The sequence below is a fragment of the Lissotriton helveticus genome, chromosome 6 (assembly GCF_964261635.1).
Source record: "Lissotriton helveticus chromosome 6, aLisHel1.1, whole genome shotgun sequence".
Classification (NCBI taxonomy): Eukaryota; Metazoa; Chordata; class Amphibia; order Caudata; family Salamandridae; genus Lissotriton; species Lissotriton helveticus.
In genome coordinates, this window is record NC_136067.1 from 1,139,042,536 (window position 1) to 1,139,619,251 (window position 576,716).

Consider the following 576,716-nt stretch of genomic DNA (forward strand, 5'->3'; position numbering starts at 1 on the left):
ACTGATCATTCATATGGGTCATATTATCATAGTTTGCGGAAAATAATGGCTTATTCAATATCGGATATCATCCATTAATAAAGTGCATAAACGTGCTAAATTGTGCAAATGTGCAATGTAAACAATGTTTTTCTGTCATCATGACATTTATGAGTGCATGTAATACAAGCCTAATACTTTTGCTCCGTTTAGCTGATAACCATCCTACATTTGCCAATTGAAAGGCTATATATTGATAAAACTATGCCATTTTAAAAAATATACCTTCTGATGTGCAAAAATGCAAAATAGTGCAAAATAGCAAATCTTGTGCTAATATATGGCTTGCATCCAGATGCAGATAGAATCGATGTACCATACATCGGAACCAGATATTATAGATAACTACCGTTGACCAATTTCATCTTGGATTAATATAAAATGTAAATGTGTCTCTGTTAAAGCATCCCTATGAAAGCTGATAAATAGTAACATCTTATATCACATCACTTGCTCTATTGGGTCACGTCTTCTAAAAACAAGATTAAACAAAAAATAAAAAAACTAATAAGAACTGTGCTGGACATCACGTGAAAAATGTATAAATGAGGTTACAGGTGTGGTCCATCTCATGAACATACACCTAAAAAACAAGCCCAAAAGTATACTAATGTTTAAAAACAGTACATTTTCATTTTCATTTTCTAGCAGCAACTGTATATGATTCCTCCTTTAAGGAGGATATGATGACTTGCTGAAAATATATACATTACATGAGTTATGCAAAATGTATCAGGGAGGACTGGAGTCCTCCAAATAAAGCAATATTAGACCATCGATAGTTTATGTGGAATAATTATATCCCCGGCCGGGGATAATCGAAACCACCACAAGGGTGAGTCAGTAGTAGAATGACAGGTGGCAAAAATACTGAGGGATAGGAGCTCAAGTCTATTCAGTTATCTCATCTGGTTGCCTTACGATTCCTGAAACCAATATATTGCCCAACTGCTGCCTGGAGGTACTGAAGATTTAAGGTAAACACGTGTACATATCTTCAGTTACATTGAGACCTCCTGGAGACTTAGGGGCCCATTAGGATGTCGGGCGGATTGCCCCAGCCAGGCTGGCGTTAGCCACTGCCAGCCTGGCGGGGGCAATCCGCCCGACATCCTTCCCTGAATTCCCACCGCCATATTACAATGGCGGGGGGACCGCAGCGGAGAAAAACACCTCCCGCCACTTTTCCGCCCCGGTCTCCTTGCGGCCGGGGCGGAAAATGTTTAATATGGTGGCGGTGTCTATTAGACACCGCCAGCCATATAACAATGGGCCTTGGTAGATGCCTTGCCTCGGAAAGGCAGGCGGTCTTCACTCTGAGGGCCCCCTGTGGGCCCCCAGAGTGAAGGAGGGGTGGGAATTGCACATGGGGGGTACCTGTGGTACCCCACTTCATTTGCATAAACAAAGTGGCAGGCACAACGCGGTGCCTGCCGCTTTGTTTATGCAAATGCTGAAAAGCATTTCTAGCATTGTGGCGGCGGTGCAGAGTGCCCCGCCCGCCACAATGCTAGAATTGCAGGACGTGCCCGCCACAGGGGCGGGCACATCCTAATGCCACCCCCGGGACCGCCCGCCCTTATGGTGGGCGGTCCCAAACCCCGCTAGGATGACGGGCGGAAAAAGTCCGCCCGTCATCCTAATGACCCCCTTAGTAACTAACAATAATATGTATCGAGTCTCCAATTTTCGAAGTTTGGCCTCCCTGTCCCCTCCTCATCTACTGTCTTTGACAGCGCCAATAACAAAATATTTGAGGATGGTATTGTCACCCTGATGTACATTGCGGAAGTGTCTAGCCACCGGATACGTGTTATCCTGGTTGGCTATTGCCCTTAGATGCTGAAGTATGCGTTTGTGCACAGCCAGCTTTGTACTCCCGACATACTTCAACAAGCAAGGGCATTGCAATACATAGATGGCGTATTCCATCTTGCACGTTAAAACTTGGGTGATTGGATGTTCCTGACCACTGAACCCGTCACTGTAAGTTTTCTTATTGATCCCGTGTACACAGGATTTGCAGATTTTACATCTGAAAAAGCCACTGTTATTTTGCAGCCACGTTGTTTTTTCAATAGTCTCAGGGCTGGTGTCTACTAGTTGGTCTTTTAAGGATGGAGCTCTGATAAAAGTCAGGGAAGCTCTGCATGGTAGCGAGGGTCCAATCACAGGGTCATTCAACACAATTGGCCAGTTCTTATTGATAATATTATAGATAGCCTTGTGTTGTTTACTGTACCCTGTGATTATTCTGAACGTGTGGTTCTTGCTGTTTCCAAATTCCACGCTATTAGGAACTGGTTCCCCATCAGGGCACCCTTCCTTTCTGTATTTATCTAGCAGCTCCTCTCTGCTGTGTCCTGTAGATTTGATGCGGGCACTTTCAATGCTCTGATCAAAGTACACTCTCTCTAGGAATCTACACTTGCTGGCATGCTGGGCCGCTTCTAAATCGTGTGGGTTGCTACAGACCCTCCTAATGCGCAGCATCTCCCCATAGGGGATGCTGGCAATAAGGTGGGCGGGGTGCGCACTCCCCGCATGCAGGATAGTGTTTCCTGCTGTACTCTTGCAGAACAATTTAGTTTCCAACTTGCCACTTTGGACATAGACCTCTGTATCAAGGAAGGTGACGGAGGTTTGGCTTAATGTAGCTGTGAAGGCTAAATTCAATCCATTGGCATTGATGTCCTTAATGAAATCGTGGGCATGCTGTTCACTACCTCTCCAAATCACAAAGAAAGCGTCGATAAAATGGTACCATCCAATTATATTAGTTTCAAAAACCTCTTGATGTTCCGTTTTGAGGACCAGTTCCTCCCAAGCTCCCATGTGCAAACACGCAAAGCTTGGGGAGAAACTGGCCATCATTGCAACTCCCTGTAACTGTCGATAAAGGAGATTGTTATACATGAATACATTGTTAGAAAGACAGTACTCAAGCATTTGAAGCAGCATAATATTGTGGTCAACAATGCAGAGCTTAATTTCCACTGAACAACCTGTAATTACCTTTAAATAGGAAAATGAAAACACGAAATTGGGTGTCTTGGGCAACTCCGCCTACAGGAAGGTAAGGGACACACCCTAATAATTTAGTGCTCAACCTAAATAGGTTAAACACCCAATAAGCTACCATATTTTTGTATTTGAAAGTAAAGTAAGTTGTTAAAGACCTAAAATCGCTAGGAACATATATGTGTAAATGTATGTCACAGTACCACATCAATTCCTAGACTCACAACGCATTTACAAACTCAAGGAATTGAGGTGTGTATATATCAAAAGGTCACGCAGCACATCTCCTTGCTGCGTGATAGGGAAAGGGCAGGAATGTGCCGTATCTTTTATTATACTAGCTGTACACGGCCATGTGTTGCTGTGGCTCAGTCTGGTTAAATGGAAGAGAAAGAAAAGAGTAAGCGCACATTTCTAATATGTTTATTTTCACAATGCTTGTGGGTATACAATATTTTTTGTGACTATTGTCTCTATGTGTCCCTTGTGGTTGCTGCGCAGCAAGCAAATTGATAGGGTCTGTTCGTCCTTTTGATTAAAAACATGGGCATTTTGTACACGCGCGTATTTGAATCCACCGTTATGTATATATAAACACGCGCTAATGTTGCAAAGTGAACCAACTCCTCCCCCCTCCCTCCACCCACTTCCCGGTCTGCCATACTGACACCAACTGTCCATCCTAATATATATAGACTATTGTCTCCACGCGTCCTTTCTTAATGTTGCAAAGAGAACCAACTCCTCCCCCCTCCCTCCACCCACTTCCCGGTCTGCCATCCTGACACCAATTGTCCATCCTAATATATGCAGACTATTGTCTCTATGCGTCCCTTGTAGTTGTTGCGCAGCAACCAAATCGATAGGGTCGGTTCACCCTTTCGATTAATAACAGGCGCATATTGGAGACGCGCTTATTCGAATCCAACGTTGCGTATATATAAACACACGCTAATGTTGCAAAGTGAACCAACTCCTCCCCCCTCCCTCCACCCACTACCCGGTCTGCCATCCTGACACCAACTGTCCATCCTAATATATGTAGACTATTGTCTCTATGTGTCCTTTCTTAATGTTGCAAAGTGAACCAACTCCTCCCCCCTCCCTCCACCCACTTCCCGGTCTGCCATCCTGACACCAACTGACCATCCTAATATATGTAGACTATTGTATCTATGCGTCCCTAGTAGTTGTTGCGCAGCAACCAAATCGCTAGGGTCTGTTCGTCCTTTCGATTAAAAACACGCTCGTATTGGACACGACTATTGTCTCTATGCGTCCCTTGTAGTTGTTGCGCAGCAAGCAAATCGATAAGGTCTGTTCGTCCTTTTGATTAAATACACGCGAGTATTGTACACGCGCGTATTCGTATCAAATGTTATGTATATATAAACATGCGCTAATGTTGCAAAGTGAACCAACTCCTCCCCCCTCCCTCCACCCACTTCCCGGTCTGCCATCCTGACACCAACTGTTCATCCTAATATATGTAGACTATTGTCTCTATGCGTCTCTTGTAGTTGTTGCGCAGCAACCAAATCGATAGGGTCTGTTCGCCCTTTCGATTAAAAACAGGCGCGTATTGGAGACGCGCGTATTCGAATCCAACGTTGTATATATATAAACACGTGCTAATGTTGCAAAGTGAACCAACTCCTCCCACCTCCCTCCATCCACTTCCAGGTCTGCCATCCTGACACCAACTGTCCATCCTAATATATGTAGACTATTGTCTCTATGCGTCCTTTCTTAATGTTGCTAAGAGAACCAACTCCTCCCCCCGCCCTCCACCCACTTCCCTGTCTGCCATCCTGACACCAACTGTCCATCCTAATATATGTAGACTATTGTCTCTATGCGTCCCTTGTAGTTGTTGCGCAGCAACCAAATCGATAGGGTCTGTTCGCCCTTTCGATTAAAAACAGGCGCGTATTGGAGATGCACGTATTCAAATCCAACGTTGTGTATATATAAACACGTGCTAATGTTGCAAAGTGAACCAACTCCTCCCACCTCCATCCACCCACTTCCAGGTCAGCCATCCTGACACCAACTGTCCATCCTAATATATGTGGACTATTGTCTCTATGCGTCCTTTCTTAATGTTGGAAAGAGAACCAACTCCTCCCCCCTCCCTCCACCCACTTCCCGGTCTGCCATCCTGACACCAACTGTTAATCCTAATATATGTAGACTATTGTCTCTATGCGTCCCTTGTAGTTGTTGCGCAGCAACCAAATCGATAGGGTCTGTTCGTCCTTTCGATTAAAAACAGGCGCGTATTGGAGACGCACGTATTCAAATCCAACGTTGTGTATATATAAACACCTGCTAATGTTGCAAAGTGAACCAACTCCTCCCACCTCCCTCCACCCACTTCCAGGTCTGCCATCCTGACACCAACTGTCCATCCTAATATATGTAGACTATTGTCTCTATGCGTCCTTTCTTAATGTTGCAAAGTGAACCAACTCTTCCCCACTCTCTCCACCCACTTCCCGGTCTGCCATCCTGACACCAACTAACCATCCTAATTTAAGATTTTGAACAAACGAACATTGACATTTTTATGTGTCTGTTCGGGCTTTCGATTAAAAACATGCGCGTATTCGACACATGCGTATTGGAATCCAACGTTGTGTATTTAAAAACACGCGCATATTCAAATCCAACGTTGTGTGAAAATGTCAAAGCAATCGGTGAAGAACTTTCGGAGATTTGCGATTTTAAACAAAAGAAGATTTCCATTTTTATTTATATAAGATGACACATTCCGGTCATTTCGCTGCTCTGGAGCACAATGTGCTGCATAGTGCTAACTTTGATGCACGTGTACCTGCGCTGTAAGCAGGATTGTTTTGTGCATGATGATCACCTTCCTGCACAAAAAGATCTCCTGAGGCATTTTCCTATTTCTATCTGTGTTGCAGAATGCAAAAAAAGAAGGAGGAAGTAACGAGGAAAAATAAATGTATTTCTCCTTGTTACACCTCTACTGGGGAGGTGCAGCATTTTGACGCATTCTAGGGATCTACCAGTAATGGTAAATCTGGGAATGTGTCAACATCCATGGGTGGATGTGTGGGAACATCTATGCTTCACCAATGGAACACCACCCTGGGGCAGAGTAGCGCAATGCAGTGATTTGTGCTGCATTGTGTTACTCTAGATTTATCATGCTACATAGGGCTTGATAGATCTAATTTAAGGGTTGCACCGCTCTTGTTCCCCAGGGTGTGGTGCAAGGGTGACACAACTCTTTGATAATTGTGCCCTTGAACTCATAGACATCAACTTTAGTACCGAGTACCAAGTTACCAGCAAATAACTGATCTACTTGCACAAAAATTAAATAAGGTGAGATAAAAAACATGTACAGCCAGTAAAGAAAATCCATGTTCCTCTGCAATAAAAGTGCAATGCGTCAGTTTCTTTCTCCACTGAAACTGCACAACTAATTTACTCTTTAGTTGGCCACAGGGGCCTGTTCTCCACTGTAAGTGCAACTCTGCCAGCAGCGGGTTTTATGTTTATAAGCCAACTTTCTGCCTGGTCTGGCTGTGGTGTTTATGTTTTCGCAAATAAAATAAGAACAAAACTCACGCTCTTCTTGGAGGCTGAGGGAGGAACCCTGAATGTGGTATATTATGACCCACTTGGAGTTGAACAAGAAATGTGTAGTTTTAATGTCATGATTTACATGCAATTGGATCTTTCATGTCTCTCACTGTGTAGCCCTGCAGTAGATATTCATTGTGAACACTGGCCGACTGCAATTTCTCTACAACCTATTGTGTCAAGTATTCATATTATGTTCTATATGTTATTTTATTGTCAAAACAAAATAAAAATATTTCACAAAAAAAAACACGCTCTTCTTGACGTGCCTCCTTCTCAATAACCCCCACCAAGTCTTTTTTGTTGTTGTGTGATGGAGCGGGCAGGACGAAACAAAGTGGGAGAGGTCTTCTTTCTTCCCATATCCAGGCAGGTTTCTGTTTTTAAGCTAGTTTTATTTTTAAAGTCACATTTCTATTGGAAGTTGGTTCTAGCCAAAATGTAAAAAGTCTCTTTCTGCAAGGTTTGTTAGCTTCCTCATGGAAGGCTGGGGATGCTGTGGGATGACATACATATCCTATTGATCCTGCCCATTGCGTCATTCTAGAGCCTACCGTTGCATCTCATGGAACCTGGACATAACATTTTTCTTATACAGAGCATGCAAATATATGTGTAAAAGGCCAGTAAAATAGAACCATAATTATATTATCATTTTAAAAATACAACTATATTGAGAATATTGTACTTCTTTCGAGCCTTAAAGAGTACATTTTAAATGCTGGCATGTTGGGATAGTAAAGTCAATCGCACCGTGGAGGATGTGTATTCCTGCCTTGAGTGCCCCGGCGGCAATGATTTACAGATCTCGGGTGCTGATTTTTGTTGTCATCGGTGAACACGGATCAATCATGTGTGTGTGCCATGACATAGGCCTGTGGCATGGATTGCAGTCTTGTAGGACCGGGAGAGGCACCCAAAGAGCTACCCTCATAGTGGTGAAAGTGTACTGCCTGTGCCAGGAGCTAAGCAGCACATGTGCGTTGGTGGCAGCATACCATGTAGTGATCAGTAGAAGTGACCAGGCCTACTACCTTTGTCACTGGAGTGAGGCCTACAGACTCACCCATGTAAAGTTCTGCTGCTTTGTATTTAACTCACCTGTAGCCTACATCAAGTTAGTATGTAGTACTGCACAGTGCACATGTGTTGTATGCATCTGCTGGGTGTATGTGTGCCTGTGAATAGTATAATACATGTGCTCACCCTCTGGTTGCTTGGCACAGAGCAGTCAGGTTTAAAATCAGTGGTAATATGTAAAGCGGTTGCGCAGCACACTCACACCAGTAACACAACAAATCCACCGCAAAAGATACCATACCAGATCATATAAAAAATATGTTTCTATATCATTTATATATCTTAGAACCAAAACAACATACATCATAAGTACTGCGTGTAATAGGTAATTACTGGCATGTTACTTGCTATTCTGACAATACAAAATTCAAAACATCATACCTGAGAGCACCAGGGCAAGAGAGGCAGCAGTAAAACATATGAATTACCATATTTCACCAGTAATGCATGGATGACCATAGTAACCTAGCCTGGTGTAGAGACCAGACTCCTGACACGTTAGTCATCACCACCATTGCAGAACACCAACATTAAATACCTAAGGCATGGAATTCAGCAGATAAGGTAGTACAGACACATGCCTCGTAAGGCAACAATAAGGCATGGAGCTTCTACTAGCCAGGTTATGGTAGCTTTTGGAGCCTAAACTAAGACGAGTGTTGGTAGGTTTTCCTCCCTAGGCTGCAGGAGCACCAGTGCATCTACCACTGGTATTGTGGTAATCCTAGGTGAGTTAGGCTCCTGATGGCAGCTAGGGGCCTCTGTCGAGGGTCTCATCCTGTACAGCCACGGAAGAACAAATGCTCCCCAGGTAGGTCCTACTGAAAGGGGGGAAAGGCACAGCTACGAAGAACACGCTGCAGTCAGGGTACCCAGGCGCAGCTGCCCCTGAGTGTGCGAAGCAGCCACAATTGTAAAGGTAAATTCCTACAGTCCCTTTTGGCCTGGGCACCCCTGGGGTCGCTTCTGACCTGGGCTGCAGTGTTGAAGGGGAGCTCTTCGGGTCAGGAACTTCTTCCACTGGGGGCGCTTAATAAACATGGGCCTCATAAGCAGGGCCCGCCACCTTGGATCCCAGGCTTCCCCAGGGATAGATCACAGTTGCGCTCCTGTCACAGGGCTTCTCCTCTGTGATGTTCCTCTCGGCAAGGGTGGCTCTTCAGTGCACGCTGCCCTGTCTGTGCAGCGCGACTTGTGCACAAAATAACTTTGGATCCTACCTAGGCCCGCTGTTCTGGTAGAAGCGCCAGATCTCACCGGCAAGCCAGGAATTAGGGGCAGTGCTCACCACGTGCTGCTTCAGGATACCAGGGGCACAAAACAGTGCTCAACATGTCCTAGTGGTACAAAAGGGGGTGGTGATGGACGGAGCATCTGAATCAATCAAACACTCACACCCAGTCAAAAGATCTGGGTTTAATCCATCAGCGTTCTTTAGCCCACTCTGCCACCCCAGTTCAGACATGGCTATATGCAAATCCGTCTGACCCTGTGCCTCATGGGAACAGTCCAGCCCGAACTGCCAAGCCATGCCTTCCCTGGACCAGAAACAAGCTTCCGAGGACCGGTTTCTGGCATTCCAGCCGTCTTCAGCCCGGCTTTCTTGAATCCAGTGGTAAAGTGAGCAAGGGACTCACGTCTGAGCATACCCTGCCACACTTATGGTTGCCAAAAGCGGTACAAAATGGGGGTGGTGATGGACGGAGCATCTGAATCAATCAAACACTCACACCCAGTCAAAAGATCTGGGTTTAATCCATCACCGTTCTTTATCCCACTCTGCCACCCCAGTTCAGACATGGCTATATGCAAATCAGTCTGACCCTGTGCCTCATGGAAACAGTCCAGCCCGAACTGCCAAGCCATGTCTTCCCTGGACCGGAAACAAGCTTCTGAGGACCGGTTTCTGGCATTCCAGCCGTCTTCAGCCCGGCGTGCTTGAATCCAGTGGTAAAGTGAGCAAGGGACTCACGTCTGAGCATACCCTGCCACACTTATGGTGGCCAAAAGCGGTAGAAAAGGGGGTGGTGATGGACGGAGCATCTGAATCAATCAAACACTCACACCCAGTCAAAAGATCTGGGTTTAATCCATCACCGTTCTTTAGCCCACTCTGCCACCCCAGTTCAGACATGGCTATATGCAAATCAGTCTGACCCTGTGCCTCATGGGAACAGTCCAGCCCGAACTGCCAAGCCATGTCTTCCCTGGACCGGAAACAAGCTTCCGAGGACCGGTTTCTGGCATTCCAGCCGTCTTCAGCCCGGCTTGCTTGAATCCAGTGGTAAAGTGAGCAAGGGACTCACGTCTGAGAATACCCTGCCACACTTATGGTGGCCAAAAGCGGTACAAAAGGGGGTGGTGATGGGCAGAGCATCTGAATCAATCAAACACTCACACCCAGTCAAAAGATCTGGGTTTAATCCATCACCGTTCTTTAGCCCACTCTGCCACCCCATTATTTTGAACACTTGTTTCACTTTTGGTCATATTTAAATGCTCCTTCTGTCATAACAGAAAGTATTTGACTGGACAATCATTTATTGCTGCTATTGAACATATTATGAACTGTGAGCCTGTATTCACCCCAAATCTACCTCCTCCTCCACCCCCAAAAGCCTTGGACTACTCGACCCGTTCTACCACTGAGGCCCAAGTGTTGAAGGGTACTTAGCCCAGTTGTTCACAATCCACAGAAGGTCGTGCCCTTGGACATCAGGAGTAAAATACCTCAACCCCCATGGATGGGCCCAGTAGCTCCTGTTTGATCTGTGGAGCTCTGAGTGGGGTTGTTACATCGCAAATAGTAATAACTTTCACATTTTTTGCATACGGTGAAATGTGCAAGTCACACAGGATAACCCTGCATTTTTTTTTATGAGGTTGAAACTTTGTATGCCACTGCACTGGGTAACAGCAACATTAGTTACTTATAGTACGCGGAAATGGCAAAAACAGTGATATATAGCTCTGTGTTAACACAGATTATTCCCATGCAACATTCATATAAAGATACTTTTATGTCGCGATTTTGTGAAACGTCTAATAAAAGCAGCATGTTCTACATTTATCAATGTTGCTTTAAGAAATTGTTGTCCTCCATTTAAATAGTTTAGGAAACAAAGAGAACCTGATTGTTTTATTTTATTTTATTTTATTTTATTTTGTAAAGCGAAACAAATGCCAGAGGGTGTCTTGGCGCTCTGCAAGGGCAGTTCTGCTGAGAGGACCAAACTGCAGTAATTACAAAGATAAAGAGAAAAGACAAGTTTTTAAAAGTTTTCTAAAAGTCCTCAGATTAGATTAACAACTTAGATGCAAATACATTTGATTCCTTATCAAAGAAATGGCATTAACAACGCCATTTCCCAATGTAAGGACCGAATATTTTCTGCAATTATAAATTCAAAATATTATATTGCTTTCTACATTTATTTTAAAATGACAAATCGGAATTTATCGAATGATAAAGCATTATTTAATTAAATGTGCAATTGTTTCCTCCACTCGAAGCTGCAAAACGCTAAGGCCCCTGTTTATCAAGGCGTTTACATCGCTTTTACACCATGTAATGTGGTGCATGCTCGACACAGCCCCAAAATGCAATTTTCAAGGCCCGCAAGGCCACTTTGTGTGGTCCTGAGTGGTTGATAAATCAGTAGTAATGCACAGACACGCAAATCACTGCGTTGGGTTACTGAGTCACACGGAGGTGTTCCATGGGTGTTAAGTGGACACTCACATGCAAATATCATGGACTTTGGCGCATTCCGGATTTACCGTTACTGGTAGACCTGGGAATGCGCCAAAATGCTACATTTCCCAGGGGAGGCGTAATGAGGAGAAATATCTTTGATTCTCCTCATTACTTCCTCTTTCTATGAGTGCTGTAGCACACATAGGGGCATATTATCAAGGGGGGCGATAGGCACTTTTCGCCGGTTTAGCGGCGAAAATCCTATCGCCCTATTATCAAGCTGCGACAGCTTGAAGGCGATAGCGAGCGGTTTGGGGCCCGCTTTGCATGTCAGCGATATTTATCGCTAATGACATGCAAAGTGGGCGTACCCACGTTAGCCACTGAAAGCAGTCGATAACGTCGCTATCGCCTATTCACAAGGCTGGCGTAGCGATGGAAATATTCCCGCTATCGCCAAAAACTAATGCCTGCTCTGACCAGTTCTTAGCCATGTTATCCAATGGGAGGTGGATAACATGGCTAAGAGCATTTCATCGCTAATGCGAGAATATCGCTATATTCTCAGCGATATTCTCGCATTACACCGCTATCGCTGGATATTTTAGCGCTATGGAGAAAAACGTTGCTAATAGCATGTTTTCTCCGCTAAAATATCCAGCGACAGGCAGCGATAAAAAAAAAGTCGCTTAGCGCATTTAGCGATAAATATCGCTAGTTGTTGGTAATATGCCCCATAGATCGAGGACAATGCCTCATGGGATCGTTTTTGTACAGGAAGGTGCCCCTACCCACACAAAACCAATCCTGCATGCAATGTTAGAACCTTTGCACCCTGGTGCAAGGGTACCTGCTTTGGCGCTGGCAGCCCTTTGTGCGCCAGCACTAGGAAAAGGCAGGAATGCACCACATTGTCCATCAATCAATCAAGAATTTATGGATTATAGCAAATCACCCATGATGGTCTGAAGGCGCTGAGGTAAATACAGTGCATTCCTGTCCTTTCCCTGCAATGCAGCGGCTGCTCTTCGTTAACTTTTGATAAATATGGCCCTAAATGTGTATGTAGGTAGTGTTTTCCCTGCACAAAGTCCACAAGATGTTACCTGTTCAAATGAGTGTGTGAAAACGTGGTATTTCTGCACAAGTTGCAATCTCGATATGGCACAAACTTCCTTTTACGACTTAATTGGGAATTCTGGGGCCATATTATCAAAAAAGGGCAATACATCATCCCGCTTTTATCGGCTGGAAAGTGCCGCTAAAGCGGCGATAATGGGCTTGATAATAGGCCCTTGTGAATTCCCATAGAAGCCCAGGTTCTGGTGTTAACCTGGGCTTCTATGGGAATTCACAAGGGGCTATTATCAAGCCCATTATCGCCGCTTTAGCGGCAGATTCCTGCCGATAAAAGCGGCGATAATGTATCGCCCTTTCTTGATAATATGGCCCTTGGTTTGTTGAGAATGAAGCCTTCTTTGCCTAAATGTGTGTTCTATCTTGTCACCAGTTCTAGACAAATCACATTTCCAGGGCAAGTCATATAATGCACATCCATGCTTTCTAATGAGGTCCAAGTTGTAGCAATAATAATTGTCTATACAATGCCACAGACCAGTCAAAGCAGGCTCTTATTAAATACACATCTCTTCACGCGGCACTGCCTTTGCGTCACATCGAAGGAGACTCTTTTGTGTTGACTTGTGGTACATAAACACCTATCCTATAAAGCCTTCCCTGAAAAAAAGGATTAGCTGTATTATATCCCATTGTGAAGAGCTTTGCATGCAGCAACACTCTGAAAAGTTAGCTTGCGTAACTTCAGAGGTGCAGCAACAATTGTCAGAGGTGTCATTGCTCACAATCAAGTTTCTTTCCGTTCAACCATTACATTTATAGAATCGGTCTCGTGTGTGGGCTTGTCTCTCTTCATGAGATGCCCACACGCTTCAATTAACTCTCCTTGTGATGTTGGAACAGCCTGTTCTTCTCAGCAGTGAAGGGGAAGTGTGATCCTGTTTAATCTTCCAGATGTAAGTTACATTGTGTACTGTGGACGTTGCAAGCCTTTGGCTCCGACCTCAGATTCCCTGACAAGGTATTTTGGGTGTCGTCTCGCTCTTATAGGATTTCCTAAGGCTTTAAGTGCAGAATTTGATTGTTGAGACAAGTGGAATTATAAATCTGACTATTATCAAAGAGCATGTGTCTGTGTGTAAGTGTTTTTCTGTAATAAGGCCTTGGGGGACACAGGTGAAGGTGCTGAAGTCAGATTCCTGTTTTCTTCACTTTTTACATTCCTCTGTTGTATGTCAGAATGTAGGGCCAGGTGCACTAAGTGATTTAATGGAGGCAAACCCTACAGTCGGCTAAATTACAGGGTTCTTGAAACCGGTAATTCACTTTTCTAGTGTTCCATGCCCATGTTGCGATTCAGAAAAGTTTTTCCAAATTGCAAAACGAGTTTAGAAAGAATTACCGTTTTCTAATTTGGAAGGGGCATGTTTTGGATGTGCCTTGCAAATTGGGAAACAGTAACATACATGTCAATGGTTCGAGACAATAATTCCAAGCTGGGGTCGTAACTGTTTTGCAAAAGGGAAGGAGTCCCCTTTCGATTCGTTCCCCTTTGGAAATGTGGGTGTCAGCTTTGAGTGGAGTTGGCTCTCACTGAAGTTGTTCGAAATAGATTTTTTTTATTGCATCCCCATTTTCTGTAAGGCAAGTAGTCATCAGCCAGATGCTAGTCGTCAGTCAGTTTACAGCAGAAATTGCAAGAAATACCTGGGGCCTCATTTATGAGAATTGACGCATCGCTGCGTGAAAGCAGTGATGCGTCACTTCTCAGTGCGCACTCCTTGCGACACCAATGATGCGTCATAATTACAGTTTGACGCATCATAGCGCAAGGAGTTACAGATACGTCAGTATTTCTGACGTATCTGTAAGCGCAAAAGTGACGCATTGCTGGAGTGTGTCACAAAAGTGACGCAACTCCAGCAATGCGTCATTTCACATGGGGAAAGCCCCATGTGAAAGGACCTGCGTCAGTCTTACGCCTGCTGTGAGGCAGGCGCAAGATTTTGACGCAACAGCATCCTAGAAGTGACGCAGTGAAATCTCATAGATTTCACTGCGTCACTTCTACGAGGCTTTTTGCGGAGGAACGCCCCCCCTGCATACATTATACCTGACGCAGGTATAATGTAGCGCAGGGGTTTACAAAGTGACGCGTCACTTTGTAAATAGTGCCCAACAGAAAGCATGTTTTACGCTGCCGATGCGTCACAAAAAGTGACGCATCAGAAGCGCAAAACTGATGCAAGGCCTCATAAATGAGGATGAGGCCCCCTGGTCTCAGTGGTTTCCACAAACACACGATTTATTTGTAACATTGCCTGAAATGAAAGTATTCGATGCCTTTTTAGCATAGTGAAGCATGTAAAAACTTGGCTTTTGGGTATATTACCACGGAAGCAGCACGTGCTGTGGATGAGTGGGGTGGTGAGCAGGGGGAGCTTGGGGGGGGGGGTTGTTGGAGGGGGCATGGAATTCATGCGTGGGAAAAATAAAACAATAATAATAAAATAAAACTTACCTGCAGCTGGCCACATCGTGCTTTTCTCCTCCTCTTCTCCAGGCACAGGGTCCCAGACTGCCCTGAGACCAATGCTGAAGCTGCTCTCATTCATGAGAGCAGCTTCAGGATTGGCCTGAGCGCCCTTGAGTTGCACTCACAGACTGGCAGTCTGTGCCTGCTCTCCCAAACCCAGCAAGGTAGCTGGGTTGGAGAGAGCTTCACTGCGCATGATGGTTTGGCCGGCCTGAGATGTCCAGCCAAACCAGCATGCTCACAGAAGGAAGTGCCATCACTCTTCCTGTCATCCCCCTGGCCCCACCCCAAGATTTGGCAGGAAAGGAAAAATAAAGTGGAAAAATAAAGCAAGTGTTTAATATTGTTTTATTTTTATTTTCCTGCAGTTTTTGGGGAAGGGACGATGCTCCTCCACCATAGCGGAGGAGCTGCCGCTATATAACCATAATCTACCTATATATCCATCCGAAAACAAGCTATAATGTTTTATTTTTACCACACATGCTAGATTTTTAACCGGTAAATTGATTCATGAAAGTTAAATGATAGTTCCATGAAGCGGAAACAAATTATGACCTATAAAGGCAGAAACAATTTTTCTAGTTTGTGACTCCTGCATACACTGTGTGTACTGGACAGGACATGAGCCCACTCCTGTATGGAAATACTAACGAAGAACTACCTTTTGAGGGGATAAAGTTAAAGATACGACAAAGCTAGGTAATGGAGGCCACAGTTGAAAGTGGTAGCGAGTGTCAAGAAGTAGGTTGGGACAAAAAGTGGGATCAGTTAGCTACTTCTGTAGCGCAGAGGGTGCTAAGCCCATCCAGCACCACAGGACACATAAAGAGATTAGATACAGTAGAGAAGAAAGTCTGAATACAGTAGCCTGTTTATTAGAAGAGTTGTTCCATGTTTGTGAAAGAGGTGACTTGCTGTGCTGCAGTTATGCATTTTAATGAACCCTGTCCATGTATTTTTGAGTGTTCTGTGGTGAGGTTGGTAGCCCATACCTGTACAGCAGGGAGTACCCTGAGCTTCTTTAATCACAAACGCACTGGAGATAGATTGTGGGGGAGTGGTGTTGCAAGCTAGCACAGCACTGAGCCACTTAGCATGAACAGCCCAGCCTCCTACGCGGCCTCTTTGCTTTGGAGAAGCCTGTGCATGTTCCTCAGCAGCAAAGAGGGGTAGGCACCTACCAGAGATATGTTTGTGAGACATTTCAGGCAAAGGGGAAACCTGAAAAGAGACACAGAAGTACAGGAGGAGGGCCACAACCTCACCATCTTCTATCTTATCCCAGGAGCAATATTCATGGTGAGAATGAAGCACATAGACTTCATCGGAACTGTGAAAACAGCCTTTCCCCTGAGCATCAGTGTTTCTGTTGTGGATGGGAGTACCTGGTTACAAGCAGTATTGGTACAAAAAATGAGCACCATGATCTCCCTTTTGATACGTAGTATCAAAAATAATATCTTTTATTTCATTATTTTAAATAATAACTATCATAATTTCTATAAAACCACCAGTAACAAAAATGTGTCCATTCACTTCCTGGTTTCATTTTTGCGTCTTTGTTACGAGTTTGTCAGAATAGGGTGGGGTATTTACCACACATAGTAAATAGCATTACCCCAGGGTGAGGTATGTACCACGTACAGTAATAACCTCCTATTATGAGTTTTTTAAAAAGTAAAATAGAGGATAACCTGCAAAATCAGTTTTAAACACAACAAATTCTGCATGTTTTGCCTTTTCTCTGAGCTTTTTCTCAAGAAAACTTTTGGCGTGTTTGACCTGCCAGAATGTGTCAGTGGTTAACTGTAAGGGTATGATAGTTATGACACAACTCCTATTCCAATGCCTGTGCAAACATGTGTTAGTATAGCCATCAGAATTTGTTCCTTATCTCAGAATGAGGCTTTATTATTTAATACACAAACCAACTTATTCTGACCCTTTTAAGTGCATTACTGTCCACAGACTCATTCATGATTAATATGCTTTCGTGACCATCAATAATCATGTGTCATTCAGAGCAGTTTGAAAAATATATGTTGTCGACCCTGCATTTCGGATACTACTATAAGTCTCAAGCATTCTTCTTCAGGACTTTAAATCATCTAGAACTATAATAACCTCTTAGTGAACTGACATGATTTCTAAAAATACATTTACAAAACCTCATCATCCCACTATAAACACTTGCCACCTCAACGCTTTTACATCCAAAAAACATTGTAAAGCAGTTCGGCATTTTTAATTCATTAAGGAAGGGCCATCGTTATCCATAATACTCATTGAATAGTTGTCTGCATTTATGCGAGACCTATTGCATTGGAAATGGGAGTGCATAGGGTCAGGCGGCACAAACGTGAGTGGAGGGGGCTGGGGGGCGAGAAGTCACGGACTGAGGGAGGGGGCGGGGGGAGACAGGGAAGAAAATAGTGTTAGGAGTAAAGGGGCCAGTAGCCATGGAAGGATACTAAGAAGACATGGTCGTCATGAGGAGGGACTAACAAGTCTAAAACCAATCATAAGGCAGCATTTAGGACCTAAGCCAATGAAAAAGATGGGCAGAGAGTGGACGGAGCTTCCACAAAGCTTCAACGCTATACTGTGTACCGCATGCCTCGCAAAACTTGCAGCGCATGCGCTGCAACCCTAGGCTTGACCTAAAAATGGCATAGAAAACAAATACAGCAATAGTTATTAAGGATTAAGAGAGGAAATGTAGCAATAGGATTGAGAAAGCAAGCATACAATATAAAGACCAGAGGGGATGTCTTTGTGTAAAAAGCTTGTGCATCAGAGTGCACCTGTAAGATATGTGTATGCAATTGTACAGAGGGTTTAAAAAATTTACTTTACAATAATTTTTGTTGTCACTTTTTAGGGCTCGCGAAGCGAAGAGCTCTTTTGTAGGGGTTTAAAAATGGACCTTGAAATTCCACACAGCTTGTGCGTGTGCATTTCCTAGGTCCATTTTGATTGGGCTATGCGTGCGTGCTGTTTTTTAACAGAACACGCAATAGGCCATAGGCGGTCGGGTAGCTCCGCCTATGGCCAATTGGTGTCTGTTACGCCCATATGTCTTCAATTATCACGGCCAGACACGGGCGCGATAATTGAAGACATATGCCTCGCAGTGGCGCGCGCATGCACCACTCGCTGGCTTTTTTTGTTTTGGGTCCATTTCACGGCGAAGCAACTAAATAAAAAAACAACCGCTGACGCCTTGTTTATATTGACATGATCAGAACACTTTTTCTATACTATTGGTTGCCTAATTATCGAAAAGCCAAGACGTTTTACTTTTCAATAGTGATTGCACATAGATGTGCACATCATACAGGCAAACAAGAACACACAGCATGTGTTCTAGCACACATGAAGCAGAACAACCCACTCACATGTATTTATATGAACAAAATATTGTGGTCAAAATATTCACCTGTAAAGATATTGCACCCACAATGTCACCTAATTCTATACCATCAAGGTAAGTTGATATTGAAAAGTATAGATTTACTATTGTTAACTTTTCATCTGTACACCTTGATAATAAAGTGATAGGCAATACTGTGGTTGTAATGTCATTGTTGGTCGATATTTCAACCAAAATATAGGATTGTAAAACCTACTTTCGTCAATATAAAAAAAGGAAAGAGTTACTTGACCGAAGTCATCATAGACCATCTTTACAAGTGTAAGGCCTTACAAAGAGTTTGGTGGATGCGGGACACCTGCCAAAAATTGGTGGATGTAAATGTCCTGCATCTGACAATCTGTAAATAGGACCCTAAGTCATCGCTTAACAAATAATAGCGCCCACATAGGCACCCAGTGTGTGCCTGTCATTCTCAGAAGACCAAAGGGTATCATTGATCAATTATGAGGAAAATGTAGGCAAGATGATATTGCACAGTAAATACAATTCCTTTTGATAATGTAGGGTAGAAGGGTCTACAAATCCTTTGTGGGGTCATAAAATAAGACATTTTCCTAATCCAACTGTTTCTATAGGTATGGCCATCCAAACAGTTACTATGCCATAAGGTGAGGAAGGAAGTTGCAATTCACTCTGTTATTAGATATTCATAAGGCATGTTTCAAACAAATTTCCAAAACACGTCCCTTTAATAGGGTGGTGATTTTTTATTCTGATTATAAGGTCAGTGTTGCTCTTTGAATTTTTTAGAGTTTTATATAGCGCCAACTAGACCTGAGACATCGGGTATCAGAACGCTTTACATGAGCACCAGTTTCGTGAAATGAGGACACATTCATTATACTTTTCTTTGTTAGGCACGGGGAGATAAAGTGATTTGCCGAGAATCACAGGATGTTGAGTGTCATTGCCGAGACTCAAACCAAGTTTCCCAGCTTCGAGGTCGACAGCTCTAGCCGTAAGGTTACATCCTCTCTCCAAGCATATAGTGGACATTCAGTTGACAAAAAGTCAACCTTCGTGTGTTACAAAGGATACATATGCTCCGGCGCTTTCTAAAACATTGCCATTCATCAAAAGGCCAAATATAATGAGTGATTCTATAAAGTCACCATATATGCTGATACTCATGCCTGTAACAGGTCTGTCATGCATTAACTTGATATCTGGCGAGATCAATGGACTCTAATGGTAATTCAACTACTCACCCTTGGCAGTCACTCAGCCCACTGAAACAAACAGATTAGCCACAGTACGCTGTGAGAGGAAAGGGGAATGGGATTAAACGAGAAACTAAATTATGTCTTAAAATGACAGAGATGCTCTGCATATTTGCCATTGTTTTTTTACGGTGTTTTATATAGCACAAACTTGGACCGAAGGTATCGGGTATCAGAGCGCTTTACTTAGCACCAGTTGTGTTACATGAGGACACCTTCATTTTTGTAAGGCACAGGGAGATTAAGTGATTTGCCCAGAATCACAGGATGTTCAGCGTCATTGCCGAGACTCATACCCATTTCCCCAGATTTGAGGTCGACCGCCCTAGCCATTAGGCCCACTCCTCTCTGTTGTCTTCTCTGTAGGTGTAAGGTGATAGTTGTACACCTCACAAACACCTCCCCCCACTCACACACATTTGTACAGTTCCTAACTAATATATCACTTTAACAGTTGCCATTTCTCAGTCAAAAAATGTATGTATATTACCCGGTGGCGGTCACCACTAGGTAATTATAAATATGATTGTGTTTCGATAGGAAAAGCATTTTTGGTTTCCGAACTCTGTTGCTGCAGTTTGATGTCCCTTCACCAAACTCTCTAAAAAACATTTCTTCCACTTCAGCTCCTTCCTGGAAAGCTTTGAGGTGATACATCAAGCATGGGCCAAGAAAAAGGAGGAGGTTCTAAAATGCGTTTTACTCGTTCATTTTTCCGTGGGAAAATTAGACATTGCTGTGGTGAAATCCGCGGAATGGATTTACGTCAAATTTGGCAGAAACCTACATCCAAAAGCATGCTTTTTGTTATTTAATGTAAATCTATTCAGTAGTTTTTCAGAAATTGAGGCTAAAAAAAATAGGTATTTCATGCTGCAGAGGATCCGCAGAGCTGACAGATCACCAGATGAGATCTGATTGCCTACCACCACATCAAAAGCCCTATGGCGGCCACCATGTTAGGACTTGAAACTCAGTCCTGAATCCTAGAAAACGAATAAAAAAGATATAAAAGGGACAGGGTAGGTTTACCCTACCCCCAAGGCCTGGTTGGAGGGTCCCAAAGGGTACCCTCTGGAGCAAAAACGTTAACAAAATATTTTTTACTGTGGATCTGCAAATCTGCTGCAAAATAAAAAGTGTGGGCTTCCAGAATCTCGGGGCATGGGTCCCCGGGACACTGCTGCCAACAGGCACTTGAGGGATAAGCTCTTTGGAGTCACTGGATAGTTGGGGGAGACATTTCTCCTACAAAACGAATTCAACTCTGGAGGTCCTAGAAGGCTCAGGGAGGGAGACACATTCCTCCCTAAAAAACTAAACCAGCCCCAGAGTATGGGCACCCAAGGGCCCTTAAATTATGGGTTGAGGAATGCTGCATGCCCACCTTCCCCAATAAATAAATAAATATTGGCTCCAGGGTATGGGTTCCACAGGGGTCATTTCACAGCTTGGGGAGGGAGGCTGCACACTCCTCTCCCAATTAACAAAACCTTTTCGGCCCGAGGGATGGGGGTCCCTGGGCACTTTAGAATGCTTTGGGAGGGAGGCACACAACCCTCCCAAAAACATATACTGGCCCAGGGGTATCATCACCCATGGACCTTAAATGATGCAGTGAGGTGTGCCACATACCCATCCTCTCCAAAACATAATGGTCCGCCCTGAGAGAATGGGTTCAACCAGCTTGGCGAGGCAGGCTGCACACTCCCCTCACCATTAACAAACTTTTTTGATACTTGGGTGTGGGGGATGGCCCAGAAGGCTTGGAGAGAGGAGCCCCATACCACCTCCCCAATCAAAAAAACCTATGAATGTGAAATGAGAGGAGTAGCCACTCATTTCACATCTACTGATCCAGCTGGGGAGCGCCCCATTATGCTCAGTAAGGGCTTTTATTCAAACAAAAAATTTGATGCTGGAGGTGTCCTTACTCGTACTCTGAAGTAACTATAACTCACGCCCTCGCATGCACTGCTAATTACCTCACATATTACATCGCTCTTGGCATGTTCTATGACATCATGGATAACATCACTGCTACATGGTAAAAAACCTCACTGATGACAACACTAACCATGGCGGGGTGTGAATGATATTCAGTTTGGGGCACGAGTTATAGATACTGGAGATAACTATAACTTATGAATTTCAGTGCTTTTGTTTGTTTAAAATGATATGTTTTAACTGCCCTTTGTCTCTTTCAGTGAAAATATAAACCTATTGTTAGGTCATTGTTTCCATGGTAAGTGTGTTTTTTGTGTTGCTAATATCTTTGGATCCGTTTGACTAATCTCCACGAAACATTCCCAAAAAGTTCTCTGTTTTGACTATTTTTTGGATGGAAAGCTTCGGGGTGATCTGACCAGGAACAAAGGGCTGTCCCAAAACACAAAATCCCCATGCTTTTCCAATAGACTTCTCTAATGAGGTCTACAGCAAAAACTGCTGAACGGAATTACACCAAATTTGGCAGAAGCCAGAACCTTGGCACATAGATTGTGTTTTTTTGTGATTTGGTGTGAATGAGTTCTGTAGTTGTTTTAGAATTAAAGGATCAGAAATATTTGTATATCTGAATGGTCGTATCCGCAAGAGGCTCAAAGGACGCTCGCTGGAACACCAATTTAAAAATAGAGCACTCTGATTTGCCGAGGGAGTTTTATTTCCTCCCACGGGAGTAAGCACTGACTGACTGACTGCCAGCAACATGTGAAAATTTTTACTGGCAGCCAACACTGTACTCTGGGACTTAGTCCACTTTCCTGAAGCTAAACTAAAAAATTAATAACATAAGGGGGCAGGGTAGGGATGCCCTGCCCCCGTACACCCTATGGGGGGACCCAGAGGGACCCCCCTGGCCAAAATGCAAAACAACCAGCAATAATAAAATATAACTTTGCATTAAAACATCAAACAGAAGATTCGCCAAACTAAACGAAAGTTAAAGTAATATTTTAGTTAGGCTTGATAAAAATATCTGTTTTGGTTTATTTTTAAACGTAGAAATTCACTGAAAATTCAAAGGTCAAAGTAATGTTATAGTTGGGTGAATATTTCAGTAATATTTTGAAGTAAAAAGAAAAATCACAGAAATTCATCAGTTATGATTAGCAGAGCTAACCACAACTTATGTGCCCACCATGCACTGCGTATGCCCTCATATATTGCATTACTCATGACGTTCTATGACATAATTTATGATTTCACTGAGGACTTGTCAAATTACATTACAGGTGGTCCATCTCTCCGAGCCTCTATGAGGTCACAGGGATCCCATCCTCCGGACCCGGCATGAATAGAAAGGGAAGGGGGACATGCAGCCCCCCTCCCTGAAGCTCAATAGGCCCCAGGGACACAATCTCCAGGGGCTGATGTCTAATTAGCGGGAAGGGGAAGTGAAGCTCCCCTCCCTAAGCCCTGGGGATACCATCCCCAGGGCTAACACAATTAAAAAGGGAGGGGGTAACGCGTTCCCAATTTCCGAGGGTCAATAGGCCCTGGGGACCCCTTCCCATTGGGATGATCTTAAAGGGGAGGTGGTGGCGCAGCCTGTAAAGGCACCAGGGACCCTGTCACTGGGGCCAGCTCAATCACTTTGTCCTGGGGAGCTCACCCCCTGCACACAATAGCCAATGTACTGTTGTGTGGGTGCCCCTAGTGGGCACCTGCAAAAAAGAACAGGTGATGGACGGAATGCTGAACCAATCAAACATTGTACTCATGGGGAGCAGGGTTAAGACTGATTTGCATAAGGCTGGGTCTATACTGGAATGGTATGGAGCAAAACAAAATGATGGATTTAAACCAGATCTGTGACTGGGTGTGAGTGTTCAATTGGTTCAGCATCCCGTCCATCATCTGTTATTTTTGCACCTGGTGAGCACTTGGGCACCCACACACACCCACGTAAAGCCCCAGGCACTGTGGTGTCAGGGGCCAGTATTGTCTCAGGGAGGGGAGATGCGCACACCCTTCCAATAAAGACCCTGGGTAATGGGGTACCCGGGGCTCCTTGTGGCTCAAAAAGGAGGGGCATACAAACCCTTCCCTTTATAAATATGTTTTGCCACCAGGAATGGGGTTTGAAAGACCACTATTCGCTTGGAGAGGGGGGAGTGTTTTGTCAACCCCTCAATTAAAGAAAAGCTGTGGGCTATGGGGTTCCCAGGGTCTTTAGTGGCTCAAAGAGGAAGGCATCGCTTCCACCTTACATAATGAAAAAACAAAAGGCTTCTGCACCTGGACTGTGCCATATGTGAGTGTCCCTTGCCAAGTGGTGCCACCTCAGTTCTACAGACGGGGCCTAAGGTGAGTGTTTCAGCAAAACCAATGCATCACTGCCACTGCAGAGAACAGAACAGGTGCATCGCAATCACTGCGTGGGGCAGGACCAACTCATCACCGCCCCAGGCCAGATTGGAACCGGCACATGGCCCTGTTTTGTGGATCAGAACAGGCACATTTCTGCTGCTGCATGACTTGGAGCCACCCCTGAGTGATGCTGTACTTGAAGCAAGGGCCTCTTATCCAATATCTTATTCAATAAAGGGCCATTTCTCATATTCTGATCAGTTGGGGCAGGATCAAGGGTGCTAGCTGCCTCATAATTATGGAACCGGGACTAAATGTCCTCCACCTTCTTTTGAAAATACTCAAAAAGATTATCACATGAAGGTTGTCAGTGTCAGGAATCTTCCCCGGTCTAAAAATGTCATCTCGACTGTGGTGAATGGAGCGGCATTGAAATGCAAAGGAAGAAGTTACCAGTGCAGAAAATGGACTGCGTTAGTAGCAACATGGAATTCCAATGTGGCGGCCAGGGAGACTGAAGCGGACGCGCTCCAGTCTTTCAACCCGGCAACAGGTGTGAAAATCTAGGTGAAGCGCGCGGGTGCAATTAACTGCGCACTTCACCGAAGTAGAATCCAGGGGCCTTATTTATGAAGGCCTTGCGCCGCCGGTGCGTCACTTTTAACATGGAAAAAAGTGACGCACCGGTGGCGCAAGGCTTTCATAAATGAGGCCCCAGAGGCGGATGCGTTTCACGCTTCTGGAAATCCAGTCCGAGTATCCTGAAGAGAAAAGCTTAGTGAGAAAACTTCACCGCGTACAGAAATAAAGACGCGGGTGAAGTTTCATCATTCCGGCAGCAGTTTACTTCACTACGAGTAAGGAAAGACGCGTGTGAGGTTTCCAGGCTTCAATCTGACAAGCAGCTGAGCAGCGGCCTTAAGGAGTTCTTACCTTCGGAATCCAGAAGGGTTTCGGGGTTCTCAGCTTCTGGTGCACATTCTGTCCGATAGAAGAAGAAGAAGAGATAAGTGAACTAGAACAGTGTTGTAAATATATATATTGAAGACGGCATAAAAGAACCAAAAGTACTTACCATTGAAAGGCTTTTCCAGAGACTGTATCTTGTGAATCCAGCATACTAAGGAAGAAAGAAAAGAAGCATAGTATTAGCATTTATTTAGTTTTCTGAGATAGCATTAGTCAAGAGCTCTTTAGGTAGAGTAGTTAGGAAATAGTGTTAAGAATAGAAGATACTACTGACGTGAATCCTGAGGAAGAAAATAAGAGTCTATAATAGACAAATAGGTAAGATACAAAACAAGTAAAGTAATTGTTGTGGAGTATAGAGGCACAGTAATAAAGCTAGTTTTATTTCTTAGGACAAATCTACTGAAGAAGTCCAACACATAATACACCAAGAAGAAGAGGAGCAAGGTTACTGGAAGGCTAGGTAAAGAGAGTGTTGTGTTCTCATGTCATCTCGTGCTTGCCTGCTTCGCGCTGACATACTTCGCGCTGGCATTCACGTGCATGTATTTACCTTCAAATGTATCTCGTGACATGTATTATTTCAAATATGTATTCTTCGCTACACTGTGCTGTTTATAACGTACTACACTGTGTTTTCCATTGAATGTATATCAGTTACTACTGTTACACGGAGCCATCGGATGTGTGCCGGGGATTGTCTCCTATCTTGGAATAAACTTACTTATCAAACTACTTGTATTCCTGGATAATGATTTAACAATTTGGCGACGAGGGACGGAGCATTTACGGACCATTTGGAGACATTTCCTGACATTTTACAAATCTTCGATGGATTTTGAACACGCTACTGAATACGCGTGTGTTTTATCTCTTCAATTTCAACGAGATTTGAATACTACAAGTCGGACTGTCACCGATCTACTGTGGTTTGATTTTATATAACTTAACCCTTCCTTCATACCTCTTCTTATCCTCTCTCCAGTCTTCTGCTGCACTCTGTCTGAGCGTACATCCTTCGTGTGAGTGATTGTGAAACGGAAGAGGATTGTGGGCAGCAAAAGATTAGCGCATTTCCGTTAGACGCTACTCTTGGTCTATTTTAGTTAAAAGTAAAGAGGTGACTTCCCGCTTCTCCGTTTTCCTTCAGTTTCTTTAAAAAAAAAAAACGGTAAAAAGCATTTCTTGACTTACGGAGCGAGAGGAAGAAAAGAAAGGAAGGCGAATTCGTTGATTTTGCTGTAACACATATACAGAGCTTAAATAACAGAACATCGTTTTCTGGAAGGAACTTGGAACTACTTGTTTTTCTTCTCCTTCATCTACTACTTACAAGTACTTTGATTTATCTGAATTTTACCATCTCGTTTTATTTAACATTTAATTCATTATTTTTTCTTAAATTGAGAGCAAAGTGTTTGAGCTTTTATAGTGAATCTTGATTATTCCTTGTTTTCTAATCCATTATGTGTGCACAAGGATACACTCTTTCTCCACCACAAAGTTACTGGTCAGCAGGCAGTTCTCCTTGCATGCCATGGATAGAGTGGAAGGCATACTTCTTAAATTACATAGAAACTTTAGATGCGAATGGTAAAATGAAAGCTCCTGAAAAAAAAGGTATTTTTTTACATTCACTAGGACCAGAGGGTTTGAAAGCATTTAATCAATTACCTATTTCGCAAGCCAGTGGAGATATGAACGTCTTTGATAAGGCTATTTATGATTTTGATAAATATTGTTCTCCTAAAGTGTGTATAGGAATTTCTAGATTCAAGTTTTTCCAGAGAAAACAGTTAACTGAAGAATCTGTTGACAATTTCGTATCTTCTTTAAAAACTCTTGCATTGGATTGCAAATTTGGCAACTTACAAGAAGATTTAATCAGAGATCAAGTGGTCATGCACTCAAAAAGTGAAACGATACAGGAGAGGTTGTGGATCAATGGTGATGAGAATTTAGATTTCATTTTGTCCATTGTAAGAAAAGCAGAACTCTCTTGTAGGAGTGCACAACAAGTTAAAGGGAAAGAAGTCTCTGTCAGTAGAGACATTGTATCCAAGATTAACCAAAAGTATGATAACAAAAATAGAGATTTTCCAAAAAAGAAACAAATATTTCCTCAAAAAGGAAACTCTGAAGGTTCCAAGAGTAATTTAAGGTGTTTTAGGTGCAACAGTAAATCGCATTTAGCCAATGACAAAAGTTGTCCTGGTCTAAAACAGAAATGTTCAAATTGTGGCTTAATGGGTCATTTCACTTCTGCATGTAGAAGGAGTAAAACTAACCAGAAGGTGAAGTGCATTGAATTAAGCGACTATAGTGATGATGAGGATCTCAATGATTACTCTAATAACTGTGCTTTTGTCCTTAATATAAAAGAATCTGCAATCCTGAATGTTAGTGATACCACTATAAAGAAAAAACCCTTATGTGATATGATTATTGGTGGTGTAAAGATCAACATGTATGCAGATTCTGGATCTCCTTATTCTATAGTGTGTGAATCCGTTTGGAAAAAAATGTTTGTTCCTAGATTGAGCAGTCATCTAGAGGAAAGTGACATCAACCCAGAAGGGTATTCCGGCGGAACAATAGATATTTTAGGGTTCAGGACTCTAGTCTTCAGATTCAAAAATAGAAAATGTATTGCAAAGTTATATGTTTCAAAGAAAGGTCCTTCAGTGCTTAGTTGGTTCGATTGTGGAAAACTTGACATCATACTTGATCCCAATAGTCCCAATCCTGTAATGTTAGTTGATGAACAGAATGGGATTTCTTCACTAATGTTAAGCAAATTTCCTAACGTTTTTTCTAAAGGTATTGGGAAGTTAACCAACTTTAAACATGAAATTCGGTTAAAAGAGAATTCTTGTCCAAAAATACATAAAGCAAGAAATATACCTTTTGCTGTCAGGGAAGAGGTAAAAAATGAGTTAGATGGTTTAGTGGAAGGGGGCATAATAGAAAGAATCGAATCATCTGAATGGGTTTCGCCCATAGTGGTTGCCAGACGGGCCAATGGTAAAGTGAGACTCTTCATTGATCTTCGCAACCTCAACAATAATATCATTATAGATCAATTTCCTCTTCCTCGTATTTCAGAGATGCTATCTGTGGTTGGTGGTTCTAAGTTTTTCTCAACCATAGATTTATCTGCGGCTTATCACCAGATAGAACTAAATGAGAAAAGCAAGGATTTAACCGCATTCATTACACCTTTTGGGTGTTTTAGATTCAACAGGATGCCTTTCGGGTTGGCATCTGCGGCAGCCATTTTTCAAAGAGTAATGCAAGATATCCTGAAAGACTGTAAAAATGCCATCTGCTTTCAGGATGATATTCTGGTGTTTAATGATGACAAAGACAAACATATCGCTGCTTTAGAAGAGGTGTTAGGTGCACTTAAAGCACATGGCCTCACTATAAAGCATGAAAAATGTAAATTTGGTGTTCATTCCGTGAATTACTTAGGACATGAACTCTGTGAGGAAGGTGTCAAACCTAAACCTTCTCTCTTAGAAGCAATTAAGTCTGCACCTCATCCTCAATCGAAGGATGATGTAAGATCATTTTTAGGATTAGTGGAATTCTACGCGAGGTATGTACCTGATTTTTCATGCAGAACATACAGCATTAGGCAGTTAATTAAGAATAAAGTTACTTTTGAATGGACCGATGAATGTGAGAAAGAGTTTTGTGATGTGAAAGGTGCCATTTGCTCTGCCAATGCTCTTGCTTGTTTTGATCCATCTTTACAAAATATCATCACTACTGATGCAAGCTCGAAGGGCCTAGGAGCTGTGTTTACTCAAAAGACTAAGGAAGGAAAAGAGGTCGTTATTGCACATGCTTCTAGGGCTCTTACTCCTGCTGAAGAAAAATACTCCACAATAGAAAGAGAGACTTTAGCGTGCATATGGGCTTTGGAACATTTCAGAGTATTTATTTGGGGCAAAGAGTGTGTATTGAGAAGTGATCATAAACCACTGGTACGTCTTCTTACCACTGAAGGGATGTTAAGAGCCTCTGCCCGTATTGCGCGCATGTCCATGCGCTTACAGGATTTCATTTACGACATACAATATGTTCCAGGGAAAGAGAATGTTTCTGCTGATTTCTTGTCAAGAATGCCCTTACCTATTCAAGAAGATTTGCATAATGAGTGGGATGATTTTCAAATTGCTTTAATTCATGATGAGGGCCCCATTCCCATTGATCAGACTCTGTGGAGAGAGAAATATGAAGTTGATGAAACTTTAAAATGTGTGACAGAATATGTTACAAGCGGCTGGCCTGAAAAAAAGTATCTTGATTCTAATTTAAAGAGCTTCTGGGAAGTAAGATCAGAGCTTTCATGTTGTGAAGACATCATTAAGAGGGGTGAACGTATTGTTCCACCTATTGGTGTGAGGAAGATTATTGTCTTACAAAGTCATGAAGGACATAGCGGCATGGTCAGAACTAAACAGCTAGTTAAGCGTCTATTCTGGTGGCCTGGGATGGATGTGTTTATTGAGCGAATGGTGAGGAATTGTGTTGTTTGTGCGAACTCTGACAAGTCATTAGTCACCCTGAAGCCAAATATGGGGGTGCACACCATTCCAGACAATCCATGGGAAACCATTGCTATTGACATTATGGGTCCTGTCGGTTGTGATTCTAAGTATGTAATTGCAGCAATTGATGTTTTCTCTAAGTGGCCTGTGATCAAAATTGTTCAAGGAATAGATACCGATTCAGTACTTTGTTTCTTAGATAGAGTTTTCATTGAAGAAGGACTACCAGTAAGGATTATATCTGACAATGGAGTTCAATTCAATTCAAGAAAAGCCAAAGATTATTTTGCAAGGCTTGGCATAGCACACTCTACCACCTCCCTATATAATCCCAGTGGCAATGGAGTTATAGAGAGGTTCAATAGAGTTCTCAAGAGTGCCATACAAGCTGTTGGCAAAGATGATAAGAAATGGGAAGTTGAAATCTTTAAAAAAATTTGGATGTACAGAACAACCATGAATTCAATGACTGGTTATTCCCCATTTGAAATCATGAGAGGGAGAACTCCTAGGACCAAGGTGAATCCTTCATGGTTAGTGAAGTCATCTTTCTCTAGTGTGGATCTGAAGAAAGTCAAAGAGAACCTTATTCATACTCATTGTTCTAATAAGAAATATTTTGATGAGAAATGTGGTTCTAAAACAGATCCAAAGTTAGAAATTGGGATGATGGTGAAAGTTAAAAAACCCTGGAAGGTCAAGAAAGGGGAGAGTGCGTTCATGGGTCCTTTTGAAGTCATTGAAATATTAAAAAACTCTGTAAGATTATCAGACAATAAAGTCTGGAACTTAAGTAGAATTGCTATTCTCAAGGCTGATAAAGATGTGTATCGTAAAGAATCTACATTAGAAAATTCTGATCTTTCATATTTAGATGAGGATTTAAGTAGAAACACTGTATTGGATGAACCTTGTTGCTCCACCACTAGCGACACCAATCTTGGTGGAATTGTGACATCCTGTTATTCTAGCACCAACAATTTCAATCAGGTTATTCCTCATTCCCATAGTGATAGAGTACCTTTACAGAAAAGAACCGCAAAAAAACCAGGGTGGTTGTCAGATTTTGTTGCCTACATGATGGGAAAATTTTAAGTTTTTTTTTTTTTTTTTGTTGTTTTTTGTTCATTTTATAAGGGAGGAAGGTGTGTTGTGTTCTCATGTCATCTCGTGCTTGCCTGCTTCGCGCTGACATACTTCGTGCTGGCATTCACGTGCATGTATTTACCTTCAAATGTATCTCGTGACATGTATTATTTCAAATATGTATTCTTCGCTACACTGTGCTGTTTATAACGTACTACACTGTGTTTTCCATTGAATGTATATCAGTTACTACTGTTACACGGAGCCATCGGATGTGTGCCGGGGATTGTCTCCTATCTTGGAATAAACTTACTTATCAAACTACTTGTATTCCTGGATAATGATTTAACAGAGAGGGACAAAGAAGGAGTAATAGAGAAAGAGTAGAGTAGCTAGGTGATATGTTAACCTGTTTATTTTAAACACACTGTAGGTTCTCTCGAAGTTGGGTCTGCAGGCAGATTTAACAAGAGAAGCTGAGGAACAGTTCCAGTGGAGTCTCTTCTGTGTACCTTTATTATTTTATCCACTCCCCTTTCCCCCTGCAGGGTTACCTAGAGTCAAGTTTTTCCAAGCGGGCTCTGGTGGACCTTGTAGAGGGAGTTGGGAATAAGCATCTTCTGTTCCTGTGCAAGACTAGAGGTGAGAGGTACCTTCTGACAGTCAGGCAGTAATTGTTTGTTGGCCAGCCGTCACAGCACTGAACAGGGCTGAAGGAGGAATATAATTCTTTGAACAAATCTCTTCTGCAAAGTTTACTGGTGCAATGATAAGCTAAATGGTGCACAGTCTAAATATCGATTCCGAAATATTGACCTACAGTAATATCGTATTGGAAATATCGAAGGTGAAGAATATCGAGGTCAAGAATATCGTTGGACAGAATAACGACCCTAAGGTAAGTAATATCTTTTTTTTTTATATCGATGTAAGTAATATCGAAGTTAGTAATATCGATATCAAATATATCGATGTTACTAATTTCGATGTCACTAATATTGATATTTGTTTATTGTTATGTATTTTATTATGTATTTTATATGTATGTGTTATATGTTTTTTGTTAAGTATTTTATTTGTTTTAAAATATATATGTACAATTTTTTATATATTAATAATGTTATTATTAAGTGAATTTTATGTTTTAGTACTAGAGTGAGTTGTGGATTTATAGGGGAATAGGGTGGGAAGTAATTTAATTATAGTAAATTAATTATTAATTTTTAGAAATTGTAAATTAATTTTAATACATTTTTGCGTTTAAGTTCTGTAGCGGGTTGTGGGTTTATAGGGGAATTGGGTGGGAAGTAATTAAAGTGTATTTAAGTAAATTAGTTTTTTTATTGGTTTTGATAATTATTTTATTTTTAAATAACTACTAATTGGTAAATAATTATTTTGATTAGTAATTAATTTTTTTAATTGGTAATTAATGTTTGTAATTGGTAATTACATTTTTTAATTTGGCAATTACATGTTTTGATTGGTAATTACTTTTTTAATTGGTAATTCATATTTTTAATTGTTAATTACTGTTTATTAATTGGAAATTATTTTTATTAATTGGTAATTATTGTTTCAAAAATATTTTTTGATTTAAAAAATACATTTATTGTTTACCATTTTTTAATTATTAATCATTTGTTAATTATTAATATGTTTTTTGTTTTGGAAAATATTTTAGTGTTCAATATTTATTATTTGGTAACTAATATTTATTAATTAATATTTATTGGTATTGATTGATTAAATATTCAATAGTAATTATGCTTTTAATAATTATTAATGGGTATTTGCAAATGATGTAGTTATTTAAAAATTAAATTATTGATTATTTTATTTACAACAATCATTTATAAGTATGTTATATTTAACTTCTACGCTATCCAACGCTTTCCCTACTGCTGCACTCGTCGGAGCTGGAATAGTAATTTGTACCCTACGCTTTCCAACGCTTTCCCTACTGTTGCACTCGTCGGAGTTGGAATAGTAATTTGTACCCTACGCTTTCCAACGCTTTCCCTACTGTTGCACTCTCTTGAGTGGGAATAGTAATTTTTACCCCTACGCTATCCAACGCTTTCCTTACTGTTGCACTCTCTGGAGTTGGAATAGTAATTTTTACCCCTACGCTATCCAACGCTTTCCCCACTGTTGCACTCTCTGGAGTGGGAATAGTAATGTTTACCCCTACGCTATCCAACGCTTTCCCTACTGTTGCACTCTCTGCAGTGGGAATAGTAATTTTTACCTCTACGCCATCCAACGCTTTCCCTACTGTTGCACTCTCTGGAGTGGGAATAGTAATTTTTACCCCTACGCTATCCAACGCTTTCCCTACTGTTGCACTCTCTGGAGTGGGAATAGTAATTTTTACCACTACGCTATCCAATGCTTTTCCTACTGTTGCACTCTCTGGAGCTGGAATAGTAATTTTTACCCCTAAACTATCCAACGCTTCCCCTACTGTTGCACTCCCTGGAGTTGGAGTAGTAATTTTTACCCCTACGCTATCCAATGCTTTCCCTACTGTTGCACTTTTTGGAGTTGGAATAGTACTTTTTACCCCTACGCTATCCAACGCTTTCCCTACTGTTGCACTCTCTGGAGTAGGAATAGTAATTCTTACCCCTACGCTATACAACACTTTCCCTACTGTTGCACTCTCTGGAGTTGGAATAGTAATTTTTACCCCTATATCCAATGGTTTCTATACTGTTGCGCTCTCTGGAGTGGGAATGGTAATTTTAAGTTCTATGATATCCAAGGTTTTTCTACTGTATTATTTTTTTTTATGGATTTCGAATAGTATTTTTATTTATTTAGCTATTTAATATTTTTTGTATAATTTTAGATAATTAATTTTAAAAATATTAAAAGTATATTTAATTTTTTTAATTTATGAAACATAAATATTTACTTTTTATTTATGTTTTTGTTTTATGTTTGTAAATGTATTTGTAATTTCTAATATTTGTTATTAATTTATAAATTATTAAAATAATTATTAAAACGTATTGTTAAGTAAGTATATATTATATATTTTCTGTATATGATTAATTAAAGTAATATTATTACATATGTATTATTTAGAAACTTTGAACATTATTAGATATTTTTAGCTATGTTTATTTTATTTATTAGTGTTATTTACTTTATTTTACATTTATATTTTTACAGAAAAAAAAAATATTTTTAACATCGATATTTTTAACATCTATATTTTTTTTCCGCTGTTTTTGTACTTACAATTTTGTAGATAGGATGTCGATATTCTTGCCTTCAATATTTCAGCATCGATATTTCTGTAGGTCGATATTTTCTAGGTCGATATTTTGTCAGTGATTCAAGCTAAATTACATGCAGAGTTCACTCTAGAGGAAATGAAGTATGAAATAAAAACCTTATATTATACAAGTTATTAGATCCGGACGGCTTCACCGCATACGTTTTCAGAAAGTTTAAGCCATACATAATGCTAGTCCGGTATTGAGCCATGTAAGAAATGTGGAAAAACATGAAGCCTGTTAGTAATGAAGGCGAAAGTAAGCATATCGGTTTAGTCAAAACCAGAGAAACACCCACCAGCGATTATGTGATATAATCCTTTTATCGCTCAGAAACATTGATTGCAAAATAAATATTGGACTGGTTGCAAATAGAGTAGCATAGTTAATGCTACAGATATTACACACAGATCAGACTGGATTTGTAAAAGAAAGTATGGGATGGGAATGGGAATGGGAATGGGACTATCAGCTGCGTGCAGGTAACGGTGGTGGGGCTGTGTGAGGGGGGATTTCGAGGGACGATACAGAGGCAAAATTAAATAAATCATTGATTTTCCTTCGGCATCGTCCCTCGGAATTTCCTCTTACAGGGCCCCACCACTGTTACTTGCACGGACTGCGGCTGGGGACTATATCAGGGGACTCTGACCTTTTCTGCAATGTAAACTACTTATGTTCAATGAAACTCATCAGGAGCTACGAAAGTTACTATTATTGTAACAGTGTCCAAATCAGACAAAGTTACATCAGTGGCCACCCTTTGGAAGGTTACTACCAGCCATCACCTCAGTGCATCAGTCATGGTTGCCAGCAGCACTGTAATTAAGAAAAAAAAGGCTTTGTCAATATGGAATGCCTCTGCATGGGTAATACATAACAACCATGGTAGCAATGACTCTGGTACCAAGGTAATAACATTTGTAAAAACGTCACCTCAATACCTCATGACTTTTTCACTCAAATATCAGCTTTAAATTTATTTTGGAAATTCTGCCATTTTCCTTCAAATATCAGTTCATGAGTTCTGAAAATAAACTCATTTTCATCTTTAATACACGCTCACAATTTTGGCATATGTATATTATTTCAACCAAGCACAAGTTTGTAATATAGTAGGGTTGGCTGTGCACAGACGAGGTACTTATCGGTAGCTGGAGCACTGCCTGGAGCTCAAGAGCTACTCATTGGAGAAGCCTGGACTATATAAACCGAGTGGAGCAAATGCTGTTTTCTGAAACTTAATTCTATGGGGAGTGTTGCAGTGACAACAAATGGCCTTATTGGGTTAGAGGATTGGAAAGATGGCCTTTTTAAGCAGGCTTAAGAATCACATCAAAAACAAATACACAAACTCTCCGAATGGTGGTAGTAAACAAGGTATTGTTTGAAACTTTTGCAGTCAAGCAAAGACCATTAGGGAACACAGTGCATTCAGAGGAATCAAGAAGAAAAACCACAAAACAAATTATGGGGACTACAAAAGAGCAGCCCGGAGGTGCTTACCAAACAGGAGGAATCTGACTCTAAAAGTTAAAGTCCCTTACTGGGTGAGCTCCAAATAGAATTAAAGAGATGGACAATTTTGGCAATTAAGAAGAAAGAGCATAACAGTTTAATTATTGCATAACATTCTGATCTTCTTTCTTTGACCACAGATGCCACTGATTGACTAATATTTGTTAATGTTTGAAAAAATCATTAACTGATATGTGTGGCATGGAAGACACCCGAGGTTTGAGTGGGTCCACCTTGATAATATCAAGCAGGACAGCTAAATCCATTGATGTACTTTGAGGCACACAATCTTTCTGTACAAGGGACTGATTATAGGGGCCAATGAACGAATTGGGTGAGCAGCAATAGAGTCGCATGCCTTTCAATACTTTATTATTGCTATGAAATTAAATTGTATTTCTATAGCGCATAGCTACCCTGAGGCCTCCTAGTGCTTATGGAGCGAGCTGACAGATAGGTATGTCATACTAATGTGACGTGCTGAAAAGATGAGTTTTGAGAACTTTTGGGAAGGCCAGTTTGTTTGGTTCCCCTCGAAGTGTAAGGGGAAGAGAATTCTAAAGATTGGAGGCATTCAGGGAGAAAGAGCGTCCACCCCATCTGGACCTTCGTACTTTCCTTGGGGTGGCAAAAAAGCGGAGCTAGAACCAAGACTCAGGGAAGTTGATAGGGGGTGACCAGGGACTGAATGATTGCTGGGCCTGACTTCCACATAGCTCTATGGGCCAGGAACATGGCCTTAAAATGTATCCTGGACCAAATTGGAAGCCAGTGAAGATTCCTCAAGGCAGGTTTTGCTGATTGTCTCCGAGGAATCTGGAGCAGTTGGCGAGCTGCACAATTCTGGATCACTTGTAATCTCTGGATTGTGGACTGAGCGGCCCCCAGATACAACGCGTTCCAGTAGTCCAGGTGGGATAGTATGAGGGCTTGCACCATAATCTTCCTCGCCTGGAAAGGGAGCAGTGGGAGGATCTTTCTTAACATTCTCATTAGGCCAAAACATGTAGCAGAGAGCTTAGTGGCTTGATGATTAAAGCTGAGAGAGCTGTCAAGCCACATGCCTAGGCTTTTAATCTGCTGCATTGGGTTGGGAGTAGGGGCACGACAGGTCGGCCATCTAAGTGCCGAAGAGGGTGATGGAGATTTGCCCAGAAACATCCATTCGGTCTTGTCCCATTAGCTTAAGGTGGGAGTGGTCCATCCATTCGGCTACCACCATCTATCCAATTAAGAACAAAGGAAAGTGAGGAAAGATTATACATTTTACTTAATGGAAGAACATTTTAGCACACCACATATAATCCAGAAAACTCTGGGGATTCAAGATAAACTGTGATTGATAGCCACAGTGAGAAGTAATACTGATTTCTCAGGAGGAAACACGTTTTAACACGCTTTCCAAGTATCCTTAAGAGAAGAATTATGAAGTCTTACATGCATAATAGAAAGGGGATTCCAAATATCCACTGCTTCAAATATATTCAGATTGCTCCTTCTAGCCAGTCATTCCTATAGAAGGCAAAAGTCAGCCAACAGACTCAAAACCCTATCCATGCTCTCATGGGAACTCTTCTAGTCAATTAAAATTTAGAGAGGGTACTAGACATAGAAAAATTGGGAAGATGAACTGGTGAAAGCATGGAGAAGTGAACATGCCATTAAAACAAAATCCTCGTCATCAGGTAGAGGGGATTTCTGTGGAAAGTTACCTGAAGGTGTTTAAGAGTTTATGTGCCCTGGAGAAAAGATTTTAGAGATGCATAAATAAAACATTGTGGCCAAACAGGTGGCACATATTGTGGTAATGTCACAAGAACGTGAGATTCAGAAAGAAGTCTATCTATACTAAAAGAGAACCATTGGCAGAGCCCAACCTCATAACCCAATTTGTTAACTCTCAAACACGGGTAGAACTGAGCAGTTCTCTGATGTATTTTAAGGACCATAGTTGGTGCTGTCAAGAAGAGCTTTACTCTGATGTAATTGTCTTCAGAAAAACCGATAGTGGAATAATGTAAAAACAAAGGTTACAATAAGGCTTCATCCAAACAGTTTGACAGGTTGAAATGTATATGGCAGAACACAGAAAACACAAAGCATCGTGTAGTAAAGTCAGGAAACTAGATTAAATCTAAAGTTGAGTTTATTGATATAATCCTCCACACAGCTCATCATCTGCCAGCTCTCTCTCTCTGTCCAGAAGTCAGTTGATCCAGTCATTGAAACATAACATTCCATTACTGACAGATGCAGTGACATCATAAATAATATGACAGCTGTGAGCATGTAATCATGTATCTGAATAAGCTTGCATAACAAAAACATAGAATATAACATACCTCCCTTTCTTCAAAGCCAATGAATAAGTAATAAAGAATAAAAACATTAAAATACATTTAATAAAAAAACACATTTGAAAATACATATCTTCTCTTCTGTTTCACTAATATATTAGTGAAGCATTTTCAAAGTAAGTAAACCAACTAATCACGAAACTTCAGAGGAATAATTGAAATTCTTCCACTCTTCCTCCTCTGTCCAGATGAGTGTAAGAGTTCTTATTGTTCACCTGAATTCTGGTTATCAAAGGAAGAAAAAGATCTGGTTTTAACCACCTTACAAATATTCCACCAACACCCCCCTTCCACTTGAACAGCATTATTGCCAATTCCAATCACTTCAATGGGTTCACTAAATTTACCTCTTCCTTTCTTAGTATGTATAGAAGTCTTAATGCGAACCAAATCACCAACACTCAAGGAAACTAATTTGACACCTCTTCTTTCGTCCAACCAACATTTCTCCTTTTCTTGTGTAACGTCAGAATTTATCTTAACAATTTCCATAAGTGATTCCACATTGACTAAATAATCGACCCATTTGCACATCCATCCTGGACGGAAACTCGTATTTGCCTTCCTTCCCCTTAAGTCTTTAAATGGAGACACCTTAGTGGATGAATGCGGTGTTGTTCTGTAGAACCATAACATACTTTCTAGAGATGCACAAACATCATGTCTCCCTCTTACATCCCACTTGATACATTCACCTACAACCCTGTTCATTCTTTCCACAAGACCATTTGTTTATGGATAATAAGGGGAACTTTTACAATGCTTGACACCACTAGTTTTAAGAAAATCTTGAAATTCATCACTCACAAACTGAGTCCCATTGTCAGAGACAAGAAACTGGGGAAAACCCTCTCTAAGGAAAACCTCCTTGAGAAATTTAATAACACTAGAGGAACTCGCCTCTCTGACCACTTTAATTTCTGGCCACTTAGATGTATAATCCATCAAAACAAGAACAAATCTCATCCGTGACGGTAACACCTCATACGGACCCATAATATCAACACCAACCTTTACCCAAGGTCCAGACGGACACTCGATAGGAGTTAAAGACGGAGCAGTAACTTTAAGTCCCTTCTCCGAAGAACAACACACTTGACAATTCTCTATGGCTATCCTGATTTCACTATCCATTCTGGGACACCAAAAATCTTGACGAACCTGCCGTATAGTAAGAGAAATGTCTAAATGCCCCTCATGGGCTTTTTGATAATAATAGACCTAAGTGCGTGAGGTGGAATTAACTTTTCGCATCTCATAAGTAAACCATCTTCAATTGATATCTCTGATTCAATTTTCCAGTATGGCTGCATTTCACAAGACAAGGCTTTCTCTTTCGGCCACCCATTTCTGACAAACATACAGACTTCTTGTAAAATGTTATCTTCCAGAAAAACCGTTCTCCAATCTCTTTCAGACCCAACAGCTAAAATAGGAATATCCACAGATGCTACAAAGCAATCTTCTTCATCTTCATCATTTAACTCTTGAAAACTTGTCCCCTCATTAATGTCACCACTTTGAGGATAACGTGACAGAAAATCAGCTCTTGTGTTCTTTCCACCAGCAATATGTGTGATCTCAAATTGATATTGAAGTAGTTTTCTAACCAACCTGGTACTCCTTGGTGTACAACACTTACTGGGACCAGAGGACAGTATTGAAACAAGAGGTTTGTGGTCTGTGACTAAATTGAAATGCCTTCCCCAAATGTATGCTCTAAATTTTTCAATAGCCCACAAACAAGCTAATAGTTCTTTCTCTATAACAGAGTATTGAGTTTCAGCACAGCGAAGCACTCTAGATGCAAATGCAACAGTATTTTCCTAATTCCCATTGTTCTGCGTAAGAATTGCCCCCAACCCAACCTTGCTCGCATCAACAGTTATACAGCATGATAGACCTGGGTCAAATGGTGTAAGGGCATTGCTTCTCATTAGTGCATCTTTGACCTCCACAAAAGCACGATCACATTCAGAAGACCATAAAAACTTACTGGAGATCTTGAGAAGATTACTAATAGGTCTAACCATGGATGCATAATTTGGTACAAATCTAGAATAATATTCTAACAACCCCAATAGCGATTTAACACCAGTTTTGTCCTTAGGTACGGGAGCATTCATGATTGCATCAATCAAACCTTGTCTAGGCTTGGACCCATCTTGAGAAAGAAGATGACCAAGGTACTCTATCTCACTACACGAAAATTTACATTTCTCGGTTTTGAGCACAACTCCATTTGTTTTGAACAATTCTAGTACCTTCCTGATAATATTGTCATGCGTTTCCTCATCCTTGACATGAATCAAAACATCATCTTGGAATACAAGTACTCCTTCTACACTCTTGAACATATTCTGCATAACCCTCTAGAAAACTGACGACGCAGAGGCTAACCCAAACGACATCCTCTTGTAGCGGAAGGTTCCAAGCGGAGATACAAAAGCAGTCAAAGAGCGTGAATCAAGATGAAGTTCTATTTGGTGATAGGCGCTAGCCAGGTCTAGTTTCGTGAAAATTCTAGCGCCTTTGATACAGGTAAAAATATCAGTAATTTTAGGTTATGGATGGGAATCCACCCAGATCTCGTTATTCAAAGACCTACGGTCAACACATACTCTCAGCTTGCCCTCTCGTTTCCGAGCAACAACTAAGGGAGATAACCATAAAGAAGAATCCATAGGTTCTATGATTCCCTTCTCACATAGAGAAGAAAGCTCTTTGTTGTGATCATCCCTGATACTAAAAGGAACACTCCTGAGTCTGTGTTTAATCAGAGTAGCTCCATCCTTGACAATGATGTTGTGCTTAAACCCCTTGATTTTTCCCAACTCATCACTGAAAACAGATGGGAATTCATTGATCCACTTGGTGTTTTCATCAACACAAGTGACAAGCATAACTTGTTCCTTAGTACCAGGTTTTAACTGCATGCCAAACAAACCCTGGTGAAACCATCCAAGTATATTAAGGCCTTTGACCGCTACATATACTTTACCCCTGATTCTTCTTCCCTTAAATACTAGAAAATCTTCAAGAAAACCTAGCAAATAAATGCTTCTTCCTTCATAGGAGATTGGTGATCTATCTGGAGGAAAAAGTTCCCTCTCTCCCCATGTTTCACGAAAAAGTTTTTCTGTTATCATGGTAATTCTGGCACCAGAGTCCACATGTAGATCCAGTTTTTTATCACCAACTAGTATTTCAACAATCAGATCAACACAAGATGAGGGGTCACCTTCAAGTGGTATAGAAGACTGGCTAGAAATTTGGCTAGAGCTAGTGTGATCTTGAACAACTGATACAATTTCAGCTTCAAAATCATCATCTGATTCTAGAACGCAAGTTACAGTTTTCTTTTGAAATTTCTTTTTCAAGCAGACAGAAGCAAAGTGTCCCTCTCTCTTTTTTGCAAAAGTTACACGTAGAATTCAGAGCTGGACACCTCGACCCTTTACCATGAATCAAGCTTCCACATCGTAAACAAACATTGCTGGGTATGGCATTATCATTCTTGGATTTTGAAGGCTGATAAGTTGCATTTTTTACACTTTTAAATTTAGATTTTTTTAAGGACCTACAAAGTTAACAGTTTCTACTGGTTTATCTTCAAGTTCTTTCAAAGAAATGTGTGATGTCTTGATACTCTTTGCTACTTTGATAGTTTCATCTAGTAACAGATTGTCCATAGAAAGTAACTTCTGTCTGATTGTTTATCCTTACAGTGACCAACAAATTGATCAGGAATCAACTGTTCTGTAAAGTTCTCAAAAATACAGACAGAGGCCAACTTCTGAAGGACAGAAATATAGGCATCAACGTCTTCATTTTCTGATTGTTTTCTTTTGAAAAACTTATGCCTGAGAACAATCAAATTGAGTTGTTTATCAAAGCGTAATTTAAGTTTGGCAACAGTACTTTGATATTCATCAAAAGTTTCATCATTCTCGGGAAGATTGGGTAAATGTTTAAAAATCGATCTTCCCTCGAATCCTAGTGAGTGTAACAAAATATACTTTTTTCTTTCTGGGCGATATCTTAGATCGCCAATGGCGCCAAGATATGTCTCAAAAGCATCTAACCATATGTCCCATTTCACTGGAGGATCTCCTGGATTCTCCAGAAATGAGGGAGGAATGTTAATAGATTGCAAAGAAGACATAGTCTAAACAAAATTAGTATTAGAAGAAGAAAAACACTTCAAAATACACAAACTTTGTACTGTGTTGTGATGAATAATAAAAAGACATATATATTCTAAAAATATACTTTGTAAAAGAAAACACCTTTGAAATGGATAAAAGATTAAAAAAGATTTTTTTTTTTAAATGAAATGTTCTCTGAAAATAGATTGTGACGTGGTGAAACTCCAACATGGAAAAATACTTCCTTTGCTTGTATTGTGACGCTGAGATTGACTAAAGAACGTTGAGAACGCAGGCGTGTGAGAATCCAAGTCAAGTAAGTTTATTTTTGAAAAATAAATCCTTACGCATGCCAAGTAATATTTCAACAAATGTCTCCGATGCACCACAATAGCTGTGCGCCGAACAATGTACCCAAAACGAAATCACATGGCAAAGAGTAACACCTCAACAGCCGCAGTAACAAAGATTAGTTATTAATACGCTGATTCAGAGATGGTTGAGTTGAAGTAAGAGAATACACTTGCTCTGTGCCAAATTTCGTCTGTACACTACACTTGGTGAATATGCCTCAAATAGTTCAGCTCATGCCGATTTCAAGGAGAAGAATACAGTTCTCGATTTTAAAAAAAACGGCAGAGAGTATGAAAGAAAGTAAAATGCTTTGAAAAGCAATAGAAACATGTAAAATTGACTTAGCTGTGGTATAGAAAAAGCAAGAGTCCTCAATCCATACAAGTGCTGTAGTCCTCAAAGCAGTTTGACGTTGTTTGAATGAAAATGACAATTGAACCAGATGATGTTTGGTCTTGAAAAATGTCGATGAGTAGAGCTTTGAACAGGGTCCAGCGTGGGTCCAGCTGTGTGGAGCCCTCGTCGCCAAAATTATGTAGTAAACCCAGGAAACTAGATTAAATCTAAAGTTGAGTTTATTGATATAATCCTCCACACAGCTCATCATCTGCCAGCTCTCTCTCTCTCTGTCCAAAAGTCAGTTGATCCAGTCATTGAAACATAACATTCCATTACTGACAGATGCAGTAACATCATAAATACTATGACAGCTGTGAGCATGTAATCATGTATCTGAATAAGCTTGCATAACAAAAACATAAACATAGAATATAACACATCGGCGATCCTAGCCTCAGTTTAAAGGACATATCAAGCAACAATATGTGAACCGTCTGTAAACAAACTTCTTTTCTTGCCAATACTTTGAGACATAAGAGGTTACAAGCTGAAGGACTCTTCCAAGAATGAGTACATATAAAATGTGTTTTTACAACTGGAAGGAATGTTGTAGATATAAGTTAACTAAATTGAATTTCTCCATGGTTTACAATCATTGTATTTTGGTGTAATGGAGCGCAGCTCCCCTAGAGCAATATATTGGAGTTTATGAAGAGATGGACCTTGGGGACGAAAGTAGATGGGTAAATCAAAAAAAAGATTGCATTGTGAAGGGAGAGCACTGCAATGTTCGCTGTCATTATCAGAGTGGATTCATACAGCTTTTTTTCAATCTTACCATCACGCGAAGTAGCATGGAAGACATTTTGGTAAAGGGATTGAATTTATGAGAGTTTGCAATACAAGTAATTACTCTAAGAAGAACAAAGACCAGCATGCCTTGGGGAACACGCCCATCGGGCGGGACTCAATATCAGTTAAATAAAGCTTGTGCAAAGGCCGGTTTGATTACTCACCTATTGGCCCGTGAACAAGAGCACAGTGGTGCTCGAAACACGTTGGGCATTTATGAAGAAATGAAGAGGGACTTAATGCTGCTGCACAGCTGTCCGCCAATAAAGGCTGTTTCAACTTCTCCGCGTGTAGCAGCTCCTAGTTCAGCTAACTTTAACTTGCACTCCCGCAAAGTCCTGCTGATGATGTCACATATTACTTCACTCATGCCATGGTCAGTGACATCACTGATGACATCATTGATGACATCTCAAATGACATCACTTATGAAATCATTGATGACATCATCCAGTGACTGTCTGTTTCTGTAAAGTTTAAATATGTTTACTATATATGGGGAAAGGCGTATTGAAGAATGAGTGGGTATATACGTGTCTGAATGTATGATTTAGTAGGTGCGTGACTGACTCCATAATTGAGTGATTAAACGTATCTTACTGAATGCATGGGTTAGTGACTAAAGTGTGTGAATATCTGTATCCGTCTGTCTGGTGGTGTGTAAGCGGCTGCATGGGTTTGTGAATAGCTACATGAGTGTCTACATGAGTTATTGATTGGTTGTCTGAGTATCTGTATGGGTACCAGAGTGTTTGTGTGGGTGGGGTGTGTGTGACTCTGTGCATAGATGTGTGAGTGGGTGATCCACTGGGTGCATGGTTTCAAGAGTGCATCTGTGATGGTTTTTAAGTGAATTTCAAAGTTTTTTTAAATGCTAGTTTCTAACTATGCCTACAGAAGTAAGACATGTCTAGTGGGCTAGCTGGACCCCAGGGACCCTTAGGATTCAAGGGGACTTAATTCCCCAGCTTAAAACGCGCCACAGGGCGCGTTTGCACACTTGTCACATCAGGCCACGCCCTCTCCCTGCACTACTGTGCAAACGCCCTCTGTGGCGCGTTTTAAGTTGGGGAATTAGGTCCCCCAACTTAAAATGGGCCACGGGGTGCATTTGCACAGTGGTGCAGGGAGGGGACGGGGCCTGATGTGACAAGTGTGCAAATGCCCCCTGTGGCGCATTTTAAGTTAGGGGATTAAGTTCCCATTAATACTGAGGGTATCTGGGGGCCAACTTGCCCACCAGGTACTGCCAGTATGTGCCAGGAAGCTGCGTTGCAGAGAGGTGTTCATACGACACGCCCCTTTTTACACCTCTGTGCAATGCAGCTCTTTGGTGCTTACTGGAGGTACTTGGTGGGCTAGTTGGCCCCAAGGGACCCTCAGGATTGAAGGGGACTTAATCCCCCAATTTACAATGCGCCAGGGGGTAGGTAGTTATATATATATATATTACTTACTGGCGGTTGTCAGTAGGTGGTTTAAGTTAGGACCATGTTTCTCTTCAAAAAGCATTTTTTCTTTTGCCAAATATCTTTGGCACCGTTTGACAAATCTTCGCAAAAATTTTCAAAAAAAGGTTTACTCAGGTCAGCTCATGTTTTAAATGTTTCGGGTGAATCATCAAGCAGGAGGCTGAGAAAAAAGGGGTGTCCCAAAATGCGTTTTCCCCATGTTAATTTCCGTAGGAAATTTTATATCAGGCTACAACCCGAACGGAATTACACTAAATTTGGCAAAAAGGTAGTTCTTGGTTCAGAAAGCAACCTTTTTTTTTTTAAATGGTGCAAATCCGTTCAGTAGTTCCTGAGAAATTAAAAAATATCGATATCTGAGCTCCGAGGATGGTTCGCAACCATCCCGAGCACAAGCTCAATTCTGATTGGCTGCCAACAATTCAAACTAAAATGTGTTGGCAGCCATCTTGTGACTCGGTAACAGAGTCACAAGAAAATAGTACAAAAAAGGTGAAAAACAAGAAAAGGAGACAGGGTAGAAACACCCTGACAACCAGACAAAGAAAAAGCATTTTTTTTAAACGCCCGAATTCGCGCTGGATTCGCGAATACGGACCGGAACATTTTTTAAAAACTAAGCGCGGGCTCCAGCACTTCATTTCTGTAAGCCCCGGGGAAGTCAGGGCCCGGGGGCAATCAGTAATTAATTTTCGGGGGCTAGTTGGGGCCCCCACAGCCATGGGGACCACCACCTCCCTGGGACTTAATTAATTGAATGCGGGGGTACGCAGTCCTCCCGCAACCCCGGGGACCACCAACTCTCTGGGGCTTCATTAGTAAATGTGTGGAGCGGTGCCCAACCCCCACCACACTGCCCCGGGAACCACCACCTCCCCGGGGCACTTTTAATTATGAGGTGGCAGGCCTCGCTGGCCCCCTCAAGCCCCGGGGACCACCACCTCCCCAGGGCTTACAATAATTATAAGCGGGGGCCTCGCATGCCCCCAAGCCCCGGGGACCACCACCTCCCCAGGGCTTCCTTCATTATTAGGGGGGCTTTGTGGGCCCCCTAATGCCCCTGGGACCACCACCTCCCACCTCCCTATGCAAATTAAGAGAGGGGGGCCAAGGGGCCCTCCTCCAGGACCCTTGGATGGCCCTGAGAACCGCCACCTCCCAGGGCCGGCTCCTGCAATGTCCCGGAGTGCCCACCTCCGGGACATTGCCGTTTGCTATGACAGTGCGGGAAAAAAACCACACGTTTTAGGGACGTTGTAGTTTGTCATTTTACTCGTACAAAACCAAAGAAATCCGTTCATTATAGTTAGTTGAGTTAACTATAACTAACGCCTCCGCAATCCACTGCTGATGACGTCACATATTAAATCATTCATGACATGGTCAGTGACATCACTGATGACATCACTGATGACATCACTGCTGACATTTCAAATGACATCACTGATGACATCATCCACGTGATAATCTGATGCACCTCCTCACACTCTAACAAAAGCTTTGATACACCTACTCTAAAATACAAACTGCCATTTTCGAAACCATAAACGCACCAATATCAGTTACTACATACCCAGTCACTGATTCTTAGGTCTACACACACATCCACTCATTCACCCATACAGTCACTCACACATACAGTCACTCATCAATACAGCACTATCATTTGCACGCATACACCTATACAGACACTCACACGCCACCACTGATCCATAGAGTTACTCACACACCTAGTCAGTCATGCAAAGAATCAATCACACTCCCATTTACTCACCTGTACAGTTATACACACACACCACCTCACTTATTCATACAGATAATACACCCATAAACACACTCACCCACCCATACAGCCCTTCACATATGCACTCTTGAACCCATACACCCAGTGAATCACCCACTATGCACAGAGTCACACCCCCCCACCCACCCACACAGACACTCAAGCACCCATAGAGATACTCTGACAACCAATTAATCACCCATATAGAAACACATGTAGCTACTCACCAATCTATGCAGCCACTTACACACCAACAGACAGACTAATACAGACATTTGCACAGTTTAGTCACTAACCCAGGCATTCTGTCAGGCAAGTTTAATCACCCACTTATACAGTCAGTCACGCACTTACTAAATCATCTATGCAGACACTCAAACTCCCACTCATATTTCAATACACATTTGCATATATATTTATAAAACATATTTACACATTAACAGAAACACACAGTCCATGGATGATGTCAAAAGTGATGTCATTTGGGATGTCATCAGTGATGTCATCAGTGATGTCACTGACCATGTCATGAATGATCTGTGACGTCATCAGCAGTGCATTGCGGAGCCGCGAGTTATAGTTAGCTCAACTTACTAGAGCAGCCGAATTTCTCTGGTTTTGTAGGAGTGAAAGGTCCACTACCTATAATGTCCCTGAAACCTGTGTTTTTTTCAATGAATTTATATATACATATGTAGGATCAAATTAAATTTCACAATAGCCACGTTAATTTTCCGTGGTGGTATTGTCCTCTACGTGAGAGAAGGCTTCAATCAGCATTATGGGGCTCATTATGATCGCGGACGGACTTGAGTCCGTCCGCGACCATAGAGGAGGAGGGAACCTCCACATGGCCTGCGGAGTTCCCTCCTGTCCAATTAGGATGTGACCGCCACCCTGGCGGTCACATCCTCTATTTTTAACATTGCGGCGGGTGCAGCTTCAAGCTGCACCCGCCGCAATGTTAAAAATGCATACATTGCATTTGTATGCAGAAAGCGGCAGGCACCGTGCGGTGCCTGCCGTTTACTGCATACAAATGCAGGGGGGTACCATAGGTACCCCCCATGTGCACCCCCCACCCCCTTCACCTAGGGGGCCCGCAACGGGCCCCAGCAGTGAAGATACACATGCTTTTCCACGGCGGAAAAGCCGCCGTGGAAAAGCATCTCTTTTACGCCATCCTAATATGACTGGCGGTGTCTGATAGACACCGCCAGCCATGTTACAGCTTTTCCGCCGCGGTTGTAAGTCAACCGCGGCGGAAAAGCGGCGGACCGAAACCAGGACCCACCAGCCATCCTAATGTGGCGGTGGGTCTTTGGTGGGTCCGCAGAGGATTTTCTGCATCCTCCGGGCCGGCGGTGGCTTCCGCCGGCCCAGAGGATGCGGAAAATCCTCCATCATCATGAGCCCCTAAATGCGTACCATACTACTACAACAGATGGCTACTGGCTTTTAAGGAATTAGAGTACTGTTATCTTTCAACAGTGGCTTTTTGCTTCTTAATTCTCATCATGCTACATCACTGGGTCTATAGTTTCTCTTTGTCATGCACACTTCGGTGCAGGGTCTATGATGTGAAATTTATTTAGAGCTCTTTCTAATTGGGACATATTTTATCAAGATGATATATCATCCACTCACGCTAAATAAGCAGTTTATCTAGCCTCCTTTTACTTAAAGGAGCGCAGTATTGCTTCACATTTCAGGAAATATTATGGATATAAAAGTAAATTTAATGGAAAACTCAATTGTGCGTTTCCAATGCAGCATTTGCCACAGCAGTCCTGGATTCTTTTTACTATCCATCCTCATTCTATATTTTCAGTTTTGAAGTCAGTATCTTTTGTCTGTCAACAGAAAGAATCTATGTGCAATAAATCACCAACACATTTAAATAAACCAGATTGACAGTAAATTAAGTTGAGATGTTACATTACTTCCAGCACATGGGTTTTGGTGACAGGAATGAAATGAATAAGCTAAAGATTGAGGTCATATTCAGAAGCAATAATTCTTAATGTCTCATAACAACGAGCAGACTTGTAACTGTCCTACAAATAGTGTCATTTAATATTCCGTACGGTTTTGTGGGAGGGCCGGTATGATGTCTGGAAATTAAACTGATTTGAAACACGTTTTTAGGGTTAAAAATATTGATTTAGTATTGGCAGACCAGACCTCACAATTTCATATATCCTTTGCCTTTGGACCATATTAACTATCAAAAACCCAAAGGAGAAAACTAGTACACATCAACAAGAAAGAAACAAATCCCATACCTCCTTTCTAGCCCTGTGAAACCCTCTCCTCTCACATTGGGAACAAGCATGCATACCCTCAGCCCCTGTCATTCCTAAATGGCCAATGACCCCTTTATTTGTTCATACGTTTTCCTGTCTTTACGATCCTACATCCCTGCTCTTCCTGGTCTTCCAGTCAACCTTCCCATCCATTGGACCGCTGCGGCAATATATACTCCCAGTGTGTCTGCTTAAACAAACTTATCTTACTTAAGTAGTGAGTTCTTTTGTAGCATTTTCATGAAACTCCCTGGGTGACTTCAACAAATTCTTACTAATCCCTACAACCCTTGTCGTCCAAATTTATAAAGCATATTCCTCCACCTGAGCCCCTCTCTCTTCTCAAAAGAAGGTGCACTTAGGACCCTTTTTAGAGTTTGGTGTGATGGGATGCTCCATCAAAATGTGGTGTCAAAATGTGGCGAGTTTCCCATCCATGGTATTACAAGTTCTATAGGTTATAATGCACTTCTAATAAGGCAGATAGGGCAAGTGCCACCTTTGCGAAGGACCATCCTACCGCTAAACTCTAAATTGAGCCCTTAATATAGTTCTCTCCTTGCAGCAGACGATCGCATTCACCAACTATCTAATCCGACTATGGGCTCTTTGTGATGAGACCCTCACCCTGCCCATCCATAACAGATAGTGGGGAACATGTGGCAGATGATCCTTACCCATTCTTCTGCTGTAATGTATCCACTTTAGTTATATCTTATTGAACACAAATCATGACATGGACTTATCCTCCAATTAATACCCTGAATTATTTGTCACATGGTAGTCATCATGCAATCCCAATAATTCATGCAATCCCAATAAAAATGCTTTATACCTGCCTTATCACTTCCTTGTATTTAATTACCTCCACACTTAACCCTACATACTGTTTACAAGTGTAACTGGTGTATCTACCAAATGTACACATCCAGTGTCTAGTAGTAGCCTGCATAATTATTATTTTTATTCTTATTTAAAATACTCTTGCATTTTAGCTTCTTTGCAAAATTTTATGAAATGTTGCCAAATTCCCCTGCAAATATGTGTCTTTCGTGGTCACCTTCAGGTGAAAACACAGGGGGTATTGTTGTGCACATCTAGGACCGTTTGTGCCCAGTGCAATCCATCTTCTACCCTCAAACATTTAGGTGAGAACATAAATTATTTTCTGGGGTGAATAGCAGTCAGTCACATGTAAAGTCACTAACTTGTTAGGTCCAATCAAAGGTTTCTGTAATTTAAGGCTCAGCTCAACCTTTGGTAGCAATGACCCAGAACAGACAGGCTTAACTTTAGGAAAATGTACAAATAATTTAGAAGTAAAAAAACTGTGAAATATTCAAAAACATAAGACTAAAACAATCTGACTCTATTTATAAAAAATAGAGAAAATCTAATATTGAAAATGACAAAAAGTAATTTTATTTAAATGTAAGTGAAAGTATAACCAAAAAGTGAAAAAGGGCAATGGTATTCAATAGTCCTGGTAGATCAGGACCTAGATGCGATTTGAGGCTGACCACGATGTAGCATGGTTGGAATACACCAAGTAGACTGGCCCGCTAGGGCTTGGAATTTGGGAAGTTTAAAAAGGTTCATACGCCCCAATCTAAAACGTGACAATGTCATTTTTTTGATGATCAGCTCTTCTCCGCACTGGTCACACCTGAAATTCAGTCTGAGGTCACGGAACTGTTGGTCGAATACCTTTCACAGTTGCTCTCCTTGAAGGTTTGGCGCTGTAGAGCAAACATTGTGGAAAAGTTCCCAAACTAAGGGGCCGATTAGGATGGCGGTTAATCCGCATCCCCCGGGCCGGCGGAAGCCATCGCCGGCCTGGAGGATGCGGATTAACCGCCGCGGCCACAGACAACACCCACCGTCAGATTAGGATGGCGGTGGGATTGCGGTGGGACCAGCGGCGGACGGCTGGTCCGTCCGCCGCTGATCCGCGGGGTGGGGAGGTCTATTTGGTGACGGTGTCTGCAAGACACCGTCAGCCAAATTAGGATGTGCACGGACACATGCTTTTCCGCGGCGGCTTTTCCGCCGTGGAAAAGCATGTGGACTTTGGCATTTGGGGGCCGGTTGCGGGCCCCCAGGGTGTCGGGGTGTGGGGGGTGCACATGGGGGGTACCTATGGTACCCCCAACATATACATGCACAAGGCGGCAGGCACCGCGCGGTGTCTGCCGCTTTGTGCATGTAAATGTAAAACATGCAGTTTTAACATTGCGGCGGATGCTGCTTCTAGCAGCACCCGCCGCAATGTTAAACATACAGGATGTGACCGCCAGGGTGGCAGTCACATCCTAATTTGCACGGAGGGACCGCCGCTGCCCCTGCGGACGTTCCCTCCACCTCTGGGGTGGCGGACGGACGCAGGTCCATCCGCCATCCTAATCTGCCCCTTATTTTGGTGCCCAAACAATCACAAGAGTACATTTTAAATGCCTCAGGACCTCAAGGAGAGCAGTAAGAGACTCCCAGGATTTCAAGGAGAGGGCAACAGCAAAGTCCAGCCCGGGTCCATTTGCCACTGGCCAGCTGAGATTCTTTACAGCAATGTCCTCTTCCACTTTGTATGTTCTTGGTATCACCATGGGGCAGCCCTATTATCCACAGATTTATGTCTGTCCTTGAATTTTAAGTGAAAGGGGTCCAACCTTCTCAGGTCCTTCTCACAGGTGCTAACTGTAGCAGGTTAAGTTTGCCTGGTTTACTTTAGCAAGTCTAGCAGTCTGATGAAGGTGACTTACGGTGCCACATTTATTCTTGGTACCAGCTAGTGGATGGAGGTGACTCCTGGGCAGTCACTAACCAATGGGGTAAATGTTCCTAGGGATAACCCTACTGTTAGAAATGGTGTTGTTGGTTGTCAGAATAGGCACCCTGTACAAGCAGGAACCACAACTCTAGTCAGTGTAAGCTAAATGCACACTAAAAGATAACCTGTGCTCGCCCTCTGCTATCTTGGTTCAGAGCAGTCAGGCTAATCTGAAGGTGCAACGTGCAAAGTATTTCTGCAACACACACACGCACAGTAACACAATGAAAACACCATAAAAAACTCACAAAGAGTTAGAAAAATAGATTATATATTTATGAGTAAAACAATACAAAAAAGACAAAAATTCGATAAGTAGAACCAGAGTTATGCATTTTTAAAGAATAAATAGAAAAGTAGTGCTTAGAAGCATATAAAGCTTAGGGGTTACTTGAGGTCACACTAGACAGAGTTGAATCAAAAGTTAAGGCTGACCACGATGGAGGGCAGGTCGGCTGCAGGGCTCATGCTGTTTCCGCTGGAAAAGTTCCTTGGATAGAGCAAACGTCTTTGTCAAAGACTCGATGCGTTGGTTCCGATTTACACAGATTATGAAGGCTTCCTTGATGAACCCCTTTACAATGCAAGCGATGCATCATCATCGAGCCGCACTTTCCGTCATCACCAAGCCTCACAGTCCGTCGAAGTGATGTTGTCTATCTGCTATTATGACCGCATCGAAGTGCAATGCGTCAGTTTTGAACTGTGCAATGTCGTCGCTATGTCAATTTTGTTGGTTCCTTAAAGCAGAAGTCACCTTTCAAGGGCTCAGGGCTCAATTGGCACCACTTGCCAGAGCAGGACCCGCAGATAGCAGAGTACAGGTGCTATTGCAGGGTTGAAGAAAGTCTTTGACGGCTCTGAGACTTCAGAACAGGGTGGAAACCAGCAAACACTTGTAGTCACTCTGGGTTCAAGTGAGATTCTTCCAGTCCTTTTCCTCAGCAGGGCAAAGATCAGCAGGAAGCAGGGCAGCACAGCAAATCAGAAAAACAGTTCTTCCAGAGCAGCAGTCAGGCAGAAGGCCAATCCTTGTAACACAGCAGTCTTTACTCCTGGTAGAGTTCTTCACAGGTCGAGTAGTATACTGTCTTGGTAGGGTCAGAGCCCCAGTAATTATACCCAGGTTAGCCTTTGAAGTGGGAGTGAATCAAAGCACGCACTTGAAGTGCACAGGTCCATTTTCTTCCCAGGCCAGGCTCCAAACTATCAGTAGATTGTAATCAGCCATTTGTGTGGGAAACAGGACATGTCCTATTTAGGTGTGAATGTCAGCTCCCCCCTCTCATCCTGCCCAGGAAGAGCTATCAGAATGCAGATGAGTGCAGATGAGTTCTCTGTCACACCCACCCATCCTGTGTTTTGGCTGTCTAAAGGGAATGCACAAAGTGTAGCGCATGGCTCTCTTGAATTGTAGGTCCCTCCCCAAACATTCTTTAGAGATTAAGTTCATGTTACAAGACCACAAACTAGACATTTTTTTCCTTACGGAAACATGGTTAACGTCCAATTCTGAAGCTGATATTGTACGTACGCTCCCCCCAGGGTTTCTGATTTATTATCAGAACAGGCCCATTGGCAGAGGGGCGGCTTGGCTATACTGTATAGAGATCAATTTATCTGCAGGGCGAAGGAGAGCGGCATTTCTGATTGCGAAAGCTGCTACTTCTCCCTACAAGTATCTTCCACTGTCTCCCTCGCAGGCCTGCTGGTGTACCGCCCCCCCCGGGCTATTCCAGTCACTTTGTGAGTTCTCTTCTGGAAACAGTGACTGTCTTGGCATCCTCTGCTCCCAATTTCACCATACTGGGAGACTTCAATTTGCACTTTAACGACCCCCAGGACATAGCAGCGGCAGACCTTCAGCTCGACCTTAGATCTTACGAGTTGGGACTAGTTAATACTGGTGCCACGCATAACAAAGGTCACCTTCTCGACCCGGTGTTTACTAATATACGGTCATTTGAAGCTCGCCCCGCCCTCTCCCTTCCCTGGTCTGACCATTTTTTGGTTCCCTTCTCCTGGCAAGTCGGGATCGAAACGCTGCAAACCCCAAGCATACGTAATTTAGAGAGGGCTTGGTCAAAGCTTTCTGTTGAAAATTGGACACAAAAACTCGAACAATCCATTCCCCCTTATGATCCGGTTCCCGTGATAGCAGATAATAATTTCAACAATTGGTTTACTAGCTCACTGGATCTAGTTCTGCCTAAGACAAGAATGGAGAAAAAGAAGGGAAGAGTAGGTTCTGCCCCCTGGTATACGCCCGAGCTTAGAGTTCCAAGGAAAGGTTGTAAGAAGCACGAGCGCACCTGGAGAAAAGATTGGGACAAGTCCAGTAAAGAAGCATATCGCGCAGCTATCAGAGCGTATAAAGTCGCCCTTCGAAATGCTAAGACAGTATTTTTTAATGAAAGGATTAGAAGTTCCTCTAACTCCACCAGAGAAACCTTCCAGATTGTCCAAGAATTACTGAAGGTGCCTGACCCTCCCCTGGCTCCAGATACTTCAGGAGCTAAATGTAATGAATTGGCTAATTATTTCAACTCTAAAATTCAGGACATTTTAGTTACTCTGCCTCAATCCGACTGCTCAGCAGATGCTGAATGCCGCCCTCCGGCCCCTGGTCCTCAGCTCGAATTTTTCCACCAAGTCTCAGTGGAAGAATTCCTTAAAGTTTTAGCCGTTATGAAAAGCGGTTCCCTTAGTGACCCAGTCCCTATGCGGATTCTTAAACGGATTGCCACCACCGTTGCTACTCCGGCAACTGATTTAATCAACGCTTCTCTCTCGCAGGGCATTGTCCCGCTCAGCTGGAAGGGGGCCATTGTGAAGGCCCTTTTGAAGAAACCGCATTTCGACCCGTTGGAAATGGCTAATTTTAGGCCTATCTTATTACTCCCCAGGACTCAGTAAGATCACAGAGACAATGGTGAACCTTCGCTTTCCCACTTTCTGGAGTGTAATGAGCTATTGAGGAGCTCTCAAACAGGCTTCCGTCCAGGCCAGGGCACTGATACTGCCCTCCTCTCAGTCATCGAGGAGGCGAGGTGCATCTTGGATTCCGGAGGTTCAGTGGCAGTGATCCTCCTGGATCTAAGTGCAGCCTTTGACACGGTTAACCACCATGTCTTAATTCAGCGCCTATCTGATGTGGGAGTTTCGGGATCTGCCCTGGCCTGGTTAACATAGTTTTTTAACAATCGCACCTTTCAAGTCTGGGAAGGCAGATCACGGTCCGCCTTAATCCCCCTCCAGTGCGGCGTACCGCAGGGCTCGTCCTTAAGCCCCACATTGTTTAATGTGTACATGTCTCCTCTGGAGGATGTGGTTGCTCCGTTCGGGATCTAAATAGTGAGCTACGCAGACGTCACTTAACTGGTCGTCTCACTTTCCCAAGTCCTGATAGTCTCTACTCAGGCCTGACGAAAATACATGCCTGGATGAGCGAGTCCTCTCTCAAACTAAACGGGTCCAAAACTGAAATTATGCTACTAGGGCATAAGGTGACCTCAATACCTGCTGCCATTTGGCCTACTTGCTTGGGTGATCCTCCCTGCCCAAAAAACAAGATCAAGAGTTTAGGGGTATGGCTGGAACAGGACCTCTCGTTTAAAACCCAAGGAAAAAAAACGGCGGAAATCTGTTTCGGCCTACTTCGCTCGGCACGGAAAGTCCTGTCTCTCCTCCCGCAGCCCTCAAGGAAGCTGTTAATCCAAGGACTGATTCTGTCCAGATTGGATTACAGCAATGCCATCTTCTTGGGTGCCCCTGAAGCCACAGTTAATAAACTGCAACAGATTCAGAACGCTGCAGCCAGGTTGCTTATGGGCACCTCGGCCAGGACATCAGCAAAACCGGCTCTTAAATCACTCCATTGGCTTCCCATCCGTGAAAGGATAAAGTTCAAATCCCTGTGCATTGCCCACAAACTTCTTCCAGGTAAGGGACCCCCTATTTTGAAGAGCTTAGTCCTGCCCTACAAGGCTAATAGGTCCCTACGCTCCAATCACGAGTATCTGGCCAGAGTGCCGAGGGTCAAGAAGGCACGCACAGGAGGCCGCCGATTCTCTGTGAACGCAGCCACTCTGTGGAACGCTCTTCCCCTGAAACTGCGGGCTGAACCCTGCCATTTACGGTTCCGGAAGCTTTTGAAAACTTTTCTCTTCCCCAAGTGATACTGCCCCCCTACTCCCTCTGGTGAGCTTGGCTCTTTGTGTTTTAGCGCTGGGATGCCTCCGGGTAACCATGCGCTTTATAAATCTGGTTACATTACATTACATTACCCACCTCAAACGTGTATTGGAGACATTCTGCAATTCCAAAGATATAAAACATGATGCAGCTACTCCTTTCTGAAGAGGAATTATAGCTTAAAAGTGTGTTAAGGAATTCCCAATGCTAGCCTAGGAGAGGAGTAGGCCTCACAACGAATTTGGGTGTTTGTCACTACAAGGACATGTGAAACTTAAAATTACGTGTCCTACCTTTTACTTACACATCACCCTGCCCTTATGACTACCTAGGGCCTCCTATAGGAGTGACGATGTGTAATAAAATGGCAGTTTAAGGCTTGGCAAGTAGTTCTCAATGGCAAGTTGAAGTGGACTGGCTATGGCATGCCTGAGACAGACTTGAAAGGCTACTTGTATGGGTGGCATACTCAGTACTACAGGCCCACTAGTAGCATTTAGGTTACAGACCCTGGATATATGGTATACAACTTTACAAGGGACTTACAAGCAAACTACATATTTCAATTGGATATACACCAATGTCACCATGTTTAGAGGAGAAGCACATGCACTTTAGCACTGATTAACAGTGGTAAAGTGCTCAGTGTCCTAGGGCCCACAAAAAGTACAGCAAAAAGACGAGGTAAGCAGTCAAACAAATGGGGGAAGACAACGCTGAGGATGACAGGTCTAACACCTACTGTCTAATTTGGTAGTTATTGGTTGCCTTATTGTAAACAGGCCCAATATGCCATGTTCCAGGGCCTTTTAAAGATGGCCAAAATCTTTGGCCATACTAAACTTGGGCTCTAAAAGCAGGGGGCGTGTTTAGAAATGTCATAGGGAAATCACCAGTGTCCTCCCACATTTAACAAAATGCTAAAATCCTGTTTGAAGCAGGCACTGTACTCACAACAAACCCACAGTTAAAAGTCTGATAAGACAAAAGCAGGTTACTTCAGCAACCAGACAGAGGATACACAAGAATTTTCTTGGTATCCTATTTTCTCCCTATCAAGTGTGCCCTAAGAGGTACATGTGGCTCAATAATTGTGCCAAGCAGTCTTTGACAGTGTTGTATAAAGAAGATGCCCACAACCCCACTCTGAATGTTCTATGGATTTCAGAGGAGTCATCTCTGCCCATTCAGGTCAGACTTTTGCTTCCTTCTGAGAGGCATTTCACACCTCTTTCACACCTATTCCTGGGTTTGAGCATAGACTGAGAGCTAGAAGAGGCTCATGTTAATTAGCTCTAACAGTTCAGACAGGTAAAGAGTCACTTTCTAAAAGTTACTTTCCTTAGACTTTCTAAAAGTTACTTTCCTTAGTACTTATTCAGAATCTGACGTCACAATTGAATTAGATTTTATTAGCTATTAAAATTATTGGTTTAATTACTTTTCTAATTTGTCCCAATACCGAGAATTCAGTATTAGTATTTTAGTCTGTGTAGCGTCCTCTTCATCCTGGGTACTCGTCAATTTCTATGCCATACTTAGGGCTTAGTACAGCACGTCATTCTGGAAATACAAACTCAACATTCTAAACCTGCATTCCCTTCACTATGCTCTAATGCTTACATTACAGTTCCAAGGAGTCTATCAGGAGCCACAAGGGTTCTGTCATTACAAACTCCCACACAACAACATCTCCCCCTCTGCTAAATAAAAAAATTAAAAATGTTTACAAATAATATCACAATCCTAGCTCTTCAATGAGTCTTTGTGGTGCAGAAGTGTCCATGACTGGCGTTGGTGATGGAGAAACAGCAGCATTTAGGGGGCTTTCACTTCTTCTTTAAACCCAGTCTTTACATTTACTTCAGTGCCTGACGAGCTATGAGCCACATGTCAGACATGCGAGTAATCTTGTGTAATGGACTTCCCAGGACATTGGGCAGTCACCATATGTCATTTGCTGGTCACAACATGAAATGGTTCAGCATCGAAAAAGAGCATCAGACTTTCATTTTCTATGCTGACAAACGAGCACTCGATCTCCTCTAGTGAACGCTACGTCTTTTGCATGGCAACACTTGCCTGCCTAAGCATTAATTTTTCTCTTAGAATCCAATCTTTCATGCAGGTTTGTACATCAGCATTTGATCTTCTGTTTGGTCCATTGAGGTAAATTGCGATTCTCCTATTAACATGACCAGAGAATCTGGATTTCATTAAAGACACGGAGGCTAGCATTATGCATATAACTTTTAATGCAACTCCAAACAGCCGCAGCACCCGGGTCGGGCATCCAGCTGTAATAGGGTTCCATTTGAAAGGTTAACCTGCTCGCAAAGAGGTCTATTTGAAAGGGACCCCAAAAGTAATTGAGGGAATTGAATACTAAGGTGTTCAGTTTCCAATCGGAATGATCCAAGAGGAATCTTGAGTTCCAATCTGCAGAGAGGTTGGATTCCCCTGGAAGGTATTCTGCTCTTAGAGAAATTTTGTGTTCCAGACAAAAGATCCAAAGTTTTTTGGCCAAATTTGACAAGTCTTCCGACTTTGTTCCACCCAGGCTGTTTATATAGGCAACAGCGGACATATTGTCCATTTTTAAAACAACCGATCTGCCTTGAAGAGAGTGTTTGAAGCTCATTAGAGCATAAAGGCCTGCAGTTAGTTCTAGGTAGTTTATATGGTGAGAAGACTCCTCTTGAGACCAAACTCCACCAGTATTTTGATCTAGGAGACAGGCACCCCAGCCATGAAGACTGGCATCTGATTCCAAAATAAAATCTGGTGTTGAGTCAAATATTGCTCTGCCGTTCCAAGCATCCAAATTCTCCAACCACCAGGTTAGTTCTGAAATGGACTCTTGGTTCAGGGAAACACGGTCTCCGTACCAGAGACCTGATCTTAAAGCTTTCCCTTTTATCCTTTGAAGGGCCCGATAATTTAGAGGGCCCGGAAAGATAGCCTGAATGGAGGACGAGAGAAGACCTAGAAGTCTGGCTAGTTCTCTTAAGGAAAGATTTTGATGCTTGAGGACATGTCTTATCTCTTTCTTGATTTTGGAAATCTTCTTCTGAGGAAGAAGGAGAAGACAATTGGTGGTATCTACGGTGAAACCTAGGAATTCCATGGACATTGAGGGAGACAGTATTGATTTTTCTTTGTTCACAATAAATCCCAGGTTTTCTAAAAGATCCATAACAGTTTTGAGATCTTGAAGAATTTGAGTATAATCTTGGGACATAATAAGGATATCGTCTAGATATATAATCATACGAATACCCTTCTCTCTTAGAGATGAGGCGACTGCTCTCATTATTTTGGTGAAACACCAAGGGGCTGATGAGAGTCCGAAGGGGAGAGCTTGGAATTGATAAAGTTGATTCTTCCAAATAAATTGTAGGAAGGGTTGATCTTTCTCGGCCATAGGGATGGTAAAATAGGCGTCTTTGAGATCTAGTTTGACCAACCAGTCTCCTTCTAGCAAGAGATCTCTCAGAAGATGGATACTTTCCATCTTGAAATGTCTGTAAACAAGATATTTGTTGAGTTCTCTGAGATTTATGACGGGTCTCCAACCTTTGTCCTTTTTTTCTACCAGAAAAAGAGTACTTACAAACCTCAGAGTTTCCATAGGGACTTCTATGATTGCGCCTTTCAGGAGCATTGAAGAGATCTCCTCTTCTAAAATCTTTTCTTGATCCTGAGAGAGAGGCATTACTCTCGGGAAAGAAACCTGAATCAGAGTGTCTATGAAATCTATTGAAAAACCAGTAACAGTGTTCAGAACCCAAGGGTCTTGAGTAATTAATTTCCAGTTCTGGAGAAATAATTTTAGTCTGCCTCCCACTTTTGTGGGAGGGGAAAAAGGCATCAAAGGATTCAAATGACTTACTTTGTTGGTTGGTGTCGTTAGATCCCCTTCTTGGTCTCGAACCTCTCGAACGGAAGCCTCTTCCTCTTGAAGGGTAAAATTGAGTTTGGTAGGAGAACTGATAGTCGCCTCTTGCATTATAACCTCTGGATCTACCGAAGGGCCTACGATTAAAGCGGCCGAAATATTGGCCCCTTCTTCCGGCCCTGCCAAAAAGGGTATTGTTGTTGACATTGAAAACCTTTTTCATACTTTGGTGTGCTTTATCCAGGGCTGTAAAAGTGGACACGTATTTGCCTAATGTTTTGATTAGGTCTTCGCCAAAAAGAAGGCCTTTAGGATTAAGTGAAGGCTCCTTATCGGCTAAGTCGCTCAACTTTGGGCTAATCTTAGTCAGAACGACCCTCCTTCTTTCAGAATTGAGACCAGCATTAGCGTTTCCTAGAAGAACTAGTGCCCTTTGACTCCAACCACGTATAAGGTTAGTGTCTAGGGTGGAACCGTTGAGATGACTATTTTCAGCAGCATCAATAATTTTAGTGAGGGGACCTAAAATATCAAGAACTCTGTCTTGACAGATTTTAAGGGATCTCTCCATACCTTTTCTTGGATCCCTACCAAGCTTGAAAAGATATTTTCTCAGTTCGGGATCAAGATTAGGAGTTTGGCAGACTTTACCTTCGATAGAAGGTCTTGAGCATTCAGCTCGTAAGAGATTACGAGTGTCCCTCTCTAGAGGGTTCCTGATCCATTTAGTAATAAATTTGCTAACATGGTCCATAGGGACCCAATCAGAGCTTCTAGGATGTCTGATGTTCAGAGGCGAAAACATCTCTTCACCTGAAGGGTCAAGAATGCTATCCTTTGATGAGGAAGGTAAATTATCGTCATAGGATTCAAAATCTTGAATATCCTCGTCCAAGTCGAGGATGTATTCGTCGGGGAATTCTCAGGCAGTGTCAGTATAATCATCATTGTTAAAGTTGTTAAAATCATCATGGCGGATGAATTCATTATTCTGAGCACTTGGATAAGTTGTGCCGCTGAGGACACCTTTATAATTTGTGCCGCGGGGGACACCTTTATAATTTGTGCCGCTAGGGACACCCGAGGCACTAGGACCTGAAATAGTGCTCTTAGGGGTAGAATCAAATTTTTTAGTTTTTTTAGTTTTTTTACCCCTTAATTCATTGAGGTCAGTGACATTTTCAAAATCATATTGAAATTCATCCTCATCTTCGGGAGAAAAGGGTCTTTTAAAAGCCATGACTTTAGAAAGTGTAGAGAACATACAGGACCTCATTTCTTTATGTATTAAAGATTTAAATGCCTCATTTTCAATATTGGGGGGAGAAAGATCGCTTTGGTCTGAATCTGAGTCAGACATGATAAATGGTATAACAGATAAGAAAGTAAGGATCATTTTTCTCTAACCCCTCTTTTTTTTTTATATATATATATAAGAATGTAATCAAATAAAGAGTAATTCCCCTTTTTTTTTTCTTTTTGCAGTGGGTAGAGACTAGAGTAGGGTTATAATTCTATTTAGATATAAAATAAATAATATAGCCCAGAATGGATCAGTTTTGTAAGTAGAGCGAAGGAAAAACGATAAATTGGTGTAAATCGGCCGATCGCGTTGGGAAACTGACAGTTTCCCTGTGCGCGATCAGCCGGTTGCTTAGACACGCTCATTGTGAGCATCGCGTTAGAGGAAAGACGCTAGGCAACAACAACGCGCAGCGCGTGTGTTGCCAATGGCCTTTCCTCATTTTTTGTTAAATGACGCGGCAGTGCTGAGGGGAAACGTCCAAAGTCACGGGCACTGTCGAGGGAAGCAATGAAGGTAACGAGGCAAGGTACTGTCTTTTATGCCCATACACGTATAACCCACGAAGGCTAAAGCGCTCAGAGTGTTAGGAAATAAAGCGGCGCGCTTACCGAGAACGAACAAAAAAAAAACGAGCCGACCTCCATACATTGGAGGACGGGTAAGGATCGAGTGAGGGAGGGAAAAGGGAACGGAACGTCCCACGGGGAAAAGGTAATCAAAAGGAATAGGAAAACAATAAATATTACTTGAAGTAGAACAATATCATTTGAATTTGCCAGAAGAGCAAGTTCTAGGTTAATATCGAACACAAGTCATAAATAGCAGTACAAACAGAGTAAATAGATGATAAGTAATGAAAAGTGAGAGCAAGAAAAAACATGACTTATCTGCTTGGAGCCGCATTTAAAAGAGGCTGTTTGCCTAGTGCTTACTAGAATTGTTTTGTTAGGAATGTTCCATTGGAACTATTGCTTTGTGACATATGCGGCTGTTTGGAGTTGCATTAAAAGTTATATGCATAATGGTAGCCTCCGGTCTTGTAATGAAATTGGACACCATTGCTCTCCCGAACATCAAGGTTGCAGGGCTTTCACTTGTGCTCAAGTGAAGGGTCGAACGGTAAGCTCAAAGAGTCGAATTTAAGACAGTTTTCAGGTCAAGCTTTTCTAAGATAGCATGCTGGACAGCTTTCTTAAGAGTGCTAATGAAACGTTTGACAGGGCCATGGGCCTGTGGCCAAAAAAGTGTGCTCTTTTGATGCTTCACATTAAGATGATTAAGAAAGTCTCTGAATTCCCGACTGTTGAAAGGTATCAGATTTTCAGATTGCAGGAACAACCCATATCACAAAGATGCCATCTAATCTCTTGATCGCTCCTTCTTGAGAGATATTGGTGAGATCTTCTATCAATGGAAAATAGGAGTATTCATCAATGATCACCATCAGGGGATGTCCATTGGTAAGAGGACCAAAGTAGTCAACAGTAATTCTTTCCCATGCATGCGTTGGCAACTCTGACATGTTTAAGGTGTGTTGAGTGGTTTTTGATGACAGGCAGTTGCATAGATGATAGGCATTCAATTCTCTTTCAACTCTCTTGTTGAGATGTGGAGACCAGACTCGGTCTCGGAGAGCTCGTTTGGTGGCCACAGTTCCACGATGTCCTTCATGGCCCACTTCAATTACCTGTTGTCGCAGATCCTCCAGAATGACAATTCTTGAGCCTCTCAGAATAATACCTTCCTGAGATTCAGACAGTTCATCTTAGACATTTTTTAACTTCTGGTATTCACTGTAACTGGTAAGAGGTCGAGAGTGATTGTACCGAGTCTGATGTGCTATAATGTCTTTCAGTTTCAGCATGTCGCTATCTTGACTCATGGCTGTGACAATTTGTTCCAGGGAAATAGCAGCTGGGGTGCTTGATTCCACGATGAAAGTTATGTAGGCTTCAGCCATATTAGAATGGGTGGCAGGGCACTGTAGAAGCACACGAGAGAAGTAGTTGGAAGGATTCTGATCTTTCCCTAGACCACGCACAATGGTTTAGTTGTATTCTTGCAATAACAGACCCCAGTTTTCAATGCAAATAGGCATTTTTGCCTTTGCATTGCCAAAGATAGTCAGTAATGTTTGATGATCTGTCACAAGCGTAAAGGGCTTCCCATACAAGAATACGTAGAAATGTTCACAAGCCTACACCACTGCTAAGCTTTTTTCTCAGGTTGTGAATAAGCACGTTCAGTTTGGGACAAACTTTGACTTGCATATGCCCCAATACAGCTTTGAGCATGTGGGTGTCCGCTGTGCTGTGCAAGGATGGCACCTAACCTAACATGGCTAGTGTCAACAACAACCACAGTAAGAAGCTTTGGATCAAAGTATGACATTTCAATAGCATTCTCAATAGTTTGTTTGATTTACTGGATGTATTTGACCACAGAAAAGAAAAAAAAATTTGGGTCAAGACTATTAATGCTTCACTGACAGTGGCAAAGTCTCATACCTATCTAGAGCACTAGCTCGCCATGCCAAGGAGAGAATGTAACATGGAAATATCTTGCGGAGGACTTGCAGTGGACAGGGCTTGCACCTGAGATGGATTGGGTGTCATGCCTATTTCAGAAAAGATTTGGCCAAAAATCTTAACTTTGTCTTATGGAACTCACATTTTTGGGCATTCAAAGTTAAACTGACATCAGTGAGCAACTGAAACACCTGTGTGAGAGCTTTGTCGTGCCCCTCAGAAAACCAACATGTCATTCCTATAATTGAAAGCATTCATGACAGACTGTATGATGTGTCGAATGACATCTTAAAATAGCTCTGCAGCTGATGACACACCAAATCTTGGGCCAAGATTCACAAAGGTTTAGCATCAGGTTAGCATTACTTTTTTAATGCTAAACTGACGCTAAACCTTTTCTGGGTTTTAACAAACTGACGTAAATTGGAATTTATGTTGGTCTGTATGAAAAAGTATTGCAAAACAGCGCAAAACGCTGTTTTGCATTACTTTGAGTCAAGGAGGCATTACATGGGTGGTACATGGGCATTCTCATGCAACTGCCCATGCTTTGTGACAATAAAAACTATCCTATTAAGTGGAAAAAGCTATTAAACTTGTCTAGTGACAGTATGTAGTACAGGAAGGCTATTTTTCCTGTACAAAACCTATGGCAGACTCAGACAGGCTTCCTGGCATATTGGCGCTAGGGTGTGTGCCTAGCGCATAATAGCTGAAATCAGGACCAGCGCTATGGAGAGGGGAGGAAAGAGCCACATCTATGTGAATATGACCCTCTCTTGCTCTACTGCTTCCTCCATGTCACGCAACACAGTGCAGCCTCTTTGGGTGCTGCCCTGCGTTGCATGATACCTTTCTGAATTTGGGCCTTAGTAACGGAACAGACCAACATGTGTAGAAAAGATTGTAATGTATCTGCAATCCTCCCCCAGTTCCAACTGATGTTATCCTTTATTTAGATCAAGGTGAGAGAATACCTTTGCACAAATAGGGCCTGATTAAGCAAGAAATCTAGTTCTCCCACGAAGATTAGACCGCAGGCATTATTAGTATCTCCAACTCATCCCTGGGCAGCAGAGCCTCCCTGTTGTGATGCACACATTGTTGGCGACAGTGTGGAAGCACTGGCTAGTAATCCAAGGCTCTGCCACAGAATCAAGGTGTCAACAAAGTTGTCAGCTGCAGAGCAGGGTCGCTGGAGATCTGAAGAGAGGTCAGCACAACCTCCAAAGCTCCGCCACAGAGTCAACGTGAGAGCTCAGGCTCCCCAAATACTAGCAGGCCTTCCGAGCTCTGCTGAGTTCAGAGTGGATTGTAAGGAAGCCGAGCTCTTCCTCCAAGACCCAGTAAACTATGAGAATCAAAAGTCCAATTCAATATTGAGATATGGATGGGAGACTAGGATAGCCAAATATTGGAATGAATCTTTGGCCAACAGAGAACTCAAGCAAAGCGTGCCATCAGCAGTCCCTGGCTCACTTTGCCACAGGATTCAAGCAAGCCGGGCTGAAGACGGCTGAAATGCCAGAAACCGGTCCTCGGAAGCTTGTTTCCGGTCAAGGGAAGGCATGGCTTGGCAGTTCGGGCTGGACTGTTCCCATGAGGCACAGGGTCAGACTGATTTGCATATGGCCATGTCTGAACTGGGGTGGTAGAGTAGGCTAAAGAAAGGTGATGGATTAAACCCAGATCTGTTGACTGGGTGTGAGTGTTTGATTGGTTCAGATGCTCCGTCCATCACCACCCCCTTTTGTACCACTTTGTTCGCCATAAGTTGGCAGGGTATGCTCAGACGTGAGTCCCTTGCTCACTTTGCCACTGGATTCAAGCAAGCCGGGCTGCAAACGGCTGAAATGCCAGAAACCGGTCCTCGGAAGCTTGTTTCCGGTCAAGGGAAGGCATGGCTTGGCAGTTCGGCTGGACTGTTCCCATGAGGCACAGGGTCAGACTGATTTGCATATGGCCATGTCTGAACTGGGGTGGCAGAGTGGGTTAAAGAATGGTGATGGATTAAACGCAGATCTGTTGACTGGGTGTGAGTGTTTGATTGGTGCAGATGCTCCGTCCATCACCACCCCCTTTTGTACAACTTTGTTTGTTTGTGCAATTTTTATATGTTTATGTTTGTGCAATTTTTATAGCGCGCAACTACCCGGGGGTGTCTCGGCGCTCAGGTGTTCGCCATAAGTTGGCAAGGTATGTTCAGACGTGAGTCCCTTGCTCACTTTGCCACTGGATTCAAGCAAGCCGGGCTGAAGACGGCTGAAATGCCAGAAACCGGTCCTCGGAAGCTTGTTTCCGGTCAAGGGAAGGCATGGCTTGGCAGTTTGGGCTGGACTGTTCCCATGAGGCACAGAGTCAGACTGATTTGCATATGGCCATGTCTGAACTGGGGTGGCAGAGTGGGCTAAAGAACGGTGATGGATTAAACCCAGATCTGTTGACCGGGTGTGAGTGTTTGATTGGTTCAGATGCTCCGTTCATCACCACCCCCTTTTGTACCACTTTGTTCGCCATAAGTTGGCAGGGTATGTTCAGACGTGAGTCCCTTGCTCACTTTGCCACTGGATTCAAGCAAGCCGGGCTGAAGACGGCTGAAATGCCAGAAACCGGTCCTCGGAAGCTTGTTTCCGGTCAAGGGAAGGCATGGCTTGGCAGTTTGGGCTGGACTGTTCCCATGAGGCACAGAGTCAGACTGATTTGCATATGGCCATGTCTGAACTGGGGTGGCAGAGTGGGCTAAAGAACGGTGATGGATTAAACCCAGATCTGTTGACCGGGTGTGAGTGTTTGATTGGTTCAGATGCTCCGTTCATCACCACCCCCTTTTGTACCACTTTGTTCGCCATAAGTTGGCAAGGTATGTTCAGACGTGAGTCCCTTGCTCACTTTGCCACTGGATTCAAGCAAGCCGGGCTGAAGACGGCTGAAATGCCAGAAACCGGTCCTCGGAAGCTTGTTTCCGGTCAAGGGAAGGCATGGCTTGGCAGTTTGGGCTGGACTGTTCCCATGAGGCACAGAGTCAGACTGATTTGCATATGGCCATGTCTGAACTGGGGTGGCAGAGTGGGCTAAAGAACGGTGATGGATTAAACCCAGATCTGTTGACCGGGTGTGAGTGTTTGATTGGTTCAGATGCTCCGTTCATCACCACCCCCTTTTGTACCACCTTCTCCATTTACGGCACTTTTTTTTACAATCATTCACTCTTTCTCTCTCTCTCTCCCTTTCTCTCTTTCTCTCTCTAATTCTCTCTCTTGCAATCTCTTTTTGGCAGTTATGCCTGTTTCCATAAACCATGGGGCGCTAGAGACAGAGACAGCTACCCTCGACGTTCAAAAACTGAACTCCCATGGCTTTAGCTACCCCGTAAAAAATCCAGATGCGACAAATGGGCAATCGAGACCTGGACACGAATTTGGGACTGGGTCAATTGTACTAAAAGAAAGCACACAGGTACTAATCTAGGAAGGGGTCATACTAGCTTGAACTCCCTGCCTGTAGCATTAGAAATCCCATGTACTCAGCAGTGTATACGGACTGTTCTGAAAACAATTCTATTATGGATCCCATACGGGGCAATGTTTGATGGACATTTTCTGGTTACATTTCAGAGTATGAGCTTAAATGAGTGGGATAGCGCACAATCTGTCACTACTGGCATATTGAAAAAAGGCTTTTCCTACAAATGGTTAAATTATTCTATCAACATATGCATTGTAATCTAATTCGTGCTCAAGCAATATGTCTTTATACATTTTAAGGTATTTAACATTCAGTGATTAACCATTAGAGTCAACAGCAAATCGCTGGCCTCCTTTACAAAGGAAGGAAGGTGGATGTGTATGCCTGTTTGTGGGTGAATTGTCAATTAAACGTACAGGGAACAGGCAAAATTTGATTTGCAATGAAGCAACCTCGATCTGAATGTTTTTTCTTGTACTACTGTCTCTTCCATGTTACCGTCAATGTGCCAGAGCATCACTTTTCTAAGCCATTGCTACAAATGTCTCTAATGTCTCAGAGCGGCTTCTATATTTGCCATTCAAAAAATACAGGGTAAAACTGAGTAAAATCAAGTTTATTTTTAGGAAACACTCTGCAGAGGATAACTAAAATGCAGCTCGTTTTTGTCAGTTCCAGGGGATTTCCTGCAGGCTCGAAAACTCTCCATGTGTAACCAGGAATCCCCCTTAGACCTGCAAAACATATTTCTTTTCCTGTCACGCCTAAAAGAGCAGCATAACTCATGGTTTTACTGCAGTGTCTTAGTAGCACTGACTTAAAGAACATCAGTAGGGTTCCAGCTCTGTATTATAATGTCAGCATTGCAGAATGCGTTAAAAGTAGGCCCTAGCAAAATTCTTATTATGCAAGCGAAATCTTGCTAATTCCTATTTTTCACACAAAAGTTGTCTCCGAAATTTTAACCCATTCGTATTAATAGATTTTTATCTAATTTCCACACAGTGGAAACTGTTTCAAGCAGAAAATGTCTTGAGGGATATGTGAAACTAATGTGCATTGCTGCAAGGCATTTCCTGCTGGAACCAGTCTCCTGCTGGTATCACAGTCGACCTTTATATATCTGTTAAGGCACAGCGCAGTTTTCACAGATAAGACAGGAGGCATGGATTTAATCTAATATATGTAACTTTCATGACATATACAAATATTTCATGAGAATGTTTTTGTTTTGTTTTGCCTACGCTTAGGTGGAATTTGGTTCACTTTTGACTGTATGGGACGCAACCTCCTGCAATATACTCTCACAATGACACTTTGAAGCCTTATTTAATGTTGTGTATTGAAGATTCTTTTTGAACCATGTTGTGTGTAAAACCAAATCTAACACTTCTCCTTATTAAAGACAGTCAGTTCTGGCTTTAGGGCAGAGTGACCTGTGCTGATGCACTAGGCACCGAGCTTGGCGGCACCATTTCGATTCGAAATCAACCGACACCACTCATATCACCTTGAGCCCGCCCCGTGAGCAACAGGGTCCACCTTTCATTTCCATGATGACCGAAGATGTGCAAATACAATATATTAATATATGATTTGGAGTTTGATCTGATTTTTTGGACTAGTGTATTCACCTCATCTTAACTGGAACAATTTTCTTTGTTTTGTGTCCCACTTTGTGTAAAATTGTTTGATGTGAATATTGTATTTTTATTGGTATAACCCTGTATACTATGTTTTTTAATATATACTGAAATAAATTGTACACTTTTTTATGAATTTATTGTTACCAATTCTGCTCCTTATCTGTTGCTCAATTTAATTATGTATGGAATGATGTGGGTATAAGCTTTGGCTATTTGTAAGTTCACCCAAAGGGGAATCTTCTTTTGACACTTTGTCTTTTGGCACCCTACCCCTTTGGATTTGGGTCCCTCTCTTTTGTTAGAGACAAATAAAAGATGGAACAAAACATGGACAATTTCGGTCACCCAATTGGGGATAGAGGATCTGCTTTGTTTGCCAGCCCGCATGGCTTGATGATCCTCTACTCAGCGGCGGCTGGCTCAGATAAACGCAGTGGGGTGGGGAAGAGCGCAGCAGGGGGAGAAGCAGACGGACAAGGAATACGTGTTATTTATTTATTTTATTATGCCTATTCTGTCGTCTGTCAATTTAACCCCCTCCCACCCCGCCTGCCCCTGCCCCACCGTGTATACCTGTGCGTGCTGCCGTTGCCTCTACTGGCTACTTGTCATGAGCCATTTAAATGCCGCCCAGAGTCTTCAAAAAGCTCCTCCTCTCCCGCGGAACAAGATTTTCTGCATTGGCAGTGTTCCTTCTTGCACAAAAAACAATTTTGCCTGTAGTCCACGCACCCTTGCCCAATAGTGCAGAGGCACCTGCATTGCTGTTAGGCTGCACACAGTACAGCAGCGCAAGGAGAGAAGGAATGCTCCCTAACCTTGTAAATATGGAGCATTTCTCCTCTCTCCCTTCCATGCAAGGCAGTGCAGCAACTTAGTTTACTGCCCTATGTTGTGTGGAAGTTTAGGAAATGTCCCTAAAGTACTTCTTCCCATACCCTCCATTCTAGGTGAGTCATCGCCCTATCATTAATGAAAATAACGTGTGTCACACGCTGTCAATAAATTTAGCACCAGCTTATCAAACCGATGGTTCAGAAACAGTCAGACAAATGAAGTTCCCCTGATCTATCCCACATTGCACTCATCCATCCTACTTTTTATTTTCCACTCTCTGGTGATATACCACATTTGCTACAATTTACTGAGCTACTTCTCCTATAACCTTGCTTGTTTCAAACATGAATTCTCCTCCAAAAAAGACCATGTTTTCTATATCCTCTGTTTTTTTATACCGTATAAAGTAATTCAACCTACAAACTTATGTATTGTTTTACAATCAATCTCCAGAAGCTTAATATTAGTGTTTACTAATATAATTGTACATGACATATCATGCGTTGTTGCCTTGAGCTGTTTTCTTCTGTCTTATCTTTTGTCATGCTTTTCTGCAAATTGAAAGTAAGAAAGCTTTCTGAATTCAAAACAAAGAAAGTCAAACATTTCATGTGCTATTCCTGCATGTCCACAATGCCTAAGCACAGCTACCTAGCTAAAGCCAAGCACCATGTATTTCCTTTTGCATAGGTTACTCAAACACAGGGCCATAGTTATGATATTTGTGGGAAACAGGGCAGCGCAGCAAGTCACCTTGCTGCACCGCCCTACGTCACATGGAAAGGGCAGGAATGTTCCGTATTTATCCAAAATTGCATATTCTTGTCCTTTTCCGCTGCGCTGGTGTCGTTTTGGCAGGCTAGCGCCAATGCAAGCACCCTTGCACCATGGTGCAAGAGTGCCTTTTTTGTCAGCAGGATTGTTTTTGTGAAGGAAGGGACACCTTCCTGCACAAAAACAGACCTGAGAAGCGTTTTCCTCTTTCTATGTGTGCTGCAGGATGCAGCACACAAAGAAAGAGGAAGTAACAAGGAGAAATAAAGATATTTCTCCTTGTTGTGCCTTTCCCATGGGAGGCATAGCGTTTTGGAGCATGCACAGGTTTATAAGGTCTTTTAGATCTGGGAATGCATCAAAAACCATTGTGGTTGCGTGGGAACACCCACGCAACACCCGTGAAATACCTAGCCAGGGAAAAGTAACACAACATCGCGATTTGCGCTCTGTTTTGACACTCCCGATTTTTGGAGACCCTCAAAGCCACGCAAAGTGGCTTTGCATGGCTTAAAAAATTCTGACTTAAAGTTTGAGTCACTTTTGCACCACGTTGCGTGGTACAAGAGCGATTCAAACCGGATCATAAATAAGGCCCTCAATACTTAATTCCTGCATGATTTATTGCTTTATGAAAGAAATATTGCAAAGTAAAAGAATTAACTAAAAATCGAGAGTTAAGAAATTACAGACATTGTTTAGAGTTTAGCAGATGTAGGATATTTGCCAAAAACTGGCCTAGATTAAGTCGGCCCTATTTAGAGTGAGAGTGCGGACTGAACATTTGACAATTTTATGCATGTTAAATAGGGTGGATTGGACATCTGAAATGGTTGGCAAATGTTCAGCGTTCTCCAAACTGTAAATAATCCAACAAGATGTAGAACACCTGCTGCAACCTCACATCTTATCATATCGTATCATGTCATGCCATATCATACATCATATATCATATCATATTGTGTCATGTCATATCATATCATCATAGAAACAATGAATTAATAAATGAATGAAAAGTTTTATTGCACAATTACTACCATTTGCAACATATCTTACATCAATAAGAATGAAAAGCACGATTCATTAAAATACTTCACAGTATATCTGACATCTAAAAAGGTTCAGATAAAATTCTAACCGTTTGCAATTGTGATAAAAATACCGGGGCAGATTTATGTTAACTGGCGCATCCCCAGGGATGCACCAGTTAACATGCGCCACAGTGCGCCACAGCTCCGCCACCCATGGTGCGCCGCATTTATGATGCGGCGCACCATGGGGCAAAAACGGCACAGATGCGTGACGCATCTGTGCCGTAAAGGTGACGCATTGCTGGAGTTGCGTCGCAAGCGCGACGCAGCTCCAGCAAGGCTCGGGGGTGCCCCATCTCCACAATGCTGCGTCAAGACCTACGCCTGCTTCAAGCAGGCGCAGGCTTTTGACGCAGCATTGGCCTGAAAGTGACTGAGTGAAATCTTATAGATTTCACTCAGCCACTTTTGCGAGGCGCACCTGCCCCACCCTGCGCCGGAACGCCCACAAGCAGCGCAGGGCTTTACAACGTGACGCATCTGCCTAGATGCGTCCCGTTGTAAATCGTTCGTAGGGATGCGCCACGTTTACGCCGCCTTGCGTGACGCAACAGCGGCGTAAACGTGGCGCAAGTGCCTCATAAATCTGCCCCACCGTTTGTATTAAAAACCGTTATATAAAAATTGCTGCGTCAGAGTTCCATGTATCGTTTGAAACTATGCTTTAGACAAATTAACAAGAAATCTGTTTTCAATTTAATGGCTTGCGGCTATTCAAGACTCCTCCGGTGTTGTCAGGACCTTCTTCTTCAATAAGTCTGGTGCGCAGCTTGTCGTTATATCTCCCAAAGCTGGCCAAGTCTATCAGTTCGGTGCAAGAGAATAAAACCAAAGCTGCTTCTTCCACTGTCCGAACTCCTTTGCATAGCCACATTGGCTTTAGCAGCTTCTGACAACACTGTAAAAGGCCCGGGCAGCAGCACATGAAGTGTAGCAGGGATTCTGTTTTAAAAGTGCAAATTCTATAGTTGGTTATAAGATCAAGGGATTTAATTCTTTGATTGGAAGGGGCACTATTCTGGCCCACTGAATATTTTTTAGAGCCTTCCACCCCAATGCTTGGCTTAGGTAGGGCTGTGTTTTATGCTCCATATATGTTGAAATCAGCCGAGAATGACCTCCTCCCATTTTGTAATGTGCTAAGTCTGTTTTATGTGACAGTTGGTATATTTGTTTGTTGAGTGCATTTTTGATAGCCGGGTAGTTTATGTCTTCTTGACCCCAATTCTGTGTTGCCAGATCCAATGTTTCCACCGCTTTCTGCATATAGATTTGCCATGGGTTGGTTGTCCCTTCATAGATGGATTTTAGCATGTTCTTCACGCTTCCAATGGGGGCGTTCAGTACTTGGTAATAGTATTTCGTATACATACCCAGGCTATCTTTGTTTTGTTGCACCAGACCAAACTCCAGGCGAATCAGGCAGTTACAGGTGTATTTTGGTAACTTGAATATGCATTTATATGCCTGGCATTGCGCTTTTTCTAACATACTGTCCATTTTGCCTGAGAATGCCTTGCTGTGGGGGGTGCGGCTACGCGGTGTAGTGTGATGGACGCCGTTTAGTGGAGCTCCGGTGAACCCGACCGCTCCCGCATATCTGTCGGACTGATCCATTATATCTGTAGAGGGAACTGTGCACTGGAAGAAACCTCGATCGTCATCCCCGAAAAACAGAGTTTGTATCTCCTTCCAGGACCGAGATAGTGCAACTGACGTGCTGGGGCCTGCCGGGAGGTGAAAGCATGGGGCTGGATCTGGAGTCCGGCTCTGGCTGCGTAACTCGATTTCCCCGCTTCTGTGTCCCCGCTACGGAGCGCGGCCGGACTACCAGCTCGGGAGTTCTGGAGGGGAGGCCACGACGCTGAAGCCTCAATGCAGAGCGGACTGACCTGGAACGCCTAAGCTCACATAAGGAGTGCCCGGATCATGCGCTTGGGTGGGAGATGCGCCCGGGGGCCAGTGCCGTCTTGACCTGTGGTGAGTGCGGCCCCCTTCCCCCGTCGGCGCCATTGTGCAGATTGAGCAGTCTCCTCCTCCGCGTTACCTGTCTTACCTCTATGGAGCCTTGAACACTGCAAAGCCACCGCTTCATATTATCCCACCTCATGGAGTGTGGAAATGAGATCTGGTGACAGGAGCAGCAGTGGTGACCCAGGGTGGGAGGCCTCAGAGGACTAGCAATAAACTGCCTTACAATGGCTTAAACGAGGCACATACCCGTGCCTGCCTGAGTTCCTGTCGAGGCGCCGGTCTGATTGAGGGGCCTGAGGTTTGGGTACGCACTTACCATTTCTGGTCTTCCTCCATTGGTGGGAGTGTGCGCATCTGGGCTCTGCCTCCTCAACTTGGGAGCCCCTGGGGACAGCATCAAAGTGCCTCTCCATCCTTGCCCCCTGAAGACATTTCTGTGAGGCGCAGCCCACTGGGACAAGAACAAAACATGGCGTCAGCACGGGGCCTCAAGTCCGTTCAAACGAATAAACTCGACAAATATGCTTTCACTAAAGAGAGTGTGCAGAACCATTCCCCCAAGCACAAGGTAGCGGGTGATCAGGGGAACCCAGACAAAGACCCCATGCTCAAGGACGTCATGGCGGCAATTGCAGATATTAAATCTTCCCTGGAACACAAAATGGACACTATCTCTCTCGAGGTCAACCTCATTCAAGCAGATCTTAATAATAATAATGAGAAATTAAAACAGGTGGACATTAAGACCAACAGCCTGGTGGAGGACACATCCCAACTACAATATGACATTGGGGAACTGCAAGCTTTCAAGATAATCACAGAGGCGAAAATGGATGATTACGACGGACAGCTACGCTGCAACAACATCCGAATTTTAGAGCTTCCGGAGAAGACGGAGGGGAAGGCAGCGGACCTATTTGTGGAGGACCTCATTCTTCAGCACCTCAAGCCCAAAGGCCTTGGGAACCTCTTTGTGATGGAGCAGGCCCATAGAGTCCCGGGGGGTTGTCCGAAGCCAGGGGCTCCCCCACGTCCGATCCTGGCCAGGATCCTCAACTATCGGGACAGTGACGCCATACTTCAGCAAACCAGAACGGGGGCCCCACTGCGCTTTGAAAATGTAGACATCACCTTTTTTCCCAACTTCACTCAGATGGTTCAGAAACAACGACATTCATTCCTGGGTGTCAAGAAACAGCTCTGAGATAAAGGCCTCAAATACGCAATGATTTTCACTGCTAGACTTCGAGTGGAGGCGGACGGAAGGACCTGGTTTTTCGATCTTTCCAAGGGACCTGCGCACTGGTTGGAGTCTTGTAAGGCGTGAGTATGGCGGCGATGTGGCTGTGAGATATGGCTCCGGAACATTGAAAACAAGCTGGAATGTTTTAAATGACTGGGCACCACTCCAAAGAACTGGAGGTCCGTTATATAACCTTATATAACTGATGGGGTTTTTCCTGGACACGGTAGAAAGGTGGGATGCTGCCGAACTTTCGTAACACTAAATGACAGATTGTTTCCTCTCAGAGCCTAGTGAACTGTTTATTGATGGGGGGTTGGGGGAACCGGGGACTTTACGCTTCCCAATTTATTTCATTTAGTATCAGACGTTGGGCGACAGTAACTCTGCCAATTTGTTATGGGCAGTTACAAGTCCAGAGGGCAGGTCAGCAGGGAGGGGGGTCATTGGTGGGGGGGTTTGATTTGGTTTTTAATTGTTATGTTTCTCATCGATGAAAATGCAACAAGCACAGCAAGCGATCGAAAGGCTTTCTATATTGTCCATGCACGCGCAATGGAATAAAAGTATTACAATTTTGAGCTGGAATATTAATGGGCTAAAGAATTGTCCTCCAATATGTCAGGAAACAGGAACCTGATGTTGTGCTTCTCCAGGGGACACACTTGATGTGCCACTCCTGTAGAGCATTGAGCAGGGGTGGGTATAAACTGATTGCACATGCAGGATTCGCGACTGGTTCCAGAGGGGTGGGCATCATGGTTGAGAACACCTTCCCCCTTAGCGTGGATTCCACTTGGACTGATGACAGGGGTCGGTATGTGGGCATAACTGGGTCCTGGGAGGGGCAAGTCATTACGCTGTTATCTGTGTATGTTCCAGCTAGCCTCCAGACCACTACATATCAGGATCTCTGCACCACTCTTCTTTCTCTGCTGGTGGGATTGTTAGTGCTGGGAGGTGATTTTAACTCTGTGGGCTCGGGTGCATTGGACCGTCACCCCTCTCGTGAATTGGGGCCCTCTTCCCGTTGGCTGCCTGACTTCCTCCAGGCTATGGGATTGGTATATAGTTTTCACACATGCAACCCGAGAAAAAACAATACACTTTCCACTCCGGTGCCCACCACAGCTTTTCTCGACTTGACTACATATTGGTGCCCAGCTCCCAAATCTCACATGTTCACGAAATCCGACACTTAGCCAGGGACATATGGGACCACTCATCATTATGGGTAAACATACTCCTGGACTATGCCTGGGTGGGCAGGGTGTCCCGATTAACTCCTGGTTCCTTCGTCACCCCAAAATTCGTAAGGGTCTTCTAACTAACATAGATAACTATTTCAGTGAAAATGAGGGTTCTGTGACCTCCGTCCAGACGCTCTGGGAGGCCTTTAAAACGGTGATTAGGGAGGAGGCCTTGTCCCTAATATAAGGTCACAAGAAGGAACAGCAAAGGGAGGTGTTTGACATAGAAGATGACATTTATAGATTGGAAGGGGAGTTGGAAGGGCGGGATACTCCTGAAACCCTTCACCTTTTATGACTTAAACAGGATGAATACAAGGCATTAGTGGCAGACGCAGCTCGAACACTGCAAAGGGAAAAACTTGGGAGTTTCTACAACCTTGGAGATAAAGCGGGGAAACTAATAGCCTGGCTTGATAAATGGGAATGGGCAAGTAGACTGGTCCCGGCCCTCCATGACGCTACCAATACCAGCATAGTGATCCCCCAAGAAATCACAAACCAATTCGCTATTCACTTCGAGCCAGTGTATAAATTGACGCCTCCCTATACTGAATACGACTCTGCTGAATTGTTGAGGGATACCACTTTGTCCACCCTTTCCCTGACTGACAGGCACTTCATGGACAGTTCTCTGTCCGCAGACGAAATAGCACAAGCAATAAGATCGCTACACTCAGGCAAGGCCTCTGGACCTAACGGGATCCCCATAGAACTGTAGAAACTTAACCCTGATAAACTTGCAGCCCACCTCAAGGTTATGTTTGAGGATAGTAGGGAAAAGGGTGAACTACCGCTGGAACAACTTATTGCTATATCGTAGTTATTCACAAGGAGGGCAAACCCAGGACAGACTGTACCTCCTGTAGGCCTATTTCTCTTCTTAATGCCGAGCCTAACATTCTTGCAAAGGTCCTCGCCAATCATTTAGTTAAAATCATTCCAGACCTCATTCACCCTGACCAATCAGGTTTTATCCCTCATCGTAACACAGCGCTGATCCTATGCCGCGTCCATTGAGTCCTTGGTAGAGTGGATACTATACGTGAGCCTGCAGTTTTAGTATCCTTAGACCCCACTATGGCGTTTGATATGGTCGAATGGCCCTATCTTTTTGCAGTGCTCCAGAAACTAGGGTTCAGTCCCGAGTTCCTTCGGTGGGTACGTCTTTTATACGCAGCACCGCTGGCACGGGTTGTGGTAAAAAATAAACAATCGGATACATTCGCTTTGAGCCAAGGCACCTGCCAGGGATGTCCACTTTCCCTTCTCCTTTTTGCGTTTGCACTTGAACTGCGGCGGCCTGGATCTGGCAGGACCCAGTGATTCATGGATTTCGGTGGTCCCCAGATTAGGAGGACCGCATATCACTTTACGCAAACGACGTGCTGCTCTACCTGACCAACCCCCGAAAATCTTTGATTGCCCTAACCAACATACTGGCGGTGTACGGGAGATATTCGGGGTTCAAGATTACCTAGACTAAGTCACACCTATACCCTCTTTATGGGGGGTTACTAGCCCTACCCCGTAATTGTCCAATACAAGTCAGTACCTCAGGTTTTAAATATTTGGGGATATTCCCCTCCCTAGACTCCACACTTCGCTAAAATAATAATCTTCTTCCCCCCTTGCAGCGCTTAAAACGTGATATAGCCAGCTGGAGAACCCTTCCTCTATCCCTCCTGGGAAGGGCCGCCCTTTTTAAAATGATGTCAATCCCCGCTTCCTCTACGCCCTACAAAACTTGCTCGATGCTGTCCCACTAACCTTTTTCAAAGAAATGGAAACACCTTCAGAGAGAGTTGCTGTGGAATGGTGCACCACAAATAGCTCTCAAACAGCTCACCTTGAAGTGGTATGATGGAGGCATCGCTCTCCCTGACATTAAAAAATATTATTGGGCAGCCCTTATGGCCGCCATTAATCACAGTACAAACGGAGCCCCTGGAAACCCAGGCTAATGAATGGACAGGTGGCTTCTCCCAGGTGGGAATTATAATAGATCATTGTACTTGAAACCCGCAAGGTCTCCGCTATCGGGCCCTACTGGGCACTCGGTGGTTGTTTGGCATGCTGCCAACAGGTCCCTGGGATGGGAGGGTAGACTGACGTTGGCCACCCCCCTGTGGAACTCTGCGCGGCTGGGGAATCTATGGACGACAAAGGGATTTGGCAAGTGGGATATGATTGGCATCTCTCGCATCCCAGACATATGGGAAAAAGGCAACATTAAAACGTTTGCTGTCCTCCAGGGTCAACATGAGCCGGCCGACTCCGAGCATTTTCGTTATCGACAAGTGCGGCATGCCATATGCTCGGTCTTCCCCAAGGGTTCCTCCCCTCCTGAGTCCTCCCCACTGGAAGTAGACTATTAGATGGGCACATCCCAGAGAAGACTATCTCGCTGAAATACAACAAATTAGTTTACAATATGCAAGACCCTCTTACACTATTGCGACAAAAGTGGGTGGTGGACGGCATTGGGATGGATGACGAGGACTAGCAAGAAGCTGTGTCATGTCCCAGGGAGGTGGCGATACCAGCAAGAATGCGTCTAGTACAACTTAAAATACTGCAAAGGATATATATGACAGGGCCCAATTTGGTGCAAATGGGAAGGGCTATCACCTGAGACTGTCATAGGCACTGTAGACAAGTGAGGACTTTTCTAAGTGTTATCTGGGAATGCACACACGTTCAGCCCTACTGGAGGAGAATTCACGGTGTGATAGAGATGGTGATGTGGGTGCCTCTCCTCCCGGAGGCGCGTAGATGTTTATTGAACATATGGGAACCAACTGATCTGAATACACACTAAACACAATGGGTCACACTGGGATTCATGGTGGCAAAAAGAAACATTGCACAGGCTTGGGGGGCCTGGCTCCGCCTACTCTGGAAGCATGGAAGTCGGATATGGACTGGTGCATGTTCTGTGAAAAGACTGTATTGGTTGCTAGGGGCTGCCCCAAAAAATGGTCCAAGTTGTGGGCACCCTGGAACTCATATAGAGGGGACATTTGTACTTCACCACAGCAACTTGCCCAAGACAAACGGCTCTCTCCTTGACTTGTCCTAACTGTGTAAAGTGTGTGTAATTATTGTCAGAAACTGCCGCGCCTGGGCAGAACTTGTATTGATGCATTGTATATTTGTAAGTCGATGACTGTTAATAAAAAGATTTTTTTTTAAAAGAGAGAATGCCTGCTTTGCGCAATTCGCTATTGGCCTTATTTTAGATTGTAGTACCTTTCTTTTTGGTTCTGTCTTTGGACTTTGAATTTTCTCGTGCAGTTTGCATATAGCGTAAATTGTTGAATGTACTTTGGAAATCATTTTATTAACGTCATAGCATAATATAGCATAGCATTTCATATCATATCATATCATATCATTTAAATGTTGCTGAATACTACAAAAAGAAGCTTCACCTACATCAAAGAGAAGCTCACATTGTCAAGCACGATTTGCACCAGCAAAGCAACACCCGATCCAGATTCCGGAAGAACAGCCAGCCCCATACAAGATTTGCCCCACACGTTTTAATTCATAAAAGAAGGCAACAGACACTTCTTCAGATAACACCTTTCCAAATTCAACCAAAGACTCCCATCAACACTATCAATACTTTCACCCTCCCACACTTCCTAAAAGCTCTTTACTCCCAGCTTCATCCTTTAACAGTATGTGTACTGCAGTCAGTTTCCTCTTTCTCTTCTATGTAACAAAGTAGTATTTCACACTGCTGTATTTATTTCTCTGCACATCACTCCCCTGCTTCCCAAAACTGGATTTACTCTCTGAAATTACTCCAGGTGAAATTAAATACATTTCAAAATCCATTAACATGATACCACTTCAGGGTCAGAGGTGCTGACATTTTCAATTAGAATTATAATACTAAAGGTTTGCTATTTTTTTTAGGAAAGGCTCCCCAAATACACCTTCATGATGGGAACCATTATAATGGATGGTAGTAGAAAATTGAATTGGAATGCTCGAGCTGTATTTATAGATTTTTTAGGACTATGCCAGGGCAGGTTTTGGGTTCACCTCAGCATAAAGTAAAGGTTGGGCGTCGTAGACTGTCGACTACCCCCCCCCCCCCGCCCCACCCCATCACCTCTCTTCTTGCACAAGCAGCTCCTGAAGACCAAAACCTTTGCACTGGAGGTTTTTGGAGCTCTTTTTACTTAAAACAGAGTCGATCCAAAGCAGTTTCCACCGCCACAGATTGGTGCAGTGATTCGAGTCCTCAGGTGAAAAAAGATCTAGATAAGAGAAGCAGTCATTTGAAATCCTCTGGTCTCATCGGTAGGCTTTTCTGATTGGTTCTCTCGAGTTCCTGCCAGGAGGCTTCTGGATGCAGAAATTCTGTACATTGTTGACTGGCCCTTACAAAGTCATCTTCATTATTTCAATCTTATTCATCCGCTGTTCGGGTGGACGTAGGTTTTTTAAATACACTTTCATAAAATGGCAAAGCTGCACGTGTCCAAATTAAAGTGTACTCTCAGCCAACATGATGCTCAGCACGTGTCCTGTAATAGTGCCTTGACAGCAATAACTCAGAGCTTCTTTGAGCTCTTCTGATGTTGAGCTGGTGAATATTATTTCCCAGACCACTGGAAGGATCAGCAGTCAATGTTTCCAGATGTTGGTTCTCAGGGCTTCCAGGCACTTGGCTTTCAGAAGAAATCTGTGAGATCACTCCGTCAATTAGGCAGGAAGAGCCCATTGATCCTGGTGATTAGTATGAAGGTTGGCATGCCCACTCTTCAAGGTCCTCTTAGTGCTGGTGCTTGGCAAGTGAAAGCTCAATAGTTGTGAAAGAGTCTTCTATTCCCCAGACACTGCCAGAGGGTTTTGACCTAAAATTGGCTATGTAAATGGAATCTCTAGCAAGCAATATTTTCAGTTATCAATCATTTCAGAGATCAAGCACAGGTTTCATTGAAACAGACCATATTTTTAAACTAAAACTCTCGCATCACTGAGTTTCCTTTGCTAATATGATTGACGAGAGGCAATGCCATTTGGGTAATACAGTCCAGATTCGATAGAGCACCATGAGACAAAGACTGCGTGCACAAACTACAAACCAGTCATTTCAGGCTATAATGCATCCTCACATACATTTTTTGACACTAGGAATTATTTAACCCCTTCCGTACTCGTGACGGAACCACTCCGTCACGAGCCACGGACGCGCTGTGCTGGTGCCGGAGTGGTTCTTTCACGGCGCGGCCGCCCCGCCCACGCTGCAGGAATTCCGCACCTGCGCGGCAATTTTATTGAGCAGGCGGGGCCGTGACGGAACCACTCCGTCACAAGCACAGCGCGCCCGTGGCTCGTGACGGAGTGGTTCCGTCACGAGAATGGCGGCCCCCTCCCCCCAGAGCCGCAGCAGAATTACCGCCACGGCCAAGGGGTTAAACAACAGCACCATGAACAACAGTCAATCACATCTGTTGAACGCATGCATTCACAGTAAATTTTTGCGGCTCCTCCAGGCAGAGGAGAGTAGCCCCACTGCCTTTCAGCATGGAAAAAAGTAAAAGTAAAATGATAATAACGCAATGTTATTATCATTTAATTTTTCAGTGCTGAGTCAGTTTTGTGCTGCAGAGCTACGCCAGGCAATGCAGGGGGGAGGAGTAGTGGCACCCTCCTATTTGTGCATGAATGTTCTCTACCCAGGCCTCATTACAGCCTGCTTGGAGAACATGCCCAGACACCCATTCCCCATCTGAGCACCGAACCACGGCACTCAGAACAATCACAATTCTGCATTGCATCTTTGTGATTAGCTTAGGGGAGCCTGGGTGCTTCCTTTATGAACAGAAGCCAGGAAGAGGATGGAGAGGATGGAAGAGAGGCAGCCACCGGCCAGGCGCCGGCCGCTAGGTAGGTAAATGATCTTTTATTATTATTTTTTCTCCCCCCCCCACTTCTCCACCTTTTTTCCCCTCCCTGCCCCACTACTCCTTTGAAGGAGTGGCTGAGACTGCATGAATGTCGACATTGAGTGTAAAGTTAAGGTAATTTTTTTTACAGTGAATGGCACCTCACGCAAAGTTTTGTAAAGGTGTCATTTTGGGCATTTTGTGTAACAACTCATTCACTGGCATGGACCGGTCTACCTGCTTAAAGCCCATTTAACTGAATTATCAAAGCACCTATTCTAAATTTATACACAGTCATGCACAGTAATCTCTCTTCTCAATCAATTCTATTTTAGGTAATACTACGAAACATATGTGTGGTGGGATTTAAATGTTTATCCTGTGCAATAATCCTGTGATAATCAATTTAATAATTTGATAAATTACAGGAATGTGTGCTTCTGATTGGTGAATGTTCATCAATGCTCGGTAATTTGTGCTTTGTAGCATATCACTGTATCACTGTATTTTATTGTTGGTTTTAAACTTCAACTTTATTGAACATTAACCAAATCCTCCCATAGCTGGTGAAAGCAGAACTATGGATTTAGATAGAAAGCATCCCACATACAGAATGCTGAAGTGAAAAAGCCTATCCTTCTAAAATCATTGTTGGCAGCTTTTTTTAAGTGTAAATGCATGGGCGTAGATTCACAGACAAAAACCTAATTGTACCAATATTTATTTAATAGACCTAAATTTGCACCTTTAGCAGTGTGAAAATTGCCTATTACTGTCACGTCTCAGAAATTCATATGTAACTGCACACCGTGCAATTTGCACACTAACTAGCTCTTATACATTAAGGGGCTAATTTTATGAGCTTGTGACGCAGTGCATCACAGCAAGTCACCTTGCTGCCCTTCACTGCGTGACAGAGAAAGGGGAAGAATACGCCATATTTAAGTCAATACAGTATATTCCTGTCCTTTCCCTTGCACTGGCGCCCTTTTGACAGCCTAGCACCAATGCAGGCGTCCTGCAAGGGTGCCTGTGTTGCATGCAGGATTATTTCTGTGCAGGAAGAGGCATCTCAGGTTCAAAAACAATCCTGGGAGTCACATTCCTTTCTATGTGTGGTTCAGAACATAGAAATAGAGATATTTCTCCTTGTTACACCTTACCTGGGAAGAAGTAATATTTTGGGCACATTCTGAGGTTTACATGTTCTTGTAAATCTGGGGATGCGGAAACATCCATGTGAGTTGCATGGGAAGACCCTCGTAATTCCCATGGAAAGCCTACCCAGGGCAGAGTAATGCAACATAGCGATTTGCGCTGCTTTGTGTTGCTACAGATTTTTTAAGTCACTCAGAGCCATTCAAAGTGGCTTTCGTGGCTTAAAAAATCTGACTTAGAGGTTTGCGTCACGCATGTAACACGTTGCGTGGTGCAAAAGTGAAGCAACTCTCCCATAAATAAGCCTCTGAGCTAGTGCATTTTTCTGTTAGACCAGTGTAATGCTGCATAACTGTGAATTTCACATTAAGTTAAATGTGCACATTTTTTACCTTTAGTATAATGTGAAATCTTTCAAAATGTAAGAGGCGTTTCCATTCCAAACAAGACACATTCTTCTCCTCCCAGTATCGTCTGTAATTTTATTTGCAAAGGATACTCATGCTGAGAAAAGTTACTCAAGGTACCTGTGGTTACTGCCATTGAGACCGAGGTATGTTCTAAATATTTTAAAAGGGGTCATATGTATGGTACATCTTCCAGTCATTATGGCACCCTGATGTTCTCTATTCGTAGTCGATTTCTAGGATTATTATCCACTCTATGTTGCTCTCTAGTGGGCATTTACCCATAGTCACATTTTTTATACCATACGTAAGACCCCTTCTAAAATATGTAGAACATACCTCGGTCTCAATGGCAGTAACACACCATTGGGAAACAATCAAGTAAATCCCCCAACTTATATTCATGGCTATCAAAAATGAGACCTTAGTGTTATTGTCTCTACATATAGTGTAAACATATGAAATGATTCACTTATATATTTTCAGCACCTTACTATACAGTCACACAATTTTTATTATTTTCACAAATTAATCTAATAAATCACGTCTTTATAAAATTAATCATTGTACTACAACTCCCACATTGCAAGACGGCAGAGAACATGATAAAAAGGCAGGAAAAAGCATCATGTGATTTTCAAAATGTTTTTTATTGGCCCGTGTGACTGTCATCATGTAAATCATGATCAAGTTCTTAGGGGAGAACGAAAAGCATTGGTGAGGCTTTTGAATACCTGATGACATGAAAATAAAGGATTTCTAAACACCTAATCTGGGAGTGCGACAGTATTTACTTCATTCAGAAGGATTTAGAGTATATATATTACCTACTGGCGGTCGCCGATTGGTAGTTATAGTTAGAACCTAATTTCCATGCGAAAAGCATTTTTCAATTTGCTAATAACTTTGGCATCATTTGAAGAATCTTTGTGAAATTCTCCAAGAATAAAGTCTATCCAGGTCAGCTCCCATCCTGAAAGTTTGGGGGGATTTGTAAAGCAGGGGCTGAGAAAAAAGGGGGGTCCTAACACGTTTTCCCCATGTTAATTTCCATAGGAAATTTTGCGACGCGCTACAGCCCAAAGTGCTGAACGGAATTACACGAAATTTGGCAAAAAGGTAGAGTTTGGTTCAGAAAGCGAGCTATTTTTTTTAAATGGTGTAAATCCATTCAGTAGTTTTGAGAAAATCAAAAAATAAGAGTCAGAAAATCAATTTCCCATAGGAATTTTTGTGCAAGGCTACAGCCGAAACTACTGAACGGAATGACCCCAAATTTGGAGAAAGGTGGTGCTTGGGTCAGAAAGCGACCTTTTTTTTTTAAATGGTGTAAATCGGTTAAGTAGTTGCTGAGAAATTAGAAAAATAAAAGCTTCCATAACTGGGCGAAGCCTAAGTCCCTAGCACGAGCTTCACTCTGATAGGCTGCCAAAACTCTAACCTAGGATGTGTTGACAGCCATCTTGTGACTCGGTAGAAGCAAATCACCAGAAAACAGAGAAACAAAGATATAAAACAAGAGAAGGGGGCAGGGTAGAAACACCCTGACCCCCTAGGCCTGCTCAGGGGGTCCCAGAAGGCCCCCAGGGCCAGAAAAAGCATAACAAAAAAATCTGTGCAATTCACGCGGGTTCTCACGTTTTATTTTAATGAGGCCTCTGGGTGGGCTAGGTTCCGGGGGCATTTCTTAAAAAATAATAGCATGGGCTCGATGGAGTTGGGGGGCCCGCTGGGGCCCCACAACCCCGGGGCTTCACTCATGTTTGGAGGGGTGTTGCGCTGCCCCCGTCCTGGAGCCTTCCATGTGCTTATAACTTTGGCATCCTTTGATGAATCTTTACAAAATGTACCAAAAAAGTTTATCTTTTTTGATCAGCACTCATTTTGAATGTTTCGGGGTGATTGGTCAAGGGGGGCTGAGAAAAAAGGGGGGTCCCAAAACGTGTATTCTCAATGCATTTTCCATAGGAAACTTTAGACAAGGCTACAGGTCACACTGCTGAACCGAATTATGCCAAATTTGGTAGGGAAAAAGGTATTGGTCCAAAATGCACGCTTTTGTTTAAATAGTGTAAATCTGTTCAGTAATTTTAGAGAAAATTCAAATTTGACAGATATTGATATTCAGGAATTGTTACATGTGATTGGCTGAGGGGTTACGAGCACAAGCTTGTGGTTGATTGGCTGTGAACGGTTGAAACTAGGAAGTGTTGCTAGCCACTTTTGTGATTCAGTCTGTGAGCTGGCATCTCTCCCTTTACAAGCCATCGGGCCGTAGTTCTACCTCTACTAGGCAACACTCAAAATAAACTGCAGCTCTGTCTGTGCAAGATACTCCTTTCACGTTCCCTCTCCCCACATCACCAGCTCGGAGCTCGCTCCCCACGTCACAGGAAACCAGGACCTCAGTATGTGTTGGTGTACGAAAAACATGCCTCAGTGCACAGAAACCCCTATCCTGCTAGCTATGGTATGTCATTCATTTTCCGTACTACAGTGGAGCTACCAATGATTAGATATCCTAGAACAATGCGACTGAGGTCCTCTCAGAATTCATGGGAACCAGACACTCTTTCGGTTAGACACATACCTGTTCAGAATGTGAGTAGGCAAAGACTTTGTATAGTTTAAAATGTTTATTCCAACCGACGAGCTCTGTAATGTAGTACAAGTGCAAAGGTGAGCAAAGAAATGTATGTAAAAAATACAAACAGCATAGTTACAATTGCAGAAAGTACGAATGGGGAAAGGATATTATAATGTCAGTGGATTAAGGCAAATAGAGCTTACCACTCCGTATGCTACGAACATAGTTTATTATATTAGTGGAAGACCTCTGGCTGATTTGTTCTCAGAATTCGTGGGAACAAGACAGTCTTACGCTTAGACACTGATACCTGTTCACAATGTGAGTAACTAGAGACTTTGTGTAGTTTAAAATGTTTATTTCAAATAATGAGCTCTGTAAAATAGTAGTACACATGCTAGGGTGAGCAAAGAAATGCATGTAAACAATATAATCAGCATAGTTACAATTGCATAATGTACGAATGGGGAAAGTATATTATAATGTCAGTGGATTAAGCCAAATAGAGCTTACCACCCTCCCCGTGCTACAAGCCATGTTTATTATATCAGTGGAATATCTCTGGGTTTGGACAGAGGAACTTCCTACCCCAAGTCTTATATGATAGGATTTAAATCTATGGACAAGCGCAGCTCTTTCTCAGTAAAGATTGTTCTCTAAGTGTTTGTCATTTGCATCCTGTGCAATATTAAAAGCACACAACATTTAAGAAGCAGAGGTTTGTTCCATGTTATGTCTATATGTGCGTGGGATGGGCCAAAGCTGAATAACCTGCAATGTTGTTTTCTGTTCTTGAATACAGCGTACAGACGAGAACTCAGTGCACAGCAGAAATAGTGAAAGGCCGACAGTTCCCATGCAAAGCAGCGGAAACAGAAGTGTTTACGAGAAGCAATGCATTTACAGTTGTGTGGAAAAAGCGGCTAAAATTGCTGTGATGCAAGGTACGAACTCATGCTAACTTAGGGATGTTCGTTGGCACCTTGTAACTCCCACAAAAAACTTATGTGGCACCGCAAAATTAATCCATCAGTGTGTAAGAGCAGTAAGCTGCAACAGCTTCCAACGGGAAATCATTATTTTCATCTGCAAAAGTAGACGCCATCCAATTCAGCAATTCGAAGGAGCAAACATGCTCATTGATTAGCAGTGCTTCCAGCACCATAGCAGGGCAACTTGCGTGGTACTCGATGTAACTCCGTTGGAGAAAATCTTGTGCAGCCATACATACATCCCACTGAGCTAGTACACCAAGTCCAGCGGCATATGCCATGAAACCAATACCAGAACATTCACGCTCATGATTCACCAAAGGGTTCATCAGTAAAGGAAAATCTGGTTCAGGCAAGGGTGTGTTTGTGAGGCATAGTTCCAACACCCATTGGAGGGGACAGCACATGCATAAGAACCCTGGCTGGATGCAAGTATACCAGGGATAGCAGAAAGACACATTGTAAGCCACGCTGAGGGTGGCCCGCGGCAAGGTTCCATAATAGTCAAGCATGCGGTTGCAAAGTAGCTGTAGTAGGGCTGGGTTGTGAACAAGCACAAGTGAAGCAGACATTTCTGAGCATGGAGATGAAGAAAAAAACTCCGTTAGCCAAAGCTAGTCGAAGTGGCAACCTGCCGAAAACACTCGAGAAAATAGAGTGAATGAAAGCAGGGATCACCCCAAAAATAGTTTGAACACAGGTTACAAGGCCAGATATCAGAAGCTAAAAAAAATGCACTAGCCTTGTTGTATGCAAAGCATTGAAAATAGAATGAATTAGTTCAGCAAAACGTATGGGAGATCAGTGTTTAAAAGATTATGAACTTATGTTGTCGTGTTGGCCACCTGCAGGACAAAAGTCTCAAAGTCAGAAGTGAAAGAAAGTTCATTCTGGGACAATAAGGCTCTTATTTGGCTCAGCTTGTGGAAGTCTGCCTTCAAGGTCGAAATGGAAGGCCAAATCTAGGTATTGAAACTGCCCTGTGAGGGAGGAAATAGTAAGTTTTTACAGCAAACTATACTTTGTGACACAGTTATAATGTATGGAATACCTTTTAAGATGCGACAGCATTTTTCATTATTCCAGAGTAAATAAGTGCCATTACACAACATTGTTTTGTGTGTTGTTGATATTGTAGCTGATGATGTATGTGTGTTATATCATGGTCAGAATCAATTGTAGCTCGGGCTATGCCTTTAGAAACCAGTGCATCGCCTCGCAGCTGTGCGCCAGCGAGCCGTCGGGCAAACAGCTCTACGTCTATGAGCCATCCGGTTAGCTCGTAGGTGTGTCTCTGCTAGCAGGCCCGATGGCCCGTAGCTCTCCCTCTGCGAGCTGATACATATATTCACTGGAAAAAACAAAGGTTTTACAGACGTTATAGTTAGAAATTAGCATTTAAAAAATCATTCAAATTCACTGAAAAAAACATAGATTTCTGGCACGTTATAGTTAAAAATTAGCAGTTAAAAAACCTTAGAGATTCACTGAAAAAACCATAGGTTTCAGGGACATTATAGTTAGTTGGACATTTCACTCGTACAAAACTAGAGAAATTCCCCCGTTATAGTTAGTTCAGCTAACTATAATTCGTTCCCCTGCAATGCACTGCTGATGACGTCACATATTACATCATTCATGACATGGTCAGTGACATCACTGATGACATCTCAAATGACATCACTGATGACATCATCCAGTAAATGTTTGTTCCTGTAAAATTTAAATATGTTTTATATATATGCCAAGGTGTATTGAAGAATAACTGGATGTATGTGTCTGGATGAAGGATTTAGTAGGTGCGTGACTGACTGTATAAGTGAGTGATTAAATTTGTCTTTCTGAATGCATGGGTTAGTGACTAAACTGTCTGAATGGCTGTGTGAGTATGTCTGTTTTTGTGTAAGCTGCTGCATATGTTAGTCAGGAGCTACATGAGTGTCTATATGGGTTATCGATTGTTTGCCTGAGTATTTGTATGGAAGACTGAGTGTGTATGGGGTGGGTGGGAGGTGTGTGACTCTGTGCATAGATATGTGAGTGGTTGATTCACTGGGTGTATAAGTTTAAGAGTGCATGTGGAAACAGCTGTATGGGCAGGTGAGTGTGTGGATGGATGCCTTGGTGAAAGGTTGGATGTCTCAGTGGTACATGTCCAAGTAACTACATATGTAAAAGGCAGTGTAGGTGAGAGTTGAAGTATATAAATGACTATATGTGAGAGTCAGTGATTGTGAGACTGGCTGTATGGATCAGTGTATACCTGTATTAATGATTATATAAGAGAGTAAGTATGCGCTAGTATCTGTATGAATAAATGAGGTGGTGTGTGTATAACTGTGTAGGTGAGTGAATGGAACTATGATTCATTCTTTCCATGACTGACTACGATGAGTGCATGAGTGAGTAGGATGAATGGTGATGTGTCAGTGTGTGTATAGCAGTATGAGTGCATATGATAGTATTGTATTGATCAGTGACTACATGTATGAATGGTTGGATGGGTGAATGAGTGCATGTGCCTGTAGACCTAGGGATTAGTGAGAGCGTTTGTAGTAACTGGTTTTGGTGTCTCGATGGTTTTGAAAATAGAACTCTGTATTTTACAGGGGGTGTATCAAAGGTTATATTAGGGTGTTAGGAGGTGCATCAGATTGTCACGTGGATGATATCATCAGTGATGTCATCAGTGAATTCCTTTGAGATGTCATCAGTGATGTCACTGACCACATCACGAGTTATGTAATATGTGATGTCATCAGCAGTGCTTTGCGGGGGCGCGAGTTATAGTTAGCTGAACTAACTATAATGAGGGAATTTCTCTGGTTTTGTACGAGTGAAATGTCCAACTAACCATAACGTCCCTGAAACCTATGTTTTTTTTGTGCGATATTTTGCACAAGATGTAACAAATTTGCACCGCACTTTATTGCGCGATTTGCACATACTCAATAATAAGGCAAAAATAAATATTTATTTTGCACATATCTATTGCGTATTTTGCACAAATATTTATGAGAAGAAAATATAGGTTCATTATTTTTATAGGCTCTTTATTCAAATATGAAACGATGTTATTTGCCGTCAAGAGTATATCATTTTAAAACTGTATATTGTTGTTTTTAATTAGCATGTGGATACAGAATTTATGAGCCTTGGAGATTTTCTTAAATGAATTTGCATTTATGCAGTAATATTTGAAAATATTAATTTTATTGATTAATGTGGCTTAAAATCCTTCTGATTGTCATTTGTCGGCGGACATTTGAAATGTTTGCGTAAAGTTTTTTCACAAAATAAGAAGAAAGTGCAAACAAGGTTGTTTTCAGTATGCCTTCTATGTCTATGATTACAGGTGGTGTGGTAAAATGTATTTAAGAAAATGGCGAGCTTTTAACTGACAATCTGTGAACAAGGGCGGACGCCCGAAACGCGTCCGATTTAGCGGCTCCAAAATAAAGATCGTGTGCCAGAAGCATCGGATTTGCGTTGTCTTTGTGCTTGACGGAGGTGCAGGAGACAGTGTTTGGTGTTGATATATATATATATATATATATATATATATATATATATATATATATATATATATATATATATATATATATATATATATATTACCTACTGGCGATAGCCAGTAGGTATATATAGTTAGGATTTTTTTCCTATGGGATTTTTGAAAATTCTATGTCGAATAACTTTGGCGTTTGAGGACAGAATTGGCTGAAATTTTCAGGAAAATTGAACATTTTGTTTCTGAGCAGCCTCTGAAAATTTGGGGGGGTTTCGTCAAGGGGGGGCCGAGAAAAAAGGGGGGTCCCAAAACGTGTTTTTCCCATGCAATTTTCCATAGGGCGGTTGGCCTCACTTTTAGCCTGAACGGCTGAATGGATTTACACCAAACTTGGCAAAATTGTAGGGACTGGTAGCCCGATGTGCCTTTGCTATGTCTCAAGATATAGGCTCCAGTGGTTTTTACGAAAATTAACTTTGAAAAATATATATTGGGCTACATTGGGCTATATATATGTTGGAGCCCAAATGTAGCCCAATGTAGCCCAATGTAGCCCAATGTAGCCCAAAGATGGCCACCAGAGACAAAAAAAAACAAATGTAGCCCAAATATCAGCCACATGTAGCCCAACTATAGCCCAATGACAGAATGTCCCAGAGTGTTCTAAAGAACAACTAGAGTGCTAACAGTCCTACTTATTACAAAGGTATGGCACACCTGAAGCCATCTTGATTGGAATAAAGTGGTAACTCTTAAAACATTTAATTTAAAAAGGAACAAAATGAGGGGGTTCATTTTGCCATAGAAAGTATGATAAGCGAATATATGACGAAATCCCGCATACCATCAGTCCGTAAAAAATATCCCGCATGTACTATTAGGCCGCAAATTAAAATAACGAAAACTTTTAGAACGAATATGCCTTTAGCATACACTAAACAACTAAACTACCCTAAACCCTAAAACACTACCCCCAGCATGACCCTACACTACACAAACAGTACAACACTACCCTAAACCCTAAAACACTACCCCCAGCATGACCCTACACTACACAAACACTACAACACTACCCTAAACCCTAAAACACTACCCCCAGCATGACCCTACACTACGCAAACACTACAACACTACCCAAAACCCTAAAACACTACACCCCAGCATGACCCTACACTACGCAAACACTACAACACTACCCTAAACCCTAAAACACTTCCCCCAGCATGACCCTACACTACACAAACACTACAACACAACCCTAAACCCTAAAACACTACCCCCAACATGACCCTACACTACGCAAACACTACAACACAACCCTAAACCCTAAAACACTACCCCCAGCATGACCCTACACTACGCAAACACTACAACACTACCCTAAACCCTAAAACACTACCCCCAGCATGACCCTACACTACGCAAACACTACAACACTACCCAAAACCCTAAAACACTACACCCCAGCATGACCCTACACTATGCAAACACTACAACACTACCCTAAACCCTAAAACACTACCCCCAGCATGACCCTACACTACGCAAACACTACAACACTACCCAAAACCCTAAAACACTACACCCCAGCATGACCCTACACTACGCAAACACTACAACACTACCCTAAACCCTAAAACACTACCCCCAGCATGACCCTACACTACGCAAACACTACAACACTACCCTAAACCCTAAAACACTACCCCCAGCATGACCCTACACTACGCAAACACTACAACATTACCCTAAACCCTAAAACACTACCCCCAGCATGACCCTACACTACGCAAACACTACAACAATACCCAAAACCCTAAAACACTACCCCCAGCATGACCCTACACTACGCAAACACTACCCAAAACCCTAAAACACTACCCCCCAGCATGACCCTACACTACGCAAACACTACAACACTACCCAAAACCCTAAAACACTACCCCCAGCATGACCCTGCACTACGCAAACACTACAACACTACCCAAAACCCTAAAACACTACCCCCAGCATGACCCTACACTACGCAAACACTACAACACTACCCAAAACCCTAAAACACTACACCCCAGCATGACCCTACACCACGCAAACACTACAACACTACCCAAAACCCTAAAACACTACATCCCAGCATGACCCTACACTACGCAAACACTACAACACTACCCAAAACCCTAAAACACTACCCCCAGCATGACCCTACACTACGCAAACACTACAACACTACCCAAAACCCTAAAACACTACCCCCAGCATGACCCTACACTACGCAAACACTACAACACTACCCTAAACCCTAAAACACTACACCCCAGAATGACCCTACACTACGCAAACACTACAACACTACCCAAAACCCTAAAACACTACCCACAGCATGACCCTACACTACGCAAACACTACAACACTATCCTAAACCCTAAAACACTACGCCCAGCATGACCCTACACTACGCAAACACTACAACACTACCCTAAACCCTAAAACACTAGCCCCAGCATGACCCTACACTACGCAAACACTACAACACAACCCTAAACCCTAAAACACTACCCCCAGCATGACCCTACACTACGCAAACACTACAACACTACCCTAAACCCTAAAACACTACCCCCAGCATGACCCTACACTATGCAAACACTACAACACAACCCTAAACCCTAAAACACTACCCCCAGCATGACCCTACACTAAACAACCACCACAACTCTACACTACACTAACACAACACTACACTACACAACACTACACTACACTACACAATCACTAACCCACGAAAAAATTAACACAAACCCACTTACCTCTCTCGTCATCGTGGTTTTCACAACGCAAATGCATTTACCATACATGCCTTTAAAACGTTATTCTTTGTAAAGGCATGCGCGATAAATGCACATGCGTTTTGAAAAAATGCGGGATAATGGTATGCGAGGTCAATGACCTTGCGGGATAATGGTATGCGGACTGAAAGTCTGCGGGATAAAAAATGCGGGAAAATGGCTGCAAACCATGATTAGCAGCAGACTTCCCTGGTGAGCACTAGCTTTACTACAGTGATCTAATGAGCAACTAGAGTGCTAACATTCAGAATTTATGGCAAATGTGTTACACATCTGAATGCCTTCTTGATAGAACCAAAGTAAACAAGCATTGAAAATGCAATAGATCTCGCCCTCGTTTAAGTTAAAGCCATTCTGTTTGTAATGAGGTGGCTTTTTAGCTTTGCTTTTATTAGTGTTTTTAAAACTTTCATGTAAATAGCATGCATATGTATGCATATATGTATATGTATGCATGCATTTATATTTATATAGATATGCAGATTATATATGTTTATATATGTATATTACCTACTGGCGATAGCCAGTGGGTATATATAGTTAGGATTTTTTCTCTATGGGATTTCTGAAAATTCTATGTCTAATAACTTTGGCGTTTGTGGACGGAATTGGCTGAAATGTTCAGGAAAATGGCACATTTTGTTTCTGAGCAGCCCCTGAAAATTTGGGGGGGTTTCGTCAAGGGGGGGCGAGAAAAAAGGGGGGTCCCAAAACGCGTTTTTCCCATTCATTTTTCCATAGGGCGGTTGGACTCACTTTTAGCTCGAACGGCTGAATAGATTTACATGAAACTTGGCAAAATTGTAGATATGGTTTGCCCGACGTGCCTTTGCTATGTCTCAATATATGTGCTCCAGTGGATTTTGAGAAATTAACGTTTAAAAAAATATATATATCTGTGACAGCGCTCCGGTTAGCGCCCGGTTCGCGTACCTGACGCGTAACGGAACTTCGCGAAGCGAAGCTGATTGGCTCTCCGGTGTCTGTCAACATTCTAAACAGTCCGGAGCGGCCGCCATCTTGTCTCTCGGTACGATCGAGAGACAAGATGTGGTGAAAAACGAAGGGGGAAATGAAGGAAAGGGGGCAAGGTAGACCACTCCTGACCCCCTAGGATTGATGAGGGGGATATTAAAGTGCCCCGCGGGGGGAAAAAAAATAAAAAATTGTTTGCGATTTTACGCCGTAGAGGCGCGTCCCGGTACGCGAACCGGGCAGCTCACCGGGCAGCTCACCTGGCAGCTAACCGGGCAGCTAACCGGCAGCGTAGCTGTCAACATTGTAAACAGTCCGGAGCGGCCGCCATCTTGTCTCTCGGTAGGTTCGAGAGACAAGATGTGGTGAAAAAAGAAGGGGGAAATGAAGGAAAGGGGGCAAGGTAAACCCCTCCTGACCCCCTAGGATTGATGAGGGGGATATTAAAGTCCCCCGCGATTTTTCGTGGTAGAGGCGCTTCCCGGTACGCGAACCGGCCAGCTAACCGGCAGCGTAACGGGAGTCCGCCATCTTGTGTTTTTGGAGCGTCCGGTTCGCGTACCGGGTAGCGTCCCGGTAAGCGTAACAAGGGGAAAACCAAGAGAAACAATTAAAAAAAAATTAAGGGAATAGATTTCCAGCAAACTTGGCAAAATTGTAGGGACTGTTTGTTTGATGTGCCTTTGCAAGGCCTCAAGATATGTGCACGTGTGGATTTTGTCTAATTAAGGTTAAAAAAAAAATATATATCTGTAAGCGTGCTCCGGCACGCTTACGTTACGGGTTTTGTTTGCGCTGCAGAGCCGATACGTCACGGTTATGCGACGCGTCATGAGGTGTCTCACGTGGCTACGTGATACGTCACGTAATAAAGAATATATTTTACAGCTATAGATATTAGCTTTTAAAAAACCAATGAAATTCACTGAAAAAACCATAGGTTATAGACCATATATAGTTAGGAATTTGCATTTACAAAACCTTGAAAATTCACTGAAAAAACCATATGTTAGAGACCATATATAGTTAGCTGGACATTTTATTGACATAAAACCAATGAAATTCCATATATAGTTAGTTGCACTAACTATATATCGCGCACCCGCAATCCACTGCTGATGATGTCACATATTACATCATTCATGACATGGTCAGTGACATCACTGATGACATCACTGATGACATCTCAAATGACATCACTGATGACATCACTGATGACATCTCAAATGACATCACTGATGACATCATGACACAACAATACCAGTTACTACATACGCACTCACTGATTCCTACGTCTACACACACATTCACTCATTCACCCATACAATCACTCATACATACAGTCACTCATTATTACAACACTATCATATGCACTCATACACCTTTGCAGACACTCACACACTGCCACTCATCCATGGAGTTACTCACACACCTAGTCAGTCCTGTAAAGAATCAATCACACTTCCATTTCCTTATCTATACAGTTAAACACAGAACACCATACTTCAGTGACATCACTGATGACATCTCAAATGACATCACTGATGACATCATGACACACCAATACCAGTTACTACATACGCACTCACTGATTCCTACGTCTACACACACATTCACTCATTCACCCATACAATCACTCATACATACAGTCACTCATTATTACAACACTATCATATGCACTCATACACCTAGTCAGTCCTGTGAAGAATCAATCACACTTCGATTTCCTCATCTATACAGTTAAACACAGAACACCATACTTTTCACACATATACTAACACATACTTACTCTCTTATACAATCACTGATACAAGTACACATGAATATGCACAGAGTCACACACCTCCCAGCCAGCCACACACACACTCAGTCTTCCATACATCCACTCATTCTTCAATATGTAAAACATATTTAAACTTTACAAAAACACACAGACACTAGATGATGTCATCAGTGATGTCATTTGAGATGTCATCAGTGATGTCATTTGAGATGTCATCAGTGATGTCATCAGTGATGTCACTGACCATGTCATGAATGATGTAATATGTGACATCATCAGCAGTGGATTGCGGGTGCGCGATATATAGTTAGTGCAACTAACTATATATGGAATTTCATTGGTTTTATGTCAATAAAATGTCCAGCTAACTATATATGGTCTCTAACATATGGTTTTTTCAGTGAATATATATATATATATATATATATATATATATATATATATATATATATATATATATATATATATATATATATATATTACCTACTGGCGGTCGCCAGTAGGTATATATAGTTAGGATTTTTTCTCTATGGGATTTTTGAAAATTCTATGTCTAATAACTTTGGCGTTTGTGGACGGAATTGGCTGAAATTTTCAGGAAAATGGAACATTTTGTTTCTGAGCAGCAACTGAAAATTTGGGGGGGGTTTGTCAAGGGGGGGCTGAGAAAAAAGGGGGGTCCCAAAACGTGTTTTTCCCATGTTAATTTCCATAGGGCGGTTGGCCTCACTTTTAGCCCGAACGGCTGAATGGATTTCCACGAAACTTGGCAAAATTGTAGATATTGTTTGCCTGATGTGCCTTTGCTAGGTCTCAAGATATGTGCTCCTGTGAATTTTAAGTAAATTAGGTTTAAAAAAAGATATATATCTAGAGCCGCGCCCCGGTGCGCGTACCTGGGAGCGCTCCGGGCGCGCCACGCGACTTGCGCACGGCAAGCTGATTGGTTCTCGGGTGTCTGTAAACATTCGAAACAGTCCGCAGCGGCCGCCATCTTGTGTCTCGGTAGGATTGAGACACAAGAGGTGGCAAAAATCAAAGGGGGAAATGAGCAAAAGGGGGCAGGGTACACCCCCCTGACCCCCTAGTTTTGATGTGGGGGCCATAAAAGGGTCCCGCGGGTAAAAAAAAAAATTAAAAAAAAATCGATTTTCGCGGGGGGAGCGCCAGGTACGCGCACCGGGGAGCGTACGGGGGAGCGTACCATGGAGATAAAAAATGACACTTTTTTAAAAAAAAAAATAGCATTTTTTTATAAATTGGAGGTAGTTCTGAAAAGAACTTTTTTTTGTTTTTGTTGTTTTATATATTTTTAGACTTTTTAAAACGATTTTATATTTTTTTGGGATTTTTGTCAGGGGAAAAACAAAAACAGGGATTCCAAAACTGCTCAACAGGAGCAAAAAAATGTGAAAATTTAGGGACTGGCAGGGCAGCGGTGTTGCTGTTTCTTCATGGCAATGAGTTCAACACTCTGCTCCCTATAGCAGAGCAGTTTGTCACACTCTGTGCACAGAAATTTGATGCCTGCAAACACCGGCTGAATGTTAGGGACCATTCTTCCACGGGGTGGTCCCGAAGGTGTTGCTCCACCAGTGGAGGTACTGCCGCCATCTGTGGGTAAATTCCGTGCCAGCTCTCTGACACTCTCCCTGGCAAAGTTGTTAGGGTGTCTTCTTTTCACATGCCTGATTAAATTAGCATTTCCAAAACTATATTTTTTCAGAGGATTGCCTCTGGATAAAGTACTACCACATATTTTGCAGGTTACTTTTGGAGCGTTGACTTTTTTTTGTCCTTCAGGGATGTCATAGAATTTCCAGATGAAATGGGTTTTTTTCTTCTGCTGAGGAGGGTCCTCATCTAAAAATCAGTCGGAATCACTGCTGGATGACTCTCTTGCAGCCATTGCTGTAGATCAGAAAAGTAGGAGATGAACAAAGTACACAGAACAGCTCTTGCTCTCTCCAAGTACAAAGCAATAGTGAGAGAAATGGGTGGGTTTCACACAATTTGGAAAAAAAAAAGTTATGAACCAATGAAAAGTGTTATTTTAAAGTCACATGGTTTGACGCGCTTACGCTACGCGCCCCGGGGCGCGTCCCGGGGCGTGTTTCGTAAGCGCATCAGGGCGTTTACGTTGCGCGATCGTATGCGCTTCCGGGTGCGCTTACGCGGTGCGTCATAAGACGCATCTCGCGGCTACGCGATACGCGCTTATGACGCAAGGCGTGGCAGCTACGCAATACGTCACGATGTTGTTTTCGTTCGCGGCAATAGCGCTATCGGGACGCTCATCAGTACGCGCCCCGGGGTGCGCCGCAAGATTGCGCTTACCCGTGCGTTCACTGGTCCGCGCCCCGGGAGCGCACCAAAAAGAATAAAAAAAAAAAAATGACATAATTATACAATATAAAATTCGATTTAAAATTTATTATTTTTAAAAACTATAAAAATTTGCTATTAAAAAACCTATGAAATTCACTGAAAAAACCATAGGTTATAGACCATATATAGTTAGGAATTAGCATTTACAAAACCTCGAAAATTCACTGAAAAAACCATAGGTTATAGACCATATATAGTTAGGAATTAGCATTTACAAAACCTTATTTTACTCACACAAAACCATTGAAATTCCATATATAGTTAGTTGCACTAACTATATATCGCGCACCCGCAATCCACTGCTGATGATGTCACATATTACATCATTCATGACATGGTCAGTGACATCACTGATGACATCACTGATGATATCTCAAATGACATCACTGATGACATCACTGATGACATCTCATTTGACATTACTGATCACATCACTGATAACATCATTCATGTGATGATACGATGAACCTCTTCAGACTCTAATATAACCTTAGATACACTCAGTGTAAACAGACACTCACAGACTGTCACTCATCCATGGAGTTACTCACACACCTAGTCAGTCATGCAAAGAATCAATCACACCTCCATTTCATCAACTATATAGTTATACACACCTTACTTATTGAAACATATAATAACACATATTTACTCTGTTATACAATCCCTGATACAAGTTCACAATGATCCATACAGCCACTCACACATTCACTGGCTCTTATGCACAGTTATTTATATATGTCAACTCTCACATGTACTGTGTTTTACATATGTACTTACTTTGACATGTAGCACTGAGATATCCATTCACTCACCAATACACTCATGCACACAGTCAACCGCCCATACAGCTGTTTCCACATGCACTTTTGCACCCATACATCTAGTGAATCAACTGCTCACACATCTATGTACACCTCCCAGACACCCACACACACACTCAGTCTCCCATACAAATACTTGGGCAACCAATCAATAACACATATAGCCTCTCGTATAGCTAATGATCAACACATGCAGCAGTTTACATCACAACAGACATACTGATGCACACATTCAGACAGTTTAGTCACTAACCCATGCATTTAGTATGACACATTTATTCACTCACTCATACAGTCAGTCACGCACCTACTAAATCCTTCATCCAGACACTTATACATCCACTCATTCTTCAATATATCAAACATATTAAAACTTTACAGAAACACACAGTCACTGGATGATGTCATCAGTGATGTCATCAGTGATGTCATTTGAGATGTCATCAGTGATGTCATCAGTGATGTCACTGACCATGTCATGAATGATGTAATATGTGACATCATCAGCAGTGGATTGCGGGTGCGCGATATATAGTTAGTGCAACTAACTATATATGGAATTTCAATGGTTTTGTGTGAGTAAAATAAGGTTTTGTAAATGCTAATTCCTAACTATATATGGTCTATAACCTATGGTTTTTTCAGTGAATATATCTATATGTGTGAAATTTACTTCTAGAGAGCTAGTCCAGAGACATTGAGTTAGCTGCTATAAAAAATGTTTTAATTTCATAGATCATGGACAATATGAAATTCATTAAGATGACTTTATGCTTGTTTACTTCAGAATAATTCTGATCGATAAAATGCACTCATCAAGTTATAGATTATATAATCTGATCATGTGACTCATAAGCATTTTACCAATGAGATAGTTACTCATGGCCAAGACGTCATCAGCTAGTTGCCAAGTGGCAACATGCTGCTGAGCAAGTTGCTCAACCATGAAGCGAAGAGGGCACGATAGCTGTAGTGAATGGAATACATTTTCAGCCTTCCCCAGATATTTTTCAATTTACCTGTATTTACCTTTACATTGTCAGCCTCATTCTGGCCCTGTAAACATGTATCAGAAGCCTATATGGTATGCAATAATTTATAAACATACCTTTCTTTAAAGCATGAGAATGAAATATGGAGCTAAGCTTAAGGCTATTTGTTACTGTGAATAGTGTCATATAAACTGCAGTGGCAATTATCTTTTGTTCTAAATGAAGATGTCAATGCAGAATTGCACAATACAATACCTTTGGCCCTGTCGCTTAGTCGGCTTGGTTTACATATATGTCAAAATATGTGATAGCAATAACATACCTAACTTGGCTTACACAGATACTGGACTTCTGCTTTTCCAAATTCACGCTACTGGCAGGGTTAGACTTGGACTGAAAATAGGCCTGGGCGCCAAAATAAAAATGGCCCCATCAGTGAATTAGACACTTTCCTGCAGAAAAAAATCCCCAGAGACATTTTCCTCTGTCTAAGTGTGCTGCAGATTGCAGGAAAAAATAAGGATAAATAAAGATATTTCTCCTCGTTATGCCTCTGTTGGGACAGCATATGATTTTGACCCATTACGAGGTTTACTAGTCTTAGTTAATCTGGGACTGCACCAAAAACCATGAATGCATGCTTGAGAATACTAACAATCCACCCATGGAATGCCTTCCCCACGCAGAGTAGCTCAAGGCGGGGTCTTTCTCTTCCTTGTGTTATTCCACATGTACTATGCCATGCAGAGCCAGGTGGCTCTGCGTGGCATAGTATATCTAACTTAAGGGCTTTCATTGCTTAGTGTGACTCAAGGGCAATGCAAGCCCTTGCTAAATCTGAGCCATGGTTTGCTGCCAGGCAGACTCAAACATTTGACATGGATTCAAAAACTAGGCTGTATTTTTGTAAGTTGAATATTGAATAAATTATGCACTCATCAATAGTCAATCCATGCCATAACCCAAGCATATATTCTAATAATATGTTGTTGTAAGGTTTTTAAAGTTTTAGGAAGGTCTAGATTTTAACCCCTTTTTAATTTTTGAAAAATGTCCTAATTTTCCTTCAAATTTGCTGTTGTGATTATTGTTTTCCACAAGTACACTTTCTGCAAGTTAATTGTTGCACCAAAGGAAACCAGCAAGGTTAAATACTACCTTTGAACTGTGATTTTTGCTCCTTGTGTATTTGTGTCATAGTTCTGTGCTGGAAAATAATGGCAGAATTATTCCACTATAAGTTTGTATTTCTTTGAAATTATCTCTGGGCTGTGGCATTGAAGAAAAGACCAACATGGGCCCAATTCTCAAAAGAGGATGGTTGAAAAGCAGTTTGTGCTTGGATCTCCAGACAGCCCCTCAATCTGCAGTGCGAGGAATGCTCATAGATGTTACCCCACAAATGGATTTTTTGACAGAATTTCCAAAATGTGTGCCTCTTAAATACTGACGTGGGAGAAATTGTCCTGTGACTCCTAGTTGCACTGATGGAATCAAGAAATGCAATGCACAAAAAACCTCAATTAAAGCATCTGAAATTGCAGTGTGCTGGTATTTTAACATTTGTCAGCTAATAGGACAGGGGTCACAATACCACAAGAATTGGCACACTATTATTGTGGCATTGTCAATTAGTGTATGTAGGGATCTTTGGGATCACTGTCTGCTTCTCACAAAGTCCGCAGCTTGCACATGCAGATGATTGTAAGCTGTCAAATGTGAACAAAGTACACCTAACAGATGCTTAGACATCTGCCCTCAAGGGGACACTAACCATTACCCCAGGGACCCCCTTGACCTCGTCCCCTTCATCACAAGTGAGATGACCTATCTCACCACACAGCATAAAGAACAAAGGAATACTAGTATCTACTGCCTCACCCCCTCCTGCTTGAGCAGTACCTACACATCATTCCTCCTGCTCTTTATTCTGTCATGGCCTAAAAGATGATGAGGACGAAGATGAAGGTTGCTCTTGCAAAGCTCAGGGGATCTGTTGGTTGCAGTCGTCACCAGCCAGCCTTCCAGCTTGGCATGGGGTTGGCTGGAAGGATTTCACATCTCCCTGCCAGCAGGGCTTGCTGGGAGACACGTGATAACCAGGAGGCATGACGTGAGGAAGAAATTGGAAAATATTCATGTGAAGGAGTTTCGGGCACTGGACTTCCGGGTTTTGATTTGCGCATGTGCAACCAAGCAGGGGCATGTGCCGACTTCTTCTCTCCCTGTATCCTAGAGAATTATAGGTTGCCACTTCCTCCCAGATTGTCAGTGACTGAGAGTGCTGGGGCACATGGCAACAGCAATTTTCTTATTCCCCTGGGCTCTGTTTCATCATCGTCCACTGTGGTCCCATCTTCATTCATACTGGAACCCAAAGTCAAGGAATTTTGACAGTGTGGTTCCTGTGACAGCCGGGGTCATCGGGGTCCTGAGATGGTGGACTCTGCTGGATTCTCTTCCCAAAAGCATGGCACTTCAGCGGGAACTTCCATTGGTTCTCACAACAGATGCCAGCACCTTTGGCTGGGAACCACGTTGGGGGACAGGTCGCTGCAGGCATGTTGGTCTCTACAGGAGGGCATGAAATCCTCCAATTGGCTGGACCTTAAGGATGTATACAGGGCAGTGATGAGGTTTCTGCACCTTCTTGTGGGTTGCAATCTGGTGGTCCGATCAGACAACCAGGTTAAGGTGACCTACCTGAAGACTCAGGGGGAGATCCGGTCTGGTTCCCCTAATGCTGTTTCTACCCTTCTGTTTCACTGGGGGGAAATTCACTTGCATTCTCTGGTGGAAGTCCACATCAGAGGGGTGGACAATGGGAAGGTGGATTTAATCAGCCAGTTCTTTCAGCATTCCCATGAAATGTATGTAACCAGGGCAGTCTTTTGTCTGCTGTGTGGAGGTTTGGTTTACCCTTTCTAGATCTCTTTGCTTCCGGGCTCCATGCACAAGTTCCCAGATTCTATGCTCACAGTCTGCAGGAAGAGGCCAGGGGGGTGGATGAATTCACCCTCCCATGGCTGGATCAGCTGTAATATGCTTTCCCAATGGTTTCTCTCATTCCCAATTTGCTGAGGAGATTGTTGAGGGAAGAAAGATTGATGGTGGTGGTGGTCCTGTTTTGTCCCAGGTGCTCATGGTGCTCCAGGCCCAAGTTCTTTGCAATCCAGGGTCTTTGGATGATTCCTTTTTCTTTCTCCCCTCTCAGGTTGTCCCCCTTCCTGTCCTTGCAGAGACTGCATCTTTCTGTTGTTTGGAAGTTGAGAGGAGGGGGTTACAAAGTAAGGGACTGCCCGATATGTTGCTAAGGCAATTAAGCAGTCCCAGAAGCTATCTACCTTGACACTGTAAGAGCGTCATTGGGGTAGTTTTGAGTGGTAGAGTAAGCCTCTCCAGCTGTCCCAAGGAGACTGTCACTTAAATGAGTTTCTACAGTTTTTGTGGGAAGGGCTAGAGAAAGGTCTGACTGTTTCCACCTTGAGGTGCCACGGGGCAACTTTTAAAACTTTTAGGTCACCTTGGGGCAATTTGGCTGATGTGGAGGATTTGATGGCACGATTGGGCAGTTGTTCGCTATCCCAACCTTTGGTGAAACCCTTTTTTCCTTTGTAGTCTTTACCGCTTGCTCTAAAATCCCTGGTTTCTTGTCCCCTTTAAGTTTTGATGGTGGTGGATATTACATTTGTGACCTTCAAAGTGGTGTTTCTGGTGGCCATGACTTCTGCCCGCAACATTGGGGAATTGGGGCTTTGAAGCCTTGGTAACTTTTTCTGTCCTTTTCTGATGATGGGGTGGTATTTCCTTTGGATTCATCTTTTGTGCCTAAAGTGGCCTCCCAATTTCATAAGAATTAGTAGGCATTTCTTCTGCCTCTTTGTGCTGAGCGTGGTTCTTCCTCGGAGGACCAGTGGTCTTTATTGCATGTGATGAGGGTTTTGGCGCTCTATCTGGATAAAACTAAGTCCTTTATAAAGACAGATTCCTTATTTGTTTCTTTTAGAGCCTCTTCTTGGGGTCATAAGGCTTCATCTTTGTCTAACAGTTGGTGGATCAAGCAGTTGAGTTCTCTGACTTATACTTTGTCTGGCACTCCTCCTCTGGCTTGGATTCAGGAGCCATCCACCTGGGGTGTTGCTGCTACCTGAGCAGAATTGAAAGGGGTGTCCATCTCTGAGATTTGTCAGGCAGCTATGTGGGCTATCCCCATTACCTTTGTTAAGCAATACAGGTTACAGAATGTTTTATGAGATGAAAACAATTTCGGTTTGGGTGTTTTGCATTCTGTTGTTTCTTACATTTACCTGTATGAATAAAATCATTATGGAGAGCTGCAATTTTGTGTTGGTGTCCTTGTGTAGTTTTCCTCTGTTCTTCTTTCCCTATGAATGTTGGGTTGCTTGGCTTGGGTATTCTCACTTGTGATGAAGGGGATGAGGACAAGGGGGACCGGTCTATACTGGTACTCTCCATTACTCCTGGTCCTGTTGTCGTGGTCCCCTTCACTAAGCACCTCCCTCCATCCTGGATTAATGGCCTTCATATGCTGGGGGCTTGGTAGTTCAGTGGAAATGCTGGGTAGGTACTGCTTATGTATCCTCCAGTGGGAGGTGGTGGAACAATAGATACTAGCATTCCTCTGTTGTTTTACCTGTGTGGTGAGCTAGGTTATCTCACTTGTGATAAATGGGACGAGGACAACAGGACCAGGAGTAATGAAGATTACTGGTAAGTAAGAAGACATTCCATGCTTTGCGACCGCAGAACTTCTTGCACAGTATACCCCTGCAAATCATAAGTGAAAGAGGGCTTCCCTTTGCTCTGCCTTCCAGCTTGCGATTCATAGGATGTTCCGGGTGATTCGTAATTGTAATGGCAAATTAGAAGGCAATTTTTTGCATTTTGATTTCGAATCTTGCTTTCAAGTGCACTGACTTTGTTGTTCAGGGTGCATACTATTCTCTTTTAATGTATCTACTTAAGATACATTTGATGCTAAATAACGACATATGGAACAAGTTGACAAAAGTCACTATTTTAAATAGATGTTGTGAAGCAAATTTTTTGCAAATTATGAAAAATTTGCAAAGCTTTTCATAGACGTTTGAGATAATTGAAAGGAAAATTAGATTCAATTTATAATGTCTCCCTACCAAATGCTGATATCAAAATGCCTTTTATCATGGCACCAGGTACAATTCCCTGTGATGGGGGAATCAGATAATATGAAATTTAAATTAGAGAAGCATATATACAAAGGGCTTACTACCGTTAAATTAAAAAAACAACCATTAAGTACTCTAACATCCATACTAAATGCTAGAACGTGCCTTTTTCATGCACGTCCCTGCTTTTAATGTCATAGGGTGTATGAACCTATGTTCAGCTTTACTAAGTATGATGAGATTTTTAATTCTAGTATCGAGTGATAAACAAACCTGATCCCCATGTGGTGATAGACAGGCCCAGAAGAAATGTTTGCTACACCAGCATAATCTCATATAATTTCCAGCATCTCCCATTAATGTTATGCAAAATTTCCTAAAAAATGGCATTATACCACGTCAAGAATTTTGAAGTGCATTTGGGTACAAATCCTATTGGTGTAGCACGGAAACAAGGCTAACAAACTAAGGGGCCTATTTTCGAGATGGTTTGCATCGCTCTTGCACCACGCAACATGGTTCAAGAGCAATGCAAAGCTTTATGAAGGCACATAAGGCCACTTTGTGTGACCCTGAGTGGCTCCATAAATCTGGAGTAAGGCAACCCAGTGCAAATCGCTCCATTGCCTTATACTGCCCTGGGATGACAATCCATGAGTGTTACGTAGGTGTTCCCATGCAATACCCATGGTTTTTACGCGTTCCCAGATTTACCAGAACTAGCAAACCTGGGAATGTGACAAAAAGGAGAGGCATAACAAGGGGAAATATACTTAATTATCTTAGTTACTTTCTCTTTCTAAGTGCACTACATTGTGCAGCACACATAGAAAGAGAAAAATGCCTTTCAGGATTGTTTGTATGCAGGAAGGTGCCCCTTCCTGCACAAAAACAATTCTACATGTAACGCAGGCAGCCTTGCACCATGCCTGCCTGCCTGCAAGGGTGCCTGCCTTGGGGTTAGGCAGCGAAAATGGGGCCAGTGCAGAGGAAAAGGCAGGAATACATTGTATTGTCTTAAATACTGCACATTCCTACCCTTTTCCAGTCACACAGCGCAGCAAGTTGACTTGCTGCAATACACTGTGTGACATTTTCACAAATAGGCCCCCAAGGGCATTATATACAAAACTTTTTGAAGATTGCAAACAGGCTGAAATGCAGAATTGGCCCATTTGCGACCACAAAAAGCATTTTTTAAAGTACAAATGTCAAATTACGATTCAGTAATTTAATCACAATTTGGTAGAGCAATTTGGTATTTGGAAGGGGTGTGTTTAGAGCATCGCTTCGATCTACCTGATCCCAGCGGTGTATATTAATGTCATGCCACCGTATTCAGGTTGCAAAACATTCATATTTTACTGACACCTTGAAGGAGGTGGTAACCCATTCGCAAATAGGAAGAGGTCAACAAGGGACGCCTTTCCCTTTCAGAATGTCAACAAAATATTTTTTAAGAAAATTCATTGGTCCCGTGGATCATTTGATTCATTTTTTTTAAACATTTCCCATTTTCCTTTGAGGAAAAAAAAATTGCTTTATTGAAAAACAATCACAGACATGGTGTGATCGCCATCAGTCCATTCCTGTAACCTGTCTTATTAATATTCATGAGGCAGGTTCATTTGCAACTCACTAATATATAACCTTAAAAGCCAGTTTTGCATTATTGCCATTATTACCGAATTTTTGCAATTTGTTTCCTAATTATCAAAAAGGAATTGAGTGAATGTTGCCCCTCCATTCGATAAAGCCAAACAGGGCTCTGCTGTAGGGACGGTGCTTGGGTATATTAACTTCTTGGCTCGCAGTTCCATAGTAAGGTTGAATGCACGATAAACCCAGTGTTGTAACAAGTGCTAATTTCTTCACAATTTAATGCAAAGAGTGAGAATAGGGTGATGACAGAAAAACAATACTGAGTGAAAGTTTACGACCTTCCTGGAAGATTGATGCCGTGTGCAATCTATACAAGGCCAGTCCTCGCTTTGTTGAAGGAATAATAATGGGGGAATGAATGGCCTTTGATTGGAATTAGCTTTCACCGCGTTCAATGCACTGCTTGAAGGCGTATCGGTTTTATGACCTGACACTTTAATTTGTATATTATAAGGCATTGTGCCTGGTGCAGCACAGCCGTGGCTATTATTTATGCAATACTCCGAAGGCGGACCTGCTGGACATAGAAGGTGAAGTCAAGTTAAGGGCCGCGTAGGCAGGAGAAGAAAAAAACCTGAGCACAGTTCTATAAAAAAAAAAACAGTAAAATAGAGAATCATGTGAAGAAAAAGAAAAGCAATTGAAGGCACAGTGTGAAATCATGATTTGTATTTATCTTAAAGCCTTTCTAATTGTAGTAGTAACATTTGTACTATTTGTGCACAGGGTTCAAATTCATATCGCATTGTATTTCAACTAGATACATCAGAATAGAAATAACAAGGCAATGTATTATAGGGCCAGATGTATGTACAATGCATTTGGTAAAAGTGGTCCTAAATTTTACAGCGATTTTTAAAGAATGTACTTTATTTTGTGACCTATGTACTTAAAAGTTGGTTTCCAAAATACCGAATTGTAGTGGATTGCAGTTAGAACTACCTTATTAATAATAATGAGGTACTTTGCAAATTGTGAGCCACTTTGAATCCTTGCCCTCACAGTGATGGTAGCCAATTGGGGTCGGCAGACCACCCTGTTTGGGATTGCTTTTAAATAAAGGGATACATATATGTGTCTTGTGATCAAGGCTCGTCCAGAGCCAAAACGTTATGGCGGCACAAGCAATAAAATAACAAATGACTGGATTCTGGGTCGGTGTCCGTGTTTGCAGCGCAAGCATAATCACGCAGATTTTTATATATATATATATATCAATCAAAGCAATCTCCACTCCACTTCAGGAAAAAGAGCACGCACACGAGGACCATTCAGGTAAAGGCTTCTTTATTGAATTAAGCCTCCTCCAACCCAGCACAGAGAGACGGGTTTCGACTGTCACAGCAGGCTTTCTCAATCTGATGAGCGCCATTTTAGTGGTAGCTTTTATACTCTAACATGCTAATAAACATAAAAGAGTTACTTTAATAACTAGAATTAAATTAAATGTAAATTTAAAATCTGGTGATCAATTACGTAAAAATACATTCAATATGAAATCTGTACATTGTGGCTATTTACATCATAAATGATGAAGCATATCATGATGCATCAACAATTGTCAAATGTACACTTAGTGTTACCCACACCATTCGAGTACATCAAATTCAATGTAAAAAACACCAGCATAATATAAAAATAAACACTTTCATGTTGCTATACAATATTCAAAAAATCGAGGTCATATGTAAATCATCATGCTGGTCACATAGTTGCACTTCGTATTGCCTATACATCGCACTGCAGTGAATAACAGATAGAGGTGATGACATGCTGGCACTAAAACACTCATAGCCCGGGTGAGACCACACAAATCTGGTTGTAGTTGTCGGGTCATATTACGTTTCTCAAATGTCATACAGGCTTCATGGAATGTTTAGCATCAACCGGGTTGTGTACCTCCCTTGCACCCGCATCACAGTCTAGTGCTGTTCCTTGAGTTTACTCGTAAAATGAAATGAAATAAAACAGCCTAGGTTGATGTTGAATGGTGTGGCCGTCAGGGTACACAGTGAGCCACTTTACTGATTCAAACTAAAACGTCAAGTCGAACATTTCATTGCATGACTACAGTTCCCACAATGCACTGCTAATGTGCGTGCAAGCACATCAAAATTCAAATGAGGAAAAGCAGTTCGAGGCTGGCAATGTGAGCAAACTGCACTTCGTGACAGCATGGTGTGGCATCCTGGAGTTCATTAACCCCCTCATTTGGAGGCACAAGCCCGGCAATGTTGCATTAGAGCCTGCGTTTCCCGGGGTTTTATAACCTATTGGCCACCGTAAGCATGGGAGTGTAAAGTCAGAAAGTCTCCTCTCATAATGGCAAATGTTCTATGTGTCCAACCATTAATGCGAGGTGGGGGGAGGCCAATTATATAAAAATTAATTAGCCCTAAGGTCCTCAGCGCATGACGCGGTGCCCAGTCACCATGAGTTGCGCCGGTATTCCGAGTAGGGCTTTACTAGACAGATATATATATTTATATCTGCTCGAAGTTTTCCTCCCCCACGAGGAAGGAAGGAATGGCCGCACTCGCGTGGTCAAGTTTCAAGTTTTCAAATTTTATTCAGCAAAACAGAACGCGGTTCGGCATACGTGCCTTTTTCCCACTATGTATACTATCAAAGCAAATAAGTGCCATTTTCTATACACAAGTTATCGCGTTGTTTCTCGGAACCATCAATAGTCATAGAAAGTGGACTGCTATTTTTAGAGTCGCCGCTCTAGTGGTTCACGCTACGTCACGACGTAGTGTGAACGGCGGCCATTTTGGATCGCGCATTCCGAGCGCGATCATTCGGGTGCCGGAGCTGTGTGGAGGAACACGCTCGGCGCTCTGTGTGTTAGCAGATAAATATATAAAAAATAACCTGCATCCTATATACAACGTGTCTGCCTCCTATGTACCACATCTTTACAATGACGACGAGGTGCTTAGGATAAAACGAAGAGGACCCACTGCAGAGGCACGCAGGCCTTTGGAAACATCTCCACCACACACCCACGAGCCAGAAAGCCGGGGAACAGGCAGAGCCACTGCATGAGCACATGAGACGCACACAGAGCGCGGCAGAAGCGGTTCATCAGGTGAGCCCACGTACAGGACGCCCAGAAGGGGCTAAGAGGGGCACCACTGCGGTGCACCACGTGCCCATATAGACCACAGGCCGGTCAGTAGCGCTGGCGGATCTAGGGGCCACAGAGACAGGTGTGAAGGACGTGACCCAGTCCCAACTGGGCGAAGACGAAGAGAACGGCGCGCAGGGCAGCCCCACAGCTCAGAACGTTGTGCCGAAAGGGCGGGAAACCATGTGCGCCCAATCCACCTCAGCGACGGCGCCAGTTCCATTCCTACCGAAGCCAGGTGAACCCCTGATGAAGTGGGAGGATTGGAAAGAATACTTCACTAACTACATTGAGGTCCTGGAGGATGAGAATGAAGGACCGTTCACGAGCGTCAGGAAAAGGAGAATTTTGCTACATAACTTGGGCCCGGAGGGGTTCAGAGTGTTCAAGAATTTAGTACCCAAGCAGCGGCAGTCGAGTGACGATGACGTATACGCACACGCCCTAGAAGAACTCGACGAACATTACCGGCCGGCGGTCTGCGTATCCATAGACCGGTACAACTTCCAACAGCGGAAGCAAGAACCGGGTGAGTCTCGACGATTATGTAGCGGCGGTGAAGAAGTTGTCATCCACGTGTCAATTTGGAGGACTCCATGACGACTTCATCAGGGACCAAATAGTGATGCACACCACGATGAAGTCGGTGCAGGACAAACTATGGTCGTGCGGAGACACCACGTTGAAGGAGGCGATGGCAATGGTGAAGAAGGCAAAATTGGCACGCAGGTGTGCGGAGGCAGCGAAAAGAGAAATGGCGGCAAGGCCTCTGGTCAACAGAATAGAGGATGAAGAACCGAAAGGAGGGAACAGGAACACAAGCTCCAACTACAAAGGACCCAATAAGTGGCAAGGGAAACCAGGTCCGCCAGGAAGGCAGTAAAAGGGGAGCAAGTCATCATGCTACCGATGTGGTAGCTGGAACCATGAGGCGAATGACAGACGATGCCTGGCCTTCCGGGCTAAGTGTATGTTCTGCGGAGTTATGGGACATTATGAAAAGGTCTGTCGGAAGAAAATGGCCCGCAACACGGTGAAATTTGTTGATGGGGACCAGGAAGTCGGGGAAGGAAGAGATCAAGAGGAGGAAGATGAGATACTATGCATCGAGGACCAGGTTTTGAGTGTGAGCGGTAGAAGATCGAACAAACCGGTGCTGGATATGACGATTGGTGGAGTAACAATAAGCATCGTAGCGGACTCAGGCTCACCATATAAGTTGGTACAAAGGGCAGTATGGACAGAGAAATTCCTGCCCCACCTAGGCCCACATCTTGAACCACCGGACATCAGACCGGTCACATACCTAGGTAACCGCATCCCCATAGCCGGCTACCGGCCTTTGACATTCGAATTCAGGAGACGCAGCGCCGACTGCAAACTGTACGTGACGGAGAAAGGTCCATCGGTATTACGCTGGATGGACCAGGGAGATTTAGGCATCAATCTGGACCCCGGAGGAGCAGTGCAGGTACTGTTGACTGAACCAGAACAGTGGCCAGACCTGGAGAAGTGGAAAAGAGACTTTCCCAAAGTGTTCGGGGGTAAAGTGGGGAAACTGGAGAAGTTTTCACACAAAATCATCCTCAAGACAGATGCCACACCAGTGTCGCATAAAGTGCGAAATGTACCAATAGCCGTGAGGGAGGCGGTGCAACAAGAACTACGCGATTTGGAAGGAAATGGCATCATTGAACCCATCACATGTGCAGAGTGGCTGGCCCCCCTGGTGGTAGTGATGAAACCAAACGGCAAGGTCAGGCTGTGTGTGGACCTCCGCGAGCTAAACAAAAGCATCGTAGTAGAGAAGTTTCCGTTGCCCCGCATTGAGGAAATGCTGGCGAAGACGGAGGGAAAGAAATGGTACTCCACCATCGACTTGACGTCAGCATACCACCAGATAGCATTACACCCGGAGAGCAGGAAGTTGACATCGTTCATCACCCCTTTCGGATGTTACCAATTCTGCAGAATGCCATTTGGGTTGGCATCGGCTGCGGCGGTCTTCCAAAAGCTGATGCACCGCCTCTTCAAAGATGTGGAAGGGGTCCAATACTTCCAAGACAACATCTTGGTCATGGGAAGCGATCAAAGGGACCATGATACCAAATTGACCAGAGTATTGAGAGTGCTGGAAGAAAAAGGGCTGACAGCAGAATGGGAGAAATGCCACTTAGGCATGCCATCCATAACCTACCTAGGACATGAAATTGGAGAAAGAGGGGTCACTCGGAAGAAGGAGAACGTCAAAGCAATTTGTGATGCGCCGCCGCCAACCAGCAAAGAGGAAGTCGGGTCGTTCCTAGGCATGGCTGAGTACTATAGCAAGTTCATACAGCATTGTGCATCAAAAACCCACCACATGCGGATGCTGACGAGAGAAAAGACGGCGTTTGCATGGTCGGAAGAGACTCAGAGGGAGTTCGAAGGCGTCAAGAAGGATGTGACTCAAGCCATACCCCTCAGAGGGTATGACCCACAAGGACGGACAATAGTCACAACAGATGCCCGTGACAAAGGACTCGGCACAGTCCTTATGCAAGACAGAGAAGGAGGAGCAACGGAAACCCTCAGTTTTGCATCCAGGGCTCTAACGGACACGGAAAAGAAGTTCAGTGTCATTGAGAAGGAGATGCTGTCGGTGGTCTGGGCTTTGGGAAGATTTCGCCAGTTCTTATGGGACACAAGATTTAGACTGAGAACAGACCATAAGCCGTTGGTAAGAGTCCTCATGTCCAGTGGGCATGCCAGTGCCACCCCGAGAATAGCGAAAATGACTCTGAAACTGCTGGAATATCGATATGATGTTGAGTACATCCCGGGCAGCAGGAATAAAGTTGCTGACTATTTGAGCAGGGCATCAGCAATGGAAGAGGCGGAAGGAGCCAAGACAGAAGAGGATGAAATGGTGGCATTGATGGAGGACCCAGAGAAAGTAATCAGCAGCCAAGAATGGAAAGAAGCATACCTGGTGGATAAGAACCTTCAACAGGTGAAGGAATACATCACAGGAGGATGGCCGGAGAAGAAACATTTGAGTGGAGAGATGAGAAAGTACTTTGAGGTGAGAGAAGAGCTCTCACTTGATGACAAGGGAATCTTTATGTACCGGGGGGACAAAGTGGTACCCCCAGAAGGACTCATCACCAGACTGCTGGCCATACTACACGGAGGCCACCTAGGGATTGGGAAGATGAAATTTAGGACCAAACAAGGCTACTGGTGGCCAGGAATGGACACGCAAACGGAGCGCCATGTGAGGGAGTGTGACCAATGCCAACAAGCCGATAAGACCATGACACCTTTGAGGCCGTCCATTGGAAAATTCGACACACCGAGAAATCCATGGGAAGAGCTCTCCATTGACATGTTGGGACCCATCCTGGATGATCAGGCATCCCGAAATACATATGTGTCCTAGTAGACAGATACTCGAAGTGGCCAGAAGTGCATGTCAAGGAGGAGATGGACACGGATACCATATTAAAGTTTCTCACCACCATCTTCCTAAGGGAAGGCATCCCCAAAAGTGTATTAAGCGACAACGGACCACAATTCACCTCCGACAAGTGGTTAAAGTTTATGGAAAGGAATGGGGTCTGCTCCAAACACACGTCCATATACCACCCGGCAGGGAATGGGCAAGTGGAACGGTTCAACAGAGTCCTGATGGGCTCCATCCAAGCAGCCATCATGATGGGGAAGGACTGGGAGAAGGAAGTGCTACATATGATATGGGCGTATCGCATCACCCCCACAGGAACGCGGTACAGTCCCTTTCAGATCCTCAGAGGAAGAGATCCGTTCACAAAGGACAACAGGGCGTGGAAGGACAAGACTGTGACCAGTAAGTGGTTCCCGGCAGTGGTGCAAGCAAACCTTGAAAAGACCCAGAGGATATATTCGGAACACTACAACAAGAGAAATGTAAAGGACACACAGTTGGAAGAAGGTGAATGGGTGAGAGTCAAATTGGCCACACTTCAACGGAAAGGGGACAGCAAATATAGCAAGCCGCTCCAAGTTAGGGAAGTGTTGGGCCGAGCGGCCAGGCTGAGTGACGGGAACGTGTGGTCCCAGGATCGCATGGCTCAATGTAATAAAATAGTGCAATGGGCCCCGGAGGCACGGGAGACCGAAGTGTCGGACCAAGGCACATTGGGACATGATTCTGACAAACAGGAAGGAGAAGAAGACAGCACAGGAACGGGATGGGGAGCAGAAAGTGAAGGTACCCCACATACGAACAATGCCAGACAAAGACAGGAAGAACCTAACGTCAAAGGGAGAGTGTTGGCCCACGAGGAGAAGGAGACGGAGTCGATGATTCAGGGTGAGAAGGAAGCTACATCCACTCCGGTAAGGTGCACCAGAGGCGGGCGCAGGGTAGTGAGACTCACCAGATTCCGAGACTATGAAATGGGTGAAGGACTATGATGCCCCCATAGACTGTATAACTTGGTTGGACAAAAAGGGGTAGATATGTAGAGTCGCCGCTCTAGTGGTTCACGCTATGTCACGACGTAGCTTGAACGGCGGCCATTTTGGATCGCGCATTCCGAGCGCGATCATTCGGGTGCCGGAGCTGTGTGGAGGAACACGCTCGGCGCTCTGTGTGTTAGCAGATAAATATATAAATAAATAACCTGCATCCTATATACAACGTGTCTGCCTCCTATGTACAAGAGAGTGTTTCCTGAGTCTCAAGATCCACAATCACATCAGCACTCGACATTAACTTTGTTCAAATTCAAAATAAAGGTATTCTCATATTATTCATGTATTTGTTTTCATTTATTTTCCAAATGTATCGTTATTGGATCATCATAACTTTTATCATTTGCTTAATTCATTTCTTAATCAATCTGTTTCATAATCAATTTGCCCGATGCATTTCGAGCTAACAGCTCTTCCTCAGGGGCCTTTTCATCTGAAAAAATATGTCAAAACATGTATGGGTACATTGCAAAATATGCCTTTTTACTTCAACATCAATATTTATTTTCCGGTCCCCGGTTTGCATGTCAATGTTGTACTCTGTGTCACCTTATATCCCTTTACATAAAAACCTCTAGCTTAGTGAGATCTATTCTGCATCACATGCATGGTGATATATATTCGGTGTGATATTTCTTACTAGTGTTCATCACCAACCGATTACTCAAGTACTAACCTGGGCAGTTCATATATTTTTTCTAGAGCCCCAAACTGTAACGACAAAACGTAAATACACTGTCACCTTTGACTGTAATATAATAGCGTGTGATTAGAATGGCTAAGTTGACTACTATTCAAAGCTTTTAACTGTCTCTAGTTCTTACCCGCGGCGTCTCTGTTTCCCTTCGTGGTTTGTGGCGTGCGTCGCTCTATCCTAGTTTGTCTCTATGTGTTTTCAGGTCCGATCACGTGGTGCAAACATACCGTAAACACTGTAGACGGACTAGATTCATAATGTGTCCTAAGCACGACGTGTATGTGAAGTAAACGCGCAAATACTAGACAGTCCCTGCCTCACTATTCTAAATGTTAGATGTATGTGTATCATATCAGCGTTAAGATGCGAGTCGTGACGGCTTATTGTCACTGTACGATTGCTAGTGTGTGAATGTTGTACATGTCAGCTATATGTGCAATGGGGACACGGATCTGGTCTTCCAACTTAATAATAAACCTATAAAACAATACTGTACAAATCATCAATAATCATGTGAAATTCGTAGCCTCTATTATCTCACGTTCCTAGATATTTCAAATGTTTGCAAACAAAGTTATTTACAGATAGCAACTCAATTCCATTCGTTCATTCAACCCTTTTGGGTATAAAGTACATAAGTAATTCATCCAGAATGTTTCCCTTCTCAATAAGTGGGTGTTATTGTCTCTTCCTGGCTGGGCAATTACCATTTCCAATATGCAAAACCTTAATTGGGATGGATTGTGTTTTGCTTCATTAAAATGTACTGCCACGGTGGATTTCTGTTTTTTTTAACCTTATATTGCTTTTATGTTCAATTAGTCTGGTTTTAATTTTTCTTTGTGTTTTCCCCACGTATGATAGTCCGCAGGGACATCTCAACATGTATATGACGTTACTACTGTCACATGTTCCCGATACTTTCAGTTTGATCGGAGTTCCTTTAGTGGGATGATTTATGACATTCCCTTTGATAATGGCCATACAGCTACCACAGTTATGACAGGGTAACGTTCCTTTGTATTTGTCATGCTCTTCATATCTTGCTTTTTTGATTAGCTCCTTCAAATTTTTTGTTCTTTCATATGCGAATATGGGAACTGTTGAAAATATTCCTTTAAACTCTTCTTCCTGTGTCAATAGTGGCCAATGTTTGGTTATAGCTTTTTTGATAGCATAACTCCGTGTTGAAAATTTTGACACAAATACCATTCTTTGCTCATCCGTTTTTGTTTTTGGAGATAACAAATGTTGTCTTTGTAGTTTATCCGCTCTTGCCTCCGCTGCATTTAGGATGGATTGAGGATATCCTTTGTTTTTGAATTTTAGTAGAGTTTCATTTTTGTGTTTATTGTATAGATCATCGGTGGATGCTATTCTTTTGATTCTTACAAGTTGTGAGAACGTAAGGTGTTTTTTCAGTGGTGGTTGGTGGAAACTATTGTAATGCAGCAAATAGTTTCTGTCTGTGATTTTTGTGAATACGCTTGTAGTGATTTTTCCTTCTTGATTTGATATTTCTACGTCCAGAAATTATATTTTTTCTTTACTCATAGTGAACGTAAATTGAATTCTATTGTTGATGTTGTTGAGTTGTTGTAATGCTTCCTCTAGATTTTCTGTTGTTCCCTTCCATAATACAAAAATGTCATCAATGTACCTTTTATAGAGAATCACATTTTCTTGCCATGTTTGTTGATTCAATATATGATCCAATTCAAACCTGTGCATGAACGTGTTCGCGTATGTGGGTGCCGCACAATTACCCATTGAGGTACCACATCTTTACACTATTCAACCTTCATTACGGGCGCCATATTAGAATATGTATATGTGCCAGTATTACATATATCTGTTTCGTGTACATTACTTTCAAAAACTAAATTCATTAACTTTCTAAGGCAATTCATTTCACCTTTCTGCAATCTTTTTTGAAAAGAACATAATTCAGCCCTGAATATATATCCACCAGAGTTCGCGTATACCTCTGCCCTCAAATGGCAGCGGGCTACCGGTGAGGTCCCGAACCTCAAAACAAAGAAACACCATTCCTTCTTGCAGTAGGTAAAAGATTATGAACGGCTGTTCCGAAACGCATCGGCCATTGTTTGCCATATGAGTTGGATTGAATCAACCATGCTGAATACGGATTTGGGCTCGGCACAATCTTTTACCTATTGTAAGATTGATTGGTGTTTGTTTATATATATATATATTTTACCTACTGCAAGATTGATTGGTGTTTATATATATATATATATATATATATATATATATATATATATATATATATATATATATATATATATATATATATATATATATATATATATATATCCAAAACGACGATTCCTCTCACCGAGGAAACTTGGAGTCGCAATAAACAGGTCGCAGGACACACCAAGAAGTATTCTTATTCTTTTATTCTTGAATCCAGGGGCATTCAAAGCAAAGCAATAAACCAACGCGTTTCGACAGCCTCCGCTGTCTTGGTCACGGTTAGTTAGTGAAAAGTATGTTCACAACTTATAATAGTCAATAAAGTTTTTACATAGAGTCCCTCCCCTAGGAGGTGTTTTCCAAAACCACAGTAGTTAGTCCGAGCCACTCCTACTTTTACCCAAGGATTATGGGTGATGTAGTCCTAAAGTTTCTTGTGTGTCATTCATCAAAAATTGTATCACATTTCCTACGACATTTTTCATAAACATTTTACCCACGCTTTCTGGGTCATTCAGGGACCATTACCCATGATGTTTTTACTTTTGGATCCACTTCCAATATCCACCTAAAACGAGGATCATTCCTCCAGTTTTTTCAGGCATTAAAGCCAAATGGATCGCCCCCTGGTGTCGTCACATCTTTGCCCACTGGAGGGCAGTAACACATAGATGTATGCAACCCACATTGAGCACATAAACAAAAGTATTGACTATTATAAGTAGTGAACATACTTTTCACTAACTAACCGTGACCAAGACAGCGGAGGCTGTCGAAACGCGTTGGTTTATTGCTTTGCTTTGAATGCCCCTGGATTCAAGAATAAAAGAATAAGAATACTTCTTGGTGTGTCCTGCGACCTGTTTATTGGGACTCCAAGTTTCCTCGGTGAGAGGAATCATTGTTTTGGATAGAAAGCGGTTGGCTCAACCGCAGGAGTAACGCGGCCACAACAGCAGCGCCTACCGGGAGAGGGAAGAGAGCCATATGGTTGAATATATATATATATATATATTTCTAAACCTCCAACTCGGTATTACCCCAGGAAGGACGACGCCATGTGGAGATCAAATTTCCTTTATTGACAAGGACATTTGATCACCACATGGCGTCGTCCTTCCTGGGGTAATACCGAGGTGGAGGTTTGGAGATTTTACCGGTTTACGCTCGAGTAACCGGTGCCAACGACTCGCCCTCTGATTTGGTGGCGGAGACTGTTTCTCAAGCACAGAAGGAAAGAAAAAATATATATTTATATACATATTGACAAAGGCCTCCTGAGACCGAAACGCGTCTCTCCTTGTGCTCGGGATCGAGGGCGACATCAACTAATAAAGAGATGCTGTATCCTAAGGCACTTCGTGTCCATGCTTCCTTTCGTGGTGTCACTGTGGGAGGTGGATTGTTTGTTTCATATATATATAGCTGGACTAGCTGGATTACCAGTGCTGCCCCTGCTAATGGATTCACTGGGACTCGAGGGTTGATGCGGTCTGGGGAACGGAGGAGGCATCAATATTGGAACATTTGGGCGCTCAACTTCCCGCAAATAGTTTTCAAACCACCCCCGCAGTATCTCCAGAAGGACCTACAGCATTCTGGGACTCGTAGCATCGACGCATCTGGCATCCTACATGAAGTGATTACACCAATGCGAACTGTTGTTTTTTGTGGGGGGCGGAGTTAGTTGACACCTACCAGGATGGGGCTAGGTATTTAAATCTGAGACAAGCACCCTCATCCTGCTCTCACCATTGGCGCTGAAGAAGGCAGAAGAAGCCGAAATGCATCCGCCCTACATGTGGTGAATCTTTCAATAAAGAGGCTTCCACCGTCTCCCCTGCTGTGCCCTCTTCTTCTTTTCGTGAGGAGGTTCTTTGTTCATATATATATATATATATATATATATATATATATATATATATATATATATATATATATATATATATATATATATATATATATATATATATATATATATATATATATATATATATATATATATATATATATATATATATCCATCACACAAAGTTGTCCTTCGTGAAAGTAGCCACACAGCAGGTAGGTTTGAACTTGGCGCTTTTATTAATGGAAGCTGCAGCGTCCTTATGAAACAAACAGGCATCAGAAATTAAAGTCCATCTGCCGACGCGTTTCGTGCAATCTATGCACTTCTTCCTGGGCGGACTGTTTAAGAGAGCATTCAGCAAACTACAGCACCTGTTTGCCACGTGACTCTCTTCCAAGTGGGTGGAGGCACTCGCACTGCCTCTTGGTCAACGTAGTGCTGCAGAATTAATTTCAAGTGAAATGCTGAAGTGCAGTCTTTCCATCAAACACTTAGTAAAATCCCCAGTGGGTTGGTGCCGTTTTTCAAATAAGTCTGCTGCACCATCTTACTCCCATCACGCTCCCTCTGCTCCTCATCGCCGACGCACTTAAGCGCCAGTAGGTTACCGTGGTAAACCACGGAGGGGCTCTTTCGCGGCTGGACTAGCCGCACAAAATCCATCACACAAAGTTGTCCTTCGTGAAAGTAGCCACACAGCAGGTAGGTTTGAACTTGGCGCTTTTATTAATGGAAGCTGCAGCGTCCTTATGAAACAAACAGGCATCAGAAATTAAAGTCCATCTGCCGACGCGTTTCGTGCAATCTATGCACTTCTTCCTGGGCGGACTGTTTAAGAGAGCATTCAGCAAACTACAGCACCTGTTTGCCACGTGACTCTCTTCCAAGTGGGTGGAGACACTCGCACTGCCTCTTGGTCAACGTAGTGCTGCAGAATTAATTTCAAGTGAAATGCTGAAGTGCAGTCTTTCCATCAAACACTTAGTAAAATCCCCAGTGGGTTGGTGCCGTTTTTCAAATAAGTCTGCTGCACCATCTTACTCCCATCACGCTCCCTCTGCTCCTCATCGCCGACGCACTTAAGCGCCAGTAGGTTACCGTGGTAAACCATGGCGGGGCTCTTTCGCGGCTGGACTAGCCGCACAAAATCCATCACACAAAGTTGTCCTTCGTGAAAGTAGCCACACAGCAGGTAGGTTTGAACTTGGCGCTTTTATTAATGGAAGCTGCAGCGTCCTTATGAAACAAACAGGCATCAGAAATTAAAGTCCATCTGCCGACGCGTTTCGTGCAATCTATGCACTTCTTCCTGGGCGGACTGTTTAGGAGAGCATTCAGCAAACTACAGCACCTGTTTGCCACGTGACTCTCTTCCAAGTGGGTGGAGGCACTCGCACTGCCTCTTGGTCAACGTAGTGCTGCAGAATTAATTTCAAGTGAAATGCTGAAGTGCAGTCTTTCCATCAAACACTTAGTAAAATCCCCAGTGGGTTGGTGCCGTTTTTCAAATAAGTCTGCTGCACCATCTTACTCCCATCACGCTCCCTCTGCTCCTCATCGCCGACGCACTTAAGCGCCAGTAGGTTACCGTGGTAAATCACGGCGGGGCTCTTTCGCGGCTGGACTAGCCGCACAAAATCCATCACACAAAGTTGTCCTTCGTGAAAGTAGCCACACAGCAGGTAGGTTTGAACTTGGCGCTTTTATTAATGGAAGCTGCAGCGTCCTTATGAAACAAACAGGCATCAGAAATTAAAGTCCATCTGCCGACGCGTTTCGTGCAATCTATGCACTTCTTCCTGGGCGGACTGTTTAAGAGAGCATTCAGCAAACTACAGCACCTGTTTGCCACGTGACTCTCTTCCAAGTGGGTGGAGGCACTCGCACTGCCTCTTGGTCAACGTAGTGCTGCAGAATTAATTTCAAGTGAAATGCTGAAGTGCAGTCTTTCCATCAAACACTTAGTAAAATCCCCAGTGGGTTGGTGCCGTTTTTCAAATAAGTCTGCTGCACCATCTTACTCCCATCACGCTCCCTCTGCTCCTCATCGCCGACGCACTTAAGCGCCAGTAGGTTACCGTGGTAAACCACGGCGGGGCTCTTTCGCGGCTGGACTAGCCGCACAAAATCCATCACACAAAGTTGTCCTTCGTGAAAGTAGCCACACAGCAGGTAGGTTTGAACTTGGCGCTTTTTTTAATGGAAGCTGCAGCGTCCTTATGAAACAAACAGGCATCAGAAATTAAAGTCCATCTGCCGACGCGTTTCGTGCAATCTATGCACTTCTTCCTGGGCGGACTGTTTAAGAGAGCATTCAGCAAACTACAGCACCTGTTTGCCACGTGACTCTCTTCCAAGTGGGTGGAGGCACTCGCACTGCCTCTTGGTCAACGTAGTGCTGCAGAATTAATTTCAAGTGAAATGCTGAAGTGCAGTCTTTCCATCAAACACTTAGTAAAATCCCCAGTGGGTTGGTGCCGTTTTTCAAATAAGTCTGCTGCACCATCTTACTCCCATCACGCTCCCTCTGCTCCTCATCGCCGACGCACTTAAGCGCCAGTAGGTTACCGTGGTAAACCACGGCGGGGCTCTTTCGCGGCTGGACTAGCCGCACAAAATCCATCACACAAAGTTGTCCTTCGTGAAAGTAGCCACACAGCAGGTAGGTTTGAACTTGGCGCTTTTATTAATGGAAGCTGCAGCGTCCTTATGAAACAAACAGGCATCAGAAATTAAAGTCCATCTGCCGACGCGTTTCGTGCAATCTATGCACTTCTTCCTGGGCGGACTGTTTAAGAGAGCATTCAGCAATATATATATATTACCTACTGGCGGTCGCCAGTAGGTATATATAGTTAGGATTTTTTCTCTATGGGATTTTTGAAAATTCTATGTCTAATAACTTTGGCGTTTGTGGACGGAATTGGCTGAAATTTTCAGGAAATTTTCAGGAAATTTTCAGGAAATTGCCTTCTCACTCCTGAGGCAAAATAGCCGGGAGCTCTGTTGCTGTATTTAAATTTTAAGAAATTTGTCACTTATACCTGTTTTTAAAAGCACGCCGACACTGGCATTCAGGAATCCTCTCAGAACCAAGCGCTGCACAGCTGACTGATCGCTGTGGCAGCACCTCGCTTTCCCTGACCACTCCGGCCGCCATCGACCGCGAGGCGACAGGCCACGCCCACTCGAGGCCACGCCCCCTCCCGAGCACTTAAAAGCGCTGAATCTCAAGCGCTAAGGCAGACCTTCTCACTCCTGAGGCAAAATAGCCGGGAGCTCTGTTGCTGTATTTAAATTTTAAGAAATTTGTCACTTATACCTGTTTTTAAAAGCACGCCGACACTGGCATTCAGGAATCCTCTCAGAACCAAGCGCTGCACAGCTGACTGATCGCTGTGGCAGCACCTCGCTTTCCCTGACCACTCCGGCCGCCATCGACCGCGAGGCGACAGGCCACGCCCACTCGAGGCCACGCCCCCTCCCGATCACTTAAAAGCGCTGAATCTCAAGCGCTAAGGCAGACCTTCTCACTCCTGAGGCAAAATAGCCGGGAGCTCTGTTGTTGTATTTAAATTTTAAGAAATTTGTCACTTATACCTGTTTTTAAAAGCACGCCGACACTGGCATTCAGGAATCCTCTCAGAACCAAGCGCTGCACAGCTGACTGATCGCTGTGGCAGCACCTCGCTTTCCCTGACCACTCCGGCCGCCATCGACCGCGAGGCGACAGGCCACGCCCACTCGAGGCCACGCCCCCTCCCGAGCACTTAAAAGCGCTGAATCTCAAGCGCTAAGGCAGACCTTCTCACTCCTGAGGCAAAATAGCCGGGAGCTCTGTTGTTGTATTTAAATTTTAAGAAATTTGTCACTTACACCTGTTTTTAAAAGCACGCCGACACTGGCATTCAGGAATCCTCTCAGAACCAAGCGCTGCACAGCTGACTGATCGCTGTGGCAGCACCTCGCTTTCCCTGACCACTCCGGCCGCCATCGACCGCGAGGCGACAGGCCACGCCCACTCGAGGCCACGCCCCCTCCCGAGCACTTAAAAGCGCTGAATCTCAAGCGCTAAGGCAGACCTTCTCACTCCTGAGGCAAAATAGCCGGGAGCTCTGTTGTTGTATTTAAATTTTAAGAAATTTGTCACTTATACCTGTTTTTAAAAGCACGCCGACACTGGCATTCAGGAATCCTCTCAGAACCAAGCGCTGCACAGCTGACTGATCGCTGTGGCAGCACCTCGCTTTCCCTGACCACTCCGGCCGCCATCGACCGCGAGGCGACAGGCCACGCCCACTCGAGGCCACGCCCCCTCCCGAGCACTTAAAAGCGCTGAATCTCAAGCGCTAAGGCAGACCTTCTCACTCCTGAGGCAAAATAGCCGGGAGCTCTGTTGCTGTATTTAAATTTTAAGAAATTTGTCACTTATACCTGTTTTTAAAAGCACGCCGACACTGGCATTCAGGAATCCTCTCAGAACCAAGCGCTGCACAGCTGACTGATCGCTGTGGCAGCACCTCGCTTTCCCTGACCACTCCGGCCGCCATCGACCGCGAGGCGACAGGCCACGCCCACTCGAGGCCACGCCCCCTCCCGAGCACTTAAAAGCGCTGAATCTCAAGCGCTAAGGCAGACCTTCTCACTCCTGAGGCAAAATAGCCGGGAGCTCTGTTGTTGTATTTAAATTTTAAGAAATTTGTCACTTATACCTGTTTTTAAAAGCACGCCGACACTGGCATTCAGGAATCCTCTCAGAACCAAGCGCTGCACAGCTGACTGATCGCTGTGGCAGCACCTCGCTTCCCCTGACCACTCCGGCCGCCATCGACCGCGAGGCGACAGGCCACGCCCCCTAAACCTTGATCTCCCTGATAAATCATGTGCTTACACCGGACGCGCAGCGGACGGGCGCAGCGGGCGCGCCGTCAGCGCGCCGAAGGCGCGCCAAAGGCAAGCCCGTCTGGGCCCGTCCGGGCCCAGACGGCCTCAGGCCTAGATACTCTGCCCAACTCACAGGAACGTATCACTTACACCCGAGAAACTCTGCTCGCCCGGAACCCTAAAAAACATCCCCAATGCAAATACATCCTCAGGGAAGATACTCCCTTTGAAGTTTGTAGCCTCTGTAACAAACCAGAGGTAACGGAAGGCCACCAAGGACTTCGCCTTGGCCTTCTGAATTGCAGGTCCCTGGTAAAACACGCCCACGAAACCAACATTCTCGTCCAAGACCTGATGCTAGACATTCTGTTTTTGACGGAAACATGGCTGACCCCGCACAGTGATTTTGACATGGTCAATGCAACACCCCCCGGTTACCAAATATGCAGCCTAAATAGACCAAGCGGGAGAGGCGGTGGCCTAGCCATAATCCACAAAGACAATCTCAAATGCAAAATGGAACGTGGATCCATCAGAGACTGTGAAAGTTGCAATTTCACCATTCAGATCTCTCCAGCAATCTCTCTCTCGGGAGTTTTAGTGTACCGTCCGCCGGGCGCACTTGGAGAATTCACCAGTACCTTGATGGAGCACATCGCACTAAAAACTATCTCAGTCTCTAACTTCCTCCTCCTAGGGGACTTTAACCTGCATTTTCTGGATCATGCTGACAATGCAGCAGTTAATCTTCTTGCTGATCTCACCACAGCCGACCTCCATCTTCAAAATACTAAAGCCACCCACGAGAAAGGCCAACTTTTGGATCCAATTTTCACCAACATCAAGAACCTTAATACCCAGGATCCCACCCCTTTGCCTTGGACAGACCATATGCTGATCCCTATGCATTGGTCACTCATAACAACTCATGCAATGAAACAGAAAACTAGGATATACACCAGACGGTGGTATAAATTAGTACCAGAGGAATGGGAAGCTAAACTACGTGAAACCGCTGGCCCTCTGCCCACGGACCCTAACTCCGCTAACAGAGAATTCAATGAGTGGCTAGTCCATCCCCTAGATAGTCTTGTCCCTTTGACCAGTACATTAAAACACGTTAAAAGAACTAATCCCGCTCCCTGGTACATACCCGCCCTCAATGCCCTTAAGAAGGAGTGCAAAAAGGCAGAACGCTCCTGGAGAAAAACCAAGTTGACACCAGATAAAAATACGTATCAGTCCGCCATGAAAGCATACAAACGAGCCCTTCACGCTGCAAAAAGTGCCTTCTACGAGGAAAAAATAAAAAGTTCCTCTTGTTCAGCCAAAGAGACCTTCTCTATCCTTAAAGAGCTCCTCCAAGTCCCTGACCCCCCACAGAAACCCATGGACCCCAAGGCAGCGGAAGAAAAATGCGTCAATCTGGCCACCTTCTTTGACGAAAAAATTAAAAAAATCATCACCTCCCTTCCCGCCTTGAATCCTAACACCACAATGAGGGCCAAGGAGTCGTTGTCTCCGCTTAATAAACCACAGCTAGCGGCGCTCGGACCAGTTACAGAAGAGGAAGTGATGGCCACACTCATTTCAACCAAGAGTGGAGCCCCCAGTGACCCAGTTCCCATACGGTTCGTCAAAACCATCCCTCAGACCATAGTCCCCCAATTGACGGCCCTCATTAACATATCGCTGGCACTAGGAGAAGTCCCCTCAAACTGGAAGGAGGCCGTCGTCAAAGGGCTTCTCAAGAAACCATCGCTAGATCCGGCAGACCTATCCAACTACAGACCTATCTCCCTCCTTCCCTGGATAGGCAAGGTCGCCGAAAAACTAGCAAACAAAAAACTATCACATTTCCTGGAGTCAAACCATCTTCTTAACGACTCACAGACGGGCTTCAGACCAGGTCAGGGTACGGACACAGCCCTTCTAGCAGCAATAGAAAAAACCAGGGAAATTATCGACACAGGAGGATCAGTGGCAGTGGTCCTCCTAGACCTAAGTGCGGCCTTTGATACGGTCAATCACCAGGTCTTAATCCATCGTCTCGATAACATCGGGGTAAAAGACAAGGCGCTAAAATGGCTCTCGTCTTTTCTCTCCCGACGCTCCTTCCAAGTATGGGAAGGTGAAAGCCGCTCCCCCTCCATTCCCCTCCAGTGTGGAGTGCCACAGGGCTCATCCCTGAGCCCCACGCTGTTCAACGCGTACATGGCCCCTCTGGAGGAACTCGTGTCCCCGTTTGGTATCTCGATAGTTAGCTACGCTGACGACACACAGCTGGTGGTAACGCTCTCCCACCCCAAGCAAGAGCCTTCCAATCTCCACGACTGCCTAGCTAGTGTACATCAGTGGATGAGTGACTCTGCCCTGAAATTAAACGGCTCCAAAACAGAGATCCTGCTCCTAGGACATAACGGCCCAAACCTCCCCCCTAACATCTGGCCCGCTTGCATGGGTGAACCACCCACCCCCAAGACGGAGGTCAAAAGTCTGGGAGTATGGCTGGAGACCGATCTCACTTTCAGGACACAGGCAAGAAAGACGGCCGGCATTTGCTATGGACTTCTGAGATCCTGCAGGAAGGTACTTCCCTTATTACCCTTCCAATCGCGCCTATTGCTGATCCAAGGCCTAATTCTATCTAGGCTGGACTACAGCAACGCTATCTACCTAGGAGCTCCAGAATCCACCCTCCAAACGCTTCAGAAAGCCCAGAATGCCGCAGCCCGACTCCTAACAAATACCCCGGCCAGAACATCTGCCAAGCCCGCACTGAGGACGCTGCACGGGCTCCCCATTAGGGAAAGGGTAACTTTCAAGGCCCTATGTCTGACCCACAAGGTACTGTACAATGTTGGCCCCCCTATCCTAGGTAAGTGGATTACACCGTACAGACCAACGAGAGCGCTCCGTTCCGAACATGGGAACTACATCACGATCCCCAAGGTGAAGAAGGCCCGGTTCGGTGGCCGTCGTTTCTCGGTCAACTCCGGGAAAAAATGGAACACACTCCCCCTGAGCCTCAGAACAGAACCAAATCTCCTTCGGTTCAGGAAGTCCCTCAAAACCCTACTCTTTCCCTGAGCCATTCCCTCCCCCCCGGCGTTCTCCCCTTTGTGAGTAAGAGGTTCAGCGCTGGGAGACCCTCTGGGTGACTACGCGCTTTAGAAATCTTTTAAATTAAAAAAAAAAAAAAATTGTTTCTGAGCAGCCCCTGAAAATTGGGGGGGGTTCGAGAAAAAAGGGGGTCCCAAAACGTGTTTTTAACATTGAGTTTTCCATAGGGCGGTTGGCCTCACTTTTAGCCCGAACGGCTGAATGGATTTGCACGAAACTTGGCAAAATTGTAGGGACTGGTAGCCCGATGTGCCTTTTGTAGGTCTCAATATATGTGCTACAGTGGATTTTGAGAAATTAACGTTCAAAAAAAGATATATATCTGTAACAGCGGACCGGGCAGCGCTCCGGTTCGCGGACTTTTCGCGCAACGGAGCTTTGTGAAGCGAAGCTGATTGGTTCTCTGGCGTCTGTGAACATTCCAAACAGTCCGTAGCGGCCGCCATCTTGTCTCTCGGTGGGATCGAGAGACAAGAGGAGGCCAAAGCGAAGGGGCAAATGACCATAAGGGGGTATAGTAGATCCTCGCTGACCCCCTAGGTTTGATGTGGAGGTTTTAAAAGGGCTCGCGGGGCAAAAAAAAAAAATAATAATAATAATCGAACGGCTGAATGGATTTGCACGAAACTTGGTAAAATATTAGGGACTGGTAGCCCGATGTGCCTTTGCTAGGTCTCAATATATGTGCTCCAGTGGATTTTGAGAAATTAACGTTCAAAAAAAGATATATATCTGTAACAGCGCTCCGCTTCGCGTAACGGAGGTTTGCGAAGCTGATTGGTTCTCCGGCGTCTGTAAACATTGCAAACAGTCCGTAGCGGCCGCCATCTTGTCTCTCGGTAGGATCGAGAGACAAGAGGAGGCCAAAGCGAAGGGGCAAATGACCATAAGGGGGCATAGTAGATCCTCCTTGACCTCTTAGGTTTGATGTGGAGGTTTTAAAAGGGCCCCGCGAGGCAAAAAAAAATAAAATAATAATAATCGAACGGCTGAATGGATTTGCACGAAACTTGGCAAAATTGTAGGGACTGGTAGTCCGATGTGCCTTTGCTAGGTCTCAATATATGTGCTCCAGTGGATTTTGAGAAATTAACGTTCAAAAAAAGATATATATCTGTAACAGCGCTCCGCTTCGCGGAGATAAAATTATATCTGTATTACCTAGCTGTTGCTAACACCAGTTAGCGACGGCTAGTAGGAGATAGCGACCATCTTGGGCCCCACTTTGCATGTGAGTGATATTTATCACTAATGACATGCAAAGTGGGCATGCCAAGATGTTAGCGACTGGAAACAGTCGCTAACATCGCTATCTCCTATTATCAACTTTTGGAAATATTCGCGATAAGCGCGAATATCTCCAAAAGCTAGCACCTGCCCTGAGCAGTTCTAAGGCATGTTATCCAATGGGAGGTGGATAACATGGCTAAGAGCATTAGCTCGGTAATGCATGAATATCGCTGAGTTTTCAGCGATATTAATGCATTGCGGTCGTTTTTTATCATATTTGCGATAAACCTTGATAATAGCAAGGTTTATCTGCGATAATTTCTGACGATGCTTAGCGGTAAAAAAATCGTTGCTAAGCATCGTTAGGGATAAATATCGCTTAACTTTGGTAATATGCCCCAACGTCTGTTAACGTTCGATTCGAAGGAAATCAGGAAGTGTTGAAAAGATTGTCTGCGCCATCTTGCCTTTTTTCAAATGCCACACTTTTGTCGTGCACGGCAGCCATTTTAGATGCCTTGACCAGACCCACTCTCTGCACGCTGTCGATCCTTAGCATGGCTCCCCACCCTCGCAAGCATCTCCCCCAGGCAGTGGTCACCCCCGCTCTCTGTCTTATGCATGGGTAATAAACCACCCCCCATCTGCGCTGCTCTTCCCTGAGAATCACACCCTGTGCCCGCCCGACACCTCCCTTTCGCCCTATTCACTACCGCACCCTCTGACACTCCTTTTCCTCTGTGTCCGATTGTCCAGGCCGGTCCTAGGGTATCAGCTAGCCCTGCAGATGTAGTTTATGGCCCCAGCTGTAAAGAATGACCCCTCTTCAAAGGAGTTATAGTAGATCAAGGCCCACACTCGATGAGATCCGTCACAGCAGACGCGTTCCTATTATCTGAAAACCATCCTGTATTGTGATTGGGGAGGGGACCGAGCCTGAAGCGGAAGATTCCAGGGATGACTCTTTGTACATCAAAGTTTTTACAATTATGTGTCACATTAAAAATATATAGCACTCCAACAAAGTAGTAAGATTATAAAACTTTAATAACTTATAAATATATACAAGAAAACAAAAACAGTAATAACATATAAACATTTTTAGGGAAAAACAACGAAGTAGCGGTCGGCTGTGCGAATAGTCCCAACGCAGCACAACGTCCAGATTTCTGGCGTGGGGCGTCGCGGGGGGTGGGTCATCAGTAGCAAACTGTTGTGCGAATAGTTCCAAGGCAGCAGAACGATGGCACCAAGGTGATGTCCAGTAAGTTGCCGCACTGGTTTTGGTATCCTACAATGTTGCTCCGAATAACGGCGTGGGGCGCCCCGGGGGAGGCGGCGTGAACGGGCCTCTCCAGGTGGAGTGTCATCTGTTGTAGTGGGGCGCCCCTTTACCGTTTCAGTTGCCATTCCGTCCGTTTTTGGTCCACTGTGTCAAAAGCCGCAATTCAGCTGAGTTGCGCCCACTCTTGCGGTGCAGCGATAGGCGGCTGTCACAGGACTCTCAAAATGGCGGCAGGCTCTTTTCTTTTTGGGCCTGGTCCACTGAAATGGCCCTGGGACACCTTGGAAATCGGACGCTTGTCTGCTAGGTCTTGGACCCCATTCTCGAAAGCGTCCCCTCCGCCTTGAGGATTTATCAAAAGTTTTGGGGGCCCCCGACTCCTGTAGGCTTCTGGTGGGGAGCGGTTGCCATGATTGCTCGCGGAATGACCACGACGGAGCTACGAGATGGTGGTGCTCTCATGCTGAAGCCAGCTTCAGTCTGAAACATCCAGAAACAAGGTGGGGCTTTCATCGTTTGGGAAAAAAAAAAGTTTTCATCCAATGAAAAGTGTTGTTTTTAGGTCATATGATCAAGCCTTCCATCATTAGGAAACCAAAAGTAAAATGAACCAATAAAAAGTTTTTTAAACAAGTCACATGACCTGTTATGCGGCATAGGGTATAAAATGCGGAGAAAATACGTTGGCACGTGAGGCGGCGTCAGTAGCGGACCGATGTGCGAATAGGCCGAAGGCAATACAACGCGCCAAGATCCGGATGGCACCGAGGTGGTGTCCAGCAAGTTGCAGCACTGGTGTGGCCATCCTACAATGCTGAAAGTCGGCGTGGGGCGCCCCGTTGGCCTGTGAGTTTGCGTCAGTAGCGGACCGATGTGCGAATAGGCCGAAGGCAGCACAACGCGCCAAGATCCGGATGGCACCGAGGTGGTGTCTAGTAAGTTGCCGCACTGGTGTGGCCATCCTACAATGTTGAAAGTCGGCGTGGGGCGCCCCGTTGGCCTGTGAGATGGCGGCAGTAGCGGACCGATGTGCGAATGGGGCCAAAGGCAGCGCAACAATATTTTCGGAATAGAAGACACCACAAGGCGCTGAGATGCCAAGATCCGGATGGCACCGAGGTGGTGTCTAGCAAGTTGTGGCACTGGTGTGGCCATCCTACAATGGTAAAAGTCGGCGTGGGGCGCCCTGTTGGCCTGTGAGATGGTGTCAGTAGCGGACTGATGTGCGAATGGGGCCAAAGGCAGCGCAACAATATTTTCCGACTGACACCACAAGGCGCTGAGATGCCAAGATCCGGATGGCACCGAGGTGATGTCTAAGTTGCGGACCGATGTGCGAATGGGGTCAAAGGCAGCGCAACAATATTTTCTGTATGGAAGATACCACTAGGCGTTGAGATGCCAAGATCCGGATGGCACCGAGGTGATGTCTAGCAAGTTGCTGTACTGGTGTGGTCATCCTACAATGCTGAAAGTCGGCGTGGGGCGCCCCATTAGCCTGTGAGATGGCGTCAGTAGCGGACCGATGTGCGAATAGGCCGAAGGCAGCACAACGCGCCAAGATCCGGATGTCACCGTGGTGGTTTCATAGTTGAGAGGCACTTCATCTGCAGTGGGGCGCCGAGATCCGGATGGCACCGAGGTGATGTCTAGCAAGTTGCTGTACTGGTGTGGTCATCCTACAATGCTGAAAGTCGGCGTGGGGCGCCCCATTAGCCTGTGAGATGGCGTCAGTAGCGGACCGATGTGCGAATAGGCCGAAGGCAGCACAACGCGCCAAGATCCGGATGTCACCGTGGTGGTTTCATAGTTGAGAGGCACTTCATCTGCAGTGGGGCGCCGAGATCCGGATGGCACCGAGGTGATGTCTAGCAAGTTGCTGTACTGGTGTGGTCATCCTACAATGCTGAAAGTCGGCGTGGGGCGCCCCATTAGCCTGTGAGATGGCGTCAGTAGCGGACCGATGTGCGAATGGGGCCAAAGGCAGCGCAACAATATTTTCTGAAGAGAAGACACCAAGAGGCGCTGAGATTCCAAGATCCGGATGGCACCGAGGTGGTGTCTAGCAAGCTATGCAGTTGAGTTGTGTGCGCACTTGCGGCGAATAGGTCGAAGGCAGCATAACAATGTTTTCTGAATAGAAGACACCACAAGGCGTTGAGATTCGGTTACCACCGAGGTGATGTCCAGCAAGTTGCCGCACTGGTGTGGCCATCCTACAATACTGCTCCGAATAACGGCGTGGGGTGCCCGAAGGGGGGGGGGAGGCGGCGTGAACGGGCCTTCCTAGGTGGAGGCTCGTCTGCTGTAGTGGGGCGCCCCTTTACCGTTTCAGTTGCCATTCAGCTGAGTTTCGGCTGCTCTTGATGCTACAGCGACAGGCGGCTGCAACAGGACTCTCAAAATGGCGGCCTGTTCTTTGGATTTGGGCCTGGTCCACTAAAATGGCCCTGGGACACCTTAGAACTCGGACGCTCTATTTTTTTTCCTTTCCTGTACATGCAAAAAAAGGTAAATGCCCGGTACGTTACACGCTTCATCTGCCACGATGAACTCTCCAGAGGAACCGAAAAAATATATAGTTATGGTAACTATACCATGCATCGTCATATGGAGAGGTGGCACCAATTAATTATAGTGCTGCATAAAAGAGAGATTTGGAGGAGAACCCCTGACCTGCTAGTACATTCATCAAAGAAGTGGCACTGACAGCATCAGAGGGAAGGGAAACGGTCCCAAATATTTAGAAGAACTTTGGAAAGATTAAAATGACATGTTTAGATTGTGGCAAATTAATTTCATGTGGACAGATGAGTGTTACTCTAATAAATACAGCATATGAACATCATCATAGTCGATGGTTGGTAAAGACATTTTGACTATATCCTGGACCTGCCCGTCCTCGCCCAAAATGGCGACGGAATAAATGGGACTCGTAACTCCTTGTTGTGTACTGGTTGCAGAACCTTGAAATCACGAGATACGTATGCAGTTTTGAAGCACATGGCGGGCGGGGACGAGAATTGATTGAATATTTCGACATCCCTATTGATATTAAGTTCTGATGTGTTATTGATTACTGTACTATTGAAAGTTCGAATTAACGTCACACATGGTACTTGCCCGCAAATGTATATCTAGATAATTTTATTGTAACTGGCCCTGTCGTATTTTAATTATAAAATGTACGTCCACCGATTCCGTAACTGTTAGACACCTTAGTTCTTGCAACCTAATGGCCCGCCCGTTACGTTCCTCTACAGTGTAAATGTCTACTCATCATATACGTTTACAGTTTGCTCCGTGGCCGGCCCACGTGGTTATAGGCTCGTATTTGTATAATGAAATTTTCACAATAAAGGTTTTTAAAAGAAAACATGGTAGTAGTATATACATTGGTAAAGTTTTTAATAATAGTCACTGTTTTAGAATCATTAAAAGGCAAGTGAAATAAAGCAGACCAATTACATCAAGGGTAAAAGGTATAATACGAAGGAACGCAGTAAAGATAAATGGTCAAGGGCTGTTGTGTTTTCTATTCCTGCAACATAAAGTGATCGATAAGAATCTCATATTCAGGCGTATCGGCGACTAAGACAGCAGGTCGACCCTCTTTTGCTCAACGGCTCCGTCACGGGACGAAGAAACGCTCTTTTTCTCGAAAAAAGAATATATTTTACTTGCAGGACAGTTGTAAATTTTCCGGGAAAGTACATTAGCCTGGAACATTATAACATATATTTAAGAAAAAATAATGTTCGGAAGTAATAAAAAGCGTAATTTTTAGGTCATATGACCAAGCCTTTCATCATTAGAATAAGAAAAGTAAAATGAACCAATGAAAAGTTTTATTAACAAGTCACATGACTTGTTATGCTTACGTTACGCGCTGCGCGCCCCGGATGACTTCCGGATGCGCTAACGCGGCGCGTCATATGACGCATTACGCGACAACGCAGGTCCAGAATATAGTCAAAATGTCTCCACCAACCAGCGGTCGGAACACAACCCCTTTCAGCAGGCTAAATAGTTCTGTTAAATGACAACGGAAGGGACAGGCAACAAGAACCATTAGTCAAAGAGGGGAGGGCTAGTTCTTCTCTACCGGGTTACATTGGGGCGCTACCGGAACTGATCGAATTGGTAGTCTACAGTGTTTCTGGATGTTTCAGACTGAAGCTGGGGTTAGCATGAGAGCAGTACCATTTCGTAGATCCGTCGTGGCCATTCCGCAACCAATCATGGCAGCCGCTCTTTATCGTTATTTTGGGCGGGGTGGGTGGCGGAGCCGAGCTGTTTTGCAGCCATCATTGTGTGGAGTTCAGTTCATTTCACTAGTTTTGTATTTGTCATGAGGGGTTGTTCCTAATGTTTCTATTTTAGCGAGGTAAAAAAGAGATCCCGTTAGTGGACTACTGATTTTGCTCGATTCCTTTTCTTTTTTTTTTACACGATTTTTCGTTATCTGCAAAGACTAAACAGAGTATTGCGACTCTGTGTTTGTTTGTAAATAGAGAATGAACCAAAGAGAACCAATTCTAAAACAGTAAATACTTGGATAACAATCAATCAAATGGAGAGAGAAGCAGGCACGACGTATTACAACGGGGGCAAAGGCCTGCGTTAACTACCCTTCACTATGTGCAAAGAGAGAGTACTCCTAATAGAAATGAGGGGGGGGGGCACCATTCAAAGCAGATCAGTGTGCATAAACACGAAAATGTTTTCACTTACCACGTACTTGACATTCGACAGCTTATGATATTTGCTATTAAAAAACCATTGAAATTCACTGAAAAAACCATAGGTTATAGACCATATATAGTTAGGAATTAGCATTTACAAAACCTTGAAAATTCACTGAAAAAACCATAGGTTATAGACCATATATAGTTAGGAATTAGCATTTAAAAAACCTTATTTTACTCACACAAAACCATTGAAATTCCATATATAGTTAGTTGCACTAACTATATATCGCGCACCCGCAATCCACTGCTGATGATGTCACATATTACATCATTCATGACATGGTCAGTGACATCACTGATGACATCACTGATGACATCTCAAATGACATCACTGATGACATCACTGATGACATCTCATTTGACATCAATGACCACATCACTGATGATATCATTCATGTGACAATACAATGCATCTCCTCATATTTTAATATAACCTCTGTTTCACCCAGTGTTAAATACAGAGTATAATTTTTGAAACCATTGACACACCAATACTAGTTACTACATATGTACTCACTGATTCCTACGTCTACACACACATTCACTCATTCACCCATACAATCATTCATACATACAATCACTCATCTTTACAAGACTATCATATGCACTCATACACCTATACAGACACTCACACTCTGCCACTCATCCATGGAGTTACTCACACACCTAGTCAGTCCTGTAAAGAATCAATCACACTTCCATTTTCTTGTCTATACAGTTAAACATAGAGCACCTTATATTTTCAAACATATACTAACACATACTTACCTTGTTATACAATCATTGATATAAGTACACATTGATCTGCACAGAGTCACACACCTCCCAGCCAGCCACACACACACTCAGTCTCCCATACAAATACTTGGACAATCAATCAATAACCCATATAGTTACTCATATAGCTATTGATCAACACATGCAACAGTTTACAGAACAATAGACATAATGATGCACAAATTAAGACAGTTTAGTCACTAACCCATGCACTCAGTGAGACACATTTAATCACTCACTCATACAGTCAGTCATGCACCTACTAAATCCTTCATCCAGACACTTCTACATCCACTCATTCTTCAATATGTAAGACATATTTTAACTTTACAGAAACATACAGTCACTGGATGTTGTCATCAGTGATGTCATCAGTGATGTCATTTGAGATGTCATCAGTGATGTCATCAGTGATGTCACTGACCATGTCATGAATGATGTAATATGTGACATCATCAGCAGTGGATTGCGGGTGCGCGATATATAGTTAGTGCAACTAACTATATATGGAATTTCAATGGTTTTGTGTGAGTAAAATAAGGTTTTTTAAATGCTAATTCCTAACTATATATGGTCTATAACCTATGGTTTTTTCAGTGAATTTTCAAGGTTTTGTAAATGCTAATTCCTAACTATATATGGTCTATAACCTATGGTTTTTTCAGTGAATATATATATATATATATATATATATATTACCTACTGGCGGTCGCCAGTAGGTATATATAGTTAGGATTTTTTCTCTATGGGATTTTTGAAAATTCTATGTCTAATAACTTTGTTGTGGACGGAATTGGCTGAAATTTTCAGGAAAATTGAACATTTTGTTTCTGAGCAGCCACTGAAAATTTGGGGGGAGTTCGTCAAGGGAGGGCTGAGAAAAAAGGGGGGTCCCAAAACGCGTTTTTGTCCCATGTTAATTTCCATAGGGCGGTTGGCCTCACTTTTAGCCCGAACGGCTGAATGGATTTGCACGAAACTTGGCAAAATTGTAGGGACTGTTAGCCCGATGTGCCTTTGCTAGGTCTCAAGATATGTGCTCCAGTGGATTTTGAGAAATTAACGTTCCAAAAAATATATATATCTGTAAGCGCGCTCCGGGCAGCGCCCCGGTTCGCGTACTTGACGCGTAACGGAACTTCGCGAAGCGAAGCTGATTGGCTCTCCGGTGTCTGTCAACATTCTAAACAGTCCGGAGCGCCGCCATCTTGTCTCTCGGTAGGATCGAGAGACAAGAGGAGGCTAAAACAAAGGGGGAAATGACCATAAGGGGGCATAGTAGATCCTCCCTGACCCCCTAGGTTTGATGTGGAGGCTTTAAAAGGGCCCCGCGGGGCAAAAAAAAAAAAAAATTAGTTTTTTTTGCGTGGGTAGCGCCCGGTACGCGCACCGGGAAGCGGTCCGGGGAGCGTACTATAAGGAAAAAAGATTGATAGACTATGATATTTTGAAATATTGTATGTTTATTGATTGTTCTTTTTGGTTTTTTTATTTTTTTATTTAAGTAGCAGTATTAATGATTATTAAATATAAATGTATTTTTGGAATTGTGCACAGTATACTATAAGTCTGACTTTACATTATAATCAATTTGGTACTAGTTTATGAATTACATATAAAAATGATTCAAGACTCAAACAATTTTTTAATATTAAATATAATTTTATTTTTCTGATTCTTTTTCAAAATTTAATAGAACGTCTAACATTTGACTGTCCGATATGTCCTCTTGTTGAGTGAACATAACTTCCCACATTTGACCGTCATCATAATCAAGTAAATAATCCACAGATTCTACACATTGTAGAAGTTCATGGTCTCGTGATTCATCCATGAATTCCAAGTCAATGGGTTCAATTATTTCCTCATTGTTCATGTCTAGGACAATTTCAAAGGAAACGTTCTGTTCTCCTTGCATTTTTGTGCTGAAATTTGAATAAAAAATAAATATATCAGTAGAGATAGGACACTGTTGGGTTTAAGTTCTGACAGGTACTTTTGAGGCATGAAGTAGTACTATTAAAAAGTGCCTGTGAAAAAGCCTATGTAAATTCATAATTATACCACAGAAACGTAAATCAATCCATAATTATAATAAACAAGCCTTTCTCAATGTCTAACTCTTACAGAGGGATAGTATATAACTATCTGAAAATGTTTTCAAATGTATAAAATAATATCTTACCTTTTAAAAACAAGTTTAAGTTGTGAGTGAAAATGATCTTGCAATGTAGTTCAGGAAGTAGTAGTCAAAATGGCTGTGTTTCTCTCTCTTTTTTTTATATATATTCAGGTACATACCCAATCAAATGTCAGGTAAAAAAAGTAGAAAATGAAAGTAACATTTTAATTGGTTGTCAATTCCAACACTTCAGATGTGTTTTGTGAAGTAATTTACCTCAGGTTATTTAGGGAGGTCTACAGGCTAAATGGCTAAATGGAATTCCAATCAAATTTGTGAAAATGGTAGGGATTGGTATGTAGTATGAGCTAATCTATATTTGGTGAAAGTGTCTCCAGGGTTTCTTCTGTAAATTACTTTCCCACCTTTTTTAATGGAGCGCTTCCCGGTGAGCGCCCCGGTACGCGAACCGGCAGCGTTACGGGAGTCCACCATTTTGTGTTTCGGTCGAATTAAGATACAAGATGGAGGGCAAATAATGTTGAGAATGGGTAGAAGGGGGCACGGTAGACATATTTTGACCCTCCTCTGTAGATATCTTGCATGTAGTAACGTAAGTTATTGTTGTAGATGGAGCCCATTCCATGGTCTCTCATGTAAGCTGAAACAGATTTGTTTACATGCTTCCTCGATTTCTCAATTTGTGGACAAAATTGGTTCGACCACCTCCATTTCTGTCTTTGGCATATATTTGAATATACCAAGGCAGTTTGAGGAAAAAGTGCCATCAATTGCTCAAAGGTGTCCTTTAAAAGCATTTCCAGATCTACCCCAGTCAAAGTGCCCAAGTCATTTCCTCCACAGTGCACAATTAACAGGTCAGGTTTAGGCAAATGCATAAAGGTTTTCACCAATGGTATCAATTGGTGACATTTTAATCCTCTGTGGCCAAACCACTTAATTTCCACATCTTGTAAATTGAGGTTAGGTAAATTTCTGTTATCAGCATACCTCTGAGCCCAGTAGATGTAACTATGTCCAACAATCCAGACAGAAAACATGGTGAGAGAAGGTTCTGCTGCAGTCAGATGAAGTGTGGCAATGAAATGGCAGTTGAAAAAATAAGAGTTTAAAATGAAAAAAACTGTGGAGTTTCTGTGTTAATGAAGCAGTAGCAGTGATTGGTGGATTTTGATTGCTGAAAACAGAAAGTTAGGGTGCATGGATGAGTTCTTTGAAAGATGTAATTTGAATGGTCAAGAAAAAATCATTTTATGAAAGATTGCACTGGATACGCAGGGGTACTGAGAGTTCAGAGTTCAATTGAAACATTGTTGTGTGAACTTGCAAACATCAGAGGTCTTTCAGGAGGTGGTTGCTATGCAAAAAAGGCAGAAAGGGCAGAGGGGGGAAGGGTGTTGATTTGAAAAAAGTGAGGGAAGAGTTTTGATTGGGTGACATGAGAGATATGTGTGATGAATTACAGCTTTTCTGTGCTTTTTATAGCTGCAGACTCTGGAGTGCATACCTTTTGCTCTGCTAAAGACAATTTGGTGTGTTTCTGAGACTGTTTTGAAACTCATAAAGTATTTGCTAAGGTGAGAAAAGATTCATTTAATTTAGATAGAGAATAGTATGGTTTAGGGAGAAAATTATGAAGAAAGTTGTGTATTTAAAATGTTGCTTTGTGTCAAGTGTTTTACAAATAGATTTTGTTTCTTTGTGATACATAGCCATGTTAAAAATGACGCAAAAATAGTGCAAGGGTCTTACAAAAATGCTTTCATGTGTCTTAGGGTATTTTAAGTCACTTCTCCATGAATGTAGGTATATAATTGTTTTAGAAGATGTGTTTAAAAACGTTTTTTGAAATCAATTAGGTTTCTTGATATGTACTGCTAGAGTTTCATAGGTTGCTTGGGGCATATTTTCAAGGCTTTTGACTTCCTTTGATGTAATTTTTCCCATTTTAATTTAAGACCTTTCCCTGTGGTGCAAGGTCCTTGTAAATATGCCCCCATCTGTGCTTAGCAAATTTAGATTTGTATTCTTTGACTAACATAGCCATGTTAAAAGTGACCCAAAAATGTTGCAAGGGCCTTAAAAAAACGCTTTCATGTGTCTTAGGCCATTTTAAGTCATTTCCCCTTGAATGTAGGTATCTAATTGATTTAGTTGATGTGTTTAAAAACGATTTATGAAAACAATTAGGTTTCTTGATATGTACTGCTAGAGCTTCATCGGTTGCTTGGGGCATATTCATAAGGCCTTTGTGTCTTCCTGATGTTATTTTTCCCATTTTAATTTAAGACCTTTCCCTGTGGTGCAAGGTCCTTGTAAATACGCCCCCATCTGTGCTTGGCAAATTTAGATCTTGATTATTTGACTTACATAGCCATGTTAAAAGTGATCTAAAAATGGAGCAAGGGCTTAAAAAAAACGCTTTCATGTGTCTTAGGGCATTTTAAGTCACTTCCCCTTGAATGTAGGTATATCATTTATTTAGATGATGTGTTTAAAAACGATTTTGAAATCAATTAGGTTTCTTGATATGTAATGCTAGAGCTTCATAGGTTGCTTGGGGCATATTTATAAGGCCTTTGAGTCTCTCTGATGTTATTTTTCCCATTTTAATTTAAGACCTTTCCCTGTGGTGCAAGGTCCTTGTAAATACGCCCCCATCTGTGCTTGGCAAATTTAGATCTTGATTATTTGACTTACATAGCCATGTTAAAAGTGATCTAAAAATGGAGCAAGGGCTTAAAAAAACGCTTTCATGTGTCTTAGGGCATTTTAAGTCACTTCCCGATGAATGTAGGTATATCATTTATTTAGATGATGTGTTTAAAAACGATTTTTGAAATCAATTAGGTTTCTTGATATGTAATGCTAGAGCTTCATAGGTTGCTTGGGGCATATTTTTAAGGCCTTTGAGTCTCTCTGATGTTATTTTTCCCATTTTAATTTAAGACCTTTCCCTGTGGTGCAAGGTCCTTGTAAATACGCCCCCATGTGTGCTTGGCAAATTTTGATTTTGATTATTTGACTTACATAGCCATGTTCCATACAGTTCTAACCTTCTGCATAGTCTTTGATATGCTAGACTCCATCTGCACTATGAGATACCTAAGCAAAGGAAACACAGGTGATGTGATTGTGAAATGAGGAAAAGAAACTCCACATTTTTCAATTACATCACCTGTGTTTTCTAAGTTTACGAATGACATTGTGCAGATGAGGTTTAGGTCTGTCCACGGACACAGAAGAGGTCTGGCCTTTGTTCAAGAGTGAAGTGGACATGACTTACTTCATTGGTAGGCTTTCACATGTATTATCTCCTCTGTACTCTTCAACAAGCGTAAATTTCATCTGCAACCCTGAGTAGGCCTCACCTTAAACAAACCTCTGGATAGGCCACACCTTATCGTCATCCTGAATCAATCATTTAAAATGTTAGGGACAGATTTATGATAGGTGTATGACTCTTTTGCGTCACTGTGCGTCACTTTTGTGACGCAGTGGCGGTGCAAAAGATTTGCTATGTGGCGACATATTTACAACTTGATGCATCTAGGCAGATGTGTCATGCTGTAAAGTCCCGTGCCACATGAAACCGATGCAGCAGTGATGCAAAACATGCACCATGTTGCAAGACAGGCCTCATTTCATCTCCAACAAGATAAGAAGCTGAATCTTCTGTAAATGTCAAAATTGTTGTATACACTGCTCAACTTATGTGTACTCTTTGATATGCTAGAGTCCATCTGCACTATGAGATACCTAAGCAAAGGAAACACAGGTGATGTGATTGTGAAATGAGGAAAAGAAACTCCACATTTTTCAATTACATCACCTGTGTTTCCTAAGTTTACGAATGACATTGTGCAGATGAGGTTTAGGTCTGTCCACGGACACAGAAAAGGTCTGGCCTTTGTTCAAGAGTGAAGTGGATATGACTTACTTCATTGGTAGGCCTTCACATGTATTATCTCCTCTGTACTCTTCAACAAGCGTACATTTCATCTGCAACCCTGAGTAGGCCTCACCTCAAACAAACCTCTGGATAGGCCACACTTTATCGTCATCTTGAATCAATCATTTAAAATGTTAGGGACAGATTTATGATAGGTGTATGTCTCTTTTGCGTCACTGTGCGTCACTTTTGTGACGCAGCGGCGGTGCAAAAGATTTGCTATGTGGCGACATATTTACAACTTGATGCATCTAGGCAGATGTGTCATGCTGTAAAGTCCTGTGCCACATGAAACCTGCGTCAGTTTTCATATAGGTGTTTTGTTGCAAGGTATGCATTAATTTGCATGAAAGCCCTGTAAAACTAACACAGTGAAATTTAGAAGATTTCACTGAGTCAGCTTTATAGCATTGCTGAATCAAATCCTTACGCCTGTTTGAAACAGGCATAAGAAGTGATGCACCATGCAATGTGAGGCTTCCTCCTGTGCATTGCAGTAGACATGTCGCGCTTATGACGTGATTCCTGCAATGTGCTGCTTTTGCGGCACAGATGCGTGACGCATCTGTGCTGTTTTTGCTCAATGTTGCTCCACATTGTAAATGCGGCACACTATAGGTGGCAGAGCAGCGGTGCACATTAACTGGTGCATCCGTAGGGATGCGCCAGTTAACATAAATCTGCCCCTTTACATTTAAGTATGAGCAGGGGACACAGAGTCGGTGAGGGTTATCCAAGGTTAAGAAGAGATGAGTCCTGTTCACTGAAAACTTGGACATAGGCCTCACCTCCTCAGCATCACTGGACATGGCTAAATAATAGCTGCAAAATGTTACTCTTGTTAAACAATTTTACTATTATAGTATGTGAGATTTGTCTCTTACTCTGCAACATCTCATTGTTGTTCTCTTTCTTTAAAGATAACGACAACATCAAGCATGAGTGATAATGATCAATCTGTTGATCTCGACATTATCATTGAAATTGTGATTGAAACATCAGTGGAAGTAGATCCCTTGGATGATTTAAATCCTGAGGATGATGAAGAACATGATGAGGATGCCGATTTGTCAGAATTGTATGACATAGGGTGGGAAGCTGACCTGCTTGAGCCTATGGAACTATAAACATTTATTTTTAACATTTACAATAAATGAAAAGTAAAAATGTAAACCGTTTCATTTAAAATTAAACACACCTTCAAAAACAGGTTATGTGTAGTGTCTTCAATAAAATATTAAAATATGCTCATAAAATTAGATCAGATTCACATATAAAACAGCACAGGTAAAATGTAGAAGCATTCCATTTCTTTTCTGCTATTTGTGTATTCTAAATTTGCCAAAGCACTAAAAAATATTCTATGTAAAAATGTCAAGTAGTGTGTTAAGTTTTTGATGACTGTTATTGATTTACTGTTTGGTAATAGTGGTTAATAACATTTTTTATTATATTTTACCACAGATTCAACTGCATATCATTTCAAATTTTGAGAATGCCGTCTAAGGATAGAATCAGAAAGGCTACAAAACGTCAAAGACAGCAGGTTCATCAATTAATGCAGCAGTCCTCTACAATAAAAAATCGTCAAGTCACCAAGAAAGCACCGGGTAAGACCACGAAATCATTCATAAGAAACATTTGTAAAAAAAAAAGTAGTACTACAGAAAATGTTTTAGTCTAGAAAAAGAGAAGCAATTTAGACGGAAAGGAAAGGCCAATCAAAAATGTTACTGCTAGAGCAAGAGATAACTCTGTGCATGATAGTAGAAGGAAACAACAGTTTAGGGACATTCGTAAACGAATGTTCCGCAACAGGATAATTGGCAATTTGTTAAAAAATATTAAGAAAGGTCAACAGAAAGTGGTTTTTTATAAGAGAAAAAAAAAAGTTGAGAAAGTTATTGATCAGGCATTTGAAATTAAACGAAAGTTATTTATTTTGATAATCAATAGAATTAGGAAGCTAAACAAGGCAATTTATGATTTCAAAAGAAATAGTAGATGGAAGAGAATAGTTAATCGTAGTAATTTTTGTGAAGTTTTTTCCGGAGAATGGATGCATAGTTCAAGTTGTGAGGCATTTTTTAATGAGGAGAGTTATTTCCAGGATAATGATTTGGTGCATGCAGTTGACACCAATGGTCGAGCTTATGAGGTGAAAGATGGTTGTCCAGTTGAAAAAGAAAAACTTGTGACAACAGAGACAGAAGAGGTGTTAGGTAATGAGGTTTTAGGAAGACGTCCTAAGGGGCCTGTGTACACCTGGAAGTGTAGTAGTATTTGCAGTGTACGACAGGATTCCATCAATTTGCTTTGTGATTTTGTACGGACATTTAATAAGAAAAGTTTGAAGCAGAAAATGATGTTGTTGCAAGAATTAGATCCTTGCAGAGTGAGAGAAGTGACAGGTTTGCATGGTCATTCACTGGCTTGTCTTTCCAGGAGAGTATGCCAGAGTGTTTTTCATCATTTCAGGAGGCTAGCAGTGCATCATAATAAAGTGAGGAAATTAGTTAGAATGTTGTATTATGCTAAGAGTCCAGCAATTATGCTTAAACAATTATGCGCTGCTCTTTTGCATGGTTCTGAAATAGATGTGAAAAATATTTGTGAAGAAATTGAGTTTTGTTACTTTGGAAGTAAAGAGGAGAATGTTGAAATTGACCCAGAAGAAGAGGGTAATGTGGAAGATAGTGTACAGGTTTCCAGTACAGATAATTTTCAGAAGGAAATTGCCACGTTTCAGGTGAAATCAAGTGAGAGGCCTAATTTCACTTGTGTGTGTTGTCGACGCACTTATTATAAGAATCAGACTAAGTTAGTGGATTTATATGCAAAAAGTGAAAGGGAAAATAATAGTGAATGGAAGGATTTCGCAACATACTTGATGGTAGAAAATTGTTTTGATTTGGGATCGGATCAACGTGTGTGTACTTATTGTTGTAACAAATTAAATCAAAACCAGATGCCTGCTAGAGCGGTTCATAATAATCTGGAATTGGTTGAGATTCCTTCTGAATTGAAGGATTTAAATACTTATGAATCTATTTTGATTCAAAGTATCCATCCCTTTCAGGCTATTGTAAGAATGGAGCCAAAGACAGGGAAATTGCCTCCATCAGATTTACAGAGAGGATTAAAGGGAAGAGTTGTTTATTTGCCTCTAGATTTGAAGAAAAACATTAACACAATTGGAGTAGAAAAAGTGGAAGAGGAACCTCTGGTTATTTTAGTTAATGGGGTTCCGACAAAGAATAAGAAAATATGGCAAGATTTAGTGGATGTTAGGAAAGTCAAAAAGGCAACATTGTATTTGAAAAAAAATAATAAGTACTATAAGAATGTATATGTTGCAGAAGAGGAAGTAAGTGAGGAAGAGGATAGCGATTTGTGTGCTGGTCAAATTGAGAAAGTAGAACCCTCTAAAAGTGAAGAAATATATGAACATTATAGTGTTCATCCTTTGCATTCCAAGGAAGTCATGGGGAATGCTATTGAGTTGTTTCAAATGAAACAAGCCAAAGGGAGTCCCATTAGTGTTTGGGAGGAAAGTTTGGAAGCTCGGTGTTTCCCACAGCTATTTCCAACAGGTCAAGGAGAAAGATATGATGAGCGACCTCATCAAATTCCTGCTTCTGAATACCGGACTTCACGATTGTATGCAGAAGATGCTAGGTTTCGACAATGCATTCCCTATTTGTTTCATCTACTGTTTGAAAGCGATCTGTCTGGACTGTCATATGCAGTGAACCACATCTTGAAAAGTGGTATACAGATGCAAAACATCTCGGCAAGTGACTTTATGGATAAAGTCAATGTCCAAGACAGTATTTTGGATTGTCACCTGATTAATCTCATGGTGTGTCAGCGTGGTACTAATGAGTACTGGTACCATCGTCATGGTGATTTAAAATGTATGCTGAGGAACTTAGGAACTCCCACATGGTTCCTCACTCTGAGCTGTGCTGAGTATGGCTGGGAAGACTTACTTGAATTTCTACGAGAGGCAAATGGAAACATTGAAAATATCGAATTCAAGACACCCGGAGAACTGTGCTCTTTGGATCCAGTGAATGTATGCAGGTACTTCAATCATAGATTTGAAGCTATGATGTCTTTCATCATGAACAAGAGAAATCCACCTCTTGGAGAGGTGTTAGATTTCTTCTGGAGAAAGGAGTACCAAGCAAGAGGTGCTCCTCATATACATATGCTGCTGTGGCTCAAGGATGCACCTAAATTTGGAACGGATCCAGAAGACTTAGTGATGAGTTTCATAGAACAGTATTCTACATGTGCTGTTCCAAATGCAAAGGAGGACAAAAGCCTAAGAGAACAAGTTCTACGCTTCCAAAGCCATCGTTGCGGAAAGTACTGTCGTCGTAAATTCAAAAACAAAGACAAGTTCTACACCAAATGTCGTTTCGCCTTTCCACGACCGGTGATTTCTAAAGGAAGAGTGAACAGTTTGATGTCTTCGCTGCGACATAATGTGATGAAGAAATCACCTAAAAACACATACAATTTGAAAAGGAACGAAGAGTCCAAGTACATCAACGACTACAACCCAGTGATTTTGTCCATGTGGAATGCTAACATGGATATACAGTTTGTGGCTGATAACTGTATGGCTGTGGCTCGGTATGTGACATCTTACATCACCAAAAAAGAAAAGACAGAATTGAAGGATATGTGGGAGGACATTTCCCATGAAAAGAGCCTCAATAAGAAGTTGTACAGTTTCAGTCTGAAGATGTTGTCGCATCGAGAAATCGGAGCTTACGAGTGTTCTGACCGGTTGTCTTCAGCAAGTCTCTATGCCAAATCTAGGAGTATCGTTTGGGCGAGTCTTGGTCTTGCTGCAACGCGTAATCGAGTTCTGAAACCTGTGCGGGAAATTGAGTATTTGGCGGAAAAGGAGCCAAACAGTACCGATATTTTGAAGACCAACATGTTGGATACATTTTATCCAAATCGAAGCAGTCACCTCGAGAATGTTTGTCTGTATGAGGTTCTACAAAATTACATATTCAAGAGGAACATCAAAGAAGATATTGATAAAGGAGTGTATGCTGTAATTGGAAGTGAGGGATGTCTGGTCAAGCAAAGAAAATGCCACTTGGTAAACCATTGAAAATTGAGTGGCGAATCTCCTGAAAAAAAGGAGTTTTTTTATTTAGCACTTATGCAACTTTTCAAGCCTTGGCGTGCAGAAGAGGAACTGCTTGGAGATTTCCTCTGTTACGAAGACTCTTTCACTGCCGCCAAGGAGACCATAGAATGTCCTGCTTTTCCCAAATATCTAGAAATGTTGAATGCGGAAATCGAGCAGGAAGCAACGATTGCATCCGAGATTGCCAGAGACAGTTCTCAGGACAGTCAGAGTTCTGTTTCCTTGAGTCAGGATTCACTAGGAGGACCTGTTATCGAAAATGAAGCTGCCACTGCCATGAATGAAGTGGAAAGAGCCATGGCACATGCTCAGGAGGATGCGGTTAACTTAGAAGACTTGGAAAGACAACTCAACGTTGAGCAGAGGAAAATATATGACGAAGTTACCAAGCAAATTGATCATGGATTAAGTCATGAGAAGAAAGAGTGCTCATGTACGTCGTTGAAGCCTGTCCGACTGTACGTGAGTGGAGAAGCGGGAACTGGAAAAAGTTTCCTCATTAAAGCAATTTCATGTTATTTGCAGGAAAGGACTGAGTCATCGCTGTCTTGTGTTGTCACCGCTCCAACTGGACTGGCAGCACATAACATTAAAGGTATTACTTTGCATCGTCTACTGATGCTGCCAGTGGAGCATGATAACAAATTACAATACCACAAGTTATCTGGAGATGCTTGTTGTGAAGTTTCAAGAGTCTTGAGGAAAATGAAACTTCTTATCATTGACAAAGTAAGCATGGTTTCTAATGTCATGCTTGCCTTTGTGCATTTGAGAATGCAAGAAGTTCTTAAAACAGAGTATGATGTGTTATTTGGTGGCAAACACATCATTGTTTTCGGAGATCTTCTGCAGCTGACACCAGTGAAAGGACAACCTGTGTTCAAAATGCTCACGCATGAAGATACCAGCAAGTGCCTAGGGAGCATTGGCAACGTCAATATATGGTTAAACTTCAATTATGCTGAACTGCATGAAAATATGCGTCAGGCGAAGGATGAAGATTACAAGAATATTCTACAAGATGTTAGAATTGGAAAAGTGACCGAGCATGGGAAAGAAGCTTTACATGCACGATTACTGTCAAATTTATATCCAGAACAAGACGTTGTGCCTGAGAATATTTTTCAGAAAATTACTGAGAAGGAATCTGGAATATGTTTGATGCCAACTCTTGCAGAATGTGCCATCTTCAACAACAAAATGTTGCATTTACAAAACCAAGAGATTGTGAAACTGGAAGCTATTGACAGAGTAGAGCATATGGGATCAACAATTATGTTGTCTGAGAATTTGAAAACAAAATTGGATTCATTAGAGAAGACTATATCTAAAACTGCAGGTTTTGAAAAGACTCTGAATGTGTGCTTAAACTGCCGTATAATTTTAAGAAGGAATTTACATGTTGAAAGAGGTCTGGTAAATGGATCAATGGGTAATGTTGTTGATTTTGTGAAATACAGAAATAGAGATGGAATTGAATTTTTAAAAATTAAATTTGATGGCATTGAGGAAGTACAGCTAATTGGTCGTTGTTCTGCTAGATTTTTGCTTGTAAAAGACTTATATGTTCGCCGTAAGCAGTTTCCTGTTTGCTTGGCATATGCGGTGACAATCCATAAATCGCAAGGTTTAAGTGTAGACAGTGCATTGGTGAATATTGGCAGTTCTGTGTTCAAGGAGGGTATGGCATATGTGGCATTGTCACGAGTTAGAACTTTATCGGGATTGTACTTGATTGAGTGTGATGTCACAAACATTTGTGCGGATCTAGATTGTGTTAAGGAATACAATAGGTTAAGAAGAGAGTATGCGCCACATTTGCCTCAATATCCTTTGTTTGAGAAACGTGTGGTAGGCCGGAAACGAAGAAATGTGACCAATAGTAGGGAGGTTGTAGCAAAAAGACGAAAAGTCGATGAACCTGAAATTATAAGCAGAAAGAAAAAGGATTCTGTTGAAGATGTTGTTGGTTTTCAATTTGAAAACAGTTCTGGTGTCAACTGCTATGCTAATGTAGTGGTTAATGTTTTGTTTTCTCTAGAAAATGTAAAAGAAGAGATTGTGGTCAATTCTGATCAAAGATTTTGCAGTTTGTTAAATTCTGTGTTAGAGAAATGTAGCACTGATAGAACAAAAATAGAAAGTGTGTCTGAAATTCGAAATCTGTTAGACAGATGTTCAGGTCTAACACAATTCTCTCAAAATATTCAGCAAGATTGTCAGGAGTTTTTAATGTATATGCTTGATGTATTGCATGCTGAAGGTGTAGATGTAGATCACCTGTTTGGGCTTTCTTATCAATAGCAGCATGACTGCGAGAACTGTAGGGTATCAAGTACTACTAGTGTAGACTCAGAAAGATTTATATATTTAACTTTGCCAGACAGTAAATCAGTGTCCTTTAATAAGCTAGTAAAAGCAGCTGATCGCAACATGGAGTGTAGCCAATGTAAGTCTGAAATGTTGTCAACATTATTTATACGAACATATGGCCAGTATGTCATTTTAATGTTCCAACGATGTAGGCCTGATGGAACAAAATTGACAACTTTAATTAAAAATTTTGTGGCTTCACAGTTGTCAATATCAGGAAGGACTTTTGTAACTGCAGCAATTATATATCATAACGGTCCTTCAATAACATCAGGACATTACACAGCTTATTTAAAGACTAGAAATGGCTGGTCATTCTGCAATGATTCTGTTTTAACTTTTAAAAAAAATTGCCTTTTGACCTTAAAAATTCTTACCTGGTGTTTTTAAAACCAAAATTTTAGGGAAGGAATCTCAGGATTTGCTCTGAGAAATTTCAAGAGGTTCTAATGGCTCCTACACGATTTGGCCTTGAGGATAAGTGTAGTACAGAGTCAAAAGTTATTTTTGAGTTTTAAATAGTTCCTGGAAAAAAAGATGATTTTCTTACAGAAAGTGGTGGGCAGAGATTAGTTGAAGGACAACAGAGTATTTCCCAAAGCAAACGGTGTTCTTACCATAACACTTGACGTCATGGAAAAATAACTGCACTTTGTATGAGTTCAGAAAAACTGTTTCTTTTTATAAGCTAATTCAAGCAGCCAATCAAAACATGGAGTAGAGGGAATGTAAGTCTGCAATGCTGTCTAGATTATTGGTCCAAACGTTTGATTATAATGTCATTTTGAAAATCCAACTATATAAACCTGATGAAAGTAAGTCTTCAACTTTAATTACAAATGTTGTGGCTACACAGTCGTTGATTTTAGGAAGAACATTTGTAACTGCAGCTATTATATGGCATGATGGCCATTTGACAGATCCGCTTATTACACAGCTTATTGAAAATGTAAAAAAAATTGCTGTTTCGGAAATTATTCCCATTTGACTACGATACAATGTTGCCTTTTTATTTAAAAATATTCTTACTTTCTGTTTTCAGAAAAGAGAATTTAGGGTAGGTAACTGGCGTATAATGATTCTAGGGGTTGATATAATTTTATCTACTGTTTTATATTGCTTTGTGATTAAAAGTGATGTAGAGAATTAAATAATTGTAGTACTCATAGAGGTAGTGTAAGTCTGCTTCATAGTAAGCAGTATCAGTGTCATAGGAAATGTAGAACATGAGTGAGCAAGAAGGGTAAGATATTACTAGTCCAGGATTGTGAAAGTGATCTTGAACGTTTTCTTTCTGAAAGTTGCGGAAATACAAAATGACGGGATTTGCTTACAAGAATTCCAAGAGTTATGAATGGCTCTTACATGATTTGGCCTTGTGGAAACGTGTGGTAGAGAGCGAGAAGTCATTTATTGTATGTAACATATTTTTCAAAACGATGGAGCTTTTCTTTCAGAAAGTGGCGGGCTGAAAATAAAAACAGCACAACCGAGTGTAAGCTGTTCATAGGACATCCTTCGACGTCATGGAAAGTAAGTTACTTTTGAGGAGTTTTGATTTCTGATTGGTTATGTTATATGGGTTTTTTAAACACAATCATTTTGATTGTGTTTTTTTTTCCCCGCTGTTATATGATGAATACCTTCAAGTCACTGTTTTTAGTGAAATTTGATAAATTCTGAGAACAGCAAAAATAAACCATTTAACATGTATAATTAATTCTGTACTTTTTGTACTTATGATATACATTTAGAAATGTGTAGTAGACATGGAGAAGCTGAGGCTTCTGTAAGTGTCAAAGTTGTTGCATACAGTGCTCACATTCTACATAGTCTTTCATATGATAGACTACATTTCCACAATGAGATACCTAAGCTAAGGAAACACAGGTGATGTGATTGTGGAATGAGCAAAAAAAATTGCACGTTTTTCAATTATATTACCTGTGTTTCCTAACATTACACATCACATTGTGTAGATGAGGTTTAGGCCTGTTCCAGGAGACAGAGGAGGTCTGACATTTGTTCAAGAGTGCAGTGGACATGACTCACTTCGTTATTAGGCCTGCACATGTATTATCTCCTCTATACTCTTCAACAAGCCTAAATTTCATCTGCAACCCTGAGTAGGACTTACCCGAAACAAATCTGTGGATAGGTTACACCTTATCAGCATCTAGAAACAATCATTTAAAATGTTAAGGGCAGTTTTATGAAGGCTGTGTGCCTCTTTTACGCCGCTGTTCCGTCACTTTTGTGTAAAAGATGCACCATGTTGCAAGATAGGCCTCAGTTCATTTCCAGCAAGATACCGTCAGTTTAAAATGTATATAATTAGGACTGGGTAGGGGGCATGGAGAAGCTGAGGCTTCAGTAAGTGTCAAAGTTGTTGCATGCAGTGCATACTCTTTCATATGCTGGACTACATCTACACAATGAGATACCTAACCAAAGGAAACACAAGTGATGTGATTGTGAAATGAGCAAATGAAATTGCACGTTTTTCAAATACATTACCTGTGTTTCCTAACATTACGAATCACATTGTGCAGATGAAGTTTAGGCCTGTCCAGGGAAACAGAGGAGGTCTGAACTTTATTGGTTGGCCTGGACATGTATTATCTCCTCTGTACTCTTCAACAAGCCTAAATTTCATCTGCAACCCTGAGTAGGCCTCACCTGAAACCAACGTCTGGATAGGACACACCTTATTGCCATCCTGAAACAATCATTTAAAATGTTGGGAACAGTTTTATGATGATTGTGCACCCCTTTTGCGCTGCCATTGCGTCACTTTTGTGAGACAACAGCAGTGCAAAAGATGCACCATGTTCCAAGATAGGCCTCACTTCATCTGCATCAAGATACTGTTAGTTTAAAATGTATATCTTTAGGACTGTGTAGGGGGCCTGGAGAAGCAGAAGCTTCTGTAAGTGTCAAAGTTGTTGAAAAACTGTTTGTCCTTCAATCTTTTCCCTTGTCTTTTCTAATTTTTAAATACATGTTTTAATATTTTTCAAATGTTTGTTCTCTCTTTCACAGATTGAAAGTATAAAAATAACAAGTGACTAAGTTAACGACAATAATAAGGTAAATGTTTTGTACTCTTTTCGTTACATTACTATCACATTTAACTACTATTAGTTCCACTGCTTCATTTCTTTAACCCTCACTTTCCTGCCTTTGCTACTTCCCTCATTCCTTTCTCTATTACTTACTTACTCTAATCCTTCCACTCCTTTTCTCAGTCTCTCTCTTCTCATAGTTCCTCACTCTTGTTCACTCACTCCGTCTCTATTACTCTTAGTGTCTCTGACTGATCACTCTTTCACTACTTGTTCATTATGCTTTCTCTGTGTAGTTGAAGCATACTAAGGGGCATATTTATGAACACAGCCAATAAAATTATTGCTGTTTTTATCGTCTGGAAACTGCTGCAAAAGTGGTTTTAGCGGCAGTTTTCTGCCGCAAAAGCGGCTTTAGCGACACATTTCTGCCGATAAAAGCTGCAAAACTTTTATTGCCTATGTTGATAATATGCCCCTATGTTATTTAGATTTCTTTGCTGTTTCAATTATTCTTTTTCTGTTACTTCTTCTTTTCTGCTTTCTGTTTTTTCTCTCTGTTATTCCACATGTTTTAATCTTATTTTGAATATTCACTCACATTCTCTAAGAAACTCTTCTTTGTTATTCTTCTACTCTCCTTTTTTTCTTTCACTTCCTTATCTATTTTGTTTTTCACAATTATATCCTCTTCCATCTTTTCTTCGGTAAATAAATCTATTAAACAGTATCTCTGTTTTAGTCCCTATAGCTGTCTTTCTTTTAACATTACTCTCTGTTTACTTCCCTTATGCTTACTCTTCTTTTTTTTTTAAATTTTTTTTTTGGTTCGCTCCCGGTTCGCGTACCGGAGAGCGAACCGGGAAGCGAACTAAACGAAATAGAGGTTGCCAGAGTGCTAAACATTCTAGCAATTATTTTATAAAGGGGAGGTAGTTCTGAAAATGTTTTTGTTGTTTTACATTTTTTTTTATTTTTCTGAACATTTTTTGTTTTTTTTGTATTTTTTGAACAATTTTATGTTTTTTTGGGGTTTTTTGGGGGGGAAACAACGAAAAACAGGCATTGGAAAGGGCTCAACAGGAGCAATTTTTATTTTATTTTTTGGGGCGTTTAGAGCACTTGTGGTTTTCATATGCTCTGTTTATCAAATTAATACTCATATTGCCACAGTTACCGCAATATATACACACTATCTTCATGTGCACAAAGTTTTCTTGAATGTTTGGCACTGTTTCCCGTGCCTCTGGCCCCGACAGAGTTACCTGTGCCGATGTCCTGGCCACAGGAGTTGGTGGGTTGTCCTGGAGGTCACGCATCTCTGCCCTGCTGTAATTTAGTGGATGCCACCTCTGCATGTGACGGTGCATATTATAGTTGCCGTAACTATACTTCTTATCTGTGCCTCTAGATAAGTCTTCTTTGCATATGAGGCATGTCACATAGCGAGCATTAACTTTTTTTTGTCCTTCAGGAAAAGAAAAAAACTGCCAAATAAAACTATTTTTATGGTGAGATATCCGGGGCTCCTCACGTAAAAACTGTGTTGCCTGTATTTCCTCTTCCTCTTCTTCATCCTCTTCCTCCTCTGTGTTGGGAAGGAACTGTGGAGGTGGTCCTCTCTTCCTATGAGGAGGTGGTGGTGGTGGTGGGGGTGCACCAGCTGCAGCTACTAATGAAGCCATTTTCTACTCAGCAAAATAGGTCTTCCTTTCACAAAGTTGAAAGTCAGAGTGAGAAAAAAGGTGGGGGCTTTCATCATTTTGGAAAAAAAATTGTTCTAAACCAATGAAAAGTGTTATTTTTAGGTCACATGACCTAGCCTTACATCATTAGGAAACCAAAAGTGAAATGAACCAATGAAAAGTTTTATTAACAAGTCACATGACCTGTTACGCTTATGTTACGCGCTGCGGGACGCGCCCCGGATCGCTTCCGGGGAGCTGCGCTTCGCGCCTCGGTTCGCGCTCCGGAGCACTTCCGGGTGCGCTAACGCGGCGCGTCATTAGACGCATTACGCGGCAACGCGATACGTCGCGCTTTCGCGACGCGCCCCGGATCGCTTCCGGGGAGCTGCGCTTCGCGTCTCGGTTCGCGTACCGGAGCACTTCCGGGTGCGCTAATGCGGCGCGTCATAGAAGGCATTACGCGACAGGAATCATTTGAGATGTCATCAGTGATGTCATCAGTGATGTCATTTGAGATGTCATCAGTGATGTCATCAGTGATGTCACTGACCATGTCATGAATGATGTAATATGTGACATGATCAGCAGTGGATTGAGGGTGCGCGATATATAGTTAGTACAACTAACTATATATGGAATTTCAATGGTTTTGTGTGAGTAAAAAAAGGTTTTTTAAATGCTAATTCCTAACTATATATGGTCTATAACCTATGGTTTTTTCAGTGAATATATATATATACATACACATTCACATATATATATATATATATATATATATATATTACCTACTGGCGGTCGCCAGTAGGTATATATAGTTAGGATTTTTTCTCTATGGGTTTTTTGAAAATTCTATGTCTAATAACTTTGGCGTTTGTGGACGGAATCGGCTGAAATTTTCAGGAAAATGGCACATTTTGTTTCTGAGCAGCCCTTGAAAATTTGGGGGGGGTTCGTCCAGTGGGGGCCGAGAAAAAAGGGGGGTCCCAAAACGTGTTTTTAACATTGAGTTTTCCATAGGGCGGTTGGCCTCACTTTTAGCCCGAACGGCTGAATGGATTTGCACGAAACTTGGCAAAATTGTAGGGACTGGTAGCCCGATGTGCCTTTTGTAGGTCTCAATATATGTGCTCCAGTGGATTTTGAGAAATTAACGTTTAAAAAAAGATATATATCTGTAACAGCGGACCGGTTAGCGCTCTGGTTCGCGGACTTTTCGCGCAACGGAGCTTTGTGAAGCGAAGCTGATTGGTTCTCCGGCGTCTGTCAACATTCCAAACAGTCCGTAGCGGCCGCCATCTTGTCTCTCGGTAGGATCGAGAGACAAGAGGAGGTCAAAACAAAGGGGGAAATAACTATAAGGGGGCATAGTAGATCCTCGCTGACCCCCTAGGTTTGATGTGGAGGTTTTAAAAGGGCCCCGCGGGGCAAAAAAAAACCAAAATAATAATAATCGAACGGCTGAATGGATTTGCACGAAACTTGGCAAAATATTAGGGACTGGTAGCCCGATGTGCCTTTGCTAGGTCTCAATATATGTGCTCCAGTGGATTTTGAGAAATTAACGTTGAAAAAAAGATATATATCTGTAACAGCGCTCCGCTTCGCGTACTTTTCGCGTTACGGAGCTTTGCGAAGCTGATTGGTTCTCCGGCGTCTGTCAACATTCCAAACAGTCCGTAGCGGCCGCCATCTTGTCCCTCGGTAGGATTGAGAGACAAGAGGAGGCCAAAGCGAAGGGGGAAATGACCATAAGGGGGCATAGTAGATCCTTCCTGACCTCTTAGGTTTGATGTACCATTTTGCCAAGTTTGGTGTAATTCCGTTCAGCCATTCAGGCTGTAGACGTATGTAAATGTCCTATGGAAAATTGCATGGGGAAAACACATTTGAAAGTGTTGAAATTTAGAACCAATTAAAATGTTACTTTGGTTTTGTATTTGTGTGTGATGAAAGTTAATTGGTTATGTATATATGTCAAATGAGAGGAAACCACAGCCATTTTGTGATACTACTGTCTGAGGTACATTTGTGAGGAATTTTTGGTGGTGAATTTCTGGTGTTTGATTTACACAGTACTAACACTTCTGCTACTTTTAAAAAGGTGAGTTGTTAATTTGTATGGGGAACTATGTTGTACACTTGAAGATAATTTGAAAAATGTTTTCTGTTATTTATTTGCAGTCCTTCTGTTATACTAAATACTTGATAAAGTTAGTTTTATATTATGTATTACTAAAGACGATAAATGAAAGTGATTATTTTTTTCTGCAATTTACAGCAAGCAATTTCAAAATAAAATGGCTCACAATGAAGAGACCGTGGCAATTTCTTTTGAATTGTCCAACACATTGATTGAAATTGAGAGCACCAATAATGAAATATTGTCACAAGGAGGACATGACTTGTATGATTCCATTAGATTGATTGAAATGGACAGCACCAAGAATGAAATATTGTCACAAGGAGATGACTTGAATGATTCCACTACATTGATTGAAATTGAGAGCACCAATAATGAAATATTGTCACAAGGAGGAGATGGCTTGTATGATTCCATTAGATTGATTGAAATGGACAGCACCAATAATGAAATATTGTCACAAGGAGGAGATGACTTGAATGATTCCACTACATTGATTGAAATTGAGAGCACCAATAATGAAATATTGTCACGAGGAGATGACTTGAATGATTCCACTACATTGATTGAAATTGACAGCACCAATAATGAAATATTGTCAGAAGGAGGAGATGACTTGAATGATTTTTTTGATCAATCTCTTGATGGCGAATTTATCGAGTGTTTGGAGACCATAGAGTTACAAGAATCATCATTGGAGACTTTTAATGATGACATTGCTGATGAGGACATGTTACTAGTTCTTTCAAATTTAGAAAATTCTGAAGAATAAATTTATATTTAGAAATCAAAAATTGTTTGAGACATTATTCATTTTTATTTTTAATTTATGAGGTTGTAGCGAAGTGATTGTAGTATAAAATGAGACTTATAGTATAGAGTGCAACATTTTTATGTTACATGGTAAGTTTACTCATATTTACTTCCCTTCTGCCACTATATTATCTCCAATGTGTATTTGACATGTCTTCTTCATCTCCGGCCTCCTTTCTCTCACTGTGTGTCTCCGATGCATCTTATCGCTGCTATTTTGTGTAATTACAGAAGAGAGTAAAATAAAATAGTTCGGAACGTGAAAAGGGGGCAAAGTAGAGTACTCCTCACCCCCTAGGCCTTTTTAGGCGGTCCCAAAAGGATCAGTTTCTGCTTTCCTGAGAGATTATGGTATGAGTTCCATATACCACAATAACTTGCATTACAACATGCAAGATATCTATCTCCTATTACCAACTTTTGGAGATATTCGCGCTAAGCGCGAATATCTCCAAAAAGTAACACCTGCCCTGAGCAGTTCTTAGCCATGTTATCCAATGGGAGGTGGATAACATGGCTAAGAGTATTAGCTCGGTAATGCATGAATATCGCTGAGTTTTTAGCGATATTCATGCATTGCGGCCGTTTATTATCGCATTTGCGATGAACCTTGATAATAGTAAGGTTTATCTTCGATAATTTCTGACGATGCTTAGTGGTAAAAAATTGGTTGGTAAGCATCGTTAGCGATAAATATCGCTTAACTTTGGTAATATGCCCCAACGTCTGTTAACGTTCGATTCGAAGGAAATGAGGAAGTGTTGAAAAACATTGTCTGCGCCATCTTGCCTTTTTTGAAATGCCACACTTTTGTCGTGCACGGCAGCCATTTTAGATGTCTTGACCAGACCCACTCTCTGCACGCTGTCGATTCGTAGCATGGCTCCTCACCCTCGTAAGCATCTCCCCCAGGCACTGGTCACCACCGCTCTCTGTCTTATGCATGGGCAATAAACCTTCCCCCATCTGCGCTGCTCTTCCCTGAGAATCACACTCTGTGCCCGCCCGACACCTCCCTTTCGCCCTATTCACTACCGCACCCTCTGACACTCCTCTTCCTCTGTGTCCGATTGTCCAGGCTATCAGCTAGCCCTGCAGATGTAGTTTATGGCTCCAGCTGTAAAGATTCACCCCTCTTCAAAGGAGTTATAGTAGATCAAGGCCCACACCCGATGAGATCCGTCACACCACACGTGTTCCTACTATCTGAAAACCATCCTGTATTGTGATTGGTGAGGGGACCGAGCCTGAAGCGGAAGATTCTAGGAATGACTCTTTGTACATCAAAGTTTTTACAATTATGTGTCACATTAAAAATATATAGCACTCCAACAAAGTAGTAGGAATATAAAACTTTAATAACATATAAATATATACAACAAAACAAAAACAGTAAAAACATTTAAACAACGAAGAGACCGTGGCAATTTCTTTTGAATTCCTGATGAGGACATGTTACTAGTTCTTTCAAATTATGAAAATTCAGAAGATGTTGCCTGGGGGTGGGTCGTCAGTAGCAGTCTGTTGTGCGAATAGTTCCAAGGCAGCAGAACGCGCTGAAATCTAGATGGCACGAAAGTGATGTCTAGTAAGTTGCCGCCCAGCAAATAACGGCGTGGGGCGCCGCGGGGTGAGTGAGTCCAGTAGGCACCACAGCTATTCTTACCGGCATTGCAGAATTACTGCTGGGGACAATGCCTGTGCTGTAGCAGGGTCACAGCAGAAACAAAAAGGATTCTGTTGAAGATGTTGTTGGTTTTCAATTTGAAAACAGTTCTGGTGTCAACTGCTATGCTAATGTAGTGGTTAATGTTTTGTTTTCTCTAGAAAATGTAAAAGAGGGGGAGGCAGTCCAAAGTTCCGTTAAAAGGGCAAAGGAAAGGATCGGTGGTTTGAACTATCAGTCAAAAAGGGGAGGGGGTGCAATAATTTTTCCTACCGGGTCACACTGTGCTTTCACCGGAAGTGAGGTCTGCAGGATTGTAGTAATTCAAAGTGAGGCTGGCGCCAGCATGGGAGCGCCGACGTCCCGCGGATACAGTTTCGTCACTCCACGGGCGATCATGGCAGTCATTCCCCATCGGGGGTCGGAGACTCCCGCGGCTCCTCTAGAATCTTCAAGGTCGTGGAGGACTACGGTGGTGGAGTCAACCAGTGACCGGGCCATTTCTTTATGTTGGGCCCGCTCTTGCCAGGTCGACCGCCATTTTGAGAGTTCGGCAGCTACCGGCGATCGCGGGGTCACATGAGCGGACGGGCTCCACCCTGCCGGGCGAGACGTTGCAGCATGGCCACAGTGGAAGAACCGTTATCTAGGTCGTTCCGAAACTGTGCAGCACTGTAGTTGTTAGGATGCCACCGCCTGGAGCGCTGAGGGTGCAGCTGGTAAGCCTCCACCTGGGGAGGCGGGAGAGGCCTGTTCGCACCGTCTCTCCCTCCCAGTGCACCCCACGGCGTCTCGCTTGAGATTTGTTATGGCCGGACCAGGCGATGAGGACGAGGGGGGGGTCGGAGGCATGTGCAAGACATCCCCCTCCAGTGTTGTCGCAGCCATTATAAAAGAAAGAAGTGTCCCGTCCGTCTTCGGGCCGGGCTTCCGGTGGATGTCGGCCGGACGCCCCTGGCTCTGGCCCCATGAACGGGTTTCTTGGTTTATCGGCTGCAGCCGGATCCCGTCGGCCTCGGCCCCCCGACCGTTGGTGGTCGGACCGGAAGAGCATGTGGCGGGACTACCTGCAACTCTCAAGGGCCACCGCGGCCGGACTGGGAGAGAGAGGGGAGGGTCGAGGAGACATTCCCCCCCCCTGCAACTGTTCAGCGTTGTAAAGGCAATCCCCTGGCCGGGTCCCGCTGGTCTCGGCCTCTCCTCCGGCTACACCCTACGTTAGGATCTCCTGGCCGAGGCGTGGCAGCAGGACCTGCCTTATATGGGCTGCTCCCGGCTGGGTGTAGCCGGAACCCTGCCCCACCTTGGAAGTTTCCAGAGTGGGGGTGGATGTTCTACTGACTTGCATTTTCCCTAGTCTATCGATTTTTTTGGCGTGGCAGGCGGTGGGACAGCGAGGGGTGATTTGGTTTCTCTTACTGTTTTTCTGGTCTCTCACCACTGGCATATTTTAACGTTTTCTTGTTTCTAGGACATTAATAGGTTTTATCATTACGTTATGTTATCGTTTCTTTGTTCGTTGTTTAATAAAAGTTCATGTTCATCAGTGGCCTACTGATTTTCGTTTTCCTATTTTTTTCTTTCCAGGTTGTTTCATGGTAAAGTTTCTGTTAACAGGATACAGTGATCACTTCGTTATTATTGCATATGTCCTTTTCACTAGGGGTGCTCTCTGGTCGGGCCAGATGACGTATCTCTAGTAAATGGTCCGGGTGAAAAAGGTGCATCAATCAGTGGGGAGTAGATAGGCATGACAGATTACAACGGGGGAGAAAGGTCCGCATTACATACCCTTTCACTACTTGCAAAGATTTTCCTACGTTTATTTGCAAACAGGGAATACCTCCAAAAAGAACTAATTCCCAAACAGTCAATGTTCGGACAATCAATCAATCAATGAGGAATGAAATAGATACGACGTGTTAAAGGCTTGCGTTACCTACCCTTCACTATCTGCAAAGGGAGATAGAATATTCCTATTCTTCCTCGTTTGCAGGTAGAGAAGATCGTTAAGAGAATTAACTTCGAACAATTCAATGCTCGATTGAAACAATCAACAAGGGGTACTGTGAACACAAATGAACGCCGCTTATATACATACGCATTGCTATTTTCAACAGGTTGTTCCTAATGTTTCTATTTTAGCGAGGTCAAAAGAGATCCCATTAGTGGCCTACTGATTTTGCTCGATTCCTTTTGTTTTTTTACACGATTTTTCGCTATCTGCAAAGAGTAAACAGAGTATTGCGACTCTGTGCTTGTTTGTAAATAGAGAATGAACCAAAGAGAACAATCAATCAAATGGAGAGAGAAGCAGGCACGACGGATTACAAAGGGGGAAAGGGCTGCGTTAACTACCCTTCACTATCTGCAAAGAGAGAGTACTCCTAATAGAAATGAGGGGTGGGGGGCAGCAATCAAAGCAGATCAGTGTGCATAAACACGAAAAAAAAAATTCTTACCACGTACTTGACATTCGACAGCTTATGATATTTGCTATTAAAAAACCATTGAAATTCACTGAAAAAACCATAGGTTATAGACCATATATAGTTAGGAATTAGCATTTACAAAACCTTGAAAATTCACTGAAAAAACCATAGGTTATAGACCATATATAGTTAGGAATTAGCATTTAAAAAACCTTATTTTACTCACACAAAACCATTGAAATTCCATATATAGTTAGTTGCACTAACTATATATTGCGCACCCGCAATCCACTGCTGATGATGTCACATATTACATCATTCATGACATGGTCAGTGACATCACTGATGACATCACTGATGACATCTCAAATGACATCACTGATGACATCACTGATGACATCTCATTTGACATCAATGACCACATCACTGATGATATCATTCATGTGACAATACAATGCATCTCCTCACATTTTAATATAACCTCTGTTTCACCCAGTGTTAAAAACAGAGTATAATTTTTGAAACCATTGACACACCAATACTAGTTACTACATACGTACTCACTGATTCCTACGTCTACACACACATTCACTCATTCACCCATACAATCATTCATACATACAATCACTCATGTTTACAACACAATCATATGCACTCATACACCTATACAGACACTCACACTCTGCCACTCATCCATGGAGTTACTCACACACCTAGTCAGTCCTGTAAAGAATCAATCACACTTCCATTTTCTACTCTATACAGTTAAACATAGAGCACCTTACGTTTTCAACCATATACTAACACATACTTACTCTCTTATACAATCATTGATACAAGTACACATTGATCTGTACAGAGTCACACACCTCCCAGCCAGCCACACACACACTCAGTCTCCCATGCAAATACTTGGGCAATCAATCAATAACCCATATAGTTACTCATATAGCTACTGATCAACACATGCAGCAGTTTACAGAACAACAGACATAATGATGCACAAATTAAGACAGTTTAGTCACTAACCCATGCACTCAGTGAGACACATTTAATCACTCACTCATACATTCAGTCATGCACCTACTAAATCCTTCGTCCAGACACTTATACATCCACTCATTCTTCAATATGTAAGACATATTTTAACTTTACAGAAACATAGTCACTGGATGTTGTCATCAGTGATGTCATCAGTGATGTCATTTGAGATGTCATCAGTGATGTCATCAGTGATGTCACTGACCATGTCATGAATGATGTAATATGTGACATCATCAGCAGTGGATTGCGGGTGCGCAATATATAGTTAGTGCAACTAACTATATATGGAATTTCAATGGTTTTGTGTGAGTAAAATAAGGTTTTTTAAATGCTAATTCCTAACTATATATGGTCTATAACCTATGGTTTTTTCAGTGAATTTTCAAGGTTTTGTAAATGCTAATTCCTAACTATATATGGTCTATAACCTATGGTTTTTTCAGTGAATATATATATATATACATACACACACACATTCACACATATATATATATATATATATATATATATATATATATATACATATATATATATATATTACCTACTGGCGGTCGCCAGTAGGTATATATAGTTAGGATTTTTTCTATATGGGATTTTTGAAAATTCTATGTCTAATAACTTTGGCGTTTGTGGACGGAATTGGCTGAAATTTTCAGGAAAATGGCACATTTTGTTTCTGAGCAGCCCTTGAAAATTTGGGGGGGGTTCGTCAAGGGGGGGCCGAGAAAAAAGGGGGGTCCCAAAACGTGTTTTTAACATTGAGTTTTCCATAGGGCGGTTGGCCTCACTTTTAGCCCGAACGGCTGAATGGATTTGCACGAAACTTGGCAAAATTGTAGGGACTGGTAGCCCGATGTGCCTTTTGTAGGTCTCAATATATGTGCTCCAGTGGATTTTGAGAAATTAACGTTTAAAAAAAGATATATATCTGTAACAGCGGACCTGGCAGCGTCCCAGGACGCGTACTTTACGCGCAACGGAGCTTTGTGAAGCGAAGCTGATTGGTTCTCCGGCGTCTGTCAACATTCCAAAAAGTCCGTAGCGGCCGCCATCTTGTCTCTCGGTAGGATCGAGAGACAAGAGGAGGTCAAAACAAAGGGGGAAATAACTATAAGGGGGCATAGTAGATCCTCGCTGACCCCCTAGGTTTGATGTGGAGGTTTTAAAAGGGCCCCGCGGGGCAAAAAAAAATAATAATAATAATAATCGAACGGCTGAATGGATTTGCACGAAACTTGGCAAAATATTAGGGACTGGTAGCCCGATGTGCCTTTGCTAGGTCTCAATATATGTGCTCCAGTGGATTTTGAGAAATTAACGTTCAAAAAAAGATATATATCTGTAACAGCGCTCCGCTTCGCGTAACGGAGGTTTGCGAAGCTGATTGGTCATTCTGTCACTGGGCTATAGTTGGGCTACATCTGGCTGATATTTGGGCTACATTTGTTTTTTTGTGTGTCTGGCGGCCATCTTTGGGCTACATTGGGCTACATTGGGCTTCATTGGGCTACATTGGGCTACATTTAGGCTCCAACATATATATAGGCCAATGTAGCCCAATATATATTTTTCAAAGTTAATTTTCGTAAAAACCACTGGAGCATATATCTTGAGACATAGCAAAGGCACATCGGGCTACCAGTCCCTACAATTTTGCCAAGTTTCGTGCAAATCCATTCAGCCGTTCGAGCTAAAAGTGAGTCCAACCGCCCTATGGAAATGAAGGAAATGAATGGGTAATTTGTAATTAGCAAATAGCTAATCGCAAACTACGAATGGTAAAGAATCGCTATTTATTCCTTAAAGTTCGCTATTTAGGAAATGCAAAAAACTTTGATGATACATATGGCGGTTCATCTCTAACAAGATAAGAAGCATAGGGATACATTTATGATGACTGGCGCATCACCAGGGATGTGTTAGTCATTCTGTGCCGCTGTTCCGTCACCTATGGTGTGCTGCATTTACAATGCGGCGCATCATGGGGCAAAAACAGCACAGATGCGTGATGTATCTGTGCCGTAAAGGTGGCGCATTGCTGGAGTTGCATCGCAAGTGTGATGAAGCTCCAGCAAGGGTCGGGGGTGCCCCTGTCGCAGGGTTTCTGTTCTCACACAGAACTGTGGACAGAGGATTGGAACCTCGGCGAATTAGGGTGTCCCAAAACTCACGTTAGTAATCAAAAACTCCTTAGCAAGCTAGGTACAGTGTCACATTGGATATAACAAACTCTCAATGTTTAGACAATCCAGAATATGAACTTATAGTACCTCAGGATACGTGGAACTCATGAACAGTCGGTCGTTATATATTTCTTAGAAACCAGAACATGGAGTTAAGAAGAACACATGTGTATTTGAAATGTTTATTTACTAATGCCGTCTTCTCAGGCGTAGTATCTTAGATAATACAAGTACACATATTATCAGTAGCAAAATTACCAGCATAGTTACTAGTACATAAAAAGCGAATGGTGATAGTATGTTAACATGCTGTAAATGAATAAGAGTTAGCAACACTTATAAGCAGCCGCGGGCCGTGGAGGGAGTTACGGTGAGGCAGGGAGGCGGGGAGGGGGAGAAGCAGGGTGGAGAATACAAGTACACATATTATCAGTAGCAAAATTACCAGCATAGTTACTAGTACATAAAAAGCGAATGGTGACAGTATGTTAACATGCTGTAAATGAATAAGAGTTAGCAACACTTATAAGCAGCCGCGGGCCGTGGAGGGAGTTACGGTGGGGCAGGGAGGCGGGGAGGGGGAGGGGCAAGGTAGAGAGGGCTCCACCCTGCTTCTCCCCCTCCCCGCCTCCCTGCCTCACCGTAACTCCCTCCACGGCCCGCGGCTGTTTATATCTCACCCTCCCTAATACACATATTATATTATTTGCTAAGAAGGTCTCTTTGTGTTGGTTTAGGGCGTGCCCATACTTTAGTGTCTTAGATTTGAAGGAATCACATCAGCATACACCAGCTCTCTCTTCATGTGAACCGCATCAACTGTTGTGTATGTGTGTTCGGCAAAGCAATATAAAACCCGCCTCATGCCCAGAATTGGCAGAAGTTGCACTTATGTTATGAGTATGAAGTCGTGGAGATGAGACCTCATAACAATTCTGTATCGTGTTGTTCTTGAAACTTTAGCACTCGCTGTACAGATATAGTTTAACAAGCAAAGCAGATAGTAGAGCAATAACATATTATTCTCATGTAAACCACGATGAACTACTAGGTGGAAAGCTAAAGCAACAACTAAGTGTCGTGTGCAGAAGTTGCAAAAAAGGAAAAATGGCGTTTAAACCGGTAATGAGCCCATGCTAACTTAACACGGTGTAAAGATATCCAGGACCTAGATGACACCTCCCCATGATCCGGAAACGAACTGAATAAGATAATAGAAGTGCCATCTCATGAGAGCAGATTGCAAGTTTATATGTGGACGGTCCGCAAGGTAAAGCATTAAAAACTAGGAAAATTTAATGCTAAAGAAAAATAAAACAGCCAAGTACTTTATCGGGTCTTAAGCCAATAGGCAAGGTAAATAATAAAAACTTGACAAATAAGTCAATGAATTGTCAATGAAATGCTAGTACTCAGCATATCAAACATGAAAAAGGTCTATGACATAACTGTGTATGCAAAATAAGCTGCAACAGCCTCCAATAGGAAGTCACCGTCTTCATCCGAAAACAGTTCAGCCATCCAATTTAAAAGCGGAAAAGAACATACGTGCTCTCCCAGCACCGGATCCTCTATCACCATCAGAGGACAGCTCGGTGGGTTTTCAAGAAAGCTCTGTTCCAAGAAAGACTGTGCTGCCGCCAGTAAATTCCAGGGACCAAGTAGTCCATGCATCAATGCCACAGCCATAATCCTTTCGCCAGGACAAACCAACTCGTGAGTAATGATAGGAGTCATCAGCTGATTAAAGTCGACGTCAGGAGAAACCGGTCCGCAGAGACACAAATCAATGGCCCAATCGAAATCACAGGTCAGGCAGTGAAATACAGGCTGGACACAGGTGAAGTAGGAGAATCGAAAAGATAATCCATATGCCGTGCTTAATATCGCCAACGGCATTGTGCCATAATATTCTAGCATGCGATTGCGGAACAGTGTCAGCAGCTGCAGGGTGGGAGGTTGCATAGGAGGGACATCCATATTTAAAAATGTAAAAAAGCACAAGAGCGTCTGCTGGTAATGCAAGTAAAAATGCCAATCCACGAACCAGAGTGGAGAAAATAGAATGAAAGGAAGCAGGGATGACTCCAAAGATTTTCTCAAATGAAGTCACGAGACCACTGGTAACAACTTTAAAAAAGTGCGCCAGGGTCTTTGTGGAGGATGTGTTAAAGATAGTCGGAACCATCTTGCTGAAATTGAAAGGCAAATCTGAATTGAAAAGGGTCTGCACCTCTGTACGGGTGTTCGCTATGTGAAGCACGAAAGTTTCACGGGCCGAACTCAAGGCCACCTCTCTCTGAGACAAAAGAGCTCTTATTCTTGCCATGCCGTTGAAATCTGTCCCAAGGTTGGTATTTGTGGCCAGATTGAAAACTCCCTATGTTCATGTGTGGGAGGAAATAGAACATTTCTGCAGCAAATAACCCGTTCACTTACTGTTACGATAAAAGGAATACTTTTAATTAACTCAGAACAATCTTCATTATTGAGCATCAAATAACTACCATTTTCCAACAACTTGAACGTGGGGATGATAGCAGGAACTGGCGTGCCTTGCAACACGCAAGCCATATTTGGTCGGTGTTTGTTGCATGAACCGTGTAACTGTATGTGCCTACACATTAGTGAATGATCTGGCGTCTCAGTGCATTCCTCTCCATTCAGATAAACTTCTTGATCATCTTTGAAACATCTGTATGTGTATGAAAGCGACCAGACCTCATGAAGAAAAGCACTACCTAAAGGTTCATAACGACCTATTGGTATATATTTCATACAATTTGAAAACTTATATAAAGCAAAAGGCAGCGTTATTAAACCGTGGATAAGGCACGTTGCCAAAAAACCCGCAATCCTCTGCTGATGATGTCACTGAGCATGTCATGAATGATGTAATATGTGACATCATCAGCAGTGGATTACGGGTAATAGTATCTCTAGTTTACTCCCCTATAGCTGTCTTTCTTTTAACATAAGTGTCTGTTTCCTTCCCTTATACTTACTGTTTTTGGTTCGCTTCTGGTTCGCGTACCGGCGAGCGAACTGGGAAGCGAACTAAGAGAAATAGAGGTTGGCACAGTTCCAAATATTGTACCAATTTTTTAATAACGGGGAGGTAGTTCTGAAAAGAACTTTTTTTTATTGTTTTTGTTGTTTTATATTTTTTTTATTATTTTTCGGAACATTTTTTTACTTTTTTTGAATTTTTCTGAACAGTTTTATATTTTTTGGGGTTTTTCTTGGAGGGGGCAATGAAAACGATTCATTGTAAAGGGCTCAACAGGAGCAACAAAACAAAAAAAGAAGTATTTATTATTTTGGGCGTTTCGTACAAACTTGCATATGATAGTCAATAGCTCTGTTGATCAGAGTGATGCTTTTTTCTCCGTAGGAAATGAATCCATCGCAAAATACGCAGATGTGTTTTACTTCACCAAATTTCATTTGTATATTTGGCACCATCTCCCTGCCCTCTGGTCCCGTTACTTCCGGTACAACAGATCTTCTGGCCATAATAGGGAGATTATCTAGGTCGTTCCGAAACTGTGCAGCACTGTAGTTGTTAGGATGCCACCTAGTCATATGGCGATGCATTGTGTAGTTTCCGAAACTGTATTTTTTCTCGGTTCCTCTGGACAGTCTATCTTGACATATAAGGCAAGTTACGTATCTTGCATTTACTTTTTTCTGACCTTTGGGAATTTAAAAAAATTGCCAAATGAAGTTTTCTTTCCGGTGAGACGTCCTGGGCTGCTCAGGCAAAAACTGCCTCTCTTCGTGCTCGTCGTCCTGTTCCTCTTCTTCTTCTTCTTGTTGAATTATAACTTGAGCAGGTGGTCCACTCTTCCTTGGATGTGGTGGAGGTGGTGGGGAAGCACCAGCTGAAGCTACTAAAGAAGCCATTGCTCAGTGATCACAAAGGGTCTTTCTCTCACAATGATGAAAGTCAGAGTGAGGAAAGAAGGAGGGATTTTCATCATTTGGGAAAAACAAGAGTTCTCAACCAATCAAAAGTGTTCATTTTAGATTATATGACCTAGTCTTACATCATTAGGAAACCAAAAGTGAAATGAACCAATGAAAAGTGTTATTACCAAGTCACATGACTTGCTGTGTTTACATTAAGCGCTTTGCAGGGCCTCCCGGTTTGCTTCCAGAAACCTGCGCTTTGCGACTCGCTTCGCGTACCAGTTCGCTAACGTAGCACGTCATATGACGTATCACGCGACAACGTGAAACGTCATGCGGACGGGAGGCGTCACGATGTTGTTTTCTAACGCGGCACTTGCGGTAAAGAAACGTTTACCGGCTCGCGGTCTATTTCGCGGCATCAAGGTCAGCTAACGGGAAGCTTCCCGATTCGCGAAGCGGGAACGAAGAAAAAAAAATATTTAAAAAAAAAATTATTCATAAACATATAAAATATATTTTTGGATTTAAAGAAGAATACATTTTACAGCTACAGATATTAGCTGTTAAAAAACCAATGAAATTCACAGAAAAAAACATAGGTTATAGACCATATATAGTTAGGAATTAGCATTTACAAAACCTTGAAAATTCACTGAAAAAACCATAGGTTATAGACCATATATAGTTAGGAATTAGCATTTAGAAAACCTTATTTTACTCACACAAAACCATTGAAATTCCATATATAGTTAGTTGCACTAACTATATATCGCGCACCCGCAATCCACTGCTGATGATGTCACATATTACATCATTCATGACATGGTCAGTGACATCACTGATGACATCACTGATGACATCTCAAATGACATCACTGATGACATCACTGATGACATCTCATTTGACATCAATGACCACATCACTGATGATATCATTCATGTGACAATACAATGCATCTCCTCACATTTTAATATAACCTCTGTTTCACCCAGTGTTAAAAAGAGAGTATAATTTTTGAAACCATTGACACACCAATACTAGTTACTACATACGCACTCACTGATTGCTACGTCTACACACACCTTCACTCATTCACCCATACAATCATTCATACATACAATCACTCATCTTTACAACACTATCATATGCACTCATACACCTATACAGACACTCACAGTCTGCCACTCATCCATGGAGTTACTCACACACCTAGTCAGTCCTGTAAAGAATCAATGACACTTCCATTTTCTTGTCTATACAGTTAAACATAGAGCACCTTACATTTTCAAACATATACTAACACATACTTACCTTCTTATGCAAAAATGGATACAAGTACAGATTGATCTGCACAGAGTCACACACCTCCCAGCTAGCCACACACACACTCAGTCTCCCATACAAATACTTGGGCAATCAATCAATAACCCATATAGTTACTCATATAGCTACTGATCAACACATGCAGCAGTTTACAGAACAACAGACATAATGATGCACAAATTAAGACAGTTTAGTCACTAACCCATGCAGTCAGTGAGACACATTTAATCACTCACTCATACAGTCAGTCATGCACCTACTAAATCCTTCGTCCAGACACTTACACATCCACTCATTCTTCAATATGTAAGACATATTTAAACTTTATAGAAACAAAAAATCACTGGATGTTGTTATCAGTGATGTCATCAGTGATGTCATTTGAGATGTCATCAGTGATGTCATCAGTGATGTCACTGACCATGTCATGAATGATGTAATATGTGACATCATCAGCAGTGGATTGCGGGTGCGCGATATATAGTTAGTGCAACTAACTATATATGGAATTTCAATGGTTTTGTGTGAGTAAAATAAGGTTTTCTAAATGCTAATTCCTAACTATATATGGTCTATAACCTATGGTTTTTTCAGTGAATTTTCAAGGTTTTGAAAATGCTAATTCCTAACTATATATGGTCTATAACCTATGGTTTTTTCTGTGAATATATATATTACCTACTGGCGGTCGCCAGTAGGTATATATAGTTAGGATTTTTTCTCTATGGGTTTTTTGAAAATTCTATGTCTAATAACTTTGGCGTTTGTGGACGGAATTGGCTGAAATTTTCTGGAAAATGGAACAATTTGTTTCTGAGGAGCCCCTGAAAATTTGGGGGGGGTTTGTCAAGGGGGGGCCGAGAAAAAAGGGGGGTCCCAAAACGTGTTTTTAACATTGAGTTTTCCATAGGGCGGTTAGCCTTACTTTTAGCCCGAACGGCTGAATGGATTTGCACGAAACTTGGCAAAATTGTAGGGACTGGTAGCCCGATGTGCCTTTTGTAGGTCTCAATATATGTGCTGCAGTGGATTTTGAGAAATTAACGTTCAAAAAAAGATATATATCTGTAAGCGCGGACCAGGCAGCGCCCCGGTTCGCGTACTTTTCGCGTAACGGAACTTCGCGTAGCGAAGCTGATTGGCTCTCCGGTGTCTGTCAACATTCTAAACAGTCCGGAGCGGCCGCCATCTTGTCTCTCGGTAGGATCGAGAGACAAGAGGAGGCCAAAACAAAGGGGGAAATAACTATAAGGGGGCATAGTAGATCCTCCCTGACCCCCTAGGTTTAATGTGGAGGTTTTAAAGGGGCCCCGCGGGGCAAAAAAAAACAACATTTTTTTTTGGTTTTTTTTCGTGGTTAGCGCCCGGTACGCGAACCGGAAAGCGTTCTGGGGAGCGTACTACAATGAAAAATGAATGATAGTCTTTTCAAATGCTGTATGTTAATTAATTGTTGGATTTTTTTAATATTTTTTTTTTCCTTTATCTTCCCAGGGAGCGACCAGGTACGCGTACCGTTGAGCGCCCCGGTTCGCGAACCTTAAGCGTTCCGGGAGTCCACCATTTTGTGTTTCGGTCGAATTAAGATACAAGATGGAGGGCAATTAATGTTCGGAATGGGTAGAAGGGGGCACGGTAGAGTTATCTTGACCCCCTAGGTTTTCTGAGGGTGGCTGAGGAGGTTTATATGTGCGAAAAAAAAACATTTTTTTTAAAAATTTCGCGAGGTTAGCTCCCGGTACGCGTACCGGGTAGCGCCCCAGGGAGTGTACTTTGTTGAAAATTAGTGAAAAAAGTTAGAGTAAAATAATAATTGTGAGTGATTAGATGTAGGGTAGCTCTGAGAAGAGCTTTTGGGTTTATGGTACATTTAGGTACTTATAAGTAGGTACCAATGCACATTCTTAAATTCAGAGTGAAAATTCTGTTGCCCTCATCTGAGAAGTGAACTCCATCTCCTCTGTAGATATCTTGCATGTAGTAACGCAAGTTATTGTTGTACAGGGAGCCCATTCCATGGTCTCTCATGTAAGCTGAAACAGATTTGTTTACATGCTTCCTCGACTTCTCAATTTGTGGACAAAATTGGTTTGACCACCTCCATTTCTGTCTTTGGCATATATTTGAATATACCAAGGCAGTCTGAGGAAAAAGTGCCATTAATTGCTCAAAGGTGTCCTTTAAAAGCATTTCCAGACCTACACCAGTCAAAGTGCCCAAGTCATTACCTCCACAGTGCACAATTAACAGGTCAGGTTTTGGCAAATGCATAAAGGTTTTCACCAATGGTATCAATTGGTGACATTTTAATCCTCTGTGGCCAAACCACTTAATTTCCACATCTTGTAAATTGAGGTTAGGTAAATTCCTGCTTTCAACGTACCTTTGAGCCCAGTGAATATAACTATGACCAACAATCCAGACAGAAAACATGGTGAGAGAAGGTTCTCCTGCAGTCAGATGAAGTGTGGCAATGAAATGGCAGTTGAAAAAATGAGAGTGTAAAATGAAAAAAAAACTGTGGAGTTTCTGTGTTCATGAAGCAGTAACAGTGATTGGTGGATTTTGATTGATGAAAACAGAAAGTTAGGGTGTACAGATGTGTTGTTTGAAAGATGTATTTTGAGTGGTCAATAAAAAATCATTAAATGAAAGAAAGCACTGGATATGCAGGTGCACTGAGAGTTCAGAGTTCAATTGCAACATTGTTGTGTGAACTTGCAAACACCAGAGTTTCTCCAAGAGGTGGTTGCTATGGAAAATAGGCAGAAAGGGCAGAGGGGGAAGGGTTTTCATTTGAAAAAAAGTGAGGGAAGAGTTTTGATTGGGTGACATGAGAAATATGTGTGAAGAATTACAGCATTTCTGTGCTTTTGATAGCTGCAGACTCTGGAGTGCATACCTTTTGCTCTGCTGAAGACAAATTGGTGTGTTTCTTAGACTGTTTTCAAACTCAAAGTATTTGCTAAGGTGAGAAAATATTTCTTTACTTTAGATAGAGAATAGTGTGCTTTAAGGAGAAAATTATGATTTATGTGGCGCAAATTGCTTGTAAATATGCTCTCACATGTGCATGGAAAATTTTGATTTTGAATGTTTGTGTTACATAGCCATGTTAAAAGTGACCCAACCATGCTGGAAAGCCAATCAAAAAACGCTTTTATGTGTCTTAAGGACAATTTAAGTAATTTTCCCATGTGTAGTGTTTTGAAGTTATGATTTGAAAATCGTTTTTGTGGAAAAGGAATTGTTTTTAAATTCATGACAAGGACATAATGGTGTATGGTTCTTTATAAGGCAATTGACTGTCCCTGATGTTATTTTTCTCATTTTAGTGTAAGACCTTTCTCTGTGGCGCAAATTGCTTGTAAATATGCTCTCACATGTGCATGGAAAATTTAGATTTTGAATGTTTGTGTTAAATAGCCATGTTAAAAGTGACCCAACCATGCTGGGAAGGCAATCAAAAAACGCTTTCATGTGTTTTAATGACATTTTAAGTCATTTTCCCATGTGCAGTGTTTAGAAATTATGATTTGAAAATCGTTTTTGGGGAAAAGGAATTGTTTATAAAATCATGACAAGGACATAATGGTGTATGGTTCTTTATAAGGCAATTGACTGTCCCTGATGTTATTTTTCTCATTTTAGTGTAAGACCTTTCTCTGTGGCGCAAATTGCTTGTAAATATGCTCTCACATGTGCATGGAAAATTTTGATTTTGAATGTTTGTGTTACATAGCCATGTTAAAAGTGACCCAACCATGCAGGAAAGCCAATCAAAAAACGCTTTCATGTGTTTCAATGACATTTTAAGTCATTTTCTCATGTGCAGTGTTTTGAAATTATGATTTGAAAATCGTTTTTGGGAAAAAGGAATTGTTTTTAAATTCATGACAAGGACATAATGGTGTATGGTTCTTTATAAGGCAATTGACTGTCCCTGATGTTATTTTTCCCATTTTAATGTAAGACCTTTCTCTGTGGCGCAAATTGCTTGTAAATATGCTCCCACCTGTGCATGGAAAATTTTGATTTTGAATGTTTGTGTTACATAGCCATGTTAAAAGTGACCCTACCATGCAGGAAAGCCAATCAAAAAACGCTTTTATGTGTCTTAAGGACAATTTAAGTAATTTTCCCATGTGTAGTGTTTTGAAGTTATGATTTGAAAATCGTTGTTGAGGTAAAGGAATGTTGTTAAAATTTATGTGCGCCATATGCCCCCAAATTTCTTTTTTAGGGTTGCAGCAGGGTGTTCTTGAGACACCCCTGCACCTTTGGAATAAATTCCTAATTTGTGATGAGCAAATTGTTAATCGCAAATTGCACCTTCATTTATATGAGCCTCCTAGCCCATGGAAATGAATGGGTAAAATAGCAATTAGCAATTTGCTCTTTGCAAATTAGGAATGGTAAAGAATTGCTATTTATTCCTTAAAATTCACTATTTAGGAAATGCAAAATAGTTTGATGATACATATGGCGGTTGATCTCTAACAAGATAAGAAGCTTATGGATTCATTTATGGTGACTGGCGCAATGAAGTAGACATCACTTACTTCATTGGTAGAGCTTTACATATATTATCTCCTCTGTATTCTTCATCAAGCGTAAATTTAATCTGGAATCCTGAGTAGGCCTCACTTTAAACAAACCTCTGGATAGGCTACATCTTATTGTTATCCTGTATTAATCATTTAAAATGCTAGGGACAGATTTATGATAGGTGTATACCTCTTTTGTGCCACTTAGAAAACATTGTCCATGGGGAAATGACTTAAAATGTCCTTAAGACACATGAATGTGTTATTTTAAAACGTTTGCAATTTTTTTGGGTCACTTTCAACATGGCTATGTGACTGAAACAGTCAAAATCTAAATTTGCAATGCACAGGTGGGAGCATATTTACAAGGAATGTGCTTCATGGGGAAAGGTCTTATAATGTAATATGGGAAAAATGACATTAGAGACACTGAAATGCCTTATAGAGAAGCATACACCATTATGTCCTTGTCATAAATTTGCAAACCATTACTTTTCCCCAAAAACGATTTTCAAATTATATTTTGAAAACACTGCACATGTGGAAATGACTTAAAATGTCAATAATTCAAAATTTGCGATTCCTTAAATGCAATGTATCAAAAAATATGTAAAAAATGATATTAAGGATTTGGAAACTACCACCAACTTCTAGTTTGTGGTAATTTGCGAATTCTTTTCAAAAAGCATTTCTTTCAAAAAAAAAAGGTCCCATATGACGCCCATACATGCCATTAGGGCATGTAGGTGTGCCATATGCTCCCAAATTTCTTTTTCAGGGGTGCAGCAGGGTGTTCTTGAGATACCCCTGCACGCTTGAAAAAAATCCTATTTTGTGATGAGCTAATTGCTAATCACAAATTGCAACCTTAATTCCTATGAGCCTCCTAGCCCATGGAAATGAATGGGTAATTTGCAATTAGCAATTTGCTCATTGCAAATTAGGAATAGTAAAGAATTGCTATTTATTCCTTAAAATTTGCTATTTAGGAAATGCAAAATAGTTTGATGGTACATATGGTGGTTCATCTGTAACAAGATAAGAAGCTTAGGGATACATTTATGATGACTGGCGCAATAAAGTGCACATTACTTACTTCATTGGTAGTCCTTTATATGTATTATCTCCTCTGTATTCTTCATCAAGCGTAACTTTAATCTGCAATCCTGAGTAGGCCTCACCTTAAACAAACCTCTGGATAGGACACACTTTATTGTCATCCTGGATTAATCATTTAAAATGCTAGGGATAGATTTATGATAGGTGTATGCCTTTTTTGTGCCACTGTGCGTCACTTTTATGATGCAGCGGTGGTGCAAAATATTTGCTATGAGGTGACAACATTAAAAATTGATGCATTTAGGCAGATATGTCATGGTGTAAAAAAAAAACGTACCACATAAAACCCAAGCAGCAGTGATGCAAAAGATGCACCATGTCGCAAGACAGGCCTCACTTGGGGCCATATGTATCAAGCTAATTAGCATTTGCAAAGATCAAACTTCTATGAATTTCGGCCTTTGCGAATGTTAATTAGACAAATGGTATGTATCAAACAACTTTGATGCAAAATAAGGAGTAGCAAAATTTGCTATTCCTTATTTTGCGATTGCACTGAAGCATTTGTAAATTTTGTGACTACTTAAATGCAATGTATCAAACAAAAACTATGTAAAAAATGACATTAAGGATTTGGAAACTATTGTGGTAAATTAGTGGTAATTTGTGAATTCTTTTCAAAAAGCTTTTTTTCAAAAAAACAAAAGGTGCCATATGACGCTAACACATGCCCTTAGGGCATGTATGTGTGCCATATGCCCCCAAATTTGTTTTTCAGGGGTGCAGCAGGTGTTCTTGAGACACCCCTGCACCCTTGGAAAAATTCCTACTTTGTGATGAGCAAATTGCTAATCGCAAATTAAACCTTCATTCATATTAGCCTCCTAGGCCATGGAAATGAATGGGTAACTTGCAATTAGCAATTTGCTCATCGCAAATTAGGAATGGTAAAGAATCGCCAATGACTAAAAAATCTTCAAATTAAAATGTCAAGTAGTGTGTTATGTTTTTGATCACTATTACTGATTTACTGTTTGATAATAATGTTTATTAACATTTTTTATTATATTTTTCCTCAGATTCAACTGCAGATCATTTCAAGATTTCAATATGCCTACAATACAAAGACAGATAAAGGCTGCAAAACGTCAAAGACAGCAGGAGAAAAAAAAACCGCAGCAGTCCTCTAACAAAAAGATTTCTCAAGCCACGAAGAAAGCACCGGGTAAGAGCTCTAAATATTTCATAAGAAATATTTGTAATAAAAAAAATATTACTACAGAAAATGTTTCAGACCATAACACGAGAAGTAAATCAAATGGAAAGAAAAGGACAATGAAAAATGTTACTGCTAGAGCAAGAGATAAATCTGTGCATGATAGTAGAAGGAAACAACAGTTTAGGGAGATTCGTAAACGAATGTTCCGCAACAGGATAATTGGCAATTTGTTAAAAAATATTAAGAAAGGTCAACAGAAACTAGTTTTTTATAAGAGAAAAAAAAAAGTTGAGAAAGTTATTGATCAGGCATTTGAAATTAAACGTAAGATATTTATTTTGATAATCAATAGAATTAGGAAGCTAAACAAGGCAATTTTTGATTTCAAAAGAAATAGTAGATGGAAGAGAATAGTTAATCGTAGTAATTTTTGTGAAGTTTTTTCTGGAGAATGGATGCATAGTTCAAGCTGTGAGGCATTTTTTAATGAAGAGAGTTATTTCCAGGATAATGATTTGGTGCATGCAGTTGACACCAGTGGTCGTGCTTATGAAGTGAAAGATGGTTGTCCAGTTGAAAAAGAAAAACTTGTGACAACAGAGGCAGAAGAGTTGTTAGGTAATGAGGTTTTAGGAAGACGTGCTAAGGGTCCTGTGTACACCTGGAAGTGTAGTAGTATTTGCAGTGTGCGACAGGATTCCATCAATTTGCTTTGTGATTTTGTACGGTCATTTAACAAAAAAAGATTGAAGCAGAAAATGAGGTTGTTGCAAGAATTAGATCCTTGCAGAGTAAGAGAAGTGACAGGTTTGCATGGTCATTCACTGGCTTGTCTTTCCAGGAGAGTATGCCAGAGTGTTTTTCATCATTTCAGGATGCTAGCAGTGCATCATAACAAAGTGAGGAAATTAGTTAGAATGTTGTATTATGCTAAGAGTCCAGCAATTATGCTGAAACAATTATGCGCTGCTCTTTTGCATGGTTCTGAAATAGATGTGAAGAATATATGTGAAGAAATTGAGTTTTGTTACTTTGGAAGTAAAGAGGAGAATGTTGAAATTGAGCAAGAAGTAGAGGGTCATTTGGAAGATAGTGTACATGTTTCCAGTACAGATAATTTCCAGAGGGAAATTGCGACGTTTGACGTGAAATCAAGTGAGAGGCCTAATTTCACTTGTGTGTGTTGTAGACGCACTTATTATAAGAATCAGACTAAGTTAGTGGATTTATATGCAAAAAGTGAAAGGGAAAATAATAGTGAATGGAAGGATTTTGCAACATACTTGATGGTAGAAAATTGTTTTGATTTGGGATTGGATCAACGTGTGTGTACTTATTGTTGTAACAAATTAAAACAAAACCAGATGCCTGCTAGAGCAGTTCATAATAATCTGGAATTGGTTGAGATTCCTTCTGAATTGAAGGACTTAAATACTTATGAATCTATTTTGATTCAAAGTATCCATCCCTTTCAGGCTATTGTAAGAATGGAGCCAAAGACAGGGAAATTGCCTCCATCAGATTTACAGAGAGGATTAAAGGGAAGAGTTGTTTATTTGCCTCTAGATTTGAAGAAAAACATTAACACAATTGGAGTAGAAAACGTGGAAGAGGAACCTCTGGTTATCTTAGTTAATGGGGTTCCGACAAAGAATAAGAAAATATGGCAAGATTTAGTAGATGTTAGGAAAGTTAAAAAGGCAACATTGTATTTGAAAAAAAATAATAAATACTATAAGAATGTATATGTTGCAGAAGAGGAAGTAAGTGAGGAAGAGGATAGCGATTTGTGTGCTGGTCAAATTGAGAAAGTAGAACCCTCTACTAGTGAGGAAATATATGAACATTATAGTGTTCATCCTTTGCATTCCAAGGAAGTCGTGGGGAATGCTATTGAGTTGTTTCAAATGAAACAAGCCAAAGGGGGTCCCATTAGTGTTTGGGAGGAAAGTTTGGAAGCTCGGTGTTTCCCACAGCTTTTTCCAACAGGTCAGGGAGGAAGATATGATGAGCGACCTCATCAAATTCCTGCTTCTGAATACCGGACTTTGCGATTGTATGCAGGAGATGCTAGGTTTCGACAATGCATTCCTTATTTGTTTCATCTCCTGTTTGAAAGCGATCTGTCTGGACTGTCATATGCAGTGAACCACATCTTGAAAAGTGGTATACACATGCAAAACATCTCGGCAAGTGATTTTATGGATAAAGTGAATGTCCAAGATAGTATTTTGGATTCTCACCTGATTAATCTCATGGCGTGTCAGCGTGGTACTAATGAGTACTGGTACCGTCGTCATGGTGATTTAAAATGTATGCTGAGGAACTTAGGTACTCCCACATGGTTCCTCACTCTGAGTTGTGCCGAGTATGGCTGGGAAGACTTACTTCAATTTCTACGAGAGGCAAATGCTAACGTAGATAACATCGAATTCAAGACACCCGGAGAACTGTGCTCTTTGGATCCAGTCAATGTATGTAGGTACTTCAATCATAGATTTGAAGCTATGATGTCTTTCATCATGAATAAGAAGAATCCACCTCTTGGAGAGGTGTTGGATTTCTTCTGGAGAAAGGAGTACCAAGCAAGAGGTGCTCCTCATATACATATGTTGCTGTGGATCAAGGATGCACCTAAATTTGGAACGGATCCAGAAGACTCAGTGATGAGTTTCATCCAACAGTATTCTACGTGTGCTGTTCCAAACGCAAAGGAGAAGAAAAGCCTAAGAGAAAAAGTTCTGCGTTTCCAAAGCCATCGATGTGGAAAGTACTGCCGTCGTAAATTCCGAAACAAAGACAAGTTCTACACCAAATGTCGTTTCGGCTTTCCACGACCGGTGATTTCTAAAGGAAGAGTAAACAGTTTGATGTCTTCGCTGCGACATAATGTGATGAAGAAATCACCTAAAAACACATACAATTTGAAGAGGAACGAAGAGTCCAAGTACATCAACGACTACAACCCGGTGATTTTGTCCATGTGGAATGCTAACATGGATATACAGTTTGTGGCTGATAACTGTATGGCTGTGGCTCGGTATGTGACGTCTTACATCACCAAAAAAGAGAAGACAGAATTGAAGGATATGTGGGAGGACATTTCCCATGAAAAGAGCCTCAGCAAGAAGTTGTACAGTTTCAGTCTGAAGATGTTGTCGCATCGAGAAATCGGAGCGTACGAATGTTCTGACCGGTTGTCTTCAGCAAGTCTCTATGCCAAGTCCAGGAGTATCGTTTGGGCGAGTCTTGGTCTTGCTGCAACGCGTAATCGAGTTCTCAAACCTGTGCGGGAAATTGAGTATTTGGCGGAAAAGGAGCCAAACAGTACCGACATTTTGAAGACAAACATGTTAGATACATATTATCCAAATCGAAGCAGTCACCTAGAGAATGTTTGTCTGTATGAGGTTCTGCAAAATTACATATTCAAGAGGAACATCAAAGAAGATACTGAGAAAGGAGTGTATGCTGTAATAGGAAGTGAGGGATGTCTGGTCAAGCAAAGAAAATGCCACTTGATAAACCATCGAAAATTGAGTGGCGAATCTCCTGAAAAAAAGGAGTTTTTCTATTTAGCACTTTTGCAACTTTTCAAGCCTTGGCGTGCAGAAGAGGAACTGCTTGGAGATTTCCTCTGTTACGAAGACTCTTTCAATGCCGCCAAGGAGACCATAGAATGTCCTGCTTTTCCCAAATATGTAGAAATGTTGAATGCGGAAATTGAGCAGGAAGCAACGATTGCAGCCGAGATTGCCAGAGACAGTTCTCAGGACAGTCAGAGTTCTGCTTCATTGAGTCAGGATCCACTAGGAGGACCTCTTATTGAAAATGAAGCTGCCACTGCTATGAATGAAGTGGAAAGAGCCATGGCACATGCTCAAGAGGATGCGGTTAACTTAGAAGAGTTGGAAAGGCAACTCAACGTTGAGCAGGGGAAAATATATGACGAAGTTACCATGCAAATTGATCATGGATTAAGTCATGATAAGAAAGAGTGCTCATGTACGTCGTTGAAGCCTGTCCGACTGTACGTGAGTGGAGAAGCGGGAACTGGAAAAAGTTTCCTCATTAAAGCAATTTCATGCTATTTGCAGGAAAGGACAGAGTCATCGCTGTCTTGTGTTGTCACTGCTCCAACTGGACTGGCAGCACATAATATTAAAGGGATTACTTTACATCGTTTACTGATGCTGCCAGTGGAGCATGACAACAAATTAGAATATCACAAGCTATCTGGAGATGCTTGTTTTGAAGTTTCAAGAATCTTGAGGAAAATGAAACTTCTTATCATTGACGAAGTAAGCATGGTTTCCAATGTCATGCTTGCCTTTGTGCATTTGAGGATGCAAGAAGTTCTCAAAACAGAGTATGATGTGTTATTTGGTGGCAAACACATCATTGTTTTCGGAGATCTTCTGCAGCTGACACCAGTGAAAGGGCAACCTGTGTTCAAAATGCTCACGCATGAAGATACCAGGAAGTGCCTAGGCAGCATTGGCAACGTCAATATATGGTTAAACTTCAATTATGCTGAACTGCATGAAAATATGCGTCAGGCGAAGGATGAAGTTTACAAGACTATTCTACAAGATGTTAGAATTGGAAAAGTGACTGAGCATGGGAAAGAAGTTTTAAATGCACGATTACTGTCAAATTTATATCCAGAACAAGATGTTGTGCCTGAGAATATTTTTCAGAAAATTACTGAAAAGAAATCTGGAATATGTTTGATGCCAACTCTTGCAGAATGTGCCAAATTTAACAACAAAATGTTGCATTTACAAAAGCAAGAGATTGTGAAACTGGAAGCTATTGATAGAGTAGAGCATATGGGATCAACAATTATTTTGTCTGAGAATCTGAAAACTAAATTGGATTCATTAGAGAAGAGTATATCTAAAACTGCAGGTTTTGAAAAGACTCTGAATGTGTGCTTGAACTGCCGTATAATTTTAAGAAGGAATTTACATGTTGAAAGAGGTTTGGTAAATGGATCAATGGGTAATGTTGTTGATTTTGTGAAATACAGAAATAGAGATGGAATTGAATTTTTAAAAATTAAATTTGATGGCATTGAGGAAGTACAGCTAATTGCTCGTTGTTCTGCTAGATTTTTGCTTGTAAAAGACTTATATGTTCGCCGTAAGCAGTTCCCTGTTTGCTTGGCATATGCGGTGACAATCCATAAATCGCAAGGTTTAAGTGTAGACAGTGCATTGGTGAATATTGGCAGTTCTGTGTTCAAGGAGGGTATGGCATATGTGGCATTGTCACGAGTTAGAACTTTATCGGGATTGTACTTGATTGAGTGTGATGTCACAAACATTTGTGCAGATCTAGATTGTGTTAAGGAATACAATAGGTTAAGAAGAGAGTATGCGCCACATTTGCCTCAGTTTCCTTTGTTTGAGAAACGTCTGGTAGGCCGGAAACGAAGAAATGAGAACAATACTGGGGAGGTTGTAGCAAAAAGACAAAAAGTGAATGAACCTAAAATTACAAGCAGAAACAAAGAGGATTCTGTTGAAGATGTTGTTGGTTTTCAGTTTGAAAACAGTTCTGGTGTCAACTGCTATGCTAATGTAGTAATTAATGTTTTGTTTTCTCTAAAAAATGTAAAAGAAGAGATTGTGGTCAATTCTGATCAAAGATTTTGCAGTTTGTTAAATTCTGTGTTAGAGAAATGTACCACTGATAGAAGAAACATAGAAAGTGTGTCTGAAATTCGAAATCTGTTAGATAGATGTTCAGGCCAAACACAATTCTCTCAAAATATTCAGCAAGATTGTCAGGAGTTTTTAATGTATATGCTTGATGTATTACATGCTGAAGGTGTAGATGTAGATCAGCTGTTTGGGCTTTCTTATCAATGGCAGCATGACTGCGAGAACTGTATGGTATCAAGTACTACTAGTGTAGACTCAGAAAGATTTATATATTTAACTTTGCCAGACAGTAAATCAGTCTCCTTTAATAAGCTAGTAAAAGCTGCTAATCACAACATGGAGTGTAGCCAATGTAAATCTGAAATGATGTCCACATTATTTATACGAACATATGGCCAGTACGTCATTTTAATGTTCCAACGATGTAGGACTGATGAAACAAAATTGACAACTTTAATAAAAAATGTTGTAGCTTCGCAGTTGTCAATATCAGGAAGGACTTTTGTAACTACAGCAATTATATATCATGACGGCCCTTCAATAACATCAGGACATTACACAGCTTATTTAAAGTCTAGAAATGGCTGGTCATTCTGCAATGATTCTGTTTTAGTTTTCAAAAAAAAATTGCCGTATGACCTTAAAAACTCTTACCTGGTGTTTTTAAAACCAAAATTTTAGGGAAATAATCTCGGGATGTGCTCTGTGGAATTTCAAGAAGTTCTAATGGCTCCTACACAATTTGGCCTTGAGGATAAGTGTAGTTCAGAGACATAACTTCTAATCATAGGACTGGACATCATGGAGATATATGTGCACTTTGAATGAGTTCAGAAAAACTGTTTCTTTTTATAAGCTAATTGAAGCAGCCAATCAAAACATGGAGTAGAGGGAATGTAAGTCTGCAATGCTGTCTACTGTTTTACATTGCTTTGTGATTAAAAGTGATGTAGAGAATTAAATAATTGTAGTACTCATAGAGGTAGTGTAAGTCTGCTTCATATTAAGCAGTATCAGTGTCATAGGAAATGTAGAACATGACTGAGCAAGAAGGAGAAGATATTACTATTCCAGGATTGTGAAAATGATCTTCAACATTTTAATTGTGAAAGTTGCGGAAATGCCAAATGATGGGATTGGCTTACAAGAAATCCAAGAGTTATAAATAGCTCTGACTAGATTTGGCCTTGTGGAAAATAGTGGTAGAGAGCAAGAAGTCATTTATTGCATGTAACGTGTTTTGAAAAACGATGGAGGTTTTCTTTCAGAAAGTGGCGGGCTGAAAGTAATAACAGCACAAAAGAGTGTAAGCTGTTCATAGGACATCCTTGGACGTCATGGAAAGTAAGTTAACTTTAAGGAGTTCTGAATTTTTATTTCTGATGTTGTATGGGTTTTTTAAACACAATCATTTTGATTGTGTTTTTTTTTCCCCGCTGTTACATGATGAATACCTTCAAGTCACTGTTTTTAGTGAATTTTGATACATTCTGAGAACAGCAAAAATAAACCATTTAACATGTATAATTAATTCTGTACTGTTTGCATTTATGATGTATATGTAGAACTGTGTAGGAGGCATGGAGAAGGTGAGTTTTCTGTAAGTGTTAAATTTATTGCATGCAGTGCTGCACTTCTACGTATTCTTTCATATGCTGGACTACATCTGCACAATGAGATACCTAAGCAAAGGAAACACAAGTGATGTGATTGTGAAATGAGCAAAATAAATTGCACATATTTCAATTACATCACCTGTGTTTCCTATCATTATGAATCACATTGTGCAGATCAAGTTTAGGTCTGTCCAGGGAAACATAGGAGGTTTCTACTTTGTTGAAGAGTGCAGTGGACATGACTCACTTCATTGGTAGACTTTCACAGATATTATCTCCTCTGTACACTTCAACAAGTGTAAATCTCATCTTGAACTCTGAGTAGGCCTCACCTCAAACAAATCTCTGGATAGGAGACATGTTATTGGCATCCTGAAGCGACACTTTTCTGAAACAAGAGCAATGCAAAAGATGCACCATGTTTTAAGATAGGCCTCACTTCATCTGCATCAAGATACTGTTAGTTTAAAATGTATATCTTTAGGATTGTGTAGGGGACCTGGAGAAGCAGAAGCTTCTGTCAGTGTCAAAGTTGTTGAAAAACTATTTGTCCTTCAATATTTTCCCTTGTCTTTTGTAATTTTTAAATACATGTTTTAATATTTTTCAAATGTTGATTCTCTCTTTCACAGATTGAAAGTATAAAAATAAAATGTGATTAATTTAACGGCAATTATAAGGTAAATAGTTGTACTCTTTTCGTTACATTTCTATCACATTCACCTACTATTAGATCCACTGCTTCACTTCTTTAATCCTCAGTTTCCTGCCTTTGCTACTTTCCTCATTCCTTTCTCTATTACCTACTTACTCAACTCCTTCCACTCTTTTTCTCAGTCCCTCTGTTCTCATAGTTCCTCAGTCTTGTTCACTCACTCCATCTCTATTACTCTTAGTGTCTGTGAATTACTTTCCCACCATTTTTTTTGGACCGCTTCCCGGGAAGTGGCCCGGTTCGCAAACCAGCAGCGTTATGGGAGTCCACCATTTTGTGTTTCGGTCGAATCAAGATACAAGATGGAGGGCAAATAATGTTCAGAATGGGTAGAAGGGGGCACGGTAGATGTATCTTGACCCCCTTGGTTTTCTGAGGGTGGCTGAGGAGGACCATAGTTCTTCACTCTTGTTCACTCTCTCTGTTTCTATTAATGTCACTGTTTATGACTGATCAAAATTTTTTTTTAAAAAAAAGAACAGTAACTATAAGGGAAGGAAACAGACAGTTATGTTAAAAGAAAGACAGCTATAGGGAGTAAACTAAGGATACTGTTACCTACAATCCACTGCTGTTGATGTTACTGACCATGTCATGAATGATGTAATATGTGACATCATCAGCAGTGGATTGTAGGTAACAGTATCTCTTGTTTACTCCCTAACGCTGTCTTTCTTTTCACATAACTGTCTGTTTGCTTACCTTATACTTACTGTTCTTTTTTTTAAAAAATATTTTTTTTGGTTAGCTTCCGGTACGTGTACCGGGTAGCGCTCCGGGGAGCGAACTAAGAGAAATAGAGGTTGGCAGAGTTCCAAATATTCTACCAATTTTTTTATAATGGAGAGGTAGTTCTGAAAAGAACTTTTTTTTATGTTTTTGTTGTTTTATATTTTTTTAGTATTTTTTGAACATTTTTTTACTTTTTTTGTATTTTCTGAACGTTTTAAAAAAATTTTGGGTTTTTTTTGGGGGGGGGGGAAACAAAAACGATCCATTATAAAGGGCTCAACAGGAGCAACAAAAAAAAAAGAATTTATTTTTTGGGGCGTCTCGGACAAACATTAACATGATTTTGAATAGCTCGCAAAATCAAAGTGATGCTACTTTCCCTGTAGCAGATGAAATCGCCACATTCCACGCACACTTGCTTTACGTGCCCAAACAACATTTGGATGTTTGCGATCATCTCCCTCGCCTCTGGTCCCGACACCTCTGGAACAACCGATCTTCTTGCCATTGGGAGGGGATTTTGTTGCTCGTCACGTAGCTGGGCAGCACTATAATTATTTGGGTGCCACCTACTCATATGCCGATGCATAGTGTGATTGCCGTAACTGTATTTTTTATCAGTTCCCCTTGACAATCTATCACCGCATATACGGCAAAACACGTAGCGTGCATTCACTTTTTTTTGCCCCTCAGGAATTCTATAGAATTGCCAGATGTAATTCTCCTTTCGATTGTACCTCCTGGGCTCCTCTGGCAAAAACCTTGGCTCTTCCTCCTCTTCCTCCTCTTCCTGTTCTTCCTCTTCTTGCAAAATTACTTCTGCAGGTGGTCCTCTCTTTCTTGGATTTGGTGGAGGTGGTGGGTTAGCACCAGCTGAAGCTACTAATGAAGCCATGTCAAACTCTAAATAAAGGGTCTTTCTCTCACCAAGATGAAAGTCAGAGTGAGGAAAGAAGGAGGGTTTTTCATCATTTGGGAAAAGCAAAAGTTCTAAACCAATGAAAAGTGTTCATTTTAGATCACATGACCTAGTATTACATCATTAGGAAACCAAAAGTGAAATGAACCAATGAAAAGTGTTATTACCGAGTCACATGACCTGCTGTGTTTACCTTACGCGGTCGGCGCCGCGCCGCGGATCGCTTCCGGTTCGCGTACCGCTGCGCTTCCGGGTACGCGAACGTAGCACGTAATATGACGTATTACGCGAGAACGCGAAACGTCATGCTGACGCGACGCGTCACGATGTTGTTTTGTAACGCGAGAGGTGCGCAAAAGGAACGTTTACCGGTTCGCGGACCGGGTCGCGCCTCCGGATTGAGCTAACGGGAAGCTAACCGGTTCGCGTACCGGGAGCGAAACAAAAAAAATAATTAAAAAAAAATTGTATTAAAAAGATGTAAAAAATATTTTTCTATTTAAAGAATAATACATTGTAAAGGTTTTGATATTAGCTATTAAAAAACCAATGAAATTCACTGAAAAAACCATAGGTTATAGACCATATATAGTTAGGAATTAGCATTTACAAAACCTTGAAAATTCACTGAAAAAACCATAGGTTATAGACCATATATAGTTAGGGATTAGCATTTAAAAAACCTTATTTTACTCACACAAAACCATTGAAATTCCATATATAGTTAGTTGTACTAACTATATATCACGCACCCGCAATCCACTGCTGATGATGTCACATATTACATCATTCATGACATGGTCAGTGACATCACTGATGACATCACTGATGACATCTCAAATGACATCACTGATGACATCACTGATGACATCTCAAATGACATCACTGATGACATCACTGATGACATCTCAAATGACATTACTGATGACATCACTGATAAAATCATTCATGTGATAATACGATGAACCTCTTCAGACTCTAATATAACCTTAGATACACTCAGTGTAAACACAGACTCACAGATTGTCACTCATCCATGAAGTTACACACACACCTAGACAGTCATGCAAACAATCAATCACACCTCCATTTCCTTAACTATACAGTTAAACACACCTTACTTATTCAAACATATACTAAAACATATTTACTCACTTATACAATCCTGGATACAAGTTCACAATGATCCATACAGCCACTCACACATTAACTGGCTCTTATGCACGGTTATTTATATATGTCAACTCTCACATGTACTGTATTTTACATATGTACTTAATTTGACATGTAGCACTGAGATATCTATTCACTCACCAATACAGTCATGCACACAGTCAACCGCCCATACAGCTGTTTCCAACATGCACTTTTGAACCCATACATCTATGCACAGAGTCATACACTTCCCAGCCACCCACACACACACTCAGTCTCCCATACAAATGCTTGGGCAACCAATCAATAACCCATATAGTTACTCATATAGCTACTGATCAACACATGCAGCAGTTTACAGAACAACAGACATAATGATGCACAAATTAAGACAGTTTAGTCACTAACCCATGCACTCAGTGAGACACATTTAATCACTCACTCATACATTCAGTCATGCACCTACTAAATCCTTCGTCCAGACACTTATACATCGACTCATTCATAAATATGTAAGACATATTTTAACTTTACAGAAAAATACAGTCACTGGATGTTGTCATCAGTGATGTCATCAGTGATGTCATTTGAGATGTCATCAGTGATGTCATCAGTGTCATTTGAGATGTCATCAGTGATGTCATCAGTGATGTCACTGACCATGTCATGAATGATGTAATATGTGACATCATCAGCAGTGGATTGCGGGTGCGTGATATATAGTTAGTACAACTAACTATATATGGAATTTCAATGGTTTTGTGTGAGTAAAATAAGGTTTTTTAAATGCTAATCCCTAACTATATATGGTCTATAACCTATGGTTTTTTCAGTGAATTTTCAAGGTTTTGTAAATGCTAATTCCTAACTATATATGGTCTATAACCTATGGTTTTTTCAGTGAATATATATATATATATATATATATATATATATATATATATATATATATATATATATATATATATATATATATGTGTGTATATGGCGCTTTCATTTCTTCAGGGTACTGAAATTTGCCAGGCTCACCCTCGGAGTTGGACGCAAGGATTCTAGTGGTGTTGGAGGCATTCGTGCACCACGACGGGCGAGTTGGAATTTCGGACGAGCCCCCGTCATTTTCCTGCTTTCACTTCGGATGTTTTGCGGTTCAGGGGACCTGAGGGGACACTTTGAAAGGAGCTACATACAGGATATGTGTGCAAGCAAAGATGACAAGCCCTAGCCGCAACAAGCATCTGATCCCCCCGCATCACTCACCTCATTGAAGAACTGCATTCTGCGACCTGCAGTCTTGCTGCAGCCACCTAACTTCAGGTGTAGTAGATTGACCACTCGGGAGGCGGGGGCATTGCTTAAACTTCATTTTGCCCACACCCTGCTCATAGACTCTGGGCGCTGAGGAAGGCAAAAAATGGCGAAATGCATTCGCCATACACGAGTCGCAGCTTCATTAAAGGTGGTTCCTGTCACCCCCTACGTGGCCTCTGCTTCTTTCTCGGAAGGAGTTTTCTGCATATATATATATATATATATATATATATATTTCTCACAATGTGATCCTGCAGTTTACGAGTGCGCTCAGCAGTGTGTGCTCAGCCCAGGGGTCGGATCCTGACCCAATATTAATTTTTAAACACAAAGGAGGCGGAACAACCAGATACTTTACTGAAGCCTTTCTTTAACTAGCGCTTCACCCCACCGACGCGTTTCAGCCAAACAAGGCTTTGGTCATGGTCAGTAAGTCCTTCTACAATTTCCATTTAAATACTAGCCCATATTAGCCCTAAAGTGGCATTATGGGATACGTAGTTTGGAACAAAATGGTTTAAAACATCTTTGAAGAAAAAGAAAGACTGGTGTGTTTTTTTACATTGTATAGTACGTTTCGTCACATGTTAATACACATGGGCAAAAGTTTTGGTTCGTTGTTTAGTTGAGGACTAGTTCCATATTTAATCTTCTTATGTTGTCGGGTATAGTACCCTTTTTAGTTGAGCTTAGGGTGGTCTTTTGCACAGTCACTCTAGATGTATGTGAAGGTCTTCTCCAAAGTTCATGCCTCTCGGGTTTTTTGTTCGAAGTCGAATGATGAGGCGAGATTCTATTTGACTTAGTCTACGTACAGTATCGCCCCCTCTTTCCATTTTAGGCAGCATTTTCAAACCATAGAATTTCATTGCTCTCCAGTCACTGTTCTGACAAGTACTTATATGTTTGGCAGTTGCGTATAGCATATTCGAGTTCTTCACTGCACGGATATGCTCAAGGATTCTCTTTTTCAGCATGCACGTTGTGCTGCCTATGTATCTCATGCCACATCTGCATTCTATTACATATACCACATTTTTCGAGGTGCAGGTAATTTGTTGATCTATTTGCATTATTTTGCCATCGGGTTCTTCAATGCACTTCATACTTTTGCCGATCTTACATGCTTTACAGGATGTGCAGGGTTGAAAACCATTTCGTTGATCTGTCAGCCAGTTTGTTTTCTGTTTGGTTTGAAAATGACTCTTCACAAGAAGATCTTGGAGAGAAGTGTTCTTTCCGTAGGTTATTGAAGGTTGTTTGCCAACAAGTTCTCCTATATCAGGATCACCTGATATTAGATGCCAATATTTTCCCATTTTGTTTGAGATGTTGCCACTCTCTTTACCATAAGTAGTGATAAATCTAGGGAGATCATCGTTTTTTTTTGTATTTGGTTTTTCTGTTAGAATTTCTGCTCTTGTCTTCTTGTCCGCCTTCTTTTTACAATTCTTTAGGACACGATCATTGTATCCTCCTGATGCGAATCTTCCTTGATTTTAGTTTCAGCATCATCTGGTTTTGAACAGTGTCTCTTCAATCGTATACATTCTACATATGGTATGCTATCCAGCAGGTCTCTTGAGTGGAAACTGGTGCCGTGAAGCACACTATTGGTGGATGTTTTCTTCCGAAAAAGGGTAGATTCAATTTTCCCTTCTGAGATATAAATCTTAGTATCCAAAAAATCAATTTGTTTTTTACTTTTGGAGCATGTGAACTGCAATCCAATGTCATTATTATTTGGTCTGGAGAAATATTCTTGGAATTGCGGGTCTGTTCCATTCCAGATTATAAACAGGTCGTCTATGTAGCGTATATATATATTTATATAATGCAGCTCGTTTTCTTTAAAGTAAGACAGAATGTGTTTAAAACAAATTGCCAACTCTTACAAACTTTTTGGGGGGGAGTAAGCACTGGTTCCATGGACCACTGCCTACCCCAATTTTTTTTTTAATTCACCGTTCACAAAGGAGACCAGGTCCCTTTGAGGTGTTGATAAAATATGAATGATTTGCAACAAGAATTCAGTCTCAAAATATTAATACATACCTAAAGGAATTGATGTTTGGAAGTGGTGCCCTAAACATAGTCCTACCAAATGCTGATTCTGTTTGGTTTGTTATATTCTACATATTAGTTTAATATGTACTCTATCCCTGCTGCCTCTAGCTGCTCAGCCAGAGTGTGTCTTAGTATTAGAATGTTGGTGTGCCTGTGATGCGTGGAATGCCTGGGTGACTGAGTGGGGTGAATGTGGCAGTTGGAGATGGGCTGAGCAGCTAGGGAGGCTGCTCCTGGTGGGGCTGGTACCACACTAGACTGGCTGGAGTCATCTAAGATGTAACCTGATTTGAAGACTGAATAAATAGTCTTGAATATTCATCCTGGCTCCTGGTATCTTTCCACTAAGGATACAACATCATTTTGGCGACGAGGACAGTCTTGAACCCCAGTGACTCTTGGTACAACTTACCAACTATGTAACTAAGAAACTAAGGGGTCCATTAGGATGTCGGGCGGTGGCACCACCGCGGTGGTGGCGGGGCAGAAAAACGGCTTTTTCCGCCCGCAAGCAGCGGAACTCACGTCCGCCACATTAGGATAGGTAAACACAGGTCATTTTCCGTCCGCCGCGGAGCGCCGCGCCCCGCCATCGAGGTGCGCCCGCCACCGCGGCGGCGGGAGCCAATCGAGACCCTCCGCTGTGCCCGATGATGTCTGCCCCACTCGACAAATTAGGATGGCCCAAACAAGCAGACGCACCGCAGCGGAGACACCGCACAGCTGAAGCAGGCGGAAAGTCGACAGCGGAGCACGAACGCCGAAACCCGACATGAACCACATGGACCCAGCCCTCCACATGCATCCGGTCATGTACCTGCTGCAACACTATTGCCAGCTGGGCCGCCGCGGACGCCGCCGCAGGTAAGCCACTACACATATGCACCACACAACACACATGCCGACACAGGGCCCAAGCACAACACTGGCATCCTGCTGGGGGGCAACACACATCCACATGGGCACCCACACATCACCCACCTCACAACAAGACACCCCACGGCATCCGGAACACACAACGTCCGCCAACCTGCAGAAACGTCACGGTCACGGACACGTCACCGCCGCGGTCAACACATGCGCACTATGCAGAAGGCAGGGCCACACCAAGGCATGGGCATGGCACAAACATCACAGGGCCACACCACCCCAAACAACACTGCACCCCACCCGAGCTAGTCACAGGCAAGGTGCCTATCCCGTGCACCCCCATGCACACCAACAAGCACTGTAACAACAAGCACTCTACACACACACAACACACAACCAGGGACACAGGCACTGCAGGATTGGCTGACAAGGATCACACAACACCAGTGCACTCCCCACAGCCCACACAATTGCATACAATCATCCACACAGGGCAAGACAAAAGAAACAACAGGCATACAACTCCTGGCTGACACATGTGTGTCTCACACCATACAGGGGCACACATACATACACTACAAACTAACACCCTTCACACTGCACACCTCTGCCACACCCAACACCACACATGCCATGTAAGCCATGCCACCAGGACTAAGGGCCAACACAAGATGACCATACACATACACGCCTGGGCACACAGAAAGGAAAACACACACATACCTCATGACATGACAGACAGCTACAAAACCACTGAACAGCTGCACACCATGTGCTGCCAGTGTCCCCCAAGGTGACCTGTGAACAGTGTATGCAGCACAAGCAAATCACCAACAAGAAAACTGCATGGGCTGTAAAATAGCCATCACAGAGTACAACATCAGCAGGGCCAGAATGGACTGAAGACCCTGTCACCCCTGTCTAAAAATCAGATGGCCACAAAGAGCCTTGCAATGGTGACCTTTAAAATAGAGCATGGTACTCGGTCAAGCAAATGCAAACAAGAAAAGGACTTTAATCAGCAAGGAGACTGAGAAAACACACCAGAAGTAACTGTATTTATTCACATATTGCACAGATGTAGCAATACAACATTAGTAGACAGCAGCAAGCCACAAAATCATGTACAAATGGTAGAGACTATGCACAGGTCAAACACAAACAGGAAGTGCAGAGTCTATAGCAGGGGAGAGTACAGCACATCAGAGCAACAGGCCCAGAGTCCTTGGCAGGGCAGGGGTGAGTACAGCACATCAGAGCAACAGGCCCAGAGTCCTTGGCAGGGCAGGGGTGAGTACAGCATATCAGAGCAACAGGCCCAGAGTCCTTGGCAGGGCAAGGGTGAGTACAGCACATCAGAGCAACAGGCCCAGAGTCCTTGGCAGGGCAGGGGTGAGTACAGCACATCAGAGCAACAGGCCCAGAGTCCTTGGCAGGGGAGACAGCAAGTACATGAGAGGCTACACAGGGGAGAGTACAGCACATCAGAGCAACAGGCCCAGAGTCCTTGGCAGGGCAGGGGTGAGTACAGCACATCAGAGCAACAGGCCCAGAGTCCTTGGCAGGGCAGGGGTGAGTACAGCACATCAGAGCAACAGGCCCAGAGTCCTTGGCAGGGCAGGGGTGAGTACAGCACATCAGAGCAACAGGCCCAGAGTCCTTGGCAGGGCAGGGGTGAGTACAGCACATCAGAGCAACAGGCCCAGAGTCCTTGGCAGGGCAGGGGTGAGTACAGCACATCAGAGCAACAGGCCCAGAGTCCTTGGCAGGGGAGACAGCAAGTACATGAGAGGCTACACAGGGGAGAGTACAGCACATCAGAGCAACAGGCCCATAGTCCTTGGCAGGGCAGGGGTGAGTACAGCACATCAGAGCAACAGGCCCAGAGTCCTTGGCAGGGCAGGGGTGAGTACAGCACATCAGAGCAACAGGCCCAGAGTCCTTGGCAGGCCAGGGGTGAGTACAGCACATCAGAGAAACAGGCCCAGAGTCCATGGCAGGGGAGACAGCAAGTACATGAGAGGCTGCACAGGGGAGAGTACAGCACATCAGAGCAACAGGCCCAGAGTCCTTGGCAGGGCAGGGGTGAGTACAGCACATCAGAGCAACAGGCCCAGAGTCCTCGGCAGGGCAGGGGTGAGTACAGCACATCAGAGCAACAGGGCCAGCAACACACCCAGATCGCAAACAATGGTCTTGACTAGCACACCTCTGTGTGGCACAGGCGTATGAGGGTGTTGACAACTCACTCTTGGCTGTCATGTGGAGTGGGATCTGGCTGTGTGTCAGGGACTGCAGGTCCACTTGACTGGTGTGACAGAGGGACATGTGATGTGGTAATAACAGAGGGCCTGCAAGGTGGAGGGCTGTGGCACCGTGGCACGTGGAGGTGGAGTCATGCTCACCCTTGACACAGTGTGGGTGGGAGAGGTTGGAGGGGTGCCCTTCCACTTTTTCGGAATATGAAATTGCTTCCCTGTCATGGGGTTGATGGGAAGTGGCGTTGACACCGCCGGCACACACCCCAACTGTCCCACATCAGGGGCAGACACTGGCACTCCCTCTGGAGAAGTGCTTGATCCTGCTGAACGCTTGGGCTGGCTACGCCTCCGGACCACCTTACCCTCTCGGGAAGGTGTACCCCCTACAGTGACCACCTTCCCACTTCCCCCAGGGGTGGTGTCTACAGTGCCCTCCTGTCCCTTCTTGCCAGGGCTGCTCACAACACTGACCTCCTCTACCTGAGTCACTGGCCTGGACACAACACTGCCCTCCCTTGCCTTAATCACTGGGCTGCTCACAACAGGGGTCTCCTCTGCCACAATGACTGGGCTGGTCACAACAGGGGTCTCCTCCGCCACAATGACTGGGCTGGTCACAACAGGGCTCTCCTCCACCTGCCTCGATGTACTTTGTTCTGGGGTTGATGTGGTGGGTGGTTGTGTCCCTGTGCTCTCCCCAGGTGTAGCCATGACATCCCACACATCCTCTGTGGGCATAGCTGAGTCAATTTCTGGTGATGCCTCTGCAGCATGTGAGCCTGATGTCTGCCACAATGATCTTCTGGCCTCGCTCTTCTGTGACTTCACCTTGTCTGTGCATATTGGGGAGGGCCCTGCTCTTCTTTGGGGATGGAGTCTGTGGACGGGATTGTTTGATTTGGGTCTGACCTGTGCTCCTAGTGTTGTATCGTTTAGTTGATGTAGGTCCCAAGTGGTCACTGTCATCTGATGTGGCCACTAACTGGGTGGACGTCACAGGCACCTGAGCTGCAATGGGAGCATGTGCCTGTTGGAGGGCTGACGTGACTGTTGCTGACAATGACTGGAGTGTACGATGTAGCCCACCCACGTCAGAGTGTATGCCCTCCATGAATGCCAGAACCTGGCCTAATTTGTTATCGTGGGCACTGAAGGCATTGAGCAGGGCGGTCTGGCCCACGCAAAGTTGGCGCAGGAGCTCTACGCACTCTGCACTGAGGGCAGCAGGGGGGACAGGTGCAGGGGCAGCGGTGCCATGTGTGAATGTTACACGTCCCCTCTTAGTGACACGGATACGGCCAGACCCAGAGGAAGTGGATGGGAGGCTAGGAAGTGGCCGCTGGTTGTCAGATGCTGCAGCAGACTCCCCATCCCCTGTGGCTGCTAACAGGGACGCATCCCCCCTGCCATCAGATGAAGTGGTACTCTGTGTCTCAGCCACAGATTCCTCATGCATACTCCTGTCACCCTCAGTAGCGCTGGTGTGGTCAGTGTCACTTGGCTCAGTCTCACTTTGCTCTGCTGCCGCTGTCGTGCTGGTCTCACCACCACTTTCAGGATCATGTTCCGCCGTGATGTCTTGCGAATCTGCATTAGTGAGAGAAACAGGGTTGTGTAAGTGTCATCATCTGGTCACACGATATCAGATCAATGCAGCACATGAGAGGCCTAGAGCTACATGGTAACCACCACACCCTCCAATCACTGTGCAGCTACACACTGTATAGACCACAATAGTGCCTGTCATGCGGACAAACTGCCAGGAGTGGAGCAATGTCGATGCCACACAGCACTACACCCTGCTCATGGATGGTGTTCCCCCAGCCCACATTGACCTGCCCCATGGACATGATGTAGCCACAACACACATCACCACTTACAGCCCAAAAGGGAACCAGAGGGGACCACACACACCTGTATTGACTACACATGCCACATTGCCAAATAGGCCATTATAATCACCATGTGCCAATCAGGGTTCACATTGTCGTCAGATGTGTGGGCCTCTAACATCATGGTGCATGCAAAGTAGACAGACTTGGTGTCACACTCATTAAGTGGACACAGCAGTACGGCAGAATATCGACTCCACCCACCATCACAAAGAAGAGTGACCATGTGGACACCAAAAATCTGTCAAGGACTGAAAACTGCAGGCAGGAGCAGCACAGTAAGGCCATGGTGGCCCAATGCCTCATACAGACACACATCACAGTTGCCACTCACATCACATATCACAGCATGGCAGCACACGCACATCACATGTGTCACCGCTGCCACAGGCACTCTACACATGCATCCACTCCCAGACAAACTCTCCCTCCCCGGATACTCACCATCTCTGTCTTGCTGCTGATGCCCCTTCAGACGTGCATCCAGGTCTGGATTGCTCACTGCCAGTATGCGTCCCATCAGCGGAGTCATGGTGCGCCGGGCCACACGCCCTGTGCGTGGTACCATCCCCAAGGACATCTCTGCCACTTGCTTAGCCAGCCGGCTGATGTCGTCCCACGTCTTGTGACAGTGTGTGTGTCGTCTGTTTGATACCCCCAGGGCTCGCACCTTTGCTGCTATGGCCCTCCAGACAGCCTTACGTTGGTGTACCTTGAGCTGCAGGTATGAGAGTAAAGAAGGCCAAATGTACAATTACACAATGTCATATGTCAGCATCTATCAGTACAGCAGCCAGACACTGTCTCGGGACTTACAGTAACCTCCCTCCCTCCAGAACTGGGGGTACCCTCACAAGGCCACTCTGCATGGCATGAACATTAGTGAATGCATGCACACATTGAGGTTCCTAGTCTCCATGATAATCACACTAAAGCATGATGCTTCAACACAAATGCATCGACAGCACTGTGTAATTCTGAAATTGTACAGGGCACTGATGGGGCATATCCACTAATCAGTGTGAAGCAACTGTAGCATGTAAGTTGGCTGATGTTCAATGTTTGGCTGTGCAGCCACTGAACCTACTCTGTGGGTCACACTGACTATGACTACAGGGGCACCCTGAAATGTCATCACAAGCGTACACTGTCCTGGCATCTACAAGGCTAACAGCCGTTGGTTATGTCTGCCCGAAAAAGTAGCACAACCCACTCACACATACAAGTACAGGCCTAGGACAGAGTCACAATGCAACACACACACTCCCACGACCTGGAAACAGCTTGTCTGTCAGTGTTTATCAGCAGCCCACATCCAAAAGCACATACTGCAGCATCATGACTACACGTCTGACACCACCCTGCCCTACTGCTCCCTTCATGGTGACTTACCACGACATTGGGGCCACCAAACAGGCGTGGGTACTGTGCCAGCACCTCGTTCACAAGGACATCCAGCTCCTCACTCGTGAATGGACTGGCACGGATCTTATCTGTTCTTGATATCCCTGTGGATATGGCAGACCTGTGGCGGAAGTGAGTTGTGAGGGGTCCCAGGCAGCAGGCTCTAGAAGCAGCAGGACAGGTTCCCAGGCAGCAGGCTCTTGAAGCAGCAGGACAGGGTCCCAGGCAGCAGGCTCTTGAAGCAGCAGCAGCAGGAGATGGTCCCAGGCAGGAGGCTCTGTGAGCAGTGGGAATGTGAGGCTCACTCCCACAGATTTATATCCCCCTGGGGTCGTTAGGAAGCTTAAAAGCTGCTACAATTGGTTGTCCGGGTCTGCCTTATTCAAAAGCACCCAATTACCGGCTCTGCGGTAGCGGAGCTCACCTTCCGCGATTTTCAAATCTGCATCATGCCACCGCGATCATCCATGCCATTGGCTGTTTGCAATGCTCCATGGCGGTGACGCACCGCGGGTGCCCGGGGTGCGCTACCGCGATGGTGCATCATTCAAAAGCATCCAATGACCGCCTCCGCGGCAGCGGAGCACAGCTTCCGCGATTTTCAAATCTGCATCATGCCACCGCGATCATCGATGCCATTGTCTGTATGCAATGCTCCATGGCGGTGACGCACCGCCGGGGCCCGGCAGTAGGTACCACGACTCATGCGGCGGAGCATACCCACCGCCATGTACACAAGTCCATGTGCCAATGGCTACCTTGGCTGGGTAGATGGTGGTGCTGGGGTCACACCAACGGGGCCCGGCGGTAGGTACCGCGACTCATGCGGCGGAGCATACCCACCGCCATGTACACAAGTCCATGTGCCAATGGCTACCTTGGCTGGGTAGATGGTGGTGCTGGGGTCACACCGCCGGGGCCCGGCGGTAGGTACCGCGACTCATGCGGCGGAGCATACCCACCGCCATGTACACAAGTCCATGTGCCAATGGCTAACTTGGCTGGGTAGATGGTGGTGCTGGGGTCACACCGCCGGGGCCCAGCGGTAGGTACCGCGACTCATGCGGCAGAGCATACCCACCGCAATGTACACAAGTCCATGTGCCAATGGCTACCTTGGCTGGGTAGATGGTGGTGCTGGGGTCTCACCGCCGGGGACCGGCGGTAGGTACTACCATTTTCGTACACATTGCTGTGTATGTCAATCCTGGACACTGTATCAGCACCCTGCAGCTACATGGTGTAGGGCACATCATTGCACACACGATGCCACACAGCCATGTGATCCACAGGAGGACGCACGTTCATTGTGAGCCACTTTTGCCTGTGTTTCTGCCATTTTAGTAAGGGTTTTGATGGCTGATGATGATTGACAGACGTCAGGTGCTCTACATTGATGTCGTGACGTTTAATGTCTTGTTGGTCAGTGCAGACCTTGACCTGGCTGGTGTCACTGCATTGTATCGTTCCTGACTTGTGCATTCACAACTGATCATGCACACAACCGGAAGTGTCCCTGCTACTGTGATCATTGTGTTAATGAATTGTTGCAGAATGTACCTGATGCATTGAGGTGTGGCAGGTACAGCAGATGGGTATGACAGACATGTTAAGTCACATTACATTGGTGGGTCTTGTTGCACCATGTCTGCACATGTCAAATGTTCAACCATTATATATGCATTCACATTCCCCGATGTGTTACTGTCACTTGGGTATTGTCACTGGAGAGGCCTGCCCTCTGTGTGTAGCTATTGGCCAGCCTTGTAACCAGATGTGCCATGCATCTCTCTGGCCCTTGTTCTTTTCCCATTACATCATTGATGCTTTGTGCTATGGCCATCTCATGATGCTTGTCACTGACCTATTCATTTTACTTCTCAACTAGGAGGAGGCCGAATCTCCTACGTCAGTTGACTGTGCTTGAGGACATGGAGAATGAGGCAATCATCAGGAAATTCAGGCTGGACGGACCAACATTGAAGATCGTGTGTGATCTATTGGAGCCCCACCTGCAGCCTCGCCGTCACTATCCTACGGCATTCACACCCACCTACAAGGTGATGGCAGCACTACACTTCTTTGCGACTGGTTCCTTCCAAGAGACCGTGGCTAACGCTGGGGGGATGTCGCAGCCCATGTTCAGCATGGTGCTGAGGGATGTACTTGAGGCCATGATGATATATCGCAATCGCTCCATACATTTCCCCAGGGGGCGTCAATTGGCTGCCGTTAAGGGGGACTTCTATCCACTTGGGCGCATCCCACATGTAGTCGGTGCCATAGATTGCACCCATGTAGCTCTGGTGGCACCGCAGGCGACGGAGCACATTTATCGGAACCGCAAACACTACCACTCCATGAATGTGCAGGTGGTGTGCCTTGCGGACATGACAATATCACATGTGTGTGCAAAGTATCCCGGTTCGGCCCATGATTCGTACATTATGAGGAACAGCATAGTGCCACGGATAATGGAGAATCTGCATCCCGAACGTGCCTGGATTGTGGGTGAGTATCACTACTGCTATCACGTGCTGTGTGTCACTGGCTTTACTGTGGCCGTACAACATTGCAATGGGTGTTTATCATTCACAGGTGACTCTGCATATCCCAGTAGGCCATGGCTGTTGAGCCCACTCCGGAATCCCCGGACACCAGCAGACATCCGCTACAATGAGCCCCATGGCAGGACACGACGGGTAATCGAACGGACTTTCGGCCTGCTGAAGTCAAGGTTCCGGTGCCTTGACAGGACCGGAGGCGCACTTGCATACTCGCCTGGGAAGGTGTGCAAGATCGTTGTGGCATGCTGTATGCTGAACAACCTGGTCATCCACAAGGGGGTTCCCCTGCTCCTGGACGATGGTGAGGAACTAAGGCCACAACCTGCTCAGGGACCAGAATCCAGTGATGAGGACAGTGGAGAGGAGAAAGGAGTTGACCTACGCCAGCAGCTAATCCAACGCTACTTCACTTGAAGGTGTGTGACGAGTTACAACGTCTACATACTCTGGTGTGGTTGCTTTTGTTGTGAATGGATATGCGCAGATGTTCCCGATAGCCACATGTTCTGTCACCTATGTATGCTATTGGTGGAATTGACGTTACGTACGGAGATGTATGCTGGACCATATTTGTGCGTATCTGCTAGACAATGTGTAGTATGACTGTGATATTTTGGATATTTTTGGAGCAGTGATCTGTGTGTGTTGCCACGATGAGACCAGTGACTGTAGTTCTGTTGTGTCTCCCTGGGTGCTACAGAGTGTTCCTGCCCTGCATACTGTACATCATGTTTACACATCATGGACATTATCAACAATGTTAATACTGCACTAAAGAATTCACTAGACAAAATCTGGAGTGTCAGGTATTTTATTTTCGGAGTGGACATGTGAATTGTGCGGGAATATTTACAGGAAGGTGGGGAATGAGCAGTGAGTTGACAGTCATGGTCGCAGAGATGCAAGAGTAGACACCACATGGATGTGGCGACCCAGTCCAACAGACAGGTGCCATTGCCAAGGCAATGTGGGGAAAGACAGTCCAAACAGTGAATGCAGTTGGGGAGAGGGTTGTCTTCACGGCTGGCTCCGTGACTGGCGTGTGGCAGGTGCTTTGCCTCCAGAGACTCCCAGGCTCTTCTTTGGACGCCCCCTAGATCTTTTTGGCGGTGGGGGGCCTGCTGAATGGCCAGCGGCGTCAGAGGACTCGCCCCTCTCTGTTGGCGCAGGGGAGGATGGTGGACTGTCATCCTGCTGCACAACAGGAGGGGGCGGAGGTGGTGGTTGGGACTCAGGCCTGTCCCTCTGCAACGCCATTTGCTGGCCCATGAGGTCCACCATCTGTCCCTGGCGGTTATCGATGGACCTCATCAGCAGGATGAGCTCCCTTAATAGTTCATCCGACCGGCCACTTTGTCCCTGGACCTCTTGGTAGGCCCCCACAACTCTGGTGAAGTGGTCCAGGGATGGTGTCCACTCCTCCCGAGGTCTGGTGTTTACCCTGGCCCTCCCACCTGCTCTGCTGCCACGGACCTCTTCCCTCACCACTGGTGCACCACGCACTGCCTCCCTGCCCTCCACAGGTGTTGCTGTGGGCTGGTCATCCCTAGGGACAGGGAGGATGCTGCAGGTGGTACTGGTTGTAGTGGTGGTGTTGGTGGCAGTGGCGGCGGTGGTGGTTGCGGTGGAGGCAGAGGCCGTGACAGCAGGGGTCTGCTGCGTTGTTGTTGCAGCAGAGGTGGTGTTGGCGAGGATGCGGGCCTGGGACCTCTGGGTCTGTGGCACACCAGATGGGCCGGGCTGGAGCTCATCATCCAAACTGTCCTGGGAGTCCGCATCTGTGAGTCCATGTGCCGGAGGTGGAGACTGGCTCTGCTGGTCGTTGGTGTGGTCCCCAGCAGTGAGTTCTTCATCACCTGTGGAGTAGATGGGGAGTGGTCAGTGTTTCCGTCATCTGCGTATCATCATCTGTCTGTACACTTGTTATATATGCTGTCATCAGTTGGACAATTCATGGCAACACCGTGTTACATTTCATAGTGCAGAGTGACATCATGGAGTCATACAGGTTGAATGTCAATGCATTGCGTCCAATAGTTATTTGATTTCTACACACACACACTTCATGAAGAATTACGGTTGTTACATACCTGTAAGGTGAGTGTGCAGGGTGCAATGTCTGACACTTGCTCCTGGGTGGGGGAGGCCTCCATGCTGCTGGGCTGTGGGCCAGGGGGCATGCTGGGAGTAGTGGTACTGGCCTCCCATCACACACCCTCCCAGTGAAGATGGCTACCAACCTGTAGGTCTGTTTGTTAAACAGTGCAATGGCTGACACTTGCTCCTGGGTGGGGGAGGCCTCCATGCTGCTGGGCTGTGGGCCAGGGGGCATGCTGGGAGTAGTGGTACAGGCCTCCCACCCACAAACACCCTCAAAGTGAAGATGGCTACCTACCTGTAGGTTTGTTTGTTAAACAGTGCAATGGCTGACACTTGCTCCTGGGTGGGGGAGGCCTCCTTGCTGCTGGGCTGTGGGCCAGGGGGCATGCTGGGAGTAGTGGTACAGGCCTCCCACCCACAAACACCCTCAAAGTGAAGATGGCTTCCTACCTGTAGGTTTGTTTGTTAAACAGTGCAATGGCTGACACTTGCTCCTGGGTGGGGGAGGCCTCCTTGCTGCTGGGCTGTGGGCCAGGGGGCATGCTGGGAGTAGTGGTACAGGCCTCCCACCCACAAACACCCTCCAAGTGAAGATGGCTACCAACCTGTAGATTTGTTTGTTAAACAGTGCAATGGCTGACACTTGCTCCTGGGTGGGGGAGGCCTCCATGTTGCTGGGCTGTGGGCCAGGGGGCATGCTGGGAGTAGTGGTACAGGCCTCCCATCACACACCCTCCCAGTGAAGATGGCTACCAACCTGTAGGTCTGTTTGTTGAACAGTGCAATGGCTGACACTTGCTCCTGGGTGGGGGAGGCCTCCATGCCGCTGGGCTGTGGTCCAGGGGGCATGCTGGGAGTAGTAGTACAGGCCTCCCACCCACAAACACCCTCCAAGTGAAGATGGCTACCTACCTGTAGGTTTGTTTGTTAAACAGTGCAATGGCTGACACTTGCTCCTGGGTGGGGGAGGCCTCCCTGCTGCTGGGCTGTGGGCCAGGGGGCATGCTGGGAGTAGTGGTACAGGCCTCCAATCACACACCCTCCCAGTGAAGATGGCTACCAACCTGTAGGTCTGTTTGTTAAACAGTGCAATGGCTGACACTTGCTCCTGGGTGGGGGAGGCCTCCATGCTGCTGGGCTGTGGGCCAGGGGGCATGCTGGGAGTAATGGTACAGGCCTCCCACCCACAAACACCCTCCAAGTGAAGATGGCTACCTACCTGTAGGTTTGTTTGTTAAACAGTGCAATGGCTGACACTTGCTCTTGGGTGGGGGAGGCCTCCAAGCTTTCTCAGCGATTTTTGCAAAGTAGGGGAGAAGGGAGATAGGTCTGAGGTTGTCCAATTTTTCTATACTGATATTAGGTTTTTTCCTCAGAGGAAGGACTGTCGCTTTTTTCCATGAGATGGGGACTTGTCCTGTACTAAAAGAGAGAGCCAGGAGGTGACTGATATAAGGCTCCAGGGTGGTAATGCTGCAGTGGAGTATTTTAGGGGTTGCAGGATCGCTCGGTGATCCTGATTTAATACTGTTTGCTATACAGCATATAGTTTCCTTAGGCGGTACTATAAATGCTGAGAGGCATTTATCCTCCTGTATCTGTATGAAGTTGTCTTCCTGTTCCCTGCCTACTCTGGCCTTGTCTGGGAAGCCTGCGTAAATTGTGTCCACTTTGCTTGCAAAGAACTCGGCTATTAAGTCGCACGTTTTAGCTGATCCCGTCATGGGGGTGGCTAGTGAGGTGAGATCAGAGAGTTCCCTGTATACTAGGAACATTTCCTTCATGGAATTGTCGGCGTCTTTGATTCTCGTACAGAAGTAGGATTTCTTAGTTTTTCGAATAAGTGCATGGTATATCTTAAGACTGTTCTTATAATCAATTCTTTCTGTCTCAAAGTAATGTTTCCGCCATTTCCTCTCAAAATTTTTACATTTTGCTTTTTGGTCTCGGAGTTCGGCGTTGAACCAAGGGGCGGATTTGGACCTTTTTGCCGGTGCCTTATGAGTCCATGGTGCTATACAATCAAGCGCCTTTAGGATTCGCTTATTTAGATATAAGCAGGCGGATTCTGTATCTTTGCCTTCAGGGGGGCCTCCTAATGTTATGATTTTATTAAAGGCCTCTGTGGAGAATTTTGCCCATTTCCTACGTTTATTAGCGTGGGTGGGTTCTTTGTGTGATCCATCGTCTGGTACCGACACCCGGAAAGTAACTATGAAGTGGTCAGACCATATAACTGGAGTGGGTGGATCTATGGTTAGGGTATCCCAGTTGGCAAAGATAGGATCTAGGAGATGTCCCTGACAGTGAGTTGGTTGTTCTGATTTAAGTAGCATCTGGATGCCGACTAACTCCTGTTTGATTTCCTGGGCCTCATTATTCTTGGGGTCATCAAAATGATAGTTTAGATCCCCTAGGAGGAGGAGTCTTTCATGTTTTAGAGCAGAGAGCGTAAGGGTTTCCATCAGCTGGGTGGAGAAAGTGGCTCCTGGACCCGGGGGGCGATATATCAGGTAGCCCCTAATGCAGTATCCCTGGTGCACTGAGATGGAAAAGAGGCCTGTTTCGCTATTAGCAAGATCCCTTCCCTCTAAAGTGCCGATGTGGCGTTCAGTCACGTTTCCGTGAGAAAGAGGGCATCTACTCGACCATCTATTAGGTAGTCGTGCACTTCCATCTTGTGTTTCCCTAGGGAACGACAATTTAGGAGGGCAAGGTTCAGTATCTTCCCTTTGTGTCTCGACCCCAGTTGTCTGTTAACCGAGAAGGAGCAGTATGCGCACTTTTTCTCTTCATTGTTTAAGTTTAGGTTATGCAGACAGGGATTTTCTAAAGGGGGACATAGATTCCGCAGTTCTGAGGCGCTGTAGCTTTTCCGGAGGCTGGAACCCACACGGGCTCCTGCCCCTGGTACCGGGCGGTCACGGACGGGCACAGACGGGCTTGCCTTTGGCGCGCCTTCGGCGCGCTTCCGGCGCGCCCGCTGCGCCCGTCCGCTGCGCCTCCTGTGAGGGCCAGACATTTATTGGAGGAGTGACCGTGAGTGGACGTGGCCAGGCAGCAGCAGCGCTCCCCTCACACCTCCCCCAAGATGGCGGCTGTTTGCTTGATTTTACTGCCCCTTAGCAGCGCCTTAATCGGCTGCGGGGGGGTCCAGCAGGTGTCTGAGGTAGGTGTTACTCAAGCGCCTTCACAGTGCGTAAATTGCAGATTATGTGACCTAAAAAGTCTAAAAATCGACGATCGATCACATTGCAATATTACAAGCTCTACAGGTTTAAATTCGGCTGTTTAGCCACAATACACAGTTAAAACAAGCTAAAAATCTTAAAATCGACAGTTAGCTTAAAGCAACAATTCACTACGTGCCTCTTTCCTCCTGGCTTTCGCCTCAAGAGTGAAGAGTAAGCATTTTACCCAGCGCAAATGCGAGTGATGTTTTATGGGAATCGTCCCGGGGTGGGCGTGGCCAGGCAGCAGCAGCAGCAGCGCTCCCCTCACACCTCCCCCAAGATGGCGGCTGTTTGCTTGATTTTACTGCCCCTTAGCAGTGCCTTAATCGGCTGCGGGGGGGTCCAGCAGGGGTTTGAGGTAGGTGTTAATCAAGCGCCTTCACAGTGCGTAAATTGCAGATTATGTGAGCTAAAAAGTCTAAAAATCGACGATGGATCACATTGCAATATTGCAAGCTCTACAGGTTTAAAATCGGCTGTTTAGCCACAATACACAGTTAAAACAAGTTAAAAATCTTAAAACCGACAGTTAGCTTAAAGCAACAATTCACTACGTACCTCTTTCCTCCTGGCTTCCGCCTCAAGAGTGAAGAGTAAGCATTTTTGTCTGTACTTACCAGCTTCCGCTCCCCCGGCTACTCCTGTGAGACTCTCAGGTAGCAGGATGGCAAGCACCTTCTCCTCCCATGGTGTGAATGTCTTCTGTGGGATGGGAGGGCCACTGCCAGTCACGTTTGCCAGAGTCCAGTTCTTGCTCCTCTTCTCCTTGACAACCCTCTTGAGATCATGCCACCGCTTCATGATCTCCTTCTTGGACCTTGGGGTGGCCCCAACTGCATTCACCCTTTGGACTATCCTTTCCCACATTTGTGTCCTGGTGGCCAATGGTGTCTGTTGGACTAGGTTACCAAATAGTTGTGGCTCTACTCTCTCAATCTCGTTGACCATGACTGTCAACTCACTCTCGGTGAATTTTGGCATTTTTTTTGATGTCATGGTGTGTGGGGGTTGAGGTGTTTGTGGGTGCAGGGGTGTGTGGGTGCAGGGGTGTGGTGATGAGGTGTGTTGTGTGCTGGGGGTTTGTTTGTGATGGTGTGATGGTGGTGTTGATGGTGGTGGTGGGTGGGTGTGGTGTGCTATTTTGCCTCTCCTCTCAGATGTGGTGTATGGCCTTCTGTTCTGGAAAGATGCAAAGGATTGTGGTGAGTGGAGGGGGTGGCTTTGTACTCAGCTGTGTGGTTGGGGCCAATTGGATTGTGGTTGTCAGGTGTGTTGTGGGGGTGGTTCTGTAGTTTTGTATATTTGTTAGAGTAATGTATGTATCTGTGTGTGTGTGTTGTATATTTTGGGGGCAGGGCTACTTTGTTTATGCAGTATTTGGCATCACTGCGGTGCTTTCACATCGACCGCCATGTATTTCATGTTCGTCCGCTGCGGTGGCTTTGCTGCTGCTTGTCCGCCATTTCTCCCATTCACTCATGGCTGCGACCGCGGCGGTCGATGTCGGCGGTTCCGCCCGCGACACCCTCGGCATATCGTAATTTCCCGTGCGGTGTCTCCGCTTTCCCTGTGGACGGTTTTGTCTTTTCCGCTGCTTTTCCGACCGCCGCGGTCGGAGTTTTGGCATCACCGCACAAGTCGGGCGGTTTCATTTTCACCGCTACCGCCGCGGTCGGTCTGTAGTGGCGGTCGATCCTAATTTGACCGCCGGTTTATCCGCCTCCATGGCGGACGGTTGTTTTCCGCCTCCATGGCGGGCGGGGTGGTTTTCCGCCCGCTATCCTAATGGGCCCCTAAAGATCTAAGAGAGTAACCAAGAGATCCATCAAGCAATTTCAAGAAAAAAAAGAAGGTATTTCCAGGCAAGCCAGCACCAGCCCCACCAGTGTCCTTCCTTTGGACAGCCCCAACGAGAAGTGTCACCACCAACTGACACTTCAGCCTGGGAATACAACTGTAACTGTGAGTTAGAGGAGTAGTACTACTACAACCGAATTTGGGTGTTCCAGCCACAGTGGTCAACAGTGAGTTGGTGGTGTAGTTCAACTACAACCTCATCTGGAGTTCCAGCCACTTGGTAATATACCAAATTGACTGTGAGTTGGATGGGTAGCGTCTCTACAACCAGGTGTTGGTGTACCAGCCACATCACGCAAATGTGTGAAGAATGCCTTTAATATACTCAAAAGATGTGAGAACATACAGTGTGCTCTGGCTACTTTGATGGAGGATTTTAAAGTGATTAATTCACAGCAGCAGAGACTTATAGTACTTTCAAGATTACAGAGATTTATATTGAAAGGGGTTTGTGTCACAACGATCTTCCTCCAGCAGTAGCACAGATGGTTTATGTTTTATGCCTGACAAGTATTCTAAACAAAGTTTGTGTCTAGCTTTGCAACCAAAGGCATTACATCTACAAGTTACTTGGTGCTACTGTGCAGCTGCATGTTTGAAAAAACAAAGGAGCTGCCTTATCTTCGTCAATCTCTGGACGACTGCTCTAGAGGCGACATGTTGAATATTTATATTTACAGGTCGCACTGTTAGGCTTTACTATAGGGCATAGGTTAATTCTCACGAAACTGTGTTATTAATTTCTTTGGTGGTTTTGTATTTTCTAGCACTTCTAGCAATGTTGTTTGTGCTGTTTGTTTTCTTTTCTACAGGGTACCATTTCTCGGGTGAGAAGTCGTTCACCGGTGTGTCATTACTGTGCTTACTAGCAAGGTGTTGTCTCCTTTATTGCATTTAGTTTTGTCGTGATTCCACAGGCTAATGTCAGTTAAATTATTGGCTTTCTTAGTTTAGTTCTTAAAGGATGGTATTCACAGTTCCCTTACATGAGGGATGGTCGTAGGTACAGTTGCTCCTACATATGTGAGTGTTACTCCTAAATGGGGTATGTAACCTCCACGAGGGGGTTTGGGTCAGTTCCCATTTTGGATGTTTTCTATGGGATAGTGTGTTACTCCTTCACGGGGTATGTAACCTCCACGAAGGGGTTGGGACATGGGTTAGTTCCCATCTGTTGTACCTAGGTTAACCCCTATCAGGGTTGGATGTGGGTTTATTCCCTGTAAGTTGCGCGCAGTACATCTGTACTTACCTTTTTGGTTGGTGTTTTGGGTGACAACCCATTTGTTCTTGTTTCCTTTCACATGGGATTGAGTTGTAGGTTATTTTACCTTTAGCACTATTCTTGGTATGCTTATAGGTCATAGTGCTTTACGTTATAGTGTATATGGAACATATTGCTATATTTTGGTATATGTTAAAAAAATTCTCTTTTTAAGGGGGATGGGGGATTTAGCTTTTAAATTGGTTTTATCTTAACCATCCTTCCTTTATAGAATGTTTTTCTCTTTTGATGGTTAGTTATTATTAAGCGTTCTTATATAGCGCTCGATTACCCGTAGGCATCTTGGCGCTTGCCTTGGGAACCCGTCCTGGCTTTTCCCTGTGAGATACCTGTACTGGGCATCCCCAAGGTGAAAGCCAGGCATCCCGCCGCGGGGGGGCTGTAGTGAAGATTAAGCAAGCTAATGCCCAGAGCTGCAGAGTGTGAACCCGTGACTCGAGTAGGCACCGAAACGAGAATTATCGAGTCCGTGGATATTTGGGCTCAAGACCCTGCCGCGTCGGGAATTGAACCCTGGTCCCGGGTCTGACCTCTGCTTCAGGGTCTGCCTCCTCTAACCAGTGAGCCACACTTCTCTAGTTGTCATTGCTGCATATTAGAGATTTGTGATTTGTGCTGTTATTGATTTTCTCCTCTTTTATGATTCCATCTTCTTTGATGCTTTGTCCATTTGCTGCATCTTTGAGATTTGTAATGTAATTGTATTGGACTTATTCCTCTAATTTCCTTTTTGTTTTTGTTTAAAGAAAAAGAGGTAATGTTATATTCTACATATTAGCTTAATATGTACTCTATCCCTGCTGCCTCTAGCTGCTCAGCCATAGTGTGTCTTGGTATTAGAATGTTGGTGTGCCTGTGATGCGTGGAATGCCTGGGTGACTGAGTGGGGTGAATGTGGCAGTTGGAGATGGGCTGAGCAGCTAGGGAGGCTGCTCCTGGTGGGGCTGGTACCACACTAGGCTGGCGGGAGTCATCTAAGATGTAACCTGATTTGAAGACTGAATAAACTAGTCTTGAATATTCATCCTGGCTCCTGGTATCTTTCCACTAAGGATACAACAGTTTCCTAAACCCATTTAGAGAGTTTGGGACGTATTTATGAGAGGCTTGCAACACAGAAGTATCACTTTTTTGACACTCCAGTAGCGCAAGGCTCTCAATCATTTTTATGAAGTGACAGTGGCGTATTAGTAAATCAAATATGTCCATCATGGAGAAACCAAATGCCATCACATTTTTGACACATAACACATGCACTTTAACACTGGTCAGCAGTGGTAAAGTACACAGAGTCCTGAAACCGCAAAAACGAAGTACAGCACACAGTCAAAAACAGAGGTCACAAGCAAAAAGACAAGGGGAATGACGTCAAAAGATGCCAGGTCTAACTCGTGTTTCCCCCAGCTAAAAGCGGGAAGAAGAACTCAACCTCTTGGGAGTTCTCTTCACTAAGGTGGAAGAACCTGAAATGACCATCAGCGTTGGTGTGTTCTGCTGCAGGACAGTGTTGCACAGTAAAGTCCATTATCTTTAGGGAGATGAACCACCTCAACAGTTTAGGATGTTCTTCCCTTGTTGGACCTGATATCCATCAGGTAGCGTTTCGCTAAGCTTTTTAGCTTTTCCCCCTGGGTTTTGCTGATTCGCTTGTGTGGCTTTTGAGCTCTGGGCACTTTCCAACTATATTTACAGTGTGAAAGTATATGCTCCCTTCATACCCATGTTGAGAAGTGGCACTAACTTGACATTCTAAATCATAGGCCGGTCTGCCAACGCAGATCGGCATATGAGCATTGGCAACTATCGTGATTAAACTCACGAGCCACCTGATAGGGCATAGCGCTGTATGTGCGCACCGGCACCTATGGCGCCCGTGATCGCACGTGCTGCTTGCCATCGCAGGCTTATGCATTAGCACTGACACAAGTATTAGTAAATCCGTGTTTAGTCTGCTGCTGCGGACTCAGGCGGGTGAACTTGCATCTCTGGTGCTGCGGACTGTGTCTGACTGGCCATCACAGGTCAAGTGCGCACTAGCACATCTGCACACAGGCAGCGAGTAATACCTGTGTGCTCTTTCACTACCTATGAAGCTTGCTCTACCCGCAGGTTAAAATGAGGAAGTGGTTGACATCACGTCTGGCTGCAGTATCTGATTGCAGTGGAGCAGCCTCATGATGTTTCCTATGAATGGATTTGCCAAGCCAAACCCTTTCATTCATTCAAATCTTTTATTCGATCTTACACATAAGATCATAAAAGTATTTACAGTCACAGTTTAAGAAAAGATATAGATAAAAATAGCATAAGTCATGATACTTTAAAATCCGCTAACATCCAATTCGGTTAAAAACCATTTCATCTTTATACATATACAAATACAATAGGAGTTTGAAAACCAGTCCTAAATCGTCTTATGAGCCGACCTGCTTCCTCTTTTTCAAACATGCCCATAAAAACGATGCTAGCGAGAAAAACAAAAGAATTCTGCAAGGATTGGAGAAAACAGAATTTAAAATTGTAACGCTTACAAATCGGTACAATAAAATTATGTCTTTTCTGGCGGTAAAGACCACAAAGAACAAAAGATGAAGATCATTTTGTGGGGATAACTTGTCACACGGACACAGGGAAAGATCAGAATGTTTATATTTCTTCCCTGGATATCCTACCATCAGTGGTATCAAATTTAGGCGAAATCTTAATAAAATATATTTGTGATGTGGCTATGTACCATCAGCCAAATAAAAGTAGCTTCCCTCCCCCAGCACTGGGGTTAATTAATACAGACGAGCTGACTGAGTGTGGAACTTTTTTCTCTTCTTGGGAATTGAGCTCTCTGAGTGAATATCTCAATTACTTTCTGCTTTGTAATGGAGTTACGGGTGAATGGATCTTTAAAAAGGCGACTTAGACCAATTGCAATTATTTCTGACTCCATGTACTTTATCCACCTGTCCTGCTGTAGTTGTCTGATTTTAAAATAGTTGTTATTACATTTTGGGTAAGGGGGACTGTGTCCCTACGCCATGAGGAATGCTCAACAGGAGTGGTGCCATTTTGATAGAATCCATAATGTATGGTAGAGTCAGTTCCATATGAAGCACATCATTCGAATATGACTGGGGTAGGGAAGTAAAAGACTTAAAAAATGTATTCTCAATGGATTGCAGAGAATCACTGGGAGCCATCCCCCATACTGCTGCCCCATACACCGCCTTTGTTTTTGCATGATAGATTTTCTTCATAGGAATTAGAGGTTTGGCTCCCAATCTTTTGGAAAACAAATTCAGTGCCACTAGACTTCTCTGCATACCCATTGGTCTGCCCTCTAGCAATTTGGACCGTGATTGATTTTTATCAAAAAGAACACCTAAATAGGGAAACGAGTCCACCACCTCAATTTTACCGGAGTCCATAAAGAAATATGGTGGTCTTTCTCGTTTCCCTGCCCCCGCAATAATTTTAAAAGATTGTGTCTGATTGACCTTTAAATCTAGTAAATTCATAAATACCGCATAGGCCGATATAAGATGCTGGAGCCCCATCCCAGTTTGCGCCATCAGAACGGCGTCATCAGCATACTCCAAGATCGGTACCCGCTAGTGGTTGGAGAGCACGGGAACATCCAAGGCTGTGCCCTCAATATGTTTTCCCACGCCATTGGTATAGATGGAAAATAAAAACGGTGCCACGACGCAGCCTAGCCTTACCCCTCTTAAGATCTTAAATGATCGGGTACACTCCCCATTCTTTCCGTAGCAGACTGACAAGGAGGCGTCAGAGTACAGCTGTCTGATGAAGTCAATCAATGCCTGATCGATTCCCATCCCCTCCATTAGTTGCCAGAGTCTAGGGTGGGACACGCAGTCAAAAGCTGCCGACAGGTCCATAAAGGCAAGATAGATCTTCCCACCCTTGGCTCTGACATATCTATCCAAGATCAATGAGAGGTTCAAGCATTGGTCTATCATACCCTTTCCCTCCTGCAAGCCATATTGGGACTCCATTAAAATATTCTTACTCCTAACCCATGCCTCCAATTTTTTTAGAAGAGGGCGGCCCATGAGTTGGCCGTCGTATCAATTAGCAAAATTGGCTGGTAATTTTTAGGATTACTTTTATATCGCTTTTTGTAGACTGGGACGATTATGCTAGTTTTCCAAGACACGGGGGGACCAACTATAGCGATTTTAATAAAAACATTAATTAGAAGGGGGACCCATATATCCATGTTCTCAAAGAAGAAGTCCATTGGAACACCATTGTGACCCGGGGCTTTCCCATTACTGCAGGCCTTAAGCCCATCCCTAACTTCTTTAGTGAGAAAAGAGAGAGGATTCCCGGAGATAATACAAGCCGGTGGTATTGGGTAATCGGTTGGAGCAAAGGTACCTTTAAAGTGAGCCACTTACTCCTCCTCCCTTACATTAACATTGAGCGATGGATCATTAGGCATTTTGAAGTGGCGGCCATTTATTATTCCCCAAAACGCCTTAGAGTTGCCTGAAGCCATGGCCTGCTCTAATTTGGCCCATGTTTCTTCCTTTATCACATTCGCCCTATTTTTCCTGGCTATTTTATATTCCAGACCCCAATGATAAAGGGGGTTTTGGCATAACTCACTTAGAAATGCGACTTATGGATTATGGACATTTCTATGCTCTAAGAGTCTTGTGAACCATGGAATCTGACTCCAATGGACACCAGGGGACGAGGGGACACACCTTTGCATTCCCCAAGTGCCAGCCATAAACCATGGGCATCCCACAAGAACGGCAGACCCTTTGAGGGCTGATGGGATGGATTGGAGAGAGGGGTTTTGACACTTAACCTCTTGGGGCTGGATCATGGCCCCACTAAAGATTAAGATCTGCATTTTAGGGCCCCATGGCACGCAGGCCTAAAATGTACGGAAGGCATCTGTGGTTCAAAGGGAAACCCCTTAAACCACTCCTAACTTTAAAGACACGTGATAGTATAACTATGGGCGCCATCCTTCAGCAAAGGGTGATATATGCTTGCGGGGATGCTGGAACCCAGAGAACCCGTACTGGTGCAGGTTGCCAGTGGACTCTATTTTCCACATGAGGATAACTGCCCATGAAGGGGACCACATGCCCTTTCTGAATAGTGTTTGGCCTGGGCCGGAGACCTGCTAAAGTGTGGCACCCTGAAGTGTGCTCTACAATGGCCCATCTGTTGGCCTCCTGTTCTCCTGGAGATCTCAGGAACATCAAATATCTCCCACGAGGGACCTACACCATCTACCTGTGTCATGTGGAAAGAGATGTACTCCCAAGTGCCCACATCGGCTACTCAATCCAATCAGGTAGCACATTGTGAGCATGAAATTAAGACTTGTGTCTGGAGACCAGATTGTCTAGTGTGGAGCCCCAGAAATCTTGCCTGCATCTAAGGCTTTTGGTTCCTGTACTACGAGGACTCTGACACGCATAAGCATCTTGTTGGTGGTGAGCAGATTCACTGATTGCAGGACGAATCATGGCCTGTTTCATTGATCATGCCACATATCTCTCGTGCGACACGCCAACTGCAAGTTTATTGTTTGCGGTGTCCGATTCACAGGGTGGAACCCTTGAAGGTGAGGGTGTACCCGTAGTAGTGCCTCATTCTACCTCATGTGGCTCTACTGAAAGTGAGTCTGTGGGTGTGACCTGACTGGTCAAGGTGCCACATTTCTAGGAAGGTACGGATTTTGCAACTTTTCATGTTTGACGACCTGAAGTGTCTGTGAGACTCATCCAAACGCACACCAGATGCTGTGCCTAGATTGCCTGATCATCAGGTATCGCTCAGGGTGCCTCCACCTACCAAAATGTTCCCCTGTGTTCCTTCCCATTCATCGGGTTCCCTTTTGACCTTCACTGTGGTGAACCAAATGCCCTCTCCACACCTGGCCCCTCCCAAAGACATCTGGCACCAGGTAGTAGCAAGAGAGATTGGCCGGATTGAAGGAATGGTTCTGAGACAGTTCAGAAGCAGGTCAAGAGACTGCCTGACTCCTTTGTGTTTTGAGACCTATGGCTGAACTTCCCGAGTGGCAGTTGAACTCCCCTTGTTTACATCTACCTCTTCATTAAAACTGCTACATATTCCCACCTGCTTTCCGAGGACCCAGACTAAGTGTGACTTTGCCACATGTGGCCCAGTGTCCAGGAGGGGGTTTGGTTATCTTCCATCTGGGGGTATAGGGCAATTGGGGTGAACTGGAGGGTGGAGCGAGGCTTGGGCCATGTAGTCTGCAGGGTGTGTTCCATTGACCTGCTGGGTACCAGTGGCACCACATTAGGGTGCTGAGTGCGTATGTGTGTAAGAGCACAGAGTACAGTCTAGCTAATACCTGTTGCACTGTGTAGTGGTGCAGAGTGAGCGCATGTGAGTGGGAGTGGTCGTGTATGGACCACCTGCGATTAATGACACTGGCCAACAGTGCCGTTTTCTATGTTGATTTCATGCCAAAAGCAGAATACATTTGACATTGGGTTTACCCGCATGGCTCTGGCCCACGGTGCTGCTAAAAAGTGTTCTATTTTCGTCTACATATTTATGTTTGATATCATGCACTGCATAAGGGTGCTCTCTCTCTCTCTCTATTGGGAGGGTTGAATCATCCACAGTGTGCATACTATTAATATCATACCAATACAATGGGCGTAGTACTGCTACTAATATTTCCAAATGTGTTTTATGCCCAACAGTATATGATGTTGATGTTATAATGATTAAATATGTGTGTTGAATACAAACCTTTTACATGCATTCCGTGTAAAGTCTCTTCTGCGTGCTCAGTGTATCTATCGTGAGTGACCTCTGTGCCTTTGCTTTACACATTGCCTTTGAATTAAACCTGGCTGCTTAGTGCCTAGTGACCCAAGAGCCAAGGGTGAGCACAGGTTATGCAGCGAATGTTACCACCTGCCCTTGACGTGAGCAGAAGGTTCTGCCTGGATGGGGAGATTCCTTCACCCAAACCAGAAAGGGCCGGTTCCAACACCCCTCATCTACATTAACCATCTGAGGGGCCTGTGGCCTATCTGAACCTGGAAGTGAGTCTCAAACAAGTAGGATATTAGTTTCTTCAGTGCCCAGACCACAGCAAAAGCTTCCCTTTTGTATTGCACTCCACCTCTGTTTCCTGGGAAGTAACCTCCTACTGATGAAGGGTACAGGTTGATCTAGGCCCTCTAAGTCTGGCTGTGAAAGTTCGGCCCCACACAATACTCTGAGGCATCAGTCTGCACCACAAATTGCTTGGAGAAATCAGGAGCCTTGAGCACGGGTGCTGTGCTCATGGCTTCCTTCAGGGTGTCAAAAGCGATATGGCATGCCTCTGTCCAGATCACCTGATGGTGCTATATCTCTTGATTGAATGTCCTGTAGTTACCTGTGAGGCCTAAGAAGGCTCTCACCTCTCTCTGGGTCTTGGGGAGTGCCCAAGCTAGAATGGTATCAATCTTGGTATGCAGTGGCTGCACCTTTCCGCCGCAAGTAGACTACACAACCCTACCCTATCCGGTACTCACTGACCTTGACAGCGAGGCCTGTGCTCTGAAGCACCTTCAACACTTCCTCCAGGTGGTGCAAATGGTACTTCCAACTGGAGCTGAAGACTGCAATGTCATCAAGGTATAGAGCACTGAAGTTCTCCAGCCTCACCGGGACATGGTTGACCAACCTGTGGAAGGTAGCAAGTGCATTTTACAACCCAAAAGGCATAAACAAGAACTGGTAGTGCTCTTCTGGTGTGAGAACGCTGACCTCTCTTGTGCCCCTTCGGTCAAGACAATCTGCCAGTACCCAGACATTAAATCAAACATGCTGAGTAACTTGGCAGCTCCAAGCTGATCAATGAGTTAATTATGTTTTGGGGATGGGGTCCGCGTCAATCTTGATGGTCGCATTGAGCCCAAGGAAGTCAACACAAAACCGTAGTTCAGGTGCAACACCGTGATGAGCATCCTTGGGGACCAGAACCAATCGACTGGACCAAGGACTGTTGGAGGGCTCAATAACCCCTAATTCTAGCATCTTAGAGACTACCTCCTTGATGCTGGCCCTCTATCTGACAGACAACCTGTATTTTTTGTGCTTAACAGATAGGCTATCCCCAGTATTGATGTCAACAGTACATCAATGGGTGACTCCAGGGGTGAGTGAGAACAGAAATGCAGTCTGTCCCAGCAACTAGTGACAGTCTCTCTGCTGCTCTAGAGTCAAAGTAGAAGAGAGGCTCATAACCTCTACTGACCCTTCCTGCTCTTTGGAATACAGGAGGTCAGGGAGAGGTTCACTATCCTCTTCCACCCCATCATTAGTAACCAAAAGCATGGTCAACTCAGACCTCTCGAAGGGTGGCTTGGGGTGTTTCACTTGCAGGACGCTCATAGTGTTCCTAGGAGTCTGCAAGTCCACTAGGTAGGTGATATCACCCTTATGCTCCTTCACCTCAAATGGACCAGACCAGAGCACATGGCTCTATGGGCACCATCACCCACATGTTTTAACCAGGCTGAAACTCAACCAGAGTGGTATTCTGGGCAAACCAGGATTTCATGTGTTCCTGGCCAGCTTTTAGCTTCTCCTGAGCGAGTTTCCGAAAGCAGGCTGTCTGGTTACCAGAGGTCAGCATTTAACTAAACACATCCTGGGGTGCCTTCCTCTGAGCTTGCTCCCAGCCCTCCATCACCAAACTGAGAGGTGCTCTCAGGGGGTAGCCATACAGAAGTTCAAAAGGGCTGAAGGTAACCTCCTTCTATCGTACCTTCCTATAGGCAAACAAAACACATGGGTAGAGGCCATCCTACTTATACCTCATGGTTTCAGAGGGACCTATTATCATGTCTTTGAGGGTACAGTTGAACCGTTTCACCCAACCCATTGGTTTGGGGGTGGTAAGGGATGGAGAACTTCTTACTTACACCACACGCCTTCCACATGTCTATCATGTACAAGGACATGAAGTTGGTACTGTGGTCAGATGCCACCTCTTTGGGGGAACCCACATAGGTAAAGATCTCCATCAGCTCCCTGGCCCGGCCGGAGTGGTTACTGTCCTCAGAGTGGCAGCTTTCAGGTACCGGGTGGCATGGTCCACCAAGACCAGGACAAACCTGTTGCCCATGGCTTGGGATCCGGAGGCCCCACAATCTCAATGCACACCCACTCAAAAAGGGTGCTCACAAAAGGGAAAGGTTGCAGGGAGGCCTTCCACCTTTCCCCACTCTTGCTACTCACCTGAGGTAGGACAGGACCAGCAGAACGCATCCGAGGTCTTCCTCATTTGAGGCCAATAGTGGGTGACAAGCCTGTCAAAGGTCTTGTCCTGCCCCAAATGACCTTCCAGAGGTACATCATGAGCCAGACCCAGAAAGAAGGGTCTGAAGCTTGGGGTACTACCAGCACATAGGCTGTCCCAGGCTCAGCATCCTTAAGTTCGCTATATAATAGCTCATTCTCCCATCAGATCAAGTGAGTTCCAGAGGCATCACCAGCTGCCTGGGACTGCCTCTGAAGACCTACAAGAGTTGTGTACTCTTTTTGACCTGCGCAGAACTCCTCCATGGAGGGACCTCCATCCTGCTGCCACTGGAACAGCTCAGGCAGGATCTCCAGGTCGGACATATCTTCCCCTGTAGGTACTGGGTTACCCCCCTCAGGTTCAGCCTCCTTCTTGACTGTGGGAATTTAAGGAGTGGTTTTATGGTGCCCAGTGCTCTTCCTCTTCCTGGGAGCGACCTGGGCCACTCTTTAAGGCTTCAGGTCCTTCTGACCCCCATGACGTGCTGCCATGGACCTTGTGGTCAGGCATACCTACTCAGGCAATACCAACATCTCCAAGTGCATCCTGAGCTCCACCTCCTTCCAGGCGGTATGCTCCAGGTCATTGCCCAGCAGAAAATCCACAGGTATGGATGGACTCACTGGAACCATTCAAAAGGAACCTGAGTCACAAAACGTTCGTGCTCATTGCTGTCTACAGCAACTACTTAGTGGGCCATATTAGGGACTATCTCCACTGAAGACTCCAGATGACACCTGACGGTTTTCATGCTGGCTCCTGTGTCTCCCAGAGCCTCCACCCTTTCCCATTGATAGTCACCCACTGCCTGTACTTCCTAGTGTTGTCAGGCATGAGGGTTCTCTGGACCATCTCGCTATCACCAAGGGGCTCCTCGCCACTAACTGGGATGAACTCCTCTCTAAGCGATACACTAGCCATCCCTACTGTCTGCCAACCAGTGGCGGCTGTGCCCACTTGGGACACTGGGATCCCCCTTGAAGTGCTCTTCCTGATTACACACAAAACACTTCGGGGGTCCTTTGAATGCATGCTTAAGGGAACCAGCTCTTCCCAATAGGGGCTTGGAAATCCTTACCGTAGGAACTAGTTGGACCCCTTTAGAGAACTCTTTAATTTTATTTTTCTCCATCCTTTTTCTGTTGGGGACCTGCACACCCTTGGTGGAGTGTTCCACATACAGCTTCTTGTGGACTCTGGTGTTGAGCCATTGGTCTGCCTCCTTAGTAAGCTTCCTGTTGTCAGAAAGCTTACTGTCAACAAAGTGCTGGTGCAGCTCTGCAAATCTAAAACTAAACATGTGCTCTTGTGCAATCAAATTGTACAGCCCCTGACAGCCTGTTACCTCATTGCCCTTCACTCAACCATCCAGTGCTCTGCATAATGACTCCACACACACTAAGAACCAAGGAAGTTGATTTTTTGTGATGTTCCGTGGCACAGGAGCCTGCTCCATATAAACGTGGCACCAGTAAGCCACTTTTTTTGGCTTAATGCTGCCTCTCAAATAATGGCTCCCTTTAATTAATTTTTCTGTGTTAAAGGGGCTTGTAAAGGATGTTGCTGGCAACGTACCCAGCAACACCCATGGCTCTTTGACACTGCCCCAGATTTAGGAGAAATCGTAAATCTGAGGCAGCGCCAAAAACTTACACCTCCCCAGCGAGACATAAGGGAGGCACAACGAGGAGAAATATATTTATTTCTCCTCTTTTTGCCTTTTTCTTTGTGTGCTGCAGTAGAAAGAGGAAAAGTCTCTTCTGATTGTTTCTAGCTAGGAAGGTTTCCTTTCCTGCATAGAAATGATCATCCCCGCAACTCATGCACCCTTGCACCATGGTGTATTGGGGCCTGTGTTGATGCATGGCAGCCCATTGTGCACCGGCGCAGGGGAGAAGGACAGGAATGCACCATACCTGATAGATACAGCGCATTCCTGCATTTATCCTTTACCATAGGGCAGCACAGCAAGTGGCCTGTTGCGCTGCCCTACGGTAAAACCTCATAAATGAAGCCCAAGTTTCTCACTTCCCATAATAGTTTGGCTGTATTTCTCAGGGGTCAGACGTTATCTCCATATCAGGGCCTCCATCGTGGTAGGGTATCTTGTCTTGTCCCCTTCTCCTATGGCCAGTAAGGTGTCCCTCCCCTCCACTGAGAAATGCTTCTGCAAACCTGCTGCCCCAATCCTTCTCAGGGATCCTGTACATTTGCAAAGTTATCTCCCAGGACTGAACCACTAATTTATGTCCTCTCACAATCCATAATCAGGCACCAAACCTTTGGTTATGTGTACCTTTCCCTCTGAGTGTACTGAAGAAATGCTGCCACTATCTACGCTGGATTCAGCCCTCTTTGCTTTCAAATCCAGCTCCTTCAAGCTCAGATCATGAACCAAAAGTATGTTCCTTTCCTCCATGGCCAATTTATGCATTTCTATTGCCAACTTCTGCTTTTCTACATCCACAATGAGTTTTGCCAGCAGCACCTGGAGCTTCCTTCCTCCCCACCTGTCTTTCAACTCTGCTGCAGTCAGGCTTTTAGATAAAACACTACTTCCAGCTCTGGAGTAAGCTCTTCCACCAGTCAGGATGCCCCCCCCGACCCCCCCGGACCGAAGGTATGCTGAATTCTCCAGCCATTCCAGACGCAAGCTTGGTTCCTCCCCCTCCGTTCTCTAGGTGCACAGCTGCCTCCCTGAATTAATGAATTAATAATTTATAAAGCACCAGAATCACCCTCAATGGGTTATCTCTGTGTTGTAGGAGAAGCTACACAGGACCAGTGAAATCAATTGCAGCTGGCTGCTGACCAGGCCCCAAGCGCATTTTGCAGCTCCTCTTTTTTGTGAGACCTTTAAAAGAACAACTGAGCTCCCTGCAGAAACCATTGGGTTGGGACACCATGCAGGTTTCCAGATTCTCCTGCAAAACCTTCACTACCGCAGGTACAGCTGATGGCTCTCCAGATTGAGATATAATTGTTGCAAAAAGTCAAAGGGTTGCTAAAAGAGGAAAAAGAAAAAATAGTACATTGGTGCACAGTGGTCTGAGATATGGACTTAATATACACCAATCCCTGTATGTAATACACAAATACAAGTCCTATCCTGTTCGCAGATCACCAGTGTTAGAATGGGCCAGATGTACGACCCTAAATTGCATGCACAAACGAGTTTGCAACCCGTTTGCGCATACAAAAGTTCACAGGGCCATGTACAATTCCTAAATAGCAAGTCACAATATATTCGCGACTCGCTATTTAGGAAATGCGAGTTCCTATTAGGAAGGGGCGTTCCCTTCTTAATAGTGACCCCAAAGCCATGTACTCGCAAATACCACCCTCTTCAAGAGGGTGGAAATGCTCTCACTAAAAGGGAAGGGGTCCCCAGAGGACCTCTTCCCCTTTGAAAATGCAGGGCGAAATATTTTTTAGGGGCAGGCACTGGTCCCAGGGACCACTGCCTGCCCTTAAAAAATTAAACAAAAACGTTTCTTTTTTTTTGTTTTTAAATGCATTCCGTTTTACTTTAAGGAAAATGGGCTGTATTCAACAAAAAAAAACCTGCTTTATTGAAAAGCAGTCCCAGACATTGTGGTCTGCTGAGCCCAGCAGGCCACCATCCCTAGGAGGGCCAATCATTCTCCCTGGGGTCACAAATTGCGAGTGGCTCATTAATATTCATGAGCCTCACACTTTGCAACCCCATTGGGAATTGCTAACAGTGTCTGAGACACTGTTGTACACGGTGATTTGCGACTCGCAAATTGAGACTCACAATTTGTCGCAATTTGCGAGTCCCAAATCACGTTGGTCGTACATCTGGCCTCTGGTCTCTATCTGGCAGTGGTATGCACTCTGTAGTACACCTAAATGTTTACCTGTGCTCACCCTCCTGTAGCTTGACACAGAGCAGTCAGACTAAACCAAAGAGGCAATGTGTAAAGTATTTGTGCACACACACACACTGTAACATATTGAAAACACCACAAAATTATTCCACATAAGTTTAGTAAAATAGCCAATATGTATTTGAGTAAAACTAGACAGCAATGACAAAAATCCACCTACACAAGTCAAGATATGAAATTTTAAAGATTTAGGGCCTAATTACGAGTTTGGTGGTCCATAGGACCACAAAACTCACGATGGAGGAGCAATGGCGGTCAGGAAACGCTGCACCAGTGGTACGACTGTGGGGTTTCTACTATGGTGGTTGGACCACCATAGGACCACCGCAACCACCAGGGTTCTGTGATCCCTGGTGGTGGCGGGGTGGTCTGAGGGCCACAATATGCTGGTGGTGCTGCTGCGGCACCGGCAAGCATATTACGAGTTTCCTCACGGCCACAGATTTCATGGCAGTGAGCCCGCCATGAAACCTGTGGTGGTGAGAACACTAAGGGGACCCTAGAGGGCCACAAAATACACAATTTATAGGGGGTCCAAGGGGAATTTGATTTATAGACCAAGTAGTATTCTATCCCACATCCACAGTATACCAAAACAAAGTGGATACTACTGGTCTGTCAATACAGTGATATATGGCAAAAAACAGAGAGTCTGCATCAGCTTAACCTGTGTCATACTGGAAAGGAATCCCATCAGCCCACCAGATGGCAGAACTTCATCATCTGGGATTTGAAAAGAGACTGGTATATGGTAGCGCAACTCACCTTTTATAATCGTGAGCTGCCCTAACTCAAAAACCATCAGTAATGGATCAGGCCATGAAAGTAACCTCTATGGTGCTGGCAAACTAATTGTGCAGTGTTGCTAATTGTGAGAAAAATCAAAAGTGCAGTTTAAAATGGACTACCATGATAAGAAAAGTAACTTTATTGAAGGCTTACCATCGTGTCAAGACTAAAAACAGTGTGTAGATAGTTTGTCATAATAACTATCATTAGTTGACTAGAAAGGCCTACATGTTTCAGCCATTGTGGGAAATGTTGAGCCACTGGCTTTCTTCAGGACCAAGAATTACACTACTGCAACAATATCGTGAAAAAATGATAAGTAATACAATTCATCCAACCATGCATTTCAGTTTGAAGGTGACCCGGTGTGTAATCGGAAGCCAGTGGAGTTTCCTCAAAAGAGGTCTAGCTGACTGCCATCGCGGGAGGCGATGTATGAGTTGGGCCGCCTGATTTTGTGCCATCTGCAAGCGTTTACTGAGTGTAACGGGGAGGCCAAGGTAGATGCATTGGCGTAGTCTAGATGAGACAACACCAATGCCATTACCACCTGGGTCAGAGCAGAACGAGTGAGCATCTGACTGATTTTTTTTATTTTCCGCAATTGGAAAAAGCAGGTGGACACAACTGAATTGACCTGTGGTGTTAAAGAGAGCTCACTGTCAATGAGTACCCCTAGACTTTTGACTGAGTTAGACGGAATAGGGGGGAGCCCAATTTCGATGGCCAGTAGTGAGGGCCCCAAAACAGTTGACTTTTGTCAAAAAGGACCAGTTCCGTCTTGTCCGGATTTAACTTTAGTTGGTTCGCATCCATCCACTGACAGATGTGGAGCATGGTGTTTTGAAATTGGTAAATCGAGTCTGGGGAGTTGTCAATTGTAAAAGTGAGTTGCAGGTCATCTACATAATTAAAGGTGGTAACTTTGAAGGATTGGAGAGACTGGAGCGGAGGAAGCATGTAAATATTGAACAAAATGGGTGATAATGAGGAGCCCTGAGGGACTCCACAGGTGGTGTGAAGTTTGTGAGAGGAAAAAGGAGGTAGGTCGACCGCCTGGGTGCGGTCGCTGAGAAAGGATCTGATCCAGTCATGAGCCGGGCCGCAGATGCCAGCTAGTCTGACGCGGTCGAGAAGAATGTTATGGTCGACCGTGTCAAACGCGGCCGACAAATCGAGTAAGACCAGAGCCTGAGGAATACCCAGATCTGCATTAAAACGCAGAGAGTCTAGGACCGCTATGATGACTGACTCAGTCGAATGGGCTGGACGGAAGCCGGCCTGAGAAGAGTCTAGGAAGTCAGATTGCTCAATGAAATTTGAGAGATGTGAGGTTACATGAGTTTCCAGTACCTTAGCCAGGTATGGAAGCAAAGATATGGGTCTGTAGTTTGAAAGAATAGTGGGCCTCACTCCAGATTTTTTTAAAAGGGGCAACACGACTGCTTCCTTAAAGGACTTGGGTACTGTCCCTTGGAGCAAGGAGGTATTAAGAAGTGTTAAGGCCGGAGCAGGGAAGGAGGCAAATACCGTCTTTAGTATATAAGGAGGACAGCAGTCGCGAGGAGAGCCTGATTTTACCCTATTCAATAGGGTTGTTAAAGCTGGGACGTCCAGATGAGGGAAATGGTCCAATGATAGGGTGTTGGTGATGTGAACAGGGGTGAATAAAACAGGGGTAGTAACGGGGATGCTGGATTTAATTGTGGCGATTTTATCCAGAAAATATTGGTTCAAGGTGTTACAGAAATCTTGATTAGCAGCAGGCGTAAACTGAGTTCTGCTGGGATTTGAGAGTTTATTGACAATGGAGAAAATCTCCTTAGGATTGTTGTTGGGCTGTTCAATTAGATTAGAAAAAAAAATAGTTTTGGCTAAGGCAATAGTCTTCATGTAGTCAGCACGAGCAGCCAGATAGTTGGTCCTGTCGAGAGTGTTATAGGTTCTCCTCCAGGCGCGCTCTTTTTGCCGGACAATGAGTTTGCCGGACACTACAGGGGGTATGCAGCTCTTTGTGGGGACTGACGCCTCCCACCATTCTAGCTCAGGAAGACCCATCAGCTTGATGGTGGGCCATCAGAATATCCAGGGCACCCTTCAACACCCTTTGTGTGTGACTATCTAAAGTGAATTCACAAAGCCCACTGTCATCCAACCTGGACGTGTTTTCTAGGGACAGACAGAGGCCCAAAAAGTTTAAGGTAAGAAAATGCCAACTTTGTAATAAGTGGCATTTTCAGACCTGCAATTTAAAAATCAACTTCACTACAAGATGTGATTTTAAATTGTAAGTCCAGAGACACCAAACTTCAATTTTCTATCTGCTCCCAAATGGAAGTTTACGCGTGTGAAGTGTTACAAGGCAGCTCCTATGCTAACCTATCGGAGAGATAGCCCTTGCAAATTTAACAGGTTTTCACTACCAGGACATGTAAAACCTAAAAGCACATATCCTACCTTTTATTTACACTGGACCCTGCCCATGGGGATCCCTAGGGCCTTCCATAGGGGTGTCTTATATGTAATACTAGGGACGGTTTGGGCTTGGAAAGTTGGTGAACATGCCAGGCCAACAGGGTAGTTTAAAACTGCTCACACAGGCTCTGGAGTGACAGGCCTGAGACATGTTTGAAGGGCTATTCACGTTAGTGGCACAATCAGTGCTGCAGGCCCACTAGTAGCATTTGATTTACAGGCCCTGGGCACTGTACTTATTAGTAAATCAAATATGCCAATCATGGAGAAACCAAATGCCGTTATATTTTAGACACAGAGCACAAGTATTTGAGCATTGGTCAGCAGTGGTTAAGTGCTCAGAGTCCTAAAACCAGCAAAACTGAAGTTCAGCACACAGTTAAAAACAGGAGGTGAGAAGCAAAAAGACAGAAGAAACTTCGCCAAAAGATGCCAGGTTTAACATGGTTGATACAGTATCTTTCTTCAGTTCTGGTGTAATTCTAGAGTCCCTGCATCAGATCGACTGTGAACAGACTTTACAGCGCCCCAATCCTGGGACAATTGAATTCTGATGTAGCGGAGCCTGTCTCCTTCATTTTACACTGTTTGATTTTATTAACTTGTGATTGCTAGCCCCGGCTATTTTGCCCCATGGTAATTTCACAGTTTTCTAGGCACCAATAGGCTCACAGGCCACTATGATCCTGTGTCATTGTCTGGTTGGCAGGTTCTTGCACAATCTGCGATCTCACAACCAGGTGATGTGGCCTGACACAGCAGTTGGAAGCAACATCAACAAGCACTTCTTGACGGATGATGAATGCTTTATTTGTTGATTAATTAAAATCATTACAAAAACAAAAATACATAACAAGCACAAAATCTGATTGAACAAATATGAATACAATGCCAAAATAAAACATGCCCGACATCGGATTAACCGTTTTCCAGTTTTGTAGGTAAAGTGCATAAGTACATGTGATAACAGCTTATAATTTCCAGTTAAAATATAACATGCCCGACATCAGATTAACCGTATTCCAGTTTTGGAGGTAAAGTGCATAAAAACATGTGATAGCAGCTTATAATTTCCAGGTAAAGTGCAATGAGCTCACATGGTAAAAATTAAAATTAAAATGCTAAATACAAGCAACCAATATGACTAGATTTCTAAAATGACTATAACTATTAGCAACAGCGATACAATGGTATCCCAACATCTATACTAAGGTGGCCTGTGCTTTCAACAGTAGCTAAAAAATACAATACATTTTCCACTGACAAAACTAAAGTGCCGCGAGCTGATAATAACATAGTTACTAATACATTTTAAAACTGATCTGTACATTATAGCACCATACTCAAATCTTTAAAATCATTTGATTGATCTTAGCTACAAAAATTACCAAACAATATTAAAATATCGCAAGGTTTTAAAATGATTTAAAAGTACCCTAAAATTGCCCACGTACTCCCTAAAAACAGTAAAGTCATTACTTCGCACCCAGCAAATTTATCAATTACTTTAGGAATCAGCCTTACATAATTTCTTTTCAGCTATAAAGATAAATTGTACAAATTGCTGTATATTATAGACATTGACACCACTTAAGCAGGATATTAATGCAGATCTACAAGTTCTAACTCCTAATTCTTTAAAGATAGGTTTTAAAATTAGCTTCCTTTCGTGACACATTTTTGAACACAGTGTAACAATGTGTAGCAACGTTTCCTCAAACAACCCGCACAGTCTACAGACGTTTGATGACCATTTATACTCCCACTTAGGGGTTCCATCTTTGGTTGGATAAATGCCGAACTTCTTGACGGTTCCCTCATGGTTCACCCACACTGCTCATCAGATCCCTGCTGGATCAGTCATGGTTCACACTGGCATTCATTTTTTATAAACTGGGGGCATCTCTCGCCATAAAATGTCTTTGTGGAGGGCGCTTGAGGCATGCATCACTAGAGTATTCCCGACATAGAAAGCAGATTCATTTCTTATTTTTTTGTTTAGAAAGCTTTATTGATGTAATAACCATAGCAAAACATAAATACAGAATTTATGATGAGGGATGACAATGCAAGAAGAAGTTTAACAATAAGGTACAAAAATGAATCACACCTCAGTTAAAAGCTCTATACAAAATGAAATGCGTTTTTTAAGATCATAAGAAAAATGAGGAGGAAAGAAGAGAGGAGAAGAAAGAGAGGGAGAGAGGGCTTAGAGGAGAAAGAAGAAGAAAATAGTCTAATACAAGAAGTAAAACAAAGATGTGTAACAGTGAATAGATACAGAAACAAAGACACAATACAGAATGCATATACAAGCTTAATTGTTTGACCTAGAAAGAGAAGAAGTTAAAGGCAACCATAACAAATCTTTTTTTATCAACAAGGCAGTAGAGTTAGCGAGAGTACGGTCAAGTCTATGGTGATGACATAGTAAATTCCATCAAGCTTGGAATTCCATTTTTGAAGTGTCTTTCCAGTTGGTAGTAATAATTTGAAGAGTCATAGCAAAAAATAAATCAATACATTTACCCACAGTATTATGAACATTCCAAACAGAAGAACAACTGCACAGAAACACATGTGAAATATCAAAAGTAACATTAAAAGATAAAACTTCATTCAATTTTAACCAAACTTGAGACCAAAAAGCTTTAACTAGAGGGCACAGGAAAAACATATGAAGGACATCACTATTATTGTTAGGAGAAGACCAACACTTCAGGAAATCTATTAACTTAAATTTGTACATGTCATAAGGGGTGAGAAAAAGTCTGTTATAAAAATAATATAAGGTCTGTGTGGTGCTAGCGGAACATGAGGAGGTGTGAATTTTTGTCCACAAGGAATCTCATGTGCATAAAGGGATTACTAGGGCTAGATCTTTTTCCCATACAAGCTCTAATTTGGATTTGGTCCTGATCTTCGAAGAGTGAGATAGTATTTTATATATAGTGGAAGCTTTGAATTGAGTAGAGAAATCAATGGAGGCCGGGAGATTTAGTTCAGGAATGATCATGGAAGAACCCTAGAGAGTAAGACGAGTGAGAGATTCCTTAAGTAGCGGATAGTGAAGGGCATAAGAAGAGGAAACATATTAGGAGGTTTGGAGGTCTCAGAAATCCATAAAAGATCCATCATTCAATAAGTGTTGAGGTAATAATACCCTTGTCAATCCATTCTTTCCAAAATAAAGTGAGTTTGTTAATCTTAATGGATTTGTGATACCAAATTTGGGTGCGTAAAAAAGGGTCAACAGATGGGAAGTGAGAGTGAAGCAGAGAGGTAGTTATTGCTTTGGAGTGAATAAAAATAGGAGAAGAGAAAAGTTTAGGAGGTTGAGACAAGCAGGCAGCAGAGATTTAAAAAAAAGAGAATATTGAGCTTGCTCCAACGAGCTCCATGCTGTAAGAGGTGGATCTGAGGTCTCAGATAAAGAAGTCCAGATTTGCTTTAGAGTGAAAGCAGAATGGTAACAGCTAATATTAGGACATTTAACACCTCCCAATTCTTTGGACGACTGAAGGCGAGCCAATGAGATCCTGGGTTTGCGATTATTCCAGAGAAACTTGGAGAGAGAACTATTTATAACACGAAAAAAGCAATTGGAAAGAGAAATAGGAAGCATGGATGAGTAAAAATTTCTAATAGCGAGAAGCAACATTTTGATGGTAGCTAACCTACCCCACCATGAAAGAAAAAGCTCAGACCAACCTTCAATAGGAGCAGACATTTTCTTAATGATATCTGCAAGGTTAATTTTGATAGTTTCCTTGATGGTGTTAGCATAAAGGATACCGAGACATTTTATAAGTTTAGAATTCCATTCAAAACCCGTATTTGAAAACATGGAAGGAAGACAGAACCTATTAAGAGGTAGGATCTCAGATGTATCTACATTTAGTTTATGCCAGAGTCTCTTGGCAAGGAAGTGGATGGGTTAGAAATGTCTAAAAGAATATCGCCTGCATATGCAGTAAACTTAATATCTAGTGACTTGAATTGAAAACCCGTATCGTGAGGAGAACGTCTGATTGTTTCTAGAAAGGGTTCCTGTCACTTCTACCATCCAACTGTGCCCGATACTGCAGGGGCGACGCTGATCCCTATCCCCTGCCCCCGCCCTAACAGAGTGCACTGAAGTACATATACAGGGCACTAACAACTAGGACGCTGGAAGAGGGAGGGGGAAAAAAAGGAAGGGGGGAGCCTTGAATCTTCGGAGAGGCTGATCCCGTTAGACTGATGGGCGTACCTGTAGTAGGAGACAGAAGAACAAAAGGCTCTACTGTAACACATCAAATGGAAGATAAGCCAACAAGTAGTCGTTCTATGGCCATGTACAATAACAGATACACCTAGACCCAATGCCCCTTTTACCGCAGTGCCTTCTTTAGATGCTGTATAGCAGTAGATGTGGTTTTCTTTCCCACTCTCCACTAGTCCAAATCCATAAAACAAAAGAAGGCTTGAATGAAGGGGAAAAAGTCAACGTACATAAAGAAAACCTTTATTGTTCATCAAGTTTTCAGAAAGGAATTTACGAACTCCAAAAATAAGGTCCCCCACCTAAACTAACTTACTAAGGAAAAAACGCTATTCCAATAACCGGAATCCCAAAGTGTTCGTGAAAAGAACCATGAAAAACACAACGAGGGGAATTGGCTGCATCAAACCCCGGAAGACGCCGCACAGCAGTCTGCACGCAGCCGCGTACAGATCCAAAGTCAGGGCAGAATCGCTGACGGGGTCCCAGAGGTAAGCGGAACCGCTGATATCGAAGGAAGGTCACCAAAGAAACAATCGCTAGAGGGGCAAAAATAACACACGGGTCTCAGAAAAGGGCAGGGTGTGGAAAACGGACCGGCGGCCGCCGGTCAACAAGGCGCTGATGCTTGAATCTCCCAAGGAAGGCAAAGCTTGTTCAGAAGAGCGCAGCAAATCCAATACAGAACCGGTCCAAAACGACAGGAGCATAAAACCAAGCAACGAGACACAGGTAGGAAGTCCCTATAAACAGGAGCCCCTCCCGCTCAGCGTCAGGTGATCTTCCGTACATGGCCAAAGAAAGAGGACTGAAACCTAACAGTACCTCCCCCGCAAGGGTCTTCCTATGGGACGGGGCTTTGTAGCGTGTCTTACATGGAATTGACGCACCAAGCGGGGGGCATGAACGTTACTTGCCAATTCCCAGGTCCTGTCTTCAATTGTATACCCCTTCCAATCTACCAGATAATACAGCCTACCCCTTCTGCGTCGAGCATCCAAAATGGACTGTACCTCAAACTCCTCATTGCCATCGATGATCACTGGTGGCGGAGGAGGAAGGGTTTGTGTGGACGGTACATAGGGCTTTATGAGGGATGTGTGGAAAACAGGATGAACCCCATACTCATCCGGCAGATCTAGCTTCATAGCCACTGGATTGATCACTTTACATATGGTGAAGGGGCCCACATAACGGGGCAACAGCTTCCGTGACCCCCTGATACATAGATTTTTGGTAGCTAACCAAACTTTATCTCCTACTGCATATAAGGGGGCTGGAGTCCTATGCTTGTCTGCCTGCTTTTTCATAGCCTCCTTAGCCTTCAGCAAGTGGACCTGTGCCTCCTCCCATATGTGCCGCAACCTCCGGCCCAGTTCAGTAACGGCAGGCACGGAACCTGAAGGCTGCATTGGCAAAGTTCTGGGATGATATCCCATAGAACAAAAAAAAGGGGACATACCTGAGGCAGAATGCACACTGTTGTTATACGCAAATTCTGCCAAAGGGATAGCCTCCACCCAATCATAGGACAAAGAAGACATCAAACAACGAAGGTATTGTTCCATGGTTTGATTGGTGCGTTCTGTCTGGCCATCCGTCTGCGGATGGTATGCAGAGGACAGACGAATCTCCATACGTAAAAGAGAACACAACTCGGTCCAAAAATGTGAAATAAACTGAGCCCCTCTGTCTGAAACTATAGCTGTTGGTAACCCATGAAGTCTCACTACAGAAGTCATAAAGACTTTCACCATTTCCCTGGCTGTTGGTATCTTGGGCAGAGGGACAAAGTGTGCCATTTTGGTGAACAAATCCACCACCACCATGATAGCAGTACAACCCGATGTTAAAGGAAGGTCCGTCACAAAGTCCATACTGATGGTATGCCAAGGTGTAGGGGGAACTGGTAAAGGCCGTAGTGTCCCTGAGGGACTTGAATGCGACGGCTTACTGATGGCACAAACAGGACAAGAGGCCACAAACACCTGCATGTCATGAGCTAACTTATCCCACCAAAACCACCGCAAACACATCTCCTTGGTTTTAGGAACACCCGGATGGGCAACCAGGGCGGTGGAATGACACCAGTGTATCACGGAATCCCTCAACTCAGGAGGGATAAACAGACATTTCTCATGATACAATAGCCCATCACGCACCTTATACAATGATTGAGACAACCATGGAACAAGATCTACATTCTTCATCTTTTCCCTTATAGAATCCAAAAAGTCCTCCACAGAGACACTCCCTATGATTCTATCCGCTGCAATCATGGGTCTTACTTCTCTCTCGGGACCGTCATTCCCTTGACCCACATGAATGCGAGACAAGGCCTCAGACTTTACTTGTTGGGCTGCAGGACGGTATGTGATAACGAAGTCATATTCGTTAAAAAACAATACCCAACGCATCTGTCGGGGTGTCAATGCCCTGGCGGACCTAAAAAACTCCAAATTCTTATGGTCCGTATAAATAGTGACTGGATGATGTGCACCCCATAAGTAATGCCTCCATTCCTCAAATGACAGTTTAATGACAAGTAGCTCCCTCTCAGCCACTGTATAATTACGCTCCGCTGGCAACAAGGTTTTAGAAAAGAAGGCAATCGGGTGCATACCTCCCGTATCCGGATCTCTCTGCGAGAGCACACCCCATACCGCACATAATGAGGCATCAGTCTCCACAAAAAAGGGCAGGGCAGGGTCAGGATGCACAAGTATCGGGGCAGATGTAAACCTGTCGATCAATTTGCTAAAAGCAACTTGTGTCTCCAAGGACCATACAAACACAACCTCTTTTTTCAGTAAAGCCATCAAGGGTGCTACCACATCAGAAAAATGCGATATAAAACGCCGATAGAAATTGGCAAACCCCAACAGAATTTGCACATCCTTTACACAGGCCGGTCTGGGCCAGGTGACGATGGCATCTGTCTTCCGCGGATCCATCCGAATACCATCCCCTGAGATTATGAATCCCAGGAATTCCACACTAGACCTATGGAACTGACACTTCTCCAGTTTCACACACAACTGATGCTCCATCAACTTCTGTAACACCTGGCTCACATGTACCTCGTGCTCATTCATAGACGCAGAAAAAATCAAAATATCATTGATGTAAACTATGACACTCAAATCCAAAAACTCTCTCAACACCTCATTAATGAAAAACTGAAAGGCTGCCGGAGCATTACATAAACCAAAAGGCATAACTAAATACTCAAACAAGTTCTAAAAGCAGTTTTCCATTCATCGCCCGGCCGGACTCGAATGAGGTGATAGGCTCCCCTTAAATCCAATTTAGTGAACACCACAGCATGTTTCAATTGATCCAGTAATACCGGAATCAAGGGGAGAGGATATTTATTCTTAACTGTAACCTTGTTTAAGGCCCTGTAGTCTACACATGCGCGCAGACTGCCCTCCTTCTTCGCAATAAAAAAGATGGCTGATGACGCCGGAGAGGAGGACGTACGTATAAAACCCTTTGCCAACATGTCACCAATATATTCCTTGAGATGACGCTCCTCAGGTTCAGACAAAGCATAGATACGGCTACATGGCAACACCGCTCCAGGCACTAGATCAATACAACAGTCAAAAGACCGATGAGGAGGGAGACTGTCTGCCTGTCCTTTATCAAACAATTCCCGGAACTGATAGTAGGGTGTCGGTATAGACACAGGCTCTACTATCTGGCCCACAGCCGCACATATCAAAGGCGATACCCGTTCAGTAGCCACTTGATAACAACTCCGCAAGCAGTGATCCGAATCCAAGGTAACCGTGCGCCTTACCCAATCTATCAAAGGGTTATGTAGTTGTAACCATGGTACTCCAAGAACCAAACCAAAAGAAGGAGCGTCTATCAGATCGAAACAAACATCCTCAGAGTGACCATTGTCACCTATCAAACACAGAGGTTCGGTTTGCCGTGTAATAAATCCCGAAGACAATGCAGTCCTGTTGATCGCCCTTACTGGTTCAGGTTGTTCTTTGTACACACATGGAACAATTGACCTTTCTGCCAACCCTATATCCATAAAGTTGCCAGTTGCACCAGAATCAATCAATACTGATACTGTTGCACGGTTATCTTCAGCAACCACCAGACAAGCCGATACGGTGAAGTGTCGAGGCGCCCTCTGCACAGCTCCTGCTACCTCGTATGACCTGCTATGCTCTTCCTGCACTGCCACACATGCCACTGTCTTTTTTGGTGTTACATTGGACGGTTTTGTTGGGCATTCACGAGCATAATGACCAGCACGGCCGCAATAGAAGCACAAATTCAGATCTCGCCTTCTCGTTTTCTCATCGAATGTGAGCGGGCCTCTGATACCCCCTATCTCCATAGGTTCAACAACTGTTTTCGGGTCGGATGACGGTTTACCCTCATTTTTCACCCATACCGCATGCGAGAACTGGAAATGACTCCGCTCCCCATGCCTTTCCAACATCCTATGATTCAGCTTTACGACTAAATCAATAAAGGCTGCGCATTCTACTGGAGGATCCACCACTTGTGACACGATATCTTTCACATCTTCTGCCAGCCCCTGATAAAACAAAGAGGTTCTCTTCTCAGCTGACCAATGGGATTCGGACACCAACCTATTAAACGTGGCTATATAAGTCAATAAATCCTGTTTGCCTTGGCTAACTTAATCAACTCCACATCCCTCGCCGGCATAAAGGCATGTTTAGCAAATAAGCTTCTCATTAGCTCTTTACAGGCCAGACAATCATACAACACCTTATCATCACTGTCCACCAAGGGCACCGCCCATTGAGCTGCCGTTCCTACCAAGTATGAAACGATAAATGCCACCTTGGCAGAGTCATCCGGAAAGGCATTAGGCCGACACATGAAATGCAGATGGCACTGATTCATAAACGTGCTGAATTTGCTGGAGTCCCCTTAGAATCTTTCGGGTGCTGCTAGCGGTACTGGAACAGGAGTAGTAACTGACACTGCTAAGGGGGTCCCCCCACTCGCTCCCTGCCCCGTACCCCTATCAAAATGGAAGATAGCAGGTTGAATGACTGGATGGTGTCCCCTGGTTTGATCCCTGTTTCTCATTGCTCCGAGTTCCTGCCGGAACGCCAGATTTTCCTGTCTTAAATCATGCATCTGTGACTACAGGGTGGTAATAGCCCCCATTAGGTCCTGCAACGTAATACTACCCTCTTCAGCCATCTCCTGACTAGTCCCATGCAACATCGCCCGGGCAGTATTTCAATTCGTAGTCTTGGTTTTCTGTCACTTCGACCATCCAACTGTGCCCAATACTGCAGGGGTGACGCTGATCCCTATCCCCTGCCTTCGCCCTAGCAGAGTGCACTGAAGTACATATACAGGGCACTAACAACTAGGACGCTGGAAGAGGGAGGGGGAAAAAAAGGAAGGGGGGAGCCTTGAATCTTCGGAGAGGCTGATCCCGTTATACTGATGGGCGTACGTGTAGTAGGAGACAGAAGAACAAAAGGCTCTACTGTAACACATCAAATGGAAGATAAGCCAACAAGTAGTCATTCTATGGCCATGTACAATAACAGATACACCTAGACCCAATGCCCCTCTTACCGCAGTGCCTTCTTTAGATGCTGTATAGCAGTAGATGTGGTTTTCTTTCCCACTCTCCACTAGTCCAAATCGATAAAACAAAAGAAGGCTTGAATGAAGGGGAAAAAGTCAACGGACATAAAAAAAACCCTTTATTGTTCATCAAGTTTTCAGAAAGGAATTTGCGAACTCCAAAATTAAGGTCCCCCACCTAAACTAACTAACTAAGGAAAAATCGCTATTCCAATAACCGGAATCCCAAAGTGTTCGTGAAAATAACCATGAAAAACACAACAAGGGAAATTGGCTGCCTCAAACCCCGGAAGACGCCGCACAGCAGTCTGCACGCAGCCGCGTACAGATCCAAAGTCAGGGCAGAATCGCTGACGGGGTCCCAGAGGTAAGCGGAACCGCTGATATCGAAGGAAGGTCACCAAAGAAACAATCGCTAGAGGGGCAAAAATAACACACGGATCTCAGAAAGGGACAGGGTGTGGAAAACGGACCGGCGGCCGCCGGTCAACAAGGCGCTGATGCTTGAATCTCCCAAGGAAGGCAAAGCTTGTTCAGAAGAGCGCAGCAAATACAATACAGAACCGGTCCAAAACGACAGGAGCATAAAACCAAGCAACGAGACACAGGTAGGAAGTCCCTATAAACAGAAGCCCTTCCCGCTCAGCGTCAGGTGATCTTCCGTACATGGCCAAAGAAAGAGGACTGAAACCTAACAGTTCCAATGCAAGGATAAAAAGAAGGGGGGAAAGGGGGCAACCCTGTCTAGTTCCTCTAAGAAGAGGGAAATAACGAGACTGACAACCATTTACCCAAACAGAAGTGGTCAGGGCTGAGTATTGTAGTTTAATGTATTGGAGGATAGGAGGGCTGAAACCATGCCAATAAAGGGTACTGAAAATGAACTTCCAATTAACCCTGTCAAACGCCTTCTCAGCATATAACGTGATGGCGGCTAAGGGAGAATCTAATTTAGAAGTCAAGTGAATGATAATAAGGAAAGTGCGTGAGTTTTCTGTAATGGAAGGACCTTTAACAAATTCGGATTGGTATATATTAATAAGATCTGGGATAACTTTATTAATACGTATGGCGAGTAATTTTGCAAAGATTTTACAATCTGTGTTAATCAAAGAGATAGGCCTATAATTTTTGCAAAGGGGCGGGTCTTTATCTTTTTTAGGTATCAGGCAAATCATAGCCTGAGTAAAAGTACCATGTGCTGCTCCGGTGGCATGGAAGTGATTAATTAAAGAGAGAAGGTGAGCAATCAAAAGTGATTGAAATTGGAGGAAGAATTGGACAGAAAAACAGTCAGGCCCGGCATCTTATCTTTAGACAAAAGGGAGATAGCATCAATAATTTGTTGTCCGGAGATGGGGTTATTCAAAGAAGAGAGGTCAGCCTCCTTCTCAGGAGATTTAGGAATTCGTTGAAAAAAGGAATCAATAAGATCAGTAGAGGAAGAAGATTCTGGGGTGTACAGAGAGGTGTAATAATCAGTAAAGCAGTCGAGAATTTTGGCATCAGAGAGATGTAAAACACCCGAAGGATCCTTAATAGCAGCGATTTTAGTTTTTTGTTTTTTAATTTTAAGAAAATTGGCTAAAGATCTGCCGGCTTTATTCCGTCCACCATATATTTTTACATTGAATTTAAGAAGGTTATTACAGGCCGAGTCCCAAGACTGTTTGTTGTATTGCATTTTTGCTTTAAAAAAGATTAGATAGTGTGTCAGGGCAATTAGCGGAAAAATACTGATATTCCAACAATTTAATTTGTTTAAGGAGAGATGTAGACTCAAAGAGAGCCTACTTCTTTTTTAGGGAGACAAAGTCAATTAAAAAACCTCTGGCAGAGGCCTTGAAGGCGTCCCAGATTAAATGAAATTGAGAAACAGAAGAGATATTATGGAGAAAGAATTCTTGAGCAAAGAACGAAAATCTTTCCACAAATTAAGAATCCAGGAGAAGAGAGATGTTAAAGGGCCAGCGCCGAGATGAGGATGTAGGAGAAGGATGTTCTATATCTAAAATAATGGGGGCATGGTCAGAGATAAGAATAGAGCCAATCTCAATATTATTCATGAATTGTAGGGTTTGTTGAGTGTGGAAAATATCATTAATACAGGAGTGGGATCTGTGGGCAGGAGAACAAAAGGAAAATTCTAGAACATCCAGGTGTGATGTTCTCCATGCATCAACTAATCCTCTTGCAGTAATTGCTTTATGGAAGGTTTTTTGCATCTTGTTGGGGACCCATGAGTTGGTTGCAATCTCAAACCCATAATCAAATGGTCCGCAGTATGTGAGGAGAGAAGAGTGGAAAAATCAGACCAAAAGGATGAGTCAGTACCATTCGGGCCCTATATATTGAGTAAAGAGATAGGAGTGTTATTAATTGTAACATCTAAAAAAAGCCATCTACCATTAGTGTCTTTAGATTCGTTTTGTAAATGAACAGTCAATGATTTATGGACAGAATAGCAACACCATTCTTATTACTGTCAGCTGGGGAGCAAAAAATTTCGCCCACCCAGTATTTACGTAATGAAGGCAATTCTTGTAACCTGAGGTGTGATTCTTGTAACAAAGCAATACGACTTTTCAATTTAGCAAGGTGTGACAACACTCTCTGCTTCTTAACAGGATTACGCATACCTTTTACATTCCATGAAGTGATGCAGAGACTTTTCATAGGTAAGGTTCGTAGAAAGATAAACAACCACTAGATATGACAGGTGCATGAAAAATAGTAAATAAAGTATGGAAAATCACAAAAAAATAGGGTGTAAGAAATAAAAGAGGATACAAGTATGAAAAAAGGAAGTGAATGAGAACAAGAGAATAGCAAAAAGGAAGAAGAGTATCTAAAATCGCTTGGTACGACAAAAGAAGTGAGTGAAAAGGGGAATATAAAAACACCTTTATGAAAGAGTAAAAAAGAACAAAAAATCAGTGCAGAAAGGGACTCAGGAAGGAAAAGAAGGAAAAGAAAAGAAAGGTAAAGGAAAGAAAGTTGGGAGAGAAAGCATAATCACCAATTAAGAGATGAAGAGAAGAAGATGACTAGCGAGGAGGGGAAAGAGAGAAAGAAAGAAAGCAAGGGTGGAGAACATAGTCTCCCAAGAAGAGATAACAGAAAGAAGATGACAAAAAGCCCGAAGGCTTCAGTCATAAAGAACACTGTGAAGAAGAACATTGACGTTTGAGGGGGGCGGCGAGGAACACGACAAGCAGCAAGTAAAGAGACACAGAGAAAAGAACAAGATTACCTCCTAAAAATAGATATAGGAGTTGGAAAATTCCTAAGACATAAAGGTAAACTAATGGAGCAAGTGGTAGGGAACTTACCAAACAGTATAAAGAATTGCAGCATATTGATTCGCACATTACAGACAAGGGAGAAACAGAGGTGAGGAACATCAACATCAATTCCGTGGAGGGGAAGCCTAAGAAATATGGGAGATAACAAACAAAGACATAGTTAAAGATTACAAAATACAAACTAAATCACAATAAAACAGACCAAACAAAAAAGAACATAAGGCAATTAAGGCTTGCTCAATTCCATGAGTTCTCGTTTGTGTGCATGAATGAACTTCCGGAGGTAGGCAAGATCTTCAAAACTCAAAGTTTGTTCTTTATAGGTTACTTTGAGGAAGCAAGGATGTATTGCCATAGCGGGCATTCATGGATCTCAAGGCGGGCCTTAGGTCAAAGAATTCCTTCCGCCGGTTAGCAGTTGGCGTGGAGACATCTTGACTGAAGAAAATGTTATGGCCGGACCAAAGCATCTGTTTGTGTTGCTTAGCTGCGTTCAGAATTGCCATGAGATCTGAGTAGAGAAGAAAGTAAGCAATTATACCTCTTGGTTTAGATGGGGAAGATGCACTCTGTGGACCCAACCGAAGAGCTCTTTGAATGTTAAAGTCCATAGATTTTGGGAGACCAGCTATCTGAAGGACTTGAGTTTTCAAAAATGTAATCATATATCATCCTTCGGAACCTTCCGGAATACCCTAGATGCATTAATTGTTACGCCTATTTTGATTCTCTAAGTCCTCTGTAGATTTTTTGAGCAAACTGACTTCTTTGGTGAAGCAGTCAACTCTGGCGTGAACATCTTGGACATCACTGACTTTGTTCCACTTCTGAAAGCCTCGAATCAAGGCCAGACCACTTCTCATCTAACCGTTGAAGGGTAGCAGCTGTGTCAGTCATGAAAGGATGAATGAGATGTAATTCTTCCATTAGATAATCCAACGTGAGAGGGAGCAGAGATTTAGGAGAGGGGGGTCCTTCTTAATGCGTTTACCAGGACAAGTAGCTGCATCTTTTCGTCCACCAGAAATAGCCCCCTGTGGTTTATGTGGATGCTGAGAATCCATAATGGCGACAGACAAGCAGCCGTAGATTATATAAAAACCAGCCAAAGAGACAGCGTTGTTGGTAAAGTGAGGAAGAGCTAAAAGAATATGACCAGCAAAATATCACCAAATGAGGGCGGTAAGTAGGAAGCAGAATGCAACAATAACATACAGTCCAAAGTTACTCAGAGACAGGTGTGCAATCAAAAATATTTGTTACAACAAAAAAAGCCGCACAGCTTCACTAGATAGGTGATATTACCACCAAAATTAGACACAAAAGCTGGTCCCAACTACTATATTGAGGAAAGAGCATTCATCCAGCTAATTACCAGTTTCTCCTCACAACATGAAAGTCACTACATCAGACTGGTCTGTCTCTTTTGAATACTAAGCGTAACATAATCAGCCTTGAAGAAAAGATAAAATGCTGCAGAAATTATCGGGAGAACATTTTCGTCGCGGTCGGGTGCAGTGCTGCTGAAGGAGAGCACAAAATGGCGGCCGCTGTGAGGCGGAAACTAAAGGAGCTAATAAAAAGACAAATAGACCTTCCAAGGGTCTATAAACTTGCCGTGTTTCTCACGATCATTTCCTGCACAAGAAAGCACGGTTGTGGTAAAGAAGCACTGCGTAGGGGGCGCTAGAGGGCACCGAGCAAGATGGCCGCACCTGCGTGAGGCTCCGCCGAGACCAGCTAACATTTGCCTATTTATCCTTTAATTGTACCCCCTGAGCCCCGTATCTGAGTCCAGCTGACTCCGCTGCTGCCGGAGAGATACTGGTGCAGTTTCCGGCTGGGCAGCCGCTGCGGTGGGCGTCCCTTGAACTGTTCGGCCTTTCCCCGGATTGCAGCCGACGGACCCCCGGCCTGAGAGGGGACATCAGCACGCTACGGACCGAGCTGGGTGACCGCCTACTCCCGGCGTGAGGAGCCTGGGTGCCGCTCGGCTTGGCGCATGAGGTGGCGCTGCCGGGCGTGGAAGCCTCTGGAGGAACCAGAAACGAGGGCGGTCGGGTCCCGGCTCTACTGGCTGCGGTGAGTGGGGCGGGGCGCTACGCGAGCCCGGGGCTGCGGAGGTGGTGCTGGGCCACGTGGGGCCGCGCTGTGTGAACCGCGGCTGGTGGGGGGTGAGCGGAGGCGGCCTGCGGAGAGGTGGAAGGCCCGGGCGGCGCTGCTGGAATGCGCTGAGCGGTGGCGGGAGGCTTGCTGCACGGAGTGGACTGGCTGGGTGCTGCTGCGAGGAGGAAGAACGTTCTGTGCCCGCCATTCTCCATACTCTTGGCTGCATCGGCGGCAGTGGCGAGGGCGCCACCGGGTGTATACTTGCTGAGGTGCAGACGGTTCTAGGTGGACTGCACGTCGACTGAGGCCCAGGGATTATAGCAAACCGGGTGCTTGTGGAAGCTGCTGGGCTGCCTGCTATGTGGTGAACAGACGTCCTGTGCCCGCCACTTTGTGCACTGTTGACTGCTTCGGTGGCAGTATGGAGGGTGCCACCGGGAGAACATTCGCTGCGGTGCGGGCGTAGCTGGGTGGACTGCACGCAAACTAAGGCCCAGGGACTAAAACAGAGCGGTTGATTGTGGGCGCTGTTGGCCTGACCTACACTGAAAGCGCTGAGTGATAGATAGTAGGACACTTTGGCTGCGCACGGACTGTGGCTGGGCCTGGATCACGCAGAGCGCCACCATGGGTAGGACGGAGAGGAACCAGCCGAAGATCACCTTTGAGGCCAAAAAGACGGCGCACATGTCTTCACAGGAGCCAACTAACAACGAACAGGGGGGCGCGACGGGGGGTGTTCCGAACTTGGAATCCACGCTGCTTGCTATGCAAAAGACCCTCCAATCGATCGAGGGTACTATGGAGTCTGTCAATCACCGACTGGACCACATGGCGACGCAATTTGATCGCCAAAATGAACAGATGGGAGAGGTGGAACAGAGGGTGTCAGCTACCGAAGATGGCCTTGCAACGGTCTCGACTAAGGTCTTCAACATGGAGAGGGTTCTGGCGGTCATTCAAACAAAGAATGAGGAGTTGGAAGGGAGATCCAGAAGGAGCAATATCCGCGTCACGGGCCTGCCAGAGTCCACGAATGTTGGTCGCATGGAGGACTTTATGGAACGTATGCTTATAGACATCTTTGGAGCGGACCAGCTGTCTAGCGTCTTCATAGTGGAGCGTGCTCATCGCTCCCTGGCTAAACGACCACCACCTGGGGCCACACCGCGTCCAATAGTAGCCAAGATTTTGAACTATAGGGACCGGGACACCATTCTGCGCCTTGCAAGGGAGAAAGGCTCCATTGAATATCAGGGTAACAAGCTTCAGTTTTATCCGGATTTTACCGTGGCGGTGCAGACGACGCGCAAAGAATTTGCCACAGTGAAACAACTTCTGCGTGACGAAGGCGTTCCTTACGCCATGCTATATCCTGCTCGCCTACGGATAGGACCACCTCTCCTAAGGCGGCTATGGACTACGCCAAAAAACAGAAGAAACGCAAAAGGGCGTCTGAAGGGCTTCAGGAAGACGATGACGGACAGCGAGATGAAGTTGCCTAATTTTTTGTGAACGTTTCCCTACGGGGGTGCGCAGTCGAGCGATGCTGCATTGCGCCTCTTCTGGATTTGCGACGGGGGCGGCTGAGCCCGATCCTGCAGCCAAGGGGAGTTGGGCTTGTCCCGACCTGTAACTGTGGCTACTGCCGAGGGGCGGAAGGACTGTGCCGCGTCCCAGCTGCCTAAATGCACCATTTGAACTGCGGTATTGAACATGTGCACTGTTGGTGCTGAGAGTGGGCAGGCTAGATGCAGGGCTGTGGGGCGGCTCGGGAGCCTATTATGTGGATGGCTTTTGCACTGTGCACCCCTGTTGTCATCTTTGTTGATATATGATGAGCTTCCTGGATGTTATGCAATGATGTGCTCACGTTTCACTGCTGCATTGCCTGCATTAAACTTTTGACAGATGGGGGTTATGGAGGGGGGGGGGAGTTTTGTACATCGAGTCTGGTCTTGCTCTCGTCAGTGTTCTGGCGGGAGTTGTGCGCCGCTGCGCCCCTGGCTATGGGAGATCCCCACGCACAGTTGATTGCATGGTTGGTGGTTGCAATGGGGGGGGCACGGGATGGCTTTGGCAAATTGGGGCTGCTGAAGTGGGTGGGGGGTTGGGGGAAGAGTTCCTGGAGTTTGTTGGGGTAATGTTTCATGTCCTGGTCGGAGTCTGGGGTTCTGAATTGCCTGTGAACTGTATTGCTTCCTGTTGGCATTTGTTTGAGGCAACCTGCTGGAGTGCTAATGAACATGCTGGGTCGCTGGGTGGTGATGGTTGGGTTGAAGATAGGGTGTTGGTGGGGGCATATGAAGTGTTGGGCTGTTTGACTGATTGGCGATATGGATCGAGGGGGTAAACTCACATGTGTCACGTGGAATGTGCGGGGACTTAATCGGCCGCAAAAGACGCGGCAGATGCTTGCTTTTCTGAATAGGCACGGTGCTCAGGTTGTGTTTCTTCAAGAGACTCATCTTCGGGGGAGGGCGGCTGAAATGGTGGGTAAGCAATGGGCGGGAGTCCGGCTGGCCACGTCCTATTCCTCATATGCCCGGGGAGTGATGATTTTGGTTAAAAAAAATGTCCCGTTTGAAATACATCATGAGGAAGTTGATCGGGAGGGTAGATATATTCTTGTGCAGGGTACATTGTGTGGTTTGCAGGTCGCCCTGCTTAATGTGTACGGACCCAATGTAGATGACCCTGAATTTTATGTGACTCTCTGGAACAAACTTTATGCGCTCCCCCCGTCGGCTATCATCTGTGGCGGTGACTTGAATGTCACGTTGGATACTGAGTTGGACAAAAAGCAGGACAGGCCGTGTGGGCGTAAGAAGGCAACGGCTGCGGTATGTGAGGGCATGCATGGCTTGAGACTGTTGGATGCCTGGAGAATGAGGAACCCGATTCGGCGAGAGGGTACGTGTTACACATCGGCGCATGATACGTGGTCGCGGTTGGATTACTGGCTGGTAACTCGGGATGTACATGGATGGGTGACGGATGTTGACCACCTTCCTCGCACTATCTCCGATCATGCGCCTGTGAAGTTGGTGATGAAACTGCCTATGTTTGCCCCCGCTCCTTTCACGTGGCGTTTCTCCCCTGGTGTGTTGTCTGATCAAGTATTGCGTGAGAGACTGCGTCAGATTATTGAGGAGTTCTTTGTGCAGAATGTGGGATCTGTTGACACTATGAGTGTTGTGTGGGAGGCCTTCAAAGTGACGATAAGGGGAGCATGCATTGGCCTGAGATCTGGTGTGCTGACGTCCCTGCGGGGTTCTATGGCCAGACTGGAAAAGGAGTTGGCGGTTCTGGAGCGTCGCCTGGAGCTTGGTGCCGAGGCCGCTGTATTGGCTGCGATCAGGACGAAAGTCACTGAATATAATGATTTGGCGGAGCAAGAGGTGAAATTCCTATCCAAGCGTTCCACGGCCAGATACTATGGGGAGGGTGGTAGGCCGGGGAAGGGCCTAGCGGACAGGATCAGGGAACCCTGGGCGCGGTACTGTTCTGTGCAGGAGCTTGATGATCATGGGGATGTGGTGACGAGTTCGGAGGGCATTCTGAATTGCTTCGCGACACATTATGCAAACCTTTACGAGCACAGGGACACGGCAGACGAGGAGGAAGTAAATGAGTACTTTGAGGACATAGCTCTGGTATGGTTGTCCAGAGGGCAACAGGAATTTCTGACGCATCCCATCACTGAGGCTGAGTTTAGAGAGGCGATTGCTGCTTTACCGAACGAGAAGGCGCCGGGCACTGATGGCCTATCCTCCGAATTCTATAAGGAATATGCGGAGTTGTTGATCCCACAGCTAGCAAGGGTCTTGGAGGAGGCGAAGGAATGTGGCCGGCTCCCAGAGACTATGAGAGAGGCGTTGCTGGTGGCGTTGCCTAAACCAGGGAAGCCCCTGAATAAATGTGAATCGTATCGCCCCCTGTCACTCATGAACACCGACGTGAAAATTATTGCCAAAGTCTTAGCCACAAGACTACAATTGATTCTCCCCGTTATGGTATTACCGGATCAGTCAGGATTTGTCCCTCTTAGGTCGACTACACATAATCTGAGGGCGCTTTTTGCTGTGCTCCATCTCCTCAAACCGGAATTGGCTGCGGTGGCGGTCATGCTTGACGCCGCCAAGGCCTTTGACTCAGTGGCATGGAAGTATATGTTGGCGGTTTTACACCGGATGGGGGTACCATTCTTTTTCACTTCACTAATTGCACTCTTATATACTGAGCCCACGGCTAGAGTGAGGGTTAATGGTCATGTTTCTTCCTCTTTTCCGATACAACGGGGGACGAGGCAGGGCTGCCCGCTCTCGCCCCTACTTTTTGCCATCATGATGGAACCACTAGCCTGTATTCTGCGGCAGAAATATGCGGAGGCGGTGTTGAAATTTCCTCTTCGATCTCTGGCAGTGTCCATGTACGCTGACGATATGGTTCTCTATGTTCGTGAACCGGCGACATACCTCGAAAACATACTCCGGGAATTCATCAAGTTTGGTCGCCACTCTGGACTGACCATCAATTGGGACAAATCCTTTGTGCTGCCTCTTACGGATGTTACGTGTCGGGTCCCGTTGGAATTCCCCTTGGAATGGGCGACTGAGTCGGTTCGTTATCTTGGTGTCTGGGTTCACAGGGATCCCCAAGAAATTATTAGGGCTAATTATGGTGTGGCTGTCTCCAAGCTGGAGGATCAGGTGGCACGCTGGACGCGGCTCCCTCTGACGCTGGCGGATAGAGTGTCCTTAATAAAAATGGTAGTTCTACCGAAGTTTCTTTATCTCTTTGTAAATGTTCCCGTTCCCCTGAAATCACACTTCTTTGCCAGACTGCGGTCACTGCTAATAACTCTCACCTGGGCGGGTAAGAAGCCTCGGGTGACATGGGAGGTACTGTCCAAACCGTATGAATTAGGGGGGTTCACCGTGCCGGACATGAAGCTTTATTATCTCTGCGCGCAGGCTCATTTTGCGATTTACTGGCTGTGTGCCCCTCCGTACACGCCGCATGTGGCTCTAGAAGCCAGTGCAGTTTTACCATATCCACTGAGGGCCAAAATTGTTAATGACCATTCGGTGTTTGGAAAGGGGGAGGTCGACACTGTAGGAATCACGGCAAAGGCCTGGGAGGAACTGGGCAGGCGGGCAGACAGGTTGCCATTGTATGCGCCGGCCATGCCGCTGCTCTATCATTCGGGCATTTCGGTGTCTAATGAGACGGGGGGACTGCAGGTTCTGAGGGACGCTGGGCTTCAAACCATGGGGGACCTGTTCCCTGGCGCATCGTTTATTCCCCTGCAGGCGATGACGGGCCGCTCCAATAACGCCACTATGGCTACCTTCATATATGTTAGGCTTCGGGCTGCGGTGCATACTCTGTATCCGACATACCCGGGAGAATCGCAGACACTTGGGGCTTTACAGTTGCTATACACCACCACGGATAGATCTAAGTTGTTATCTAGATTATACCGGGCGGCGCAGGAAGATGAGGGGGGGGTGCGATCCAGGCTAGAGCCAGATGGGATAGAAGTCTTCCCGAACCTTTGAGTGATGTTGACTGGACTGAGTGCTGTACTTTGACAGGAGGGTACATGATAAATGGTAATTTTTGGCTTCTGCATTTTAAGTACATACATCAGTGGTACTACACGCCGGTCCAACTGGCTAGGTTTGGCCTTCGCGAATCTGCCTGCTGTGTTAGATGCGGTGAGGATGACGCTGATTTTGTGCACCTGGCCTGGGGATGTTCGCGAGTGTATGACTTCTGGAAGGCGGTGACTGAGATGCTTACGGCTATGACATCGACTGCGGTTGCGTTAGATGTGCGCATTTGCCTGCTGGGCATTGTCTCCGGTGTGTCGGTTAAGTTTAGACGATTTGTGGTGTTGGCGCTCCAGTTGGCCAAGCGAAGAGTGGCGCTTTGTTGGGGGGGGAGGAGAGCGCCTGAAGTACGGCTGTGGCTGAATGATCTAGCCTACTGTAGAGATCAGCTTAATTGTTACTATGAGGGGCTCCCTGAGGCGGCAAGACCACGGGATATATGGACTCCATTTACGCTCTATATGCTATCCCTGGACGATTCTGACAGTGAGAGCAATGCGAGGGCTGCCTCTCCTGAAGGAGGTGCTGAATCCGAATGAGTTGTGACTGAGGGAGCGTGTATCGGCTGTCCTGCACAATGTCCTTGAGTACCGGAAGCCATTGGGGTCTTCACGACGTCGTAGCTGGACAATGGATCTAATGCTTGTATTGTTCCTTACAACTGCTCTTTGACTCACTGTGTGTAGGTCTTTCTGCAACTGCCGGCCTGGGTTGCTACTTGCCTGTTGTCAACAGGGAGAATTACCTTAACGACGATGTATTTTACAGGTTGGGACTACTCACGAGGACCAGGGTTGGGGGGTGGGGGGAAGTTTAGGTTTTAAGGGATTGTTGAGTTTGGTTCTTCACTATATTAAAAGAGACCGAGATCCCCTCAGGGCGTTACGGCCACAGCCTTCTGGTGAACTATGTACATTTTTAATGCAATCATCTGTTGTGCCTTCCTGAGTCGAGTATTCATAATATGCACTCTAACGCTAGTGCCAATTCTTACTGGTTTTACTTGTTTTACCTGGTACACTGATTGCGGCCGGCCCTGGCAGTGGGTTGTAGGCACAAAGCTGTGTATATGTAACATGAACAATAAAGGTCTTTCAAAAAAAAAAAAAAAAAAAAAGAAGCACTGCGTAGAAAAGGTCCCTTCGTCGGCGAGCAGAGCTCGAAATGACGGAGCTCTTCAAGCGGCCGCCATCTTACATCGCCGCCGCCGCGCGACTCCAGCAGATTAATTTCTTGACACAGGCTGAATTGGACACAGAGGCCTGGCCCAGAGGCTGATGCCTATCTTCCTCTCTTCAGGGAGATCAGTGTAAAGAAAGAACTCCTTCATACTGTCTCTTCCCTGTTCTATCGAGAGATCAATCTGTGCCAGGTGATCAATAATCAGGGCTTGACACTTATGTTTAAACAAGTCCAGAATCCTCTTTGGCAGCACTCCCCATCCTCTATCGCTTCTCGAGTCAGCTCGTGAGCACGGGGACAGCCTGGCAGAACCTCTATGTGACCAGTTCTCATATTCTACACCATTAGGCGTCATCAAGTCCTCAGTACAGGCTCTGCCAAATATGCCTGCAGTATCACCTGGCACCTCTGCAAGCCTGCACATGCCACTTAATTCTTCATACAAAGATCAGGCTGCAGGACCACTTGACCAATGACATATCTGCCGATGTGGGCTGCTAATGGCACATTTAGGGTGCAGGATTCACTGAGGACTCTACGGTGTTGAAGGAATTCACTCCTAGTATGCCACCTTATCAGCCAAGTCCCTTGCAGTTTTCTGCACTTTTATTATGTTAAAGAATTTCCTTGAATTATTTTTTTGCTCAATGGATTTGTGTTTTGAATAATGAGGATATGTATTGAGGTTAAATTTAGAATTCCATCTTTGATATTTTAGGAGCTTGATAAGAATGAAAGCTGGACATCTTTGCAATCTCCTTTTTAGACAGCTGATACTCTGACTCAGTGCATTTACACAGGGTGTGAACCAAATATTTTTACTTTATGTCTGGCATGGTTTTTGGTTCATATAGCTAAACAATCCATTATTTTAAAATGGATGTGGTGCATTGTTCTGCCACAGGAAAGGCATTCTCCAGGGGTTGGATAGCAAGATCTTTCTCATTGTAAGCAGGAAATGTTCTGATAATGCATTTTTAATGCTTGCATTGGAATATTGTTGGTGTTTTTGACCCATGCAGGTAGGTTTGAGTTAAGTCTGATGTGGGATAGTGTGTATTTTAACGAAGAATGGTACTGCTGCTGATCAGACTGTAGCGATTCTGGGGAACAAGCACAGAGTAGGGCGTCGTAACAACAACAGTACTACAACTCCCAGAAAGCCCTGGGCTCTAGCAGTCCGGAACCGGCAATCGGGAACTGGTATTTAAGCACCTCCCAGGAAGTGCGAGGTTCTTGTCAATCCTACCAGATTCCTTGCCTGAACCTGTTCGTCTTTGCTCTCCGAGGACTCCTCAGCTGATTCCGCGGACGCTTTCCTTCCCGCTTTCCGAGGACGCCGCAGCTGATTCCGCGGACGCTGTCCTTCCCGCTTTCCGAGGACGCCTCAGCTGATTCCGCGGACGCTTTCCTTTCCGCTTTCTGAGGACGCTGCAGCTGATTCCGCGGACGCTTTCCTTCCCGCTCTCCGAGATAGGATTTCGTACTACAGCACGGCCGTGCTTTCCTAACTATTTTGTTTATGACTACGTTGTGTTACCCTCCTCACTCGTGGAACCTTTGTTATTTACGCGGAGCACTATCGCTAGGTTCACAGACCTTGTCTCCTCAGTGGCTCTCGTATTTACTCCGTTACCCCAGAAGCTTCGTACTGCACCCAAACTTAATTACCATCATATTCTTCTGGTGCTGTGACTAAACAGTGGAAGAGTTCGGGTGAAGCATTATACCTCCTGATTTGTTCCCGCTGTGTTTGCTCTAGTAGAGAAACAGTGCGGAGCGTCTTGTGAGTATTCCCCGAGTTCCTCTGATTCGTGACAATACATGTGAGCCTACAGACTGGAAATAACCTGCTGTCCTTTTATTTCTATGTAGATACTTGTGCCAAGAAGAATCCCATACAGTAGACCAGACCTAGATGGGTGCCTTCTCAACAACATCTATATTTTGTTTTCCCCTTCCCTTTTCCCCGGAGTGCAGCCTGTCCTAAGTGTGTGTCTCACATTAGGGGAGTTGGCGCTTACGGGAACTGGGAGGCCTTTCATCGAGCTGTGGTCCCCGCTGGCTAGAAACCGAAGGTTAGTGGCGTGCGTGTTATACTGTTGGACTACTTATCATCTGCTAACCGTGACACAGACCAATCAACTTTTATTATCCCCTGTTAACAGAGAGATATATGCAATGATGAGGTCAAGAATTGCTCCCTTACAATGAGTGGGTTAATGGTATAATTGTGATAATCTGGTCTTGGCTCGAAAGGAGATGAGTCTTTTACTGAGTTATCCTCTTAATTGTTCCAGTAGATGTTGAAGTCACCAACAATGAGGTGATAATTAGAGTGTAAGGGTGGGTTAGCTGTGAAATCAGTTAATTCTTCTAGTGAAGATCTTGTTGGTTCCTGAAGGGTGATATACTCATATAGTATCAATGTATTGTGTTTTAGTGACCTCTCTGTTTACTTCTAAACATTTGAATGAGCTAGTGGTTATGGGGTGGACCCTGAAAATGTAAAGTCTTCTTTGTTTATAGTGGCCACTCTGCCTCCTTCTTTGTCTTCTCTATTCTTACATATCATTTTGAGCCCATGTGAAACCATCATATTTAGTAGAGGACATGAAGAGTGTGAGAAAATGGTTGTTGGTTGAATGGGGGGGTGACTCCAATTCAATCCAATCAACTGCCACAATCCCGGTAAGGGTAAACAACAAAAGTCACTAAATTAACCTGTGCTAAACTGTCCGGTAGCTTAACACAAAAGCAGGCAGGCTTAACTTAGCAGTAATGTGTAATGTATTTATTCAGCACACAGACCATAATAATGTTAAAACACAACACAAAATAATCCCACACAAATTAAGAAAAATAAAGTACATTTTAATAAATTATTTGGCACCAATCCACAAAAATCCAATCAGTAGAATCAGAGTTATACATTGTTAAAATGTGTACTAAAACTAGCACCTTAAACATCGAGGCATTCTGGAGCACACAAAGAAAAAGGAAAAAGCCTTCCAGGATTGCTTTTGTGCAGGAAGATGCCCCTTCCTGCGTAAAAGCAATTCTGCCAAGAACACAGGCACCCTTGCTCTATGATGCAAGGGTGCCTGCGTTAGCGCTAGGCTTCCAAAACGGTGCCAGTGAAGGGGGAAAGAAAGGAAATTCACAGTATGAGATAAATACGGTGCATTCCTGTCCATTCTCTTTGACGTAGGTCTGTGCAGCAAGGTAACTTGCGCACTGCCCTACGCCAAAACCCCATAAATGAGGCCTGGGGAGGGATTAAAACATTAGAATTTAGGCTTATGGTACACATTATTTTAGCTACTTTCCACAATGAGAGCATGAAATCTAAGCAGTGCATACGTGTAATCTGAGAAAATCATCCGATATTTATACTGGGGTGGAGTGAGATGGTGGATGGTGTACGAATTAAACATGGAGCTGGCTAGCTCCTATTAAGATCTGTTTATTGTGCACTGTATAAGGAGGGGGGGCCTCCAGGTAGTCTCCATTCCTCTTTTGATGATGGTATTGCCGTAAATGCTACTATGCAGCTCTTCCCCAATACAGGAGCTTGGAGAAGGTGTAGGAGGGACCAAACATGGCTATTTACATATAAGTGACACTGCGTGACACAGCAAACAAATGTAATTGGTAGAAGCTTAGAAAGTCATTCAGTATTTGAAATATGAAACAAAGGGCCAGATGTAGGTGGGAGATTTTGGCCATTTACCGGCCGGTAACGGCCGAATTCGACCGTTACCGGCCGGTAAATGGCCATGGAGATGTAGGGGAATAAAAAACATGCATTTTCGGTAATTTTACCGAATCGGTAATTTTACCGATTCGGTAAAATTACAGAATCGGTAAAATTACCAAATCTGTATATTTTACCGAATCGGTAAATATACCCGTCGGTAAAATTACCGAAAATGCATTTTTGGTATGTAGGTGCCAAGTTTTACATTGACACAGGGCTTTGAAAATCGGTATTTTACCATGCAATACAATTGCATGGTAAAATACTGATTCAGGTGTACATGCACATCTGTGCATGTACACCTGTGCCATACACCTGTGTGGCACACATACATGCCTAAGGGCATGTATGTGTGCCACATGGCACACAAGCCTAAAACAGGGGTGCCAGAGGGTGTCAAAGTGACACCCCCTGCACCCTTGCAAAAATCGATATTTACTGATTCGGTAAATACCGAATCGGTATTTGATATTGAATCCTATGGGCTTCAAGGCCCATAGGATTCAATATCAAATACCGATTCGGTATTTACCGAATCGGTAAATACCGATTTTTAGCGATTCGGTAAAATTTACCGATTTTTTACCTACATTAGAAATACCTACTCTTAATTACCGAATCGGTAAAATTCGGTAATTAAGAGTCGGTATTTCTGATTTTGCTACATCTGGCCCGAGATGATTAGATGAGCAGTGTAGCATGAATCTAATTATTTTTACCAGAGTGAGCATTTATAATAAAAGTGCTTATGCATCAGCATACATTCTTGCAATGAAAGAAAGTGTCTAATTACAAATTAGTATTGAAAATGCAAGGAGTGACTCAAAATTGCAATTAGCGCAGACGCTTTGGGCCAGATGTAGGAGCCATTTACCGACCGGTAACGGCCGATTTCGGCCGTTACCGACCGGTAAATGGGTTTTTGGGATGTAGGGGCACATTTTTACAGAATCTGTAATACCTACATCTCCCCCCTTCATATTTACCGACTCTTAAATACCGAATCGGTAAAATTCGGTATTTAAGAGTTGGTAAATATGAATTACCTACATCTGGCCCATAGTATGCTGCTTGCACATCTATACTTTAAGATCGTGCCCACTACATTTTCGACACTTCTTGGGAGTAAACTTTTTATCTTAGTTTTATTATGCAAGAGTGATCTCGTGTAAAACCTGATAACTGAGAATTACATACTTCGTGGATAACCCCTCATTTCCTACAGCTACACAACGGTATATTTTTCTTGCACGGTCTTGTTTGCCTGGTTAGGTCTAGTGCTGAAAGAAGATATAGCAAAGCAGCGATTCCCAACCTTATTACCACAGAGGGGGCCTTGATATTCGGACGAACTCCTGATTTGAAATCAATTACAGGCTAGATAAAACAGATAGTGGGGATCGCAATCGAAGTACTGCCAAATTATTCGCCAGAATATTTATTTTTTGAAGAATGGCAATTTACCAGTTTACAACTCTGTAAGAAGAAAGGTTTACGCATTTCCATATATTTTATTATACTACACAAGTCTGTTTTTTTCTATTCCAATAGCAAACGATCAGAACAAAATAAAGCCATTTATCAAAATACAGTTCATCTTCAAAGTCAATATAAAATGTTGAGCTTCAGTGTGAAAATGCAACTGCTCCTGGGAGTGGTGTCTGATCACAGGGTAAGAGTGTTTGCATTGCTGTTCTTTTTTCTGTCGGTAGGGGTATTTCACAAACATGCAAAAAATACTGTTGCAGGTTCTCAACCCTCCAGGCTATCACACCTCTTCTGAAAGATACCGTATGATGCATCACCTTTAGTGTACCAATCTTTATCAAAGTACAATGAGCATACAGAGGTGCATCATTGTGCAGATTATGTAACCATAGCAGTCACTACAATTTTGTTTGTCTCTATGATCAGTGCAAATTTCCTTAACCATGTTGCTACTGGCCAGAAAAAACTGAGGCCAGCTACCACTAACAGGCCATGTCCGATTGCCCCACGTCGCCCTCTCAGCGCTCCAACACAGGTGTGATGACTTGAGTTGAGATGCTTTGTAATTGGATGAATGATGCAACAGACATAGCAACTCTCAGTTGATGATGAAAAGCAGCCTGCATCAATGTAAAATACTGAAGAATACAGAAAGAGATAGACGGAATGCTTGAATTAATCTCAGCCATTGGCTTGTGCTCAGGGCCGCATCCCATCTCATCATTATTTTGAACACCCTACCATCTCAGTTTGGACCCAGCCATACACAAATCAATCTTGACCCTGCCCAAGTGGGAATAGTCCATCCTGAGCTGTAAGGACAGGATCGCCCTGAACCAACACACGATCAACCTACGACTGGTTTGGCCCTGATCAGAGCTCATAAGCAAGGTATAGCTTTGTTCTAGTGACAGGGTGCACAGAACCCACGACTGGACATACCTGTCCCACTTAGGGTGACACACTAAGGTGTACAAAATGTGATAGATGGGATGCTTAAATTAATCTTAGCCGCTGGTAATTACTTGGGGATCATTTGAGTCCATCATTTATTTGCACACCAGCTGTATGCAAATCAGTCTTGACCTTGCACCAATGGGAACAGTCCAGTCAAAACTGTGAGGACAGGTCCTCCCCGAACCAGAACACAAGCGACCTTTACAACGTTGTAATATGTAGGCAAGGAAGGGTAGCTCTCTATAAGACAACATTAGGGATTGTGCACTGATAGAGCTTTGAGGTCTCAAGATCTGATATTGGCTATTGAGTATCTTTATAAACTTCAGACAGCAGGTGATCATTGGATGTGCTCAGTAGGACCACAATTATTGAATCCCCTTCAATAAGAGGTGAAGCGGACATTTAGCCTTGAAAAAATCAAACAGTGATTTAAATCCTATTTGTATTAACTCGCACACCTCTCTACATTACCAGACAGTATCTCAGGACCAACTCACGGCCATTACAAGTTTTATTTTTGTTTTTCAAGTAACCTGATAAGCCCTATTTAAAGGGAACCTGGGCCACCATACATTGGTGATCACTGTTTTCCACAGAAACTACTTGGTGGGCCACATTAGGGACTATCTGCTCTGAAAATACTGGATGCCACCTGATAGTTGTCATGCTGGCTCCAGTGTCTATCAGAGCCTCCACCATCTTCCCATTGATAGTCACCCACTGCCTGTATTTCCTAGTGTTGTCAGGCACAAGTGTTCTCGGATCATCTCGCTATCACCAATGGAAACTAGGGTTAATTTAGCTGGCTCCCCTACACTAACTGGAACCAACTCCTGCCCAAGTGCTACACTAGTCATCCCCAGTGTCTGTCCACTGGTGGGGGACTGTGCCTGCTTGGGACACTTGTGATCCCCCTTGAAGTGCCCTTCCTGATGAAACACAAACACTTCAGTGATGCCTTCCCTGTTGGCTTTCGTGAAGGGAACCAGCTCTTCTTCTCAACAAGGGGTTGGAAATACTTACCATGGGAACTAGTTTGGGGTCCTTCAGAGAACTCCTTTCCTTTATTTTTGCCCCCCTTCTTCTGTTGGGGACCCTGCTCACCCTTGGCTGAGTCTTCCACAAAACAGCTTCTTGTGGACCCTGGTGTTGAGCCAGTGGTCCACCTCCTTAGCAAGCTTCCTGGGGTTAGAAAGTTTAATGCCAATAGAGTGCTGGCGCATGTCTGAAAATAAATCGACTACACATATGATCTCGTGCAATCAAATTATACAGCCGCTGATGGCCTGTTACCTCACTGCCCTTCACCCAACCATCCAGTGCATAAGGAATCCACACATACTACCCATGTCTGAGGACCTAGTTTCTCACTTCCCCTAAACTTTTGACTGTATTTATCTGGGAACAGACAATATCTCCTAATCAGGGCCTCCTTCATGGCGGGGTACTTTGCCTTGTCCCCTCCCCCATTACTGGTAAGGTGTCGCTCCCCTCCACTGAGAAAAGGCACAACAAGCCTGCCATCCAATCTCTCTCAGGGGTCCTGTACATTTTTCCAAAGTAATCACATGTGCCTGAAACCACCGATCCATGTCATCTCACATTACATATTCAGGCACCAGACTTTTGGGTATGTGTACCTTTCCCTCTGAGAGTACTGAAGAAATGCTGCCACCATCTGCACTGGATTCAGCCCTCTTTGTTTTTAAATGCTGTTCCTTCAAGCTCCGCTCCTGAGCCAAAAGCATATTTCTTTCCTCCATGGCCAATTTATCCTTTTCCATTGCCAACTTCTGCTTTTCTACATCTATACTGAGTTTTGCCAGATGCAACTGAGGCTTCCTTTCTTCCCACCTGTCTTTCAACTCTGCTGCAGTCAGGCTTTTAGACAAAACACTACTGCAAGCTCAAGAGGGAGCTTTTCTACTATTCAGGCTGCCCCCCGCCCCACAGGCAATGCTGTAATCTTGCTTCCTCCTCCTCTACAACAACATTCCCATCCTTTGGGTGCACAGCTGCCTTCCTGGCTGCTAACCAGGTCCCTTAGCGCCTTTTGCTGTTTCTCCTTTTTAGAGAGGTCTTTTTAAGAATATTTGAGCTCCCTGGAGAAACTTTTGGGCTGGGACACTGTGTAGGTTTCCAGTTTCTCCTGCTAAAACTCCACTACTGCAGGTACAACTGATGGCTCTTCAGATTGAGACATGATTGAAATGATTGTTGCAAAAACTCAAAAGGTTGCCAAAAGAGGAAAAAGAAAAAAATAGTACATTGGTACGTAATGTTCTGAGAAATGGAAGTAGTGTAAGCCAATTACTATATGTAATGCACAAATACAAGTCCTATCTTCACCTATGATCCACAGTGTTAGAAATGCGGTATCTAGCTGGCAGAGGTATGTACTCTGTCCAAGTAGGAGCCCACACTCTAGTCAGGGTAAGTGTAGTACACCTAAATGTTTACCTGTGCTCACCCTCTTGCAGCTTGGCACAGAGCAGTCAGGTTAAACGAAACAAGCAATGTGTAAAGTATTTTTGTACACACAGACTGTAACATAGTGAAAACAGCACAAAAGGATTCCACACAAGTTTAGATAAATAGCCTATATTTATCAGAGTAAAACAAGACCAAAATGACAAAAATCCAACATACACAAGTCAAGATATTAATTTTTTAAGAATTGGGGCCTAATCACGAGTTTGTCAGTTCATAGGAATGCAAAACTCCCAGTGCAGTTGTGGTGGTCGGGGACCGCTGCAACAGTGGTCCCTCTGCCTTATTACAATTATATCGATTGGACAGCCATAGAACCACCGCAATTGCCTGGTGGTCTTGCAGCGGTCTGAGGGCCGCAATATGCTGATGGTGCCACTGCGGCACCACCAAGCATATTATGAGTTTCCTCACCACCACAGATTTCATAGTGGTGAGCCTGCCATGAAACCTGTGGTGGTGGAGAAACAAAGGGGGCCCTAAAGGGCCCCCTGTTCATACATGGCCTGGGGATACATGCAGGGGGGCACATGGTGTTCCCCCTGTCTGCAGGCATCCTTTTCTCCCTGGTATGGATTGCACAATCCATGCCGTTCAGGAAAGGGCTTTGGCATTTCTATTGCAGTGCCTTTTTAATAGACCTTGCTGTGGGAACGCCAAAGGACCAACCACCAGACCATGAGAAAACTCGTAATCTGGCTTGTGGCCGGCAAAGAGGTTTGGCGGTGTGGGAGCGGGGCGGTTGTGTGCCACCCCACTACAACACAAACAAACTCATAATCAGGTCCTAAATCAAAATACAGTGTTTAGAAGTAAATAGCTCCAACTTGGGCTCTCTGGTCGTGCTTGACCGGGACAAATCCAAAAGCACTGTGCGAGTCCGGCGGAGCAGAGGCCATATACAGGAGATACGCAGAACACCCTTACAGTACCTTGGATGAGTCGGAATTCAAAGATGATGTGTGGCGCAGAGAAGGTGATGCATTGAGGATGCAGATGATGCATTGGTTCCTGAAGGTGGTGCAAGGTCGTTGAAGCTTTAACCCCCTGGGACGATGTGTTGCACAAAGGTGATACGTCAGTTGCAGGTGCAAGGCTTTGTTTCCTGAAGGCGACACAGCATCAATGAAGCATCGATGTCAACAGTACAATGTGTCTATTCTATAGCTTTGAACTCAAACCACTAGGCTGAAGGTGATGATTCAGTGGAAAGTCACACAGGATCGGGGCTGCTTCGGAGTCAGAGCGGTGAGTCACAGACATTGGTGATGCGGTGCTGAGGACAGGTGGTAGTTCTTTGAAGATGCTGTGGCAAAGTCATGGTCAATGCGTCATGTAATTGGTGAGCGGGGACCACAGCTTTGGTGCAGGCAGCAGTGATGCATCGATTTCACTGAGATGCACCTGTTCTGAAATTACGCTTTGGAGTCGATGCATCATTTTCGTGGTTGCAGCACCAAGTTAACCTCTAATTGCCCTGGACTGGATTTGGCACCACTTAGCAGGGCAAGACACAGCAGAGGAGCACAGTTGATAGTAGCAAGAAAGCAGGTGAAGTATTTGATGTCCCTGAGACTTCAACAACAGGAGGCAGGCCCATTCAAGCCCTTGGTAAACCTTAGAAGGAAGGATGCAGAGAGTAATGCCCAGTCCTCCCACTCCCAGGCAAGAAGTGGCAGGCAGCAGGCCAATACAGCAAAGCAAGCAGCAAAGTGGCAGTGCCTCCTGTTAGCACAACAGATGATCTTCCTGTCAGAATGCCCTTAGTCCAGAAGTGTTCTGAGTATATGGTGTCAGAGGTCCAGTACTTATTCCCATTTTAGCCTTTGAAGTAGGGAGATTTCAAAGAAAGGTCTTCGTAGTGCAGAAGACATTGCCCTTCCTGGCACTGGCTGTAGAGACACAACAGGGAGCTAAGCAGCTCTTTGGAGGGACCACCTCCTCCCACCACTCTGGCTCAGGAATACCCATTAGCCTGGTGCTGCGTCATCAGGATATGCAGTGTGCACTTCAGCTCCCTTTGTGTGTGACTGTGCATTCACAAAGCCAAACTCTCATTCATCCTGGACTTGTTTTCTAGGGACAGGCAGAAGCACAGAAAGGTTAATGCAGGAAAATGCCATCTTTCAAAAAAGGGCATTTCCAGACCTGCAATCTAAAAAACAACTTCATTAAAAGATGTGTTTTTAAACTGTGAGTTCAAAGACACCAACCTCCAATTTTCTATCTGCTCCCAATTGGCTTTTACACTTGTAAAGTGTTAAAAAGCTGCTCCAATGCCAACCTGTGGGAGAGGTAGGCCTTGCTGTGGTGAAAAATTAATGTATCTCTTTTTCACTACCCGGACATGTCAAACTTAAAAGCACATGTCCTACCTTTTAAATACACCGGACCCTGCCCACAGGACTACCTAGGGCCTTCCTTAGGGGTGCCTTATATGTAATAAAAGGGAAGGTGTGGGCTTGGAAAGTAGGTTAACCTGCCAGGTTGACATGGCAGTTTAAAACTGCACCCACAGAATCTGCAGTAGCAGGGTTGAGACATTGAAAGGGCTATTTATGTGGGTGGCACAATCAGTGCTGCAGGCCCACTAATAGCATTTGATTTACAAGCCCTAGACACATGTAGTGCACTGTACTTATTAGCAAGTCAAATATGCCAATCAAGGAACAACAAAATGCCTTCTTATTTTAGACACATACACTTTAGCACTGGTCAACAGTGGTAAAGTGATCAGAATTCTAAAACCAGCAAAACCGAAGTTCAGCACATAATCAAAAACAGGAAGCCAGAAGCAAAAAGACAGAGGAAACAATGCCAAAAGATGTCAGGTCTTACACAGTGGATATAGTATATTTCTTCAGTTCTGGTGCAATACTAGAGTCCCTACATCAGGTCGGGTGTGAACATATTTTACAGCGCCCCAAGCCTGAGACAACGGAACTCAGATGTAGCAGGGCCTATCTGCTCCATTGTGCACTGAATGATTGTATTAGCTTGTTCCTGTTAGTTCCTTCTATTTTGCCCCATGGTAATTTCACAGCTTTGCATGCACCAGTAGGCCCACAGACCACTATGATCCTGTTTCATGGTCTTATTGGCAGGTGATTGCACTACCTGCAATCTTACAATCAGGTGATGTGGCCTGACACAGCAGTTGGAAGCAACATCAACAAGTACTTCTTCATGGTTCACCCACACTGCTAAGCTGATCCCCTCTGGTTCAGTCATGGTTCACACTAGCATTAATTGTTTAAATGAATGAGGGGCTTCTCTCACCTTCAAATGTCTTTGTGGAGAGTGCTTGAGGCATGCATCACTAGAGTATCCCCCGCAAACAAAGCATATTCAATTCTTGACATAAGCCGCATAGAACATGAAGGCTTGGTCCACAGGCTGATGTCTCTCTCTCCAGGGAGATCAGTCTAATGTGAGAACACCTTCATACTGTTCTATCAGGAGACCAATCTGTGCAAGGTGATCAACAATCAGGGCTTGCCCAGTGTGTCCAATTTATTTATTTATTTATTTATTTATTTTATATTCTTATAAAGCGCCAGACTAGACTCCCGAAGGGGTATCTCTGCGCTATTGCTGTACCACGAGATTGTGCTAGTTACGAGAGTATGACTAATATAGGGTGCAGAAACTGAAAGTAATTTATTTATCTGGATACAAATACGTCTTTAAATTCTTCCGGAAACACAGATGACTGGAAATTGATCTGAGTTCTGGAGGCAAGGAATTCCAGAGTGTTGGGCCGGCATAGGCTAGTGCACGGCCACCTTGTCTGGTCTTTTTTACTCTTGGTATCTGCAGGAGCTGCTGATGACTGGAGCGCAGAAGTCGCCCCGGGATGTAGGGCTGAAAGATCTTAATCATGTACTTCGGGCCCTCCCCTATCATGCTCTTGTGAATAGTGCATAGAGTCTTAAATTGGACTCGCTTCCTCACTGGAAGCCAGTGGAGTCTCTTCAGCAGGGGACTGGAAGGAGTCCTCGCTGGAACATTCAGGACAATCCTTGCTGCTGTGTTTTGGATTACTTGCAATTTACTGAGCTGCTCCTCGTTAGCTCCGAGGAGCAGCCCATTGCAGTAATCCACCCTGCTGATGACCAAAGCCTGCACGAGCGTTTTTCTATGATGGTCTGGTATATAGGGGAAGACTCGTCTCAACATCCCGATAGCCCGGAAGCAGGTACTAGCAACCTGATTGACATGTCCCTTGAAAGTAAGTTGCTGATCAAAGAGCACTCCCAGGTTCCTAACAGAACTCTTGGGGGTAGGGACAGGGCCAAGCTCCACGGGCCACCAGTCAGATGACCAATATGTTGCCGCTTGTCCAAAACACATGACCTCCGTTTTCCCCACATTGCACTGCAGACAGTTAGTTGACATCCAGTCTGCAATGGCTCTCATGCCATCTGCAAAAGATCTTTTTATTGCAGATGTGAGAGTTTTAAAAGGGAAAAGGAGTTGGGTGTCGTCAGCATACGACACCGGGGTGAACCCGAAAGATCTAGCTAAGTTGGCTAGGGGTGCCACATACACATTGAAAAGTGTAGGGCTGAGGCATGAGCCTTGTGGCACTCCCTTATTGAGCTCCCTTAGCGTGGATTTGTGGGAGCCCAGCCTAACTTCTTGGACACGACCAGTCAGAAAGCTCTTCAACCAAGTCAGAGCCTCTCCCTCCACACCCACCTCACCTAGGCGGTCAAGGAGCACCGTGTGAGACACCGTATCGAAAGCGGCGGAAAGGTCCAACAGCACCAGAATCAGGGAGCTGCCCTCATCCAGTGCCATTCTGATGTTATTGGTCACTGTTTGAAGGGCTGATTCTGTGCTGTGGTTAGGCCTGAAACCAGATTGTGAGTAGTCCAGGCCTTCCGTCGCTTCCAGATGTTGAGAGAGATGGGTGTTCACGTGTCTCTCTATAACCTTACCCAGGTGAGGCAGGAGGGAGATAGGTCGTAGATTGGAGAGGTCTGTCCAAGGAGAGGATGCCTTTTTCCTGATCGGGTTCACCACCGCCCTTTTCCAATCTGCAGGGACCTGGCCTTTAGTTAGGGAGATGTTAATCACATCCAGCATGTGCGGGCCCAAAATGGGAATCATGGGGCCGACCATTTTAGTTGGAATAAGGTCATTAGGCGACCCAGATTTAATGTGGCTGCAGAGGGAAAGGAGCTCTGTGTTGGTAATCGGAGGAAAAGATGAAAGGGTGGGTTTGTTACCAGATACCGATATTTGAGGATGGGGATGGCCTATATTGGAGATTTTTATAGCATCATTAGCTGCCACTATTTTTTCATAGATGTTCTTTATTTTATCCTCAAAATATCTCGAGACTTCATCACATAGGTCTTGTGAAAAGTCCTCAGAGCTGTCACAAGCAGTCGGCTTAATAAAATTCTGCAAAATGTTAAAAAGCTCCTTAGAGCAGTTGCCGGCCTGTGCAATCTGCTGTGTTAAATGTTGCTTCCTGGCTTGCTTGATATTTTTGTAGTACTTGGATTGAGTCTCTAAGAAAGCTACTCTACTGCTCTCGGTCTTCCCTTTCCTCCAAGCTTTCTCAGCTCGTCTGCAGTTTTGCTTAGCTACCCTCAATTCATGGGTATACCAGCTGTCTTGTTTAGACACTGGATATTGTTTGTGCTTTTTTAATGGGGCTACAATGTCAATAGCTTGCTTAATTGAGACATTAAGCTTAGTTAAGGCCATATCAGCGGTGTCAGTTGCTGAGATTTCTGGATTTATCCAGAATTCCTGGATTTTATTGGCCGTGACTTTATGCCACACAAGTCCAAACAAGTCCAAACTCCTCTTTGAAAGCACTCCCCATCCTTTATGGCCTCTTGGAGGGAGGCGACCTCGATTAGCACAGGGACAGCCTGGCCTATCTTCCACTCGACCAGTACTCACATTCTACACCATTGGGGGTCATCAAGACCTCAGTGCAGGCTCAGCCAAATATGTCTGCAGTATCACCTGGCACCTCTGCAAGCCTGCACATGCCACTTAATGCTTCAGACGAAGACCAGGCTGCAGGACCACATGACCAATCACACATCTTCTGATTTGGGCTGCCAATAGCACATTTAGGGTACAGGATACTGCAGGATTCAGTGAGGGTCTTGAGAAATGAACTCCTAGTTTGCCACTTTGTCAGCTATTTCCCCTGTAGTTGTCTGCATTTCTATTATGCTAAAGAATTTCCTTGAATTGTTTTTTGCTCATTGGATTTATTTTTTAAAGAATGAGGATATGGTATTGAGGGTAGATTTATAATGCCATCTTTGATATTTTAGGAGCTTGGTAAGAATGAGGGACGGACATCTTTGCCATCTGCTTTTTAGACAGTTCTGTCTCTTTGTATTTACACATGGTGTGAACAAACATTTTTTATTTTGTGTCCGGAATGCTTTTTGGTTAATATAGTTAAACAATCCATAACTTTAAGTTGGATGTGGTGCATTGTTCTTCCACAGTAAAGGCATTGTCCACGGTTTGGATAGCTAGATCTTTCTCATTTTAAGAAGGAGCTTTGCTGATGTTGCATTTTTATGGCTTGCATTGGAATATTGTTTGCGTTTTTGACCCATTCAAAGGTGGGTTTGAGTTAAGCTTGATGTGGCATTGTGTGGATTTAAATTAGGAATGGTACAGCTGCTGATCAGACCAATCAATTTATACTGGATCATCCCCTGTTACCATGGAGTGATCTGCAACGATGAGGTAGAGAAACTCAACTCAGAGAAAACAGAAGTCCTCATCCTCAGCTCCACCCTCTTCGCATGGGATGACACCTGCCCTTTGAAACCCACTTAACCCGATAGACCATGTGTGTAACTTCGACATCAGACTAGACTCGTCGCTCACTATGAGTCGCCAGATCAACCCTGTCTTCTCTGCATGCTTCAAAACCCTCTGCATACTAAAACATTCAAATGGATACCCTGTGACTCCAGGAAAACGTTCAAATGGACACCCTCCGAAACCAGGAAAACGGTCCCTCATCACCAGCAGACTGGACTACGGCAACGCTCTCTATGCTGGAATGAACATAAACCTCCTCCGTAAACTCCAGACCATCCAGAATGCCGCAGCCAAACTAATCCTCGATATACCACAGCACAACCACATCACCCAACACCTCCGCAACCTCCACTGGCTCCCCATCAAAAGAAGAATAACTTTCAAGCTGCTCATGCACGCCTATAAGGCCCTCCATGACACCCGACCACAATACCTCAACAACCGCCTCTCCTTCCATGCCCCCAAGAGAAACCTCTGCTCAGCCAACCTCTCCCCAGTCACTGTCCCATGCTTCTACCGGAACAGAGTGGTGGAAGGTCCTTCTACTACCTCACAGTCAAGACCTGGAACGATCTCCCCCTTCACCTCCGGGGAAGCCCGACACTGCTCCAATGCAGGAAAGACCTCAAGACATGGCTCTTCGAATGACGCCCAACAGAGCTGCACACACCCTTCCACCCAGCACCATGAGCCGGTTGAGTAGCCCTCTTTACAAACTCCTGATTGATTGATTGAATTGCTCCCTTGCAATGAGTGGGTTTCTGGTATAACTGTGATAATCTGGTCTTGGTTATAAAGGAGATAAGGTTTTTACTGAGTTAACCTCTTTATTGTTCCAGTGGATGTTGAAGTCACCGAAAATGAGGTGATCATAAAGGATAAGTGTGTGTTAGCTGTGAGATTAGTTAGCTCTTCTAGTTAAGATCTTGTTGGTTCCTGATGGGTGATATACTAATATAGTATCTGTTAGACTTGGCATCTTTTGGCGTGTTTCCCCTATCTTTTCGCTTTCTGACCGCCCGGTTTTGACTCTGTTTTTGCTTGTTTGGTGTCTCTGCGCACTTTCTCACTGCTGTTCAGTGTTAACGTGCAAGTGCTCCTGTTGTAAATTATGTTATGTATTGGTATTTCCATGATTTCCATATTTGATTTACTGGTGAGTCCCTAGAAAAGTGCACTGAGAGTGCCAGGGCTGGTAAATCAAATGCTACTAGTGGGCTTGCAGCACTAGTAGCCCTGAAAAGGTAACTCAGACCTGCCACTGCAGAGTCTGTGCACAGTTTGTAACTACCATGTCCACCTGGCAAGTGCAACCATTTGCCAGGCCCCACATTCCCTCAGTCATCCCTAAGGTAGGCCCAAGGTACCCCTGTGGGCAGGGTGCTGTGTATATTAAAGGTAGGACATGTAATGATGTGTGTGACATGTCCTGGTGGTGAATGACAGGGTATTTTGCTTTTTACCATTTCAAGGCTGCCTGATCTCATAGGACAGAAAAGGGAGGAGTTTGTTTATACCATCTTATAAACATAACTACCCCTGGGAACAAGGTGGAAAAATAAAGTTTAGTATGTCTGGACTCAGAACGTTAAAATGCATCTTTTAGTGAAGATGATTTTTCCATTCTGTGTTTGAAAATACCACTTTAAGAAAGTAGGTATTTTCTTGCTTAGCCATCCTGTGTGCCTCTGCTGAGGTTGTGAATTGACTGTCTGGCTTTGGGATGACAGGGGCTGTAGAGGGGCAGTGGCTGCAGAGAGCCTGATGGCTCAAGGCTGGGCTGAATAAACCTGGGCTGCATTTAGAGTAGTGGGAAGAGATATACGTGCACATGAATGGGCCTGGTCTGCCATGCACAATGCTGTCTCCACCCCCTGCCAGGAAGCTGCACTAGTGAGGACAGAACTGGTTTGGGCTTGGTACAGACACTCTCTGTCTCTGTGTTTTGTGCTGCAACAGAAGAAAAAGCAACCCAATACCGTCTACAATGCTGCGGGCTACTCCGTATCCTGAAGGCACCGCAGAGGAAACCACCACAATGCTACACGCAACCCTGGTCTCACCGGCGCCATCTGCTGACGCCGCCACCGAGCCACTGCTTGCACAGCGTCCTGTGGGCACCGCACTCTGCACCGCCTTGCTTCACATTATCGTCCTGGTATTCCCGACGTCGCCGCTACACGCCAACATTGATGCTACTGCTTGCACCGTGGGTCGAGGGCACCGCGTGTAAGTTACACGATGCACCGCCCTCATCCTGCATCGCAGCCTTGGCCTACCGACAGCGCGGCCGACTCCGTGTCCTGAAGGCACTGCTGCAATGCCGCACCACAACCCTGGTCTCACTGACGCCGCCTGCTGACGCCGACCACCGAGCCACTGCTTGCACAGCGACCTATGGGCACTGCACTCAGCACCGCCTCATTCACATTGTCGCCCTTGTATTCCAATGACGCGTTCCATGCCGAAATCGCTGCCGCTGCTTGTACCATGGTTCAAAGGCACCACTCGAAAGTTACACGATGCACCACCCTCATCCCGCACCACAGCCTTGGCCTACCGACGCCAGTGCCATCGACTCCAGGTCAGCAGCCAACAACAGCGCTTCAGCAACTACGACGACGCTGCCAGCATCCTGATGAGCACCGAATCACTTTGCACCGCAGCCCTGGTCTCACCGTCACCGTTGGACGACCATCACCGAGCCGCTGCTTGCACCGCGACCTGAGGGCTCCACATGCCGCAACTCTGCACTTCGCCTCGCAGCGCCCGAAGCCTGCCAACGGCAGCCCACCTGACTTCAACCGCGAGTTTGATCTGCAACACGTGTGACTTTAAGGGCCCAACGACTCCTGCACCGACCTCCAGAACGGACGCCTGTAGACGTCGTGCTTTCGGGGATCAACAAGAGGCCGCCCACACCCTGTATTTCTAAAGGTTCTGTTTTGCGGGTCTTCCTGACACCGTAGCTGGCCTGCGATGCCGGGGTCAGCCAGAACTGTTTGGATTTGTGGTTCATGACGCCGTGATAGCCCCAGACGGAGCTATCAACTTCAAGGAACGGTATTTCAAGTTTATTTCCATAACTGAAGATTTTTAAGTACTATATTGTGGATTTTTATTGTTTTGGTCTTGTCTTAAGTACATAAAAATATTAGATATTATTCTAAACTGGTGTGGTGTCCATTTGTAGTTCTTATACTGTATTACTGTTGGTTGTGTGCAAATGCTTTACAAACTGTCTTTAAAATAAGCCTTACTGATTGTTCTGAGTCACCAAGGGGGTGGCAGGGATTATTTTAGGAGTGTAATTCCTTTATCCTGACCAGAAGAAAGGCTCCCTACTTAGACAAGGTGCAAACCATTGCCAACTAGAGACCCCCATTTCTAACAGTATCAATTTTTGGTGTTTTAGTGACCTCTCTGTTTACTTCTAAACATTTTAAGGAGTTAGTGGTTATGGTGTTGTTCCTGAAAATTGAAAGTCTTCTTTGTTTATTGTGTCCACTCTGCCTCTTTTTTTCTTTTCTTTATTCTTAGCACTTATGAAACCATGATACCTAGTAGAGGATATGCCGAGTGTGAGATATTGGCTGTTGGTTGAACGAAGGGTGACCCCAAATCAATCAACAGCCACAATCCATGAAAGGGTGAACTACAAAAATCCCTAAATTAACCTGTGCTTAACTGTCTGGTAGCTTGACACAAAAGCAAGCAGGCTTAATTTAGCGGCAATGTGTAAAGCTTTTATGCAGCACACAGACCATAATAAAGTGAAAACACAACACAAGAAAAATCCCACACCGAAGTACATTTATATACATTATTTGGCACCAATCAACAAAAATCCAATCAGTAGAATCAGAGTTATTCATTTTTCAAATGCATACTAAAGCTAGCACCTGAACATTCAAAGCCATCTGCACCACACATGGAAAAAGAAAAAAGCATCCCAGGATTGCCTTTGCGCAGGAAGGTGCCCCTTCCTGCACAAATACAATCCTGCCGACAACACAAGCACCCTTGCACCATGGTGCAAGGATGCTTGCATTGGCCCTAGGCTGCTGAAACAGTGCCAGTGTAGGGATAAAGGACAGGAATGTACTGTATTGTACTAATACGGTGCATTCCTGCACTTTCAATTTGCCACTGGGCAGCTCAGCAAGGTGACTCGCTGCGCTGCCCTATTCCGAAACCCCATGATTGAGGCCCTGAGAGTGGTTAAAACCTTCGAATATTGGCTTTCCATACAGATTGTCTGAGCTACGTTCCACAATGAGAGCATTAAATCTAAGCAGTGCATAAATGTAATCTGAGAAGATCATCAGAGGGCCTTACTGGGGTAGGGTGATGGGTGGTGCATACATTTAACATACATTGCGAAGCTTTTATCAAGGTCTTGTGTCTATGGTGGAGCTACATAATACAGCAAGAATACAGTGGACATTATAAAAGGGGGTGTAGTACTTTCAGATGATGTCAAAGAGTGGGTGTGGATGGAGATCATATTTTACTGAGATGTTATGATTGGAGAATAAGTCCCCAGAGGATTAGATTTGTCAGGATAATGACCAGTGCTAGCTAAACAGCACAACATTTTGCCTGTGTTGTGTCATGTGCTTCCTGCAATGTCTCGACTCGAGGAAGCGTCTAGGTGGGCACTTTTCTTGAATTGTGTATCACAGGAGGCCTCGGAGTCTGATCCACAATGGAGACTTGCCTCCTTGGAGCCGGTAAAGCCCTTTAGGATATGTTTATTGTGCACTGTTAAAGGATGGGTGCCTCCAAGTAGCCCCCCGATTCCTCCTTTCTTTATGCGATTTCCATAAATGCTGCTATGCGTCTCTTCCCTCAGTACAGGAGCTTGGGAGAAGGTGTAGGCGGACCAAACATGCTCATGTACATATAAGTGACACTGCGTGACACAGCAGACAAATCTACTTGGCAGAAGCTTGGAAAGTCATACAGTATTTGAAATATGAAAGGAATAATTAGATGGGAAGTGTAGCATGAATCTAATTATTTTGTACAAGGTGAGCTTTTATAGTAAAAGTGCTTATGCATCAGCATAAATTCTCGCAGTGAAAGAAAGTGTCTAATTACAAATTCGAATTGAAAATCCATGGAGTGATTTAAAATGGAAATTAGCGCAGCCACTTTGTCTTGAAAGAAAATGGAAATATGCAGCTTAATGAAATTTATATGTGTAAACAAGGGAGAATAAAAATGCAAGGTTTTTTACTAACTTTATTGAAGATGATTAGTAAAATTAGAAGCTAATCAACCTCAATGTTCAGTATAATCTTTCATGTACAATGTTACATGCATATCAATACATTCCTAATTTCCTGCACCTAGAAGTAACAGAAATATTATGTTGCCCTTATCATAGTTTTATTACGCAAGAGTAATCTTGTGTAATACCTGATAACTTAGATTTCCATACTTAGGGGCCGATTACAATGTAGATCGGAAACTCTTGTGATCGAAACAGTTTCTGAATCTTCTCCAACCAAATTGGGTTCTGCAAATCCAACCGACTGATTACGATGCTTCCATACATCTTTCGGTCGGAATCGCATTGACTTCAATGGGAGCCTGTGTTCCGAAAGGGAACACAGGCTCCCATTGAAAAAAGGAGTGGTTGGGGAAATACATGCACCGTGTGACAGGCAGCCCATGGTGCCTGCCACACTGTACATGGGGGTAAACAGGGGTCCCATGGGTACCCCCACAGGCCCCAACCAGAGGCTCCGCATTAAGGGGGCCCCAAAGTCAGATTCCAACAGTCATTTTGTGTTGGAAACCGTGTCCATAGAGCTGTATGATTCGGCTCCGAACGACTCGGACTGTCCGTATCCCATTAAGGACTGAATCGGACAGCCTGAATGGATCCATTGCATGGTAATTGCTTGTTCGGAAATATATTTGATACGGTTGTTAACAAAGGGCTCCGAATCAGATTCTCTGATTCTGAATCCCGCTCAGAGCCTTTCTGAACGACATCTTAATTGGCCCCTTAGTAGAGAACTCCTCACATCCTACATCTACACAACGGTGTAATTTTCTTGCATGGCCTTGGGTCCTTGGTTAGGTTCAGTACTGAAAGCGGCATATTAAAGCAGTGATTCCCAACCTTTTTACCATAGAAGGATCCCTAAAATAATGTTTCATATTCAGACGAACTCCTAATTTGAAAACATTTTTAGGCTAAATAAAACTGAAAGTAGAGAGCACAATTGAAGTACTGCTAAATTATTGCCCAGAATATTTATTGTTAAAGAACTGCTATTTGTGAGTTTGAAACTCTGTAAGAAGAAAAGTTTATGCATTTTCATATATTTTATTACACTACACAATGCTATCTTTTTCTTTTTCAATAGCACAAGATCAGATCAAAATAAGTAATTTAATCATCAAAATTAAGTTCACCTTCAAAGTCAATATAAAAAGTTGAGCTTCAATGTGAAAATGCAACTGCTCCTGGGAATGGTGTCTAAACCCAGGGGAAAAGTGTTTGCTTTGCTGTTCTTTTTTCTGTCAGTAGCAGGTATTTGACAACCATGCAAAAAATACTGTATGATGCATCACCTTTAGTGTACCAATCTTCATCAAAGTACAATGAGCATATAGAGGTGACCATTGTACAGATTCTGTAACCATAGCAGTCACTATGATATCGTCTGTCTCTATGATTAGTGCAAATTTCCTTAAACATGTTGCTGTTGCCCAGAAACAATCGAGGCCTCACCACTGGCCAACTACTACTAACAGGTCATGTCTGATTTCCCAGCGTCGCTCTCACAGCACTCCAATGCCCATGTGATTGATTGAGTGGAGATGCTTTGTAATTGGATGAATGACGTGACCGTCATAGCAACTCTCAGTTGATGATGAAAAGCAGCCTGCATCAATGTGGAATTATGAAGTATACAGAAAGAGATGGACGGAACATATAGCTTTGAAAAAATCACACAGTGGTTTAAATCCTATCTGAATGAAAGCACCCACCTCTCTACCTTACCAGACAGTATTTCAGGACCAACTTCCGTCATTAAAAGGTTTTTTTGTGGAAATGGGGAAAAATTGTTGGTAACTGAGGATACCGGGTCACATTACGAGTGGCTTTCCCAAAATTTGGCAAAAAATGCGCTGACATTTTCCACTTGTTCTGAGCAGGTTAAAATTGTTTCAGGGGTTATTTATTTATTTATTTATTTTGCCTGGTTACACCCAACGGTGTGCTAAAAGTTTAAACACCTAGCAGGGTGAAAAGAGGAGAAGGAAAAATAGCAGTGCCTAAGCTAAAAGAGCAGGAGTGCTAAAAGGCCAACAAAGTAAATAACCCTGTTTAAGGGTAAAACAGCTAGGTTTTTAGTCCCTTGTGCAATGTCCTTTCCATTGGTCATGTCAATCAGCCACTCTTTGTTTGCTTCATTGAATATTATTCTGCCTTTGATAAAATTGGCAGGAAGAAACTTTGGGATAAACTATCCAAAAGAAAAATTACACTGAGTCTCCTCACTCAGCTGATTCTACTCTATACCGATACGTGGGTACAAATAAAGCTGGTAACTGGTGACCGCCTATCTAGAAAGATACCGATGACTAAGGGGCTGAAACAAGGCTGCGTTTTGGCCTCCAACTTTGTTTAATAATTTTATGTCAGACCTCTCGATCGAGCTAGATAATTGCAACTCCCGCACCCAAATTTGGGAGGTGTTATCCTTTCAAATTTACTTTACGCTGACACCCTCGTACTAATCAGCCGCACTCCGGTTGACACCGCGTGCAACTACTCTGCCGACAATGGATTATGTATAAATCTAGACAAATCAAAAGCGATGGAGCTAAACCTGAAAAAGATTGCATACAGACACAGCTGCCAACTGGGAGGACTCCCACTAGAAACTGTACAAGTACCTGGGTGAAATAATGGACAATAAATATACGTTCTCACAACAAATAGAAGCCATAGCGAGAAGAGGTAATGCAATGGCAGTTGCATTTGAAAACATTAAACTCAAAATAACCACACTAAGGGGCCTATTAGGGTGGCGGACCACCCCCGAGGTGAAGCAGCACCCGCCGCAAGGTTAAAAATGCATGTTTTACATTTACATGCCCAAAGCGGCAGGCACCGCGTGGTGCCTGCCGCTTTGTGCATGTAAATGCTGGGTGTGGAATTTTAGTTTATGAACTGAACATCATCTGCGCCATCTTGCCCATTCCTCAGACTCACGTATGAACATACACGACAGCCATTTTAGGTACCATGGTCTCCCTGTTCACGATCGATCATCAGCACACTTCCCTGACCCTGCAAGCCTCCCCATGCACCCTGGCTGCCCCCGCGCTCACATGCACAAGTCATGAACCCTCCTCTTCCGCATGACTCTGTCTCTGGGAATCACACCCCGCGCCTGACCAACACCTCCTTTCCTTCCATGAATACCCCTCTTTTGATAAACCCTCCCTCTATGCCCGATTGTCCACACTGATCTGTACGAACCGCTGGTCATCCCTTGGCCTGAGGATACAGTTTATTGCCCACTACTGTATGCACTCGACCCTTTTCAAAGGAGCTACTATTGATCATGACCTCCCCACCCCTTGAGATTCGATCAGGCGCACACATTCCAAAGGAACCGGCGAAACACTCAGCTGCGTGATAGCCCCCTCCTGTCATATGGGGGGTGAGGACCTCTACTGTAGCCACGTGTTGGAATGAGCCGGAACGGGGGGGGGGGGGGGTACCGAGGATGTCATCCTTCACAACTTCACAATGTCTTTATTGTAATAAAGAGCGGTCTCATGTCATGAACCAGTGTATAAAAGGCCAGGCCTCAGAGAGGCTGTCAGAGAGCACCTCGAGACGATACCTCGCTTAATCTTCCCGACGGCCCCCCAGCGCCTAGAGACCCTTACGGGTGATTGTGCGCTTTACAAATGTGGACTTTTACTTTACTTTACTTTACCTTGTTGTCCGATCTGATGTGTTCTGCTCTGTCGGAATAAAACGTGTTTCCTGTCTTCCTGTCTCCAGCGCCTGCCTCTTTATTTGATAATCTTCATAAGGTATTAGAGGCGTTTAACGCCGGGCAAAATTACTTAAGAAACATCGACTAAATCGCCTGACCATTTTGCTGATCTTCATCAATTGGCGTCCCAACGCGTGGGGCCCATCAGTGACACGTGGATCCGGTGGGAGAGGTCCCAACGACAGAGTGAACGACTGCAACGATCGGAAGAGCTCCTGTCCGATAGACCCTCGTCTGACAGCCGATCATCTGAACTTCACTGGTTCCGAGCAGACCTCTCCCCGAGTGATCTACGGTCCTGACTGGGAACCATCAGGAGTGCCACGATAGCAGCGGAGAGTAGAGGACGATCGGGCGCTGGAAGCGGAAGACGAGAAACTGTCCATGCGGTCCGGGTAAGGTCGTGTAACACGACAAACTAAGAAATATTTGATTGTTTGATTGAAAAATACTAGTATTACTCTCCGAATTGTTGGTTCTCTTGGAGATTCTCTGTCTGCAAACTGAGAGGGATAAAAGTATTCTCTCTTCCTTTGCATGCAGCGAAGGGTAGGTAACGCAGGTTTTTGCCCCCGTTGTAATCCGTCGTGCCTATCTTTTCTCCCCCACTGATTGATTGTTTGCCCGAACATTGTTTGTTCGAGGATTGTTTTTCTCGAGAATTCTCTGTCTACAAACGGGGAAGGGTAAAAAGTATTCTGTCCTCCTTTGCAGATAGTGAAGAATAGGTAACGCAGGCTTTTGCCCCCATTGTAACCCGTCGTGCCTATTTTCTTTCTCGCCACTGATTGTTTGATTGAACGAACATTAATTGTTCGATATTGGTTCTCTCTTTGGGTATTCCCTATTTGCGAATACTGTAGAATAGAAAAATTCTGTCTAGTCTTCACGAAGTAGTGAAGGATAGGTAGTGCAGACTTTTGTCCCCGTTGTAACCCGTCATGCCTATCTTCTCCCCATTGGTCAGTAGTTGGATCAGCCCGGACCGCTTATTAGAGATGAACCATCCAGCTCCATTGGAAGGCACCCCTAATAAGGACATGTTCACTAAACAAGGACTAGTCGCTATAGCTTATAGTAAGTTATGGCATAAATATACGAAAAAGGACCCCAAAAGTCAGTGGCCACTGATAGGTTCCTTTGATGATCATAAAATAAAAGCGCTAGAAGCAGCTGTTAGAATAAATAAGGCAACACCCACTATGCTCGATAGTATCGGCATGTGGCGCAAAGAAGCAGAGCAACGAAGGAAAAGAGAAGAAACAAAAATAGGGAAAGAATTACGAAAGGCAGCCCACCTGGCAGCGAAGGAACTAGATGAAGAGATAAAAAGGAGAGAGGAAGTTAGACAAACGCAAGAATCAGGGTCGACAGGCCAATGCCCTGTTAGGACCCCCTCTACGCTCTACCCAGAGATGCCCTCCAAACAACGGGCAAACGACGAGTTACTGCTAGGTCCTCCGATCATCTACATGCCCCCTCCTTATGCCCCCTGCCAGCCACTGGCACAGCACCTACCAGTTCTGAGTGCGTGCGAGGGTGACCCTAGCGCTAGTGCCCCGGCCCTTACGGCCTTCGCACCAGCCACATCGGTAACAACATCAGATGAACTCGAGACTAGCAAGCAGCTAACGGCAAGACCAAATAGGTTGAGCAAAGATGAGCGGGATGGGATTGATAAGATAGCAAAGACACTGGTAGAACGGAAAGAGAGCGAAGAATATGCGATGGATATGTACAATTCACATGCTGGTAGCCACAGACGGCATTTCATTTTACGGTTCAGCTACCACACCCTGCACGCATATGAGGATAGGTATCAAACTAAGGGTCCTGCTAAGCTGACGGCTCTATATAGAAAGATCGATGTTGGAGATGGGACTGAGCATGATGTGACGGACCTTTTCATGCAAACGCTTGAGGTCTTCCGCCACCTCGCTGAACAGAAACCAGAGGTTAAGATCACAGTCTCTGAAACGGCTGAGCCCCCATTAGAAGTAGCCAACACTATGATGCCTATCAGAGAAGCCGCCCCCTACTGGGTTCCCCCAAGAGGTCAGGGAACAAACGATGATATTAACCACGCAGATGCAAAAGGGAGGGTTGTGTACAACTGGGTTTATCAACCATGGGATCGACAAGATATTTTAACCTTTAGGCAAACCCTGCCCGATTTAAGAAAGAACCCGACAGCATTTTATACCGAACTAAGTACAGCCTTGGGCTCAACCATAATGACTCTAGCGGACATTGATTTGTTTTTTGGGTTATGTCTGCCGGCTGACGTGTGGAAGCAAATCCGGAAGGCCAACCACACAGATCTGTTCGGACATACCTGGAATTAACTCAGTGAACTGGATAGGCAGCGAGAGCCCGGTAAGAAACCTGTAAAAGACATACTGGAACTCCCGGACAAAATAGTGCAGAAGCTAAAGACATTGATCCCAGAGAAAAAGGTAGACTGGTCGATAGTCACGGCTTGCCGTCAGAAACCCCAGGAAGACGTATCAGAATATTTCTCTCGATTTGAGACAGTGTTCTCCGACTACAGTGGCCAAGACATGACCACCGCAACCGGACAACACCTATTTGTGCAAAACTACGTAAAGGGGCTATTACAAGAGGTCTCCCAGAAGTTACAGACGAGCGAGAGTAGTTGGGGGGCCTCCAAACCTGCAGCTATCCTTCAGATGGCTCAGTATTACGAACACCAAAAGAACGAGAACGAGAGGGCGACTGAGAGAAAGAAAAAGGACTTAAAAGAACGAGTGATGATTGCTCAATTACAGGGAGTGACTTGAGGAAGGGAGTGGTATAGGGGAAACTACCAGTCGAATGCCCCTAGAAATCCACCCCCTAGAGACCGCTCACCCACACCCGGCGCTCCACGAACAGACCTCGATGAGAACCAGTGTGCGTTTTGCAAAGGATTTGGCCACTGGAAGTCTCAATGCCCGGTCCTCCGAGAAACGATTAAGAATATCGAGACAAGGGACATGGCAAATGGCCCCAGGACAAGAGGGCAGGGACGAGGGCACACCCACGACACCAACAGTAACCGACCTGACAGACCGAACACATTTGACCGCCCCCGACAGAATCAGTGCCAACAGTCCGGCTGCGACAATGCTCACGACTTTGCATAGGACTGCCAAGGGCGAGGGAGGGATCCAGTTGAGCTTTGTGTTGACCAGCAAGGTCCTTACGTCACCGCTAAGGTCCTGGGTACAAAGTCTCCATTTTTGGTAGACACTGGAGCGACACGTAGTGTATTATCAAAGCGACTGATTCCAAGGGCACCCTTGTCTGGCTCACACATTACATCGATAGGTTTCGATGGAACGCCCTCCACTAATCCCCTGTCTGTACCTATCTCCTTTGACCTAGGAAACAACCCCACGGACACAACATTTCTGCTCTCCTCCAACTCCCCTGACGCCATTATGGGTATTGATCTACTAAAACATTTCCGAGCTACTATTAGGTGTTCCCCAGATGGAGTCCGTGTCATCCTGTACGACAACCCAAGCATGTCCAGATCCTGCCCCGCACGACATATGTACTCTATCACTGATGCTGACCTAACCTTGCTTGACACCCTACCCCTGTACCTGTGGGCCAGAAACGACTCGGATGTAGGACGAATGATGATCGATCCTGTGCACATAACTGTTCGACCAGACGCCATACTCCCGAAACTCCCACAGTACCGGATATCGCCCGAAGGCGAGAAGGCATTGGTAGCGATTATTCAGTCCCTGGTAGATGCAGGAGTGGTAGAGGAAGTGGTTAGTAATGTCTGCAACAGCCCTATCCTACCCATTGTTAAGAAGCAAGGTGAGGGAGATGATAAAGCGTACCGCTTCATCATCGACCTGCGAGAAGTCAACAAAGTGGTAGTGCCACAGTACCCCGTAGTCTCAGACATCACCACCATTCTGACCCTCATCCCGTCCACTGCCACCACCTTCACCGTTATTGATCTCAAGAATGCATTTTCTCTATCCCCATCCATCCAGACAGCCGTTATCTCTTCGGCTTCACCTTAAAAAACCGTTCGTACCGATTTTGTAGAGCCCCTCAGGGCTACACTGAAAGTCCCAGCATTTACAGCCAGGCCCTCAAAAGACAGCTGGACGCCGTCCAGCTACAAGATGGAGTGGTGTTGATCCAATATGTCGATGATATCCTTTTGGCGGCCGACACCACTCCACTTGCAATCACGGCCACTATCCAACTCTTGCACTTTCTTGCAGAGAATGGCCACAAAGTCTCCAAAAAGAAACTGCAGTTCTGCCAACCTCAAGTGACATACCTAGGCCATCTCCTGTCCAAAGAAGGGAGGAAACTTACACCCGACCGAATCCAAACCATCTTAGACACCCCCATCCCAAAAACACAGAAGCAAGTCCGTTCATTGGTGGGCCTTACCTCCTTTTGCCGACAATGGTTACCAAATTTCAGTCTCATTATAAAACCCCTACTTTCCCTGTTGGCCAAAGATGTCCCCTTCCCACTCCCTTGGACCCCCGAATGCCAAGCGTCCTTTAAGGAGTTGCGAGACGCCCTTTGCTCGGCACCCGTCCTAGGAACACCAGATTACTCCAAGCCCTTCTCTCTCTTCACTCACGAAAGGGAGGGATGCGCATTGTCTGTTCTAACTCAGCCCATCGGCTCCAAACAACGCCCTTGTGCCTACTTCTCTGCCACTCTCGACCCAGTCGCCAGAGCTTTACCTGCCTGCCTTCGAGCAGTAGCCGCCGCTGCTGTCTCTATGCGTCAGAGTGAGGGAATTGTACTTTCAAACTCTCTCACGGTGTTAGTACCCCACGCAGTTGACACCCTTTTGAACCAGACCAAGACTCAACACCTGACTAGTGCACGACTGACGGGATACGAATTGACTCTACTTGCACCCCACATCACTCTAAAGAGGTGAACGACTTTGAATCCTGCTACACTGTTGCCCTTGCCTGAAAATGACCCCGATGTGCCCCCTATACACGACTGTGTGACCCTCACGGACGAACAGACCAGGAGTAGAATTGACCTCCGAGACATTGCTTTTACAGACCCTGATGGAGAACTATGGGTAGACGGTTCTTGTATCAAACTCTCAGACGGCACCACCTCAGCTGCCTATGCGGTGACGACAGCCCGAAAAGTAGTTGAAACAGCCCGTATCACCCAACGATCCGCACAGGCAGCAGAGCTAATTGCCCTCACACGAGCATGTATCATAGCAGCAGGAACCACAGCGAACATTTACACGGATAGCCAGTATGCCTTCGGAGTGGTTCATCATTTTTGGCTCTTGTGGAGGGAAAGGGGATTCCTGACATCTCACGGCACACCCATTCTCCACGGACATCTAGTCTCCGCCCTGATTGAAGCAGTTCTCCTCCCCAAACGATTAGCAGTGATCAAATGTCAGGCACACAAGAAGGTGACGGACTTAGTTGGACAGGGAAACGCACTGGCCGACATCACTGCCCGAACCACAGCTGAGAATAGGACGACGACACGCATGTATGTGACCAGGTCACAAGCAGAAAAATGGACTGACGCTAGGGAAACGATTAGGGACATCCAGTTGGCCAGCACACCTCACGAACAGACTGAGTGGGCACGGGTGGGTTTAAAGGACGACGAAGGCTGCTGGCGGACAAAAGACACAAACAAGTGGTTGCTGCCTGACTCATACTTGATCCCCATACTGACTATGGCACACTCCCCTGCACACATAGGTTCTGCCCCCATGATTGAACTCATTTCCAAAGTCTGGCACAACAACAAAATCCCCGACTCAGCCAAACGCCTGGTCCAGCAGTGCCTTATCTGCCTACAACACAACCCCGGGAAAGGAACTGTGGTACCCCGGGGAGGGTTTGGGACCCCCGACCACCCCTTTGAAGTCCTTCAGATGGATTACATCCAGCTGGAGAGATGCCAAGGCTTGAAGTATGTACTAGTCATTGTATGCGCCTTCAGCAAATGGGTGGAAGCCTATCCAACCCGTGATAACACTGCCATGACTACTGCCAAAGTACTACTGAAAGAGTTTTTCCCTCGCTACGGCCTTTGTCGAATTTTATGGAGCGACAATGGCCCCCACTTCATAGCTGAAGTTATCCAACTAATCTTGAAGGGGCTGGGGGTAAAGCAAAGGTTCCATGCGGTCTTCCATCCCCAATCCGCTGGCCTAGTTGAGCGACACAATGCTACACTGAAACTGAAACTGTCAAAGATAGTGGCCACCACAGGACTCAAGTGGCCAGATGCCCTCCCACTGGCATTGCTATTGATGCGCTCCACTCCCACTAAGCACCACTTGACCCCCTACGAGGTGGTGTTTGGGCGACCAATGAACCTCTGGACCGCCCCCAAACCAACCTCCATTCACGACGTCCCCGACGTCCTGCTGTCAGATTATTTGTGCAAGTTAACTAAAACGTTGTCTGTCATTCATCAACAGGTGCAGCAGGCCATCCCCGATGCTTCCAGGGGCCCCGGTCACGATATCCAACCGGGAGATTATGTTCTAGTCCGGAACTTTCAACGGGCGAAGAGTCTGGAACCCCGGTGGATGGGCTCCTGGCAAGTACTGATCACCACTCGGACGGCTCTTCGAGTGGAGGGAAAAAGGCACTGGCTGCACGCCCATCATTGCAAGAAAGTCTCCTCGACCCTGGCCACGACAGAAAACGTCGGCACCCAGGAAGAGCTCCTGAACAAAGACCGACTATCACTGAACTGCTATCCCGATACCGAGGCACTTGAACTTGCTAAATTCTCTGATCCCACTGTGCCATCCCGGGAAGGGTATTTCCTGCGTCGAAAGGGGGGAGCTTCGGCTAAGTAGACCATGGACTAAGTTAAAATCTCAGAACGGTGGCCTAAAACAACCAAGGGTCACCCGGAGAGAAGCTAAACAAAGTCTGTGGTTCTGCCCACTACCGAGCACCTTGAAGATGATGGAAGCGCCAGACAAGAAGATGATGGAAGCGCCAGATAAGAAGATGATGAACGCAACCGGAAATACCCACTACAGGAACCCAAAGACTGACAATTTGCACAAATCAAAGACAATCGCCTTCTTCATCCTCTTCCTCTTTTGCCTCCTCCTACTAGTCACAACAGGTCTTAAAAAACTTGAATGATTTGTTGCCACATTGATATATGGTCAGGTCTTGATGTGAGGATGATTATTGATCCTTGTATTTGAAGTATACAATTGTTTTTATATCACCATCTTTGCCAATTTCCTTCTTTTCTTCTTCATCACTAAATCCACTCAACTTTTCTATTTGTGCACGCTCTGATTCGGGCAACCCTTTGACCCTGCATTACTTGTAAATATATAAAAATATATAAATATTATGAGGATTAGTGGTAGAGAATAAATTTATCACCACTTGTTATGTGTTCTGGCTGTTTTTCGCTTTAAGAATATTCTACCATGTGAAATATAAAATGTTGAATTAATTGTGATATTTGAACTATCAGTCCATTGGACCACTGTTTTTTGGTATCATCAATTTATGGGTACAGCAGGAAAAATGTTAAACTCCAGCACTTAGCTGACCAATAGGGCCAATACACCAGGCATCTAAGATTCAGCCACTGCTATGTTAGTACCCAAGAGATTCACCTCATCCGCTGCTGATCTTGCATTATTCTCGCTTTAGCTGATGGGAGCCACACTCAAGACTCTGTGGTCCCAGAACATGCTACACAGGGGGAAAAACCCGGAAACTGAAGGTTCCACATACTGCGAACACCCTGTTTTACAATAGTATTGCAGTCTTAGATCCTTTAATCTTAACAAATTATTTTAACAATGTCAGAACATCGCTTCAGCTAAATTAAACTGCAAATGCTGGCACATAACGAAGGGTTTTAACTCAGACAGTCTGTCTAATACTATTTTACCTCATGCAAAGCTTTTATCTTAATTTAAATTATGGCTTTTTACAATATGGACACATGTATACTGATGTTTTACTGTTGCAATGGTTTTAAGTAATCATGCAAATAAAGATAATAAATACTTATTTTAAATTCAGAGGCAAAGTGTTCAACTTTCTCGCTGCAAGGTAACAAAAAGTTTGAGCTCACATCCTGGGTCTTTGGATTCTTGGTCCCTTGACCAATTGGGTGCCTACGGATCTTAGATTGCTTCTACGAATGTAAGGAGTCATTAGAGATCGTAGGTAACTCAGTCTCTTATTCCACAAAATTCTGTGGCAGTAACACATGGCCTTCTAGGTGATCCTCTTCTCCATTGGCAGCCAGTGAAGGGTGGACAGGACTTTGGAGACAGAAGCTCTTGTTGGGAGAATGAGAACCAAACATGTGGCAGCGTTTTGAATGCATTGGAGTTTAATTAAACTTCATTTGGAGGTGCCCAGATATAGGATATTGCCATTGTCTATTTGAGATGTTACCAGGGCATGAACTATGTTTTTTCTGGCCACTATAGGTAGAAGGTCTTTGAGTCTCCTGAGGACTTTGAGAATCCCGAATCACTTACCAGCTACTTTCCTAATTTGACTTTTGAACAGGAATTTCAGATCAAACCACACCCTAAAATGTTCAGTTTCTGCTTTAGGAACAAGGGTTTGCCCGAGGGCCTCAGGCCACCAAGCTTTTGACCAGACAGAAGTGACTTTTCTGACTATCAGTACCTCTGTTTTATTGCAATTTGGTTTTGGGTAATTATCGGATGTCCAGGAGGCTAGCTCCTCTAAACATAACAAAATGGAGTTGCCACCTCCGTGTCCTTCGATAGATGAACAATGAGCTGCGTATCATCCGCATATGACACAAATGTTACATTGTGTTTTTCCACAATTTTTGCAAGAGGGCCAATATAAAGATTGAAAAAAGTAGGGTGCGGTATGGAGTCCTATGGGACGCCTTGCATGAGAGGAATACACTCTGACATATATGGATGCTGGGTAACCTGAAAACTGCGTGATAGAAGGAAGGAGAACATCCAGCGTAGAGCTGTACCCCTAACTCGGCATCAACTTAACCTCTGAAGAAGTATGTTATGTGATACAGCGTTAAAGGCTGCGCTTAAGTACAGTAGCACCAGTGCAGCTGTTTGTCCTTCATCAGCACACTTTCTCAAAGTTTCAGTTACAAGAACAAGGGCTTACTCCGTAGAGTAAGAAGCTCTGAAACCTGATTCCATGGGATGAAATAAAACATTTGGGTTGATATGATATGATTTATCAGTTGCTTATTCACCACTTTCTCTGCAATTTTAGCAAATAATGGTAGCAGAGAGGTAGAACAAAAGTTTTCTAGTAGCATAGAATGAGCAGAAGGTTTTTTTCTGTAAAGGGAGTACTGTCGCTTACTTCCATTTCAGTGGAACTTCGCCTAGGTAAAAGGATAGGGCTATTAGCTGTTGAACATATGAGAGGATGATTTCCTTTCCTTGAATCAGGATTTTAGGCTGGCCGGATCAAAATGAGATCCTGACTTTATGCCCAAGGCCAAGTCCTTCAGATCTTCCAAAGATGGGGTCCTAACTTTATTAATACCGTTCTCCCTGAACGGTTCTTCAGAAAAATACATCTAAATTAATAGCAAAGTGCTTCTAGCGGGAAGTTGTCATAGATTTTCACTACTTTAGAAGCAAAGAAGTGGGCAATCTTATTGCAGTTCTCAGGAGAGGACAGTAATACAACTGTCGTTCGTTCCAGCAGAGACAGTGATTTCAAAATAGAGAAGAGTTCTTTGGAGGAGTTATTAGCTTTCTCTATTTTATCGGTTTAGAAAGTGCACCTTGTTTTCCTAATGAGCGCATGATACCGTTTAAGGTAATTTTTATAACTAACTCTCCTGATTGGGCAATAATCTTTGCTCCAAATTCTCTCTAGCGTTTGCACGTTTTTTGTCTAGATATAGATCTTCATTAAACCAGAGAGCAGTATTCCGCAACCTAGATGTACTTTTCATAGTCAAGGTGCTATTTCATCTAAGGCTCCTGATATCCGTTTTTTAATTTTCATGTTTGCCAGATTAACATCCTCTCCAAGCTGAAGATCAGTGCACTGGAGGGTTGTGGTGAATTTTTCTGAATTAAACATTGCCCTCTTCCTTCCGGTAATACTCTGATTAGGCTTGTTGTTGGGAGAAGACCCTCAGAAAGGCACAGAAAAGGCCACCAGGTGATAGTCAGACCAGGGAACTATTAACGGAGCAGCAACATTAATCGTAGCGAAATTGACAAATATCCGATCTAAGATAAATCTCAAATGATGAGTTGGGTTTCGACACTTTTTGGATTAGATTCATGCTTTAAAGCTCCTTGCATAAAGATTGTGCTTCAGAATTGTAGCTATTGTCAAAGTGCATATTAAGGTCACCTAAATTATCAGATTATTGTGATGTAGTGCTGGCTGAACAATATTCTCCACCAGACTAGAAATAAACAGTGTCTTAGGTCTCGGTAGGCGGTAAATTGAAAAGTCCGTTAGGGCGTAATCTTCTGCTAGAGAAAGGGAGAAGGAAATTGCCTTGCAGTTCTCAATGTTAGCAACCTTAGTGATATATTTCAGGGATGGCTTGTGAATTATTGCTATCCACATGAAGAGATTTTAATAGGGTGGTCCTGTCTTACTATCCCTTATCATAGCGGGATCGCATCTAAAATATCTGGTGCCGAAAACTCATTAAACCATGTTTCCATCAGAAACAGGGCATCAGGTTGCTTCTCCATAAGGACCTCAAAAGTTTCATTTTTATGTTTAATCATTGATAGGCAATTAATCCGGAAAAATTGCAAACTATAACCATTTGTCAGGGATGGCCTCTTGTATTCTAAACTAAAGTCATAGTGAGGGCTTGAGGGGGTCTACAGTGAGCTTGTGCAGACACACTTCAGAGGTCTTGGGAACTAAACCGTTGAATTGATCAGAAGAGTATCTCAGATATTGGAGAGAGAGACAAAACTTGCAAGGGTCAGATGTGGCCGGTTGCAGAAAGGCTTACCTTTGGTGCACCTTTAGGCACTCCAGTGGCGCGTCCGTGCCGTGGACATCAGGAAGTAGTCCACCTCCAGGGGCGTGGCCAGTCCCAACCAACCCCCAGTGTCAGTAGGGCGGGGAGTGAATGCAACTGACACACCCTTCAATCGGTAACCGTGGGGAATGAGGGGTTGGGGAGCGGGGAGAGTTCCAGGACAGAAATGTGCATGTCCAGGAGAGCATTGTCTATTCCTTTGACGCCTCTGCAGTTTGGGCATAAGACCCAGGTAATTCTGCTGCCCTCAGCCTTTGCCCCTGCAGTTAAAGTAGGAGACATGCTTCATTTGACCCAGATTTATCGCTGCAGATTTGTCAGATCCAAAAATTACAGGTCAGAGATTCATAATTGCAACTTGGGGGATTTCAGACGGTGTTATTGTTCCAGGTGAACGACCCTATGTCGCAATGAGTGGTCCTTAATTGTAATTTGAGTGGTACCATTGAATTATATATCTTTCTCATGTGACCTTTTCCATGCTTATTTTTGCCGACCCACCTGACATGCCCATTGCATGTCTGTCTTAGAATAGAAAAACGCAATTTAATTGAAAAGTGTACTTAGCACAAAGCAGTGTTGAAAATGGATTTTGCTGCATCATGATTGTTTTTTTGCGATGTTTCTGTAAAGTCTATAAGTAAATATAATTTTCCGGTGTAACTTCTGCTCTGGGATTCCAAAAAAAAGAAATGTTTCTTAACTGTAAAAATAAAGTTGAAACATTTTCGGGATGTGGACACAATAAAGCATACTTCTGAAACAGATAAGTTAGGGGTTAACGCAGTTTTCATTTTCCGCGCAATTATGAGGTGACAAGGTCTCTCTCTCTCTCTCTCTCTCTCCAGAGTTTTAAGAAAACATTTTAAAGTATGCATTTATTTGCAATTAGCAGTTTGGTTCTCGAGAGGTTAATTGATAGGGATTCTGTAATGAAATGCTCACTGGGAAAAAAAAACAATAATTGGACAATTTTCACTATGAATATCTCCTCACATTAACGGAAGTGAGGCATGGAGATGCATGTGCGCGCTGAGATTAATGATTGACCGTCATTTTGTCGATATGCGTGCAGAGCGAATGCCTTTTAATTTTCAAACGTTACTGTAATGCTGCCTGCTCTTTTTATGCTTGAGGGGTGCTAATGTAATGTTCAGGATTTAATGCCCCCATTCCTATAAAGGTTGTTCTGATGAGGCAGGCGTCGGTGCTTTGCCTCACTGTTTCCCTAATGGCCCGGTAGCATTGTGTGCATTTTTTTATGGTAATTGCTCGTTTAATTTTAACCGAGTTGTCTCATTTATACTGCGAATTTTCTGTGTCTCAATCCGCCTTACATTTTTCTTCAGGTCTTGTCTCAGTAGTTGTGCTGAAACGCTGGCTTGGAGTACCTGTAGCTATCTATATCCTGGAGAGGTCAGTGAAATCTTACATTAAATGTGCTCGTTAAACCATATTGCATAGATAATTATGTTCCTTTATGTTTGTAGAGCATGGGTACTCACAAACTTTCTCTCGGGGGGCCAAATTTACAGTTTGGTTTGTGTCCGAGGGCCGCATCGGTGGGGGGGGTGGGGTCAGTGGGGGAGGGGCGGGGGCTAGAGCAACAACATAAAACTGACCATGAGGTTGATCATAGGTCCCTGCAGCCGTCGCCTTCGTCCACTGAGCCGTCCCGGCATACACACATCTCTCTCTCTCTTTCTCTCTCGGTCTCCCGCCCTCTCTCTAGCTTTCTCTCCCTCTCTCTAGCTCTCGCTCCCTCCCACCCTCCCTCTCTCCTGTCTTCCTCTGTCTCACTCTGACTGTCTCACTCCCTCTCTCTCACTCCCTCTCTCTCTCTCCCTCCCCGTCTCCCTCCTTTTCCCTCCCTCTCACTCACTCTCCGTCTCACCCCCTTTCACTCCCTTTCCCTCCCGCTCCCTCCATTTCCCTTCCTTTCCCTCCGACTCCCTCACTCTCACTCCCTCTCCGTCTCCCTCCCTTCCCCTCCCTCTCCCTCCTTCTCACTCCCTCTCCATCTCCCTCCCTTTCCCTCCCTCTCACTCACTCTCCGTCTCACCCCCTTTCACTCCCTTTCCCTCCCTCTCCCTCCATTTACTCACTCACTCTCTCTCACTCACTCCCACTCATTTACTCACTCTCTCTCACTCACTCCCACTCACTCACTCCCTCTCACTCATTCTCACTCCCTCACTCCTACTCCCTCACTCTCACTCCCTCACTCTCACTCCCTCACTCTCACTCCCTCTCACTCACTCCCTCTCACTCACTCACTCCCACTCACTCACTCACTCCCACTCACTCACTCCCACTCACTCCCTCCCTCTCTCACTTCCTCCCACTCACTCCCTCTCCCTCTCACTCCCTCCCTCCCACTCCCTCCCTCTCACTCACTCCCTCTCCTTCACTCACTCCCTCTCTCCCCCTCTCACTCTCACTCACTCACTCCCTCTCACTCACTCCCTCTCACTCACTCCCACTCACTCACTCCCTCTCACTCACTCACTCTCACTCACTCACTCCCACTCACTCACTCCCACTCACTCACTCCCACTCACTCACTCTCACTCACTCCCTCCCTCTCACTCCCTCCCACTCACTCCCTCTCCCTCTCACTCCCTCCCTCTCACTCACTCCCTCACTCCCTCTCACTCACTCCCTCCCCCTGACTCCCTCTCTCCCCCTCTCTCTCACTCACTCCCTTTCACTCACTCACTCTCACTCACTCCATCTCACTCACTCCCTCACTCACTCCCTCTCACTCACTCCCTCTCACTCACTCACTCCCTCCCTTTCACTCCCTCTCACTCACTCCCAATCACTCTCACTCATTCTCACTCACTCTCACTCAGTCACTCTCACACACTCACTCCCTCCCTCTCCCTCCCTCTCACTCACTCTCACTCACTCACTTACTCACTCTCACTCACTCTCACTCACTCACTCTCACTCACTCCCTCTCACTCCCTCCCTCTCACTCCCTCACTCCCTCTCACTCACTCCCTCCCCCTCCCTCTCACTCCCTCCCTCTCACTCCCTCCCTCCCACTCACTCCTTCCCACTCACTCCCTCTCACTCACTCCCTCTCACTCCCTCCCTCTCACTCCCTCACTCCCTCCCTCTCACTCCCTCACGCCCTCCCTCTCACTCACTCACTCACTCACTCACTCACTCACTCACTCACTCACTCACTCCCTCTCACTCACTCCCTCTCACTCCCTCTCCGTCCCCCTCCCTTTCCCTCCCACTCCCTCTGTCACCCTCTGTCATCTTACCCTGCCTGGGTGCCAGCCGGGGCACTCACAGCCGCACCCGAGCACTTCACAGGTCATTAAAAGACCATTTGCATGTTAATGAGGCCTTTGTATTTCACCTCTTCTTAGGCCCCTGCAGCTTTACTCTGGCCATTCCTAGGATCGCCCGCCGGCAGCCCCCACAGAGCAGCAGAGTCTCTCGCGCTGCTGCAGACACTTGAAAAAAAAAACTCGGAAAACACAGGTATGATGTCTGGGGGGGTCCGCGGGCCGTACTATGAGTACCCCTGTTGTAGAGAGTGCACGATTAATTTTAACTTATGTTCTTTAAAGTGTTGGGCTTTGTTTGCCTCAGAGAGGATGGTGGGCCGCCGATATTTGCAATCCATATATGTCCGGAGCAACATTCCAGTACCTTTTCCAGTCCCTCCCCAGAATTCCCCACCCCATTACCTCATTTACCATAGCGTGTAATTCTTCACTGAAATGGTCATCACTTCTCAGATTTATCAGGATATGATTACACACACTTCCTGTGAGAATGTCATCCTTTTTGCCCTGATTACCCCCATTTTTTTCTGATACTGTTGGTTACTGACTCTAATTGTGCCCTGGGCCCTGCTAACCAGGCCCAGAGCCAATGGCCTGTTTAAAAGGTATATGGTTATAGGTGTGATTATAGTTGGTTCAGACAACCTACCTGTAAGTCCCTAGTATATGGTCGGGCATGTAAGTTTAGAGACCCCAGTGGATTTAATGTACTCTTTTGCACTGCTGTCATTTTAAAGGCAGCCCTGCCTTGAGGGCTGGTTTTGAAATAAAACAATGTCCAAATTCGACTTTGGAATTAAAAGTATTAACAAAGTCTAAAACTATTTTTTTTCACATATACTTCCCTTCTAAGGTCTGCAATAGGTGCCCCAAGGGTAGGGTGCCCTGTTATGAAAAGCAGAAGCATTATAAAAATATGTTTTATATGCCCTGGTGAGGGAAAAACTGCCAATCTCATTTTCACCCGTTGTAGTGGTGCTAGCTCCATAGACTAAGATGGGAAGACTTTTTTAAACTTTAGTGAAGTCTACCTTTTGTCAGGAGTTAGCTACAACAATAATTAAAACTATAAAAAAAGTCAGACTTCATGGAGCTTACTTGTCCCAAATATTTGCGACTCCTGAGACTCGCGGATCCCCCCACGTTGCCAGCCTTAAACACTTCTGCTACCTAGTGTGCTTCTTCCTAAGGGCCTTTCCTAGTTTGATCTCATTGTTACCATCTCCTGGAAACACAACCTACATCTGGAGGGAGGAGGGTGGGGTGGGTTGGCGGGTATTCTCTTCTTTGTTATTCTTATTCTCTATTTTGCCAACCATGATACTGCATTTACCGGGTTGCATCCCGATGACCATAGAGCAAATTGGCTCGTTCGTTGTTTCCTCTGTCTTTGAAATCAATAAAAGAAATTTTGAACGAAACTATGAAAATAATAGGTAAAACAAATCAACAACTTGCTAAGGTCAGATTTGTTATAACTATTTTAGGAAAGTAGTTTTAGAACTTGTTTTCCTGAAGTTACCAAAAGCAGCCCTGAAGCAGCTACTTCTGATTGACGAACCTTTGGCAGCCTGAACCAAGCTGCTCCCTGATTAGGTGTGAAGAGGCCTGGGGCTCAAACAATAGGGGCATCTGGTGAGTGAAGAACTGCTTCCTGCAGAGACAAGGACAGGAAGGGAGTTAGGTAGCCAAACTGGTCGCCAATGGGAGAAGAAACACAGATAGCACAGAAGCCAGGCCCACCCCCACTTCCTGTAACCCCATCCATTTGGGAGACCCTCTAATTAGACTAGGAGAGGGTCTGGAAGCAGAGGGTAGGAAAAAGTTAGCAACACCTGTGGGTTCCATTATCCAGACCTGAACTCCCAGGAGAGAATTTCTCCATTTGTATTTTTATGAGATATGCATTCTGGAACAGAAATATGCCACACTTCCCAGGAAGTGGTCATCACAGAGGGTGGTAACTTGAACCCCATTGGTTGGGGGTGCCCTCACTGTTGCCAGCCCAGAATCTGGAATAAATATTGGAGAGGTGCACTGCACGTCAAATCCCTGTTTGTAAACATCTGGAGAAGAAGAACTGCCCTGTTGAACCCTTGGATTGCACGAACAGAGGGCTGCACTCAGAGGAACTGCACCTGCTGCACTTACAAGGCTTCACAAAAGAGGACTTTGCCTGTCTTAAAAGATTAAGGAGTAGGGATGGGTTGTAAACTCCACTCCACTGTTGGAGGTTGCAGAGCTTTGAAACTCCCCTCCATCGCGTGCCGTCCTCTTTTCCTCTGTGCTTATTGAAAATTTCTACGAACTATACATTCCTCTTGTGAGTCATAGCTTTCTGATCTACAAGTCTCAGGGTGAAGGTGTCACACTGGCCACTTAGCAGCTGTGTCAGTCATTATGCTTTTTGTATCACTGCTCATACAGGTAATTGCATAGTAGGCATGCCTCTCCACACCCCCATGTAATCTTTATGATGCCCATCAAAAATGTCTAGTTCCTTCCTGGCAAGAATGTGGTGGGTGTCTTTGATTGGTGTTATCTAGTGAAAGAGGCCAATAATGAGAAGAGTCATTTTCCAAACTGGCGGTATATATTAAAGAAATTCAACATGTTTTCGGAATATATGTTTAAATATTGAACTGGCAGTTTATCTTAAGATAATTAACTAAAATACGTAGCAGTGTGTCTGGATACATATAACGTGTGATATCGTCAGCCTTTTTCTGGATTTAAAATTGTTTATACGTGTGAAGCTTGTTCACAGCATGGCTGATGCAGCGATGACCCAGGGCAACCAAGCTGTACGTTAGCTAGTCCATCTTCAGTTTCCATGAAAGAATGAGGGTTAGCAGGCACAGTCTGAAGATGGCGGTGTCCATGGTGCTGAGCCTGAACATTCTGCCCACTGACCCTTTGCTGCTTATCATTTTCCTTCCTTGACTTTCATGACCTGGCCAGGTAGTCAGGGGCGGAGAGCAGGAAGAGTGTAGGAGAGGCGATGAAGAGTGACATGGAGTACAGTGGGATGATGTTAGCAGTGGAAAGGGAGCGGAATCCTTCAGTGGAAGCCGCTTCATCTGATGCACTTGCACTTTCTGTGTTCTTTAGTGGGAAGTGCTCCGTGCCCTGTTTGATGCTTGGAGCCAGTCTTGACTTTTTGCTGACATAAACTACCACTTTGGGATTTTAAAACATTACCTTGTTTTGAAAATATGCAAATGAGAGATGGAGGCAGCGTAGGCCAGTGTGCGCGGCCGCCATGCCACGCCGGTAACAGAAACGCTCAGGTGATCGGCTACCTGACCTGCGGATCCGTGATGCTGGGTTCTCAGATACGGACACATCGAGTTTACGGAAGGCGGAGATCGCTTTGGGATTTACCCGGAGACACGGGGCTATACGAGGAGATTGCTGGAAAGAGGACACGTTACAGAGAAGCAAACGGCCGGACGGGTTTGCTGGTTATCACAGCCACATGTAAAACCCCCTCAGCACCCATAACCCTCGCATGCAGCAGCCGCTGGTTTGGGACACAGACGTCTTCTGCACGCTCGGTGAAACGAGCCAACAAACGTCGATTTGGTTTGTGGGAAGCGTCTTTCCTGGTGCTGGGCTACATTTTATTAACTGCTCTGCTTGGATTTTGGGAGCAGTACAGAGCTTCGGAGAAAACAGACTCTGGCAAGAAAGGCATAAAAATGAACTCTCGTGGAAGTAAAAAAAACTTAAAGGCGAAGACACCCACCATAGTGAAGGAGTCTGTAGCAAGAGAAGACACTGGCAAGATTAAGCCCAAACAGGTCAGTGGGGTTAATGGGACGAAAAAGAACGCTGGCCTGGCAGGAGCAGGGGGTGGGGGTGGGGCTGGGGCTGGGACAACCAGCAAAGATTTCAGAGGCAATAAGGATGCTAGTTTGGCGCATCCCTCTCCCCCCCCAGCCAAAATATTTTTAGCGGCTAAAAACCAGGCTACTATGACTAAGAGCAATATAAAAAATACGCAGTGCCCCGTCAGAACTGGCGATCCCGCTAAGCAGAATAGCGATCATGGTGACATGGATCAATCACTCGTTGTCATACTGGACTCTAACAATGCCTTATCAAACCTAGAAGCCCTTTCCAATCTGACAGATATTCAGCAAACCTCTCAATCGCCGCAACCTGCAACTGAAGAATTTGATCAAACACTAGACCCCCTTAACCAGCCGGATCCCCTCTTAACCCCACTTCCAACGGAAGGTGAACATTCAGAGCTAGACGAAGGAAATAATGCTAACTCCCTTTGTACTCCCTTTGAGAAATTGGATACCAAAGATCATACCACGAAGACGGAGACGGTTATCCAAAACTTGGAAGTTCCTCCTGGCGCTGCTGCCCCATGGACCCCTGAAATTGGTCAAGAGGCCTTTTACTCAGTATCAGACAGCACTCCGAGCTCTGCAGGGGAATGTGAGACTGAAGAAGAAAGCGAAGACAGTACTAGCGAAGAGGAAAGTGAGACCTCCCGTGACAACACTGGCACAATCATACGCCCTAAAAAACCAAGATATAAGAGCAAACGAAGGAGTCAACTCAAATGGGATTACTCGGACTCACAGATGTCTTATCATCTAGAAAACGATAAGCCGCCCATGTCACACTCATTACTACAGGGGCATAGCCCTAGAAGATCACAAGCTAAATCAAATGAGGTACTGGAACCCTCACTCACCGCCATACTTACCTCGATTAAAGATTTCCAGGAGGAGGTGAGAGGCGAAAATCGTGCAGCCAAAAAAGCAGCGAAGAAACTACAGGGTGGTCTTAGACAGTTGAACAAGACCTGCATAGACATCAGCGAGAGAGTGGGCATGGTCGAGGCTAGGATTGAACACTTGGAGACAGAAGCAGTGGCAACCAAACAAGCCACTGACTCTAACTCTGCTTGTCTTACAGATCTAATGGTGAAGATGGAAGAAAGTGAAAATAGGCAACGCCGGAACAACCTGCGCCTGCTGGGGATTCCTGAAGGGAAGGAGGGGGAAGACCCTAGACAATTCATTGTCAAATTGCTGAAAGATTCATTTCCAGAACATTCAGAATGGGACTGGGACCATGAAGTGCAACGAGCACATAGATTTCCATTTTTTTTGAGGAAGCAATATAAGAATGGGAATGCGACCGAAAATCAGCCCCGGGTATTCCTTGTATACTTTGGCAATTTTCTTTTGAGACAACTGGTATATGATAAGGCTCGACCTAACTCAAAAAAAGGAGCTCACGGGATTACCTTTTTTTCTAAACCTGATTTTTGCCATCAGACTGTCGAGCGTAGATGGCACTTGCGACAGCTGATCTCTCCCTTACAACAATTAGGGGCAGAGGTATACTTAATGAACCCGGCAAAACTGAAAGTAATCCTGTATGGTACTACCAAGGTTTTCACTTCAGAGATCAAAGCCAAAGAGTATCTAGAAGAGATTAAACGAAAGAAAGGACAAAAAGGGGCAGATTAACGAATGACCTAATTTGATTTCTGATGTTAATATGTTGCTATCTCCCACTATATCTTCTACTATATAGGGATAGTAACTTTTGAACGACGGATCATCTGAGTATTTTGTCTAACATGGGACACTTTTGTTTCACAGATGATCGGCGTGGCTGGTGGCCATGGCTTATGACTGGTCTCCATCATTCAGGCTCTGCCTGATTGCTCACATAAGGGGGGAGGGTGGGGGGGTGGGGGGGTTCATGGGGGGTGGGGAGGGAGTGGAGAGCAGGGTTGTTGCAGGCACAAGGAGGTACTTATTGCACACACATTTATACATACCAAACTTTCAATGAAAAACAGAGGACCATTCCAACATTCTTTAAATGGCTAGGTTAGATCCAATACGAATTGTATCAGTTAATGTTTGTGGCCTGAATGATAGCTCAAAGAGACAAAAAGTGGCTATGGGCTTACGAACACTTGGGGGAAACATAATATGTTTACAGGAAACCCACGTTGAACAATCTCAAAAACATCTGTTAAATACGATGGGGTTCAAACTAATGGGTGCCACCACGCAAGGAGCTAAAACGAAGGGGGTTGGAATTCTAACTGATGGAAAATTTGCTATTAGCAACCCGCGAACCAAATCAGATCCATCAGGAAGGTGGGTTATCACCCAGATTCAACTCCCTAAGAATACCTCTTTTACTCTTTGTTCATTATACGGGAGTAATGCTGATGATCCCGGGGTTATAAATCAGGTTTCTAATGAATTAGCACACTGGCCTACCCCGATAGTGTTATGTGGGGATTTTAACATACACCTACCAGGTAATTGGGATATCAACACAACCTGGAAATACAAAGGGAGGAAACCCCAAGTATTCCAAGCCCTAACCAATCTTTTACAAACTCACGGATTGATAGATAGCTGGGCGAGCAAAAATCCCTCATTACCTGGATACACCTTTTATTCGGCACCGCACCAAGTATTGGTTAGACTTGATTATTTTTTTGTTTCTGCATCATTAGCTGCCAGTTTCACCATGGATATAGCACCCCGATTTATGTCCGATCATAATCCTATTATTCTCACTATAAGAGAGTTTGGGCAATCAAGAGAGGTCTCTAGATGGAGTTTTGAGAAAGCTTTATTATATGATCCAAGCTATATTAATCATATGCGAGGATGGATCCCAGAGTTCCTGGAGAGTAATATTGGCTCCACTTCGCAGATGATAGTATGGGACACCTTAAAAGCAGGGATTAGAGGGGAGACCCTTAGGTTCTCAGTTTATAAAAACAGAGCAGAAAAAGCCCAGGTTAAAGATCTTCAAGAAAAATTAAGAAAAATAGAAATGAAGCTAACTCAAACAATCCATGCAGGACTAGATTGCCAATCAGTCCAGCAAGAAGCGATCTTAGCTAAAGCGGAAATAGGGGCGGTATTTATGGGTAAAATAGCAGCTAAGTGGGCAGCAGTAAGAGAGAAGACATATGAGTGCAGTGACAGTATTGGACATCACTTAGCCGTCAAGACGAGACAACAAATTACCTCTAACGAAATACACAAAATTAGATCATCTTCAGGCATTGAGGTCTCCGATCCTAGTGGCATACGACATGAGTTCCAGGAGTTCTATGCTAAGTTATACAAGGAAGAGAATGATTGCCTGACCGATGATCTAGATAGAAAGATCCTTGAATATCTTAGCGAGATCGACTTAAATAAGCGTAGCTCAGAAGAAAGTGAATTACTAGACCTTACCCCTACATGGGAAGAAATCCTAGATGCCATCAAAAGTCTTCCTGACGGAAAAGCCTCTGGCCCTGATGGCATTCCAGTCGAATTTTATAAAATATTTGCCAGCCAAATCAAGGATATATTCTTAGAAGTAATTATTTCCATCTTCAATGGCACTCTACCTCCAATCTCTTGGTCTGGTGCCAGAATATCTATCTTTCCGAAAAAAGACAAATCTCCACTAGACATGAGCTCCTACAGACCAATAACTCTTATCAACTGCGACTCAAAAATTTTCTCCAAGGTATTAGCCTCCAGAATATCTCGAGTAGTGGAACCCCTTGTTTCAAAATGGCAACATGGCTTTATACCAAAAAAAGGGACCACTGAACATGTCCGAAGAGTTATTACTCTGTTTGACGCTGCTCAAGTCGCTGGGGACCCGATGTCATTAATACTACTCGACGCCGAAAAGGCCTTTGACCGGGTCTCGTGGCAATTCCTTTGGAGAGTAATGGATAGTATGGGATTTGGGGGTCGGTTCATGCAGGCGGCACAGGCACTCTATTACAATCCAACAGCAAGCGTCGTCATAAATGGACATTTGACACAGCCCTTTAAAATCTCGCGAGGTACCAGACAGGGCTGCCCCTGCTCCCCACTACTGTTCGCGCTTTACCTAGACCCTCTCATCAAACAAATAGAGAAGAATTATAACATTTCTCCAATAACATACTTTCAAAATAGCTGTAAAATTTTGGCCTATGCTGATGATCTCGCCATCACTACTCCAGACCCTGTCAATTCTATACAGGCATTAGAAAGGGAGGCCCACAAGTTTGGAATATTATCTGGGTATGCCTTAAATAGAAGCAAAACACAGATATTAGTAAATAATAAAATCACCTGGGCTGATACAAGAGTGGTATTAAAGGCCAAATATTTGGGAGTATTAGTAACACCTAAACTGGAGGAAATAGTTGCAGCTAATCTGGCTCCCCTTGCTGTACAGACTAAGAAGGCACTAAAAAAAATAGATAATCTACATCTAACGCTGGTTGGTAGGTGCAACGTTATCAAAATGACCTACTTTCCCAAATTACTCTATTTTTTTCGCTGTATTCCTCTTGAGTTTAGTAAAAAAGATCTACTTAAATTTCAACAAATCTTTACACAGTTCATCTGGTCATACGCTCAACCCAGACGTGCATTAAAACATCTCACGCTACCGAAAGACAGGGGGGGCTGGGCTTTTCCTAACATTATCCTATACTACTGGGCGGCAGCCCTTCAATACAGCTCAGTTCTGTTAAGAGAATCCACTTGTGGAGCTGATTCGTCTTTGCCCTCACCCTTCTGGTCCTTGCTAGGGGAACAACAATGGGGATGCTTAGTTCGAGAAACAGCCTATGGATATTACAACCGCGTTAAATTCAAGACGCTAATGAATTCTTATAAAGTTTTTCGCCATATACGGAAAACATTTGGACTGGGTAGATATAATTATTACACCTCCATAATTAATAACAACAATCTACCTGCTATATTCAGTTCATCTTATATATCTGAATGGCACAGAGCAGGGGTCACAAAATTAGGGGACCTTATAACAACTAGGGGAATTGAGACCTTTTCAACTTTGCAGATTAGATTCAAATTAAAGAGTCAAGATCTATTTAAACATATGGCTATTTACGATTATCTTGCCAGGAAAGTGGGAGGAGTTAATGGATTTGCCGAGGTTGAGCTTATGAACACTCTCCAGAATATCGCCTCTACCCGTATTGGAAGTATATATCAATTAATAAATAAGGAAACCCTTGACGATCTAGAGAGTATTGCTCTCAAATGGCACACTAAACTTGATTCCCCTCAAAGTATATTTTTTAACTCCTTGAGTTTATCACAGCAAATCCTTATTTCGGCTAAACTACAAGCACAACATTTTAAAACTATATTTTTTTTATACATGACACCTAGCAAAATTATTAAATGGGGAACTGGGAGAGGCACATTATGCCCGCGCTGCTCTGAGGTAGGGGCAGACTCTATACACATATTCGCAACATGCCCAATTATTAATTCCACCCTACTCAGAATACAGAACTTACTGAGTAAAATAACAAATCAACCAATCCTTTTGAACCCTACTACTATTGTTCTGGGTACTCAATCCGATTCTCTGAGAGTAAAAGAAGAAGGGCTAATATTTGTAGCAATGGCAGTATGGAGGATATGCATTTCTTCTGGATGGTTAGACTCAGAGTCCCCCTCTTATGCACAATGGCTGGCTAGATTAGTTGCCACATATCATCTTGAAAAATCTGTATATGCTAAGAAGGGAAAAAGAAAAAGGAAGATGGGCATCGAAGTTTGGGGGGCATTCTCCAAATGGATTGACCAACAAGGGCAGGCGGAAGTTGAGATATAGAAGGGCCATTATAAATTTACAAAACTCTGTTTCATTTTTTACTTTCTTATTTTCCTTCTTTCCTTTATTTTCTTGTTTCTTATTTTTTTTATAGACATATTTTTTCGTCACTTTATTTCTAACCAGCTTTACATCATTTGTTATTTTTTTTCATCTTTGTTTATAAGTATCTGTGCCACTGATTTGTAATAAAGATGGAATGTGGGAGGTGGGTGGGGGGTGGGGGGGCTCGAATTTATCTTTTTTGTGTAACTTGTTAAGACTCCGATTTTGTGAAAACTAATAAAAAAAAATTATAAAAAAAAAAAAAAAAAAAAAATGAAAATATGCAAATTGCGAGTAGGGGTGGCAGAGCAATACTCCGCCCACGCGCAGAACTCTGCAAACATCGGTGGAGTTTTTCAGTAACTTCACTGAAACCCACAGAGTGAAACTCCACAAGCTCTATTAAGGAGTTGACCCCTGATCAGCAACAGGAAGAAAAGTGCTGAAAGAAGCCACCTGCATCAACTACCTCAGGACAAGCCCAGCTGATCAGCTTCACTTGGACATTATTTGGATTGACCAGGTGCATTGTGAGAATTGTAGCCCACATACCGCAAGCAGCAAATCAGAGCTTCTGTACCCTTGACTGGTGTTGTGGACCCTTAAAGACCTTCAAAGGACCTTTCAGAAGAAGTTCTGAAACTTTTGGACAACTTTTTGGAAAAGGCTCCATTAGAAGACTGAGCTCATGGCGAGAGTCAAACCGGTGACGTTCAACCGAGACTCAGACTGACCGAGGAGGTTTGCCCTGCTGAAAGCTCTGGAACTCTTCGACGTGATTACAAAGAACTCCAGGATTCACCTAGATATAGCACTGGAGCAGGCCACCATTGTCGTACTGAAATCCGAATGATGAAGCAAATTTCTCAACGTTGAGAGAAAAAGCTCCAAAAAAGTGACTATGTGTGAAGGTAAAAACTTGACTAGCCCTGACCACTCGATGGATCCAACTCATGCTCCATCCCTGTTGGCCTGAAATTTTTACTTTGTCCTGGTCCAGCGTGACCAGCTAGCCACAGTTGGCGCTTTTCACTATCAGGCGCTAGAAAGCATGTTTGCATTTAATCTTTAAAAATGCATGTCTTGTGGTATGGTTAAGATGGCAATGAGTAGGATGTGCCTTCTTGTCGCTCCGTCTCGCCGACAGGGCCCATCAGCCCACGCCTTGAGTTCCCGGACCAGAGAGCCTCCATAATGCTGCACCGGCCTTGACTCACCGAATGAGGCACCCAGAAGTTGCCCAGTGCAGCACATGCCCTGAGAAGACAGCGGAAGACTGGGGGGCCGGCCAGGCCGAGGTCAGCACAGAAAGGCCTCCACAGGGCCTGCTATCCCCAGGCTGAGCATGGCTTTTGCGTGGGAGCAGGCAAGGCTGAGTCAGTCCGTGAGTACCTGCAGGAGCCTCTGTGAATGCCCCGTCGGCCCCCGAGGCTGCCTGGGGGTGCCGTTAGACTGGCGCTGTTCCCACCACTCTACGACAGGAGCCCTGTTTCTGGAACCGCACCAAGGCAAGGAGAGAGGGGGCTGAACAAGTCTGCGTTTCCGGGCTTCTTTAGAGTGTGGCTACTGGTGCTTGATGTGGCTCTGGCACGCGCCACACCCCTGGGTTGTCCAGTGGTGCTGCAGCACCACCCACTGGCGAGAGCTCCTGATCGTCCATCGGTGGACAGAGCGCCCTTCCACGACATCCTTCACTCCCCTCCCTCACTGCTGAAGGTTCAAATGCTTGCCCAGGAGGCGCAACTGCCGCATGAGTGTGGGATCTGCTAGGTGGCTGGGGGACCGTGCTGCCAAGAAGGTGAATGCTGTCGATGATCGGGCCCTGGGGCCTGCATCACTGGTTCCTTTGGCCATGAAGATATACTTGCGGTTCCAACCAGCTTGGGCCCGCAGGCATTTCTGCTCACCATATTGGGGCTGCAACGAATTGCCCCCGGAGGCTGCAACCCCTTCTGGGTCCTGAGGTCTGCAGAGCTGATGAGGGCCGCACTACTGAGGAGGTGGAAGCGGTCATGGACGGGTCCCCAGGCCAAACACCACTTGCCTCCTTTCCAGAATGCCACATCAGTGACCTGACCTGCCTGAGCCCACACTTATCCCCATCAGGGGGAGCAAACTGCTTCTTGGGAGGCTGAGCTGTGGTGACCTGAGTTGCCTGTATCCCCCTGAAACCTTTGGGGATGCCAGACTTGTGGCCCTTGACCTTGCACACCTTTGGATTGGACCTTGCCCTGCTACGGGGTCTCCAGGACCCGCTATGATCTTGATGCGGCCAGCCTGGGCCACTGGGATCTGGAGGTCCCTCCCCGTAGATGATATCTATGCCATATCTAGCATCCCTCTGGGGGCACCTGGCGAATCCTTGGCCTATATCTTTGGTCTAGCGCAGACCTGTGAGGCCCACCTGCATTTGGACGATGAGGGGACCCCACCTGTCAGAGTTGGCGAGCCCCCACGAGGTGCGTAACCAGGGCCTTTTGGCTGTCTCTACCTCCGTGTGGCCTTGCTGGGCGCTCAAAACTTGCTTGCCTAACTACCGGGGGTGTCCCCTTTGTCGACAGAGCTGCGGCGCACCCCTTGCATTACCTTATTCCACACTCCTCTTACATGGCAGTGAGCAAGGGAAAGAAAGACTTCTCAGTCAAAGACTTGCTTTTAAAGCCTCCAGCTCTCATGCCGAGGGCTCCACGCCGGCCCCTGACCTGTCTGTATTCACAGACACCAGTGATGTTGAGGCCCGCTACCTCATTCCTTTATAGAAATGGTCTTCTTTTGCCTCTCGGACAACCTAAGTACCATGAAGAAGGAGCTCACTCAAGATCTCGGAGAGGTGAGGAGTGATGTGAACGCACTTGGGAACAACGTGTCCACAAATTGTACTCGCACGACACGAGATGAATAGATTGAACAATCTCAAGGTTCAGCAACTCATGGATACATCAGCACGACCCTGAATTGTTAGAGGTAGATTATATTTAAAATATGAAATAGCCTTGGGTAGGATGATTGAGAAAACTAGATTGAAATATTTGGGATCTAGGCTCAAGCTTATTAACCATACAGTGGCGCCTAGTAAACATAAAATAGACTTATGCCCCTTCAATATAGTGGAAGGAATGGGCCACTCTCTACGTTGGGTGCTGGGGTAATTTTAATGCAGTAAAATTTAGAATCCCAGATTGATTATTACGAAATGTAAGATTTATTTTTGACACATATAAAAACTTGTGAGGCTATAGCTATGGTTACTTAAATATTTGTATGAATATCCACGGAGAGTTAAGTGTCTCGCAGAATGATTTATATTGCACAATACCCGTGCTGCAATCTGTTTTGCGCTAAAGGTAAATATAGGAATATTTATGGAGAGTTAAGTGACTCGCAGAACGATCTATATTGCACAATGCTCGTGCCGCGGTTTGTTTTGTGCTAAAGGTAAATTTAGGAACATTACGCTATTAGTAAGAGGAAGCGTAATGACGTCATGCGCGGCCCACACGCACGGAGTTGCGGAAGCAATGAAGTAATCCCGAACACCGGTAGAGAATGATGACCGGCGGGAATTTATGGGTATAAAAACGGCAAGGACGCCTGAGAAGCTCCTTTCTTTTGGAAAACGGACGCCGCCCGACATCGATCTCGACTACCATAGAGGTACGCATAGGCACTTAGCATTAGCACACGAGATACAAGACCTTGGGTGGGGCGAACAACACGGAGATATTAGACCTTTGTGGGGCTAATAGAACAGGTTTTTTTTAAAACCGACGGCGTGGGCGAGGTATTTAACAAAAGCCCTCCTCCTTTTTCAGCTCACAAGCTCATGAAGTAGGGTTGTGTTTAAGAATGCCCAGGATATTGTTGAGGTTACCCCGTATTATTATGGAGTCAGGCATCATCCACCAACATTGTGTTTTATTATGCCATGCAGGGTCCGCCGTATATGGGGATTTCCATTATGAGGATCCGGTAAAGAAGTCACTGTCTCATGTAGGGGACTTCGTTATAAGAATAAGTGCAGCACACAAGAGCGTTTAAATTGAAGATTAAACGAAGGTATATATTTGACCTTTTCATACACTCATTATTAATGCTAGAAGTCGAGAATGAGAAAGGATCTTCATTATATTTTTTTCTGTTTAGTTATTCACAGATTTAAGACCTGTATATTTACACAGGAGAATAACAACACAGGAGAATAAGACAGCTCCCACAGGGACATCATAACAGTGCCCGCACAGTGGGTCAGTTGCTGTTAGTACGATGCAGGTAAATACACCTTGAGATTGCAGATTTAGTAGACCAATCAATTTGAGATTTGAATATAACACAAATCTGCTATTAGTTTCTAGATGGTCCATTATTCACAAGAAGGATTTTGAGAATTCCCCACGTAGTGACCAAATTTTGGCATTACTCAATTTTCATGGTATGTGACAAGATGTGGAGAATGAGTGTGAATGGATGTTTGGTGTGAATGGGGGAACAATGGTTATGAAGACAACCACCATAAAATATTCATAATGTATTGCAAGATCAGGGGGTAGTTTTATGGGGTGGAAGAACAAAATGCACTATGTAAAAAAAGATCTAATAAGCTGATCCTTAGAAATTTGAATTCCCAAATTGTTTATTTGATAATGTGGGGGGTAAATAAAATAAATTTTCAAAATGGGATGTAATGTAAAGAAATGAAATGAAGGATGTAGTCGGACAATTTAACAATGTAATGTTATGAAATGAAGTATTTAGCCTGAAAACGGTATATCAATCAGTGTGTAAAATTATTTTTATTGTTTTATCTAGATCAATTTTTATCGAAACATTGGTTGAAAAAGAGACATAATGAAATTTTAGTCTTGATAAAGGTGGTGCATACAAAGCAATACACCGAAACGCGTCAACGCAACCCACGCAAGTTAAATTCACAGAACAATTTGTCAGGACGGGTCTATGTGATTCTGACTCTTAGATAAAGATTCCATTGAATTAACATTCCGATGTGTTAGTCTCAACATCACGGACCTTGAGTCTCTTTCTCTTTTTTGCATTGTGGATATATATTTTTTATGTGTTTCTGTATTATTTGGATTGTTTTTAATGTTTTTAATTGATTATATGATATAAATAAATTTACACTTTGTGATAATAGCAATTTCAGATTTTTATGATTTAGTGGTGTTCTTGTATTAATAACCATTGTATTCGTATGCCAAATTATTCATGACTGAAGGGTGATGTGTGAGTGAAAGACTGTAATTGAAATATTAGTTGTACCCAAGGGAGTTTTTTTCTTGTTGATACTTGTTGGTACCCTGTCCCTTGGATAGTTGGGCCATTCCCTTCTATCTCACACAGGGATTGAACACCTCCAGCAGGAGATAATCCACCTCCAAGACCAACACCTGGAGTTTCAGGTGCATGCCGAAGATTTGGAGAACCGCTCCCAACGTAATAACATTTACATTAGGATGATCCTGAACAGAGCGGTGGGCCTGAATATCACCTCTTTTGTGAGTGACTACTTCCGAGTGATCTTAGAGGCCCCCTCCAATTTGGAGATAAAGCTGGACGGCACTTACCGCATTGGTTCGATGAGGTCCACTCCAGCACCCCCTGTGAACATCCTCACTTGTGTTTATTATTTCCAACTGAAGGAGTGCATCCTTAAAAAGGCCAGGGACAGCAGCCCAGGACAAATCCAGGAACACAAACCTACCTAGTATCAAGACCTTGCCACGTCCACGCTGCAAAAATGGAGGGCATTTTGGCCAATTACATCCTACCTCTGCTCTATCGGAGTGCCTTACTCCTGGGGTCACTCCTTATGCTTCATCTTTCACTTAGATGGGAAGATCCATCAGCGCCGCTCACTAAAGGTGGCCTGCCAGCTGGTTGACATCCCAGCTAAATGTGAAGGGTCTCAATAACCTTGTCAAGAGACGCACCATCCTCTCTTACCTGGTGTACTCCGGGCCCACATTTGCCTCCTCCAAGAGACCCACTCCTCGCTGGCGATACTCACAGATTCGGCTTTAGGGCATTCTCCCACCAGCTCTTTTCTTCCCATTCTATCAAGTCAGTGGGGTGTCCATCCTTGTCTCTTCCTCCTTCCCCAGGAAGACTGGTCCAAAACAGGCAGAAATCAAGGGCAGGTTATTAGCTTACTCATTTTCACTGGGTTCACACACCTTTACAGTAGTCTCAGTGTATGCCCCAAACGATGGTCAGGAGCGCTTTCTGCACAGGGATGCAGCTGAGCTGACCATGTCAACTGACCGTCTGTTGCTGATGGAGGATCAACCTTGACAGAGCATTCAACAACGCAATGGACTGCTTAGCCCAATGTCAGGGACAGTCTGGGGCTGTCTCAAGGAAGGGGGCACAATGGCTGGAAGAGATGAGCTTTTTTACTCCCACTTCCATAAGAAATATGCCAGGATAGATTACTTCCTGGGTACCTCGGATATCGTATCCCAAACCAAAACCCAAACTGTCAATATACTGCCTTGTTCACTGTCAGACCACACAGTGGTGGCTCTCACACTCTCTCTCCCTTCCACCCATCCTCCACCCAGGACTTTGTGCCTCAGAGCATGCATCTGCACACCCTGCTGTAGTCCAGCAGATCACCACAGCACTAAAGGACTTCCTTGACATGAATGACAACCCTGAACTTCAGTCACCGCTTTGTGGGAAACCCTGAAGGTGGTGATCGAGGGGGAGTTTTTTAACGATTGCCTTGGTTATGATGTGCAGGGACAAGCACGGAAGCGTATCCATTAATGGACTGACGATAACCAGATCTGGCGGCAGCTCAAGACTGCGCTCACTACAACTGTTCGGCATAGACTTGGACAGGGCAGAACATGCAACGCTCCGGTTATGACACACCTTCAATGTCGGACAGAGCAGACTGAGGACCTGGATATAGCTGAAACATTCCACCAATACTACGCAGACCTCTACGAGGCGCAGGCACTCCCTTCCAGGATGCTACTGCCTGTTACGGCTGGGAGGCAGCGAAGTTCAGACTAACACATGATCAGGCCGCGACTCTGGACTCCCTGATCCGAGTTCAGGAAGTGGTGTCTGCTATCCCCTGCCTAAAGCTGATTAAATCCCCTGGTTCAGATGGGTTCTCCGCGCTTTTTTGCAAGACAGTCTTCCCCATTCTGGCTCCCATACTCACCAGAGTTTACAATGCTGTTGGGATCTCCTCCACACTCCCACCAACAATGCTGGGAGCTTCAATTGTCGTTATACTCAAGCCCGGCAAGGATAAACACCACTGTGCCACTTATAGGCCAATTTCCTTATTGAACATGGACCTTAAACTGTTCACTGGTGTTATATTTGGGGGTCTCTAGTTGGCACAGGTAGGTACTTGTGACAAATAGGGACACTTGCCTCGAGTCAGGGTAAGGGGGTACACTCCTAAAATAACCCCTGCTGACCCCCTTGGTAGCTTGGCATGAGCAGACAGGCTTATTTCAGAGGCAGTGTGTAAATCATTTGTGACCACATAATGTAATCAAGTGACAACACTACAGATGAACACCACACAGGTTTTATATAAAAAATAAGTATTCTTTATATAGACTTAGCACAAGACCACAAACGACAAAAATCAACAATACTGTTCTTAAAATGGTAGTTTTAGCTTAGTTCTGTTCAGTTCTTAAAACGCGACACTTTAAGTCAATGTACCTTACAATGAGTAACGCTTCCACAACAAAAGTATTGCAGCGATGGAAATGCGGCAAATTTCCGGTGCAAAGAAATAAAGACGTCAAGATCTTCCAGATGCGGCACTCTTCTCCGATGTTGCCAGAAGTCTCGGCTCTATGCGTCAGCTGCAGCAGCGACACCCTTGTTCAGAGATGCGACGACGGCGGCTTCGGCGGCGACACTCTTCTCCCTCGATATGAGACGCTCCCGCTCGATGCGGCAACAGCAGCGGCGACACCCTTGTTCAGAGATGTAAATGTAAATGTAAATGTACAGGAATTTGTATAGCGCAAATCACCAAGCGGTCTCTAAGCGCTTGCTTAGGGAACCCGTCCTGGTATTCCCCTGTGAGATAACCCCGGCAGGGTATCCACAAGGTGAAAGCCAGGCATCCCGCCGCGAGGGGCCGTTGTGGAGATTAAGCAAGCTATTGCCCAGAGTCGCAGAGTGTGAACCCATGAATTGAGTAGGCACTGGAGCGAGAATTGTCGAGTCCATGGACATTTTAGGACTCAAGACCCCGCCGAGCTGGGAATTGAACCCTGGTCCCGGGCTGACCTCTGCTTCCAGGTCTGCCTCCTCTAACCAGTGAGCCACACTTCTCCACAATGCGACGACAGCGGCTCAGACGGCTGCATGCTTCTCCGTGGATGCGAGACGCTTTTCTTGATGCGGTGCAATGCGCCAGCTACAGCGGCACATCCTTGTTCAGAAATGCGACAGCAGCGGCTGTGACACGCTTCTTCTTCGGTGTGAGACGCTTCTCTCAATGCGGCGCAGTGCGTCAGCTGCAGCCGCGATACCCTTGTTCAGATATGCGATGACAGCGGTTGCGACGGTGGCGCGCTTCTTTTTCGGTGCGCGACGCTTCTCTCGATGCTGTGCAATGCGTCAGCTACAGCGGCGACACCCTTGTTCAGAGATGCGACGGCAGTGGCTGCGACGGTGATGCGGTTCTTCCTCTTGAGTCGTGCTGCCAGCTCCTTGCAACACGCAGTCCCTCAGAAGGCCCAACACAGCAGCAGGCACTTCCCAAGGAACTCTGGGGAGCTGGGGGTTGAAGTCTGTTGTCCCTGAGACTTCAGCAGGAGGCAAGCTCTGTTCCAAGCCCTTGGAGATTCTTACAAGTTGATGAAAGTACACAAAGTTCCTTTCTCCTTTCTTTGGCAGTGAAGCAACCCCTGCAGGTCAATCCTCCAAGCAGCACTTCAGCTTAGGGATAGTCTCTCCTCAGTTTCTTCAGGTTCCTCTCCTCAGTAAAGGTTTTTTCTTGTTTGTCCAAAAGTGATCTAAGTTCTTGGGATCAGGGTCCCAATATTTATACCCAAAATCCTTTGTCCTCTGAAGGCAGAGGGGCCTTTGCCCAGTCCAAACCAGTCCTGGAGCACTCTGTTTACATGACTCCTTCTTTCCTTTCACAGTGCAGGGCGGAGACATCAGCCGCACCGCAGGAGGTGGTGCCAGCATTGTGGAAGGCAGGCACAGCCCTATTCAGGTCCCAGGTGCAACTCCTCCCACCCATCTAGATGCAGATCTCTCTTTTCAACACTAGGCTGACTCATTCTGTCTCCTGGAATCCCCCAGCCCTGTCACTCAAACTCCAGACAAGGAATACGCAACCTAGGAGAGGCAGGCGTGGTTAGTTAGACAAGAAAATACCTACTTTTTAAAAGTGGTATTTTCAAACACAGAATGTTAAAACCAAATTCACTAAAAGATGCATTTTATCATTCTGTGATCAGGCATACTAAACTCGAATTTCTACTGTGTTCCCTGAGTCAGTTAGGATCATAAGATGTAATAATCGAACTGCCCATTCTGGCCTATCGAGAACAAGTAGCCTTTCAATAGTGAAAAACCCAAAATGGCTGTAATTCACTATTAGGACCCGCCACACACACCAGGGCATGTCCTACCTTATACTTACAATGCACCCTGCCCTTTGACCTACCATAGGGGTGTCTGATATGAAGAAAAGGGAAGGTTTAGGGACTGGCAAGTGGGTGCACGTGCTCAGTCAACATGGCAGTACCAGACTGGATTAGGCTCTGCAATGGCAGACCTTAGACATACTTTTACAGGCCGTTTCTGTGGGTGGCACAACCAGTGCTGCAAGCACACTAGCAGCATTTGAGTTACATGCCCTGGGCACACTCAGTTCACTGTATTAGGGTTTAATAGGTAAACCAAACCAGCCAATCATGGAATCACCAATTCATACATCAATTTACAATAGGGAGACATATGCACTTTAGGACTGATCAGCAGTGGTAAAGTGCCCAGAGTCATAAAATAGCCAACAACAGGTCGGAAAAAATATAGGAGGAAGGCAAAAAGTTCAGGGATGACCCTGCAAAAAGGGCCAAGTCCAACAACTGGGATCTTGGCCTCCCGACTGACCCTTCTCCATTCCGGCTTGATAGATACGGACCAAGCGTGGTCGGTTCCCATTCTTCAATGTGGTGACAATATAAATAGGCTACTCCATATTATCGATAAGGCATTGAGCTTTGATAAAGAACGCATGCCGTCATCTATTGATGCAGAAAAGGCGTACAATAGGGTTCATTGCCCCTACTTAAAAGAGACCCTTTGGCACTTTGGATTTCATAATTGGTTTATTCATTGGGTCCTGAGCAGTTACACACTACCCTCAGCAATGGTGCTGGTGAGCGGTTATACGTCCGCCACCTTCCCAGTCTAGTGAGGTACGAGACAAGGCTTCCCGCTGTCTCCCCTCCTCTTTGCTCTGTATATGGAGCCGATGGCTCAAAGGATACGTGATAGCCCTCTTATGTCTGGGGTCTGTTTTGGGGGGACAAGCATATGATCAGTTTATATGTGGATGATATTGTGGCAACATTAGAAGATACCTGTTTTACCTCCCGGCCCTCATGGCAGAACTTGACCTGTTTGCCCAGGTGGCAGCATTCAAAGTCAATATCCATAAACCCCAAGTTCTCAATCTATCACTGGGCCTCGGCCGCAGTCCCCTAACTTGGGTTGCAGCTCACAGTGAATACTCAAAATAAGGTGTCCATTCACTATACTGCTCTGCTGCAACAGATGCAAGCCGACTTGCACAGCTGGAGACTGCATACCCTCTCCTGGATGGGCCAGGTTGCTGCAGTAAAGATGGCTATACTACAGAAGATACTTTTCCTCTTTTAAGTTCTCCCGGTGGAACCCCCCCAGATCTCTATGTTCCCGGCAATGGGAGATTGACCGCTTTGTATGGGCGGACATGAGGCCATGCTTGCATAGAGACCTTTGTTACTGGCCTTCAAGCGAGGGAGGTCTGGGGGTGCTGAATATGCAGGAGAATTACTGGGCTGTGCAGCAGAGGATGTTTGTAGAGTGGTTGTGCCCTGAATCTGAAAGGCTTTGGCTTTTCATGGACAGGGCTGTAGCGGGACAGTCCCTGTGGAAGATTCCTTTCCTTCACAAATCGGTGCACCCCAAAAGCCTATACTTGTTTCCTATCACACAGGCCCCTCTTGTGGCATTGGGACAAAGTTGCTGGGAGAAGAGGGCTTACTTCATTCCCATTGTCCTGACGCCAAATAGAGGACAATCCTGATTTCACTCTGAGCCTCTGCTCTGGGGCCTTCGCTCAGTAAACACAGGAAGCCCGTAGATCTATAAGACATTTCTTTGATGAGGCAAGCCTCTTATTATTCGAGGACCTCCGTTTATAATAGGGAGTCTCTGAATCCGAGCCCTATCAGTATCATCAGATCAGACACAGTGTGATGCACCCTATGGTACATCCTCACGCTCAACACCTTCTCACCCCCTTTGAACGGTGGCTGCTATCCAAAATCTCAGATGCACATCCCATAGCCAAAATATACAGCCTCCTTTTCCCCTCTTTGCCTGTTATTAAAACCCGGGGTCTTAGGGGATGGTAGTCCGAATGGGTCCATTCCCTCACACAGCAGGAATGGGAGGGTATTTGCCATTGCGCACATCATACCGCCCGCAATGTGGCAAACATAGAGACAGCCACTAAAATCACCACCTATTGGTACCTCACTCCCCCCAGACTGCACAGGGGGAACCCCGCTCATAGCCCCCTGTGTCGGCATGATTGTGGTTCCCTTAGTTCTCTGACACACCTTTTGTGGGATTGCCCCAAGATTGCTACCTACTGGGCACAAGTACTAAGGCTATTGATGCTCACCTCGACACACAACTGCCCTGCTTCCCAGTTTACACTATCTTAGGTTTAGCTAATGCTCTCACATTCCCCCATAAGTCCCGTAGGGGAAGACAGATAGGTTTGGCACTGGGAGCAGTACCTCAGAATATCCTTTCACACTGGGAGTCAGGGCATCTTCCCACTCAGGTGGGACGGCTGCATCGCCTTTGGCATATCCTGGGTATGGAACGTATCTCTCTCTCCCTATCAAATCAGGAGGCCTCGTTCCCAGATCTCTGGTGCCCATTTTTATCATTGCTTCCCACGGAATTCTGCGAACTTTCATGCCTCAAATAATTGCGGCTTCTGCGACTCGTGGAGCCTCCACTTGCTGCACCTTAGAGGTGACTTTGATGTTTACATGCATCTCTTGAGCTTGAATAGGATGGGTGGATGGGGTGGATCCCAGGGGAGATGGGGCAGGGAGAAAGGTTAGGGGGAGTTCTATGTTTTTTTTAATTACAGTTATGCTTCAGGATTGTCTCCTGCCTTGTCTCGATTAATCTCCTTCTTTTGATAAACCAATAAAGAAATGTAAACATAAAAATGCATGTCTCAAGTTCCCTACATTGAATTTGTGTCATTTTGGTGTCATTTTAAAGATAGAAATAGTCTCTATTTATATAAATAGGTGTCTGATTTATATTGTGTTTTGTGGCTCACTTATTTACTGTTTTGGTGATACTAAATGCTATATACACATGAATCCTGGTGGAGTAGAGTCTTGCCGGTGGCAGAGGCAGGCTCAATCCACTTAGCGCTCTGGGTGTGATCAGCTGCACGGACAGCGCTGCACGTTTAGCGCGCTGATTTTAATTGTTGCGATTTTAAGCTCTTTTAAAACATTTTACTGTGTATGTTGATACTGTTTTTAGAAAAAACTTGAATTTGAATGTCAAAACTGCATTGCACCATACCTGCTCCCCTCGTAATTCTCCAGGCTGAGTCAGAGCTTGGGGAATCTACATAGTCCGCCCACTCCCGCCCTGTTCCGCCGCGTCCAATCCTGGGCGTTTGAGCGGAGGGTGAGGAGGAGCCCAGCACTTCCGGGTTCAGGGCTCACAGCGCAGCGCTCTGGCGACACTGTGAGTGGCTACTACTTAAAGTCCAGGTAAAACGCACTCGCGCTGTGGAGTAGAGTCTTGCCGGTGGCAGAGGCAGGCTCAATCCACTTAGCGCTCTGGGTGTGATCAGCTGCACGGACAGCGCTGCACGTTTAGCGCGCTGATTTTAATTGTTGCGATTTTAAGCTCTTTTAAAACATTTTACTGTGTATGTTGATACTGTTTTTAGAAAAAACTTGAATTTGAATGTCAAAACTGCATTGCACCATACCTGCTCCCCTCGTAATTCTCCAGGCTGAGTCAGAGCTTGGGGAATCTACATAGTCCGCCCACTCCCGCCCTGTTCCGCCGCGTCCAATCCTGGGCGTTTGAGCGGAGGGTGAGGAGGAGCCCAGCACTTCCGGGTTCAAGGCTCACAGCGCAGCGCTCTGGCGACCCCCTCCACCCTCTATAAATGTGTGTAGGTCAGCGTCCGCGCAGCGGACGCGTGCAGCGGGCGCGCCGGAAGCGAGCCGAAGTCGAGCCAAAGTCCTGCCCGTCTGCGCCCGTCCGCGCCAGGACGGGGCGCGGGGCCATAACCCCCGGCTCAACCATATCGACAATTCTAAGGTATGGCAGACAAGACTTGGTAGATATCTGTCCTACCTCTCCGGCATGTAATAAACACTCGATGCACGCCCTCTCACTAGCAAACTGCCCCACCTGCACTTTTGCCCCTGTAACCAATCGGACCTTGCCCAGTAACACTAATAAACTTAAGGCAGCTCTGCTTAATTGCAGATCTCTTCGCAAACACAGCCTAGAAATTTTCCATCTGCTAGAGGAAGACCATATTCAAATCCTGTTTTTGACTGAAACATGGTTGGACGAATATTCCGAGCCCGATATCGTACAAGCTCTTCCTCCTGGCTTTTCTCTCACTAGATTAGACAGGAAAGATGGCAGAGGGGGAGGCATCGCGATAGCCACCAAAACTCCTTTAGAATGCACCCTCTCTTCCATCCTGGTTGATCACAGTGAGGCGGCCACTTTTACAATCACCACTGGTCCGAATCATTCCTTTTCTGGCATCCTGGTGTATCGGCCCCCTGGGCAATTGTATAACTTCACCCCTACTCTGGTTGAAGCCATAACTCATCTGGCGATTAAAAAAACACATATCCTAGTACTCGGTGACCTTAACGTCCATTTTGACGATTCGCTTAATAAAGTGGCGGCAGACATCATATCTGAGCTACGCACCTTAGAACTAGAGTTAAAAAACACTGCCCCTACACATCAACTTGGACATTTATTAGATCCTGTTTTTGGAAATTGGAAGGGAATCGAGACCCTAGATCCTCTGCCAATCCCCTGGTCTGATCACCACATAGTGCCGATAGTCATCGAACAAGAAAAGGCGGAGCTTTTTAACCAAAGCTCTCAACGCTTCAAGCGTAGAAGTTGGAAAAATTTTTCCATAGATTCCTTCTCTCGCTTAATCCAGAATGCCGGCCCCCCTAAAGGATATGATAGTGAGACGGTATATGCTCAGTTACAATACAATATTGCTAAAGCACTGGATACGACCGCCCCCAATCGCACTATTACCAATGCCACTAGAACCAAAAAAACTGCTCCTTGGTATAGTCAAGAGCTCCAGATCGCTAAAACAGCATGCAAAAAACTCGAAAGAGAGTGGCGTGTAAATTTTTGTCCCGAAACAAAAATCAGATATAAAACAGCTCAAAAAAACTATTACAAATTGGTGCGCACGTCTAAAGCCTCCTACTATAACACACGCATTTCGGAAGCTGAGAATTCATCTAAAGAGCTCTTTCGAATTTATAAAGAGATCTCCACAGTCGAGGCCAACCCCACCTCTCATAAAGACTCTGTGGATACCTGTAATAAAATTGCAAAATACTTTTCTGACAAAATCACTAACATATACGCTAATTTCTCTGGCAATATAAAATCTGGCAATGATTTCTCTGAGAACGAAGAATATATCAGCACTAATGTTCACTTGTGTGCCTTCTCTGTACCTCCAACTGAAATCCTGTATAAAATCTGTAAGGGGATTAAATCTGGATCACCCCGCGACCCCGCACCCCCTAAAATACTAAATGCTAGTCTCCCGGTCCTGGAGCCGCACTTTAGATTTATGTTGGAAACATCTTTCTCCACAGCCACCCTTCCTGCTGACTGGAAACAAGCTATAGTGTTCCCCATTAAGAAAAAACCGAACCTAAGCCAAGACATTCTGGAGAATCTCCGCCCAATTTCCTTACTCCCCTACCTTGCCAAACTGGCCGAGAAAGTGGTCAACGCCCAGCTAATGACCCATCTCGAAACCCAAAAAACCTTTCACCCATCTCAATCGGGTTTCAGAACAGGCTTCTCCACAGAGACTGCACTTCTAAGAGCCACTGAAACTCTGCGGGAGGGAGCCGACAAAGGCAATACTATGGCCTTGATCATGCTGGACCTCAGTGCCGCGTTTGACACTGTAGCTCATTCTATACTGCTACAGTGTCTAAACAGAGCGGGAGTCACTAAAGAGGCTCTAGGCTGGTTGAAGGCTTTCTTAACCAACAGAAGCTTTCAGGTCCAAAGAGGGATTTATCTCTCTGACAGTATGATCTTAGAACAGGGGGTCCCTCAGGGCTCGGCCCTGAGTCCCACCCTGTTCAACTTATATATGTCTCCTTTGGCAGAGGTGGTCCAATCGTTCGGCGTAGAGCTTGTCTCTTACGCCGACGACACTCAACTCTTGATCTCCTTGTCTCAATCCCCCTCCTCTGAGGCAGATAACTTCAACTCATGTATGTGCAAGTTGGCTACCTGGATGAACGAGCATTGCCTCAAATTAAACGGAACAAAAACAGAGGTACTCGTCATAGGTGGGAACAACACCAACTGGACCAAGGATTGGTGGCCTCCATGTCTGGGATCACTACCCATCCCCAGTCAGGAGGCCAAGAACTTGGGTGTCTGGATTGACACCAAACTTTCCTTTGACAGTCATGTCCAAAAAACAGTTGGGAAATGCTTCGGAGTGATGAAGACGCTCCGTCGCACCCTGGATCTTCTTCCTCTGAGTTCCAGGCGCACGATGACGCAGGCTCTCATCACATCCCGTATTGATTATGGGAATGTGCTGCTATTGGGCACCTCAGAAAAAAACATTAGGAAGCTACAGGTCCTACAAAATTCAGCAGCACGCCTTGTGCTACGACTCCCGCGAAGAGCTCCTTCTAAACCTTCTTTGGATGCTCTGCATTGGCTACCCATAAAAAAACGAATAATATTCAAGGCCCTTCTATGGTGCCACAGAATCATTCACCTTAGAGCCCCCTCCTATTTGTCAGACTTAGCCTTACCATACGAACCTTCCAGATCCCTTCGCTCGAAGGGAACTGGTCTGCTCAAGATAATGCGCCCAAAAAAAGCCAGACTTGGAGGCAGATCCTTCCGCATCCTCGCAGCTAAGGAGTGGAATACCCTTCCTATGAATATCAGACAGGAAAAAAGTGAAACATCCTTTAGGAAACATCTAAAAACTTATCTTTTCACCACCTAAACTGTCTGATGCCTCATTCCATCTATGCAACACTCTTCTCCATAGCGCGGGGACACGTCGAGAGACGTCACCAGGCGCTTTATAAGCCCCTATAATAATAAATAATAATAATAATCCTAAGTTAATCCTGACTGCTCGTCAGCCAAGGGTTGAACAAAGATTAATTAATTGAGACTTGACTAGACCTTATTTGGGATTGTGATGTTATTACTAGTTGCAGGTACCTACCTGTACCTATTCATAAACTACTTCCCAAAACGTCCTGGGTGGTGTTACTTTTCACCTAGGTGTTATTTAGCATAATATTTTTTTATTAGTTGTGGGTGGAAGTCACAGAGTTTCACTTCATGGAATTCTGCGGAGTTACATAAAAAATCCACTGGACACTGCTGAGTTGTACGAGCTGGAGGAAACCGATACGTAGTGCTGCTTGTGCAGATTTTTTGCACTGGAAGCTTGTTTCAAACTGCAAAATCAGCATGAACGGCACCAAATGTGTCATGTAGTTCCTATGAACCTATATAGAATCTGCGCGTTTAAACAACATACACTGCAGGCTTGGTGTCAGACTGTTTCTAGACACCCCCACCGGGTATGTTGGCCTTTGTACCTCATAGCTCACAGTGCCACTAGAAACTCCTCTTACCAAGGAGAGAATAGTTCTTGGCAACTATCGAACATGACAACCCTGATCCCTCAGGACCGTGGAAACAGTGTACTACTTTCCGTTCAGTCACTCGTGCTCACTTCATCTCAGAGAGTTACACAGAATACACAGTAGGGACGTTTTTCAATAAGTATTTATTGAACAGTCGTTATTCTAGTGTAAAATTGGTGCGCTGAAACAATAATTTGATAGTACAGGATATAAATGATTAAAAGCACTAAGAAAGTAAAAGGATGATAGATCTCGACCATTTTGCTATAACCATCAATACAGACAAGTATATAAAATACTTGACAATAAAAATGGGTACTCCTGCGATGCTACCCTAACTAGATGTACCTAAGTGTACCTGGCGTGTATGTAGGTGTTAAGCCAAGAAACCCTCTAGGATAACGTCAACTTCATTACCTGAAGTGAGAGACGGTGGGACCTGTCTTGGTCTTCAGTTGGACACCCCACAAGAGATGTTAATCCTCTGCGAGCTGGAATATCTGCATGCAGGAACCTCAGCATCTCGTGCCAGTGTGTATCAGCAAGGAATTCCTGATCTCCTCAGTCTGTCTCCCCAGGATTTCTACCTTTCTGTGTCACTTGTCGGACTTAGGATGACATCGGGAATAAACTTTATACAGAGATATTATGCAGGCGATAGTAGTCCTGCTGAGTGTCCAAGAATCCTCATGCATATTGTATGAGTCCTTTACCAGGGAAAATCCTGCATTCTGTGTGCAGTGTCGTATCAATGTAAAAGGTCAGTCCCTAAGAACCGTTATAGATGTAATGTAGGGAAGAATATAGGTGAAGAGTTAGGATGTTACCTGAGCCTATATTGGGGTACCTATATGAAATATAACAAATGGGGCACCGGAGGGCACTGCTTCTTTGCCACCATTCGAGTAGATTTTCCACTTGAACAGCAGCTTTCTTACCATGAACGGTCACGACCGCCTGGGACCATCCGCATTGAAAAAATCCCACAAGGTGCTATTTTTACTACCAGAAAATCATGCTATGGGACGCAAAATCTCGCTTGTACACTCCAACTAAACTTTGGGGAGTCAAGAGCAAGAAAAAACTCCACCACGCAGCGTTGGCAGAGTTTTTCTGGAACTCCACATTACAAACGTAACACAGAAGGGGCAAAACTCCACCGGCGGAGTTGAATTTCTCACCCACCCCTAATTTTTACAGCAAATATAAGGAACTTAGAGCCTGATTAGGATGCTGGCTGTACTCTCATCTGACCGGCACTGTGGCCAAAGTAGGACTGCCCGACTAGAAGTCGGCAGTCCTGCTGCCCGGATTATGATGAGACCGCCTTCACAGTGGTCGCAATGTGTATATTTTCTATTACGGCATGTGCTGCAGGCTGCAGCTAATGCCTCATTCGAAAATAAACACAATAAAAACATCCCTGCACTATGTGGCATGCACCGCAATGAAAGGGCAGGCAGAAAGGGACATTTTATTCCCCATGGCAGTGCCTGAGCAGGCACCACCCTCATTGTAGGGATTACTGACCCTCTGATGCACTGACGGGCTCCTTGAGCCTGTTGAAAGTGCGGCGGATGGTCCCTCTGCCAGGTGCCTCCACCTGCAGCATCCTAATGCAGCGGGCGGACCGCAGTATTGATGTAGTGGGGCTGCCTCTGACAAGTCGTTGGTGTCGGACTCAATGCCATCATAATCAGGCCCCTAAATGAGGAACTTGGTAAAGGTATAAAATATGTAATATGGTTCTAAACAGCACCCACACCACCCAGGAAGTTTAAGCGTAAGTACCATCGCATGTCCTGTAAATAACAATAATTAGCAAAAAAACAAATAACTTTCTTGGCTGCTTATTAGACCTATACCTACTGTCTTTGGGAGTGATGCAGTGGTAATGACAGTAAAAATGGTAGTTTAATGGTTGTGATGTGGGCAGTGGTAATGGCACAGCCGCAATGGTGGTGGCTGTAGTAGTATTGACATGGTAATAATGGAGGAAATTATGTTAATGCTAGTGTATATAATGATGGATATAATGGTAATGGTGGTTAGAAATGGCATTAGTGTGGTAATGTTAAAGGTGGTAAAGATGGTCCTGGTGGTATAAATGGTTGTGGTACTGATGGTGATGGTGTTAATGTGGATTGCAAGGCTTGTTGTGTTGGGAAGAGAAAATGGTGTTGTAGTTGATGCTGATTTTATGTTGATAATGGTGGTAATTGAGTGGTAGTGCTGGTAAAGATGGTGGTGCTAGAAACAATACCTGGAATAATGGTAATGGTGGAGGTGGTGATACTGATGTTCATGATGGCAGTAGTGGTAATGGTTTTTGCAATAGTGGTAAAGTGTGGTGGTAGTGGTGGTGGTAGTAAGGGTTTTAGTGTTGGCAGGGGTAGTGGTGCTTCTAAAGAGGGTCATGGTTTGTGTGAAGGTGGTTTTGGTAATACTGTTGGTGGTGTCAATGTTGGATACAGTAAAGGTGGTAGTGGTTGTGCTAGTTGTGTTCATGATGGTGGTGGTAATGGTAAGGGTCATCATTTTATTGCTGGTATGGGTAATTGTGATAGTGTTTATGTGGTGTTATAATGGTGCAATGGTAGCGATAGCAATGGGGATGATAATAGTGGTAATGTTATTGGTGGTAGTAATGGTGGTAGTAAAGGTGGCAGTGGTAATAGTGGTTGCAATGGTTGTGGTAATGGTAGTTGTAGTGCTAATAATGGTGGTTTTGATATTATGGTGGTGATGGTAATGGAATATGTAGTGATAATGATGGTGGTAATGTTGGAGGTAATGGGACTGGTGGTGATAATGGTGGTGGTAGTAACGGTGGTTGTTCTGATTTGAGTAAGGGCGCTGTCAAAAGCAATCATGGTAGTGGTGGTTTTAGTAATTGTGGTAGTGATAATGGTGGTAATGGGAGTGGTGGAATAGTTGCTGTAATTATGGTAATAATGATGGCAATGGTTAAGGTGACAGTAGTGGTGGTAGTGTAAACAGTGATTTTAACAGTGGTTGTGTGTATGGATTTAACAGTAGCAGTGATGCTGGAAGTATTGGTGGTGGCTTGATAGTACTGGTGGTGGCAACAGTGTTGTCAAAACAGTGTGCTGTTACTGGTAATGGTGGTAATGTTGGTAATAGCTCAATGGTGTAGCAGTAGCACAAAGGAGAAATCATCAAGGGATCGGATGGGTAGCTCAAGGTGCTTGCAGCAATGGTGGTGCTGTGTTCCCTTGTGTCCAGAAGGATGTTGTGTCCCCATGCCCAAAACACACCACATCAACTTATACACCATGGGCGCCCTTGGGCCTAAAACTCTAACTTACACCCATGATGGCTGACTCCCAAGGACACAATGCCTGTGCATGTCTAGAAAGCAGTAATTGCCCATCATGACGCAATACTGCCTTTTCTACACAGTATTTACTACAAAGGGTCTGATTACGATTGCGGGCGGACTTACATCCACCCAACATCCTTGCGGTCTCGGGACATAGCAGCCTCCGGTTGGTGGTCCCGACACCGCTTTTACAATGCGACTGCACATGGGGCTTCATTACGATGTCAGTCGGAAAGGCTTCAAATAGCAGTCAGATTTCCCAACTCGGATACATTTCTGACTGACCGATTATGATGGATAGGTAACAGTTCGGTCAGTCCGAATCGGTTCCAACCCGCATTTGGAGTCTCCGAGTCGGTCGGAGCCGAATCGTACAGCTCTATGGGCCACATTTCCCATCGACAGATTACGATGCGGATTCGGACAGCTTTTCCAAATCAATCTGTCCGACACAGAAGGGCTGTCAGAAACTGACTTTGGTGGCCCTTAGCAGGCCCCCCTTCATCCTGAGGCCTCCAGTTGGGCCCTGTGGGGGTACCCAAGGGACCACCCTTTCAAACCATGCACAGTGTGGCAGGAACCATGGGGTGCCTGCCACAGGGTGCAGGGTTTTCCGCAACCACCCCTTTCTGCAATGGGAGCCTGTGTTGTTTGTCAGAACACATGCTCACATTGACGTCAATGGGAGACTTTCCGAACTGTGTTTGGAACCATCATAATCGGTCTGTCGGACTTGCCGAATGCGAGTCCATCGGAACCGATTCCGACAAGGAGTTGGTCGGATTGCTTTCTGAACGACATCGTAATGAGCCCCATTCTGTGGTTGCATACTCCCATTTCTCTATAGAAGCCTGTGCTGCGACCGTAAACTGGCCCCCAACTGGAGGCCGCTGGGAGAAGCAGGCCTTGCTAGGGGCCCCTAAAGTCACTTTCTGACAGGCATTCCTTGTCAGAACGCCCAACATGGAAAGCCTGTTGGAAACCAACATTATAATCCTGATGGCGAAAACGCCGTCCTCAGGGATTACGGTGGGGCCTCCGACTGGCCGACGGGCTCAGACCATCAGAATTCAGCCAGAATGACCGGCCGGTTTCACTTTCGAGCACCGGCATTGTAATGCGGCGGTCAAAAGTGAAACCTATGATGTGAGTCACAAAGCCTCCGGCTCACCTCGTAATCAGGCCCATAGTATTTTTTCAATACAATCTTTACTATGCAAGGGCCTGTAAAACAGATTCCCTACCATTATTACGCATACTGGTAAGTATAGGCATGTATAGGCAAGTACAAGTAAGCGTACGTTATTGTGTTTTTGAGTTACATTTTGGAATAAATTAATTGTGTATTATTTTTTTTGTAATTTAAATGATGGTTTATTTTAACTTTAATTTGGCATGTCTGTAAAAAGTATTCAAAATTATTTTTAAGAAGTGAGATTTAAGGGATCTAGGGGTGGGAAAATGTATTAATTTCTGGGTATTAATTTAAATACCTAGCTATTAATAGTTGTATTTAATTCAGAGTTATTAAATTAAAATGCATATTTCTTTAAAACATGCAACATATGTTTTTAGGGGTGGGATGTAAGGTATCTAGGGATAGTAAGTGAGAAGTGCACTAATACACAGGTACTATTTAAAATACCTGATTATAAATATTTTATTTTAATTTATGAATATTTAAATTATAAATGCAGATTTATTTAAAATATGCAAAATATGTAATAGGTCAGGATTTAAAGGATTTAGGGGTTGTGTGAGGAAGTGTATTCATTCTCAGGTATTATTTAAAATATCTAGGTATAAATACTTTAGATTCATTTTTAATTATTTACATTAAGGGCCTCATTACGATGTTGGTCGGAAAGGCTCAGAATGGCATTCGGATTTTCCTAACCCATGTTCCAGACCAATTTAGACACATCTCCAAGTGACTGATTACAATAGAAAGAAACCGCTTGGTCATTCCGAATCAGTTCCGACCGGCATTTAGAGAGTCCAAGTCGGTCAGAGCCAATTCTTACAGCTCAATGGACAGCGTTTCCGACTGACCGATTACGATGTTGGATTCTGACAGCCAGTTAGACTCGGTCTGTCCGACACATAAAATCTGACAGAAACTGGCCCGTAGCAGGACCCCCTTCACCCAGAAGCATCCGGTAGAGGCCTGTGGGGATACCCATGGGACCTCTCTTTCAGACCATGCACAGTGTGACAGGCACCTTGGGTTGCTCACCACAGGGTGCAGGGTTTTCTGCAACCACCCCTTTTTGCAATGGGAGCCTGTGTTGTTGGTCAGAACACAGGCTCTCATTAAAGTCAATGGGAGTCCGACTGAACGGTGTTTGGAACCATCATAATCGGTCGGTCAGACTCCCTGAACCCGAGTCGGTCGGAAACCATTCCGACAAGGAGTCGGTCGGAATGGTTTCCAACTAACCTCATAATGAGGCCCTACATGTATATTGGTTAAAATGTGCAAAAACTATTTTAATGGCAGGATGTCAGGGCATTAAGGGTAATGGGTGGGGAAGAGTATTAGTATTAGTTATTAATTAAAATAGCTGGGTATAAATACTTTATTTAATTATCAAAATTAAAATGCATAATTAGTTAAAATATGCATAATTTGTTTTGGACTAGATGCAAGAATTTAATCAGTAGCGGGTGGGGAAGTGTATTAATAATCAGGTATTAATTAACATACCCTGGTATAAGTACTTCAATGTAATTTAAAATATTATCAATAAAATATCATATTGGTTTAAAATAGGCATTTTTTAGGGATGGGTAAGGGATCTAGGACTAATGGATGGGGAGTTAAATTAATACTCTGGGGAATACAATTAAAACACCTGGGAGGAAATAGTTTAATTTTTAATATACAATTATTTAAATTAAAATACATAAGTGCTAAAAATATGCCAAAAATCTTTTATGGACTAAGTGTAAGGGATTGAGGGGTAATGAGTGTGGGAAGTGTATTATTACTTGAATATGAAATAAAATATCTGGGTATTAATGATTTTATAATATTTAAAAACAAATCATGTTATGTAAAAATGACAGGAAAAGATGACTTGTTTTAAAAATTATGAATTATTTAATATAATTTGTAAAAATATAAAAAAAAGAATTACAATAATATAAAGTTAAAAAACCACTCAAGACAAATAATTCCAAAATAATATTTTTATTAAAGATTATTTAGTATTCTAGAAAATACAAAAAATTGTTATTACTTTTCAAAATAATATCTTACATCTCGAAAATATGAATACATATACAAACTTGTGCATCTTTGTACGTCACAATGGAAATCGGAAGCAGGGAGGAGTTGAGTCATTTAAGAGCACTCTGTTTAAAACAACATTAGGGAAGGAAATGTATTGTGAAGAGAGATGGAGGGAGGTTGTTAGGTGTCAAATAAACGAGTATCTATTTTGAGCTTTAATCAGGCTTACGCACGTGGAGCCAGTTGTCATCTTTTTTAGCAAAAGGTTTAAAGAAATTTGGGAGAGTCTTCTTTTTTTTAACCTAAATGAAAAACGACAACTTAGGGGCCAAATACAATGTCAGTCGGAGTTGCATCTGACTGACACCTTCATCGATTCGTGACCGATTGACCTCTGGTCGGTGGTCCTGACCACAAGATTACGATGTGCCTGCACACTGTGGTCGCGTACTTCAGTTGTTGTTTTTTTAGCAAAAGGTTTAAAGAAATTTGGGAAAGACTATTTTTTTAACCTAAATGAAAAAAAGACAACTTAGGGGCGGAATACAATGTCAATCGGAGTTGCCTCTGACTGACACCTTCTTGGATTCGTGACCCATCGACCTCTGGTCGGTGGTCCTGCCCACATGATTACGATGTGCCCCCACACTATGGTCTCATAGTCCATTTCCCTATAGGAGTGTGTGCTATGGCCGTTTGTGCACCTCAAGGTGCCTGCCACACGCTGCAGGGATTTACAGGGGGGTACCATAGGTGCCCCCAAGACCCACAACTGTAGGCAGGGGAAGCAAGGGAGCCCTGCCAGGGGCCCCCAAAGCCACTTTGCAACAGCCTTTCCGTGACGGAAAAGCCGGCACAGAAAGGCTGTTGGAAAACCACATCTTCTTCCCGGTGGTGGAAACACCGTCCTATTGGGATATTGGGCCAGTCTCCAACTGGCTGTCGGGCTCCTTAAATGACCAGCCGGTTTCAATTCCGCCTGCCTAGATTGTAATTAGGTGGTCGGATTTGAATATGTCAATGTAGGTCGGAAAGCCTCCGACGTGTGGTCGGAGACTTTCCGACCAACATCATAATCCACCCCTTATTGGTTTCCCATCAGGCTTTTATCAGGGTTACATTTTTAAAGTAGAAAACACTGAGTAAGAAGAAAGAACACAGAATGACTCTATTACATTACTCCTATTTTGAAAGTTGAATGCTTTTTTATTTATTTTTATTTTATTTCGGGATGCTTGGACTTTGGAATTAATTCAAAAGTGAGACATCAGGGAACAAAGGAGACGCCATCATGGCTTTTAGCTTGCTCTTTTCTTTATTAAAAAAAAAATAATATTATTTTACGAGTGGTCCAAACATAGAAGTAGTCAGATAGAAGGAAGACCACAGAAGAAACTATTTTTGGGTAGTGGATTGAGGTAGACTAATAAAGATAACTTGATTACCTGCGGCTCTTGGTAATTGGATGCCAAAATAAATCACCAACAGTCGAAGAAAGAAGACATCATCAGTTAGGAAGATATTTTTTAATTTAAAACAAGTAGGCAAAATGGCAATTGAATTTTAGAAAATTTTGAGTACTGTGTTAAAATATTTAGGGCCCGATGTAGGTGGCCCATTACAGGTCGGTAAACCCGAAATTCGGTAAATTTCAAGCTTACCGATACCGGTATTGAGCCATTTCAGATGTAAGGGATGATTCGGTAAATACCGAATCGGTATTTACCCATTCTGTATTTACCGAATCTTCATTTACTGATTCGGTATTTACCCAATCGGTAAATGGCATGTAGGAAGCACTTTTAAGAGTGCTTATGTGCTTTAAGGATTCGTTATTTACCACCAACTATTAGTTGGTGGTAAATACCGAATACCTTTGAAAATGCAAATCTGTGCATTTTCAACAGTGCCATGTGGCAGACATACATGCCCTTAGGGCATGTATGTGTGCCACATGTGCACACAGGCACTATTCAGGGGTGCAACAGGGTGTCAATGTGACACCCTTCCACCCTTGAATGTTTCCCTATTTTACCAAATCGGTATTTACCGACTCGGTCATTCACATTCATTCCTATGGGCCTCCAGGCCCATAGGAATGAATGGGAATTACCGAATCGTACCGATTCGGTAATACTTACCGAAATTTTTTCTACATAGCATTTACCGATTCTAAAATACCGAATCGGTAAAATTCGGTATATTAGAATCGGTAACTTTGGATTACCTACTTCTGGCCCTTAATGTTGTTAGTAATCTAAGAAGTAAGCAATGTTGACTAGGTATGGCAGTCAAAACTGTTGGGTTTTGGAAAAAGGCCTTTCAGACAGTTCTTTGCTTGTTTGGGAAATTCCAGGGTTCCAAGGAGGTATAATTTGGTTAATGTTTTTTCTGTCCCTTTTTTGGCCATTCTGTCCAAGGCAGAGGGGGGAGGCAGAAAACGCTACTAGGCACCAGGGAGTTATTTCTTTAGTAAAGGGGCACATTTATGTCTGCGGTTTTCTGCTCCACCTGGGGGACAGATCGGTCTGGCAGACAACCTTACCCAATCCCTTGGGAAAGATCACCCCCATTTTTCTCAGCCCAATTTGAAGGCCCATCTAGCAGATTGACCATTTGGGTAGTGGCATAGTGTGTTATAATGTTAATTGATTTTTTCCTTGTGAATTGCAATTGTAATGCTTTATTTCTCCCTTGTTGTTGTAGTTCAAGGTGTTTGCTCTTTAGACTGTTCCAGGTTGCAGTTTCGTTACTGGTAGTTCTGCTGTTTATGCAGTTGCATGTGTCTGGTAAGTGACTTTTTTTTGTACAATGTAAATGTGTTTAATTTCCCTGCATGACCGTGTTTTTTGCAAATGGTGTAATAATAGCAGTATGTTTGGCTTCTTTTTTTGTGTCAAAAACTATTTGCATTTGTGCTCAAGGTGTATATTGTTGTCTTGTGAGTAATTGGTTTTGTTTTTTTCTTTCTAGTGGGATATCGTTGGTTTTTGCTGTGTCGCTGTAGAGTAGGTGCTGGTGAGTGTAGCTAGCTCTTGCAAGTGAAATGTATAGTTTTTGAGTATATAGATCTTTGTGATAAAGGCACACATTTGATTTTACTTACTTATTTGGAACAGTTTTGGTTGTTGTTCTCTTGTTTGTGCAGTCTCCTTTCTTAGTAAGGATAATGGCTAGCCGCAGGATTACTGCTCAGCTGGTTGTTGGAATGCTTTTTGAGTCTTCCTCTGACCATGGTTTAGAGACTGACTCTGCATTTGAGGCAGAAGAGGGAGGGGAAGGTTCAGGCAGTGAGTTTTCTCTCCACATGGAATCATCGGATGATGAAGCTATTCTCAGTGCGGATGAAGCGACTCTTAGTGCGGATGAAGTGCCTGTTGTAGAGGAGGACATTGATGTGCCGATAGTGCAGCAAGAGGCATCTGGGTTGCAGCCTAGAGCTGCAAGGCTTCCAGTTGGAAGTGATGACCTCCGGGTTGCCCCAGGTATGGTGCAGCCGGCATTGCCAGACTTTACTGGTGTTTCAGGGTGTAGAGTGAATACAGAAAACTTTTTGCTGATACATTTTTTCAGTTCTTTATGGACAATGTGTTTTTGGCAGAGATTGTTGAGCAGACTAATTTGATGCCAAACAGTTTTTGAGGGACAAAAGTGCCAGCATTAAGCCTCATTCAAGAGCTACCCGGTGGACTCCCACAAATCTGGAAGAGATGAAGAAGTTCTTGGGTTTAACTTTTTTGATGGGCTTGCTAAGGAAGCAATCAATGTCTACATATTGGTCTACTAGTCCCTTGATGGCAAGGGCTATATTTCCGGCAGTCATGGGTCGTGATAGGTATTTGCTTCTGCTTCGGATGCTGGATTTTGTCAATAATGGTTTAGCGTTGCACGAGATCACCCTGAGTGTGACCGTCTTTTTAAGATTCGGCCTGTCACTGATCACTTTGTAGATCCATTTTAGTGTGCTGTTGTTCAGGGAATTGTCCAAAGTGGACACTGTTGCTTGCGGCCCGTCCGCTCTAACCGTAAAGGTTTTCCTAAATAACTAGTTTGTCAAAAGCTTGTGCGGGGACAGTGCAGTGTGTTGCGAGGAACTTCTAGCTGTGAAGGTTTCAGACAGGAGAGATGTCTACATGCTGACTACCATCCATGATGAAAGCACTTCACCTGTGACTATTTGGGGTCAGGTTGCTGAAGTGCGCATACCTGTGTGTATTTAAGACTATAATAGGCACATGGGTGGTGCTGACAGAGTAGATCAGAGGTTGGAACCTTACGCTGCTCTTCGTAAGGCTTACATTTGGTATAAGAAGTTGGCTATCCATCTTTTCCACTTTTCAACCTTTAATGCTTTTGTTGTTTTCAAGAATTATTGTCCTGAGTCAACGATGACTTTTGCTAAGTTTCAAGAGTCTGTAATAGGCAGCCTTGTTTTAGTGGAACAGGCAAGTGTTCCTAGAGTTGGAGTGGTGGAGTATGTGGCTAGATTAAAAGAACACCATTTTCCTGATCACATTCCTCCCACACCCTCAAAATACTTTCTCAGTAGGAGATGTAGGGTCTGTTGGTGAAGTGGTACGCGGAAGGAGACTCGTATGTACTGCCCCAAGTGTCCTTCTAACTCTGGGCTGTGTGTGCCTGCTTTTTTTAGAATGTACCACATGCAAAATCGTTTTTGGGAGATCCATGAGTGGTAAAGTGAACTGCCTTGCCTCTATTGTTTAATATTTTTTGTTCAGTTTCAAGGTTGGCATTTGTGTAGTGGATTTAGTTTCTGATTTTGTGTTAGTAGATTTGTATCTATTTGCAATTTGCTTGTGTTTTCTTATTTGTATAAAAAAATCCAAAATGTGGTGGCGGTGTGCGTTGAGTGGTGCTTAGCTGGTGTTGTGCATGGACTGGCGCTTGGCTGGCGGTGTGTTTGGATTGGCGCTTGGCAGGCGGTGTGAGTGGACTGACGCTTGACTGGTGGTGTGTGTTGACTGGCGCTTGGCTGGTGGTGTGTTTGGACTGGTGCTTGACTGGTGGTGTGCGCTGGACTGGTGCTTGGCTGGCGGTGTGCGTGGACTGGTGCTTGGCTGGCAGTGTGAGTGGACTGGCTCTTAACTGGCGGTGTGCATTGACTGGAGCTTGGCTGGCTGTGTGTTTGGACTTTCGCTTGGCTGTTGGTGTGCATGGACTGGTGATTGGCTGGCGGTGTGTGTGGACTGGTGCTTGGATGGTGGTGTGAGTGGACTGGCGCTCGGCTGGTGGTGTATGTGGACTGGCGCCTGGCTGGCAGTGTGTGAGTAGTGACTTGCTGCTGGTCAGTACACACACTGGTAGCCAAACGCCACTCCATGCAATCCGTAAGCTGGTGTGGTTGCTGTGTCAGGAATGTGGGCCTGTGAAAGTGATGGGCCCTTGAATGGCGCTGTCTGCTGGTGAGAGTGTTGTAATGTGTGGGCCCACGGCTGGCGGTGTGAATGGTTTTGTATGTGTCGCACTTATGAAAGGTGTATGAATGGCGGTAAAACGGTTGGTGCCTTGCTGTGGCTTTACAGCTCATGAGCTGTGAGTCAATGGTTCATTTTGTCGTCCTTTGAATTATTAACAGTGCATTTCATTTTTATGAAATCTCTGGATAATACAAGTATATATACTGAACCTTCACTCACCCTCGTGCCAAATCCAAAAAGTATGTATGTGTGCTTGAGGAATAGGTGGTTGTGTAGAAAAATGTTTCTTTTATGTTTTTGTCAAGCAGGGTGTACCTTGTCCCTTTTTGTGAATGTTGTAATGTGTTGGTTTTGTGGCTGTTGGTGTGAATGGTCTTGTGTTTATCATGTATGAAAGGTGTGTGAATGGCCTGTAAAGCGGTTGATGCCTTGACGTGGCTTTACAGCTCACACTCATCGAGTCACTGGTTCAGTTTTTTGTCCTTTCAATTATGACAGTGAGTTTCATTTTTGTGAAATCTCTTGTTAATAAAATTTTATATACAGAACCATCACTCACCATAGTGCCAAATCCAAACAGTATGTGTGTGTGCTTGAGGAATAGATGGCTGTGCAGTAATCTTTGTCTTGCTGGACTCTCTGCCAAGGTGTACATTTCATCTAAGAAAAACCTACCAACTGTGAATTTTGTCATAAACTAAAATCCCCCTGTGGGAATACATGGTGATGTCTCTCTTCGGGATCCCAACAAGTTATCTTACCCACAATGTGCTGCAAACTTCAAAATGTGACTGTGACATTTTACTTGCATTATTGTGCTCAATTTTTCATGCTGCAGAAAGTAACAGCACATTTCCAACCCCCACCAGCATTTCTCGAAGTATACCAATAGAAATGGTACCTCACTTGTATGGGTGGGCCAAGTACCCCCGGCAGGGAAGGGCCCAAAACCTATTGATGTTATATCAAAATTACCTATCACAAACCAACCTGGTTTTGCAAGGGGGGTCCCATGAGTTTTGGTCCTGGGCTCGGCGGCCAAATGTGAGGAAAATGTGTGTTTTATTTACAATTGTTTAGGTTTGCAAGAGATTCTGGGTAACAGAACCTGGTGGGAGCCAGTCAAGTCACCCCATTCTGGATTCCCCTAGGTGTCTATTTTTTGAAAAATATATACATTTGTTAGGTTTCTCTAGTTGCCAGCAGAGCTAGGCTTCAAAAACTACAGTTAGGCACTTTGCCAAAACAGGGTAATTTTTTCAATGTGAAATTGTGGTGTGTCCACATTGCATTTTGTGCCGTTTCATGTCGCGGGCACTAGGCCTACCCACGCAAATGAGGCACCATTTTTCTCGGAAGACTTTGGGGAAAGCGGGGTGGATAGAAATTTGTGGGTCAGATCCATGCAGATTCCAGAACTCTCCACCACAGAAATGTGAGGAAAATGTGTTTTTTTGGACAATTTTTTAGGTTTGCATGGCATTCTTCTGTGACAGAACCTGGTGGGAGCCAGTCAAGTCACCCCATCCTGGATTTCCCTGGATGTCTAGTTTTAAAAAATGTATCGGTTTTCTAGGTTTCCCTAGGTGCCGACAGAGCTAGGGTTAAAAAACTACAGCTAGGCACTTTGCCAAAAAAGGGTCATTTTTCACTGTGAAACTGTGGTGTGTCCACGAATCTATCACAAAATATCTACCTACCAAAATATCGCAACAAAAATATCGATTACAATAATATCGAGATTCTATCTCTAACAAGGTAAGTATAAAATTATAGAAAAAAATATATTGATGTCAAAAATATCGTTTTTTAGAAAATATCGTTTTATTTTAATAAAAAAACAATGTAATATTAACAAAATAATACTTATAAATGTAATAAACATAGTTAAAATTATATTATAATATTTAACATTAATAAATAATGTAATAACAAAAAAGAATAATAAAGATATTATACATAGTATATACTTCATTAATAATAACTCTAAAATAATTATTTTAATAACTTATTAATAAATGAAAATATAATAAATTACAAATAATGTTATATACATAAAATAATAATATAAATAACAATTAATAACAATGTAAAACTAATAAAAAAAAATTAAAACATTTTGGATAGCGTACAGGTAAAAATTACTATTCCCACTCCAGAGAGTGCAACAGTAGGGAAAGTGTTGGATAGCGTAGGGGTAACAATTACTATTCCCACTCCAGAGAGTGCAACAGTAGGGAAAGTGTTGGATAGCGTAGGGGTAACAATTACTATTCCCACTCCAGAGAGTGCAACAGTAGGGAAAGTGTTGGATAGCGTAGGGGTAACAATTACTATTCCCACTCCAGAGAGTGCAACAATAGGGAAAGTGTTGGATAGCGTAGGGGTAACAATTACTATTCCCACTCCAGAGAGTGCAACAGTAGAGAAAGTGTTGGATAGCGTAGAGGTAAAAATTACTATTCCCACTCCAGAGAGTGCAACAGTAGGGAAAGTGTTGGATAGCGTAGGGGTAAAAATTACTATTCCCACTACAGAGAGTGCAACAGTAGGGAAAGTGTTGGATAGCGTAGTGGTAAACATTACTATTCCCACTCCAAAGAGTGCAACAGTAGAGAAAGTGTTGGATAGCGTAGGGGTAACAATTACTATTCCCACTCCAGAGAGTGCAACAGTAGGGAAAGTGTTGGATAGCGTAGGGATAACAATTACTATTCCCACTCCAGAGAGTGCAACAGTAGGGAAAGTGTTGGATAGCGTAGGGGTAAAAATTACTATTCCCACTCCAGAGAGTGCAACAGTAGGGAAAGTGTCGGATAGCGTAGGGGTAACAATTACTATTCCCACTCCAGAGAGTGCAACAGTAGGGAAAGTGTTGGATAGCGTAGGGGTAAAAATTACTATTCCCACTCCAGAGAGTGCAACAGTAGGGAAAGTGTTGGATAGCGTAGGGGTAAAAATTACTATTCCCACTCCTGAGAGTGCAACAATAGGGAAAGTGTTGGATAGCGTAGGGGTAACAATTACTATTCCAACTCCAGAGAGTGCAACAGTAGGGAAAGTGTTGGATAGCGTAGGGGTAAAAATAACAAACTTATAAATAAATGTATTTTTTTAAATAATAAAAATATTAACTATTAAATAAATATAAACTATTTACAAATACCAATACATAATTATTAAAAACATGATTAGCAAAATAGTTTTTAACAAAAAAATTAATAAAAAATACCATATAATAATATTTAATTACCAATTAATAATTATTTATCATTTATATAATTAACAAAACAATTAATTAAAGAACATTATTACTTAATTACATTTAAATTACTTCCCACCCTATTCCCCTATAAACCCACAACCCGCTACAGAACATAATTATCAATTAATCAATAATTAAAATTAATTACCAATTAATTAAAAATAATTATCAATTACTTAAAATTATTTTATAATACTTACTAATTATAATTAATTTAACATATTTAAATTACTTCCCACCCTATTCCCCTATGAACCCACAACCCGCTACAGAACATATTTATCAATTAATCAATTATTTAAAATTAATTAAAAATAATTACCAATTAATTAAAATTAATTTACAATTCCTACTAATTAATAATTAATTTAACATAATTAAATTACTTCCCACACTATTCCCCTATAAACCCACAACCCGCTACAGAACATATTTATCAATTAATCAATTAATTAAAATTAATTACCAATTAATTAAAATTAATTACCAATTAATTAAAATTAATTTATAATTCCTACTAATTAATAATTAATTTAACAAAATAAAATTATTTCCCACCGTATTCCCCTATAAACCCACAACCCGCTACAGTACTAAAATACAAAATGTAATTAAATTACATAAAAAGAAATTAAAAAATAATAAATACATAATAATATACACAAAAATAATTAAAAATCGATATTAGTAACATCAAAATTATTAACATCGATATTACTGACATCGATATTTCAAACTTTGATATTACTAATATTGATATTAAATCTATCGATATTACTTACCTTCTATATTATGTCCCTTCGATATTTAAACTTCGATATTATTGTATATCGATATTTAAATATCGATATTTTGTCTGCATACCGTGTCCACGTTGCACGCCATTTCCTGTCGCGGGCACTAGGCCTACCCACGCAAGTGAGGTACCATTTTTCTCAGAAGACTTTGGGGAACGCGGGGTGGGTGGAAATTTGTGGATCCATGCATATTCCAGAACTTTCCACCACAGAAATGTGAGAAAAATGTTTGTTTTTTTTTTACATTTTGTTAGGTTTGAAATGGATTCTGGGTAACAGACCCTGGTAAGAGGCAGCCAAATCACCCCATCCTGGATTCCCCTGGGTGTCTAGTTTTTCAAAAATGTATAGGTTTGCTAGGTTTCCCTAGGTGCCGGCAGAGCTAGGTTTAAAAAAACTACAGCTAGGAACTATGCAAAAAAAGGGTAATTTTTCATTGCAAAAATGTGGTATGTTCACGTTGCGTTTTGAGTCGTTTCCTGTTGTGGGCACTATGCCTACCCACAAAAGTGAGGTACCATTTTTATCGGAAGACTTAGGGTAATTTAGATTTGTAAAGCATCTGTTATTAACTATTTACTTTCAATGCATTTCTGCCTTCCAAATGAAAGACAATGTGTAAAAAAGAAGTCATTTTGAAAAATGACTGCTGATTCTCATGCTAGTATGAGTATTACCAAATTCGGAAATGTGCAAATATCTACTGTTTCTAAACTCTATATTTTGTTCCTATTTCAGAAATACATAGGTGTCTTTCATACCGATTTTTCCATGTATACATTTTCCCAGAATATTTGCTATATGCCCGGTACATGGGTTCATCGTGTTCTTGGTGAACCTACAAGTCCAATAAATCCCCACAACCAATAAGGTCCAGTGGATGTAACGGTATATTGCTTTCAAAGAGCTGTCATAATTAGAAGAAGTTACAGGTGAAAACGTTGACACAAAAGGCTGTTTTTTTCAAACAATATTTCAATTTCCCCAAAATTTAACTGTTAGTTTGTATAAAGAAACCGTGAGGGATCTACACAAATGAGTCCTTGCTGAATTCAGAATTTTGTCTACTTTAATAAAATGTATACATCCATTATTGCTTTCATACCCATTTCTACCATTAACAGGAAAGAGGTTGAAAGCACAAAAAATTGCAAAAATAGGCTATGTCCCAGAAAAATGCCAAAACTGTGTAAAAGATTTTGGTTTTCTGACAAACGTCTGTCATTTCCTAAAAGCTGGGAAAATTGTGTTTTCAGCCCCACAAACCCTTTTTTGATACCATTTGCAGGGAAAACCCCAGATGCTTTCATTTGCAGCCCTTTTTTCAATTTTTTCCCCAAAAACAAAATGTAGCTGTATTTTGGCTAATTTATGGGTCCCTTCCAGGGGAATCCACAAACCCTGGGTACCTTTAGAATCCCCATGATGTTGGAAGAAAAGTTACAGGGGCCTAAGCGCGAACTACCCCAGATAGCCAAAAAAAGGCTTAGCACGGTGGGTGGGGAAGGCCTAGCAGCGAAGGGGTTAAGGATTAGAACATTGTTTATTGACATTTTGTTCTGCTGGAAACTATAACTTGGTGGTCTTGAGTACTGGTCATTGGTGTTATATTTTTTAGAGGTGTTAATTACAATTTCTTTGTGATGTTCAAAATGGTCATTTTATTTTATACTGGACTGTTTATCTGAAAAATATATGATGGATTCATCATGCAAAATGATTATATATTGTCTTATATGTTCAACTTAATCCTGTTAAAAGAAAGAAAATGATGTACATTTTAAACACCATCTTCCAAAAACATTTTATTGGTTTTAATTATGTAGGAAGAAAGCTAAAAAGCTAGTTATCTATCAGTTTGGATTTGGATTTTTTTTAATTTCAAAATAATTTTATTGGTAGTTTCAGTAGCAAATAATACAAATTAATACAAAGAATATAAAATTCCCAAAAACAAAATATAAAATGCAAAATACAGAATAACAGCAAATAATACATAATAGTACAAAATAATACCAAGTAATACAGATGTGAAGCAGTCACAGGGGTAGATATGAAGTTGTAAGGAGTTAACTCGCAAGGATTAGACAGCTATTATCCATGAAGGTACAGGTATTAATCTTCAACAGTCGGCAGTGAAATAACTGACCACAAAAGTAGATAACAGGCAGTATACAGTAGTAACAACAATATCATGAGAGTGGAGCCCATGATCATAGGTTCACATAGCAAGCGGTATCTCGATTAATCCGCGATACTCAGCAATGCTAGCCCGGCCTAGTTGTGTAGGAGAGGTAAAAGAAGCTAAGGGGGTTTATGGGTGATGAAATAGCTGTCAAGGGCAGACCACATACGTCTCCTAGGGGGGCGCCATGGCGACTGTTGGAGAGCTATATTATCGGCTCCTCGGAGATTAATTACCCGATTGAGCCAGCAGGCAAAGTTCGCTTTGCTTGTGTCCTTCCAATTGCTCAGGACTACCTTGACCGCGGCTAGGAGTAGGAGATCTAAAAGCGCCCTGTCGTCTTCACTAAGGGAGGGTTTTTTTAAGAAGCCGAAGACCAGATAGGGCAGCTCCCTGGGTGGGGAGATGGAGAAGACTTTATTTATGAACTCGAAGATCTTGTCCCAAAAGGGGACCACACAGTCACAATGGAGAATGAGGTGTGCGAAGTCACCTTCGGCATGTTTGCAGTTCCAGCAAAAAGCGTCTGGGATAATGTTGTGAGCAAAGAGACGCGCCGGTGTCCAAAAGACTTTATGAAGGAGCCAAAATTTGGTCTGGGATAAGGTAGGGGTGACTTTGTGACATATGCAAGATTGCCAGGTTTTGGCCCATTCAGCCTCTGAAATCGGTAGAGAGAATTGTGAGGACCAGAACTGCGTGAGCTGTGAGGTGAGGCTGGAATGTTGGAGGCGTAGGAGTTTGTATAGAATGGATACCTGGTGGCCTATTTTGTTTAATCTAGATAGGTACAACGGGAGAGATGGTGGTGGTAGCGAGAACTTTGCTCTAGTGATTGCCGCCTTTATGTTTAAAAAGTTATAGAATTCTATTGGTTCTAGGATGTAGTTGGACTGAAGTTCTTTAAACGGAATAGAGTATGACCCCTTGAACAGTTGGTGTGGGAAGAAGATACCTTTTCTTATCCAGTATGGATTATAAAGTGGTTTACCCTTGTGTAGTACTGAATGATTACGCCATAAGGACTCCCATCCCGAGCGGCGAATGCTATGGTCGAGAAGTTTATCGAACTTAAGGAGGGCTGCTTTCGTATTTCGGAAAATTGGTTTTGAGCTGGTTAGTACGTTTAGATTGGTAGAGAGGGCTGCTGCTAGGGAGATGCCACCGAGGATAGCTTGTTCAACCTCCAGCCAGACAGGGGTGTAGTCAGCTGTGGGGGCTAGCCAATGGGAATTTTAACCAATGCTATTTAAGGAACTAATTATTAAGGTGTTTACCTGATGGTTTTGAAAATTGCTCTCTGTAGAGAATATTGTTTTGCTTCCCCATATTTTATTTTCCTTGATTTCCTGGTTGATGAGAGTCTGACCTACAAGATTAAAACAAAAAGATTTATATGGATTAATTATTTAACTGTGTGATTCCTTTTTTTGATAAGGTAAAACAATGTTGTTGTTTTTTTAATTAAAAAGTTTGTTTCCGAAAAGGAACTCTGCCCCCATTCAGGGGCCGATTCCGATCCGGTAAAATCACCGTCCGTACGACTCGCATCCGGAGCCGTTTCCGTACGACTCGTACAGAAGCCGTGCGACCCGACGAGTACGATCCCGACCGGGGTACCAGGACGCGAGTCATACGGTCCACGTCAGGTAAGGGCGATTCATACGGAAAAGCGCACATACTGTACGGTGCGTACACCCTATGATCGCAGGGGTACGCGCCGTACCCCTGCGATCATGGGGGGTACGTGCCGTACACCCAGCGTACATGGGGTATGCACCGTACACCCAGCGTACATGGGGTACGGTGCGTACCCCATGTACGCTGGGTGTACGGCACGTACCCCCCATGATCGCAGGGGTACGGCGCGTACCCCTGTGATCATGGGGTGTACGCGCTGTACCCGGGGGGGGCCGTTCCGTACCTGTTTCAGGGCGAATTCTGCTTTTACGTCTGTTTTCAGCTCCCGTAGGAAAAGGGTCATAAGGTGCGTACCCAACACAAATCGTACTTGCCGGGCCGGAAAAATCGGCCGCGAACCGTACAGATGTTGCGTACAGCGGGTTCCGAGATAGAGTCGTACGGAGATTAGAGTCATACGGTGTCTTGTAAGACTCGTACGGAGTACTGCTCCTGGAACGGATCGTACTTCGTCGTTCGTACGGGGACGCTTACGGGTACAAATCGTACGGGGAAAAATGCTCCGAACAGCAATTCGGAGCGCTTTTTTTCGATCGGAATCGACCCCTCAGTGTCCAGGACATTCCTTGAGTTGGTTCTGACATGAGTTTAGAATAGAAATCTGCCCCCTTTTTAGGGGCCGATTCCGATCCGGTAAAATCACCGTCCGTACAACTCGCATCCGGAGCCGTTTCCGTACGACTTGTACAGACACCGTACGACCCGACGAGTACGATCCTGACCGGGTTACCAGGACGCGAGTCGTACGGTCCACGTCAGGTAAGGGCGATTCGTACGGAAAAGCGCACAATCACATACACACCGTACGGCACGTACACCCCATGATCGCAGGGGTACGCACCGTACCCCTGCGATCTTGGGGGGGGTATGTGCCGTACACCCAGCGTACATAGGGTACGCACCGTACACCCAGCGTACATGGGGTACGGTGCATACCCCATGTACGCTGGGTTACAGCACGTACCCCCCATGATCGCAGGGGGACGGCACGTACCCCTGCGATCATGGGGTGTAGGCGCCGTACCATGGGGGGGCGTTCCGTACCTGTTTCGGGGCGAACTCTGCTTTTACGGCTGTTTTCAGCTCCCGTAGGAAAAGGGTCGTATGGTGCGTACCCAACACGAATCGTACTTGCCGGGTCGGAAAAATCGGCCGCGAACTGTACAGATGTCGCGTACAGCGGGTTCCGAGGGAGAGTCGTACGGAGATTAGAGTCGTACGGTGTCTTGTACGACTCGTACGGAGTTCGGCTCCTGGTACGGATCGTACTTCGTCGTTCGTACAGGGACGCTTACGGGTACGAATCGTACGGGGAAAAACGCTCCGAACGGCAATTCAGAGCGCTTTTTACCGGATCGGAATCGACCCCTCAGTGTCCAGGACATTCCTTGAGTTGGCTCTGACATGAGTTTAGAATAGAAATTTGCCCCCTTTTTAGTGTCCAGCAACTTTCCTAAGTTCACTCTCACTGGAGTTACAAATAAAAAATCAGCCACCTTTCAGTTTCCAGCACATTTCCTGAGTTGGCTCTGCCTGGAGTTTAAAATAAAAATCTACCCCCTTTTAGTGTCCAGCACCTTTACTGAGTATGCTCTGAATGGAGTGCAGAATAGAACCCCCCCCCCCATCACATCCAGGACCTTCCTCTAGTTGGCTTTGACTGTACTTTAGAATAGAAAATCTGCCTCCTTTCAGTGTCCAGCCCTTTACCCGATTAGACTCTGACTAGAGTTTAGTATAGCATATCTCAAAGAAAATCTACTAAAGATATCCAACACCACCTTCCACTGCCCAGCCATGCTGGCTGGTTGCTGTTCTTTGCATTTTAGGGTGAGATCATATCCATGCCAATCTTGCAACATAAACCCAGAGCTTAGGTTGCTTCTGTTGGATTTTGGGTTCTGACGGTACACAGAGACCCAGCAGCAGAAAAGTCACAGAAAGAAGGCGAGTGGGATAGAGCTGGAGCTGGGAACACAAGGGGTCAGCATCATTAAAGCCAGCCCAAGTAGACGGACGAAGGGACACCATGTCAGGCACTGTGGTTTGCATATATGCACTCAACACCATGCGAAGTCAAAGGGAGAACACAGAGGGACTCATGGGAGCTGCTCAGCAAGCTGAAATTGTATGCAGCCCTGCAGCAGAAGTCTCCAAAAGCTGGGAAGAGTTGAGTGTGAGCAGGATCTCATGAGATGGGCCAGCCATTTCTGGATTCAGGATGGCTAAAACTTTAATAAGCACTTGGCGTCCATCTCAGGTTAGGCTAGCACTCTAGTTCGGATAACTACTGTAGAAAAAAAACATTATTGTTTTTGGTATGCCACATTTGCATGAGATAAATGATTGAAAGTGTGATGATTCAGCATACTTTTATGTGTGTATTAAAGATCTGGTAACAATACATATTGCAAAGAGTCAGTAGGTCTGGTTTATTTACCATCCAAGTCCAGACAGCCAAAACCACAGACATACCTATGTAAAGGGTAAAAATTCATAGAACATTGTGTTGGTTTCAAATTCAGACAAAGGCAAAATGCCAGGTGAAACTTTGTGGTGAATGACAGAAAAAAAACAAATCAAGACCAAGTAAACCCAGGGATAAACTATTTAATGTTTTGCTTTTCAATAGCAAACTCTCACTTTGAGAGGAATTTTTTGACAAACATAAAGTTGGTAAAAGATTAGAGGTTATCAGTCAAATCAAATCAAATAAACTTGTTTGCATTTAAAAATCAAAAAAGTCACATAGTAACATTTTCAAAATACTGTTTTAAAAAGATTTAAAATATTACATACAAAATTACATCTTTATATACCACTTGTATCTTAATATCCCTTCTTCAGTTAATTCATAGTTATTTAACCAGTAATTCTATACATTGGTTATCAGTCAATATGGATGGCAGCTGTCCACCAATCCTTTTGTACCTTCTCAAGAACCACTTTTAAGGAGGTTACTGTCAATATACATTGGTCCCTGCTGACCCCTACATTTGGCAGACAGTAGGTAGTTTGTCATGGTGGTGGATTTAATGTGCTCTGCCAGGGTGAATAATGACCATCCACCAAACCTTAAATCTGACCAATTGTTGGGCTTGATTCTTTGCACCACCTATTTGTGGACTTAAGGCCTGATTTTTACTTTGGTGACGGATGGCCTTCAGAAGAGCCACCATTGTGGCTGCTCCTCTGAAGCAGCACTTAGTTTGCAATAGAATAAGTGCCGGTGCCCAAGTTTCTGCTGCTCAGAAACCTACGACCGGAGCTAATAAATGTCAGCGCCTCGACTACTAACGCTGGGAGCCTTGAATCCACTACAGGCATCTTTAATCACTGCCGTACACTTTCTTACCCTTTATATCTACTTTGCTAGTCCTTTTTTTCCTTTTATGACTGTTCTCCCTACTTTCTCCTCCTCTATCTTTCCACTGTGTGTGTGTTTTCCCTCTCTTGCTCTGGAGAAATGTCTGAAAAGGGAAAATAAGTGCTGGTCTCCAAAAAAGTCAGTGCTGGTACCCCGACTGGCAACCACTGGCTCAAATTAAGCAGTGCTCTGAAGGCAATGATAGTTTGATGTCTGGCTGCCATGTTTTTGGTAGTCTCTCATCAACCTTTTTGTTTCCCAAAAAAGACGAAAGCAAAAAAATACATGACTCTGAAGCTCTGGCAGTTTCTCCCATGATGTGGTGGTAATTTGTTTATTTCTGGCAGTCTGAACTAAATGAAAATTACAAATCATAAGGCCATTGGCTCAAAATAGTTCAGATGGTCTGATGCACCTACACTTGTGGCACCAACTCCATTGGTGTAGTGATTCTGACTGCGGAGGCAGGTGGAGAACTGCTGTCAGATACACGGTGGTCCATTTGTGGCAGAGTACCCTGTTTGCCAAACTCTAAATAGGCCCTTACTGCTAGCACCACTACATTGTTAGAGGAGAAAGGTAGTTTGTTGTGTAACATAAGAGCAATTAGTTTAGTTTTTTTCTACAAGACACTTTGTTGATTACAATATAAAGACAACACACTATACACTACAACTACATTTTGTTTGTACTTGATGTCAAAGCAAATCTGTTGAAGCATTGATAGTTGAAGAGAAACCCTGGAAAGGTGTTTGGAGTATCACACAACACTGCATTTGTCAGAAGTATGTACCTGCACTTTTTTCAAAACATACTGCAAGGAAGAATCTGCATTTTGCTTGCAATTAATTTCAAAACAAATGTGCAATATAATTATATTTTTTCAGAAGTTTAATTGGAAGCAGCTTTTTTTAGGTGTCAGATAACATCACGTACTTCAGGTGTTCCAAAAAATATGGGCCTCATTATGATGGCGTTGGTACCCCCACCGGCTAGCCATCAGTGGCGGTCCCAACTCCATCAGACCATGCTAGACGGTCCACCCCATTAGGTGGGCAGATGGTCGGCAGATGCAGAGACAGTACGACACAAGGAGCTCATCAGACAGTCTGTAATCCCTACAGGGCTGGTGGTGCCTGCTCAGGCACTGCAGTAGGGATTACAATTCCAGTTTCAGCCGGCCGTTTGATAGTGCATAACCCGCCCAAAAAAAGGCTGGCAGCAAGTGACTTAGGGCCCCTAGCGGGCCCCATTTTTCCCTGGCCCTCCAAATATGGGCACTGGGGGCACCTATGGTGCCACACTACATATCCCGGCGAAATGTGACAGGCAGTACTGTGGCATGTGGTGCAGCCAGCAGCACATGCCGCAATACAAAATATATAGATTGTGGCCACCTTGAAGGCAGTCATATCATACTCCCTATGGCGATCCCGCCGACAGCTAGTCGGGCTGTCCCATTTCCAAAAGGATGGCGGATGGCCGAAAGTCCGACCGCCATTATAATGAGGCCATATATGTTACATTCTGTTACATTCTGTCTATTTTCTACAAAACATAGTGGGAGCTTTAAATTTGTGTAGGAGGTTGGATGTTGTGTTGTAGCACTCTTCTATGTCGAATTGTGCACCCCGGCTTTCATTAATTATGCTACTGAATTGTTGAAGGAGTTCTGCACTGGGCAAATTGTTTGCAGCATCACATACTACTTTGTTCTTCAGAAGTGGAGTAACAAAACCTTGGTAGGAGCCCTTGCAAGATGCACATGAAATCCTGCTTAATGTAGGAGAACGTTGAATGCCATTTTCTTCCCAGAGAAGAGTAGACCAGCCATGCATGCACAGGGAAGCAGTTGCTCGGTCCTGCACATGTGTAAAGAAAGCACTAATCAATGTCACACCAAAACGTGCTCAAATACCAGCACACTAGAAAATCAGTTTAGCTCCATCAGGAAGTGCTTTGCAACTATTTCCTACAGTACAAAGGGGCATATTTACAAGGGCTTTATCTCCGCTTTTTTGGCTTACAAAGCCAAAAAAGCAGAGATAAAACCAGCGCCCTATTTACAAGATAGCACCCTTTTTCCCAACGCCTCACTTTGTATCCCCAATGAGATGCAAAGTGGGCATTACTGGGCGTACCCAAGATGGACTACCTTGCGAATATCGCTGATATTTACATCGCGATATTTACAAGGCAGCCCACATGATTTTAGCACACATTAGATTTTGGCAAAAACTGATGTTTTCGCCAAAACCTAATGTCTGCTAAAATCCTTACTTAGCCATCCCTAACATAGAGGGTGGATTATGCTGATACAACCCTGTGGGTCGTATCAGCAAGGTTATTGCCCTTTTGCAGGGAACATCGCTGGAAAACCAGCGATGTTCATTGCAAAAGGGCGATAACCTCGCTATCTCTGGAATTTTTATCGCCCTGGAGTAATGCGTTGTTAATAACGCATTACCAGGGCAATAAATACCAGAGACAGCCTGCGATATTATAATTATCGCTAAGCACGGCCAGTGATAATTATCTCTAGCCGTTGTTAATATGCCCCAAAAGCTCTCCAGACGAACTATGGGGCATATTAGCAAGAACTTCGTTAAAGCTATCGCTATTTTAGTGGCAGGAAACTGCTGCTAAAAAGGCGATAATGGGCTTGCTAATATGCGTTATAGAATTCCAATAGATGCCCAGGTTAGATGTCCTGCACATCTAACCAGGGCTTCTATTGGAAGCTAATATGCCCCTCTGTCTCCTGAGATTTTCACCCTCCTCATTACTGCTTCACTTTCTTCACCTTCCCTACCCCCAGCCTGTATTCTCCTACTCTTCCCACCTTCCAACAGTTTATTTTCAGATCTGTATGGTCCTTTCTCACTTCCTGCTTCAGTTCCTTGCCTCTTTCCCCTTTCAGTACCATTCTGTGGTTCTAGTCTATTTCCTGCTAGTCAGATGGGCTCCTTTGTTCCCATGCACTTTCCCATCAGCATTCTACTATCAGTGCTCCACTCCGGGGTCTGGTCTCTTTGCCAGCTCTAACATGCCAACGTCTAGGGAACTCTACTGCTGATTATCACTTCACTTCACAACCTACACAGTGGCGCGTCTGAAAAAGCATTTCTGAAAGATGGAAATTAGACTACTGTTGGACTGCCATCAACCTGGCGTTTGCAGGTGCCTCTTCTAAATCAGGAGGCATGCATGGTCTTAAAATGAAGGTTGTCATCCTCTACCATCTCATGACTGAGAGTAGAGCAAGTAAACAATACACATGTGGATGAGAGTAAATAAACCAGCTTGCTGAGACAGAAAAAGAGAAATATCACAAAATGGATCCATCTACATCCCTTTTTTCCTGGCCAGGGTTCCTTATGGCAGCATCGTGAATCAGCTTTACAGGTAAATATCTGAAAATGTATATTGACTATCAACTGTCTTTAAGTCTGTAATGTAGGACAGGTGTCAAAAGTTGTATACTTCAGTCTAGATTAGTCAGAAATATGATTACAATGTTGGTCTTGAATAAAGGGCCACATGCCTGAGGGCTATCGATTATTTCGTATAGACCTTGTCAATGCCATTCATATGAATACAACAGACAGATTTACATTTTGCTGGTGGTTCAAGACACAGCTGTGTGATTCTTATACAAACTGAAGAAATCACACATGTGGAGCAACTTAGAATTTCCGGTACGATGCCTGGTCCATAGAGCTGCTTGCTACAATGGATAATTGTGCCTTAGAAAGATTTTTGAAAATACTGCCACAGAATAAAGTTGAGATCTTCAACTCCAGTGAGATATATCTCTCCTAGGTACCTCAAAAGGCGCTCTGGAGGACCCTTCTTGCCATCTATGCTATGCGTTGTCCCTATGGCTATCAAGGTGACTGGAAAGCTGGTAAATACTAGAATTGTCAGAAAAATGTTGCAATAGAGGATATGGTTAGTGCCCTAACTTGTGGTGCTGTTTTTTATAGACCCACACGTTACACAAGGAGAGTACACATGTCAACACAAGGTGGTTTTCATCTACATTTCTAAAAGAACATGCTTATGTTTCTCATTAACTTCTCAATCCTCTTCACTTTTTCCCCTACCCATTACTCGTCATCTCAATTGTTTCTTCATTTACCAATATTCGGTCTGTTGTGGCTCTCCCCTGTTTCCCTGTTATTCACATCTTCCCTTTCCCTTTCCCTCCTCTCTTTCTCTGTCTCTTATCTCACTGTTCTCCCCTGCCCTGTATTCCTCTCATCTGCTCCTTGTTTCTAATTTCTCCTCCTTCTGGTTTTCTTTATCTTCTCGTCTATATTATTTTCTTCAGTGACACTTGTATCCTTCTCGCAACTCTCGCTAACTCTTTATTATCACCTCATGTCTCTTTCAGTTGCATCATTATCTACTCCTGTATCCCTTCTGCCGCCCTTCTCACTATTCTTGTTCAGCCAACTCTTTCTCACCTGATTGCCTCTTCATCAATACTCTCTCACTTATTACCCCTTTCTTGACCCTTCATACCATGTCTGTCTTGCTTTCTCTTGCTTCTCTCTGTGCTCTCTTTCTAACTTGCTTATCTCTATCACCCTGCTCTCTCTTCATCCCCTGTCTCTGTGCCTCTCTCTCTCTTTATTTACCTCACTTGCTCCCTCTCTCCCTTTGTCACACTTCTCTTTATTACATCTATTGCGTTTCTCCACTCCTACTCTCTCAGCTGCCCTTTTCTCACCTATCTGTCGCTTAAACGCCTCAGTTAGTCTGCCTATTTCTACCCCCTCTCAGGTTCCCTTCTAACATCTATGTCTGTTTCTACCCCCTCTCTTTGTCTCCTTAAGCTCTCTCTCGCAGCTGTCTCTTTTGTATGTGTTTCTGTTGCCTTATCACCTCTCCTCTGCCTCCCTTTTTTTCTCTAACACGTGTCTTTCGCCTCTCTTCATCTCTCTCTCCTCGCCATCGCTCTCTTTCTCTCGCTCAGCTGTACTTTTTTCACGGTCTCTAACTTCATCCCTCACTCTATCTCACTCACCTGTCCTCCCTCTTTGCCCTTCTCCCTCTCGAATGTGCCCTTCTCTGTGGCTCTTGCTTACCAGTCTCTTTCTCACCAACCTGTGTAGTTTTCACCTTACTCTCATGAGTCTGTTTCTAAATCTCTCAACTCCCTGCCTTTAGCCTATCTGCCTTTTTCACTTACCTGCCTCTTTCTTTTACTTCTCTAGCTCCATCACGTCTCTCCCCTTATAGCCCTCTCAGCTATATCTAGCTCTCTCACACCTGTCTCATCCTCACTATCACTCTCGGGTGTTCCTTTACAAAGTGACTGTCTGTCTTTTACCCAACCATCACTTTCACTCCATCTCGGCCTCTCTCTCTAGCAGCACACCTCTCTCTCTCTCTCTCTGTTTCTACTTCTTTCTCTCATCTCTGTACTTATTTTATTGACGCTGGTCTGCCCTTCTATCTCCAGGGGTCTCCAAACCGGTCCTGGAGGGCCGGATCCATGCTGTAGGGGGGTCCGGAGCACGGACTCAGGACGGTCGGTCACAGCAAGCAATTATTGGGGAGGCCTATGCACAATAGGGAGACACAATAACTGACAACCACACAGTATGCTGCTGGCAGGGACCGGAAGCCTTGAGTGACCCCGGCCCGTTTATTTAAGCTCTCTGGCCACACCTGGCCAGAGAGTGTTACAATGTCGTGTGGTGCTTCCGGGTCTCTACCAGATTTTGTGCATTTCCCCATTTAGATACATGTAGTTATTTTAAAAATCTGGCATGGATCCGGCCCTCCAGGACCTGTTTGGAGAACGCTGGATCACACGCTCACACAACTGTTGCCTACATGTCTCTCTAAGTTGTCCCTTTCTCAACTGCCTGTCTCTTTATGGACTGTCTACAATTCAGTCTCTCGAAGCTCTCTCACCTACTTCTGTCTCTCTCAGATGTGTCTTGTGTCTCCTTTCGTACTCCCACTTGCACGTGTCTCCATCTCTCTTTGTTTTCTTTATTACCTCACTCTCGCAACTCTCTATCTTTCATCTGTGCCTCGGTCATGCCCACGTCCTCTCATCTGCCTTTCTCCTTCCCTGGTTGCCTTTTTCCTCTCTCACTCTGGGCTCTGCTGTATTTTAATCCCACTAACTGACATCAGGGACTTTGAGCTGCCTTTCCTCTGAGGACCAGTCTCTTCCAGTAACAATTAAGGGGCTTATTTACAAGCCCCTTGTGCCTCCTGTGCGTCCCTTTTAATATGGGAAAAAGTGACGTACCGGTGGCGCAAGGGGCTTGTAAATAAGCCCCTAAATATTTTACAATATTGTGAGGAGTGTTTCTCTATGAAGATACAGTGCGGGACAGCCCGCATCATAAATTAGGAGTAGCAAGGCAGCTGCTGTTGTGTTTTTGTTCTGTACGACTTTGCAAGTAGGCTTATGAACTGAATAGGAGACCCCTACCTGGTTGGGATACTTGGGTCCTCCCCTCACAGTTGGGGGTGAGGGATCTTGTATTGCACACCTGTTCTTCAGAACTTTATGTCATTTAATTATCTGATTTATCTTTTTTATATTTTTTTTTAACCTTTCCTCACTGCAAAATTTTAAAGATAGGTTTCAGAATTTCCCCTAACTAAATATCTGATTGAAACAATAATTTGTTTTTCTTTTACAGCACCGAAAAAGCTGTTTAGATTGGCAGGTACTGTTTAGATTGCCAGACACTATGGGGCTGTTTATGATCCTGGTGGTCCAAAGACCCTCCGACTGGCGGGGGTAGGGCGGAGGCGGTCCAGCCCCTGCTGCACCAGCGCTCCGACTGCCCTAGTACAACTAGGGCAGACGGACCAACATTGCACCACCGCAAGGGCAGGGGAACCGCATTCTCTGGCAGTCTGAGGGCCGCAATATGCTTGGTGGTGCCGTGAGGCACTGCCAAGCATATTACGACTTTCCTCACTGCCAGTAGTGTCATGGAGGCTCTTCCTCCATGTGACTGCTGGCGGTGAGGATAGAAGGGTTGCCCCTGTGCATAGGGCTGCATGCATGGAGGCACATGTTGAGCCCGCCTATAGTTTTGCACTCCCAGTTCCTGCACAAGAAGGAATTCCAGACATAATGTATTCCTTCCCGTGCAGGAAAGTGCACTGGCAGTCTCCCATGGAGGTGCTGTTTAAGGCTCACAATGAGCCTTTAAACTGCACTGCCATGGGACTGCCATGCCTCCTGCCCACCAGACCACACAATTACTTGTAATCTGGCAGGCGGCGGTGGTGACTATTGGCAGTGCAGGGGTGCATTGGTGACATAGTGCACGGGTGCCTCCATTGCAGGCAGGATTCTTTTTTTGCAGGAATGGGCACCCTCCTGCACAAAAACATTCCTACGAGTCATCTTCATATTTTTATGTGTGCTGCAGAATGCAGCAGATATGGAAAGAGGAAAAACTGGAGAAATAAACATATTTCTCCCTGTTACGCCTCACCCAGGAGGTGTACGGATTTAATGCTTCCTAAGGTTTACATTACTTTGTAAATATGGGGCAGCATCACATTCCATGGGTATTGCGTGAATCGGCTGACTCATGATTTATGCGGTTACTCAGAGCCACGCAGGGTGGCTTTGTGTGGTTTCATAAATCTTTATGAGAGCCCTGCTTCACGCATGTACCACTTTACATGGTGCAACATTGATGCAGGGCTCTCATAAATAAGTCCCTCAATGTCTAAAAGAGTCCAAATACATCAAAGCATGTTTTCATCAGGTAGGCACCCCTTTGATTTCAAGAGTGATTTCCTTTGCCATACTAAGGTTTCTGCTCCCTTCATACACTAATATACTCGAGAAAATGTCTCAACCACACATTCAAAAGGGGCATTATCATAAAATATTTGTACAGTTTTTCAATGATATATTTTTACATCAATATGTTTTGGAAACCTTTAATGTAAGTTTCTTCTTTTAATTTCTCCTGTGCTAGTCAGAGCGGTATTAGCTCCAACAGTTTTTAGTTGCTAGTTTGAAGATGTTCGCATTTTTAATGATATGCTGACATTAATCTACGTAATTAAACGAGCACTATTTTATCATAAAAGACCGCCCTATATTATTGGGGTAATTACTTCAGAAAGTTGAGTTTCCAAGGGGCATATTATCAAGACCCTTATCGCCACGCCATCGGCACTTTTCTGCCGATAACGCGGCGATATTTGCATCGCACTATTATCAAGGCAGCATTAAGTCAATTAACGTGGCTTAAAGCCACGTTAATTGACTTAACGCTGCCTTGGTAATAGGGCCCCTTTCACGCTAAACTCATCGTGAAAGGAGGCGTGCAGTGTGTGTTGCGGTCGGCATTCCACCGCAACACCCATTCACTTCGACGCTGCCACCTATTATCAATAGAGGCGATATTAGGTGGCAGCGCCGAATTTAAGAACAGGAAAGACCTGTTCTCAAGGTGACGAAACGAGGAGAAATACTTCATTTCTCCTCGTTTTTGCTTTTTCCATGTGTGCTGCCTTGTGCAGCACACATGGAAAAAGGAAAATGCCAAGGTTTGTTTATGTACAGGAAGGTGTCCCTTCCTGTACATAAACAAACATCTTTTTAAAAATGCCAATTTGTAACTCACATGTGTGCTGCATGAGGCAGCACACATGTAAGTTACAAAATGGCATTTAAGCTTTGTTTATGTGCAGGAAGGAACACCTTCCTGTACATAAACAAACCTTCCCTGCCTGCGCTGGAGTTAAGTTGTACAACTTATCGCCATCGCAGGGGGAAACGCTAGGCTGCACTATATCCTTGGTAATATGTTGCAGCCTAGCGTTTCCGAAGTGGCGAAGAGAGGCGTTAAGCTAAGGCGGCTAACACCTCTCTTCACGACTTTGTTGGTAGTATGCCCCCAAGTTAGGTGTTGAATTGGAGATATTACAAACCAATATTTCAGACTGCAGTGTTAGGTCACAGGTTCCCGCTGATGTTTTTCCGTGTTATCATGGAGTGCTGCAGTCCCTCCCACAGCCCTAGTTCCAGCATCACTGACTTTGCCGGCAATGGGGATATTTTGCTGGAGTGGTTCACCGTCTCCCTCTCTGAGAGATTTCAGAGGGGTGTTTCGGATCCTCTTCTTCCCTCTATCAGTGTGGATTACCTGTGGTGTCCCTCAGGACTCTGCTCCATCTACTTATTATACAATCTGAATATTAGGCCATTTGCTGCTCAGTCCTCAGCTATATATCTATGCAAATTACACTCAAATAATGTTTTGAATGATAGGTCTCTCTTCAGAAAGATTTTCCATACAGCATTGACTATCAAAAGTAAGAATGTTGATAGCCAACACTAGTTAAAACATAATACAGACAAAACAGAGGTTTCGGTTACTGAGGGACAATTCCATTCTTTGCCATCTGTCCCGACAGTCGCCTGATTTTGACTGATACTCTAAAGCACCTCACTCTGTGAAACCCTTCTGGGCAAAACAGGTTTTATCTCTCCAAATGGACTCTCAAGTACTTTCTGTGAAAGCCTTTTGCATCTTTTACGGGAGAAAAATTCAGCAGATTCTTCGTTATTATACCTAATGAGAACCTTTGGGGTATGGTAATAACATTGATTGGCTCTTGACTTGATTTTTTCAACAGGATCTATTTAGGTGTAAGGGGTTCTCTTATCCAGCCCCTCCAATGAACTAGCATCAGTTTGTTTTAACACTTCTAATTGCATCAGTTCAAAATTGTAGTGTATTCCATTGAAAAAAAAACCAGTGAAGTTTATTTTGAACAGATAAACTAAATAATTGCAACTATGTATAAAATATTTTAAACACGTTTAAAACGGTCTCTCCAAACATATATGGGCAAAGTAGTTAACCCTGTTCCTCAAACTCTTAAGTATCATTAATTGTTTACCTTTAACCCTAAATATAACCCTAAAGGTACACCCTTAACCACATATGCTTAACCAGATACTGCTAACTCTATGCCTATAACCCTTAACTCTATATCCCATACCCTTAACCTTTTACTGTTAATTCTATACGCAACCTTAACCTATACCCTTAACCCAATCCTAATTAATTTAACTATTATACCCTTGGTCCTATACCCTTACTCATATAGCTTAACCCTTAATGTTCTACCCATAACACCTATACCAAATACCCCAATGCCTTGACCCTTAACCCATAAACCCATACCCCTAACACCTATACCCTTAACTGCTAATCTCTATGGCTATCTCCATGGTAAAAGCAAAAAGTGATGGGGAAGGTGGGCATTCTTGTCTAGTGCACCTGCAAATAGTTATGGGGTCCAAGTTGTACCATCACACACAAACCCACGCAAATGGACATGTGTAAAGCAGTTCGATTAATTTAAGGACACAACTGCCCAACAACAGTTGTCGCAGCAGATCAAAAAGGTAGCTCGAACTAAGAGAATCAACATTTTTCTCCAGATTAAGCATCAAATATACCAATCTGGGAAAGGCCTATGGTGCTAACTCATTTACAGGGTATAATCACCCAAAAATCGCAGTAATGCAAAAAAGGCTACACCTAGTATAGAGGAGATTGCCTGACAATGTAGTAGTTATGTTATGTTATAGACATTTATTCGGCGCACAGCTGCCCCAGCAAAGGGGCCTCCTGGCGCCTGACAAGGTAGTCAACACAACACAACTAAAAAGGCAGCAAACTAAGAAGAAACAGGTTTTAAGGGAATAAAAAAGTCTTGATGGCCCTACGAAACAGAAAAAGATTGTCAGATGCCCGTATATCTAACGGAAGAGAATTCCAGAGGGCAGCAGCCCGAACTCTAAATGAGTGGCCTCCAGCTCGGCTAAGCTTGAACCGAGGGACAACTGCGAGATCCTGGCCTAAAGATCTCAAAGAGCGGGGGGCGTGGCTACGAGCCGACAATGGTGGACGCGTAGTCTTTGAGCTCCGTCCTTAGCCCACAACACTTGCTACATATCCTGCTCCCCAAGTACGCCACCCACCTGAAACTGCCTCTCGGAGCATCGGTGAGGAACGGAGCGACGGCGACAAGGACCTGCCGACCCCCGACACGGTCTAGAACCGGTGAGGAGTCGCGGCGCCTGCTGCGGCCTACAGCCTCGTGTGCAGCCGCAGCCTGGATTTTGCGGATGGCCCAGAGGGCTACCTAAAGGCGGCGGAGATCAGCGGGGGCAACAGAGGTGCGCCCGGACTCTAGGCGCGCCTACGCCCATACCCTCCACCCTGCCTCTCCAGCCTGCATGCATCTCTGCTGGGGCGCCCTGTGAACCCATCGCTGCCCTCCCGACCGCGGCCGGGACTAACAACGCGCACAGGAAAGAACCGCGCTTGCAGCTCCACCGCTGCGGCCCGCGCACAACAGAGCGCCGGAGCGCTGAGCGCAGACTGCGGCGCCCCAACAGCGGCGGAGGAGACCAGCGGCTCGTCTCCCCGGGCGGTGACTGGCACTGACTTTATTTAGTGGGTAACTGCGGGGGTTGCACCGGCAGCCGCCATGTAGCCTCCCTCCAGGGCTGTAGAATACGCCTAGCTCATCACACGGAGAACTACACCCACCGGAGCCCTGAACTGGGACCCAGATCACCGGACTCAGATGGAGCGTCGTGACACTGGTGGAGACCCCACTCACATCCTTACGAGTGCCGACCCCGACACTCCCGTGGGCGGCGGTACGAGAACAAGGGCGCCCTACCTGAAGCTACTCCTACTCGATGCCACTACGCGGTGATATTTGACCCCTCACTGTGAAACCTCTGGTGCCACTCGGCGGTCGACCCCAGCCGTCCCTGCCTGCGCCCAATTATGCCCCGCTGAGAACATTGCTTACAACGCCACAGCATTCCTCGCAGGCTCTAAGAAAGACATTGTGTCGGCTGATTCTCCCGACACCTCGTGGATCGCTATGCCATAGGCGCTCTCTCTGCTCCCGGATTGCATCCCTCAACGCTTACCAGGAAGCGGGAAGTTACGAGCCACTACAGGGTGGAACCAGCGATAGGGGCGCGCGACCAACGCAGCGTCGCCCTGCACACCAGATCCATGGGGAGACACCGGGGTAGAGCCCAGGACCAGGGTGCAACAGCGGACATGCAGTCTCCCGGCTCTGGAGACCCTCTGGCCTCTTCCAGCGCGGATGTCATCCCGCCAACCGGGAAGGGGACTCAGGTCGCCAAACTGGACCTCATCCTGAACGAGATCAGGGCGACAAGAGAAGCGCTCGAATAACGTATTGATAATATGGCATCGGGCCTCTCATTGCTCAGGGCAGATCACAACAAACTGGCTGAGAGAGTGTCGGAGCAGAAACTCGCACTCAATGATCTGATCCCCCAGCAGACGGAGCACTCCACGAAACTGGAAGGCATGGAAAAACAGCTCCGACAGCTATGGGACAACGTGGACGACGCGGAAGGGCGGGCCCGCCGCAACAACGTCCGAATTTTGGGCATCCCAGAGCGGAGCGAAGGGAGGAATCCCACTCAATTTGTGGAAGACTGGCTCAAACAGATGGTTGGCCCTGAAGATATTACTGCCCTATACGGCGTGGAGAGAGCGCACAGGATGCCCTCGAAGCCGCCTCAGCCGGGAGCCCTGCCACGCCCTCTGATCGCACGCCTCCTTCACTATAAAGATCGCGACACAGTGCTGCGCGCGGCAAGGGAGAAGGCACCCATCAGGTACGAGGACAAGACTATATCCGTGTACCCGGACTTCACACCAGCAGTACAGCGAGCTAGGTCCACCTTCCTGGGGGTTAAACGGAAGCTGCGCGAACGGGAACTGAAATATGCCCTCCTCTTTCCAGCCCACCTCAAGATCCTGCATGGCAACAGATCACACTTCTTTGATTCCCCGGAAGACGCAGAGGAATGGATGGAAGTAACACTCACACCACCGACATCTCAAGACCCGTTTGCCGAAGGCACCAGCAACGCTCACGGGAACCGACCAGACCGACATCGCCCTACCTCTGATACTGGCCAAGGTACCTCGACACGAACCCCACCGAAAGGACAGGATGCGACAAACCGATCAGCGGAACAGGCGAAGGTGACACAGCTAACAGAGGCTGCACTGGCCGCTCATGATGCAGACACAGCGAGGGGAGTGGCCAGCTACTCGGACACACGTACAGAGGTTTCGAGATCTGCGGATAGTTTGCAGCTCTTCCCCAAGATCACGGCGCAAATGGCTGCAGAATTTTGACTACGGCGCCTTGATCGATGCACTAGTGGTAATGTATGAACAGCACAATTAGCCGCACACAGGTGGGTGGCACGGGGGTTGTATGTGCTAAGGGCTTGCCAGGTCACTGTGGGTCAGCACATACTAGGTTCGGACAGACTGCACCCCCCATCGAATGAACATGGTTGAGTTTGAAAGTTACCCGTGTTGGGTATCAAGGTTTGGACCCCGAGTCCGTTTCCTTGGGGACCTTAAAGTTCAGGGGTTGTTATTTCAAATGGCATTCTATCACCAACTTAGTGCAATCTTGGCTTGCTCACCTACGAGCGCAACACTTCCTCATAATGCGTGCAGTCATGGGGTCACTTAATTTGTATAACATGTGCACCTGGAACGCGCGAGGCATGGGTTCGATCCACAAACGGCACAGAATACTGGCCCAACTTAACCGTAGAGGGATTGTGATAGCCTGCCTCCAAGAGACACATTTAAGCAGTGCTGAGAACTTGAAACTGTCTAAGAAATGGAGAGGCCAGCTCTTTGCTACATCCTACTCTGCATTCTCGAGGGGCGCGGCTATATGGGTTCGTAACTCTGTGCCCTTCAAACCAACAGAACAGAGGATTGACAAGGAGGGACGATATGTATTTGTGCGGGGTGAACTGGATGGGGCTCCTGTTGTGCTTGGCTGTGTGTATGCCCCGAATTCGGGTCAATCGGTCTTTTTAACTGGACTTAATGGTGTCCTGGCGGACTGGGCGGGCTTTCAGTGGGTTATTGGAGGGGATTTTAATGCTGTAATGGATGTCATGTTGGACAGGTCGCACCCACCACTACACGCCACCGACAGCAGGAAACAGGCGACTGCGCTAACACAATGGGTGGAAGGGTGGGACTTAGCGGATGCGTGGCGCAGCAAACACTTGCTAGACAAAGAATACACCTTTTTCTCCCCACCTCACCAACTGCACACCAGTATAGACCGAGTGTTCTGCTCCCGCTCTTTACTGGGGGCGATCCTCACGGCACAACACATGGGTAAGACACTTTCGGACCATAATCCTGTAGAACTGGCGATACAATGGGGTAGGCTCCTGACGCCTATACCGACGTGGAGGCTCCCAACGGACCTGTTGGAAGACACTGCCTTCAAATCGTCCTTGGCGGACACCCTTGAGGCTTACTTTACCACGAACACTGGCATGGCTAGCTCCAGACGGCTGGAGTGGGACACATTCAAAGTCTACATTAGGGGGGAGGCGATGGCCACCCGGGTGGGCATGAGGAGGGTGGTAATGAACGGCCTTAAAGTAGTAGAAGGTAACCTGGCAATGCTAGAAAAAGAAGCAGTAGGCACGCACCTTCAATTTACACCACTGCAGGAAGCGCACATCAGACATGCTGAGCTCCTAGAAGACCTGAGGTTACTGGACTACCGAGAATACACTAACAGACAACACACTCAAGCGGATCGGTCAGGCCCACTCCTGGCCCGCATAATACGGGATGCCCCGACGCACCTCCCAATCCTTGAAGTTACAGACCAGGACGGCTCCATAGCCTCGACTCAATTGGGAGTCAACAAGGCGTTCAAAGACTACTACGCCACATTGTACGGCCCGCACCAACCCCTCTCACATGCGGCATTCGAGACGTTCATGTAGGGCCTGGCCCTACCGCGGCTTACTGATAGACAACGTGATGACTTGAAACGTACTATCACCACGTCTGAGATTAAACAGGCGATACGCGCCCTGCCGAAGAATAAAACTCCTGGGACGGACGGCCTGCCTGTAGAATTTTACGAGACGTTTAGCGAACTTCTTGCCCCGCGGTTACAAATCATCTATCACGAAGCGCTACAGACTGATTCCCTGCCATCATCCTCCCTGCAGGCCTTGATAACTTCCCTGTTAAAGCCGGGCAGAGACGGAATGCACTTAGCTAACTACAGACCCTTGTCCCTCCTTAATACCGACTACAAAATATTGAGCAAGATACTGGCAACTAGACTGACACAATACATTCCCCAACTGATTCATTCCGACCAGTGCGGGTTTGTTCCTGGTAGATAGGGGGTGTATATGTATGAGTGATCTATCTACCTCTCTCCAGGGGTGGTTGTATGTGGGAGACAGGGACAGTTGTCCCTTATTGGAATTAGGGAAACCTCACACAACAGGTCGGTTCTACGGCTACTGTCATATTACCAACCGATTGTTTCGTGTCATCATCGGCTTCCTGCTCCTACGTCAGGCCGGCGCTGCAATGCCTGACGGGTAGCACGGGGTGGAACTGGAACAGGAGGGGTCAGGAACTGGAACAGGAGGAGTTCCTGTGTTGTAGTCCGCCCCTCAGTAGTTGTTAACGGTCCCCGCAGACTGCTCGAGCGGGACCAGTGTTATAAACTGTTAATCTTGATGGCGTGAGGAAGTTACCTCAGTACCTAGGTCCGCATGACCGGCACTGCTCGGTCGTAAAGCCAGCTGCTTTACGACCGAGCAGCGCCGGTCCTGACCCCTCATGTTGTATTCATTTAACTGTGCGGCCCATCTAGGGCTCCTTCCTAGTATATGAGCACTTTTAGGTCCTGATGAATTGCCGTGATGGCATGAAACATGTCGACCTGACCACTTAAGAGGGTTGAACGGGTTTCCCACACATAGCCTGGTTGATTCCCTATACCCCTCTCATTTTTAAACAAAGTAGTTAGCTACAAGAATAAAAATGGCCAGAGTAGACTATACTAACTTTTTTTAACCACACCCCACGCTCACTACTTGTTCACTTGGGCCCCTCATACTCACTCACACATCGGCCAGGAATAAAAGACCTCCGCAAAAGAGTAGCACCCCGTGCTACCCGTCAGGCATTGCAGCGCCGGCCTGACGTAGGAGCAGGAAGCCGATGATGACACAAAACAATCGGTTGGTAATATGACAGTAGCCGTAGAACCGACCTGTTGTGTGAGGTTTCCCTAATTCCGATAAGGGACAACTGTCCCTGTCTCCCACATACAACCACCCCTGGAGAGAGGTAGATAGATCACTCATACATATACACCCCCTAGGGGAACTTAGTGCATCGGTGTTGAACAGTATCTTATGGGACGTGCACACTGGACCCCTCTAAATATTGTCCCCCAACCCCTGTCCCTCTACGTTGGTTATTGTTCCTGGTAGAAGCACAGCCTTGAACCTCCGTAAGCTAGCCCAGCTGATGTTACATGACCGGGCGACCGGGAACACCGAGGGCTGCATCACACTAGATCTTAAACAGGCTTTCGACTCCCTCAGGTGGGATTTCATGTTTGCCACATTTGAGAAATTCGGGCTGTCCCCGGAATAAATTGCTTGGGTCAGACTGCTCTACTGCCACCCCACAGCGCGGGTTCGGACGTCCAGATGCATCTCTGAACCCCTACCCATTGCGAAGGGTACCAGACAAGGGTGCCCACTCTCCCCACTCTTATTTATTCTGGCACTCGAGCCGTTGCTTTGTAAGCTCCGTAAAGAAGCACCCCACCTCGGCATTCGGAGGGGTGGGATGACACATGTTGTGTCTGCCTATGCTGACGACATCATCCTGTACCTTCATGATTTAAGGGGTGACTTACACCCTGTACCCGCTCTTTTTGAGGACTACAGGTTGCTGTCGGGCCTCACGATAAGCGAATCCAAGTTATTCGGTTATTGCTTCACTGACACTGATCCATCTACACAACTACCATTCCCGCCATACGCCTTCCAAATGGCGGATACCACTTTCCGCTACCTCGGGATCCAAATCTACAGGGGAGCAGAGGAAATGTTGCACGGCAACTTGGGCAGGGCAATAAGAGCACTCAAATCACAGGTACAATTCTGGTTGTCGCTACCGTTATCGGTCGCAGGTAGAGTAGCAATCTCTAAGATGGTGGTGCTTCCCGACTCATTTACTATTTCACTAACTTGCCATTCCTGATTCCGGCCTCTACCTTCAAGACACTCGACACATTGCTGACGGAGCTTATCTGGGGGACAGAGCGGAGACGCATTGGCCTGGCTAAATTGCAACTTACCTCTGGGGCTGGGGGCATGGGAGTACCAGACTTCAGGGCCTACAACTACGCCTGTCAGTTACAATGGCCGGCTTACTGGCTGGCGAGCAGGAACCTCCATGAGATTGACATGACGGAGACAGACCGGTCCAAAGGGAAACTCCACACCTCACTTCTGCCCCACTCAGAACTTCCTAAGGATGCTCCCCCCCTTCTCTGCCTTGCCATTCAATATTGGCCGAAGGTAGTGAAGTACACGTCCCCCACGACTTCCTACGCCCCTACAACCCCACTACTTGGTATCCCACTGGAATCCGGTCTGCTCACGACCCACAAATTGGCCCCATGGCATGACGCAGGGGTCATGCACGTTGGAGATCTATTCGCTGACGGACGCATATTATCCTTTGAGGACTTCAGGACCACACATAACATCCCAAGAGGCTCATTCCTCCTACTTGCTAGTATACGTCACTATGTGACGGAGAAATGGGCGGGAGAGGGCGTGGAGCCACCCACAAACCCACTACTGTCCATGCAATACCTCATGGGGGCGGGAAGCCACCTCACCAGGTGGCTTACTGCAAGTATCAGAACCGGGAGGGCGATCCCCTTAATACTCCTTAAGGCCAAATGGGAAACCGACATAGGTCGACCACTTGAGGAGAAAGAATGGGAGCGAATTCTACAATTCCCCAAAAGAGTGGCCAGAAGCCCGAAGTTCAAGTTCATTCAACTGATGGTCCTGCACCGGGCTTACCTCACGCCGCGCCGTATACATGCTATGTTCCCTGACGCTGCTGACACCTGCCCCAGATGCAGAGCTGATGATGCCACACTAATACATATGCTATGGGACTGCCCGAAACTGGGCTATTACTGGACAAACGTACATGACTCACTCACCAGGACAGGAGCTTCCTTACTGCCCCGCACTCTAGAACACACACTACTAGGGCTAAGACTGAGCGCGCGTAAACGAAGTGTGTCGACACGCTTCACTGATATGGCCATGCTGCTAGCGAAACGCGCGATAACCATGCGGTGGAAATCACCCAAACCACCAGAACCTGACACATGGAAAGCAGAGGTTATACGGTGGGGTAAGGCAGAAGGTGAGGCACTACAGCGAGAAGAACGTAGGGGCCATAGGAAGACACCGATATCGCTGGACTGGTTCACCATACTAGGAGCCTTTGAGTTGAACGGGGAGGAGGGCTCTAATGTCTCGCTCTCTACTGCTTGAACTGTGACCTACCCTCACTGCGTCATACGGTGCCTCGATACTTACGGGTGCACTTTGAACTATGTTAATCAGGAACCCGTACTTTTTATTATTTGTACCTCTAGCTGCTTGTAAAGGACGATGTAATAGGAAGGAGCTATGTATGGGAGCAGTCGACTGCCAACTGATAAATGCAATTGCTAATAAGAATGCCAAGGGTGGGTACGTTAGGGGTGGTGGGTGGAAGATCTATGGGGGTTTCGTTAAGTTAATCGTAATGCAACAAAATTGAAAATTTACATTACGATTGTTATAACTGTACAGCGAGGAGCATGCCCTTATGTGATTGTCATTCTATATAGACTGTAACACATTGATGCCCTACTTGATATGCAAATAAACACATTTTAAAAAAAAAAAGATCTCAAAGAGCGGACAGGGACATAGGGCGTCAAAAGATTCGTAAGGATCGGCGCCGAAGGTCCCTTAAAGATTTTATAGGACAAACAGAGTACTTTAAACTCAATCCTCTGCTTGACAGGAAGCCAATGCAGAGACTTCAGAGTACTAGCAGCGGAGCAAAACCTGGGCTCATGTGAATGCTTTGGACATGGCAAAAAATGAGGTTTTTACTACACCTCAGACCAAAAGTGTTAATGGGAAAATAGGATAAGCTCCCCATATCATATGAACTTTTTCAAAATTAGTATTTTGCCAAAACATTTATGTTTACTCCACTCCATTTAGGTATATATTCCATTAACTTTTCCATGGATCCAAAGCAACAGCTACCATCTGAGTGTACTGTTGCCTTGAATTCATGGAAAAGTAATATAATTGATCATAATGAGTTCACATCTCATGTGGAAGATGGAGGGTTGTAATAAATAAATTGGAGCTGAACATAGAATATTTGATGACTCATCTTTGATACTATCGTCTGGGATCCACTCAATTACATCCCAAAGCCTAACGAGAGATGATACACCTGGTTTTGAGCATTTACTTACAACCCTGAGGAAGTCTGTTTAGGACTAAATGCTTTGGCTGGGCTAAATTCATGTTTACATCTACAAAAAGAATAGATATGAATCAAGATTCTTTCATCAAGATTCTGTGATTCTTGTGTATTACTAATGTACACTCACGTAATTACGGGTTGGATAATTTATATATTTGGTCTATATTAATTGTGATATCTGGGCATCATCAATGATTGAAATATGAAGCCTCTAAAAAAAGTAATGATATTATCAATGATCACGTGTAGATAGTAGATACCCTTGTCCTGTATGTGCTAAGTAGTTTTGAGAAGTGATTTGTTGGCAGTAGAATCACAAATAGTTGAGTGCTTGGGTGTAACTAATAAAAGAATACGGATAAATACTAGTGCGACTGTCCTATAGTCCTACTGCCTTTCTTTGTCTTATAACTCGTGTTACTCTTTTAACATGGAGATCTGGCCCATTTTTGCTAATTGTTGTGTGGCAGAATTTGTTGCAAGTTTGAGCAACACAATGACAATGTGATCAATGCAAGGATCCAACAAGCATGCTGGCAAGCATAGGTGAGATTTGGCATCCCCTAGCATGATTTCCGATCCCAAGGAAGACTTCTGGTACGATTGTCTAACAGGAGTAGTCTGGTCAGAGGGCCGCTTTGCGAGTACATTTTCCACCCGAGAAGCAGCAAAATCAATTAAAAATAGTTTTTTGAGTATGTATCCTTCCTAAACAGATGGGTCAGATAGTTATTTTTTTAGCACAAAATGCTTTCTTTATTTTACCTTTCTTTATAAAAGGAAGGAAGTGCCACGCAGATGTCCAAAAGGATTCTCCCCCTACTTTGTCCATACATTGGCCTCTATTTATTTGGATTTTGAGGGGAAAGGATCACTCTCTTTGCAATCCCAGCTGAATATAACATTGGATTTTAGTGATTTTTTTGTGAGAAATCAAATAAGTTAGAAAATGTTTGGATATGTTTGTTGTTTGATGGAGGGTGAGTACTAGTATGTGTGTTTTATTTTTTTGTTTGTTTCTTAATGTTTTTAATTTGATTGTGAGTGAATTTGCACTGGGGGCTAGTTTGCAATCACCTTTGTAGTTTTTTCTAAAGAAAAAAACGTGCATATTTTTGGGAGGGCAGGGGGCCTGGTTTAAAATACCTTTCCTCCAAGGTATGGATTTTACACTAGTACTTTGATCATTTCATTTTACTGTCTGGGGCCTAGTGTGCCATGTGCCACGGCCTGGCAGCACTAGGCATTGGGTGACCAATAAAAACTTTTTCTGTGCTTAAACCGTCTATTGATTTATGGATGGCCTTGGATAATTTGTAAAATGTGTTTCGTTTTATTTTATCTTTTTCTGCAAACCCGTTAAAATGGTTTTTGTTGCTGTAACTTTTGAAGCCTTCGAACGTTTGTGGTTGGGGAATTTTTTAACCCCTTGGGTGCGGGGCACATTCCCCTGCTGTGCTGGGGGGACTGGGGTGTGCACAGCGCCCCAGTGCTCATGACGAGCTGAGCTCGTAATGAGCCACGGTTCTCGTGTGCTCATGACAAGCTGAGCTCGTCATGACCACACCCGTTTCCATGGAATGCTCAACACAGCAGGGGAATTAGCCCCGCGTGCGAGCGTTCCAACGGTCATGACGAGCTGAGCTCGTCATGAGCACACAAGAACCGTGGCTCATGACGAGCTCAGCTCGTAATGAGCATGGGAGGGGTTAAGTTGACTTAATATGTGTTTTTGACATTTCTGAATTCATGGCAGTGTTTTCCTCTTTGCCATGCCTCCTTTCTTTGCTGGCCAAGTGGCCATTCTTGTGTGGCCAGTGTGTGTTTCTTTTTGCCAAAGGATAACATTTCTTCTTTGTTCTAGGCTTTTGCCATAGGCCTGCATGTGTACTGTGTTGTCCATGTCTTCATCCTTGGTCTAGACTGGCTGATGAGGGGTGATGCCCGGAAACCGGTCACAGGATGCATGTTTCCGGTCCATGAAGGACTTGGCTTGGCAGTTCGGGCTGGACTGTTCCCATGAGGAATAGGGTCAAGACTGATTTGTATATGGATGGGTCCAAACTGCAGTGGTGTGGTGAGCAAAAGAATGAAGAATTAAACCCAGGTCTTTATGATAGGGGTGAATGTTTACAGTGTTCAGCATTTTGTTCACCATTTGTTCCTTTTGCTTTTGTTGCCCTAAGTGGGAAGGGTATGCCAAGATGTTAATCCAGTGCTCACTGAGCCACTGGATTCAAGCTAGGTTGGCTGATGAGGGGTGATGCCCCGAAACTGGTACCAGGACGCTTGTTTCTGGGCTAGGGAGGACCTTGCTTGGCAGTTCCAGCTGGACTGTTCCCATGAGGATCAGTGTCAAGACTGATTTGCATATGGCTGGGTTAAAACTGGAGTGGCATGGTAAGCAAAAGAACGATGGATTACACCCATATCTATGTGATTGGGGGTGAATGTTTGCTTTGTTCAGCATTCCACCCATCATTTGTTCCTTTTCCATGTGGCAGGGCTGCCAGTTTGTTTAGCCGGTGTGCTTTGCTTTTGCCATAGGTCTGCATGTGTTCTTTGTTGTCCATGTCTTCACCCTTGGTGACAATGTGGCAGAGCAGCCTTTTTGTCTAGCCAGTGTGCTTTGCTTTTACAATAGGCTTGCACGTGTTCTTTGTTGTCCATGCCTTCCCCCTTGGTGCCCATGTGGTCGGTGGACATCTTGCGTAGTCTCTCTAAAAGAGTAAGTGTATTTCCCAGAGGACTTATGGGGCTGGCATCTGGGGCTACTCTCTGGTGGGCAACCTCCAAACAATGGAAAATCAATTCCTCTGCAGGTTACTTGCCGTGCTGAGGAGCACTTTTTTTCCATGGCGAATACGGCAGTCCGATGGGATCGATCCCATCGGACTGCCGTATTCGCCATAGCGCTCCGGCCATCACAAATTGAGCCATCACGCTCCTTTCCTGGCAAATCCATACAAACCTGATGGAAGCCCTGGACTTGATGTGAAAGAAAGCACATCTATCAGCGTTTACTCATCAGTATTCCTGAACCTACGAGGAAACCAACATTAATGTGATAATAGGCATTGTGTTAATAACTGTTGTACAAAACAATAATGTTGATAATTCTTGTCCTGATGATGATGTCACAAATGTAAAAAGGCATTGAAACGTCGTCGACTAAAAAACCCCATATGCAATATGATAATGCTATATTATTTGATGCAATGGTATAGTTATGTTTAAGAGATTGAGTCTGTAGCACTGACCACAAGTATACAGACAGATTTTCGCTTTGCCCTTTTGGCCATTTCTTTGTTGTTTTGTCTTGATTGTTGTGGGTCACGGCTGTGCCCACTTGTTATCTTTTTTGGTTCTTAAAATTCACTTTATCAACCAGAACATTTAAAATAAATGTTCTTGTCCGGCTGGACAAAAGACATACTACTTATCAGGTGTATGATTAATGGTTTTTGTATGTTATCTTGTCCACATGTAGGGATCACTGTTTTTTGTAAATTGATACTGCCCAAGGTCCCTATGGCATACCTTTCGGGTTCCCTTGTCTTTGTGAAAACACGTGCTGAGGAGCACAGCAACTTTTACTACTCATTTGGAAGTTGGATTGGCATTTTTGGAGGATCTAGTTTAGGTTGCCCTGCTGTTGTTATGGTGAAAGATCTGGCACTTGCCCCATACAACATTCAGCCAAATGGGTTTTGCAGACTGTCTTATATTAGATCATGCACCCTCAATCCCTTGGCTCGCTCATGTTCAAAAGACTTTCACAATAATAGGACTGCCTGAGTTCTTTCACAAACCTCAAGAAATCAATGGAAGCTCAAAACAAATGGTAAAATCCTCTTTCACTTACCACCGATCCCATTCCAGGTTTTTAAAGCATCATTCCTTGTCCTCAGTCATTTGTTTTTTTAGATCTGAAGCAGACTGAGGGCCAGGAACAGTACAGTTACCTGGATCACAAATTTGGAAAGCATATTTTATCTGACCCGTTTTAGATTGGGCACTTTCTATTTTCTGGTAGCCTACCCTAAGCAAGGCTAGTGATTATCTTTATTACCTCCCTTTCCTTGTGATGGGTTTCTAAGCAATCGCTTGCCCATCTTTTGTTTTTATTGTAATTTTTATTCCAGACCCATGATGTTTTTTTTATGTACATGACTGCTCTTTTTTTTATTCTAGTTCATTTTCTGTCTGTTTGTTTCATCTTCATCTGCTAGATTCTGAATTTTGTTGTGCTGCAGTATTAGGTTATATCCATCAAGCACTCAAAATCAGGAAGACTGTGGCCTCTTTTATTGATTATTGCTAAGTTTATTCACCTTGTAGTGTGGATGGAATTTAAAAATGGCATCGTGAATGGCTTGAGATTACACTGCAATATTTTTATCTATTTTAAATATTTTTAGTTATGATACTTATTCTTTTATGGCCTTGTGCCGAATAAATCTTCGAATCAGAATCAGTGTAGTCAGCGTGCTTTTGCCATAGATCTGCATGTGTTCTTTGTAGTCCACAACTTCACTCTTGGTTGCCATGAGGTTGTTGGGTATTTTGTGAAGTCAATGTGCTTTTGCCATAGGCCTGCATGTGTTCTTTGTTGTGCATGCCTATGTCCTTGGTGGCCATGTGGCAGGACGGCCATTTTTTGTAGCCAGTATGCTTTGCTGTTGTCATAGGCCTATATGTGGACTTTAATGCCCATACCTTCACCTTGGTGGTCATGTGGCTGGGTGACCATTTTGTGTATCCAGCGTGCTTTGCTTTTCCCATAGGCCCGCATGTGTTCATTGTTGCCTATGCCTTCTTGCTGTTGTTCTTATCTGAACATGTGGCCGGGTACCATTTTGTGTAGACAGTGTATAAATCCTTTTCAAAGCATTTTCTAGGGACAGAGGGGACAGTAATAGAAGAGGCCCATGGCTTTTTTCTCTACATTTTCTCTTTTCCCTGATATGAGAGTAATATGCTTGTGGATGATTGTAGTGTAGTGTTTTTAAGCATTTTTGCATTTCCAACTGTGCCTCCCATTGGATTTCTCATAGTTCCTAGGGATATTCTAGGATATTTTTTTCAAATATTTGATTTTATCCTGCTTCCCCTTCCTTCTGTAGGTTTCTAGTCTCATATGCTATAAAACTCACACCATAAAAGATTTTTTAAAGAATTATTCAATTTTCCCCTTCTCCCCCTGCCTGCCATAGGTGTCTCATAGGCCTTAGAGGCAAATAAAGTAACCTTTTGAATCTATATGTTTTTGAAATATTATGGTAATGCATGGTTTGGAATGGATAGATACTCTATTGTTATCAAGTATTTGTGATAATATCACTAAATTATATTGTCTGTAGATTTAAACTGCAAATGGCACATTTCACTGAATTATTTTCTTGTTTGTCTTCATTCAGGGTCACAACTAGGTGCATTACACACTGTACTGCCAGACAGAAGGTGAGCAGTGGCACCACCGCACCACCTTGTAGCGTCCTCCCCAACCTGGGTACCAGCCAATGACTATGCCACACACGGAGCTTAATATTACGCGTCTTCATTCATCTGAGAGTAACCACGAATTCAACAACATCCTAAAACATGCTTTCATTACATTCTGCTCTGACACCTACGTCACAGCTCTATGGATTCTTTTAGGAGCCAAATGGATTACACCATAAAACTCGCAAGACACTACATCTCCCCCTCTGTTAAATATTTTTTTTAATGTTTTTTCCAAATCAGTATATATATATATATATATATATATATATATATATATATTCACCAAACGCCCAAAGAATTAGAAGCGCACACAACAGCAGATGTAACAAACAGGTTTATTTTATGCAGGAAACTCGCATCAGCATTCTTTGGTGAAATATTCCATGACCTGACGCGTTTCGAGTATCTCCTCTTTATCAAAGGTCAAAGGTGAGTATGCTAGCAGCGCAGGGAGTTTTAAATCACACAGTCTCACCCTCAGTAGGCAGGGCGTGGTGCTCGTTAGGATTTCTGGGATCTGTAGTATTGTCCCAAATTAACTCACTCCCTTTGTAGGTCCCGCATTGCAAACATACAATTAAAGTCCTTTTAAAACCCTAAGTGGGCCCCTGAATGCATCTTACGAGTTCAGAATATCCTCATCTGTTGTGCTGCATACCGGGCGTAGATTCAGTTCTCACCTCGCAGCCTCCTTTTGTCATGTGGATGGTGCAGCTTCCCACGGCAGGGCTGCCGTGTTATTTAGATATTCACCAAACGCCCAAAGCATTAGAAGCGCACACAAGACTGTGTGATTTAAAACTCCCTGCGCTGCTAGCATACTCACCTTTGACCTTTGATAAAGAGGAGATACTCGAAACGCGTCAGGTCATGGAATATTTCACCAAAGAATGCTGATGCGAGTTTCCTGCATAAAATAAACCTGTTGGTTACATCTGCTGTTGTGTGCGCTTCTAATGCTTTGGGCGTTTGGTGAATATCTAAATAACACGGCAGCCCTGCCGTGGGAAGCTGCACCATCCACATGACAAAAGGAGGCTGCGAGGTGAGAACTGAATCTACGCCCGGTATGCAGCACAACAGATGAGGATATTCTGAACTCGTAAGATGCATTCAGGGGCCCACTTAGGGTTTTAAAAGGACTTTAATTGTATGTTTGCAACGCGGGACCTACAAAGGGAGTGAGTTAATTTGGGACAATACTAAAGATCCCAGAAATCCTTACGAGCACCACGCCCTGCCTACTGAGGGTGAGACTGTGTGATTTAAAACTCCCTGCGCTGCTAGCATACTCACCTTTGACCTTTGATGAAGAGGAGATACTCGAAACGCGTCAGGTCATGGAATATTTCACCAAAGAATGCTGATGCGAGTTTCCTGCATAAAATAAACCTGTTGGTTACATCTGCTGTTGTGTGCACTTCTAATGCTTTGGGCGTTTGGTGAATATCTAAATAACACGGCAGCCCTGCCGTGGGAAGCTGCACCATCCACATGACAAAAGGAGGCTGCGAGGTGAGAACTGAATCTACGCCCGGTATGCAGCACAACAGATGAGGATATTCTGAACTCGTAAGATGCATTCACGGGCCCACTTAGGGTTTTAAAAGGACTTTAATTGTATGTTTGCAACGTGGGACCTACAAAGGGAGTGAGTTAATTTGGGACAATACTACAGATCCCAGAAATCCTTACGAGCACCACGCCCTGCCTACTGAGGGTGAGACTGTGTGATTTAAAACTCCCTGCGCTGCTAGCATATTCACCTTTGACCTTTGATAAAGAGGAGATACTCGAAACGCGTCAGGTCATGGAATATTTCACCAAAGAATGCTGATGCGAGTTTCCTGCATAAAATAAACCTGTTGGTTACATCTGCTGTTGTGTGCGCTTCTAATGCTTTGGGCGTTTGGTGAATATCTAAATAACACGGCAGCCCTGCCGTGGGAAGCTGCACCATCCACATGACAAAAGGAGGCTGCGAGGTGAGAACTGAATCTACGCCCGGTATGCAGCACAACAGATGAGGATATTCTGAACTCGTAAGATGCATTCAGGGGCCCACTTAGGGTTTTAAAAGGACTTTAATTGTATGTTTGCAACGTGGGACCTACAAAGGGAGTGAGTTAATTTGGGACAATACTACAGATCCCAGAAATCCTTAAGAGCACCACGCCCTGCCTACTGAGGGTGAGACTGTGTGATTTAAAACTCCCTGCGCTGCTAGCATACTCACCTTTGACCTTTGATAAAGAGGAGATACTCGAAACGCGTCAGGTCATGGAATATTTCACCAAAGAATGCTGATGCAAATTTCCTGCATAAAATAAACCTGTTCGTTACATCTGCTGTTGTGTGCGCTTCTAATACTTTGGGCATTTGGTGAATATCTAAATAACACGGCAGCCCTGCCGTGGGAAGCTGCACCATCCACATGACAAAAGGAGGCTGCGAGGTGAGAACTGAATCTACGCCCGGTATGCAGCACAACAGATGAGGATATTCTGAACTCGTAAGATGCATTCAGGGGCCCACTTAGGGTTTTAAAAGGACTTTAATTGTATGTTTGCAACGCGGGACCTACAAAGGGAGTGAGTAAATTTGGGACAGTACTACAGATCCCAGAAATCCTTACGAGCACCACGCCCTGCCTACTGAGGGTGAGACTGTGTGATTTAAAACTCCCTGCGCTGCTAGCATACTCACCTTTGACCTTTGATAAAGAGGAGATACTCGAAACGCGTCAGGTCATGGAATATTTCACCAAAGAATGCTGATGCGAGTTTCCTGCATAAAATAAACCTGTTGGTTACATCTGCTGTTGTGTGCGCTTCTAATGCTTTGGGCGTTTGGTGAATATCGAAAAAACACGGCAGCCCTGCCGTGGGAAGCTGCACCATCCACATGACAAAAGGAGGCTGCGAGGTGAGAACTGAATCTACGCCCGGTATGCAGCACAACAGATGAGGATATTCTGAACTCGTAAGATGCATTCAGGGGCCCACTTAGGGTTTTAAAAGGACTTTAATTGTATGTTTGCAACGCGGGACCTACAAAGGGAGTGAGTAAATTTGGGACAGTACTACAGATCCCAGAAATCCTTACGAGCACCACGCCCTGCCTACTGAGGGTGAGACTGTGTGATTTAAAACTCCCTGCGCTGCTAGCATACTCTCCTTTGACCTTTGATAAAGAGGAGATACTCGAAACGCGTCAGGTCATGGAATATTTCACCAAAGAATGCTGATGCGAGTTTCCTGCATAAAATAAACCTGTTGGTTACATCTGCTGTTGTGTGCCCTTCTAATGCTTTGGGCGTTTGGTGAATATATATATATTCACTGAAAAAACCATAGGTTATAGACCATATATAGTTAGGAATTAGCATTTACAAAACCTTGAAAATTCACTGAAAAAACCATAGGTTATAGACCATATATAGTTAGGAATTAGCATTTAAAAAACCTTATTTTACTCACACAAAACCATTGAAATTCCATATATAGTTAGTTGCACTAACTATATATCGCGCACCTGCAATCCACTGCTGATCATGTCACATATTACATCATTCATGACATGGTCAGTGACATCACTGATGACATCACTGATGACATCTCAAATGACATCACTGATGACATCACTGATGACATCTCATTTGACATCATTCTTGTGCTAATACGATAAACCTCTTCAGACTCTAATATAACCTTAGATACACTCAGTGTATACAGACACTCACACACTTCCACTCATCCATGGAGTTACTCACACACCCAGTCAGTCATGCAAAGAAACAATCTCATCTCCATTTCTTCAACTATACAGTTAAACACACCTTACTTATTGAAACATATACTAACACATATTTACTCTCTTATACAATCCCTGATACAAGTTCACAATGATCGATACAACCACTCACTCATTCGGTGGCTCTCATGCACAGTTATTTATATATGCCAACTCTCACATGTACTGTGTTTTACATATGTACTTACTATGACATGTAGCATTGAGATATCCATTCACTCATCAATACACTCATGCACACAGTCAACTGCCCATGTAGCTGTTTCCACATGCACTCTTGAACTCATACACCTAGTGAATAAACTGTTCACACATCTATGCATAGAGTCACACACCTTCCAGCCACCCCCACACAAACTCAATCTCCCATAGAAATACTTGGGCAAGCAATTAATAACACATATAGCCTCTCGTATAGCTAATGATCAACACATGCAGCAGTTTACAGAACAACAGACATAATGATGCACAAATTAAGACAGTTTAGTCACTAACCCATGCATTCAGTGAGACACATTTAATCACTCACTCATACAGTCAGTCACGCACCTACTAAATCCTTCATCCAGACACTTATACATCCACTCATTCTTCAATATGTAAGATATATTTTAACTTTACAGAAACATACAGTCACTGGATGTTGTCATCAGTGATGTCATCAGTGATGTCATTTGAGATGTCATCAGTGATGTCATCAGTGATGTCACTGACCATGTCATGAATGATGTAATATGTGACATGATCAGCAGTGGATTGCAGGTGCGCGATATATAGTTAGTGCAACTAACTATATATGGAATTTCAATGGTTTTGTGTGAGTAAAATAAGGTTTTTTAAATGCTAATTCCTAACTATATATGGTCTATAACCTATGGTTTTTTCAGTGAATTTTCAAGGTTTTGTAAATGCTAATTCCTAACTATATATGGTCTATAACCTATGGTTTTTTCAGTGAATTTCAATGGTTTTTTAATAGCAAATATCATAAGCTGTCGAATGTCAAGTACGTGGTAAGTGAAAACATTTTCGTGTTTATGCACACTGATCTGCTTTGAATGGTGCCCCCCCCCCCCCTCATTTCTATTAGGAGTACTCTCTCTTTGCAGATAGTGAAAGGTAGTTAACGCAGGTCTTTGCCCCCATTGTAATCCGTCGTGCCTGCTTCTCTCTCCATTTGATTGATTGTTATCCAAGTATTTACTGTTTTAGAATTAGTTCTCTTTGGTTCATTCTCTATTTACAAACAAACACAGAGTCGCAATACTCTGTTCAGTCTTTGCAGATAACGAAAAATCGTGTAAAAAAAAAAGAAAAGGAATCGAGCAAAATCAGTAGGCCACTAATGGGATCTCTTTTTGACCTCGCTAAAATAGAAACATTAGGAACAACCCCTCATGACAAATACAAAACTAGTGAGATGAACTGAACTCCACACAATGATGGCTGCAAAACAACTCGGCTCCGCCACCCACCCCGCCCAAAATAACGATAAAGAACGGCTGCCATGATTGGTTGCGGAATGACCACGACGGAGCTACGAAATGGTGCTGCTCTCATGCTAACCCCAACTTTAGTCTGAAACATCCAGAAACACTGTAGACTACCAATTCGATCAGTTCCGGTAGCGCCCCAATGTAACCCGGTAGAGAAGAACTAGCTCTCCCCTCTTTGACTGATGGTTCTTGTTGCCTGTCCCTTCTGTTGTCATTTAACAGAACTATTTAGCCTGCTGAAAGGGGTTGTGTTCCGACCGCTGGTTGGTGGAGACATTTTGACTATATTCTGTACCTGCGTTGTCGCGTAATGCGTCATATGACGCGCCGCGTTAGCGCATCCGGAAGTCATCCGGGGCGCGCAGCGCGTAACGTAAGCATAACAAGTCATGTGACTTGTTAATAAAACTTTTCATTGGTTCATTTTACTTTTCTTATTGTAATGATGAAAGGCTTGGTCATATGACCTAAAAATTACGCTTTTCATTACTTCCGAACATTATTTTTTCTTAAATATATGTTATAATGTTCCAGGCTAATGTACTTTCCCGGAAATTTTACAACTGTCCTGCAAGTAAAATATATTCTTTTTTCGAGAAAAAGAGCGTTTCTTCGTCCCATGACGGAGCCGTTGAGCAAAAGAGGGTCGACCTGCTGTCTTAGTCGCCGATACGCCTGAATATGAGATTCTTATCGATCACTTTATGTTGCAGGAATAGAAAACACAACAGCCCTTGACCATTTATCTTTACTGCGTTCCTTCGTATTATACCTTTTACCCTTCATGTAATTGGTCTGCTTTATTTCACTTGCCTTTTAATGATTCTAAAACAGTCACTATTATTAAAAACTTTACCAATGTATATACTACTACCATGTTTTCTTTTAAAAACCTTTATTGAGAAAATTTCATTATACAAATACGAGCCTATAACCACGTGGGCCTGCCACAGAGCAAACTGTAATCGTATATGATGAATAGACATTTACACTGTAGAGGAACGTAACGGGCGGGCCATTAGGTTGCAAGAACTAAGGTGTCTAACAGTTACGGAATCGGTGGACGTACATTTTATAATTAAAATACGACAGGGCCAGTTACAATAAAATTATCTAGATATACATTTGCGGGCAAGTACCATGGGTGACGTTAATTCGAACTTTCAACAGTACAGTAATCAATAACACATCAGAACTTAATATCAATAGGGATGTCGAAATATTCAATCAATTCTCGTCCCCGCCCGCCATGTGCTTCAAAACTGCATACGTATCTCGTGATTTCAAGGTTCTGCAACCAGTACACAACAAGGAGTTACGAGTCCCATTTATTCTGGCGCCATTTTGGGCGAGGACGGGCAGGTCCAGGATATAGTCAAAATGTCTCTACCAACCATCGACTATGATGATCTTCATATGCTGTATTTATTAGAGTAACACTCATCTGTCCACATGAAATTAATTTGCCACAATCTAAACATGTCATTTTAATCTTTCCAAAGTTCTTCTAAATATTTGGGACCGTTTCCCTTGCCTCTGAAGCTCTCAGTGCCACTTCTTTGATGAATGTACTAGCAGGTCAGGGGTTCTCCTCCAAATCTCTCTTTTATGCAGCACTATAATTAATTGGTGCCACCTCTCCATATGACGATGCATGGTATAGTTACCACAACTATATTTTTTTTCGGTTCCTCTGGAGAGTTCATCGTGGCAGATGAAGCGTGTAACGTACCGGGCATTTACCTTTTTTTGCATGTACAGGAAAGGAAAAAAAAATCGAGCGTCCGAGTTCTAAGGTGTCTCAGGGCCATTTTGGTGGACCAGGCCCAAATCCAAAGAACAGCCATCTCACAGGCTAATGGGGCGACCCACGCCGAGTTTCAGCATTGTAGTATGACCACACAAGTACAGCAACTTGCTAGACATCACCTCGGTGCCATCCGGATCTCGGCGCCCCACTGCAGATGAAGTGCCTCTCAACTATGAAACCACCACGGTGACATCCGGATCTTGGCGCGTTGTGCTGCCTTCGGCCTATTCGCACATCGGTCCGCTACTGACGCCATCTCACAGGCTAATGGGGCGACCCACGCCGAGTTTCAGCATTGTAGGATGACCACACCAGTACAGCAACTTGCTAGACATCACCTCGGTGCCATCCGGATCTCGGCGCCCCACTGCAGATGAAGTGCCTCTCAACTATGAAACCACCACGGTGACATCCGGATCTTGGCGCGTTGTGCTGCCTTCGGCCTATTCGCACATCGGTCCGCTACTAACGCCATCTCACAGGCTAATGGGGCGACCCACGCCGAGTTTCAGCATTGTAGGATGACCACACCAGTACAGCAACTTGCTAGACATCACCTCAGTGCCATCCGAATCTTGGCATCTCAACGCCTAGTGGTATCTTCCATACAAAAAATATTGTTACGCTGCCTTTGGCCCCATTCGCACATCAGTCCGCAACTTAGACACCACCTCGGTGCCATCCGGATCTTGGAATGTCAGCACCTTTTGGTGTCTTCTCGTCAGAAAATATTGTTGCGCTGCCTTTGGCCCCATTCGCACATCAGTCCGCTACTGACGCCATCTCACAGGCTAATGGGGCGCCCCACGCCGACTTTCAGCATTGTAGAATAACCACACCAGTACAGCAACTTGCTAGACATCACCTCGGTGCCATCCGGATCTCGGCGCCCCACTGCAGATGAAGTGCCTCTCAACTATGAAACCACCACGGTGACATCCGGATCTTGGCGCGTTGTGCTGCCTTCGGCCTATTCGCACATCGGTCCGCTACTGACGCCATCTCACAGGCTAATGGGGCGACCCACGCCGAGTTTCAGCATTGTAGGATGACCACACCAACTTGCTAGACATCACCTCAGTGCCATCCGAATCTTGGCATCTCAACGCCTAGTGGTATCTTCCATACAAAAAATATTGTTACGCTGCCTTTGGCCCCATTCGCACATCAGTCCGCAACTTAGACATCACCTCGGTGCCATCCGGATCTTGGCATCCCAGCGCCTTGTGGTGTCAGTCAGAAAATATTGTTGTGCTGCCTTCGGCCTATTCGCACATCGGTCCGCTACTGACGCCATCTCACAGGCCAACGGGGCGCCCCACGCCGACTTTCAGCATTGTAGGATGGCCACACCAGTGCGGCAACTTGCTACACACCACCTCGGTGCCATCCGGATCTTGGCATCTCAGCGCCTTGTGGTGTCTTCTACTCCGGAAATATAGTAGAAAATATTGTTGCGCTGCCTTTGGCCCCATTCACACATCAGTCCGCTACTGACACCATCTCACAGGCCAACGGGGCGCCCCACGCCGACTTTCAACATTGTAGGATGGCCACAGAAGTGCGACAACTTACTAGACACCACCTCGGTGCCATCCGGATCTTGGCGCGTTGTGCTGCCTTCGGCCTATTCGCACATCGGTCCGCTACTGACGCAAACTCACAGGCCAACGGGGCGCCCCACGCCGACTTTCAGCATTGTAGGATGGCCACACCAGTGCGGCAACTTGCTACACACCACCTCGGTGCCATCCGGATCTTGGCGCGTAGTGAAGCTGCAGCAGCTGCAAATAAGCTTCAGACAGTGTTACAACCGCTGCTCAGAACTCTCAACTATGACACCACCTCGGTGCCATCCGGATCTTGGCGCGTTGTGTTGCCTTCGGCCTATTCGCACATCGGTCCGCTACTGACGCCGCCTCACGTGCCAACGTATTTTCTCCGCATTTTATACCCTATGCCGCATAACAGGTCATGTGACTTGTTTATAAAAATTTTCATTGGTTCATTTTACTTTTGGTTTCCTAATGATGGAAGGCTTGATCATATGACCTAAAAATAACACTTTTCATTGGATGAAAACTTTTTTTTTTTCCCAAACGATGAAAGCCCCACCTTGTTTCTGGATGTTTCAGACTGAAGCTGGCGTCAGCATGAAAGCACCACCATCTCGTGGCTCCGTCGTGGTCATTCCGCGAGCAATCATGGCAGCCGCTCCCCACCAGAAGCCTGCAGGAGTCGGGGGCCCCCAAAACTTTTGTTGAATCCTCAAGGCGGAGGGGACGCTTTCGAGAATGGGGTCCAAGACCTAGCAGACAAGCGTCCGATTTCCAAGGTGTCCCAGGGCCATTTCAGTGGACCAGGCCTAAAAAGGAAAGAGCCTGCCGCCATTTTGAGAGTCCTGTGACAGCCGCCTATCGCTGCACCGCAAGAGTGGGCGCAACTCAGCTGAATTGCGGCTTTTGACACAGTGGACCAAAAGCGGACGGAATGGCAACTGAAACGGTAAAGGGGCGCCCCACTACAACAGACGAGACTCCACCTGGAGAGGCCCGTTCACGCCGCCTCCCCCCCCCCCGGGGCGCCCCACGCCATTATTCGGAGGGCGGCAACTTACTGGACATCACCTTGGTGCCATCGTTCTGCTGCCTTGGAACTATTCGCACAACAGACCGCTACTGATGACCCACCCCCCGCGACGCCCCACGCCGAATACCGAAATCAGTGCGGCACCCAGGCAACATCACCTGGGTGCCGTCCAGAAATCTGGACGTTGTGCTGCATTGGGACTATTCGCACAACCGACCGCTACTTCCTTCTTTTTCCCTAAAAATGTTTAAATGTTTTTACTGGTTTTGTTTTGTTGTATATATTTATAAGTTATTAAAGTTTTATAATACTACTACTTTGTTGGAGTGCTATATATTTTTAATGTGACACATAATTGTAAAAACTTTGATGTACAAAGAGTCATCCCTGGAATCTTCCGCTTCAGGCTCGGTCCCCTCCCCAATCACAATACAGGATGGTTTTCAGATAGTAGGAACGCGTGTGCTGTGATGGATCTCATCGAGTGTGGGCCTTGATCTACTATAACTCCTTTGAAGAGGGGTGATTCTTTACAGCTGGGGCCATAAACTACATCTGCAGGGCTAGCTGATAGCCTAGGACCGGCCTGGACAATCGAACACAGAGGAAAAGGAGTGTCAGAGGGTGCGGTAGTGAATAGGGCGAAAGGGAGGTTTCGGGCGGGCACAGGGTGTGATTCTCAGGGAAGAGCAGCGCAGATGGGGGGAGGTTTATTACCCATGCATAAGACAGAGAGCGGGGGTGACCAGTGCCTGGGGGAGATGCTTGCGAGGGTGGGGAGCTATGCTAAGGATCGCCAGCGTGCAGAGAGTGGGTCTGGTCAAGGCATCTAAAATGACTGCCGTGCACGACAAAAGTGTGGCATTTGAAAAAAGGCAAGATGGCGCAGACAATGTTTTTCAACACTTCCTGATTTCCTTCGAATCGAACGTTAACAGACGTTGGGGCATATTACCAAAGTTAAGCGATATTTATCCCTAACGATGCTTAGCAACGAATTTTTTACCGCTAAGCATCGTCAGAAATTACCGCAGATAAACCTTGCTATTATCAAGGTTTATCGCAAATGCGATAAAAAACGACCGCAATGCATTAATATCGCTGAAAAGTCAGCGATATTCATGCATTACCGAGCTAATGCTCTTAGCCATGTTATCCACCTCCCATTGGATAACATGGCTAAGAACTGCTCAGGGCAGGTGGTAGCTTTTGGAGATATTCGCGCTTAGCGCGAATATTTCCAAAAGTTGGTAATAGGAGATAGCGATGTTAGCGACTGTTTCCAGTCGCTAACATCTTGGCATGCCCACTTTGCATGTCATTAGTGATAAATATCACTGACATGCAAAGTGGGGCCCAAGATGGTCGCTATCTCCTACTAGCGGTCGCTAACTGGTGTTAGCAACAGCTAGGTAATACAGAGATAATTGTATCTCCGCGAAGCGGAGCGCTGTTACAGATATATATCTTTTTTTGAACGTTAATTTCTCAAAATCCACTGAAGCACATATATTGAGACCTAGCAAAGGCACATCGGGCTACCAGTCCCTACAATTTTGCCAAGTTTCGTGCAAATCCATTCAGCCGTTCGATTATTATTATTATTTTTTTTTTTTGCCCCGCGGGGCCCTTTTAAAACCTCCACATCAAACCTAAGAGGTCAAGGAGGATCTACTATGCCCCCTTATGGTCATTTGCCCCTTCGCTTTGGCCTCCTCTTGTCTCTCGATCCTACCGAGAGACAAGATGGCGGCCGCTACGGACTGTTTGCAATGTTTACAGACACCGGAGAACCAATCAGCTTCGCAAAGCTCCGTTACGTGAAGAGTACGCGAAGCAGAGCGCTGTTACAGATATATATCTTTTTTTGAACGTTAATTTCTCAAAATCCACTGGAGCACATATATTAAGACCTAGCAAAGGCACATCCGGCTACCAGTCCCTAATATTTTGCCAAGTTTCGTGCAAATCCATTCAGCCGTTCGATTATTATTATTTTTATTTTTTTTTGCCCCGCGGGGCCCTTTTAAAACCTCCACATCAAACCTAGGGGGTCAGGGAGGATCTACTATGCCCCCTAATGGTCATTTGCCCCTTCGCTTTGGCCTCCTCTTGTCTCTCGATCCTACCGAGAGACAAGATGGCGGCCGCTACGGACTGTTTGGAATGTTTACAGACGCCGGAGAACCAATCAGCTTCGCTTCACAAAGCTCCGTAACGCGAAAAGTACGCGAACTGGAGCGCTGCCCGGTCCGCTGTTACAGATATATATCTTTTTTTGAACGTTAATTTCTCAAAATCCACTGGAGCACATATATTGAGACCTAGCAAAGGCACATCGGGCTACCAGTCCCTACAATTTTGCCAAGTTTCGTGCAAATCCATTCAGCCGTTCGGGCTAAAAGTGAGGCCAACCGCCCTATGGAAAACTCAATGTTAAAAACACGTTTTGGGACCCCCCTTTTTTCTCGGCCCCCCCTTGACGAACCCCCCCCAAATTTTCAGGGGCTGCTCAGAAACAAAATGTTCCATTTTCCTGAAAATTTCAGCCAATTCCGTCCACAAACGCCAAAGTTATTAGACATAGAATTTTCAAAAATCCCATAGAGAAAAAATCCTAACTATATATACCTACTGGCGACCGCCAGTAGGTAATATATATATATATATATATATATATATATATATATATATATATATATATATATATATATATATATATATATATATATACATATACATATATATATATACACACATATATTACTACTGGAGGTCGCCAGTAGGTAGTTATAGTTAGGACCTGGTTACCACAGAAAATTAGTAACATTCTATTACCAATAACTTTGGCACCGGATGACGAATCTTCGCGAAATTTTCAAAACTTATGGGGCGCTCCGGTCCGCTCCTATTCTGAATGTTTCGGGGTGATTTGACTAATCATTTTTTCTCCATTTTATTTTCTATAGGAAATTTTAGACACAGCTACAGCCCAAACTGCTGAACGGAATTACACCATATTTGGCAAAAAGGTAGAGTTTGGTTCAGAAAGCGACATTTTGTTTTTAAATGGTGTAAATCCGTTCAGTAGTTGTTGAGAAATTAAAAAAATAAAAGTAAAAAAATCAATTTCCCATAGGAAACTTTAGCCAAGGCTACAGCCCAAACTGCTGAACAGAATTGCACCAAATGTGACAAAAAGGTAGTGCTTGATTCAGAAAGTGACTTTTTATTAAATGGTGTAAATCCGTTAGGTAGTTTTGATAAAAATTAATGGAAAAAGAAATATATATATCTGGGCGAAGCCTAACCACACATCTCATCGTGAGATCTGATTGGCTGTCAGCACTTCATCCAAGTAGTGTTGGCAGCCATCTTGGGACCAATATAAATGATAGCACCTCATTAAAAAGCATTGCAGTTAATGGAAGGTTTTAAGACTTTAGTTACATTATAAATCATTTGTTGATGCTACCATACTCTTTTTAGGAATTGTGGTGTGTTCTAAGGTGATTTTACCATGTGAAAAGGACGTCTGCTGGGATATCATGTATCATGTTTGAGAGAAAACTATTTTCTCATGCTTTTCCCACAGAGGTTTGGAAGGTGATCCATAGGCTAAACTGAGAGCATATTTTCACATTATCTTTCTCAGTCATGTGAGAATGAAGACTGACATTCTCAGTAAAACATGCACATCCAACAAGGGCAGTGACTGTAGGTTGATTCCTTTGTGTTCTACTGCAGCTTCCCAGAGTGTTCTAAAGGACAACTAGAGCACTAACAGTCCTACTTATGACAAACGTATTGCACACCTGAAGCCATCTTGATTGGAATAAAGTGCTAACTCTTAAAACATTTCATTTAAAAAGGAACAACATGAGGGGGTTCATTTTGCCATAGAAAGTATGATTAGTTCTGCAGAAATAAAAATTAGGGCACATTTTGAGTGACTTCTCAAATCCTCTTCTAGTTTCATCAAAAAATTCTGACATGCAGACTGAAACATGCACTTTCAATACCAGCAGCAGCATTTCCCTGGTGAGCAGTAGCTTTATTACAGTGATCTAATAAGCAACTAGAGTGCTAACATTCTGAATTTATGGCAAATGTGTGACACATCTGAATGCCTTCTTGATGGAATCAATAGTAAAAAACTGAAAGTATTTCCTACTGAGGAGACAGTAGTAAATGAGGAAATTAGGAAACTTCATAACAAATAAGTCTCCCAAGATGGCTACCAGAGACAAAAGAGCCCAAATGTAGCACAAATATCACCCAGATGTAGCCTAAGTATAGCCCAATGACAAAATGCCCCAGAGTGTCCTAAAGAACAACTAGAGCGCTAACAGTCTTACTTATGACAAAAGTATGGCACACCTGAAGCCATCTTGATTGGAATAAAGTGGTAACACTTAAAACATTTCATTTGCAAAGGAATAAAATGAGGGGGTTAATTTTGCCACAGAAAGTATGATTAGTGCTGCAGAAAGAAAAAGTAAGACACATTTTGAGTGACTTCTCAATTCTCAAATGTTCTTCTATTTTATAAAAAAATGTTGACATGCAGACTGAAACATGCACTTTCAATACCAGCAGCAGACTTCTCTGGGGAGCAGTAGCTTTACTACAGTGATCTAATAAGCAACTAGAGTGCTAACATTTTGAATTTATGGCAAATGTGTGACACATCTGAATGCCTTCTTGATGGAATCAAAGTAAAAAACTGAAAGTATGTCCTTCTAAGGAGACTGTAGCAAATGAGGAAATTAGGAAACTTTATAACAAATAAGTCTCCCAAGATGGCCACTAGAGACAAAAGAGCCCAAATGTAGCACAAATATCACTCAGATGTAGCCCAAGTATAGCTCAATGACAAAATGTCCCAGAGTGTTCTTAAGAACAACTAGAACGTTTGCTGTATTACTTATGACAAAAGTATGGCACACCTGAAGCCATCTTGATTGGAATAAACTGGTAACACTTAGAACATTTAATTTAAAAAGGAACACAATGAGGGGGTTTATTTTGCCATAGAATTTATGATTAGTGCTGAGGGGTCACTTCAACCTGCGCCTGAACGGGAGGGGGGCCGGCAGAGTCCCAAAGCACTTTCTCCTTTCCTTTGCTTTCCTGGAACACAGCCCCCACCGAGCGCCGTGAGGGAAACGGCAAACAGACCCAGACCACAATCCCCAGGTGCCCCGGTGGCAGAGGTGCACCTGGGACGTCACTGACTGCGCCAGGAGGCGCCTACAAACAGCGGAGCACCGACAGCTCCGTGGGGGTCACTTCAACCTGCGCCTGAACGGGAGGGGGGCCGGCAGAGTCCCAAAGCACTTTCTCCTTTCCTTTGCTTTCCTGGAACACAGCCCCCACTGAGCGCCGTGAGGGAAACGGCAAACAGACCCAGACCACAATCCCCAGGTGCCCCGGTGGCAGAGGTGCACCTGGGACGTCACTGACTGCGCCAGGAGGCGCCTACAAACAGCGGAGCACCGACAGCTCCGTGGGGGTCACTTCAACCTGCGCCTGAACGGGAGGGGGGCCGGCAGAGTCCCAAAGCACTTTCTCCTTTCCTTTGCTTTCCTGGAACACAGCCCCCACCGAGCGCCGTGAGGGAAACGGCAAACAGACCCAGACCACAATCCCCAGGTGCCCCGGTGGCAGAGGTGCACCTGGGACGTCACTAACTGTGCCAGGAGGCGCCTACAAACAGCGGAGCACCGACAGCTCCGTGGGGGTCACTTCAACCTGCGCCTGAACGGGAGGGGGGCCGGCAGAGTCCCAAAGCACTTTCTCCTTTCCTTTGCTTTCCTGGAACACAGCCCCCACTGAGCGCCGTGAGGGAAACGGCAAACAGACCCAGACCACAATCCCCAGGTGCCCCGGTGGCAGAGGTGCACCTGGGACGTCACTGACTGCGCCAGGAGGCGCCTACAAACAGCGGAACACCTCCCGTCCCCGCGGGACGCGCGCGGGACCGCCTGGCTAAGCCCGGGCAAAGGGCGGGCCCTCTGTGGCCCTCAGAGGCACAAGGAGGCCGGGACGGACCACCTCCCCTTCTCCCCTTGCTCCCCAGCAAAAGAAGGTATAGTTTTTTATTTTCTCCATTTACTGATTACCCATGGTCTTCTTGGCTTCATCATCAAAGACACTATTTTTGAACATACCTTATTATTCATGACGCATAAGGGGGCAAATTGAATTTCTACATTACAGCTAGACAATGGAAAAGCTTATTCAGAGCTATGCATCACCTACCACTATCTGCGATATAGATGACCGCCGCCAACCCCTCGATACAATGCAATCCCCGTCATATACCCCTAAAAATTCGCAAATTGTGTCCTACTGGGAGGAACTAAACGCTTTGTGCGGGACTAACTTTATTCCAGTAACATCCTCTTCCCCCAAAAAAGGCCTTAGTATTAACACTCCCGCTGACAGACCTCATGAACCTTCTATACCACCCCATGAGGACAACATCCAGGCAATTGCACTGTCGCTGGGACAAAGTGCAAAAAGGAAACACGACGGGGTAAACGATTATGAAATCCAACCCGAAACACAAAAACTTTGTATTGATTCCCCATCGCCTGCCACAATCTCCATCACACCCAGGGGGGTTGCTGAAAGTTTGGAGGCCAAAGTATCATCGCCTCAAATGCAATTACTACCTCAGCTTGAACTATTGTTAAGATCTGTAATAGCACCCTTGTTAGAACAAATTACTGTTTTAGGGGATAGGCTGACAAGCATAGAGACAGCTATTAAAGCCAACTCTTCATCTATTATAAAGATGGCGATACCTAATTGTTCTATCCCACAAACTGTACCTGAATTGCCTATGGTAATTGACACAACAAAAACTGTTCCAATTGTAAGTCAATTTCCCATCATGCTACCTCTAACTGTTACCAAAACCGCCCGCAAATCTTTGTCTAATACGAGAAAAAATGTCCCGATTGAAAGACAGCCTCCCAAGAATCAACCCCCACTGGTCACTAAACATGCCCCAAATCCTGTGTTAACCAATTACTCTGCTGTTAGAGCAGAGACAAATAGAGCTGCATGTATAGACTTACCACCGGCAGCCGCACCCTTTGTGCTTGTTCTTTCAGGTGTACCGACTCCCGCCCACAGGAAATCCGAGAGTTATCAGGACCTATTACACAAGGTCATCTTCTGGCTAGCTAAAAACAGACCCCTGCCACCCAATAAAGATGGTGGTATCCTGAGTGTTAGAAGGGTGGGTTGGCTAGGGTCATTACCTAAGGACATCCCCCGGGACTTAATTCTTGTTAAATTTAGGAATAGGAACATCGTCCCCTATTTAAGATCCTCCCAGCCTCACGAAGGTGACGGTCCCATCACGATTTGGGATTTGTATGATTTCTATCCGTGTACCCCTCACACCCCCCTACCAAGACCCACAGCAGTATATAATCATTTGCTAGAAAGGGGTGGTATTAGCTCACCTGTCCCCCATAGATTTGATTTATTCTACAAATACAGCAATGTTTGAGAAGTTTCTATAAAGGGTCAAGCTTACATTTTAACCCAGCCAGTCATCCGAATGGCTATCCATAGGGCTGGCAAAATTCCTCGGGTGGGCCTGGCTAATTAGAACTAGGGACGCTTGTAGCACCTTAAACTGAATAATTAAAATTAAAATAGCTTGCCATAGTCTATCTATCTTACTTGGGACAAATGAAATGGTTGTTTTTATATACTTGTTTTAATCTTTTATGGACGTCTTCTTATGTACATTTAATTGAGATTTTTAAACAAATTCTTTGTCTGTTTAAAATTTGTATATGTATATTCTTGCTGTATGTCTTGTATTAGTATGCATGTCTTTTATGAAGAAAATTCGAAATAAAGACGTTAAAAACTGAACTGATTAGTGCTGAAGAAAGAAAAATAAGGGCACATTTTGAGTGACTTCTCAAATCCTCTTCTATTTCATTAAAAAATTCTGACATGCAGACTGAAACATGCACTTTTAATACCAGCAGCAGACTTCTGTGGTGAGCAGTAGCTTTACTAGAGTGATCTAATGAGCAACTAGAGTGCTAACATTGAGAATTTATGGCAAATGTGTGACATATCTAAATACCTTCTTGATGGAATCAAAGTAAAAAACTGAAAGCATTTCCTACTGAGGAGGCTGCAGTAAATGAGGAAATTAGGAAATTTCATAACAAATAAATCTCCCAAGATGGCCACCAGAGACAAAAGAGCCCAAATGTAGCCCAAATACCACCCAGATGTAGCCCACATATAGCCCAATGACAGAAGTGTGCAAAACACTTTTTATTTTTTGTGTTTTTGCAGTTTTACATAGTGCAGACTTGTCAGGTATAGGAGTGCTTTACATGAGCATTGGTTACATCACATAAGAACAAATTATTTTGGTTGTAGACGAGGGCAGATTAAGTGATTTGACCAGAATCACAGAATGTCGAGCTGAAGCAGAAACTCCAACCTGGTTCCCCAGTTGCAAGGTCTACAGCTCTGGAAGTAACACCACATCCTCTCCCCTAAGTGCAACATTTCACCAAGTGGTCAACTGCATAAAAAAAAAAATAAGGATAACAAATAATTTAAAAGTGCTTTGTCGCTATTTAAAAACTCAGAAAACATGTCCTCATTTTAGTTTTTTAGAGCACTAACCATAATTTTGATGCAAATAAGACCCTCTCATATATGTAATTTCTAAAGGAAATGTTCTAGGTATTACAGTTTGGATTACATCAAGATGACGTCAGGTGTTCCACAATTGTGTAATAAATATAGAATGTTAGCAATCTAGTAGTTCATTAGGATACTGTTGAGAGGCAGAGGCCAGGGGCATGGACTCTGAAAATTGAAGGCAGGTAGGAGGGTGCAGAGGAAACAATTTGACCACACTGGGCAGGCAGGAAGGGCAGTGGCAGCACAACAGACTATGAAGGGCAGTGGAAATGGGGGCAGGGGCAACAAACCAACAATACAGGACTGGCAGGAGAGGCTGTGGCAATTTAATAGACCATTGTGTGCAGAAGGAAGAGGCAGTTGTAGTTCAACCATATATGCCAACAGACACGATTCAGCCAGGAAACGTCCAATATTTTTAAGCCCAAATGGGCTTTATATGATCTGTCTCCTGTCTACAATCTCTTCTTTTTTAATGTAAGTCAAAGGGGAAAATCAATACCCCAGTTTTTTTTCAAAATCTCCCTCTTACCAAGTTCGAAATGTTAGCACGTATGGTACATTGGATCATGGAAGGCAGGAGGAATTGGGGTAGGGACATGGACTCGGATAACAGAGGACAGGAGGGACATGGAGAAGTGCACCAAACTGACCCTGCAGGGCAGGCATCAGGGTTTGCAGCAGCACAATACACCACACAGGGCATGCGGGACAGGAGTGCAGCACAACAATCCATAGAAAGCAACAGGGAGGGGACAGGAGCATGCACATGAACAACATAGAACAGAGGGTAAAGAGGCAATGGTAGCTAGCTGACCATAATGGACAGACAGGAGAGAAAGCTGTAGCATAACGGACCATAAAGGGCAGGAGGGATGGATTAGGGGCATTACAATGGAACAGACAAACCAGGAGGGAGGAAATAGGGATCTGCACATGGAAACAGAGGGCTGGGGGCAAGGGGGCAGGGCAGGACCAGCAAGATGACCATGGAGGTCAGGCAGGTTGGGCACTAGAAGCAGGACACACTATGGAGAGCAACAGTGAGACTATAATGGCATACACACAGACCATGGAGGGAAGGTGGGAGGGGGTCAGAGGCAGCTAGCTGACCACAGAGGGAAGATGGGAGGGGCTGTGGCAGCACAGAAGACCATGCATGGCAAGTGGGGGGGGTTAGTGGAAGTACAATGGCTATGATGGGCAAGAAGGAGGGTCCAGTGGCATGCACAAAGAACCATGGAGGACAGAAGGTAGGGTCAGGACCTGGGCACAGACAAGAGAGTTCAGGGGAAGGGGCCTCACAACAGACCACGCAGGGCAGGCAGGAGGAGCAGTTGCAGCACAACAGACCAGGGAGGGCAGAAGGGTGTGACAGTAAAATGGACCATGGAGGACAGGAGGAAGGGGATAGGGGGCATGGAATGTGGACAGGCACGGTGGAGGTGGCAGGGACAGGTTACAGTCATCTGACAATGCTGGACAGGTGGGAGGGGAGTGGCAGCTCAACAGAACACTCAGAGTAGATAGGATTGGAGTTCCATGGAACATGGTGGACAAAAAGGATGGAGCAGGGGCATGCACGCAGACATCGGAGGGCAGGGGGAAGGAGAATAGGGGCAGCAAGCTAAGCACAGAGACTAAGCAGGAGGTCAATGATGGGGCATAGAATTGGGCAATGGAGGGCAGGAGGAGTGGACTGGCACATCATGCTAAATGGAGGGCAGTGGCAGCACATCAGACCATGCATGGCAGGAGGGAGGAGGCTAGACCATGGATTCAGACAACTGAGGATAGGGAAGAGGTGAATGGGGCAGCAAGATAACTGTTCAAAGAAGGCAGGAAGGCCAGTGGCAGAACAACGGCCACACAGGGCTGTAATAAGGGAGCAGGGACATGGACTTGGACAATGGCTGGCTAGGAGGAGAGAAGGCAGGAGAAGCAAGCTTGGGTGGGGGCAGCACAATGCCAGGCCCTGCTTCCAACCCCCCACCATCCATTGTGATATGCATCTTACTTAACGTTAAAAAAAACTAGAAATTTGCTGAAAAAAACAAAGATTACAGGGACGGTATAGTTAGACTCAGATTTCACTCATACACAACCAGTCAAATTCAGCAGTTAGAGTTACCTGAGCTAACTATAACTTACGCCCCCGCAATGTACTGCTAATGACCTCAGACATTCCATCATTCATGACATGGTCAGTTACATCACTCATGACATCTCAAATGAGCTGCAAATGGAATGGAACTATAATCGCTAGAACTTTATTTAGGGATAGTGTGTGTATATTAAGACCCCTTTTTTTCTATTCTTTCGTGTAAGAACCATTATAATACACAACGTGCCCAGATTAATATGACTGATAGCCTTTCACTTTAAAGTAATGTGTAGTCCATTGTTCATGTTGATGTTTGCAATCCTAAGTATATTTATTATGAATAAGTCACGTTGACGAACATACAGGTATGGCGGTCACTGGGCAAGAAACGCTGAAATGACATTGTGTGCATATTAACACTTGTTTTCTTTTCTTTATTGTATCAATTCCTGAGTTTTCACATCATGACCAGGGAAATATGGCCACCAGCTTTTTGGATTAAAGTAATATGTAGTCCTATGTTGATGTTGGCAACTGGAGGCATTTGCACTTTTAAATAAGGATGCTACAACGACGTCTTGTATCGTTATCAAGGTTCGGACGAGCCGAAACACGTGGATCACGTCCTTTGCAGATTAAATACTTCCAAACTACAACCTGAGTGTTGATTCCTTCCTTGTAAGAGTGAGAGGAGATTAAATACATATATATAAAATTCACACAAAAAAACACAGGTTTCAGGGACATTATAGTTAGAAATTAGCATGAAAAAAACCTCAGAAATTCACTGAAAAAACCACAGGTTTCATGGACGTCATAGTTAGTTGTACATTTCACTCATAGAAAACAAGAGAAATTCAGCAGTTATAGTTAGTTGTGCTAACTATAATTTGCACCCCCGCAATACACTGCTGATGATGTCACAGATTACATCACTCATGACATGGTCAGTGACATCACTGATGACATCACTGATGACATCTCAAATGACATCACTGATGACATCATCCATGTGATCCTCTGATGCACCTCCTCACACCCTAAAATACAGATTACCATTCTCGAAACCATAGACACACCAATACTAGTACAGCTACAATATTATGTGCAGTATGCATGCAGACCTCTAATCAGCTATATAGCATTGATACAGTCTTTTAAATACTCAGTACCTATGCAGTCTAGGAATCCTTCTGTCTGTCCCATGCACTTGTCCATTTACCCATCCAACACTGTGTACGTATCCTATCACTCTGCCAATATTTAAGCACATATACATTTAGCATGCACTCTCAGAACTGAAATTACTCCAGTTATTAGTCATATACTTAAGGAATGGCCTAGCCACTAACCTAAGTACAGGTACAATGTTTTGTACACTATGCATGCAGATCTCTAACAAGCTACATACTATTAATACGCTCTTCTAAATACCCAGTTAATACCTGTGCAGTGTTGGAATCCTTCTACTTGTGCCATGTATTTCTCCAATCACCCATCCAGCACTAGCTACATATCCTATCATAAATCTTCACCTATAAATTCACCATACACTACTAATGCATTCTTTCAGTCAATCATGATGTATACATATATTCAACCAAACTTTCACACATTACCTTGCAATTATAGTTCTTTCTTTAACCAGATAAGGTAGTTCTGATAAGAACTTTTTTTTCTTTTGTATTTTTTTGAACAGTTTTGCCTTTTTTGGGGTGTTTTTTCAAAAAATGAACAACAAAAGAACAAATAAAACAGGAAACCTTTGGAATTACTTATCATTCCAAAAACAAACAAAAAAAATGAACAACAATAGTTGTGTTGCGCAGCACAAACTGCATCCACCGACTGCTCACTGAAGCATATAAGTTTCTTACACTTCACGTAGTGTTGCTCGAGAAAGGCGAATTCTGGTCTAATGTCCTTTGTAGGCGTTTCTGAGGACGCTCCAGATGTACTTGCCACAGCAGGTGAGGGGTTCAAAGCAGCTCGCCCCATTTCCTCCCGAGCAAGATTGAGAGGTTGTGTGGTCCGGATATGCTTGTACATAGAAGCAGTGCCACAAGAGTATTTTTTTTTCAATGCCTCTTGACAGAACTCGGTCACAAATTTTGCACGTCACCTTTCTCGCATTTACTTTCTTCTCTTCAGGTGGAAAAGTGAAGAATTTCCACACGACAAATTCCGGCCTCTGTGGACGTGGTGCCTCCTGCAAAAATTCTTCTTCAGAATATACTTCCTCCTGCTACTGCTGCTGTCCTGATGCCACTTTGTTTGATATTTTTTAAAAACAGCAAAAAAACAAGCAAAAGGGGTTCTTGTAGGAAAAGAGATGTCTCTCTAAAGATGCTCCAACAAGAATGATTCAAATGGGTGGGGTCCTTCAATAGTTACAGTGGGAAATGTTTTGAACTAATGAAATATTTTTTTTTGAGATCGCATGTGATCTGTGCACTCTGCGCTCACAATGCACGCACCCAACGCGACTTCGCGAAAATATATTTGAAAATAATATAAGCTTATTACAAGTACAAATATATAATTTTCATAATCTCTTGCCCTAATATGTATATTAAAGACACATAATATCATTTTAGAACATCATTTTTTTTTGCCGGAGTCACGCACCCAACACGCCCTAGCACGTATATGACGTCATGCGGGACCCCCCACCGCGGAGGCATCGCGTACCGTAATGAGCAGGTCTCGCGAATGCACGGGAGCAGGAGTCGCAGACTGGTCACATACCAATCACGCACGTCACGTAATATTAAATGTATATGATGTAACTGAAAAACACGCAGCGCTCACACCGTACGCGGATTCTTCACAACTTTTCTAAAATAGTGGCTAGAATACGAACACCCATCGTGATGTGTATGCTTTGGTTGCGCGACTCAAAAAAAAATTTGGGAGAAAAAATAAATAAATAATATACATACATTAAAATTAAAAAATAAAACAAAAAAAGAAACAATATTTCAGTTTGAATTTTTTTTCAACTTTTTTTTGCAATTTTCAGAAACATATATAATGTTATTTAATTAATAAAATATTTATATATAAACAGTTAAAAACTGTAGCAAATCAGTAAAAAAAAATAGGTATAACCTACTAATACACTTATAAATTAGCATTTAAAAAACCTTTGAAATTTACTGAAAAAACCATAGGTTTCAAACACATTATATTTAGAAATTAGCATTTAAAAAACCTTTGAAATTCACTGAAAAAAACATAGGTTACAGAGATGTTACAGTTAGAAATTAGCATTTAAAAAAACCTTAGAAATTCACAGAAAAAACCATAGGTTTCAGGGGTGTTATAGTTAGCTGGACATTTCACTCGTACAAACCCATGGAAATTCCTCTGTTATAATTAGTTCTGCTAACTATAACTCGCGCGTCCGCAATGTACTCCTGATGATGTCACATATTACATCATTCATGACATGGTCAGTGACATCACTGATGACATCTCAAATGACATCACTGATGACATCATCCATGTGACAATCTGATACACCTCATCATACACTAGTATAACCTTTCATCACTCACTGTAAAATACAGAGTACCATATTTGAAATCATTGACACACCAATACCAGTTACTACATACCCACTCACTTATTCCTAAGTCTACACACACAACTACCCATTCAACAGAATCACTTATACATGCAGTCACTAATTATTAGAATCAAATGCTCTTATACACATATATGGACATTGACACCACAGAAGTCATCTTAGTCGGTTATGCAGTCATCCTAGTCACTCATGAAAAAAATTAATCACACTTACATTTACTCACACAATTATACACACAACACCTCGTTTATTCAAACACATAGTAACTCATAGTTAATATGTTAAAAAATCACCATTACAATTATACACTCATTCATATAGTTACTCTCACAATCACCGACTCTTACATATACTTATTTACAAACACCAAATCTCACATGCAATGCCTTTTATTTTTTTACTTTGTTGAAGTTGTACAGCTAAAACATATATTTGCTCACCAACACACAAATAAATACAATAAGCCACCCAAACAACTGTTTCCACATGCACTCTTAAACCTTGACACCAAGTCAATCAACCATTCACACATCTCTGCATACAGCTACACACTCCCCATCCAACCACACACAAACTCAGTGTCCCATACAAATACTCACCCAACTAATCAATAACTAATGTACACACTCATGTCCTTAGTGACCAACTGATGCAGCATGTTATACAACAACAGAGACAGTGATGCACACTTTCACATAGTTTAGTTACTAATCTATGATTTTGTACGAGTGAAATGTCCAGCAAACTATAACACCCCTGAAACCTATGTTTTTTTCTGTGAATTTCTAAGGTTTTTTAAATGCTAATTTCTAACTATAACATCTGAAAAACCTATATTATTTCAGTAAATTTCGAAGCTTTTTTAAATGCTAATTTCTAACTATAACGTCTCGTTTTTTCAGTGTCCAAGGGATTGGTGATGCCAGAGCCCACCACCAGTTCCAGGAGGAGACAGAGTGGTGTTGGTGTCACTGCACTCCACGCTGGGCGTAATGGATTCCCGTATCTGCCCCGCCGAATGGACTCTTGAGACTGTGGGTTGATGCGGTTGGGGACTCAAGGAGGCGTCTGCTTTCAAGTTCCACATCATGCAGGGGAAACATAAGATTCCATTTTCTTCGCATGCCCCGCATTCCATCCAGTGATTGCACATCCCCCGCTGTACTTACCTGGACGAATGAACAGCATTCTGGGAATTGCAGTTCAAAGACAACGGACGATCTGCCACAGGTGAGCCAAAGCACTGGCTTGGGGGAGGAGCGGGTCGCAACCCAATAGTTTGTGGCAGGACATTACATAAGTAGATGACGTGTATCCACTTGATGACTGCTGGCACTGAGGAAGGCTTAGAAATCCGAAATGCATTTGCCGTGACTGCAGGGTCATTGAATAAAGGTGCCCCCGTCAAATCCCCTGCTGTGGCCTCTTCTCTTTCTTCAGTAGGAGCTTACTTTCATATATATATATATATCACGCTCTTGAGGTCACCACACAAGCAGGAAAGCACACGAACAGCAGGAAGGTTCACCTCTTAACCTTTAATCTTCGGTACAGGCGAGTATGGCATGCAGGTAAGTTAAACAGTTCCAGCGCTCTGCCTGACGCGTTTCGAGTGTCTCTTCATCAGAGGCGTGGCGTGGAAAACGTGCAGTGGTGGACGCACCCCCATAGATATGCTCGCATCAATATTGGTGCTTTATGGGAGATATAGTCCGTTATTCCTTTATGAATCTAAGCACTTTTATATCTGTTGTATTCAAGGCTCTGCATGAGCCCCCCCGCTTGCCTGCTCGTCTTTATCCTGACCTCAAGAGCGTGATATATATATATATATATATATATATATATATATATATATATATATATATATCAGTTCTGTTCATACGTCTTTATTTCGATATATTTCATCCTAAAAGACAACGTTAAAACAATACTCGACCTATTATACATGAATTACTTTAAATACTAGACATAAAAATAAATTAAATTCCATAATACAATTTATATCCATACAGCCTAAAACAGTGACAATACAATGATCGGTTGATACGCCAAAAGTCGTAGCTAAATTTAAAGACGTATTACTAATATCATAAGACAAATAACCACAATTAGCCATTGCTGCTGAGGTGCTTTGCCCTATCAGACCACGCCCAGCCTAAAAACTTTGCTACCGCTATAACTGTCGGTTCTGTGATATCTGACTTCAGATTACGTAAGGCCACCAGCCCTGCCCGGGTTCTCATTTTACAACATAAAGGTTTTAGCTATTTACGCCGGGGCGCTAGATACGCCGGACAAACAAAAAATACATGACCTATTGTCTCTTTGTGATCAGTGCACCAGGGGCAAAACTCATTTGTCTGACCTCTCCAGTTACTAGTGAATGATCTAACTGGAAGCGACCCCACCCGAAACTGGTGATAAAGTTTCCTATCACTACTCTTGGTGATGGTGTCCCAGTAATCTTCTAAAAAGGGGTCATATTTGTGTTCTAAAAACCTACCAGACAGAGATGTAATATCTGTCTTGACAATGAGTTGGTGTCTAACTGAAGCCCAGTAAAGGTTTTTAAATTCTTTTTTAGATGGAAAAATGCTGATATTTGGTTCAAACCACAGGTGAATTAGGCCCATATTGTCCAGGGTTGATCTTAATTTCCTAAACCAGGGAATATTCTAAGACCCCACTATTGATCTTAGATCGAATATTTCATTGGCTAAAGTTGCCAGTTCGGGGGTTGTCCATATTGTCCTCCATAGCGCTGCAGGTCTAAATCTGGCTACATCGTCAATGGAATGGCACCCCAGGTCTAATAACAGGGGCTTCATGGGGGTAGATTGGGGAAGGCCAACAAGATTGCGGAGAAATTTATTTTGAACTTTGACCAGCGACGATAGGTCCGAGTATGCCCATAAGTCCGCACCGTACAAAATCGCTGAACTTATTTTTGCTTGATAGATTTTCAATGCTGGGCCTATCCTCTTGGTCAGAGCGGATCTCTGCTCTTTAATCAAGCATTCGGTCAGCTGGGCAAGCTTTAGGGAGAATACATCCAGCTGGGGTTTCCAGCTAAGCCTATTTTCCAGCACAAACCCCCAGGTAGGTCATGACTTTAATCTGCTCAAGCTCACATCCGTTCATACTGACATGGCTCTGTATAAACTTGTTTTTAGTTAGCACCATGAATTTTGTCTTGGTTACATTAACAAAATTCCTCAAACTTATTTAGAGCAGACTGGAGACCCATCTTGGTTTTAGATAGAATGAGGGTATCGTCTGCAAAGATGAGGAGAGGGAACCTGGTACCACCTAAAACTGGGGCATCTGTTGGAAATGTATCAAAGTACTACACAACTCTATTAATAAATAACAAGAACAACGTAGGTGCTAGTACACACCCCTGGCGTACGCCTCGGGAGACCGGGAAACTTTCTGTAACCTGCCCCTGTTTTCCCCATCCTTTCCTCATGAAGTCTGATAACCATTTCTAGTATTTCTCGAGGCATCCCCATATTACCCAGAGCATCCCATAGCTTGGCTCTGGGAACCAAGTCAAAAGCAGACTTTAAGTCTACGAATGCTGCGTAAATGGTCCAGCCACCCAAAATAACAACCTTCCAATAAATTAAAATAAATCTAAACACCTGATCGATTGTGCTGACACAAGATCTAAAGCCTGCCTGAAGCGTGGATAGAGCATTTGCCTGTTCCATCCAGACCTGGATCTTGGCCAGCACCATCCTGGCTACAATTTTTTGGATGGCGTCTATTAAGCTAATTGGCCGGTAGTTCCCCGGGATTGACCGGTCACCTTTTTTAAATATGGGGAGTATCTCGGTACCCCGCCAGGAGTGCGCCCTTCCCTATAGCATTCGCTAGGAAGGTAATATAAGGCACCAAGTTATTAGAGTCAAATTTAAATAAGTCAGCAGGAATGCAATTCATGCCTGGTGCTTTACCACCTTGCACCGACTTGAGAGCAGTCTCGGCGTCACTACTAGTGAATACCAGGGGATTAGATTGGATCGATAACCTAAGTGCGGAATGGACACAAGCTAGAGCTGCATCAAATTCCAGACCCTGAAATTGCGACCCAAAATAGTCAACCCAGTGTCCAGCAGTCACATGGTTTGCCGGAACTTGTGGATCCCCTGTATTTCCCCATTTGACTACCTGCCAAAATTTAGACTGGTTACTTAGTTTACTGGCCCAAATAAAGCCTGCCAATGCTGGTCATCCCAGTCCTTCTTGGCCAGTTTAAGGGTTTTCCTATACTTTAACCTAGCTTGCCTAACATCTTCAGTAATTCGAGTTGTAAGGGCTTTAACCAGGAGCCCGTAGGCCAGCCTGCATGATTTATTATACCAGCGATTCCTTGATTTTTTAGGGAAGGGATTCCTGGGCTTACCACTCTTTAAAAAAAAGGATTTCAGGGCCCCAAAAAGCTGCTCATGTAGAGCACTAACAGATGCAATCTCATTGTCACTGTCACCCAGAGCTTGAAGAGCACTAAATGTGTTTGAGACCTCATGGGAGATCCTAACCAATATTAGAGGATCATCAATAACCCTATCCCAGCGAACCCTGCGCCTATCATTGGTGAGGAGGGCCTCAGTGGTACCAAACACCAGCGGACTGGCACTCACCATACCTCCCTCTATACGGAGGCTAAGGATGAGCGGATTATGGTCACTCTCCGGGCGGGAGGGTATTATCATATCCTCCATACTTGACCAAATCTCCACCTTTAGTAGTATATAGTTAATACGACTAGAGTGAGTACCATTATCAAATGTCACCTGGCCAACTTTGTCGGAACTAGAACGGCCATTGACAGCTCTTAGGCCCCACTCAAGACACAGACCCAACCACTGGAGGGCCTCCTCTGTCCACTTTTTTATGGGGTTTAATTCGAGTTTGGGTATATCCCATTGGGCGTCTTCTCCTGCAAAAATGTCACCCCCCTCGAGACCTATGGGTTCGAAAGTGCAGTTCAGATCGCCTGCCACAATCACCATACCATCCGCCTGAGCTCCTCCCTCCTACCTGACCCCTGACATAGATATTAATAATCGTAATCACCAGTTGATTTGGACTGGTCAACTTAATCACGAGTATATCTGGATTAACCTCTATTACTTCGGACACCCTGTAACCGAGTGACTGCCTGACCCAGATGGTTAAACCACCCGATGGTCGACCTCTTAAATTTCTCGTGGCAGGTTTGTAAAAGTTCAGGTATCCAAGGCGATGAATAGGGTCAGCGGCCCAACTTTCCTGAAAGATCAGAATATCCTGTTCCTCCGCGAAAATGGACCATTCAGCTATATCGAGTTTATTCCTTAGCCCTGCGATATTCCACGAGACTATTTTCAGCAGATTACCCCGGTTACTGAGCTTGCGCTGTTCTAATGCCAACTCATTAGGCCCAAGTGGGCTCCCATCCTCTATCAACAGCCTTCTATCTGTAATATCTACTGCAGATGACCCAACCTTTCCGAAGTCTACAACCCGGCCACCCTTAGCAATCCCTGGGTGAATCCCCCCATACGATGTTGAATCCATTCTAGGGGGAGCACAACCAGCTGAACTGCACCCATTGTCCCCCACTATATTTTCAACTGCTTGGCTAGTGGTGCTTACCTTAATCTCCTCACCTATGGCCTGCAACCCAGTGCTGTCATGGGAGATGCTCGTGAGTCAGTCAACCCCTTCCAGTCCCATTAGTGGCTCGTACCTATTGAACAAAAGGCAATGGTACTCATCCCTGAAGAACACACTAGGGCCCAAAGGTCTCCTCCTAAATGTATGTTTGGGGCATTGGATTGGGCCAAGATTCATATTACTATAGAAGTAGTTAAGACACAGGGAATGGATAGCGCCCTCTCCACCCGTCCTGGGCTCATTACAGATGTAATCTACCACCCACAGGTCTCTAAAATTAATGATAACACAGTCACCCAGTATGTCTTTTGCTCTATGACCCACCCAACTCACCCTTCTCACATTCAAAATTTCCGCTTTGGAAGAGGGGGGAAGAGATCTATTTGTATTCAACCAATGCATAACTTTATTTTTTAACTCCGTGTACGATTCTGGTTTCTCCATACCAATCCTGGGAACTCCCGCCAGAACACCCGTATATGGAACAGATTCACGGGGGAGATTAATACAAGGCAACCTTAGGAATCTGTTTGCACCACCCTGTGATAAGGACCCATTGGACTGGCTCCCCTCTGGCTGAACAGGTTGTGCGGGCTGTTGCCTTGGCACCTCAGTTGTTCCCGACCCCTGTACCCTAGGAGGGCACAGAGGATTACTTCCTGCTGGGTACTTAGGAGCACTGAGCATAAGCTTCTGACTGACGATCTTGGCATTAACCACTTTCTGAGCTACCCTACCACTGTTAGCAACCCCAGTATTAATGGAAACAGAAGCATCAGCACATGGGCGCTTCAAACCCTTCACTAAAGTGTCTAGCGCGTTGGTATTCACTAGCACTATCTTTTCAAGTTGGTGAAGTTTACTATTCATCAATCTCGATCTCTCCAAGAGGGGTAGCATCAATGATTTAACTAGTATTTCGATTTTATCCAGCAACCCCTCATTACTACGGTCTCGGTCCAACTGTTGGTTAGTAACCAGGGGAACTATAGACTCTCCAGGAGACGGGGGGATAAGGTGGGGCCTGCTTAGACCCAATTGATTTTGAAATTTTCGCTAAGCCGCCCTTCTGCGGACCACCCCCTCTTTTCCTCTTACCTAAAACGAGGTTATTCTTAATGTTTTTACTCCTCGCAGGTTTCGAATTATTAGCTTTGGGAGTAGTATTCGGGGTCAGTAGTGGATTGGGAACCCTAAGCTGCGGGCTACTTGAAATCGGGGACCCTCCTGATAGACTCGTGGGTGAACAATCCACGGAGTTACCAAACCCCAGCAACAGAATGCTAGAGTTCGGGCTCTGCGCGGCTAGTTGCACACTAGGTACCAGGGGTTCGGGGGTCGATACAAACCCAATCGGGCCTAACGATGAGCATTTCCCTGTAATAAGATCCAGGGACAAACACTTCTCAGATTATGCGATTTCTTTTTCTAAGACCGCTGTTGCTCTAGTAATGAATTGGTCAAGAGTGCCCATGGCCGCCCCCCCGGTGGTGGAAAGGGTCATCTTCCTACCCCTCCCTGAATGAAGAGCCATAGAATAAAGCATTTGGAACACAACCCCAGTGGGAAAACAGACTCTAAGAGCACAGGACTATAAAATAATTTAAAATAACCTGCCGTGCTCTGGCCGGCAACAAGAAAATTCCACACGACCCCAGAACCAAGGGGGGTAGCCCGGCCTGGCCTCAATCGACCTCGGATGGCCTCAGACGGGCCCGCCCTTGGCCCGGGCTTTGCGCGCGCGCGTCCCGCGAGACGCGTGACTGGGCGTAACTAAATAGAGGGAGGGGGGTCGATGGTAGGCGGGAAGAGGACCAGCTGAGCCCAATGTCGCGCACTGCCTATTGGTCCTCGCAGTCCCGCGGCCTCCCGGTGGTGTAGACTAATTAGCCCCGGTCTGTGAGTCAAGCAATGGGGAGACAGAGTCACTTACTCGTGAAGCCCAGCTCAGCAGGTAAATAAAAAGCGGCCAAAGATGTTCCAAGCACGCAAAAAAGACACTCAGCACTTCCAGGAACGGCTGCGAGCGGCTCCCGTGGAGCGGGGGCCGCAAGCCATATTAGTACTGCAGGGGGTCGATGGTAGGCGGGAAGAGGACCAGCTGCGCCCAATGTCGCGCACTGCCTATTGGTCCTCGCAGTCCCGCGACCTCCCGGTGGTGTAGACTAATTAGCCCCGGTCCGTGAGTCAAGCAATGGGGAGACAGAGTCACTTTCTCGTGAAGCCCAGGTCAGCAGGTAAATAAAAAGCAGCCAAAGATGTTCCAAGCACGCAAAAAAGACACTCAGCGCTTCCAGGAACGGCTGCGAGCGGCTGGGGACACAAGGAGGCGCCTGCTTTCAAGTTCCACATCATGCTGGGGAAACATAAGATTCCATTGTCTTCACATGCCCAGCATTCCGCCCAGTGATTGCACATCCCCCGCTGTACTTACCTGGACGAATGAACAGCATTCTGGGAATTGCAGTTCAAAGACAACGGACGATCTGCCACAGGTGAGCCAAAGCACTGGCTTGGGGGAGGAGCGGGTCGCAACCCAATAGCTTGTGGCAGGACATTACATAAGAAGATTACGTGTATCCACTTGATGACTGCTGGCGCTGAGGAAGGCTTAGAAAGCCGAAATGCATTTGCCGTTACTGCAGGGTCATTGAATAAAGGTGCCTCCGTCAAATCCCCTGCTGTGGCCTCTTCTCTTTCTTCAGGAGGAGCTTACTTTCATATATATATATATATTACCTACTGGCGGTCGCCAGTAGGTATATATAGTTAGGATTTTTTCTCTATGGGATTTTTGAAAATTCTATGTCTAATAACTTTGGCGTTTGTGGACGGAATTGGCTGAAATTTTCAGGAAAATGGAACATTTTGTTTCTGAGCAGCCCCTAAAAATTTGGGGGGGGGTTCGTCAAGGGGGGGGCCGAGAAAAAAGGGGGGTCCCAAAACGTGTTTTTAACATTGAGTTTTCCATAGGGCGGTTGGCCTCACTTTTAGCCCGAACGGCTGAATGGATTTGCACGGAACTTGGCAAAATTGTAGGGACTGGTAGCCCGATGTGCCTTTGCTAGGTCTCAATATATGTGCTCCAGTGGATTTTGAGAAATTAACGTTCAAAAAAAGATATATATCTGTAACAGCGGACCGGGCAGCGCTCCAGTTCGCGTACTTTTCGCGTTACGGAGCTTTGTGAAGCGAAGCTGATTGGTTCTCCGGCGTCTGTAAACATTCCAAACAGTCCGTAGCGGCCGCCATCTTGTCTCTCGGTAGGATCGAGAGACAAGAGGAGGCCAAAGCGAAGGGGCAAATGACCATAAGGGGGCATAGTAGATCCTCCCTGACCCCCTAGGTTTGATGTGGAGGTTTTAAAAGGGCCCCGCGGGGCAAAAAAAAATTAAAATAATAATAATCGAACGGCTGAATGGATTTGCACGAAACTTGGCAAAATATTAGGGACTGGTAGCCCGATGTGCCTTTGCTAGGTCTCAATATATGTGCTTCAGTGGATTTTGAGAAATTAACGTTCAAAAAAAGATATATATCTGTAACAGCGCTCCGCTTCGCGGAGATAAAATGATCTCTGTATTACCTAGCTGTTGCTAACACCAGTTAGCGACCGCTAGTAGGAGATAGCGACCATCTTGGGCCCCACTTTGCATGTCAGTGATATTTATCACTAATGACATGCAAAGTGGGCATGCCAAGATGTTAGCGACTGGAAACAGTCGCTAACATCGCTATCTCCTATTACCAACTTTTGGAGATATTCGCGCTAAGCGCGAATATCTCCAAAAGCTACCACCTGCCCTGAGCAGTTCTTAGCCATGTTATCCAATGGGAGGTGGATAACATGGCTAAGAGCATTAGCTCGGTAATGCATGAATATCGCTGACTTTTCAGCGATATTAATGCATTGCGGTCGTTTTTTATCGCATTTGCGATAAACCTTGATAATAGCAAGGTTTATCTGCGATAATTTCTGACGATGCTTAGCGTTAAAAAATTCGTTGCTAAGCATCGTTAGGGATAAATATCGCTTAACTTTGGTAATATGCCCCAACGTCTGTTAACGTTCGATTCGAAGGAAATCAGGAAGTGTTGAAAAACATTGTCTGCGCCATCTTGCCTTTTTTCAAATGCCACACTTTTGTCGTGCACGGCAGTCATTTTAGATGCCTTGACCAGACCCACTCTCTGCACGCTGTCGATCCTTAGCATGGCTCCCCACCCTCGCAAGCATCTCCCCCAGGCACTGGTCACCCCCGCTCTCTGTCTTATGCATGGGTAATAAACCTCCCCCCATCTGCGCTGCTCTTCCCTGAGAATCACACCCTGTGCCCGCCCGACACCTCCCTTTCGCCCTATTCACTACCGCACCCTCTGACACTCCTTTTCCTCTGTGTCCGATTGTCCAGGCCAGTCCTAGGCTATCAGCTAGCCCTGCAGATGTAGTTTATGGCCCCAGCTGTAAAGAATCACCCCTCTTCAAAGGAGTTATAGTAGATCAAGGCCCACACTCGATGAGATCCGTCACAGCACACGCGTTCCTACTATCTGAAAACCATCCTGTATTGTGATTGGGGAGGGGACCGAGCCTGAAGCGGAAGATTCCAGGGATGACTCTTTGTACATCAAAGTTTTTACAATTATGTGTCACATTAAAAATATATAGCACTCCAACAAAGTAGTAGGATTATAAAACTTTAATAACTTATAAATATATACAACAAAACAAAAACAGTAAAAACATTTAAACATTTTTAGGGAAAAAGAAGGAAGTAGCCGTCGGTTGTGCGAATAGTCCCAACGCAGCACAACGTCCAGATTTCTGGACGGCACCCAGGTGATGTTGCCAGGGTGCCGCACTGATTTCGGTATCCGGCGTGGGGCGTCGCGGGGGGTGGGTCATCAGTAGCGGTCTGTTGTGCGAATAGTTCCAAGGCAGCAGAACGATGGCACCAAGGTGATGTCCAGTAAGTTGCCGCCCTCCGAATAATGGCGTGGGGCGCCCCGGGGGGGGGGAGGCGGCGTGAACGGGCCTCTCCAGGTGGAGTCTCGTCTGTTGTAGTGGGGCGCCCCTTTACCGTTTCAGTTGCCATTCCGTCCGCTTTTGGTCCACTGTGTCAAAAGCCGCAATTCAGCTGAGTTGCGCCCACTCTTGCGGTGCAGCGATAGGCGGCTGTCACAGGACTCTCAAAATGGCGGCAGGCTCTTTCCTTTTTGGGCCTGGTCCACTGAAATGGCCCTGGGACACCTTGGAAATCGGACGCTTGTCTGCTAGGTCTTGGGCCCCATTCTCGAAAGCGTCCCCTCCGCCTTGAGGATTCAACAAAAGTTTTGGGGGCCCCCGACTCCTGCAGGCTTCCGGTGGGGAGCGGCTGCCATGATTGCTCGCGGAATGACCACGACGGAGCCACGAGATGGTGGTCCTTTCATGCTGACGCCAGCTTCAGTCTGAAACATCCAGAAACAAGGTGGGGCTTTCATCGTTTGGGAAAAAAAAATAGTTTTCATCCAATGAAAAGTGTTATTTTTAGGTCATATGATCAAGCCTTCCATCATTAGGAAACCAAAAGTAAAATGAACCAATGAAAAGTTTTATAAACAAGTCACATGACCTGTTATGCGGCATAGGGTATAAAAAGCGTAGAAAATCCGTTGGCACGTGAGGCGGCGTCAGTAGCGGACCGATGTGCGAATAGGCCGAAGGCAGCACAACGCGCCAAGATCCGGATGGCACCGAGGTGGTGTCCAGCAAGTTGTCGCACTGGTGTGGCCATCCTTCAATGCTGAAAGTCGGCGTGGGGCGCCCCGTTGGCCTGTGAGATGGCGGCAGTAGCGGACTGATGTGCGAATGGGGCCAAAGGCAGCGCAACAATATTTTCTGAATAGAAGACACCACAAGGCGCTGAGATACCAAGATCCGGATGGCACCGAGGTGGTGTCCAGCAAGTTGTCGCACTGGTGTGGCCATCCTACAATGCTGAAAGTCGGCGTGGGGCGCCCCGTTGGCCTGTGAGATGGCGGCAGTAGCGGACCGATGTGCGAATGGGGCCAAAGGCAGCGCAACAATATTTTCTGAATAGAAGACACCACAAGGCGCTGAGATGCCAAGATCCGGATGGCACCGAGGTGGTGTCCAGCAAGTTGCAGCACTGGTGTGGCCATCCTACCATGCTGAAAGTCGGCGTGGGCTGCCCCGTTGGCCTGTGAGTTCGCGTCAGTAGCGGACCGATGTGCGAATAGGCCGAAGGCAGCACAACGCGCCAAGATCCGGATGGCACCGAGGTGGTGTCTAGTAAGTTGCCGCACTGGTGTGGCCATCCTACAATGTTGAAAGTCGGCGTGGGGCGCCCTGTTGGCCTGTGAGATGGTGTCAGTAGAGGACCGATGTGCGAATGGGGCCAAAGGCAGCGCAACAATATTTTCTGAATAGAAGACACCACTAGGCGCTGAGATGCCAAGATCCGGATGGCACCGAGGTGGTGTCTAGCAAGTTGCTGTACTGGTGTGGCCATCCTACAATGCTGAAAGTCGGCGTGGGGCGCCCCATTAGCCTGTGAGATGGCGTCAGTAGCGGACCGATGTGCGAATGGGGCCAAAGGCAGCGCAACAATATTTTCTGAATAGAAGACACCACAAGGCGCTGAGATTCGGTTACCACCGAGGTGATGTCTAGCAAGTTGCCGCACTGGTGTGGCCATCCTACAATACTGCTCCGAATAACGGCGTGGGGTGCCCGAAGGGGGGGGGGCGGCGTGAACGGGCCTTCCTAGGTGGAGGCTCGTCTGCTGTAGTGGGGCGCCCCTTTACCGTTTCAGTTGCCATTTAGCTGAGTTTCGGCCGCTCTTGATGCTACAGCGACAGGCGGCTGCAACAGGACTCTCAAAATGGCGGCCTGTTCTTTGGATTTGGGCCTGGTCCACTAAAATGGCCCTGGGACACCTTAGAACTCGGACGCTCGAATTTTTTTTCCTTTCCTCTACATGCAAAAAAAGGTAAATGCCCGGTACGTTACACGCTTCATCTGCCACGATGTACTCTCCAGAGGAACCGAAAAAATATATAGTTATGGTAACTATACCATGCATCGTCATATGGAGAGGTGGCACCAATTAATTATAGTGCTGCATAAAAGAGAGATTTGGAGGAGAACCCCCGACCTGCCAGTACATTCATCAAAGAAGTGGCACTGACAGCATCAGAGGCAAGGGAAACGGTCCCAAATATTTAGAAGAACTTTGGAAAGATTAAAATGACATGTTTAGATTGTGGCAAATTAATTTCATGTGGACAGATGAGTGTTACTCTAATAAATACAGCATATGAACATCATCATAGTCGATGGTTGGTAGAGACATTTTGACTATATCCTGGACCTGCCCGTCCTCGCCCAAAATGGCGCCGGAATAAATGGGACTCGTAACTCCTTGTTGTGTACTGGTTGCACAACCTTGATATCACGAGATACGTATGCAGTTTTGAAGCACATGGCGGGCGGGGACGAGAATAGATTGAATATTTCGACATCTCTATTGATATTAAGTTCTGATGTGTTATTGATTACTGTACTATTGAAAGTTCGAATTAACGTCACCCATGGTACTTGCCCCCAAATGTATATCTAGATAATTTTATTGTAACTGGCCCTGTCGTATTTTAATTATAAAATGTACGTCCACCGATTCCGCAACTGTTAGACACCTTAGTTCTTGCAACCTAATGGCCCGCCCGTTACGTTCCTCTACAGTGTAAATGTCTACTCATCATATACGATTACAGTTTGCTCCGTGGCCGGCCCATGTGGTTATAGGCTCGTATTTGTATAATGAAATTTTCACAATAAAGGTTTTTAAAAGAAAACATGGTAGTAGTATATACATTGGTAAAGTTTTTAATAATAGTCACTGTTTTAGAATCATTAAAAGGCAAGTGAAATAAAGCAGACCAATTACATGAAGGGTAAAAGGTATAATACGCAGGAACGCAGTAAAGATAAATGGTCAAGGGCTGTTGTGTTTTCTACTCCTGCAACATAAAGTGATCGATAAGAATCTCATATTCAGGCGTATCGGCGACTAAGACAGCAGGTCGACCCTCTTTTGCTCAACGGCTCCGTCATGGGACGAAGAAACGCCCTTTTTCTCGAAAAAAGAATATATTTTACTTGCAGGACAGTTGTAAATTTTCCGGGAAAGTACATTAGCCTGGAACAGTATAACATATATTTAAGAAAAAATAATGTTCGGAAGTAATAAAAAGCGTAATTTTTAGGTCATATGACCAAGCCTTTCATCATTAGAATAAGAAAAGTAAAATGAACCAATGAAAAGTTTTATTAACAAGTCACATGACCTGTTATGCTTACGTTACGCGCTGGGCGTCGCGCCCCGGATGACTTCCGGATGCGCTAACACGGCCCGTCATATGACGCATTACGCGACAACGCAGGTCCAGAATATAGTCAAAATGTCTCCACCAACCAGCGGTCGGAACACAACCCCTTTCAGCAGGCTAAATAGTTCTGTTAAATGACAACAGAAGGGACAGGCAACAAGAACCATCAGTCAAAGAGGGGAGGGCTAGTTCTTCTCTACCGGGTTACGTTGGGGCGCTACCGGAACTGATCGAATTGGTAGTCTACAGTGTTTCTGGATGTTTCAGACTGAAGCTGGGGTTAGCATGAGAGCACCACCATTTCGTAGCTCCGTCGTGGCCATTCCGCGAGCAATCATGGCAGCCGCTCTTTATCGTTATTTTGGGCGGGGTGGGTGGCGGAGCCGAGCTGTATTGCAGCCATCATGGTGTGGAGTTCAGTTCATCTCACTAGTTTCGTATTTGTCATGAGGGGTTGTTCCTAATGTTTCTATTTTAGCGAGGTCAAAAAGAGATCCCATTAGTGGCCTACTGATTTTGCTCGATTCCTTTTGTTTTTTTACACGATTTTTCGTTATCTGCAAAGACTAAACAGAGTATTGCGACTCTGTGTTTGTTTGTAAATAGAGAATGAACCAAAGAGAACCAATTCTAAAACAGTAAATGCTTGGATAACAATCAATCAAATGGAGAGAGAAGCAGGCACGACGTATTACAACGGGGGCAAAGGCCTGCGTTAACTACCTTTCACTATCTGCAAAGAGAGAGTACTCCTAATAGAAATGAGGGGGGGGGGGCAGCATTCAAAGCAGATCAGTGTGCATAAACACGAAAATGTTTTTACTTACCACGTACTTGACATTCGACAGCTTATGATATTTGCTATTAAAAAACCATTGAAATTCACTGAAAAAACCATAGGTTATAGACCATATGTAGTTAGGAATTAGCATTTACAAAACCTTGAAAATTCACTGAAAAAACCATAGGTTATAGACCATATATAGTTAGGAATTAGCATTTACAAAACCTTGAAAATTCACTGAAAAAACCATAGGTTATAGACCATATATCGTTAGGAATTAGCATTTAAAAAACCTTATTTTACTCACACAAAACCATTGAAATTCCATATATAGTTAGTTGCACTAACTATATATCGCGCACCCGCAATCCACTGCTGATGATGTCACATATTACATCATTCATGACATGGTCAGTGACATCACTGATGACATCACTGATGACATCTCAAATGACATCACTGATGACATCACTGATCACATCTCATTTGACATCAATGACCACATCACTGATGATATCATTCATGTGACAATACAATGCATCTCCTCACATTTTAATATAACCTCTGTTTCTTCCAGTGTTAAATACAGAGTATAATTTTTGAAACCATTGACACACCAATACTAGTTACTACATACGCACTCACTGATTCCTACGTCTACACACACCTTCACTCATTCACCCATACAATCATTCATACATACAATCACTCATCTTTACAACACTATCATATGCACTCATACACCTATACAGACACTCACAGTCTGCCACTCATCCATGGAGTTACTCACACACCTAGTCAGTCCTGTAAAGAATCAATGACACTTCCATTTTCTTGTCTATACAGTTAAACATAGAGCACCTTACATTTTCAAACATATACTAACACATACTTACCTTTTTATACAATCATTGATACAAGTACACATTGATCTGCACAGAGTCACACACCTCCCAGCCAGCCACACACACACTCAGTCTCCCATACAAATACTTGGGCAATCAATCAGTAACCCATATAGTTACTCATATAGCTACTGATCAACACATGCAGCAGTTTACAGAACAACAGACATAATGATGCACAAATTAAGACAGTTTAGTCACTAACCCATGCACTCAGTGAGACACATTTAATCACTCACTCATACAGTCAGTCATGCACCTACTAAATCCTTCGTCCAGACACTTACACATCCACTCATTCTTCAATATGTAAGACATATTTAAACTTTACAGAAACAAAAAATCACTGGATGTTGTTATCAGTGATGTCATCAGTGATGTCATTTGAGATGTCATCAGTGATGTCATCAGTGATGTCACTGACCATGTCATGAATGATGTAATATGTGACATCATCAGCAGTGGATTGCGGGTGCGCGATATATAGTTAGTGCAACTAACTATATATGGAATTTCAATGGTTTTGTGTGAGTAAAATAAGGTTTTTTAAATGCTAATTCCTAACGATATATGGTCTATAACCTATGGTTTTTTCAGTGAATTTTCAAGGTTTTGTAAATGCTAATTCCAAACTATATATGGTCTATAACCTATGGTTTTTTCAGTGAATATATATATACATATATATATATATATATATATACATATATATTTACTGAAAAAACCATAGGTTTCAGGCCTTATATAGTTAGGAATTAGCTTTTAAAAAACCTTTGAAATTCACTCAAAAAACTATAAGTTTTAGGGGTGTTATAGTTAGCTGGACATTTCACTCATACAAAACCATTGAAACTGCTCCTATATAGTTAGTTGTACTAACTATATTTCGCGCACCCGCAACCCACTGCTGATGATGTCACATATTAGATCATTCATGACATGGTCAGTGACATCACTGATGACATCTCAAATGATATCACTGATGACATCACTGATGACATCATCCAGTGAATGTGGTTTGCTTCGTTATTTAAATATGCATTATATATATAGCAATTTGCATTGAAGAATGAGTGGATATATATAAATAAATATTTGGATGGAGGATTTAGTAGCAGTGTAATTGACTGTTTACTTGACCAATTTATAACGTCTCACTAAATATAGTGGATAGTGACTAAACTGTGTGAATATCTGTATCACTTTGTCAGTTGTTGTGTAAACTGATTCTACAGTTGGTTAATAGCTATGTGAAAGTCTATATTAGTTATTTATTAGTTAACTGAGTATTTGTATGGGAGTGTGAAAGTGTGTGTGGTTCGGTGGGGGTGTGTGACTGTACAAAGATGTGTGAATAGTTGATTCAGTAGATATATGAAGTTAAAACTACATGTTCTAACAGTTTGGGTGAGTGAATCTCTTTATGGGTGTGGTGATGAGCAAATATATTTCTCAATGGTACATGTCCAACAAACTAGGAAAATAAAAGGCAGTGTATGTGTCAGTTGTTGTATATAAATAAGTATACATAAGACTCAATGATTGTGTGAGTGACTGTATGGATAACTGTATACTTGTAATAATCTATACTACTATTATAAAGAGAGAACTTGCACCTTTTGGCCAGGTAAACTCGGGAACCACAGCGCCAATCTACACACCCGATATATCTATGAAAATGTCAGGGTGTGTAGATGGACATAGGCTATATAAATAAAATAAAAAAGTACATTAAAAAAATTAAGTTTGAAAACAAAGTAGTCCCCTGAAAGTAGTGCCGGCCGGGACCTAGCGCTGGCCGCGACGCGACGTGCGTGATGACCGCAACGCGACGTGCGTGATGACGACGAAGGAGGAGCGGCGGTGCAGTGACGAGCGGCTGTGCAGTGAGGAGCGGCGGCACAGGTAAGGAAAGGGAAAGTTTTCGAGCTTTTGCTAAACTCTCAGTGCGAGACTGTGTGATGCAGGGGGAGGCGTCCCAGGGGGGGGGGGGTGAAGTGAGGCAGACAGACGACATGTCTTTCCAGGCAGAGCACAGCACCCGAAGTTTAGCCGGAGCCAGCTGCTTTTGTTTTTGGGCAGATAGAGGAAAGCAGAGTTACGTCAGCGAAATCTTCCTGGGGTGTCTTGGCAATGGTCCTCCTGTAGGGCAGGTGTTCAAAGAAGGACCTTCGCAGTGCTATCAGCTGGAAGACGCAGCAGTCATCATCTTTTTCGAATATGAGGCAGCTAGGAAAGGAAAATGTCGGAGCGAGAGTGAGTCGGGGCGGGAGGGGGGCGGGAGGGAGTCGGGGCGGGAGGGGGGCCTGGTCCGTGTCCGTGCATGGGCATGCACGGACAATGTCGGGGCGGGCGGGGGCCTGGGCGGGCGGCTGGCCCTGAAGCCTCATTGCCCCCAGGCAATGCTGGGGCGGGCTGCTAGTGATTTTATAATTCACTAAGTATGACTTACTATCTAAATGAATAGATGAAGATATGTTTGTATAAGTGTTTTGCTAAGTAAATATGTAAGTATGATCCATTGTTTGCATAAGTGAGTAGGATGACTTCATATGTGAATAGGGTGTGCGCTGTTGTTTAATGTCGATATAGGTGTATAAGTATTTTTGATAGTGTTCTATTGTTCATTGACAGCATGTATGAGTGAATCTACAGGTAAGTGATTAGATGTGTGTATACATCTATGAATCACTGAGTGGATTTGTAGATACTTGTATTGCTGTGACAATGGATTCAAATATGATACTCTGTATTTTACAAAGAGTGATGAAAAATTTTAATAGTGTATGAAAAGGTGTATGTGATTGTCACATGGATGATGTCATCAGTGATGTCATCAGTGATGTCATTTGCGATGTCATCAGTGATGTCACTGACCATGTCATGAATGATCTAATATGTGACATCATCAGCAGTGGATTGCGGGTGCGCGAAATATAGTTAGTACTAACTATATAGGAGCAATTTCAATGGTTTTGTATGAGTGAAATGTCCAGCTAACTATAACACCCCTAAAACTTATAGTTTTTTGAGTGAATTTCAAGGTTTTTTAAAAGCTAATTCCTAACTATATAAGGCCTGAAACCAATGGTTTTTCAGTGCATTTCAAGATTTTTTAAATGCTAATTCCTAACTATATAAGGCCTGAAACCTATGGTTTTTTCAGTGAATTTGCAAGGTTTTTTAAATGCTAATTCCTAACTATATAAGGCCTGAAACCTATGTTTTTTTCAGTGAATTTGCAAGGTTTTTTAAATGCTAATTCCTAACTATGGGGCCGATTAGGATGGCGGACGGACCTGTGTCCGTCCGCCACCCCAGAGGTGGAGGGACTGTCCGCAGGGGCAGCGGCAGTCCCTCCGTGCAAATTAGGATGTGACCGCCACCCTGGCGGTCACATCCTGTATGTTTAACATTGCGGCGGGTGCTGCTTGAAGCAGCACCCGCCGCAATGTTAAAACTGCATGTTTTACATTTACATGCACAAAGCGGCAGGCACAGCGCGGTGCCTGCCGCTTTGTGCATGTAAATGTTGGGGGGCACCATAGGTACCCCCCATGTGCACCCCCCACCCCGACACCCTGGGGGCCCACAACGGACCCCCAAACACCAATGTCCACATGCTTTTCCACGGCGGAAAAGCCGCCGCGGAAAAGCATGTGTCCGTGCACATCCTAATTTGGCTGACGGTGTCTTGCAGACACCGTCACCAAATAGCCCTACACACCCCGGGGATCAGCGGAGGACGGACCAGCCGTCCGCCGCTGTTCCCACCGCAATCCCACCGCCATCCTAATCTGGAGGTGGGTGTTGTCTGTGGCCGCGGCGGTTAATCCGCATCCTCCAGGCCGGCGGTGGCTTCCGCCGGCCCGGGGGATGCGGATTAACCGCCATCCTAATCGGCCCCAAAAATAAGGCCTGAAACCTATGGTTTTTTAAGTGAATTTGCAAGGTTTTTTAAATGCTAATTCCTAACTATATAAGGCCTGAAACCTATGGTTTTTTCATTGAATTTCGAAGGTTTTTTAAATGACAATTTTTAAATATATTAATTGTTATTTTTTTTATACTGATTTACTACATTTTTGCAGGCAGGTGTTCAGAGGGCACGCCCCCTTTTTACAACGTTCTGCAGCGCAACCCCTGGCGTGTTTGCAGAGGAGGAACTAATTCCCCTTGCATACTGGGGGTCCCTGGGGGGCAACTAGCCCACCAGGAGCCTCCAGTATAAGCCAGGGAGCTGCATTACAGAGAGGTGTAATGAGGCCACACCCTTTTTAACACCTCTCTGCAATGCAGCCCCCGGGCGTGTTTGCAGAGGGGGAACTAATTCCCCTTGCATACTGCGGGTCCCTGGGGGCCAACTAGCCCACCTGGAACCTGTAGTATGCGCCAGGGGGCTGCATTGCAGAGAGGTGAAATGAGGCCACACCCTTTTTTACACCTCTCTGCAGCGCAACCCCTGGCGTGTTTGCAGAATAGGAACTAATTCCCCTTGCATACTGGGGGTCCCGGGGGGCCAAGTAGCCCACCAGGAGCCTCCAGTATGCGCCAAGGAGCTACGTTGCTTTGCCCCGGGGGCGGCGGTCCCCAGAGCAGTGTGGGGGGGATTGTGGACCCCCCACACTTCTTTATCACTATGCCACCGCAATTTGGTCCCCCCGGGGGTAATTTTTAAAAAAACAGACCAGGTTTTTAAAAAAAACAAAAGTGGGCCGTTTTTGTCCTTGTGGGACCACCTGGGCGGGCCTAGGGGGTCAGGGTGTATCATCTACCCTGCCCCCTTTTTGTGTTCTTCACGTTTGTTTTTCTGCTTTCTTGTGCCTCGGTCTATCTACACGCACACATATACAAATATATATATAAGGGGAAACCTTCCTGTTTGCTGCTTGCCTGCCTGGAGGACCAAGGAATCGCTGCCTGTCGTCGCCAATCTGTCCTGAGCTGAGGGGAGGACTCTGAACCTTGCCGGACCCGCTGCGCGGGTCCCGCTGCGCCAGGAGTCTCTGCGGGAGGGAAGTAGAAGACCAATCAACCCCCCGTGCACCGGCAGGGCTGCGAGCAGCCTAGCAGGGACTCCATTGACCAGGAGTCGCTGCCTGTAACACCTGTGGCCGCTCTCCCTGCCGGCCACGCCCCCCGTCAGCGTAAAAGCAGCTCTGTGTCTGCCAAACTGCGGGAAACCTTCCTGTTTGCTGCTTGCCTGCCTGGAGGACCAAGGAATCGCTGCCTGTCGTCGCCAATCTGTCCTGAGCTTAGGGGAGGACTCTGAACCTTGCCGGACCCGCTGCGCGGGTCCCGCTGCGCCAGGAGTCTCTGCGGGAGGGAAGTAGAAGACCAATCAACCCCCCGTGCACCGGCAGGGCTGCGAGCAGCCTAGCAGGGACTCCATTGACCAGGAGTCCCTGCCTGTAACACCTGTGGCCGCTCTCCCTGCCGGCCACGCCCCCCGTCAGCGTAAAAGCAGCTCTGTGTCTGCCAAACTGCGGGAAACCTTCCTGTTTGCTGCTTGCCTGCCTGGAGGACCAAGGAATCGCTGCCTGTCATCGCCAATCTGTCCTGAGCTGAGGGGAGGACTCTGAACCTTGCCGGACCCGCTGCGCCAGGAGTCTCTGCGGGAGGGAAGTAGAAGACCAATCAACCCCCGTGCACCGGCAGGGCTGCGAGCAGCCTAGCAGGGACTCCATTGACCAGGAGTCCCTGCCTGTAATACCTGTGGCCGCTCTCCCTGCCGGCCACGCCCCCGGCCCTGCCCTCTTTCATAGGGCGGAACATCCGCTGCGCGGGAGCGACCGGGGCGAAGACCGGGCAAAGAGCGGGCCGTTGTGTGGCCGTTAGGTGGCTGGAGAGGCTGGGCTGGGCCCCGTTTCTTTTATTCCCATGTGTTTGTCCCCAGACCGGAGTTCCCTACGACTATAATAATATCCACTTTTCTCCTATGTTTGTAGCGCGTTACTGCCTTTTATAGTTTGCGCTAATTTTTTGTTCCACTGGTATTGCTTGGCTAGGCCATTTTCAGATTTGATATTTCAGTCTAATTTCCATAGTTGTGCACTCTTTTGGCATTATGGATACGGCCTCACCTGGGACTGCGGGGGCAAACCTTAACAAGGGCACACTAGACAATTATTTCAAAAAATCTATTTCGGAAATAGAAAGGGAAGAAGCCCTAGCGGAGAAAAGGGTGGAGCGCCGTCGCTCAATTGAGGGTTATAAGGCCAGACCCTCTTTGACATCACCCCCGCATATATTAACATCTAGCTCAGGGGTGTCCCCTATCACTGAAGACCCTTTTTCAACCCAGGGAATTCCAGTACTTTTAAGGGACACATCTCCCATACCATCTTCTCCCAGGGCCCCACTTAGCCCATCAACTGCGGCTCCCTCAGCACTTTGTAACTCTGCTCTAGGTCAGGAAGTAACACCAGCTCCCCTCCATATTGGTAAAATCATCGTTAAAAACCAACCGAGGAAGATAGAGGCCCCGAAAACCCACGGTCCACCGCCCAAAAAGAGAATGAGGAAGGGGGGCTCTATTCAAAAGGGCAAAATTAGTCATTCTGAATTTGGCAAAGGGAAAGGGGGGGTGTAGCCTCTGCCCCAAAATTAACAGCGGACACTACACCTGTTATCACTTTAGTGACTACACAAGAAACACCACCACTTACATTTGCCACTTCCCCCACAAGTGCCAACGCTGAGGAGACTCAGCCGATCGTCCCCACCCTGGAGCTTCTTGGGCAAATGCTCAGGACGCTTATTTCTCCTATTGTAGATAGACTATCGGCTATTGAACAACTGCTAGGGAACCTGGAAAAGGCTATTCTTAACAAATCGGATAAGCAGAAAGCCCCTCCCATTCTTAATACAGCATTGGCTGCGGTCGGTTTACCTAACTCCTCAAAACCTACCACAGCTAAGGGGGCTCATACAACATCTAATAATTCAGCTAAGGTGGCTCATACAACATCTAACACCACTACAACGGTGTTACTCCCCAAGCCTAATGTCTCTACCAAAACAGTGACTCACAATTCTCAAGGGATCACAACCCCTATCACTTCTTCCCGACCTGCCATGCACATGGATGGTGCCACCCAGAAGGGTGGAAATAGTACGGTCGCAAGACCAATGCAGCCGGCTGGGGAGAGGGAACCCCCAACCAGAGTATTTAAACGTAGAATTCCACAGGTTGAACTTCCTCCGGAAGCACTACCCTATGTAGTGGTGCTTACGGGTGTTCCCACCCTTGACCCTGACAAGCGAGAAGGTCCACAGCAGCTTAAAAATAAAACTATGTACTGGCTGTCTAAAAATAGGCCACTACCGGAGAATGTTATTGGGGATATTGTGCACGTGCGTCGACTCTCTTGGTTGGGAGGGCGGGAGAAAGATATAGAGGGCGACTTGATTGTGATCAACTTTAGGGATCCTGAAGTTGTTAGGCACATCCTGAGCTGGATGCCAGGGAACTTAGGCAAATCAATCATGCCGTGCGACCTTACTTACTTCTATCCCAGAGCCCTAGTAGCTCCCCTGTCATGCCCCTGGCCTTCTATGGCCCCGACAGGTCCTATTGCTCCAAAACAAAATAACCATCACTTCTCCCTGCAGCCTGGCCCATTGGTTTCAAAGAATGTTTATGGGTGGGAATCCATTCCGCAAAGGGGCTACGGTTTAAGCCATGGGAGATCGGACTATTCTTTTCAAACAGGGGGAATGGACCATTTGCTTCCTTTCACTCCCCTGGAAGTTAGTAATAGATTCGAAGCTTTTTCTGGTTTGGATTCCTGTGATTGACGCCTGGGATTCTCTCCTGATCATTCTGTATTAGAGAGGGGGTCACGCGTACAGGAGTTTAAATCTTATTCATCTGGTGCAAACTCTCCTCCTCAGATGCCAAGCGATTCCCATGGCATGACTCAAACTCTTTTAGTCTCACCCAACCTTAGTCCATCTCCCCCTCCAGGGATTCCTATCTCACATGTATGTAGTGGTGGTGATACTACTGGGGGGCAGGGAACTACATTACACATTCCATCTAGAGCCCTGAGGGTACTGTCATGGAATGTTGCAGGCATTGCCAATAAGATATACACTGAAGAATGGGACTCTTTAATAATAAATAGTGACATCTGTCTCTTTCAAGAGACATGGGCGAGGGAACCTGTCCCTAAAATTGGCTATGCGGTAATCGAAATCCAGGCTTCCTGGAATGGTAAGGGGAGGCCCTCGGGTGGCTTGGCAGTGTGGATAGCGTGTCATATTGGTTGCATTGCGGAAACCATAGCCACGTCCTCTCAAGACATTCAGTGCGTTTTATTAAACTGGCCGGGTGCCCAAAAGTTGGCAATTATAAATGTTTATTCCCGCCCAGTTGGCCCAACGGTGGACTCCACTACATTAGAAGATCTTGCGTCCTTTTTGGGACAGCTGCCGACCGATTACAAGGTGGTAATGGGCGGAGATTTTAACTGTCACTTTGAGCCCTTAGAGGGCTTGAGGGAAGGGGCCCTTACGGCAGAAGATGACTTCTGGGGTATCCCAGTATGCCAATCGCCCCATCCCAGATCTTGGTCTCCACTCGCGGTCCAAATTATGTCACTAACCCTTAATTTTGCGTTAAGAGCTTGCAATGGACGTACGCCCTCAGATACTCCCTCAAAATGTACATTTAACAGGAAAAATCATGAGTCACGACTGGACTACATTTTTGTGGACACCAGTCTTTGGCCAAAGGTAGAGGATTTTAAAATAATCCCCCGCACAGATAGTGATCATGACGCTCTCCTACTCTTCCTGGCCTATCTTCCAGTATATCCTGGATCACTACCTCTCGAGGACAGAGATGATCAGGGAAACCTGGTACTATCCTCTAACAGGCGCAGGGTGAGATGGCAGAAATTTTCCAAATCAGAAGAAAATATTGGGAAAATCTACAATCTGGTGCTGCCTAAATTTGAGGCCCTGGATGAACTAGTCAGTCAATCCAGTCCCCAGGATTTACATAAAATTCTACCTTTAATTCATGAAGACCTAGTGGGAGTTCTAGGAGAGGTTCTCTACCCTGAGGTGACAAAGCCCAAACACAAGACTAGAACCTCCACCTGGTATAACTCTGATTGCAGAAAGGCCAAATCTGACCTTATTACTGCAGTCAAAGAGGGCGAAGCTCGGAACAGGGTGGCCGATCTGCGGCGTCAGTATAAGGCCACGATGGATCGTGCGAGGTCAGACTGGGACTGGGATAGATGGCAGGATCTTTCAATTGCCCTTATATCTAAGGACTTAAGAAAATTCTGGTCACTAGTCACTACTGGCTCAGGGGAACCCAAAGCTGCAATGGAACCCAATATAGCAGCACATATATGGGAAGACCATTTCAGTAAACTTTACGCAGATACCCTAGAGAACACTGATGCCGTTGTTGCATCACTCCTTTCCCTTTCTGGAGACACCTTGGAGTTTACGCTAGGGGAAGTGGCCAGCGCAATAGAGGGTATAGCGTTGGGAAAGGCCCCCGGCCTTGATAAATTACCAGGTGACCTTTTTAGGTCCCACCCAGAGGTCTGCGCGCCTTATCTTCACATTCTTTTTAATTCACTTGCAAGTGGAATGGCGATCCCCTGTACTTGGCTGGGGGCAGAGATAGTCCCAATCTTCAAGAAGGGCTGCCCTCTGCTCCCATCCAACTACAGGCCGATCAGCCTTATAGATGTCCCCCAGAAGATTTATTCGCGACTTTTACTGGACCAACTCTTGGACTGGATGGAGGAAAACGAAATGTTAAGTCCCCTCCAGGCTGGCTTCAGGAAAAATACGTCCACCATGGACCAAATCTTCCGCCTCGTCCTCCTTTTTTGGAAATCGGTGACCATCGAGGGAGGGAGATTGTACATGGTGTTCGTAGACCTGAAGTCAGCATTCGATTTGGTACCACGGAACAAACTCTGGGAAGTCCTGAAGGAGATGGGAGTTCCCACTAATCTGCTCCAGGCCATAATAAGACTTCATCAGGGTAACTTTGCCCAGGTACGATGTGGGCGGGGTGGAGCTTTGACAAAAAGGTTCCCTGTCTCTCGGGGGGTTAGGCAGGGATGCGTCCTCGCCCCTACCCTTTTTTGTCTTTACATGAACAGTGTCATTTCACACTTAGTTAACGTTAGGGACAACGACGCCCCGGTTTTGGCAGGCAGGAGGGTGCCGGCAATAATGTTTGCTGATGACACCCTCCTGCTCTCTAAATCACCCATGGGAATTCAGCGAATCCTAGATGGATTTGGTCTTTTCTGCAGGCAGTATGGCCTTGAGATTAACACAGGGAAGACCAAATTTATGATCTTTAACCCCTCTCCCACAACTAGACCTAACCCATCCCTAAACTCCACGGTTCTAGAGAGGGTTAAAACATTTCAGTACCTGGGTGTGACCCTCCAAGAGAACCTATCCTGGGGTCCACAGATTTCGAGTGCGCGAATAAGGCTTTCTCAACTTTCTGGGGCTATTCTAAAGGCTACGAACACCTCAACCTATAAACCCATAGCCCCTGCAGTTGAGATGTACAAAACACAAGCGAAATCAGCTGCACTCTACGGTAGTGAATTATGGGGACATCAAGCTGCTAGTGAGTTGGTACGTGTCGAAAACAACTTCATGAGGTGTCTCCTGGCCCTCCCAATTGCAAATCCTCTGTTTCCCTTACGTCTAGATTTGGGTTTGCCGTCCATCAGGGAGGACCTTGAATCCAAACCTTTAAGATTCTGGCATAGACTATGGTAAACAGGGGAGCTCAGCCACTACAGGCAAGATCTTGTGCATGTTATGAATCTAAATCACAATGATAAGATTCCTTGGCTAGCCTTTGTTAAAAAAGAACTGCTTCGGCTTGGTTTTAATGAGCTGTGGGAGGTCCCGGAAATAGGCTGTAATAGGGTCCCCCGGAAAAGACTTGTGGAAGCTTACAAGGAACAAAATCTTGTTTCCCACATGACTGCACCCAGCATTGGCACTTTAACCCATTGTTTTACTGAATCCAAAAATTCTTATAAGTTTGAGACTTTTATGGATTTTATCTATCCGATTACGGCAAGGAAGCTTTTTATACAGTGGCGGTTTGGCACCCTACCTATCAAATCTTTTACTAGTAATTGGACTAATGGAGGGGACAAATTATGCCCTGGCTGTAATTCCTGCGAAGAGGAGGAAATCCATGTTCTGTTTTTTTGCCCTACCTACAAGTCACCCAGGAAATACTGGCTGGTGCCCCTTTGTAGGAATATGGCAATAAGGAACTGTGTTACATCTTACAGAATATTGAAAACTGATTCCTCCCCCCACATTGTTTTCGCAGTTGCAAAATTTCTCTTGGCTATGTGGCGCATTAGGTCCAATTTGATTAAGGCAAAATCATCATAGGATGAATGCCTACACCACTGTGTCATGTTAACCTTTTGGATCCTGCTGTTAACGTTTTTTATCACACCGCTTATTCCATTTTTTTTTAACGACTGGAAATGTTGTTGCTTGTTTTTTTTTCTTATTTATCTATATTACTGATTTTAAATATTATGAATTGCTGCTACTTGTTCCCTGTATGCATTCTAATTGTTTGGATTTTAAATGTGTGTATATTTTTATGCATCTTTTATGGCCTAAAAGGTCGAAATAAAGATTTTTTGGATTGGATTGGATATATGTATGTGTATATATATATACATACATATATAAACATATATAATCTGCATATCTATATAAATACAAATATAAATGCATGCATACATATACATATATGCATACATATGCATGTTATTTACATAAAAGTTTGAAAACACTATTAAAAGCAAAGCTAAAAAGCCACCTCATTACAAACAGAATGGCTTTAACTTAAACGAGGGCGAGATCTATTGCATTTTCAATGCTTGTTTACTTTGGTTCCATCAAGAAGGCATTCAGATGTGTCACACATTTGCCATAAATTCTGAATGTTAGCACTCTGGTTGCTCATTATATCTGTAGTAAAGCTACTGCTCACCAGGGAAGTCTGCTGCTGGTATTCAAAGTGCATGTTTCAGTCTGCATGTCAGAATTTTTTTAATGAAATAGAAGAAGATTTGAGAAGTCACTCAAAATGTGCCCTAATTTTTCTTTCTGAAGCACTAATCATACTTTCTATGGCAAAATGAACCCCCTCATTGTGTTCCTTTTTAAATTAAATGTTTTCAGACTTACCACTTCATTCCAATCAAGATGGCTTCTGGTGTGCCATACTTTTGTCATAAGTAAGACTGTTAGCGCTCTAGTTATTCTTTATAACACTGTGGGACATTCTGTCATTGGGCTATACTTGGGCTACATCTGGGTGCTATTTGGGCTACATTTGGGCTCTTTTGTCTCTGGTGGCCATCTTGAGAGACTGCATGTCAGAATGTTTTAATGAAATAGAAGGGGATTTGAGAAGTCACTCAAAATGTGCCCTAATTTTTCTTTCTGAACCATTAATCATACTTTCTATGGCAAAATGAACCCCCTCATTTTGTTCCTTTTTAAATTAAATGTTTTCAGACTTACCCCTTCATTCCAATCAAGATGGCTTCTGGTGTGCCACACTTTTGTCATAAGTAAGACTGTTAGCGCTCTAGTTGTTCTTTAGAACACTCTGGGACATTCTGTCATTGGGCTATACTTGGGCTACATCTGGGTTATATTTGGGCTACATTTGGGCTCTTTTGTCTGTGGTGGCCATCTTGGGAGACTGCATGTCAAACTTTTTTAATGAAATAGAAGAGGATTTGAGAAGTCACTCAAAATGTGCCCTAATTTTTCTTTCTGAAGCACTAATCATACTTTCTATGGCAAAATGAACCCCTTCATTTTGTTCCTTTTTAAATTAAATGTTTTCAGACTTACCACTTCATTCCAATCAAGATGGCTTATGTTGTTCCATACTTTTGTCATAAGTAAGACTGTTAGCGCTCTAGTTGTTCTTTAGAACACTCTGGGACATTCTGTCATTGGGCTATACTGGGGATACATCTGGGTGATATTTGGGCTACATTTGGGCTCTTTTGTCTCTGGTGGCCATCTTGGGAGACTGCATGTCAGATTTTTTTATGAAATAGAAGAGGATTTGAGAAGTCACTTAAAATGTGCCCTAATTTTTCTTTCTGCAGCACTAATCATACTTTCTATGGCAAAATATACCCCCTCATTTTGTTCCTTTTTAAATTAAATGTTTTAAGAGTTACCACTTCATTCCAATCAAGATGGCTTCTGGTATGCCATACTTTTGTTATAAGTAAGACTGTTAGCGCTCTAGTTGTTCTTTAGAACACTCTGGGACATTCTGTCATTGGGCTATACTTGGGCTACATCTGGGTGCTATTTGGGCTACATTTGGGCTCTTTTGTCTCTGGTGGCCATCTTGGGAGACTGCATGTCAGAATTTTTTCATGAAATAGAAGAGGATTTGAGAAGTCTCTCAAAATGTGCCTTAATTTTTCGTTCTGAAGCACTAATCATACTTTCTATGGCAAAATAAACCCCCTCATTTTGTTCCTTTTTAAATTAAATATTTTCAGACTTACCACTTCATTCCAATCAAGATGGCTTCTGGTGTGCCATACTTTTGTCGTAGGTAAGACTGTTACCGCTCTAGTTGTTCTTTAGAACACTCTGGGACATTCTGTCATTGGGCTGTACTTGGGCTACATCTGGGTGATATTTGGGCTACATTTGGGCTCTTTTGTCTCTGGTGGCCATCTTGGGAGAGTGCATGTCAGAATTTTTTAATGAAATACAAGAGGATTTGAGAAATCACTCAAAATGTGCCCTAATTTTTCTTTCTGCAGCACTAATCATACTTTCTATGGCAAAATATACCCCCTCATTTTGTTCCTTTTTAAATTAAATGTTTTAAGAGTTACCACTTTATTCCAATCAAGATGGCTTCAGGTGTGCCATACCCTCGAATCCAACAAATCCCTCGACCCCTCACAGTCCGGCTTACGACCCAAACACAGCACCGAGACCGCCCTCATCGCAGCAACAGACGACATTCGAACACTACTGGACAACGGAGAAACAGTTGCCCTCATCCTACTCCGCAGCCTTCGACACAGTCTGTCATAGCACCCTCATATAACGCCTCAGCAACGTCGGAATACAAGGGAAAGCATTGGACTGGATCAGCTCGTTCCTCGCCGGAAGAACCCAGAGAGTCCGCCTCCCCCCTTTCAGATCAGAGGCCACCGAAGTCATCTGCGGCGTACCACAAGGATCATCACTCAGTCCCACCCTCTTCAACGTATACATGAGTCCCCTCGCATCCATCGCGTGCCAACACAACCTCAACATCATCTCCTATGCAAATGACACCTAGTTGATCCTCTCCCTCCCAAAAGACCTAAACACCGCCAAAACCAACTTACACGAAGGAATGAAAGATGTAGCCGAGTGGATGAAGAACAGCTGTTTAAAACTGAACTCGGACAAAACGGAAGTCCTCATCTTAGGGTCATCCCCCTCTGCTTGGGACGACTCATGGTGGCCACCGGCCCTGGGAACCACACCCATACCAACTGACCACGCACGTAACCTGGGCTTCATCCTGGACTCCTCCCTCTCGATGACCAGACAAGTCAACGCCGTCTCATCATCATGCTTCAACATCCTACGCATGTTCAAAAAAATCTTCCATTGGATTCCCACCGAAACAAGAAAAACGGTCACCCACGCACTAGTCACAAGCCGACTGGATTACTGAAACACCCTTTATGCCGGAACCACAGCTAAACTACAGAAAAAACTCCAACGCATCCAAAACGCCTCAGCCAGACTCATACTAGACATCCCCCGCCAAGATCACATTTCCGGTCACCTGAAAGACCTCCACTGGCTCCCCGTCAACAAGAGAATAACGTTCCGTCTCCTCACCCACGCTCACAAAGCCCTCTACGACCTAGGACCCGAATGCCTCAACACGCGCCTGTCCTTTTACACCCCCACCCGACAACTACGATCGTCCAATCAAGCCCTCGCCGCAATTCCGCGCATCCACATATCAACCATGGGGGGTAGATCCTTCTCCTTCTTAGTGGCCAAAACTTGGAATTCTCTCCCCACCCACCTCCGCCTTACACAGAACCACCTCTCCTTCAGAAAGCAACTAAAAACGTAGATATTCGATAAGTAAAGTACCCTCCCTCCCCTCCCCCTCCCTCAAGCGCCTTGAGACCCTCTGGGTGAGTAGTGCGCTATACAAATTTTTGAACTTGAACTTGAACTACCCTTGTAATAAGTAGGACTGTTAGCGCTCTAGTTGTTCTTTAGAACACTCTGGGAAGCTGCAGTAGAACACAAAGGAATCAACAGACAGTCTCTGTCCTTGTTGGATGTACATGTTTTACTGAGAATGTCAGACTTCATTCTCACATGGCTGAGAAAGATAATGTGAATTTACAGAAAATATGCTTTCAGTTTAGCTTATAGATCCCCTTCCAAACCACTGTGGGAAAAGCATGAGATAATAGTTTTCTTTCAAACATGATTCATGATATCCCAGCAGAAGGCTTTTTCACATGGTAAAATCACCTTAGAACACACCACAATTCCTAAAATGAGTATGGTAGCATCAACAAATGATTTATAATGTAACTAAAGTCCTAAAACCTTCTATTAACTGCAATGCTTTTGATTGAGGTGCTATCATGTATATTGGTCCCAAGATGGCTGCCAACACTTCTTGGATGAAGTGCTGACAGCCAATCAGATCTCACGATGAGATGTGTGGTTAGGCTCCGCCCAGATATATATATTTTTTTTTAAGTTAATTTTCGTAAAAACCACTGGAGCAATTTTCACCAAATATAGAAAAGGCACTTCTGTGTACCAGTCCCTACAATTTTGCAAAGTTTGGTGTAATTCCATTCAGCGCTTCGGGCTGTAGCCTTGTCTATTTGTCCTATGGAAATTAACATGGGGAAAACACGTTTTGGGACCCCCCTTTTTTCTCGGCCCCCGCATGACGAATCCCCCGAAACTTCCATTACCTGGATGAATATTAAATCATTGTTTGCCCGACAGTCTAGTGTGTGGTGCATTCCTTTCCAGTGAGTGGAGGAAGTTGCGTTGGATATATATATATTCACACACACACACACACACACACGCACGCACGCGCGCGCATACACACACACACACACACACACACACAATTAAATATCTTCGACCAATCTTATTCAACCAGATCTGGTTACTGGCAGCTGGGAGCTGTCATCTTCAGTGTCAAAGATTTTCAAAGATGGTTAAGAGGTGACAGGCAGCCCTGAGTTCTTTCCTTCACCATCTCGATCAGAAGATCAATGCACCAAATGTCAAAAGTGAGAAGAGTCTCTGGTAACAGGATTTTCAGGACACTAGGCAGTCACCATGTATACCTTGCTGGACACTACTTGGAAAGGTTCAGCATCATATAGAGCATTAGATTTCCTCCTTTGCATGTGTTGGGCAGTCACTAGTTCTCCTGTCTTGAACTTGATATTCTTTGCATGTCACCTTTTGTCTGCTTAGGCTTTCATGTTCTGCTTGGTAACCAAGTCTTTTGTATTAGCTGTGTTCTCATTTCCTTTTTTTTGTTGGCCCATTGAGGTAGCTTGTCATTGCTCTGCCGAACATCAAAGTTGCAGGACTTTCGACTGTGATCAAGTGAGGTGTTGAAAAATATGCTCATAGGGTAGAATTCAATACAGTTTTTAAACTGAACCTCTCAAGAGTTGTACTCTGTACTGCATTCTTTAGCATACTCATAAAATGCTCAACGTGTCCATTGGACTGCGCCCATAAAGGTGTATTCTTCTGATGCTTTATGCTCAGATACATTAGGAAATCCTTAAATTCCAGACTGTTGAAAGGCAGGACATTTTCAGACTTCAAACTGGCTGGAACATCCCATGTCAAAAAGATGCTATCTAGTCTCTCGCAATGATTCACTTGTGAGTTGTGGATGGGAGATCTTCTGTTAATGGAAGATGATGTCCATTATTGAGTGGACCAAAGAAGCCAAATCGCTGTTCTGTGCCATACATGCTTAGGGAGTTCCAACATGTGAGGAGTATGTTGAGTAATATTTGTAGAAAGGCAATTGCATAGATGACAGGCTTTAAGTTCCTTTTCAACCCTCTCATCTAAATATGCTAACCAAACTCAGTCTTGGAGAACTCTTTTGATGGCAACAATTCCATGACGTCCTTCATGAGCTACTTCAATTATTTTTGTTGCGTACTCTTTGTAATCAGGATTCTCAACCCCCACAGTATAACTCCTTCCTGAGTTATTGGATAGTTATTCTTTAACTCTTGTTTATTTTTGATATTCACCATCGCTGGTGAGAGGTCATGTGTATTGGTTCCATGAATGATGTGTAATTACATCTTTCAACTATCATGGCTCGTGGCTAACGATATAGCAACTGGCATATTTGATTTTACAATTAAATTAATGTAGCCTTCAGCCTTCTTGAATGGAGTACCCTGACCTTGTATAGACACTCAGGAAAAGTAGTCAGCAGGATTTTGATCCTTTCCTGGATGATGCACAATAGAATAATTCCACTCTTGTAATCATAGTCACCACTGTTCAATGCGAGGAGGTACCTTAGCTTTGGATTGCAAAAGATAGTCAGTAAAGCTTGATGATCAGTTAGCAGTGTAAAAGGCGTTCCGTACAGGAACATATGGAAATATTCACAAGCCAATACCACAACTAAACTTTCTTTCTCAGGTTGTTAGTAAGCATGTTCTGTCTAGGACAAATTTCTACTGGTATATACTACAATATGTCTTTGAGCATTTGGGTGTTCATTGTGCTGTGCAAGGATAGCGCCTAACCTGACTAGTCTAGCATCAACAACAACCTCTGTATGAAGCTTTGGATTGATATAAGCCATTTCAGCAGCAGTTGCAACGGCTTGTTTGATTTTCTTGAAACTTCTCTTACATTCTTGTGATCACTTGAATGAAACATTTTTCTTTGTTAACTCTTGTAGTGGAGCGCTTATTGTAGCAAAGTCTTGTATCTATCTTGAACAGTGACTGGCCATGCCAAGAAATGAACTAATCATAGAAACAGCTTATGGGAAAGAGCATTTTGACAGTGCTTGTACTTTTGCAGGATCTGGTGTCATACCCATATCTGAAAAAATATGGCCAAAGAACTTAAACTTTGTCTTGCGGAACAGGCATTCAAAATCAAACCTGCATCCGTAAGTAAACAACATACTTGTGTGAGAGCTTTATCATGCTCCTTCTGAGTCACTCCGAAAATCAATATGTCGCTCCAAAAATCAATATATCATTGCTATAATTGGATGCATTCACAACATGCTGCTTGACACGTTGAATTACATCTTGGAAGAGTTCTGCAGCCAAGGATACACCAAAACTGAGTATTTTGTATCGAAACGACCAGCATGTGTAGAAAAGGTTGTAATGTACCTGCAATCTTCTTTGAGATCCAATTAATATAACCATTATTCAAATCAAGGTGAGAGAAGACCTTTTCACCATTTAATTGTGTTATCATGTCAGCAAGGTGTGGACTTGGATGTCGATCTTGTTTAATTCTGGTGCAACATTCCGGTACGGGAATCAGTGGGAAAGTATTTACTTAAATTAAACTGGCTCCCAATAGAGGCCAGAATAAAATTCAAAACACTGGTCATTACTCACAGAGCACAGCATAATAAAGGCCCAAAAAGAATTAAGAACTTAGTCTCGCCTAATATCCCAAAGAGACAGCTGCGGTCCAGCATGGAAGACGGTTTAAAACAGACAAAGGTTAGGAACAAAAAATGGGGAGGACGATCTTTTTCCCATCTGGCCCCTAAATTGTGGAACGGGTTACCATTGGAATACAGACGGATTGACAGGGAACTTCAGTTCTGCAAAGAGATTAAGACCTGGCTGCTCAAGCTGCCTGTACTTAGCATCCGACCGCTAGCGCTGGGAAGACCATGGGTAGCCATGGGCTTTATAAGTCCCCTATAATAATAATAATTGCCATTTTTGCTCAACACATGTCAAAGTAGATGCATACAGCTCCTTCACTGTCCTTTTATGGTGCTACCACTGTGGGTGAAATCCATAGTGTCGGACCAGTGGAACGCTCAACAATGTCATGCTTAAGTAGCACTTCAAGTTCTTTTTCAACAGCTTCTTGTAAATGAAAGGCAATTTGTCTATGTCTCTGAGCAAATGGATGGAAATCTTCATTAATATGCAACTTTACTCTCATAGTCTTAAGCTTTCCTAAACCATGCAACAAGAAAGGGAATTGACTTACTATGTTGTGATGAGCATTCATGTTAAAGTTCATTGATATTAGTCCCATATCAGCAGCTGTACTGAAATTGAGCGGACAGGCACTTGATGCTCTACCTTGAAGCACATGGATGGAAGCTTGCACCTTTGTTATATTGTGTTTTCTTGTGGCTACAAATAAACCTTGACTTTTTATGGGTGTTAATACAGCCCATGTGTGCACTTTGGTTTTTGATGGCATAAGTCAGGGAAATGGAGATAATTAATTGTATTGCTCTTCAGGCATTATGCTTATCAATGCACCACTGTTGATGATGAAAGGTATCGAGGAACCATTATTTATATGATTTTAGTGCTTTGGCCTTTCGTCTTTTCTTTGACTGACATTTCTCCTCAGATGCGGCCAGTACAACATGCACATGTTGCTCTGAGGTGAACATCGCATGACACAACCATCTCCCTCAATTTCTCTAGGTATTGAGGTGGAAGAACTGTTTGATGATTTAGATAATGATTGAGTTTGTTCGGTGTCAATTTGCCTCAATTGATGTCAACGCTTGTCCTTGTGGGTGTGCGTTGAACATTGCTTCTGAAATATTCTGGTGGCCATTGTGTCTTTGTGCTGTGAAGCACTTACTTTTTTCTTTACTTTACAATCCATCACGAAATGGTTCTCTTTCCCACAGCATTTACCTCTATGTGGAAACAAAAGTCCACATCTAAAACATATCTTCTTTTCACATGTAGACATCACTTCGTGTCCTTTAGTCTTTTGCTTTGGCTTACTTGTTATACTCATGACTGATTCACTATGAGCACCTTGGCCTCCATGTCAATGGCTTGTCTTTCAACATGCTCCTCAGCTCTGACAGCCATTAACACTTGCATCAGACTTAGAATTTCTCTCAGCATTTGTCGTCTAAATTAATCTGACAAACATCCATCAATAACTCTAAGACGTATAGCCCCATCATTAAATTAGTTGAACTTACATTGTTTGATGAGTGTATCAAGTCTCTTCAGAAATTCATCAATAGTTTCACCCAATTTTTGCTTTCTTGACTGAAAATGTATCTTTTGTAATAAACATTTGGTGTTGGATTGAACTTGAGAGTCAGTGTTTCTTTAATCTGACAGCATGTGATTTCTTCATCAGTTTGCAGCATTTTCTTTATGACTTCTTTCACACCATCACCAGCAAGAATTTTGACATCTTTGATAAACTTTTTGTTATCAATCTCTTTAAGTGCATCAATGAAATAATCAAATGTCTTTATCCAAGCATTCCATCTATCACCAATATTTTGCTATTTGGCGGTATCGAAAGATGGTGGGGGTTTCAGGAAGGCGGCAGCATTGTAGACCAGCGTGGAACTTGAAAGTAGTGTGTTACTTGATGCTGTTTCTTGCTCAGTGTCTCTAAGACCTTGCAACATACTGGCTTCTGGATCATCTTTGATGATGACTGGAAATTCGATTTCTTCTTGGTCTCCATCAAAAAAACACCTTTGACTATTCTGGCAAAATCAGAAAACTGTGGTTGTATGTCTTAAACCTATAAAACACAACTCATGTTTGGCCTTGATTGAGGCACCTGGCGCTGAGGTTGTATTGGCTTTGTAAGCACAGTCCTAGGCACTTCTCCCTGGGACACTCCTCTGAGTGCTGTGGTACAATGACTCTCTTTACTGGAGTTGGTAAGTCATTTATTTATCCCTTCTCAATGTCAATTTGCATTTTCAAGACCTGGTTGATCTCCGCCTTGCAGCGCTTTCTTTTACAGCATTATTTTGCAAGTTATGATTATCCGCTGATGCATTTTGTAAACCTGGTTGAATTCTCCTTCAGCGTTAACACTCTGTATAATGTATAACTTTATCTTGCGTGGCAGCGCTGTACCTTTATGTATGGGCTGACCAGCAGGTACTCGTCCAATGATGTGTAGATTCTTTGCAACACTTCCATTGTCTTCATCTGCTTTGCAGCAGCTGGAGTTGCGCTTTGACTCCACATGCCACAGAGGCCTGGTGTGATACTCTGTCCAATTTCTTTATTGATAAAATCCACACAATTCAGGCGGTTTTTATACCCTGCACTGGGTCTCTATCTGACCCCGTGCCATGTGTCTCTATGCTTGCTATTCCTAGGCACTCTCTACACGCTTTCTTTCCAGTGGATTTGCCTATCTCCCTCGAAATTTTGAAGGGTTTGCAATCAGGCTCGCCCGCTGACACCTGCACGGCCAGATTGTTCGCTGCAGTCATGGAGATTATCAACCCTGAAGTGAATAACAGCATAAACTCTTCCCTTCTTGAGGCCCGTGTTCTGGAGGTCAGGAAGCAGGCTAAAATCCTCCCTCTTCTAAAAAAAGCCCGTCCTTGACCCCCAGATCCCAGGGAATTACCATCTTGTCTCCCTCTTGCCCAGCTAAGCCAAAGTCTGTGGAAAGGTGGTAACCAGTCAATTTACTGAGTTTGTCGAAGGGTCGGACCTCTTGCATCCAGCCCAGTCAGGGTTTCGTTCCTCCTATAGCACTTAGTCAGCACTGGTGGAGGTCTCTGAGGCCATTATTGAGTGTCTGGATGCCGGCGGGAGAGCTGCTTTAGTAATGCTCGACCTGTCGGCAGCGTTCGACATGATCCCACATTCACTGCTGCTTTTCCGGCTCACTGAGATTAGCGTCTCGGGCTCTGTTTGGGGCTGGCTTAGGTCTTTCTTGGAAGGGCAGGTGCAACAGGTCTGAATGCCGCCGGCTGCATCAGCCCGGCAGACGGTCGCCACAGGGGTCCCGCAGGAGTCCTCCCTTAGCCCCCTTCATTCTAACATCTTTGTCACTCCTCTGGTATATTTGGCTGAGGTCTTGGGGGCTAAGGTGATTGCCTGTGCAGATGATACCCAGCTCCTTTTTACCTGGAAAAAGGATGCAGACTCTGTATCCTCTGTCAAGCACTGCTTATCTTCTGTCTTCAAGTGGCTTGTGGCTGTGCAACTCAAATGCAACAAAGACAAGATGTAGATTTTCCTCTACAGTAATTTCCTCACCAGTTTCAGAGACACGATCTAGCCTCCTGGGTTCCCCCTACCGACATCTAATGGGAAATCCGCTAAGAACCTGGGAGTGTGGTTTGAGGACAAACTATCCTTTTCTACCCAGGTTAAGAAGCTCTCAGGTAGCTGCTTTAGTCTCCTTAAACCCTTAAGGAGATTTCTTCCTCTTCTCCCCAGGCCTGCTAAAGAGACGGTCATCCGCGCTTTGATTCTCTCCGTTTGGATTATGCCAATGCTTTGTATGTGGGCATCCCGGGATACTCATTGAATAAACTCCAGGTTGTCCAAAATGCAGCCGCCAGGTTTCTCTAAGAAATTTCCAATATGAGTAGCGCGTGCGAACATCTACGCTTTATTTATTTATTTAATTTAATTTATTTTTATTTCAAAGGTTTTATATAGCGCTGCTGGACCCAAGAGTATCAGAGCGCTTTACATGGAGGTGAAAATCAACAAATGCTTGTGCGGGAAACAGAAAAACAAAAAGCAAATATACATAATGAAAGCAAATATACATAATATAGCAAAGATACATAATGAAAGTGTAATCTGCAGAGCTTGCATTAGCTACCCCAGTATTTGTTGAGAAGAAGTACTTTGAGTTCTTTTTTGAAGAGAGAGTAAGAGGGGTTGCAGCGAAGATCTTTGGGGAGAGAGTTCCAAATTGTGGGAGCGTTGCCAGAGAATGCACGGGATTGGGTCTTTTGACATTTGAGTCTACAAGGGATAAGGACAAGGGAGTTATGGCTTCTCCGGGACCTGGAGCATCCTGCTTTGTGTAGTTTGGTTGAAAGGTAAGAAGGTGTGTTTTGGTGGAGAGCTTTGTGTGTGATGCAAGCGATCTTATAGGTGGATCTTCCTTCTATTGGGAGCCAATTGAGGTTCTTGAGGGCGGGGGAGATGTGATCAAATTTTTTACAGTCGGAGATGAGTCTCGTAGCTAGATTGAGGACAGATTTGATCGGAGCAAGATGGATTTTAGGTGTGCCGGCCAGAGTTGCATTACCATAGTCGATCCTAGAAAGGACAAGCGATTGGACAACAAGCTTGAAGTCGACTGCTGGAATAAATGGTTTAATTTTCTTGAGGTGTAGAAGGGTGAAAAGAGCACTTTTTGCTGCATTTTTAATGTGGGGTATGAGATTCAGGTTCTGGTCAATACTGATGCCTAGGGATTTAACGGAATTAGAAGTAGAGAGTGAACAGTTAAGAGTTTTGATGTCATTGATCCAGAGTTGGATGGGAAGGGAATTGTTTTTGGGGGAGAACAGTATAATTTCATTTTTTTTCGGGTTAAGTTTGAGATGGTTCCGATGGAACCAAGTTTGAACTTTAGTCAAGGTGTCATTGAGGTGAAGTATGTCTTTGTGGGATTTGATCTTGTAGTATAGTTGGGCGTCATCAGCATAGAGGTGGTAACTGATATTAGCTTGTTTGAGGATGAGAGTGAGTGGTTCCATGAACAGATTGAAGAGGGTTGAGGAGAGGATGGATCCTTAAGGGACGCCGAGTGAGACGGGTTGGGGTTTAGAGAGGAAGTGGTTGAGCTTGATTTGTTGTGATCTATTATGAAGGAATGAGGAGAACCAATTTAAAACATTACCTTCAAGACCAAATCGAGCTTTTAGAATGTTGAGAAGGGTGGGGTGGTGTACAGTATCAAAAGCAGAAGAGAGGTCAAGGAGGATTAGTATTAAAGATTCCTCCTTGTCTAGTGAGCGATGGATGTTGTCGGTAATGTTTAGCATAGCAGTTTCTGTACTACATCCCTTTCTGTAGCCAGATTGGAAAACATCAAGTAGATTGTAGGTGATGATGTGTTTATCTAATTGTAATAGGACACATTTCTCTAGGGCTTTAGAGAGGAATGGAAGGTTAGAGATAGGGCGAAGGTTGTTGAGGTCATTAGGGTCGGTCGTGGGATTTTTTTAGAATGGGTGTGATTTGGCCAAGTTGAAGAGAGGCGGGGACGCAGCCAGTGGAAAGAGAGGAGTTGATGATTTTGGTCCATATAGGTGCGATGATAGAATTAAGTTCTTGAACCAGATGGGCGGGAAGAGGATCTTTGGAGTGGGAGGGAGGTTTGAGTTTGGTAATGATATCAGTGATCGTAGATTCGGATACTGGACTAAAGTCACTCCACGAGGCATTGTTTTTAGCCGGGGGTTTTGTTCCAGAACGGGGTCTGGTTGAAAGAGAGCAGGGAGGGCTTGAGAGGTGTTGAGAAAGTGAACGAAGGTGAGTTAGAGGTGGTGGAAAGGGTGTGTTGGATGGGGGGAGGTTGGAGTGAGAGCGGGAGGTAAGAGAAGGATAGTGCTATCAAGTTGATTTTGTTAGTAAAGAAGCTTGCAATTTCTTCACATCTGTCGGTAGAGGCTAAAATTTTGGGAGGGCCAGTGTAAGTTTGTTTTTTAACAATGTTAAAGAGTTCTCTAGGGCGGTTTCTTGCCTGGTCAAGCTGAGGCCGGAGAAAGGAGGCTTTTTCATTGAAGATATGTTTTTTGTATTGGGCTCTAGCAGCTCTAAGTAGAGCCAGATTCTCAACGGTTGGATGCTTCCTCCAGACCCATTCAGAATGTCTAAGGGTGCGTCTTTGATTATTTAGATCGGTATTGAACCAAGACTTAGGAGGGATATATTTTTGTTGTTTGAATTTGATTGGAGCAATTTGGTCAAGGGCTTCACGAATAAAGTTATTATAGAGCTATAATATAGCTCACTTCACTGGCTTCCCGTGCCGTCCACGGTCATGGTCCCGCCATTTTGCGGAAGCGGTTTTCCTTCTATGTCTCGCAGAGACAATTACACTCATCAGCACATATTTTAGCTCAAGTGCCCGCTTTATTCACCACAGGCTGGGCGGCTGTTCCCTTGCCATTAAAGCCGCCCAGGCATCGAATGCCCTTCCTTTTGCGCTTCGTAATATCCATGACCCTCTGGCCTTTAAGAAACATTTAAAAACCTACCTTTTTGACTAGCGTAAGTTTGCTGGCTCCTCTTGGTTTTGGGCCGGGACACTCTTCGGAGTAGCTGCACACATTATAAAATTATATAACATAACATAACATGCATGAAGTGTCGATTCCATACTTTGACAGTGACGCCATTGGCATGTACAAGCAGTTTGTTTGGATCACAGCAAACTCTCTGGGAGAGCACAGTTGTTCTTCGAGGTACTTATACCCTATCAAGTTGCCAGTTGTAGCATCCTCCCCAACCTGGGTACCCGCCAATAACTACACCACACATGGAGCTTCATAATATACATCTTTATTTGACTACGTGTAACCGCAAACTCAACATTCTAAAACAATCTTTCCTTGAGTTCCACTCTGATGCCTAAGTCACAGTTCTACCAAAAGGGTTCCATCAATAAACTCACAAGACACTACAAACCTGAGTGCTCCTCTGCTTCTGCAAGTAAGTTTCAACTTCCCGAGCAAAGAAAGAACTTGAAGATGGCCCAAAAGAAGGGTGTTACTGCCAAACAAGTGTCCAGTGAAGAGGAGAAGAAGATTGGCACCACTGGGGTGCCACTCTCCACCTTTTTCAGGGAATGTGGTCTACTTCCCGCCCCCTTCTTTGGACAAAAAGTGGCAGGAAGCAGCACTCCTACATCAACGTCACCACCCCAACCTAAGACTAAGCCCATGTATTTCAGCGATGCCGCCACTACAGTCGTGGTGATGAGCAGTGAGTCTAAATTGACTTTCCTCCAATGCAAAATGCCCAGTCCTCACAGGAAAGTGGACAACAGGAGTCACAGCCAGCAACAGTTTTCCTGAAGTTGGAACAGAACATGACGTTGAGATTCCTGGTAAGCAAGATGTTGTTCTTCAACCATTGGCTTCACAATCTCCAGCAAGAAAAATAACAGGTACTCCATCATCTTTTCCAAGCCCCTTTTCTGATGATCTGAAACATGGTTTGGATCCCGACTGAGTCCGAGACCTGCCGCAAGAGATAAGGTAAAAGTAAAGTTCACAAAAGCCTTAAACCTTTGGAAAGGGACAGTGATAAGGACAAACAGGTGATTGTCAGTATGGAGAGTGGATCAGAGACCATTGATGTGAGCCCTCCTATTCAGCCTGCTAAGAGGGATGTGATTCCACCACAACCGCCAGCTTCCATATTTGTAAGACCTCCACCCCCGAAACCTGCATTCTCTATTACCACAGTCAAAGTATGCCCTACAAAGAGGTAAACCACACAGCCTCCTATCTCCAGTTCTTTAGGCATTGGCACATTAAAAAAATATCCTCCATTTGCCATGCAAGTGTTAATCGAGGTAAGCCAGGTTCGCAGTACGGTACTGGAGACCAATTGCCCCACCTGAGAAAACATCATGCAATCGGGTGTGAGGAGCAACTTACAAAATAGCTGCTGGTGGTAGTGAAGAGAAAGGGGAAGCAGCTCAGTTCACAGTAATAGAAGAAGAATGTGGTCATAAGGAAGAAGAGGATTACAATATTACACAACGCAGTCCTGTCCCCTGTATTGTGTCAGCATCACCCGCAACCTTCAAATGGTACAAGACCCAGATGTAGACACTGCCGCATACAGTGATTCCTGCATTGAGTCTACCACCTCCTAGTTCTCTCCTGAAGCCGCCTGTGTCAGTGGCACCATGAAAGAAGAAAATCCAAGCTACTATTTCAGGCATATTTAGGCAGAAGGGGCAACCACCCAACAGCATGTTTATGCAATGGGAAGCTGGCTAAAATGTTAGCACTAGACCTCCTCACTTTTTATTTTGTTATTTTGTGGAAAAAGCTGGATTTTTTAGAAATGGTAGCAGCCATCTGCCTGATGTGGAGATTTCTCAGCCGGACCTATTTTACCAATGTTGATGTTTCAGCACTCCAGCAATATGTGCTGCAATTGGTTGATCAAGCTATGCAGCAGAGTGCTGTTCAGACTACACTCCTGATGACCGACGTGTGGACCTGTTGTCAAGTAATTAATTACATGTGTATAATTGCACACTGGATCTCTTTCGTGGGGCTTAGGCAACAACTAAGTGCAGTTCTCAGCACTTAAGTACGTTTTAAGGGCATTCAGCGGTATGCAACATTACTGATGTTGACCAAGGTGAAATCTCAACAGCTGTAAACATCTTAGAAGAGTTTAACAGCAAGGTGCTTGAATGGCTTTGTACCAGAGGTCTCAGAATTGGATTTGTTACCTCTGACAATGGCAGTAATATAGTAAATGTTCTTTTCTGTTATGTTAAAATTATTTATAGAGCGCGTGCGCAGACCAATTAATTTCTTGGCGCTAACTATAGTAGTGACTGGAGTCCTGGACGGATAGTCAGATGTCTAAATGAGCCGCCATGTTTGAGTTTAATCATATTCCTGAATAAAAAGCCATGTTTTGAGGAGCTTCCTGAATCTTAAGAGATCTGTCCAGGATCTGATGTCAGGGGGCAGAGTTTTTCAAAAGCGGGGGGCCAGTACTGCAAATCTGCTGCCACCTAACCGTTTTGATTTGAAATACTGGATGACCAGCAAATGCATGTGGCCTGAACGCAGAGTGCGGGTAGGTGTATATCTCCGAATTATATTGGAGATGAATTCTGGGCATGGGCCATGTAATGATTTGAAGATTAGACAGACGATTTTAAAGGTACATCGTTGAAGTACAGGGGGCAAATGTAGTTCTTCATGAGAGGGGAATTATGTTGCCATCTGGGCTTCCGATAAATGAGTCTTGCGGCCTGATTCTGCAGTTGCAGTCTCTTTGTTAGGTTTGCGGGCAGGCCAAAGCATAGGGAATTAACATAATCGATGTGGGAATGACATGGGCTAATACTACCTGCACCAGGGCTTCCCTAAGCGAAATCTGCTTATTTTCCTTATTTGTCATAGCTGAAAGAAACAGGAGGAGACTACGGTTCCAATCTGAGACTTTATTGATAAGTCGCTATTGATTGTGACTCCAAGGCTTTTAGCAGAGGAGGATGGAGGGGTGGGGGAGCCCAGCTCAGCTAGCCAGAAAGGCGGGCTCTAAGGATAGTCAAGGCCATTTTCAGGTGATGGATATTTCAGGGTCCTGTGTTTGGTGTATTGCATCAACCTGATTGTTCAGGACTTTCTAAAAAAAGAAGACCCAGTCAGTAACATACTGCTCACCAGCTGAAGAATCTGCACTAATTCCAGTCATTCTTTTAAAGCCCGCTACCAGTTGACCATCATTCAGCTAGCTCACAGAGTACTGGTTAATGCCCTCATAGAGGAGGTACCAACAAGTTGGAACTCGACCTACTACATGCTGCAGCATCTGTTGAGCAGTACAGAATGATCACCAACTATGGGGCATATTACCAAGGGCAAGTATTGCCGCTTTCTCAGCGAATTGTGCCGAGAAAGCGGCGATACTGCCAGAGCCCTATTAACAAGGGCCTTTTAAAGCCTGCCCCAAGCCCACTTTGCATGTCGGCGATAAACATCGCTAATGACATGCAAAGTGGGCGTTCCCACATACAACCACATGAAAAATGTGGTTGGAGGTGGGAACACCCTATTACCAAGGAAGGCGATGGGAGGAAAAGACCTGCGATAAACTCATTTATCGCAGGTCTCCCAACGCCTGCTCTGACCAGGCGTTAGGCATTGATAACATGGGGGTGTGGATCATAAAGCTGAATTCACCCCCCCCCCATATTATCAAGGCCCACATTAGCGCATGAAAACAACGTTTGTTTTCATGCGCTAATGTGCATGCGCATTGATAATTGCCCGCTAAAAAGGCGATGAAATCCGGCGATAGCCGGCGATACGGGAATGTGCGTTGTGCGTTTTCCAACGCACTCCTCGGTAATATGCCCCTATGTTCTTCAAAGAGGATGAGATGCAACTGAGAAAAGTATGACAATGGAGATGGACTATAGGGTGCTAGTCAAGTGCCTGACACACATGCTACTTCCTTTCTGAGGTTTTCACATGGGAAGTCAGCAAGCAGGACAGTACGATGACACGTTTTTGCAGCTGCTACAGGACCAGTTGAAAAAGGTGGCGCAAATGTTCATCGATGTGATTGAAGAAGCATATGAGTTGGTTCAGCGCTTAATTCTTTGCTTGGCTGTTAATTAAAGTCTACAAAGAGAGACTGTGTACTCCAAATAGTACATATGTTCCAAAATACTTGACTCACGGTACAAAACAATACTGGTCACTCTAATTCCTTTTCAGTAGGGAATGAATCTTTTTACTTAGATTGTCAATCAAGAGAGGGACCTGGAAGAAGGACAGCCAGAAGGTAGAGCTCTGGGCAGACGTTCTGTCATGCATCCTTCAACCTCCAGAGAGGGTAGTGCTGTTGTCTCAAAGCCATTCAAAAAGGGGGGTGGTGATGGACAGAGTATCTGAATTAAGCAGAACACTCCTACCCAGTCAAAAGATCAGGGCTTGATCCATCACCGTTTTTTAGCTCACTGCACCATCCCAGTTCAGAACCTGGCTACATGCAAATTAGTCTGTCCCTGGCCCAGTGCATCATGGGAACAGGGCAGACCAAACTACCAAGCCAATTCTTTACTGGAAAGGAAACAAGCTTCCGGGGAACGGTTTCTGGCATTACAGCCGTCTTCAGCCCGGCTTGCTTGAATCCTGATAGTGCAGTGAGCAAGGGACTCACATCTGAGCATACCCTTCCACACTTGTGGTGGCCAAAACGATTCAAAAAGGGGGGTGGTGATGGACAGAGTATCTGAATTAAGCAGAACACTCCTACCCAGTCAAAAGATCAGGGCTTGATCCATCACCGTTTTTTAGCTCACTGCACCATCCCAGTTCAGAACCTGGCTACATGCAAATTAGTCTGTCCCTGGCCCAGTGCATCATGGGAACAGGGCAGACCAAACTACCAAGCCAATTCTTTACTGGAAAGGAAACAAGCTTCCGGGGACCGGTTTCTGGCATTACAGCCGTCTTCAGTTCCCATGATGCACTGGGCCAGGGACAGACTAATTTGCATATAGCCAGGTTCTGAGCTGGGATGGGGCAGTGAGCTAAATAACGGTGATGGATCAAGCCCTGATCTTTGGACTGGGTAAGAGTGGTCTGCTTAATTCAGACACTCTGTTCATCACCACCCCCTTTTCTGAATCGTTTTTGGCCAATATAGTTGTGGCAGGGTATACTCAGACATGAGTCCCTTGCTCACTGCTCCATCAGGATTCAAGCAAGCCGGGCCGACGAGGCTGAAATGCCAGAAACCGGTCCCCGGTAGCTTGTCTCCTTTCTGGTGAAGAATTGGCTTGGTAGTTTGGTCTGCCCTGTTCCCATGATGCACTGGGCCAGGGACAGACTAATTTGCATATAGCCAGGTTCTGAGCTGGGATGGGGCAGTGAGCTAAATAACGGTGATGGATCAAGCCCTGATCTTTGGACTGGGTAAGAGTGGTCTGCTTAATTCAGACACTCTGTTCATCACCACCCCCTTTTCTGAATCGTTTTTGGCCACTATAGGTGTGGCAGGGTATACTCAGACATGAGTCCCTTGCTCACTGCTCCATCAGGATTCAAGCAAGCCGGGCCGACGAGGCTGAAATGCCAGAAACCGGTCCCCGGTAGCTTGTCTCCTTTCTGGTGAAGAATTGGCTTGGTAGTTTGGTCTGCCCTGTTCCCATGATGCACTGGGCCAGGGACAGACTAATTTGCATATAGCCAGGTTCTGAGCTGGGATGGGGCAGTGAGCTAAATAATGGTGATGGATCAAGCCCTGATCTTTGGACTGGGTAAGAGTGGTCTGCTTAATTCAGACACTCTGTTCATCACCACCCCCTTTTCTGAATCGTTGTCTCAAAGCCAACACCTTCATCACCAATACCGCCAGCAACTGATAATTCTAACCCAATCTCTGCAGTGGCTTAGTTTCAAGTGGCAGGGCTTAAGTCAAGTGCAGAAGGAAAGGCAACAGGCAGACAGTTAAAAAAAAGGAGGGGGGTTGGCAGTGTTCTATTGTAATCACTTTAAAACCACATTCAAGCCATTAACCGCCTCTGGTATTGAGGCTTTAGCCTTCTCGGTACAGCCGCCAGATTCACTGGCAATCAAGAGAATGTTAGTATATCTTCCTCCAGGACCAAGGTGTTACTTTGCTGACAATCTCAGTATGCTAATGGAATCTTCTGACACAAATGGGAACTTCCTGGTGTTGGGAGATTTCAACTTTCACCTGGAAAAGGAAGCTGACCCAGATTCCCAAAAACTGATTGAAGCAATGGACGTGTTTGGACTACCTCTAATTATCAAAGGTCCAACGCACAGGGCTGGACACATGTTAGATGGAATTTTCTCCAATTACGCTGACACCACCCTCCTTCCACCTTTTCCATCTGACCATTGGGTTGTTAAGTGGCTGATAAAGATCGAGAAAACCATCATGCATAGAAACTCCATCCAGGAATCTCTGAGCAGAGCCTGGCATAACATGTCGCCAGCTATTACCTCTGATCCATGGCTACCTGGGGATAACCTAGAGCAAAGTGTTGAGAATTTTACACATTGTCTAAACTCTGCTTTGGATATAGTAGCACCAATAATTCAAAAATACCACAGTTAAAAAAATGATCCCAGCCCTGGTGCAATGAAAACCTCAGGCTATATAGGCAGGATTGTCATAGACAAAAACAAAAATGGAGGTAAAATGAGGAGGTGGAGGAAAAAATATCTATAAAACTAAATTAGCCAAGCATAAAGAGGTTATCATAGCAGCAGAGACCGCATACTACTCGGAGCATATAAAAGCAGCCTGTGATGCAAACAAAACCCTCTTCTCAGTAATAAAAAAACTTGTAACACCAACGAGTCCAAGTCATGCAGTCATAAATCAAAACTTTTGCGACACACTGGCAAACTTCTTTCAAGAAAAAGTTGGTAATATTTACAATCTTTCTTTCTTTTTTTATTCGACCCTCCAAAGAAAGGTCATAAAAGGTACACAGAATAAGAAACAACATTAAAATCCAAACACATTTAAAAGTTTACACTCACAATGCAGGCAAAACAATGGTTTGTACAGAGCTAAAGTGGCAGTGCAGATGAACTAGATAGCAGAGGATACAAACCAGTAGCATTAACATATTAAAATCAGTCTTATAAAAGCAGCAGCAACAATAAGCATTAGAGCAGCAATGCAAATACGGTAAATACAGGAGCTTTTCAAATACATCTCTTTGCTAAAGTGCACTTCAGAAAGCTCGCAACAGCAAAGCACACTTCACAGTCATTAAGTTGCTGTAGAAAATACAAAGCCGCTGTACATTTAGAAAACGTATACTTGCGCAAAAGTGGTAATACAAATTTCCTAGTAAATAGAAGATAAAATTGGCAAAAAAAGACAAAATGTAAAATAGTTTGGCTTGAATGTTCATCGTAAGGGCAAGTGATAATATTTTCAAAAGAATACTGGCCCAAGGGGAAGCATAGCAACCAGCAAAAAGACCCCAGCATAAATCTTGTCAGTAAATTCCTTTTGTGGACGTTATTTACATATAAAAGATACAGGGCAATAGTGGAAGGTTCTTGAATAAAGCAATAATGGGTTTGGACACTACAGACAGTTCCCTAGAAGATTCTTTATGCTTTCTGAAGCTATCCAACACCCTCTGTCGGTCCCCTTTGCCAATTGATTCTGGGTGCTCAAACAGAGAGACACAACCAAGTTCCATGAGGCAAGTTTTAATATATTGTAGCCAAGGAATAGAAAGGCCTCAGGAACAACTTAAACTTAAACAGTCTCTAAGAATTGCCCGGTTTAGTTCAGCTTCTTCATTTGCCCAAATGGACCACCAGGTGGCTGAAGGGGCTGCAGTTATAATATCTTGTACATAATCAAGACCTAGCTCCAAATGAAGAGAAAAATGTGGCAATGAGGGGGAACTCCTAAAACACTGCGACAAAATCTATTCTCCTCGGTTTGTATAGCATATACTTCCCTACATCCCCAGATATCCATGCCATATGTTAAAATCGGTATACATTTACGATTATAGATCTCTAATATTGGGGCAATGGGCTTTTGACCTATGGACATTGCAAGGTAGAAGGTGGTCCCAACTACTCGCGCATAGCGTATTATTCTATTTATGTATACAAGTATGCCATGTGCAATCTTCCTCGAATTCCAGGCCTAAATACGGGAAGGAACTAACCCTCTCCAGCTTCTTGCCCTCCACGTTCAAACAATGGCATTTAGTATTTTTGGGGCCACAAATCATCATAAAAGTTTTCTTATAGTTTGGCTCCAGCCCAAGGTCCTTCATAAAATAGATTTAACTGGCAAAGAGTTTATTTAGGCCATTGGCAGTCCTTGCCAGAAGTACTACTTCATCCGCATAGAGTAGCGCTGGCTCAGCCTTTTTCTCCACTTGCGGGACGTCAGCCCCAACTGAAACCAAAGTGTTCTCCAATTCGTTAGCATAGAAGAGAAATAAGATCGGGGCAAGGACGCAACCTTGGCGCACCCGCGCTTGATATCAAACAGCTCTGACGACTCCCGGCATTGCCATACCTCACTGAAGCAGAAAGATCGTGATGGAGAAGCCTCAGAAAAGAGAGCAGACCCGCGTCGACTCCCATGTTAGTTAAGATGTCCCACAACTTAGAGCGTTAGACATAGTCAAACGCACTGGTCAGGTCCATAAAAGTCAGATAAGTGGAAGCGCCCTTTGCGTATTTGTATTTGGCCAAAATAAGGTGGAGGTTAAGACACTGTTCGATTGTTCCTAGCCCCTTAATAAATCCATTCTGACTGGGGGCCAAAATGTGGTTTACGTTGATCCAGTCCAATAGGCGATCTAGCACAACTCTCGCGATGACTTTGACTGAAGAATCCAAAAGGGATATCGGTTGAAAGCATTTGGGGGTCGTGCACATTTCCTTTTTTTAAAATAGGCACTATGACTGAGGAGCGCCAAGACTTTGGAACTCCCTCATTAAAAACTGAGTTCAAAACTGCAGTGAGTACCGGAGTTGACAATGCTGAATTTTCCTTGAATAGGTCCAATGGAATTCCATCTCGCCCTAAAGCCTTCTTGGCTTTGCTTTTCTCAATTGCCTTTCAAACTCCCTCTTCATTAAAAACAAGATTTTTACATATTAGGTTTGACTGTACTGATGCAACTGTAGCACCAGAGTCAATGGAATAGAGTCCAGCGTAGTACGCCACCCAAGCCTCAGGTGGTATATGGAAGGTTACTGTATCACCTGGTAAAGTGGGAGATAGGACTGGCCGAACTGCTTTCCAGAAGGTGTTGGGATCTTTGGAGTGGCAAGCGCCCACTATAAATTCCTACTTCACCTCTTTCAAAGCTGACTTTCTCTTTTTTGTGGCAAGCTTATACAGTTTCCTGCTTTCTTTAATTGCAGTCAAGTCTCTGTTTTTTGCTTTAGAGACCTGCGTAAGATGTTATTAGCTTCTCTGCAGGCATTGTCAAATCATGGATGTGCTTGAAGGCGAGTAGACCACAGCAGAACTTGCATATAAATCATTGTACTACTTTGAAAAAAATATAATTGCTTTAACATTTTAGAATTGGGTGGGTCCTCCCTATTTTGTATTTTTTAACTATAGGTAACAAAACAAGATAACTTGGTGCTGTGGGGCAGTAGGACTGTGTTCATTTGATAGCCTGATCTGTCTTCCTACTTCCACAACAGATGTGATGTTGATGTGCTGCTCATCAACTTTTTGAATGTTGTGTTTGCTTCACTACCAGTAACTTTACGAGTAGTAAGTAACTAACTGTATGAGTTGTAACTCCTTTGAAAATATTTGGAGTTACTTACTACTTGCAAATATACTGCCTGTAAAGTTACTGATAGAAAGTGACTTGTGGCAAACGGACACTGCAAGAGTAAAGTAACACCAGAAGTGTAACTTTACCATTGTGAATCAGTCCTTGTGTAGCATGCAAAATCTATGCAACATGGAGTAACCTTATCCTAAGCCCTGACTCAAGGTTTCGGTAAGTTTTGTTTTAAATGTTTTAATAAATTAAATACAATGTCTACAGATTATATGCTAGTTGTTGTTTGTTTGAGTTTTTTATCATGGTGGTCTCGGTCTTGGATTATCCACTAACTCAGTAGTTTTTTTTCAGTTTAGTTGCCTGTGATGGATTATCCTCCCGAATAATCCTACAGTCGGAGTTCACCTCACAAGCATCATTCAGAATAAGTGGGACCTTGTTTTTGTGATGTTCTCCCTCTTAGCTTCTATCACCAACATTAAGAAGGCTCTTTGGGAAATCCTGCAATAAAGTTTGTGAAGATGAGGGAGAGCTAGCAGACATTGCCTAATGTATTAAAGTAAAAACTAGTTAAGAATTTAGCAATGAAGCTGTTGTCAGGAAGGAACGATTTGGATTTTTGTTTATGCTGTTGCCACTTTGCAGACTCCATTAATGGTAATATTTATAGAGGGTAGGGCAAGGGCAATAACTAACTAGAATGCAAGTATCATTGATATGTGGCTGGGGGCTGCAAAACCTCAGAAAGCAATAAAGTCAAACATATATACTATAGTCAGTTTTCCGTTCCCACTCTAGTAGCGGGGTATACTGGACTGCAGGAAGAGGTAAGTATAACCTGCTAAAGAATTATACATGGGAAGGGACTTTACGTAGGGAATTCTAGGGGGAAGAATGGATGTACTGTATAATGAGTGACAGTTTCAGTGACAGCTTCTTGTCTCGCTCTTGTAAATCACAATGCAACACAAACTAGCAATGCAAGGACTAATATTAAAGACCTCTTTATTTTTTTAAATGGGAAACCCACCCTCTCCACCCACAACAGGCACACACCCCTGCCTGCAAAGCGCCCCCCGAATTCACCTTTCCTCATTCCCCTTCCCACCCTCTCTACTGACAACAAACCCACGCCCGCCCCAAGCAAAATCCCAAAAGGTCCCTTTTCCACAACTCCTCTGCCCAACCTCTCCACCCAGAACAGGCACTCCCACCAAAGAAAATATTAAATAAAAGAGGAATCTGAGGGCCTCTAGGTCCTTTATGACATTGGCCACCTCTCGGGCCAGGTTCTACTGGCAGTGCTTGCTAAGGGACAGCTCACAGAGGATGAGTTAGAGGAGGTGGTTGGTTGATGACAAGGAGTAGGGGCTCCTAGTGTTCTGGCCTATGGGGGCAGTGAACTCAAACTGCAGGTAGCAGCTCTGATGTTACTGGGATGCAGGCTGGACTGGTTGGGAGCTGTAATGGTATGTTATTGATTATTATCCTTATTCCAATGGCCCTGTTCTTTTACTGCTCCCTCTTCAATTCTACACGGACTCCAGACTCCAGACATAGGGGGTGATAGAGTCTGACAGGTGGGATATTCCATCACACATGTGGCGGATAACAGACATCATACTACAGTAGACAGTGGATACAATATAAATGATACACTGTATTACAGTGAATGGGAAGTAATATTTTATTCATCACCTTTGTCACAGAATAACTCATCCACCAAAGTCTGTCTAAATCAGGTCCCTAGTCCGACATTAGACCATGGCCTACACCACAAATAATTGTCAACAAATACTTGGTACTGGGGAGTTAGTCTATGGAAAGGTATGTTATAGGAATTGAACTAGGTAAAGGTTTAACAATGGAATGGTTGGGTGTCACAGATCAACGCTTTTTAGAATGGAAGACATGAAATATAAGTCACTTGAGTAGATAAATAGAGCACATGCTGAGATGGAATTTACAATTTTGGGTAGGCTGGGACAGAAAGAATGATGAAGTAAAGTTCTAGTAGGTGACTTTGTGAGCAATGGGAATACACCTTATCGACGGTGGGTATGCATTGCAGTCTTCGTGCCGAACTATTAACTGAAGCAGATGCACATTTCACCGCTTACACTGCAACACCCTATTAAACAGCACTGCAGTTTTAGCCAGTGAAATACCATGGGCAGGTAGGTGATGGGTGAGATATCTACCTCGCTTAACAAATACAGAATTGTCAATATGAAAGGAAGGTGACTTTTAACTTGTCCCTGCCACCACTGGAATTGCTCCACCTCCCTTGATCTGCTGAATTTCCTCCACCCTCCCTGGCTAGCACTGGTGGACTGAACACCTGGACAAAAACATAATAAACCCATTTTAGATACTAGATCAGCCACCAACGTAAGTATTTTAAACATGGTACAATAGCAATAGCTCACTGTAGAGAGGTTAACTGTCAGTGTCTTCCATCAAAAGTATCAATGTGGAAGGTTTGGATGACAACGTTCTAAAAAAACAGGTAGTCAAACACAAACCTTTTTAGGAGTCTTAACAGAGGGATTGGTTATAAACAGAGAATGTAGCACAATGAAGGGGTGGGAAGGAATGCAAAGGGCATATGGTAGTGTTTGGTAATGGTATTTTATCCTGCAATGCTGCACTGTTATGGAAACTGCTAGTATAAGACAACATTGGAAGTCCACATGACTACTCTGTCACTGTCCCTGCGATTTTTGACAGTTTGATCAATAAAGTCTTTTCAACCATCACTTTAGGTGAATACCTGGACCTGCGATCCTCTTTATGTTACCAAAAATCGGTTCTCTTAACAGTACTATAAAAGACATGTAAAATAGAGGCGAGGAAAAGATTTCTAAGAAAGAGGAGCAAAAGAAATCTACAGACAGGAGAAAGGCTGCTGTGAAATGAGGAAACATAAAAACATAGGGAAATGCAGGGATAACAAGCGTTAGGCAGGGGAATAAATAAAAAAAATAAACACAGAAGATCACAATACCTTTCGAAATAGTTCAAGGTAAGAAAAAACAATAAGCATGACTTGTTGGGGCCAACAGAGCCATCTGCCATGGTGCTGATGGTTGTAGTGATAGTGATGGTCCCACTCCCTGCCGCCCTGGTGGAGGTGACAGCTGCTTGGCCCTCAGATGTCCTCTTCCCCTTGGATCATTATGAAAGGAATAAAGATACAAAAACCACACAAAATAATAAGTAGTAGAGCTCCCTACAGAAAACATTTTGACAGTCACAACATTGTACTTTTGAGTCAGATAGCCTATTCCTAGATTCTTATCTAAACTTGCATTTTAAACTATTCAAGGAATGATTGCTGCTTTGAAGCATTGATGGGTCATGCCAGTCTCCCTTTTCTTACCACACATCAATGAGATTGGGACTGTATGAGGTGCCTAAAGCCACAGAGCAAACAATAACACTACTGATATAATTTCATACTAGTGACATCCCTAACTATAACGGAGGAATTTCTATGGTTTTGTACGAGTGAAATGTCCAACTAACTATAACGCCCCTGAAACTTATGTTTTTTTCAGTGAATTTCTAACCTTTTTTAAATGCTAATTTCTAACTATAACGTGCCTGAAATCTATGGTTTTTTCAATGAATTTCAAAGGTTTTTTTAAATGCTAGTTTCTAACTATGTCTACAGAGGTAAGACATGTGATGAAAGAAGAAACAATGCACAGAAAGAAATAAAAGAAATGCAGAAAGAAGCAACAGAAGTCCACAAAGACGAAGAAAAGTGCAGGAAGAAGAAGAGATGTGCAGAAAGAACCAACAGAGGAGCAGAAAGTCCTTCTGTGCCCACAACTTTTTCAGACAGGTACTGGTGGTAACTGAATCTGACTAACCAGGCCTAGAGCCAGTGCTATGCTTAAAACACTTAGAATACAGTGAAAACACCTACATACACTAGGTAACACTATGCGTTGGTGTACCCCTGTGATTAGCATGACCTCCTCTGTAAGACCCTAGTACATAATAGTGCATGGGGATTAAAACTACCTCTTACAATGCGCCACAGTGCACATTTGCACACTGGTGAAGGGAGGGGGGCCTGAGGTGAAATATGTACAAACACCCCCTGTGCCTGTTTTAAGTTGGAGGATAAAGTCCCCTTGAATCCTGAGGGTCCCTTGGATCCAATTAGCCCACCAGGTATCTCCAGTAAGCGCGACACAGAGCTGCGTTGCAGAGAGGTGTAAAAAGGGGCACGACCTGGACCACCACTTTGCAACACAGCGCTGTGGCGCTTACTGGAAGCACCTGGTGGGCTAGTTTGCCCCAGGGGCCCTCAGGATTGAGGGGGACTTTATCCCCCAACTTAAAACGTGCACAGTGCGTGTTTGCACACATGTCACCTCAGGCCCCCCCTCCCTTCGCGAGTGTGCAAATGCGCCCTGTGGCCGTTATAAGTTGGGAGATTAAGTCCCCTTGAATCCTGAGGGTCCCTAGGGTCCAACTAGCCCACCAGGTACCTCCAGTAAGTGCCACAGAGCTGCGTTGCAGAGAGGTGTAAAAAGGTGCGTGGCCTCTAAACATCTCTCTGCAACGCAGCTACCTGGTGCATACTGAAGGTACCTGGTGGGCTAGTTGGCCCCCAGTGACTCTCAGTATTCAAGAGGAATTAATTCCCCAACTTACAACTCGCCAGCGGGAGCGCTAGCACTGTGGTGAAGGGAGGGGGCGGGCCTGAGGTGTCATGTGCGCAAACACACCCTGTGGCACGTTTTAAGTTGGGGAATTAATTCCCCTTCAATCCTGAGGGTCCCTGGGGGCCAACTAGCCCACCAGGTACGTCCAATAAGCCCCACAGAGCAGCTGGGGCTAATTAATAACGAAGCACGGGAGCCCACGCTTCGTTTTTAAATTTTTGCAGCCGGATCCGTGGATCCGTCGCGCATTTCGCAGTTTAAAAAAAAAAATGCTTTTTTTGGCCCTGGGGGTCTTTGTGGGACCCCCCCTAAACAGGCCTAGGGGATCAGGGTGTTTCTACCCTGCCCCCTTTTCTTGTTTTGCGCCTTAGTTTATCTTGTTTCTTGTGGGTCGGTTCTACCGAGGCACAAGATGGCTGCCAACACTTCCTAGTTTGAAGTGTTGACAGCCAATTAGCATGCAGCTCGTGATCGGCAGGGTGCGCGGATTCAGCGCGCCTCTACATATCGATATTTTTTTATTTTGATTTTCTCAGCAACTACTGAATGTATTTACACCATTTAACAAGAAGAGTTCTTTCTGAACCAAGGGCTACCTTTTTGCCAAATTTGGTGTAATTCCGTTCAGCAGTTAGGGCTGTAGCCGTGTCTAACATTTCCTATGGAAATTAACATGGAGAAAACACGTTTTGGGACCCCCTTTTTTCTCAGCCCCCGCTTGCCGAATCACCCCGAAACTTTAAAGATAGGAGCGGACCAGAGCGGGCCATAAGTTTTAAAAATTTCGCGAACATCTGCCAACCGGCACCAAAGTTATTGGGAATAGAATGTTACAATTTTCCTATTGATAATAGGTTCTAACTATAACTACCTACTGGCGGCCGCCAGTAGGTAATATAAATATATATAAATATACATATATATATATATTTATATATATATATGACACGTTTTTGAAATAAAACAACTTGAAATCACCAAGAGAAGTGCCGTGATATTACTTTTGTGAAAAATAATTGAGAGACCCTGTCCTGGTCTCAATGCGGGCACCAACTTGAACAGTGCTCCCACTGTGCAGGACATTTTGAGCAGTGATATGTATATATATATATATATATATATATATATATATATATATATATATATATATATATATATATATATATATATATATATATATATATTATCACCAAAATGTCCAAATACGAATACTCCAACACTGCCCATTTGCTTGCCAGGTCCAGTGGTGGGTCCCAGTACCCTGGGCACAGAAAATACCACAAAAGCAGAATCCAAGTTTGTCCGGGGCCCTCTTTTGATGCGGGGGTCTCTTTAAAAGCACGACTTGGCACTCGTGCTGAAAATGTATGCAAAGAACCTTCTCCACAGGCAAGAAGAAGAGACCACAGCAGGGGAGGCAGTGGAGACGTCCTTTATTTGCAAGTAAAACCAAACCAAATTCAGTTGCAGGGCGAATGCATTTCGGCGATCTCTGTCGCCTTCTTCAGCGCCAGAATGGTTTAAGCAGGAATAGGGCGTTAGTCATGGTTTTAATACCGGTTGCCCCACCTGCATGATGTCAGTAGTCTCCGCCCCCTCGCAGCAAAAGTTCGTGTTCTCAGCTGATCTTAATGGAGGACGCCCCATGCATCAGTACTCCATGTCCCAGAATGCTGTTTGCTGCTCTGGGAAAACTGCGAGGGTAAGTAATACACTTTTCCACGGGATACTTGCATCTGATATTAAAAATGCCGGCGTCTCCTCAGCTCCCCAAACCGCACCTCCACCGAGTCCCAGCATAGCGTTTAGGCAGGGGTAGATCCGGAAGTCCAGCTCACCCTACGTGGCGTACAATACTCCAACACTGCCCATTTGCTTGCCAGGTCCAGTGGTGGGTCCCAGTACCCTGGGCACAGAAAATACCACAAAAGCAGAATCCAAGTTTGTCCGGGGCCCTCTTTTGATGCGGGGGTCTCTTTAAAAGCACGACTTGGCACTCGTGCTGAAAATGTATGCAAAGAACCTTCTCCACAGGCAAGAAGAAGAGACCACAGCAGGGGAGGCAGTGGAGACGTCCTTTATTTGCAAGTAAAACCAAACCAAATTCAGTTGCAGGGCGAATGCATTTCGGCGATCTCTGTCGCCTTCTTCAGCGCCAGAATGGTTTAAGCAGGTCCTGGTCTCAATGCGGGCACCAACTTGAACAGTGCTCCCACTGTGCAGGACATTTTGAGCAGTGATATGTATATATATATATATATATATATATATATATATATATATATATTATCACCAAAATGTCCAAATACGAAGGGCGCACTTCTCACAGCTGGTGCGCGTGGCAAGGCTGGACAAGCCTCACATCCAATCTCTCACCAATTTGTAATAATTCCCGAATTTAGATGGTTTGACCTGTATTGCAGTGCCATATATTACATTGATTATTGATTATTGATTATATATACATTGATGTTACTATATCCAGTTCCAATCTGTTTCGATTTCTTTACCCTATATTTGACTAAATCATTTGTCATAGCCTCCGAGAACACGTCAATTGCGTCTGGTGTTAACTGGGGATTGAAATGGGATTTCGGCCTGTATCCACAGTCTTCTCTTTCTTGGTCAATACCCATAGTTGCCGCTCTTGTTGCCGCTTCATCCGTGGCTAAAGGGAGTTGACTTGGATACTCCTCCAGAGCTAGTCCTTGGAGTTTTTCTATTGCTGGTAGATCTCGTGCTCTCAATGCATCGGTGGCCGAAGCTCTTATGGGTGTCCCAATCGTGATTTTCAAAGTTGACTTTGTTTTGAAATATTTGTGTAATATAAGTTTTCGGACAAAGTTAAACAGGTCTATACGTGTTTGCGTATATTCTAGGTGGCTGATTGGGCTAAAAGTGAGTCCTAAACTTAGAACCCTTTTCTCCGTATCAGTTAAAACCCTGGACGTCAGGTTTATAACTGTGATGTCTTCTGTTTTTTTCAGTTGTTGGCCGGTTTCTTCCGATTCACCCAGTTCGATCTCTTGGGTCTGCCGCGTTCTCTTCCTCTTGTAGCCCCCACCTCCTCTTCTGGTTTTTCTTCGTTTCTTTCTGGGGGTTTGGTCTTGCCATCCCGTAACCATGCCTGTTTGATGACTTGAAACTCGTCCTGAAAAGGTGTCCTTGTTGTGGTCCGTACATGGCCTCTTTCTCTTGGCATTTCCTCAGCAGATTCATTCTCCGTAGCGCTCGATTCAGAAGTCTCGGCTACTCGTGCAGGTTCTTGTGCACTCTTCTTGCTGAGTTCTTTTCTGGGCGCGTCGAATTTCCGCGCGAATGTCAAGATCCTTCCTTGAGAATAATCACTCTCGTCGCGGTCAAATTTCTCTTGTTTCCGCGTTTTTATTTTTTGTTCGTATTTGCCAAGTCTAACTTTCATCTGTATCTTAATATTGTCAATAGACTCTTTATTTATTTCTTTTTTTATTTTTATCGCATTAATCCATTGGGTCGATACACGGCCAAATAAACTACCAAAATGGCGCTGCTATCTCCAGTGAGAACATATGTCAGATACACTGACTTTAGCAACGACATGTTGTGGTAGAGATCTTAAGTGCTATAATAGTTATAATTCATGTAATGGCTATTACTGCAAAGTGAAAGATGACAATTTTCAGTATGATGCACTTAATATGGTACAATTCATGTGGTCATATGGAGCATATATTCTTAATGTAACCTCGATGTAAATACTCAACCAATATGGTGTAGAAAAAAAGTCCCTTGTTTGTTTCTACTGGGGAAATCACGTGGGTGCAAATGATAAAACATGGCGTTTCCTTACAATGTTTGTAACATTGATAAAGGCGGAGCGCCGAAACGCGTCTGTTGCGAGCGAAAGAATAAAGCTTTTTGGAGAAATATCCGGCGTGCGTCGTTTCTATTGAAAGGATAATGGAAACTTGAGCGGAATATATATATATATATATATATATATATATATATATATATATATATCCTCACACGCCGGTTCTCGGGTCCCCGACCATCGGGCGCTCACAGCGGGTGCGTACACCTACGGCAGAACCACGCCGTTACTTATCACCACACTCCTTCTCTTTTGGGAAAAGAATTCGGGCGCACTAACTTGGAAATTCCAGAAATTATTTTATTTAGCTCCGACTAAGCATGAAAAAGCAGTCGATCTACGCGTTTCGACGCTACAAGCGTCTTGCTCACGATCAGCTTCCTGCAATTTTTTCAATACATTTAAGGCATTCAATTAGGTATTACGTCATTTCCTTAGCTTAATTGCAAGTCATTGTGGGTATTGTAGTTTAAATTAAAAAGAGTCTTTGAAGGAATGAGTAATTGTTCAATTTTTCGAGAAAATAATAACCCTTATTTTCTTTTTACATCATTGAGTCCCATTCTTTTTATATTTCATTTTTCGTTTTTTGTATTTATTGTTTAGTACCCACTGGTGGGTTTAGTCCTTCCTTTCAGGTGTATCGTGACTCAAAGTTCGCTTTGATTCCCACTAGTGGGATTATTCATGGTTGTTGTTTTTATTTCTGTTCTTTCACAGTTATTTCGTTTTTCTCTTTCCCTTATTATTTAGTACCCTCCAGTGGGTTTAGTCCTTTCTTATATTTCAGTTGCATGGCAAGTGGGTATTTGCTTTGATTCCCGCTAGTGGGAAGGGTTTCTTGGTTGTTGTTTTTTTCTCACAGTTCCTCTTATTTTGCATTTTTTTCTTTTTTTTCCATTTTCCTCTTTCTTGATATTTCCTATTTCAGTTTTCCTTCATGATTTTCTCGTTTCTGAATTATTACATTTTTATAAGTGAATATATAACTCCTCCGATTGGTTCAAACCGTGCGGACTTAACGATCTGAAGTTTATAATGTGACGTGACTCTCTTCGTCTCAATGATTTCTCTCGGTCACCCCCTCGGACATGTTTCGGGATTGTCACTATCCCAAAGAACTTTAGTTTCAGCCAGTCTCCATTGTGTGTCTGCTCCATGTGCTTAGCAACAGCATTTGCACGGTCTTTATGCGTAGTTGCTCTCGCATGTTCCATGATGCGTTTCTTCAATTCCCCCTTGGTGCTTCCCACATACAGCAGTGGGCAGGGGCATTCAATTCCATACACAGTGTATTCTGTTTTGCAGGTAATTAGTTGTCTTATTTCCCACTTTTTGTTGTTTGGCATCTTAACTTCTTTTGTAGGTTTTGCAATTTGGCACATTTTGCAGTCATAACATTTTATGAATCCCGTGGTTTTAAGCCAATCCTTTTTGCTGTCTTTTTTGTTGTTTTGTAAGTGGCTGTGGATTAAACGGTCCTTTAAGTTTGGTGCTCTTCGGTAGGTTACCACCGGATGTTTTCCCACCAATTTTCCAACTGTGTCATCCAAATGCAATATTTTCCATTTTTTTCTTAGGATATCGATGAATTCCTTGCTGCCTTCCGAAAAGTCAGTGATTAGTCTGATTGGTTCCTGTTCATTTTCAGTTCGAATTTTCCGTTGTAGGCATTCAGCTCTGGGTTTTGTGTTTGCTCTTCTCCAGCAGTTTTCCACATTTTCTTGGTTGTATTTGCGATTTATAAATCTCTTTTTTGTTTCCATGCTGTGTTTCTGCCATTCCATTTCTTCACTACATATTCTTTTGATCCGGAGGAACTCTCCACATGGAATGCTTGAAATTAATGACCTCTGATGGAAGCTTGTTGCTTCCAAAGTGGCGTTGGTTGCCGTGGTTTTTCTATGTAGCGTTGACTGGATTTGATTGTCCTTGATATAGATGTGCGTGTCAAGGAAAATTATTTCTTTGTTGCTGATTTCATACGTTAATTTTAGCCCTGTCATGCGTCCATTGATGATCTTGTGGTATTCCTCAAATTCTTCCGAGCATCCATCCCAGATGATAAAAAGGTCATCTATGAACCTTATCCAGCATATGATTTTGCTGGTCATGTGATCATTTTCAGGTGCCCAGGCAATTTCTTTTTCCCAATAGCCCATGGTCAGGCATGCAAAATTCGGGCTGAAAGAAAAACCCATAGCGGTTCCATTGTTTTGTCTGTATAGTTCCTCTCAGAATAAAAAGATATTTTGCGACAGACATAATGAGATCATTTCCTGTAGCATTTGATTGTGATTTTTATATTGGATATTCCTCTCTTGCAAAAAATAATTGCATGCCTTTATCCCCGTTTCGTTGTTAATGTTCGTATATATGGATACGACATCCATTGTGACTAGTTGGTAGTTTTGCTGCCACGGTGTGTTCTCCAATCTTCTCAACAGGTCATTGGTGTCTTGGATGTAGGAACTTAATTGGATCACATAGGGATGCAAAAAGTGGTCTATGTAATTCGAGACCGATTCCAATAATGAGCCTTTTGCAGATAGAATTGGTCTGCCCGGGGGGTTCTTTTGATCTTTATGAACCTTTGGCAGGAAATAGATTGTGGCTGTGATTGGGTGACTTACTGTTAAATACTTTAGTTCTTCCTCATTGATTAGGTTTTTCTGTTTCCATTGTCTTAAGTTATTGTCCAGTTTGTTTTTTACCTCCATGACTGGGTTCGTTTTCAATTTCTCATAATATTTAGTGTCTTTCAGTTGGCGGTGGGCCTCAATGATGTAGGCACTCTTTTCCCACACCACTATATTTCCCCCTTTGTCCGCCATTTTTATTTCAATCTGATCATCGTTGGTTAGATTTTTTAACGCTTCTCGTTCTTTTGCAGTTAGATTGTCTTTGTAAATGGAGCCCTTGATTTTGTGGAGGTCCTGTATTACTGCCTCTTGGAAAACATCCACCTTATTTCCAGGGGGTAATTGTGGATAAAATGTTGACTTTGTTTTTTTCTTACTTAACCCTGCCCCAGCTTGTGTAATTGCCTGGCTTAGGGTTATTTCATCTTCAATTTCCGTGTCAAGATTGATTAATGTGGTATATGCAGTGGCATCCCTTGCACTTATGTTTGGGGTTGTTTCTTCATTTGGTTGTAATTTTTTGTTGTTTTTTCCTTTGTTTTCTTCAAAGAATTTGGCCAATTTAATTTTTCTGATATATAGATAGAAATCTATTCGTGCTTGAGCCATATCCATTTTCTTTTTGGGACAGAAGTTAATTCCTCTTTTAAGCAGTGAGATTTCTGTTTCTGTGATTGGTCTTTTTGATAAGTTGATGATTTGTAATTCATTATTCATTTCCCCCTCTTCTGACGCATGCTCCGTGTTTCCGTTCCCACTTGCGGGGTTGTTTCGTTTGCTCCTTTTACCCCTTCTTGTCTTTTTTTGTTTGTTGTCCATTGTCACCCCCGTCCTCTTCCTCTTTGTTGTTGGTTTTGTGCGCCCCGATGCTGTTCCCACTGTCTCTGTTGCAAGACGAGGCGCATATCCTCTAAAAAAGGAGTCTTTTCTGGATTGGAGGCTGTTCCTGGTTCTCCATCACTGGCCTCTGTTACTGATGATGAGATGGACGAGGCGCTGGCAGACATGTATCCTGTTTGGGTTTTTGCGGAGAGTTGCTTATAGTAATAGTATTTTTTTGAGAATGTAAAAATGCGACCTTCTTCGTAATCCACGGCGTCGCGAATAAACTTATTGTGTTTGCGCTCTCTCACTGTTTCTTCATGGTTTTCTATCTGGCTCTCCATGTCTTCCTTAAATTTCGTCATATCATTATTCAATTTTAATTGCGAGATCTCCTTTTCCATTTCATAGAGTTCTTCTTGTATTTTATTTAGGCCAATTTCAATGTGTTTGACTAAGATTTCTACTAATCCCAGTGAGGATTTCAAGATGAAGTCTCCCCATTCTTCTAGCAATCCATTGGAAGTGTCTTGGTGACTCGGCATCAACATTATCCTCAGTCCCCTGGGTACTCTTTCAACTTCCAAGTATTTTTTCACGGTTATTAATTCCCATGACTTATTTATTTCCCTGCGACTCAGCTTTTCCCAAGTTCTTAATTTACTTTTGGTGTCCGATTTGGGCGTGTCAGATTTAGTGTTCTTGTCTAATTTATCCTTGTCCGCACTTCCCTTTACAAACATTGTCGTCAGTAATTCACTGCGCTTTGCTGCCCTCTGTTCCATTGTTGCTTTTCCCTGCTTGGATTCTCTTTATGTATCGCACTAATGTGGTATATTCAAAGGCCGTACTTTGTGTCCATTTTACAAATTGGTTCGTTCTACGCTCTTCTTACAATGAAGAAAAGGTCGCAATTTAAAACCACAATGTTTCACGTTTTCGGCGCTTAGCTGCCTCTAATTGCTCGTGTTGCATACGAGCTTTGCTTTTAACGGTTTGCTTCCCTCACAACACAGTCACACTCTTACCTCCTCCTAGAGCGGTGTGTGTGTCATAAGGTACTGCCGTCTTCTTCTTGTCAGCATTCGCCTTCGTCGGGTTGATTCAATCCTCACACGCCGGTTCTCGGGTCCCCGACCATCGGGCGCTCACAGCGGGTGCGTACACCTACGGCAGAACCACGCCGTTACTTATCACCACACTCCTTCTCTTTTGGGAAAAGAATTCGGGCGCACTCCCTTGGAAATTCCACAAATTATTTTATTTAGCTCCGTTTAAGCATGAAAAAGCAGTCGATCTACGCGTTTCGACGCTACAGCGTCTTGCTCACGATCAGCTTCCTGCAATTTTTTCAATACATTTAAGGCATTCAATTAGGTATTACGTCATTTCCTTAGCTTAATTGCAAGTCATTGTGGGTATTGTAGTTTAAATTAAGAAGAGTCTTTGAAGGAATGGGTAATTGTTCAATTTTTCGAGAAAATAATAACCCTTATTTTCTTTTTACATCATTGAGTCCCATTCTTTTTATATTTCATTTTTCGTTTTTTGTATTTATTGTTTGGTACCCTCTGGTGGGTTTAGTCCTTCCTTTCAGGTGTATCGTGACTCAAAGTTTGCTTTGATTCCCACTAGTGGGATTATTCATGGTTGTTGTTTTTATTTCTGTTCTTTCACAGTTATTTCGTTTTGCTAGAAGAATGGGGAGACTTCATCTTGAAATCCTCACTGGGATTAGTAGAAATCTTAGTCAAACACATTGAAATTGGCCTAAATAAAATACAATAAGAACTCTATGAAATGGAAAAGGAGATCTCGCAATTAAAATTGAATAATGATATGACGAAATTTAAGGAAGACATGGAGAGCCAGATAGAAAAACATGAAGAAACAGTGAGAGAGCGCAAACACAATAAGTTTATTCGCGACGCCGTGGATTACGAAGAAGGTCGCATTTTTACATTCTCCAAAAAATACGATTACAATAAGCAACTCTCCGCAAAAACCCAAACAGGATACATGTCTGCCAGCGCCTCGTCCATCTCATCATCAGTAACAGAGGCCAGTGATGGAGAACCAGGAACAGCCTCCAATCCAAAAAAGACTCCTTTTTTAGAGGATATGCGCCTCGTCTTGCAACAGAGACAGTGGGAACAGCATCGGGGCGCATAAAACCAACAACAAAGAGGAAGAGGACGGGGGCGACAATGGACAACAAACAAAAAAAGACAAGAAGGGGTAAAAGGAGCAAACGAAACAACCCCGCAAGTGGGAACGGAAACACAGAGCATGCGTCAGAAGAGGGGGAAATGAATAATGAATTACAAATCATCAACTTATCAAAAAGACCAATCACAGAAACAGAAATCTCACTGCTTAAAAGAGGAATTAACTTCTGTCCCAAAAATAAAATGGATATGGCTCAAGCACGAATAGATTTCTATCTATATATCAGAAACATTAAATTGGCCAAATTCTTTGAAGAAAACAAAGGAAAAAACAACAAAAAATTACAACCAAATGAAGAAACAACCCCAAACATAAGTGCAAGGGATGCCACTGCATATACCACATTAATCAATCTTGACACGGAAATTGAAGATGAAATAACCCTAAGCCAGGCAATTACACAAGCTGGGGCAGGGTTAAGTAAGAAAAAAAAAAAGTCAAAATGTTATCCACAATTACCCCCTGGAAATAAGGTGGATGTTTTCCAAGAGGCAGTGATACAGGACCTCCACAAAATCAAGGGTTCCAATTACAAAGACAATCTAACTGCAAAAGAACGAGAAGCGTTAAAAAATCTAACCAACGATGATCAGATTGAAATAAAAATGGCGGACAAAGGGGGAAATATAGTGGTGTGGGAAAAGAGTGCCTACATCATTGAGGCCCACCGCCAACTGAAAGACACTAAATATTATGAGAAATTGAAAACGAGCCCAGTCATGGAGGTAAAAAACAAACTGGACAATAACTTAAGACAATGGAAACAGAAAAACCTAATCAATGAGGAAGAACTAAAGTATTTAACAGTAAGTCACCCAATCACAGCCACAATCTATTTCCTGCCAAAGGTTCATAAAGATCAAAAGAACCCTCCGGGCAGACCAATCCTACCTGCAAAAGGCTCATTATTGGAACCGGTCTCGAATTACATAGACCACTTTTTGCATCCCTATGTGATCCAATTAAGTTCCTACATCCAAGACACCAATGACCTGTTGAGAAGATTGGAGAACACACCGTGGCAGCAAAACTACCAACTAGTCACAATGGATGTCGTATCCCTATATACAAACATTAACAACGAAACGGGGATAAAGGCATGCAATTATTTTTTGCAAGAGAGGAATATCCAATATAAAAATCACAATCAAATGCTACAGGAAATGATCTCATTATGTCTGTCGCAAAATATCTTTTTATTCTGAGAGGAACTATACAGACAAAACAATGGAACCGCTATGGGTTTTTCTTTCAGTCCGAATTATGCATGCCTGACCATGGGCTATTGGGAAAAAGAAATTGCCTGGGCACCTGAAAATGATCACATGACCAGCAAAATCATATGCTGGATAAAGTTCATAGATGACCTTTTTATCATCTGGGATGGATCCTCGGAAGAATTTGAGGAATACCACAAGATCATCAATGGAAGCATGACAGGGCTGAAATTAACGTATGAAATCAGCAACAAAGAAACAATTTTCCTTGACACGCACATCTATATCAAGGACAATCAAATCCAGTCAACGCTACATAGAAAAACCACGGCAACCAACGCCACTTTGGAAGCAACAAGCTTCCATCAAAGGTCATTAATTTCAAGCATTCCACATGGAGAGTTCCTCCGGATCAAAAGAATATGTAGTGAAGAAACGGAATGGCAGAAACACAGCATGGAAACAAAAAAGAGATTTATAAATCGCAAATACAACCAAGAAAATGTGGAAAACTGCTGGAGAAGAGCAAACACAAAACCCAGAGCTGAATGCCTACAACGGAAAATTCGAACTGAAAATGAACAGGAACCAATCAGACTAATCTCTGTCTCTTTCGGAAGGCAGCAAGGAATTCATCGATATCCTAAGAAAAAAATGGAAAATATTGCATTTGGATGACACAGTTGGAAAATTGGTGGGAAAACATCCGGTGGTAACCTACCGAAGAGCACCAAACTTAAAGGACCGTTTAATCCACAGCCACTTCAAAACAACAAAAAAAGACAGCAAAAAGGATTGGCTTAAAACCACGGGATTCATAAAATGTTATGACTGCAAAATGTGCCAAATTGCAAAACCTACAAAAGAAGTTAAGATGCCAAACAACAAAAAGTGGGAAATAAGACAACTAATTACCTGCAAAACAGAATACACTGTGTATGGAATTGAATGCCCCTGCCCACTGCTGTATGTGGGAAGCACCAAGGGTGTGGAAATTTAGTTCGTATACTGAACATTATCTACGCCATCTTGCAGACTCACGTACGAGCATACACGACAGCCATTTTAGGTACCATGGTCTCCCTGTTCACGATCGCTCATCAGCACACTTCCCTGACCCTGCGAGCATCCCCCATGCACCCTGACTGCCCCCGCTCTCTCATGCACAAGTCAGGAGCCCTCCCCTCCCGCATGATTCTGTCCCAGAGAATCGCACCCCGCGCCTGACCAACACCTCCTTTCTGTCCATGAATACCTCTCCTTTGATGACCCTTCCTCTGAGCCTAACGTCAGCACTGACCGCTGGTCATCCTTTAGCCCGAGGTTACAGTTTATTGCCCCCTACTGTATGCACTCGCCTCTCCTGAAAGAGGCCACTATTGATCACGACCCTCCACCCCCAGAGATTCGATCAGGCGCACACATTCCAGAGAGATCGGCAGAACACTCAGCTGCGTGATAGCCCCTCCCAATCATATGAGGGGAAAGGGTCTCTACTGTTGTCATGTGTTGGAATGGGCCGGAACTGGGGGGTGACAGGGATATCGTTCTGATGTCATTCTCATGCTCTACAATGTCCCTGTTGTAATAAAGGACGTTCACATGTCTAAAACCAGTGTATAAAAGACCAGCTCTCAGAGAAGTTGGGAGAGCACCTCGAGACGATACCTTGTTGTCCGATCTGATGTGTTCCACTCCGTCGGAATAAAACTTGTTTCCTGTCTTCCAGTCTCCAGCGCCTGCCTCTTTATTGAGTAATTTCGTATGGTATTAGAGGCGTTTTACGCCGGGCAAATTCAACTTAGGAAACAACTACTGAAATCGCCTGACCATTGTAAATTGATCTTTATCAATTGGCGTCCCAAACGCGGGGCCCATCAGCGACACGTGGATCCAGTGGGAGAGGTCCCGACGACAGAGTGAACGACTGCAACGATCGGAAGAGCTCCTGTCCGATAGACCCTCGTCTGACAGCCGATCATCTGAACTTCACTGATTCCGAGCAGACCTCTCCCGAGTGATCTACGGTCCTGACTGGGAACCACCAGGAGTGCCGCGATAGCAACAGAGAGTAGAGGACGATCGGACGCTGGAAGCGGAAGACGAGAAACTGTGCATGCGGTCCGGGTAAGGTCGTGACACACGACAACATTGCGAAATTGATTGATTGATTGTTTGATAATACTAGTATTACTTATTTGTCTCTGAGAAATTCTCTATTTGCAAACAAACACAGAATCGCCATACTCTGTTTAGTCTTTGCAGATAGGGGAGAGTAGACAGCGCAAAACTTTAACACGTCGTGCTTATTCTTTTTTTCTCCCCATTGATTGATTGATTGAATCGAGCATTGAATTGTTCGAAGTTGGTTCTCTTAGGGATCTTCTCTGCCTGCAAACGGGGAAGAATAGGAATATTCTCTCTCCCTTTGCAGAAAGTGAAGGGTAGGTAACGCAAACCTTTAACACGTCGTACCTATTACGTTCCTCATTGATTGATTGTTTGACCAAACATTGACTGTTTGGAAATTGGGTCTTTCGGGAGGTATTCTCTGTTTGCAAATAGTGTAAAATAGAATATTCTGTCCAGCCTTTGCAAATAGTGAAAAGATAGGTAGTGCAGGCTTTTGCCCCCTATGGTAATTCGTCATGCCTATCTTCTCCCCATTGGTTCATAGTTGGGTCAACCCGGACCGCTTATTAGAGATGAACCATCCAGCTCCACTGGAGGGCACCCCTAATAAGGACATGTTTACTAAGCAAGGACTAGTCGCTATAGCTTATAGTAAGTTATGGCATAAATATACAAAAAGGGATCCTAAAAACCAGTGGCCACTGATAGGTTCTTTTGATGAAAATAAAATAAAAACACTAGAAGCAGCTGTAAAGATAAATAAGGTAACATCCACTATGCTCGATAGTATCGGCATGTGGCGCAGAGAAGCAGAGCATCGCAGGAAAAAAGAGGAAGCAAAAACAGTGAAAGAATTACGAAAAGCAGCCCATCTGGCCGCAAAAGAACTAGATGAAGAAATAAGAAGAAGAGAGGAAGTTAAACAATCACAAGAATCAGGACTGACAGGTCAATGCCCTGTCAGGACCACTCCTACGCTCTACCCGGAGGTACCCTCCAAACAACGGGCAAATGACGAGTTACTGCTCGGTCCTCCAATGATCTACATGCCTCCTCCTTATGCTCCCTGCCAGCCTCTAGCACAACACTCACCAGTCCAGAGTTCAGTCGAGGGTAACCCTAGCGCTAGTGCCCCGACTCTTACGGTCTTCGCACCAGCCGCATCGGTAACAACACCAGATGAACTTGAGACTGGCAAACAATTAACAGCCAGACCAAATAGGTTGAGCAAAGATGAGCGGGATGGAATCGACCAAATAGCAAAAACCCTGGTAGAACGGAGGGAGAGTGAAGAATATACGATGAATATGCACAACTCGCATGCCGGTAGTCACAGACGGCATTTTATTTTACGGTTCAGCTACCACACCCTGAACGCGTATGAGGATAGGTACCAGACTAAGGGTCCTGCTAAATTGACGGCCCTATATAGAAAGGTTGATGTCGGAGATGGGGCTGAAAGCGATATGACGGATCTCTTCATGCAAATGCTTGAGGTCTTCCGCCACCTCGCGGAGCAGAAACCAGAGGTCAAGCTCACAGTCCCTGAGACGATTGAACCCTCACTAGGAGCAGCCAACACTATGATGCCTATCAGAGAAGCTGCCCCCTATTGGGTTCCCCCGAGAGGTCAGGGAACAAACGATGATATCAACCATGCAGACGCCAAAGGGAGGGTTGTGTACAACTGGGTTTACCAACCATGGGATCGGCAAGATATTTTAACTTTTAGACAAACCCTGCCCGATTTAAGAAAAAACCCTACAGCATTCTATACCGAATTAGGCACAGCTTTGGGCTCAACTATAATGACTTTAGCGGACATGGATTTATTTTTCGGGTTGTGTCTGCCGGCTGATGTGTGGAAGCAAATCCGGAGAACTGACCACACGGAGCTGTTCGGACACACCTGGACAAAACTCGATGAACTAGATAGGCAGCGAGAGCCCGTAAAGAAACCTTTAAAAGACATACTGGAACTCCCCGACAAAATAGTGCAGAAGCTAAAAACGTTGATCCCAGAAAAGAAGGTAGACTGGTCGATAGTCACGGCCTGCCGCCAGAAACCTCAGGAGGACGTATCAGAATACTTCTCACGATTTGAAACAGTGTTCTCCGACTACAGTGGCCAAGACATGACCACCGCAACCGGACAACACCTATTCGTGCAGAACTACGTAAAGGGGCTATTGCAAGAGGTCTCCCAAAAGTTACAGACTAGCGAAAGTAGTTGGGGAGCCTCCAAACCTGCAGCTATCCTTCAGATGGCTCAATATTACGAACACCAAAAGAATGAGAACGAAAGGGCAACTGAGAAAAAGAAAAAGGACCTAAAGGAACGAGTAATGATTGCACAACTACAGGGAGTGACCACAGGGAGGGAACGGTATAGGGGGAACTACCAGTCGAATGCCCCTAGGAATTCGACCCCTAGAGACCGCAACCCCGCCCCTGGCGCTCCACGAACCGACCTTGATGAGAATCAATGTGCATTCTGTAAAGAATTTGGACATTGGAAGTCTCAGTGCCCAGCCCTTCGGGAACTGATTAGAAATAAAGAGACGAGGGACATGGCAAATGGCCCCAAAACTGGGGGGCAGGGACGAGGACAGACCCACGACACCACCAATGACCGATCTGGTAGACCAAACACATTTGACCGCCCCCGACAGAATCAGTGCCAACAGTCCGATGGCTACAATGATCACGACTCTGCATAGGACTGCCAGGGGCAAGGGAGGGATCCAGTCGAGCTCTGTGTAGACCAGCAAGGTCCTTATGTCACCGCTAAGGTCCTGGGTACAAAGACTCCATTTTTGGTAGACACCGGAGCGACACGTAGTGTATTATCAAAACGACTGATTCCAAGGGCACCCTTGTCTGGCTCACACATTACCTCGATAGGTTTCGATGGGACGCCCTCCACTAACCCCCTGTCTGTACCTATCTCCTTTGACCTAGGAAACAATCCCACTGACACGACGTTTCTACTCTCCTCCAACTCCCCTGATGCTATTATGGGTATTGATTTACTGAAACATTTCCGAGCTACTATTAGGTGTTCCCCGGAAGGAGTCCGAGTCATCCTGTACGACAACCCGAACATGTCCGGACCCTACCCCGCACGACACATGTACATTTTGACAGATGCTGACCTATCCTTGCTCGATTCGCTACCCCCGCACCTATGGGCCAGAAACGACTCAGATGTGGGACGAATGATGATCGATCCTGTACACATAACTGTTCGACCAGATGCAATACTCCCGAAACTCCCACAGTACCGGATATCGCCCGAAGGCGAGAAGGCATTGGTGGCGATTATTCAGTCCTTGGTAGATGCAGGAGTGGTAGAGGAAGTGGTTAGTAATGTCTGCAATAGTCCTATCCTACCCATTGTTAAGAAGCAAGGTGAGGGGGATGAGAAAGCGTATCGCTTCATCATCGATCTACGAGAAGTCAACAAAGTGGTGGTGCCACAGTACCCTGTAGTCTCAGACATCGCCGCCATTCTGACTCTCATCCCGTCCACTGCCACCACCTTCACCGTTATTGATCTTAAAAATGCATTTTTCTCTATCCCCATCCATCCAGACAGCCGTTATCTCTTCGGCTTCACTTTAAAAAACCATTCATACCGATTTTGTAGAGCTCCCCAGGGCTATACTGATAGTCCCAGCATTTACAGCCAAGCCCTGAAAAGGCAGCTGGACGCTGTCCAGCTACCAGATGGAGTAGTGTTGATCCAATATGTCGACGATATCCTTTTGGCGGCCGACACCGCTCCACTTGCAATCACAGCCACTATCCAACTCTTGCCCTTTCTTGCGGAGAATGGCCACAAAGTCTCCAAAAAGAAACTGCAGTTCTGTCAGTCCCAAGTAACATACCTAGGTCATCTCCTGTCCAAAGAAGGGAGAAAACTTACACCCGACCGAATCCAAACCATCCTAGACACCCCTATTCCAAAAACACAGAAGCAAGTCCGTTCATTAGTAGGCCTTACTTCTTTCTGCCGACAATGGCTACCAAATTTCAGTCTCATTATAAAACCCCTACTTTCCCTGTTGGCCAAAGATGTTCTGTTCCCACTCCCGTGGACTCCCGAATGCCAAGCATCCTTGAAGGAGTTGCGAGATGCCCTTTGCTCGGCACCCGTTCTAGGAACACCAGATTACTCCAAGCCCTTCTCCCTCTACACTCACGAAAGGGAGGGATGCGCATTGTCCGTTCTGACCCAGTCCATCGGCGCCAAACAGCGCCCTTGTGCCTACTTCTCTGCCACTCTTGATCCAGTCGCCAGAGCTCTACCAGCCTGTCTTCGAGCAGTAGCCGCTGCTGCTGTCTCTATCCGACAGAGTGAGGGAATTGTACTTTCGAACCCTCTCACAGTACTAGTACGCCATGCAGTTGACACACTTTTGAACCAGACAAAGACTCAACATCTGACTAGTGCACGACTGACAGGATACGAATTGACTTTGCTTGAGCCCCACATCACTCTGAAGAGATGCACGACATTGAACCCTGCTACACTGCTACCCTTGCCCGAAAATGACCCCGATGTGCCCCCTATACACGACTGCGTGACTCTCACAGACGAACAGACTAGGAGTAGAATTGACCTCCGAGACGTTGCTCTCACAGACCCTGATGGAGAACTATGGGTAGATGGCTCTTGCATCAAACTCCCAGACGGCACCACTTCTGCTGCCTATGCGGTAACGACTGCTCGAACAGTAGTTGAAACAGCTTGCATCATACAACGATCAGCACAGGCAGCAGAACTAATTGCCCTCACACGAGCATGTATCATAGCAGAAGGAACCACGGCGAACATTTACACGGACAGCCAGTACGCCTTCGGAGTAGTTCATCATTTTGGGATCCTGTGGAGGGAAAGGGGATTCCTGACGTCCCATGGTACACCCATCCTTCACGGAGATCTAGTCTCCGCCCTGATTGAAGCAGTCCTTCTCCCCACACGATTAGCAGTGATCAAATGTCAGGCACACAAGAAGGTGACAGATTTAGTTGGACAGGGAAACGCACTAGCCGACATCACTGCCCGAACCACAGCTGAGAATAGGGCCACGACGCGCATATATGTGACCAGGTCACAGGCAGAACAATGGACCGACGCTAGGGTAACGATCAGGGATATCCAATCGACCAGCACACCACACGAACTGACTGAGTGGGCACGGGTGGGTCTAAGGGACGATGAAGGCTGCTGGCGGACAAAGGACACAAACAAATGGTTGCTGCCTGATGCATACTTGATCCCCATACTGACAATGGCACACTCCCCTGCACACATAGGTTCTGCCCCCATGATCGAACTCATTTCCAAAGTCTGGCACAACGGCAAGATCCCCAACTCAGCCAAACGCCTAGTCCAACAGTGCCTTATCTGCTTACAACACAACCCCGAGAAAGGAACTGTGGTACCCCGGGGAGGGTTTGGGATCCCCGACCACCCCTTTGAGGTCCTCCAGATGGATTACATCTAGCTAGAGAGGTGCCAAGGCTTGAAGTACGTATTAGTCATTGTATGTGCCTTCAGCAAATGGGTGGAAGCCTATCCGACCCGTGATAACACTGCCATGACTACTGCCAAAGTACTACTGAAGGAGTTTTTCCCTCGCTACGGCCTTTGTCGAATTTTATGGAGCGACAATGGCCCCCACTTCATAGCTGAAGTTATCCAACTTATCCTGAAGGGGTTGAGGGTCAAACAAAGGTTCCATGCGGTCTTCCACCCCCAATCCGCTGGCCTGGTTGAGCGACACAACGCTACACTGAAACTGAAACTGTCAAAAATAGTGGCCACCACAGGGCTTAAGTGGCCAGATGCCCTTCCACTGGCATTACTATCAATGCGCTCCACCCCCACTAAGCATCACTTGACCCCCTACGAAGTTGTGTTTGGGCGGCCTATGAACCTCTGGACTGCCCCCAAACCAACCTCCATTCATGACGTCCCCGACGTCCTGCTGTCAGATTATTTGTACAAGTTAACTAAGACATTGTCTGTCATTCATCAACAGGTGCAGCAGGCCATCCCCGATACTTCCAGGGGTCCCGGTCACGATATCCAACCGGGTGACTACGTCTTAATCCGGAATTTCCAACGAGCGAAGAGTCTGGAACCCCGGTGGACGGGCCCCTGGCAAGTACTGATCACCACTCGGACGGCTCTTCGAGTGGAGGGGAAGAAGCACTGGCTGCACGCCCATCACTGCAAAAAGGTCTCCTCAACCCTGGCCACGACAGACAACGTCAACACCCAAGAAGAGCTCCTGAACAAAGACCGACCATCACTGAACTGTTATCCTGATACGGAGGCACTTGAACTTTCAAAACACTCTGATCCCACTGTGCCATCTCGAGAAGGGTATTTCCTACGTCGAAAGGAGGGAGCTTCGGCTAAGTAGACCACTGACTAAGTTAAAAGTCTCAGAACGGTGACCCAAAGCAATCAAGGGCTACCTGGAGAGAAGCTAAACTAAGTCTGGGGTTCTGCCCACTACCGAGCACCTTGAAGATGAAGATGATGGAAGCGCCAGATAAGAAGATGATGGAAGCGCCAGATAAGAAGACATCGAAAGCAACAGGAAATACCCACTATAGGAATCCAAAAACTGACAAATTGCACAGCTCAAAGACAATCGCTTTCTTCGTTATCTCCCTGTTCTGCCTCCTCCTCATGACTTCCTTCTGGATCCTGGAGGAAAGCACGCCCGCTCACCAAATGTTGCCGACCACTGTCCAGCCGACCACCGTGAAAGAGCACCACCTGATCACCCTTTCACCTCAGCTTCGAGAAAGGCGTAGGGAATTCTGGAACAATTCCTTTGTACAACTGTTGCACCAGCACAACCTTGCTACAAATGCCACAAACTGGTGGATCTGTGGGTTGCTCCCACATGCTACCGGACACTCCATCCCCTTTATTCCTTCACCTTTCTCAGTTCACGGCTCTTGCCTCGCCTGGTTGATCCTCATGCAAGAAAGCCACAAGGACAATGCTGCTTCTGGTCAGACAGTGTCGCACTTCTACTATGGGTTTTGGTTGAACAACACAGGAAAGCCCTTTTGTCCTGCAATTTCAGGTTCAACCTTCCTTACGAACATCCCTGCCAAAGAAAGGGTCGAAATGCAAGTGCTCCACAATCCAGCCAGATCCACCTTCTCTCACCTGCGGAAACAAACGGCTGCCACCCTGACTACGGCCCTGTCCGTCATCAATGTCACAGGACTCGTATGCCTCGAAGGGCAAGGAACACAGCTGGTGGGTCACAGTTCTTGCCGCATCACCAAACCATTGGCCTCAGCTGACCCCCCTTCCTTTGTTGCTTCCCCGAATATGTACTTTGTTTGTGGCACCAAAGCTTACACGTGGCTCCCAAAAGGCTGGAAGGGTACGTGCTACATCGCCTTCATTCTTCCTCCCACGTATGTGGCCCCAGCCAACCACCACCGGCAAAAGCGCGCTGGAGATGTTGAACAAGCCGACTCCACCGGAGCACAGTTCCTGGATGCAGCAAAGGGACTAGTTCCTCTGTGGGGACCAATGGCCAATAGCCGCGAAATCCGACATCTAACTCAGGCATTAGAAACAACCATCAACATCACCGCTGGCGTCCTCGCCAACAACACGGCTGAGCTTCAGGCAGTCCGCCTGGTGGCTCTTCAAAACCGTCTTGTTTTAGATGTGATTCTGGCCGACCGTGGAGGTGCATGCCGTGTCATCGGCTCCAGCTGTTGCACCTACGTGCCAGATAACTCACCTTCAGTCTATAAAGCAATCGAACACCTCCACAGACTGTCCTCGGAGGTTCACCAGGAACAGGAAGGATGGTCGCTTGGAGGCTGGTTCTGGGACACTTTAAAGAACTGGGGATGGAGACTGTTCACGTTTTTATTGATACCGATCACGATACTATGTGGATGTTGTTTAGGTATTCAATGTTTACCACCTTTATGTGCACTTATTTCCAACTGTATGTGCTCTAAGACTTTGAACCTTAAACCAGAGCACATGAGTCCCCTATACGAAATAGAAGTGCGTGGTCTCATGGGGATTGATCCGAACTGACAAGCTGGCGAGACATGTTAAAGGGAGAACTGTGGAAATCTAGTTCGTATACTGAACATTATCTACGCCATCTTGCAGACTCACGTACGAGCATACACGCCAGCCATTTTAGGTACCATGGTCTCCCTGTTCACGATCGCTCATCAGCACACTTCCCTGACCCTGCGAGCATCCCCCATGCACCCTGACTGCCCCCGCTCTCTCATGCACAAGTCAGGAGCCCTCCCCTCCCGCATGATTCTGTCCCAGAGAATCGCACCCCGCGCCTGACCAACACCTCCTTTCCGTCCATGAATACCCCTCCTTTGATGACCCTTCCTCTGAGCCTAACGTCAGCACTGACCGCTGGTCATCCTTTAGCCCGAGGTTACAGTTTATTGCCCCCTACTGTATGCACTCGCCTCTCCTGAAAGAGGCCACTATTGATCACGACCCTCCACCCCCAGAGATTCGATCAGGCGCACACATTCCAGAGAGATCGGCAGAACACTCAGCTGCGTGATAGCCCCTCCCAATCATATGAGGGGAAAGGGTCTCTACTGTTGTCATGTGTTGGAATGGGCCGGAACTGGGGGGTGACAGGGATATCGTTCTGATGTCATTCTCATGCTCTACAATGTCCCTGTTGTAATAAAGGACGTTCACATGTCTAAAACCAGTGTATAAAAGACCAGCTCTCAGAGAAGTTGGGAGAGCACCTCGAGACGATACCTTGTTGTCCGATCTGATGTGTTCCACTCCGTCGGAATAAAACTTGTTTCCTGTCTTCCAGTCTCCAGCGCCTGCCTCTTTATTGAGTAATTTCGTATGGTATTAGAGGCGTTTTACGCCGGGCAAATTCAACTTAGGAAACAACTACTGAAATCGCCTGACCATTGTAAATTGATCTTTAACAAGGGGGAATTGAAGAAACGCATCATGGAACATGCGAGAGCAACTACGCATAAAGACCGTGCAAATGCTGTTGCTAAGCACATGGAGCAGACACACAATGGAGACTGGCTGAAACTAAAGTTCTTTGGGATAGAGACAATCCCGAAACATGTCCGAGGGGGTGACCGAGAGAAATCATTGAGACGAAGAGAGTCACGTCACATTATAAACTTCAGATCGTTAAGTCCGCACGGTTTGAACCAATCGGAGGAGTTATATATTCACTTATAAAAATGTAATAATTCAGAAACGAGAAAATCATGAAGGAAAACTGAAATAGGAAATATCAAGAAAGAGGAAAATGGAAAAAAAAAAAGACAAAAATGCAAAATAAGAGGAACTGTGAGAAAAAAACAACAACCAAGAAACCCTTCCCACTAGCGGGAATCAAAGCAAATACCCACTTGCCATGCAACTGAAATATAAGAAAGGACTAAACCCACTGGAGGGTACTAAATAATAAGGGAAAGAGAAAAACGAAATAACTGTGAAAGAACAGAAATAAAAACAACAACCATGAATAATCCCACTAGTGGGAATCAAAGCGAACTTTGAGTCACGATACACCTGAACAGAAGGACTAAACCCACCAGATGGTACCAAACAATAAATACAAAAAACGAAAAATGAAATATAAAAAGAATGGGACTCAATGATGTAAAAAGAAAATAAGGGTTATTATTTTCTCGAAAAATTGAACAATTACTCATTCCTTCAAAGACTCTTTTTAATTTAAACTACAATACCCACAATGACTTGCAATTAAGCTAAGGAAATGACGTAATACCTAATTGAATGCCTTAAATGTATTGAAAAAATTGCAGGAAGCTGATCGTGAGCAAGACGCTTGTAACGTCGAAACGCGTAGATCGACTGCTTTTTCATGCTTAAACGGAGCTAAATAAAATAATTTGTGGAATTTCCAAGGGAGTGCGCCCGAATTCTTTTCCCAAAAGAGAATGAGTGTGGTGATATATATATATATATATATATATATATATATATATATATATATATATATATATATATATATATATATATATTCACTGAAAAAACCATAGGTTATAGACCATATATAGTTAGGAATTAGCATTTACAAAACCTTGAAAATTCACTGAAAAAACCATAGGTTATAGACCATATATAGTTAGGAATTAGCATTTAAAAAACCTTATTTTACTCACACAAAACCATTGAAATTCCATATATAGTTAGTTGCACTAACTATATATCGCGCACCCGCAATCCACTGCTGATGATGTCACATATTACATCATTCATGACATGGTCAGTGACATCACTGATGACATCACTGATGACATCTCAAATGACATCACTGATGACATCACTGATGACATCATCTAGTGTCTGTGTGTTTTTGTAAAGTTTAAATATGTTTTACATGTTGAAGAATGAGTAGATGTATAACTGTCTGGACGAAGGATTTAGTAGGTGCATGACTGAATGTATGAGTGAGTGATTAAATGTGTCTCACTGAGTGCATGGGTTAGTGACTAAACTGTCTTAATTTGTGCATCATTATGTCTGTTGTTCTGTAAACTGCTGCATGTGTTGATCAGTAGCTATATGATTAACTATATGGGTTATTGATTGATTGTCCAAGTATTTGTATGGGAGACTGAGTATGTGTGTGGCTGGCTGGGAGGTGTGTGACTCTGTGCAGATCAATGTGTACTTGTATCAATGATTCTATAAGAAAGTAAGTATGTGTTAGTATATGTTTGAAAATGTAAGGTGCTCTATGTTTAACTGTATAGACAAGAAAATGGAAGTGTGATTGATTCTTTACAGGACTGACTAGGTGTGTGAGTAACTCCATGGATGAGTGGCAGAGTGTGAGTGTCTGTATAGATGTATGAGTGCATATGATAGTGTTGTAAAGATGAGTGATTGTATGTATGAATGATTGTATGGGTGAATGAGTGAATGTGTGTGTAGACGTAGGAATCAGTGAGTACGTATGTAGTAACTAGTATTGGTGTGTCAATGGTTTCAAAAATTATACTCTGTTTTTAACACTGGGTGAAACAGAGGTTATATTAAAATGTGAGGAGATGCATTGTATTGTCACATGAATGATATCATCAGTGATGTCGTCAGTGATGTCATTTGAGATGTCATCAGTGATGTCATCAGTGATGTCATTTGAGATGTCATCAGTGATGTCATCAGTGATGTCACTGACCATGTCATGAATGATGTAATATGTGACATCATCAGCAGTGGATTGCGGGTGCGCGATATATAGTTAGTGCAACTAACTATATATGGAATTTCAATGGTTTTGTGTGAGTAAAATAAGGTTTTTTAAATGCTAATTCCTAACTATATATGGTCTATAACCTATGGTTTTTTCAGTGAATTTTCAAGGTTTTGTAAATGCTAATTCCTAACTATATATGGTCTATAACCTATGGTTTTTTCAGTGAATTTCAATGGTTTTTTAATAGCAAATATCATAAGCTGTCGAATGTCAAGTACGTGGTAAGTGAAAACATTTTCGTGTTTATGCACACTGATCTGCTTTGAATGGTGCCCTCCCCCCTCATTTCTATTAGGAGTACTCTCTCTTTGCACATAGTGAAGGGTAGTTAACGCAGGCCTTTGCCCCCGTTGTAATACGTCGTGCCTGCTTCTCTCTCCATTTGATTGATTGTTATCCAAGTATTTACTGTTTTAGAATTGGTTCTCTTTGGTTCATTCTCTATTTACAAACAAACACAGAGTCGCAATACTCTGTTTAGTCTTTGCAGATAACGAAAAATCGTGCAAAAAAAAAGAAAAGGAATCGAGCAAAATCAGTAGGCCACTAATGGGATCTCTTTTTGACCTCGCTAAAATAGAAACATTAGGAACAACCCCTCATGACAAATACAAAACTAGTGAAATAAACTGAACTCCACACAATGATGGCTGCAAAACAGCTCGGCTCCGCCACCCACCCCGCCCAAAATAACGATAAAGAGCGGCTGCCATGATTGGTTGCGGAATGGCCACGACGGAGCTACGAAATGGTGCTGCTCTCATGCTAACCCCAGCTTCAGTCTGAAACATCCAGAAACACTGTAGACTACCAATTCGATCAGTTCTGGTAGCGCCCCAATGTAACCCGGTAGAGAAGAACTAGCCCTCCCCTCTTTGACTAATGGTTCTTGTTGCCTGTCCCTTCTGTTGTCATTTAACAGAACTATTTAGCCTGCTGAAAGGGGTTGTGTTCCGACCGCTGGTTGGTGGACACATTTTGACTATATTCTGGACCTGCGTTGTCGCGTAATGCGTCATATCACGCGCCGCGTTAGCGCATCCGGAAGTCATCCGGGGCGCGCAGCGCGTAACGTAAGCATAACAAGTCATGTGACTTGTTAATAAAACTTTTCATTGGTTCATTTTACTTTTCTTATTCTAATGATGAAAGGCTTGGTCATATGACCTAAAAATTGCGCTTTTTATTACTTCCGAACATTGTTTTTTCTTAAATATATGTTATAATGTTCCAGGCTAATGTACTTTCCCGGAAAATTTACAACTGTCCTGCAAGTAAAATATATTCTTTTTTCGAGAAAAAGAGCGTTTCTTCGTCCCATGACGGAGCCGTTGAGCAAAAGAGGGTCGACCTGCTGTCTTAGTCGCCGATACGCCTGAATATGAGATTCTTATCGATCACTTTATGTTGCAGGAATAGAAAACACAACAGCCCTTGACCATTTATCTTTACTGCGTTCCTTCGTATTATACCTTTTACCCTTCATGTAATTGGTCTGCTTTATTTCACTTGCCTTTTAATGATTCTAAAACAGTGACTATTATTAAAAACTTTACCAATGTATATACTACTACCATGTTTTCTTTTAAAAACCTTTATTGTGAAAATTTCATTATACAAATACGAGCCTATAACCACGTGGGCCTGCCACAGAGCAAACTGTAATCGTATATGATGAATAGACATTTACACTGTAGAGGAACGTAACGGGCGGGCCATTAGGTTGCAAGAACTAAGGTGTCTAACAGTTACGGAATCGGTGGACGTACATTTTATAATTAAAATACGACAGGGCCAGTTACAATAAAATTATCTAGATATACATTTGCGGGCAAGTACCATGGGTGACGTTAATTCGAACTTTCAACAGTACAGTAATCAATAACACATCAGAACTTAATATCAATAGGGATGTCGAAATATTCAATCAATTCTCGTCCCCGCCCGCCATGTGCTTCAAAACTGCATACGTATCTCGTGATTTCAAGGTTCTGCAACCAGTACACAACAAGGAGTTACGAGTCCCATTTATTCCGGCGCCATTTTGGGCGAGGACGGGCAGGTCCAGGATATAGTCAAAATGTCTCTACCAACCATCGACTATGATGACGTTCATATGCTGTATTTATTAGAGTAACACTCATCTGTCCACATGAAATTAATTTGCCACAATCTAAACATGTCATTTTAATCTTTCCAAAGTTCTTCTAAATATTTGGGACCGTTTCCCTTGCCTCTGAAGCTCTCAGTGCCACTTCTTTGATGAATGTACTAGCAGGTCAGGGGTTCTCCTCCAAATCTCTCTTTTATGCAGCACTATAATTAATTGGTGCCACCTCTCCATATGACGATGCATGGTATAGTTACCACAACTATATTTTTTTTCGGTTCCTCTGGAGAGTTCATCGTGGCAGATGAAGCGTGTAACGTACCGGGCATTTACCTTTTTTTGCATGTACAGGAAAGGAAAAAAAAAATCGAGCGTCCGAGTTCTAAGGTGTCCCAGGGCCATTTTAGTGGACCAGGCCCAAATCCAAAGAACAGGCCGCCATTTTGAGAGTCCTCTTGCAGCCGCCTGTCGCTGTAGCATCAAGAGCAGCCGAAACTCAGCTGAATGGCAACTGAAACGGTAAAGGGGCGCCCCACTACATTTCAGCATTGTAGGATGACCACACCAGTACAGCAACTTGCTAGACATCACCTCGGTGCCATCCGGATCTCGGCGCCCCACTGCAGATGAAGTGCCTCTCAACTATGAAACCACCACGGTGACATCCGGATCTTGGCGCGTTGTGCTGCCTTCGGCCTATTCGCACATCGGTCCGCTACTGACGCCATCTCACAGGCTAATGGGGCGACCCACGCCGAGTTTCAGCATTGTAGGATGACCACACCAGTACAGCAACTTGCTGGACATCACCTCGGTGCCATCCGAATCTTGGCATCTCAACGCCTAGTGGTATCTTCCATACAGAAAATCTTGTTACGCTGCCTTTGGCCCCATTCGCACATCAGTCCGCAACTTAGACATCACCTCGGTGCCATCCGGATCTTGGCATCTCAGCGCCTTGTGGTGTCAGTCAGAAAATATTGTTGCGCTGCCTTTGGCCCCATTCGCACATCAGTCCGCTACTGACACCATCTCACAGGCCAACAGGGCGCCCCACGCCGACTTTTACCATTGTACGATGGCCACACCAGTGGCACAACTTGCTAGACATCACCTCGGTGCCATCCGAATCTTGGCATCTCAACGCCTAGTGGTATCTTCCATACAGAAAATATTGTTACGCTGCCTTTGGCCCCATTCGCACATCGGTCCGCAACTTAGACATCACCTCGGTGCCATCCGGATCTTGGCATCTCAGCGCCTTGTGGTGTATTCTCTTCAGAAAATATTGTTGCGCTGCCTTTGGCCCCATTCGCACATCGGTCCGCAACTTAGACATCACCTCGGTGCCATCCGGATCTTGGCATCTCAGCGCCTTGTGGTGTCTTCTACTCCGAAAATATTGTAGAAAATATTGTTGCGCTGCCTTTGGCCCCATTCGCACATCAGTCCGCTACTGACACCATCTCACAGGCCAACAGGGCGCCCCACGCCGACTTTTACCATTGTACGATGGCCACACCAGTGCCACAACTTGCTAGACACCACCTCGGTGCCATCCGGATCTTGGCATCTCAGCGCCTTGTGGTGTCTTCAAATCAGAAAATATTTTTGCGCTGCCTTTGGCCCCATTCGCACATCGGTCCGCTACTGACGCCATCTCACAGGCCAACGGGGCGCCCCACGCCGACTTTCAACATTATAGGATGGCCACAGAAGTGCGACAACTTACTAGACACCACCTCGGTGCCATCCGGATCTTGGCGCGTTGTGCTGCCTTCGGCCTATTCGCACATCGGTCCGCTACTGACGCAAACTCACAGGCCAACGGGGCGCCCCACGCCGACTTTCAGCATTGTAGATGGCCACACCAGTGCGGCAACTTGCTACACACCACCTCGGTGCCATCCGGATCTTGACATCTCAGCGCCTAGTGGTGTCTTCTATTCCGAAAATATTGTTGCGCTGCCTTCGGCCCCATTCACACATCGGTCCGCTACTGACGCCATCTCACAGGCCAACGGGGCGCCCCACGCCGACTTTCAGCATTGTAGGATGGCCACACCAGTGCCACAACTTGCTAGACACCACCTCGGTGCCATCTGGAACTTGGCATCTCAGCGCCTTGTGGTGTCTTCAATTCAGAATATATTGTTGCGCTGCCTTTGGCCCCATTCGCACATCGGTCCGCTACTGACGCAATCTCACAGGCCAACGGGGCGCCCCACGCCGACTTTCAGCATTGTAGGATGGCCACACCAGTGCGGCAACTTACTAGACACCACCTCGGTGCCATCCGGATCTTGGCGCGTTGTGCTGCCTTCGGCCTATTCGCACATCGGTCCGCTACTGACGCAAACTCACAGGCCAACGGGGCGCCCCACGCCGACTTTCAGCATTGTAGGATGGCCACACCAGTGCTGCAACTTGCTGGACACCACCTCGGTGCCATCCGGATCTTGGCGCGTTGTGTTGCCTTCGGCCTATTCGCACATCGGTCCGCTACTGACGCCGCCTCACGTGCCAACGTATTTTCTCCGCATTTTATACCCTATGCCGCATAACAGGTCATGTGACTTGTTTATAAAACTTTTCATTGGTTCATTTTACTTTTGGTTTCCTAATGATGGAAGGCTTGATCATATGACCTAAAAACAACACTTTTCATTGGATGAAAACTTTTTTTTTTCCCAAACGATGAAAGCCCCACCTTGTTTCTGGATGTTTCAGACTGAAGCTGGCGTCAGCATGAGAGCACCACCATCTCGTAGCTCCGTCGTGGTCATTCCGCGAGCAATCATGGCAGCCGCTCCCCACCAGAAGCCTGCAGGAGTCGGGGCCCCCAAAACTTTTGATGAATTCTCAATGCGGAGGGGACGCTTTCGAGAATGGGGTCCAAGACCTAGCAGACAAGCGTCCGATTTCCAAGGTGTCCCAGGGCCATTTCAGTGGACCAGGCCCAAAAAGGAAAGAGCCTGCCGCCATTTTGAGAGTCCTGTGACAGCCGCCTATCGCTGCACCGCAAGAGTGGGCGCAACTCAGCTGAATTGCGGCTTTTGACACAGTGGACCAAAAACGGACGGAATGGCAACTGAAACGGTAAAGGGGCGCCCCACTACAACAGATGACACTCCACCTGGAGAGGCCCGTTCACACCGCCTCCCCCGGGGCGCCCCACGCCGTTATTCGGAGCAGCATTGTAGGATACCAAAACCAGTGCGGCAACTTACTGGACATCACCTTGGTGCCATCGTTCTGCTGCCTTGGAACTATTCGCACAACAGTTTGCTACTGATGACCCACCCCCCGCGACGCCCCACGCCGTTATTTGCTGGGTGGCAACTTACTAGACATCACTTTCGTGTCATCTAGATTTCGGCGCGTTCTGCTGCCTTGGAACTATTCGCACAACAGTTTGCTACTGATGACCCACCCCCCGCGACGCCCCACGCCGGAAATCTGGACGTTGTGCTGCGTTGGGACTATTCGCACAGCCGACCGCTACTTCGTTGTTTTTCCCTAAAAATGTTTATATGTTATTACTATTTTTGTTTTCTTGTATATATTTATAAATTATTAAAGTTTTATAATCTTACTACTTTGTCGGAGTGCTATATATTTTTAATGTGACACATAATTGTAAAAACTTTGATGTACAAAGAGTCATCCCTGGAATCTTCCGCTTCAGGCTCGGTCCCCTCCCCAATCACAATACAGGATGGTTTTCAGATAGTAGGAACGCGTGTGGTGTGACGGATCTCATCGGGTGTGGGCCTTGATCTACTATAACTCCTTTGAAGAGGGGTGATTCTTTACAGCTGTGGCCATAAACTACATCTGCAGGGCTAGCTGATAACCTAGGACCGGCCTGGACAATCGGACACAGAGGAAAAGGAGTGTCAGAGGGTGCGGTAGTGAATAGGGCGAAAGGGAGGTGTCGGGCGGGCACAGGGTGTGATTCTCAGGGAAGAGCAGCGCAGATGGGGGGAGGTTTATTACCCATGCATAAGACAGAGAGCGGGGGTGACCACTGCCTGGGTGAGATGCTTGCGAGGGTGGGGAGCCATGCTAAGGATCGACAGCGTGCACAGAGTGGGTCTGGTCAAGGCATCTAAAATGGCTGCCGTGCACGACAAAAGTGTGGCATTTGAAAAAAGACAAGATGGCGCAGACAATGTTTTTCAACACTTCCTGATTTCCTTCGAATCGAACGTTAACAGACGTTGGGGCATATTACCAAAGTTAAGCGATATTTATCCCTAACGATGCATTGCAAAGATTTTTTTACCGTCAGAAATTATCGCACATAAACCTTGCTATTATCAAGGTTTATCGCAAATACGATAAAAAACGACCGCAATGCATTAATATCGCTGAAAACTCAGCGATATTCATGCATTACCGAGCTAATGCTCTTAGCCATGTTATCCACCTCCCATTGGATAACATGGCTAAGAACTGCTCAGGGCAGGTGCTAGCTTTTGGAGATATTCGCGCTTATCTCGAATATTTCCAAAAGTTGATAATAGGAGATAGCGATGTTAGCGACTGTTTCCAGTCGCCTACATCTTGGCATGCCCACTTTGCATGTCATTAGTGATAAATATCACTCACATGCAAAGTGGGGCCCAAGATGGTCGCTATCTCCTACTAGCCATCGCTAACTGGTGTTAGCAACAGCTAGGTAATACAGATATAATTTTATCTCCGCGAAGCGGAGCGCTGTTACAGATATATATCTTGTTTTTGAACGTTAATTTCTCAAAATGCACTGAAGCACATATATTGAGACCTAGCAAAGGCACATCGGGCTACCAGTCCCTAATATTTTACCAAGTTTCGTGCAAATCCATTCAGCCGTTCGATTATTATTATTATTTTTTTTTTTTGCCCCGCGGGGCCCTTTTAAAACCTCCACATCAAACCTAGGGGGTCAGCGAGGGTCTACTATGCCCCCTTATGGTCATTTGCCCCTTCGCTTTGGCCTCCTCTTGTCTCTCGATCCTACCGAGAGACAAGATGGCGGCCGCTACGTACTGTTTGGAATGTTTACAGACACCGGAGAGCCAATCAGCTTCGCTTCGCAAAGCTCCGTAACGCGAAAAGTACGCGAAGCGGTGCGCTGTTACAGATATATATCTTTTTTTGAACGTTAATTTCTCAAAATCCACTGAAGCACATATATTGAGACCTAGCAAAGGCACATCGGGCTACCAGTCCCTACAATTTTGCCAAGTTTCGTGCAAATCCATTCAGCCGTTCGATTATTATTATTATTATTTTTTTTTGCCCCGCGGGGCCCTTTTAAAACCTCCACATCAAACCTAGGGGGTCAGCGAGGATCTACTATTCCTCCTTATGGTCATTTGCCCCTTCGCTTTGGCCTCCTCTTGTCTCTCGATCCTACCGAGAGACAAGATGGCGGCCGCTACGGACTGTTTGGAATGTTGACAGACGCCGGAGAACCAATCAGCTTCGCTTCACAAAGCTCCGTTGCGCGAAAAGTACGCGTCCTGGGACGCTGCCCGGTCCGCTGTTACAGATATATATCTTTTTTTAAACGTTAATTTCTCAAAATCTACTGGAGCACATATATTGAGACCTACAAAAGGCACATCGGGCTACCAGTCCCTACAATTTTGCCAAGTTTCGTGCAAATCCATTCAGCCGTTCGGGCTAAAAGTGAGGCCAACCGCCCTATGGAAAACTCAATGTTAAAAACACGTTTTGGGACCCCCCTTTTTTCTCGACCCCCCCTGGACGAAACCCCCCCCAATTTTCAGGGGCTGCTCAGAAACAAAATGTGCCATTTTCCTGAAAATTTCAGCCAATTCCGTCCACAAACGCCAAAGTTATTAGACATAGAATTTTCAAAAAACCCATAGAGAAAAAATCCTAACTATATATACCTACTGGCGACCGCCAGTAGGTAATATATATATATATATACATATATCTATATATATATCTGAATATGACTCCGCAATCCAGGCTTCAGATAAGATTATATTTTATTCCAAAATCCGGGCTATGATGCATTTCGACAGGGTCCCCTGCCTTGATCACATACAGAGCCAAACTTCCAACTCATTTTTAATGCAATGCTACCATCACGTGGTAACATAGGCATAGACGAACCACTAAACAGTGAAAATTATAGCTCAATATTTACATTTCAGAAATTGTGTTTTCTGAGAAAGCGAGACTCACTTAACTCTTTTCTTTTGTTTTTACAATTTTATATTTTTATCTTTTGTTTTATTTATATTTCTTTACCTCCCTCCACTCGCTTGACCTTTTTTCGGGTCTTTTTCAATTAACTTTATTGTACCCAACAACCAAGCCCTCCATGACTTTGATATAAAGAGAGGCATATCTCTAGCTGAATCTACTGGTACGATTTGTTAACCAGGCCTATAAACCCATTTCTTATATTTCAACATTGAGTATCCAGCATGGCATTTGACATATTTTGTTTAGCGTGTAATACAGGTCAAACCATCTAAATTCGGGTTGAGCATCCAGGACCCGATACCCAGCAATAGTGCTGCATTCAGTCAAGAACCAAACTTGTTAACTGCAGTAGCTGCCATTCTCTGTCTATATTGAATTGAAAGTGCAAGCGCAGATTTCAAGCAGTCTTATTACCACAAGTAAATGTTCTATGCAATTTTGGAAAACAGATGGATTTCATGTCCAGTGAGTAGGCCTTATCTTTACCCCTGGGTGCCGATCCTGAATAGTTCTTTGCCATGGCGCAGTTTTAGTATTTGAACATATTATGCACATGTACATTTGATTCTACCAATTCTCTATTAGAGAATGGTTCTTCAATCTTCTAAAGTGCTGTGTGCTACGTGCAAAACACCTGCTATTTATATAGCACTGTTCTCATTCTAGCAGCAAAGGGTCTCACAGGGATTATCCTATAACTCCAGTGGCAAACTTGCAGTTACAGCTGTAAATATAGTACTGTTCTGTCGTTCCGTATGCAAGCTTGCAACTACACCTCTGAATATAGTAAAGTGCCTGTGCTCCCAAAGGATATTGAAGTCACTAAAGTGCAAGTAGCGCTATACTCACATCAGTGTATTTTTATCCACTGTCCTTGATCATCATAGATGATATATCTCAAGACAATGTATCAGAGGATTTATATGCAAAGTTGCAATTACAGCTGCCAATTACAAAAAAGTGCAAATGCATGTGCTCCTTAGCAGCTTTAAGCATCGCTAACTATGTGCAAAAATACAAACTCCTACTTATTAAAACCCAATGTTGAATAAAGTGGATCATTAAAATTATATCCTAACATATCAAATTATTAGAAACATTCCTTAACTGTATTTTATCAAATTCTAATAAAAACCTTCCCAAACACTCTAGGGCATATTCCATCATCTGATTGGTTTAAACAGATGTCTCAGTACATTATACACGATTTAAAACAAGGTCATTAAAGTGCAACACAGACTCATTTTCTTCAATTCATTATATCTTTCGGGATTTGTCTTGTACCTGCCTCTATGTGGGGTAAAGGGTGAGTGAGGGGGCTGTACTGGAGAATACCCATCATACCAGATGGACATATAAGTCTTCATCCTAATTTAAGCCTTTTGGAGTCTTGCAGTCAAACATTAAAATATAGGGCGACTCCAATTGCCTTAGTTTGCCTTTACGGTTCCCCCCACTTCTCTTTTTGGGGACCGAGTCTATTACATAGTATGCTAAATCCTCAATTTGCCTTTATGTACCTCATTAATGTGACAGGCATTTGTTGAAACCAGGGTTGGCTTTCAACCAACTTTCACTATCAGTTAGTTCAGAGCAGCTATTCACTAGCTGCTGTTGCATCAACCTTTGCTCTCCTGTAGGAGACAAGGGGCTTTCGTGATACATGGCTATTAAGGATAGGGTCTCCTCTAGCTAGGTGCCAATGCCTATTCATGCAGTCTCTCGCCCTTGCATGATAGGCATTGTACCCGGTTATCATCCTTATGTCCTGATTCAAACTCTCCTTCTCTTTCTTTTTCTTTTCCTTTCCCTTTCCAAAGAGTAATTCTTGTCTCGAAAGCTCTAAAACATTTACTAATGTCTGATCAAGAACGGTCTGATTGTACCCCCTTTCCTTGAATCTCTTTGTCAGATCCATTTCTGTTTGCTTTAAGAAGCTTGCTTTGCTGCAGTTTCTCTTCATGTATTTTAGTGTCTGGAGTGGAAACTTGTGCAGTGTTATACTGAATTCCTTGCTGTGGGTTGTCTAAAAGTCTGAGTATGTAACATACCATCACTTATAAAAACCTCCAAATCTAGAAAATGTACGGTAGAATCACTTATGTCACAAGTAAACATCAAATTAGGAGCATTGACATTGAGGGCTGCTATGAACATTCTAGTACTTTCTAATGACCCGTTCCACATGAAGAAAAGCTCATCAATGAACCTGACCCATACCTTGATATTTTCATTCCCCTCCTTCCTGTATGTTGTTTTCGGCACCTGCTCCTCCCACCAGCCCATGTGTATAAATAAATATATACACACACACATTTATTCACTGAAAATAACAAAGGTTAAAGTAACCTTTCAGTTAGTTGAAATGTTCAGTAATAAACTAACACTTTATTTACCAAAAAACACTGAAATTCAACAGTTATAGTTATCTCATGTATCTATTACTTATCGCCTAACTATAACTGCGCCCCCACCATGTACAGTTTTCTCATCAATAATTGAATTGGAAATGTTGCAGTAATATTATCAGTGGTGTCATAGAAGTTGACATGTGTGATGTAATATGTGGATTAATCAGCAGTGCATGATAGGGGTGTGAGTTTTAGTTACCTAGTTATAGCTAGATCTTGGTCCAGAAAGAGTGAGGCAGATTTACAAGCTCCTGTGCCCCCTGTATGTCACTTTTTGTGACATACTGGTGGCATATTTTACTGCTCAATATTTACAAGGACAGGAAAAGTCACCCTGCGTGGCTTTTCCTGCACCTGTAAATATGGCCCCTTTACAAGCAGCACTTTAAGTGAAAGGGGCATTCCATGGGTGTTGTTGTGGGTGTTCCCACGCAGCACCAATGGAACCAGACACATTTCCAGATTTACGAGGAATCGTAATCCTAAAAATTCGTCTGAATGCTACGCCTCCCCAGGGGAGGCTTAGGGGGACACAACGATGAGAAATGTTTTCATTTCTCCTTGTTTTTTCCTCATTCAATACGTGCTGATTTCTACAGCATGCATTGGAAGAGGAAAATGCATGTAGTGATTATTTTTGTGTAGGAAGGTGCCCCTTCCTGCACAAATAAAATCTTCCCATGATGCAGGCATCTTTGCACCATGGTGCAAGGGTGCCTGCACCGGAGCATGGCAGCTGTTTGTGCACCAGCGCAGGAAAGAGCAGAGGAATGCTACATATTATTGTAAATATGTTCCATTCCTGTGATTTGGAAGTGGCACAGCCAAGCGTTTTGTGCTGCAGCACTGTGACACTTTCTCGTAAATCTGCCACAGTGTTTTTATGTTATTTCATGTTATTCTGTTCAAAAGTTTGGAAGTTGTTAAAATAAAATTAATGTATAACTAGGAACGCGGATTAGACAGATCGTATACTGAGATCTGATTGGTTGCCACCACTTTAACCAGTTATGTATCACTTGAACAGATGCTCAAGCTCACATATTCACTAAACTATCTCTTCCTCTGACACACGCATGTAAACATACACACACACACGCACACACAAACACAGGATTTTAGAAGGACAATCAGCAGGATTTATTTCAACCCATCAAAGGTAAGCCTACCACATAAAACCCAAACAGACAGAGTTGTAATGAGAGTCTTGAAGTAGCTACGAGCTTGTGGCCATGTGACACGCAGCTGGCTCCCTCTGCCCAGAACAGATTGTCGCAGTTTCATGGTTCCTCACACAATAGAACCTCTGACCTGGAGGTACTCCCACAGGCATGATGAAGAGAGCTGTGTTTACAGGCCGCAGACTGTGCTTCAAGTGAGACTTAACCAACAAGAATCAGGATAATGACTATATTAAATGAAATTGATACTTCGTGCATCCATAAACTGTGAAGATGAGCACACAGGTACACACCGACGCCTACATACAGTCACCCACTAGGATGCACAAGGATACCCATATTCTCCTACACACACACACACACATAGATTAGACACACACTCACACAAGCACTCTTACAGACGCATGCCTACGCAGATACATGAACACTTACCTTTGAGATATCCTAAACAATCCATGCCATCCACCCTCTAAACCTGGAAGAATTAACGAACAATTCATAGCGGATTAATTGGAGATAAAGATTTATCTGTACTCACCCGAGTTGGCAATTTCTCTGCAAGTTGAAGACCCGGGCCCGTCTGAAGATCAGCAGGAATCGTCATGGGCGTTGTCCGAGAAGAGATTCCTGGTGAACATCTGGCACTTGGCGGTTGCCTCCCTGTATTTGCGGGTTACTGTGGAGGTCGTCTGGATGGATCGGGGCCACGGTTGCAGACCCACTGGTGAATGATAGGTCTACCTATTCTGGATGGTTGGACAGGGTTCACTGTCGCAGACCCACAGAGGCAGGCTGGGGTGAGTTGCGCTCAAACGGGTGGTCCCGGTGTGCTGCTGGTGGTGGCCCGTCCTAAGATCTGCAGGAGGTGTCTGTGGCACGGACTGTGCCGAGAGCATGGTAGACCGTGCGGCACTTCAGAGCCGTCTCGAGACCACGCGCTCCATGAGGCCCCGGGTGATTAACATTACATATGAATGGCAAATCCGCAAGGAGGACTCATTTAAGGAGTTTTTTCCAGTCGACCTCAACATGTAAAAGCTTGTACGCGAGACAGAGGCTAACTGAGGTCTTCCATAATGGTCTGTCCAATACTGGTGCTTTGGCGAAGTGTTTGGCTCTGAAGAATTTACGTAAAATCAATTTGGCAAAGAAACATGCTGGCGGTGGAAATGGTATGCATGAATAGCAACCTGTCAATTTTAATTTGACTAAATACACTCAGTAAATAATAAAGTGGATACTAGAAGAGTGTTTTTTGTCAATTTTAATCACATTCTGGTCATACCGTGAGATGTGACCTGTTCACTTTATTGCACCTATAATCTTTCTTTTCTGTTGGACACTTTCTTCTTTTCTTTCAGAGAAAATGACCACCAATGATGATAAAAGTGGGCACAACTGGTGTGTACCAACCAGTTGGTGGTGTGCACGTGAGGGGTCATTTTGTCTTTTCACATTTTCCTAACACATTTTTTCCTGTTGATTCAGGAAATCGCTCTGGTGTTGAATGTTTACAGAGTTGAGTTGAAGGAAGGTTGCATTCAACCTTTAGGAGACTGTGAATTGTAAAAACTGGGTTTTAAGAAAAGGCGGCTAACGTTTTGCGGCAATCTCATAAAAAGAAACACGAGGAGTGTATGGAATTCAGAAATTAATGATGATATGCATAGGTTTTAAAGTATCAAACCAATAAGGAGGCACCTTAGAAACCAGGTTTTGGTGATTTGATGGGGATGAGTTGGAGCCTTCGTGCCCCCCTTAGTCACGGAGATGCTCACGGTGTTGGTGCGTTGTCGGCGGCCTCTATGGTGGAGTCGTGAAGTCGGCCCCCTACTGTGGGCAATGGAGGCTGCCTGGATGGGCGAATGCTTCTGTAGTTTCTATCTGCCTGTGACTGGATGTGGATCTTGAGCCTTCGGTTCTATGGGGACTGTGAGGCCGGGGTTGCCGGAGCTGCTCGTGTGCTGTTTTTGGTCTCGGTGAGCTGCCATAATTTTTGCGCTGAGCCTCGAGGGTCTGACTCACGCTGGAGGGGCTGCCCTCCTCCTGTGCTGATACCTGGAGGTCCGAAACGCACAGGAAGATCTGCCTCGCTGAACTGGCTGTTTTGCTATGGACTGTCTCCCAGTGTAGTTTGCGAGGAGAGTTGAATCAGAGCTCCAGATCTTTAGGGATGCATGGGGAGCTGGCACTGAGGAGGGCTGACTGCTTCTGCCCATCTCCCACTGTGGTTGCGCTGAGTGGGGGAGCAGAGCCCCATGTCCGTTTGTTTGGGTGAGTCAGAGCCCTCCTGCCCCCGTGGTTCGAGGAGCTGGTAGAGGGGAAGAGGTGAAAGACACAATTTGCGGGGAGATGGTGAAAGACACAATTTGCGGCCTGATGTCTCACCTGGAGAGCCTGCCCGGTCCCCTGAGGGCTGTGCTACTGAAACTGCATACACGTGGGAGGGAGCCCGGGAGGTTTGAAGCTCGCTTGATTCTTGGGAATTATAGACATATCCAAGATTTGTTTATGAGCACTGCCCCTGCTGGGAAGGAGCCTCATTTTTCACAGGGCTCCAGTCAAAGTATCTTTGATGGGTCACTACTTTCTCCTTCTGTGTTGTTCATGGTCACCAATTTCTCCTTCTATGCTGTTCATGGTCCCTGAGATTCAAGACCAATGCTAAATCTACGATCAGTAAGGTGGGACACTTTCACTGTCTAGTATATGGGAAGGACATATTGGCTTCAGTCAAAATGCACCAGTCACATTTGTGCCACTGTCTGTCCGGACATTGTTAGAAAGGTTGGCCTGTCCCCCCTGGCACACGTGGACTCGGCTTGATTGCAATTCACCTGGCAGTTACAAGACTCTAGACTTCTGCTAGGATCTATCGATTCAACTAGTTACCATGGTGTAACCATCTACCCGGTCCTCTTCTAATGGCCTGACACGGGTAGGCAGGAATGCTTGCAAGATTACTTACCCTCCCAACCTCTCAAAGAAGGCAGCTAAAACCTTCAAACACAATCTACTTAAACGCTACCCGGAAACCCTCATCTCTGATACTTCCCTATGTGCATCCAAGGGAATAGAGGTGACAGACCTTATCTTCTACACTACCAGAAGAGCAGATTTTTTATGGATAAGCTCCGCTCCAAAGCCCTATATAAAACCCCATACGGTTTCCGTAATAGCATAACTCTGTCTGATTCCTCAAGGTGGAACTGACCATCTCCCTCTACAATAATGGCGAGATCCTCATTCAAGCCTCCGACATGTACTTGAATCGATTTGACAGTACTTTTTATAAGATTGAAAACTCACTCAATAACCCTAATACTAATCCCAATCTAGGCCATCCCAACCTCCCCATTACGGTAACTCCTCCCACGCCCTCCCTTTCTATCTTCCCTACAAACATCCTGAGCGTCAACCCCAAATTTACCAGGCCTAAATATGTTAATCTTCCCATTACTACTGAACCGCCTGCTACTTCACAGTCGGGGGGGGGCACACCCTCCACCCCACCTCTCTTTTGTTGATCCACTCTGATACCGACCGCAACACAACTGAGTTTAACTTTCCCAATACCAACCAGGACACTACAGGCCTCACATCTCCTAATCCCAGTAACCCTAATCTGACTACGGCTCCTAACACCAGTAACTCGAAGCTCCTCTGTCCCTGCACACAACTTTAAACCCCAGCGCCCTTCCTCTGAACCCCCTACGCCCACCCTCCTCCTCTACCTCTACACCTAATACACAAGATACTACCTTAGGGCCTCCCTTTTCTCTCAACTCTCCTAGACAAACCGCAGCATTTTGCTCTACACCCATGGCACAGGACACCACCAATGGGCCCCTCCACTTGCCTCTTCAACCTTCCTCTTAGATCCCTGATTCCATCTATGCCAATCCCACTCAACCTTTGGAGCCCGCAACTGAGCTCAAGCAGGGATCTACATCCTGGTGCAATCGCTGCAAGGAGAAGGGGCCTGTCCCTGCATCTTATTCTGGGCAGGTACCTGATTGTGACAGCCTTGGACGGCTTGAGGATAAACTGGATGAACTGAAGTTAGACCTCCTTACTGTAAAAGATAAACTCCAGACCCACCTAGAATGCTCTTTGAAGAAGGAGGTGTGTACACCCCATCCTCCCCTGGGGTCTAATCTCCCTACACCCCCAGAAACTAATTTCAGTGGTGGAATAGTAAGGTCCTCTGATAATTGCCCTGGTAACTCCCGCTGGCCCACTCGTCCTCTTCCCAACCTTTACTCTGGAACTCCTAATATCCACCCTCCAATGTCGAAGGTTGACATGCTCGCACTTTTACTATCTTATGAGGACAACGCGGTCTCTCCTAGCATCATACCCACTATCACATCTGATCCGGATAGAGGACCTAGCGTTAACTCTAGATCCTCGAATAAGGATAACGTACTTCAGATTTCCATGTCTCACCTAGTTGAAGCGAATACAATCTCTCATATCAAATCGATGCTTCTAAACTGCAGATCAGCAGTGAATCACGCAGCGGATATCTCCGAACTTATGATATCACAAGATCTAGACCTCCTGATTCTCACAGAAACTTGGCGTAATGACTCCTCCTCCCCAATTCTTGACATTATAATCCCGCCTGGCTATTGACATTATCAGATGCAATAGGCCTATTAAATCTGAGGGGGGGGGGCATTGCCTGCATCCATCGGTCCAGCCTTGTTTTGAAGCAGACTAATAAGGACTTGATGTCCTCCTGCAAGCGCCTAGTCACTGAAATTTGGAACAAGGGCAAGAGCTTCACTCGCTCTATCATCCCCCTGGGGATAACCTACTTTTCGTAGAACAATTGATGGAATCCATCTCTATCAGCTCAGCCCACCACTCTAAACATATCTTCCTCGATGACTTCAACCTTCACTGGAATGACGCTAATGACCCACTAGTTTGCTCTGTTAAGTCTTTCCTCTCCAACCTTAACTATATACAGGTCTGCAACAGACCCACCCACTGCAAGGGTGCTACCCTGGACCTCATCATAGCTAGGTATCACATCATTCAATTGGATGCCATAGTACCATGTGATTGGTCCAATCATCAATCTCCTTTCAATTCTGAGAAAGGTATCACCTAGACAAGGTCAACTGCTCAAAAACAAGCAAGTGACTCGTAAACTGGAAGACACCAACATCGCTAATCTATCCACCATGAGTAAGAATCTTCTGGCACCTCCTACTAACATGAATAATTTGGAAGAGCTTACGGATCATAACTTTAACTTTGTGTCTAATATTCTCGACTCTGCAGCCCCCTAAGCAACTCAAAAGTATTCCATGCAAACAATCCAAATCTTGGTTCAATGGTGCCCTTAATGACGAACGTCGCAAACTGAGGCTCTCTGAGAGACACTGGAGAGATACCCACTCCACCTCTAGCCTCAAACAGCTAAGGAAGATGAGAAGCTCTTATAACAAACTCATTCGCAGTGCTAAATCAGATCATTTCAGAGATCAGCTTGACATTGCTAAAAACCATCCCAAGAAACTGATTGATATCATCAAACAACAGGCTAATCCTATTCCAGCAATCAAATCTGCTGGACCTAGTGAGGAGGACTTCTCTGTGTACTTTTCTGAAAAGTCTAGGAATAGTGAGCGGGAGCTACAACATGGCGCTGCTAATCTGTTGTTCATAAGCTCCTTGGGTATAACCCTACCTACGGCAGTGTGTGCTATGCTTTACCCCACAGAGTACACACCCAAAAACAATGCCTTCTGGAATACCTTCCGACTTCCAGTTTTGCAGGAGGTGTCTACTCCTTGGCATCTCTTAAGCCATCCAACCATTTCAGTGCTCCACTCCCCGCCAAATTTCTCAAGGACCTCAACGTGGCCATTCTGCCTCTCTGTTCCAGGATCATCCAACAATCTCTCTTACAGGGGAGGATTCCAAACTGCCTTAAAATGGGACAAGTCACACCCATCCCCAAGAAGCCCAAAGCAGACCTAACAGATCCAAAGAACTTTTGGCCGATCACCAACATCATGTCTTTAGCAAAATTGCTCAAGAAATGCGTTCACACACAGCTATACGACCACATCGAGAAATTTCAGCTCCTAGACCAACATCAATCAGGCTTTAGATCAGGCCATAGTACAGAGACAGCTCTAACTCACATTGTTGATGATGTCTTGAGAGCTCTTGACCAAGATGCGCCTTGTCTCCTAATTCTTCTGTACCTGTCCTCTGCTTTTGACACTATCAAACATGATAACTTGATTGGCCTTCTTCAATATAGGATGGGGTTATCTGGCCCTGTATTAAATTGGTTCTCATCTTTCCTGCATAACCGAACACAAAGAATCAAAGTCAACTAATCTGTTACTGCCAGCACCACGGTCTCTATTGAGGTACCTCAAGGATCTGCACTCTCGCCCACGCTCTTCAATTTATTCATGGAACCTCTATTCTGAATGATTCAAACATTCAGTACCACATGTACGACGATGACACTCAACTATATTGAAGATCTCTTCTCCAGATGACATTAAAACTCTTAATAGAGCGCTTAAAAAAACTCAACAATGGCTTACTCATAACCATCTGTTACTTAATTCTCTCAAAACTGAATTTCTCCTGATTACCCCCCGCAACCACGAGGCCCCCACAAAAAACTGGATCAAAGAAATCTCCGCACTCAACTGCAGCCCGCATATGTTGGACTCCTCTTTTTCTTTAGGTATCACCCTTGACAAATTTCTAAATATGCAAAGCCACATCAGTACCACCATTAAGAGTGGCAATCATCAGCTCAACACTCTTTGGAAAATCAAACCTTTCCTACCTCCCGAGGACCTACAGTCAGCAGTCCAATCTTTAGTAATCTCACAACTAGAATATGGCTTGGTGACCCTAGCTGGGCTTCCTAAATCTAGGTTAGCTCTGCTGAGAGGTACTCTGAATGCCTCTGCCAGACTAATCACAGGTACCAGAAAGCATGATCAACTTACACCTGACTAAATCCAGCTTAGCTGGCTTCCCATTGAAGCAAGGATTCACTTCAAAATAGCCTGTCTGACTCATAAAGCTAAACACTTTAATAGCCCCATTTAACAGGCAAAAAAACTCGAGCTCTACGGAGCCAGGCGAATTTCAAGAAGCTCCAATACCCTGCTTCTGAAACCACCAAAATTCAGCAAAAAAAAGAACTTACAATCGCACCTTCTCAGGGCCGGTTCCAAGAATCTGGAATACCCTTCCAACGGAGATCAGAGACAACCCCTCGACTGCTTCATTAAAAAAAACAGGTAAAATGACTACTGTTACAAGAACTTCATCAACAATAGCCCCTATGTCATTTGCTAGACACAGCCCTTTCATGCTTGACAATCATTTTTACTTTGTGTGTTGAAATGTATGCGTGACAATTATGTGTTTGATACATGTGCTTGACAATCATTTTGTATTCCATCGTTATTTGGAAACAGTTAGATGCTAAAACTGCTTGTCCCCATCGAGTTGGGATTCTACCTGTTTGTTCACTTGCTACCTCTTCTTCCCCTTGTACCCACATTTACTCTCATGAGACAGGTTCCTCCTTTGTTCCAGATTGTATTGTACTTATACTGTGTCTTCATGTCAACTTTAGTTTTCCTCTTTGTACAGTGCTCTGATACCCGTCAGGGTCTTGTTAGCGCTCTATAAAACTTTTCAAATAAATAAATAATAATAAATAACAGCTAAGACTGTCACAAAGCACTACCATATACATATATCAACAGGGGACATGTGTCAGTGTAGAGGCTAATTTACTAACACGTAGTGCACCCATTTTAAAAATGGGATTATAGATGAGATACCATAGCTTAGAAATAGTTTCACTAATTAGTTGCACATAAAAGATAGGGATTTAACTTATGCTCCAACTTAGTATATATATTTAAGTCTCAAAAATGTTTATGAAACACACTCACTGGATGATGTCATCGATGATGTCATCAGTGAAGTCATTTGAGATGTGATCAGTGATGTCATCAATGATTTCCCTAACCATGTCATGAGTGATGTAATATGTGAGGTTATAAGCAATGCATTGCGGGTGAGGAAGTTATAGTTAATTCAGGTAACTATAGCTGCTGAATTTCTTAGGTTTTGTGTGTGTGAAATCTGAGTCTAAATGTAGCGTCCCTGTAACCTTTGTTTTTTCAGTGAATTTCTAAGGTTTTTTTAAATTCTATTTCCTAACTGTAACATCCTTGCAACCTTTAGTTTTTTCAGTGAGTTTCTACTGTTCTTTTAATGTTATTTCCTAACTATAACGTACTTGTAACCTTTGTTTTTTGTAAATTTCAAAGGTTTTATACATTTTATTTCCTAACTGTAACCTTTGAGAGTGGGTGTGTGAGTGGTTGTATAGGTCAGTGAGTGGGTGAGTGAATGGCTTTAGGGACTATGAGCGGGTATGCCAGTCTCTGTATGGGTCTGTGAGTGGGCGTGTGAATAGTTTGTGGATGTGGGAGTGGCTGTATGGGTCTTTGATATGGGTGTATGAGTGGGTGTGTAATTAGGTTTGAGTGGGTATGTGAGTAGTTTTGTGGATCAGTGAGTAGGTGTGTAAGTGGCTGTGTGGGTCTGTGAGTAGGTGTGCGAGTAGCGGTGTAGGTGTGTGAGTGGGTTTATGTGTGGCTGTGTGGGTCTATGAAGTGGGTGTGTGAGTGGCTGAATGGGTCTGTGGGTGGCTGTGTGAGTGACTGTATGGGTCTATAAGTGGGTAAGCAAGAGTGTGAGTGACTGTAATGGTCTGTGAGGGTGTGAGTATGTGAGTTGCTGTATGGGTCTGTAAGTAGTTGGTTATGTGGGTGTATGGGTGAGTACATGCATCAGTGGGTGAATGGGTCTGTGAGTGGGAACGCAATGGTTTAGTGGCTGTGTGAGTGGCTGTGTGTGTCTGTGAGTATCTTTAAGGGTCTGAGAACAGGTGTCTGCATACCAACATGCATCTGTGACTGGGTCAACAAGTTCCTGTGTTGGTCTGTCAATGGGTCTTTCAGTGCTTGCATGGTTCTGTGAATAGTTGAGTGGGTCTGTAAGTGGGTGCTTGAGTGCCAATGTGGGTATGTGAGTAGGTCTCTGCTCTGAGTGGCTGTATGGGTCTGTGACTGGGTATGTGAGTACCTGAATGGGTCTCTGACTGGGACTGTTTAGTTTAGTTTATTTGTTTAGCATAGGTATTTAAAACCATTGCTATAAAAATCCGTATTAGCACAATTATCACATCAAAAATACGAAACTGGAGAAATACACTGTCATTTTTCAAAAGGAGAGATCTGTACATTTAAAAACGGTCTTGTTACTACCAATGTTAAGTTGCTTTTGAAATACAAAGATAAAAAGATTAGGACAGGAGGTGCTAAACCAGAGGACAAAAAAAGTCAGTAATAAGTTTTTGGGTGGGAGGGGCAGGAGGCGCAGGAGCCGGGGAGGGTATTAAGAAGTTAGCCAAGAGTCTCACAAAGTTTCCGACCCTAGCAAGCGCTTGAATGTCTGTGGAGGTAAAACACAGAGATGAGCCTCCCAGCATGACCTGGTGCCCCATTTTAGAAATAAAGGTTTTAATAAGTGCCTTCTGGGGGCGTCCATGGCAGGGCAACAGCACAGAAGGTGCGGCCATGATTCTTTATGGTATGAGCACAGTCTGCAGCCCCCCCCCCCCTCCTTTAAAGGTGCCCATCTGTGAGAGGCCGTAGAGCACAGGCCTAAAAGGCGCATAAACAATATATTTTTTCGGGCAACTGCGTTCAGATTGTCTAATAGGTAAAATTGCGGTACCCCAGGCTGGTATGAAACATTCAGAGGAAGCAAGACAGTTGGAGTATTTAAAGCATTTAGGTCAATCCGATGGGAGATTAGTTTCACCTGCTTGTTGATGACTTTTTTCCACACTGAGTATGGAATTGTGTCTGAAGTTAGCAGGGAGCTGTCAATCTCTAGTGATTTGATGGCCTTTGTAATCTGACGATTCCACGGATTTCCAGGGATGGTAAAAATCTCTTTTAGGCAGAATTTTAGGGTGGTATCTGCTGCTTTTAGTGACCTTATAAAATATTTCAAAGTGTCTGCCTCTCAGTAGATGGATTGCCTTTGTAGGCCCAGCTCCAGACGTAGTCTTGCCCTCTGAATGAATTTCGGGAGACTAAAGATTTTTTTGTAGATGGAAACTTGGGCGTGGTCAAGACTGACAGAGCATGCTCCGGGAAAGGCCTGATGCCCATAGTTTAAGGCGGGGAGTAATGTGGCTTTGATCACTTTCAAGATCGGTTCTGCTGAAGGGCTGCTCAGAGACTGATTCAGTCGAGTCAGGGAGTATGTTATTGCACCTGCTCTCTTTTTCAAGGCCGCTAAATGAGCTGTTGATCTTGAAGTGTCGCAGAACCATACTCCCAAGTAGTTATATTTTGCTGTTGAGTTGATCGTTACAGGCCCAATGTGCCACCTTGCACTTCTCTTGTTCTTGCATCTGCCGAATATCATCACCTTGGTCTTATCTTGATTGATTTTTAGTGCGTTGGCCATATTATATATATGAAGCTTGCTTAATGCTCGTTGAAGCCCTGTTTTTGTCTGGTCCATTATGACAACATCGTCTGCATATTGTAAAATATGCAGGTCCCATTTTGCAGGACCCAGCTTTGGCAGAAGTAGATTGCTTTTCTTCAGATATGTTCCCAGGTCGGCAGTATAAAGATTGAACAAAAGCGGGGCAAGAACACAGCCCTGCTTCAAGCCGTCTCCGGTGTCAATTTTTCTGGAGACTGTCTTAGGGCCAGTTTTAATTCGCACCCAGGTGTTCTTGTGCAGAGAGACAAGGGCTCCTAGCAGGTTCTGTGGAATCCCCCATTTATCCAGTTTCCTCCATAGAATGTCACGAGACACTTTGTCGAAGGCTGCACTGTAGTCGATGAAGCAGCAATATAGTGGAAGGTGGTTTTTTTGTGCCGACTGATGACTCAAAAAAGCCAATGTTGTAATATTATCTATGGTGGAGGCTGAGGAGCGAAATCTTGTTTGAAAATAAGGTAGAATATTATTTTCTGCTACCCAATCTTCTAAGAGCTTAAGAAGACACCGGGCGTATGCCTTCGCCTCAAGATCTAGTAGGGCGATAGGGCGGTAGTTTGCTGGGAGCGTGGGGTTTACCTTCTTAAAGATGGGGCATAAGATCGAGCCAAGCCAAGAGTCTGGTAGCTGGCGGGTCACAAACACATTGTTAAATAGTGAGGCAAGAAGTTCGGCCCACTCCTCCAGTGCACATTTAAATACCCCTGCAGGAAGGCCGTTGGGCCCAGGAGCCCCGTCGTTTTTAATTACCTTCAGAAATTTGGAGACTTCGGCTGCAGAGGTCAGCTCATGGCGTTCGGTCATCGTTAGATCGACATTGTCTCTTAAATCGGTCACCACGGAGTCCGGCTTGACACTGCCGTATAGTTGAATTACGTGCTGGGCCCAGACTTCTTCGCGAACTGCGTTCCCTCTGTTAATGTTCGACGAGCGGAGCTTGTTCATATAGTTCCAGAACTGGGATAAATTCTTGCCTTTTAATAGGGCGAATATTTTTATCCACTCTTTTTGTTCTTTTAATCTCTTTGCGGCCCATACTGATTTCCTGAAGGACTTACGCAGTAATGCCATGTTGTGGGCCGAGAGCGCCGTGCCATTCAATTTGTGCGAACGCACAGCCCTCCTTAGGGCTTTTCTTTTGGTGATTAACTCTGGATCATAGATCCACTTTGGGCATAGCTCGTAAGATTTTTGTTGGGGCTTGGGTCCCATTAAAAGATTTTGCAGTTTTCTGATAGCGCTGTCCCACCGATGATGTAAGTCCATTGGGGAACTATGCATTAAATTAGGAGTCTCTCCTGAAAGCCAAGTGCTCACCTTGTCAGAGCCTGTTGAATCCCATTTGATTTTCCTGACTAGGGTATCGAGTTCAGCCAGCATCGAGTGCCCCACAGCTGTTATTTCCGCGGCGGCTGGCACTAACAATTCCATTGTTACCGTTAAAGGGTTATGGACACTCTCGTGACGGAGGGGAATTTCCATCTTAGTTAGCTTATTTCCTAGAAATGGCGAAAGGAAAATATAGTCAATTGTGGAGATGTTTTTAAAGGTTGGTGGAAAATAAGTCCCGGGATTCTGTTCTAATCTAATTTGTTTTGGGGAGCATAGATTGTGATTGGTTAAGAATGTAATCATGGCTTCTTGTTCTTTGCTTCTGAGGGCCGGACCCACATTGGTAACCAGACCTTTGATGTTAAAATCCACAATTAGCAGGACTTCTGCTGATGCAAATTCCAATAACAGGTCTGCCAGCTGCTTAATCAATCGATCTGTAGCGGTTGTTTCTATGGTTTTCATTGGGTTGTGGTAGCAGTTGATTAGAAGCATGGGTAGAGCCCTGCCTGAAGGTAATAGGCCATTAATTAATACTGTCTGCCATGTCATTGAGTTCCGAAGAATAGGGGTCACCGTTAACTTGCATCTATATTTGATGTAAATAGAGAGGCCCCCTGAGGGTCTTCCGTGTGATTTGGCCTGAGCAGCTGGTTGAAAAAGTTCATAATAGCCGAGAAGTGGTGTTGGAGCTAGGGACCACGTCTCCTGAAGGCAGATGATATTGCTTTTATTCAGGTACTCCACGGCTGATTTAGAAGCAAGTGTTGACTTTAGTCCAGCCACATTCCAGGCACCAGTTGCAAACTCACCACCATTTTGGTTTTTGGAAGCCGCCATTGACCTTAGCAAGTTGCCCAGGTAACCAGAAAGGGCGTCTGGTCTCCCACTGCCTGCCTTCCTCCCCTCCCAACAAGCAGCTCACCGGAGCACGAGCGCCAACTAAGCCCGTATCATCCAGGAGCAGCTTCAATGTAACAGCTACAACCACATAGTGGGGACACAGGTCTCCTGATCCGCCCTGGATGAGATAAGAGGGTTCTCATTTTAACTTTTATGTATTTTACAAACGTGCACTTCACTTTGTTTTTGGTCCTGACGAAGCGCCAATGACCTACGGGCGATAGAGGCGCGAAACATGTTGACCTTGACTAGTGACACCCAGGCATAGTGGGCCTTGTGGGGTCAGTCATTTTTAAGCAGTACTTTTAACTGCCAAGGGTTACTTAGACAATCTTGTCGCTGCTTCCATACCCTTGATTTTATCACACTATCATGTTTGCACGTAATTGATTTACCCTCCCTTACCCTTCCCCACACACCTGCATGCAACATCCGGCTAATCCTCTAAAAGATCTCCGATAAAGTGACCCTTCGGGGACCCGTAGGGAATTGCAGCGCCGGCCCTACGAGGAGCAAAATTGCCCGATGATGAAGCATGACATCCTCCGGGGTGTGTGAGGGCAGCAGAGGATGTAGTATGTCTTTCCCTCTCCCATCAGGGTATTTTTTACCTAGGATTACTTTTCCCCATTCTTCCCTGTTTTTAATGTATGGGTGACTATTTGCACTCAGATACGAGGGTGACTTTTGCACCCTGGTATAGGAACTTTGTCCTCTTTTTGTGAACAGATTTGGTTTAGGAGCATGGACACTGGACCTTTATTGGCTCCTTGGTCCCCCCTCTCTTTTGTTGAATACATTCCAGGACGTGACAGTAAGGTTATGATTCAACCGGTTGACTTCTCCGTTAGGAGGAACACTGCCGGGCAGAAGCGCTTGAAGGCTCTGGGTGGGGGGGTCCGTGGTGTGAGTCGGCAGCACGGACAGAGCGACTCATTTTGCAGCTCACCAGGCGATGATTGCTGTTACATAAGATGTTTATAAAGTTGTCCGCTTTCGTAGCTTCTGGGAGCCAAGCATGGGTTGCACCCTGGGACCCTTTCAGCACGCTAATATGCTTCCTTACTGGGTACGATGGAAGGAGGACGTGAGGATATTTTTGTGAGTTGGTACCCATATTTCAATTCCCCAGTTTTCAAATGTGCCTGCTTCGCCTAGGATTGCATCCCTTGTGGACTCCTGGGACCACGTTGTCACGGTTGCCTCTGAGCCCCCTTTACCTTGTATTGTAGAGAACTTGACCAAGGTAAGGTCCAAGGAATTGATCCCAGACAATGCTGGAATGTTCTTGAATAGCCGAAGCAGATTATTTCTGTTGAGGATGTCATGTGGGCCCTTATGGGCATATTGAGGAAGGAAGACAAGCTCAGCCTCCTTTTCCGGGCTTTCATGGTTCAGACTCCTGGCTAGTTTACTTGAGGCTACATGCCCCTCCAGTTGTTGCGGTTGTGCTCCTGATAGATGGTTAATCACCTCCTGGAGATTTTGTGCTCCCGGGACATAATTAAGTTGGGGCTGGAGAGGCCTCTGCTTTTGTATAGCCCAGTCCCCGCAAATTTTGGTTGTTGGCTCAGGTAGATGGCACGTGGAGCAGCCCATCGCTACTTCCTCTGGTACGGCTTGAGGATCTCCTGTCAAAACATTTACCAGGGCCTGGCCATTAATTTGGCTACATCGAGCTACTTGCATGGCTGCCTTGGGCTGGGCAGTGGTGTTCACGTTCCCAAGGCCTGAGTCATAGATAGGTGTGCCATTGATTTTGTTTGGCAGGAATCCGAACGTTGCCATTGTAGTTTGAGGTTCAATCATTTCCAGAGCCGGAGGTATTCCCACAGGTAAATCCTGTGTCGGTGGTCCTGTTTTTTCTAAGGTATCCTTGATGCACACCTGGGTCATGCTTGTCCCGGTGGTTTTCGTCTTGGGTTTAGAAGCCAGATTGAAAATTGGAAAATAAGGAAGACCATTAGATTTAATTTCTGATGTGCTAGGAGCTGCTGGCCCGTCAAAACCCACTCTTCTTTTTGCTAAACGTTGTTTCTTAGTTTGTTTTTCAATTTCTTTCCCTCCTCGACAAGGGAGGTTTAGTTGGGAGGTTCGATGAAGTGTGAGCCGTGTTTTCCTGGATTGTATTAGTGAGGTTGGGCCGCTTCATCACTGGTTTCGGCAATGCTGGGCTGCTCAGATCAAGGCGTTCCGGGCCTGCTTGAAGGTTGCCTGAGCTGGTCCCCCGAGACAAACAGACCAAGCTGTTGGGGTCAGATTTAAGAGACGGGGAGGTCGGCTTTCTCCCAGATGAAGAGCCAGCCAATGTTTCAGCGTCTAAGGACTCCTCGAAGAGGGTGAGGTTTGGAGCTCTTGGGGGAGATTCACTAATCCGTTTCCGTTGGTGTTATTCTTCACGCTGTCCAATAATGCTCCCAAGATTTCTGGGAGGGCGGAAAGTTTATTTATTATTGGAGAGCAGGGACAAATGTTCATTTTATCCTGTAGCCCTGCAGACCTTTCAAGAGAGCTTAATCTGGAGCCCAGGTCGGACAGTGTTGAGGCCAAGGTTTGAATTAGGTCAACCTGCAGTTCCATTTTCTGAGATTGCCAAAGCAAGGCTTTAGCAATTGCATCTTGCTTTACGTGGAGTGATGTCAGCGAAACCGAAATAGAATTTATAGATCCCTGGAAGACAAACACAGGTAATTCTTGGTCATCTTGCGTAATACTGGAGGAGTTGGGATGTGAGCTAAGGCCCGGTGTATGAGCAAGAGAGTCCTCAATTCGGGCTTCTAAAGAGGCCAGAAATCGCTTAGATGACAGGGGGCTTTCAAACTTTAGGCTATTTTTTAGCGATTGAAAGACCTGCTGAGTGATTTGGAGGGGATCCGGACTTGGGGTGCATTGTGGTGTAGACATAGGAGTCATATCTACCTCATTACGGTTGTCTTCATATTTTGGAGGGGCAGATGGCGCTTTGCAGTGAACTTGTACTTGGACTTGTAGCTTGGGCGCAGGGTTTATTACGGTGGTGTTTGCAGTAAGAATTGTAGAGTTTGAGTCCAAGTCTAAGGCTGTTAGGTTCCCCAAACCCATAAGAGGTGCGATTGGCGAAGCAGTGGTGGTAGTCTGTGACATTATTTCAACATCCCGGGAGAGCGGACTTAACTGGAGGTGCTCAGCTGAGACCAGAGCATTAGGCGATGGTGAGTGAGAATTTTCCGGAAGTAAACTTTCAAGGTGAGCAGGGCAAGAATCAGAGTATTTATCATGGCTCAAGATGTCCGCGTTTGTTTCCGTATCCTGCTGGGATGGTGCGGTGGAGGAAGGGCCTGTTTGAGATCTTGTTTGAGGAGTAGTGTCAAAAAAGTCGCTAATCCAAAGTTGCGACGATGAGCCACCAGTTTGAGGGGATTTGACCTGGTGTGCGGGCAACTGCTGCTGGTTGGCCTCCTGGGAAACAATACGTAAGACTGTGCCCTTTCTCTTGGGCAGTTTTCTAAGCGGCTTAGATGACTCCATTGCAATTCTGCGAGTGTTACAGCTCCTTCGTGCCCTCCTGGTGCCCTCCGGAAACTGTGGCGGCACGAGAGTGATGAAACCAGAGGTACAGGTACCACGAGCCACCACAAGCCACCAGGTGACAGGCCAGCGGCAGCCCAGGAAAAGCTTGTTGGGGTTACCAGCAACGGAGCAAACAAATCCCCCAGTATCCTCACTGCTCCGAACCACCACCTGCGGCCGATCCTGTCCAAGACTTGGACGGGCAAGGATACGACTGAGCACACACTCTGCCTTGAAACCCGTGGCCCGCAATCCACAGTTGAATCGCCTGGTCTGGTATACAGCTCTCTGCAGCCCTCTGCTGCTCTAAAGTGTTTTTGGCCACTACAATCAGTTAAACAGTCAATCCATTGCTAACATTTATGTAGAAGATCCAGTTTCTATAGTTATTGGACCAGAGCCGAAGACTTGTTATGCACTGCAATTACAATTTGCAATTTACAGCTCTGAGAGCAGTCCTGCGCCGTCCTGCACCGAGTCACTTCCGGGCCCCCCGCCTATGCCAAACCTACGCCAAACCGAGCTGCAGGCGATAGGACCGCCCGGGGCAGCAGCCGGGCAATGGCAGACCTCTGTACACTGCTCTCGGACCTCCGCGGTTCTTCGCAGCTTTCGCAACTCACCGGTGGTCACAGGGGCTCACAGGGGCTCACAGGCTCACTGGTTTGTCCGTCCGCTGCCGCTCGCCGCACACCCCGTCTCCTTACCGCTTCCTCCTCCTCCAGGTGGGGGGCGGGGGGGGGGGGGGGGGTTCGGCACTTAGCGCGGCGTGGCTGCGGTGCGGCGAAGGCTGCTACTGCTCTCTGCTTGGTGCGGTGGTGGACTTGCTCTCCGGCTACGGCTCACGGTTTACTGCTCTCTGCTGCCCTCTGGTGCCCAGACTGAGACAATATTCTGACTGGGACTGCACATTCCTGTGTTGGTATGTGAATAGGTTTATCAGGGCCTGCATGGGTTTGTGAGTGTCTGTATGAGTAGCTCTGTGGATCTGTGAGTGGGTGTGAGACTGTGCGGGTCTGTCAGTGTGAACATGAGTGGCTTTGTAGGTCTGTGAGTAGGTGGGTATTAGAGTGGCTGTGTGGGACTGTCAGTGGGTGTGTGAGTGGCTGTGTTGGACTGTCAGTAGGTGTGTGAGTATCTGAGTCAGTCTGTGAATGGGTGGTTGAATGCCTACATGGGTCTGTGAGTGGGTCTATGAGTGGCTGCATGGGTCTGTAAGTGAATGCGCAGCTGCCTGTGTGGGATTCTGATTGGTGGACCTGATATCCTTGGCGTGGGTTTCCCCTGCATTTTTGTCTCTGCCTCCTGTATTTTTACTGTGTGTTGGACTTCGTTTTTGCAGGTCTAGATGCTTTGGGCACTTTGCCACTGTGTTCAGTGTCAAAGTGCAAGTGCTCCCTCTCTAAATAGTTGTCATGGATTATTGTTTCCATAATTGGCTTATTTGATTTACTACCAAGTCGCTAGTACAGTGCACTCTGTGTGCCCAGGACCTGTAAATCAAATGCTGCTATTAGGCCTGCAGCACTGTTTGTGCCACCCACGCAAGCAGCCTTGCAAATGGGTCTCAAACCTACCATTGCAGTGTCTGTGTGCAGATAGTACTGCCATGTTGGCCCAGTAAGTGCACCCACTTGACAGGCCCTAACCTTCTCTTTTCTTGCATGTTAGGCACCCTTATGGTAGACCCAAGGTACCCCTGTGGCAGGGTGCAGTGTCTGTGAAAGGTAAGTCATGTTCTGATGTGTGTAACATGTCCTGATAGTGAACTACAGGGAATTAAGGTTTTTACTGTAGACCTCATGGTCAGGGTAACTGCTCCCCCCTCAGCAGCTGCACCATTAATGCACTACCCTCAGCTCCTTCTGGTGATTCAGGTAGGGTGTTTGAGGCCCTCATCCACCTGCAGGCCTCTGCCTGCGTCTCATCGCTAGTGGTCTAGTGGAAGAGCCTGCTCTTCTAATAGTTAATTCTGTGTGCGTCTTCCTCTTTCTGTTTTTGCTTCTCTCTGTCTTTCTTGTTATTTGCCTATTTTGCCTTTTTAGCCTTTTTCTGTCTTTTCTTTCTGGTTTCCTGTTATGCGTTGCATTTCTCCCTGCCACTGCTGCCCCCGCGCCCCCTCCCCCGCTTGTTCCTACTCCCATCTGCTCCCCTGACCCCTCTTAATGGCGGCCACTGTGCACCAAGGTGAGCTAGACCAGTGACCTCCTGATCAAGGTAGCTGCCCCCCCTCGGGCAGCTCCACCGTTAAAGCTCTGCTCTCTCAGTACCTTCAGGTGATCCAGGTAAGGTGTTTGAAGCCCTCCTCCACCCACAGTCTCCTGCCTGCCCCTCATCGCTGATGGTCTAATGGAAGACCCTGCTCTTCTGCTAGTCTGCTCTGTGTGTGTCTTTCTCTTTCTGTTTTTGCCTCTCTCTGTCTTTTCTGTTATTTGGCTGTTTTGCCTGTTTTGCCATTTTCTGTCTTTTCTTTCTGGTTTCCTGTTTTGCGTTGCCTTTTTCCCTGCTGCTGCTGCCCCCGCTACCCCTCCACCCAGCGTGTTCATGCTCCCACCTCCCTGCTGCTCCCTCTCCCCCGACCCCTACTTAATGGCAGCCGTTGTACGCCATGGTGAGGAAGACCTCTGACCTTTTGGTCAGGGTAACCGCTCTCCCCTCGCACAGCTCCACCGTTAAGGCACTGCCCTCAGCCCCTTTTGGCAATCCAGGTTATTATTATTATTATTGCATTTTGTAAAGCGCAAAAGCTACCTCCAACAGACGTGTCCCGGTGCTGACAGCGAGTGGTGTGGGGAAGATGTCCTGGTGAGTAAGCAGAAGTGGAAAAGGGGCTCTAGGGTGAACTAAAGATCCAAGTCTTTAGATGCTGTCTAAATATTGGTTCTGAGTTGGCCTTTCGAAGATGCTCCGGCATGGAGTTCCAGAGAGAGGCGGTAATGAAAGAAAAAGAGGGAACGTCTAGTCTAGCTTTTTTTAAACGTGGAACAGAAAGGAGTCTCTGGTTATTCGATCTCAGTGTCCTGTTTTGGGTATATTTGGGTAATCTTAGTTTTAAATATTTTGGGCCAGTGTCTCTGGTGGATCGAAAGGCCAAGATCAGAGCCTTAAACTGGATCCTCTTTTTTATAGGCAGCCAATGTAGGCTGCGGAGATGTGGGGAGATATGGTGGCAGAGAGGTACATTCCTGAAAAGCCTGGCTGCAGCATTTTGAATGACCTGCAGCTTTTTGGTAAGGTAATCAGGGAAACCCAAGTACAGACTGTTGGTATAGTCTAGTTGATAAGTAAAAAGTGTATGCACCACCGTTTTCCTGCAGTCCATGGGCAAGAGATGTAAAAATCTCCTCAGTGCTTTCAGCTTCCATAAGCAACATGAAGATAATTGGCCTATCTGGGCCTTCCCTGAGAGGGCGGAGTCAAATTTGAATCCTAGGGTTCTCGCTGACGAGACTGGCCTAGGAGGGGGGTTGAGTTCCGAGGGCCACCATAGTTCAGCTTTAGGGGGTGATGGCTGGTTAAAAAATAGAACTTCTGTTTTATCTGTGTTTAACTTTAAACAGTTGTCTGTCATCCAAGATGATATGTTGAGTAGACACTGTTTAAAGTTCGTAAACGCAGCCTCAGAGTTGTCTCTGAAAGGGAACACTAGCTGGGTGTCATCAGCGTAGCAGACCACCTTGACACCATGAAGATCAATGATTGAAGCAAGAGGAGTGAGGTAAAAATTAAAAAGGGTTGGGCTAAGGGCCAAGCCCTGGGAGTCTCCACAGATAAGTGGGCGAGAAGTGGATACGAAAGGACGTAGAAAGATTTTCTGGGCTCAGCCCTCAAGAAAGGAACGGAACCAAGTTAGAACAATGTTCCCTACACCTTACTGCTCAAGCAAATCCAGAAGAATCTGGTGTGATACAGTGTCAAATGCTGCGGACAAGTCCAACAGCACCAACATCGAGTATTTGCCATGATCCATGGTTTCTCGTATTGTTTCTGCCTCTTCCAGTAGGGCCGTCTCTGTGCTGTAGCCAGCTCTAAAACCAGACTGAGAATCATGTAGCAGACTGTTCAATTCAAGGTATGCTGAAAGTGTTTTCTGCACTTCCTTTTCCAATATCTTGGCAGGAGGGTGATTGGCCTGTAATTTTTTAATTCAGTTGTGTCAGCATCCACTTTTTTTCCAATGGGCTGTACTAAAGCAGTTTTCCAGATAGATGGATAGGTACCAGTCTTTAGAGACGTGTTCCAGATCTGGTTTAGTGGGGGGCGTCAAAAGTGGGGCGAGTGAGGTAATATACTTGGCTGGGCACGGATCAGTCGGCGATCCAGATTTAACTTTAGCAAGTTGTTTTAGGGACGCTTCAGGACAGAACCGGTCGAATTGACACCAAGTAACTGTTTCATGATGGTAAGGTGGGGCGGGGGAGGATTAATTTTAGGGCTGAAGGCCGAATAGATAGTTTGGATGTTAGATTAGGTGTTCGAGGCCCTCCTCCACCCGCAGGCTACCACCTGTGCCTCATCCCTAGTGGTCTTGTGGAAGAGCCCAATCTTCTGCTAGTCTGCCTTATGTGTTTCTTCCTCTTTCTGTTTTTGCCTCTCTCTGTCTTTCCGGTTATTTGCCTGTTTTGCCTCTTTTGCCTTATTTGCCGTATTCTGTCTTTTCTTTCTGGTTTCCTGTTTTGCGTTGCCTTTTTCTCCGCCACTGCTGCCCCTGTGGCCCCTCCCCCCAGTGTTTTTCCACTCCCTCCTCCCAGCTGCTCACCCTCCCTGACCCCCAATTAATAGTGCCTGCTGCGCACCAATTAGAGCAAGACCTCTGACCTCCTGGTCAGGGTAACTGTTCCCCCTCGTGAAGCTCCACCATTAAGGCTCGGCCCTCAGCGCCTTCTGGTGATCCACGTAAAGTTTTTAAGGCTCTCCTCCACCCGCAAGCTCCTGCCTGCGCCTCATCCCTGGTGGTTTAGTGGAAGATCCTGCTCATCTGCTAGTCTGCTCTGTGTGTGTCTTCCTCTTTCTATTTTTGCTTTTCTCTGTCTTTCCTGTTATTTGCCTGTTTTGCCTTTTTTGCTTTTATCTGTCTTTTTTTCAGGTTTCCTGTTTTGTGTTGCCTTTTACCCTGCCCCTGCTGCCCCCTCGGCCCCTCCCCTGCGGCCCTTCCCTGTGTGTTCCCGCTCCGCCTCCCATCTGCTCCCCCTCCCCGACCCCTCTTAATGGTGACCACTGTGCACCAAGGTGAGCAAGACCTGTGACCTCCTGGTCAGGGTAACTGTTCCACCCCTCGCGCAGCTCCACAGTTAAAGCACTGCCTGAGCGCCTTCTGGTGATCCAGGGAAAGTGTTTGATACTCTCCTCCACCCGCAGGCGCCTACCTGCTCCTCATCCCTGGTGGTTTAGTGGAAGATCCTTCTCTTCTGCTAGTCCGCTCGCTGTGTGTCTTCCTCTTTCTGTTTTTGCTTCTCTCTGTCTTTCCTGTTATTTTGTCTTTTTTGCCTTTTTCTGTCTTTTCTTTCTAGTTTTCTGTTTTGCATTGCCTTTTTCCCCACCACTGCTGCCCCCGCTGCCCCTCCACCCAGCGTGTTCCTGCTCTCGCCTCTCAGCTGCTAACCCTCCCCAACCCCTATTTATTGCAGCCGCTGCGCGCCAAGGTGAGCAATGCCTCTGACCTCCTGGTCAGTGCAACTGCTTTCCCCTCGTGCAGTTCCACCGTTAAGGCACTGCCCTCAGCGCCTTGTGGTGATTCAGTTAAAGTGTTTGAGGCTCTCCTCCACCCGCAGGCTCCTGTCTGCACCTCATCCCTGGTGGTCTAGTGGAAGATCCTGCTCTTCTGCTAGTCCGCTCTGAGTGTGTCTTACTCTTTCTGTTTTTGCTTCTCTCTGTCTTTCCTGTTATTTGCCTGATTTGCCTTTTTCTGTCTTTTCTTTCTGGTTTCCTGTTTTGCGTTGCCTTTTCCCCGCCACTGCTGCCCCCGCTGCCTCTCCACCCAGCCTGTCCCTGCTCCTGCCTCCCAGCTGCTCACCCTCCCCGAGCCCTACTTATTGCAGCCGCTGCGTGCCAAGGTGAGCAAGACCTCTGACCTCCTGGTCAGGGTAACTGTTCTCCCCTCGTGCAGCTCCACCATTAGGGCACTGCCCTCAGCACCTTCTGGCGATCCAGGTTAGGTGTTCGAGGCCCTCCTCCACCCGCAGGCTGCCACCTGTGCCTCATCCCTGGTGGTCTTGTGGAAGAGCCCAATCTTTTGCTAGTCTGCTCTATGTGTGTCTTCCTCCTTCTGTTTTTGGCTCTTTCTGTCTTTCCGGTTATTTGCCTGTTTTACCTCTTTGCCTTATTTGCCTTTTTCTGCCTTTTCTTTCTGGTTTCCTGTTTTGAGTTGCCTTTCTCTGCCTCTGCTGCCCCTGCGGCTCCTCCCCATCGTGTTTCCGCTCCCACCTCCCAGCTGCTCACCCTCCTCCAACCCCTACTTAATGGCGGCAGCTGCGCGCCAAGGTGGGCAAGACCTCCGACCTCCTGGTCAGGGTAACTGTTACCCCCTCACGCAGCTCCACCGTTAAGGCACTGCCCTCAGCGTCTTCTGGTAATCCAGGTAAGTTGTTCGTAGACCTCCTCCACCTGCAGGCTCCTGCGTGCTCTGTGTGTGTCTTCCTCTGGATGTATGACGTTATAACGCATACTTTTACTCCGCAGACCATTACAACGCGACTTTTACTCCGCATACCGTTACAACGCATAGCGCCTTGGGGCGCTGGATAGTGGTAAGTATAATTTACTATTCTAACTCCAGTCCCCGTGGACCCTAGGGAAGGTGTTGGATAGTAAATTATACTTATTCCCTATCCTAGAGCGCCCCCCAGCGCAATGCGTTGTAATGGTATGCGGAGTAATGGTCGCGTTGTAATGGGTCTGCGGAGTAAAAGATCCGTTGTAACGGGTGTATACCCTTCCTCTTTCTGATTTTAGCCACTCTGTCTTTACTTTACTTTCCTTTACTTACCTTCATTTTTCAAAAACTACTGAACAAATGTACGGATGTATGACGTTATAATGTACACCAGGTTTTTCTGGGTAAACATCTAGATTTGATCCAAATTTGGTGCAATTCCATTCAGAACGTTTAGCTGTAGTTCTGTTTAGTTCTCCTATGAGAAATTACACAGGGTAAACATATTTTGGGGCACGCCCTTTCTCCACCACAGCTTGACGGATCACCCCAAACCTTTTTTACAAAGGAACTTAATTGGCTGTTTCTTTTTTGTGGAAAGTTTTGTAAAGATTTGACAAGCGGCTCGAAAGACAGCAGCAATCCGCAAAAACATTTTCTATGGAAACCCATTCTTAACTATGACAACACAGTGGTGGTCTGAGTTACTTTACAATGGTAATAGAAATAGGCTAAAGGAGGGGTTATACAACTTGGAGCGATAAAGAACAACATACATGTGCATACAACACTCTTAAAAATGATTATCTACTTCTTAGAGGAGCATTTGTAAATGCTTATAAATTAGGAATTATTTAATGAAACTAGATATACATTCCGATGAAAGACAGATATTGAAAATTTTAGGGAAACACATCGTGTTTCTGTGTGGCGGCTTGAAGCAGCGGAGCACCTGGGGTCTACAGGGCCCACACAGCAGTGGGGCCGAGAGGAGAGACGCAGCCCCTCCTCCCCTGACAGCAGAAGGAGTATAATTACTTCTCGCATCTCCCGCTCCGCGGAAGACGCATCATGTTCTGTGTGGCGGTTTGAAGCAGAGGAGCACCTGGGGACTACAGGGGCCGAGAGGAGAAACGCAGCCCCTCCCTCCCATATAGCAGCAGGAGTATAATTACCGCTCGCGTCTCCCGCTCTGCGGGAGACGTAACGTGTTTCTGTGTGGCGGCTTGAAGTAGCGGAACACCTGGGAACTACGGGGCCCACACAGCAGTGGGGCCGAGAGGAGAGACGCAGCCCCTCCCTCCCTGACAGCAGCAGGGTCTACTAATTACCCACATCGCCCCCGCGATGCGGGACGCGCGCGCGGGTGGGCGCCGGGCAAAGCCCAGGCCAAGGGCACACCCGTTTGAGCCCGTTCGAGGCCGAATGAGGACGGGACGGGCCACTTGGGACTTCTGGCGCAGGTACCATCGCCTATCCCACAAGGACCTTCTGCTAATATTCCCTCAGGCGATGGGAATCAGGGCTTTCACCAGGTCCAAATCGAAATTAGACCTCTGGATCTATCTGATACTGAAGATGATGCACCTAGTGTACATTGCGCCCCTGCCCAAAACTCTGACACATTGAGCTCGCCTCCCCGGAAACTTCAGACTCGCTCTGCTACCAACACAAAATTGGGCCATGATCCTTTGGTGACTACTTCTAAAAGGAAGCGCGGTGGTGCCTCGATAAATAGAAGGAAAGCTAAAGTCCAGAAATGCACCAATGTTCGGGATGGTCAAATGGCACCAATCAATGGCAGTCTGGTCACTGACCTTAGAACCGAACAAGTGCCATTGATTCAACTGGCCCCTGAAGCTGGACGCTCCACGGAACTGGGGGACGAGTTCTGGGCCAAACTGGAAAACATCCTCACTAAGTCCTGCCTCCCTCTGTATGATAGGCTTAACGCTATCGAAAATAGACTCCAATGCTTAGAACAGCAACACGTGGCTGCTCCTGGGGAGGGGGCTGTTACACAGGTTAATGTTCCAAATGCTATCACTGTTGGGCTACAAGAGTGTGATACTGTAATCTCACATCCTCCTGCGTGCCCTCCTACAAACAATGCAGCTGGTATGACTATCCAAAGTATGGTAGGAGGGGGCCATACGGTCCAGTCGAGGGAAAGTACTGCAGGCAGAACTCGGGAAGGGTTCAGCTCCAACGTGAATGAGGGGGTAGAGGGTTGCTCAACTTTCAAGCTTTATCAACCAGGGGTAACGGCCGTAACCTTTTAGCTGTAGAACCTAATTGTCTAGACCTTCCCCCCGAGTCCGCCCCGTATGTAATAGTCCTTGCCGGGGTTCCACCCCTGGATCGGGAGAAAAGGGAAGACTATGGAGATCTTAAAAATAAGTGCATCCACTGGTTGAACTCTAACAGACCACTACCCCCGCACGCATCTAGCAAAATCCTCTTTGCACGTCGCATGGACTAGGTAGGGTCAAGGGTGAAAAACATAGAGGGTGACTGTGTAGTCATTACCTTCAGGAGTGGAAGGGTGGTGGACCACATATGTGATTGGCCCTGGGCCACTATTGGTACGCAAATCCAATCTCTCCCTCTGACTTATTTCTACCCCTTCCCTAGTGTTCCCAGAGGGCTTCTGTCCCGGGGAGGTTTCGATTTGTGGGGCCATGGGACCCGGGTTCCCCAAGGCTCCTGTATAGGAAATAACTCCAATATCCCAAGCAGTGACTGGCTCCCTCTGAACAATAGATTTAGTGTCTTGGACCAACTTGACTGACAGCCAACCCCACAACATTTTTCTGCTGAAGGGAAGGGTACACCTGACATATGTCCCGGACTTGATAGTTCTAGGTCCCCTACCAATGTTACTGGTCCCCTACGGGGCCATTTTCCCACTAAGAACCCTTGGCGTACGGGTAGGGGGGGACCCAGTGAGAATCATAGGGTCATTCCAGCATTTGGTACTCCCCAATCAATAACTTTGGGGGTTGCTAGCAATCCAGCATTAGCGGCGGACGAGGGTGGGACACGGGAATGGCAGTTAGAGGAGATGGTTCAAACCCCGAGTGTAACGGTTTTGCTTGCATGTACTAATCAATCCAACTCTTTGCAAACTGATACCAGGGCCAGGGCTGAGGAGTCTGGGGAACCAACCAGCCCCTTTCAATCACCAAGGCAGGTGAATACTAGCTCCCTAGCAGCCCAGGCCAAAGAGGATGGGATTCACGAAGGAGAGCCTGTGGAGTCGGGATCACTGCCAAGTGGGAACAACACCAAGGCACGCTCTGACACAACCGAAAGGGAAACAGGGTGGAGGGAGCCAAGGAAATCTCTCTCCCGGATAGTAGACAAACGGCTTTGATAAATATCTACTCGCGACCAACCCCAAGCGGGAAGGTGTCCGCTGCTATTGACCAACTCAGGCAGTTCATCTTGACCCTTAATCCGGCTACCACTTTAATAGTTGGCGGCGATTTCAACTGCCAGTATGAGTCACTCACTAATGTAACCGATGAGGGCATTGACAGTGAGGACCAGTTCTGGCATGTCCCTGAACCACGGTAGTTAGAGCCTGGACTCTACTGGTTCTCCAAATAAACTCTCTCACCCTTTCCTCTTCCCTTAGAGCTTGCAACGGACGGACACACTCGGACAGACCAGGTCGAATGACTTTTAACAGAGTAGGCCATACTTCCATTCTTGATTATATCATGGTGGAACCCAGAACTTGAGGGCTGGTTCTGGATTTTCAGATATATACCAGGGATGACAGTGACCACAACCCTTTGGTCCTGACATTGAAACCAGGGAGTCTAGGCCTGTCCAAATTTGCCTCTGACCTTAATACAGACCCTCCGCCTTTATTATCTAACAACAGGAGGAGAGTCAAAAGGCCACAGATTTTAGGATCCCCAAAAAAGTTTGCTCATCTATACCAAAGGGCCTTGCCATATTTAAGTGACATGGGCAAATGGGAGGCCCACACTCCGGACCGAGGTTTCAGAGATGAGCCTCTGAATATTCATCAGGGGGTCCTCCTGAACCTAGCTAAGATTTTTAACCCGGTAGGAAGTTCCAGGCCTACAACTGTTTCGGCACACCCCTGGTACAATGCCACCTGTAGGAAAGTCAAAAAGGACTTGATCCAAGTGGTAAAATCTCAGGACAAGACAAGGACTATATACCAACGGCACCTCTACAAACGGGTTATTGAGAGGGAAAGGAAAGAGTGGGAGGCGGGAAAATGGGAAGAACTTAGAATTGCCCTTAAGGCAAAGGACTCAAAATCCTTTTGGACAATTGCCACCTGTGGAAGCAGGGCGGGCAATCAAGCTAACAAACCTAATATAGCCGCGACTGTTTGGGAAGCCCACTTTAAGGCTTTATATGCCTCTCCGTCCGACGATGGTCCAGCAGTTTCTCCCCCATGCCTCCCCCACGAGTATTGACTGGAGGGGCCAGGGAGATTACGCTCCTGGAGGTGGAAGGGGCTATTTCTAAGCTGGTTCCGAACAAGGCGCCCGGCCTAGATAAGTTACGGGGAGATCTTGTCCGGACCCAACCGAAAATCTGGGCCCTGTACCCTTGTGTCCTCTATAATGCCATACTCAATTACATGAATCCCCCTGACTCCTGGTGTTGCGCCGAAATAGTTCCCATCTTTAAAAAAGGTTGCCTTCTTAAACCGTCTAATTACAGGCCTATTAGCCTGATAGACGTCACTCAAAAACTGATGGGCAGGATTATTCTGGATAGAATACAGAGCTGGATGGAAGAAAAAGAGATAATATCTCCTTTCCAGGCCGGTTTTAGGTGGGGCATATCTACAGTGGACCAGCTATTTAGACTTCAGGTCCTTTATTGGAAAACGGTGATTGTAGAGGGTGGCAGCCTCTACATGATCTTTGTGGACCTGCGGTCAGCATTTGACCTGATTCCCAGGAACAAACTGTGGGGGGTATTACTCGATCTGGGCCTCCCACACTACCTCCTGAATGTCCTAATGCGCTTACACATTGGTACCTATGCGCAGGTCAGGTGCGGTAGGCTGGGTGACCTGACTGCTCGCTTTCTGGTGAATCAAGGGGTACGCCAGGGATGTGTTTTGGCTCCAACTCTGTTCTGTTTGTATATCAACAGACTAATTAACCATCTTCTCGGAGTTAAAGATATTGATGCTCCGAGGTTAGTCACTGGACGAGTGCCCGCTCTGATGTTCGCGGACGACACCCTGTTGTTGTCCAAGACATCGACGGGCATTCAACGAACCCTGGATGGCTTTGCCGACTTCTGTGTATCCAGGGGTCTGGAGATAAACCTTGACAAAACCAAGTTCATGGTTTTCAACCCCCCGTTGCAGACACGCCCGAATCCCCTTATGAGTGGAACCCCGCTGGAGAGAGTTAAGATCTTCGACTACCTGGCATTACCCTTGGTGAACACCTCGACTGGGATTCGCAATTGATGAAAGCTGCACTTAAACTAACTAAAGTGGTGGGGGGGATCCAGAGATTGCACAGAGAGTCTGAGTTCAAACCGGCAGTGCCAGTAATTGAAATCTATAACGCCCAGGCTAGAGCGGCAGCCTTATATGGGGCAGATTTATGGGGTCACCAGAAATCTACCAGTCTATCAAAGGTAGAACACACATTTATGAGAAATATATTGGGTCTACCAGTGAGCACCCCTCTCGTACCCCTTCGCCTCGATTTGGGGCTATTCCCAATCGAGGAGGTAATGACATTTCGCCCTCTAGCATATTGGAAGAGATTATGGTCCGTACCTGAACTTGTGTGTTACAAGAACGAATTCAGGGACATTTGGGATTCTCTGAGAAGGAAGAATATCCGGTGGCTGACCCACATAAAGGGGTCGATTCCGATTCTGGGAAAAAAACATCTGCACGATTTGTATCCGGAGCCCTGTCCGTACGAATCGTACCCATCCATCCGAGTCGCGTAGTACGATCCGTATTCCGTGAATGCGTCCGATCCGGACCGGGGTATGAGTACGCGATTTGTACGATCCACGTCAGGTAAGGGCGAGTCGTACAGAAAAGCACACAAACACATACACACCGTACAGTCCGTACACCCCATGATCGCAGGGGTACGGTGCGTACCCCTGAAATCATGGGGTGTACGCATCGTATACCATGTACACTGGGTGTACGCATCGTACCCCATGTACGATGGGTGTACGCACCCTACCCCATGTACGATGCGTACACCCATCGTACATGGAGTACGATGCGTACACCCATCGTACATGGGGACGATGCATACACCCATCGTACATGGGGTACGATGTGTACACCCAGCGTTCATGGGCTACGATGCGTACACCCATCGTACATGGGTACGATGCGTACACCCAGTGTATATGGGGTACAATGCGTACACCCAGCATACATGGGGTACGGTGTGTACACCCCATGATCGCAGGGGTACGCACCGTACTCTTGCGATCATGGGGGGTACGCACCGTACCCGGGGGGGCGTTCCGTACCTGTTTCGGCGCAAACTCTGCTTTTACGGCTGTTTTCAGCTCCCATAGAAAAAGGGTTGTACGGTGCGTACCCGACACGTATCGTACTTGCTGGGTTGTAAAAACCAGCCGCAAACCGTACAGATGTCGCGTACCGCGGGTTCCGAGTGAGAATCATACGGAGATTAGAGTCGTACGGTCTCTGTACGACTCGTACGGAGTACGGCTCCTGGTACGAATCGTTCTTCGTCGTACGTACGGGGGACGTTGCAGGGTATGATTCGTACGGGAAAAACGCTCAAAGCGGCTATTCGGAGCGTTTTTTCCCGAATCGGAATCGGCCCCAAAGTCTACTTGCATTCGTATTGGCCTACCGGAATTGTGGGAAACCCCTGATGTAACCTGCTTGGAGCTATCTAAAGCTAATCTGCTCACTCACTTCAGGAAACATAATCTAGCATCCCTGAATGCGAGCACTGATGGGGGAAGATTGACTACCGAATTCCTGCAAGTTAAAACAGAATATAAAATGGAGGAATTCTTAGACCTGATACACCCTGCTTTAGCCAGGAAATTATAGATGCAATTCAGGATGTGCACTTTGCCCCTAAAGGCATTTGCCTGTAAATGGGATGCTAATAAGAGCATGGATTGCCCCGCATGCGGATCCCCCCTGGAAAATGAAATCCATGTTCTCTTTTTCTGTCCAGCTTATCAGGCTGCTTGGAATTATTGGGTGTTAGCAATTTGTAGGAACCTAGGCTTCCGCCAGTGTGCCCAAGCTTTTTGAGTGCATAAATATGACACTCACCCGCCCATTGTATTTGCTGTGTCACGCTTTTTGAATGCCATGTGGTACAGACTCAGGAACCTGATTAATTCGGCCATTGCCCAGTAGCTCCTACCCTTTTAATATGATGTCTGTGTTCGATAATACAATTTATGTTTAATCTATTCTTAGCTTGATACAGAACTATATTTTAACCTGTAATTAACTATTTTCCTCCTTTGTATTTATTATCTTATCTTGTATGTACTGTTTTATTCTGTACTTTTAATGGCTCTTAGTGGCCGAAATAAAGTTATCGAACGAAAATGTTAAGCCAATATAAAAAAATGATATGTGTCCCTGAGGCAATGACTGCCTAGCTGCAACGTCAGGCTAGCATAGAGTTGGTCAAAGGCTTTGAATACAACACTCATGACGGATGTGATGATTCACAGCTTTAAATTGAGCAGCAAATACCTACTTAACACTATCCCACTAATGTAATATTATGAGACTAAACACAGGCTATATTTCACTCCAAGTAGGCTACATCAAAAGACCCAAATTGCCCTAAATGCTCCGTATAGGATGTGGACAAGGGCCATGTATTTGTTATCTAAACATTGCTCAGGGATTTGAGAAGGCATTGCAGTTATAACTCTTACTGCAACCTTTCATGTTTTAGGAGCTGGTGTGGACAGATCAGTCCTACTAAATGTATGGGCATATGTTTTGTTGCCACCTTTGTTCTTCAACTTATAAATGCTAAGCACTGAAGAGTTGTTAACCCTTTGGAATATACACACTTCTGACAGCAGATATGCTCTATATTTAAAATTGAATTTTCAATCTATGAAATAAAAGCCAGAACTGGGAGTTAAGTTGGGTTGTAAGTATGGGACACATTTAATTGATAATCGCATTCCAGCACTTGTTTCCCTTTCTCACTTTTTTCCTATAAATGTTATCAGGCATATTAAATAAGCACAATTAATGTTATATATTTATTTGAAATGTAGAACAAAGTAAAAAAAATGCTACAGGACTGTTAACTTAATTTTAATTTTAAATTAAAACTTAATTCTGTTTTCTCGAGTTTTAATTATGAATTTCCACCAAACATTTAAAAATACATGTATTGTTATGTATTAAAAGTTATAAAAATGTATGTATAGAATTGATTAAAAGTAATTCAATAAAATTCTAATGAAAACAATCTTACATTACTTTAGAAACTTAAAAAAGAATATGTTTTAATTTTAGAAATTGTTATAAAAATAAATTATTTTTGTTTATTTTTTATGACATAGCTTAAATAATATACTTTAGTTGAACATTATTTCCTTTAAGGTTTTATTTTAAGTCTCTATCTCCATTGTTTTCAAAGAGAGGCTGTTGCAGTATTAGTGGTTAACCATATGTGTTGCTGGACTTACTCCATCTCTGAGCTGGAGAACATTTACTACTGTCTTGGTCCCTTTTGGGCTGTAGTAACTTTAGAAGTTCAGTCTGTAAATAGCAATGGGTTTTTGATTTTTTGGGTAGCTGTCTGTACCTCCCTAAATCTGTAATAAACCTCCCTTAAGCCCTTCCTTACTCCTTCCTAAACACCACCTATTTTATAGTAAGTATTTCCAGTTTTTCAACCACTCTCCCATATCCTTCCCACTTTTTCTTTGCCATATAAAAACAGGTGTAGGTGGATATTTTCATGCGTAGGTTTGTCGATAGAATTTTGTTGTGCTTTAGTATCACTATTGTAGTACTAGTAAATGTACCTTGAAATGAAGTTTGTGCGTCGGTTGCAAAAAATACAAAATGGAGAAAAACCAAGACAACAGGTTTCCTCACTTTATGCACCCGTGGAATTACATCCATGTATCCATCAGGACAGCCATAATCCAATTCCAATTTAGAAAACAGCTGAAAACACACCTAAAAAACACTACATTACAATAAAGTAACTGTCCACCTCCATTCTCAGAACCCATTTTCAACTGCAGTCATTAGTTAACTTTATCTCTGCCTTTCACCCGTTACAGCAGTTTACTGACTTTTTGTGTTGAAAAATTCCACATACATGCACACAGTCATACTTGTAGATACATACAAGTAACAGAGTGCTCAAGGAGGGGCAAACGGGGCGGGAACTGAGTGCCTTGTGCATCAAAGATACATTTCCATGACAGAATCAGGTACAATAATATGGGGCTCGGGTGAATCTGATTTCAGGTCTCATCCTGAGAAATATGTAGCTGGCTGATGGTGCTTTGGAGCCTGATGGTTTTGTTGTTGAAGGCACGTAGGTAAAACAGCACGGTGTAATTAAAACAGAACACTACTACCAAGCGTACATATGTGCCTGCAGTGGAGGAGCACTGATATCAAACAGGTGCTCGAATGCCAACGATAATGAGCCTCCTGGTGGAAAGAGAGAGCAGTGAAATCAGGGCCATATTTACATAAGCCCAACAGAGGAGGGATTGATTTATTTTCTTGCCAATTAAAGCTGAGTGGCGAGGGGGCTACTGGAAGGGCTGGGAAATTCATGCATAAATCAAAGGGAGTCAGGCCAAGCCAGACAGTTTCCGACTAGAAAGGAATTCATATAGTTTTGCCAGGGAGCCAATGGGTGGCCACACTGTTTTTCTATAATCTATAATAATTAGCACAATTCCTTCATTAATAATGGGCCATTAATTGTATTGAATCCTTTAATGCATTGATTTATCTACAATGGATCCTGCTGTGTGTTATGCAGCATCATCCATTCAAGCCTCTTGAGCAGGTCACCCTTGACTTATCAATGTCTAATTTTCTGTGACAATAAAGTCTGGTAGGTGTGTGATTACTTGGCAGTTCTTATTGATAAAGCTCCTCTTCTGATGATCTTTTAGGGTATGTTGATGTAAAAATGCTGTTGATTTTCCAACAAACATGGACTGCTTTTTACTTCCACTAATGGGTTGTGCAAATGACCTGTAAAAGTTATCACAAGGAGTTGGATGTGAACAGAGGGAGCAGGTTCATCTTGACAGGACAGTTTCTTATGCTCATTCTGATCAATGTTTTACGAATCGCCCACGCACAATCTCAAAGTGCTTGTTTATGCCTTGACTAAATGGCCAGGTAGGTTGCAAGAGTTTCCTCCAGTTGCGTTGCCTCATCTAGGAGTGCAGCATTCTGGGCAGAGGCAGGAATCATTCCCCATGTGGACGAATGGAAAGCCCCCACCAGAGGCTTGTCTTTCACGCTCTTCACAATATTTTGGGAGCTTCGGTTGGGTTGAGTATCTTGAAGTGGGCTTTGTTCTATATCTTTGTTATTGAGGACACTCTGTGGACTTGTCTGCTCCTTGTATCAGGAACCTGTGCCTCTTTTGCTTTGCATCTACACATTAAGTAAAGAAGGGTCGAGGATGAACTGTATGGAGTAACCTCCAGATTAAGTATTGTAATGCAAAATTACTCCAAGTTGTCAATTTCTCTTCTCATTGTTAGGAAGAGTAAAATGGGTTTTGCGATTAAGATCATGGCTAGGACATGTACGCGCCAGAATAAGTGGAGCCTTACACAGCTATTGTAAGGCAAGGTAAGAGAACTGTGTTAAGCTTTGTGGCCTAACTGTAAAGAGGAAAAAATAAGCAAAAAAGTGTTTTGGGCAACCAGGGTTGATCAGAGGTCTAAAACAGTACTGCATAACTAAGTAGGAAGATGAGGACGAGACGACCAGATGCTATGAGAGAAACCGTATGTCATCAAGGCACTATGCTTACTGTTCAACATGTTTTTATCTATTAGTAAGCTATTTGTGCCACTAATATTAGTGATTAACAGACTGATGCGTACGTTTTCATCACTTGGCATAATCAAGAAACTGGAGCAGAGTACTTTATCACTGAGTCCAGAAGCCTCTTCCATGACACAATGCGGTACAAACTAAATGCATCTAGTGTTGGTACACCGTGAAACTGTAAAGAAGCCACACAAGCAAAAAAAAATACGAGTACACAAATTCAACAGATGCTTCTAACCAGAAGACATCCTACATTTGGGAGCTGGTGCTATTGGATGCTAAATAGGAACATTCTGCAAAAGAATATGGTTTTTATTTCCATGCAATGATTTCTTTATTAGCTCGCAACGAGAGCGAACATATGTTGCTCATTATAGTTATTAGTTTTGAAATTCATTAAGAAGCAATCAACAGCCGACTCCCCTGTGAGCCCCCATCGAAGCGAGCATGCGATGCAATTTGTAATGCGCACTTCACGGGAGACCCAACGCGCCTGATTAGAAAGTGACTCTTTCGTGTTCGTGGGGGGAGAGGGTGGGTAGGGTTAAAAGAGGGTGTTGGGGTTAGTGCAGCAGGGGCACCGGCACTGGGTCACAGAGGTGTTAGGGGCAGGGCACGAGTCCTAAAAAAAGAAGTGGGGGGGGCGCTGTCACCGGAAGTGACGTCACGACAGTAAGTGACGTCACGAAAGGTGGCTTGCACCATCGGGCTCATTGCCTCCCCTCACTCATCCCTTAGATGCGATTGCATCTGCGAAGCCAGCGCGTATGCAGCGTATGCAGCGTCCTGCCTCTTAAACTTCCTGATTCAGAAACGAAAAAAAACCGTAAGTTACGGATGCTCCCTGCTGAAGAAAAGGGTGCTCTGCTTGAACCAAATACCTAATTTCTCTGAACAACTCATTCCAGAACGTTTACTTTTTGTTATGTCAAAGAACAAACGTATGAAGGAGTCGGTGTTTTCAGAGGTACAGCAGTGAACCTGCGAGATCATGTTTTTTCCGTTCCGTTGGAAATGTAGGTTTGGTCTGCGGTTGAGGTGCAGGGGGACGGCGTCCACCTGGTAAAATAAGTGGGGGGACGCCGTCCACTCGCGTGGTACCTCGACTCGAGCCCTGTTAGGGGGCCTCTATGCCCAAACTATGGTGGTATTTTACTGCTCAACGGGAGGTCAGGGTCCCATTTCTGTGCTTCAACCAGCTTTATTAGACTTTCTATGCCGCTAGGGCTTGGGGGTAGGAGACAGCATTAAGAAACAAATACTAGCCGTATTTTCTGGGAAGATTTAATGGCAAAGTGGCTTCCTGGCTGTATGGGATTTATAACTGGACAAGAGGGAGCAGGTAGTTTTAACGCCTGTGTACATTCTAGAATTTCTTGAATATAAGGTTGTGGTAACACCCTGACTGGGCTGATCCAAACACAGAGGTCAGTGCAATAAGGGTCAGATTATAGAAGCCAAGAAAATCCAGGGTGCTGGCCTTCAACCCATCTGAGAAAATGTATGCGCATTTACGTTTTGATTGAACAGAGGGCCAATTTGATCTAGGGCTGTGGGTGTTGGATAAATGCACAAATAAGATTCTGCAAAAATGATGGTTGAGATTAGTGAACTGTTGAACTTGTCGAACTTGTCGAACAAGGTGCGTTAAACATGCGGGGTCAGTTTCACACCAATGTCAGTGAGTGTTTAACTTATAAGACATATGTGTCTGTTGTAAAGAGAGGGTGTAGACTTCAAGGGAATAGAGTGCACTGTGCACCACAACTTCTTAAAGCCCACTGGGTTTACTAAATGCCTTCCAAGTAGGAGATACCCAACCAGTAGCAGCCCATGGTGGGAGTGCTGCCGGGCAGTGACTTGGGTCAGGGTGGGGGGTACTAAAGTACGCAATGCGGCCGAATAGAGGTAAGTAAACATATAAATAAATAAAATGAATTTCATTGCGTTCACTGCATCGCATTTGGCGATGCAGCGCAGAAAATGAACCGAGTCTAACTGGGTTTGACCCAGTTAACTGGGTCAAACTGGGTTTCAGTATCTAACCAGCGGTCCATAACATTGAGCCTTAACTTTAACCTAGGTACCATCAAGCGTAATAGTTTTGTGTGATCTTTGAGTAAATGACTGTAATGCCATTTTTATGCTCCTACTTACTTCTGAATTCGCAAGCACAGAATTATATGTACAAACAGGCATGAATGTAAAACAATTACAGCACCTTTAATTCTAAGTACCATAAATCTGGCTGAGCCATATGTTGTTTCGAGAAGATATGAAAAACCTTTTTGATTTTCCTGGGTGGTCCTTCCTTCAACTGTCTTACATTTTCTTTTGTAGATAAAAAAACTATTATTATTAAAAGCTGCAGTCCAGATAGGATGTAAACTGTATGAGGTCACTATGTCAGTCTGTCAAGTTCTGCACTGTTAGCTGCACAAATGCATAGTGTTGTGGTCTTCTTTCCTCAGACCATATACTTCATGGCCTATTATGAAGGTCAAGTCACAGCATTGGGTCACAGTATTATGGTAACTTGGTTGGAGATTACCTCTCACTGTTCGTAAATATTACTTTATGAATAGCCAAGGAGCACAATTACAGTAGCAGAGGCAGCATCAGCATTGTTAAAAGGGTATGTTCTTAAACCAATGCTTCAAAACCTTTCGCCTGGATTGTGTACTTGTTGCAATTGTGTCTTGATGCAATGTTGACTTCATGAATTAATCAAAACGTAACGTGCTCCTATGTCACGTTTTGGACTGTTTCTATACCGCTAGGCCCTGACTTGCATATGTTCCTCTGATCTGACTTCAGGATCTGACATTGCCCTGACTCCGAATTTCCATTCTCCTACGACTGACATGGAACGTCTATCGATTTGTTGTTCATCCTCATTCCACTTTAGAATACACATAGGTTTGTGAAAGAATGCCAGAAATTCCTCCTGGGATTATATCTTTGCTGAAGAGATCCTTCTCATTCATATGTGTATCCTTCGTAGCTGGATTCAGTATTGCAGTCGGAGGCAGGCTTGTCAGGAGTACTGTTTGCAGAACTTCAAACAATAAAGTAATCCCTGGCTCACATATCTGAAGTGGTAGGCAGACAAAATATCGATTTTTAAATATCGACATACAATAATGTCGATGTTTAAATATCGAAGGGACAGAATATAGAAGGTAAGTAATATCAATATTTTTAATATCGATGGGACAGAATTTCGAAGGCAAGTAATATCGATTTTGTTAATATCGATATTAGTAATATCGATGTTAGTAATATCAATGTTACTGATATCGATCTTTATATGATTTTTATGTATATTATTTTGTATTTAAAATGTATTTTTTTAAAGTAATCTAATGAAATTTTGTATTTTAGTACCGTAGGGGGTTGTGGGTTTATAGGGGAATAGGGTGGGTGGTAATTTAATTATACCAAATTAATTATAATTTTTTAGGAATTATACATTATTTTAATTAATTTGTAATTAATTTGTATTAATTGTTAATTCATTTAAATTAATTGATTAATTGGCAATTATGTTCTGTAGCGGGTTGTGAGTTTATAGGGGAATAGGATGGGAAGTAATTTAATTATACTAAATTAAATATTTATTTTTGTGAATTATAAATTAATTGTAATTAATTGGTAATTCATTTCTATTAATTGGTACTTAATTTAAATTAATTGATTATTTGATAATTATGTTCTGTAGCAGGTTATGGGTTTATAGGGGAATACGGCGGGAAGTAATTTAAATATAATTAAGTAATAATGTATTTTAATTAATTGTTTTTGTTAATTATATTATTGGTGATTAGGTATTATGAATTAGTATTTATTATTAATTTATTTTTACTTAATTATTCATTGGTAATTATTTTTTATTAATTGATTAATTGATAATTATGTTCTGTGGTGGGTTATGAGTTTATAGGGCAGTAGGGCGGGAAGTAATTTTAATGCAATTAAGTAATAATTTATTTTAATTAATTGTTTTTTAAAATTATATTATTGGTGATTAGTTATTATGAATTAGTATTTATTATTAATTTATTTTTACTTAATTATTCATTGGTAATTATTTTTTTAATAATGATGTATTGGTATTTGTAAATAGTTTAGATTTATTTAATAATTCATTTTTTAAATATTTTAAAATATAAATTTATTTATAAGTATGTTATTTTTAACTTCTACGCTATCCAACACTTTCCCTACTGTTGCACTCTCTGGAGTGGGAATAGTCATTTTTACCCCTATGCTATGCAACACTTTCCCTACTGTTGCACTCTCTGGAGTTGGAATAGTAATTTTTACCCCTACGCTATCCAACACTTTCCCTACTGTTGCACTCTCTGGAGTGGGAATAGTAATTTTTACCCCTACGCTATCCAACACTTTCCCTACTGTTGCACTCCCTGGAGTGGGAATAATAGTTTTTACCCCTACGCTATCCAACACTTTCCCTACTGTTGCACTCTCTGGAGTGGGAATAGTAATGTGTACCCCTACGCTATCCAACACTTTCCCTACTGTTGCACTCTCTGGAGTTGGAATAGTAATTTTTACCCCTACGCTATTCAACACTTTCCCTACTGTTGCACTCTTAGGAGTGGGAATAGTAATTTTTACCCCTATGCTAGCCAACACTTTCCCTACTGTTGCACTCTCTGGAGTTGAAATAGTAATGTTTACCCCTACGCTATTCAACACTTTCCCTACTGTTGCACTCTTTGGAGTGGGAATAGTAATTTTTAACCCTACGCTATCCAACACTTTCTCTACTGTTGCACTCTTTGGAGTGGGAATAGTAATTTTTACCTCTACGCTACCCAACATTTTACTTACTGTTGTTTTTTTGGGAGTCATAATAGTATTTTATTCTCTGTTATTTAATATATTTTGTATAGTTTTAGAAAATGTAGTATATAATTAATTTTAAAAATATTAAAAGTACATTTTTAAAAATGTGTTTTGCATATTTATTTAATTTTTATTTATGTTAATATTTTATGTGTATAGATGAATTTGTAATTTATAATATTTTTTATTATTTATTATTTATTAAAATAAGTATTAAAACTGATTATTAAGTAAGTATGTATATTATATATTATATGCATATTTTTAATTAAGTTCTTTATTAAATTTTGTATATTACTTATTAATTTAAAATATTATAAAATATTTTTAACTATGTTTATTATATTTTTAAGTAGTATTTAATTTATTTTGCATATTTTTTTAATTAAAAAAAGATTTTTTTTTAAAAACTATATTTTTGACATCGATATTTCCCCCCGATATTTTTGTACTTACCTTGTTGTAGATAGGATGTCGATATTGTTGACATCGATATTAATGCTCCGATATTTTTGTACCTTGATATTATGTCTTTCTATATTTTGTCAGACATTCATCTGAAGCAAAAGACACACAATTGATGGACGGAATGCAGAGCAAATCAAAACATTCACCCCCATTCAAGAGATATGGGTTATAAAGTACAAGGCGTATAATACGAAAAGTATTATAAAGTAGTACTGTAAAAGCATGATATGGTTTGTAGATCCATAAATTGCCTAAAACATATAAAATACATACAGTGATAAAATAATGACTAAAAGTACTCAACTGGTGCTTCTAAAATACGCCTACCCCAGTGTACCTAACCTAAGGCTAGTACAAGGGAAGAAGTAAGTGAGGAGTAGCTTAGGTTTAGTATTTCTCTGCAAAGAATCTATCCAAGAATTCTCTAAGCGTCTAATCAGCTCCGTACTTTGGTTTAGAATGAAGAAGGTCTTGTATCTCTCTCTCAGGACTCGATTTCCCAGCAACCCGCAAGGGTAGCCTGAAAACACTGGAGCTGGATTTCTCGGCAGGAGAAAAGACAGCGTCTCTCAGTGCGTCAGCTGGAGGGTCGGCTTCCTTCGGCACTTGCTGCTGCAGGGCGTCGGGCAAGTAGTTAGTCGATCTGCTCCAAACCACTGTGTGTTTGTCTGGGCAAATGTAGGCATATTTATACCTTGAAGGTGCCGAGTTTGACGTATGATTGGACATAATAACGTCACTCAAAGACTCAGTTCTTTGAAAACTCCATGATTTCCTAGATAAATTAGTATTCAGGCAAGGGGAAGTCCCTAGCTGCTGAAGGCCGGTTTTTCTAAGAAATCGTTGTTGATTCTCGGAACTTAGTGGAAGTAGCCATGCCGTATTTGGGCTGCATAGGTTTAGTCCAAATATGGTAATGATTTCTATGCCTATATAAGGATCGGGGAATTCCTCTTATACCTATATATGGGCATGAATCGGGAAAATTACACTAGGGTCCTAGATTCCTATACAACACCCACTCCACGATATTAAGTTCAATAAAACTAAATGTATAAGCAGTGAACATATCTAAGGCAAGTGTTTACAATCCCACCCAAAATACAAATTGCATTTGAAAGGTTTGTTCACATGAAATGAGTATAAACTGTATGAAAAAAAGGTCTCAACCGATATGATGCATAGTATGAGAGTATACATTCTAACATTTATGAAAAATGTAATTACATTCATAAAATGTATCTTTAAGGTACGGAAAAAAAGTCGAGACCATCCCATAGCATAATATTTAAACTGTTAAGTTTTTTAGGACAAGGCCAAATATTGTCATTAGGAAGTTTTAAAAAGAAATCTTGTTCTCTAAGAATAGTTCTACTTTAAGCAGATTAGTCTGTGCCAACAAGGTCTATTTTGGAAAAAGTTCGAATTTGTTAGTCGGTTTGTTTTGAAAAAACAAAGGCTGAATTTCAGAGTTCAGAGAACGCTGTGTGAATTAATCAAAAGTTATTCTCGGTGTCAGGAGAAAACATCAGATCGTCTAGGCTGGCAAAGAAACCGTCTACCATAGTAGGCGAAAGTGGAATCACTTCAGTTAGCAGGCCGAATGCGCATAGATGAGGATCATCGCCGTCAGTGTTTGATGCATTAGCAATGTCCGCAATAGGTGGTACCTGTGCCTGTAGTGTCTCGTATCTCACCCTCAGTTAAACTTGCCGGCGAGACCTCAATGAATACCGTCATCAGAATGGGCAGCCATTGGGGGCAACACGATGCATGAGTCGTTACCGGACCTAGCAAAGCGTCAACATCCGATGGCAGGACTGATGTGACAAATGTCCAACACGCATTCCTCTCCGCAAAGCAGGCATCGCAGAACAGATAAGATGCAATCTTGCCAGATTGGTCTGAACAAAAGGAACCAAGGGGCCTATTAGGATGGCGGACGGATTGTACCCGCCGGGCTGGCAGTAGCCACCGCCGGCCCAGCGGGGGCAATCCATTCACCATCCTCACATAAATGACCCCCCGCCATATTAGGATGGCGGGGGAGTCCGCGGCGGACGGCAAGACCGGCCTCCGGAGACACCGCCAACCATATTACGATGCCAGCGGCATTGCCGCTGTGGAAAGGCATACAGTCTTTGGTTTGGGGGCCCATTGTGGACCCCCAGGGTGAAGGGGGGGTGGGGGAAACACATGGGGGTACCGCGTTTCAAAGCCCAACATGGCAGGCACCGCGCGGTGCCTGTCATGTTGTGCTTTGAAACGCACAACATGCATTTTTAGCATTGCGGCGGACGGTTCTTTCAGCACTGCCCGCCGCAATGCTAAAAATGCGGGATGCACCCGCCACTGTGGCGGGTGCATCCTAATTCGCCGCACGAGACCTCCGCCCCTGTGGCGGACGGACCCTTCTTACGACAGGGTGGCGGACGGACAAAGTCCATCCGCCATCCTAATCGACCCCCAAGTTGTGTTCAGATCCACTAAACGAGCCAAGCCAAGAATCTGTGTAATTCTCTCACAATACCTCATGGCAAGGAGGGCTTGTTCTATGGTAGTCTTGGTATCGCTGGTGACTGGACTTGCCATATCGGAGCAGAAGGAATAAAAATAGAATTCCTGCTACGAGTCCCAAGATGAGAGGCAGGCCGCCGAACACAGAGTGCACGAAATTTGGAAAAATGCCGAGGACTGCTTCAAATGGTGCTAACAGTCCCGAAGAAATCGTCTTAAATACATGTGCGATTCCACTGGTATCAGACATATTTAAGATTTGACTTAACATTTCTGCAAAATGTACTGGGCAGTTTGTTGATAATAATGCATGTATCTCTGCAGAAGTCCTTGCAACTTGCAGATCATATGTTTCTCTAGACGAGGTCAGTGGCACAGTTTTTTGTAAAAGAATGACTTTCATTCTGCTCAAAGTATCAATTCGTATAGAAGAGATATTCAGTGAAGGCCATAACGCCGTCTCCCTATCTGTCTTGCTCTTTGGATACAATACTTGCATACAACAAGTGACCCTGGATGACACTCTAACTAGATACGCTTTTCCTGGCAACATGCCACAACAGCGGTGGTCATTGAGCATAACGTAGCTGCTATTGGATTGCTGCCTGAAAATTGGTTCTATCACTGTGGAGGGTGAACCGTGCAGGTGGCATTAGAGGTTATTTGTAAGCCTGGGCGTCCGAATCGGCTACGCCCACGGAGTAGGCGTAGTGTTGCCTCCTACGCATTTTGCGTAGACAGCGTAGCCGGCAACACTACGCCCACTCCGTGTGCGTAGCCGAATCGGCCGCCACCCGCCTCCCTCCCGCCCTCCCCTACATACATTATTTAAGCAAACCACCCTTAATAAAACAATTTTAAAGCACTTACCGTGTCCGGGGCTCGTCCGGGGCTCCCTCTTGGGAATAGCGTCCCTTCATAGATACCAATGCACATGCGCGGGCGGCCGCGCATGCGCATTGGTATCCATGATGACGCGATTCCAAGAGGGAGCCCCGGACGAGCCCCGGACACGGTAAGTGCTTTAAAATTGTTTTATTAAGGGTATTTTGCTTAAATAATGTATGTAGAGGAGAGCGGGAGGGAGGTGCGTAGTGGGGCTACGCGGAGTGCGGGAGTGGGCGTAGCTTCTCGCCCACTCCGCGTAGCTCCGCGGAGCCCCACTATGCCCACTACGCCCAGGGTTAGTTATTTGCAGAACCTTCGCAGGCTCCGTGTAAATTAATACCTTGGCACAAAAGTGTAATACTTAGTGAGTTCTTACAATTTTTACCACTAAGGAATATCTTTTTCCCCCATTCCAACATTTGTGTGTGTAAGGTAAAGTCCAGGTCGACTTAATGTATTCTTTACCCAACCTTTCATACAGGCCCGCTGGTATATGCTGTAGACAATAGTGAAATTGGAAAAGCGTCACTGGTATCGTGATGGTGCCATGTATTATCCATTCAATGACAGGCTTCTCAGAAACTGTCAATGGTAATCTTTCCAGTTTCTCAATGCTCAGCACCGTATAGTCTGCTTCTTTTTGTGCCATAGAGATTTGTTTATCAGTATGGTTAAACACAGTAAACAATTACGTGGTATTGATTAAACACCATGGCACGTAGCCTGAACGGAGATTTTGCAACGTCCAGCCTAGCAGCATTATAGAATGTAATTGAGACTGGCCATGTTGTAACATTAGCAAGTCTTGCTCTATTATGTCAATTGCAGATGATACGATGCTGTCCAAAGAATAAATTCTGGAGGACAGAGTCGTTAACCCATTGTCCACTACAGAGAGGCTTTTCTCTAAATTAATACGATCAATTTCTCTCTTTTTTTTTTTTTTGAATATTTTTATTGAGAGTTCATAAAAACAAGATCAACATTGCAGAATACATTGGTAAAAGATTTAGTACAGAACATGGCATATAAATATAAATACATAATCGGCGTTCAAGTATTCACAGCATAATTATAAAGTGCAACATAGATTTATAAAGTGCAAAGTGCTTAAAAGTGCATAGGAGCAGAATGGTGATTATGAAGATATACTTTACAAATCAAACACACTCCAAAACTTTTCATATTTCTTGAGCGCCCCTGATCTAAGCGCATATTTTCTTTCCCTGCCCCCGATTCGTAATAATTTAGCCTTCCAAGCCTGGAAGGTCGGTACTTGGTTGGTTTTCCAGGACTGCAGAACAAGCTTTTTAGCTATTAGAGAGGCTATAAAAAGAAATTTGTCGTATTGGGTGTTGGTCGCTGAACAGCCTAGATCAGAGACTAGATCATCAAATATTATAGAAGCTTTAAGCTCAATGGAGAGGTATTTTTCGATTTCCTTCCAAAGTGGCTGAATTTTGGGACATTCCCAGACAATGTGCTTCCAATTCCCTTTTTCCTCACAACGGAAACATTTGTCGGCAACAAGGGGGAAGATATTATGGAGATAAGAGGGAGTTCTGTAAATCAGCCATTTATTATAAAATTGCATGCGTTTAAAGTTCGCGCCGCGGAAGATTGTTTTGTTAAATTTATTTATTTTATCCCATACTTGTTGGTTGATTTCAATATCCTCCCTCTTTTTCCACCTCTCAATAATCTTACTAGGAAATTCCTGCTCCTTGTCCTCTTTTAGTATTTTAATCCAAATACTCATCTTTTTTGGAGTTTTATTATTCAATGCTGTAGAGATAGTTTCGTTAAAATAAAGATTTCCTATATCTAGCTCCCTGAGTATTGGATTAAACATAAGAAAAGACCAATTCAGGATGGAATGAGAATGGTGCACCTGTCTGGCTATTTGGTTCCATGACTTCCACCTATTGCCAACCAGGAAGTCTTCAATTTTCCCAAAGCCATTGTCTTTCCAGAGATTTATTATTTTACTGTCCATACATCCCTCTTGCCCTATGTTGAAATTGTTCAAATCCGTTGTATTAGATATTCTAGGAATACAGTGGAATTTAAAAAACTGGGTTTTCTGTCTGAAAATCCACTGAAGGGACGTATAGCGAATTTTCTTTGGATCTTTAGTAACTCTGATCGGATCAGTTATTTTTACCTCTGGCAGCATCTTCTTCATAAAAAAAAATTGTCTGCCTCGTTAGTGTCTAGAAAGAAACACCTAAAGCTGTGGTGAGCAAAAGACGCAAAATAACATTCTCTAATATTTGGGAGGGACAGCCCTCCTTGTGTTGATGAAAGATATAACGTCCTAAGTGCAAGCCTCGGAGTCTTTCTGGCCCAGAGAAATGAGGAAATCAGGGCATCCACTTTTTTAAAAAGGAGACCTGGATAACACAGGGTGCTGCATTAAATAAAAAATTACAAAGAGGTAAAATCGACATTCGTATCAGTGCTGCTGGGCCTATTAAAGACAGGGGTAATAAATTCCAACGTTCTAAAAGGGACTCAACCTTTTTCAATTTCTCGTATTCTTACTGCAGTTTCCATTTGCGTTATTTTCCATGCTTCGTTGTAAGCAGCATATATACCGGCGTATATGAAACGTTTTTGACGTGGTTTGCGAGGCCCCATTAAGAAATATCGCAAATCATTGCCTTCATTAAGTAAAGATAAGTGTTGTTTGATTTCTGGAAGTGTAGATTTATGTAGCCACTCAAGGCATAACTTTCCTATTACTATCCCTGGAGGTTGTCTCTGAGAATATCTTGGATCTGGCCTATTCACTGTGAACCCTGTTTTTTTTTCAGGAATCTATCTTGACAGTTATTCGTGTCTGTGGGCCATATTAACCATTTTTTTCCAATCAGGATTAGTTCTGCTTTGAATTAAAATCTGTTTTACGTCTACCTCCTCATCCGCAGAGTTATTGCTGTCAGGTGAGGGCTTTGGTATGAACGGTTTGTTTAAATCTTTTATCTTAGCCAGGCCAAGACAAGAAGTTTGTTGAACAGTGTCATTTAAAAACATTATTTGTTCTGGTATAATGCAGGCTCTGAACAAGGCTTCTAAACCTTGCACCTGCCAATCTTTTGTGCCCCAGAAAGTTTTTGTCTCAATGTTGTCTTTCCAAAAGTCAAAACCTAATGTAGACAGCTGAGCATAAAAGTTTGCAGAATAAATGTGTTTAGCATTGGTCAGCATTGTTTTACTTCCTGTCTTATTCTCATTTTTAAACTAAAACGTTTCTGGATTTGTGACATTAAATCCTGCGAAGTACGGAAACTTTTCATAAAATGTTTTTGAGCTGCCATTTGGCAGTGTTGGACAATGTTCCCATTGATTGTAAGTAAAAACATTTCTAGGGTTTGCAGATTTATGCAAATAATGGTTACCATAATGATTACAACAATATATTTGTTCATAATCACATCCAAATAAATCTTGTCCTAGTAGTTGTGGGACCGCATTAGTCCATTATGACTTTTGCATGTAGATAGTCTAATGCTGTCTAACAGCGGTGTCTGAACTTGGCTGGCTACACTGTAGTCTGGTATCTGGGGTGTTCAAAACTATGATATATAACAGGTATCGCAGTTGATTCCAAATTCGTAAACCTGGACACTCATCCCTGGCCACCAGTACATCTCTTCTAGTTGTAGTAGAGATTCTAAGATCCCTTGATGTCTCAGACCCTCTCCCATATGTGTTTCTTGAACCAAAGCACCTCTCCGGTTCCTGTTTGGAATTACTCTGTCTACCATTCCAGGGATTCGAGCAAAAGGAACGGAGTTTGCATCAATTATGTATGTATAAGTGAGTGGCTAGTTTAGAGGTAGTGCTGCATTGCTGCCTTTCATTGAGGCTTTTACTACTAGCAACGTTTCACCATCTATTACTCTTTTTGAGCGAGTAATTGTAGCTACGGAAGCCGTTTGCACAGCTGCCTTCACGGCTTCATCAGCCAATGAATTCCCTGCAACGTGAACGCCATCACGCTGATGACTCTGTGTATGAATCATGTGAGTCTTTTGTAGTTCTTTCTGTAATAGAACTACTTGTTTCCAAAGCATTTTATGCTTAATTGTGCCACCTTTTGCATTTTTGAAACCGTTTCAAACCCAGTTCTGCAAGTGCTCGTTGTAAGATTCAACGCAGAAATATGAATCGCACACTATCAGTGTGGGGAATTCGCGATCAGTATTTTCAAGCGCCATCTTGAAAGCCTGTAGTTCAGCTCGCTGAGCTGTACAGTCTCCGAGTGATTGAGTTTTAGTGACCATAGGTCTAAATTTACCTTCGCGCCAGCGACCTTTAACAATCGCACTGGCAGCACTATAGGCTTGTTTACCCCCAATTGCGGGCTGTGCTGATCCGTCTGTATAGATTATACATCCGTAATGCTCTAGAGGCAGAATATCGGTCGGCAGAGGACATTCGTATTCGTATTGTAGGAATTGTTGTGTCTTCAAGTAGGGGTCGAAGACGTATTCAACGTCTGTTGCAGTAAGAGAATTAACCCATTGTATCCATCTCGGATGTAAAGCCTTAGCATTGGGAATGCTTGCTTTCGTCACTGCCTTTAAGGCAGGTAGAGGTGTAACGATCATTATGCGTTTACCCTGCGCGAGATCTCTTTCTTTTGCTACAGCAGTCTGAACCGCTGTCAGTATCTTTTCTGTTGAAGTGAATTTCATTTCAGCTTGTGTGTACAAGTGTGACTTGTATGCTATTGGTACCGTCTCACCTTCGTTAAAGGTTAGGTATGTGAATCCGCATCTCCCTGGAATGATTCGGATCACTAGGTTGCGCACGTTGTTGCGTGTTTGTAACTGTGTTTTTGCTAACATGTCTGTTTGTACTGAAAATTTCTGTGTGGATTTGAGTCCAATTTGTTGGTTTGAAATCAGGTTTGATTAGTTCGTAGAGAGGTTTAACCCTTTCTGCGTATTTTAGAACGTACGTTCTTCCAAAATTCAGGAAACCTAGAATTGATTGTAAGTTTTTCAGCGTTTTCGGAGGTTGGAGCAGCGCACATTTCTCTAGGAAGTTTGCTGCCAGGCTTTTGCCTTCACTTGATAACTCGTATCCTAAGAATAGGACGTTGAGGTGGGCAATTCGTCATTTCTTAAAATTGAATTTGTACCCTTCAGAAGCGAACCCAAGTATTATGGTGTTCACTCTTTTCAAGTGCACGTCCAAATCATCGTCTGCAAGATAGATGTCATCGACATAAGATAATGCCTCATCATCATACATTTGTAGTAACTCTGTTACCCTGGCTGAAAATAACCCTGGACTATTCTTGAATCATTGGGGGAGACAGCAAAATTGTCGCTGTGTCCCCATAACTGAGAAAGCGGTCAAATGCCTGCTTTCAGGTGCAATTTTTTGACAGAAAAATCCATTCGAAATATCTAATGTGGTTTTATATTTTTTACACACAATGTTATTCATCAGTGCTGCACTGTGTGCATTTTGTACTGCAAATGTTTTGCAACAGGAGTTTAAATGTCTGTAATCCAAAACTAGACAATATGAATTGTCTGGTTTGGAGACAGGAAACATAGGATTGTTCATTGACGAGGTGCATGTTTCAATCACCCCTTGGTATTCACTTTGATTTAAGATCTCCCTGACTTGTTTTTTAGCTTCTTGCTTAACTGGATACTGCCTCTGTGCAGTAGGTTGATTTTTTTAACTGGATTTTATGGTGAGGAGAGTCCTCATCCCACCCCACATGATTTTTGTATAATACCATTTTCTGGCATAGGTGTATTTTTTATGAATAGGAACATGATTTGAGAAGGCTGGCATTATTATTTCTTCCCCATGTGGGCACTCCCTGACAAATTCAGGTGGCCAGTCTTGTTCAGCTAGAAGAATTTCATAACCCTTAGAAAGCTTCTCCCAAAAGAGTGGTTTTATTTTTCTAGGTATGTCCCCCTCCATCCGGAGTGTTATTTCATATAACTTGTGGGATACACTAACCCTGGTGTCGGCAGTTTCAACTTGAATGCATTCATTCAAGTCCACTGTCTCCAGATGATCCATCAGGATCTTGCGAGCTATGGTAACTTCTGCTGCGCTGTCTGGCATTGTCTGAGCCCACTCCCCGTTCTTGAGTTGTGTCCTCAAGATCCTCGGCATGTCTGATCTTTACGCTTGCTACCTTCTTCTTGGTGAATTGAGTTTTCTTATTTTTTGAACGTGCTGTTCTTCTTTGGACTTCACGCGTTCCTCTTTCTGTTCTGACCATCCTCTCCTCTCGGATTTCTGTGAGGAAGTCTGAAAGGTACGAGAGGAACGTGTATCAGTATCTTGATATCTATCAGGTTTTCTTAGATTATCCCTATTTCTAAGGTTATATCTTTTTTCAGAGGGCTCCCGTTGTGGAGACCTATCTCCCCGTTGTGGAGATATTCGTCTGGACTGAGAACGCTTCCATTAAGGAAGTGTCTGTTTATTATTTTCCCACTTCTTTTTAGGAGTAGTTAGATTATTTTTATTAAAAACTTTTTCAGGATTTTCTGTTAGTTGTGGTTTCAATGGTTTCCCACCCAAACTATCTCTATCTAGTTCTTCATAGGATTTTTCAATAATTCTGGCAAGCTCATACGGTTGCTCAGTAATATCAGTTTCTTTTAGTTTTTGGCAGATCGCCACTGAAGCTGCTTCACCTTTAATGTTGGCTAATAGTATAGCCGAGACCTGTTTGAAATCCTTCAGTAGTTTCATACCCAGATTTAAGGCCGGTTCTGGACCATATTCATTTTGAATCTGTCTTAGAACATCTGGTATTACCGCCATGGACGGAACACCATGTGTTTTAGTGTAGATTGAAGCAAAGACTGTACCCCAAGTGTCACAGTCTTCTACTTGTGGTGCAATCCCCATTGGTAAAGAGATTGTCAGAATTCTGTGTTTCTCATGAGGTGTACTATCAGGAAATACTGCCTCTATCCGAGTAATTGTTTGTGCTAGCCAAAACTGAATTTGTTCCCTTTTGGCAGGCAATTTACCAATGACTGATTGTATAGTCTGTGGTGTGATTTTTGTTTGTGTTCCCCTGTTGAGGGGTGTGCTGTGGAATCCTTACAGTAGGTTGGACTATTAAGGTCCGCATGACATATTGAACCAATTGTCTATGTATTTTAATTAATTATTTTACCTGTACTAACAGTCCTGGACCTGTCATGTTTTCAATGTCAGGATGTGGTGTATAGCTGGCTAGTACCGGCCATGTTGCTCCTGATCTACCTAGTGGACCGAGCCTGGTAATGTGATTTTGATGTTGTAGGGCACCTTTAAACCAGAGCTGATGCTCTTGGTAAGTTAATGGAATTTCAATGTCCTCGTAAGGAACGTATTCCATTGGAGGTTCCTCTACTTTGTAGTAGTGGAACTCGTGTGTCCCTCCATCTGCTGGAGGAAAGTGAATCTATGAATAGAATACCTCTGTCTGCCGATATTCATGTGCCTCTATAACAAAGATTACTTTACCACCTCTCGATAATACTCCATTGTTTATGAGTTTGTAAGTTATAGTTTTTCTTACATTTACCGGGATGATTATAACATCCGGGTCATTCTGTAGGAGATTTCTGTCATCTTGAACTGCCTGTGCTGCTGCTGCAGTTAATTCTTCGGGTATAAAAAGGGGGGGTACACCCACTATTAGTCACTGGGACCTGGGTAATTAACGTACTGAGAGAAGGGGGTCCCAGCGGAAGAAAGTATACATTGAAAATACAATGTTAAAGAATATACCACAATTAGTTTGCATACATTGTTGTTTAATCACAATGTAGGTGTGTCTTCAGATAGCATCAGTTTGCATTTGTACAATTTTCATTGTGTAGGGAGGGGTAAGTGTAGGTATCGAAGGATTTAGGTTTACTTGTTCTGAAAGGAGTTAGATAGCTTAGGGTGAGCAAAGGAAGAAATATGTGTTTTGTGAAATGTAAAATGTTTAATAATGAGTATACACACTGCTGATTTACTGAAAAATATGTTTTATCGTTTGTTACAGTTACCCCTGACGAAGGACCCCCGAGGTCTGAAATGCATTGGGTTAAATAAACTGCGTTTTTATGAACTTTGCTTCAGTGCGTGTTATTGGTGAAAGGTTCGGATGGCCGGCCATAACATGAGAAACTTTGAAAATTAGCACAATCTTGCAGGAGGAGTAAAACGATTCAAGAATTTGAAAATAAACGAAGAAAATATGTTGAAAAATTTAAGAGTGACAAGACAATTGAGGAAAAGAAATTATCGCAAATGCGAGACAAAGAAAAAAGCTGTCGCCACTGAGTTTGGGGCAAAGGTAGCCCCGATCGTTGATGTTGTCTTGTTCGTTTACGTGCTGTTTTCGGGCTTAGCACGTCTGCAGTGAGCACGCGGAAGATAAACATTTTTGAGTACTATGTGGATAAACAATTGTGAAAAAATGGAGTGCGACACGTTTTTGTATGATAACCCCACCAGTGTCCCTCATCACCTGGACAGCCTGCAGCCTGGAATGTTTGACCTTCTTTACATCATTTATTTATTTATTTTGGGTTTTATATTGCGTGAACATGACCCTGAGTAGGGTATCAGAGCGCTTTACATTTACATATCAAGAAACCGTTATGTTACAAAGTCATCAGTAGTTTTACATTGATTTTGAGAAAAACATTAAATATTAATATACATATATACAAGACCGCAAAGAGGTTAATGTTCGATGAGAGGTAGGATGTGTATGAACATGGAGTATCAATGATAGTGGAGAGTCTGCTGAGATTATGGGAGATATTTACTCATATTGAAAGATTTGGCTTCATTTTTTAAAGTAGAGATGGACGGAATTCTTCTTATGTTAGGGGGGAGACGTTCCAAATTCTAGGGGTTGCACCAGAGAAAGCTTGGCCATAAGTTCTTTTCTTACGTAAATGGGCCGGTTTCAGTAATAGTTCTCCATGACTCCGGGAGCCACCGCATCTTCCTGATAGTGTGATTTTCTGGGCTAGGTACACTGGTGTATTTTAGTGTATCACTTTGTGAGTGATACATGCCATTTTTAGATGTATTCTTGCTTCGTAAGGCAGCCAGTTAAGCGCTTTCAGATGGGGGGGTGATGTGGTCAAATTTTCTGGAGCCAGTTATAAGTCTCATGGCCGCGTTGTGACAGGTTTTTAGAGGGGTTGTTGAGATCTTGGGAAGACCAGCTAGAGTTGTGCAACCATACTCGATCCTTGATATGACTAGTGCCTGGACTGCTGTTTTAAGGTCTGACTTATTTAAGAAAGGTTTCAGTTTTCTGATGTAGCTTAAATGGAACCATGCATTTTTTGCCAGCGTGTTAATATGTGATAGCATGTTCAGGTTTTTGTCTATTACAAATCCCAAGGATTCGGTAGCATCAACAATCCTCAGAGTTCAGTTTAGTGCTGTGATCAGATTGGTCCACTCTAGGATGTTCGTAGCACTTTTCTGGGGGGAAGTCAGCAGGAATTTGGTGTTGTGTGGGTTAAGCTGCTGGTGATTACTGGTTAGCCAATGGATGGTTCTCTTTAGTACCTGATTCTTGATACCTATCTCTTCTGACGATATGATCTTGATGTAAAGTTATGTGTCATCTGCGTTCATGTGGAACAAGATGTTTGCTTGTTGTAAGGTTTCTGTGAGTCGCTCTACGTACAGATTGAATTACGCCCGGGATAGTGTTGAGCTCTGAGGAACTCCGACCGCATTACTGGATGAAGCTGACAATGTTTGGTTGACTATGAATTTTTGCGATCTGTTCTCTAAGAACGAGCTAAACCATTTTAGGACAGTACCCTCTAATCCCATCCTATTTTTCATGTGATCTAGTATTTTAGCATGGTTTACCATGTCGAATTCTGAAGAGAGGTCGAGCAGGATTAGGAGACAGGGTTCGTTGGGGTCGAGGGCAAGTAGAGCGTCATCCACGATGTGCAGAATTGCTGTTTCAGTACTATGGTTTGGCCTAAATCCTGATTGGAAGTCATTCAACAGATTGAATTCAGAGATATGTTGCCTCAATTGTTGTTGTGCACATTTTTCCAGGACTTTGGCTAGCATGGTAATGTTTGTTACTGGTCTGAAATTATTAGGGTCAGAGAGGTGTTGTATAGGAATCTAGGACCCTAGTTTAATTTTCCCGATTCATGCCCATATATAGGTATAAATTACCCGATCCTTATATAGGCATAGAAATCATTACCATATTTGGACTAAGCCTATGCAGACCAAATACGGCATGGCTACTTCCACTAAGTTCCGAGAATCTACAACGATTTCTTAGAAAAACCTGCCTTCAGCAGCTAGGGACTTCCCCTTGCCTGAATACTAATTTATCTAGGAAATCATGGAGTTTTCAAAGAACTGAGTCTTTGAGTGACGTTATTATGTCCGATCATACTTCAAACTCGGCACCTTCAAGATATAAATATGCCTACATTTGCCCAGACAAACACACGGTGGTTTGGAGCAGATCGACTAACTACTTGCCCGACGCCCTGCAGCAGCAAGTGCTGAAGCAAGCCGACCCTCCAGCTGATGCACTGAGAGACGCTGTCTTTTCTCCTGCCGAGAAATCCAGCTCCAGTGTTTCCAGGCTACCCTTGCGGGTTGCTGGGAAATCGAGTCCTGAGAGAGAGATACAAGACCTCCTTCATTCTAAACCAAGGTATGGAGCTGATTAGACCCTTAGAGAATTCTTGGATAGATTCTTGGCAGAGAAATACTAAACCTAAGCTACTCCTCACTTACTTCTTCCCTTTTACTAGACTTAGGTTAGGTACACCGGGGTAGGCGTATTTTAGAAGCACCAGTTGTGTACTTTTAGTCATTATTTTATCACTGTATGTATTTTATATGTTTTAGGCAATTTATGGCTTAGAAACCATATCATGCTTTTACAGTACTACTTTATAATACTTTTCGTATTATATGCCTTGTACATTATAACCAGTATTACGATTGTAGCAGTACATTTCTTATGCTTGTAAAAGAAGACTGTTCAATAAATATTTTTTATTGAAAACCCCCGTCTCTCTATTTTCTCAGCACCTCTGGGGAAACAAAGCATGCACGATTGACTTAGTAAAATAGCCATCTATTGTTTCCGCGACTCTAGAGATTGATTTCTTATTCTTGGGAAACAAAGTTGTCATGTTTATGCGGTTGTCAGAAACTAATCCCTTCTTGTGAATTCGAGAAAGTTACTAGTGACCTCTGAGCTAGCTGGCACTCACAATTAAGTCTAATATATACGATAGAGACCTAGTCGACCTCAGTCCTACGTCTAAACTATATTATATGTCATTCCAATGCGCAGAGCCTATTGGGAATATAGGAACTACACTACATGGCGCCCAACGTTTGGTAAGGCGATAATTTAACGCCAGATACTAGAGTAACTCAGTCCTGCTTTTCACACAGACCACTTTTTCCCGTAAAAACTCCAAAAGACGTCTGGAGTGGGTGAAAGGATAATATCCGCCAAAACTGAGAAGGACGAAAATCCTATGTATTAGTTTTTGGTTTTTTCAACGTTGAAGTATACAGTATTCCAAAATATTGTGCACCTAATCTTTATTTCCTTGAAACTTGTTCTGCAAACTCTTCAGTCAAGTAAAATAATGATCTCTGACGAAGAATTAACTGCAGCAGCAGCACAAGCAGTTCTAGATGACAGAAATCTCCTACAGAATGACCCGGATGTTTTAATCGATAGAGACCTAGTCGACCTCAGTCCTACGTCTAAACTATAGTATATGTTATTCCAATGCGCAGAGCCTATTGGGAATATAGGAGCTACACTACATGGCGCCCAACGTTTGGTAAGGCAATAATTTAACGCTAGATACTAGAGTAACTCAGTCCTGCTTTTCACACAGACCCCTTTTTCCCGTAAAAACTCCAAAAGACGTCTGGAGTGGGTGAAAGGATAATATCCGCCAAAACTGAGTAGGACGAAAATCCTATGCGTTTTTGTTTTTTCCAACGTTGAAGTATACAGTATTCCAAAATATTGTGCACCTAATCTTTATTTCCTTGAAACTTGTTCTGCAAACTCTTCAATCAAGTAAAAAAATTATCTCTGACGAAGAATTAACTGCACTGAGAGAAGGGGGTTTGTTACAGTTACCCCTGACGAAGGACCCCCGAGGTCTGAAATGCATTGGGTCAAATAAACTGCGTTTTTATGAACTTTGCTTCAGTGCGTGTTATTGGTGAAAGGTTCGGATGGCCGGCCATAACATGAGAAACTTTGAAAATTAGCACAATCTTGCAGGAGGAGTAAAACGATTCAAGAATTTGAAAATAAACGAAGAAAATATGTTGAAAAATTTAAGAGTGACAAGACAATTGAGGAAAAGAAATTATCGCAAATGCGAGACAAAGAAAAAAGCTGTCGCCACTGAGTTTGGGGCAAAGGTAGCCCCGATCGTTGACACTGGTGGGGTTAACCAGGGCGTTCCTTTTCCTTCAGGCATCAGGTTTCTCAGTTCCAGTTTCTTCAGCAAGTTCAGATACAGTCTATCTACCACAACACGAAGGTTTTTTCTTCAAATCATTGCAAGTGTTGTAACAGTAAAAGAGATGAAGGTTGCCATAGAGTAGATTGTAGAAGATGGTTTATTATGACATAGTTACAGGTTATCAAGATGGTAAGTTTCAGGTAAGTAGGTAAATACATAGAGGATAGTCCCACCTCGGGCAGCCTCCCTGCTGTTCAGTCGGACGCTCCAACTGACACTCAGCACCACACCAAACACCCAGGCATTCCATGACATCACCAAGCATTCAGTGTTCCAATACATTACCAAGCACTCCAACACTCATCCTGGCTGAGCAGTAGGGAAGGTGTAACTAAGAAAAAGTGAATGGTAACAATCAAGTCATCACATATACTTTTTGAGCAATGACAAACTTTTTATTCATTTTGCTATTTTTCTATGTATATTTAACTGCGAATAAAATGTTTTTCAAATCAATATTTGCTAGTTTGTCTGTTTCTGAACTTTATTTCCAAAATACGTGTGAATTAATCCCAAAATCATTTTGAAATGATCACACATATTTTCAACTTAGTTGGGAATATTAGCCAAAAGAGTTGTTCTGCGTGTGAAAAAATCATAAAATCATTCTAAATCCATTAATACCGTTTTAGTTGTTAGAAGCTGAAATGTTGGTGCTCAAAAGGTATTCAGCCAAAATAAGCGTGACTTTAATAAATGTGTAATGTCTGATTATATTAAAATGACTTGTCAGATAGCTCGATGGCCATTGGATCACTTCAATACAATCTTTAAAGTAACTGTTTGACTTAGGTAAACTTCCGGAACAATATGAGGATTCACTAAGGAATTATGGGCCAGAGGTACGACCCTTACAAATAGAGAGTTGCAAATTGCGTCGCTTTGCGTCTCGCAAAATGTAATTTACAACAGTGTCTCAGACACTGTTTGTGATTCCTAATGGGGTCGCAAACTGCCTGTCTCATTAATATTCATGAGGCAGGTGCTATTTGCGACCCCATTAGGAATGGCTAGCACTCCCAGGGATGGTGGCCTGCTGGGGTCAGCAGACCAACATGTCTGTGACTGCTTTTTAAATAAAGCAGTTTTTTTTGTTTTTGCAGCCCGTTTTCCTTAAAGGAAAATGGGATGCATTTAAAAGAGTAAAATGAAACGCGTGTGTTTCATTTTTTAAGAGTAGTCAGTGATCTGTGGGACCACTGCCTGCTCTTAAAAAAATGTTTTGCCCACACTCACAAAGGGGAAGTGGTTCCATGGGGACCCCATTCACATTTGCGAGTGGCTTACCACTTAGTTCAAGTAGATGGTGAACTGCGAGTGTTTTGTGACCACAATTGCGGTCCCAAAACAATCTTAAAATGCAGTGCAAATTGCTATTAGGAAGGGACGCCTTTGGTATACCCCTTCTTGATAGCGAGTCGCAAAGCCTATTTTGTGAGTTGGAAAAAGGTTACAAACTCGCAAAATAGGGTTTGTACATGGGGTTGACCAAATTTGCGGTAACAAACTGGCCGATTTCTCGTTTGCGACTGCAAAATATGATCGTACATCTGGCCCAAAAAACGGACTTGCTTTAGGAAAAACAGTATACGTCAGCTCATGTTTACGTGGCCAATACCACACGTGATAGTACTTTCAGAAATCCTGTGCATTTTGTTGCGTGAAAAGTGGCATGGGCACATGCCAGTCTCTAATTAAAATGCGCCTTTTCTAGATTTTATACAAATCTGGCACCACCAGGCACCTGGAAATTGACAAGAGAGACTAAGGCAGAAAGCTAGTTTTAAGTAGCATTCTTTTTGTGTCACTGTACTCCTTGGGCACGAGGAAAATGAACGGGAAGGACACACTTTGCTCTTTGCGGCCGCCACACTTTCCACAGACACCATTGTAGAGAGGCTAGTAAAATGGGGCTGGGCAAAGGTGAAACCGAAATTTACAAAAGCAAGGGTTTCCAATAAAGCTTTCAGATAATTAGGGAGGGAAGAACAATGCAGCCTTTATGAGACTCAACACAGAGAGGCTCTTATTTTAGTCCTTAATTGGATATCGAAGGGGGCGGGGGGAGTGGAGGGAGGCAGAGCTGCCAATGGCTCGAGATAATTAAAGCATATGGCAGGACTGTAAGTTGGAAAATAAACTTCCGTAAAAACCCTAATTAGAAACAAACTGTGCAGGTAGAATTCGTCGAGCAAGTGAAAGATGTAGTATACAGAGGCCGGTATAATTATTTTCAGCACATAACTTGTCACTCATAGGTCTGTGCGAGTTTCATGGATTTGAACCTCATGGAACTTTCATATAGCGCGAACTTGACCCGAATGTTTCGGGGCGCTTTACACGAGCACCAGCTGCTTACACAAGGACACATTCATTTTTGTGAGGCACGGGGAGATGAAGTGATTTGACCAGAATCACAAGATGTCGAGCGTCATTGCGTAGACTCGAGCTAGGTTAGCCAGAGTTGAGGGCGGCCGCCCTGGCACTTAAAAATGTTTAGACCACATCCTCTCTCCTTTTGAGATGGCGTTTGACTGTTGTAATTTGGTACTAGTACACAGAGCTCCTCCGTCGTCTTCAGAGAATCTGATGCCGTAACATCCGGAGCACCTCAGCTCTACTCCCTTAGGGACCGGTATCCATACAAAAATAATTTGCAGTAGCACAAGCAAGGAGGCCTTCCTAGTCACTTTGAGATCAAAAGTCAAGATTTGATTAAAAACACAAAAAAAAGTTCCAAACTGGAAACAGACTTCAATAAACCTGCTTGAACTGCTACAGTAAACAGAGCTTTTTATTTATGAACTGATAAAACTGGAATGCGTTTTGCTCGCTGCCACTGCTTTGTGTCCACACAGTTCAGTAGTAGAAATGAGTCACCTTCAAAGCCAAAGTATGTCTCTGCAATTTTGAACACACATATTATTGCGCTACCAAAATTCTACACATTTTCAGAGCCAGGGAGGCATGGGCCCTAATGTAAACAAGGAAATTGAACCCTCCATTTCCTGCTTTGGTGGTAAAAAATGACCACTAATTAAGGTGAAGTAGGTCTCTCACATCTTCGAGCCCCAGTGTCACTGCACCTGCTGCACTATTGTTAGCTATGTCCCTGTTGCTCGTTTGAAAACTGTTCTGTTCAACATTGTAGGACATAGAGAATGCCGTGATATTTTTGGCATTTTCCAAGGAACTCATCGAATACAATCTCAATAGCACACTACGCAACAGAGATAGCTTTAGACATTCTCACATTTTTACGCCTTGTTAATCCTCGGTGACACGTTTCTCTGATTCCGTTTGAAACATTTCATAAATCTTAATGTATATGGATAGATTCTGCATTATCACATGATGGAGGAAGGAGCAGAAATAAGACGTTCAGGCAGCAGCCAGGATGGATGCAGGAGAATATGGTGGTGGAACACGTGGTTCTAGTGGCCACCCAATGGCAATTAAGGGGCATATTTATGAAACTATGGTGCAGCACAGCGCAAGTCATCTTGCTTCGCTATGCCACAGGGAAAGGGCAGGAATGTACTGTATTTAAGGGAATACGGTGCATTCCTGCTGTCTTTTTCTTTGTGCTGGTCACCCTTTTGGCAACTTGGGGGCAGATTTACAAGCCCCTTGCGCCACGTTTACGCCGCTGTTGCGTCACGCAAGGCGGCGTAAACGTGGCGCATCCCTACGAGGCATTTACAATGTGACGCATCTATGGAGATGCGTCACGGTGTAAGGCCCTGCGCCACATGAAACCTGCGTCAGGTTTCATGTAGGCGTTCCGGTGCAGGGGGGGGCGTTCCGTCGCAGGAACGCCCCTGAAAAGTAACTCAGTGAAATCTACAAGATTTCACTGAGTCACTTTCCCAACGCTGATGCGTCAAAACCCTGCGCCTGCTTGAAGCAGGCGTAAGACTTGACGCACCACGTTAAAGATAGGGCAAGTCGGAAAAGTGCTGGAGTTGCGTGCCGCACGCAACACAACTTCAGCACTGCGCCAACTTTACGCCCAAGATGCGACACGCATCTGTTCATTCCTGCGTCATGGTGCGCCGCATTGTAAATGTGGCGCATCATGGGTGGCGCAAGGATGAACTTGCGTGCCGTATCTTTCCTGGCGCATCTCTGCCGATTTGCAGAGATGCGTCAGGCAACATAAATCTGCCCCTTAGTGTTGATGCAGGCACCCTTACACCATGATGTAAAGGTGCCTGTGCTGCATGAAGTATTGTTTTTGTGGAAGAAAGGACACTTTCCGGCACAAAAACAATCCCCTGAGGCAGAATGCAGTACACGTAGAAAGAGGACGTAACAAGGAGAGATAAAGGAATTTCTCCCCTGGAAAGGCGTACGATTTTGACGCATTCCATGCGTCAAAATTCTAGGGAGTTATGTGGGAACACCCACTGCAATGCCCATGGAACACCTACCCAAGGTAGAGTAGCGCAACACATCAATTTGCTCTGAGTTGCACTACTCCAGATTTATGAAGCCACTCATAGCCATGCAAAGTGACTTTGAGGAGGATGTTCCTGACCCATGTCAGTTTTCTTTGACAATTTGGGTTATGACAATCTAGGTCCAATTGCAATTCTATGCTGATAGGAGGCAGCCATAAAACAGCCCTGTGCATAATTTGGTAAGGGGATTATGACATTTGGCAATGGGATTAGGACTGTCTGTGTATCACACTTTCAATATTAGATGCTTGTTATACCTGGCATCTTTTGGCGTGTTTCCCGTCTTTTTCCTTTCGGACCTCCTCTTTTTCACGGCATGCTGGCCTTCTTTTTTGCTGGTTTAGAGTTTATGAGCACTTTCTCATACTCCATGTTTTGCCACAAACATCACATATTTGGTGGGCAATATAGAGCACAGGATTTATCGTGAATGAAGATTTTTTTATGGCATGTACTCTGGGACTTATAACACTGCTGGTTACACTATCTATCTGTTTGGGCCACCAGGTTAGACTACATCTGATAGCCCTGTATATTTGAACGTACCTGGTAGTGTGGCTGCAAGGTCCGCATGTACCTCAATATAGACACAGTGTCCTGTATGCCGTGTGTTATAAATAATCCCCCAGCCACAATAGAGACCCAAGACATTTTTCATCCACTTTTTTTGAAACAATATTTACCACATAACAGCTTCACTGGCCGATTATGACTTAGTATTTCGACATAACCTTGACCTCTCGGAGTATCATAGCCGGTAACTTGTAATAATGTGATAACATCTCTTTTTTTTTTTTGTGTTGAATTTTTTAATTGAATTATGCAATAAAATACATAGTAAATATCAACGTAATAAGGTAAATAAGAAAACCTTATTTGCAAAATATTTGAAAAGAATAATGAATTGATAGATTATGACATTTACTCTTAGTAATAGAGATAAGGAAAAAGTTTAACAGTGCATACTCTACAACTGTTATATAATAACAATACAAAGGGTATGAATGTATCTTATATGTAAGTAACAGAATGACTAAATAAATCTAATCAAGATTAAAAGAAAGAAGAAAAAGGTGCCAGAGTAACGGAGGGGGGGGAGGGTGAGGGAAGGAAAGAGAAAGGATAAAGAGAATGAAATAGTACAGGAAAAGCATATGAGATAATAAAATTAAGTAGGTAAAGGATGCACATTAGAAGAGGGAGTTGTGTTAGAATCGTCATCCAATGTGGTTTCCAAAAAGGGGGACCAAGTTTGAAGAAAGATGTCAGCTTGGTCCTGAAGATTGTAAATTGTGCGTTCATGTAAGGCTGTCTGCATCATTGCCACCAACCATTCTTCCTGAGAAGGAGCAGATGAAGACTCCCAATGGCGTAAAATGCAAATTTTGGCTGTAGCCAAAGCAGTGTGAAGAAGACGAGTCTGTGGCTTAGAAAGTTTTGGAAAACCATGGAAGTTATGTAAAATAATGGTGGCAGATGTAAGTGGTAAAATTAATGTCATTGTAGAGTTCAAAGTTTTGCCAACAAAGATCCAGAAGGGTCTGGTGCGTGGACATTCGCAAATGATATGTGTTATGTCACAACCAGGATTAGAACATCTCCAGCAAGAAGTATGCGATAATAACCCAGCTTGATGTAATTTAACCGGTGACCAGTGCCAATCATGAAGAATTTTAAAAATACAGAATTTGAGACGCACTTCTCGAACGCCTTTGTGCAACCCCTCCAGAATTTGATCCCATTGAGCATTGGAGTACATAATAGATAAGCGAGATTGCCATTTAGACCGAAGAGTATGTGAGAGAGGTTGTGAAAAAAGAGGGAGCAAAAAGGTTTTATAAAGACCAGAGGTCACCCCCTTAAACTTCCCCCATAGTTGCAGATAAGATAATATTGGAGAAACCTGAAGCAACCAAGGTGGAGAGCCTAATTGTTTTTTAAGACATTGTTGAAGTTGAACGTATTTAGAGGAATGTAGGAGTGGAAGATTAAATTCCTCACAAAGTTGGGGAAAAGTTTTAAAATCTCCATCATGTAAGAGTTGATCCAGAGAAGAAATGCCGGCTTCTCTCCACAAAGGCCAGGATAAAGTACGACCATTGATACGAATAGCTGAATTATTCCACAAGGGAGCTTTAATGTGAATTCGCGGATTCGAACTTAATATGCGATGACCCCTCTGCCAAGATCTATGCATGGCTGATAAAATAGGATTTTTAGGATCCAAAGAACTAGTACCAGTACCGTATAAAAGGGATAGTCCTGAATCCTGAGATAGAAGATGACGTTCAATTGATACCCATTGTGGAATGTCTTTAGATTTGGGTAGAAAATATGAGAGTTGAGAAATGTGTAGGGCAAGTGAATAATGTTCAATGGATGGAAGACCCATGCCTCCATATAACTGATGGGCCTTTAATTTTGCAGCAGCAAGGCGCGGTTTAGCTGTGCCCCAAATAAAGAGCTTTATCTTGGAGTCGATTGATCTAAGAGTAACTAAAGGAATTTGGAGGGGAAGCATACCCAAAACATAAATGAATCTTGGTAAAGTAACCATCTTAATAGCTTGAACTCTACCCCATAAAGATAATCCTAGAGCTTTCCACTTATCAAAATCTCTCTGCATCTGAGAAAATAAAGGAGCTAAATTATCCGCAACCATATTTTCCAAACCTCTATTAATCAGAATCCCGAGATACTTAAGGTGTGAAGATTGCCAGTGAAAAGGGAATCCAGAAATTGCTGATTTCGTAGTGCCAACTGAAATAGGTAACGCTTCACTTTTGTCCCAATTTATTTTATAACCAGAAAAGGAGGAAAAATCATCAATAATTTGAAGAAGGGCTGGGAGAGATCGGGGGAGGTTAGTAAGAGTAAGAAGAATGTCATCTGCATATAAATAAATTTTAGAATGGCCAATTGGAAGGGGGATACCTGTAATATCATCAGATTGGCGAATTGCAGCAGCAAGAGGTTCCATCGCTAAGAGAAAAAGGAGAGGGGACAATGGGCAACCCTGGCGTGTACCTCTGCGAATTGGAAATGGGGTAGATAAGAAACCTCCACAGTTGACTTTAGCTAATGGGCTATCGTATAATAAATGTACTTTATTAATAAATTGGTCACCCAAACCAAATCTATGCATTATTGTAAAGAGATATTCCCATTCAATGCGATCAAATGCTTTCTCAGCATCAAGTGAGATAGCCTAGGCATCTTCTGGAAGATGTTTAGCAGTCCATAACGTGTGAGCCAATGTACGAAGATGATTTCGGGAAGAACGGCCTGGGACAAAACCCACTTGGGAATTATGTATCAAGGAGGGTAAGACTTTGCGAAGACGGGACGCAAGAATACTAGCTAGAATCTTAATATCTGAATTTAAGAGGGATATAGGGCGATAACGTCCGCATAAAAGAGGGTCTTTGCCTGGCTTGAGTAGAACAGCTATAATTGCTTTATTAGAAAGGGGGCCCAAGGAGAATTCTTTGTCAGCCTCTAGAAATGCAGCATGCAAAGTATCTATCATATTCTGACCAGTCCATCTATAAAATTCGGCGGGGAAACCGTCCTCTCCAGGGGCTTTATGATATGGCAGAGCAGTAATAGCCGTAGAAATCTCGTCTCTCGTGATATTACCTTCAAGTAAGTCTCTGCCATATAACATCTCTTTTTAATACATTTCATAAAAGGGCTGAACGTGTATGTCCAAGTATCAGATTACGTCTGATATCTCCTTAAGGAATTGCCATGCAGTACCTCGAGGAGGGAACAGTACACCGTAGCTCATTTATAGACTCGCAAACACACGTAGAATGATTTGTTCATTTTTTGAAGCCTTAAACATTCCAGCACATTGTTTGTCACTAGTTCTGTGCCATATTTCCTTTGGTACGGCCTTCTTCACAGAGCTTGCTTACGTGATCTCCGTGACTACGTGCTCCAGCAAGCTGCTTAGCTCCCAGCATTCGAGCAGTAACGTGACACGAATGCGGCACTAGGCAGGGCCGGACTGACTACCGGGCAGTTTGGAATGCTGACGAGCTGGGGGCTGATTTCACTGCGGTGGGGGCTGATTTAGTTCATGGAGACCTGCGTGTGCTTCGAAATAATTAATGCAAAACGAATTTCGTTTAGCACACGCAGGTCTCCATGAACAAAATCACCCCCCCAGCTCAGCAGCATTCCAAACTGCCCAGTAGCCAGTCCGGCCCTGGCACTAGGATTTGCTGCCAGGTTTAAAATCTCCCGTTCTGGACTGCCGTTTACCTCCGGTCTCAGCTCCGTGTAAGGTAAGCAGTTTTATGCGGCCCTTGACAACTGAAATTGTATTTCTGTGTTTATGGGCCCCCATTTATTTAGTTATTTAGTTATTTATTTACTCATTTGTAGGGTGCAGCGAATCATCCCCAGGGGGATCTCTCGGTGCCTGAGAGAGGAGCACACTATTGCAAAGGAATCATTAGAATAGCCAGGTCTTAAGAAGCTTTTTGAAATGGCGGAAATTGGTGCAAGCACGGATCTCTTCCGGCAAGGTATTCAAATGAGTGGGGGCTAGGTATGAAAATGCCCATCCACCCATCCTAGCCTTCCTGATTCTCCATACACAGAGCAGATTACGGCTGCTGGATCTCAGCATTCGTGTGGGTTGATACCATTTGATCTTCTTCATCATGTAGGCTGGCCCCATCCCATGAAGGGATTTAAAAACCAGACATAACAGTTTAAAGATGGACCTCTTTCAAATGGGGAGCCAATGCAACTGGCGTAGGTGGGGAGCAGAGGGGGTCCGTGCCGGCTTGTTGAGGGCGAGGCGGGCTGAAGTGTTTTGAACCACTTGCAATTTAGAGGCCAAATCATCACTCATCCCGACCAACATTGAGTTGTCATAATCCAGTCGACTAACCAAGAGCGCCTGGATAAGAGTCTGTCTCGCCATAAGCGGAATCCATGGAAAGATCCTTCTGAGCATTTGCATGGTTCCAGAGCAGGTGCCTGCCACGACTTTACCTGCTCTTCCATTGATAAGTTGTTATCAATTTTTATGCCCAGGTTCTTGGCCCATCCTCTAGGGGCGGGCATGTCTCCTAGCTCTGGTGGCCACCAGTCTGGGGTCCACATCTCCTCCACTTTAACTTTCTCAATAGGGACTATCATCTGGGTGTCATCAGCATAGGATATGGTTTCAAACCCACAATTCCTAATGATTGAGTCTAGGGTGGCCACATATATGTTAAACAAGGTGGGGCTCAAGCCCAAGCCCTGTGGTACCCCCTTGTCCACACTGGTGGTTTGAGAGACGAAAGCCCCCAACTGGACACATTGTGTTCTGTCTGCCAGAAAGCTCTGGATCCATTTGAAGGCCCCGCTTCTGACACCCTTCTCTCGAAACCAGTCCAAAGGGATCTGATGAGAGATGGTATCAAAGGCACCCATCTTTGGCTTTTAGCGAGCTTCACACAAGTTTGCGTATCTGTGTGTTAAAAGCAATGATTTAGGCTCAACGCACCTAGCAGGGGTTGTGATTAGGGCACTTGTAGTGGTTACGCTAACTCCTTTACACAATAGTGCACAATTATGTAATTTACGGATAGAGTGTGGAGTTTATTTGTCTACTGGGCACTAGATAACACCAATATATACTGTGTCTGCATACGTGCCATTTTTGAAACCTTCATACCGGTGTCTATAACTATATCTACATGAAGCAAGCTGCACTTAACCGCATAGCGACCCTTAATATTATTAATGTACATGATCAGACACGGCACTACTTGTATTTCGTGCTCTTAACAGCTTTTCCCAATGACAGTGTTACCATGTTTACTCAGCTAACATGAGCACACTTTCCTAATCAGCCAATTTTTGACAACTGATCATTTTTTTAGCACACGCCACTTACTGATGCTCGTTCTGCATGTGCACCTCATCAGGCTTGGTATATTTGCACTTATAAGACTGCACCCTAACTAACCGGCATTATTTGGATGTGCCTTCATGTGACACATCACTATTAGTCCTCACCAGTAAGATTCTATGATTCTCCAAATGATACCTGAATAACGTTAATTTTCTGCTGACAATGTGAGCAATTTTTAAACAAACTTCAGGAGAGGTGTCAAAATTACTGCTTTACATGATTATCCTTTTGACACACTATACATCCTTTTTTCAGAATGATGCCTCTCCCCTGAGCAGTGGCTCTATCTTCCACCAATACATCAGCATATGCTGATGGCATTAGCCCTGCAACTCCAATAACAAATATGCACAAGATACTCCTCTAACCACTGACAATCAACAGGTTTACACTACAATAGTTAATATGCCCTTCATCACTAATATTGGGTCAGGGTATCCCTCTTTTGAAGAAGTCTTGTTTTGAGTCTTAATACCATGAACACTTACACCCATGGACATCAATTCACCAAAATGCTAGGGGTAGCAGAAGTATCTTCACATGCCCCCTGACCTTCAATTTCACTCACACACACATCTGCTCATTCAACCATACACATTCACACATATACATACACGCACAAAAAAGTGGCACAACTCTTTCCATGGGATCCTGGGGAGACACTATTCACCATTTACCAATTTATTGAATTTCTTAAAAAATGCTACCAAGATCTTAGACAAATGGTATATCTAGCCCAAACTCTCTGTCCTAAAGTATACTAACAAACAAAACATATGCATAACATGCTAATTTAGTACAGCTGAAAATATCCAAGCCCTATGATTGAATAGATCATAACCTCCTCTTACCTGAACCACAGAAACCAACAATAAAATAACCAATGTTCCCAAACAAACACTGGGGCATATGTACAAGGACTTAACACCGCGGTAGCGTACATTTTTTGACGTTACTGCGTCTTTTTGTTAATCGCCATATTGACAAGTAGATGCTAACTGTAGTTAGCGGCACTTTTCCAGTGAAAAGGTGAATTTTTAAGATTCCCTGGAAAAGGAAATTTGTTGTTTTTGAATTTTTAAGATTGCCACTTCTGTTAGCGGGACTTAACAAAAATGAGAGGCAAGGTAGGCATTCCCGTTCAAAAACTGCAGCTAACACCACTTCATGATATTTACAAGTAATTCCTTGCATGGTGCAAAACCCCAAAAACTACCTCTAACTCAAGTTAGAGGCAGTTTTTTGAGATCAGAAAATAGCTGGTCGCAAGAAATGGTGCAAACACTTGGGGTCTCATTTCAGAAGGTTTTGGTGCTGGCCAGCGCTTCAAGAAATGTTGCTCTGCTATCCTGTGACAAAACTACTGGGCAGGAATGCGTGCCATCAATAAAATAGGGTGAATTTCTGGGCCTCATTCATGAAAAATGTTGCATCGCTACAACAAAACCGCGTTGCAACACTTTTCACTACGCCCTTCTTGTGACACCATGGATGCACTGTATTTACTGTACGGCGCTCCATGCCGCAATTAATTACAGATCCGTCTTGAATCCTGATGTATATGTCAACACTAAAGTCATGCATTGCTGTAGTTGTGTCACAAGCATTACGCAACTCCAGCAATGCATGGGGCCAGCTTATCCCTGTGGCACTTCGTCACGCTTATGCCTGCCATGAGGCAGGCGTAAGTTACTGATGCAGTGGCTTCCGACAATTGACGGAGTGCAATCTTATGGATTTCACTGTGCCAATCCTATGAGGTTTTGTTGCATGGGAATGCCCATCCTGCATACATCATACCTGATGCAGGTATAATGTGGCACAGGGCTTCACAAGGTTAGGCATATGCCTAGAGGCGCCACTTTGCAAATACTGCGCAATGTGGTGCAAGAATCATGCTGCAAGTATGCCAAGAAAATGATGCACCAGCAGGATGAAACTGTCAGAAGGGGCTCATTAATAAGCCCTCCTGTCTTTTTACCCTACATTGGTGCACAATGGCTGCCATGCCCCAATGCAGGCACCTTTGCGCCGTGGTGCAAGGGTGACTGTTTTGTGAAGTTGATTGATGGTGTGGCTCCATCTCTTCTCGAGACGTCCGCCGATGGGGCTGGACTAGTGGAGGGTGATAGTGAACGAGTTAGCCTTCTTGGAGTGTTGTTTTCCTGGTCTTTTCTTGAGGGGTACTAGGGTGTTGGCGCAGTTGGAGATCCATCGGTGGAGGTTGCGCGCTACGGTGTTGGCGTCTGTAAGCGTTGGTGGAGAGGTGGTGCTGAGGGAGTTGCCAGGAAGTTCTTCGGTGGTCTTGATCCAGCTGCGACGGGGGGAATGATGGCAATGGTGTATGGTGGGTGTGGTGATGGCGTGATGTAAACAATGATGGTCAGTACAGGAGCGTCCTGTGGAGCAGCTGTAGTTGATGGTGGAGAAGATGGGCTTGAGTGTGTGTCAGGCTATGTGGGTTGGTGCAGTGACTAGCTGCTTGAGTCTGATGTTGGCGAAGTTTCCCAGGACGGGGGTGGTGTTCTGATCACTGGGGTTGTACAGGTGGAACTTGAGGTCTCTGAGTAGGATGTAGTCGGTGGATGGGAGAGCCTGGGGTGCGATGAGATCTACAATGGCATCAGTGAATGGGGGTTCATGGCCCAGGGGGCCTGTTGATGAGGGTGCTGCGGAGGGTGGCATTGGGGTTGGTCCAGATCTAGAGGTAGAGGTGTTCCATGGTCACCATCGGGTCATTAGAGTCCGTGGTCAGTCTGAATGTGCCTTTTATAGACAATGGCAATGCCTCATCCTGCCCGCTCGGGATGGTCCATGCCGGTGAATTTGTAGCCGGCATGGATGGTGATGGCGATGTCCGGTCTGGAACAGATGTTGGTTCAGGTTTCCGTGAAGAAGGTGATATTTGAAGATGTGGTGTCGAGGAGGTCCCAGATTTCTGTTGAGTGTTTGTGGAGGGACCACACATTGAGGAGGATGCAGTTGAGTTGGTCGGCTGTACTGTTGGTCGGCTGAGGGCCGGAGGCACTGGTGTGCTGATGTGGCAGAAGGTGTGTTTGCAGTTTCAACAGGCGCAGGGTGAAAGAGAATTCTACACTGTTGCTAGATGGCAGGCAGTGTGGCATCCAGGGTTGATGGCGAGGAGAGTGCTGGTGTCTAGCGGTGGAGTGTCCAAGAGGAAGGGTCCTTGGTGCTGGGCACGGTCCAGGTGGAGATGGATGCAGAATGGCTTGCCTTTGGTGCACAAGTGGTATGCCCACTGTGCATGGCTGCACAGCGGCCACCGTTATGTAGTGCTGCAGGAGGACTGGACAGCTGGGAGGCGGGAAACACGGGAAAGGACACTGGATGCGGCGAGGATATGGGGTCAGTAAATATCTTAAAAAAAATTATTGGGGGAGGAGCTACGCTAGCAACCAAGGTGGCCGCATAAGCTCCCGGCTCCGTCGACCTCCGTCGTCTGCGGATATATCCTGTAATTAATCCTGAACTCGCGCCAGACTCCCCTGTGTCTGAATCGTTGCTGAGTCTAGGGGTGCAATCCCGGAGTTTTTATCGACTCGATTGATGAAGTTACACCATCTTTCATTTTCAGCCTATCCCAGCGTGTGAGCCGGTGCCTCGAGTACTGACCCAGTTTCATTTTCAGTTGGATAACATCGGCCGCGGGATCTAGGCGGAGTCCGGTCTTACCGAAGTGAAGTTTATCCTAGTCGATCCTGATGGTGGTCCTGGGTTCCGCTTTATATTGAAAGGACGGCGACAAGAAGTGTCTGCGGCTGCGGGTGGGGGTCCAGGTCCCGGGGACCCTGCTGCCTCTCCCCGGGTCTACGGGTGGGATCCTTGCTCGCGGCGGCGGTGTAAAGGTCGCTAACCCAACAGGTCGCCCGTTGTTTCCATCCGCCCCGCTCCTGCCTGTTTCCCCGGAGTAGCCGGCCTCCGGGGTTAAAGATCTGCTTTGTCATTGGGCGAGTGGAGATGGACCGGACGGAGTGTGTACCGTCACTGAGGACCGTAATGGCCGCCATCGGGGCTCTTCATTCGCAAATGGAGGCCATTTTCCACAAACTGGCCGTAATGATTGAGACTGTGTGTTCGAGACCGGACTCCAGCCCTTTGCCAGACCTGAAACAAACGGTGTTTCCTGCGAAGCTTGGTTTAACCCAAAAGGAGGACCCCAAACAGAAACTAGTACTGGTGCCATTTGTCGACGTACGAGCAAAATTGTACGAGAGTGGATCTTCTGAACATTTAGCACAATCAACAGTGCCACCGCCCATGATGGACCCATTCGTTCTTTTACTCCTGGATACTTCCTTCAGTACTTTTTGGATTGACTTTCGTATGGTTGGTGGACTTCGAGACTTAATATTTTTTACCCTCTCTGGCTGTATTGGTCTCAAGTTATTAAAACGTTTTGTCTCTCTTGCTAATATGGTGGTTCTACCGGATGGTGTTCGTACGATGGATCGGAAGGGCCAGGGATGAGTTTGACTGTCTGGGTTCGATACAATGACTTCATTTGTTAAGGGACTTGCTGCCTCTATTGCTCCGGGAGTTGGGCGGGGTTTTTATAACTTCCCCTATCTGTTTGTTTACTTATTTTCTTCTAAACCGTTTTGTATGAAGGTAGGGGTCGTTTGCTTCTGACGGGGGGAGAGGAGACCGGGAGCCTGTATAACATTTCCTCCTCCACTTTTCCCCTAACTTTAGGGCTTAGTTTATTGGGCGACAGGCACGCTGCTAGTGGGGTTAGGCCGTAGCCATCTGCAGGGGTGCAGGGTGGGGGGATGTTTTTTTTTGGTTTTCCTTTATTTTGTTTCTATGGATTTTTCTTCTTTCCCTTTTTCCCTTTTTACAAGAGATGTGGCGTACTATCCTGAGTTGCTCTGTTTCTCATATTCGGGTGTCAAGTCTTTGATTTTAATTATCCTGATTTGTGGGTGGGCTGGCTCTGAAGACTTTGGCCGTTCGGGCTGCGCAATGTAATGTTTTGCTCCTATTATATACCTGCAGTATTGACGTTTCAGATGCCTCTTAATTGATATGTACTTTCTTCGTCTATTTGCTCGTTCACCGCTGTAATGTGTTCTGTTGTACGATACCCGATATGGTTATTTTCCTCTTATTTTTCTCTTAATAAAAATATATTTAAAAAAAAAATAATAATTCTTAGCTCAAAGCCGGGTCCTGCATCTTCTGCTATCTTGAGTCTGCTTCCAGGAACAGGAAGCAGGCAGCCAGGCTCCCTCCACTAAGCCAATCACACTGCTGCAATGCAGCATTGTGATTGTTCTTGAGCGCCGTGACAAGGTGGGCATGTTCTTCATGCAGGCTGTAATGCAGCTTGCATAGCGAACAGGGGTGTGCCCATGACTGCTTTGGGTGAGCTGAGAGGGCTGACCTAACAGTCATTGTGCACTTGAGTGTGCGTACTACTTCGCCCCCTACTAGCAGCAACACATGCCCTCCCGCCCGCAAAGGAAACATAGCATGAGTACATCAGAAAGTTATCATCATTTTATGTTTCCTCCTCTTACACTGCTTGAAAGCAGTGGGGTGATGCTCTTCCACCATAGCGGATTAGCGATCCGTGGGGGTGCATCACCCACAGGTGCTAGGTCTGGTACCGACTCGACCACCGGGCCTTCTCCGCTACACTTCCCAACTTCTCCTCACCTTGACATTGCCACCGTGGCGCAATCTGCAACACTCTCTCCAAATCTGTGACTCAGCCAACAGGAGCCTCAGCCAGGTGGGATTTGACAAGCCTGGGTACAGGTGTCACCGCCAAGTCCACTGGGGAAACTCCCAATGCAGGTGATGAAAGAGAGCCCCCTTAGGCATGAAGTTGTAGTGCTCCTGCCACACAAGTTCAGCACCGCTCAGGGGCATCACCCTCCACAGCGTCCGGCCAGTGCAATATCCTCCGACATGTGATGCAGAGCGGTGTGGCCCACCATTGGTAATCTCCTCCGTGCACCCCGGTGTAGCAGTGGCGCATGGTATGCAATGTAGACCTCCCTACGTTGGTGCGCAGTAGCACCTCCACTGTTCACAGCTCCAAGGGGCACCAGGCTCTCTTCAAACACAGGTCAGCAATGTGTCTCCATGCAACCTGGCAGACTTCACCGGAGGATCGCCAATGCCTCAAAGTCTAACACCACAGCCCACCAACTCCATAGCACCTCCACAGCCCACTCTGGGTCCCAGATTCAGGCCCAGCGAGGCCTCCCGGCCCCGGGGACTGTCAACGCCATCAAGGTTTTGGATGCCATGGTGTTGCAAGGAGAGCTCAATGATAAGTGATGCAGCACCGTTTTTGCCCAGCGATGCACCTCTTTTCATGATTGCAGCCCTGAACTTTCTCTTCCCCTGGGCCTTTGGCTGGTCATCCTGGCTGTTGGGGAACTTGGTGGGGTTGTTGATCTGTGCTGCACTTGGCCCTGTCAGCTCAATTCTGCGTTTCATTGGTTTTGTTTCCTATTTTTCCTTCGAGGAGGACTTATAGGCTATTTTTGCCTCTAGAGACAAAAAAAGTCGCGTTGGGCTAACGTGAGTTTTTTTGCTGCTAAGGGGCATTTCATCTGTTTTCGCCCGCTAACGCCAGAATTTGTATCGCTTTCACGCTAGTGTCAGCGGCAGTTTTCACGGTGGCTACCTGAAACTATCGCCATGTAGCGTCATATTGTAAATACATTGCTAACAGGGCAATAGCCCGTGTTAAGAAAACTTTTGCTAACTAACGCTAACACTGGTTAGCTGTAGTTCTTGTACATATACCCTACTGTGTCTACAACCGGAACTGCAAAACTTTTATTAATGTACTTAAAGTAATTTGCCTAGCACAGGTTTTTTCTTATCATTCTTGGACACATCCTTTTCTTAGAGGTAAAAGTTGCAAACAGAACAAACTTCTGCCACAAAAAGATATTTAAAACGATATTTCAAAAACATTGCAAAGATAAATATGTCCAAAGAAAAGTCCAAAAAAAGAGCAGGTTACAGATTAATCCATCATTATGCTTCTTCAAAATCTAAAATATAGTTTTAAAAAAATGCCAAAACATGACTGCAAATCAGTAAATAAAGGAAAATGAAAAATATTGTTAGAACGACAACATTCCAAACCATTTTCGTTAAATTGCTTATAAAAAGTATGTAACACAACTCCAAAAGGAATGCTCTTAGGAAAGATCACCCATACCTCGAAAATTAAAACATTATGCATTTCTACCTCCACCACCCCAAAAAATCATAATCTTACTAATTTACACAAATGCACAATCTGGCTCCCCAACTTTATTAATAATCCTAATAGACCCATTAACCTCATAGCTGCGGCGGCTATTCCGCCGCAGCGCTAAGGGGGCGGGGGGGGCGCGCGGCGGGCCCATGCTGGTGACGGTACCGCTCCGTCACCAGCCGCGGTTGAGCTGTGCTCAATAGAATGCCCGCGCAGGCGCAAAATCAGCGCCGTGCAGGCGCGAAATCAGCGCCGTGCAGGCGCGTCGGGCGGGCCATGACGGAACCGCTCCGTCATCAGCACAGCGCCACCGTGGCTGATGACGGAGCGCTTCCGTCATCAGCACGGAAAGGGATAATTCTAACTGATAAGTTTGCTAATGTCACATTATATTCAAACTAATAAACTAAGCTTAGCCATCCTTCTACTCAATACAAATGCATATCACATTAAACATTTTGTACCTGATCAGATGTCACAGGAACTTGCTCCCATCTATTTTTTTGTGATGATAAAACAATGAACAATGGTGACTGCCAGTGGATTTATGTGATTCTGTGGCTGCACCACTTCTTTCATAGTTATGGATTTAATGCACTTGCCACAGAATTTGATACATAATTAGCATTTTTTCCAAAAAACTTTTGTTCTAGCCCAAAAAGTTGAAAACGTTATTGCCAAAGAGTGTGTGGCATTATATTTTTTCTGCATAATTTAGATAACCTTTACCCATAATTTGGTCCTCTCTGCTGATTACTTCCAGTTAAACTGACAATGGCAAGGCTCTGCAGAGTAGTTTAGTAGCTTCATTTTTTTATGCTGAAATCCATATTCAATGGTGAACCCTGAACATGTTTCCATATGTCATGGTTCCCTGTGAAATATGGGTTTTATACCATTACACAAATGGCTGCTTGCTCTTTACAGTTCTGGTGTCTTCAGAAATCCTGTTGCAAGAAATAACAACAGGAAGGAACAAGGCTTATCTACCCAATCCCCTCTGGGATAAATGTTTCTTAAGTAGTATGACTGCAAAGAGTTGCTTGTTTTTTGGGATTAGCATTTTAGATTTGACACAGAATAGATAAATATCTCAATTTTATTCACATCAATAGGCCTGTTGCTACAGCTATTATAAGCAAAAAAACACATAAAATGGAATATGTTTTTCTCATCCTTCGTTTGTTGTATAATGCCTGCAGTAGCGCTGAACTGGTTCACAATGCTATTTAGATAAAATTGTTCTTCTATTTCCACCTCATCAAGGGGTATTAAGATATTCTGAATAATGCCATATATTTGACATTCTCCAATAATAATATCAAGGGTACACATTACACAAGGAATACATTGCCTTCCTCTTATAAATCTCCCTATCGATTTATACTGCAAACGTTTTTAGAATAAGCAAGAAACATCTAAAAATCCTACTCCATACTCTTAGATCCACATCTAATGCCATACCTGGGATTGGGTGCTTCAATTTGCTCCTCTGGAAGGAAGGCAAAGATTTCTGACTTCAACTAAGATGAAGGGTTGGCTTCTCGGTCAGTCGCAGTAGGTGACTCAATGTGGCTGAGGATGTAAAAAAACTGAAATAAATGATTTATAAATTCATGGGTTGGTATGAAAGGATAGATGGAGTTAGGCAGGCAGCCAAATAGATTAGGAGATTACAAGGCATCCCTGGGAGAAGGGAGGTGGTGCATATCAGCTCTGCTCTCCCCTCTTCTTTGTTAATGCTGATGCAGTTTAATTGCAACAGTTATTGAAGGTGGAAAAAAATTGAAAACAAATGTTCCCAACGTTTTAATTCAGGATGCTCAAAATCTCTTTCATCCCTCTGCTAGACCCAGAACAGTGAGCCTAAGTGACATGTTTCGGCTTAATAATGAGCCTTTGTCAAACTAGATAAAGACTTAGGGCCTGATTACGAGTTTGGCAGTGAATGGGGCTGCCAAACCCATGGTGGTGGTCCACACATTGCCGTACTGGCGGTCCGACCAACATATTACAAGTGCAGTGGTGGGACCACCACAAAACAGCTGCAACCACCGGAGATCATGGATCCTGTGGCAGTGGCACAGTGGTCTGAGGCTACAATATGCTGGTGGTGCCGATGCGGCACTGCTGAGCACATTACGAGTTGCCTCACTGAGAGGCTATCTAAAGCTGTGAGCCCGTTACGGAAAGGGTGGCGGTGAGGCAACTCCAGGTGGTGTTGAGGCAACTCAGTTCACTTCTGTGCAGGGGGGTGCATGCAGGTGGGCATATGTTGTGCCCCCTGCATGTTTGCACCCCCAGTCCCTACACAGGAAGAAATGCACAACATGGCGCCTTTCGTCCTGTGTAGGCGCGTGCTGCCTTTCTATGGCTCTCCGTTGACGCTTAAAAAGGCACTGCCATGTGACTGCTGCTGCAGGACCGCTCCCCAGGATTCAACTCATAATCCGGAGGACAGTCTGACTATGGGTTTGGCGGTCTCACAGCAGAGCACTGGTAATGCGCCCTACTGCGAGACCACCAAACTCATAATCAGGCCCCTAGACATTTTATGTATGCCACATCAGAATATTATTGCTAGTGTGCCTCTGCATCTCTGACATGCTTTGCAGTCACATTGAAACTCATAGCACATTTCTTAGCTTAGGTAAGAAGGTTCTCCTAAGAAATATTACCCCATGTAACAAAGTTTAACACTATAGCAGGGTGAATGTTTATTGTGGGAATCGGGAGAAGAGACATCAGTAGTTGGTGACACCCTCGGATGAGCAGTTATCATTGGCTGGAGGAGTTAACACAACGAAAGTTCCAATGTAGCGCATGCTCAGGGATTGCCAAAAAGTGCTACTTTATTAGTCAAAAACGTTATACGTTTCAACAGCATCAAGACAGTGTTGCTGTCGAAACGCATAACCTCTTTGACTAATAAACCAGCACTTTTTTTGCAATCTCTGAGCGTGCGATTCATTGGAACTTTCGTTGTGGTATTCACGTCTGGATGGCTCCACTGGCATCGCGCACCACCTGCCAGGGGGCCATGTTTTTCAGTAGGAGCTTCGTTTTGGGCGAATTTGTTTTTCTCTATATATGTGATCAAGGGCCGTTAGGCTTGAAACGCGTCATGGCGGAGGTGCGGGGAAAAGCACAATAAAAATATAGCACCTTCAAACTTCTGGGTCCGCTGTCATCCTTTGGATTCTTTGTTTGACGACTTTTGCTGCATATATATATATATATATATATATATATATATATATATATATATATATATATATATATGTATATATATACATATAATCGAAAGTATGTCTGTTTGTCCTTTATGCATTACTACACCATTCATCCGATCGCCATGAAACTTTGGGAAGTTTTTGAGTACACTCCCGCAAAGGTTTCTGGCCCAAAAAATAAAATTGTTAAAAGTTGTTGAGTACACTCCCTCGAAGGTTTCTGGCAAAAAAAAAAAGATTTTTTTTTTATATATCGGCCCCCCGCCCTCCAGGGCCCTCATAATCTTTCCAATACTGAACGTTTACACTTTCCGGTGCGACTCGCTTTTGCAATGACCATCAACGAAGCACAAGGACAATCGCTGCAAGTGTGTGGACTAGATTTGGAGAATTCGTGCTTCTCACATGGAAAACTGTATGTGGCCAGCTCACGCGTCGGAAAACCTTCTGATTTATTCGTGTACGCACCAGACGGAAACACGTGTATCCACAAGCACTCGAATAAATAAACAGAATTAAAACAACACTTTAAAATGTTTTCCATATTAAAATGAATACGTTTCAATAAAAATGATACAATGTAAATTGAATGTTATCATAACAAGTTTCCTTACATTTCCTTTCTTCTGAGATGGCAGCAACTCGCGACGGGTAAGCTAGTATATATATATATAAAAAAAAAATATATATATATATATAATCCAAAGTGCCCTGAAGCAATAGGGGTTACACAACAGAGCCTCGCCATATGGCTCCTTCATGCAGCCTGCCTTCTTGCTCTTTTTAATGATTCCAATTGCCAACGCGTTTCGAGGAAAAACCCCTTCTTCTCGGGCTTGCCAGCAATGAAACACCTGAGCCTCGCACTCCTTTCACTCTGCAGCTTTATTAAATTACATCACTGCCCCTCATTGGGCGTATGTTCCGTGCAGGTCTTGATGTGTGCTGGGACATGGAGTCCTGAATGCGAGCGTTATTATTCCCTTGCAGTAAGTTCAAATGTCTCATTGATTATTAAGGCACATTTTTATCCTGTAGTAGGTTTTGAGCATTATGGCAGACTTGATTTAGCATATTTAGGCACTGTGCTGATAATGTCTTGGTTCGTGCAAAACAACAGCCTCACCCTGCTGGTATGTGGAATTCTCCTCCAGCTTTCACGGCGATGGTGCTCCTCCTCACGGCCAGGCTGCCGTGTTAATTTTTATAATCCAAAGTGCCCTGAAGCAATAGGGGATCACACAACAGAGCCTCGCCATACAGCTCCTTAATGCAGCCTGCCTTCCTGCTCTTTTTAATAATTCCAATTGCCAACGCGTTTCGAGGAAAAAACCCTTCTTCTCGGGCTTGCCAGCAATGGAACACCTGAGCCTCGCACTCCTTTCACTCTAGAGCTTTATTAAATTACATCACTGCCCCTCAGTGGGCGTATGTTCCGTGCAGGTCTTGATGTGTGCTGGGACATGGAGTAATGAATGCGAGCGTTATTATTCCCTTGCAGTAAGTTCAAATGTCTCATTGATTATTAAGGCACATTTTTATCCTGTAGTAGGTTTTGAGCAATATGGCAGACTTGATTTAGCATATTTAGGGACTGTGCTGATAATGTCTTGGTTTGTGCAAAACAACAGCCTCACCCTGCTGGTATGTGGAATTCTCCTCCAGCTTTCGCGGCGATGGTGCTCCTCCTCACGGCCAGGCTGCGTGTTAATTTTTATAATCCAAAGTGCCCAAAAGCAATAGGGGGTCACACAACAGAGCCTCGCCATACGGCTCCTTAATGCAGCCTGCCTTCCTGCTCTTTTTAATGATTCCAATTGCCAACGCGTTTCGAGGAAAACCCCCTTCTTCTCGGGCTTGCCAGCAATGAAACACCTGAGCCTCGCACTCCTTTCACTCTGCAGCTTTATTAAATTACATCACTGCCCCTCAGTGGGCGTATGTTCCGTGCAGGTCTTGATGTGTGCTGGGACATGGAGTCCTGAATGCGAGCGTTATTATTCCCTTGCAGTAAGTTCAAATGTCTCATTGATTATTAAGGCACATTTTTATCCTGTAGTAGGTTTTGAGCATTCTGGCAGACTTGATTTAGCATATTTAGGCACTGTGCTGATAATGTCTTGGTTCGTGCAAAACAACAGCCTCACCCTGCTGGTATGTGGAATTCTCCTCCAGCTTTCGCGGCGATGGTGCTCCTCCTCACGGCCAGGCTGCCGTGTTAATTTCTATAATCCAAAGTGCCCTGAAGCAATAGGGGGTCACACAACAGAGCCTCGCCATACAGCTCATTAATGCAGCCTGCCTTCCTGCTCTTTTTAATGATTCCAATTGCCAATGCATTTCGAGGAAAAACCCCTTCTTCTCGGGCTTGCCAGCAATGAAACACCTGAGCCTCGCACTCCTTTCACTCTGCAGCTTTATTAAATTACATCACTGCCCCTCAGTGGGCGTATGTTCCGTGCAGGTCTTGATGTGTGCTGGGACATGGAGTCCTGAATGCGAGCGGTATTATTCCCTTGCAGTAAGTTCAAATGTCTCATTGATTATTAAGGCACATTTTTATCCTGTAGTAGGTTTTGAGCATTATGGCAGACTTGATTTAGCATATTTAGGCACTGTGCTGATAATGTCTTGGTTCGTGCAAAACAACAGCCTCACCCTGCTGGTATGTGGAATTCTCCTCCAGCTTTCGCGGCGATTTATTTATTTTATTTAGGAAGTTTTCTATAGCGCTGTCAAGACCCGGAGGTAGCAGAGCGCTTTACAGTAACAGAATGACAAAATCTGTATAAACATATACATAACATAAACATGAACATGATCATAACATATGTAAGGTATAAGCAATCAATGAGTGACATTGTAAGCGGGACATGGGTGAGTTGCCGAGCTTCTTTGGTTATGGGATTCACTGTAGTCACCTAGTTCAGGGGTTGCTTGCTGACCCCGGTTATCCACAGCCAACGGAGCGGATCAGGAACAGGGATTTCAGTTGCCTTTTGAATTCCACAAAAGAAGGAATAGTTCTGGTGTGCGGGGGGATGGAGTTCCAGATTTTGGGGGCGTTTCCAGTGAAGGAGCAGTCCGCTGTTCTTTTCTTTCTGGTTTTGGGTAGGATGAGCAGGAAGGAGTTTGAGCTTCTCAGAATCCTGGCTTGGCCTGCTTTTTTGAGTTTATTTGCCAGGTATTCGGGTTTGCCGGTATGGAGGGCTTTGTGGGTTAGGCAGGCCGTTCTGAAGTTACTACGCATTTCTACTGGGAGCCATTTGAGTTCCTTGAGTGCTGGGGAGATGTGATCCGATTTTTTGATGCCAGTAATCATTCTAGCTGCAGCATGTAGTGTTGTTTTGATCGGCGATGGTGCTCCTCCTCATGGCCAGGCTGCCGTGTTAATTTTTATATTCCAAAGTACCCTGAAGCAATAGGGGGTCACACAACAGAGCCTCGCCATACGGCTCCTTAATGCAGCCTGCCTTCCTGCTCTTTTTAATAATTCCAATTGCCAACGCGTTTCGAGGAAAAACCCCTTCTTCTCGGGCTTGCCAGCAATTAAACACCTGAGCCTCGCACTGCTTTCACTCCCATAGACAAGTGGCAAGTCAAACCGGGCAGGCCTCCCGGTAAAAAAAAAATTCCACCAAATCTTCTGAAAGAAGGACTTGCACTCAGAGTCAATACCAAAAGTTTAATTTGCCGTGACGCGTTTCGTCAGTGAAACTGACTTGATCACACAATGTGTTTCGGCATTAGAGGAAGTCTTTACATAGTTGCATGGTAATAGACGACATACTGCTAATGTCTGTACAAAGTATGTTACAATGGCAGCCATATTGGAATGTACATATCATAGGCTTAAATTATACAATATAATTCGTTACGATCATAACTTGTTAACTGGCAAGCCTAATTGCATTTCCCACAGTAGCATACATTAGACCACTGCATTGCGGCGGAAATTATCATGTTTTTTATCAACAATGTGTACCGTAATCACTCTTGCGCATGTGTGCAATAATAGCTTCAGCGATAACGGTACAACTCGATTATGTCTTCCGAGTGAACATAAATATAACACATGATATATGTAATTATGGTGCATAGAATTGCTGTAACGACTGTTTTTCATTATTAAAGCAATTATGCTGCCACAATCAACTTTATTCAGCGGCAAAATGCCGAACATTCTACCCTTGTAGTCTGCATATATACACTAGACATCCTATTCGGTAGTGTCAACTCTATACATTTCTATCTGTTTGTATTTGCGGCTTCGTGCCAAATAATTAAAGTTCAAAACACAGTAAAACAGTGGCATTGTAGTATCATTCTATCATATATCTTGGCAAATAGTGCTTAGCTATATATGAATTGACCAAATCACTGTAGTCAGTGATGCTGTTTGCTTGTATTAAATGTTCATCACCGTAGTGGTGGTATAATAGTATATATAATATAGCAGAATGTCCAGATTTATACAGTTTGTCCCAAATCAAGACTTCCTATTGACCAAAAAAGTGCTCAAAGTGAAAAATACAGTGCAATACAAAAGAAAATAGTAAAGATAGAATCTTATCTTGACATGAAGACCCAAAGACATGGAGAGGGAAAGGTTAAGGTAAACGGAGTGGAAGAGAGTCTGCAAGATAGATGACCTTTCCTATCCTCCTGTGTGAAAAGAAAAAGAGTACAAAGAATTACGAAGTTAAAAACATGTAGTGGCTTTAGCATATCTACTTATAGCCTCTTTCTTAGAATTAATGTCGAATTCCATCGTAATCAAACAGCCAGACTTAAATGGGTTATAGCAGTAGAATCTCAGTTATTATTGAAAACCCACCAAAAATCAAAGCAAAAACTGTACCTAAGGGAACAGGTACTGTACAGACAGTTACACTTCTATCATAGGCACAATATTAATCATCACGCAAGTGTGTACTCAATTCCTTGTCCGAATTATGACCCTTTGGATATTTAGGCCCACATGCATCATTGCACCCGTTTGCGATTCCTAAATTGCGAAAATTAAGGAATCGCAATTTAGAAATCGCAAACTGCAATGCATGAACAATTCGCATTTATTTTTGTTATTCAGTATTTTTCCTCAATTGCGATTCACAATTTGCGAATCGCAATTAAGGAAAACCCTTCCCATTGATTTCTTTGGGCCAAAAGGCCCATAGGAAAGAATGGGAAGGCATTCACATTTTGCGAATTTCAAATTGCGATTCGCAAAATGTGAATGCAATTTCAAGGGTGCAGGGGGGGGTCCACAGAACCCCTCCCTGCACCCCTGAAATGTAACTTTAAATGCAATTTACACACACACACATTCCCCAAGGGCATGTGTATGTGTAAATTAAAAGTTCAAAAATGCTATTTGTACATATTTGAAAGTTTTCTGTAAATTAGCATGAAGTTCAACTTCATGCTATTTTACCACTTCCAAATTGCGAATTCGCAATTAAAAAATGATCATGCATTGCATTTAAGAAATCTGAAATTGCGATTTCTTAAATGCAATCGCAGTTTTGGAAATCGCAACATGGTTGCGATTCCTAAAATTGCGAAATGCATGATGCATTCCAAATTAATCAATTGCATTCGCAAACGGCCGAAAATTGCGATTCGCACCGTTTGCGAATGCAATTGACTTTGATGCATGTGGGCACAAGTCTCAATTTCCATGATCCATCTAGACTCCCGTTTCCGTACGAGTAAAGTTCTATTACCTCCTCTTGGACCAATGTGTACTTGTTCGACCACAAAAAAACAGTAACATACTGTTAGATGAACGTAAGAGCTCGAAATGTCTAGCAATGGGGTAATTTTGATCTTGTTTGTTAATAGCATGCATGTGCTCCAAAACTCTCTTTTAGGCCATACACACTGTGCTGCCCACATACCGCATCTTACAAGGGCAAAACAGCACATAAACACAATATACAGTACTGCAGGTCAAAAATTGTTCAATGTTTTTAGGTTTACTATATCCTGGGATAGCTACTGTTTTCCTCGAACAGCTATTTTCGCAAGCCTTGCAATGGCCGCAAGGATAAAAACCTTTTTAGCTTCAAGGTATTTGCAGTCACTTGTGATGTTATATCATTTCGGACAAGAATGTCCCTAAGATTGTGTCCTTTTCTGTACGTTATTCTAGGTCTAAGATGGAAAGACTGACCAATTATGGGATCACTGGTAAGTATTTATTGGCCAGTATCTTCTGTATTTGTCCTGAGTTTTTATTATATATATATATTTTCACTGAAAAAAACATAGGTTTCACACCAGTTATAGTTACCAGGAAATTTTACTCGCATAACACCATTGAAATTTCCACGTTATAGTAACTTGCGCGCCTGTAATGCACTGCTGATGACGTCACATATTACATCACTCATGACATGGTCAGTGACATCACTCAGGACATCACTGATGACACCATCCAGTGAATGTGTGTCTTTCTGAAAAATAAATATGTGTTATATATGTATATGTAAAAGTTGATGGAAGAATAAATGTTTAAATAAGTGTTTACATGGATGTTTTAAAAAAAAATGATTGGTTGTGGCTTATTAAGTGTATCTTAGTGAATACATATAATAGTGAGTAATGTTTAAATATTTAAATATGTGTATTATTGTTTCACTTTGTGTATAAGTGGCTTCATGGGTTGGTGAGTAGCTACATGTGTATGCATATGGGTTATTAGATGTTTTTCTTAGTATCAGTATGAGTGTTTGTATGGTTTGGTGGGGGTATTACGTAGCACATAGATGCATGAATGACTGACTCTCTCTTTGCATGAGTACATCAGAAAGTTATCATCATTTTATGTTTCCTCCTCTTACACTGCTTGAAAGCAGTGGGGTGATGCTCTTCCACCATAGCGGATTAGCGATCCGTGGGGGTGCATCACCCACAGGTGCTAGGTCTGGTACCGACTCGACCACCGGGCCTTCTCCGCTACACTTCCCAACTTCTCCTCACCTTGACATTGCCACCGTGGCGCAATCTGCAGCACTCTCTCCAAATCTGTGACTCAGCCAACAGGAGCCTCAGCCAGGTGGGATTTCACAAGCTTGGGTACAGGTGTCACCGCCAAGTCCACTGGGGAAACTCCCAATGCAGGTGATGAAAGAGAGCCCCCTTAGGCATGAAGTTGTAGTGCTCCTGCCACACAAGTTCAGCACCGCTCAGGGGCATCACCCTCCACAGCGTCCGGCCAGTGCAATATCCTCCGACATGTGATGCAGAGCGGTGTGGCCCACCATTGGTAATCTCCTCCGTGCACCCCGGTGTAGCAGTGGCGCATGGTATGCAATGTAGACCTCCCTACGTTGGTGCGCAGTAGCACCTCCACTGTTCACAGCTCCAAGGGGCACCAGGCTCTCTTCAAACACAGGTCAGCAATGTGTCTCCATGCAACCTGGCAGACTTCACCGGAGGATCGCCAATGCCTCAAAGTCTAACACCACAGCCCACCAACTCCATAGCACCTCCACAGCCCACTCTGGGTCCCAGATTCAGGCCCAGCGAGGCCTCCCGGCCCCGGGGACTGTCGACGCCATCAAGGTTTTGGATGCCATGGTGTTGCAAGGAGAGCTCAATGATAAGTGATGCAGCACCGTTTTTGCCCAGCGATGCACCTCTTTTCATGATTGCAGCCCTGAACTTTCTCTTCCCCTGGGCCTTTGGCTGGTCATCCTGGCTGTTGGGGAACTTGGTGGGGTTGTTGATCTGTGCTGCACTTGGCCCTGTCAGCTCAATTCTGCGTTTCATTGGTTTTGTTTCCTATTTTTCCTTCGAGGAGGACTTATAGGCTATTTTTGCCTCTAGAGACAAAAAAAGTCGCGTTGGGCTAACGTGAGTTTTTTTGCTGCTAAGGGGCATTTCATCTGTTTTCGCCCGCTAACGCCAGAATTTGTATCGCTTTCACGCTAGTGTCAGCGACAGTTTTCACGGTGGCTACCTGAAACTATCGCCATGTAGCGTCATATTGTAAATACATTGCTAACAGGGCAATAGCCCGTGTTAAGAAAACTTTTGCTAACTAACGCTAACACTGGTTAGCTGTAGTTCTTGTACATATACCCTACTGTGTCTACAACCGGAACTGCAAAACTTTTATTAATGTACTTAAAGTAATTTGCCTAGCACAGGTTTTTTCTTATCATTCTTGGACACATCCTTTTCTTAGAGGTAAAAGTTGCAAACAGAACAAACTTCTGCCACAAAAAGATATTTAAAACGATATTTCAAAAACATTACAAAGATAAATATGTCCAAAGAAAAGTCCAAAAAAAGAGCAGGTTACAGATTAATCCATCATTATGCTTCTTCAAAATCTAAAATATAGTTTTAAAAAAATGCCAAAACATGACAGCAAATCAGTAAATAAAGGAAAATGAAAAATATTGTTAGAACGACAACATTCCAAACCATTTTCGTTAAATTGCTTATAAAAAGTATGTAACACAACTCCAAAAGGAATGCTCTTAGGAAAAATCTCCCATACCTCGAAAATTAAAACATTATGCATTTCTACCTCCACCACCCCAAAAAATCATAATCTTACTAATTTACACAAATGCACAATCTGGCTCCCCAACTTTATTAATAATCCTAATAGACCCATTAACCTCATAGCTGCGGCGGCTATTCCGCCGCAGCGCTAAGGGGGCGGGGGGGCGCGCGGCGGGCCCATGCTGGTGACGGTACCGCTCCGTCACCAGCCGCGGTTGAGCTGTGCTCAATAGAATGCCCGCGCAGGCGCAAAATCAGCGCCGTGCAGGCGCGAAATCAGCGCCGTGCAGGCGCGTCGGGCGGGCCATGACGGAACCGCTCCGTCATCAGCACAGCGCCACCGTGGCTGATGACGGAGCGCTTCCGTCATCAGCACGGAAAGGGATAATTCTAACTGATAAGTTTGCTAATGTCACATTATATTCAAACTAATAAACTAAGCTTAGCCATCCTTCTACTCAATACAAATGCATATCACATTAAACATTTTGTACCTGATCAGATGACACAGGAACTTGCTCCCATCTATTTTTTTGTGATGATAAAACAATGAACAATGGTGACTGCCAGTGGATTTATGTGATTCTGTGGCTGCACCACTTCTTTCATAGTTATGGATTTAATGCACTTGCCACAGAATTTGATACATAATTAGCATATTTTCCAAAAAACTTTTGTTCTAGCCCAAAAAGTTGAAAACGTTATTGCCAAAGAGTGTGTGGCATTATATTTTTTCTGCATAATTTAGATAACCTTTACCCATAATTTGGTCCTCTCTGCTGATTACTTCCAGTTAAACTGACAATGGCAAGGCTCTGCAGAGTAGTTTAGTAGCTTCATTTTTTTATGCTGAAATCCATATTCAATGGGGAACCCTGAACATGTTTCCATATGTCATGGTTCCCTGTGAAATATGGGTTTTATACCATTACACAAATGGCTGCTTGCTCTTTACAGTTCTGGTGTCTTCAGAAATCCTGTTGCAAGAAATAACAACAGGAAGGAACAAGGCTTATCTACCCAATCCCCTTTGGGATAAATGTTTCTTAAGTAGTATGACTGCAAAGAGTTGCTTGTTTTTTGGGATTAGCATTTTAGATTTGACACAGAATAGATAAATATCTCAATTTTATTCACATCAATAGGCCTGTTGCTACAGCTATTATAAGCAAAAAAACACATAAAATGGAATATGTTTTTCTCATCCTTCGTTTGTTGGATCATGCCTGCAGTAGCGCTGAACTGGTTCACAATGCTATTTAGATAAAATTGTTCTTCTATTTCCACCTCATCAAGGGGTATTAAGATATTCTGAATAATGCCATATATTTGACATTCTCCAATAATAATATCAAGGGTACACATTACACAAGGAATACATTGCCTTCCTCTTATAAATCTCCCTATCGATTTATACTGCAAACGTTTTTAGAATAAGCAAGAAACATCTAAAAATCCTACTCCATACTCTTAGATCCACATCTAATGCCATACCTGGGATTGGGTGCTTCAATTTGCTCCTCTGGAAGGAAGGCAAAGATTTCTGACTTCAACTAAGATGAAGGGTTGGCTTCTCGGTCAGTCGCAGTAGGTGACTCAATGTGGCTGAGGATGTAAAAAAACTGAAATAAATGATTTATAAATTCATGGGTTGGTATGAAAGGATAGATGGAGTTAGGCAGGCAGCCAAATAGATTAGGAGATTACAAGGCATCCCTGGGAGAAGGGAGGTGGTGCATATCAGCTCTGCTCTCCCCTCTTCTTTGTTAATGCTGATGCAGTTTAATTGCAACAGTTGTTGAAGGTGGAAAAAAATTGAAAACAAATGTTCCCAACGTTTTAATTCAGGATGCTCAAAATCTCTTTCATCCCTCTGCTAGACCCAGAACAGTGAGCCTAAGTGACATGTTTCGGCTTAATAATGAGCCTTTGTCAAACTAGATAAAGACTTAGGGCCTGATTACGAGTTTGGCAGTGAATGGGGCTGCCAAACCCATGGTGGTGGTCCACACATTGCCGTACTGGCGGTCCGACCAACATATTACAAGTGCAGTGGTGGGACCACCACAAAACAGCTGCAACCACCGGAGATCATGGATCCTGTGGCAGTGGCACAGTGGTCTGAGGCTACAATATGCTGGTGGTGCCGATGCGGCACTGCTGAGTACATTACGAGTTGCCTCACTGAGAGGCTATCTAAAGCTGTGAGCCCGTTACGGAAAGGGTGGCGGTGAGGCAACTCCAGGTGGTGTTGAGGCAACTCAGTTCACTTCTGTGCAGGGGGGTGCATGCAGGTGGGCATATGTTGTGCCCCCTGCATGTTTGCACCCCCAGTCCCTACACAGGAAGAAATGCACATGGCGCCTTTCGTCCTGTGTAGGCGCGTGCTGCCTTTCTATGGCTCTCCGTTGACGCTTAAAAAGGCACTGCCATGTGACTGCTGCTGCAGGACCGCTCCTCAGGATTCAACTCGTAATCCGGAGGACAGTCTGACTATGGGTTTGGCGGTCTCACAGCAGAGCACTGGTAATGCGCCCTACTGCGAGACCACCAAACTCATAATCAGGCCCCTAGACATTTTATGTATGCCACATCAGAATATTATTGCTAGTGTGCCTCTGCATCTCTGACATGCTTTGCAGTCACATTGAAACTCATAGCACATTTCTTAGCTTAGGTAAGAAGGTTCTCCTAAGAAATATTACCCCATGTAACAAAGTTTAACACTATAGCAGGGTGAATGTTTATTGTGGGAATCGGGAGAAGAGACATCAGTAGTTGGTGACACCCTCGGATGAGCAGTTATCATTGGCTGGAGGAGTTAACACAACGAAAGTTCCAATGTAGCGCATGCTCAGGGATTGCCAAAAAGTGCTGCTTTATTAGTCAAAAACGTTATACGTTTCAACAGCATCAAGACAGTGTTGCTGTCGAAACGCATAACCTCTTTGACTAATAAACCAGCACTTTTTTTGCAATCTCTGAGCGTGCGATTCATTGGAACTTTCGTTGTGGTATTCACGTCTGGATGGCTCCACTGGCATCGCGCACCACCTGCCAGGGGGCCATGTTTTTCAGTAGGAGCTTCGTTTTGGGCGATTTTTTTTTTCTATATATATGTGATCAAGGGCCGTTAGGCTTGAAACGCGTCATGGCGGAGGTGCGGGGAAAAGCACAATAAAAATATAGCACCTTCAAACTTCTGGGTCCGCTGTCATCCTTTGGATTCTTTGTTTGACGACTTTTGCTGCATATATATATATATATATATATATATATATATATATATATATATATATATATATATATATATATATATATAATCGAAAGTATGTCTGTTTGTCCTTTATGCATTACTACACCATTCATCCGATCGCCATGAAACTTTGGGAAGTTTTTGAGTACACTCCCGCAAAGGTTTCTGGCCCAAAAAATAAAATTGTTAAAAGTTGTTGAGTACACTCCCTCGAAGGTTTCTGGCAAAAAAAAAAAAGATTTTTTTTTTATATATCGGCCCCCCGCCCTCCAGGGCCCTCATAATCTTTCCAATACTGAACGTTTACACTTTCCGGTGCGACTCGCTTTTGCAATGACCATCAACGAAGCACAAGGACAATCGCTGCAAGTGTGTGGACTAGATTTGGAGAATTCGTGCTTCTCACATGGAAAACTGTATGTGGCCAGCTCACGCGTCGGAAAATCTTCTGATTTATTCGTGTACGCACCAGACGGAAACACGTGTATCCACAAGCACTCGAATAAATAAACAGAATTAAAACAACACTTTAAAATGTTTTCCATATTAAAATGAATACGTTTCAATAAAAATGATGCAATGTAAATTGAATGTTATCATAACAAGTTTCCTTACATTTCCTTTCTTCTGAGATGGCAGCAACTCGCGACGGGTAAGCTAGTATATATATATATATATAAAAAAAAATATATATATATATATAATCCAAAGTGCCCTGAAGCAATAGGGGTTACACAACAGAGCCTCGCCATACGGCTCCTTAATGCAGCCTGCCTTCTTGCTCTTTTTAATGATTCCAATTGCCAACGCGTTTTGAGGAAAAACCCCTTCTTCTCGGGCTTGCCAGCAATGAAACACCTGAGCCTCGCACTCCTTTCACTCTGCAGCTTTATTAAATTACATCACTGCCCCTCATTCGGCGTATGTTCCGTGCAGGTCTTGATGTGTGCTGGGACATGGAGTCCTGAATGCGAGCGTTATTATTCCCTTGCAGTAAGTTCAAATGTCTCATTGATTATTAAGGCACATTTTTATCCTGTAGTAGGTTTTGAGCATTCTGGCAGACTTGATTTAGCATATTTAGGCACTGTGCTGATAATGTCTTGGTTCGTGCAAAACAACAGCCTCACCCTGCTGGTATGTGGAATTCTCCTCCAGCTTTCGCGGCGATGGTGCTCCTCCTCATGGCCAGGCTGCCGTGTTAATTTCTATATTCCAAAGTGCCCTGAAGCAATAGGGGGTCACACAACAGAGCCTCGCCATACAGCTCATTAATGCAGCCTGCCTTCCTGCTCTTTTTAATGATTCCAATTGCCAATGCATTTCGAGGAAAAACCCCTTCTTCTCGGGCTTGCCAGCAATGAAACACCTGAGCCTCGCACTCCTTTCACTCTGCAGCTTTATTAAATTACATCACTGCCCCTCAGTGGGCGTATGTTCCGTGCAGGTCTTGATGTGTGCTGGGACATGGAGTCCTGAATGCGAGCGGTATTATTCCCTTGCAGTAAGTTCAAATGTCTCATTGATTATTAAGGCACATTTTTATCCTGTAGTAGGTTTTGAGCATTATGGCAGACTTGATTTAGCATATTTAGGCACTGTGCTGATAATGTCTTGGTTCGTGCAAAACAAAAGCCTCACCCTGTTGGTATGTGGAATTCTCCTCCAGCTTTCGCGGCGATTTATTTATTTTATTTAGGAAGTTTTCTATAGCGCTGTCAAGACCCGGAGGTAGCAGAGCGCTTTACAGTAATAGAATGACAAAATCTGTATAAACATATACATAACATAAACATGAACATGATCATAACATATGTAAGGTATAAGCAATCAATGAGTGACATTGTAAGCGGGACATGGGTGAGTTGCCGAGCTTCTTTGGTTATGGGATTCACTGTAGTCACCTAGTTCAGGGGTTGCTTGCTGACCCGGTTATCCACAGCCAACGGAGCGGATCAGGAACAGGGATTTCAGTTGCCTTTTGAATTCCACAAAAGAAGGAATAGTTCTGGTGTGCGGGGGGATGGAGTTCCAGATTTTGGGGGCGTTTCCAGTGAAGGAGCAGTCCGCTGTTCTTTTCTTTCTGGTTTTGGGTAGGATGAGCAGGAAGGAGTTTGAGCTTCTCAGAATCCTGGCTTGGCCTGCTTTTTTGAGTTTATTTGCCAGGTATTCGGGTTTGCCGGTATGGAGGGCTTTGTGGGTTAGGCAGGCCGTTCTGAAGTTACTACGCATTTCTACTGGGAGCCATTTGAGTTCCTTGAGTGCTGGGGAGATGTGATCCGATTTTTTGATGCCAGTAATCATTCTAGCTGCAGCATGTAGTGTTGTTTTGATCGGCGATGGTGCTCCTCCTCACGGCCAGGCTGCCGTGTTAATTTTTATATTCCAAAGTACCCTGAAGCAATAGGGGGTCACACAACAGAGCCTCGCCATACGGCTCCTTAATGCAGCCTGCCTTCCTGCTCTTTTTAATAATTCCAATTGCCAACGCGTTTCGAGGAAAAACCCCTTCTTCTCGGGCTTGCCAGCAATTAAACACCTGAGCCTCGCACTGCTTTCACTCCCATAGACAAGTGGCAAGTCAAACCGGGCAGGCCTCCCGGTAAAAAAAAAATTCCACCAAATCTTCTGAAAGAAGGACTTGCACTCAGAGTCAATACCAAAAGTTTAATTTGCCGTGACGCGTTTCGTCAGTGAAACTGACTTGATCACACAATGTGTTTCGGCATTAGAGGAAGTCTTTACATAGTTGCATGGTAATAGACGACATACTGCTAATGTCTGTACAAAGTATGTTACAATGGCAGCCATATTGGAATGTACATATCATAGGCTTAAATTATACAATATAATTCGTTACGATCATAACTTGTTAACTGGCAAGCCTAATTGCATTTCCCACAGTAGCATACATTAGACCACTGCATTGCGGCGGAAATTATCATGTTTTTTATCAACAATGTGTACCGTAATCACTCTTGCGCATGTGTGCAATAATAGCTTCAGCGATAACGGTACAACTCGATTATGTCTTCCGAGTGAACATAAATATAACACATGATATATGTAATTATGGTGCATAGAATTGCTGTAACGACTGTTTTTCATTATTAAAGCAATTATGCTGCCACAATCAACTTTATTCAGCGGCAAAATGCCGAACATTCTACCCTTGTAGTCTGCATATATACACTAGACATCCTATTCGGTAGTGTCAACTCTATACATTTCTATCTGTTTGTATTTGCGGCTTCGTGCCAAATAATTAAAGTTCAAAACACAGTAAAACAGTGGCATTGTAGTATCATTCTATCATATATCTTGGCAAATAGTGCTTAGCTATATATGAATTGACCAAATCACTGTAGTCAGTGATGCTGTTTGCTTGTATTAAATGTTCATCACCGTAGTGGTGGTATAATAGTATATATAATATAGCAGAATGTCCATATTTATACAGTTTGTCCCAAATCAAGACTTCCTATTGACCAAAAAAGTGCTCAAAGTGAAAAATACAGTGCAATACAAAAGAAAATAGTAAAGATAGAATCTTATCTTGACATGAAGACCCAAAGACATGGAGAGGGAAAGGTTAAGGTAAACGGAGTGGAAGAGAGTCTGCAAGATAGATGACCCTTCCTATCCTCCTGTGTGAAAAGAAAAAGAGTACAAAGAATTACGAAGTTAAAAACATGTAGTGGCTTTAGCATATCTACTTATAGCCTCTTTCTTAGAATTAATGTTGAATTCCATCGTAATCAAACAGCCAGACTTAAATGGGTTATAGCAGTAGAATCTCAGTTATTATTGAAAACCCACCAAAAATCAAAGCAAAAACTGTACCTAAGGGAACAGGTACTGTACAGACAGTTACACTTCTATCATAGGCACAATATTAATCATCACGCAAGTGTGTACTCAATTCCTTGTCCGAATTATGACCCTTTGGATATTTAGGCCCACATGCATCATTGCACCCGTTTGCGATTCCTAAATTGCGAAAATTAAGGAATCGCAATTTAGAAATCGCAAACTGCAATGCATGAACAATTCGCATTTATTTTTGTTATTCAGTATTTTTCCTCAATTGCGATTTACAATTTGCGAATCGCAATTAAGGAAAACCCTTCCCATTGATTCCTTTGGGCCAAAAGGCCCATAGGAAATAATGGGAAGGCATTCACATTTTGCGAATTTCAAATTGCGATTCGCAAAATGTGAATGCAATTTCAAGGGTGCAGGGGGGGGTCCACAGAACCCCTCCCTGCACCCCTGAAATGTAACTTTAAATGCAATTTACACACACACACATTCCCCAAGGGCATGTGTATGTGTAAATTAAAAGTTCAAAAATGCTATTTGTACATATTTGAAAGTTTTCTGTAAATTAGCATGAAGTTCAACTTCATGCTATTTTACCACTTCCAAATTGCGAATTCGCAATTAAAAAATTATCATGCATTGCATTTAAGAAATCTGAAATTGCGATTTCTTAAATGCAATCGCAGTTTTGGAAATCGCAACATGGTTGCGATTCCTAAAATTGCGAAATGCATGATGCATTCCAAATTAATCAATTGCATTCGTAAACGGCCGAAAATTGCGATTCGCACCGTTTGCGAATGCAATTGACTTTGATGCATGTGGGCACAAGTCTCAATTTCCATGATCCATCTAGACTCCCGTTTCCGTACGAGTAAAGTTCTATTACCTCCTCTTGGACCAATGTGTACTTGTTCGACCACAAAAAACAGTAACATACTGTTAGATGAACGTAAGAGCTCGAAATGTCTAGCAATGGGGTAATTTTGATCTTGTTTGTTAATAGCATGCATGTGCTCCAAAACTCTCTTTTAGGCCATACACACTGTGCTGCCCACATACCGCATCTTACAAGGGCAAAACAGCACATAGACACAATATACAGTACTGCAGGTCAAAAATTGTTCAATGTTTTTAGGTTTACTATATCCTGGGATAGCTACTGTTTTCCTCGAACAGCTATTTTCGCAAGCCTTGCAATGGCCGCAAGGATAAAAACTTTTTAGCTTCAAGGTATTTGCAGTCACTTGTGATGTTATATCATTTCGGACAAGAATGTCCCTAAGATTGTGTCCTTTTCTGTACGTTATTCTAGGTCTAAGATGGAAAGACTGACCAATTATGGGATCACTGGTAAGTATTTATTGGCCAGTATCTTCTGTATTTGTCCTGAGTTTTTATTATATATATATATTTTCACTGAAAAAAACATATGTTTCACACCAGTTATAGTTACCAGGAAATTTTACTCGCATAACACCATTGAAATTTCCACGTTATAGTAACTTGCGCGCCTGCAATGCACTGCTGATGACGTCACATATTACATCACTCATGACATGGTCAGTGACATCACTCAGGACATCACTGATGACACCATCCAGTGAATGTGTGTCTTTCTGAAAAATAAATATGTGTTATATATGTATATGTAAAAGTTGATGGAAGAATAAATGTTTAAATAAGTGTTTACATGGATGTTTTAAAAAAGAATGATTGGTTGTGGCTTATTAAGTGTATCTTAGTGATTACATATAATAGTGAGTAATGTTTAAATATTTAAATATGTGTATTATTGTTTCACTTTGTGTATAAGTGGCTTCATGGGTTGGTGAGTAGCTACATGTGTATGCATATGGGTTATTAGATGTTTTTCTTAGTATCAGTATGAGTGTTTGTATGGTTTGGTGGGGGTATTACGTAGCACATAGATGCATGAATGACTGACTCTCTCTTTGCATGAGTACATCAGAAAGTTATCATCATTTTATGTTTCCTCCTCTTACACTGCTTGAAAGCAGTGGGGTGATGCTCTTCCACCATAGCGGATTAGCGATCCGTGGGGGTGCATCACCCACAGGTGCTAGGTCTGGTACCGACTCGACCACCGGGCCTTCTCCGCTACACTTCCCAACTTCTCCTCACCTTGACATTGCCACCGTGGCGCAATCTGCAGCACTCTCTCCAAATCTGTGACTCAGCCAACAGGAGCCTCAGCCAGGTGGGATTTCACAAGCTTGGGTACAGGTGTCACCGCCAAGTCCACTGGGGAAACTCCCAATGCAGGTGATGAAAGAGAGCCCCCTTAGGCATGAAGTTGTAGTGCTCCTGCCACACAAGTTCAGCACCGCTCAGGGGCATCACCCTCCACAGCGTCCGGCCAGTGCAATATCCTCCGACATGTGATGCAGAGCGGTGTGGCCCACCATTGGTAATCTCCTCCGTGCACCCCGGTGTAGCAGTGGCGCATGGTATGCAATGTAGACCTCCCTACGTTGGTGCGCAGTAGCACCTCCACTGTTCACAGCTCCAAGGGGCACCAGGCTCTCTTCAAACACAGGTCAGCAATGTGTCTCCATGCAACCTGGCAGACTTCACCGGAGGATCGCCAATGCCTCAAAGTCTAACACCACAGCCCACCAACTCCATAGCACCTCCACAGCCCACTCTGGGTCCCAGATTCAGGCCCAGCGAGGCCTCCCGGCCCCGGGGACTGTCGACGCCATCAAGGTTTTGGATGCCATGGTGTTGCAAGGAGAGCTCAATGATAAGTGATGCAGCACCGTTTTTGCCCAGCGATGCACCTCTTTTCATGATTGCAGCCCTGAACTTTCTCTTCCCCTGGGCCTTTGGCTGGTCATCCTGGCTGTTGGGGAACTTGGTGGGGTTGTTGATCTGTGCTGCACTTGGCCCTGTCAGCTCAATTCTGCGTTTCATTGGTTTTGTTTCCTATTTTTCCTTCGAGGAGGACTTATAGGCTATTTTTGCCTCTAGAGACAAAAAAAGTCGCGTTGGGCTAACGTGAGTTTTTTTGCTGCTAAGGGGCATTTCATCTGTTTTCGCCCGCTAACGCCAGAATTTGTATCGCTTTCACGCTAGTGTCAGCGGCAGTTTTCACGGTGGCTACCTGAAACTATCGCCATGTAGCGTCATATTGTAAATACATTGCTAACAGGGCAATAGCCCGTGTTAAGAAAACTTTTGCTAACTAACGCTAACACAGGTTAGCTGTAGTTCTTGTACATATACCCTACTGTGTCTACAACCGGAACTGCAAAACTTTTATTAATGTACTTAAAGTAATTTGCCTAGCACAGGTTTTTTCTTATCATTCTTGGACACATCCTTTTCTTAGAGGTAAAAGTTGCAAACAGAACAAACTTCTGCCACAAAAAGATATTTAAAACGATATTTCAAAAACATTGCAAAGATAAATATGTCCAAAGAAAAGTCCAAAAAAAGAGCAGGTTACAGATTAATCCATCATTATGCTTCTTCAAAATCTAAAATATAGTTTTTAAAAAATGCCAAAACATGACTGCAAATCAGTAAATAAAGGAAAATGAAAAATATTGTTAGAACGACAACATTCCAAACCATTTTCGTTAAATTGCTTATAAAAAGTATGTAACACAACTCCAAAAGGAATGCTCTTAGGAAAGATCTCCCATACCTCGAAAATTAAAACATTATGCATTTCTACCTCCACCACCCCAAAAAATCATAATCTTACTAATTTACACAAATGCACAATCTGGCTCCCCAACTTTATTAATAATCCTAATAGACCCATTAACCTCATAGCTGCGGCGGCTATTCCGCCGCAGCGCTAAGGGGGCGGGGGGGGGGCACGCGGCGGGCCCATGCTGGTGACGGTACCGCTCCGTCACCAGCCGCGGTTGAGCTGTGCTCAATAGAATGCCCGCGCAGGCGCAAAATCAGCGCCGTGCAGGCGCGAAATCAGCGCCGTGCAGGCACGTCGGGCGGGCCATGACGGAACCGCTCCGTCATCAGCACAGCGCCACCGTGGCTGATGACGGAGCGCTTCCGTCATCAGCACGGAAAGGGATAATTCTAACTGATAAGTTTGCTAATGTCACATTATATTCAAACTAATAAACTAAGCTTAGCCATCCTTCTACTCAATACAAATGCATATCACATTAAACATTTTGTACCTGATCAGATGACACAGGAACTTGCTCCCATCTATTTTTTTGTGATGATAAAACAATGAACAATGGTGACTGCCAGTGGATTTATGTGATTCTGTGGCTGCACCACTTCTTTCATAGTTATGGATTTAATGCACTTGCCACAGAATTTGATACATAATTAGCATTTTTTCCAAAAAACTTTTGTTCTAGCCCAAAAAGTTGAAAACGTTATTGCCAAAGAGTGTGTGGCATTATATTTTTTCTGCATAATTTAGATAACCTTTACCCATAATTTGGTCCTCTCTGCTGATTACTTCCAGTTAAACTGACAATGGCAAGGCTCTGCAGAGTAGTTTAGTAGCTTCATTTTTTTATGCTGAAATCCATATTCAATGGGGAACCCTGAACATGTTTCCATATGTCATGGTTCCCTGTGAAATATGGGTTTTATACCATTACACAAATGGCTGCTTGCTCTTTACAGTTCTGGTGTCTTCAGAAATCCTGTTGCAAGAAATAACAACAGGAAGGAACAAGGCTTATCTACCCAATCCCCTTTGGGATAAATGTTTCTTAAGTAGTATGACTGCAAAGAGTTGCTTGTTTTTTGGGATTAGCATTTTAGATTTGACACAGAATAGATAAATATCTCAATTTTATTCACATCAATAGGCCTGTTGCTACAGCTATTATAAGCAAAAAAACACATAAAATGGAATATGTTTTTCTCATCCTTCGTTTGTTGTATCATGCCTGCAGTAGCGCTGAACTGGTTCACAATGCTATATAGATAAAATTGTTCTTCTATTTCCACCTCATCAAGGGGTATTAAGATATTCTGAATAATGCCATATATTTGACATTCTCCAATATTAATATCAAGGGTACACATTACACAAGGAATACATTGCCTTCCTCTTATAAATCTCCCTATCGATTTATACTGCAAACGTTTTTAGAATAAGCAAGAAACATCTAAAAATCCTACTCCATACTCTTAGATCCACATCTAATGCCATACCTGGGATTGGGTGCTTCAATTTGCTCCTCTGGAAGGAAGGCAAAGATTTCTGACTTCAACTAAGATGAAGGGTTGGCTTCTCGGTCAGTCGCAGTAGGTGACTCAATGTGGCTGAGGATGTAAAAACACTGAAATAAATGATTTATAAATTCATGGGTTGGTATGAAAGGATAGATGGAGTTAGGCAGGCAGCCAAATAGATTAGGAGATTACAAGGCATCCCTGGGAGAAGGGAGGTGGTGCATATCAGCTCTGCTCTCCCCTCTTCTTTGTTAATGCTGATGCAGTTTAATTGCAACAGTTGTTGAAGGTGGAAAAAAATTGAAAACAAATGTTCCCAACGTTTTAATTCAGGATGCTCAAAATCTCTTTCATCCCTCTGCTAGACCCAGAACAGTGAGCCTAAGTGACATGTTTCGGCTTAATAATGAGCCTTTGTCAAACTAGATAAAGACTTAGGGCCTGATTACGAGTTTGGCAGTGAATGGGGCTGCCAAACCCATGGTGGTGGTCCACACATTGCCGTACTGGCGGTCCGACCAACATATTACAAGTGCAGTGGTGGGACCACCACAAAACAGCTGCAACCACCGGAGATCATGGATCCTGTGGCAGTGGCACAGTGGTCTGAGGCTACAATATGCTGGTGGTGCCGATGCGGCACTGCTGAGCACATTACGAGTTGCCTCACTGAGAGGCTATCTAAAGCTGTGAGCCCGTTACGGAAAGGGTGGCGGTGAGGCAACTCCAGGTGGTGTTGAGGCAACTCAGTTCACTTCTGTGCAGGGGGGTGCATGCAGGTGGGCATATGTTGTGCCCCCTGCATGTTTGCACCCCCAGTCCCTACACAGGAAGAAATGCACAACATGGCGCCTTTCGTCCTGTGTAGGCGCGTGATGCCTTTCTATGGCTCTCCGTTGACGCTTAAAAAGGCACTGCCATGTGACTGCTGCTGCAGGACCGCTCCCCAGGATTCAACTCGTAATCCGGAGGACAGTCTGACTATGGGTTTGGCGGTCTCACAGCAGAGCACTGGTAATGCGCCCTACTGCGAGACCACCAAACTCATAATCAGGCCCCTAGACATTTTATGTATGCCACATCAGAATATTATTGCTAGTGTGCCTCTGCATCTCTGACATGCTTTGCAGTCACATTGAAACTCATAGCACATTTCTTAGCTTAGGTAAGAAGGTTCTCCTAAGAAATATTACCCCATGTAACAAAGTTTAACACTATAGCAGGGTGAATGTTTATTGTGGGAATCGGGAGAAGAGACATCAGTAGTTGGTGACACCCTCGGATGAGCAGTTATCATTGGCTGGAGGAGTTAACACAACGAAAGTTCCAATGCAGCGCATGCTCAGGGATTGCCAAAAAGTGCTGCTTTATTAGTCAAAAACGTTATACATTTCAACAGCATCAAGACAGTGTTGCTGTCGAAACGCATAACCTCTTTGACTAATAAACCAGCACTTTTTTTGCAATCTCTGAGCCTGCGATTCATTGGAACTTTCGTTGTGGTATTCACGTCTGGATGGCTCCACTGGCATCGCGCACCACCTGCCAGGGGGCCATGTTTTTCAGTAGGAGCTTCGTTTTGGGCGAATTTTTTTTTCTATATATATGTGATCAAGGGCCGTTAGGCTTGAAACGCGTCATGGCGGAGGTGCGGGGAAAAGCACAATAAAAATATAGCACCTTCAAACTTCTGGGTCCGCTGTCATCCTTTGGATTCTTTGTTTGACGACTTTTGCTGCATATATATATATATATATATATATATATATATATATATATATATATAATATAATCGAAAGTATGTCTGTTTGTCCTTTATGCATTACTACACCATTCATCCGATCGCCATGAAACTTTGGGAAGTTTTTGAGTACACTCCCGCAAAAGTTTCTGGCCCAAAAAATAAAATTGTTAAAAGTTGTTGAGTACACTCCCTCGAAGGTTTCTGGCAAAAAAAAAAAAGATTTTTTTTTTATATATCGGCCCCCCGCCCTCCAGGGCCCTCATAATCTTTCCAATACTGAACGTTTACACTTTCCGGTGCGACTCGCTTTTGCAATGACCATCAACGAAGCACAAGGACAATCGCTGCAAGTGTGTGGACTAGATTTGGAGAATTCGTGCTTCTCACATGGAAAACTGTATGTGGCCAGCTCACGCGTCGGAAAACCTTCTGATTTATTCGTGTACGCACCAGACGGAAACACGTGTATCCACAAGCACTCGAATAAATAAACAGAATTAAAACAACACTTTAAAATGTTTTCCATATTAAAATGAATACGTTTCAATAAAAATGATACAATGTAAATTGAATGTTATCATAACAAGTTTCCTTACATTTCCTTTCTTCTGAGATGGCAGCAACTCGCGACGGGTAAGCTAGTATATATATATATATAAAAAAAAAAATATATATATATATATAATCCAAAGTGCCCTGAAGCAATAGGGGTTACACAACAGAGCCTCGCCATACGGCTCCTTAATGCAGCCTGCCTTCTTGCTCTTTTTAATGATTCCAATTGCCAACGCGTTTCGAGGAAAAACCCCTTCTTCTCGGGCTTGCCAGCAATGAAACACCTGAGCCTCGCACTCCTTTCACTCTGCAGCTTTATTAAATTACATCACTGCCCCTCATTGGGCGTATGTTCCGTGCAGGTCTTGATGTGTGCTGGGACATGGAGTCCTGAATGCGAGCGTTATTATTCCCTTGCAGTAAGTTCAAATGTCTCATTGATTATTAAGGCACATTTTTATCCTGTAGTAGGTTTTGAGCATTATGGCAGACTTGATTTAGCATATTTAGGCACTGTGCTGATAATGTCTTGGTTCGTGCAAAACAACAGCCTCACCCTGCTGGTATGTGGAATTCTCCCAAAAAAGAGAGTTTCCCAGGGACCAGAAAGGACTGGGTCAAAAGTTATATCAAAAAAGATTCCTTTCTGGGTACTTATTTTACCA